Genomic DNA, 550,856 nt, shown 5'->3' with positions numbered 1-550,856 from the left:
AACTCCCTCACCGTTTGAGAACTAATAATACTCGTAACCTTAGAGTGTATATTATTAATTATTACTCTAAGCTCGTAACCAAAATAATGCCGACAAGAAAAACCGTCGAAAAAACTGTCACAAACCGACTTCCGTTCCGTGCCACGTTCCGCGGACTTCTGTACAGATGCTAGAATGTTTGCGTCTTATATCACCACGAATAGAGGCGACAATTGCTTGACCAGCGGAGTCTGGATATATTTGACGTAAGCGCCAAAGTGAGTTTTATTTATTTGTTGAATATTTTTATATGAATGAAAAAAAGTTAGTCAATAATAATTATAAAAAATAATCTTAGCCATAAAACGGTATTTTTTTAAAGGTGTTTCTTATATGAGTTGTTAGTTACCTCAAGAAAAAACAAAATTATCAGTGGTTTACGTTTATATTTTTTGTAACGCAACCAATAATTTTATTCCAATTCCAATCAATAATAAAGAAAGAAAAAGCTTCAATTTATGCATAGTATATTTTTTGGCATTCATAATGTATACCGATTCGTAGCAAAGATTAATCTAAATAGTGATTTAGCATTTACCTTCGCCTTAATAGGATTTAATTTGACCTTGCACAAAAATACAAGAATATATACACAAAATACATATTCAACGTGTTGAAAGATATTCATTATGTCAAATAATAGTAACGCCTTTTGACTCTTACATGGTGTAATTTAAATCATAATACATAAACCATAATATAAGAAATAACAAAACAATATAAAACAACAAAAGAACATGTAATTAATATTTCTATTTTAGATACTGACAATTCGTGGTGGAATCCATTTTCTATAAATAGTATAAAATAAAGTGACATTCGCGTCTGTCTGTTTGTGCGCTTAGTTCTTCTTAACTATGCGACTGATTTCAATAAGGTTTTCAGCATCATTTAGAGAATTTCTTCCGGAAGGTTTAGATAAATAACACATGCATTGGCATATATTGATAAAAAGCAGAGAAAAGTCGATATAAAGATTATTTATGGCCGCTTACATTGCTAACGCTGGCGAGACCTTATGAGAATACCAAAATAATGTACTACGGAATTGTATACCTTAAAAAGACCTACAGAGAAGTCTGTTATATATATACAAATGTTATACATATCGCAGCTGCCGTCTGGTCCCCAAAATCTCCAAGTGCGTCTTCTGTTTCCTGGGAAAAAGGGCTGCCGTCGGACCAATGCAGCTCAAAATGCCCTTCGTCTTACCTAGGAAAAGACAAAATTTGAGACCAATGATTCTATTCTAGTATTGTACACATATTTGATAAATTTCATGGATTAAAATTAATTAAAAATATTTTAAGAAAAAGGGGACATTAATGGTGATGGATTAATTCACTGTTGAACTTGTGAACTTTCTTGTAGGTATGGGAAAAAATCGCGTTTTATGCAGTTTCTGCAGAATTTGTAGGGAGCGAAAACAAAACTTCTTGAGCGAGTTTCACTGCAATATAAATTAGGTGTATACCTTCAGAATATTCCTTCAAATGATGAGGATTCCACACTGTTGAAGCGTACTGTAGGTGACTTACATCTTATAAATATTAGTTAAAGAGTAACAAATTTAAGTGTTAATTATTACTGCCACAGCACTAGAAGTTATTCAAATTCTCCTGCAAGGGTTTCATATAATTTCCACAGCTTTGTCGTCAACAAACATTATTGAAAATTCTGTTAAATCTGAATAAGGTGATGCAATTCTGGAGAGGTTTAAATGACCTTGTTTGATGTAATCGTGGCTTTGTTTAGCAGTTTTAGCATCCTAATACGTGGTATAGTATCGCGTCATACATCTGATCAAACGGATCAAACGGATACGTCTGAAAAGGAAAATTAATTAAATTATTAGCCAATGAAGTACATTCAGGAATCAGGAACGAACATTGTATCAAAGAACGAGAGGTTAGTACCTGTATTTAACGGGTTCGGGTCCTTCTTTCAATTGGTGGAGATAGACCCGATAACACACTTTAACACAACACGGCATTAATTTATCACCTTGAAGAATTCTAGCACGTAACATTATTTTTAGATGGGTGAAAGAAAATTCAAAATATTTACGCTAAAATCTTCAACTGACTTTTCAACTTACGAAATGGCGGAGAGTGGTATATTTATGAAATGGCGTGTTGGAAATTACCGTTAATTTTTATCGGAGCATAACCCACGCTTAGCTTCTCTTTCTGTTATACAAGTCGCTATGGTAGAGAGCGAGAAATCAAACTACAATTTTTGCTCTAAGCCAATGAGATCTGAGCTTTCAGCCACAACAGCTTTGTCTATAAGAATTTGGGTTGGGAATAACTCCTCCCATCAGGGTTACAAGGTTATGCGGGAGTTATACGCCCCTGCACTCACATAACAGCTACATAACTGTCAATTTAAAATTCGTATTCGGGCAACACTGAACATGACTCAACACCATAGATAATTGATTTACGCATCATGTCATTATGATCATTGACAATTGACATGTGAACAAATAACCTTAAATGTGTGTTTTGACATTTGACGGTTTCACAGGTTTATTTATTTCTGATAAGGTGTCGTTAATTTTGTGTTAAGTTCGTTAAGTTAATCTGACGCAAAATGTCTTCCGAGGAAGACAACGTGTCGTTATCTGGGATGCAAATTAAACCATGGCTGATCAAACAGTGTGAAAACCTAGGTAAAATAAAAACTGTCTAAGATAAATGATTTTTTCATAAATACTTATAAAATCTTATGTCGTTTCGTTCGTTTGAGGTGTAGATTTGTGTTACGGTTTTTCCTCTTTGATCCACGGACAGTCGGGCTCACTAATCTACCCATTCTGGAAGAGCTTGGCATACAAAATGGGCTGTCAACTGTAGACAGAACGAATGCTAAGATGTCTACTTGGACAGGTCGCTTGCCAAATTGAGAACTCAAACCTGGAGTAGCTCATGGTCACTGGAAAAATGGAAAGCAGAAGAAGATCACTGATGCATTGGAATGATCAAGTATCGCAGGTGGCCGTAACTTCAATGTCGTTGGCTCTCCGTGCTGTGGAGAACCTTATTCACCAGGGCAATTGGAGGGGAGTAACGTCCTCAGCAATAAGGCAAAGACTCAAAAAGAATAATACCGCACAACAGTCCCAACTGCTCCAAGTGTAAAGAAGTCGTGGGACTACGACATCCCCAAATGGGGTTTTTTGTGAGGAGGTCAAGAAGATGTGGAGGAGGAAGGTTGGGAATTTCCTAGCTATTCAGATCTGGTCACCTAATATGGCTATCGCCATTTCAAGAAACTTTCCGTTTGTGAATGGTGATCACACTAGGGCGATACTAAAAGTATCGGTAAAGGTTACGAATTCCGCTTCACGGTAAATATGGAATGTTTACTTTGAATTAATACTTGAATTTAGTTATATTATTACTAAAAGTTACTATAAATGTTGGGGAACCTTTAATAACGCCTGCTCGCGTCCCCTTTAGAGTTATATCCCAGTTTTCAAGTAGTTTGTGGGCTACGCTAGGTTTGTATAGACTGGTTTGTGATTTAATTCTAATACGATATTATGAATATAATCCAACTCTTGATATGAACATAGTCGCCGCCGGCTCGGCGCCGCATACTAATTGACATATCGCGTAAGTGACTTAATAAACAAAATTAAAAGTGCGTATTTTTCCGTCTCCCCCGACATAATAAATCATGTTTTGAATTAATAAAGCTAAATCTATTTATTTGAAAGTGAAATATTGCGTATTAAGAGTGAAGCGGAATAAGAGAAAAATAATAAAGTATCTACTACTGTATTATTTGCAGATAAGTACGTAATTGTTGTTTTCAGGAATCAAGGAGCCAACCCCAGTCCAGAAGGCGTGCATCCCCAGCATCCTGAAGGGGATGGATTGCATCGGAGCTGCTAAGACAGGATCAGGAAAAACCTTCGCCTTTGCTCTTCCGATGCTGCAACAGCTCTCCGATGACCCCTACGGGATATTTGCACTAGTGCTAACACCTACACACGAATTGGCTCATCAAGTAAACAAAATTATAATTATGTAATTAATTTTAAATCAATTTTGACTTCATTCAAATAGAAAAGAAACACTCATCTTCATAAGTAAGTAACTACTTACTCATTTTAATATTTGGTCATTATGGCAACAATAGTCCTGTCCACACATTGTGTGGCTAGATAACAATTGTTTTTTTTTGCATTCAAAAGAACAAAGTGAACATTAAAGTGTATGAAACCAATTGTGATTATAATAATATAGTATTTGGGTCGTTCCATTAACCCTTAAACGGACATGCTGTAAACTGACTGTCACTATTTTAGTAATAACTTACTTGTTTTTTGCCAAATTATGTTTTTGTGAATTGTAACATCTTACCAGATAATGTGTTTATATGTTCCAAATGTTGTTACAAAATAATCTTGATATTTATTATATTTTCCAGGTAAATAAGCATTCTTTACAATAAAAATAAGTCATAGGAGGCTTTCCTGTAAATAAGTACAGTACTATGAAAATGATTATTGTGATATTTGACATGGAATTTTTCCACGCACTTTTTCACAGATAAAATAAACATATTTGCATGTGACGAAATTACTATAATTAACCTGTTAAAGGCCGGAGCATAAAACAGTAAATATCAGTGGAACCTAAATTTTTACTAGCCCAAACGATGCTTTTGTTTTTTTTCATACATTTTTCTAAACTTTAAGGTCAAAATCGCATTGAAAATCATTAAAAAATGGATAATATTAGAATGCTTGTATGTTTTCCAGAGATCCATCAGCGTTCCACTGGTTAAAGTTACATTATTCCCTTGCCAAGCGAATAAAATAAAAATTGTTTGCTAGTAGCATTTTTTAAGGTTCAAAATATCATGTCTCGGCACACTAAGGGTTAATGCTCATCTTGATATTTGTTTTCCCTTGTCCAGCTCACACATTACACATCTTGCGAAGTCTGGAAAAAGCTAATGAGACTAGAAAATGTATACTAGCCCAGTAATATTAAAATTATTTTACATTAGTACAACAAATATTAAACTACACATTTGAATAAATGATTCTCTGAATGACCTTTCGTGCACGATGTTCTAATTTATGTAACTCATTATGGATATAAATTCCCATGCGAATTGAATTCAAATCATTTCCATTTTATTGCATTTATCCATAAATTAATGTTTAGATTGGGGAGCAGTTCTCGGTGCTCGGCCAACCGATGGGCTTGCGGGTGTGCGTGGTGACAGGGGGCAGCGATCAGGTGCTGGAGGGGCAGGCGCTGGCCAGACGCCCCCACGTGGTGGTGGCCATGCCAGGCCGCCTGGCCGACCACCTAGACGGATGCGACACCTTCTCGCTCAGGAAGATCAAGTACCTGGTCATCGATGAGGCGGACAGGTCGGTTTATATTCTGTTCACCGCTTCATTCCCAAATAAATAAATAAATGTTTATCATTACCGAGACGTGTTCTCTTGCAACCTTGGAATCAAGTTCCTCCCAACTCCTCATAATAGTAAATGACAAATACCATCTAATAGTTGGACACCTGCTTATGAAAACATTTGAGGTTGGAGATTATGGTGGTGTAGACTTGCTTCTTATCCCTCATTCGTTTTTGTATCTCGCAGGGTGATGGCATACATAGTATGGTTCTTCGTGTGGTGGCCATTTTCATCACAACATTTTTGGTTGGAGTCCATATTTATACTCCAAAAGTTAATAATGGAAGTACATAAGACGGTACAGTATAGCTTCTGTAATCTGAACCTCCAGTAATTCGAAGCGACGGGAGCGGGGTGTGTGGGGGAAAACACAAGACCATTGAAGAAAAAAGTAATTTTAAAGAGATTTAGGCATTTCCAGCAAAACAAATATTATTTACAATTAGTATCCTCGCGTACAGATCGCGCCTTGTTTACAATTCTATTGTTACTCCGCATTTAAATTATTGTTCTAGTGTTTTATTCTTATGTAACGAAGCCCAAAATAATAAACTACAGGTTATACAAAATAGGGGGATGAGGATGATTTTAAAATGCAACATTTTTACTAGTTAAAGTTATAGAGTTAAAATTATGTTACAAAATTTAAATATGATGACAACCAAACAACATATAATATATAATACGTTAACAACGATGTATAAGCTTCAAAATAATATGCTCCCAAATTATCTGCAAAGAAATATTATGTACCATGAAAATGTTCACAATTATCCTACGAGAAGACGCAGAGATTTTAGGCTTCCCAAAACTAAACTTTCATGCACACAAAACAGCGCATTTTATAAAGGGCAAAAACTTTATAATAACCTACCAAATATCAAAAGAAAGCCCCAAGCCTTAGCACTTTTCGTAGGACATGTGCTATGTAAAAAATAATTTTTGATTGTTGAACATACTCACCAATATTATTTTAGTCACCTAGATATCTTATATAATGTAAGTTTGTGCATTTATATTTTTCTCTTAAAGTGTAATTGTTATTTTTTATATTTTCCTACTACATAGATTTATGAAAAAATTTGCGTACATCTAAATAAAGATTCAAAAACGAAACCAAAGAGTTGTCGAAGTTACCGAAAGAAAATAAGATTGATATCCACAGTATACCATTTAAAAGTAAAAATAACAAAATTTTCTACTACATATTCGAATCAACGTTAAAAGGTTCCGGAAAACATCAAACCCTCAAATGTCCCTAAAATCCAACTGTTTATTAAAGATTGCAGTAACTAAACAGGCTCAGTTTTTTGATTATAGAGACCATACTGTATTTGTTAAATACATGCGTCCAGAGGTGTTGGAATATCTTCCTGTTTTTTAGGATATCTAAGTTTGCTGAAGACAGCCCATTCAAACCATCTTCTCTTAATAATTTGACTGGCTAAATTATCTTATTTCAGATTACTGAGTGGCTCATACGACAATGATCTTCGAACAATCCTGGACAAATGTCCCACCAAGAAGCAAACACTACTCTTTTCCGCCACTATCACAGAACAAATCAGGGAGAACCAGCTTTTCACATTGAACACAGATGTAAGAAACCTTATGTTGTTTAATAAATTATATTATATTGGTAGGTAGCAGTTCTGATTATTTTGTGTTACTAATACAAATTAAGATTGAGGATGCCGTAGTTCTACTGGCTCCAGTTAGTTGAAACCTTTGTGCGGTATCACATAAAAATAAAGCCCAGTGCCCCGACACACAGCAAAACACAATATTAGTAAAATACCTTGAGCCATCTCTCTCTACAATGAATTTTGAAAAATAGATTTTATTAAATAAATAAATGTTCATTTTGTTAACCCCATACACACAGCTGTCGCATAATATGTGATCCATCATCGGCTATCCCCTCAGAAGCTTCACTAAAACATGTACATTGGGATGGGTTGCATTGAAAAGGTATATAAATTATAAATTGGAATATGTTCATTTTAGAATCTACACGTTTGGACGGAAACTGACCCCCAGGCGACCGTATCGACATTGGACCAGCGATATGTCATCTGCCCCGCATACGCACGAGACGTCTTCCTAGTTGAAGTTCTACGCACTTACATCAGGGATAATGCAGACGGAAACATCATGGTATTCACAACCACTAAAAAGTGAGTAATCTTTATTAGTATGATAGTATGATGCTATTGATACACCCATCTTATGTACTTAACAGTGGTGGTCCGTGACTTTTAGTGATCTAGAGTAAACATACTTATATGTACATAATAATATATTTTTACCATTTCTCTTTTACTGTGCCTGTTATATCTATAATATTTTGTTTTAACCATTCGAGTGATAGATACTCAAATTTGGGTAGCACCGTTAATGCCCTTATCTATATTTGTTTCGCTTTATATGCTTCCATAATATACGGAGGTAAGATTTAAATATAAATATAATATAAACCTGGAAATAACACAATTTTTTTTAAATAGACAAGTATTAATCAAAGTTTATTTCTGTAATTCTGTTTTCTAGCATAGTCCAAAGATTTTTCATATTATTTTCACACAATTATGTAATTCCAGAGATTGCCAGCTCCTGTCTACCACGATGAACAACATCGGCATCCCCAATGTGTGCTTGCACGGCTACATGAAGCAACGGGAGCGTGCGGCCGCACTGTCCACCTTCCGCAGCGCCACGGCGCGTGTCCTCATCGCCACCAACGTGGCCAGCCGTGGCCTCGACATACCCACAGTACAGCTGGTGCTCAATCACAAAATGCCGCTGGAACCTAATGAATACGTTCACAGGTAAAGAATTTACTACTAAATCTAAAGAGATCAAACTAGACTTGCAGAATTCATTCCTGACTTCTCTGTCCATTTGCACTGATATGATGTATCTTTTATCAGGAGATTTTTCAATGTGGATGAGTGTTTCAGGCGAATAATTATTGCTTGTAAAATAATTGTTACCCTTTGTGCTATGCATAAAAAATCTTGTCTTAAAAACATTAGTTTACCAAAAATAATAATTAATATTTGACAAGTTCAAGTATTTCACCTAAAAATGTAGACAATTTGTCTCGACGCCATCTAGTGAGAGAGTTAGCACTTACAATGCCTTTCTCATATAAAATAAAGTTGGTTGTTTTCAGGTGAAAAATGTAACAAGCAGTAATTGTTGAATGAAACACTAGTATATATTGAATAATTTCGCGGGTAAGAGATAAGCCGCCATAGCTCAGTGGTCAGAGCTGTCGACCGGAAATCGAAGGGACACGGGTTCGAGTCCCGTTGGCGTCATGTATCTTTTATCAGGAGATTTTTCAATGTGGATGAGTGTTTCAGGCGAATAATTATTGCTTGTAAAATAATTGTTTCCCTTTGTGCTATGCATAAAAAATCTTGTCTTAAACATTAGTTTACCAAAAAAAATAATGATTTTAATTCAACTCCATATCTCATTCCAGTGCCTAAATGATGTGTCGCCTTGCAACGACTAAACTGCATTGACTATTAAAGCGGTAGAGCTAATGAAAGTTAATATGTACTACTAATGGTTCATGGCCCTTATTTCTATTAGCTACAGTTTACTCATTTACCCCTCATAGTTACAGTTACGAGTTAACATTAATTGTTTGATTTCTCCCATAAAATTTCCTCGTATTGTTAATGTTTATTTTTGCTTTGTTCAGAGTGGGTCGCACGGCTAGAGCTGGCAGGTCTGGTTTGGCCATATCTCTCATCACTCCATACGACCTGATGGCCCTTAGTGCCATCGAAGAAAAAATCAACACCAAACTGACTGAATACAAAGTCGATGGTAAGTGGCCAAATCAATCTCTTATACTTTTAGGTTTAAATACCAAGATTAATCACTAGAGCAGTGATAAGCAACACGCGGCCCGAGAGCCCATTTCGTACAGCTCACTAGACTTTTCGCACATACCAAAAAATTTGCATTAAAAAAAATCTTTTAAGATAATTTATGTTCTGTACCACCAATACCAAATTGTACTGTAATTAATGAATTGATTTTACATTGTTCTATAGATAAAGAAGCAGCCAAGATATTCACTCAAGTGTCGGTCACGAAGAGGGAAGCAGAGATCAACATGGATAATGAAGATTTTGATGAGAGAGCCAAGAATTATAGGAGAAAAGACTGGATTACCAAAGGGCTGAACCCTGACATGATGGAAGCTAGGTAACAAAATTATTAATTAATTTAATGGTTGTTAGACTGCTAACCTTACAAAAGGCTAGTAAAGAGCTTGGTTAAGAGGTTATGTACCTCCATCCTATTCTCTTGATCTTGCTTTGACCGGATTTTCGTATTTATTATTCACCGTGTTGTAGGAAGGAGGAAGAACAAAAGCCAGCCAATTGTAGTCAGAGAATATTCATTCATGAGGTAATAATTGTCAACCGCGTACAAATGTTGGGCATGTGTTTGGCATGTCTCCAAACTGGGACTGAAGGGATCAGAAACTGATTGGGAAAGGGCTAATATACATTGGGAATCTACATCACATGGTGAACTTAAAAAATCTTTTTTTTTTCAACATGATCATTTTGATTTTTTTTTTTTTTTTGTAAAAGGTTAAAAAACTTTTAAAAGACATTAAACAGGTGATATTAACCCCCGAGTCTCCAATTTTTTTCAAAATTTTATTTCCAAATTCAGACCAGATTTAATAATAATAATAACATTTGGCTAATTTATATAGCGCTGTTTCCGTGAAAAATCACCTCAAGGACGCTGAATTACTCTCACTGTCTCCAAATGTGACGTAGATTTACCAATTTGTACTATGAGTTTCCGGATATTTTGTATAATCAAATTTATAATGTTTCTTTTATTGTTTGTTTCAGATATCAAAAAAAGATAAAGCAACGCAGAATAGAGGCCAGAAAGGGCAACATGAAAAAGATGCAAGAGATGAAAAGAAACGTCCTCGCTGGCGACAATAAAGCTGAAAAGAACACTCCAAATGAAAATCCTCACACAGAATCTAACAAAGACTTGAAAGCAACAATGAAAAATGTCAACAAGGTCATCATGAAGAAAGATAGCAGATTCAAAAATATGCCCAGTAAATTGACGGCAATCGGTAAAAAGACGGTAAAAAGTAAACTACATACGACCATGAAAAAAAAAGATGGGAAGTTGGTTAAGTTAGACATTTTGAGCCAGGGTAAAAAAGGAGGCCTTAAAAATAAAAAGAAATCGATGGCGAAGGCTAGCTGAAAATTATTTTGAAATACAGTCGATTCCGCTTAATTGGTACACCGGTTTATCTGGACAGCCCGTTATTTGGAACAAAACCCAAGGAACAAAAACCAAATAAAGAAACATATTTACTTCGGTTATCTGGGACACCATTCCATTTAATTGGAAAAAATTCCCATCTGAAGTCGATGCGCAACGTGTAAACGAATTTTAGTAAAACAGAGCGGGCGAGCGATATTAAGCGCGCGTAAGGAAAGGAGATACGCCGCGCTACGGGAGTTCTGAGTTCATTCGGCAGCAATTCGGTAGACTTTGCTCACGCCATCCACCAACGAAAATTTGTTCAGTTGGCAATACACTGCTGCCTGTATAAGAAGTCAACTTTTGGGTTACTGTTTTTTTTTATGTAATTGTTTGTTCATAATTTTTTCGATCTTTGATTTTTTTTCATATTCATGTAACTATGTATTAACAAAGTTAGTACATAATTATTTTTCTATAGGTAATTAAATATTTATTATGTTTAAAAACACATTCGAGAAAACTCGAATAAATGTAATATGTTTATGTAAACATAAAAAGACTCAATAAATTAACACTTTTTTCTTTTAACTACCTTGAGCTTTTTGGGACGAAGTGTTTGGACCCGATGTGTCCCAATAAAGCGAAATCGACCGTATTGTATTTGTAATTAATTAAATTAAATATTTTTAAAGAATTGGATGTGTTTGATATCTATAGATTTAGCTTGGTTTTAATGGGTCCCCGGGAAAAAGAATATTATTTATTTATTTAGAAATGCACAATACATTATGATACAAGTCATAAGTAGAGATGGCAAAATTTAGCATTAATTTTCAGTTTTTTTAGCATTAAAAATTGGAAATTTAGCGTTTTAAAGCATTTTGAGGCATAATTTAGCGTTTTGTAGCAAAATAGAAAAAATGTATTTCCTGAATGTTTTTAGCGCATATTTTAAGTATTTTTGGTAAAATATATGTTTACCTTCATTTGCAAGTATTTCCATATGAAAGATAATAAATAATTAATATTAAATTAATATGGAAGGAAACTCTAAGTACGGGTCGAACACAAACACAACAAATACAGATTGCAATTAACATCAATAGGCGTAATTTATTTCGCACAATTTGTGTAATGTCAAAAAGCAATTTTAGCCTACAGTACAAAAATATTAAATATTTACACATAAAATAGTAACAAAATTATAAAAAATCGTAATGTAAATATCGATTTTTTGAAATTCTCACATATTATTTTAATACCCGGTATTTTCGGGAAATTCGCGCCTATTTCGCTAAATAGAATAATTTAGCTGAAATACGGCCAAAATCACGTTTTTCGCGTTAATTCGCGAAATAGAAATCACTGGAAACACTTTCAAATGCCTTGAAACGCAAAGAAAACTTATAAATGCCCTATTTTCGAAACATAAATATTTTTTCGCGTTTTTAGTCAAAACGAAATTTTGCCATCTCTAGTCATAAGGTATATGAAATTATAGGTACATGGTTAAAGTACCTATTACATACAGGCGTTAAAGGACGTACTTGACTTGCTTTAACCAGTGATTCTTGACATTATTTGGAGTTAAAAATGTAAATGAAATTTTGGTCTCCTGATTCATATTCCACTCCTTCACCCACACCATGTAGGTACTCCGATTGGGGATAAGATTTTAAAATCGCCTGACTAGCAGATCACAGCATACCATCATCGCCACGCACACACTTATAATACGTCATATGGGATTGTATGGCGAGCAATATGGTGATAATGGCCATGCCAAAAAAATGCTTGATGCGTTTAGCATAATGTAACAGTACCGTAAAGGCTTGTTTACTCTCGTGTATCCAAGGTTATTTAAAAAAATCATTTCTCTGAATATAACGAGCTTTCTGTGAAACTACATAAGGTAGATCACACACTATATATAAACAGTGGCGGCTGCTGCTCACAAAAATGGGTGGAATAAAAACTTACTGGAATAGAAAATAAATTTAATTGGGAAAAAATCCTACCTATTTGTAGAGGTTTGTATTAGGTCGATCCTCCGTTGTCTCTACTGTCAAAGACATAGGTGACATCATATTTTTAGGCACAATTCTCAGTGTTCTTTTCAATTCTTTTTCAATGCTCGGCAAGTGCTGAGTACAAAGCATCGAGTCTATCTTGACTAACTGCATTTCTTAAGAAAGATTTAATTATTTTTTAAGTTGAAAAATACCTTTCGCTCTCTACCAACGTCACAGGGATTGTACACATATATATTTTTTTAAACAATTTAATGTTCTCGAAAAAAGCATTCAATTAAATAGTTGTAAAATACGGTGACCGGATAACTCATCAAAATGACAATTCAACACACCTATAAAAAGTGATATAAAGTTATGAAAAGTGATGAAACAAAAACTAGATTAAATAGGTGACATGTAACTATTTAACCCAATTTTTGTTTCATCACTTTTCATTGTCATTTTGATGAAATATTATGGAACCTATTTGTATAGCCAATTACTCTATTACATACCACAATATTGCTATATTTTCTGCTCCTCAGCTTTTAATGACCTAATGAATGATTAATTTAACTGTTATTTACAGATCATTTCCGTGTCCGATAGAGGTGAAGAAATTAACTATACAACTGAAAATCTGAATGTTTCAACAACACACAAACATCGAGCTCTGGAGTTATCATGGAACTGTAAAATACATAATGACCCATCGGCATTTTTAAACAGTTCATTCCTATCCAAAAACATTGGCAAAAAAAGGGCAAAAAATCGAGTCCAGGAAAATTTGATCTATATTCAGGAAAATTATCACAAAAGAGTAACTAGGTGGTCTGTGTACTAAAATCCTGATTGTACTTGAGATAGTATAATATCACACACTTCTTTACAAATCGAAAGACCACAAAATCGGTGAACCGATTTTGTGGTCTTAATTATTTTGAATCCTCACGTAACAGTAAGCACAAAAACCAAAAACTGTTCTGTTTATCACACCCGCACAACCACTCTGCTTTATTATCTATAAAACTACTTTTATAAACTACATATGTACTACCAAACTACTAATGTTTTTGTTTTTGACTTGCACTCCTGTAATACATAAAATGGGCCTAGTCAGCGCATTGTTTTTTTCTTTATAAAATGAACTATTACTCATTTCTAATTCTTCCTGTCGCATCCAAAAAAACTAATCTTATTGACCTGTCAAACGTGTCTACTCTGCATTGTTATGTTGGTGTTTGTAGAATGTTGTCTTTGGTCGAAGCTGAGCGGAACATTGAATGAAAAAGAGTAGATGTTAAATTAGAGCCACAATGTCGACAACAATGACACACACAGGTCCTGGTTAAAATGCCTCTGACAAACCGTTCCTTTTGATGTGGTGGAAAAATTTCGAACGCCGTCCTCCCTGGGCTGATATTTTGCAAGGCAATGTACCTACCCACGCTTTTGACTTGATGACAATATATGCGAACATTATCGTAAAATTTTTGAGCGATATTTGAAACGAACCACTGCTCTGAATATGGGTACAAAACGCTCTGCTTTTGTTCAGCACGCAGCACACATTGTATAGGCACCTATTTGTACCTATGCGTTATGTTATAACCGAATCGAGTTTTGTGGGTGTATTTGTGATGAGGCGTGTGTTCTATATTGTTCGGCGCTTGGGAATTTTTAGATTGGCAGAAATTCAGGGAGTGCGTTTCTCCTCCACTCCTTAGGACAAATACAAACATATTATCTGGTAAGGTGGTGCAATTTATAAAAAAAAATATAGGTATATTTATTTTTTTTTAAATTTTCTATTTTGCATCTTGACCACAGGTGTGTCGTTCCACTAATTTTACGGACTCAACTCCGATTCCGAATGGACTCGATTTATTGGACTCGTTCCTTTGACTCTTTTAATGGAATGTAAATCATTGCGATGGATTCACTGGACCCGGTGGAACACCACGGAGTTGGGGATAAGTGATAGTAGTTACAAAAGTGAACGAACTTATCACATTTACTTACCTTAGACTTGGAACAGGTCAAGGTTGAGGGATTTTTTGTGAACACTGCACTTTCTTTTTGAAAAATGTTTTCCTCAACCAACGTGCTTGGTTCCAGCGTCAATTTCAAATCCACAGATTCCACAGTTTGGAATGAATGAGAGTGAATCCGGATTCGTTCCATTATATTTTGCGAACTTGGACCGATTCAAACGCCTTCGGATTCAGATTCATTGGATTCGTTCAGGCTGGAATGACACACTTCTAATCTTGACATGTCAAAGGTTCAGGAAGGAGATGGTGTTTAGAAAGAAAAAAAAAATTATTTTATGTTATTTATTTATGCCAAACCCTACAAATTGGATTCTCATTTATTACATTGTAAATAATTCATCTGTCATGGATTTGAGACCCCAATTTAAATAATAAAAGGTTGTAAAAAACTTTTCACTAAAACCAATAGTCATCATAAAAACAATATTGATCAAAAGGTGTCTAAAGTTTACAGTAAGCTGCAAGTTTTTTAGGTCAGTAAACATTTATTGCCTAATAATTATTTTACTAGTACATACATATAAATATATACATGTAGTATAAAATAGAGGTCTCAAGGTTTTACAAAAAAATCCATATAAAATGTTAAAATTACAGTAAGTCCTGTTTATGTCCGCTTGAGTCAATAGTGAAAAGTCAATAATCCAAACTGGAGGTTATGAAATTCATTTGCCATATCGGGTTATGAGAATTGAATGCCTGTGTTTTTGGATATTTCTGCAAAATATCAAAGAAAGATGATTGAATTTGTATGCAAAGGATAGTTGATAATGCTCCAGTTTTGGTACATAAAACTATTTGCAATCACTATTAATAATTGATTAAATACACAACAGTTATCCATTTACACAAAAATGAATGATATTCGCACGTTTTTTTTTAATTCAAATCCATCTCTGCATTATGTATTACTAACACAATGCCACAAAGCTCTGAGGAAAAACATTTCTCTTCATGATCTATATCATCTTTGGGGATGCTGTGTGGAGGGCAACATAGGGGAACAAATAACAGCAGCAAATTCATGTGTTCGGAGCATTGAGCAGAATTGAGGTTATATGACATTTTAACATTGCAAGAGCAGCAGCAAACATTGTAAAAATCTGATTTTATTTCCTATAATTTCAGGATAACTCATATGGATATATCATTGCAACAACCGTGCTATCCAATCACCTTTACGAGAGACAAATCGATAATCAGAAAATTACTTAAAATGGCTTTAGCGGCCCTCAATACAAGCGATACAAATTCAGTCGGTCTTTAGAGATGGCCTTAAATGGCCGTGCCACCCGGACAGTCAGTAAAATTTTGTTGTGAAATATTACCATGTTCATGCAATATTAAACTCTGCGCTGGTGGTGGATGCTACAATTAGCCTGGGAACTTCCTATACAGCTGAAAATTGTAACAAATCAATTTGGAGATTGCAAATTTACGTAAGCATTTTGAAAGTCAGTTTACTACTTTACTTCAGGTTTGTATTATTAACATTAGGTTGTGTTCGGTTTATGGTTAGTCTTAATCTTATCCTAAAGTTTCTGGTTCCCCTTAGATCCTGGCGCGGATCTTCTCTGGCTGGGAGAGCAGATCCAGGCTCTCGAGGTGGTCACTCATAAGAGTGAGGTACTCGCTGGTGTGGTACCTGTAGTGGGACACGTGAGGGGACCTGTCCCAGCATTTCCAGGTGGTCTGGAATTAAAAATGTACAGGTAAATAATTGGTTAAGGTTTGATGCTGTGGCCAAATTGTTCATCACCAGCGTAATCCAAGTGGCCATTGCAATTCATTTAGAACTCAATGAAAGAACGCATGAACAAATGCAGCATCTAATTCGCCAATTAACCGAGCTCTTCATACTCTAAATAATAATTATACTAACTCTAACATTGATATTTTTTCGGATTCACTGCCCAAATTCAAACATGGAATCATGTCAATAATTTAAACTGTTCAATGCGCATACACACAAACACTCACACATATATTACACACGTCACACACACACCTATATACTTCACACGTCACCTGGTAATTAAGGAATAAACATACCACTTAGAAGACATTACAAGGAAACATATCATAGGTACACAACATGAAGTATCTTATTCCTGTATATTGTTTCATCTCTGTAAATCATGTACTGTTTGTTTCTATAATATAAAATAAAATGAATAATGATGATGAAGTTAAAATAATCCGATTACTAAGAAAAAGCTGTGATTTGAGCTTTTCACAGTCAAAGGCATTATCTAAATTAATTTTTGTGTTATTATGCCATGTTACGCTTTCACCTTCCTTAGTCAACATATCAGAAATACAGTGTCACATCTACCCTGATAAGAGAAAGCTGCTATTTTTTATTATTTTAAAACAGTCCATTGTTAACAGACCGATTGACTTCTCTAGTGCACAGACACAATGTAGGCATGCTGAGTTTGTTCTATGAGTATTTTAATGGAGCCTGCTCTAAGGGTTTAGCAGCATTGCTCCCTGGTGCACCGGTTCATGTGCGTGAAACTCGACCGACACAGTTGATGTTGGCTTCATGAGAACGAATCGTTTCTTCAACATGTTTTTGTGTAGGTCGGCTTGTATGTAGAAAGAGCTACAGGCATATGTTTTTCCTACTTCATATAATCCGGGCCTCTATTATATCTATATTTCTAAGACATACATTCATAAATCCCACTCTACAGCCCCTGTCCAACGGGGTGGTGACATAGTTTCCTCGTGAGGTGTCAAAAAAATAAATAAATTATCATGAATTGTCAATTTCTGAATTCCACATATTACTTACAGTATAAGATTTGTAGAAAAATTAGTGCTGTCAATTGGCATGTCAGGATAATGTCACCAAATACATTTGTTTTTGTAGGAAATAAATTGGTGCCGTTAATTGACAATTCAGAAAAAATGTGCCCCAGACTAAACTGGGTAAAACAGCTTCAGAGATTGTCGAAGGAGAGACTGGACTTCCAATGATCTGAAGCCTTTGAAGTAGGATATAGTCTTTCAATTCTTCTGTTAATATGTCAGTAATTTTGCATAATGAATGTCATTATTCAAAAAGTTGTGTATACTGATTCTTTACCGAAGCTCAGTGATGACAGCCAAGATGCCACACTTAATTATACCGCTTTTGTTTACCGGATGTCGGAATCAATTGCTGAGTATGCTCACATATACCGCATAATGCAATGATTTAGTCAAGATTGAATTGATACAGGGTTTTATTGATCAACCATGCTAAATACCCCGGAGACGTATTGTCGAAACGATGGTTCTCCAACCCAACTAGGAAAAGGGTAAGAAAACTATGAGAAATAGGAGGATAAATCAGTATTATAGGTACCTGGATGCCAATACTCTTCCAGCTGTCGTGCACCCGCCTGTTGGAGGCTTCAGCCCCAACGGGGTCGGTCTTGCTGAGCAGGAACAGCGCGGGGGCCCGGCACAGGTTGAGGTGGAACTGCTGGCTGGAGCGCATGTAGTGCACCGTGGCCGATTCATGGAACGTCTTCATGTGGTAGCTGAAATTAAACAAATTATCATGCGTTATATTTATGCCATGACAAGAGTAGTTTTTCACACTGATTCCATAAAATGCATATACCACAAAGACAATGTAAGAAGTAACACTCTCAAAGTTAATTTTTCTTCCTCTTTCATATGGTGGGGGGTCAGAGGGGGACATCTAGGTTTGCTAGCCAGTCTAGGGGCCTCAGACATAGCCCTGTGGACCTCATCAATCCCGCCGGGAAATTAATGGAGCGGACATTCGTTGACCGGTGGTTTGTTTGTGCGGTGGTCTGCACCAGACCGCATTCACACAATGCTGACTCTTTAAGGAACCACTTGTGCATCATGTGGGTACAGCGGCTGTTGGAGCACCTTATCCTATTGATGGCGGACCAGAGTTTACGAGGTAGTGAGAACCCAGGCTGTCTCTCAGTGAGGTTGTGTAAGAGATGGTTCAATTAACTCAAAGCCAATTAAGCAACATTTTGCAGAATAAAGCCACATTCTTGCTCTAGATATCCATTTGACGTCTTTGGAGATGCTGTGTGAAGGTTCTTATTAAAGAGAGTAAGGAGTGAATTGTCATAGGAGGTTGAACTGAATGAAATTGGCAAATCATTGAATGACAAGTAGAATGAACACAACGATTGTGATAATCATGCAGCAAACTTATCTACGGGAATTGTAGCCATTAGGTTAAGGCAGGCAGCTCACTATAGACCCCGAAGCTTTACATGTATATATTTCATGTTAACCAGATAAATTATAAAACAACACTAAGATTGGGTTTGTTTGTTCATTTTCTTCAATGTTCTGTTTTGGCATTTACCAAACTTTAGATTGTACTGTACTTACATGATGTATTTGTGGAGCGCGTTCTGCATGACCTGATTCTTGGGGAAGATTGCCTTGGGCACACCGATGGGAATCTCGCTGATGTCAGCGGCGCTGTCCCAGATCTGGGCCGCCACTCGATCCAAAACTGGTTGGTATCTGAAGGGAGACCACCGTCAATACACATAGAACATAGTTTTTTTTTTTTAACTTAGATTTAGTCAAAAAGAGGAAAATTGAATTGTAAATACATAGGTTAAAATGTGTTTAATGCTTTCTATATGGGCAAATTTATGTACAGACCTTTTCATTAAGCTTGAGTTGTATATATGTAGAACACAATATTTGTATAAAACTGTTTCTCTTGCCAAATAAAGTAAAATAACTTAAACTTTGAAAAGGCGGCAAGTCAGATACCCGCCATCCAAGTCTATCCAATTTGAAGAATTGCTAGTTGAGCGTCTTATCGCAGCATTGCCATGTCTAGGGAGAAATTCCTACATCCAGTAATTTCAAGTACCATAAAGGGAGTATTTGGACAAATCTAGGGAGGATCAGTATCAGCAATTTCTATTTTTCGATCTGGCAACGCTACCCAATAATATAACAACCTCCGATATATTATTTTTGGAGTGCAATATCAATTTTCAGATAGTGAATGATTCAATGACAGCAAATGAAAGATTGTTTTAATTACGATAAGATTTTAAAACCGGCATTGCGAAAATTAAATTTCTATACGAAAAATTAATTTACTATGAGCAGGGTAGAGAAAAAAGTAATGAATTTTTGAAATTAAGAAACTCCAGCTAAGGGCATTATCCTCGAAATATGGTAGGTACTGTAATTTATTTGCCTTTTAGCAATATTGTCACATTGCAGGCTTTAAAACCCCAGTGTGTCATCAGATGATAATGTTTGGAATTAAATTCTGACCTCTCTTCTCATTATTCTAAATCAATAGAAAATTTTAGAATAATAAAGATAGTATTTAAACAGTTTATTTTGTCACAAAATAAAGAAAGAGAGGAAAAAAATATATACCTTAAAAAACATAAAATGCCAATCCACCTTCAAGCAATTAAAGTCACATTTGGCTATTATCACGGAGAAAAACTGAACGCATTTCAAGGTCATTGGAGTTTTGAGGTTATATTAATGACCTCATGGAACCATTTACATGCAATGGAAATGTCATATTTTATTTTATAGGATAATTAGCGCTTAGTATTTCAGTCAAATGGCATTTCAGAACTGTGACCAATAACATATAATTTTACATGACAATTAGTGCTGTCAAATAGCATTTCAGGACCATCACATTTTATTTTACAACACGTGCCTTCTAATGGCATTTCAGGATGATGTGACCAATAACATTTTATTTTATAGGAAAATTAGCACTATCAAATGGCATTTCAGGACTATGTGACCAATAACTGATTATTTTATAGGACAATTAGCGCCGTCAAGTGGCATTCCAGGACAATCACATTTTATTTTTTAGGACAACAGGTGCCGTCAAATGGCATTTCAGGGTGACTTGACCAATAATATATATTAATAATTAGGACAATGACACTACCAAATAGCATTTCAGGATGATGCGACCAATAACATTTTATTTTTAGCACAATTGGCAGCGTCAAGTGGCATTTGTGATGAATCAAGGTCTCTCCCGAGGTAGATGATATAATCCGTCATAGTAGCGCTATCTGTCGGCACAGTCGCATATGAATTACAGGGAACTGCATACAAAGGTGGGGGAGTTTCCTTTAGGGTTGCGACGAAAGGGGAAGGCGTGACTTTCTGACAGGACAAAGGGAATTACAGATAGGGGGCGTGTTTAGGTTTTGATTTATATAGCATCGACTTTGGAAATATTCCCACAAAATGAATAGGTGAACGAACGGGGCTAGGATCAAGGTCAAATCACTTGACATTCTAGGAGTTCACAACCTTTTTTGAACGCATAACTTCACTCGGACGGAGCGAGATTTGGTGGCAACAGGCCTGTTACTCGAGGTTAGAAGAAGTAAGAGGGTTGCCAATTTCAGACACTTGAGGGTGTTGATTTTGAAAAAATTTCGAACATGGTTCTGCGTCATTTAGTCGGTAATAACCATTATCGAAAGTACTTAATTTTATACGTGGCTTATGGAAGACGAAAATACATTAAAATTAATGTATAGACGCTTGGCAGAGGAATTATGACCGAGTACATACGGGTTTGTTATGAAGGGAACTTGAGACCTCTGATTGATGCGAAACGAGTTGAGGGACGGAGAGAGAAGATAGGCGTGTGACAGAATCATTTGGGCCAACACCCATAATTGCAGGGAGGAATCGTGAAAATTCAGTAATAGTTCTTAAAATGAAACTGGCCAAAGAAATAAACAGGTTATCAAACCGATGCGATCTCGGACGAAAGGCAAAGGGTGAGCGACATGATGTGTACTGGGACATTTCAACTAGAACAAGTACCGAAAAGGCCTTAGGAACTTGGAATAATCAGTGAAAAGTGTGATTATTATACTAAACTACGAAAGGGGAAGGTGAATAAATGTGCAATGTAAGAGGCGACCTTACGCAAGGGACTTATCATACGGAGGAAGGGGAATGGTTGTCAGAAGTGATCGATTCGGGAGGTAAAGGGAGGAACGGACGTGTACAGCATTCAATTCGACAAAAGGCGAGTTGCGAGTTCTATTTCCACACGGGAGAAAGAAGATTAAAGGTAGGCTGTAGGATATATCCACGAAAACGGAAAGTTAAGAGGAAAATTTTGATTAGTTACGCGTAAGAGGACGTCTTAGCGCACTAAAGGAAAGGTCATCAGAACACACATCACGGACCAAATAGGAACGCGAAAAATTTAAATTAGAAAAACAGGTCAATTTTGACGGATTATAAGGCACCTGCAGGATGGGGCAAACTTCAGAATTTCACCAGTACGGGCCTGTGTTGTGAGACAGCAGATGCCCATTTTTTCTGAGAAACGCAGAAGGGTAAGTCTGATAAGTTTTAAGTCACACAGAGGATATTGTGCGAGAAATATAAGACCGTAACGCTGCAATAAAGGTTGGATCGCAATGACAAGCGTAGTTAATTACTGCTATAAGACATCATGCGCGGACACAAATCGGGATAGTTCGTCACAAGTCGCCGAGTACCTTTTAAGGGAGTATACGCGCCGCGCTAGGAGGAATTATCACTTTGGTCATTATCCTGGACTTAGAGATTTTCTGGGCAAAAACATACAGTTAAATTCAGTGTTTGAAGAAATTAGACTCAGTGTCCTTGACGTAATAACAAAATTCAGGTTGAAAGGTTGAACGCGATTTTATGTTTTAAATAAAGCCACGGATTATAAACGAGTCGTAATTAAAATTAATAAACGCTAAAAATTCCTTCTCGAATAAAGTTGAACGCGATTCTTTTATGTTTTAAATAAAGCCACGGATTATAAACGAGTTGTAATTAAAATTAATAAACGTTAAAATTTCTTCTCGAATAAAGTTGAGCGCGATTGCCATGGATTCAAATAAAGTCACGGATTATAAATGAATTGTACTAAAATTAATAAACGTTAAAATTTCTTCTCGAATAAAGTTGAGCGCGATTGCTATGGATTCAAATAAAGTCACGGATTATAAATGAATTGTATTAAAATTAATAAACGTTAAAATTTCTTCTCGAATAAAGTTGAGCGCGATTGCCATGGATTCAAATAAAGTCACGGATTATAAATGAATTGTATTAAAATTAATAAACGTTAAAATTTCTTCTCGAATAAAGTTGAGCGCGATTGCTATGGATTCAATTAGAGTCACGGATCATAAACAAAAGATTGTGGTCAAAAGATAATAAACCAAAAATATTCTTCTCGGAAAAAATTAAACGAAAGTGATAAAACTTTAATTGGGGGCTTCAATGGAGCCTCGGATTAAAGTCAAAATATAACTGAAATCTATATACCTAAGTATCTTGCTACCGCGCTTTGGGCTCGATCGAAGCCGTGTTACAACGAAATTTTTCAATAACTACCAGGTTAGGGAGGAGATACCGAAGCACATTCGTTACGGCCGGTAGAGAGGGTAACACAAAAAAATTAGGAAAATAAGGTTGAGGATGTATCAGGTGGAGGTAAAGATATTATGTATAAGCTCAGGGTAAATCTAGTGATATTCGCGAACACCCCGCCCAAAATGGCAACGGTTGTGTAAAACCCAACCCGGATGTTGTTATTTAGCGGATAGGGACTGGGTAAGTGTTTTTATTTCCAATTCAATTCAACCAAATTCCCAGATGGACTTGGAACGCGTGAAGCTGATATTTGCCGACTGACAGTTACTACTAATCCACTTTAATATGTACATAAAACCAACATGTCAATTTTCAGGATTCCCCGACAATATCAATATAATTACCCTCAAGCCTTACCCCATTCCCAAATTTACCCCTCGAGTAAACTTCATAGTTGGGTAATGTCTGATAGCGTCGCTGCAAATCCGTTTCTCACAAACACGGACTAGACAGAAGGATTTTTTTTCTCACGCTATCACGTGAGAGGGGTTGTCAGCGTGGACGGATCGGGCCAACGAAGCGCTGGATGGACTACACCCTCTGACGGGGCCGTGTGGAGTTATTGGGCACGAAAGTGGAATGGAAATAGTGATGCCAATTGGTAATGAACGGGAACATGGCCTGCAGTTGGGGCGTGTAGGACGAAGGCACTTTGGACGTCTGTGAAAATCCACGTGGAGGGCGGCGGCGTGAGATGACGTGGGGATAAGCCCGCAGCACTATCACATTATCCAATGATGTCGACCGAGAGGCTGATGTAAGCCAACTGGAACGCTCCCTTGGCGGAATTACAGCAGCTTCTTTGAGGTGAACTGTAGGTCTGACGGCACGTGGGAGTTTGAGCTTCATCAGGCAAAACCTACACGACACACTTATCGCGTTAGTATCATGATATGGGATGCAATTACCTTCCCCATCTAGACTCAGTAAAGTAGTTCGTCCGGAGGAATGGGCGTTGGAGCGATTTCGGAAGTGGCGTGATGACTTAATTCGCTTTCTCTTGGACGTGAATGCATCCGACAGGTCAGGGTACCTTTATGAAATGGGTCGCCAGCTGTGGGGTATAGTGTAGCCACGTCGGGGTCAGCGTTTGATTTCTGATCACCATCCACCGTTCTCGTATTTGGTCAGCGGAGGAGCCAACGTAATTTGCAAAAAAAAAAAACATTTCGATCACATAGTTTACCCTTCCTCTCCCCCCCCCCCTCTCGTCCCTTCCCTATATAAGATTAAGTGTCGAATAACAAAATTAATATATGTAAAACAGAATGGAGGCGACCCTGGAGCTGAGATGACGAAAACCGTCGCACTATGCATGTCAACACCATACTATACTAATTTATGCAATAACGAAACTATTTCATGTCCTCGGATTTATTAAAGGTAGGAAAGAGCTTAAAAGGAAAGGTTTACAAGCGATTACCACTGTATAAGAGTTAGGCGTACTGCAGGTGACAGGAGTAGGCTAAACACGCGGTCTTGTAAGAAAGTTTTAAAAATTTCAATAGTAAAGGGATCATTCACTCTAATTTAAACGAACCAGGATTACCACAAATATATGCATTAATAGCCCGTTCATATCTCATATGAATTTCAAAATCAAAAAATACACAACGCTGAAAAAGGGGCATTATTGCGAATTAAATCTTAAGATCTTCTGCCGTATGTTCCATACGGGGGTCGAAAGACTTAGCTAGGGTTTCTTCTTAAGGTAGTCCTCTAAGGGCGCCACCAACAGCTTAGGAAAATCGAAGGGCAATGGCCAGGATGTTACAACATTTTGCAGATCAGACAGGAGAAATAACCATTATTTCAATATAGGTATAAATGTAGAAGGATGGAACCATTACACATTTCAGGATGATGTGACCACTAACATTTTATTTGGTAGGTTAATTGTTGAATGGCATCTCAGGATGATGTGACCAATGGGGTGATAGATTAATTAATGACTACAACAAATGTGCTTAAATAAAACAAATTTAATTAATTCTACGGGCAGGGAATATGGGAGTAAGCATTGGATGGTGCAAAAACAATAGGTATAACAAAGTAATGGCCAGAAAATTAATAACATTTATTTAATAAATAAAAGAATTTCATCCACTATAAAATATTGATTAATAATAGTTAGTGCGAGTGAGTGAGTAAGAGTGCAGAAGATAGGGGAAAAGAACCAGCTGCATTTATGCTAAATAATTGTATTTATTATGACAGACTCCACCAAAGAAGCAAAATGAAACCTAATTTAAAATTATTCTCAAAAAAAATGTTAAGAAGCAACTAAGCAGATTTGTTTGAAAAATGCGGCATTTTATTTATAAATATTGAGAAAACTAAGCAAAATAATAGTTATAAAAGCAGAGGAAGAAAAGGCAATATGTTGTTTTACGCTCAATTACTTCATATAAATACTTGCTATGGCTGTAGCGTCTAAATTAACTCTTCAGACTTCTCAACGATGATGAAATTCCTCTTGGAATTTTAAATATGCTACATATTTATATAGTTGTCGTAAAAACAAATACCATTTTCGAAGCTAGATAAAATTATCTTCCAGATATTTGTATTTAAAATAAACGTGGATATAATTTCCGAATTAGTAAGTTACTGACACTTCCCATTTTATGCCGTTAAAACAATAAAAAAATATGAATAATTTTTTAAACAAAAAAATACTGCCATTTTGTAATCATACAATTCGTCAAGTTTTAGGATTTTATCCATGGAATCTATCATAAATATATGAGACAAGCTGAGAAGAATAATTATTTTTCTTTCCAACGATGAAAAAATAACGGTGACCGGATAACTCATCAAAATGACAATTCAACACACCTATAAAAAGTGTTATAAAGTTATGAAAAGTGATGAAAAAAAACAAGGTATAGGTTACATATGTAACTATTTAACCTAGTTTTTGTTACATCACTTTATATCACCTTTTAAAGGTGTGTTGAATTGTCATTTCGAGGAGTTATCATGGAACCAAAAATAGCATATCTCGCCGTTATACACAAAATACTTTTATAATGTATGAATGCCCCGGACAATATGATATTTGTGGCTGGTAATGACCTTCCGAGGCTTGAACGGTTAAAATGTTTCCAACAAATTTTCCTGGCAAAACTCTTGATTTTAGTATATATTTAAACGGTTTTCTTATTGCCAGTTACACGAGTCCCGAGCCGTACACCGTGTCCGGAGCCAGTGAGACTATGGCAACCCCAATAATTAGGGTGTGTTGTTAAGCTCAAGAGAATGGGGAGAAGAAGGAAATGTGAAAGAGAAAGGTTGGGAAATATCTGGCTATTCAGATCTGATCATCAAACACGGTGAAAGCCATTTCAAGAAACATTTTGATTTTGAATGGTGCTTTTTCACCAGGGCGATACTAAGAGTATCTACCGCTTTGATTATAAACGTAAGCCTGTAAATTTGTCTTAACGCCTCATCAGATGTTAAAATCGTAAGCTCTAATAAATAAATCACTATGACGATCGTCTACATAAAAATGTTTTTGTAAAAATATTGAAATGAGTGAAAATAATGATGATTGATTTTCTGGCCATTACAGTAAAAACTTCGATGGATCAACATACCTTGGCTTATTACCGGATGCGATAAAGCACATTTCTCCCCACATGTATCCGCCGACAGAAAATCCGTGGATTACCAGCGGAGCAAATGCGGTATTGGATTCAATGAAACGCAGTGTATCAGCCGCCACTAGCTGCAAGCGAAAATAGTCTTTCAAGCTGTCACATACAACCACAACCACCACCATTCACATTAAAATACAAAATCCTGCATATTTTAAAGAATACGCGTTTGCGCATTCTTTACACAGATCTAATAGAAGAAGAAAAATGACAGCATTCTCAGGAAACCTAGAAACGCTCGCAATCTTATGGTGAAAATTTTAAATAAATTATGCATACTTAATCAAACTCAATTTTTTATGTCCCTTTATTCTGCCTGACAGAAATGAAAAGGATAAAAAATATATTTTTGTAACACTCAGGTTGTCTTCACATTTGATGACATCGAAGCAACGATCGGCACCAATATGAATATTTGAGCAACGCTGATTTTGGACAAATTGTGATAGCTAACAAGAATTCAGCTATCAATCACAATTTGATCAAAAGCTGAAACGCACCGAGAATCGGTGTTTAACAGGGACAGTATAAATGTGAAGACAAAAAAATGAGGCGGATCGTCGATTTGATGGTCATCAAATAAGGTTTTGAGAATTTAAAACCCCAAAACATATACTATAAATTATAACTCCGTGGTCAAGGGGTAAGGCTCTCGACTAGCAAGCCTAAGATCGCAGGTTCAAATCCCAGCACGCACAAGTAAATTTTATTTGATAAATTTGTGTTTTTTCACAATTTATTAATTTAAAATAACATATAGTAAACTTGCAGTAGGTTCCAGAGTGGAAGATACTCTCAGTATCGCCCTGGTATAAAACCATCATTCAGAATTGAAACGTTGCTTGAAATGGCTTTAGCCGTGTTTAGCCAGGTACTCCCCCCCTTCAACTTTCCCATTTCCCTCTCCTCCCCACTACCTTCAGCCTCACACATACCCCAATTGGGGATACCATAGTCTCACTGGCTCCAAACGGTTGAGAGCAATCGGGACTCTTGTGCGGTATTAACATAATTTTTTTTTAACTGACTCTAATAAGACATAAGATGCGCCCACTAATCCATAGCCAAAGCTATTTAAAGTAAAGATTCTACAGTGATTTGTTGATTTCTGCCAGGACAATGCTAATTTACGTATGTAAAAAAAATTGAAAATTGGTTCTTAGATTACCAATGCATAACTTATACAAAATACAATAATTATTGTTGAAAAGTGTGTACATTGACAGGGTGATTGTTACTCAACGCGATATGCACATTTAATGAATATCTTAGACAAGAGACATTCACATTAAATATCAGTCACCCTACATACCGCTTATAAAACAATATAAATAAATGGAGGTTATTTGATAACAGTCTACCAATAATTAATGATGATCTATAATAATATAGATACATATCTTCAATAAATAGTTGTATAGTAAAACTCTTTTGTAAGGTTCTTCAAGGGCGGAAAAAAATTATGACGGTGAATGGTCATTTGATGACTTTATTACGTGTGAATTTCTGCAAAGCAAGTCGATTAAATTGCTGAGATAATTATGTTATAATTGTAATTCTTTTTCATAGCATTCTCGTAGATAGAAAATTTAACATTATCAGTTAGAAAACGATAAATGATACATCCAATATGCCAGTATTCCCTCAAAACTTGGGTGAGGTTGGGCAATTTTTTAAGTTTCATGTCTCAAGGGAGCAAACACCTCTTAACCTTTACAAGGCTGGCCTCTTTGTATGTTTTGACACAATGTATGTGTTTTAGTCACCAATAGATCATATGTGTGACATCCTCATATGGGGATAGCCACCAATAGATCATATGTGTGACATCCTCATATGGGGATAGCTGCAATAGGTCACATCTTCTTACATGGGAACTTGATTAATTAGGGTTTTAAGCAATGAACAAAGAAAAACACAAGAAATGCAATATTTTTCATGATTCAAAAGTCAGATCGATCATCATCATTTTGAATATTCATTTCAATTAAAAGAGATGGCGATACACAATATCAGGCAAGTGTAAGAGAGATAAAGCGCGTGATAAACTGGCTAGAACCAAAAGGTTTCCATTAAAATCTACAAGAAAGGTATTTCTAGTGCATATTTTCTATTTAGTGGTTTTACGGTATTGCTAGACTATTAACGCATAACTCCATTTAAAAGTGAACTTAGACTAGATGAGGGGACGCTCGGCAGGACGGGAGACGGGTGTTTTACAAGCTCCATGCGATAGCAAGCCTCGTAGGGATGTTAGTTAACCTCTTCTTGTCTTGAGAGGCCTGGAATAGGAGTTCGCCGAACACATAGCCTCCAATGCTGAAGCAGTGGAGTATGAGGTGTTTGTGCGCCGAGTTCGATTCCATGAACTTCAGCAGGTCGCCGGCAACTAGCTGCAACCCAGAAGATTATTATGACTCGTGAAATAGTTTCACGTGCGGATGGGATGATGAGCTATGATAATATATCCATGTACTTTCAAAGGAAATAAACAAAATAATTATGTTTAACTAACTAACCATCACACGAACTGATTATATGCAGTGGTGGGCAGAGAGGATAACTCTTGACCCACATTCCTTCCTTCAATCACTTTCATACATACTCTTCTGATATTCTGACTCTTGATCAGTGGCGGCTGGTGACTTTTGGGTGTACTAGATGCTAATATTACAAAAATGGCATTATTGATGTTGTTGCAGCTGAAAACGATTTTTATTTTATTTTTTTAAATTCGATTTTTTGTATGAAGATTTTCAGGTAATCCAGCAAATCTTCATACAAAAAATCAAATTTTCAAAACAAAAATAAAAATCGTTTTCAGCGTACATCAATAATATTAGCTGTTTTTATAATATTAGCACTACGGTAGACCCAAAAGTCACGAGCCGCCACTCCTCTTGATATGGAGCAACTCAATTATTTGATTCTCTTGATCGTGCCATGTGTTCCTTGGGCGTCCCTGACTTTTTCTACCATTCTCTTTCATCCTTTCCATCTCTCGTAACATACTTCTTAAATACACAAACTGCAACAAATATTCATAATTTTAAGTCTGCAATGCCATTTTATCATTACATCACTTATTTATTGCTTTATTCGCATTCATTTTAATTTGGTGGTCTGTCACTGTACGTTTTTTAAATGTACACACATTTACCCTTTTTTATGTGACTACTGCATAAACCTAACTGCTCTCCACTGTCTGGAGAGAGTGGGACTATGGCATCTCCTATTTTGTGATAGTTGGCCAGTAGTTAGTCGTCCATTTGGCTTTCACAATCTCTGTCCGTAGTAAGGTTCATGGAGAAATAGGGTTTGGGATCCAGAATCCTGCATCACCCAAACTTTCCAGGATACGAGAAGAAGATTTAACTCATCATACATCATATTGCAACTGTCTATTTAAAACTAGATGCACACCTCTCCAAGCTACTTCTATGGTTCCTTGTAAAGCACTATTGCATATTTTGCACCAATGGATAATAGAAACAAAGGGAAATATGGCATGGAAGCGTGCCGACTGTCACTGAGCTACAACTAAACTGCATGGACTATCGAAGCAACGGAGCCAATGAGTCCAAACTGCTTCAGATACTACATACATCCTAAAGGCGTAATCTTTTACTTATCCCTTTTTCTAAAACATTTTTTTGCCAAAGAAATTTTAGACGTGTTACTTCACAACAAAGTAATATGATACAGTTCCACTGGCCATTAGACAGAACATAAATTATTAATCTATATATAAATTGGACACCAAATCTTAGATCACCAGCCAGAAAGTAGTGGCAACTCGTGACTATTGAGTGTGATAGAGTGCTAAGCTTGAAAAATTCGACATTATCGATGTTGTTTAGTCCAAAACGATTTTGATTTTTTTTTCGAAAATTCGATTTTTTGTATGAAGATTTTCAGGAAATTTCAGTTTGTTACAACAACATCAATAATGCCATTTTTGTAATATTAGCACTCTAGTACACCCAAAACTCACAAGCCACCAACTGCCAAGAAGTATGTATTACCAATGGTACCATGTTGATTGACTTTTATTATGAATAAACGAGGGTTGTCTCAAAATTAAGTTACGCTATTTATTTAAATCTGCGCGGTATACAGGAAAACTCCAGGAGTCGCAGTGAACTTTTATCAGGGTGTAGATAGAACACTGTAAAAATCCTATGTGTCTACTTTTACCGCTCGGACACTCATGTGCCAGCAACCGTGGAGACTCCACTTGCCCCTACCGCCGATTGCGAAGTCCGTGCTGTTATTCATTTTTTGCGGCAAAAACTAAAAGTGCAATTGAAATTCATCCAGGGGAGTGTTGTTGATCGATTACCTGCCCTATAAGAACATGAGAAACCTAAGAAAGGCAATTCGAAACAAAACAAACAAATGGAAAATTGAGCAAACAGTTTTTTGCTGGACGATATTGCTTGCACATACAATGCTAGTGCGACTCAAACCCTGCTTGAGCAGTTTCGATGGATATTCTCTGTCATCCATCTTACTCTCCTGCCTGAAAAAGCAAATTGTTCATCGGTTGACCTTTCTCTAATTAGTAATATGATCATACATTATTTTATCGCACTAGTGCCTATTTCTCACATCCCATTTCTACTAAATTTCTTTCATTTTTCCTCTACCAATTCCATGCCACAATCACCTCACTGCCATTAATCAGAGAATTCATCAATAATAAATTTGAAACATAAGACAAAAGTAATATTTCTAAGCACATAATCATTATTCCAGAAGTAAAGCAACATATAATACATATTACATCATATTCCATTGTCTGCAATAATTATTTCACTGTTCACCTTGATATATACAAATACAAATAAAGTACAAATAAAGATCTGACCCCTAGTACATCCACATGGACAAAATTTTCATGGATGATGTCAGTAACTTGTCATTATGCAGATCGCCGATGAACAAACAACAGTTCACGTCGACAAAATTCATATTTACTAAAATTATATATATATATTTACTTTTTTATCACCAATGATCGAACAATCAAGTAGACAAAATTAAGCATTCTGTTCGTTGACGATCTGCCGTCATGCTTGGGAACGATGGCAAGTTACTGAGATTATCGAAGTGGTTACTAGTGGGCCAAATTTACATTGGCAGTCTGTACTCAAGAGCACGAATTATTACACAAAAGGGCACTGAAACATTATACGGCAAATTCTGTTTTTACGTGGTCTTATTAACACAGTTTAAAATAACACCGTCAACAAAAGGTAATGGTATTACATATGTATCTGGGCTTAGAATTGAGTTAGAATAGAATCAAATCGAAGAGAGTAGAAATTCGAGTGACGAAAGTGATTTCATGCCAAATATGCAAAAACGGATGCGTATATTGTCTAACAGATACATATATAATATACACAGTAATTTTGTGGAACGTATCCACAGTGTAAAAACAGGATTAAGTGTATCGCAGAATACTCTTACGGGAATTGAGTGTTAAACCTTCAAGGGCTGCCACACTTTAATATTTCACGCCGACATAACAGTGGCGTCCGATAAGACTAACCTGGGATCCCTTCATGGGCCACAGCAGCTGCCAGGGGGTGCAGCTGACGGAGAGCACGTCGTAGCCCTGCTCCAGGTAGAGCTTGGCGTACTTGTGGATGTTCTTCTGCTTGGCCAGCATCCAGTTCAGCATTATGCAGAGCGGACGCTCTATCGGCTTCACCAGTCTGAAAGAACAAACGTTTATTTATATAGTGTTAGAAACTTGTTGTATTCTATACTGACTTGAAAGAAAACAGATGCTGCCAATTGAAAAAAGACCTTTGAATTCTAGGCCCGGACAGATTGTCCTATTCTTCTTCTTTCATATAGTGGGGGATCAGAGAGGAGATATCTAGATCTGTGAGCCAGTCTGTGGACCTCATCAATCCCGCCGGGGAACGAATGGAGCTGGAATTCATTGATCACTCGTTCAGACGTCTGCACCGCACCGCATACATCGCCGACTCTTTAAGCTGTGGGAGCACCTTATTCTTTATCCTTGATGGCGGACCAGAGTGTGGAGGCTGTCTTTCCGTGGAGTTATGTACGAGATGGACATTTCTCATGTCAGCCGATAGCTACTGAAGACGTAAACCGAAAATAAGACAGGCCAATTGATAAAATTATATTATTTCATCTGTCAATTTGATCAATTTTACTAAAAAGAAAAATTGAACTTATTTTGACCACACAAACACAGCCACAACCCGCTTTTATCGATTTATCTCTTCAGTGCATATATATTATTAGTCTACCACAGCCACGGGCTGAATGGCGAGGGATCGCAGGTCGAATCCCACCCTGGGATGTAGTGTTGTGATAATGATAGCAGATGCATGGCCACCTTGCCATTTCACAGCAAGGACAGGCAGAGGAATGCCACGGAACTTATCTGCAGCACACTACTTCCTGTATCCACATTCATACATCTTCTCATACAAACAATTCAAAAGCTGGTGTCAGAGATCTAAACAGAAGAAGGTGCAAATTATTTAATCAAAATCAAAACCTGAAGGATTCCGGCATATTCTTTCTATTTCATTTATAATATTTATAGTAATAGCTGTTTGTTCAAAACTGAACAAATCAGCCAGAGGAGTTTAAAAAAAATAAAAATTATTTATTTGATTAATATAACTATGCCATGAATACTTCTTGAAAAGTTTCACTCTTTAGCTAGTGCATCATACATCACATTGATAAAAAAAGCATCAAATGAAGAAAAAACCTATGCAATGTTGATAAGGGAGAAATCTCACCCAATACTATAATATAATTTTACTCTCTTAATTTCCTCAAAAGAAGACAAGTCTGCAGATGAACAGAAAAAAAACTGAAAGACAAAATAAAAGTATCCAAACTAGAAATAGGAATTTCTGGATTAAAAAAACAAAATAATACTTTTTTTTATATTTTTTTTATAGTGAATACCTCACAAGAGTCCCAACTGCTCCCGTCTGGAGCCAGTGAGACTATGGCATCCCCAATTGGGGGATGTTGTGAGGCTGAAGGTAAGTGGGGAAGGGAAAGAGGAAGGTGGGGAAGTACCTGGCTATTCAGATCTAGTCACTAAACACGGCTAAAGCCATTTGGAGCAACGTTTCAATTCTGAATGGTGGTCTTACACCAGGGCGATACTGGTAGTATCTTCCACTCTGGAACGTGCCGCAAATATACTATATATTATTTTAATTAATTAATTGTGAAATAACACAAATTAATCAAATAAAATTTATTTGCGCACGCCGGGTTCGAACCCGCGACCTTCGGAATGGCAGTCCAATGCGTTACCACTGGACTATGCCGGCCGTCCAATACTAACACGTAAAACACAAAATTTACCGAAAAAATAAATAAATAAATAAAAAGAAATCAATAAAAACCCAGATATTAGAATACAAGCTAATTAAATTAAGAAAAAACCTTGCATTATCATCAAGGGAGTTGATGCTGGCTACAAGGAAGAAGAACACTTAATAGATTTGATAAATCAAAATTATGACATAAAAAGCGCGATGACCTCGGAAACTGATAATGAACCAATCGATCAACATTGGATACTCAAAAGCACACGTAGGAGACTGCGATCCACTGATGCAATGCTATCATTGCCTTGGATACGAACACACCTTACTAAGATGCCTAGAACTCATGAAGTCCCAGATGCCTCCACTGTGCAGAAGAGCACAAAATACAACACTGCACCAAAAACAAGAAACTGCCAAATGCCATAAATGTACCAACAGAAAGGGTTATCACAATGAACATCCAGCCAACAGTCCCTTATGTGAATTTTGTAATAAAATACTAGGAAATGCGCAAATGCGAATTTAATATGAGTGAGTCGCATTTCGCTTCCATATTTTTTTATCCCTCTAAAAATGAATAATTTTTTCACTGAGGAATTAGATAAAACTCTTATTATTTCAGAATATATTTGTCCCAATGTAAATTATTGTATTAACATTGTAGATAAAATACGATGAAACAATGTTATTCAAACATCACAGTGGAAGAAGTACCAATGCACCGAGTTAATTGCCTAGATATTAATCTACATGTGGATAAAATAAAAATTAATATTATGGTAGATATAGGTAAATTAGTATTTACCGAACACACGGATCTAATAAATATACTTTTATGGATGAATTCAGAAACATTATATTAACAAAAAAGAATAAACAGAACATAACAACTTTATATTTAGATTTATACTAATTCAGAAAATCTTTCAAGTTCTGTGAAAGATTTTTTCAAATTCTGTTATTATTTCAGTTCCATCAAGCAACTAGCCTATAATGATATAATAACAGAACTTGAATAGGACTTTCACAGAATCCGAAAATTAATGTTGAAATTTGATGAATTGTTCAAATTCTTCGAAACGGTTCCATGATAACTCAACACAGTGACAATTCAACACACTTTTAAAAAGTGACATAAAGTCATTAGAAACGATGAAAAAAAAAATTTAACCTAACCTAACCTACTTAACCCAGTTAATAAAGTTTTTGTTTTATCACTTTCCATGACTTTATATAAGTTTTTAAAGATGTGATGAATTATCATTGTGATGATTTATCCGGTCACCCTTCGAAACAACCCGTCCTAAGTGAAGATGATATTTTGGAATTTAGAATTCCGCAAACTATCAAAATTGTTTATTTTGCATTGATCCAATCTATTTCAGCATGGCATTATTGGGTGGGGGGGACCTTTAAAGCTACCTTACAGCCCATAATAACAATTCAAAGAAAACTTATTCTTAGGAAACCATAACCACTTCCCAACTTTAGATATTTCAAGAATTTAATGTACCAACTGTCACAGAATTGTATAAAAGAAATGCTTTATATCAAATTTATAAAGAATATTTCATCAATAAAATTCACTCCTTAGATAGCGTAAGCAATAGATTTAAAAAAAAGGCTTATTGCTAAGAATGACCACGGCTCAGCAATACTAACTTGTATTTAGGTGTTATGATGGTATAATAGATTATCGTCCAAAAACAAAATTAATATAACTGAAACTTTGAAATATGAACAATTCAATAGTGATATTTCGCACCCTTAATATATGTTTACTTAGTCTATACTATCTAGCATTTAAAAAACTTTGGCTATTTTTATATTTTTTCTAAAATTAATTCTCAAAAATTGTGTATATTGAATTACGTTTGTAGTTAATTTTTATGTTGAATTACATTTGTAGTAATTTAATAAATCTTTGAATATTGTTTACACATCGCCTTTCAAGCATTATTTTCTTTTTGTATGTAAAACTCCTACCATAAACCCGAGCTCCTGGAGTTCACCTTACGGAGTGGTAGAGTAATTAAGAAAAAAAATATTTATATTGCATATTGTTATAATTTGAAATGTTATACTATTTTGTAATAAATAAAATAAAAAATATACAAAGTTACACCATACAGGTAATATTCTGATAAACAGGCTAAAAATTAGCGATGACCTTAACGATAGACAACCATCGATAACCCCTAATCGCTGTCATTAGCAGACTGCCCGATAAGGCCTATTCTGTACATGTTAAAGATCACCAATATTTACATTAACCTCTCAGAAAAGGACTTTTATTTACTTTGTGTTCCTTTGCGAACTGTCAAACCGCGAAAATTTTTGTGTTATTCACGAGTTTTGTTAAAAGCTTCATAACTCACGTTTTGGGAAACGTTGCCTCATTCTAAAAAATGTTTTGGAAAGATTATGAAATTCACTATCGTATTGTTTTGTTATACGTAAATATTTGCGTGTCTAAATATACATTTTCTGAAAACCTCAAAAATATGTAAAAATCGCTGACCATTATTTCAAAGCTGTGAAAAATGTACTTTTTTCTGAGTATCATAAAGAAATAACACTTTATATATTGAAGAAATATAATTAAAAACTATTAGTCACCTCAAAATATTAACCGTCCAAACTAAAAATTTTTTAATAAATTATTTAAAAACGCAATAAATTATGAACGAACAAGATGACAGATTCAATCGACTCAGATAATGCACCTCTACATTCCATAGATATTCTTGAATGCAGACGCGTAGCGTTATTCATTATCGATACTCTGTTTTTTAAATCATGGCAATCCGTATACTAGTGATGGAAATAAATCGATTTTTGTAAAATCTCGCGCGTTTACGTGAAAAGACGTTCTAATGTCTTGACCGCTATTATCATATTTACGTCTTTTGACGTTCTAATGTTCCGAGTGGTTAAATTTAATGCATTGTAGCAATCTCTTATCATCACCAGTAAAAAGATTTAAAAACAATTTTGTTAATGATTAATGATTACTATTAGTATGTAATCCTTTAATTAGTTTTATCACTCTGATTTATAACTGATATAATATTTTTTATAATAATGAAATGTTAATTTAAATTATTCTCTAATTATAACGAGAAAAATATGAGAGCTGAATGATAAGAACCAGAAGGCAGTTTAGCTTAACAAAGTTATCTTGGAAGCTGGTCAAGGGGGGAACTAAAAAAAATAACTTTTTAAAAGCATAGATTTTTCTACTTGCAAAGTTTGTAGCTAATTGAAACATCAAACCCCTGGACTGCCACTGCATATTGATTTTACGGAATATAGATTCACCGACTGCTACATTGGTGATGCCTGTACAGAACCTATGGCTTCAAGTCACTACGGGCAGATGGACAGAGAGGTTTAACGAAGGTTTCACCACGAGCTGAATGAACATTCATAGTTAGTAATAGCTTCAAAATTGGTTTTACCATTATTATACTTTACTTTATTCATTATTTATTATTTGATATTAATTTGACCTATTCGTATCATTTATTTGTTTTATCTTTATTTCTATTTCTATTATTGTTTCTATAATAATATGCATTTTTTAAATTTTTGTTTTACAATAACAATTTCCTTTTCCTTTTCAATCATATACGACCACCATAATACGGGCATGAGCTTAGTATGATAGTTGAGAAAGTCACCAAAATTGTAATTTTTCTTTTAATTGTAATCATAATTTAAGACAATTGTGTGAATTAAATTTGGCGTTAATTAACTGACAAAATCTCTTCTAGTTTTGTCCACACTAGATTGATTTGAGTAAATAAATGGAGTCTGTAATTTAATAATATACATCTATAATAACTAATTTTTGGAGTTGTTAACCCTTTCGATACTAGTACTTTTATCACTTTTGTATAATTTGCAATGTTTTCTGTGTATTTCAAATGCGCTATATACGTCTTATATTTTAATTTTCCATCAAAACAAATACTTTTTTAGAAACTAGATAAAATTATCTTTCCGGTGTATGCATTAAAAATAAACATTACTATTTCTAAATAATAAAATTTTAGTATCAAACGTGGAAAACATTGTCAAAAACGCTAACCACATTTTTACTTAAATTCTTTTTCCAATCATAGAAATATTAAGAGAACTCGATATTTCGAAAATACATTCGTTTTGTTCGGGGAATTTATAAGAAAACTGTACCTTCACTTCACTTTTATTTTATTTATATAATTAAAAATTAATTTTTAAAGTAAAACTGATTGTTACGATAGCGGTGCGAAATATGAATTATTAATTTTGGCTATATTTAGGATTTAATCAATGGATTGCAGTATAAATATTTGTGGCAAACTGGAAAGAATTATTATTTCCCTCTCTAACGTCAAAAATTTTAGTATTTCAGCATGATAGAAAAAAGATAAAAATACTTTTATAAAATATGGACACCCGGTCATATATGACCCTCAAATGCTGGAGGGGTTAGATTCAATATTCAATACAAATAAATTTTGTCTTAAGTAGTACTCTTAAATTTTTTATAAAATTTTAGGTTATCCTGTAGAATTGATGCACACAGTACATATTGGCATCTTTGATGCAGTCCCGTCACAAGCTAAACATGTTAAGTTACAGTACTTCTAAATACTTCTCTTTTACCTCTTGGGCCCTTCTTTCACAGGGATTCGCTAGTATCTCGGCGACTACGGCCATAATTCGTTATAGTGGTGTGGCGCCGCGGAATTCATTATTCACAATGTTATCGATATCATTTTGTTTGTTGTGAAATGTAAATTTTTGTATTGGTTTCACTGAACAATACTGTTATTTCACATATAAATTCAGATGATGATTGTTCTATTATAGGTCAATGAATGCATTCACAATATTATGCATCAACTATTCTGAAATAATAGTGCATTGATATTTTAGCATGAAAATATAATATGCACAATAGAAAATCATTACAAAATACAAATGAACAATATGGTAGTTATTTCTATTTGAGTGTGGTACTATTCTGCGATGGTTTAATCTATGTGTCAACGTTGTGTGTTTCATTTGGCGTAATTTATTAATTTATACCGGAAATGATTCTACATGATGGTAAAAGTAAAAAAGATAAATAACTTTTTTCGATATTCCAATGTTCATTTTCCGATACAAAAATATTTATCCATAGAAGAATATTTATTTTCCCATACAAACAATTCATCATTTTTACCTAAAAATTAGAATTTCGAAAAAAGTTTTTTCTTTTTTACTTTTAAAATCATGTAGATTCACCTCCCAAAGTTGGCGTACTTTACCCCCGACACCCTGTATATTTTTGTACTTCTATGTCAAATGTGTTTGAAGAAATGTCACAGCAGAGGAAAGAGATCAAACCCAGACCTGAACCTACAGAATCCATTCCCGGCCCATCTCCGTATGTAACATCAGTATAAAATTTGTAGCGTAATAGCTCACATCAAATAATAATTATTTATTGTCAGTTCTGTCAAAGATGGTCCATAACGAGGCCCTGATAGCCGAAATATTTATTTGACCATGCTTAGCACGCACAATAGGGAATTCTCTTCACAAAATCACTTATTATTAATTATTCATATGTAGAAACACTTCAGACACAAGAATACATAGTTTTTATAATTTTCAAAAATCATTTATTAAAGTTATAATGACTTTAAAAACAGGCGCGAACGAAATATTTCAATGCAGCTAAGAACGCCCGGTGATTGGTCAAGCGTTCAAGGGCAAACGATGACGTCGCGGTTGACCGGCCTGAGTAGATCCTGCAAACCTATTCGCTTTAGCTGTGTTTCGCCATTAGGAAATCGTACCGTCATCTTTAACAATCAGTCTTTATCAAGACTTCTCTTATTAGTTCCGTGTAGGTCTCTTTTTGTTATTTCATTCGTTATCATTTAGCCTAGTTTATTAGTAGAGACGATTTGTCCCGTATTATTGGTGTGTGTGCAGCGTGCTAGCTAGATTTGCGATGCCGAAGGCCGAGCAAGGATTTCAGAATGCTACGTCTGCAAATCTTCCTCGAGTGGATATGATGATGGCGTTGACCTACACGTATTACACGCAACAAAATAGCTGTGCAGTATAGATTGACTTCGTGTTGCTTCCAATAAAAAACTAGGTCTTTACACGCATTCTTTGCTTCATTCACATTCATACATCGTATCTCACGTTTATATGTTTTTTTTTTATGTAGAGTATTTTGTTCACTTGATTGTGTCATGACTTCCTCAAACGTCCCCGACTTCTTTACCATTCATATTCACGTCATATATTCGCTTTACACTTCTTTCTTTGTTCATTCGCACTACATATCTAAACTATCATATCTAAAGCATCCCTTTTTATTTGCTTTCATCATCAGCCTTGCATTCTTTACGAAAAAAGTTATGGTATTTGTTGACGCTAAAATTTGTGCAAATATTCCTATCAAAATAATTACGCGACGAACCACTTTATTTTTAGTTTTAAAATTTTGAAATTTGAACCCAAGTTAATACTGCGCATATATATATGGTTATTGGTTATGTAAGAAATTTTTCGTTTTGATAGACGCTGATAGACTTTAATCCACGCTTTCCTTCTCTTGATATCAACTGGCACATGTACAAAGTGTTTCTCTGAAGTAGATACAGTTGTATTTGTACACAACGGTACAAAACACCACCTCTTAGGAATCCGTTTATGAACATCTACATCCATTGCGAATGAATGACAGCTAACGTCATGTAAGGTAGGTTAGGTCACAACACATTTGTTTATTTACTTTTATACATATAATACAATATTTAACTGCAACTTGAGGTCAAAAAGTGGTAAAATAAATAGTAATAACTATGTGGATTGTAAATTTACCACAAACACAACGAATAACACTTAAAAGGGAGAATAATGCGAGATGCAATTCATCAATGCGTTGATCCCCTTGGTTTAACCAGCAACAAGCAAGACAGGCGGCGATGGCGGCAAAGGTGTGACGTAGCACTTGTGACGTAGCGGTCAAGATGGCGCATGACCGTTTTCAGAGCCGAAATAGCACGCAATTTTTAAAACAACTACAAAAAATTGAAAATGCATTTTAAAAAAAAAGAAAAAAAGAGGCACATAATAAAATAATTATCTTTATTGAAATAAATTATTTACAAAATGCACTAGAATTCCCTATTATTGCACCCCTGATACAGAAAAACCGTATATGTAATACGCTATTTTAATTTATAGACAATACCTTTTATGTATTTTAATCCATTCATTCATTCATAAGTTTTCAATACGATATATGTAAAAGAAAAAAAAAATAACGCCACTTTGAACTTGTTAAAACATATTAAAAAATAACACAATGCAGAAATAAAACCAGATAACGAGAAATATGCCAAGCGCCTATCGCACGAACCGTCAGTTTTAATTAAGCAATGGTCGACTTGTATTACGATTGTGCTACCGGCCGTCACCATAGTATTGTACTGTCGTCTGTGGTTATTTTTTTAGTTCCACACTGGAGGCCCTGAAGAAAAAATAATTTCCTCAGGGCCTATGTGATCTTTGGGGATGCTGTGTGGAGGGTATTTTTTAGGGAAAAGAAGGAGAGAAAGTTCTGGGAAGGTAAAGGGTATTAGGAGTGGGTAGGAATCTGGAATCAATGTATCCAGGAGTGACGGATGTATGAATCCATCCCTCCCACTACAGTGCAAAGTGATGGGTCAAAAGAAAGTCTGGCTGGAGAGGTCAAAAGGTCACCCTCGATCAATCTCTCCCGATCCAACCCACCACACAGTAGGTCGGTAAACGCATCCGCTGCGTGGTGACCTATGGCAGGGGTGTTATCCAATAAATGGTTCCCAGGGCGGCGGTACCCATACCCGCCTCCCGTTTCAAAAAAGTATTTTTGTTGTAAATGTAGTTGGATATATGGCATGTGATTTGAATGGATCTGCACAAAAACAGCGTATCTACGATAACTCTTTTCCGCATAAGGGCTCAATTATCGAAATTTAAGGGTCCTTACTTCAGTGTTTCAGGATCCTTCTCCAAGTTGATCTTCTCGTTGCTGATGTACTGGATGTTCTTGGTGATGTCCTGGCTGCTGAGGAAGCGTGCCTGAATGCTGGAGATGCACGGAGACAGATTGCCCTGAAAAAAAAAAAGCGTTTATTAACATTTTCATAATATTATTGTCATACATATTTACAAACTTGGTTGCTGTGTTTCGAATTCAAAATGATTTTAGACAATGTTTTTTTAACGTGTATTTAATACACACACTCGGCTTGTACGGCTCTTTATTACAGTTTTGATGTTGGTAAATATTTACCTAACTGCCGCACTTTTAGTTACAGATCAATAAAAGTCTTCTTAAATGACTTATTATGTATCTTTTCAATGTATTTTAACGATATTACTGGTACCAAATATGATTCACATCGAATAATAAATGATATATTTATTAACTCTTTGCACGCGGCCGTATCAACTGTTGTTACGGCAAAAAGTCCATACTCACACGCGGCTGTATCAACAGTTGATACGGAAACTTTGACGGCCGATATTCCAGCGCTCTTTCGTCATAAATGTATTTCTTGCTCACTTGGACATTCGTAGAACTATCACGATGCTGACATCTACAAGAATTTCTCAAAAATAAAATTGTATATCATAAAAAAAGATCGATAATCAAGTGCGCCTCTTCGCGCCTTTTAGTCCTTTAGTTTACATTTTTGTCAACGGATGGCGTTAGTACTAGTATGTCATTCACAACTTTTCGTAACTAAAAATGATAAGTGATCATGGTGTCCCACTCGTGTCTATCAACGCAGTGGCCTAAGTACACACACGCCGAGTGAATGGCGGGACCACATTCAAAAGATACGGAACGTCTTTGTATGAAATTTTATGTTTCTGTTTTTATAAACATCTAAGAGTGTTGACACACGAGGATTTGTGTTCATATTGTGGAGAGTAATCTTTTCTGTCTATATAGTCCAATAAATCATGCCAGAATACTATAATTTGACATTTAATTGCGTGCATAGGTATTTGAAAATATGTACCGCGTACGGGTATAGATAAAACGGAGCAAATTAACGCGTTCAAAAGGTTAATGGTTGGCTTTATTTCAATTTAAAAACCTCTTATTAATAATAATCCTGCAAATCCCTATAACATCGCGATTCCAGCAGGATTTCAAAATTCTATCCTGCAATCCTGTGTGATTTGATGTATTTGTTGTATCGATTGACAGCAAACAAATTATTAAACAAAACTATGGGGGTGGCGCCATTTACACTTTTTAACTACATGTTGCTTTCTAGTGGGTACATAATATATGTATCTATGAAACTACTGATGTTACTGACTGGCCAAGTTGGCAACAGTTCAAATGACAGTCAGTCTGCGTGGAAATGCGCCAAAGCCCTTTCATACAAAGTATCTGGAATTTGGTTATATAAGCAGAAAATTAAATATTTTGTGTCACATTAACCCATAGAGTGCCTCACAAGATTTCCAACTATCCCCATCCACATTCATCGAGGTACGATGTGAAGAAGAATGGAACCGGGAATGTGTACATGATGTATACATTTTGTAGACAGGGCGATACTCATTCTCGCGACTAGTGAGATTATACATATTTGAAATCTTAAATAAGGTGTCACCGCAGTTCAAATATACAACTGCAGAGACAATCCATTTCAGATTAACTATTTCTATTTCTGTGTTGCGAGAAAGAGACTCGAGACGCCCGGTCTACATAAATTATAAATCAGCGACGGTGCATCGATCTATGGTTTTTTTCCATGTTTAGTACCCAATCAATTAACTGGTGGGTCATGAAAAATGATCGATCCACCCAGGACTAATCCAGATCACAGCTAATGCCATTCCAAGCAATGTTTCGATTCTGAATAGTGGTCTTTCATTGAAGCGATACTGAGAGTGCCTACCATTCTGGAATGCTGGAATGTGCTATATGGTAATATGATTTTATTTAAAGTAAATGTGAAATAAATGTAATTTAATTTATTTGCGCAGGCCGGGATTTGAAACCATGAACTTGGATTTGTAGCCGAGAATCTTAACCACCACGGAGTAGGCCTACAAATTAAAAATATACATATGTATGTCAACGATGAATGCTCACTCTCACAATGGCACCATGATCGCTCAATAAGTCACTACTTTACATAAATTCATTGTTAATTTCGATACTTACATATTTGAAAGCGACGCCGGTATTTCTGGCTGCAGAGAAACCACTGACCGCCGTGTTCTTCACGGCAATCGTGACAGCCATCTTTAGAGCGGACATCTTGAATTTTCAAATTTTCCCACTCTTTTTGTCAGGCTACGTTGATGATGCTGGCTGCGTCTCCTTTGTTCTTGTCTAGCCGGTGCTGCCGCAGTGGGATGGAAGTTGCGTGAACTATCAAAGCTGGCAACCCAAAACTAAGCTGTAAAGAGATAAAATATACAAATTAGTTTTATGATAGGTATTTAGTTGCGGGCAATGGATGGAAGTAGACTAAATTCCATAGAAATTAGAGCTTGGTGTGTGGTAAAACCAAAGATATTAGAAGAACGAGATATGCTATGTTGGCCGCCGGACCGTAGCCGGAGTACTACCTAATTAGGGTACTTTAAACGGTATCGGGACGTGTACGCACAGAAATCTGTTCTATGTGTTAGTGCGGATACCTTAGCGTAAGCGAAGGTGTGCAGTAGTATTGGTGAACAAAACCGGCGACACTCGGCAAAACAATTCCACACAGTATGAACTGCTCATAGCACATCTCGTTCTTCTAATATCTTTGGGTAAAACCATGTATGACAGTATTACAATTGTGGATATCCGGAAAGAGTACAAAGCTAACGTAAGCATAGTGAGTAAGATTGAGAAAAGGATACATAAAATGGTTTGGATATATAGAGCGGACGAGTAGAAAAGAGTGCCAAAGGATTTTGTGATGCGAAAAAGAATGAAATGGGAGAGGGCATCCGGAATGAGACAATCCAAAGTTATCGAATCAGAACCTAGAAGAACTAGGCAACTACTCAATATAGACAGAAAGAAACTCACTGAGGGAACTGGTAGGACTACTAACCGGACGCTGCCACCTCAGGAGACACACGCAGCTGTTGGGAGTGGATGGAATGTGAAGAGGATGAAGAGACTCCAACTCACCTATGGCGCCAAGTCTTGCCCCGATGGGAACAAAGCTCAGATACCTGGGAAGACATATTGTGGAACCAGGAGACAGCAAAATATCCAATGACAAACCTGGAGAAGTTTATCAAAGGGACCGTTTACTGTTAAAGAAACGAGGTGAAATACGAGATAGCAGGCTTGAGTGTTCACGGGAACTATGGTAAACCGTCTCCGCTTTATTATAAAAAAACCAAAAAAAGGATGGTAGATGGTAGTAAAAAAGGAAGTCGAGGACACCCGAGGAAGAAATGACACGATCAATTGAATCAAATACTTGAGTCGGGTCAAGTCAAGAGTAGAATAACACAAGAGTATGTATTGAGACGATGCATGATTGTGAATGAAGTTGTTTGGAGGTGCATATTCTCTCCGCCTTCCTCCATCGCTGCCCACCAATAAAATGGCATGACACTTAAACAGTTAATTTTACATGTGCATAACCATCATGTGCCCATATAATAATAGTAATAAAACAATTTATTAGCGATTGCATAGTGGTAATTGTCAGAGTATGATTCTTAGCATCACTATTTTTAAACTATGCACACGATCTATAACATAATAATATTATGTTAGAGACATTATTTACTTTTCAGTGGAGTTCCTTGTGTGGAAAGCATGAAAGGAATATCCATTGTTTGATTAATGTTATATCTCTCATTTTATTTACTTTATACTTATCAACAGACAGAAGCGAGGATAATAGGAATGTGATCAAAGTTCAATAATTGTCAGACAATATGCTATGTTCGCTTATGTTTTTAATATGTCTGAATATGTATTGAATTATAAATCTGTACTAAATAAACATTTTAGCAGTGCTTATTTTAAGGAGATCACTGGGTAATCGTTTTTTTTTATTTGTTTCTTCTTCATTTCTTTTATTAACTTTGTACTAATGTGGATTATTTTTCTTGTTAACTTATCTATACAACAATAAACAGTGTATACCACGATATTTGCTCTACCGATAAAATCATAAAATCTATATTTAAAACCGTCATATTGAAAATTAAATGTATTGGAAGTGATTCCTTGGGTCACATTTAGTGTACAAACTTCAAACTTGGTTGTAATTCATTAATTCTACAGCGATTACAAGTTTCTTAATTTTCGATCAAGTGACATTTGACAGTGACAGTTCAATCCAGTGTTTATCTGTGCTAAGAACTGTGACTGCTTATAGCAAAACTTTTACTGCCTATTACAAATAACATAAAATAACAGTGAAACATCATCAACATATCATACATCATCAACATGAATAATACCTGTCAAAAATGTTCCGAACCAACACTTTCAGACGAGTCTATTTTTGTGTGCGTAACCTGCAAGGAGACATTCCATCTGCAATGTGGAGGTGTGACGGAAAGTACCTACCGTCGCCTCTCTAAGGAGCGGCGTGCCCTCATAAAATGTAAACAATGCATTTGTGTCACACCGACTGTCAAACCCAGTGGCAGTTCACTTATTGATAGTGAACTACTCGCCAAACTACTCGAACAAAACACGCAAATACTTGCCACTCTAGCGGGGATGAGCAAGCAATATGAAGACATTCTTCTTCGCGTCCACGAGCTTGAGGACACTAATAACAAGCTTGAGAAAAAGAACACCGGCCTCGAAGCAAGAATTGAAGTATTAGAAAACCAAATGGAGCAAATAGACAGGCTAAATAGGTCTAAAAACGCTGAAATCAGGGGGATCCCGGAAAATAATGGGGAAAACTTAAATAACCTCATATTCAATATCCAAAAAACTACTAATTCAAACGTGGAAATGAACAAGATTGACGCAGCTTACCGCATCTCCCAAAAAATACCTAAAGACCAATGTAGGCCCATAATCATATCATTTAAAACCAGTATTGACCGTGATGTTTTCCTGTCAGACATAAAAAAGTTCAACAAACAAGCTAAAAATAGAGAAGAAAAACTCAACACCACCCTCGTCGGAATTGCAGGACCTCGCTCTCACATATACGTCTCGGAACACCTGACGTTTCGTGCGAAACACTTATGGTTCCTTGCACGTAAGGCTACACGGGAAAACTTATATAAATTCGCCTGGACCCGTGGAGGGCAAGTGTACGTCCGTAGAGATATTGGAACACCAGTCATTATTATCAATGACAAAAACAAACACATCTTATCTCACACACCCAATAACTTGTAAAAGAACTGTAACTATTGTATTTATGTTTATAAAATATTTTTTACTTTACTCAAAATTCATTAACATCACTATTTTAACTATTAATCTCAACCTATTATATGAAACAGAAGGGCACAGGTATATGGTTACAGGGGAATTTAAATTATTTAATTTGTATTTCTCTAGTTTTCTTTTATCTCTTTACCCAAACACTACATTTAGTTTTAGCATTAACCAATATAAATCTTGTACTATGTATCTTCAATTCATAGTTACACTATATGCCTGCTATAATTATGTAAAATACTTACAACAACTAAATCCCTATAACACCTATGTACTTTACATGCTTATGCTTATGTTTTATTTTCTCTATATACTTATATTTTATATGCTTTATATGCTTATGCTTTATATGCTCGTGATATATACTCGCAACAACTATATGCATACTCTGTATACTTATGCCAATGTTATGCATACTTTTCACGCTTATGTTAAATATCCGCAACAACCAAATCCATATATCACCGGTATACTTTATATGCTTATGTTTTATTTTCTTTATATGCTTATGTTTTTTAATCTCTTTAAGCTCATGTTTTATTTTCTCTTTATGCTTATATTTTATATTATTTATATGCTTATGTTATGTATTATTTATATGCTCATGTTATACATTCGCAACAGATATAAGTACACTTTATTCACTAATAGACACGATACCGATATAATTATAATAACGGAGCGTAATTCTTTTAATTTAATTCTTCATAGTTTTGGCAAGCTTATGGATGTATGTGCTATCAATTGCTCTAAATGAATTAAAATTAATTTTAAATGGATGATTTTATAGCTAGCCAAATAGAAAATTTCTACAAAATCCATGAATACGAATGTGCAAGCACAGAGACATGTAATGAATTTTTCCCACACAAATTTAACGGTCTATTCATATTACACCAAAATATTCGTAGTATGTTTCAAAATTTTGATGAATTTATTATTAAAATCAATAATCTAATATTACAACCAGACTGTATAATATTAACAGAGACATTTACAAATGATGAGTCACCAGCCTTTCAACTTCCTAACTATACATACATCCCAACTAAAATAAATATCAATAAAAATAGTGGAATCGCAATATTCGTTCACACCAAATTCAGTATTGTCACGACTTTAGAACACCCAATATTACTGACTAACTGTATTCAAATCGAAATTAAACTCGATAAATATATTTATCACATAATTGCCATTTACAGAACACACGAATCAAATATTTCACATTTTATAACTCAACTGAAAAATATATTACTACCGCTTAAAAATAAAACCTGTTTTATCGCGGGTGATTTTAATATTAACATTAACGAAAAATCAGAAAATATTTTCAAAAATGAGTTCCTAAATTGTATGACTGAATTAGATTTTAAATCATGCATAAACAAAAATACTAGAGAAATGCACGGACAAAAATCGTCTTGCTTAGATCATATTTGGATAAACATAAAATTACAAAACCTATATAAAATCAAAACAATGATTTGGCAAACGAATATTACTGACCACCACACTTGCTTATTATTGTATGATAATGAAATAAAATCACAAATTAAGGCTCCAATTACTATTAAAAAAACCACAAATATTGCCACTTTAGAGAAAAAATTGAAAGCAGAAACTTGGTGTACGATACTACAATCTAACGATGTCGAACAATGCTCAAATATGTTTGAAAAACAAATTATGGATCATATTGAAACCTCCACAACAGAGGTCTCATTATACACGAATTCAAAATTCAGACGTATAAAACCTTGGATCACTTGTGGCCTAATAAAATCTATCAGAGAAAAAGAAAGGCTATATAAAAATACAATTAAAAATCCACACGATGAAAATGCTAAGATAGTTCTCAAAAAATATAGAAATAAATTAACAGCTTTAATTAAAAAAAGTAAAGACGACTACTTTAAAAAAATAATCTCTACTTCAGAAAACAATCTAAAAGTTATTTGGAAAACGGTAAATTATGCAATTGAAAATAAGAAAAAAAATAATTCTATAAAATATTTAAAACATGAAAATAATATCATAGATGTATCCAAAGACCCAAAACTAACAGCAAACATTTTTAATTCTTACTTCTCTAAAGTAGGAAACAATCTCGCTGATAAAATCACTAAATCTGTACACACACCAAAAACTATAACAACTAATACCCAAAAACAAAATACACTATCCACTTTTAAAAAAACTACCGAAACTGAAATACAACTTGTAATAGAAAGCATGAAAGACGGATCCTCTCCAGGTTTTGACCACATTTCTGTGAAAATTCTTAAAGAAATGAAAATGTATCTACTGAAACCACTAAACCACCTTATCAATCTCAGTTTGACTAAAGGCATATTCCCAACAAATTATAAAAAATCTATAATATCCCCTATCTTTAAAACCGGCGACCCGCAAAATGTTTCAAATTATCGACCGATATCACTAATATCGAATATAGCAAAAATATTTGAAAAGATTGTGAAAAAAAGGGTTGTTGATTTTCTAGAAAACAATAAAATATTACATTCCAATCAATTCGGATTCTTAAAAACAAAAAGCACACAAGATGCAATAGCAAATGTAACATCATTTATATACTCTGCACTTGATGAAGGAAATAAATGCGCAGGAATATTCATAGACCTAAGAAAAGCATTCGATAGTATCTCACACGCAAAGCTTATCAAAAAACTGAAATTAAATAACATCAATGATAAAGCCGTCCAATGGATAGAAAGTTATTTGAACAATCGTGCACAATTTGTTAAAATAAATGACCAAACTAGCGACCAAGAAACATCAAATTTTGGTATCCCACAGGGCACCGTGCTTGGACCAATATTGTTCATTTTGTATGTAAACGACATATTTATTCAACCATTGCATGGCCAAATTATCTCTTACGCTGATGATACAGTCCTTATAATAAAAGAAAAAACTTGGGAAAAAATTAATCTAAAAGCTACAGAAGACATAAATAATCTAAAAATATGGTTTGACAATAACCTCTTGTCGTTAAATAGTGATAAAACATATGTCATTCCTTTCGAAATTAACACTAACATTGTACCTCCAAATCTTCAAATATTCTTACATAATCATTCTCTCGCACAACACGATACTAATCACTGCCAACAAAAATGTTCACTTCTGAAAATAGCGGATAAAATTACATATCTTGGAATAATCATAGATAAAAACCTAAAATGGAAAGATCACATCGACCATACAATAAAAAGAGTTAGGAAGTTAATTCATATATTCTTACGGATACGAAACTTTTTATCAACGAAAAACCTATACTCAATATACTACGCATTAGTACAGTCTATTCTTCAGTATGCCATTATCAGTTGGGGAGCAGCTTACAAAACTAATCTGACCCCCATAGAAATTGTTCAAAAACTAATAATAAAAATTATACTAAAAAAACCTCCAGACTTCCCAACTGACAGCATATTCGAAGAATTCAAAGTTCCAACATTTAAAAACTTATTTATAAAAAATTCAATTATACAAATTATAAAAGAAAAAGATAAATACGCATTTATAACTGAAAATCGTACTAGACTTAAACATGTATTTGTGTGCCCCAAATTAAACACTTCTTTTGCACAACACCATTATACTCACCAAGGAAAATTCTTTTTCAATAACCTACCAATAGAAATCAGAAGCATTAGGAACAAAATTCAATTGTTGAACTCCATCAAAAAGTATTTTAGAGAATGTCACACTAAAAATCTTACTTGTTTTTCTTCTTACTGAATACATATATGTTTACATATTTTAGTTAACGGATCTGATTGCCATGTGTCTATATTACCTACACATAAATATATATTGAAATACATGATTATAGTAAATAGTAATTATAATTATATGAAATGTATTAACTGTATTAACTGCATTGTATTAACTGTACACGTGACTTTATTTGTACATAATATGTGAAATGTTAACTCTTCTTCCATCCACAAGCTAAGGCTTTTAATGGAAGACCAGTAAAATTATAATATAAAAAATGTAACTAACTAAAAAAATAATAAAAAAAAAAAAAACAATATTATAATTTTCTTTTCTTTCCGTATTTTAAATTTTCCTTTCTTAAATGGCAGTTGTGCCGTTAATTCCAAAAAAATTAAAATGTTCTGAAAGGAATATTAATATCCTACAAATTCCTGACATTAAAAGAAGTGCAAATTTCACGACGCCAGAGCTCGATGTTTGCGAGTTGTTGATACATTCAGATTTTCGGTTGTATAGTTAATTTCTTTACCTCTATCCGACACGGAAATGATCTTTAAATAACAGTTAAATTAATCGGTCATTAAAAGCTGAGGAACAGAAAATATAGCAATATTATGGTAATAGAGTAATTGGCTATACAAATGGATTCCATAATATTTCATCAAAATGACAATTAAACACACCTTTAAAAAGTGATATAGTCATCAAAAGTTATGAAACAAAAACTATGTTAAATAGTTACCTAACCTAACCTAACCTAACTAATAGGTTACATAGGTAACTATTTAACATATTTTTTGTTTCATCACTTTTCGTGACTTTATACCACTTTTTGTAGGTATGATTAACTAACATTTTGATGAGATACCCGGTCACCATACAAATAATGACTAGAATAAAATAAAATAAATAAACCGGTAAGTATCGCCCTTGTCACCAGAATCGAAACAATTTTGAAACGAAATTTGTCAGACAGAAATTTCGAAGATATCCTATTCAAATTAGGAAGATTTTTAACAAGGTGATAAAGTTATTGTTCCGTTAAAAGCGCCCTTGAGGTGATTTTGCAGAAAAACGGGGCTTTACAAATCAACCAAATATTATTATTACACCCAAAAAACCGGTCAAGCACTCCGGAAAATGTTCATTTCATTATGCGACTATTGTACGACCTTGATTTTAACGCGTACAGACTTATAAAAAAAACTTACAGCAAATCAATTTCAATTTCAGTCCAACTAAAATCAATCAATCTATTTATTATAAGCCTTTAAAAAAATCATACACCAAACTTCACTTACGTAAACAATGATTTATTTAAGCATATGAAATTTTACTGTTTTTGAACTATTACAAAATAAAATTCTGTTCTTGAAAGCAGACGAAGGTTTTAGTGTGGTTTTTATCGTGTAAACTGTAATTTATACTTTACACGAAACTAAAAACATATTTGGTATGATTTCAGATTTTGACGGCCAAAAGTATTATAGTGATTTGTTTTTGGGGTATTATGGCGTGTTGCGCTACATCCTTCTTTAGCCAACGTTTCGGACAGCATTGCAGTCCTTCATCAGGGCAGATGTGTAATCTAAGGTTGTATTTTTTTTCTAGATTCTTATTTTCCATGAAGTAGTGAATCATTTAAATTTACTGAATTTAAAGTTAATGTTCATTATACAAATAGAACGGCGTCATTTGCGCCACACAATGTTTACCTCAAATGGGTGTTTTAAATGTTACCTGGCTAATATAGACTTAGAGGCCTTGTGTTTTCTCAGTAGGAAAAAAAATTGTTTAACTAAAAACCCTAATAATCTAAGGTTTTCGTGAAATGTTAAGATGCGATACCGTCATGCCAGCTCCAACCCACCTAAGAGCTGACATCGTATAATTTAAGTAGTTTTTTGCGTTTAGTTCTGGTGTAGCCGTCAATTACCTCACAAAGATTTTCAGGAGGAGTTTGCTGCTTCCATGGGGACAGTGACCATATTTCAATAAATAAATTATTATAAGCAATAATTAGTAGCCTGTAATATCAACGCAAATTGAAAACATGTCCAGAGTAAAAATAAATGCCGCCGACGGGAATTGAACACGTGCCTTCTGATGTCCGGTCAGACGTTCTGGACCACTGAGCCACGTCGGCTTATTTCCAACACGCCAAATAATTCAATCAAAAATTACTGCTCATTATATTTTTTCACCTGTAAACAACCAACTTTATTTTTGTAGGAAAGGCTTTGTTAGTGCTAAATTTCCCACTAGATGGCGTCGAGACATATTATATCTACATTTGTTGGTGAATTTTTTTTTACTTGTCATAAATTATTATTTTTTAATGATAAACTAATGTTTATAAGAGAAGGCTTTTATGCATAGCACAAAGGATAATAAATTATTATAAGCAATAATTAGTCGCCTGCAATTTTTACTCGGGAGATATTTTCAATTTGTATTGATATTACATTACGATAATTATTATTTTTTGTAAAAAGGAGTAAAAGACGACCTAAGCAAAGGGTCAAAATTTCAAAATAATATTGTAATGATTATTTGATACGATTTGTATCGTTGTAATTCACTCATAAACAGAAAGCTGCCAAAGAAAATAAAATAAGGAATCAAAATGAACATGAAATAAGCAGGTCATGAAATAATCCGAAGTTTATCAGCCTGATAGCTAATCTAAATTATTAAAATAATTACAACTATAATCATTACCGCTGTGAAATTCCAAATAGTCATCGTAAAAAAATCACGATTTTTACAATTTTATTATCTGGCACGGTCAAGGTCATTAAGAATGATAAATAATGACATTAGATTGTCGTCAAGGATCTCAAATGTTAATTCCAACAATATAATTTCGATTGTGTACACTGAAAAGGTAACATTCCAAAATTTAAAAAAAATACATAATAAGGACTTAAGGACCAGTCTATTTCATTATTTTTTTGTCAATAAAAAATAATGACCTACTAACTTAAATGCCAGTATACGTTTTGTATTATAATGGTTTTAATGGTTAAACTAATTATCAAAGTTTTAATTATTTGAGTCTCCCCAAAACGCACCAAATCCGTGGTTTGTTTATGTGACGTCACTAGTCACAACAGCGTTTCAACAAGTATTTTGTATGGCGGCTGCGAGAGTGGAGACGTTTTTTGTTCTTCAATATTTATAAATATTATAAACCGTTTTTAATATTGAATAACACTCTTCGGTACTGTTTCGTACTCTACCAAGGTGCAAAAATACACCCGTGACAGCACTGATAAACAATTTATTAGTGTGACGCCATCAAACTAACCAATAAGAAAAATGCTCCTTTATCACTTATAGTTTATAGCCCAGCTACACTACTCGCGAAGTTGATCGAAGTTGACCGAATACGATAGTGTGGGCACGAACTTCGCTTCGCTTCGGGCATCTTCGCTTCGCTTCGCAAGACTTCCGATTGTTGTCGGTAAATGCGCCCGAGTCAAAGGACTCGAAGCGTCACGGCATAAATAAACCAATCACTGACTGGTTGGACTGAGTTACTCGCGAAGTACACGAGTGTGTGGGCACGCACTTCGAACTTCGTCGAGGACTTCGTCGAAGCGTCGAAGCGAGTAGTGTAGCGGCCGCTTTATAGTTTATAGCCCAGCTACACTACTCGCGAAGTTGATCGAAGTTGACCGAATACGATAGTGTGGGCACGAACTTCGCTTCGCTTCGGGCATCTTCGCTTCGCTTCGCAAGACTTCCGATTGTTGTCGGTAAATGCGCCCGAGTCAAAGGACTCGAAGCGTCACGGCATAAATAAACCAATCACTGACTGGTTGGACTGAGTTACTCGCGAAGTACACGAGTGTGTGGGCACGCACTTCGAACTTCGTCGAGGACTTCGTCGAAGCGTCGAAGCGAGTAGTGTAGCGACCGCTTTATAGGGGATCGTTTTGATGCTAGTACAATAGTTTAATTTAGGCGATCTGATAAGTGTTTGCTACTAATTTACGTAAATAAAAATTTACTGTTTGTACTTGTAAGTTTGATTAAACCTTGGCGTTTGAACTGATTATTTTCTTTTAAAATTTAATAACAGTTTCTAGAATACCGTCAACACTGTGAAACAACAAAATGAAAACTTTTAAATACACACAAATTCAAAATTCAAAAACGGAATGAAATCTGACTCGTGACGTCAGAATCAGTCGTGCCAACAAAACAGGGCGGACGGTGTTTTATTCATTATTAAATTATGATTTACAAGCGCCCTGTCTCGCCTACATCGGATAGTAGATCTCCATCCCATTTTAATTTCGTAAAAAGTTTTGTATCGGAAATCTAAAACTCGATAAGGCAAATATTTGTATCACAAAACACGCCCACAAGGCACTTCTTGTGTTATTCTTTATTCTATGAAAATGATTTGCCTGAGATCCCGTGATTTTCCACAGATAAGTACAGGGTTTTCCAATAAGAGGTGTTATTTTGATATTCAATCGTAAAATATCAATGGTTGCGTTGCTTGTGTGGCACGTAGCGCCGTCTTGTTGAAAGTAAACGTTGTCCAGATCAATACCATCCAATTCCGGCCATAAAAAAATATTAATCATCTCTCGATAGCGCAATCCATTCACCGTAACTGTTGCTCCAGCCTCATTTTCGAAAAAGTAAGGTCCAATGACTCCGCCGGACCATAAACCGCACCAAACAGTCACACGTTGAGGATAGAGAGGCTTTTCAACAATAACTCTTGGGTTTTCCGAGCCCCAGATGCGACAATTTTGCTAGTTGACGAAGCCACCGAGGTGGAAATGGGCCTCATCACTCAAGATGATTTGCATTTGATTCACTCAAGTGAATTTTTATAATTTCAATGCGATGTTGAAGCGTGTATCGTTCCATTTTTATTAATGGCGTAGTTTCTACTTGTCAAATGTCAAAAAATGACAGCTTCAAAAGTAAAATCTACTGAAATAGAGGGCTATTCAAAATAACACCTCTTATTGGAAAACCCTGTATTTGTAATTATATTGTTTTGCCCATTATTTATAATAAACCAGCTTCCGAAAGCTGGATTCGTCCTTTTTCACTCGCGGTTACATCGAATCTTTAAAAATTTGACCATTGACGACTCTTAATATTATCATCTGCAGATAGTGTTTTGGATGAATTGCGTAAAAATTCATAGCCGAATTGACATCTTTGGGCGTCAGAAATTTCTGACATAAATTTATATGTATTCATAAATAATATTATCTTATTAATTCCAAAATAAACTATCAATCGTTTGAGTTTTCAGAGGGAAATGCAAGTACCTTATTGTAGGTAGATAAGTATCTGTTTCTTTATAATAATCATAATCACCAAAAAGCACATCGTGGGACATTACCTGCTAAAACAATTTAAAAAATTTAACTTCATACTTTTTCATGAATCCATTTTTTTATTTATTTTTTTTTACTTTATTTATTTTCATTTCTTTACACATATTAATAGATAGTATATAATAACATAATATATAATACCAAATAGTATACACAAGAAATGAAAACCCACTAAGGCACTGCCTGAGTGTGGGTAAAATAAAATGATTACTATATTTCAAGTACCTAAAGTATAATATACATTCGTTTTTTTTGTTTTTGTTTATAGTTATTATAAAAAGTAAAGAGAAAACATTATGTACAATAGTTTATAAAGTTTCAGCAAGTGAGTTGTAGAAAGGATCAATACATTTATAGTAAAAGCGTTTCAATATCTGCGTCATTCAGCCATAATTTTACCTCTTTAATATATTCTATCTTTTATTTATCATTTGAGTTTGTAGTGGTAGAAGGTTAAATGTACGAGGACCAATGAAACTGCTAATGAAACTGCTATGTGTCTGCATTAATTTAGTATTGGTTTGGGGGGTGTAAACATATTATTTGTTCTTTTGCTCATTCTGTTTTCATTTATTTTGAAATTATTTTTGTTTTTAAATAAATATTTCATAGTTTGTAATATAAATAATTTACGAATGTTAAATAATTTAGATTCCTTGTATAATAGGTCGGTCGAGAATGTTTTATTGTTGTTATATATGACTTTAATTATGTGTTTTTGAATTATTTGTAGAGGCTTAATAAATGTATCAGGTGCACCACCCCATCCTATTATGCCATAAGTGATTGCAGATTATTAAGCACTTTTCTGCTGACAGTTAATGTTAGGTTGAAAATGTATAATACATCATTATGTTTGATGACATACAAACATAATAATGTTGAAAATGAAAAGACTATTTTGAAATTCGAATCACGTGCCATATGCATTGCGCACCCAGACTGTAAAAATATACGTAAACCTACCAGGTTTTCAATAGCCACTAGTTTGTAATTGTTAGTCCACGGAAATGGCAAATAATAGTGAACGTAAGACATAACGTAGGCGACACATTACACTATACGCATCATGGCTTTGTTTATTTCTGCATATCGCTCGCCATACACTACCAACGGGAATGTACAGCGGGCGATGCGCTGAAATAGGCCAAGCCACAAAAATATAGAGCGCTTTTAGCGTGGTCTGTCACGGGATGTTACGAATGGTAACATTTTCATAATCGTCAATTTCGAATAATTGGCGTCAGTGTGGCCAGCTGGAAGGAATGAGGAATGAAGTGGGGACCGGTATATCAGTTGGTCTTTATGCTCGCTAAGTACGTGAATAATTGCTAAAATTTAAGCGTGCTAAGTTGGCCGCTTAATCCTCGCTAGCAGCAAACGAGTAGTTACAGTAACACATCTGTCAAAATTTGACATTTAGGTAAATAATTATTACATACTTTTGTAAGTATGGACTTCGATGATTCATCGAGCGATGAGGAATTGAGATGATATGTAATAATATATCTATCATGCTAAGCATAAAGTGTACAAGTCAATAACAACAACTTTTCAGGGAAGCGTTTTCAAATTTATAAACTGTGCTTTTGATACCACCTTCATACCCAGCAATCTAGTCTAGAAAGTACAAGGGGGATCAAAATTCATAGTTCCTAAGAGATTAATTTTGTAGATAAAAATAATAATTAAAATACAATTATTACGCGTTCTTGAGGAGCATAAACGATCCATGGATTGTCAAGGTGGTTTCTGTTTCTGTTTACTTCCGAAATGTCAAAGTCGTGGTGACATAAAAGGCATTTTGCAAAAATGAGAACATCTTCGGATAGGGTATTGACTTTTGCGTCGTGGTATCCAGATCTGTTTAGCCAGATACTTCCCTTCTTTCCACTCCTACAGATAGGATGCTAAAGTCAACTGACTCCGGACATTTTGGACTCTTGTGCGGTGTTCACATAGAAAAATAAAAATGCCTCTCGGTAAATTTTCACATTCTTTCTTTGCCTTGGTCAGGTAGAGATTTTTTGCTATTTTGTGAAGTTTTTTGTCGTGTAAATTTGTTTAAAATAGGTGGACCGGAAACAATCACGTAATTGGCTTCAGCAATACAACTGTACCAGGGTTCGTCAAACTCCCCGATACGAGATTATGCAAATATGTCATTGTCTGATTTTTTTTAATTTTTATATTAACGCAGGAGGCCCTGAGAAAAATTCTTTTCCTCAGGGCCTATGTCACCTTTTGAGATACTGTGTAAAGGGTCTTTTTAGGGAAAGGAAGGAGAGGGGGTTCTGAGACGGAATACGGTATGAGGGGTGGGTGGGAATCTAGGGATCAGGTCAAAAGAGTCCAGTTAGAGAGGTCAAAGGTTCTCCCCAAACCAGCCTCTCCCGATCTGGCACGCCACGCAGTTGGTAGGTTGGCACATTCTGAACACACCTCACCCGATGAACCCGGCCACCCCTGCTAAATCAACAAACGTAACGAACCACTTGGGGAAACCCATTGTAGAGTTATTCAATGAATGGTTCCCGGGACGGCGGTATCCAAACCCGCCTCAAAATAATTGTCAGACGGATCAACAGTTTTATCAACAATATCGGTAATCAATCAACTTACTAGCACTTGCTAGTACGATCACAATTGAATGTGAGGTTTTATAAAAACACATACAGCTTTGATGCTTTTATGTAATAATTTTTTTAAATATTTTACTACTGACACACAGCACGGGCAGTAATTATAATAATATGTATTTGTAAATGTGAATTAGTATGAACAAATATAAATCTATAGTTTTATGATTTAATCTATTTTAATCTATTTTTTTATTTTTTTTTTATTATAAATCTATTATTTTATGCTATCAAATCTTTTCAATCAATATTAATTTAATCTAATTCTACCTTATTTGCACTATAGAAACTTATGTACTTGTATCTCTTGTTTACTTACTTACTTACTCTCTAATGTCATATCACAATCAAATGCCACATATATTTGTAATTCTTTTTGAAAATATTTCTACGATTTTAACTGTGAAATGTTATCATTGTTTATGGTATATTTATACCGTTGATATTAAATAAATAAATTATAGCAGTATTGTGTAAATATCCACTCGGTTATAAAAATATGTATAGCTTTAAGTCACTAGATATAATTCTTAATTGTAAGTCACTAGCTAACAATCTTAGTTACAAGCCACTAGTAATAAATCGAAGTTATATGTCTAAGTGAGATGGAATAAGATATTAAGCGCCATTAAGGATCATTAAGTGATCTTCTCACGAAAATGGCGCTATAGAAACGATCCAAATATTTTTATTACTGTCTAGGCATTTTAATGTGACTACCGCACAAAAGTCCCAACTACCCGAAGTCAGTGGGACTATGGGTATGCTGCAAGACTGAAGGGAATGTGGAGGATGAAGAGATCGTGCAGAGAAAATATGTGGCTATTCAGATCTGGTCACCACAATGGTATAAATGATTACTTACCCATTTAGGAAAACTATACTTTATACATTTTTGCAACCCGCTTCAGGTGGTTCGGTTAAAAACGAACATTCAGACCCTGCGCAGATGTGTCCCGTGATGGATTGAGCTGCAAACCGTTGCCTTACTTTAGCGAACTTTACTTTTCTGGTCCTATGGGCGTTCTGGTCTTGAACAGTCCTCCGATGCCAAAAGTATGATAAAGTGTTTTGCTGCTCGCCGAAATGATACCCGATTTTATGTTAGAGCAAGTCTAAATTTGGATGTCTATGATTAGGAGTCTACGAACTGCAGATTTTGTGGATAAAAAAATCAATTTGTTTAGAAAATAGTTAGTTAATTCCGACTTTAACCGCCTACTAAGATAAGTGTGTCTGTAACTATAGGTCACACACTCCAAGCAGGATCACGATAAACTCGGTAGACAGTGGGATTCTTATCTTATTAATAACTAAAGTATTAAAATCATTATCAATGTCTGAATATAAAATATGCGAACGCAATGACACAGGTGTTTATTTGTCTTGTGATCTAATTACTTTGTTGTAATCGGTGATAATTTAATAGATATTTTAGTTGGTATGGTCATGGATATAAATAAAACCACTCATAAATATATAACATATCTGTCAAGTCATTTACGTAATGAGGTGTTTAAATTCGAATTATCCATTTGATTGAAAGATTAGACAAAAACTCAACTAATATGTCTGTATATAATTTTTACTTCTTTATAAATCATGCAACACGTATACAACGCGTGTTCCTACCGTAATGTTGATGTTAACGATTAATTCAATCGCACAACCAAAAACTGTAATACCAATATTCAAATTTAAACTGGAACACGTCCGACCTTATGCTTAAATGAAAGAATAACAATATCCATACCGATTTTGTGCTTAAGACGAAATAAGATCCTAAAAAAATATCAGTTATGGGCGTGAACGCGCTTAAGTGGGCGAAGCCAAAAAAGTTTCACTTGCGCTCCGCGGCATCGAAACAAATATTATAATGTTTCGGGGTGTGGAGGAATGAAGTAAGTTGGGACGGGGAACACGACACGTTGAGTTGACCAAGCGCGGTCAACTCGGTTCGAAGTAAGAGCAGCGATGAAATCCACTAGATGGTACCCATGAGTAAGGTTTGAACATGAAATGCTTAATAATGGGCGTCTTTCAAACTATGTGAATAGTAATATTAAGTTGAATGTGCATGTTTTAGGTAAATTTCGATAGAAACGTTACCTATTGCAGAAGGAGCTCATGATTTTATGATTCTTATCGACTAATTCATCAAACTTGTTTGATACCATCAACCATACTGCTAGACGGTAGGCAGTAACTTATGACTCGTAACCGACGTGTTCTTCATTGACAGATGTCAAAGCAATACGGTATTCAATCACGAATCATTTTCATAATATCTGATCATAATTATATCTGAATATAATGACAAGATAAATAAAATATCAGTAATTTTCAATATTTATTATTATCGTTTACAAAAAGTTACATAAAACAAATAATTATGTAATGTAAAAAGCATAAGATGCAACTTTTTGTATAAAGGCCATAATTTATTATAATATAAGTTAGAAATAGTAAAAATAATTTTATATAAAAAACGAAAATAATTATTCAATAAACTAGCATTTCGTCGAAATCTAAATGACGCTTTCCAAATTGACGTTCTTTACATACAATATCTAAGATATGTAGAGGATCACGAACATTCATAGACCTTGTGACTCCAGGATCGATAAGCTCGACAAGAATGCAATCCATTTAAAAATTAGTTAATTTATTAAGCATTTTTTCTTCCCAGAACTTGTCATCTCGAAGTATACGCTCAACTATCTCTAAGTTAGATAATTACAATCATAAAAAGAGTCGTGCTGCGAAATTCTATTTAATACATTTAAAGAAAAAATATGTCTAATTTCGCATGTTTTTAATTATTAATGATTTTTTAATTATTTCTTGCTAAAGCAATCCCGATGAGTTACAAAACTCACTGAAAGACGGGAGGAACTTACAATACATAGGTGGGAGTTAATAATTACAATTTTACATTGATATTTTGATGTCAAAATTACAAGTTGCACATACGAAACAGTACGAAAATAGAAAAATATAATATATTTACTAATAAAACTTTTACACAAAAAATAGTTTTTACATTACAGTTATTTTACATGTCAGATTGTCGCCATAGATATCATGTCTCAGCGATCACTGTACGAGTCGGTCGAGCGTGCGAGCCCACATACAATTTAATACTTAATGACATTTTTCCTATTTACAGAATAAGGAAATCTATTTTTAAATCAATATTTAGCTTCTAAATACCTAATGTATTTTATTATAATATGTATGTTTTATTGTAGCAGTTAGTTTTAATGGTTAAAATAATTTTTCTAGTCTCGGCAAAACGCACCAAATCGTCACAAGTAACAAGGAGCTTACCTTTATTTTCGACAGGGTAAATTTAGTAACTAAATAACTGTTATTACTCAGAACCGATACGCTTTTTTATTAATTAAATAAATCGATTTTAATTGACTAATGCGTTGTCAAATATCGGCATCTCGTCACAATTTTTATTAAATGATGGCAGTATGTAAAAATTCAACTTTTACGCAATATATTGAATTTTTCCTTTTTTTTAACCACTCTGCTATTTTTGTGTACTTTACAGACAGCTCAAACTGCGATCGATTCATCAACGTCGTTCTATCTCCTTTTGTATTACGGTAAGATATATGTGATTTAAGCAGTATTCGAAAGAGGAAACATTTATTTAAAAAAAATGTTCATCTTTGCAGATTTAGCAGATTTCTGCCTAAAAACTGCTAGTAATTACTAAAATCGACGATTGAATCAATTGTACCGAGATCGTTATAATATGGACTAATAGGCAATGCTTGTAAATCTTCTACATTATGTACAGTACCAGTAGACAATGCTGCTTCTGCTTCGTTTGGAAAGATCAAATGTTCTGCGTTGACAAATAGCTTTTCAGAGTCATTTGGTTGGCATTGTGTTTGTTTCGTAGTGGAAGTCAATTTACATGTCTTCGTATTTATCCTACTTTTTTTAATTTGGCGCAATTGCATAGCTTCAACTATAAACTGAGGTTCTTTGATTGGCATATTTCGCATTAAACGGGAATCAAGGAGTTCCGGTAGTAGACAATCCATGTAAAATCTTATCAACTTTGTTTCCATACATTGTTTCCAAAATGCATCGTCCTTTCTGATATATTCTACTTTCATTGTATTTTCTTTTCCAGTCCAAAGGCCGAACAAACACTTTTCTTTGCCTGTGACACGGAGTTGTCCTTGTATTTGGTAATACCACGAGTGTTGTTTATTGATGACCAGCTGGCCTTTAATTAATTTCCAAAAAGTTAGTTTTCTTTTACGTACAGCTTCGTCTAATCCCATTTTAAATGCTGTTATTGGACATTTTACTTCTACAACCATATCCTCGGTAACGCCGTCCGGCGAAGCGCCTAAAAACGGGTACTCCAAATCAATGTACAGTCCACAAGGACTAATTGTCACATTTTCTTGAACGGACAGTTGTTGAAGAGCCACCTTTTCACTGTCGATTCCATGCCGAATGGCTGCTACATTTAACAGACTTTTTGGATTTAACAAGTTTTTCACTAGCGGTCCGCAGTTAATATCTTCCCTTCTTTTGACTACAGTTCCGAATAAGGAAGCCGTTAACATATTCCGCCTTAGTTGCAACCATTCACCAGAATCTCTCTGCAAAATGGTTTCTTTTTGGATTTTGTCCCGGTTTATAATATTTTCTCTTAAATTCAAAAGAAATTCTTCTTTGCTCTTCTGGAAACATTCTGGTAGTATATCTGGTTGCTTGACATTGACACCATGAATTTCTTCATTTTTAGACATTTGTTGAAGAACACGAATCTTTTTCCTCATATACCGTTGTGTATTCAATACTCTTTTTTGACGTTTGGCTTCAAGAATTTTCACACGTGTGCTAGGATTATGATAAAAAGATTTTTGTAAATTGCACAGTGGGGCTCTTGTATTAAAAGAAACCACAGCACCATGGCATCGTGCCTCATAGGACTGCCTCATTGCAAAATTTATCCTCTTTCCACCTATGAACTTGGCGATTATGCCATTAAATCGTTCAACGACATTGCTATCCACATCGTGTATGAGACTGCGTGCATGTGCACCGACAGCAGATGTTATCAAAACGATTCTTAGCCACAGCGGGCTTCCTTTAAGCATCTTCAATAAACTGGAGTCACCCGTCTTTTCCGCAGAACAAAAATAATTTCTACACTTGTCATGGTTTCCGAAAACGTGATAGGGTGAATTTATAATGTCTTTATGCAAATTTTCGATTTTTTTCGACAAGGGAATGTTAGAAATTTTATTGTATTTGATTGAACAGGTAACAGCCTTACGGAGAGACATAATATTACTAATGCTCAATAATTTTCTCAAATTCTTGGGATATTTTGTGTCAGTGACAAGAGAGCGTAGTTTTGTACAAAAGTTACGTAACACGTGATTTCTGCATTCGATCTTTTCCACTGTATTGTCCAAGTAAGGTCGGGCCTGCAATATTTTGGAATACGTGCTGGAGTCTCCATCTGATACTAGCCGAGCATAAATTAAGTTGTATTCTTTAATCGATTCCCTAAAACCCTCGAGAAGAATATCTGACTCCATGCCGCTTGAAGAGCCGGTGTAATTTTTAAAACATACATGTCCTTTAGGTTCAGTGGCTTTTTTTTCTGCTCGAGCGCAAATACAACAATATTTGTTACGAACTGACATAAACAATACCTTTCCAAACTTCTTTCCAATAATTGCCGCTGCTCCTGACAAAGAGGAATAGTTTGTTCGGTATGATCTCTTACCCCAGGATCCATCTGCAATCACGTCAATCATGGCGGTTCCATTTTTGTTGACTCTTCCTTCTTTTAATGCTGCATCCCTTTCTTCAGCAGCTGCCAACGCCATACAATCGATAGAAGTTTCCTGCCATTTTTCAGATACTTCTGAATGTATTTTCGTATACAGTTTTGGAGACATTGTTGGTATGTCTACTGCTGCTAAAAACTCCTCCAACTGGTACTGTTCCCCACCAATTGCCATAATCCCAGACACCGCACATCTATTAAGATCCAAAGATGCACAATCATCATCGGTCGAAAGAAAGCTTTGATAATTGCAAAAATTGCATTTTATTGTAAATTTAGAAATAAGACCAGTTCTTTTTTCGCTTACTATTTCCAAATTTCTTAGACTACATCCAAAATTTTCGCAATGTTGACTAAATATTTTGAGTTTTTTTAGAAACATATCAACGTTAACCAATCTACGGCCTTCAATCAACATCTCAGTCTTGAACGGTTGACAAACTTCCACCTAAAAGAAAAAAAAGTATATTTTCACATTACTTCTTCAGCGTAAAATGATTCATCATTCAAACATATAAAATAGAATTTTCTATTCAACTATGTTTCTCTTTATATTGCTTTTACATACCTCGTATGAAATTGGGAAGGAATCAACTTCAATATCATGAGTGCTAAGCCCGAAAGTTGAGGAATCCCAGGCGTTTGTATCTGGTGTAGTCTCTTGTACATCCTGTAAGAAGACTATTTGTTGGAAGCTTTGCATGTAAATATGTACGGTCATTATATTATATTTGGCAAAACAAACAAATGGCTGCCTTCAAGGTAAATCTGCGGTGGCTGGTTTCTACAAACTGAGCTAGTCTTGTTTTAAAATAAAGTGTTCTTACTTTAAGGTTTGGGCTGGAAACGGCATGCACGTTAGTGTCATAAGAACTAGAGCCAGCAAATAGTGAAAACTTTTCAGGTTCATTCATCTCTGGTCCGTGCTGAAAAATAATGTCAGTTTTTGTTAATTTTTTTAGAGCGCTTATTTAATCATATAAAATTAATATTATTTACTTTATATTTACAGAAATTGTGAAAAAATTACCATGTTGAGTGTCGGTATAGCGTTTAACACAATACTCGTATTTTCTTTATTATTTGCAATATTATCTGGATGAAGTCTTGCGGAATTTTTCCTAAAATGAGAAATACTTGTTAATTATTTAAACTGTCTCTATTCCCTAATTATTTAGAGATGTATTAAGACATGCCCGACAAACTTTCACCAACGATTCCTGAGCTTATTTGGTGTAAAAACTGCATTTCGGTAAAAATAAAAATATGTCACCGGAAATCAAAATTAATTTACTTCTTATACTCCAAATTCAATATGCTCAGAAGTTTATCGACTGCGTATATATGTATATATCTACATATATAAAATTATTTAAGCTGACATTGTACAATTATGTTCTGTAAAAAATGTATCCCAAAGATCTACTTTTATGTGTGTATTTAAGTAGTACCTTCTCCATTCCGCTAAACATTTTCCTTGGTGCCGTAATTTTGTTCGGGATAAAACTCCTTTTGTCTTCTGTTTTCCCATATTTAACTGAAACGTAAGTATATATTAGCCAAGAGATTTATTATAAATTGGTTCAATTTTACCTTAAATTTGAAAATCATTTCAACGTAAGTAAGTGCAGTAACTTGGGGAGATAATTGCACAATTCTATCTACAACAAATGATCTAACAATCTAAACTTAAAAGATTAATGACTCTTTTTAATATTCGAATGACTTTAGGTACTTTATAGGTGACATATGTCTAATTTTCTGTATGGAGAAAAACTTTCGATGTAGAGTTTTTGTTTTATGGAAAAAAAACTTTCGAATTTCAAAAATTTGTTGTTGGGTAATTTAACTGGTTTTGGTGGATTAGAGCTTGGATACGTATTAGAGTTAAAACACATAAATTAAATACCTATTTATTTTATGAAATTTTATTTTCTACAAAATTAGTATCAATAATTTTTTTCACAAAATTGTACTGGAAACGAGATATTTACAAAAAACCAAAGCTAGTCGCGCAAAAAACTTGTTTTTTTCAAAAATATACGCACCTTTATGACTTTCTACCTCGGTACCTATTAGAGATTGAAGAAAATTGTTTTCTCAAAAGTTGTAAGTAATTTTATTTTCTACTTTAATTGTCTAGCTAATTTGGCCGAAATTTGCATTGGGAATGAGATATTTTGGAAAAACTAGATTTTGGAGCGATTTCGGCCGGTTTTTTTCAAAATGGCGGCGCGAGCACAGGTGTGCCAAGGTCGGAAATTCATATTTTACATCAGGGGACCAGTTTATAAAATATATAAAAAAAATTGGGACTACCGGAATAATTACGATCGCGAATCGTTAATTGCCCTGGAGTATTAGTAATGAAACGAACTCTTCACAAACACTTAATTGAAATATAAGAGAATACCACTCCTTAGTAAAAAACTCCTTTTATTTTACCATAATTTATTAGATATACCATTGTTACAACTAACATGACTGTATAATTAGAAATTTATGTAAAAGCCCAGTAGGGCGTAAATAAAGGAAAACGATTCTAGTGAAGGGGCCACTCTATAACATTCTGTGCCGCTGATTGCCAGCCAGCTCGCCAAGTGTCGTAAAAAACGGATTAATAGTAAAAAAGTCTACTTGGGCTAGAAATGATACATAATAACATAACGACAATACTTTAGTGTCATCTTTTTTCTCAAGTGCCTACACATTTACGCATTTAATTTTTGTTAAAATATTATATTAGGTATTTATAGCATGTCTGAGTTCTTCACAATCAGTTCCAATTTTTCCGTGCCCAAAAATTGGTGTGACTGAAAGCCAAATAATATAATTTATATGTAAAAAGAAACTACACTGTTTATAATTATTATATTTGAAATACTTTTTACGAAAAAAAATATTTAAGGTAATATTTAACTATTAAAATAAAGAAACTTAAGAATTAAAAAACTTCTACTAAATAAACTGTTTTCATATTTTTTTAACAATGTCCAAATTTATCTGAAACATAACCACTGTACACATTTTAAGAATAAACAATTGAAAAAAATATAATGTATTCTTTTATATTGGTGAAACATATACTCACTTGAGGAAGAAGTTAAATTATAAAAAACAGAAAATTTCACTAATAGATTTCAAAGTAATCGTTTGATTTAATAAAAAAATACGTAAAAGAAATGACCGAAGCGACGGGCCGGGCGACACACAACCTTACAGGCCGGAACTTTGACGGCGTCTGAATCAATACGTAGTAACTCCTTGTCAACGCGCACACAAATATACTACGCATAATCCAGAGTTTTGAAGTTCTGGCGGTTGATTTTTGTGTATCTGGCCAGAAATTGAATTTTCGCGCGTGTTTTTATTTTAATTAATTCGTATGAATACATTAATAAAATCTCTAATCTTTTTTGAGGGATTCGTCGGGAAGTTACTAATTCATCGTCTAGAAAAATAAAATCTGGTACTTGCCGCTTATCTTACAACATTTTACATTTAATATAATGTACTTATCGTTTTACATAATATATTTAATGGTAAGGTCCTGTTTTTATTCATCTTAAATATAAATAACTTGCATCCCTTTGAATCCCTCGAGAAACATTTAAGATTTTAGTAATAAGCTCATCAGAAATAATTAAAATGTGAGCGTCGGGGCAAATCCCCGTTATCAGGGTATTGTGTCGCCTTAAGATCCATCTACACGCAGCGACTTGCATGCGCAATCAGTTTGTCCAAAATTTTGCGCAAAAATACGGTATAGTAATAATAATAATAACAACAATAATTGGATGACTTGTATAGCGCTGTTTTTGTGCAAAAACACCTCAAGGGCGTTGTAATACTGTGCGGCGTCCATACGAAAGCGACTTGCATGCTTAGTTTGTGTAAAAGTCGTAATCATTTGAAGCGTATGCAAGCCGTTTGCGCATTATACAGTTTTGCTTCAACATATTTGCTTAATTTTGCAAATTGGAGCAAATTTAGTTTGCGCAAATTAACATTCGTGCAAGCCGTTTGCGCGGTATACCGTTATGCTGTCTTAACGTATACGCTTAATTGTGCAAATTAGAGTTTGTGCAAGTAAGATTGAGTGTAGACGGACCTTTACTCAAATTGATTACTTACCAAGTGTTTGATTTCAACATTCCAAAAGCCTTTTTCAAGGTTTGTACATTCTCGATTAAACGCATCATAAAACGAGGTCTCTGAAGAAGGTGAAATGTTAGGAAATGTAACCATTATCATCATGAATGGACTAGGAATATATTATTATTTGACCGGTCGGTGGCTGACTTGACATCGCCTTTGGATCCCACCCAGGCATAGTGTGTTCAATTCCTCGGCTGGCTAAGTCCCTCATCACAACACAAGCAACATTTTCAGCTTACTGTGATGGTAATAGGAGATTTTTAAATATCGTCAGATTATTCGTAACCCGGAAATGTTTGTCTTTCTTTTATTAAAAAAGCTAAGTAGTTTTAATTATTTACTAATTCATCAATATAGAAATACTCAACATCACATACGATAAAATTAAAAATAACACTACATTAATTACGGTTTTTAATTGTATCATAAAATGAGTACCTACTGAACACGATCACGTTACAAAATATACTTATGGCGATGCGTGGTGCATTTGGAATCGGCCAGCTAACAATAACACTCCTTATGTAGATGGCGATAAGGTTTAAATTACCGCTTAACATCAGCCGTCTACTTTTGATTTATACAAGAAAAACATGTCGCCAAAAAGTGTGATTTATTTAATTTTGATAAGTTCAAGCACAAATTTTTAAATGTTTTACGATAATTTGGTAATAAATTTAATTTGACACTAGATTAAACCACAAAACCGATAAGGGATTTTTATGAGCAGACTTATAAAAAAATGCTCTACTATTTCAGCACGGGAGATCCCAGTAAGGATATCATTATCTCTATATGTTACTAATGAAAAGAAGACAATAAATCATTATTATTATTATTATTATTATAAAGGCCAAGCTGAGTTCTACTCGCAGTATTCAATTAAAGCATCAAAAATATTTCTAAGCTAACAAATTTTCAAACAAAAATACGTGAATATTTATTTTTCGGAATAACTTTATTGAGTAAAACCTCAAATTGTAATATTTTATTTATAAATGGTTTGCAAAGCTCTCGAACTCTCTCATGTAGTGATATCGTCTAAATTTATTTTGTATTTTCTCGACAATTAGTAAATATTGAAGACAATATTAGTGATTTCTAAACGAAAATCTGAAACAGAAAAATCAGAAAAGGAAACGGTCACATCTGGGACTCGAACCCAGGACCCTTTTCTTTCCGGGACAGTTCTAAACAAAATATTCCACTAGTTGATGAAAAAACTTCAATAGGGTATGCTTATTGCTTATATATTGAAATTGATGTACTAAATATATCAACAACATCTGAGTATTTGTTTCCTAGCTGTTGAATCCGTCGAATAGGAGTGTGATATTGGGACGTTGATATAGAATTGCTGCAATAATATGGTAGGTACTGTCTTGTAACTAACCTGCTTGGAGTATGAAAAGAGATTACATATAATAAATCAGGGGTATCAAACATTGAATTAATGATTTTATACAAACAGGTTAAATCGGAAATAATTCTGCGATCAGATAATTTTATTAAATTTAATGAACAAAGTACGTTATCGTAATTTAGGTTTTCTCTAGGAATGCCCATTTTAAATTATGTAGCCTATTTGAGGAAAATTCCAGAGTGGTAGATACGTTCAGTATCGCCCTGGTGAATTACCACCATTAGGAATCGAAACGTTCCTTGAAACGGCTTTAGCCTTGTTCTGTGACAAGATCTGAACAGCCATGACCTCTCCAGTACCTTCAGCTTCACAACATACCTCAACAATTCTGGATGCCATAGTCTACTGGCTCCAGACGGTTGGGAGCAGCTGGGGTTCTTGTACGGTACTCATTTTCATCATCTAAGCTTCCCTTTATTAATGTCAGAATTTGTACGTAGATCTTACGTAGTTGCACCACACAAACGTTTCAGGGGTCCTGGTGCTACTCTGCCGTTCTTATTCTATAAATTCCATGTATGACTACCGTCAGGGTTGGTACTAGAAATGTACTGTGAACTGCTAGCTTTCTTTTCTTTGAGACTGCAGCGTTCACCATTCAAACAACGTCTTTATCAGCCATTCAACTGGGTTAAGTAGGTTAGGTTAGGTTTTTTTTTTCACTGTTTCTAATGACTTTATATCACTTTTTAAAGGTGTGTTGAATTGTCACTGTGTTGAGTTATCATGGAACCCAAGAAAATATAGCGTGGTCTATCATAGGATTTAATGTCATGCTAAAATGTATTTTGTTGTAGGTAATTTGGATATCTAAGGTAAGTACCTACATACTTATTTATTTATGTACAAGAATGAGAGTTATACTGTTTTGCGATCTCAGCTCTGATAAGTGACCTTTCTCAATAATTCCTTATCAAAGTTGGCAAGCGACCTTATCACATAATATGTTATGTATATTATTATCTCATGACAAATAATAATGTCACGCGTTCAATAAACTTACTATTAACGCTATTTACCTACCTTTTTCTGTTCAGAAATATCTGTTGGCGCGTCTAGAGTGTAAAACCGACTTAGCGTAGCGTAGCAAACGTGGCAACACGGAACAACGCTTCATTCGGCCAGCCTCGTGACTCGTCGGCTCTTTCCGCTCGGCCTCCAAAACTCTGTGCGGTGAATTTTCTTTTATTCTCACTAAAATTACAATGGATCTAAATAGATCTAAACTAGCTGAGGCGTTGCTCGTATTTTCTCTAATTGCAATAAATATAAACCTTCCGGAAGAAATTCTCTAAATGATAGTGAAAACCCTATCAAACTCCATTGCATAGTTTAGAAGAACTAAGCGCACAAACAGATAGACGTGGATAGTGACTTTGTTTTATACTATTTAGAGATGAAGATGATGAATTTTTAATTTGTAATTGATGTGTTTCTTTGTATATATTTTAATAATAATAAATTCTTTATTTTATTATCAATGGAATATAAAGACTTGTTTACTTTCATTTTCACTTCTTTCAATAAAAATCTATTTCCATGTTTCACATCTGCCAGGCGTTCCGTGACAGACATTTTTTTGCATATTGATTATACCTACCTATTAATGTTAACTATCGAACCATCAAGCCGTTTTCCCGAAAGGTTACGTAGAGAGGATAGACCGCTACATAACTGTTGTTTGTTTTTGGGGTGTTATGCCGTGTTGCGCTAACTCCTTCTTTAGCCGACGTTTCGGACAGCGTTGCAGTGTCCATCATCAGGGCAGATCCGGTAGATCCGAAGATGTGTGATCTACCGGATCTGCCCTGATGATGGACACTGCAACGCTGTCCGAAACGTCGGCTAAAGAAGGAGTTAGCGCAACACGGCATAACACCCCAAAAACAAACAACAAAAATGCTTTTGGCCGTGAGAATCTAAAAACTTACCCGCTACATAACTATCTCTTGGCAAACGATCCTTGATTCATTTACATTCATGCATCGTATAGGTACTACTCTTCTGCCGTTCTGACTCTCATCATGATATTCATGATCTAACCCTTGATTAACCCATGTCCGCGAATTCTTCGATCATTATATTATTTTCTTCTTTTTAAACACTCTAAGCGTCCCTTTATTAATAATGTTCGGTACGCTCACACCAGCCTTGCATTCTTTCCGTATCTCCTCATTTGTAAAACGGTCTCACTTGGTTTTACCACGCATACGGCTCTCATTTCTGCAGCATTCAGTTCTGCCAGTTCTATGCCTCACTGTCATACATCAGGGTTGGTAACAGCACTCCATTGTGGATTGAGTATTATCCTCGCTTGAGTCAGTATAACGTAATGCAACGTTGCAAGAGTAGTAACAAAATGGAGATTGGTTTCATCTTAAGTGTTGGGCAACCCAAATTGCCTCTCGTTCGTTCACAGTGTTTTTATTGTCTGTAGGTCAACACACCTGTCTGACTAACTCATTTTGACTACGAATAAAAACTCCCATACCAGAATTTATACAAACCTTAAATTTGGATTAAAGACCAATGTACCCAATCAAACTAGATAATCCAATATTAGGTATATCAAATGTCTAATACGGATATATGCTACATTATTTATTTGTGTTTTGTATTATAAAACATAGGCCATTCACGATTTTAGAGTTAACCGGCAGTTATTTGTGAGTTAGTGATAATTATTTAAAAAAATACTATTTCCTATGAAAATATGATGAAATATAAATGCTTTGATGGAAGTAGATATAAATTACAAACGACTGATTTTCTTTGGAACACGTTGTCGTATATAAATTAAAATTTATACCCATTTTTAATTTAATTTCCATTATATTCAAACAGTAGGTGCGGCAATTTTTTTTTTTAATAATTACGGTTAACTCACGAAAAATGCCAAAGCTGTCTCTAAAATTATGCTAAATTGAATTTTTTAATATCATATTCAAAACACAAATAAACAAGTGAAATGCCTAAAAAAAATCATTGAAGAATATAATAATAATAATAATAAATCTAAACGAAAAGTGAAACAGAACAAGACAGAGAAAAATAAAAAGATAACGGTTTCTATTGAAAATCGAACCTAGGATATCTGTTTTAATTTATTTGTCAAAAGTTGTACCAATAAATATAAAAGATAATATTTTTATTAATTTTTGGTATTTTGGCCGCATATCCAAATTTTCGTGTTTTATGAAAAAAGTACGTAGCCGTTCCTCTTAAATCTTCAATTTCATTATTCCATCTGCAAAAATCTTTTCCACTAATCGATTGTCCAAATTTTCTGATAATTAACTTTTTTCGTGAATATAGAATTCACCGTTCAAGAGTGTTTGCTGCTTTAATAATAATAATAATATTAGGCCAATTTTATAATATAGCGCAGTTTTCGTGAAAAATCACCTCAAGGGCGCTGTACAAATGTATTTATTGAATAACTAGCCAACGTGTACCCGGCGTCGCTCGGGGTTGTGAATGATTTGGAGTAAAGTTTTGAGGTTGTGAATTCTAGGATAAACCTCGACTTTTGTCTATTTTCTAAAAATACAATATGCAAGTATATATGTAAACCTTCCGGAAGAAATTATCAAAATCATAGTAAAAAAACTATGTTGTGAATCAACATCCGTTGCGTAGTTAGAAGATCTAAGCGCACAAACAGACTGACGCGGATATCATATAAATACAGCTGGCTTACGACTACGATTCATAATAACTAGTGACTTACATGTAAGACTTATATTTCGTGATTTACGACTAAGGCTCATAACTGTCTACGCGAAATAATGCGGTCGCCAAAGAGGTTCCGTAGTGTGGGCTGTGGCTCCATCTTGTTGGAACCACAACTGTGGATGGTTTTCTACAGATAGCCTCAAAAAATTGTCCAGCATCGTTCGATATTCAGCACCATTAACCGTAACTTAGGCGCCATGTGGATTTTCAAAGAAATATGGACCAATGATCCTTTCAGATGATACACCGCAGCAAACAGTACACTTAAGTGGGTGTAATTGTTGCTGATGAACTGGATTCTCCGTAGCCCATATCCTGCAATTTTTCTTGTTTACGAAACTGTTCAATTGGAAATGGGCTTCATCGCTCATTATCAAATTGTTAATGAAATCGCGATTTTCTTCTGCTTTTGTCGGAATGAAATGGCATAATCAAGCCGTTGTTGGTAGTCTATCGGTTTCAATTCTTGCACAAGCTGAATCTTATCCGGAAACATGTGCAATGTGGCCAAAATCCTCAGAACGGACCTCCGCGATAACCCCAGTTGTGCCGAACTTCTTCTTGTTGATGTTTCTAGACTGTCCTGCACACTATCCACAAAACGTTGGATATTTCCTTCCGCGTGGACCGTACGTGGTCTTCCGGTACATGGAAGGTGTCTTACTGTACCATGTTGTCGAAAATTTGCAACCAGACGGTTTATTCTTGGTGCTGAAGGTCCAGTACGCACATTAAAAAAAAAACGACGATAAGCACGCTGCGTCAAAACAATTGACCATTGATTTTCAAAATAAAATTCCCTAAGTTTTCTTCACAAAATTCTGAAATAGAAATAAAAAATATAATAAATTTAAAAAGTAGTCTTGCGCCACCCTGTATAAACCTTCCGGAAGTAATTCTCTAAATGGTAGTGAAAACCCTATCAAAATCCGTTGCGTAGTGTATTAGAACTATGCGTACAAACAAATGCGGATAGCGACTATATGTATATATATATAAAAGTGACTTTTATCCTATTTACAGATAAATCAAAATAGGCTAATAATTTCAACCTTATCGCCATCTGCGTAAGATTTCTCCCGACTTTGAATGTTATAATTTGATAGTTTGTTAGGTTGTTATGGTCTTGTTGTAATCTAAGGGCATTCGGTTTTAGGTGGATGGAAACGTAATTAACAATGAACGTAGCAAATAATGCTTTACGGAAGGTTAATGATTATTGATTACATAATTACTGTAACCACGTTCACATGGACGTAATAATATAAATTTGTTAGTTTGTTGTAATGTGGGTACCCAACAAATATATATTATTTCCTACACGATACAATCTCTGAGAACAAGAATTGGACAAAAAAATAGTTCGAGAAGCAACTACATGAAATAGAGCGTGGAGTCTAGTGTTGTATTTATTGGATATTGTATTTACGTCAATGAAGAATGCTTTACCACAAGTTAGTAATTACATAACACAACACTAAGATTCGACCCGTACATGCATTTATTTATTTTATAACTCAATTATGTTATAACTCAAATAATACATAATACAGATTTTATCCGGGATAACGCATATAAGCGAATAGTCGTTACTGACTAATGAGTAATGACAATGACAAGCACCGTGCTTGACTTAATAACTAATAAAGTACGCAGATATTGCTTTTGGTATCAGCGCGGCGTACAAAGTCTGTGGCTAAATATAGTACTCGGCCATACATCGATGTACTCGCTTCGTAAACAGTGCAACATTGTAGGCATTGCCTTGGCGGGTACGATGGAGATATAATAAGTAAGTATCATGTTGGCACTTTATGAATGTTGAGTTTAGGAACTAGTTGTAGGTAAAATACCTCACGCACTAAAGGGTGAGTAAACGTTCTTCTTCTTGTTGAGGATCGTAGCCTTCCATTCCAATAAGGAAATTGAGTGAAAATATAATGGCTTTAAAAACACATTATATTCCCAACAAACGCTGATTTTGAATATATAAGTTTTAATATATATACAGGGTGTATCGGCACGTACCCGACAAACTTTAACCAGCTATTTCCTTAGCACATTTGGAGTAAAAAATGTTATGGGCACTTTGCTAATAATAATTAATAATGATAATTAATAAATCGTCAATTAAAAATGATTATAAGACTTAAACGCCCTGTGATTGGTCGGCGGGTTCTGACACCGCAAACCCACGGGTCGGTCGGCCGCGCGAAAACTTTGCACGGAAGAGGTAGGTACGTTTGACGTCACGCCTACCCTGTCAGATTTCGATAGTTTGAAAAATACACACTTCGAAAATAATCTTAACTATGAAATCAGCATTTGTAAAAATTATTAAAAATACTGATATTTAAGTTAGAAGGTGAACTTTCATTAAAAAAAATTACTGGAATTGCATATTGCCCTGGTAAACCTGGATTCTCCATTCTCCACGGTCCCGCGTTGCATGGAGACGTTCAGGACCATTTGTAATAGTCTTGATAGTCCAACGCACCGGTGATCTTCCTCTGCTTCTCTTCTTCTTCCACTTTGCCAGTGTCTATGAGCTTTTCTAGGTTCGATTTCTAAGTTTGGCGAGCCACGTGTCCAAAGTATCTTAGCTGTAGGTGGATAGTTGATAGTATATTTTGAATGACTAGCTCTTCCAGAATGGATATATTAGTGCGCCCGGTCTTCACTGTCCAAGGAATCCCGACCATCCTTCTCCAGGTAAGGACGTGTTTCTATGTGTACATTTTAGTAGAAGTAAGGGCCGTAAATAAAATGTACCGTACAATAAATGGGAGCGGGTTGTAATAGTTTTTTATTCATACTAAGAAATAAAATAAGGGTTAGATTTGACGTAATGTGTGGAGTAATTTGAGAGAGAGAGAGAGAGAGAGAGATAGGGGTTTAGATCTCTCAAGCGAGACATACGAGGGGAGACAAAAAAGCGATTATATCTGTCATTCACGAATTATTATCTAAATTCACATTTCTATTTTCTCTTTTTGTGGTTATGGGAGCATAAGACTAAATGTGAATATCAACTACATGCACATAACGACATCGTTGATGAAAATTGTTGTCTGGCACACTTAGGACCGGTATATTGCTTTTTTTGCTCCCTTGGTTGTTACGACGAGCTTAGCACATAATCCATACGTAGATCTTAGGCATAGATATTACCAATATTACACGTTTTGTCTATGACTTTAATTGAGGAACGTGTTTCTTTGCAAAACCAAGTGTTTCAAGATGTCGATGACCGCTGTTGTTTAATAAAAGTATCTTCAAAATATTCGTAATCCGGATAAAAAGTGGATTTTAGACATTTGACGATTGAATTCATAGGATTCCTAATATACTTTCAGTAAAACACGAATGTGTTATCGCGATGTCGGAACAAATATTTTCAAATTTTGTCATTGCATATAATCGAGATAAAGTCAGGTAGGAGCATGAACACGTGTTCCGATATTTTAGAAATGTACTAAAAGTTTGATTTAATAAATAGTTGTAAACCAGATTTTAATAAATCAGCCATTCACTTTTCTTCGATGCAAAACACAACTGAAGTCAATGTTTATTCTGAATGGCGGTCTTTCACCAGGGCGATACTAAGAGTACTTACCGAGTTGAAACAAAGTGATGTCGTCAAATTACAATAGTTTTTGACTCCTAGACCACAGACGAAATTAAATAAATTATACACTAGTACAGCCCGCAATGCTTCGCTATTGCTTATGTCTTTCTCGCGCATCTCCGACTTCTTCCGCCATTCACTACTGTATACCGCAATGATACTGTTAAAAACACTACATTACATCAACTTTAATTCGACTCTGTATCTCATTCTAGCGCAGAGATATTGCGTTAAGTATTCCTCGGGCGTCCCCGATTTCTTCTACCATTTAAACCCCTCTCTAAACACTCCCGGCACTAATAAAAAAAAATTGTAATACTTCAGCGATATCGTTCGACTACTTTTCGGTTTTGCGAACATAAAAAACATAAGCGGGTGACTTTTTATAAATTAAAATATTTTCAAAAAAGAAATCTTATATTGGAAAACTTTAGTTAAATTCGGGCACATACTCACGTCCACAACAAGCTTATTTTCGTTGATCTCTTAAAACTGATCAGAAACATTGTCAACAAAAGTTTATCTTTTAAAAAATATTAAAAAATCACAAAATCTTTGGTTGATTCAGCATTATTTGTCAATATCTTCTTACTGAGATAAAATAGCAATTAATTTCGCATTTTGATTTATGCCAAAAGAACTCCGGTACAAAGTTTTAAAAGATGAAGTCAAAAGATAAGCTGCTTTGAATCCATCTCCAATGTCATGTTTTTTATGTCTAGACTATTTTATGAACACTGAACATAAATTACTTGGAAGCGTAGCCCCAGATAGGCCAGTGAAATTAATTTAAATAATTAAAGTAGCAATACATGTGTAGTTATAAAAATTGTCTATGTACGAGCGCAAACAAATAAGTGTATATTCTTAGTATACCTTATCTTGTAGGTAATAGGCATTTAAATCGCTTGACAAACGGAATCTAGAAACGTTCGATTTCAAGCACAAAACTGTTTTTTTATTTATTTTGTAAATAATTTTATAAGAAAGCAAAAAAGTTAATCTAGTGAAACTGTCACAGATAATATTAGCTATCTATAATACTGTATTTTTTAAAAGTAGTTTCCTTTACGTGTTCATACATTTCTATTGAAAAAATATTTTTTTTTTAGTTGTGTACATTTATATTTTTTATTGAGTAATTTATTATTTTATTTGTATTCTACTCAATCGAAACGATAGGAAAACCTTCAATTTATCTAAAGCATATTATTTGGTATTCATAATGTACACCAATTCGTTGTAAAGATTAATTAAAATAGTGATTTAGCATTAAGCTTCGCCTTAATTACGTTTTTTGACATTGTTTGATCAATTTCACTAGTAGGGAAAAATTGAGCTCACTTCGGGAAAATACCCATAACACACTTCCATCGGGTTTATCTTTGAGTGCTTACAAATGAATGGTCTGTGTACTTGTAAAGTGTAAATTGCAAAAAACAAAATGTAAAAAAAAACATCGACTAATAAAGGATTAATAATTTTAGCATTTTTTACGTCAAGATTTGTGTTATTTGCATGAATAACCAAATCTCAAGTTATCCGGTCACCGTCGCGTCGTGTCATCTATTCGAGTGCGTATATTTCTTCCTAACTTCGCACGTAAGAAAGGTTACAACGGAGCGGAGCTGCATGACCGTAGTACACACCGTATTGTCAGTGTCAAAAACTAACTAACTAACCATCACGCCGTTTCCCCGCAGGGGTAGGCTGAGAGGACGGACCGCCAAACAACTCGGTCTTGGTACACACTTCTTGCCTCATTCACATTCATACATCGTCTCATACATACTCTTCTATTATTCTGACTCTTGACATGGCCCGACTCGAGTATCTGATTCACTTGATCGTGCCATGTCTTCCTCGGGCGTCCCCGACTTCTGCTACCATTCGCATTTGCATCATATATCCTCCTTACACTCCTATCTTCGCTCATTCGCTCTACATGCCCAAACCATCTAAGCGTCCCTTTCTCAATCTTACTCATTACGCTTACATCAGCCTTGCACTCTTTGCGGATCTCCACATTCCTCACACGATCAAACATGGTTTTACCACATATACGCCTCAGGGATCTCATTTCAACAGCATTTAATCTACTTTCATCCTTTCTTTGCCAGTTCCATGCCTCACTTCCATACATCAAGGTAGGTACCAGCACTCCGTTGTGGATTGCTAACTTCGCTTCTTTGGACAATTTTTTGTTAGTGCCAACGGCGTTCAGTCCTCCATTAACGGAATTACCTGCATTTACCCTTCTTTCAATATCTCTGTCAGCCTTCCCATCTCTCGTAAACATACTTCCTAAATACACAAACTATTACTCATCCACCTGCTCCAAGTATTCCTCATTTCAGTGTCAAGTAGACAGTAAAACTTTCCTCTTTAGCAAAATCAAGTACTAGACGTAAGCAATCACAAAGTTTATTTATTTTCATACGCACCTACAATACATCATCAGTATTACTTATAAAGATTCCCTAATACCCCGCTGCAGCGTTGGTATAGCTATACGAGAAAGAGGTATACTTGACTTTTTGAAATAATGGCATACAGAGCTCCGGGCCAAAAAGGCCCCTTTCTCTTTCAACATGAGTTAAGAATTGGTTGTAGGAGGAGATTTTTAGTTTTTTTTTGTGAAAAATTTTTTTGCAATTAAAATGGCTGCAATTAGGGGGGTAATTAGCGTAAGATTTTAGTGGTTTTTGGGGGAAGGATTGGTGTTGTTTGTGATTTTATTGGTTTGGATGGAGCTGAGGAGTGTTTTCGACGTTGGTGAGGAGACGGCTGTTCGTTTCCAAAAAAGAGGTATACTGCGTGGCAGCGTTGCCAGGTCCAGATTGCAATATTTCCCTAGATTGGGAGTCGAAATTTTCCTAGATTTCCCTAGATTCCGGGGGTACCACCTTGGCTAGTTAAAACGTCTGTCCGTCCGGAGGGGGGGGGGAGCTTTGAAAAAAAGTACTTAGTTTTTGTTGATAACTTTCATATATTATTTGTAGTAATAAAAATACACGAATACCCAAATACGCCACATATACACCAGTACGTAGTCACTGTTTTTTTTATTCTCTTTCTTATATAGCAATACATAACATAGCGATGCCTTAATCTGAAATTTTGTGTTTTACCGGGTAAGTAGAAGATTAAAAGCGAATAATAATTTGTCAAATAACATATTTTAATGATAATAATATTTGGATTATTTGTAAGGCGCTGTTTTTGTGAAAAAACACCTCCAAACTTTGGAAATGTACGCTTTGCAGATTAAGGCATCGATGGGCTGTATTCATTGATATTGACTTCTGTGATTATGACTTCTAGTCATTCGCCGAAGATTTTAATTTAGATTATAGCAAGGAACAAGAAGATTTGGAATAATGAATTATTTGTATAGCGCCGTTTCAGTGAAATATTACCTCAAGGGAGCTTTGAATTATTAGTACAGGTTGAAGACTGAAGTTTATCAGTTTGGCACTTAAGATGATTCAGGGCCAATTGCATCGAAAATAATTAAAGTAAGGTTTAAAGTTAAATATTTAAACTGAGTTTAAGCCCTAACTAAAGTTAAGCTAAAATTCAACAAAATTGAGTTGCACCAACATTAAAATAGTTAGTTTAAAGTTACCAGTGTTGCCATCGAAATGGCTTCGAATTTTCCTTGTATTTGATATTTGTTAATAAAAATAAACACATAATTATTTTTACGCGTGTCAACACTGCAGTTCAACGCGCTTTATCATTGTCTTTGACGCATCTTTGACGTTTACGAAGTTTTGAGGTTATTTCGCAGCTCAGTTAAACATAAATAATAAAAATGGAAACAATCACAAAGTAAGTAGGTTTTATTATTGTCGTATGTGTATTTTATTCGACTTGTTATATTATTTTCTTCTCAATACGACGAACTTTACTTTCAGAGAGAGATCTTCAAACTTTAGCGCCGAAGATGTCATTTTGCTGAGAGAGCTCGTGGAGGCCCACAAGAATATTCTTTTGAATAAAAAAAGCGATGCTGTGCATGTCAAAGAGAAGGACCAGACATGGGAACTATTGACAACCAAATATAACGCCTCCTGTCCCGCAAACCGTTATAGATCCACTAAACAGCTTAGAAACAAGTTTGAAAACTTGAAAAAATCTGCTAGAAAGGTTTGTAGATTGTCACACATTGTTTTCTGAAGTCATGGATTGTTTCAAAATTGAAATGATGAGTTAATGTTTTTTCCAGGAATCTTCACAATTCACAAAAGAACGCCGAAAGACTGGGGGTGGTCCACCACCATCCAAGCTCAGCGATAATACAACGTGGATGCAAGGTGCCATGCAAATATCCATGGAAGGGATCAACTCTGAATTTGATGACGATGCTTCTATAAGTAAGTTCTATATACTATCCACTGTATGATTAGCATTCCAAACATCTTTACTTTCATTCACAGTTATGGATTGCGAATAATCATTTATTTATGACAAAATATGTTATAAAACCAAATCCAACATTCCTTTTTCAAGCTGCTGAAATTCTGCCGTGCGCCCCGATCCTGCACATAAGACCCAAAACACCGGAAGACCCAACTGTGGAAGAAGCGGATGTTCAGACACCATTTTTGATGGAATTTGTAAGAAAGACGTTAATATTTTTTACAATTTATTTATTTATTTAATATCAACGGTATAAATATACCCTAAACACTGATTAAATATCATAAAATCATTGTCAATTAAGAAATAATAAAAAAAATAGAGTATAACAGTTAATTGTGGCATTTGATTGAGAAATGACACCACAATTACATACAAAAGTACAAATAAAATTGATTCTACTTTTTTTATAAGAAAACTCTCTTTTTAACTTTTGAAGGTTATTCTCATCAATGTAATATATCATTTAAGAAGATAATAATAATAATCTAAATTAAAATATGAAAATGTACATGACACAGAAAAAATAAAAGATAGCGGTTGCAACTGGGACTCGAACCCAGATCTCTCGTCTGGTAAAACTTTTCCATAAGCACAATACGTGTTGAAAAGGGAGAACTCATTTACCCGCTATGAGTATGGAACTTGTCCCCCAACTGTTAGCCAATTATTCTTCCCACAATAACATGGAATAATGATGTCTTTATAGGTGGCAGTGGAAGATCCCCCACTCCCTTGTGCATCGGAGTATCAAGGTGTAGCGACTAAACGCTTACCAATAACACCATCCCTGAAAAGTGAGTTTAGTTGTGCCTTAAGTATTATAGAATCTTATTATCTTAACAGCATCTCACTAAATGTTTCAGTAAATTTGTCTAAACTAGGTAGTTTAGACAAATAATTTAGAAAGGTAGTAGGTACTTACTATCTAACGTTTTTAATGTAATGTAATATTTTTTTAGGCCTATCAAGAAAAAGAAAATTATCCACGCCAAACGATGTCCGCAGAAATTTCATGGAGTTGGCGGATGCACAAAAAAAATCTGTAGATTTGTCTACAGATTTAGACCTCGAGCACAAAAAAATTCTTCACGAACAGGAATACAGGCATTGTGAAGCTATTTTTGAAAATTGAAAATTGAATACATGAAACATATACACGAGTTAGAAGTAAAAAAATTCAAAGAGGAAAACCGAAAGGAGAATGATTTCCCCGTTACAATAGATTAAAACATTTATTTTCTTTCTTTCTATTATTATTTGTAAATCTTTTTTATTTTTAAGTTAATTAATACATTATTTTATACAAAAAATTACAATAAATGAGCAAAATAACTGTTGACAAGATTTTGTCGTATGTCATTATTACCCTGTCCAACATTTTCAGGAAAATGTCCTCCGTCAATTTCTTGGAGAATGGTGACAAAGTCTGGTGGCTCTGTGACATTGTTGTTAGTGCATATGTTGTGCAACACCGCTGTGGCTACAATCACGGCTTCCACTCTTGTGGCATCGATTCTCAATTTCATTCCTACTGCAGGAAAACGCCTTTTCCATATCCCGAAAGTCCTTTCTACAACATTTCTTGTCCTGATTTGGCTTTCATTGTACAAAAGTTCAGCGTCAGAAACAGGATTTGCCAGTGGGGTTAATAAATACGGTTTTACCGCATAACCACGATCGCCAACTAGGTGTCTGGCTCCATAGAGCCCATCTTCCAGTTTTCCTTTAATTCTGGAATTGTTAAAAATGGTGCTGTCATGTGTAGAACCTGGCCATCTTGCCACAATGTTGGTTATTTTGCAGTTGGCATCCACTATTGCTTGCACGTTGTATGAAAAGTAATCTTTTCGATTACGGTAATACTCAGCATTGTTCCCTCCAGGAGAGATAATTCCTATATGGGTGCAGTCGATGGCACCAATTGTGTTGGGAAATCGAGCAATGCTGTAGAACTCGTTGGCACACTGCTGAATTTCATTCTCTGTTTGAGGAAATACAATATATTGTGACCGAAGGCGGGCTATTGCTCTGCTAACCCTGTCTACTACACGCGAGACAGTACTTTTATGCACCCCAGAGATGTCTCCTGTGCATCTTTGCATCGTTCCTGTTGCATAAAAATGCAATGTTATTAGAACCTGGTCCACAGCACAAACAGCATGATTTCTGAAATGACAAAAAAATGTATTTTGTCAGTTACATACAATATAACTATGCTAGTATATTATCAATAGAACTTATTAGATACATTAGTTTAAATAAACCTACTTGTTTGTAGACGTTGTGATGTCATTAGCAATGAGTGATGTTAATTGCCTAACCATACTTTTCGACATCCGAAATCTGGCGATAAAATCCAACTCTTCCCACAGAAAATCATCGGTTCGTGGATTAAATTGTTTCTTTTTTCTATTTCCCACATATTCTAAAATCAATCGATTATCAAAACCCGGATTGTCGGACATTTTTTCAACTATTTTCTCTTCAAACAATATTTCGTTCCTTGAAAGATGGTGACGGATGACAGCTGAACTAAAATTGACCAAAATCTAACTTTAAACTCTCAACATCGCTGGGTTAAATAAAAGTAACTATTTTGTAACAATTTAGTTAACTTTTATTTAAACGAAGTTGAAACAACCCATTTAAGCAAGAAATGATAAAAAAGTTACTTTTATTTAACCTTAACTAAAAAGTAACTTTAACTATTTTCGATGCAACTGAGCCTCAGAAGAACAGAAGTGAAATGACAGTGGAAATATTTGGCGAGAAAAAACCTGTACCTGTGTGAAATTGCCGAAAGTGGAAAGCCAAAAGTGAAAAGCTGAGAGAAGATAATTTCTTATTGTAATGATCATAGACAAAGTCGTAATCTGAAACATTTAAGAAGTCCCCGGTTTTAATATTTTTAGGAACATAAATATAATTTTGAGTTGTCAGTGTTAAAAATAACATTGCTTCATTTATGTACATCAACATTATTTAAGATTCCTGGAAATTCCAAAAATAAAAATGAAAATACATTTATGTTCACTGGAAATCCCAATAATATTTTCATGTAAAAAAAAATTTTTGCCAAAAAGTACGAAATTTCCCTAGATTTGTGCTGATTTCGTGAAAATTTCCCTTTTCCCTAGAATTTTTTTTTCTCCCCTAGATCTAGGGAAATTTCTCTTGACCTGGCAACGCTGCTGCGTGGGTTCATTGTTATTCATGCAAGATTTTTTAGACTGACACCACTTTGTTCCAAACCTCAAAAACAGAAGTCACTTTCGCATTTCGCGTTCTGTTTCTAACTTCACGTTTCTTCGGATGACATTTGTAATGTCATTGAGCTGGTCTGTTATGAACAGCATTGAAATCCGGCCAATTCGATTATGCGTCCCGTATTTGCTTTGGTAAATCGATATTTCGATTTAAAATATTCCTCTGGTAGTGCTGCAAATGGGTATTACGCTTTGAACTATTTACTATTATTGCGTATGTACGGGCGCAAATAAATAATACATCGTAATATTTGAAAGCACAACTTGTAAAAAGTGCATTTTAATAAAATAATTAAATTAGCGCCATCCATAAACATTGCGTTTAACCTTAAATCTTTCTCTTATTCCCCGTCCCCGTTCTCTTGTCCCCCTTTTTCGTCGTTAACATAAATACAAAGACTATTTACAAAAGAAATTTGCATTGTTTATATTATCTCATATACATTATTATTATCATTATCCCTCGCCGTTCAACCTCTCATACCTGACAGCGTATGTACATTATACAATGTAACTCTTCTTGCATTACGGGAATAGAATTCTGAATCATTTTCAAGTGAATTTGTTCAGGGTTAGGATTCATGGTAGGGACTGGGAGAGTTAACTCCCTTTTGAGGTAGGCAACAAATTACGCTATACCCATCATGGCTTGGTCTATTTTAGCACATCGCTTGCCATACACTACCAATGGGAATATATGGCGAGCGATACGCTGAAATAGGCCAAGCCACCAAAACATAACGCGCTTACAGCGTGGTCTATAACAGGCTTTATGGGAAAGGAAAGAAGCAACCGCAAGCGGCGTTTCGCGTCATTTGCTGTTGCTTAGTTCCTTTCCCATAATTCGAGGCTCGGCTCGTTTTTCGGCTCGCAAATGTATTCGCGACATAATATATAACCTCACTTCTTCTGTTCTTCAATAACCAGATATTTATTTTTTTATAAATTCATGCTGATCTCACCGAAATTTATTGTTGCAGTATTTCAAAATATTCACACTAAATAGTAGCATTGTTATTATATGCTTACGAGGACGTTACCGGACAAATTTCAAAATGAAAAATCTATCTTCCTTTCCCAATTCCTTTGTATGTTTTTTCTTTACATAAATTTACTGACCACTCTAACCTCTATTGTTGTTGAAGTTGGAATAGCGGTAAACGGTAGAAAACATCCATTATTATTTGTACACACGTAACTACCGTAAAATATGGAATGAATCACGTATTTTGTAGAAACCAAATGAAAAGCCGAAGATTTAAAATAATAGGAAATATATTATACATCATAATGCATAATTAATTTATGCAATGAGGTCTTTTGTGTTATCAGAGACAGCTTTTAACACAAAATAACCTCAAACCAGTGGTGCTGAATAATAGTTTTCAACACAAAATGTCAAACGTCAAAATTGATAGACAAAAATGTATTATTACGATTATAAAATTAGTGTTAGAAGTTTAGTGCACTCACCACAAAGAAAAGTCTTACTAGATAAACAGGAGCACTAATTCACCATTTTCACTACCATGCACTTTGTTGTATTTTAATTAAAAATACAAACAAACCTACACCGACCACAGGAAACACGACCACCGCGCAGCTTTTAGAACTGAAGAAAAATATAGAAAACGCCACTCTCTGCCAAATGCCAGGGTTGCCGACGCATACGTTCTAAAATACCCACAATACGTGCTCAAAATCCTTAAATTGGGGAGAACGAAATACCAAATTGAAACAATTGAAATTAGCATTTTTTATTACCTACATATTTTGGTTTTTTTTTATTTCATTGAGTCTTTAAAAACATAAATTTGTTCCAAAATTTTTAAAGAAGGTACATTTTTCACAATTATGGTGAATATTTTCAATATGTTAGTATAATCAAGAAATGTCCCGAATCCCCCCATTTTCCCCACAATAAAGTTCTCCCCGCAAAATACCAAATTCTTGAAAACCCAAAAATTCACGCAATGTGGGGAATTCTCAACGAACTGGCAATTCTCCTCCTGCATCAGACCCAATTGTAGATCATATTTCCGGATCGATCTCTTCGGACGACAAGATCGTATTTTACATTAAAATGTCATGCGATAACGGGCTCTACAATAAATTTCTTTAGAGTTTATTATCGCATAACTAGATTGTGTCTGATGAAACTTTGTCATTTCTAGTAGTCGTTATGGCATACGTCACCAGAAACTCTTTGGTCAAAATAACCAGTAATTATCGATCGCTGACCACGCTACGATTTTTTTTTAATAAAACCTTCTGATTCACCTTAATTTCTATAAAAAGAAACTATTTTCAACTGGGAATTTTTTTATTTTAGCATTCTTATTTTTAATTACGTAAATTAAACAAATTTCCAATGATGATATTATCTTATGTTGGAATTCATAACATTTTATTGATTCTATACGAGTGGCTAGAAGAAATTTTATTACCATTTACTTTATTCAAATTAGGTGGGTACTACTTTGGCGGAACTAAGGAAATAAAATAAAATTTAATATAGTTATTTAGGCATGTTTTTGAATAAAAAGTTTAGCTTAGGAAACAACAATGAAGCCGCGGGGTAAGGGGGAAAATCCATAAAATATACTAAAACCTACTTAATTTTTGTAATGACGTGTAACATTCTTTGTCATTCAATTGTACAAGTATTTTATTACCCAAACCATTAAAGACGGAGCTTTTAGCCGCAATATTTTTTTCAAGCATGAGAAAAAAATTGTAACATAAATAACATTATATTAAATCCATTCATGTGTAAAAAAAAACCAAGGCGCACAACTCACACCGCTTGGAGGCGTATGTTGCCACCAGCATGTAAGGGAAATGTCAAAAGTTATTATTAATATTATAGGGTATTTGGTTCAAATTCAAGATATCAAACGATCATAGTTATATACCACACCGTTCATAGACTTAAAAAGCCCTGGACCAAAAAGTATGTGAACAATTAAATAATATTTTTTAATGTAACTAATAATTAATATGACAATTAATTTTTTTTTACTTTAAATATATTTATATAATTAATCAATTTACAGAGTATAATCAATAATGTTAACAAAGATAATTCATACAATTATTTTTCACTGTTTTTGATTTTTTAATGTTCCTCTTTTATAGAAGCTGGCGCTTGTGTCTAGAAATAATAAAAATTTACGCGTTGCCAACGCTTAATCTTGACATTTCGAATACAAAATAGACCACGTGTTTCAAACCAAAAAAGCAGGTGAGAATCTCTCTTTATTTTGTTTCTAATTTGCTAATTTGCAATAGCCTTAATTTAACTTCAGCGCAGCAATAAATCTATTTTATTTTTCAGACAGTATCCGCGTTCCTGCCAGGAATGTGCGTATTAATAATATATATTTTTTAAATAATTTATTTATTTTATCAAAAAAATTACAGAATATATTGTTCAGGATCTTAACTTCACTCTCCTGACAGAGCAATCCGGCGTGGTGAGTCACCAGATTCCAAGGAAGTATGACTGGAGTAACTCTTCAATAATAACTCCAGCTCTCGAATATTGGTCTTTATTTAACAATAAAAAAGACCCGTAGGGCAGCTCATGTAAGGTGAGCCCAATATTGCTATCTCTCTCCGCGGTTTTATAACCCACATGTAAGTGAAAACCTGGCAGCTCCGCCGTTTTGCCAAAACGACCGCCCAAGACGGATGGTAACAAGAGAAGAACGATTAAAATCCGTGGCAATACGAAATTGCCCCGGCAATCGCTAACACAAAAATAAATGTTGCCACACCCATAGGGTGACAAGCACCAATATTAATATTTCAGTACCTGAAATCTTAACATATTCCCGCCCCAAAACGAGTATTAAGGAATAGTCGTTTTTCATAAAATAATGTAGGAAGAGATTGCAACATTGGTACTCAGAATTTACCCAACAGGTTCACATACAAAAATAAACAATATTCAATACATGGATATCAAAATAATAACAAAAAACTTATAACAACGTATATAACCCTATGTCAGACTTGACATTAAAAAATAAAAGTCTAATAATGTAGAAACTTCTGGTGCGCTGCACCCACTTATGAGAAAATATCTTATCACTTGGCACTGTTGAGCCTGACGGCATTTTGATTCACACATAACATCACTTTTAGTGTTGTAATTGGTTCTTAATCCAGGTTGGAGGAAGGATCCTCCATGGGAAGTAGACAGAGCTGTGTCACGGCTCTTTTGGTGACACCTCTGGCCGTCCTCAAGGAGACGACGCGGACGCGTCCGTCTTGACCAGGGTGGATCTCCGTCACTCGCGCCATCCTCCAGTACTGCGGAGGTAGTTGGTTGTCTTTGATGATGACCATGTCACCAGGCTGTAAACTGCGTTGACGTCCTTCTTGCCATTTGACTCGGTTCTGCAATTCTGCTAGGTATTCCCGGCTCCATCTGTGCCAAAAAGATTGAACAACGGTAGACATCTTTTGGTAAATATTAAGCCTGTTTGTAGGCAGATGATGGATATCAAGCTCAGGCAATGCTAACAGGTTGTCGCCAATAAGGAAGTGTGAAGGAGTGAGTGCGTTTAAATCATTTGGATCTGATGAAAATGGAGTCAGAGGACGGGAATTTAAACAAGCCTCAATCTGTATAAGTATGGTATTCATGCCTTCGTATGTCAAAACAGTTGACCGCATTGCTTTTTTTAAATGTAACTTGGTCATTTTAACTGCACTTTCCCAAAGTCCACCGTGATGCGGTGAGCGGGGAGGCAAGAAACTCCAGCTAATATTCTGCTGGGCTAAAAAATTATGGATTTCCTTATCAGATGCCTTCAAAAAATCAAATAGTTCAGTAAGTTCCCTATCACTACCTGTAAAGTTAGTTCCATTATCACTAAAGAGTCGTGAGGGTTTACCCCTCCTAGCTATAAATCTTTTCAATGCATTCATAAATGCCATTGAAGTTAAATTAGTCACTAATTCTAGGTGAATTGCCTTCGTTGAAAAACAAATAAATAAACATATGTAAGATTTTACACTCTTGGCATTTCTGGTTAAACCAGACTTAATTAAAATTGGACCTGCATAATCTATGCCGGTTACATAAAATGGTCTTTGGATTCGGAATCGGTCAGCAGGAAGGTCACCCATGAGCTGGCGACACTCGCGCGGACGGACTCGGAAACATACAATACATTTATGCAGTGCTCGCTTTACTGCGTTTTTACCAAATATTGGCCAAAACTGTAAACGCAGTAATGCGAGCAGAGCATTACATCCTAAATGCAAATTCTCATAATGCAGATGGGTTATTATTAAGTCAGTCAACTTATGATTTTGTGGTAACAAAATTGGATGTTTTTGAGAGACCGAGGTAATATCAGATTGTGATAGTCGACCTCCAACACACAATAACCCATCCTGCATAAAAGGATTTAGTGCCTTTACCTTGCTCTGCCTAGATACAAATCTTCCATTACTCAAAGAAGCTATTTCATCACGAAATGCGAATCGCTGAGCGTTCAAAATCAATACATGCATGGCATGTTCCAGTTCGATTACAGAAAGCTCGTCGACCCGCATCGGTTTTCGTTTAGAACAGTTATGTATGAAACGTAACATATAAGCAACTACGCGCCTCAGTCGTCTTAATGAAGAATAATTATTAAATATTTCCCAATCGACAGGACTACTAGTAACCAAAACTATCCTCGCCGTTTCTGTCTTCCACAATCTTTGCATAATTATCTTACCGACAATGATTACTGGGCCTACCAGTCCTAAAGGGTCAAAAACCTTTGAAATTAATGATAAAACTTGACGTTTTGTTACTTCTAACTTTGAGTCTATGTTTTCTACCTGATAAGTAAACTCATCAAGGTTGGTGTCCCATATTAATCCTAGAATCTTAGCTTCATTGGATTCATTTGGCAATAATTCCAAATTATCTTTAGAATCATTAATTGAGGGTGCATTAGACCTCCATTTTCTAATCTCCATGCCTGCTGTAGCAAGCGCATTAATGATTTGGGATTTAAGCAAGTGACAAGTATCAATGGAATCACTACCAGAAAGAAAATCATCTACATAAAAATTTTCCTTAAGGGATTTACTAGCTAATGGATGAGTAAATGAAACGTCATTACCTAGCTGGTGCAGACAACGTATTGCTAAATAAGGCGAAGGAGCCAAACCATATGTCACCGTGTTTAGCGTATAATGTTTCAAACAATCCTCCGCATCCCTTTTCCATAATATACGTTGGTAATTTCTGTGTTCCGGGTTGATATTAATTTGGCGGTACATCTTTGCAATATCTGCGGTGACTGCATATTGATGTTTTCTGAAAAATACCAAGTGACAAAATATATCATTTTGAATGGTGGGCCCAATCATTAGAGCGCGATTCAAAGAAATCCCTCGAGCGGGTTTAGCCGACCCGTCAAAAACAACACGAATTTTAGTAGTTGTGCTTGCTTCTTTAAATACAGCGTGATGTGGTAAATAATAAGTAATTTCATCGCGTTTTGGAGGTTCACATTCAGTCATGTGACCTAACGCAAGATACTCATCAATAAATTCCGAGTATTGTTCCTTTAAACTAGGTTGTCTTAAGAATTTCCTTCCCATTGACGCTAATCTACCTTTAGCAATACTAAATGAATCTCCTAATTGAGATAGGTTAGATTTAAACGGTAAGTTGACTACAAATCTACCGTTTGCATCGCGTTTATGCGTGCCTTCGAAAATCCTTTCACATTCACTATCTTCCAGAGAGTGATGCTTACTATTTTCGGTTTCTTCAACCTTCCAAAACCTTTCTATTTGGTTCTGCAAAGAATTTAATGAAATATGACAAACTTTAACTGGCCTCGTATTATGACGACTCTGTACAGCTCCTGATATTATCCAGCCTAGCTCCGTTCGATGCAATGTAGGTTTACCCTTTCCTAACTGTATCTGATCCGTACGAAGCACCTGCCAGAAAACCTCTGCTCCGATCAGCATATCAATAGAAGCTGGCTGGTAAAACTGCGGATCAGCTAACCGGACACCGTCTGGAATGTTCAACATTTTTGGGTTAATCACGGTCTGTGGAAGATTGCAAGAAATCTCATCTAATACCAAACAAGATATTTCATCCTCGTATTGAGAACATAATGATTTAAATTTAATGTCAACTGTTTCCTTTACATGAATTAAATTATTATGCAAACCTGAAACAGGTATGTTCAATTTTGTACAATGCAAATTTAATCTCTTACAAGTATCCTTTGTAATAAAATTAGACATTGAACCTGAATCCAAAAGTGCGCGTATTTTGTGTGTTCCACCGTACGCGTCTTCTATTTTTACTATTACGGTAGATAGTAAAATTTCTCGCCCGTTCATGTCGCTATGACACGCTAAATTCACTGGTGCCTCCGACTGACCCTTGCCAGTTGAAGTACCCGCTTGTACATTATCAGTATTGATATGTAACAGAGTGTGATGTTTTCGATCACAAACACTGCATTTTTCCTTCCACCTGCACACCTTTGAAGGGTGCCCCGGTTTTAGGCAGTTATAACATAAATTGCTCTCTGAAACGAACTTTCTTCGTGCCGCTGGTGCTTTGTTAACAAATATTTTACAAGAATAAATGAAATGGCTGTCATTACACAGCATACAATTAACGTTGCTTGACGCTAATGTAACCTTGTTCGTAGAATTCCTTTCCTTAAAATTAAAAAACTTTGGTTTTGTTGCAACTGGTTCCGCTTTCTGTTGCATTCCACCATTATCACCTTGGATAGTTTCCAGGATCTGCGACCTTTGTGAAATAAAATTGCTAAACTGCTCGAACGTAGGATAAACTTTATCGCACTCCATGGATTCCCACAGGCTACGTGTGTGATTATCTAACTTTGAGGTTAGAATATGTATAATTAATGTGTCCCAATGTTCTGTTGGAAGCTTTAAATTATGTAAAGCTCTCAAATGAATGTTTGCTTGATCAATTAAATTTCGCAATTCATGATGATTCTGTCGTTTTAACGGTGTAACATTTACTAAGAAATTCAAATGTCTATTTGCAATAAGTCTGACATTTTCGTATCTTGAAATAAGCATCGTCCAGGCTGAACTATAATTATCCCCGGTTATTTCTAGAGAACTAATCAAATCAAGTGCGTCTCCGGACACATAACTAATAAGGTAATGAAATTTCTGAACATGATTTAATTTACTGTTATCATGAATCAGGGCAATGAACGAGTTTTTAAAAGTCAACCATTTATGACTATAACCTGAAAAAATTGGTATTGATATTGGTGGTAAATTCACAGATGTAATCGGGACATTTTCAATCTTCTTAAATTTTGATAATATTTCCTGTCCTAATGCAATTAAATTAAAATATGTACCTTCAAAATTATCCCTCGCGTCATGATCTTCTGATTTATTCAATAAATCAATCTCCAGCTGAATTTTGGAGAATTCCATCAGAGAAGGTTTGATGGCATCTAATCTCGACGACAATACGCTGGGCCTAATATCATTTTCGTTGCTTAAATAGGTTTCAAATCTCGTTAATGAACCTTTCAACACCCCGCGCTGTTTAACCAACTTGTCGAGTTCCATTTTTTAGAAACGAATAACACAATAACCTGATTTAAAACTTAATACACAACTCGAAACGGCAGTTTGACGTTTTGACGTGAATAAAATAATACTATGGATTATAAAGAAACCGATCAAAATACTATGGCATGCAAGGACAAAGCTTGCAAACGCGTGGCTAGATATGTAGGTAAGCAAAGCAAAGTTATTCGGCAGAATACAACAATAAAATTATTATCACCAACAATTTTATGCTATTTTGAAAGCATCTGATTATGAACACCCGAATATAATTCGATATAATCAATACGAAATAATGTGGCATCTACACAGATTTTTAGCTTTTTTAAATGGAATTTGAAAGGACAATGAAAGGAAGGCTACAACCTGATTTGCTGTGCATGCGAGCGTCGTGATGAGGCTCGCTTGATCAATCCAATGATGGTGATGAGGACGCCGACTGGACCACTCCCGATGATGATGAGGCCCGACTGGACCACTCCCGATGATGATGAGGCCCGACTGGACCACTCCCGATGATGAGGCCCGACTGGACCACTCCAAATAATGATCTTCCGTCTCAAAATGGATCAATCCAAATAATAATAATCCGGCTCGAAGGACCAATGTTCAGGATCTTAACTTCACTCTCCTGACAGAGCAATCCGGCGTGGTGAGTCACCAGATTCCAAGGAAGTATGACTGGAGTAACTCTTCAATAATAACTCCAGCTCTCGAATATTGGTCTTTATTTAACAATAAAAAAGACCCGTAGGGCAGCTCATGTAAGGTGAGCCCAATATTGCTATCTCTCTCCGCGGTTTTATAACCCACATGTAAGTGAAAACCTGGCAGCTCCGCCGTTTTGCCAAAACGACCGCCCAAGACGGATGGTAACAAGAGAAGAACGATTAAAATCCGTGGCAATACGAAATTGCCCCGGCAATCGCTAACACAAAAATAAATGTTGCCACACCCATAGGGTGACAAGCACCAATATTAATATTTCAGTACCTGAAATCTTAACATATATAATATATCATTCGTAAGTAAAAAACCTATATGTAATTTCTTTGATGGGCGGACATAAGAGTATAACTGCAAAAGTGTAACTTTTCAGGAGAGCAAAAAAACATTATTATGAACCCAATTATCTCAAGTATTTTAAGTTAGTTTAATAGGCACAAAGTTGTTTATTTATGTTTTGAGTACTGGTGTAACTATACTGTTAATACCATTGATGCCGGCATACACAAGACACATTTTCTCATATAAATCGTTAAATGGTCAAAAATGCAGTTATACTGTTATGTCCGCCCATCAAAGATTTAATAACAATGACATTGTTGAAAAACTAATGTTAGAATAATAGAACAGTTTCTAATAGAAGAAAAGGTAGATATGTATGAGTGTTATAAAGATATGGCATAATATACCATATTTTAAGTTGTGCATAATCTGCCTCACTAGGCGAACCTGTGTTGTGGCAAATTTTTTAGTTAATTATTTCTCGCATTTTGTCTATGGTTTACTTATAAATGTTTAATATAGGTTCCTATACAGCAATAAATTATTTTAGGTTACATTTTTATTGGAATATACACAATACAAATACAGCAGTATACCATATTGCAAATTTCTTGTCATTTTGGGTTTCTGCTTCTCAGATTGTTTCATCTTAAGGAAATACACTGTAAAAGTTTATTTTCTTAGTCAGATGAACCTTGCCCTCGGAAAACATTTCGACATTTTTCTGCTTCAAGGACATTTTTATTTTTAAAATAGTTTTTTGGGCTAGTGAATGAATGGAGTAGGCCGAGAGAAATTATATTGTCTATGGTTGCATCTTATTTTTAGATGACCTTGAGTTTTTCTACCTTGTTTACTGCTCTTTTCCGCACGGTAAGTACTGCTTGTATATCTGTGGTTAAGTACTGTATAATTCTGTTGGATACAAAAAGCCCGAAGATATCGATCTAGAGTGGTATATTCATAAATGAACCACTCACTAGATCAATATCTTCGGGTTTGTCGTACTGAGCCCATGGGTCCTAAAGTTTGCCATAGATAAAAGTCTGTAACTGAAAAATTACGTCACTACATGACATACACACCATCGACTAGGATAGAAACTATAAAAAAGGCGTAACCATAGACAATATAATTCTCATTCGGAGCCAACCCCATTGGCTAGCCTAAAATCGGCCAATGACAGCGGCCTATAAACATGCATGAAGTGTGCACTGGTTTGTGGAAAATATACGTCACAAGTCAGCCATAGAGATTACCGTGTCTTTTTTTTGACCCACTTTTCTCGGAGTTATACCCCCCTGGGTATATTAATGAACGAGACCTTCCATGGAAAAGTAAAGTAAAAAGCAAGGTCTTGTAATGTCTCATGGAAAAGTAAAGTAAAAAGTAAGGCTTCTGTAATGCCCCGTTCTGACAGAGCGTGAGTGGTTCATTTATGGACAGAGCGATTTTAGTTAAACGGCTTTTATTGAACGACAAAAATTGAACAAGATGTCGTTCAGATGTTTTAATTTAACTCGAGCCGATTTTGTTAGTCAAAATGGAGTCAAGTGAAGTCATCGTCGCGTGCGTCCCTATGATTGACCTTTTACGGAACGAATTTTAGAATATGAAAATGCACAAAAAACTTCGTATGTGGGCTAAAAAATGGATTATAAGAATATAATTATAAGGCGTTTGAAGATACCGAAGGCTATCGCAATCATTTACGAATTTCGGAAGAACAATTTGATGTACTATTGTCTAAGATTTTAGAAAAAATTCAAAAACAGGACACAGTTATACGCGCGTCTGTCCCGGCAAAAACTAAGTTTCAAATTACTAAGATACCTGGCAAAGGGGGATTCTTTTTCAAGTCTGGCTTATATGCACAGAGTTCCAAAAATACGATATCATTATAAATGAAGTTTAGTGTTTGTTGCAATAGTTGATGGCCTAAAATTTGTTATGAAGAAAAAAATAAATTATTTTTTAAACATTCAGAGACGTGTTATTTAATAATAATAACTACTAGGTTACCATCACGTCATTGGTGAGAATAAATTGATATCAAAGCAGTCACGTCATTGGTCAGAATTCATAGATATCAAAGCAGTAGCGTCATTGGTCAGAATTTTCTCATATCTATGGCATTAGCAATTTAAAACCAATAGTTAATTTTCTACCACTGCATACAAATCATTTCAAAAGCTTGTCATACTATACTCGGTCCAATATTAGAACAACCCGTGGACGCGCATGTCTCCGCCCCTTCGCCCCACTCCTAAAAGGACGAGCGTTAACACATTTAGACCCACTTTTTTAACAAATTAATTATTTAATTTATTTTCCTACCGATAAATAAAATAAAAAATTAAAACATTTTAATACATTCAAATAATGATGATGATAGTATTACAATACATATTGTACTTTATTAGGCCTCAGATTTATCAAATCGGCTAAGAAATCAATCCAAAGTTGAAAATAAAAAAATGCAATTAAAAAAAAAAAAATTTCATCAGATGATTTATTTGAAATTTCAAAAGCTAACGAATATCATTATTGTCCTCGAGTTCATCAACAATGTGATCGATATTCCAAAATTTTTTTTTGATAACAACAATATGTCGAACAAAGTAACTCCAATGTTCCGGTGTAACTTTTTCCATACCTTCTTGAATGAGTCGTCTTACGTCACTTATTTTGAAGGAGGTATTGTTAACTTTGACCGGTTCTTGTATACCGCAATAACGTATATTTGATGGTGTGTAGCCCAATACCCGTTTGCTCAGAAATTAAGTGAATGGCACATGTTTGTGAGATATCAGGGTCACCAGATAAAATATTTTCATACATATTTATTATCATTGTCCGTTGAGGTTTGTGCACCACCTATAAACATAAAAAAACCGATCAACACCAGCATTCACAAATTTTATACATATACTACCTATCTATATCCTTGAATTATAAAAATGCATTGTTGTAAATCGAATAGTCATACAAATAACACATAAATAATGTTTACCTGTCCTTTTTTGTTTTTCGTAATTGGTGATAATGAATTCGGACATATCGGCTGAACATCCATTTTATAGCAGGGTCTGAATGGGTTAATTTCTCTAAGCGCGGGCACTAACTAACGACTAACGAATTGTCAGCGAAGATTGCCGGAGATAGCCGAGCGATGGCGAAGGAAAGGAGCGGGGGGGTGGTATGCGCAGAACGAACCTAATTTGGTACTCCAACAGGTCGTTCTTATCGTGGACAGAGAATAGATGGCTGCCAGGCAATTTAAAATGTACCTAAGAGGCCCAGATTCATGCAATTTACCCTTACCCTAGATTTGGCTTCAATGTAATTCATACAAACTCGCACTAATGCTCTGCCTTTAGTGCCTTTTAGGTTCGTGCATGAACCCTCGGAAAAAGAATCACCGCCCAATGCATAGATTTCACTATGTCTCATATAAATGCAACAAAATGACTTTCTTTATAATTGATGATGTCCAATGTTGATAGAAGACGGTTAACCCTTTCAACGCCAGAGTGCTTCCTCAGGAAAATACAGAAAAAATGAATATCTCTTAATTTTATGTAACAAACAGCCCACTATTTTGTATATCGCTTGTGAAGGATATTCATCATGGCGTCTATTTTTTCTGCTAGGTTGCAATCCTAATTCCAGCGACAAATACCGTAAAGCCAGTGGGCCGGACAGAATACCTGCCTTGGTCCTCAAGAGGTGTTCTGCAGAAATGACTCCAGTGCTCGCGAAATTATTTAGGCTCTCTCTCAAAGGTGGAAAGGTGCCAGATCTTTGGAAAAAGGCAATCGTCCACCCAATCCCAAAAAAGGGGGACCGCTCCGACCCTTCTAACTACCGCCCCATAGCCATCACTTCCATACTCTCGAAGGTATTAGAAAGGGTGGTTAGCAACAAATTGCTCACATATCTCGAGAATAACAATATCCTAAGCGATCGGCAATATGGATTTCGTCGAAACCGATCGTGTGGTGATCTACTCGGATATGTGACGCATATTTGGGGGCGGTACATGGAACGTTTTGGTGAAACTCAAACCGTTGGGTTGGATATCTCCAAAGCCTTTGACAGAGTCTGGCACCGGGCGCTTATCGGGAAGTTACCATCGTATGGGATCCACCCAACCCTGCATAGTTGGATTGCGGACTTTCTGAGGGGAAGAACAATTCAAACCGTGGTTGACGGCTCTTCTTCCTCACCGCACCTAATCAATGCGGGGGTGCCACAAGGATCTGTGCTGTCTCCGACGCTGTTTTTATTGCACATCAACAATCTCGTTGAATGTGCACCAATTCACTGCTACGCTGATGACAGCACCGTTCACGAGGGTTATCTTTTTGACAGGCCCCCTTCCAACTATGATGTCCGAACAGCTTGGGAAGTTTTGAAGCAAAAAATTGACCACCACCTCGAGATGGTTCGTGCCTGGGGTAAGGCCAACTTGGTCAGTTTCAACGTCTCAAAAACCCAAGCGTGTCTGATTTCGGCAAAGAGGGAGATCAATGACTGTCTGGTGCAATTTGATGGGAGCACTCTCCCCAATAAAGACTCCATTGAAATGCTTGGAGTTACTATATCAGACCAGCTCAAGTATCGGGGATCCATAGAAGCCCGAGTAAATCAGGCCTCCAAAAAGTTGGGCGTCTTGTACAGGGCTAGGAGATTCTTCAACAGTGACCAGCTGATGACCCTGTACAAGTCTCAAGTCCGCCCAACTATTGAATTTGGGAGCCACCTTTGGGCTGGTGCCCCAAAATACTTAATAAACCTGCTTGAATCTGTGCAAAGGAGAGCGATCCGTCTGATTGACAATCCGTTGTTAACAGACCGATTCCCTTCTCTAATGCATAGACGCAATGTAGGCATGCTGTGTCTGTTCTACAGGTATTTCAATAGAGCCTGCTCCAAGGAGCTAGCAGCATTGATTCCTGATGCACCGGTGCACGTGCGCGAAACTCGACGGACACGAATTGAACACCCGTTCACGGTTGACGTTGGCTTCATGAGAACGGGCCGTTTTTACGACTCGTTTTTGTGTAAGTCGGCTCGTATGTGGAACGAGCTACCGGCATCTGTTTTTCCTCCCTCCTATAATCCGAGCCTCTTCAAGGCCCGCATTAACAAATCCCTTCCTACAGCCCCTACCTTATTCCGCCTCACAACGCCGCCCAACCGGGTGGTGACATAGTTCCCCTGTCTGTACACTGCACAGGCAGGGACACTCTTGTGAGGTGTCACATAAAAAAAAATATATATTTATATATAATGACAAATCCCGTTTCAGGGAAGTTATAAAATAAGTGGTGAGAATTGCCAGGTAGAGAGATGAATTTCTCTTGTGTTCAATCTTGGGCACAACTAACTTGAGCCCACCTGTCTTAAATAATATTTCTATGGAAAATTAATACAGTACCCAATACGCTTGCTCAAGCCACAAAATTCTAGCCAGCATTTGAAATGAGCCCAAGGCCTCGATACTTGACAAAGTCGTTCCGCTCGAACAACGAATGGTTCGACCCACTCCTTCAAGAGAATTGACTTTTGATGTATGTAAGTATGTACCGTCGACGAGACTCGAGAATAAGAGTGTCCACCGATGTATGTACTTTCGACGGAGATTGCGAGCGGCCTGGATTGGAGAATCGATACCCTGCTAACCAAAACAACCAGTTAGCGAAAATTGTCAACTGAAATTAATTACTGCATATAACACAACACCTAATAATTAATGAAGCCGATCGCTGATATTAGCCAACTTTTACGATATAATTCATCTGAAAAATTGGTAGGGCACATGCCCCAGAGCCCATGTTAAATAACCACCCTTGCCTCGAAGGTTTAATGAAAAATAAAATAACTGTTGTCAATAAACTCATTTATTGAAAGTATAAATAATGACAAAATTAAATGCATATCTTACAAAATAAATACAGAGTAATCTAAAATGTTTTGGCTTTTTTAATACATAAAAATATATAAAATAAATGATAAATTATCATCTCATCCTCACGAATCTAGGGATAAATAAAAAATGCAGCATTTCAACCCGGACGAGACAAATATAAATACTATGTATGACAAAAAAATGTCTTCACTAAATATAAAAATACAAAATAATTATACCACCATTCCCAGAAGTTTACGAGCTTTATTAGTGCGTGTAATAGCTTTTAAAGAATTTCAACCACAGATAAAAACTCTAGAAAAAATACAACAAAAAAACAGAATGTCATGTGAAGTCACACAAAAAATTTGAAAAAGAAACAATAATTGTCATGGCACAAGGCAAAATTTATAATCAGACAAATTAATTACTTAATAATAACTTTATTTAATTTTTTATTGCAAGTCAAAAGTCTAAAATTTTATACTTGGCTTTGCTACGTTATTTTCATTTCATCAACTGACACATTCTCTTTCTAATTTCTTCTAATCACAAAATATATTAATTTATATATAATACTTCTTGGAAAGGGTGAAGGGCTTATTGGATTTGGACAACAGCACATTTGGTGACTAATTACAATATATTAATGACAATATTAATTGAAAATATTAACAATGGGAAAGCGAGAAATAAATGTTAATTAAGCTACTTATTGAGATTGCTAAAAATACCAAATGACGATAATAAAAATATTTATGTACTAGCGTACTTTTATTTAAATGATCAATCACTATGCAAAACTTACGTTAAATGTGCATCGAAGACGATTCGGGCAATCTATAGTATTGCCGCTGAAAAAATGTTGTAATTTCAACAATAACAAGAAGTTCTTAAACTTATATTATGAAAATGAGTCTAGCACACAGTTTCTTTAGATTGCAAAAGACAAAAAAACAGCGCGCGGGAAAGACAAATTTTATAATTTATTATTATGTGACCAAGTTCCAAACTATTCTAAAAGATAATATATTTTTAATAAGGAAAGTTACAAGAGGAATGATATGTGAATCTACCATAATATGGAATGAAATACACACATAATCTATGCTGAATAAAAGTATGATAAATAATGCAGCATTGTTACATGGGCTAATTTTATACAAATATGAATGCTAATTAAGGTGAATTTACAAGGGAACATAATCTATATAAATCTTTAATTCAACAAGATTAGTCAATACATATATCTTGAGATTTAGCATTTTGTATCAATTATGATATTGCTGTTATAGCTAGACCGCAAGCAAACGAAGGACGAATGCCACAGAAAGGGCGTGTTTTATCAGTAAAACTATAGTGTGAAAGACGTCTTCAAGAATTTGTCTTTTTTCTATTAATGTTATTTATTTTCTAAGCATGTCAGGCCCTGAGCAAATTAAAAACATACTTTAGTTTGATTTGCGGCATTGCTGATGAAAGTACCTAGGCCAATAAAACATTTACAAACATAATTCGTAGAAATAAATATGCCATTCGCAATGCAGGTGATGAGAAAAATTAAACCTTAAACTAACCAACAAGACCTATAAATCATTTTAATAATAGTTCTGCAGTACAAGAATAGTATAACAAATTGCCTCTGAAACTTGAAATTTGGCGTCACACTTCAGACTAATTTGTTCAACTTTGGGAATAAACAGCTACTACCCGTTGAGTCTTAGATGAATTAAAAGGGAAGATAGGTTACTGAGACAACGCGCGTGGTTGCACTGAACTGGGTCCAGTGGACAAACTGGTGATTTACAGCGTTTAGTATCGCACATAAGCCCGTCGGTCAGACAAGCTGTCACCGGCTGCTACAAACACGTCGCTCTAGGCCCTTTTTGTGAAAAAAACGCCTTCCTGTGCTATTGAGATTTGCACAAATCACTCCTGAGCAAAAACCAAATCTGATGAAGTTTCTTTCCATTTAAAAGTAACTTATTATTTCAATAAATACAATTACATATTCACAATGCTATTTGAATAAAATAAAGTGAGACAGCAAATGCAGAAACACATAAGAGTATGGAGGACAAACTAGTGACAGTATGTCATATTCTACTACTCTGCTAGCTCATTTGTTCATGAGAGTAAAAGCGGCCCACTGATTGCCAAGCAAGTGCGCGGCGAGAAGTCTAAGCATGACATCGATGCAAAAATGCCTGTCGCTTACCCGTGACGTCATGCTTGCCGCGGACGTGCTTGCCCGTCAGTGGGCTGCTTTAAGCTCGCAACTGGTGTCGCGAGGAGGCAATAGAAACGAGGGGCGTTCATAATAATATAGCCGTTTCACCTGTACACATATTCTTTGAATGGCTATCACTTTCTAATGCGTTCTGTTAATTTAGCTATGTATGATGTTATTTGCAGCCATTTCATTCATTCAAACAAATTGGTTGTGGCTATTCTTTTCTCGTGCGTTTCGTTATTCTATTTCAATCTAGAAACAGGAACGTGCCATATTTCGTTGTTTGATCAGTATGAACATAACGCGTCTTATGTGAATATGTGGAGTTAATTTGTTCACTTCTGGGAACTACCCATATGGTCTCATAGAAATCGATGTCTCCAGAGAAGCCATTCAAAATTAAATTTAATTAAATGTAAATGCGGTGAGAGTTTTAAACGACCAAACTTCGAGGTGAAAAAAACATTACATCTGTTGAAAGACAAGATTTTAAACACAAGTTGAGATCTTAACTAAAAAGTGACAAAGTTATAATAAAAAATAAATGTATATAAATTGATTCTCAATCACCTTATTGGAACAACAGCGGCATGCAATAAAAATATGTCATGAATAATAGTATGTAATAATGTTCATATCATATGTCACGTGTAGAGTGTTCACTGTGCCGTGAATCAGAGAAGCCGCGTTCAGTTGACCGTGTTGCTTCTGCCGATGGCGTATTTTCACTTTTTCTTGCTCTTGCCGAGGGTCAGGGTGTGGTGGCTCTGCGTCAGCTGCTGCTTGCGCCGGTTGAACTCGATCAGGTCGTCCTCCAACTTCTTGCGGTTATCGTCCAGCCTCTTTCGCTCCTCGGCGCTGTCCTTCTTCAGCTTGTCAAACTTGAAGTGGAGCTGAAAATGGTTGCCAAAGTTAATTTACGAAGAAAAATAACAAATCACAAATTTGAGCAAAACACCCTAGAATATCAATACATAATGTGTTCAACACCAGTACAATATTGGCAGTATTTACTTGTTTTGGCCAACTCGGCTGCTAGTGAAGCATTGCATAATGATCCATTAAAATATATGAAAATAAACCAAGCATCACGACTCATGCCGCTAGTCTAGCTTATGAATGAATGAATGTATGGGAAATGTCCGAGTTTGGAGATATCATAACTATTAGATATAAATATTCTGCACTATTTGATTTAAGTTAGTTTAGACAGCCTCAATATCAATGGAAGAGCGTTGTGTTGTGTTCAAGAACAGAAATACGTGCGGCATTATTTTGAAATTTTTAACTCTTCATTGTTTTTTCATATCCTGAATGAAGAATTATTGACTAGCAATTTCTGCAAAAAATAAATAACATAATTTTAAGTGCCAGTTGTCTAACAGCCTCGCATGTCTTGACATTCCAAACATGTAATTTGGAAAGTCAATGTGAAGATTGGATCACGTGTGCTTCATAGACGATCAAAAGATTAAACATTCAAAATAATTCTAAAGTGGAAGGTAATATCAATATTGATCGCCTTGGTGAAAGACCACCATTCGGAACCAAAATGTTGCTTTAAATCGCTTTGGCTGTGTTTGGTGACCGAATATGAATAGCCAGGTAATTCCCCTCCCAGTTCCCTTCAGCTAACATACAACATATCCCAGTAGTGTATTTTCACTTTTTTTTTAATTCTTGAAAAATTTATGTTGACAAATAAATTTTCTATAAAGATTTAACCCTTCAGTACTTTCATCACTTTTGTACAGTTTGCACTGTTTTCTGTGTATTTCAAATTCGCTATATCCATCTTATTTTATCATTTTCCGCAAAAAACAAATACTGGTTTAGAAACTAGATAAAATTATCTTTTTGTTGTATGCATTTAAAATAAACATTAATATTTCTAAATAACAAAATTTTAATTCAAAAAGTGAAAAATATTGTCAAAAATGCTAACCACATTTTTACTCCAATAATAGAAAAATTGAGAACTCGATATTTCGAAAACTCATTTGTTTTGTTTGGGGAATTTGTAAGAAAACTGTACCTTCACTTTTATCTCGTTGATATAATAAAAAATATTTTTCAGTTAAACTGATTGTTACCATAGCGGCGCGAAATATGAATTATTCATTTTGGCTATTTTTAGGATTTTATTAATGGATTCTATTATAAATATTTGATGAAAACTGGAAAGAACTATTACAAATTTATCTTTCTAAAGTCTAAATACTTTTATAAAATAAGGACGCCCGGTCATAAATGACCCTCAACCGCTGGAGGGGTTAAAATCGGCCATTTTCGATTTGCCACCTAAATGATAGAGTTCATTTTTATTTGTGAATATGGCGACATGGATGTCATGCCGGGCCACATCGGGGCGTTACGTGTTACCAGCCAGTGGCGTTTTATACATAATAATGACGTTGATTGGAACGTTTTTAAAATTAATAATGATGAAATTTGATGTATTTGTTTATAAGTTTGTCTATTCCATGTAACTGTAGTACTGTTTAACCATTGGAACGCTGATGGGTCTCTGGAGAATATGCGAGCATTCTAATATGATCCTTGTTAGAATAATTTGCAATGCAATTATCTATAATCAATAAAAAAAAGACTAGCATCATCAGGCTAGTAAAACTTAAGGTTTCACTAATATTTTTCTACTTTGTACTTCGGTCTTCAACAGGTAAAAAAATTATGTTACTATTTTGGAAAAATCTGATCTTTTAAATAACGAAGAACGCCACTACTACTGTACACAGGATCCTACTTTTATAATTTTGTAATTACCTATTATTATCCGCTCTGCACTGTTTGTCTATTTAATTTAACTGTAATTTATTTTAAAAATATATACTAGTTTTAATGGGTTACTACCTTAATGGGTCAAAAGCATAAATAAAAAATAAAAATAAATAATTATGAATGAAAATATTAAAATTACATAATTTTAGTACAATGGTTAAAAAAATAAACTTTTAACGGTGTTGACATAGTATCACTGGCTCCAGATGATTGAGAACGATTAGGATTCTTGAGCAGTATTCATTTTTCTGAAAATCTGTTTAATAAACTGAAAAAGTTCATTATCAAGACAAAAAAGCAGACATAATTGTAATGAAATTTGCCATATTACACGAAAATGAAGAAAAAAAAGGAGCAAAATGTGTTTTTCATTTCATAGAAATGACAAAATTATAAGACAGAATCTTCGGTCAGTTTGCGAAACATGTATAAAGCAATTCAACCTCTTTCTCAGCTTCCTTCAGTTCAGCTTCCTTCTCCTTGACCCTGAGCACAAACATCTGTCTCATCTCGTCCTCCTTCTGCTGCAGCTCCTGAAGGTGTGTGCTCCTCTTCTGCTCAAAGGTCTGCTGGAAGCTCACCTACGGAATACAGAATAATCTTACTAATTAGATTGTTGTTGATTGATGTTGAGGCGTGAATTCCATACAAGTACATAAGCACTGCCTCTCTCAAAGTTCTTGGGAGTGAAGTGTAAAGAGTATTGTGTGCATGTTCTTACGGGCTTATTGTCAGAGTCCACATCGGAGAAACCCATCTGCTGCAGGCGCCGCTTGCGGTACAGCTCGTAATGGCGCGCGTGTGTCTTCTCGCGCATGTCCTCCATGTTGGTGCGGATCAGCATCTCACGCAGCTTCACAAAGTCGCAGTGCGTCTCATTCTCAACTGGAAACAAACAGATTGAGTCAAAAAAAAAGTTCTTGATGAAATGAAACTTGTGATGTCTTGTTTATGTATAAATATTATGCATGTTAACTACAATTTATTATTGACAGTTTTATTTGTAATTAATATTAATCTGGTGGAAATTGGCAGATTACCTATTTATGTGTATTTTTTATTTAATCTTATTAATTTTTATTTCATTTTGTCAAAAAAGATGTAGGTACTACAGTAGTACCTCGTTAATTTGAAATCCACGAGACATCAAATTCAAATATCGAATTAACAAATTCCCACATAATTCGAGTTCCTCGACCGCCCCTTCAAATTCAGGTAGTATCTTAGGAGTAAATTCATAGTAATACGTTATAATAAAACAAATAAAAAACTTTATTCCACTTAATTTTATTTTGACCGTAACCGGTTTTGACGAGCTGAAACCGGTTACGGTCAAAATAAAATTAAGTGGAATAAAGTTTTTTATTTGTTTTATTATAATATATTATAATGGAATTCCACCACGAATTATCGGTCTCAAAAATAGAAATATTACATAGTAATACAAATTATTCTTGTGTAATCGAATTTTCGCAGTCGATTACCGCCGCGGTCAGCCTATTAAAAGAAAATTCGTTAAAATGGGATATATTTACTTATGATTTCGGTCACGGCCGACACTTTAAATTCAGATATATTATACAAATTCGTAAAAATATGATATAATTCCGCATAAATCGAATTTTCTAGGCAGATTTTCGTCACGGTTGGTCTTTTAAATTAAGATATTTGAAGTAAATTCATAAAATACATATATCCGTGTGAATCGAAATCTCGCAGCCGATTTCCGTCGCACTGGATCTTTTAACTCAGATATTCGTAAATTTTGTAAAAATATGACATATTTCCGGGTAAATTGAATTTTTACGTCCGATTTCCAGCGTGGCCGGCTCTTTGGAATTCAGATATTCGAAATAAATTGGAAAAAATACGACATTCCAGTGTAAATCGATTCACATTTACAAAATAATACTAAACTAAGTAGGACAATGTATAACCACGTAAAAATATATTTTTGGGCGTTTTCCGCCACGCCTTTAGATTTAGATTTACGAAATTTTATGATTTATTTTCACAAAAATCGAATTTTTTCGAATAACACAAACAAATATTCATGCGCAGAAAAAATAAATATCGAATTAAAAAACCCTTTTAAATGAAATTTTTTTTGTGGATATTTTTTTGGCAAAAATTTCGAATTACAGTGGTGCCTCACACAACGAACGCCTCGCACAGCGAATGCTGCACACAACGAACTTCCTTTTCGTTCATTTCACGATTCATACAACGAACTTCGCTTCACACAACGAACTTCGCTTCACACAACGAAGTCGCCCGATCTTCTACGATCACTGCCGATTAATTGCATCCTCCCGCGCAGGCAGTCGTTAGACTCGTTAGTCACTGCGCAGGGGGGTATAACTCCGAGAAAAAGGTGGGTCAGAAAAAAAGACACGGTAATCTCTATGGGTGACTTGTGACGTATATTTTCCACATTCCAATACGAACTTCATGCATGTTTATAGGCCGCTGTCACGAACTTCATGCATGTTTATAGGCCGCTGTCACGAACTTCATGCATGTTTATAGGCCGCTGTCATTGGCCGATTTTAGGCTAGCCAATGGGTTGGCTCCGAATGAGAATTATATTGTCTATGGTTACGCCTTTTTTATAGTTTCTATCTTAGTCGATGGTGAATGTGTGTAGTAGTGACGTATATTTTTCAGTTACAGACTTTTATCTATGGCAAACATTAGGACCCATGGGCTCAGTACTAAAAACCCGAAGATATTGATCTAGTGAGTGGTTCATTTATGTCACTGCGTAGTACGCTTAACTTACGCACGTATCGCAGCAATCGTTCTTCATTACGAATTAAATCGCACACGTATCACGGCAGTCGTCCTTTTAAGATAAACTCAACATTTTTTTTATATGATGGGTTCTAAAAAAAGCAGGAAGGTGATTTCTCTTTTGCGCACCATCGGCGGAAAATGGATGAAGATGTGCAAGATTCGATTATTTCTTAAAATTAAAAAATGTGTGTTTTTTTCATTATGTTTTTAGATGTATCTAAATAAAAATAATAACAAAAAATTTATCTTTTTTTTATGTCATCTTACCATATTTTATGCTACAAAACGAATTATTTTTTTTAACATGTATTGTTATGGGAAAACGCGTTTCACATAACGAACTTTTCGCATAACGAACTTGCTCCTGGAACGAATTAAGTTCGTTGTATGAGGCACCACTGTATCAGGGTTCAAATTAAGGGGGTTTCTACTGTATATAAAAAGTGAAAGACCTCTAGGCGTTTAAATAAATAAATGACAGGACACTGAAAATCCAGAAAACTAGGGGTAGACTAAGGAAAAGGCAGACTGAGTAGAGGTAGATTGAGGAAGAGGTAGACTGAGGAAGTGATGGACTGATCTGCTGAAAGAAGAAGCAGAGTTTGGAGCAGAATGAAAAGGCCCGAGGACCGAACAAGAAAAGCAAAGGAACGACGTCAGAGGAGAACCCCACCCTAAATGTCGAAATACCCACCCTGGAATTGTCGCAATACATAAAGCTAAAGTTTAAGCAAATAAACATACCTTGGACAGTTCCCCAGGGGTACTGCCTGGAGCGAACCATCTTATTGCCGATCCTGGCAAAGTCAGTACTGCCGACTACGGCAAAGGGGATGTGCGAGTTCATGGAGGTGTTTGTCTCGGACACGGTCTCATCATCCGTGGGGAACTGGTAGATTTCCACTCCATTGGCCTGCAGCTCTGTGATTATCTTGGACTGGAAGGACAGATACAAAAATAAGATTTGGTGGATAATTTTTACAGGGACTCTTGGAGTTGGGTCCGACTTAAATAGGACAAGGGGAAGAAGATAAGATAAGGTGGGATAAACTTGAATATAAACCAGTCACATAAAACAGTATGGAATACATCTACGTAACCTAAACTCAAAAAGAAAACATGCTTTGTATGTGAAGCGGATTCTGAATTTTGCAATATTTTTGTTTTATTTTATAAGGATCTAATTTAATCTAGCAATGTAAGTTTCATCAAGAGCTATAGAGCCACGAAAAATCTATTTCATTATTAAAAAAAGACGAGAGTTCAATAAGAAAAAAGTATTGAAAAACAGAGGCCATGTAGTAAATACTTCATATAGTTGATTTATTTACTAGTCTACCCAGTGTTGTTCGATTTTCTCTACGTTCAATAAATATAATATCTTTGTATTATATATATATATATATATAAACCTTCCGGAATAAATTCACTAAATGGTAGTGAAAACCCTATCAAACTCCATTGCATAGTTTAGAAGAACTAAGCGCACAAACAGACAGACGCGGATAGTGACTTTATTTTATACTTTAACCTTTTGAACGCGTTAATTTGCTCCGTTTTATCTATACCCGTACGCGGTACATATTTTCAAATACCTATGCACGCAATTAAATGTCAAATTATAGCATTCTGGCATTATTTATTGGACTATATAGACAGAACAGATTATTCTCCACAATATGAAAACAAATCCTCGTGTGTCAACACTCTTAGATGTTTATAAAAACAAAAACATAAAATTTCATACAAAGACGTACCGTATCTTTTGAATGTGGTCCCGCCATTCACTCGCCGTGTGTGTAATTAGGCCACTGCGTTGATAGACATAAGTGGGACACCATGATCACTTATCATTTTTAGTTCTGAAAACTTTTTCTCAAACTCTTTTCTAAACTCAACACTTAAAAATAACACATAAATTTTATATCACTTAATAAATATTGTTTTTTAAGCACTTTAGAGGAATCTCTGTCTGTCACATTTTTTTGGAACTATGGTAAACTTTAAAACAGGGTTCGATACATAAAGACACACCACATTCTTTACATACGTATCTCGTTAACTGCATTTTTTTATTTTTCAATCGGCATACACGACATCGTCTACGCGGTTTTTTTTATTTTGCCAGTTGATGGAATCAATTCGGCCATATGCTTAGCGGCATATTTAGGCAAAACCCGAAACGGGTTGAGGTGGGCTGATGTATTAGGCTCTGGTATTTGAGAAATCTCTTGTTTATATTTCTCAACTAGTTGCATAATAACCGCCATTGTTGAATTTTCTTTAAGTTGTACAGAAACGCCGGATTGAAAATCATCAAATTCGTGTACTATTTGGAATATGAGGTCCAGACACCCAGGAGTGTAGCACTTCTTCACTTACAGACTCATTCGCTTGAGTTTCTGTATCTGAAAGTTCCGAAGGTTCAAATTCATCTTCGGACATTTCATAATCAGAATCCAAAACGTTCAATATATTTTCAATTTCATCATCTTCCAAACTATGGGCCATTTTTTATCCGAAAAATCAAATGAATTAAAAAAACTAAAAACTTGTGAACGTTTCCTAATAAATTTTGAAATAGTATATAAAACACGAAAATAACACGCACTTTAGTAATATATAACTAATATATATATATAACAAAATATATTTAAATTAATAAAGTATATAGTAAAGTCAATAACTCAGTTTTGTAACACAGTAAAATGTTAAAAAATACGCGCAATCGGCACAATATGGTCACTCGTGGATACAGTAAAATTGAATTTGCTAGACGAAACACAAGAAATCAAAAAAAAAATTGATTTCTGAAGTGAACAAATTAATTTGAATTTTTCGTAATAATTCAATATTACAGCAGAACACAGAATGTTATCGGCGCAGATTCCACAAATCAACTCGGCGCGCGCAAGCGCAGATAACATACTAGTACTAACGCCATCCGGTGACAAAATTGTGAACTAAAGCACTCAAAGGCGCGAAGAGGCGCACTTGATTATGGATCTTTTTTTATGAAATACAATTTTATTTTTGAGAAATACTTGTAGATGTCAGCATCGTGATAGTTCTACGAATGTCCAAGCGAGCAAGAAATACATTTATGACGAAAGAGCGCTGGAATATCGGCCGTCAAAGTTTCCGTATCAACTGTTGATACGGCCGCGTGTGAGTATAGACTTTTTGCCGTAACAACAGTTGATACGGCCGCGTGCAAAAGATTAAGGGGAGATTGACTTCTGCGGAAAAGTTATAAATATTTATGTGTAACAACAAAAACTTAAAAAATAATGATATAAATTTACTTGAACCATGCATTTCTGTAATGCTTCATAGAACAAGTATGTCATATCAACATCATTATAAATAATGAAATCATACATGTCCAACAAGCTAATTTATATTTCATCATTCTGATGAAATTTCAAATTGGATTATTTTTAATGTACACTGCAGACAACATGAACTCATTATATTATACATAATAACAATAATACTTTTAAATTACAATAGACCTTTGATGAAATTGCATCATAAATGTACACACAATAATTTATCATAAATATGAAATAATAGAATGCTAATTATATAAATGAGAATGAATATGAAACTTAATGATCGAAGATGGGTATGACATCGAACCACTGCTACTATTTATAGAAAAGTCACAATTGAGCTTGGTCACATATAAAAAAATGAAAGAATATCGAATTTCACTGAAAATACTGAATGCGATTCAAGAGGGAAGAGGTTTGGAGGACAACCCCAGGCTATGTCGGGAGAACAAATTCTAGAGTCTACGAAAAGAGAGGTTGGGCCTGCTATGGACGGAGGCTACCGAAGTAGCGCAGAACAGGGATGCCTGGAAGACACAACCCGAATAGGACAAGGGGAAGAAGATGATGATTATATAGGGTGTATTTTTTTATGTGAATACCGCTCAAGATTCCCAAATGTCAGGAGCCAGTGAGAGTATGGTATCCCCAATCGGGGTATGTTGTGGGGCTGAAGGGTAGTAAGGAGGGGAAGATGACCAAACACGGCTGAAGCCATTCAAGCAATGTTTCAATTCTGAATGGTGGTCGTACACCAGAGCGATACTGAGAGTATCTTACACTCTGGAACGTGCCGCAAGTATACTATATATTATTTAATATGAATAAATTGTGAAATAACACAAAATAATTATTTTTTTATTTTATTCTTTGAGTAAATATTTTTGTACCTTTGAAAGTACGTATATCTTTATATATAAATATAAATGGATTTATATTGAGGTTGAACCTGCAGACAAGCAGCCATGTGGCAGCTTCGCGGGACTACCTATCTATTGTATAAATATATGAAGACCCCAAGGCAAGAAGTTGTTAACTTACATTGAAGGCATTCTGAGATATTTAGACTTTTGCGTTTTGCCTTATAATTTTTTATTTGAATGTCATATACAATGTACTGATCCTTCATGGTGTAGTAAACAAACCAAATTTACATTACATCTAGTAATATTAAGTAACTTTTCAGTCTAAAAGTTAAAATAAACATGTTTTCTACAAAAAAATGTAGTTAACATGTTCATGCCATCTTCAGGGATAGGTGAGGAAGATACAGAATTGAAAGGCAAGAACATGTTAAATGCTTGTTGTTTTATTCAATCAAACAAATTAAACATTTTTTTTATATAAAGTAACTAAATAATAATTATTATTGAAAAGAAAAGGTAGCAGAGCATGTGTCAATTTTTTTTTTGAGACTTAAAAACAAGTTTCATCACATTCAGATGCCTTTTTCTTATCATGTTTTTGCATTTCAAATGCAGTTTTATACATATTTACATGAATTTGGTCAAGTCCCACAAGTCTGTCTTAGGCACACCAAACGACAAGTTGAAATCCTCTGTAAAGATCCTAGTGTAACGATTCAACCAAACAGGGGCATACCCTTTTTTCTCCACAAAACATATTATAGAGCTCATACAGTTTTGGGATTGACAAATCGGATGCGAGGTACAATTTAAGAGGATTTTTGTTCCTGGAATAATGCGAAGCTTCTGCAGGGAACATATTGATGTGTTCTGTTACTTCTTTAAGCTGGTTATCTGGTGTTTTGTTAGGCCTCGTGCAATGGCGACCTCTGTGACTTACTGCTGGTGATGAAACTCATGCAGCTACTTTTCTCCTCAAAATACCTAATCTGCCTCTACCTATTTGGTAAATGGATTGTAAGGCTGGTTTGCAAACTTGTTCATTATTTCCTTGTATTGAAACAGAGTACGTAATATTGCAGGATCGTTTGGCCGAAGTGATCCTGGCTATATTTTTAATATTCATCGATCTCAATAACAAAGTTGATTGGGCTTCTGAATGTAGTGAATAAAACTCTAGAAAGAGTTTTTGCCTAACTTCGGCATTAAATCTTGAATTACATTTCAATCTGCAGTTGCTACCACAAAGATTTTCTTCCAGTTTTGGTGTTTTAGCAGGTTTAAGGCTTTTTTTATAATTAACATAAGAATCACCTCTCATCCTAGCGTCCCGCGCTATTTCTCTTGCTACTCTTTTTAGTGCCTGAAAATAATACACACATTCATATCAGTTAGCGAACAGTCAAAAATGATTTTTTTTAAGTTAATCTTAAATTATATACCTAGGTACAGCAAGACAAATTACCTTCTAAATTACTGTTTTCTATAGTAGAAACGTTTAAATTGTTTTCAATTTCGCTTTCAGCGTCCTCAGTATATTGTCCTACACTGCTTTCCACAGCAAGAGCTGCATCTGAAAATAATAATTTAATCTTCATTACATGCAAACCAGTAAAATAAAATTCAATTCAAATTATAAAGCCTTATCCTCACCAGTTTGATTTAAAGTATTGAGTATCTCATCTTGTTGTACGTATTCCAAAATTATATCTCCTGTACCAGTGGTAGTAGCGATATACTCTAGACTACTCTGATTATCTTCTGAAAATACAAAGTACAATAAAATAATCATATTTAGTTCAATGTTCAAAAGAATTTAGTGTCACAATAAAGTATTTTTAAGTTTACCTTCCATTAACATGACATTATGTTGAGGTATTCCTAATAATATCCCAAACTCAACACCATTCAAAGAGTCTTGAACACTTTCTGAAACGAAATATTGTAAAGCATTAATGAAGGAATTCAAAACATAAGAAAACATAAAAGAATATTAAGAGTCACAGAGTAAAACATTTTTTTGCATTTACCATCCATTAAAATTACATTATTTAGAGGTATTTCTAAATGCTTCTCAGGTTGTACTAAATTAGTGGACTCTTGAACACTTCCCGAAACAAATTAATATGCATTACAATAAAAAATGTTGACTTTTAGACAGAAAAACACCAAAACAAAATGATTCACCCATTTTCAAACTACTTTAAGGATAAATTAAGATGAACGATAATGTTTTATACAGCTTACCTGATTCCCTCATCAATTTTTGACACATCTTCACCATTTTTTCACCTCTGGAACTCATTTTCGATGATTTTTAAATAAAAAACAGGCACTGCAAAACTTTTTAAAACCACCAAGGAAAACGTCAAAGTGAGTGAATAACATGTTAACCATAAAAATCTAAACCAATGTAGATGGGAAGAAGTTGTTAATTACAGAATTACGGCAAGAACTTGCTAACTTAGTAGTTAACAAGTTCTTGCCCTGATTTAATCAACTTATTGTCACAGAAACACGTAGTTAACATGTTCATCACATTGATTTAAGCATGTTCTTGCCGTTTTTAAGCTCTGGCATGGTGTTCATTGGAAAGAGCGTATGCGAATTAGTTTAGAGAGCATTCTAACTCATTTTTTACGAAAATGTAAGTTAACAACTTCTTGCCTTGGGGTCTTCATATGTATTATGCCAAATGTGTTTTGTTAGAAATAAAAAAAATCAATAAAATTTACTTGGGCACATCGGGATTTAATCCCGTGACCTTCGGCTTGCTAGTTGAGAGCCTTACCCCTCGAGCACGGAGGCTGCATCAGCATGTAAATGAAAGATTTTAACCAGTGACGTCCTGAGCATTACGTGTTTGGTCTACATTGGTCTTACAAAATCCATATAAATAAAATCGAAGCAATTCAAAACAAATTCCTAAAATATCTTTGTTACTTTGTTGTAAGATTTAATAATTATGCAGAGGCAGCTTCATACATTAAAATTGATTCACTGAGTGTACGGAGGCAACATAAGGATGGAGTAGTCCTGCCCAGAGTTGCTAAACAAGATTCCATTCAATGTACCTGCGCGTTCAACACGCTCTTGTGTCCTGTTCAGGGTTGATCAAAGCAAAACGAACTCTAAGCAGAATTCTTGCCTGAACAGACTTTGCAATAATTACAATAGCGTATTATCTAAGGTTGATATATTTTCAGTAGCGAACTTACCAAATACAAGAGGTCCATAAAAGAATATTTCTCTGATGGTTTGTGAATAATGTTTACGTCTCTATTGTTTATAATAATAATAATAATTGGATAATTAGTAGAGCACCGTTTTTGTGAAAAATCACCTCAAGGGCGCTGTACAATTTATTTCCTAGGATCTACATTTATTATTTAGAAAAGATACCAAAACATACTTACCTGGCAAGTCACTTCCGACAAACACACTTAAATTAAAAAGTTTATGCTTATACAAGATAAAACTGCACGCAGAGGACACTTTATCAAAAAACACTGGTAACTGCATGACCTTAAGTCTGCTATAGTTATCATTTTTATTTATTTATTTTTAATTATTATTTCTGTTTATTTTATTTTTAGTATTTTTTACATTTTGTTTATTTAAATTGCCGTCGACTGTGAAAGTGGAGGTTTCTGAAATTATGGATACGACTGTCTATTATGATTTTATTTTTATATACAACCTCTCTCCATGGCTATAAATGTATTGTTTTGTAAATTTTTCGTTTTATCTTATATTTTGTATAATTTTTTTTAGTTAATATTCCTTTCATACAAATTTAATTTACTTATTCCATATTATGCTGTCTCAGTAGAGGTAAAGTCACAAGGAGGAAATCCATAATTGGTTTTATTTTGGCTATTTAATACTTGTGTACAAACTGATTGAATGTAAACTGTCGATTTCCCGAAAATTAATAAATAAATATTTGTAGTCAAAAATGTAGATGTCATTTTGCTATCTGATAAACAATTTTTTTTTCTCCATCAAACGTTACCACAAGGCATACTCTAGTGCAAGGCTGCCCAACCCCAGGCCCGCGGGCCATAATGTGGCCCGCGAACGAATTATAAGTGGCCCGCGTGAACCATTTTCAAAAAACCCGCCAATCCGCCAATTTGAAAAAGTGTCGCGGGCCTGCGGTAAAACAAACAATGCCGCTTGCGCGCGGTCACCAGTGTTGCAAACGAAGGAGATTTATCGCTATTTGAGCTACTCAGAACGAGAATCAGTGACGAAAAAATCTAACCTGTTGAACTTACTTTTTAAACAAAAATACACCGGTTCTGATATAGTATTTTTTGCGTCCGAAATGGAATCTTGTAGCCACCCCCCCCCCCATGGAAATCGAAAAATTGTTGTGGGGAATCACATATGATGTTTTTGGGTGCGCGGAATTTTTTCTCAGCGAAGTTCCGTAACAACCCCCCCCCCATGGATTTCAAATATTTGGTGGGGAGCACTCATTTTGAATTTTTTTTGTGAGGAATTATGTTTTATAGAAATTCTCTAACAAACCCCCCCCCCCCCATGGAAATAGGAACCGTCAGGTATTCAGTGGCCCGCCAGTGATTCAAAATCGTCAATTTGGCCCAACTGTTAAAAAGGTTGGGCAGCCTTGCTCTAGTGGGTCACGTGATATGCACTCCAATTCATTCCAGCCGCGCCGTATAGAGGTGATCATGTGATCCGTTGCGACGTTTAGCAGCGTGATGAGTGACGATGGGTAAAATATATTTTTTTAAAGCTTTTTTACTCCAAATATGCTAAAGAATCGCTTGTTAAAATCTTTCGGGTACTTGCTGATACACCCCGTATAAAACAATTGGTGGTATAATTAATGTATTAAAATAAAATAATTTTACCTACCAATAAAATTTATATTTTGTTTCCATCGATGCCTGGAATCCATTATGAGAGAGAGCTTGCTCTTTCGCCCTTTTCATTTGCGTTTCGCGCGTGTTTATTCCCTATATTTGCCCCTTTTCTCCACTTGCCACACTTTCTCTCCCTACTGGCAACACTGTAGTGACGCGCATTTCAGGTCACGTGATGTTTTTGTTCATATGACTCGTAATGCACCAGGTAGGGATTACCTGGATTCCAGGCATCGATGGAAACAAAATATAAATTTTATTGGTAGGTAAAATTATTTTATTTTGTGTTCCTTATCGATGCCTGGAATCCATTATGAGATGTGTCTGCTCTCACCTGGTGATCTGAAACTTGCGTTATATGTGATGCTATTTAAACTGGAGTAAAGAATGGAGCCATTGAGCACTGGAGGTGTTCGCTACCCGATTGAGCGACCTCCCTTCGGTAGAATTTCCGGAAGGTGTGCTCAGATTTCCAATTCCCTCTTGTGAGTATCTCCTCTATAGGATAGTCTTCCAACCAGTTTAGAGAGGCTACAGCCGAGCGTACACTTCCTGGGGTTGCGTGGACTCCTGCTTCTCTGAGGACTGATTTAATCCACCCCCCTATTATTGTCTGCGTTGCAGGTTTTGCCTCTCCTGATGTGGTCAAAAACAGGTGCTTTAGTAGTGGGCCTCTTCTGGCTTTAGAGAGAGCAACAACTTTCCTCAACCATTTAAGTGGGTTGATGTTGTCTTTTTCTGAACCCGTCAATTTCCAGCCTGACTGTTTGTGCTTGGCTGAATCGGTCTTTGCTCCGAAAACTGGCCACAAGGTGATCGTACTCCTCTTGTCGATAAAATGGTCTGGGGTAACTCTTAGGAGAGTTAAATCATGAACTCTCCTGCCTGACGCCAAGACGAGAAGTATTGCTGCCCTTCGTGATGCTTCAAATAGTGAGTCTTCTGCGGGGGGATTCTTGACCAACCAGTCTACCACCTGTCTTGGGTCCCAGATGGGGGCTTTCTCTTTGATTCCTCGTGCCATTGAGATTGCCTTGAGAACGTGTCTCACCAGAAAATCAGAACTGATTTTTCTCGCATTCTGAGCTGGGCCGCAAAATGTGACGATGGCTGATTTGTGGACCTGAATGGTCTTAGGGGCTAGACCTTCTCGAACAAATAAGTGGGCTAGATACCTGGCGACCATTGTTGGTGGGGGATTGTTGACATCCACGCCGTTCTGCGTGCCCCATCTACGCCACCTATCCCATGCAGGTTTGTAAGTCTTCAGTGTAGACTCTCTCCAGGATGAGTTGAGGAGTTGGCGTTCTTCCCGACTCCAAGATGTGAGGGCTTGATCCCACCCGCAATTCTCCACACCTCTAGTTCCAGAATCTTTGACGCTTTCATCATTTCGATGTGCGCGGTCATGTCTGAGGACGACTTTGTCCTGAAATTCTGCCTGAGCTCGGCCGACGGGAGAGCCAGAGGAGGTTTGGACACAAAGTGAATCCTTGCTCCTTCCAGGATGTTCAGGATTAGTGGTGACGTAAGCCTCCAGTCACCTCCATCGCCTCTAAAATCTTTCGGGTACTTGCTGATACACCCCGTATAAAACAATTGGTGGTATAATTAATGTATTAAAATGTGTACTTTACGAGTACACATTTTCCCTTTCCCGTAACCCACAAGACCACAAAGGTTCACTAAGAGGCTGATATTATATTTTAAAAACAGAATACTATATTATTAAACTAATTTGTATCCTCTCTTTTGATGTGATTTCTACTTGCCTTGAACTTCTGCAGCTCGGTTTTGGAGATGGTATCGGCCTTGGCGATGATGGGAATGATGTTCACCTTGGTGTCCAGCTTCTTCATGCAGACCAGATCAATGGATTTCAAGCCGTGACCTACAGATAGAAAGGAAAACATTAAATAAGGGGTCCATGAACCTCGGCAATAAGTGAAACCTGTTTTACCTATTCGTGACATTCTCTCGCAGTATTTAGAAACGCTTATTTGACTAATAACATAGTGACTACACACTTTTTGTCAACAACATAATTAAAATCAAATAATGATGATCTGTCACCTACATCTATAATAACAGAAATGGGCTGTTGTTTCGTAAATACAGTTCAAAATACACACATATTCAATTTTGAAGGTAAATATTAATTAACCCGCACATTCTGCCAAGTCTAAAAGGATTGAATTGAAGTGGCGGCTCTTCTTAGAAGGTCATTTGGGCAATGACCTCCCAAAAATAAGCTGCAATAGTATTAATATAAAAAAGGATTTAACAAACCACCCGATTATTTATTTAGTTTTCATTCGTGCAGATTCATATGTTTTTTCGATTCGTTCCAGTGCCAACTAGCGTCCAAATGAGAAGCTATTACATGTCCTAGCATGGGTCACTTTAAATTTTATCCCAAACCAATCTCCTTTCTTTCTCTTGGCTATAGAGACAAAGGAGGTAAACACTATCAAGTCTGACGTATACTTAGTGTGATACAAAAATTTATTTTTAACTAGTTTTCGGACATGACCGCGATGAGAGAGATATCTACGACCTAGGATTATTAGGGTATTAGAGGGAGATGTGAAAAAAAAAATTTTGTTTGATAAACGATAGCCATCTCGAACTTGAATATTCAAATTCGAATTGAATGTTTATTTATTTATTAATCTTAAGTTAGCTCACATCTTCGTGTGTGCTAATAGTTTTATAAACATATAAACATGTACATTGTTTGGCAAACATAATCTTTCTTTAAATATTTCAATAAAGTCACAAAAAAAGAAACATTAATAATTGAGATAGACATATTTTCTTAATTCATTTTTGAACTTATTAATATTTTCTATCACAGCAATTTCCTTCGGGATTTTGTTATAGAGTTGAACGGCCTGGTACATCAGAGATTTTTGGGTGCTTGTTTTTTTTCTTGCTGGCAATCTAATTTGCTTAGAATTTCTCGTCCCGTGTCCGTGTATCTCGTTATTGTAATTTATTGTTCTTTTCAGTTCCTTAGACATCATCCCTATGTTAATTTTATGTATAAAAATAAGTACATTCAAATACACAGTTTGCTTCACTGTCAAAATATTCAGCTCCTTTAACATGTCTCTTATCCGTGTGTATATGTTGCGCTTAAGTATTATTCGCATTGCTTTATTTTGCAGTATTTGCATTTTTTTCATTTTCTCTTTATTGCAGAGAAAAAGAATACTTGAACAGTAATTAAAGTGTGGTGATATAATTGTATTGTATATTATCTGGCATGTTTCTTTATTTACTTTGTTTCTGATTCTACCAAGAAATGATATTTTTTTTGCAATTTTTTTAATTGCATTTTGTCTGCATTTTTTGAGAAGTTCAATTTTGAGTCTATAATAACACCCAGATATTTAATTTCTTCCACTTTTTTTATGATTTCTCCATTTATAGAAACCTTTGGTTCCTCATGCGTATTTGTTCTGCCTATATGCATGTATTTTGTCTTATTTACATTTTTTAATTTATTTAGTTTGAGCCATTTTGACAATGTTTCTAAGTCACTATTTATCTTTTTGATTGCTTTCTCATAATTATCTTCTGCAATATAAATTAGTGCGTCGTCTGCAAACAGTCTTATTTTGCAATGTTTTAATATTTTTACCATATCATTTATGTAGAGTATAAACAATATCGGACCCAATACAGATCCTTGCGGTACACCCAGCTTATTTTCAATCGGATTTGATATATTGTTTCTTATCTTTGTTGTTTGTTGTCTGTTGCTTAAGTAGTTTTTAAACCATTCCAGTTCTTTCCCTTTTATACCATATTTTTTTAATTTTTTAATAACTCTTTTTCTATCTATTGTTTCAAAAGCTCTCTGAAAATCTAAAAACACCGCAACAATATGCAAGTTTTTATCTATATCTTCCTTCCAATCATCAATTACTAAATTTAACGCTGTTTCACATGTTGATGTAATTTGCATTGAATAATTTAAAATGTCAAATTCTGTAGATATCATATTGAAAGAAATCACAAACAATAAACGTATTCAAATAGAGAGAGAAGAATAAAGAGGTTAAAAACGAAAACTTATAATTTTTGTCAGTGGTTTTGCGGGTGCAATAAAATGAATGTATGGGTATTTTCGCTTTGCTTACTTTTTAAATCTGCTTATACACAATGGACTGAGGTTGGAATTAGTGATTTACAAACTTTTAGGAGAAAAAGATTTTTCAAAAGGAAAAAAACCATTAATTAGTTATTTTCGTAAATAAGTAGATAAATAATCTTAAATTAAATAATATGGTACTACCGGCTTCAGAATATGTGAGTACCGGTAAATTAATTACATAGATTTGCGTTTTTATAATATTCAATAAGCATTAGCAATATGTATTAACATTTCATATTCTTTTTTTTCAATTGACCTTCCACTTCTGGACTCCTTCCTAGAGCCGCCTCTGTTGAAATGTCTGCTTCAACGGAAGCAATCTTCCCAACATGCCTTCCATTGATATGCTTGGTGTTTAGTCACTTAGAGTTAAATGACTAGCTCAGGCATGGGAATGTAAAATTTAAAAAAAAAAATTTGGACCAGGGAAAGTATAAAAAGGGCAAATAGACTCGGCTAGATGTAGTGGGGTATTTGTGTTCTCAACCTGTGGGACAGATGAAGTACAGGCAGACATGCGTGCGGCTGTCGTGGTAGGAGTTGAGGGCGCGCTTGATCTTCAGCTCCTCCTGCAGGAAGGCCTCGAACTGGGCGTCAATATAGTCCACCACTGCCTTGAAGCTGTCGTCCTTGTTGATCTGGTCACCGTAGCCGACAGTATCGCAGATCGTCAGCTAGAAACATTATTTATTTTGTATGAAACAAACCACTTATATAATAATATTTACACATGATGTTGAATAAGGTTAACCAAAAAAGATTCTTATACTGAAGTTGCTTATAGATATATGTTTTAAAACTAAAAAGTAAAAGGGATAGAAAGATGGATTTTCAAACACATCTGTTTGAATATCGATGTTGTTTTGTTTTCTTGAATGAATGAATGCATTGGAAACTTCGTAGTGGAAATTAAGGCGATGCCATACGTAGTAATGCAAAATCATGTGTTTTTGGTTTGAAAATTTGGTCGCCTAGAAATGTTTCAGATGCTTTAATTAAATACTGCGAGTAGAATACATCTCGACCTTTGAAATAATCGAGTATTTTTTATACAAGTCTTTTTATAAACCCAGAAAAAAATTATGTATAGACCTATGAAAATTGCTTTAAAGTTCAAAATCTCCTACTTACGAACCCATTTTCGGTTATGATTTAATTGTATAATGTGGCAAATTAACTTATTTATAAAATGATCGGTAAAAAATTAAATATTTATGCCTGAACATCCACAAAATAAAATAAAAGGCACTTTTTGGCCATGTATTTTTCTTGCATAAATCAAAACAGGCGGATGGTGTTAAGCGGGAATTTAAACCTTATCGCCATCTACGTAAGGGTTGTTATTGATAGCGGCTCAATTTAAAATATTACACGACGTAGTGCATCGCCTTAACCCACTTCTATGGGTTAAGGCGATGCAGCAACTTTACAGCAGTTAATAAATCTCTATACCCTCCGATTCTCATTTATCTAATCCAGACTCATTTTAGTCAGTCCCTGGGGAGGAAGATTCAATCCTCAGTAAAGCAATATATTTTTTTTAAATAAATCTCAAATAAATCATAAATTAAATCTCGAAATACATTCTATAATCATATTCATGCATTCATTTATGATTGTACACCCTTCAATTTGATATTTGTGAAGGTTATTGCTAAGAATGTCTACATTATGAAATTGTATGTTATACTGCATACATATACAGAGAATTTTTCTAACATTGGTTCAGCCTACACGCAAATGAAAAAATTGGTTGATAATGCGAGGTTATACTGTGAAACCATATATAATAGAAAAAAGGAAGATATGGCATGGAAGCATGTCAACTGTCACTATCGAGCTACGACCAAGCTTCTGGACAATCAAAGCGGCAGAGCCAATGAAAGTTATGTATATGTTGTATAGGTAGAAACAAAAGCTAGGTGCCGCTCCTAAATTTATGTCAACAGTTCAAAATAGTAGTTCGAAAAGTTGCCACAATGGTCGTTTTACCAGTACAATGATGGAATAGAATAGAACTAACACCCGTTAATCATTAAAATATCGGTAAGTTAAATGTTCCACATTATTTCAATTTTATGTGAGCATCGCAAATAGTAACAACTGCCCAGAGCCAGTGCACAAGAGTCCCAACCGTGAGAGCCAGTGAAACTATGGCATCCCAATTGGGGTATGTTGTGAGGCTGAAGGTAGTGTGGAGGGGAAGGAGATGGAGAAGCGGAAAGTGCGGAAGTACCTGGCTATTCAGATCTGGTCACCAAACAGGGCCAAAGCCATTTCAACCAATGTTTCAATTCTGAATGGTGGTCTTACGCCATAGCGATACTGAGAGTATGTTCCACTCTGGAACATTCCGCAAATATACTATACATTATTTTAAATAACGAAATTTGTAAAATAAACAAATAAAATTTACTTACGCACGCCGGGATTTGAACCCGCGACCTCCGCTCCGGCTTTCTAGTCAAGTTTTACCCCTCGACCACAATTTACTCATTAAAAATAATATTTAGCGTATTTGCGGCATGTTGCAGAGTGGAAGATACTCTCAGTATCGCCTTGGTATAAGTCCACCATTCAGAATTTAAATGTTGCTTGAAATGGCTTTGGCCGTGTTTGGTGACCAGATCTGAATAGCCAGATATTTTCCCATATACTTCCCCTCCCTCTACCTTTAGTTTCCCAATATACCCCCATTGGGGATGGCATATGCTCACTGGCTCCAAATGGTAAGAAGCAGTTAAAAAATAAAATAACTAACCTTCAATCGGACATTGGACTCCTGTAGCTCATAAGTGTGAGCCTTCAACTTGACGGTAGGCAGAGAATGTGGACTGGGGGTTGATTCAAAGCTCGTGTTGAACAGTGAATCCATCAGGGTGGACTTACCCAGGCCCGTCTCACCTGAAACAATCAAAATCAAACAATCAACAATCATGCATTCCTTTTAATCCCTCATTTCTCTATTCTGTCAGAATTTGTGTGGATTTCTACTTTGCAATAAAATCCAAACAAATGGAATATTTCTGAATAGAATGAAATAAACCGAAAACTAAAAACTATTTTAGAAAGGTAATTAAACTTTGAAATTCAATTATTATAAATAAACACATGATTTATAAAATTTTTAATGCAAACAATTTTTTTTTAAATGGCTCACGCTACTCCACCTAGCATTTTAATGGACACATTTACTATAAACATTATTGTCACCCCATTTATTGTTTTTGTATAAAAATAATAAGTAAAATTTCAAAAAGTTTCATAAATTTTTCTTAAATTTCGATCTGATCCTTCGGTTTCATGGAGATGTAAATTTAAATTTTTCTGTGGTTAACTTCTAGATTTAAATATATGGTGTGGTATTTTTTCTTTTCACACTGTTAAGATCATAATTCTCACTATGACAGTAAGGGAGATGCAACAAGACTATATGAGCCATTCCCAAAAGCATACCTGAGAAGTTAAAAATTAAAAATGATTCAAAATGAGAATGAAGGGTTCTGCATGCTTCACTACTAATTATCGATAATTTTTATTTGCAGATGTTCAAAATGGAGTGAACCTCGGTCTTGAAGAGACCCATGTTGCAGCCAAGGTAAGAATGCAAAGTGGAAAATTTCAACTAAATGCAAACGCTGCAAAGGGATCAATGACATTAGTTCTTCAGAACTTCTATCGAAATACAGGAAGAATAAACACAGAATTCCCGCCCAACGTCCATGTCAACGTCACGATTGCAATATGTTCGGGATACATATTTCAAAGTTGTCATTTGTCACAAGCGTTATCAGTTCTCCGTGGAATGGCGGTTTACACATCACTAAATCAGGAGAATCTAGTCTTGGCCATGGTTAATGTTATCAAGAAGTTATTATTTCAGTGTGTTGCCAAACTCCTTTAGAAAATAGCACCCAGAGAATAAGTATTATGGTATATTTGTTGTGGTTGTGTTGTTAAGGATAATACATACCGATACACAAGATATTGAATACAAATCCATTTTGTACGCTCTTGTTGACCAGTTGGTCGGGTAGGCTGTCAAACCCGACATGACCCGACAGTTTGAGGTTGCGAATATGGGCTTCGACCTGGAAATAACGACCGAACAGTTAGAACATTACTATATTACGGCAGTCGGAATGTCCTGCAACTGTAATACATATTCAAATACGGCCGTGTCCTCAAAAAATGTGACAGTCCTAGAACGTGACTCAATTTCTCCATATTTCTTATTCACTTAGCACCAATCTAATGCCATTAGAATGACAGGGACAGAGAGAAATTTCTACAAAGGATGCAGTTGAACAACGCCCTGGTTTCAAACACATTTTTAACATATAAATACACTTTAAACACATACAAAAATTAGCTGAACAAATGAAATGAACTTTTAGCTTAGATATTAGGTTAGTTTAAATGTAAAATCACCAGTCTTAATGTGAAAGTAGAGAAAAATTTGAGAGCTCACCCGCGATACGTCCACATCCATGGCGGCCATGTTTAAAAACAAACAGGACGGTAACCTGAGCAAGCTAAATCACTAATTGATGCAAATTCACTCCAGCGACTCGTGTCTAACCACTGTGACCACTCGTAAGAGTCTAGTATGAAAGCTCTTTAAAGAGACTACTTATATCACTGAAATGAATAGCCTCCATTCTCGCGGACTGTCATGTCTTGATGTTGGCAGCCCTCACGAATCGCATTGCATTATTTCAACATGGCAGATTGCGGCAGTGGTGTACTATCGCGCGAGTCGATAAAATAATGTTTTTACGAGTTTGAGTGATAAAAAGTGCAAATTTTCAGTGTGAGTTTGTGAAAAGTGACTGCCTCTATCATGGCAGACCTCAAAGTGCCGCCGTTCAGTGACATAAAAAGGCCGGAGGAGGTTGTTAGGATGCCTATGAACGATAGCCTGAAATTCGCCGTTCTTATCGGGCTGATTGAAGTCGGACAGGTGACCAACCGTGAGGTGGTGAACACCGTGCTACACTTGGTGAGTCCTTATCAATTGCCTGTTATCAGTGTCACGTCGCCGTATCGATTTGTTATGAGCCCCCGGGACATGACGGTCGAAGCCACTGTTTGACAGATGCCTTTGTCGCCCACTGTTGGGAAGATAGTGCCTTTATTATCGCTGAAACGTACGTGTTTCTGATCCACGCCTACTTTTCTACCTGTTATTTTATTTATTTATCATTTCAGTAATTAAATATGAATTTTACGACCGCAGAACGTGCAAGTAATAAACGTCTGTTCGAAGTGCGTCCTGTGTACGATTTGACTGCATGTTTTTTCCTACACTCGTCTATTTTCTAATAAACCGGTCTGATAAACCGGGTTTATTTGTTTATATCGATCGTACATATAAGAATCGGATAAATATCCAATGGGTTTGCCGTAACAATGTGCGGAACCTATGTTTATTTACGCAGATCACTTTCAGTAACTTTCGCTTTCGAGAGACTGTGACTAGACTGACGTCCCAAATGTTATTTCATGAAACTACCTAATTAAAAAAGTGATAATATTGCACGTTTTCGCAAACTACATTTATTTACTTTAATGTAGGCATACAATTTTATGTTTATTCATCACGCTAAAAATAATATTTTTTAAGCATAAATTTATGCATTCATTACACCTACATAATATTTACATCAATGTTTTAAAATTTTTATTTATTAATTGTAAAAATATTAACTAATTTATTATTAGAATATACAAATTTTAATTAATTCTCTTTTAAATTTTTATCTCTCCACCACTGTGTTTTAAATGTTCTAAATTCGATTCGAGTATTTTGTATCACAATAATAATAATATTATTTTTGTGTGAACGCTATCACTGAAAATTAAATAAGTACTCAGTACCTACTTAATCAATCCCGTTAATGAAATGCTATCATCTTTATATCTCATCGCTCCGGGTAATTGCTCGACTAATACATTATAATTAAATAATAATATTATTGTTATGATGTCGTCTTAACAATATCGCTACCGGTGTTTATTACACAGGTTTATTCGTGTTATAATGGGATAAATACGTCTATAAACTGTGACGAAATTGATAAGGTAATGAACAAAATATTGAAAACTCAATATCCAGTACGGTACCTACATAACTGTTCATGTTTTTAAATAATAATAATATTTGGATGATTTGAAAAATCTCCTTAAGGGCGCTGTACAACTATATAATATATTTCTACAATGATCTATCCTATTACTAACCATAGACTAGACAGACTAATCAACTTATGGCTAACAGATTTCATAATAATATAGATACTGGACCATACTTACCTGGGAGGTTAATTGAGATTATCACTGTTCATTGTCTACTAGAGAAATTTATATACAGTTCGCACGCAGAGGACACAAATAGAACACATGTAATTGGAAATGCTTTTATTAATTCTGGTATTTATTTTATTAATGTGTATTTATATTCTTTAATGATTGAAACATATTATAATAGATATTGTCTGGTTGGTAGTAGAATGGAGCTTTGAGGTGATTTTTCAAAAAAACGGCGCTGTACAAATTATCAGAATGGTAGATACTTTCAGTATTGCCCTAGTGAAATATGATAATTCAGAATCGAAAAGTTGCTTAAAACGTGGTCGGTGACCAGATCTGAATTGCCAGATACTTTCCCACCTTCATAATCCCTATATCTTTCTCCTGTCCACTACCTTCAACCTCATAACGTACTACAATTGGGGCTGTCATAGTGTCTCACTGGCTCCTGGCAGTTGGGAGTAGTATTCAAATATTTTTATTATTAATACTTTTACGTGAGTTTTGCTGTAGGACCGTTAGAAAGTAATACCCTTAATATTACACGTAAAAGTCCACTCTCACGTAAATAAAGATAATAATTTTGATAATGTCACGCCGTTTGGTTAAAAATCCACTTACATTGTTGGTACTGTGTGTGTTTTGTACACAGTTTTTAGGAGCCTTTTAATATCTTTGTGGTCTATTTTATAGATTATTTGTCACGCTGACGTTGGCATACACAAAACACAGCGATGATGAAAAAAGTTCGTTTCTAAATTGCGTCACTATTTGAATTCATTCCAGAGTGTTAGATACTATCATTGCGACACTATCTGAATTCACTCCAGAGTGGTAGATACTCTCATTGCAACACTATCTGAATTCACTCCAGAGTGGTAGATACTCTCATTGCAACACTATCTGAATTCACTCCAGAGTGGTAGGTACTCCTTAGTGCCCTGGTTATAGATCACCACTCACCACTCGAAATGTTTTAAGATTTTTGATCTAAATAGCCAGTTACTTTCGACCTTTTTCTTCCCCTTCCAAATTCTTCAGCCCCATAACCCAACAAGCACACTCATGGGAGATCCCATGCACCAATCAACAGAGCGACTCAACAGCGATTCTGTATTGACTATCGACCTTTTAATAAAGTTAATGTACCACAAAATAATACATTACTTTTCAAAAATTACATTACAGAAAAAGTATTTTTTTGTCAGATGTTGTTCTTTCATATTGGAGATTCTTCGATATGTGTGCGGAAGATTAAAACATGTGTGCGGACACACCTTAGAGGGAACATTGGTTGGGACTCTTGTGCAGTATTGGTCTGCGTGGTCGAGAGGTAAGGCTCTCAACTACCAAGCTGGAGGTCGCGGGTTCAATTCCCGGCCTGCGCAAGTAAATTTTATTTGATTAATTATGTTATTTCATAAATTATTCATTAAAAAAAAATTATCGTATATTTTCGGCACATTCCAAAGTGGAAGATGCTCTCAGTATCGCTCTGGTGTAAGCACCATTCAGAATTGAAACGTTGCTTGAAATGGATTTGGCCGTGTTTGGTGACCAGATCTGAATAGCCAGGTACTTCCGCACCTTCCTCTTTCTCGACTCCTTCCTCTCCCCATCTCCTTCCCCTCCCCACTACTTTCAGCCTCACAAAATACCCCAATCGTGGATGCCATAGTCTCACTGGCTCCAGACGATTGGGAGCAGTTGGGACACAAAGTATTCACAAAATACATACTATACTCACTTGAGATGTGATATGTTTGAATTATTTTTCTAATAATATCTGGAGTAGGTACCTACTATCTTATCACGAGTGATGGGCATTAACACAATATAATTCGAATTTATAGTTCGAAATGACGACATCCAACGTCTCTAATTTGTTCCTATAACAATGACACTCAAAATAGTTTTGTTCTCATCGAATAATAACATAACAACGAACGAACGATTCATTTGATGAATTATTGTTTGTCAAAAAGTATTAGTATTGTACTTAGTTACTATGTGAAGGACCAATAGGTAAGTACGAACGACGTAGTATAAGATGACACCCTTGGTGGCATCGAAACCTACGTGACTAGTGCGAGTCAACTCCGCTAATTTAGTACTTTCATATTCGCCTACATACGTTAATTATGTAGGGGAATATGAAAGCTAACTTCCGATAAGAGAGGATACCAGAAAAAGTACCTAGTCACTTTAACCCAGCGAAATGACGTAACGGGTTGAAAGTTATTGTGTTGACGTATAAATTTATTAGAGACATGAGATTTTCAGATTTCTGCTTGGAGTTAGATACTTGAGTCGGGTTTTTTCAAAAGTATAAATTACAGAAAATAATGTATGAAACGATAAATGGATGTGAATGAATCAAAGAGTGTCTGGCGATCTCTCATCTTTCCTCCGGAGAAAAGGCCGCTGCGTGTTAATTAGTTAAGATATATTTGATCGTATCGAATCTCTGGCCAGGAATATTATAAAGGGTTCAGCAAAACAGATAGTGTAGTTTTGAAGGGCCGGTACATCATGTGTCGTGGGGGTAGAATCCCGGGAGGGGTCTCATTCTGTCGGGAGGGTCGTGCCGTTTTCAGTCGTTACCATGGTTTCGTACGGACAACACCGGGGCTTCGCCGTCCGCACGTTTCTTGCAAAGGTTCCATGATAACTCATCAAAATGACAATTCAACTCACCTATAAAAAGTGCTATAACGAAACAAAAACTAGGTTAAATAGGTTACATATGTAACTACACACCTTGTTAGAACTCAAGGATCGAATTCGTGAGGAAATCGCCGCTACACTCGTCGAGATGTGCCAAAATGCGGCCGAAAACTTCTAAAAGAAATCGTCTCCATCAATGTATCGCTGCTTGGGTCCATCATCTTTCTGATGTCATCTTCGGAACTTAATACGGCATAAAATAAACCTCATGTGTATAAGTTGCGCCATTTTTTTAAAAAATATACCTTCAAAACTGCACTGTCTGCTTTCCCGCACCTATTACAAATTTTAAAAAAAAAACAATACAAATTTTCACACGGAAATTTCGTTCCGTAATCACTAAATACTTTGCTTACATCGGTTATGTCCGGTATTAAAATAAGGCTTTTCCTTTGGTTAATGACTTCAGACGGCAATCTTTTCAAAGGGCATTATGTTATTACTAAAAAAATAGCTCATTAGTAGAGATGTTCCGACTAGTCGGTAAAGCCGACTATCCGGCCACTATTGTAGTCGGCGATTAGTCGGCGACTAATCGGCAAAGAGCGCCGACTATCCGGCTTCTTACGTTGTATGTATTTCTCAATAATATGAATGCGGGGGAACTACATGAAATAAAAACCTTGATTATATATATTTTCTTTTATAATCAGTCTTATACATTAAAAAATGTAAAGCAATCTTTCCTTTGGTAATCACTTTTTAAAATTACTTGCTTGTAAAGAAAACATAATTATGACATTTATTGAACAAAATTAGTATCTATCCTAATTAACATAAAAAACAACATAATATCTTCTTATCTTCAATGAACATTTATAAGTATTTCTTATTATTAAAATAAAAAGTAGATTTTTTCAATTAACAAACTCAGTTATATGTATTAAATTAAGATTGTATGTACAAGATGCACAGTAATGTATGTATATATTATATATACATATCCAAAAATTCTAAACATGAACTGTTTGATAAAAACAAAAAAAAATGAAAAAAACATATTTCTTATAACCATACCTACATAATCTAATCAAATCAAAGTCACAATTGTGACAACCAAAAATATCATAATCTCCTTATATTTTTTATAACTTATATTTTTTAATTAAGGGTAAATTATGATGTAAGGAGACTAAAGCTTCTGCCTTTCTGGTAGCAATCGATTTCTTTTTGTTTCATATATGTTTCCGGCCTCTGAGAACAGCTTCTCACTGTAAACAGAACTTGCGGGACCGCAGAGGTACACTTTGGCCATGCGCGACCTTTCAGGGTACCTAGAACTATCCCCGAAACCGTAATCGGCTTAGCCGACTAGTCGGTCTTATTACAACCGACTAATCGGCTAGTCGGCGAAAGTCATAATCGGCACATCTCTACTCATTAGTCATTAGCAATTCAAAGCTGCGTACGTACAAAATGGTCTCTGATGTTCACAATAAAGCGTACTTTGAGTTGTGTTTCAGTTATGTTGAAAGGAGAAATCATTAATTTGCGGTTGATACTGTCAGAATTGCCCCGGCGAACGTTTACTGTTCAGAATCGAAATGTTGTTTAAAATAGCTTAAGTTGTGTTTGATGGTCTGATCTGAATAGCCAGGTACTTCCCAACCTTCCTCTTATTTTTTCCCCACTCCATTCAGTCACACAATATACCTACCTACCCCAATTGGACAGTTTAGAACAGTTGGGGTACTTGTGTGGTATTAGAGAGGTTGAACAAAGAAAGGAGCTAGGAGTAATATCAGGCACAATTAAATGGAAGAAAAAACCGGGGACACTCGAGAAAGACATGGCACGATAGAAGTCAGTATAACAGAAGAGTACGTATGTATATATGTATGAGACGATGTATGGATGCGAGGAAAGGAAAGAATATGCGAAAACCAGAGTGTATCCTCTCTGCCTACCCCTGTGGAAATGCGGTGATGTTCAGGTTAGTTATTTAAAACCCCATCAACTACATTTACGACTCCTTCGACTTCACAGTTGAGAATATTAACCTGTATTACATCCCTATGTTGTACAAATTGTACATGAACTACACTAGTACTGAACCTAATTTGCTACTTCGTGTATCGATTACTTGTACCCGCATTGAACTCCGTGAGTGGCTACATCTAACATCGACCAATTATTAGTTTGCCCTTAACTTTTACGTAATTGAAAATAAAACTCACGTATCCCTGCAGTGGGATCGCTAGGGTCCCCCACATATCGCAGAGTGATCGTGTCTCTCTTGCCCTTTCCTGTAACACTCATATGTTACATTTTTTTTATAGTGAGCGTTCAAATAGAAGAACATGGTTTGAAAGGGAGATATGTAATTACGAATGTTAGAGGGAGCGCGCTAATATAAAAAAGACCGGTTGTAATTGATAGGCGTAAGCGAAAATATTTACTAAAGCATGACTGATTTAAAATAATGCAAAAATCTCTCGATAAATGTCTTAAATAACATTTAAAAAAAACAACATGAAATTTTCATACCTATAACATGTAAAATAACACAATTTTTAACAATATAACATGTTAAATAACAGAGTTTTTTTTTCAAATTTTGCTACTTTTTTATATCGAGGAAATTTGATTTAAATACTTTATCATCTCTGCAAGTGTATAAACATTATCTTAAAAAATAACATACTTTTTTAAAGAGCTTAAGAGTGTAAGGGAATTTTATTATTATTTTTTAGAAATTCGGAATGCGAGGTAAAGTAATGTAAGGTAAGTAATGAGGTGAGTAATGCAAAACGGTAAAAGAGATTGTCGAATGTAACTCAAATACATGTTTCTCGCACGGCATGTTTGCGACTAGGATTTAAAAAAAAGTAGTGGCTATCTAGGAAGAGAAAGGAGAGTAATTTCATCTGAATTGGAGAGATATTGTTTAGGATATTTAAAAAAAAGTTAATAATTGTTACGATAACCTAAATTATAGAGTATGTGATGTAAAAAACAACTTGGATATCGTACAAAACTCTCGTTTGGGGGACGTATAGTACCCCCTTCTGTACGGGAGGGTTAATACGGTTCGAATCTCACCATACATTTATACATGGCAATTAATTAGGCACTAAGAGTTGTTTTATCTTGTAACGTTTCTGCTACCCGGGATGGGTATTTCGTTTACGTTTGGTTGGCTTTCTCTTAGATCATAATGGGATTTCGGTAGAATTCTATTCGCATTTCACCCGAATACATACCCATAGAGGTACCGTAATAATTTTTTTTGCGAACACGTGACTTCAGAAACAAAATTTAAAAAAAAATGCAATGAACCGGAAAAATTGTAAAACTTTTCGAATAACTGCAAAAACTTTTCAAATATTCAAATTAGATGATCTTGTGGCAGGATAGAACTGTGCTTCTCACATATTCTTTACTTTCCTCTCATCCATACATCGTCTCATACATATATGACATATATGTATGAGACGATGTACTCTTGTACTCTTCTAAATTATGCTGACTGATACTAGAACGACGGTGTCACGTACGATCTCTCTCTGTGACTACTGCATCATGATTATCGTAAAATAACATTATTTACCATTTAGCTTACCATACAAATCGCACGAACGTGTGTTCGTTCTACATATTAAGCGCGCTCTACACTCGCGGCGCGAACGGCCGCGAAGACCGCGAAACACGAGTGTGGATCTTGTTCACGCCTTCGCAATCTTCGCAATCTTCGCATTCGCGCTTCGCGCCATTCCCCGATTTTTGTCGGTTTTTTGGCCCGCGACAAAGGGTTTGCGGCGAACAAGACAGAAGCTTTGCGCGTGTGGATGGACACAGTTCACGCGCGAATCGCGGCGTATATTCACGGCGTGAATTCACGGCGCGACTTCTATACTCATCATCGAAAATATGATTTTTAAGTGTCATTTTCAAAATTTGTGCTGATTATGTAAAGAAAATGGACAAACGATAAATTATCTACCTATAATATAAAATTTTAACAGATTTTTTTAAATTTCATTTTGTAAATTTGAACTGATTTGTCAATAACTCAGATGAAAGGTCTGCACTAATCAGCAAAAATCTAATTTCGGTTATGCGTGTTTCCTGCATAACTCTGTTCGATGAACTCTGGAACTCGGATCTGCTTTCAATTTAAGTGTCCCTTTTGAAACTGTTAAGAATTCAGACAAGCGATAAAGTAACCTACCTATAATATAAAATTTAACGGATTTAAAAAAAAATGTTATTTTCAAAATTGGAACTGATTTGTCAAGAATTCAGGCTATCTAACTCTGCGCTAATTTATAAATATTTTCGAAACATTGGAAACGCCACCATAAATAGGTGCCGGATTGCCTTTCTCGTTCGTTCCCCACAAGAAGCACGGGATATTTGTATGTTTTCTTAAGGCGATGCACTACGTAGTAATGCAAAATCATGTATGTTTGGTATGAAAATTTGGTTGGCTGGAAATGTTTCAGATGCTTTAATTAAATACTGCGAGTAGAATACAACTTGGCCTTTGAAAGAATCGAGTATTTTTTAGATAAGTCTTTTTATAAGCTCAGAAAAATATAATGTATAAGGCCTATGAAAACTGTTTAAAGTTCAAAATCTCCTACTTACGAACCCCTTTTCGGTTATGGTTTTAATGTATAATGTGGCAAATTCAGTTATTTATAAAATGATCGAAAAACATTTAAATATTTGTGCCTGAACATCCACAAAATAAAATAAAAGGCACTTTTTGGGCATGTTTTTTTCTTGCATAAATCAAAACAGGCGAATGGTATTAAGCGGGAATTTAAACCTTATCGCCATCCACATAAGGGGTTTTATTGATAGCGGCTCGATTTAAAATATTACACGACGTGGTGCATCGCCTTCATCGTTCATGTCACGTTTTGACGTTTCACTCATATGTCATATGAATATAAATTGTACTTTATTTCAATGACGTATATTTGTTGCAATAGACCATTAAAATAATAATAGTAGCGAGCGTTTTAAAATAATATGACAATATGCTAGTATTCGAAGGCTCTTAACAAGTTTACTAATATGCTACACTGTTTTCATTTTACGCAAATATAGGATTTTAAGACAGCAGGACAGTCCATGTAATCGGGGCCGGTCGATAGAAAAATGCCAAGAGCGGTTTGCTCGCAGTCGTGTGGCATATCCCAAGTGTTGCCAACATTGGTGTAGTAATGTGGGTAGTGAATGAAATAATTATTTACAAAGGGTACCTACTTGCCACACTTATAAAATCTGAAAAAAAAATGTTTATGTCGATCGGACAGTTTGAATATAAAAAATTCTCCTTACTTCTGGTGTCGTATTTATTTCTTGAACAGATGGTCATTTTCATTGTCTTTTCTGAGACATAGATGTAGAAAAGACGACAGTTTTCTTTTATATGTTATAGATCAAACTTCTACATATTTGTACAGCGCCCTTGGGGTGATGTTGTACAAAAACGGCGCTATACCAATCATCCAAATATTATTATTATTCTCGGGATCGTCTGTTTAGTGCCGCAGTAAAACTCGTCATAACCTTTTGTTTTGACAGTTAAAATAAAATAGTAATAGTAGATCTATCCTGAAAAACTTTGTAGGTATAACATGAATTTCTGGTAGAAGTCACAATACACGTTTATTAATTTGAAATCCTCTCGACTAGCAAGACGAAGGTCGCGGGTTCAAATTTTATTTGAGTATTTTGTGTTATTTCACAATTTATTCATTTAAAATAATACAGGGTTTTCCAATAAGAGGTGTTATTTTGATATTCAATCGTAAAAGATCAATGGTTTCGTTGCTTATGTGGCACCTAGCGCCGTCTTGTTGAAAGTAAACGTTGTCCAGATCAATACCATCCAATTCCGGCCATAAAAAATCATTAATCATCTCTCGATAGCGCAATCCATTCACCGTAACTGTTGCTACAGCCTCATTTTCGAAAAAGTAAGGTACAATTTGTCTAGTAAGGTCCGGACCATAAACCGCACCAAACAGTCACACGTTGAGGATAGAAAGGCTTTTCAACAATAACTCTTGGTTTTTTTTTTATTGAGTAAATAGTTAATACATAATATCAACAAACAAGTCCAGCTAAACACCTCTTATTGGAAAACCCTATATATACTACACTAGCGGCACGTTCCAGAGTGGAAGGTACTCTCAGTATCGCCCTGGTGGAAGATCACCATTCAAAGTTGAAACATTGTTTGAAATGGCTTTAGCCTTGTTTGGTGACCAGATCTGAATAGCTAGGTAACCCTCACCATCCTCTCCCCATCTCATTCCTCTCCCTCTACCTTGAGCCTCACAACATACCCCAATTGGGAATGCCATAGTCTCACTGGCTTCAGACGATTGGGAGCAGTTGGGACTGTTGTGCGGTGTTCACATAAAAATAAAAATCTTATAATTTTCTATGCCGCGATTAAAGTGAGACGACCTCAGCTAATTTCGGGAAAATATTCAAACTAATATTGTTTTCAAATTAAATTTAATTCTTAACTTTCTGTGATTAAAAGTTTCCCGCGGTAAAGCTAGGTATTTATGAATTATGAAGCCACGAGGCCAGGTAATTTAATGTTAATTTTGATACTTTCCAAATTAATATTTTTAAAACCTAATTACGTTTTGACATTGTTTTCTTAATTGATAAAGTTTCATTGATTTAGTAGAAAGCTGTTTCTTATCTTAAGTTTATCATCGGATGTTGGACAACACCGTGGTTATTTTGTCCGGAAACTGAAATGATTTCTTACACCTGATCTATTCATTTCTTTTCCTTTTTTTTGCTTTAGTCGGCAGTCATTTTTCTTAAAATAATGCTGAATCAGGTATTATTATTTTTTTATATGAAACCGCAAGAGTCGTCCCAACTGCTCCCAACCGTCTGGAGCCAGTGAGACTATGGCATCCCCGGTTCCATGATAACTCAACACAGTGACAATTCAACACACTTTTAAAAAGTGATATAAAGTAATTAGAAACGATGAAAAAAATAATTTAAACCTAACGTAACCTAACCTACTTAACCCAGTTAATAAAGTTTTTGTTTCATCACTTTCCATGACTTTATATAACTTTTTAAAGATGTGATGAATTATCATTTTGATGATGTATCCGGTCACCGCATAGACTAAATACATCAATGGGTCACCGGCATCCCCAATAGGAGGATGTTATAAGTATGAAGGTAATGGTAAGGGGAAGGTGGGGGGAGAGAGACCTGGCTGTTCAGATCTGGTCACCAAACACGGTCAAATACATTTCAAGCAACGTTTCAGCTCTGAATGGTGTTATTACACCAGGGCGATACTGAGAGCATTTCCCGTTTGGAACGTGCCGCAAATATACTAAATATTATTTTAATTTGTGAAAAAACACAAATTAATCAAATAAAATTAACTTGCGCACGCCGGGATTTGAACCCGCAACCTCCAGATTATTATTCGAGAACCTTACCCCTCCACCACGGAGGCCGCCAATATGTTTTGTGAGGCTATTGATAGTATGAATCCGAAATCAATCCGAATTAAGCTATTTTTCCCTCACCTCTGGTGAAATTTTTCAAACGTTTGCAAATATCGAATTCCTTTAGATAATGAATTTCATCGGTATGCCAGTGACCCGGGAGTCCAAAAGTTTAATTAATTATTGGCGACAGCAGTTTTTCGTCAAATTGGTAGATACAGATCACACTTCTATGGGTTATCTATTCAGTGGTTTTAGCACAGACATAGGAATTAATAGACGAGAAGATAATGGCGAAGGGTAAAATCAACTGTTGAAGAACGAAGGGCGTAAGGCTGACTGTGATTCGTCAATAAATCAATCTGACAGTAAATAGGCATCTCGCATTATAATATCACCATTTACTTCTTAAAAGTAAAATCTGCTTTTGAATGAATAGACATTTTTACATGGGAGCGCAAATTACTCGCCACGTTATGAACAAATTTGCGAAGTCCAAATTCGGCAAAAAAATTCGGTTCTATTTTCAGAGTCGAATATTTCGTTTAAGTATTTAGTTAAGACACTTTTATAAATGTTCATAATTTACTTCCCAGCAACCAACCAGCTTTGTGTTTCGCGTCCAGACGTTTCTCGATGTGATAGTAACAACTGATTCATATTATACGATGTGAATATGCTTAAAATAAAGTAAAATAATGCTTATATATGGAATGTAATACGACAATTGGGTTTATTCTCTTTTTCACATCTATTTTTACAAGTTTTCATAGTACAAGTCAACATTTTGCCGTGTTATTTCGTAAAATGAACCGATGATACCTCGACCATAGTTCGCACAAGAATGATGACGTCACGTTTTCAAATTTCACTTGAGGCCATACGCGAGCACAGCCGGCTCCAATGGAACCGGTATGGGGAGTGGGGATAATACGCTTTTAATCACTTAGGGCAGGTCTACTAATATTCATATGTCTATGGGTTTTAGCCATTCCACTTTATCGTTTTCATAATATCATTCTCGCCAACCTTCATAAGTCGACAAGACTTCAGTAAAACCTTATCAGTGATTTATTGTCCGTTTGTTTGAATCGAATCGCGTTGTCTGAATTCACACTTGCAGACCAGAGATGTGCAAAATGGGTACCCAAAACCATTTAAAATGCAAAATGGAAATGGGTCAAAACTTTTCCATTTGAAAATGCAAAATGCAAAATGGTTTTTAGAAAAGCATTTCAAATGCAAAATGCAAAATACCTATTTTCAAAATGCATTGAAAATGCAATAGGTTTCTCAGGTCAAACAATTAAAATAATTACAGAATTTTTAAACAATTTTGTCATTTAATAATGGACATCAATGTAGAACAAACATTATACGTGATGGTAAATCCAAAAACACCACGACTACAGATTATGAAACCACAAAAAATTTGCGCGGGACTCTAATGTTGCCAACGTAAAAACATAGAAACTATAATATTACAGCGTCATGGCCCCATGTTCAGTATTTGAATCAGTATTTTTTGTAATGGTATCACTCAATTGCCAGGACTGCCAGAATTGCCAAGTTGCTCCCTGGTAGGAGCAACTTGACAAATGGGAATTATCTCTCATAGCGAGGTTGAGGACCGACTGATATTTGGGGCTTATGAAAAAAAGATGAGTAGAAATAGTATGAAGAATGTTGCAAAAAGCATTTAAAATGGAAAATGCATTGAGAAAAGCATTTAAAATGCAAAATGGAAAATGGTTTTTAGAAAAGCATTTAAAATGCAAAATGGAAAATACCCATTTTGCATTTCCATTTGAAATGGATTTATTTGAAATAAAGCACATCTCTGTTGCAGACCCACGAAAAATCACGGGATAGTCTGAAAGAGATATTATATTTAAAGAATTATTAACGACACACAAATTACTTTTCGATTTCAATTCAACTCATAGTTCGTATGGCAGTGCTGCTGCAGTACCGCCGCGCGTGTACCGTGATGTCACAAGTTTTTTCTGTCACAATTATCAAAATTTTGATGTCTTACATCTTCGGTATTTTCTAAAAATTCAAAAGTTCTATACTCAGCATGCCATAATTATTATGATGCATTATTTGTAAAAACATAAAAGAGTGCAAGGCTGATGTAAGCGTATTGAGTAAGATCAAGAAAGGGACGCTTAGATGGTTTGGGCATGTAGAATTAATGAGCGAAGAAGGGAGTGTAAGGAGAATATACGATGCAAATGCGAATGGTAGTATAAGTCGGGGACGCCCGAGGAAGACATGGCATTACCAAGTGAATCAGATAATCCTACTTGAGTCGGGCCATGTCAAGAGTCAGAACAGTAGAAGAGTATGTATGACTGTGAATGAGGCAAGGAGTGTGTGCCAAGACGGAGTTGTTTAGCGGTCCGTCCTCTCTGCCTACCCCTGCGGAGAAACGGCACAATGGTTAGTTAGTTAGTTAAAATTTAGTTGTAGGAGACGATCTTATTTTTTTGGGGTCGTCTTATCTACAATTATAGACTGAAATCTGTATTCTGCAAGAGCAAAAACTAGTCAAATGGCTATTTCAAAGCTTGGATATCCAATGGAAATGTAATGGGGTAAGTGCAAATTAAATGAAAAATACATATAAATACATATGGACATAAAAAAAGTTTCAGGATTTCGAGTAGGGTAAAAAACATTTATAACAATTTCAAAATAAATGAAAACAGAATGGACAAAAGAACAAATAATATATTTTAAACCCCCCAAACAAATACTAAATTAATGCAGACACATAGCAGTTTCATTGGTCCTCGTACATTTAACCTTCTTCCACTACAAACTCAAATGATAAATAAAACGATAGAATATGTTAAAGAGGTAAAATTATGGCTGAATGACGCAGATATTGAAACGCTTTTTCTATAAATTTATTGATCCTTTCTACAACTCACTTGCTGAAACTTCATAAACTATTGTACATAATGTTTTCTCTTTAATTTTATAATAACTATATAAAAAAAAATAAAAAAAACTTTTTCTATATTTTTTATATATATTATATTTAGGAACTTGAAATATAGTAATCGTTTTATTTTATCCACACTCAGGCAGTGCCTTAGTGGGTTTTCATTTCTTGTGTATACAATTTGGTATTATATATTATGTTATTATTTACTATCTATTAATATATATAATATATGTAAAGAAATGAAAATAAATAAAGTTAAAAAAAAACAGTGACATTTTCAAAATTCCCCTCTAAGGCTAGTTCCTTAATTATAATTAATTACATATTAAAGATTTGTAAATTCCCGTAAGTTGGGGCAAAGGTGTCAATCGGTTGTCATTAGAGGATTACTTGAAATTGTTTGAAAGTTAAGTTAACTACGCAGAAAGTGCTTTTGACTTAGTTGAAAGGTCCTGCTGCGCTTCATTAAAACTATCCGTGCGAATGCGGTCACATTGAGTAAGATTTACCCGTCTTCAAGTACGAAGGTCGGACCAGGTTAGTGATTATTTGACGATAGCCATATTATGTAAATCACTTTTCAACCCTCAATCTCAATTTGTTTAGGGTGGGTATAGGTTATTTTGTGTTTTACCCACAGCTATGATATGGATCTGTTATATAGCTGTCAAAGAGCTGTGATATAACACACCTAGTAAAAACTTCGCAGATAGTTTTAATAAAAAGTATAATTTTTTTACAGCATAATTATTTTGGTATTTTCACGAGCTTTTGGTGTACTAGAACGATAGATCTGACAAGACATAACGCTTGTACATATTTAATTAAAATGAAATGAAAATGAAAAACGCATTGTTAACGATATTTATTTTTTATTTTTTTATTTTTATTTTTATTTTTTTTATTTTTTTTTTTCATTTATTTATTATTGAATTTTTTTTATACATACATGGTTACATAAAATATTGAAAAATGTATAAAAAATATTGAAATAGATGTACATAATTTAAAAAAAAAATCCCACGAAGGCGAAGCCTGAGTGTGGGTATTATAAGTATTTTTATCTTATTTATATGGTTTAAGTGGAGATACAATATCAATATAAATTTAAGTTATTTTAAAAGAGTTACTGTAGAGATGCAATACAAGAAACTAAATTATGAAATATTCAAAAGTTTTATAATAACACAAAAAATAAGGTAAATACTAGTTTTTAAAGGAGACATCTTAAAACTCCATCTTCAAAAACTCCATCTCAGAAATTATAATATTACTGACCATTCTCTACGTTCATTGCTACTGTTTTTAGTTCATATTATATGCTTTGTACTGTGTTATTTTTGTATATAGTCCGTAAACAAATGTAATAATAATAAATAAATAAATACGTATGGCAGTAACTGTGATATACCTTTTATTTATTGTAATATTTTTGTTTAGTAGGAGAATAACAAATAGTATATATTGATAGAAGCGAAATAAAAATAAAGTCAATCTTTTAACTCTCTCTGATGATTTAAAACGGTAACAAAATACTTACACAATTTAATAATATAAGTATTTTGTTACCATAAAAAATATGTGATATTAATATTATATTAAAATCATCAATGTAATCCTATTACTATTTAAAAACGAAGAAAAAAAATTGACGTACTGTTTCTGTACAAAATTGTTAACTGCCTTATTGACTCCCCAGCCCTGTAAGAAAGGATTGCATTTCATTGTCCTGAACGCAATACCAGATCAAATACCTTATTTTATATACAACATTTCAAATCGAAATACGCACAAAACTCCTTCCTCGGGCGTATCTGCAAATCTTATAATGCCTTAAGCGATATTGACATTTTCCACTGTACTCTTAAATCGTTTAAAATCAAATTAACCTTACTATGTACCTAAGTTAAAAATATTACTTCTGTATTGATTAGTATTCTCTTTTTAATCATTTTTCACACACACTATGTACTTTATTACTTTTAATTAATTTCTAGCTTTTATAAATATTATAAATGGAACTTAACTGGTTTAAATCATGTTCTATATTTTATGTTCAATTATTTTTTTTGTAAAACTGTATGTTTCTTAAATAAACTAAAATAAAAAAAAATATATATTTGATAATTCAAAACACATACAAAATTCTGTTTTTCCTAGTGCATATAATCCGGGCCTCTTCAAGATCCGTATTAATAAATCCTTTCAGCCCCTTTCACCCGCCTTGTAAGTCTTTCCTAGTGCTTCACCGGGTAGCGAAATAGCTCTCCTACCTTTACACTGTACAGATAGGGGCGCCAAAAAGGTACAAAAAAATGTTTTGAACATCAACATTGACGAAGATTTATAACTTCAATTTAAACACAGAATGCTACATGGAACTAACAGCTTTGCCGAATTAACCTTTTTTTTGTTATTATTAAATTTTCATGATGTAATCCATGTTTTACATAATCAAGAACATTTTATTTGGTAGGATTTAACGAAATCATTTCACCAACGTCTCTGCAACCTGTCAACGTTTTTTGCATCTTAAACAACGACTTGTTTTTGTTGTTTGTTCGTAAACTGAACCACAGAACCTACTTTTTGAAACATTTTAATTTTATTTTTATCAACATTGATCAAAATACAAATTAGAAAGCGCAAAACACCTCCACCAAGTACTAAATTAATTCAATTAGCCCCCATTGAAAGGAATATCAAAATGCCACTCTAGCTACCTCTAGAGGCTAGAGTTGTTGATACTGCCACTATTTCAGTGGAGTTGAGTGTATTATAAATATTATAGGGTATTTGCTTTGACGTCTTCATCTTCCAGTTGGGAACATGAAATGAGAAACAAGTACCTGCCGTAATTATCTTTTCAGAAGGCACAGCTTCTCAAACCTACCCCATAGTACATTTCTTGTTCATATATTTATTCCCTTTAGCTGAGTCTAAAATCTAAACCCCACTACTTACGTAACGCTTACCACTTGTCATCATCCTTACCGGCAGAGTTGACGAGTCACTAGACAGTATTCAATCCGATGGATTTCAGGTTCCCGTGCAAACACGGCTAATCCCAAACGCTACACGCGGTACGGCACAACCCCTCTCGCTTTCTGCGCTCCTGGTGGCCGGGATTTCTGGCCGGCTGGGGTGTTCTATTCTCACCCCCGACTCACGCAGGGGTGATTCGGCGACTGCGAGAAGTTTGCCCAAGTCTTAGGTAGGTACTTTCGCGCATTTCCTCGAGGATTCCGATAAGGGGATATGCCTTTGGACTGGATTTCAAAATTCGAATAAATTTCAAGACAAAATAATTGGAATTCGATTTCTCCTCTAAATTTTGATTTTTTTAAATCCCTCACAAGAAAGTGTCCAATCTAACAAACATCACGCCGTCGAGGATGAACCGCAACACAACCTTTCTTGGCACACACACCTTCATTCACGTTTATGTGACTATTGACATGCCCCGAGTCACGTATTTGATTCACTCGATCGTGCCCCGTCTTTTTGATATTGAGCCTTAACATGAACATGTTTTTAATTTTACACACCTGACAACCAACCCTTAATGTATAGTACACAGTTGTTTCTCGACTGTGTAAATTAAAATAAGTTTATGTAATTGTAATTGGGGGGGGGGTACAGTTGTGTTTTTGTCATCAAATACATCAGTACACGCAAAATATACACATTCGAGTTTCAGCGCAAATGAAACGGCGTTTATTAAAACATTATTTCTACAGTTTCACAAAAAATAAAAATATACCTATGCTACATAGTGTAATAATTATTTTATGCATCGCTTACCTCTCTGTGTGTAAACAGGTGTTCTGAGTTAGGTGACAGGAATTTTAAATAATTATTTCAGTGCAATGTTATTGACAGATTAGGTACTGTTCAAATGTGAAGGAGAATAATTGATAAAGTAGGTATTTGACGTGTTTTGAAGAAAATAGTAAATTTTATATATAAGTAGGTACAATTTTATAAACTTATCTATTTCAAGTGAAAACATTATTTTATTTCTATTAGTAAGCAATAACCTGAAAGTCGCGGATTGTGAGTTCTGACGTCGCGGAATTTGCATAGCTTTTCTGTCTGTAATTTCGCGATTTTCAACTCGCCAGGTCCAGCAATCATCACTTTTCCGCACATAATGTGGTATAATCTCTTAGTACAGTGTTCACTGGACGTGACTGAAATAAACCTGAATTATCCACGTTGTAATTTGATTATCGTGGAATGAAAATTACTGATTCAAAATAGTGCGTATATATTTGCGAACCGAGCCTCGAATTATGTGAAAGGAAACGGTGCGAAACGCCGCTTGCGGTTACCTCGTTCTTTTCCCAATATTCGAGGCTCGGCTTGCGTTTCGGTTTGCAAATGTATACGCAGCATTACAGTTTGCACGTTAAGAATTTGCAAGATACTATACCATTTAGAGTGGATGATATTTCCATATACCTACGAGTTACTTTATCTAGCATGGACTGCTGCTGCAGCTAGCTGTGATTTTTTAAAAGATTTTAGCTATCTTTCGAACAATATTATAATTTTCGAAGTCCGTCATAAAAATAGCAAAACATTGCTAAAATAATTATGTTACGGTAGGTGAACCAGAAAACCATTTGATTCGATAAACTTCATTACAAAACACGAAAAGATTACATGTATTGGGAATGGCAGTTTCATTGTAACTAGCGATCACGCGTTTCCCGGATGGGTAGGCAAAGAGGACCGCTAATAATTGCCATATCTCCCAAGGAGTATGCAAAGGATACACCGCCGAATAACAAAATATACTTATATAAACAGTCTAAAGGGAAAATGTGATATACCTACCTACATATAATATTACTATATGTCCCCGAAGGGGTGTGGAGAGAGGTCGTGCCGCCGAATAAGAAAATATGATATATTTATGGTGCAGTTAATGGCTTAGTTGAAACAAATATTCTATAAATTTTTGGTAGGTACCAGAAAAATCCTTTGGGGCTCTAGTGTCTGAAGGATTAACTGTCATGGGTATCAACTGTCCTTGGATAAAGCGTCGTGGAATCGGATCAGGGATCTTATATCTACAGAATTCAGTATTCTTTAATCCTTCCTACGCCAGTTATTAGAAGTGATGGAATAATTACTTTTTTATTATTTATTGTTGACCGGTTTCGAAAAAACCCTTTCTTTGGGACTGGTCAGTTTAACTTCGTTCTTTTTGGTTTTGATCCAAAATAATCCACGCGCTTTGCTTTTTGCACGTCCATGTATGCAACACAGAACGGATGTTCGTCATGTTTTATGTGTATAGCAGTGTTTTTTTTATCAACGCTAGCGAAAGATTAAAATCATATAAAACAGGTTCCTTCCCCGCAAGGTAATTCAATAACGTACCCGTCTTATCACTTGTCTTATCACCTTTATTTTATTATATTTATTTTGAGTAAATATTTAATTTGTGGTACTCGATGCTTTTTTTGTTAAATACACATTTATTGGCTTGTTTGTAAGTGCACCGAGATAAATGAGTATTACTAATTTATTAAGACTCTCTTCAAATTATTTGTAATCCGATTAAAACTGGGATTGCAGGCATTAAATCTTTAGAACCGCGTTCTATCCTATTTGAGTACCTGGCTATTCAGAACTGGTCACTAAATACGACTAAAGCCAGAGTGGTTGCCTTTCACCTGGACGATAATGACAGTATCTTCCACTCCATAACATGTCTCAAATATAACATATATATTTTATATGATTTGTACACGAAACTTCACAAAAACTAATTCAATTAAATTTACTTGCGCACGCCGGAATTTGAACCCGCGACCTCCGATTCCTAGTCGTGAGCCGATTATTTCATATTAACCACATTTTTTTCTGTTACTATTTTATGAATTGAAAATTGGATTTATTCTGAGTGAAATTGTAGCAAATTCTACGTTTCTTCTCCAAGTTTAGAAGTCAGCTACCCGGTGCACAGAAGTTGCTAGAGTAAGCAGATCACGTTTCGCACTTCCGCAAACTCTTCCCTTTGGTTCCCAGCTATCCTTGCGGTAGCTACTGCGGACAAAGACTGCAACCAACTCTCAGTAACCGAGTCAAGTATACAGGGTGTATCGGCACTAACCCGACAAACTTTAACCAGCTATTCCTTAGCACATTTGGAGTAAAAAATATTATGGGCACTTTGCTGTCCGGTAGCATTTTTTTTTTCAATTAAAAACAAAAAAATTTAAAATTTCCACACTACATCACTGTCATTGGCATTGCGTTTCGTGTTAAACAGCTGTTATAAGCAAGTGTGTCAAACAGCGTCTTCGCTCTTTCGCACACACTAAATAATAATAGTTAAAAATGAGACGAATGGTGCCGTGCTATTTCGTTGTGACTGTAAACGTGCGCCAATATAGGTACACACGTGCATTATTCAACGGAATTCGAATAAAATATTTGCCAGATGGGTTTTCAAACTTTATCAAAGGATAAAACAGTGGTGACATGTGGTGAAAATATGAATAATAAATTTTTTATTAAAAAAAAACGTTACCGGACAGCAAAGTGCACATAAGATTTTTTACTCCAAATATGCTAAGGAATAGCTGGTTAAAGTTTGTCGGGTACGTGCCGATACACCCTGTATACATTACCTTGGAATTCTTGGAACCGACGAATTCATGAAATTTCTCCATTGGGATATTAACAATTCTGTTATTACTATTTATTCTTTTTTTTTACGTACATACATATTGCATATTGCTAGACGATTACACATTATTCCCTTTCTCGATCAATTTACTATATCTTTAGTTGCCGCCAAACACAATGGTAAAACACATTGATGTATTATTATTGATTTAAACACAAGATGAGACGTGAAGCTAAAAAAAATGTTACACTTTTTTTTACCTCCAATTGACATCCAACGCTCTAAAGCTGAACTACCGGAAACTACCAAATCGTGCTTTTTGGAAGCAAAAATCAATAAAAACCAAATTTCGAATGACCAAAACTAACCCAACCATCTTTCAAATTCTCTACCCTGACTTTTGACAGTGGTAAACCAATTTGGTTAATATCGTGATTTATTTTTGGGGTATTACGCCGTGTTTACTACCTCCTTCTTTAGCCAACGTTTCAGACAGCGGTACAGTGTACATAATCAGGGCAGATGTGTTAATTGAAGATTGCGGTGATGTATTTACCTACGTAGATGCGATAATTTGTTGCGCGCTCAAATCTTCTTAGTACTGGTATTTCAGTAAAATTAGGTAATTTAAAGTGGTTTTCGGTGTTTAATTTTGGTTTAGTATGAATAAGAGATACCGCAACACGGCATAATTCCCCAAAATTAAACACTTATTAATATTTTTTGACGTGAAAATCTCAAATCATATCCGATTTGGTTAAGATTTTTTCGTGGCATTGGTCTTTCGCGATTTAGATTTTTGTACATGAATATTTTTCAGGACAATTAAAATTAAATAATCAACAACTGTCGGCCACAGCACGAAGAAAACTTACTGAAATAAGTACTTAAATCCTTTAATTTATTAAAAATCTAATAAAAAAAATATTCGTTTTCCTGTTAAAATGGGACTGCAGGCCTATAACGAAAGAGTTCCTAACGAAGTATCAGTCAAAAGCGTATGTTTTATTAGGACGGTGGAACACGTGTTCATAAAACACTGATATTGTCACATTCCGTCATGATATTTACTAGGAAAAGAAGACGTGTTACCGATATATTCTGAATGACTAATATTTTATTAGGAAGTTGGCATGCTGTCACTTTTTAACGGGATCATTTTTCTCCTTGAAAGATAACCATACAAATATAATTTAAGTCTTATCCCTCGGGTATGAATTACGTAAAAAGTCGCCACTTCATTTAAAATATTACACGTATTTTTTTAATTTGTGTACTAAGTAATATGATTTCGTGTAGTATTTAAGTACATGAACACCAAAGATATTAGAAGAACGAGATATGCTATGTTGGCCGCCGGACCGTAGCCGGAGTACTACCTAATTAGGGTACTTTGAACGGTATCGGGACGTGTACGCACAGAAATCTGTTCTATGTATTAGTGCGGATACCTTAGCGCAAGCGAAGGTGTGCAGTAGTATTGGTGAACAAAACCGGCGACACTCGGCAAAACAATTCCTCTCAGTACGAACTGCGCATAGCACATCTCGTTCTTCTAATATCTTTGATGAACACCAACCCGATGCAGTGTGGACACCTGTCACACGGTGTTAAGTTTCTTGTCGAGCTAGACCCATAAAAAGTTCTACGAACTTTTGCAGGGTTCAACACCGAACAAGAAAACGCCATTTTTTTACCAAGTTATTTCGTAGGTATATAATGTTATATTGTAAAGTTTGGCGGCTAGTTCATGCAAAGGTCTATTGTAGGGCGTCATTGAGGAGTCTAATTTTTGAAGTAAAATACTGCATGTGAAGTTCGAACACGGATTCTCAACAGTTTCTTAAGCTGATTGTAAAATAAAATCAGAAAATTCTATTCTCTGAAAATAAAATACATTTTAAAACAGAGCTGGAAGTTAATCTCGTTAAGAGCAAAAATATCACGACAAATGTTTTAGTTGTATTTAAAGATACATTGTAATTTTTTTTTCATATAACATATTAAATAACGGAACAAAACATGTTTTAAATAATTTTCGGAGCTTACTTTGCGATTTTTACCTATCGACGGAATTTCATATAGTGATCTTTTCGGCATAACAAATGTATAGATTTATCTTAAAGAATAACATATTTTTTTCTATTGGTGCCCTTTTTTACTCATTTAAAGTACGCTCTAGCGTGTTTAAATCGCACTTTATGGAACGCGCGTTTTTTAAAGTTACCATGGCAACATCAACAAATCAACAAAATGTGAAGTCTAAAGCCGGTTGCAGACCAAAAGCTAAGCTATGGTGGAGCTAAGCTAAGTCAGCTAAGCTAAGCCAGCTATAGCTAAACTAGAAATTTGTTCGCGTGCACATCAACAACTAAGCGAAAGACTCGACAACACTAACGAAAGGAGCCAAAGGGGAGCGCGAGGGGTGAGGCGGGCGAGCCAGCTTAGCTCAGTTAGCATCGGCCGGCATACACAACCAACTTAGCTTCGCATATTTCGGGTAGTTCACATAGCTTAGCTTACATAGTTTGCGGTCTGCACACAAGTATGGAGAATCACCTCAGCTACGCGAGCTAAGCTAAACTAACTTAGCTTAGCTCTTGGTCTGCAACCCGCTTAAATGCTGCTTTGGTATTTAAATTATGAATGTTAGAACTCATTTTACAACACACAATAACTAGTAAAAACTGTGATGTCAACTATTAATCTTATGTGACCGATTGCAAATTAATGTTTGTGTTTTTCATTTCCATGACAGCAAGATATTATGATGTCACATCACGAATTCATTAATAGTTCTTATTTCCAAATTTTTAATAATAATATCAATATTTTATGTTTTCAAAGTGTACCAATAAAAAAAAATAGCGTAAAGTATTCGTGGATAACTGGTCTTTAAAACACTTGCTTTATTTCAAGCACTCGGCTACGCCGTCGTGCTCGAAAAATCGCGCGTGTTTTAAAGACCTGTTTAACCACTTATACTTTAATATACTATTTTGGAACTTAAAAACGAAAGAAGAGTTAAAGAAAAACTTGTTATAGATTGGTAGAATTTGGGAAAAAGGCGACGCACCACGAAATAATGCAAAATCATTTGTTTTTTGTTTGAAAATTTGATTACTTTGAAATATTTAAGATGTTTTAATTAAATTCTGCGTGTAGAACACATCTTGACCTTTGAAATAATCCAAGTTTGATTTTTCATAAGTATCTTTTGTTCCAGTTCCCACTCCCTTCAGCCTTACTACATATCCTTATTGGGGATACCATAATCCCACTGGCTCCGGGTAATTGGGTCACTTGCGCGGTATTCACAAAACAATGGTTGAATTGATGGTTCTGTTTATTTTGTGCGGATTTAATTGATATCCGGGTATAAAGCACATCGATATAAACTGCAACGATTGGTGTCCATATCTGCTGGTTTGCGACTGAAACCGACCTATAATTTGATCTCAAACAAGGCCATATTTCGCCAGCAATTTGTGCAAATTATTATTACTGTATTCGCCGCCCCCATTGCACTGCGAGTCCACTCAATTCTGAATGTGCAATCAAAATGCACCCGGACTGGGCGACTGGCCGAGGGAATAATGAGAATTATTATTCATACTTCGGGCTGCAGGCTGATTGCACTTGTAACCCCTAATGCTAATTGATTAATGCATTAGCAAAATGCAGTGAAGGTTTATGTGCGCAGGTTTGTTTTACGCATAGGTGTATATAGACATAAAAAAAATTATGTAAAATCCCGTACAAAGGGTTTTACTGAAAAAATCTTCCTGATACCTCCTACTAACACCTAGTTTTCCTAGATCTAATCAACGATTTAATTATTAATAGAAGTAGATATCATTTGATGAATTAACAATAACACACGAAAACTTCAAATATATTTATAATTTGCAGCCAATTGATTTAATCATTTACATCAATTGCATCAATTTAAGTACTTTTCTACCCGGCTACCCGACCTCTTTTAAAACATAACAAAAATATTTATTTTTCGGAATAACTTTATTGAGTAAAACCTCAAATTGTAATATTTAATTATTGTAGACAATATTAGCGATTTCTAAACGAAAATCTGTAACAGAAAAATCAGAAAAGGATACGGTCACATCTAGGACTCGAACCCAGGACCCTTGTCTTTCCGGGATACGAGTCCTAGATGTGACCGTATCCTTTTATGATTTTTCTGTTTCAGATTTTCGTTTAGAAATCGCTAATATTGTCTTCAATAATTAAATATAACAAAAATATCTCGTTCAATAATTATTGAAGAAAATGGCATCTGTCTCACCTTATTTTTTGACAACTTTTTAAAAATTATTTATTAACCAAGATAAATACATTTTTTTGTATAAACTACCTCACTAGGCTGAGATGTGTCAGCTATTTGATCTCATTTTAATAACATATAGGAAATGAATGGAAAAAAAAAATTAAGAAATTTATAGAAATACACTTCTTCAATAGTTGCTAAATTACTTTGTGGCTTCATTCTAATTATATGAAAATGAACATTTAAAAGTGGTGTATAAAAAATGTTTCATTTTCATGTAGATAAATAGAGGTTACAAGACTCTCTAACTCGTGATAGGAATGACATTGCGAGCTGAAGATTGTTGCATTGACCTACAAGTTACAGAAAATGCATTACAACCTGCATACGATATAAACATTGGCATTTCTATCAATATTTTGACACGTATTTTTTTATTGTTTGCGTTCACACATTACGTGACAATATGACCCAAATGGAATTTACCGTGTAAAAATAATGTGTTGTATCGATTCGATTTTCACACCTGTGAAGGACGAATCGGCCGAACTCATTTTTCTGAACCACGAGTAATACATTTTAATTATAATGGGTTTCCCTCAAACCTTTTCTTCTTATTTATTGTCATTTAATGGAATAATGAAAGTAACTAAAGGTTGTTAAAAAAAAAGTTTTTTGTTTTAATTTTATGTTTTATATTGATCTGCTTTCAACTGCCCGGTGCCGGTGGGACAATGGCATTCCCATTTCCAGTATGTTTAACTGTCTCCGTGGTATAAGGGTAAGCCTCTCGGCTACGGATTCGGGGGTGGCGTGTTCAAATCCCGGCGTGCGCAATTAATTTTATTTTCTTTAAATATAAAGATAAACGTTCCCGAGTTACAAACAATCTGACAATATTTGAAAATATCCTACCATCACAGTAAGCGTAAAACGTTGCTTGTGCCGTGATGGAGGACTTAACGCTGGAACCCGATTATTTTATTGAATCAATTTGTGTTTTTTCACAATTAATTTAGAATAAAATAATATAGTAGGTAAATTTTGCGGCATGTTTCAGATTGAAGAAACTCTTAGGACGGGTTGTTTCGGAGAATTTGAACAATTCATCAAATTTCAACGTTCATTTTCCAGTTCTGTGAAAGATTTTTTCAAGTTGTTTTAATTTCAGTTTTGTCAAGCAACTAGCCTATAATGATATAATAACAGAACTTGAATAGAACTTTCACAGAACCCGGAAATGAACGTTGAAATTTGATGAATTGTTCAAATTCTTCGAAACAACCCGTCCTTAGTGTCGCCCTAGTGAAGGAACACCATTCAGAATTGAAACGTCACTTAAAATGGCTTTAGCCGTGTTTTGTGATCAGTTCTGAACAGCCAGGTTCTTCCCCACCTTCGTCCTCCCCATCTCCTTCCCCTCCCCAATACCTTCAGTCACAAAATATATCCCAATTAGGGAATCCTTAGTCTTTCTGGTTCCCGACGGTTGAGAGCAATTGAGACTCTTGTGCGGTATTCACGATATGATAATTTATAAATTTATAACTTCTTTCGCTATTGATCCAAACCCATTTTATGTTATGTTATGTTAATAAAAAATATGCACATTTTCTCGTAAACACGTGCATGTGATCATTATAAAAATATTAAGGGCCAATTTTTCACAGAATTTGAAGAACTGATCGAATTTCGAAGTTAATTTTCAAGTACTGTGTGAATGTTCTAATCCAGTTATGTTATTATTTCAGTCTGTGAAGCAACTGTACTATACTAATTTTATAAAAGAACTGGTAATTTATCTTCGAAATTTGATGAATTGTTCAAATTCTGTAAAACAACTTGTCCTAAGTACTCAGTTTCAGCCGTCAAGCGACACAAAACGTGGTGTATCGAGCATGTTAGATATATTAGGTGTAATGGTGCTCCACCTGCTGTTATCTGTTATCAAGTTCATGATAACTAGGTAAAAAATGACAGTGATAACAGGTGAGGATTAGATTATTCGTGTGTCACCTTTATCGTTCGACCAGCATACGAACATGCTTACATTGTAAAATAAAAACATTTTTAACTTAAAGGGGAATTCAGCAGTGCAAAAAAGAGTTCTAAAACCAACTCTGACGCAGCGCAGGAAGGTATAGAACTGATGAGGAAGGTTTAAAGTTCAAAAGACCTATTGAACTTTCTCCGAAAAAGTTCTCCGAGGCCCATTAATTAACACCTTTAGACCGAATTAAAACTGGCAGTGGAAGAACTTATTTGATATTTGATTGATAGTTATTTGAAAAATGTTGATGTTTTTTTTCTTTCTTTTTCTTAATAGTTATAACTTATTGTTGAGGCGATGCACTACGTCGTGTAATATTTTGAATCGAGCCGCTATCAATAACACACCTTACGTAGATGGCGATAAGGCTTAAATTCCCGCTTAACACCATTCACGTTTTTTGATTTATGCAAGAAAAAAAACATGGCCAAAAAGTGCCTTTTATTTTATTTTGTGGATGTTCAGGCAAAAATATTTAAATGTTTTTCGATCATTTTATAAATAAATTAATTTGCCACATTATACAATAAAACCATATCTGAAAAAGGGTTCGTAAGGCGGAGATTTTGAACTTTTAAGCAGTTTTCATAGGCCTTATACACTATTTTTTCTGGGCTTATAAAAAGACTTATCTAAAAAATACTCATGCACTTCCCAATGGCAATTCCATTAATGTAATAATTTTTAACACTTTCTAAATTCAAACTATAAATAAATAAATCTTTAAAATAATTAAATTTTTTCAGCGCTTAAAAACAATTGTTCAAGGTATGTTGGTAGAAATTCGGAATGCAGTGTTTACAGAAGAAGACACTGGAAAGAGGGCAGTGTATCCGCAAGTTTGCTGACATTGCAATAAAGGTGTTGAGAAAAACTAACGTCGTTAATAAGGCGTGAGAACGCTTTGAATTGATCTGCCTTATTTAGTATATGCTTCCACTTTTTCATTTTTTCGCATATTCTTCTTACAGCATCACAAAAGTTGAAAAATGCCGAGGCTGACTCCTGGAACTTATTGTGTTATTACGTTCGAAAGCATGAAAAACAAATTTTCAACACCTATCACGATCACCAACTAGCGAAGAAGTTACTTTTTTAAAAGTAGTAGTATTTAATGTCTTGGCGTCGACCCATTTTGATACCGGGCATTCTAGGTACTGAACGGCCCCACCTAATAAGCAAACGGTATTGAGAGTGTTAACAATTCAAGTGAATTAAAAAAAAGTTATCTTTTAATGCGTAATATTGAGGTTTTCGTCAGCAAATACAGGGTTTTCCAATAAGAGGTGTTATTTTGAATAGCCAACTATTTCGGTAGATGTTACTTTTGAAGCTGTCATTTTTTGACATTTGACAAGTAGAAACTATACGACTAATAAAAATGATACACGCTTCACAACGCATTGAAATTATTAAAATTCACTTGAGTGAATCAAATGCAAATCATCTTGAGTGATGAGGCCCATTTCCACATCGGTGGCTTCGTCAACAAGCAAAATTGTCGCATCTGGGGCTCGGAAAACCCAAGAATTATTGTTGAAAAGCCTCTCTATTCTCAACGTGTGACTGTTTGGTGCGGTTTATGGTCCCGCGGAGTCATTGGACCATACTTTTTCGAAAATGAGGCTGGAGCAACAGTTACGGTGAATGGATTGCGCTATCGAGAGATGATTAATGATTTTTTATGGCCGGAGTTGGATCGTATTGATCTGGACAACGTTTACTTTCAACAAGACGGGGTTACTTGTCACACAAGCAACGAAACCATTGCTCTGTTACGATTGAATATCAAAATAACACCTCTTATTGGAAAACCCTGTAGAACAAGATTTATCAGCAAATAATGTCAACCTCTAACCTAACCTAACCACTATTGAGTCTGATATTTTTCACTGCCGTCAAAAACATAGTATGATGTCCAAATGATTTAACTGGTGTTTTTTCTTGCTAACCAAATATTTAAATGGCGAACCATTTAATTATTTCTCAAATAAAATTTTACCCTTTTGGCTTCCAACATTGTGAAGTAATATAACGTTTTCTTATCTGTTTGCACTCAGCTTAGATATTGTGTATTATTATTAGTCATAAAGCATATAACTGTTCGGTGTACGTTTTCGCCTGCTTATCTGAGTGCCGTGTGTTGCTTCGTAAACATTCCATAAACTGTATTTTCGACAGGTGAATAAAATTAATGTTCCCTCCTACATGGTAATATTTCTGAACGGATCCGAAAACTAATAACTGTTTTTGATAGGTGCTGAAATGCGCCCTCAAATTATTATTAGAAATAAACGTAATGCTTTAAATTTTAAAATTTATAAATCAATAAAAAAAGTTTTAATAATGGCTTTCTTTGCGTTTTATCGTCTAAACACTGAACTAAAATTACTGATAACAAAAATAAAACACATTTTATTAAACAAATGTATTACAAACATTACTGCCACCTCGCTTTATTGTCGTTTCATATAAAAATAATTAATAAAAAATTCAAATTGCGGTTGGAACTTTTACATTAGATTTGAATATAAAGAGTAGTGTTTTCTCTTTCTAACACCGTTTATTATATATATTTCTCACCATGAGAGTAAGGGAGACAACGATTCTATGAGACCATATGAGCTGTTCCGAAAAGCGAACAAATTAGCCTGACGAGTTAATGTTTAAAAAACTCAAATATGCACTAACGACCAAATAATCTCAAACATACATTATGCGTATACAATTTGGTGAGTATAATCCGTTGTTAAGTTACTTAACAAACATTGAATAAGTCGCCATATGTTTTTAAGTTAATTTTCCGTAAAAAGTTAAAGCCTCCATTTCAAGCGATATAATAATAATTTACTTTATGTTTTCTTTTTCCAGTATTGTTCATACAAAGCATGCAACCAAAACTTCAGGGTACCTTTTGATAGGACTAACGTTATTAGGCCCGGCCCTAAAGTTATGTTTTTCAGGCCCGACCATTATTACTTTACTAAATTGAATTCAATGTCGAAGCCAATTTATGAACTTTTAAAGTCGTAAGTAATGTAATAAGGTGAAAGAGTGATACGCAATATTATTATTTAATTCTGTTATAGGGTGTGGGTTTAACCTATTCGACACAATACCCTAAAATCTTCGGCCCTGTTGTGTTCCAACAAACAGTTCTCCAACTCGTCGTGGAAGGAGATTATAAATAATTGGTTCTTTGTGATAAATCAGGGATTTATTAATACTTCGCGTATTACAATGGTAACTCGATAGTCGACCTAACCAGAAGCTGGCTATATGAGATCTGGGAACAGTAAGTTTGTCTGGGAGCATTCTCACTGGCCCTGGCGACTACTGGCCACTAGCTGCCATCTTCTGGACTTCCACGCAAGCTCTATGCACTGCCATCTGTGAGTGCATCTGTGAAGCTCTTACTTCCAACAGGCCCCGATGTATTGGATGGACCTACGGTCGAATTTGCCATTTGGTGATCTAAAAATTCTAGTGAAGGCGTCTAAAAAATATTCGGCCTGTGGCCCTGCGTATTGGACAGCCCTACGGTAGAATTTGCCCGAGCAGCCCTAGAAAATTGATCTTTCCGCGGGGTTTATTTGAATTAATTCTTATCAAAGTATTACTAAAAACTCAGTGTTTCTGAATTAACGCATTGTCAAATTAATAATTCATCGCCTAGAAAAATAAAATCTGAAGCTTACCGCTAATTTTACAGTTGAAAAACGTTTAATAATTTTCAAAAACTATTTGACGTAAAATATTTGAATGGTGAGGTACTGTTTTTATTAATTTTAAATATAAATAACTTACATCCCCAAGTATCGGTCTGAAAAAAGTATTATAGTTTGAAAAACGAAATCGTTAAAATTGATTAGAATGTGAGCCTCGCGCAAACCAATGTTATTAGGGTCTTGTGTCGCCTTTATATTTAGACGTAGAGCGGGTGTCGTTTTATCCACGTTTTTTCATAGCTTCATGACATTAACTGTTAAATTTTAAATGACGCCGCCACTCCTGAAAAATTAATAAATGCCTCGTGGTGTTAAAACTAAGTAATTGTTTTTAAATACATGTATTTGAATTTCACCTCTGTTTTAGTGAATTATTGAATGTAAATCTTGGAAGTGGAAATTAACCAGATAGACTCGTTGTCGATGACGATATACCATACATCAACATACCTACCCGAGTCACATTCACTACTAAGACATGCATAGATCACATCATGGTCAGAACAAAGCGATCTGCTAAATCAATTGTATTCGAATCTACTGTAACAGACCACTACTCAACCATCCTAGAATTACAAAATTCAAAATCTCCTCCCCCTGAGCCCAGTAATCCTACTCATAAAATTGTAAATATGGATCATCTGATAAAGGCAGATGCTAAGTGTCCTATCAAAAATCATCGAAAAAATTGTCAAAAGTAGACTTATCTCCCATTTGGAAACCCAGAAGATTCTCTCGCCCAATCAGTTTGGCTTCCAAAAAAAAAAATTAGTACAGAATCTGCAATCTTAGATTTGACTGAGAACATCTCTAATAGCCTGGATGAAGGCGATTCCTGCCTAGCCATATTCTTAGATTTAGCCAAAGCATTTGACACGGTTTCCCACCCCATAATCCTAGAAAGGCTTTCTCAAATAGGCATCCGGGACTCAATTCTTAACTGGTTCTCCTCATACCTAACTGGTAGATCACAAACTGTAAAAAATAACAACACAGCTGAAAGTAACCCTCTACAAATTCAATTCAGAGTCCCACAAGGGAGTGTCCTAGGCCCTATTTTGTTCCTCATTTACATCAACAAACTCTGTTACCTACCCATAACCGGAAAACTAATATCCTTTGCAGATGACACTGTTCTCATAGCTCGTCATAAAAACTGGAAAGGAACATTTGACATAGCTCAACACGACATAGGCCTTGTAAAGAATTGGTTAGATGATAATCTCCTGACCCTCAACGCTTGTAAAACAAAATTCCTAACCTTCAGTCTATCTGTTGCAACCCAACCTACTAACAATCAGAAAATAACAATTCACTCTTGTCCAAGACCTTATTCTTCCTGTACTTGCCCAAACTTAGAAAAAGTATACCATATAAAATACCCAGGGGTCCTAATTGATCATCATCTTCGTTGGGATCAGCACTTAGCCAGCCTAACTCCCCGAATTCGCAAGCTCTGTTATGTTTTTCGAACATTAAGAAATATTCTTACTCCTACAATACTGAAAACAGTCTACTATGCTCTCTGCCAATCCCAATTAGCATATGGCATCATAATTTGGGGCGGTTGTGCACATTATCTTATTGATCCATTACAAAAAGCCCAAAAAACGATAATACGTGCTATCAACAAGCGACCGACAAGATACTCCTCCACTCGACTCTTCACTGAATACAATGTCTTAAACATACAACAAACAGGCAACTCCACATAAAATTTACTCTAATGCATTTTTTGTACAAATATAAGAAAAAAATCCTCGTACACCACAATTACACCACCAGAACAATAACCAACCGACACTACAACGTACCTACACTACATACCACGTCAGCTCGAAGACATTTCATGTACCTAGCTCCCAAAATATTTAACCTTCTCCCTGAAAACTTAAAAACCGAAACCCAACCCCATAAATTTAAAAAACTAATATCAAAATGGATAAGTTCACTTGTAGACCACAATATATAAAAATTGGTACATAAATTAAATTACATTATAATTTTATCAACTAATTATCAATTATTATTAATATTTAATACTATTTTTATTACTACAAATACATTTAGAAACCATGATTTTAATATTTGTAATGCAATGAAATTTGTATAATTTAATAACTTTTAATTTAATTTAATTTGTATAGTTTTATTACTTACTTATTATTTAATTTAATTGTATAATCTAATTAACTTATATTTTAATCTAATTTGCATAACTTTATAACATATAATTAACTTATTTTATAAATCCAATCTGTAAACATCACCCGCCATAATAACACAGGGACATCCCTAGCATGGCGGATGAATTATCACAAATATGTATAAATGTTCAACAAGTTCTTATAATAAAATAAATAAATAAAAAAAACAATGCATAATATGGTGGCAATCACGCATATATAATACATGCACATGCGGATATTTAGGCATTTCTTTGAAGTTAGATGACATTACAGCAGTTCAAATACAAAATAAATAAAGTTCTACCCTATCGGGATTTGGTTCAGTTGTTGGGGTTGAATCCAATATCAGGAGAGGAAGGTTCATTCCTCGGTCAAACCACTTTTTTAAAGTTTTAAAAGCTCATAGCAGTTAAGAGCCAGTCCTTGGGGAGAAAGGTTTAATCCTCAGTCAAATCAGCTCGACCAGTCAGCGCGATCGAATATCGAGAAGTGGCCGAATTTCCGCTACCAAGATTTGCATTAATTCATTACCGAAAACAAAAGTGAAGTTTGAAAATAACGTGTTCTATTTAGTTAACGATTTTTTACGAAAAAACTAAATTTGAAAAAAAAAAAACACAAACTAACACTAATAGACCAGTTAGACGAGCGTACATACAAAACATAAAAACTCCGTCTATAAGCACACGCTTTGGACAAAGACACCACAAATAACAGGCAATAAAAGCATTTAATATATATTTTTTCTTTTACTTTATTTTTTTCTTTTATTTTATTTCATTTAAATTCGTACAATTTAACATGATGTCAATGCAATTTCTCACATAAACTTCTAAAATGGTAACTACCCAGTGAGGTTCACATTACCAAATATATTTTGATAAAAAAAACTTCCAATGTATCAATTAAAAAATAAAAAATAAATAAACTTGTGTAAAGCAAATAATTTTCTTTTCTGAATGCTGTCTTTCACCAGGGTGATACTGAGTCTATCTGCCACTTTGGACTTTAGAGAAATACTATTTTATTATTTCTAATAAATTTGTAAACCCGCGCCCTCTGGATCCGATGCCCAGGATCCTGTCGCAGAGATTATAGTAAGTTATTTAAAAAATTAAATACAGGCTTTAACCAAGGCGACAATGATAATTAATACAATTTGATGGCGCTAGAGCTCACCGTTCAAGAGTTTTACTGCTCCAGATAACCAAACCAATCGTCTTTAAAAACCTACAAAACTAGGCATTACCTGATAAGGCCCTAGCTAAGTTCATGCCCATTATATTATTCCTTTGATTGACTAATCCCTTGAATTATTGTTCACGATATATGAGGAAGTATTATTATTAAGTACATACGTGGGGTTTCATTTGCGGCTTTCCGAACCATTCGTGGTTTCGTATATTTCAGATTAATATCTCTCTTATGAAAAACTGAAGGGTACTAATCGTTTTCTTCGTGAAAAATGACCGAGCCTTCTGCCTGTAATGATGTAAGTACCCACTAATTATAGCGGTTATTGCAGAGTATTATATAGTGCGACCGAAATCGAGCTTTTGAATTTCGAATGTTTTTTCCCAACTCGTTATAGGCCAGTTATCATGGAAATTTTTCGTCAACAGCATTTTTTGTGAAATATATGTATCTAGCTGAAGTCCTCAGCGTTTCTTCGGCTTAACACTGAGTTTTTTTTCGAAATTTAATGTAGATAATTACATTCCCTTTGTTTTGAAGGTCAAGTGTACAAAATTTCATCAACCTAGGAATAAAACTGTATATTTGTATTAAAATCAAAAAAATAGATAAACAATTATGAACAAATTAATATTTTCACAAATAAATTGATTGACTCAGCGTAACGGAGTCCTGTTTTAAGTCGTCCGTTTTGTATTGTACGTTTTCTTTTTTCGAATGTGAATTCGTGTTTATTTTGATTTTCTAATTTTTTCAATATTGTGGTACCTACCTGACAGAAAAAAGTTTGAAATAGAATTGTCATTGAGATACGTTTCTTTGGACAAATTTTATAATTCCTTATTTGAAATAAAACAAAATGTTACATAAAAATACGGTTTATAATAAGTAAGGAGGTATAAGTTCGCTATCCCAAATCTTATGATTTCAGATAAAAAATTTCTTATTAAATAAGAGAAAATTAGAAACACTTTTTAGAAGCGAGAACTTCTTTTTACACAAGAACTAGTATTTATATTTTATTTGGTGATGATTTAACTCGTATGTGGACACTGGTAGTTCATTGCTTAGCAAAGGTTAATCTATGAAAATTAATATTACAATATAATAAAATTATATCCAACTCTATTTAATATTAAATATTATATTTATGAAAACGAATTATGTGCTCTATTAAACACTCCTCAATTACAAAACAAATGTAGTGTCTAATTCCCCAATTAATCGTGCTCTTCGTAGATTCAATAATATTTGTCTAAATTGTAAAATCGACATTTTTTCGGATTCACTGCCCAAATTTAAAAGTGGCATAGTGTCAATAATATTATAAACTCTTCAATGCACATATATATACGCACACTCACACATACACACACCTATACACTACACACGTCACCCGGTCATTACTGAATATACATACCACATTTATGAGACATTACCAGGAAAGATATCATAGGTTGTTTCTTCAATGTAATCAATGTATTGTTTGTTTCCATAATATTAAATGAATAAATAAAACGGCTATTTCATTACATTCTCGATTTTTGTGCGTATTCACATATCAATACTGATACAAAAATTATCAACATTTCAATTAAGTAAATTAAATTTTGCTACTTTGTTGTGAACCTAAATAATCCTCACTACTTCCAGTACGCTGACAGGATAGAACACCGCATACCTCTCTCTTGGGACCTTTCATGCTACCTTAGTCCGTAAATTCATAAATGGTACTTTTCGCGTTCACGAGTCTTCAACACTTTTAGTGCTGCTTACATTATTGAGAAAGGTTTGTCTGGTAATTGCTACTAAATATTCGAGCAAGGGGTAGGAGAGATATTTGAAAGTAAACATAGTTAGCTGAATAGTTCTTGATGCATAGGTAATGTGACCAGAATTTTTGTTGCCTTGAAACAGGACTCTGGTTCACCAGAAATAATTCAAGTTTTCATGTCGATAGAACACCTTTTAGGCCTGATACATCAAGCGTCAGAAATATTCGACCGGCTTTTCAAAAGAGGTCGTCTTCTGTATATATATATTTCTATGGCCTTGATCAAGCAATCGACTAGCAATTAGCAATCAGTGGCTGCTCATGACTTTTGGATGTACTAGATTGCTAATATTACAAAAAATGGCTTTATTGATGATGTTGTAGCTGAAAATGATGTGCGGCCCACGACCAAACTGAAATTTCGTGAAAATTTCAATACAAAAAATCGAATTTTTGAAAAAATTCGTTTTCGGTTATAACAACATCAATAATGCATTTTTTTTGTAATATTAGCACTCTAGTACATCAAAAAGTCACGAGTGGCCACTGCTAGCAATCCCGGCGTATAGAATTAAATTTTAATTGATTAATTTTGTATTATTTCATAATTTGATAATTTGATATAATAAAAGGTATATTTCTATTACGTCTGGAAGTTACCATGAAAAAATTAATTATTTAATGGCGAACATTTTACAATTGAAAAAATAAATAATGAAAGTAGCACATTAGATTATTAGATATTTACTATATTTCTGATTAAAAAATATATTGATTGGGTACTTTGGCCTCAAATATAAATGTATGTTTTGTATGAAAAAGGCCGCGCAGCTGTTCCTCTCAAGTACTTCGCTTAATTTACCAGTTACCTTGTACATTTGAATACAACAACCCGCTTTGAGCAGACACGGGCGATGATAAATGCTTATCATTAAATGCATTTTATTATTGCGAAGATAGAGAGACACATTGTAGATAATAAATTCTCTCCAAAGAGGAGTTACTTTATTACGCCGTTTTACATTTCCTTTTAAATGAAACACAATATTAAAGTATGAGTTTATCACGCGATAAAAACTCACGTTGATGACGACTTATTAGTTATTAGTAATGCTGTGATGATTTTTTAAGCATACATCACACTTCCGCATATACACTGCCGTAAAGTCAAAATGTGTCAGAGTGTTAGATACACTCAAAAGGGTTCCATGATAACTCAACACAGTGACAATTCAACACACTTTTAAAAAGTGATATGAAGTCATTAGATACGATGAAATTTTTTTAACCTAACCTACTTAACCCAGTTGATAAAGTTTTAGTTTCATCACTTTCCATGACTTTATATAACTTTTTAAATATGTGATGATTTATCCGATCACCACTCAAAATACCATCTTCAGAATCGAAACGTTGCTTCAAATGAACTTCAAGTGACCAGATTTGAGTAGTCAGGTACTTCCTGACCTTCCTCTTCCCCATTTGCTTTTGCTTTCAGCCTCCCAACTTACCCCATTAGGGATGCCATAGTCCGGATAGTGTAGTGCAGTTAGGACAATTGTGCAGTTTTCACATGAAAAAACATTAAAATTATTTTTATCCAAATTAACGTTCTTTCAATTGTGGATATTTGCAATAATTGTTTTATTTTTTCTTAAATATTAATTTACTATGTACATCTATTGGATTTATATTGAAGAGTTCAATCTTCATTTAGAATAGTATGTTATATCTAAAAAGTATTTTTAATGTAAAAAATCATTTAATTTAAAACATTAAATAAAGCTGAACGTTTTCGTACTCTAGTAAAATTCCGTTGATTTTTCTTACCTCTTGGTGAACAATCTATTTTTACTGCAATTTTAAGGTCATATTGATTTTCCTCGGTTAACAATAAACACACTGCCTAATGGGTATTAAATTTATTATGCTGTTGGCCTGGAATGGAAGAATCGGCTATTTTCTGATAATAACACAATACGCTGAAATGTTAGGAAATAACTACAATTTTATTGAATTCTTTGGTGTTTTCTATTACGTAGATATTGCCTTTTCATCAGAATTTATGTTGAATGTTCTATATTTTTTACAAATATATTTCATTTCGGAGTGGCGGCTATTTACTGGAATTGCATAATATTTTCTTACTGCATCTACTCCTTTTTTGCATGGTCACGATTTACAAAAGTACCACGTATTTTAGTAACCCAATTAACGCTTTTAGTGTTGTAATTTTTTTTTAAGGTAAACCGCACAAGAGTCCCAACTGCTCCTAACCGTCTGGAGCCAGTGAGACTATGGCATCCCCAATATGGGTATGTTATGAGGCTCAAGGTGGCAGCTAGGGGGAGGAGATGAGAAAGAGTAAGTTGGGGAAGTACCTGTCTATTCAGATCTGGTCACCAAACATGGCCTAAGCCATTTCAAGCAACGTTTCAATTATGAATGGTGGTCTTACACCGAGGCGATACTGAGAGTATCTTCCACTCTAGAACGTGCCGCAAATATACCGCATAATTTAATGAGTAATTTGGGAAACTAAAATAAATCAAATGAAATTTACTTGCGCACGCCGGGATTTAAACCCGCGACCTCCAGCTTGCTAGACGTTCAAAATTGATATTTTTAATGCGTTTTTCTAACATTTCACGCTAATATTTCTCAACATCACGGTGTTACATTCGAGGGTTGGATTTGGCCTATGGACAAATAATGCTCGCCAAAATTATAAATAACCGAGTAGAATCTTCCCTTTTAGCCACAATCAAAACAAATATCAATCATTGTATAGATGAGATTTCATAATAGTACGAAACCCTGAAACTTTTCATATTTCTTTCCAAATAAACAAAATAACCTTCTCCAAACATCTTGTGTTCGAAATTGTCGACTATGTAACAGTAACATCCACTGCAGTGGCAAGATTCCCGACATTTAGCGATAGCCCTCAGAAATTTACAAAATTTCTTGAATCTCTCGTTTTCACTCGACTCAAATGTTATTTTCTCTTGTTTTTTGTTTTTGTTGTTGCTTTACACGCGTATCAACTTACTGTGTAATTAGATTCTTCTACGCCGGTCCTGTAATATGATTTTCAACGTGTTTAACCTGTCGCAATCTTTGGGGTTTACAGAATGTAACAATGTTCTGATGCTCAATTTAATTTTCGAAAATATCTCAAATTTTTGCATCTCAAAATGTTTTTGATTTGTCAGTTCTTTATTCCCTTATATTATATTTAGATATCAGACAATTTTGTGATAAACATTCACCCCAAGGGCAGAGATATTATTAAGTATTTATTAATAATTCTTTTTGCATAGGCCAATGAAAATGAACAATCCTTACAAAGAGAAAACGAAAATCCATCTGACATGTGTTTTATTTGACTTTTGTTTAACGGTAGTTACACGTATGCTATTCGAAACAATTGAAAACTTTTCCAAAGCAGTTTAATCTTGAAAAACCAACGTTTATTATTTGTTTGTTATTTTCATTACTCTAACGTCATTCGCGTTTGTTTCAGATAAATGTTCAGCAATTTCCAGTGTTTTTAAGCGTCACAATAATTTCCGCGTCACATTTTAAGAGATTAAGTCTGACCTTACAGAGCTTAGCTCCGACAGGAGAGTAATTGGATTTTTAAAATTATTCCGAAACTTTTACAATTTTGTTTTTTCAAATTTATTAATTTGACTGTGAGGCCTAAAATTGTTTTTGAATACCCATCGGAATATTTTTCTTTGAATTAGTTGTTGTTCTTTGCTTCTCTAGTGGAACGGTCGGATCTCATCGGAGTTGATTATTACTGGTATTTTCACGGCCGGGAGATCTCTCTATCTTCGACTGCTCATTTGGTGACACTTTAATTTAAAAACTAGCTAATTGAATACCATTAAAGAGCAACCGTCTATTACCGAATTCCTTAACCGGCCTAACCTAACTTTTTGGTATGTCTACTCGCAGATATTACTTTTATAACTAAAGGGAGAAAAATGAGTGTGGCTGATTTATTAAGATCCTGTCAAAAACGTGATGGCAAGCCATTTCCAAATAAAATATTATCACATTCAGAATATATCGGATCTAGTGTTCATACACCTACGCTTATCCTCATAAATATAGTGACGAAATTCTACATTATTAGAATTTTTTGAACACGTGTTCCGACATTCTTATAACACATTCGTCTTATACTGATAGTTTGTTAGCAAATCTGTGAATTCATTCATTAAAGGCCTGCAGTCCCACTTTTAACCAGAATACGAATAATTTGACCAAATTTTTAATAACTTATTATTACAATATTTTGTATCAGTAAGTTTTCTCCTTGTATTTCCATACTGAAAATAGCACGCTCTAGAGTAGTAGAGACTCGCAGTACCTTGATGGTGAAAATAGCACGCTCTAGAGTGGTGGAGACTCGCAGTACCTTGATGGTGAAAATAGCACGCTCTATAGTGGTGGAGACTCGCAGTACCTTGATGGTGAAAATAGCACGCTCTAGAGTGGTGGAGACTCGCAGTACCTTGGTGGTGAAAATAGCACGCTCTAGAGTGGTGGAGACTCGCAGTACCTTGATGGTGAAAATAGCACGCTCTAGAGTGGTGGAGACTCGCAGTACCTTGATGGTGAAAATAGCACGCTCTAGAGTGGTGGAGACTCGCAGTACCTTGATGGTGAAAATAGCACGCTCTATAGTGGTGGAGACTCGCAGTACCTTGATGGTGAAAATAGCACGCTCTAGAGTGGTGGAGACTCGCAGTACCTTGGTGGTGAAAATAGCACGCTCTAGAGTGGTGGAGACTCGCAGTACCTTGATGGTGAAAATAGCACGCTCTAGAGTGGTGGAGACTCGCAGTACCTTGATGGTGAAAATAGCACGCTCTAGAGTGGTGGAGACTCGCAGTACCTTGATGGTGAAAATAGCACGCTCTAGAGTGGTGGAGACTCGCAGTACCTTGATGGTGAAAATAGCACGCTCTAGAGTGGTGGAGACTCGCAGTACCTTGATGGTGAAAATAGCACGCTCTAGAGTGGTGGAGACTCGCAGTACCTTGATGGTGAAAATAGCACGCTCTAGAGTGGTGGAGACTCGCAGTACCTTGATGGTGAAAATAGCACGCTCTAGAGTGGTGGAGACTCGCAGTACCTTGATGGTGAAAATAGCACGCTCTAGAGTGGTGGAGACTCGCAGTACCTTGATGGTGAAAATAGCACGCTCTAGAGTGGTGGAGACTCGAAGTACCTTGATGGTGAAAATAGCACGCTCTAGAGTGGTGGAGACTCGAAGTACCTTGATGGTGAAAATAGCACGCTCTAGAGTGGTGGAGACTCGAAGTACCTTGATGGTGAAAATAGCACGCTCTAGAGTGGTGGAGACTCGCAGTACCTTGATGGTGAAAATAGCACGCTCTAGAGTGGTGGAGACTCGAAGTACCTTGCTGGTAAAACGAGAACGGTGTCAGGACAAAATTACACATGCGTGAATTTCACTGACCAATATTATCCTGCCAAAATTACAGACGAACGGAATTACACATGGAGAATTAAATTCACCTACTTAAATTGTGTTAAAAGTTTCATACTTGAAAAAAACTTAGGTTAAGTTAAGTTTTCCAAGTGAGTAATTCTCTCCATGTGTAATTTCGTCCATGCAATAATATCATAACATACCCCAATTGAGGTTGCTATAATCCCACTGGCTCCAGACATTTTGTACATTGGACTATAGTGCGGTAATGAATAAAAAGGCACTTCATGTTTGTCGTGAGTTGTGAGTGTTTCTTGTAAATAATTACACCTACTTCACAACAAAAGACAGTCTTTATTTAGACTTAGAACTCTTATCAGGAACGGCCAACATCCTCTCCAGTGTGCTCTCAAAATCTCTCTCGCCAGAAATCTTACTGCTAGCTAGTGTCAGTTCTAAACTAGGGGAGCGAACCTATATAATATAAATGTCTTTTGGAGAGCTCTATACATTATATGAGCCACTTGCACTAGAGTCATCTACGCTACATAATTCGAACTATCACAATGTTATAACCTTTCAGGTTCCCTTTACTTTCGGAGGTTGCCTATCATCATGAAATCTAATAATAAGTATAATGACTACGGCTACCCTTTCTCATCATTTAATTTTTTTATTTATTTATTGGTTTAAATAGGTACAGTTATAATGTATACATATTACAATGTTGTTTTTTTTTTAAATATCAGAAAAGATTAAAGTAACACACCTTTTCTTTGATCAAACGCTCGTGTTAAAAAGGTGGAGAAACGTAATTAATTACTATTTTAAACAAAGAAAAATAAAATACAATTTACAGACAATTGTTGTAAAAAAATAATAGAAAAAAGGAGGAGAGAAAAAAAGAAGAAAGCAGAAAAAAGGACATCTAATATTATTTTAGAGAATTATGATATTATTTTAAAAGTGTAATAATTAAAGTAATACTGCATATATATAAATATAAATAAAATATAAATACATCATATCTACATTTAAAATGTAAACGAGCAGTTGTAAACATTCACGCAAAAAAATCGTTTGAAATGGATTATTTATTGAAACGGCATTACAACCCGCCTATGAATTAATGTTAAATATTTGAAGTGCTTTTAGTAATTACCCGGTTTTTAGTGTAGCCTCGTTATCAAGCATTGCTTGTCTAATTAATTTGTGATTATACTAAATGAAAAACTTTACCCTACGCCTGTGGTTGACTGGGCATTAATGTAATTAATAAAAAGATAAAGTTTTTTTACTTTTGAAAATGTTCCCGGCAAATATAACGGCCATACTAATAACCTTCATGGATTAAAAATAAGCTTAATAATGTTTGTCCAAATTAATTAAATAACTTTCTCACCAGAGGGGGTCCTCTGTAAAACACCGTCTGTACAGTGTAAAGACAGGGGAACCATATCGCCACCCGGTTGGGTGGCGTGAGGCGGGTTAAGGTAGTGGCCGTAGAAAGGGTTTATCAGTGCTGGTCTTGAAGAGGTCTGGATTATGAAGGAAGAAAAACAGATGCCAGCAGCTCGTTCCACATGCGAACCGACTTACAAAAAAACGGGTCGAAGAAATGACCCGTTCTCATGAAGCTAACATCAATTGTGAACTGTTTACGGTTGTTTCGCTCGTGTTTGTCGAGTTTTGCGTACGTGCACCGGTGCACAGGGAATCAATGCTGCTAGCTCCTGCGAGCAGGCTCCATTAAAATATCTGTATAACAGACATGCCTACATTGCGTCTGTGCGTTAAAGATGACAATCGGTCTTGTCAATCAGACGAACCGCCGTCTTTTGCACATACCGAGTAGGTTCATCAAGTATTTTGGGGTGGATTATTAATGGCTGCCTTCTGAGATAGCGACCATTTTTAGTCACTCATGTTTTAAGTTCTATTTTCAACGTAGATTCGTAAGAGTTACATACGATAATTATTCAATTAGACTCAAAAACTGCTGGACCGATTTCGCTTAAAATTTCAAAGTTTGTTCTTATTAGTGCATTAGTTTGTTATGGGAGTATTGAGAGAGTTGTATGAATGGTAGAAAGAGTCGGGGACGTCCGAATAAGACTTAACGCATTATCCCTGCGATGGAATGAGAGTACGGAGGAACGGAGTCTTATAAAACTAGATGTTCGAGGAACGACCAAGGGTTGGGATAGCCGTATTTTGAAGGGCTATTCCACACAGATAAAGCATGGATAACGCCTATGGCTTATGACAGGCGAATGCTATAACACAATTTGTAAGGTTAATTCACAGTCAGGTTACCGGGTGGCGAACGAAGTCTGCATCTCGAGAATCATCTGTCAGCACTGGAACGGTGATCGTTGTACGGTAGCACTCGTTATGTTGAATTGGATTGGGATAATTGCGATAAAATACGTTTAAGGGATTATTCCGATAAATAACCGGCGATAGTACACACATTGGTTTTTACAAGATGAACTGAGATGAACGTTTCGATGCGATTGTTCGGCTTACGGCCCTCTGTGATTATAGTTGACGTGTGTGATTTCAAACTGTACAGTTCAAAATCTGACCGTAATATTGGTCAGCACACGGCCTGTCAAAAGCAAATCGGCGTGACGGAACACTAGATATAATGTAGTTTTGTTTTGTAGTAACAATTTGGTATACAGAAGTGAATGGTGGAAGGCGTAACGATCAAGTGAAACAAAAAAAAATATAATTTATAAAAAGTAAAGTATTCATTTCTTTAGAATATTATTATTTCCACCCTAAAAATATTGTACAAATTAAAACTTAACACTAAACCATTATTAACCCCAAGCAACGCTGGTACATGTCAGCTGGTATTATATATAAAACTTGAGAGTTCTTCCTATTGAAGTAATAGTTGACAACGTTCGATATTCAAAACAAAAGACCCATCACAATTTTCCCAACAACATCTCAGATTAAATAAACACCTTACCAAAATATATTCAATTTCGTATTATTTACTTTACCTTCGTCAGTTGCCAAAAATTACTCTAAGAGAATGGCCCCGTTTCCTTTTCCCTAATTGCCAAAAGTTGTTACCCGGATCGCAGAAGAAAGCGTTCGGTCGCTTTGAGGAGTTTTCTCATCCCTGTGCGACCGCCGCGCTTTTGTTCCCTTCGCGATTCATTAAGCCTTTATCTCTCCTTGCAAAATGACTAGCATAGTTTAAGTGTCCGCAACCTTTTGTAACTTTTGCCGCCCTGGTAGGAATTATCGGCGGATCGGATCGCATAGAAATCGCTGATTGATCCGAGGCGGATTATTTGGATCACGTGGTGGGTTGAGATGACGTCATCGCGCTTTGTGTGCGATTCAGAGTGAAAAATATTTTTATCATGAAACTTCATTGATATATTTTTTCGTTAGGCAAAGAATTAAATGTGTTGAGTATGTTAACTTACTGATTGTAAAATATTGCTAATTTATTTTAAAAAAACTGGTCAAATTATTCGTATTCCTGTTAAAAACGGGACTGCAGGCCTTTAACGAATGAATTGACAGTTTTCATAACAAACTATCAGTAAAACACGAACGTGTTATGATGATGTCGGAACACGTGTTCATACGTCGTCATTATATTTATCAGGAAAAGCGCAGCTGCATGAACACGTTTTCCGACATATTGTCAATAGACTAATATTTTATTAGAAAATGGCTTGCCATCACGTTTTTAACAGAATTTTAATAAATTAGCTGTTCTCATTTTTCTCCGTATAGATTTATTCATCGTATTGTGTTTTATGCTACCCTTGTGGGAGTAATTTTTTCAACCCATAGAAATCCATTTTTATGGTGTGAATACCGCTTAAGGGTCCCAACTGCCCTAAGCCAGTGTCCATTCCCATTAAGTGTGGACATAAGTTTCCTGGCTGTTCAGATCTGGCCATGAAACACTGCTAAAGCCATTTCAAGCAATGTTTTAACTCTGAAAATTAGTTTGATCTTGTGAAAGGAACATAAAAAGATTATATTTGCCCAAAATGTCATTCAATTATGTCAATCAATTATCCATGCTTTAACTCTGTTTTGTATTGGGGCGTGTCTATGTGCCCAGACTTAGCTCAAATGATTCAGTCCAGGAGTCGGCAGGCCTTATGTAAATTGGCGACATGAGTTTTCCTTTAATTTATACAGAGCTTAACGCTGATAGCTCTGCTGTAATACCTCTCTATTTCTCGTATACTATACAGATATTCTCGGAAACAGGGGATATAAATATTTATTTTTTGGAATAACTTTATTGAGTAAAACCTCAAATTGTAATATTTTAATTATTGAAGACAATATTAGCGATTTCTAAACGAAAATCATATTTTATTTTTTTTATTAAGATAGGTTTATCTAAAAAGACGCTGTCTAGATTGCATTTAGTTCGGGTTGAATCTTGCGATCATACATAAAGATAGTTGCCAATAAAAAAATGTGGGGTGATAAAAATGAAAACAATGTTGGAAGTTCTTATTCGAAGTATGATACAGTTAAATGTGACCGAAGGGGATAGGGTCCCATTAGCTCAGTTGGTAGAGCGGTGCCCCGGCAAGGCAAGGGATTAGAGTCCTAGATGTGACCGTATCCTTTTCTGATCTTTCTGTTTCAGATTTTCGTTTAGAAATCGCTAATGTCATATAATATAATAATCGTCTTCAATAATTAAGATATAAATATTGTTGATGGGCCTTTCAAAACATCTTTAAATTTAAATTTTTTCGTTTTTTTTAATAATTAATATGAGTGTTTACGTAAACTCTGATTTCCATAAATAGAATTGTAATTTTTCTAGTATTTATACACTTTTTTTGATTAGTTTAATTCTTATAAAAATCTTATCCATATTTTATAAATAACTTTTTCAAACTCTTTCATTTGGATCTATGGTATTTTGATCTCATTTTAAAAATAATTTCCTACTTTTATTTCAATAATATTGGAGATTAAAAAATATCATTTCATTGTAAATTCGAAACTTACAAATTCATCCTACAATTTCTTCTCTTCCATTCCCTCACTGTCTGCCAGACGTTTTTAATAAAAAAAATTATTACGGCAGTACCTACCTACGGCATTTGTATGATTTGCATAGATTAAAGGCGTAGGGCTGGACGTTCCCAGCCGCCGGCGAATCGATACAAATTCGGCCAACTTTATGCCCGCTGTCCCCCCCCTCTTTACGATCGGCGTACTAGCTGTGTTTGCCAAAGGGATTTGCATTGTAAAAACGGGGTCGGTTGTATAATACTTACGAATCAATAAAAGTACTTATTTCTATACAGTACAATGTATTATACGATACTTATATTTATCAATAGCATTGAAATAACGGGGTCGGTTGTATAATTATTATGTTGATCAATAAATGTAGGTGGGTAGGTAGGTACTTATTTATGTAAACGCTACGTGGTAATCGATAGTCATGCTGCTTTTTTATGAAATTTATTTTTCTAATCAGTGAGAGTTTCATTTTAGCACCGCACAAGACAAAATGCTGTTTCTCAGTAAAGTTTCGTAATAACATTATAATTGTTAGTGTATGCATACGTGGCAATACACGCAATCCTAAGTATGTGTTGGTCACGTAAACTCTACGATCTATAATACCAACTCACTCTTTCCAGAAAATATTATTATTTAAAAGTTTTAAAACATTATAATTATGAATTTTATGGAACTTTTGCTTATTATTTAGTTTTGGAAACACGGGTTTTCAGTTTTGGAACACTGGGATAAATTCTTCTAAAACGTAATTAAAAAGTTAATACAGAAAATGTTACATTCGTGTTCCTACTCGAGGTTGTAGCAGGAATCTAATATGTGTCTAAAACACTTTTTGTAGTATGAAAGTAAAGCCATACCGTAGTATGAGACATATTTCACATTACGTGTAAAAGAATAAACTTTTTTACTCGGGTCTATGATATCGTTCCTATGACGATTCGTAAGCGCGCGTTAACAAACAGTTTGATTTCTATTGTATAAAACAGGCTTTCTAGTAGATAAACCATACTGTAGTATAAAGAATATTTCTCAGTATGTATAAATCATTGAACCTTTTTTACTCAGGTTAATGAAACCTTATATTTTTTGTTTCATTCGATTCGTTAGGACTTTAGGACCTTTGATGAACGAAAGCTTATGATTTTTTAAATCCGTTTGTTTTTTTTCGAGATGATTTTGGAATGGTGGGATTTGGCGCCCTTTTTGTTTCCACCCGCGCGAAATGCTTTTTTTATTATTTGATCAACGCTTACGTGGATAAATCAAGCCGTTGTTTCAATCAATTTGATGAATATGTAAAGATATTTGCGATTTAAATATTCAGGGCTGAAACTTAATTGGAAAACGCACACGCAAAATGCCTTCGTGTAATTAAAGAGAAATATTCCTACGCATAAAAATAATGAATTGCTCAGTTTATTTTATTGGTGTTTCTTTTCAGCCATACTCGATTCACTGATTCACTTATGCGAGATTTTCCGCAGAATTTTTTCAGAAGAAATTATGGACGCAAACCCATGAAAAATCACGGGATATTATAACAGTAGGATTTGTTAAGTGGAAAGTTTATTTAAATAGCACAATATCAGTACAAGGACAATTGTTGCAGAACGATTTAAAAAAAAACTAATTTATAGGTAGATATTTTATCGCTTGTCTGTATTCTTGACGCATCAGTTCCAATTTTGAAAATGACATTTAAATTCAAAACAAATCCAAGTTCATTGGAATAGTGTTACAATCACAGTAAGACCCACAGCCGTATTTTTATAATAGTGTGCGTTGTAACGCCCTTGATGTGATTTTTTACAAAAACGGCGCTATAAAAATTAACCAATTATTATTATTATTGTGGGCTTGTAAGCTCAATCTTCCCTTACTTCGGGTGAAATTACTCAAACATTTTGAAATATCGCAATGCTTTCTTGAACTAATAATCATTTTATTTTGCCTTTCTGGAGCCTAGGACTCGATGTAAACTGGCGACGTCGCTTTTAAATAAATTCGTATGTAGTGAGATAATATGACCAGAAGTTGTTTAAGCATTCTTTCTATTGAAAATTAACACGCACCTGCGCACACATACAGAATTATGAATAAATTAGTGGGCTTAATTACCAAAGTCGAATTAAAGATTTAACTAACGAACCAATGCGCCTTTTCTCCGCTGGAGTTGGCAGAGTGGACGGACTCCTTGCCTCATTCATGTTCATACACCGTCTCATTCATACTCTTCCGTTATACTGGCTATTGACATGGCCCATCTCAAGTATTTGGTTCACTTGATCGTGTCATGTCTTCCTTCCCCACATTTGCGTCGTATATTCTCCTTACACTCCTTTATTCGTTCAGTCGCTTTACATGCCCAAACCGTCTCTTTCTTAAGAGGAAGCTACAAGCAAAAATGTGTATATTCTTGGTATACCTTATATTGTGGGTAATAGGCATTAAAATCGCTTGACAGACGGAGTCTAGAAACGTTCGATTTCAAGCACAAAACTGGTTTTTATTTATTTTGTAAATAATTTTATAAGAAAGCAAAGAAGTTAATCAAGTGAAACTGTCACAGATAATCTTAGCTATAATTTTGTATTTTATTAAAGTTGTTTCCTTTACGCGTTCATAAATTTCTATTAAAAAATATATTTTTTAGTAGTTTACATTTATATTTTTTATTGAGTAATTTTATTTATTTATTTGTATTATACTCAAGCGAAACTATAGGAAAACCTTCAATTTATCTAAAGCATATTTTTTGGTATTCATAGTGTACACCAATTCGTTATAAAGATCAATCAAAATAGTGATTTAGCATTAAGCTTCGCCTAATCGTACTAATTGCGCTTGTAGATTTTGCATTTAAAATATCGGACGCCTGTGATACTCGATCCATCCAACGCATCAGCAAACATCCTCTGTTTCACCTGCTTTCCACTTTTTGTTTGGGAAATCATAAATTATTATCTGGGCTTATACATTTGCCAATTTTCCTACGAGATTTCGAGGGCTATGTTTATGATCCGTTTTGTTTATAATTTTAATGGTAATGCTAATGACTCATCACTGTCGTCATAATATAAAATGCCTTATGGATAGGTACCTGGTATAGTTTGATATCGATTTGGGAGGAGTTTTTTAGGCGTGACCAGTACATATTCAATGCCTTATTTTAGCGGCTCCCCCTCTAATCTAATTAATGGTTTTTTGAAAGTTTTTACATTGTACCTTTATTAAGTCGATAAGTATACGTCGTACAATTAGAGTTGATGCGAATAAAACTAACATTGTATTGCGTGTATTTAAAAAAACATATATTTTTACTAGCTGACGTGTAATCGGCGTTGTTCGAAGTCTTTTCTCTACTTTAAAAAAAAATAATATGCGTGTATTATATATATATAAATCTTCCGGAAGAAATTCTCTAAATTTTATTTTATATTATAGAAACAAACAGTACATGATTTACAGAGATGAAACAATATACAGGAATAAGATACTTCATGTTGTGTACCTATGATATGTTTCCTTGTAATGTCTGCTAAGTGGTATGTTTATTCCTTAATTACCAGGTGACTTGTGTAGTTTATAGATGTGTGTGTGACGTGTGTAATGTATGTGTTAGTGTGTGTCTGTATGTATGCGCATTGAATTCTTTAAATTATTGACATGATGCCACGTTTGAATTTGGGCAGTGAATCCGAAAAAATGTCAATGTTAGAGTTAAGACAAATATTATTTAGAGTATGAAGAGCTCGGTTAATTGTCGAATTAGATGCTGCATTTGTTTTATAATTTAGCGTGTGGAATAGCACTGTATGTCGTGTACGTCTCAAAGGTATGTTAAAGTTAATAAGGGACAGAAGTTCAGTACAGTCAATCTCATTGTTTAAAATTCTGTGTATAAATATTGAGTCAGCTACTGCTCGTCTTCGCTGCAAAGTTTCAAATATACACTCAAAATTATTGTTGAATCAGTAGGTAATATATTTTATAAATTTGTTTTGGATTCGTTCTATACTATCTATGTAACGTTTATATTGTGGATTCCAAATAGGCGAAGCATATTCCAGTGTACTTCTGACTAATGCGAAATATAACATTACAATTGTACGCGGATTACTGAGCATTTTACTTACACGTAGCACGAAACCAAGCATTTTATACGACCTATTAACGATTGAGTCAATGTGCTTATTAAATATAAGTTTGCTATCAAGGTAAACGCCGAGGTCTTTACATTCCGTTTTAGAGATGACAGGTTCATTGTTGAGTGAATATGAGTACTTAATTACGAGTTTATTTCTGGTGAATGTCATAGTGCGATGATAGTGAAAACCCTATTAAAATCCTTTGATTAGTTTAGAAGAACTTAGCCTACTAACAGTCTGATTGGATGTCGACATTGTTTGATACTATTTAGAGATTAATACATTTTTGTTCCATATTACAATTTTTTTCATATAATGTATGCATAACATAAATATCCCACATAGGCAAGACCAGTAAGTTTGTTTGTTATTTTTTTAATATCTATTTAAATATATGCAATTTTTTTTAAATATGTAAACGTAAAATTCCATATTAAACAAAAAAAGTACAGTTTAAGAAATACGTTTTTTTCGAAAGAAGGAAAGATACAGGTTGTCCGGGAGTAAAGTGCGCTAACTTCGGGGGATGATTCTACATGATTTTATAAGTAAATAAACTTTTTTCGAAATTATAATGTTTTAAGGTAGTTTTTAGGTAAAAATGGTGAATTGTTTGTATGTAAATAAATATTTGTGAAAATTTAAATTATAATTTAGAAAAAAGTTATTTATCTTTTTTATGTCTACCATCACGTAGAATCACCAGTCAACAATCAGTAAGTCCACTTTACCCCCGGACACCATGTTTATTTAATGAAAAAACACACTTTGTAATACACCACTTACAGTGAAATAATAAATGACAGCAAACAAGATTTCACTTCTTTCAAGCTTCACAAGGACTTATATATTATGAACTAATTTATAATTACATACAGACACACGTACATTTAAGAAAATAATAATTTGCTTTGTTAACTTATTGGAGATTCGAGGTGATCATATATTATGTAGAATATACAGTAGGAGAGTCAGTTTGTTGAGATTAGTTTATAGTGCTTAGTTATAGTTGCCATGGTTTCGCCCAATTTGAAAACTAGAAAAATAAATAAATAAAAATAAACAGTTTTAGAACAATAAATGTCAAAACTACTAAATATTCCAAATTTTTTTTAAATATTTTTTTTTCATTCACTGACTGACTCGGCTGATCGCACTGACCAAGCGGAGAGCGAGTGAAGCGCCGAATTGAGTATGCAGGTGGAGGGATTACTTATTCGACCGAGTCATTCATTGGGCCTTGCTTTTATCCACTGTCTCGCCTGAATCACATATCCACTCCGCTATCGTACCGAGTACTGACTGTACCGATCTCATCAGCCAAGCAGTCGGCCCAATACGCTGTCTCGGCCGAGAACTCGGCAGATGTAATTCAGGCATAAGAAGTTTATTGATTCCACCCTTTCTATTTTTGGCTGGAACAGGGGGAATAGCGTACGGTGCATATATGTATGTGTATCGAAAATTTTGAGTCCGGTTGTCTTTTGCTGTCAATGGAAAAACACGGTATGTGTTTTGGTATGGGGAAGAGGAATGTTTGAAAGTACCCATCTGATTAGATCACCAAACACAGCTTAACCCATTTCAAGCAACAATTCGATTCTGGATGGCGTTTTTTCACCAGGTAATCTACCACTTAACATATTAAAATCATCATCACGTTACGCCACTGCTTTGATATCGAGTGGGAATGGGAAGAAAAGTTTTGAAATATTTTTACTTTCTGACCTATTCACCAAACATAGCTAAAGCCATGTCATATGTACAATGATTAATTTGGGTTAATTTCACCGTGGCGATACTCTCTAGTATTTAAAAATAATTTTAAAAAACTGTATGAAATTCGGGGCACGCCACTGGTATGATAGCGGTGTGTATTATTTTCGGTAATCCAGAGTTTTTAAGCCCAATAACCACTAAATCAGCTGGAATTAATTCCACCAACCCTTTCGCTCCCGATGTGAATTTTCACACGGGCCTATTTACCGGAGCACATTTTTCGATGATTTAGGGCCGATCCGCGGAACTTTTTCAATTATTTATTGTGCCGGGCCGGACCGGGCCTAAATGGGAATTAAAGAGGTTGATATTTGGCCCAAACAGCGATGTGATCTATGGCTCTGTGAGCAACCCGGTCCCTTCCCTACATCCCGTATCCGGGGTTAAGGGGTGGAAAAGTTGACATTTTATGTTAAAAATGTGGACCGGAAGAACTTCATATATTCTGACAGTCAATTGCACACTAATACTGCCAAAGTATTCAACCGTTCTCCACAGAAAATAAAAAGCCCGAGTGAATTCGTAACGGACCCTCATACTAGCTAGAGATGGCGGGTGATACTTGAAATACCGAGAAAAGGAACCGGTTCTTTTCGCGTTTTTACAATTTTTGTAATGTTTTTAATTTTTGATAAATATCCCGAATTGAACCGGTTTCTCAGAGAAATAATATTGACTGTTCCAGTGTCCAGTTCCATATAACCGGAACAGGGGACCATCTCTAATACATCACACTCGCAGTAAAACTATGGAGCAATAAATCGCAAATTAATTCTTCTATAAACTGTTCTGTATCTTATGTTTCAATTTTTTAAGCCTCTTTAATGATATTTATTTTATTTTTATCTTATATCTAGCGCAGCTAGGCCCGACAAAATATAAAATAACATGAAAGGTTAAAAATAACATATTTATTTTAAATAATATGGTATATATTTAAAAAAAATTCAACCCCGATCAAGTGCTTGTAATGCATCTAAGCTGGCCATCACACCACCAACTACTTATTGTAAGAGCGGGAGCATAAATTCATTACTCAAATATAAGAAATATGTACTTTTTTAATATTAGAATGTTACGCACAAAGTATCCGAAATTATATTCTTTAATAATGCTGTCCTTCCCGAAATAAGTTTTGTTCATTAAATTAAAAAACAATTTAACTTTTTGTACGATATTGTTATATTATTAATTGAGATTATTAAAAAATATTATATTTTGCTCTTTCACCCTAAAATAAACATATTTTGCCATCGATTGCTACGTAATGTATATTCGCTAAATCCTTTACGATGAGAAATTTTGCCGATATAATTATGAAAAATCTTAGAAAGATCGTTGCGAAACGTTTTTAACATTTTATACGGACCTTTTCAGTAAGTTTTAAATATTTAAAAAGTTCATATAAAAATTTTAATATTAAAGAATTTATTCTTGGATTCCTAAATTTTAAAGGGTTAGTACATTTGGTATACACTTCCTCTTATTCCCAAATTTTTCTGCTGTATCATCACTGTCATTATTTAAGTGACCAGGTATAAATATCCAGGTACATCCCAACCCAACCTTTATCATCCCCATCTTCCCTTCCCCACTCCCCCCGTCCCGCAACAAATCCAAATTGGTGTTATATACTCCCACTGTCTTCGTGCAGTAGAATAATTTATTATCTTGTTTTCTAAGCTAATTTATTTAGTATTTTTCCTCTTTTTGGCTTTGAACTAATGATTTTTTTTCTTATTGTTTCAGGTATGTCCCGTTCTTCCTTAAAACGTCTACTTCGTTTTCTAAGTCAGTATCCATCGTTGATAATATATATCCCTTTAGGGAAAACCCTTCGGGTTTCCTGTCCATTGAAGATAAACTATTCCCTTCCCAGAAATATTACGATACGTAAACGTATCGTGCCGTATGCCAACAGGGTTATCAAATAATGTCACTTGATTATTATTACTCATTTCATTTAATCAAATTTAAAAACATATTTGGAAGTTTTTTTGTATTATTTATTTATTCACGCCTTGGAGGCTTTTACATGTATACGTTGCTATAGGAAAGTTGTTCAGGAGTATAGTAATAAGCATATAGTACATAACGTAAGAGTACCTACTCGAGTAACTAGGCAAATATATTATTCTACAACAATAACTTCAGTACCAACTACCACATACATGCACCTATTTCTGGCTTTCACACACTTGGAAACAAATTCACCTCAAATATCGACATATTTAATATAAGTTTACCTGTGTTCAAGAGATACCAATGACATTTTAATGTAGCATATTTAAAGAGCGATTGCGTATATTTTTTATTATTTTCTCGTTGTTTTCTTGTAGCTTATAATATGTTGTGAACCTATATCGTTATTTTATATTATTTGTATGCCATCTGCAATTTTAAAACTCGTAAACGATTTTTCTTTCTCTTTTATCTTATATATGCTATACATTTAACCACTCAGGCTTCATAAGCATGTTTACAATGAAATAAAACAAAAGCCGTCAAGCTTCATTAGCTTGTTTTAAAGCAACCGGTGGGTTCTCACAAATTTCGTTATAACTCTGGATTTCTGCATCTGACAACCCTAAAATAAAAAGCATATTATAAAGAACAGACAAGGCTGTACGTACCTATAAGTTGTTCATAGAAACAGATAATACATGCGCATTTAATTGCAATGCGGAAAAAAAACTTTTTTTTTTCAATAGGACAAATTCAGGCACACAATCTACGAAAACAACAAAAGCTCGAGGGATTAAGTTCTTTGTTAGTTACAATGTCATAGCCATGTGATGTGTTAATTTTTTAAAGATTTATATTTAAATTTAGCTATCTAAACTTTATCAGCAGAAAATGCAGGTTGTGCGACGATGGGTTTTAATTTTGTTTTTGAATAGAACACACAGTAAAAAATATTATTTTGGAGATTTCACATCCTAACTATTTCTCACAGATTTACATAGCAGCCGCTAAAAAATAATAATAAAAAACCTTTACGAGTATTTTTTACATAATTTTAAGAGGATTTTAATGTCAGTATTACCCGTCAGCCTATAAAATACACGAGAATAACAGAAAAATCCGAGATCGTGCTAAGGATACATCAAAACAGCGAAGCAAACCAAATGATTCGAATATTGAACGACAGAGAAGATTACTGTACATAACGGCAAATTGATCTCTCGAAGATTTAACAAGTGTAGCCCAGAAGCAAAAATGCAACTTTTTAACACATACAGCACCAGCTAATACACCGTGGAGCTGCCAACCAATTACAAAAAAGCGTCTCTAAAAATAAGGGATGTTTAATACAAAAAGGCGTAACGAATGCTTTTTGGGTTACTGCAGACTCCAGTGCCACTGAGATGTTCAAAGAAGGGCGCGTTCCCGAATTCCGAGCACTATTCATAAAATGGATCACAAGCTACAGAACGCGACTAGCCACGAGCGGCAACGCGCTTGTGATGGCAGCACTGGATTTCTGAGCGTCCCATTTACAAGCGATGGAGCCAATTCCTGATGTCATAAATGTCTACAAATTTATCTTCATTTTCATTTTCTTTATTATTATATTTATTTTACTGTATTTTTATTTTTACTTTATATTCTATGTATTATATGGAACTAGTTGGATTGCACCACCCTCCCCGAGATGTGGAATAAACAAGTAACTCAATCTATTAATAAACATTTATTAATATTTTTTAGAGAATAGGGGGAAAAAATCAAGTAATACGAAAATTTTGCAAAAAAATGTGAAAGTACCTAATGTACAAAGGAAGTATGTCGAGGTTGTTGTTTTTTATATGAAGACAGCTTTCAATTTTCCGCTAAAAGTACTGTGTGTATCAAAAAATATGTCGGAATCCTTCAGGTTTTGATTATGACTAAACAATTCGCACATTCTTCTGATGGGATCCCTGACACCAGCAATTTGTGCGCGACCGACTAGTGTGGAATAAGTCGTTCAACCTAGTTGTTCTGGGTGGTATTTTAAAGTTTATTAGTTGGAGTAAGTCAAGACAGTCGGTAGCATTATTGCAGACTTTATATAGGGTCACGATGTCAAGGAATGTTCGCCTGATAGAGAGAGTTTAGACGTTATATTTCGATAGTAGATTTATTTATCCCCGTTTAGGTGCGCTCATTCTGAAATTGAGGCACTGATAATTTTCTTTTGGATGCTTTCAATACTGTCTTTATAAATACCGTAAAGTGGAGTCCATATAGAGGAGCAACATTCATGTTTAGAACGGACCAGCGTGTAGTAAACGAGAAGGTAGTTTTCAGGATTTCGAAATACACAGCTGTTTCTGATTCAGATAACAAAGCCTAGCATGAAGTAAGCTTTATTCACAATATTCTTGTCTTTTTATGGAGAGTTTTGGGAAGGAAAAAGGAGGAGTGCTGTAACCCTGTCTGAAACGTTGGCTAAAAGTGCAACGCGGCAGAATAAACCAAAAACTCACAATGTTGCTAATTTCCAAATCGATACACCTTTCGTATTTCGAATGATTTATCAAGTGCCCCTTACCATTATGTAGGTACCTGCCCCCGTGTCTTGCATTTATTTGAACACGCCATAAACAGTGTCCTCGGCGCGGCCCTAATTGAACAGACCCAACAGCGCGGTGAGCCAGTGCGATAATGAGGAGTAATGACATTTACCCTGCCTGCTCCCGAAGCGAGGGGGTTTGTAATAATTCCTTGTTTCGCCCCCGGAAAAGGTAAAAATAACGATAATATTGTCGCAAGGGGAAGTGCGCAATGCCATATTGGTGTTTGATTTTAATTTACCAAAAATGTAATACGCTAAAAATATATTCATTGATAAAATTAGCCATTGATTCACTGACATAAATACATAGCGCGTTATGTTCATACTATACGAACAAAAAATATGGCACGTTCCTATTTCTAGATTTAAATCGAATAACGAAACGCACAAGAAAAGAATAGCCACAACGAATTTGTATGTATGAATGAAATGGCTACCAATAACATCATACATAGCTAAATGAACGGAACCCATTAGAAGGAGATAGCCATTCAAAGAATATGTGTACGGATGAAATGACTATATTATTATGAACGCCACTCGTTTTTCTTACATCCTCGCGACATCAGTTGCGAGCTCATAGCGGCCATTGACGGGCGAGCGTGTCCGCGGCAAGCATTACGTCACAGGCGATCGAAGAGCATTTTTGTATCGACGTCTTGCTCAGACTGCTCGCCGCGAACATGCTCGCCCGTTAGTGGGCCGCGGTGCACAAAAGCCCGTCGCGGTCGGTCGGACAAGCTGTCACCGGCTGCCACAAACACGCCTTCCTGTGTTTTTGAGATGTGCCCAAATCATTCTCGAGCAAAACCAAATCTGATGGAGTTTCTTTCCATTCGTATGCACTCAAAAATCACTTATTATTTCAATAAATACAATTATTCATAACGCTTTTCGAATAAAATAAAGTGAGACAGCGAACGCAGAAACACGTAAGAGTATGAAGGACAACCTAGTGACAGTACGTCGTATTCTGCTACTCTGCTCGCTCGTTAGTTCTTCAAGAATGACGGTAACGGCGGCTTTTTATTTTTTTGTATTCTTTCGTAATCCTCTAACTAGCTAGGGCTTATAACAATAACCTTTCACGTTTCTAACTAACTAGGCCTTATTACTATTACCATCTGATGTTTGTATTTACTTGACTGATTTTACGTTACATTAATGTGTTTCATGAGGAAAAAAATATTGTTATGAATTTTTCATGCTCTTACATGTTTCTGCGTTCGCTGTCTCACTTTATTTTATTCGAAAAGCGTTATAAATAATTGTATTTATTGAAATAATAAGCGTTTTTTGAGTGCATGCGAATGGAAAGAGACTCCATCAGATGTGGTTTTTGCTCGAGAATGATTTGGGCCCATCTCAAAAACACAGGAAGGCGTGTTTGTGGCAGCCGGTGACAGCTGGTCCCACCGACGCTTTGCGATACTATACGCAGTAAATCACCTGTTTGTCTACCATACCCATTTCAGTGCAAGAACGCGCATCGTCTCAGTAACCTTCCCTTTTAATTCATCTAAGCATTTATTATCGGCTTTTGTGATACCTATTTAATTTTTATTCTTCATATCAGATTGTTGAATACTCAGAAATATCTTGAATATGTACACTTGTAACAATACATATTTTTTTCAATGTACTTTCATTGGTTAGTAGGTCCATATAAAAAAACTAGACAAAATTTTCTATTTATTGGTTTTTATGTGTTTATTAATACTAAAACTTTCTGCAGCAGAAGCACACTCAAAAATGAAATCTGGCGTATTTAAATATGCACATCTTATTCGTTTTGAAATGTGGTCAACGCATTACTTTTACATTAAAATGTAATTTTCACTGCCAAAGAATAATACGATACGCCATAATTTTCAATTGTTAAATCATGGGCAAGGCCGGGTAATAAAACCAAGGATATGCATAAACCCAAATTATGAAGGTTTCCCCATGAGAAAAATGTTTTTATTTAATCGTCTTATAACCTGTACGTACTATTTATTTTAACCCGTGATAAACTATGCAACCGTATTTTAATAGAAATTTCCCTCTATACACAAAAATATCGACCATAAAACCTTTTTAACATTTTAAAGTTTTCGCACATACCCTTTCCCCTAAGGACGACAGTGCTCCGGTCACGGAGAGAAAATCCGCGCAGTGCGCCGTAGGCGAAAAGGTCCCGGGTCTAGTGCCACGGCCCGAAATAAAACGACTTTGAGCGTGTTTGAATTACGGCCCGCCTGCTTACATTCCCCTCTCCTGCGGCCCGGGATGTTTTATGATATTTTTCTGTTGAGTTTATGAAAAAGGAGGTTTTATATTTTTACGTCAAAGGTGCTTGTTTTCCATTTGGCTGACGGGTCTGTGCCCAAAGCTTTAAGCCATATGGAGCTTTACTACGCAACGTGTAGGTGGAAATAACTGAACAAAACATGTATTATGAGTCTATAAATCATCCATATATTAATGTATCAGAATGGAAGATATTCTCAGTATCGCTCTGGTAAAAGAAAACCATTCAAAATTGACATCTCATTGAGTTTCACAAAAAAAAACTAAAACGTGTCTCGACAATGAAGGATCTTGGAATCATGTTTGATAGTAGGCTGACATTTCATGCTCATATTGAGGCGACATGTAGCACTTCACTTAGAATTCTGGGCTTTGTTCTACGCACTGCAAGGAATTTTAGAGATAACCGGGTGCGTATAGTTTTATTTAATTCCTTAGTAAGGAATAGACTTGAAAGTGGGTCGGTGATTTGGAGTCCACACCAGGTAAAGTATTCTCTCATGTGGGAGAGAGTTCAAAAGAAATTCTTGAGATTTCTCTACATGAGCGAGTATTGCTACTACCCGTAGCTCTATCCCATTGACTTTCTTTTGGGTATACTCGGAATGAACTATCTACGGGTCAGGAGAGATGTGCGCATTGCTACACATTTCTTTAGACTGATTCGTGGATGGTTTGAAAACTCGGTCATCATGGAGAGCATTCATTTCTATGTTCCCGATGGTTATCTACGTCACCGACGACATTGACTATTTTATCTCCCGGCCTGCAGGACTAACTTGCCAATGGTCATGCCTGTGGGGGGAGCAATCTTGCTGTTGAACAGAATCAATTCGGATATCGACATTTTTTAGCATCAATGAAGCTTCCTTTAAAAGGCAAGCTCTATTATCACTGGTATAGTTGATAAACACACTGTTAATATTAATCCAAGAATTCTTATTATAAAAATATTTTAAAAACGAATTGAAATTAACAATTTTGTAATGTTTTTGAAATTAATAAAAATTGAATTGAATTGAATTGAAAATATCCCAATTGGGGATGCCATAGTCTCATTGACCCCAGATGATTAAGAGCAGTTGGGACTATGCGGTATTCACCTAAATATATAAATAATAATTTTCTTAACTATAAAGAAGAAAAGCTGTCAGCTTTGCTAAGATTTCCACTTTTTTTTTACATTCAACTCCACAATGGAGGCCTCGAGGAAAATATTTTCCCGCAGGGCCTAGTCATCTTTGGAGATGCTAAGTGGAGTGTCTTTTTGAGGAAAAGGTGGAGTGAACATGGGTCTTGATGAGACCTATATTGTAGGAGGGAAACATATAGGCCGGCAAATCGTTCCACAGCCGAGCTGTTGAACTCAAAGATGAGTCGTCGTTCTCACTCGTCAAATGTCCTCCATGTATAAATGTTGGGCGCGCTATGCCCAACTGTATACAGGTTTCGAAGGGATCTAGGGACGCTAGACTTCAATTTTAACATTCTGGTTTTTAATAACCTCATTTATATAATGTGCTATGGAGTCGTGTAGTATTCACTTGAGACGAGACAATACCATACAATATAGCCAGAATCTTAACGATGTAAGTGAAGCAGCCCTGCACAAAAATATACGACGCCCGGTTCTTATGTATTGGACATATCTGCGATTGAATTTGCCCTATCAAATCTCTAAAATAAAGTGGGAATCTTAACGACATAAGTGATGAAGTCGTGTAAAAACAAGATTCGGTGCGCGCCCTTGCGTAATGGACGGACCTACGGCCGACTTTGCCCTGGTCGACCGTAGGACTGCAGGCCTAGAAAATCGATCTTTCCGTATGGTAATAATCTCAAATGTTTCTATAAGGATCCCTCGGGAAGTTGTTACCCTCGTTATTAGAGTCTAATGTCGCCTTAACACTAAGCATACAGCCTGGATGATTTCCGTATGTGAGCTGTTAAGATGTATCTTCCCCTCCCAAATTCCTTCAGCCTCACTTCATATCCCAACTGGGGACTCTTTTGCAATTGAATTTGCGAACAGAGAATCATCTTAAATACTCTAGCTATATTTGTTTTACAACCTATAAACTTTTTCATTTTAATTTTCCCTACGAAACTCGCGAATCTAAATCTCTAAAAAAGTGGTCTAAATTCGAAATATCAAAATAATTTCCCATCGTAGCACTCGGGCGCGCCGCTGCGGGGGGATAAAATAAATGAACACAGGGCAACGGTTTTGAAATACTAAGAACACCGCCATCGTGTCCCGTCTACAGCAGCGGTCGCCTTTGGCATCGCAAGTGGGTAGGCCCTCACTACCCCTGTGTGGCGCTCCCTTAGGAAATTCCCCGAAATCTTATTATTTATTTAGTATTCGTATTTATGGCACTTCTTGCGCCGGGTCACAATTAAAAGTCACCGTATAAATTTGATTCTGTGCTGATTTTGAATATGTTTTTATTTTGTAATATTTTTTATACTCTATTTAACAATTTTCAACAAAGTGATGCATAATTGATAGAAGGTAAAACAAACCATTTACCTATTTTTTTGTTTTTTTTTCATTAATCTTACCATTTTCAAATAGAGAGAGGGTCGAAAATTGTTGCACCGCATAATACAAAAACAAATCACTATAATACTTTTAGTCGTCAAAATATCAAATCATACCTAAATATTTTTTGTCGTCTGGTTCTTACATTAAGATTAATTGTGGAAAGTTCTGATTTAATTACATTGTTTAAAACTTTATAAAAGTCTGTTATTTATTAACGTTTCTGAGCTAGACTTTTAAGATGAATGTATTTAAATCTATCGTTGAAGGTATTTAGAATACAGTTTTGCATGTTCCCCCTTTATGGGACATTGACTTTTTTTAACATGTAGATAGATTTTGTAATATTTAGATAGTAATTACACGTAAGAGGGAACAATCCAGTTACGAAAAACCAATTAAAAACACATGAAATATCAATAATATAAAATTAAAGAATAAATAAATATAAAATTAAGAGAATTTAATTTATCTCTTAAAGGCTAGCGTATCCACATGGTTATTAAAAAAAAAAATTTATAAATAAAACTAGCTTTTCTATTCTGGGGAAACTACATAAGCTAGATTATATACAATTTTCTTAAATATATACACACATTTTCTGGTAAGACAGTGCAATTTACAAAAACATCACTTTTCAAAAAAAAAGTAAGTTGTGACGAAAATAGAATCAGATGGGGCACGGCGAAAATTTTTCAGCGGCACACCAAGAATTAAGAAAGCCGAAGATAACCTACAATAAAATACAAATCACATATTTTCCCCTTTTATCTTGTATCCTCTTAACATTCCTCATCTCACTGACCGTATGTCATAATCCCACCTGCTTTTAAAACTCTTGTCAACTGTCATATGCAAACTGCGAAAAGCTGCTAAGGACGCTAAACAAATCTGGATTATTCTCAAAGAAATATGCTACACCGAAAAAACGACCACACCTATAAATAATAAGATCACCGTTACAGATATTCCATTAAATGTAATCAATCATTTTTAAACACTCATACGGCAAACCAATTCTTTTTCACAACAACAAGAAATTACTGAAATGATCACACCATTTTTAAAAAAGACTAATCAAAATCTACATGGCTCTCTGCCAATCACTGTTAGAATACGGTATTATCGGATGGGGCAGTGCAAATAAAAATATACTAAATCCACTAATTATAACTCAAAAAGCCATAGTGAAAATTATACTGAAAGTTCCTGTACGAACTAGCACTGACGAAATCTTCACCAATCTTAACATCATGTCAATTAAACAATTATATTCTAAAACCATACTCAATTACATTCATAAGTACAAAACCCAAGAAATAACAACAAACACGTACAATAGAAACACTAGATCTCATGGTCAAAAACATATCCAACAAATAACTACTAATACAACTTTTGGACAAAAAAGCTTCTTATATCATAGTATTAAACTCTACAATAAAATACCACTCTCACTCAAAAACCTCAACATTATAACATTTAAATCTCAAATAAAAAGCTGGATTCTTAATATAGGGAGATCTGAAATGGAAAATATACTGATAATAAACACAGACTAAAACCGAATCTACTAAACTGAACTATACAAAAAAACATTATCTTACTTATTTTAAAATTATTTTAAAAAAAATTACACTACATTATATATGTTTATAATTAAATTCATATGTTACTTTGTTGTAATATTAATTTCTTATAATTAAATTATAATATGTAAATGACATCCTCACACGGAAGATCCCAGTGAGGATATCATTATTTCTATATGTTACTTAGAAAAGAAGACAGTAAATTATTATTATTATTATTAAAAAACACACACTCCACGGGATCCACAATATATCCACTAAGCTAATTGAACACTTCAAACCATTCATCACTACCCCTTCGGCATATTACAAATCTATGTTTTGGGGCTGGCCTTTTCCCAAACACCCTAAAACGTTCAACAATATTATTCCTATCTTTAAATCAGTGGAAATATCAGAGATGTTTTCCACAACTTTGCCTTGGGGGGCCGCCGACCACTGCACACCTACCCTCTGGAATTCTCTCTGATCTTCTGGCATTTTAAACACCAGTCTTTTTGGGAGATATGTCTGACACGGACTCATAAAAATCGTGCTGCCTCATTCTGGTAGTTGTAAAGAGAAAACACCACCCTTTGTATTTTCATTTAAAAGTTTACAATAAAGGCTCCTGAAAATCCATGAAACAACATTTAGGATTTATTCTTACATTGATGAAATTTTTCACATTTGACCTTCAAAACATATAGAAGGTCACTGTCTACATTAGGTTTCGAAAACTCTGTGAAAAGCCCTGGAAACGCCGGTGACTTCACCTGTAATAAATATATTTTTTATGTAAAATGCAAAAAAGTGACAATAACTTTTATAATACCTTTGTCTAAATAAGTATAGATTTCGTTTCTTGTGAAGTGGTAATTACAGTTTTTACAAAAAAAAACCATCGGTAAGCGACTTTAAAAAGTTAATGTATATTTGCGTTCAAAATTTTAATATTTTTAATTGCAGAATTGTAACACTAAAATCTGAAAGAGCCTTTAATCTGCTTTCAAAAATAGTAAATCTATTTGAAATTTAATGTCAAACGGGAATATTTGATGACATGATATTATTGGCCCAAGGGGTTGAATAAGTAACCAAGACAACTTGTCTGCGACTTGAATTGTAGCAGAAATTCGATGCTAAGGATATCTTGAATAGTTGAGATCTCATTCGATCACATTTTGTGATTCCTGCCACTACGCTATATATATGTAATTTTGTGTTACGTCACCCTTGACAATCTTGTTTGCATTTTTTCTTCTTTTTTTCAAATCGTTCAACGACAGATAAGAATAATTTGTTCCAATGCCAATGCCCCCAAACAAAAATAATTACTGTAACACTTTTTTATGTATATTTTTTTGCTTTTACGTTATTTCACACCTGCTTAGGAAACTCGTTATGCAAAATAATAATATCGTAGTGGTCTCAATAATATGCGCGATTTATTGACATTTTTTGTGCAACTGAATTTTTAGTTTATTTATGTGAATGGTATGAAAGTATATAATTGACGGTATATAAAATATAGAATGCAGTATCGCATGCGATGCCCGACCGCCCGCAGCCAGTGGAAATAATGCATCCCCAGTTGGGATATGTTCTGAGGTTGAGGAGAAATGAGATGAGATGGAGGACAGTGGAGAAGTACTTGACTAATCAGATCTGGTCACCAAAAACAGATAAAGCCATTTCAAACAACGCTTTGATTCAGAATGGTGGTCTTTCGACAAAGCAATAGAGTTAGGGTGGGTTTTTTCATTTACCGAGAATGCTAAATGCAATGCTAATTGTAAAAGTAAACAGTAAAAGTCATAGAAATGAGTTTTTTCATTTGACATTTACCGTTTACTTTTTCCTACAATCTTACAGGCCAGCAATGGTACTGTAAACTGCTAAAGTAAAGGTAACCAAAATGGCCGCCGTTGTCTAATGTCACTGTGACAGTTCAGAGATAAGAGGTTATTAGATACGGTATTTGCTATTATATTATCATTATCATCATTATGTTCGCGACAAGTGACAGTTCGTCAAGTTCTGACGATTAACCCATAATTAATTATATGACACGACGTGCCATTTGTGACATTTGTTGTGTGTGTGTTGCCACATGAAAAAATATATGAACACTTCCCAATACGAAAATGTGGGAATTTGATTAGTTATCATGCTGTCATCCCTGTTTACCTTTACTTTTGCAGTTGGCGTCGTGAAAAAACTCATTTTGCCGTAAATGTCAACTGCACTGCTAAAGTAACTGCAAACTGTACTGCTAAAAGTAACGGTAAATGAAAAAACCCACCCTTAATGTGTGAGTTGCCACATGAAAAAAATATATGAACAGCTCCCAAAACAAAAGTTTGGGAATTAGATTAGTTATCATGCTGTCATCCCTATTTACCTTTACTTTAGCAGTTGGCGTCGTGAAAAAACTCATTTTTCCTTAAATGTCAAATGTATTGCGAAAGTAACTGTAAACTGCACTGCTAAAAGTAAAGGTAAATGAAAAAACCCACCCTTAGTATCACTCTGGAACGTACCGAAATTTTACTGTACAGAGTATTAAGGGACTTACCTGACTTAATTTAACCAGTGCCTGACATTATTTGGAGTAGAAAATGCAAATGAATATTGGCTTTCGGTGACATTTTTTTTGTTTCAGAGCCTTAGTAAGCGTTGAAAAAGTTGTTGATAGGGAGATATGTAAATATGAATGTTAGAGGGACCGCGCTAATATTAATAAACGATTATAATTAGGTGAAATTGTGAATTTTTTAATAAAACATGTCTCGTTTAAAATAGAGGAAAAATGCATTTTAAGATACGCTGTAATAATAACAGATATGTTATTTTTTTCTGAAGTTACTTTGCGATTTTTTGCGATAGAGAGAATATCATATAATTACCGTTTCGGCTTCACACATGTTCAGATGATATTTTCAAAAACATTTTTTTAAAGAATTTAAAATGTTCAAGAGTGTTATAAATCTGTAGAAACTCGGAATGCGGGGGCTTAGCTAAAAATATAAATAATCTGGTATTGGACAGTTGGGGTCGGAGTGAGGGATGGGCGGTTGTTCGACTGTGACCAGTGACGACATTTGAAAGATTTTCGGATTTTGAATAAAAAACAGGAGACCAAAAATTCGTCTATGTTGTTTACTCCAATGTCAGGAATCATTGGTTAAAATAAGTCTGGTACGACCCTTAACAGCCTGTGCACATTTCGATTGAATTATTATGTGAAATAACACTAAACTTGTATTATTATTATTTTTTTATTTTTTTTTATTTTTTACAATATTTTTTACATTATAAGTTTTCCAGTAATGTAGGCCTCACTGGGTGGCTTGCCCGTGCTGAGGCCTTCATTTTATAATATGAAAATATAATCTACATAATACATTAAAAGAGAAAATAATACGGTAAGTTTTTAGATTCTCACGGCCAAAAGCATTTTTGTTGTTTGTTTTTGGGGTGTTATGCCGTGTTGCGCTAACTCCTTCTTTAGCCGACGTTTCGGACAGCGTTGCAGTGTCCATCATCAGGGCAGATCCGGTAGATCCGAAGATGTGTCTTCTTGACGTTCTTCTTGATGACATCTTCGGATCTTCGGATCTACCGGATCTGCCCTGATGATGGACACTGCAACGCTGTCCGAAACGTCGGCTAAAGAAGGAGTTAGCGCAACACGGCATAACACCCCAAAAACAAACAACAAAAAAAGAAAATAATACATTTAAAATTAAAAATACATAATAATATATTTAAAATTAAAAAATAATAAAATTGAAAATAATCTTGTGTGTTTGTGAGTGATGTGTGTTTATATTGGTTTTGTGTGTTACGTTTAGGTTTTATTTTTATTTTATGCTATGACATTTTGGTAATATTGTCTTTTTTGTTCTTTAATCCATTTTGTAATTTTGTGTGTGAATTTATTTTTACTTTCCTTAATTTTAATTTCAAGTTTCACACTGTTGAAAGCTTTTATAGCATGGTATTGGTAGTGTCTTTGTCCAAAGCTTGAATTTACTATCGGAGTTTTTATGTTTTCTTTGATTAACAATCGAACTTTTTTTGTGTAGTCCGGGATTAGAACCCGCAATCTCCAAGGATCTGAACCGTTCGGTCAAGGAAGTCATCCAATAAATAATGTTGTTACTTCCCTTACTTAAGATAAACTACGGAAGCTTTAGAAATGCTTTCACGCGACCCTTTTAAACCAGTAAGTATTATATTTTATACAACTAATGAATTTTCCGCAAACCTTTTATCAATATCAGACTCGTTTTCCGTCCATCGATAATTTCGTAGACTTCCATTATTTCTGTATCCCGGCGCCTATGTGCCTCCCCCATTCTACCGCGCAGTACCGGAAATGAGGTTTGACTTCCCACCTCCCCACTACACCCCCCGCCCGACCAACGATCAGACCGGAAGTCCGTCACGTAACGGACAAGTCAATTTAACTTTGCCTCTCTGACGTTGGGACAAAGTGACTCTTAACAAAATATAAATATATTATTGCATAACGCATCCCTATCGACCTATTTTTACAGTAGCGACGCCCCGACTGCACGTGTAATATTTATGAACATTATTATTGTGGTTTTCAATGATTTAAGTCCCGACGATGAATAGTTTCATCCGAAACCGGTCGGCATTTAATGGAAATCTTTTTTTATGTGAATGCCGCACAGGTGACCCAACTGCTCCCAACCATCTGGAACCAGTGAGATATTGGCATCCCTAATTGGGGTATGTTGTAAGTCTGAATGAAGTGGGGAGGGGAAGGAGATGGAGAAGAGGAAGGTGGGGAATTACAGGGCTATTCAGATCTGGTCACTAAATACGGCTAATGCCATTTCAAGCAAAGTTTCAATTGTGAAAAGTGGTGTTTTACCAGGGCGATACTGGGAATATCTTCCACTCTGTAACGTGCCCGCAAATAAATTTTCACTAATTATTTAAAAAAAAATTACTTGCGTACGCCCTGATTTCATCCTGCGACTTCTGGATTACTAGTCGAAAGCCTTACCCCTTGACCACGGAGGCCAATCAATTATGGATTTATTTTAAATATTTGGTGGAATTTTTTTCCTAATAAAATCAAGTGAATACATTTCATATTGATTTTGTTAAAACTCATTTCATGGTAATAATTAAAATATTCTGTGTATAAAAATTAATGCCATAAAAAAAGTTTTTTTTTTTAATATTTCATGAAAACTTACATTAGCAAACTTACTTTAGATAATAATTATTTTACAAATTTTATTTCAGTCACTTAAAATATTTTTCTTTTTAGAGATGTTAATTAGGAAATTCAAGTGCTTTTTTAAAGTGGAACCTTTTGACGAGAGTTTCCAGCAAATTAAAGCGTTATATTTTAAGACCAAATAATATTTGATATTTTTTAGTATCATTTTGAATATTTTTATTTGTATAAAATCTCAAGTTAATCGGTATAGAAAAATGTTAAATCCCCCAAGCATTTACGAATTCTTGCTCCAACGATTTCTCAACATGACGTTATTCAAAACCTTTAGCGTTATCAGAAAATAATGTTGCGAAATAAAATATTATCATACCAAGTACTTTCTTTAAATTTTAATATGTGGTGGTAGAAATGACCACTAATTTTGAACCTGAGATCGCAGTGAAAAGTTATAGAAAAATGGACTGTTGTTCACCCCGCATGAAATCTTAAATATAAAGTAGAATTTTTTTTTGATGCATTAAATTATACGAATGTTAAGTTCTTGTCTTAACATTAGCATAGTTTTATTATTTTAATTTTTTTTAATAATGATAAAGGTTTCCACTTAATAATGATGAAATTTTGTGGTGAGATTTTTTTTTCTTTCGAGAGTATCAATTTTTGAAGCGTTTTCAATAATTTTTAAGGAAATAAATATAATTTAAATATTTAAAAAATCGAAGCCGAGTATGTTGTATAACTTCAAATTTATTAAATAAGTTTCACTGCACAAGTATCTAGAGACGCAACTTTTTGTGTAAATCAATAATGAATAAAACAACTCGTTTGAAATGCGATAATTTTATTTATGTCTTCATTGGTATTGAACTTCATATTTAATAAATGCACTTAAAGCAGGTTCCATATATATATTTGTACCATTTTACCTTATCTGATCGCGGTATCCGTATCACCAACGCGTATAACAGTGTGGTTGGGTGTGATACGCAGCCACAACATAATGATACGTGATAGGGCCTGTTGCATCTCAAGTCGGTGTTTGCCTAATTATGAAAGACATACTGATTTGTTTGATGTGTTTGGTTCGCGGTCCACAACATGATATGAGGCTAGATACGGTGATAGGATACGATTTTTGATACGCTGATATAGTAAAATGGTACACAAGGGTACCACCTTCACTTGGGCAGTTTGAGTAATGCTGTGACGTCACACTTGCATAATCTCTCACGTCGACTTATTTAATTAAACCGGCGCCTGGCTTTCCCCCCACGCCGGAGTTGTGCCGATTGCATATGCGCCGGTTTTCTGCGCCGCGGCGTCTAGGTTTACTCGTTACGTTATAATCATACGATATGGTTCTGACGTCAAAGTTAAACCTTTACTTTTCTGCGGGCCTGGTATCGTGCTACCAATAGGTTATTGAATATTCCTTTTTGTGTTTTTCATGAATTTTGACGATTATAATGGACGATTTTTCAAATATAAAAAAATATTTTTCATTATGCGTTTAAATTTTTTCCAACCAACGCCCATTAATTCCGTGCAGTTAGCGGCGCTGTGTATCAAGTGTCCACTTTGCATCATATAAAACACCATGGCTCTCAGCCAAACACGGCGTGGTTACGTTCAGTCGGAATACTGCGGAAAACGCCTGAAATGCTGAAGAGTACGTGCGCAGGTTGCGATTTGCGAGCGGGCACGTTGAACCCGATTCAGCCGTGATAGCTGAACCGGGTCATTAACCTCGGCGATTCAAGCATTAAATGGTAATGTCGGTTAGTGAATGCAAAGCAAAAAAAAGTCCAATGAAATCCTTGAGGCGCGAGCGTGGTTAAACCATTGATGATCGTGTGAGAAATGTGGAGATTCATAAATCTTCTTCTTCTTTCCTTTTCTTGGTTGGTGGGGGGGGGTGTCAGAGGGGGAAATCTAGGTCTGCGAGCCATTCAGGACCTTGTCGCCATGTGAACCTCATCAATCCCGCCGGGGAATGAATGAAGGATTCGCTTCAAGCATTAAATGGTAATGTTGGTTAGTGAATGCAAAGCAAAAAAGTCCAACGAAATCCTTGAGGCGCGAGCGTGGTAAAACCATTTATGATCATGTGAGAAATGTGGAGATTCATAAATCTTCTTCTTCTTTCCTTTTCTTGGTGGGTGGGGCGGGGGTGTCAGAGGGGGAAATCTAGGTCTGCGAGCCATTCCAGGACCTCGTCGCCATGTGAACCTCATCAATCCCGCCGAGGAATGAATGAAGGATTCGCTGACCACATGTTCGGTCTGCACCGCACCACATTCACACATCAGTAGGATTAATAAAGGGACGCCAAGATTGTTTAGCCATTTAGAGTGAATAAACGAACACGGATAAAAATGGGTACGACTTAAAATTTAATAATTTTACTGCATGACTATTTCCTAATAAAATTCTAGAAGACGATACACGACATCTTCTCTGTTTTCGAAACGTCGTGAAGGTTAGTTAGTTTAAAAATACGTTAACTTGAAAAGTATATTTTCACCACAATTAACCTAGTTCTAAAATCAAACTAAAATTACTGTTAGTAATTTCAGTTTGAGACAAAGACATCCACAACCACAATACTCGTAATAACAATAAAATCCGCATTCCTCTAACACACACTGCGAAATATGGAATAAAATCTCTTAACTATATTGCCTACACACTCTATAACTCTTCCAGATATGTATAAAAACAGCCAGCATAATCCAAAAATTCAAAAGAAATTTTTGGATTGTGTGTTATTAAGTGTTGTACTTTGTTTTGCTTCTTTCTCTCTCCTTCTCTATCTCCTATATTTGTAATCGAGCATAATCTATTTTTACCAATGTATTAGTGGGTAAGTAACTTCTTCTAAATTCCTACCTTGGCTCTGTGCTTAAGTGTATATCCCTGTCTGTTTCCTTTTTTGTTTCTTCTTGTTTGTTCTACTAACCTTCTTTTGTTTACTGTTTTGTGTATGAAACTAATAATTATTTATTTATTACACGCCCTAGTGGGCTTTTCTTTAAAAAAAATAAAAGCATTTTGTATCAGAGTAAACACTTAAAAATTAATATAATAAAGAAGAATGTAAACATAATTGCAAAAATGAATCCTCACGCATATAATTGAATTTAAAAGATTTAACATACAAAATAGTAGAAGCGGAGATGTTATATGGGTACATAGGTCTATTTGTGTCTAGAAGAATAAAAGTGATAAAAGTGAGAATATACAACATTTATACTGATTAGTTTTTCAAATGAAATATATCTCGAAATATATAATATATTTAAATGAAATATTATGATATTTTTCTATTTTTGTTTCGTTTCGTATGTGAAACTTATAATTTTGATATCAAAATAACAATGTAAAATTGTACCTATTAACTCCCATCTATGTATTGTAAGTTCCTCTCTTCCTACAATAAATTTTGTAACTCATCGGGATAGCTCTAGCAAGAAATCAAAATAATAAATAAAAAAAACTTTTTTTTAATCCTGTCAAAATTACTTCTTATTCCTGCATTACGAACGCGTACGTTGCAAATTGTGCAATATATATTTGTAAGCCATATTTTTTATTATATATTACCGCACAATAAGTCCCAACTAAACCCACCTGTCAGACTCATCCACTATTGTGAGACTAAAGAGAAGGGAAAGATATTGGAAAGAGGAAGGTCGTGAAGTACCCTCCTATTCAGATTTGGTCATCAAACACATCCCAAGTCATTTCAAACAAAGTTTCGATTCTGCATGGCGGTCTTTCACTTGGGCGATACCAAAAGTATCTACTATCTACCACTTTTTTCATGAAACTTAGACGTAATAAAATATCTTTGCATAATATTGTAAAAGTTTGTTTGTAAATGGGATATTCAGTAATAATGAATACGCTTATTTTCATACTTCCCTCGAAGCTTCAAAATTAGTTAAAAAATGTATTTCATCCCCTCGTTTAATTAATTTGGGAAACTCCATTTAACCGTCGGGCAGGCAAATACGCGTTAATTACAGCATAACTTTTTCGAATTCAAAATGACAACATTAAATTAATTATTTAACGTAATTGAGCACAGCTGTTGTCCATTTGATTTCGGGTGACCCTAACTTTAAGTAGATTAAAGATAACAATTTTTTTAAATGTAAAGTTTAATCCAGAGTAGTTATTGGATACTAGATGCTATCATTTTCGCCCCGATGAAATGTAACCTCAGCATCAAAAAGTTGCTTGAAAGGATTTATCGTTTATATATTGTAATTATTTATGCGTTATTATGACTTAAACTGTGTTCGGTGACTAGACCTAAGTAGTCAAGTACTTCCAATCCTTCATGCTCCCTACACGTAAAAGTTAGTATCTACGGATTTTTTATCAAGATACTGTTAATATGTTAGTTCATGACTATTTCCTAATAAAATATTAGTCCTTCAGTAGATATCTGAACACGTGTTCACGCACGTGGTCTTCTCCGAATAAATATAATGGACGAGATGCGACAATATTATTATGTTTAAGATCACGTGTTTCGACTTTCTCATAACACATCGTGCTTTACTGATAGTTTGTTATGAAATTTTTCAAATCATTCGTTATAGGCCCTCTGTCCCGTTTTTGACAGGAAAATGAATAATTTTGCCAGATTTTTAATAAATTAACAATATGTCACGTCAGTAAGATTTATCCGTATATTTCCTTCCCTTTCTCACTCCTTCAGCCTCACAACATTAGTCTAATTAGGGATGCCATAGTCACAATAGTTCTGGGCAATTGGGACTCTTTTATAATTTTAATCTCTTGTGCGATGTGTGAACTGTATGAAGAAAAATATTTTTAATTATTAAAAATATACATTTAAAATAATAATAACTCTCAAATATATGGTCGCGTTGAACCTTTTCCTGTTTGAAATCGTCTTAGAAGTTATGCATTTAATCTAAAACAAACTGGAAAATTTATAGCGATTTTGGGAGATGTTGACGATTATTCTCGTGAAGCGGTAAGTATATGTAAGTAGTCTAGGTAGGTACCTAAAGAGATTGCTAAATATTTCTTTAGATAACTATTTTCTAATATTAGCGCGCTCCCTCTAACATTCGTATTTACTTATCTCCTTTTCAAACCATCTTTGAACGCTTACTACGATGCCTTAAATTGAATTAAGTTGAATTTAATTTGCTAGCGCACTTCTTTGATTCCATTCGTAGTTTTTCTACTATAAAAACTTTGAATTTACGAGCCATGTATTTTTTAAATAAATATTTTACGAGCACCAGGAGCGCACAATCGAACAGGGGTGCGCGTGATTCGAATCAAACCCGAATTCGATGAAGCAAGGAACATTCGTTATAGAACCCGTTAATACAGCACATAGAATACATCCATAGAGTCGAGCTTTCCTGTTGCCCGTAAAACTATTCAAAATACATTTGCCGGAAGCGATACCGACTGGCGGTTATGCTACCCCAGTCGGTCGGAACGTGATTTAGCCTGAAAAGATTTATATGGTTAATATGGTCATATTATTTATCCGACGATGTTTTGAGAATTAAAAAAGAGCACGGAAAAAAGAAACCCAAAGCTGCCTTACCTCACAAAATGTTACTCTGAATAAAAAAAAATCAATTTGATTATCTTTCAGGTATATTATAAACTTGTTCATAATTTTAACTACATTGGCAATAATATATGGTTCGTGTTTTGGCCGACTTGTTTATTTGTTCAATTCGTTGAATTCTCTTTTAGCCTTAAAAAAAATTGGGAACCTTTGTTCTAGATATTGTTTTATTTTGCATCTGATGATATTATAACTGTATATTATTCCTCCAACGTAATAAACACAAAGTGCTTTCTGCATGTGCTCTGTTTATCATTTTGGATTTCTTCCATCGTGTCAACATTACAGAACAAGATTTCCTTCGCCACGGAATAATCCTTGTCACAAACACATGGCGTTGTATTAAGAGATAAAAGTCTGGTAGCCAAAATTAATATAGGGGAGCAAACGAACAATGGGAATATTTCGTTGATAATATTATTATATGTCCAGTGGTCGTAGAGTCAATTTTTTATCAATTTGAATACCGCACAAAAACCAACTGCCCCAAACTATCCGGAGTTAGTGGGACTATGGCATCTCCAATTGGGGTATGTCGTGAGGCAAAAAGGTGTGAGGAAAGGAAGTAGGTGGGAAAGAGGAAGTTTGGGTTATTGGGTTGCCTGACTCTTCACATTTCGTAATTAATCACGACTTTCAAACAACGCTACGCAACGTTTTGGTTCCGAATCTACATTCTGTATCTACCAATCTGTATCCTAACCTTAGATGAATTCAAAAGTGAACATAGGTTACTGAGACAATACGCGTAGTTTCGATGAACTAGATCCAGTAGACATACTTGAAATTTACTGCATTCAGTATCGCACATGTTTTTCTTCAGGCAAGCTGTCACCAGCTGCCACAAAAACGTCTCTCTATACATTTTTTTTGCTTTAGAGAGGTGCAAAATCAGATCACTTGTTTTTTTAAAGTATTGTTATTAGTAATTTAACTATTTATTTATTTATTAATTTTCGGGAAATCGACAGTTTACATTTATTTCAGTTTGTACATAAGTATTATATAGCAAAATAATACCAATTATGGATTTCCTCCTTGTGACTTTACCTCTACTGAGACAGCATACTAAGGAGTAAGTAAATTAAATTTGTAAGAAAAGAATATGAATTCAAAAATTTATAACCATGAAGAGAGGTTGTAGATATAAATCAAGTCATAATAGAAATATAAACAATAGAGACATAACATTATTCACAAACCATCAGAGAAGTATTCTTTTATGGACCTCTTGTATTTTGTTCACAACTGAAAAATATCCACCTTGGATAATACGCTATTGTAACTATTGCATAGTCTGTTCAGGCAAGAATTCTGCTTAGAGTTCGTTTTGTATTGATCCACCCTGAACAGGACAGAAGAGCGTGTTGAACGTGCAGGAGACAACCATCAGAGTCTCTAATCGAATAATTTCTTAGTGTAAACGTTCACACTGAAATACCAATAATCGTTAATCCCTAATAGTCTCGTTTAATCTAATTGGAATGGTTAAATGTTTGTAACATTAATTTAAGGTTATTTTCTAATGCCCTTGGGGCAATATTTCACAGAAATGGCGCTATAACTAGTAGTTCTGTGAACAATAGATCTCGCGTCCAAAAAAGTATATTTCTTATTTTCTCTTATTTAATAAATCAAAACCGAATTTACCTCTGAAATCTTAAGATAGTATTAATTTTAAACCGTGCATACTTTACGCAAAAAAAATTCAATCAAGGAATTATACAATTTTTCCAGAGAAACGTTACCATTTCATTGACAGTAAAATCTTTTTTCAGGCTGGTAAGTAGGTACAATACTATTGACCACAATTATCTCCGGCGGGATAAAAAGGTAGTTCCAACACAGCCACCATCTTGAACCGGAACCGGGACGGAACAAACAAATTTTCAGACTTATGAAATGCCAAATGGTCGGGTAAAACATGATTGTTATTTATTAGGAAAATTAGCCGATATCTTTACTTTTATCTATTTTCGAGATGCCAAATTCTCGAACCTTTTAACGCATCTAAATATTTAAAATTTTATTCCCTTTAGGGTATTTTTGCATTCTTCAAATTCTACCGTCAACGAACTATGGCATAAATTAATAACGATGATTTGCAAGTTTTCACCAGGACCACTAATTTATAGTATTCTTTTGAAAAAAAAAATCAAAAGATAAATCTATTCATTTTATCCCATTGGAAAATACATTGCCTTGTGAGTGGGGAAAAGAGGAGATATTATTTTGCATTTTAATGATTATATAATTTTAAAAAAATAATAGATAATTATTATAATAATATTCCTTTCTCTATAGTGTAATCTCGTGATCCATGATGATTGGGTAATTGTTTTTTTTTTAACATTAACTGCTCACTGGAGGCCCCTAGGAAAATAATTAATCTTTGGGAAGCCATATTTGTGGAGAGCAATATTTTAAATCTATCGCATATTTCCATTAGATTTCGAAAATTAATAATTAATAAACATACAGAATGTTAATAATGAATTTAAGACGAATGTTTAAAACTTTATTATTATTATACATACTGTTTTTTTAACATATCTGACCCATCGCAGTCTACATCTGACCTCTACATTCTAACAATTTTCTCATGCTTATATTTTCTTATGATATTTAAAAATGTTTGATAAAAATTTCACCCGAATTAAGGAAAAGTTGAGCATTATAAGGACACATCGATACGCCCAAAAAACTTCTATCGTTTCATCCTCCAGAATGAATGGTCAATCCAGAATTGAGGCGAATTATCACAAAATTACGCACTATAATTTATTTATTTATTGACTTAGTTATTGTTATCAGTTGGTTTCTAATAAATTAGAATTTTAATAAATACTAAAATTATCGTCTTTCGTTTTTGAAAGGTCAATATCCAGATGACCACGAGGACAAGCCACCACTGATCGTGTCAGTTCTTTATATAAATCCACAGCTGAAATATGTTTTAAACGATATAATTGACGGCCGGCATAGTCCAGTGGTAACGCATTGGACTGCCATTCCGAAGGTCGCGGGTTCGAACCCGGCGTGCGCAAATAAATTTCATTTGATTAATTTGTGTTATTTCACAATTAATTAATTAAAATAATATATAGTATATTTGCGGCACGTTCCAGAGTGGAAGATACTACCAGTATCGCCCTGGTGTAAGACCACCATTCAGAATTGAAACGTTGCTCCAAATGGCTTTAGCCGTGTTTAGTGACTAGATCTGAATAGCCAGGTACTTCCCCACCTTCCTCTTTCCCTTCCCCACTTACCTTCAGCCTCACAACATCCCCCAATTGGGGATGCCATAGTCTCACTGGCTCCAGACGGGAGCAGTTGGGACTCTTGTGAGGTATTCACTATAAAAAAAATATAAAAAAAAATAGTATTATTTACACGGCGAAATGTGTGATTCAGCGTCTAGCAATGCAGTATCTCTTGTGAACTGGACACCCAAAGGGAAATGAAAAACGGTGTAGCGGAAAATACAGAAAGCAAACGGCATCTATTGTTACGTGATCAAACCAGTTTTCCCCGAAGAATAAAAGGTGGGTGTTGAGACAACCTAAATGAAACCTTTGATTCACAAGGATAGTTTCGGATTACACAGGTTTTGTTCGTATTTTAACATGTTCCGTTGCGAATGTTTAACACTTTGATGTATGAACTGTAGTAACCTGGTTTCGTAACCCTTTTTTGTTGAAAAATATGGCATGCAAAATATGGCGTCTTATCTAAATTTTGACAGTTCAATGGATTATTACATGGAAATTATGTGCGTTGCGAACTGAAAATAAATATTTGGTTTGGACTTTCCCGACAACTTTCCCGAAACTGCTGTGAAATTTATAGTGATTTAAGGTAAAAATATGAATTTTTTTTTGGCCAACGCAAATATTTTCAGCCCATAAAGTAATTTCATGTATAAAAAACTCAACTATTTCGCATTATTTATTTACGATTTTTTTCAAGATGCCACACGGTTTAACAGATGTTCTAGCACATCTTAGCGTGATAAGAGGAACGGTGCTACTGAATGACATTTCTAAAAGAGTAGATGTATTGAATTACCTTTAAATAATAAAATAAGAAATCTTGTATTGTAAACGAATGAACATTCAGTCGTTTCCAAATTTCCCCAGTGCATAAGCCTTGCTGCTTGAGATACTGTGAGGAAAATCTTTTTGAAGAAAGAAAGTAACTTATCTGGATGTTGGAGAGGTCCATTTTGTAGAAGGGAGTATAAACAGTAACTCGTTCCAAATTTTGTCGTTCCATATTTGCAATTGTTCAGTAAGAAAATAGTGTTGAGTGATGAACAAACCTAACGTAAGGTAATATAATCGTTATATCATTTTGTACACATTCTAACAAGAAAACATTTACATCGTGTGACATCTACAGTTGAGAATAACAACTTACTCTCATTAATTCTGTTCGAATTTTGATTATTGAATACTTGGTACTTTCTAAAATCATGATTTCAAGAGTGATTTCCGAGCAATAAAACCGTTCGGTTTTCTATAAAATCCAGGGATTTTAATAAACCGACGCCTCAAGAATTAAATCGCAATAAATTCAGACTTTGAATATATTAAATCCGAAAATATTATTGACTCTTAAATTCGAGAGGGTGAAATCTTTTCGTAAATACTAGAAAAATATTCTACTAACATCTCCACTACGTAAAACATTTAAAAGTTAGTTCTTTATTTTAAGGTTTCGAATAAAACGGGGATGTCATTTTATATTTGTTGCACTTTTAACATGAAAGCTTTGAACTATTTTTTGGTGAGGTGCCCATGTTATTATCTGGTGTACCAAATGCCAGCCTGCAACCTACGGATGAATACCTGATATTTTTCGTTTATATTTTGGGTGGAGTTAATTTTGACAAATGTAGTATTGAATGGAAAATCAATCTCCTTAACATGTTGGTGTAAAAAGTTGTTTTAGAAAGAGTTTAATTTGCCACCTTAGACAATAAAACCACTACCGAAAATTTCTTAAGTAGGAGATTTCGGACTTTGTATACTTTTTCACGCCGTTTTCAAACTTTATTTTTTTTTCCGGGCTTATAAAAAGTCTCGTATATACTTGAAATATGTTGTTGCATTTTTTTTCTCATTAATATCAACCTACGTGTAAAAGCGCTAAATGGCACGAGGTTTACTAAATCCACACTGCTTTATAAATTACTGTAACTTTTGCAATTAAGAAAGCATTTCGCTTTCGTTGATTATGTATATTATAGGTATATAACATATTATTGTTGATTATGTATATCATAGGTATATATAACATAGGTAGCTATATGAATAAATTATAATTTTATATCCAAATTTGGAGTTGTATTTTTACGAATTTCGCCTGATCCGTGTAAAAGTCTTTGTCTTACACTTGCCAACTGAAACGCGAACTGAGCCAAGATGTACGGGAAAGGAACTAAGCAACCGAAAAAGGCGCAAAACGCTGCTTGCAGTTGCTTCGTTCCTTTCTCATAAGTTGGAAAATATATTTTACGGTAAACGGATAAATCATCACATCTTTAAAAAGTTATATAAAGTCACGGAAAGTGATGAAACAAAAACTTAACTGGGTTAAGTAGGTTAGGTTAAAAAAAAAATTTTTTTCATCGTTTCTAATGACTTTATTTCACTTTTTAAAAGTGTGTTGAATTGTCACTGTGTTGAGTTATCATGGAAGCATATTTTACATATGGCACCTCATCAAAAACTATTTGAATCTTGTATGCTTACAACGAATAATTTGGCAATCTGTTTTGACGAGGTGGAATTAATTTGCTTGTGAAAAGGCAAAAATTCCAAAAGGCCAAGGCTAGGTAGCTATTTAAATATTTTCCGGTCCGCAAGTTTCATTTATTTCTTCTGTCAACCTTTTTAAGAAATCTCGATATGATTCTTTAATCTGAGTATTTCTCAGAAACGAAGCTTAAATCTGAAATGTTAATAAAAGATTCAGCCATTTCTGAAAGTAATTCCGTTGAACGCGTAATCGGACGTGAGATTTACATTATGAATTACTCTGCTTTTATGTTTGGCCCACGCTTCTGAAATAAGGAAAGGCTCTCATTTTGAGTTTTACTAAAACTGTCTCATCTTTTAAATATTCATTCATTGTATTATTTATTTATTGTTGATACTGAGATGCCCTGTAAAACTAATCTAAGCACTTAGTACACGTTGTGCTTTCTCATCAGGTGTTTGGTGGTGTCATTTGTTTCCATAACGTGGTATAGTAGTCCCAGGCAGAGCTCGTATGTACGTCATCATAAAACAATCCAATACGTACATAGATGGTTAAGACGCATTGTTTGTAAATACGTGGAATCGAGTTCGAACACGAATTTTATTCGACATTTTAGTATCTTAAATCTTTTTCGTTTACATGCAAGACGTGTTAGTAGGAAGATTTTTATGAAAGTATTTTAGGACGATCGTCGATGACATACATACGATATTTTTCTGGGACTACCATAACATAACTGGTCCCTTGTTTTTTATTTATTTATTTATATATTACTTATCACATATAACACTGTTTTAATTTATACTACACTTCCATTAAAAGCATTTGCTTGTGGATGGAAGAGGAGTGTACATTCGCGAAAAAATAATATAACTTGGTTACAAAGTAAAAAATAATGACGAAATTAAAAACCATACAAATTGTTGTATTTGGAAAGACGAAAAAAAATATTATGGAGAATAAATAGAGTATGTAGGATTATTTTGTGAGATTTTCAAGTGAAACTAGGGAAATCAGTTAAAAAAAGATTAATTAATTAATTAAATTAAATTAATTAAATTTTTTTGTTAATGATTTCCCTAAAATATTGTTTTATATACATAGTTCAATATTTGTTTTTTTATCATTGAGCCCTCTGATTTCTTCTGGTAATTTATTAAAGAAATGTTTTCCTTGGTGGGTATAATGGTACTGGGCAAAAGAAGTGTGTAGTTTAGGGCATGCAAATATAGATTTATGTCTGGTTTGATGTTCAGTTATGAATGAGTATTTATTTATCCTTTTCTTTAATAATTTGAATAATTGAATTTTTCATAAATAAGTTTTTAAATGAAGGAACTTTGAATTTTTAGAATACCTACGCGTTCAGTGGGAAGAAATAGACATTTATCAATTATTGAACGTTGAAATTGTTAATAATCGTATAAGTATTTAACTATGCTAAATATATTTTTATTAACGGTTTTAAATACAGTAAACTAAAAATACGTGCACCATTTTGATATTTTAGTACGGTAACTGTCAAACCTGGCAACGTTAGGATATAAAATCGCTCGATTATTTTGTAAGTAGGAATGAGACACGTGCGGATTTAGAAAGATACACGTGATAAAACAATCGCTGCTACTAAACTATCGATTCCAGGTACATTAAGCTGTGGCCGACTGTCATTGTTGTGCAACCTACGTATGTAGGTACTAAGAACCGTCCGGTAATTGCGAAAGCACGTGCAAAGTGTCTACATTGGAATAACCAAAGAGTAATGTAGACGGCAAATTATTTATATGAATGGATTATTTGCAATACAAATAGGTATCAAGGAATTGAAATTATTTTTTTTAAAACAGTACTCAAGGTTTATTTATTTACTGAATGTCCGTAGGGCTTTTATAAAACAATACATGTCGAACAACAGTAAGGTAAAAGGTGTAGGTACAAACAAACAAAAATATTACAAAAATAATAGTAGACACTTAAAATTACAGAAATAGAACTAAATTTTATTTTTACTTTGATGCAGGACGGAGAGATTTTGAAAATGTCGAAAAGGTCTTTATAATTTATTTGTTTAGAACTAGCTGACGTTTACCCGGCGTTGCAGCGTTCCACTTTTCTCTACTTTTATTAAATAAAATGTCCATGTATTATATAAATAAACCTTCCGGAAGAAATTATTTAAACGATAGTGAAAACCCTACAAAACAGGCAGACGCGGATAGTGACTTTTTTTATACTATTTAGATACCAGTGTATTTTCACGATTAGACTTTACTGAAAGTGAAGTAAAATCATTGTGATCTGGGATATTCTGGGATGTTCCCGAACGTTCCAGACTATTCCCGTACATTCCAGAATGTTCAGGTTTGTTATGGAATATTGTGGAATCCTCTCGAATGTTATGGACTGTTCTAGAAATTTCCAAAGGGCGAAACTTCCAGCCCTTATATCTTCAAAAGCACGCCCTTCAGGTAAAAACGGGAACCTTCTTCATGGATGCAGGATAGACGGCTACCACACCATATTACTCCCTTGATTATACCGGGATTAGTTTCTGAGTTTTAGCTGCACACACACTGTACACATACTTTTTTTAATATATATATTGACTATCGGCACAATCGGCCATTTACATACATTAAAGTTATTGACAGTCGTAGTACAATATAACAGAGAAAATAATAATTTTTCTGAAAAAATCAAATCTTCCTAGTAAATTGGAAAAAAAATTGCTCGCAAAAGTGCTCACAAATGGGTCAGGAAATTGTTTATAATTGAGAAATGGTATTTAAAAAAAAAATATTTTCTCATAGGGGATGCTCTTCGACTTTGACGATACTTTTTGAAAATAACGGAGGGCGGTACTTCCGTTTACAACAAACCTAAAATGTACAGTCGTTAAGATAATAATACGATCAGTAGAAGAAGATTGGATATTTAGTATTGTTTATAAGTTTATTAGTGTAATTGGGAAATTGTCTGTTTTATTGGTTTTATTTTCACCAGTGCTTGGTGACAACAGGTGCAGAATATCAACGCGATTTTGAAGTCGCGTGTCGATGAACGACCTTAATTTTATTTTACAAAACGTAATCACTTATCGCGTAGCTTATCTGCTTAGTTATCGACCCATGGCCCGAGTATTTTATTTACTTTATCGTGTCGTGTCTTTCTCGGACGTCCCCGACTTCTTTTACCTTTAAAATTAGTGGCATTAAAATATTCTAGAATAATTCAATAAATGTTTTAGTTATTTTTGTATTTTTTCCTATGCTAACCCGCTCATGAGGTTTGTCCTCATTTGGGGATAGTTAATAACTTGCTGACTCTGAGCTACTCTCGGTAGATGGCAGTATTTGAGTCAATATATTTAGTATTTTCGTCAATTAATTTAGAAGAACTATGTAGTTCATCTATAAAAGTAACCACCAGAATGTCGTTTACGTTATTTTGTTATTTTACTAAGGGGCCGTTCAAGTATTACGTAAGCAGATTTATTACAATTATTTACCCCCTCTTCCCCCTTGTCACCAAAAGTAAGCAAAGCTCTTACCCCCCCCCCCCTCCCATGCTTACGTAAAAATTTGAACCTATATGCATTTTTCTGTTAATGTATTCTGTTTTTTATTGATTCATAAGCAGCACTTATAAAATAGGCTTAGGATAGAGGACTTTAATGCACATAATATTCATTTTAACAAACTTTATTGACACGGTGGGAATCCCCGAATATGTATTCGGTTTTCAAACATAGACAATGTGTGGGTTGCCAATGTGTAAAAAAAAATAACTACTGCTGAGCAGTGCTGACGTAATCACTATCTCGACCCCCTCACCCCCCATGTCATCAAAAATAAGCAAAGCAAAGACCCCCCTGCCTCCCTATAGTGCTTACATAATACTTGAACGGCCCCTAACCTCGAAAGTTGGAATGTAGCGCGTCTTTATTTATATTTTGATATTATTATTTGTTTTGTTTAGACATTAAAGATATCTATTAGATATTTATTACAAACAAAAATAACAGAATTCAATTCACATCAATAATTTTTTTTTATTCTTATGATTCTACTTTCCATAAATTGAGCTCCATAGCTTGTGATTATGGGAGGAGTATTATAAACATGATAAAAAGTAATACTTGTTTTTATTGTTTACTTATTAATAAATTAATCGTTCGTTCTAATAAAGTATTTATAGTATCTTATAAAACCTTGTTTGAAATACACGACGTTATATTTTTTTAATCTTATTTTATTATTTAAAATTCTGAATAATGGCCTGAACTCGCCAAAGCTTACCAATTTACACGTACAGCCAACATTAGAAAAAAATCCCAATTCCCTTTGTGCCAGACAGGGTGAATCACACAAGTACTGTGAATGTAGGCTGTAGGTCACGATCCACGGAGGCGCAAGATGTCTCCTTTTACCACGCTTGAAGGGAGAACATACAAGTGACTTTGTACACTATGAAGAGCTGTTCAGATATGTACGATTGGCTCCTTTCGTTTGACTTAGCCGTCCAGAGAGAGGTAAAATAGTCCTTTGGTCCAGGGTGAGGCGAGGGGTCAGAGGAGAAAGAATACGACTACAGGCGGAAAAGAGGCAGAAAGAGCAATGATAGAAGTGTAGACTTAGCGATGATTGCTAGTGATCTGTCTTCTTTCTGTTTTTGGCTGTATTTATACAAGGTTTGGAGGATTATTTATTCAATGTTCCCCGACAGCGCTTGAATTTGTCCCCGGACCGATACCATCATCGCGTTTGGTGGGGAACGCTATGACAGCTTGCTTTTGAAAACCTCTCGATCCGCTTGCTTCCTTCTAGTCCCATTCTGACGTTTTATTTATTTGCAAATAACACATATTATACAATGTCCCCGTAGTTTTATATGGTCATTATACAATATTTTTGTGAACACGGGCCTAGTGGGAGCTAGTTGTCAGTGTTGTCACAAGGCCGATTGAGAAGGAAAACCATTTTTTTGTGTGACTCGTCAAATGGCACCTATGTTTGGCACATGTGTAGTGCGTCCGACAAACCCTGTATTTGTTGCGATATGACACAAAAATTCACAATAGAGACAATTTTAGCAATCAACTTCAGAAAAATAATAGATGTAACGCGTACGATTGTAAACGAATACTTGAGTATAGAATGTATCGGGAGCATCTCCTATCCTTATCCTATATTCCCCTTTCTCCCCCCTTGTGAACTCTGTGGTGCAAATATAATAAAAAATCAACATTAATAAAACATGTATGTGAGTAATGGCGGTCATACGGACCGAGTCAGCGGGTGTAGCATTTTATGGCTCATAAAAGCCGAGTGACAGGTTAGCATTTTTTAAACCCTTTATGAACTCTCCGTAGACGTCGCCTAAGCATAAACAACGGGAAAATTCATGCGATGAGAGACTTGTTGGCATAAACATTTACCAGTATTATCATTCGTGACAGATAAAACGTCGTTTTTTAGCGCGATCTTCATTTGTAAGTGAATTGAATTCACTGTGGGACTACAGCAAATAAACATGTATTATTTACTGTAATTTTTTTTTGCTTTTTATTTTCTTTTTCTACTATTTCTAATTGGTTTTTCTTTAATCATTTTTTAATTTTATAAAATATAATATTTACATATCTTAAGTGGAAACTTGACTGGTTCATGCAACCATGTAAATATGTATTTTTTAATTAAATATGTGTAAATTTTTGTTTCCGTAACACTAAAATATTTAAAAAATGCAGTTTAAATATAATACAATAAAAATAGGAAAATATTTATGGCGGATTTTTCTGTCAGAAACTTCTAGGTAAACGCAGTTGATTTCAGATCAGGGCGTCATTAAAATTTTGAGCTATGGTGATTTGAAATATATTTACTAAACTCTCAATAAACAAGACGCCATATTGCTTTTCCATATTTTTCATTCCAAATCGGACGTATATACAGTATGCGGATTTTGATTACTTTAATGGGCAAGATTAAGAAAGAGACACTTGTACAATATATATATATATATATATACATTTATAATACAAAAATTGGATTAACATGATTTACTGGAGGTTAAACAAGGCTAATTCAAAAAAGTTCCTCATGGTAACGGTGGTTAGAGAAAAGAGTTTTATTTAGCATTAAACTAACAAGAAGGTGGAGGGAAAGGAATATAGGATAAGGATAAGAGATGCTCTCTATAAATTCTATACTTTTGCATTAAATTGTGTTATTTCTGAAAATTGACGATATTATGAAATCGTGTGTTGTACTGCGCACATGTACGGGGACTTTGGGTATTTTCTCTAAGGTTAGTTCTGCACGCGGACAAATGAAATGATCGCCAGAGAAAGATATGAAACGACCAAGTTAATGAATTACTTGATTCGGGTCAGGTAAACATCATTCATGTCAGGATAACAGGAGAGTACACGGAGAAAACTTACTGATATAAAATATTGCTTATTTATTAAGAATCTCTTCAAATTGTTTGTAATCCGATTAAATCGGGATTACGGGCCTTAACTAATGAATTGATAGGCTTCCTAATAAACTCTCAGTAAAACACGAATGTGTTATCACGATGTTGGAACACTTGTTCATAATTTTTTTTTTCGAATTGCTTCATTGTATATTATCAGGACAAATGCAGGTGAATGAACACGTGTTCCGATATATTAGGAATGCACAAGATTAATGCGCAACGGCCTGCAATACCGTTTTTACAAGATTTTAATTAATCAGCAATACTTATTTTCCTCCGAGTATTTATGAGATAAAGCAAGGTACATATGTCAAAACAAAGTGTTATGGCGGTTTACCTTCTCTGCCTACTACTCTGGAGAAATGAAGTGTTAGTTATTTCAGAATTTGAAACACTACTTCTAATGGTTGCAAATGTGTCGTTCCATTCTTCACAAAACCTCCCTTTAATAAAGTGTTTATCATAATGAAAAAAAAAAAAAAATATATATATATATATTATATATAACGTATTATATAGTTTCCCCAGGATAGCTATTAATATTCAGAGAAATGCAGACATAAGAAAGACAGATAATGAAGACATAAGAAAATATTCTTAAGTTTTATTATATTTTCCAGCTAAATAAGTTTCTTCACAATAAAAATAAGTCAATGGACTCAAATTGTAATCGATTTTTGAAGCTCATTCGATTGCATTATAAATGAAAAAAAGGATAGAAAAGGATAAAGTCTTACATTTAATTGATGATTGTTTGTAGTGAAGACCACGCAATATGTATCACCTTAATGGTTTTTAGATTTCGAGGTGCACGTCTCACAACAGAATTATTTTTAATTATTGAAGACAATATTAGCGATTTCTAAACGAAAATCTGAAACAGAAAAATCAGAAAAGGATACGGTCACATCTAGGACTCGAACCCAGGACCCTTGTCTTGCCGGTCACTTGTCTTTAATAATTAAATATTACAATTTGAGGTTTTACTCAATAAAGGTAGATGACAAAATTCCAAATAGGACCTTAGGATATGTTATCCGTCTTACTAATTATACTCTTCCACACCCGTTCAACGGTCTGGTTTAAGACCGTTTTAACCAAACAATCCAAGCCATGGTAATAAGTTAATTTAGTTAATTTTTTCACTGTTCTGACCTTACGCGCCGCGTAATATTTACACTACGTTTTTTAGTAAGGCTGTATAACTTTTAAAATTGGAATTATGACATTTGTCGTGAGATTTTGCGACGCGCTTTTCACAGATAAAATAAACATGTTTGCAAGTGACGAAACGACAAGCTAAAATAATATTTAGATACATTATTTCCTTGCTAGGTGAACAAAATATATTATAGTTTGGAAGGCAAATACGATGTGCTACTAGCTAATCCGCTGTGGATTCTCTGGCACACTAGGGGTTAAATAATAGAGAATTCTATTGAAGTACCTATAGACCCACAGAAAAAACCTTGTATAAAAGACAGACTATTAGCCACATGAGCCAAGTTCCAACGTTAATCCCTTTGCCGCCCACCGGGAGGGAGGCTTTAGTACGTTTTACTCGGCATTTAAGGCTCCGCGGGCTCGAGGGGTATACACTGCATAAATACTAAATACGTAATGTTTTACGAACGCTAATTAGGGACGTTCATAAGCGGCACAATCATTCTGTATTCACTAAGCCATGAGTTGAGGGTCCGGGCTGCGCCGAGGCATTATACACCTGAGCGAATGTGACATTGGTCGCTGTGTGCTTTAAAGGTTTTATAGAGCTTTTACTCTCAATATGGACTGCCTTCATATAGATAATGCATATGTTAAATATTTTAAAATACGTCTATTTGAATTTCACTTTAGTTTTCTTGGAGGAATGCATAATAATAATAATATAATCACTACACCTTAAATGAATACCTTACATAAATTAAATACCTCTGTTTTTTTTTTATTTATTATTTACATACATTTGTTAACTTGTAATTGTTGGGTTATGTAATAAAATGTGTATTTGATGGGTAGCTGGAAGAAATAATAATAATAATAATAATAAGTGTTTTATTATCTTTTTTTTGTGTAACAAATAGATATAATGATATTCTCACTGGGATCTCCCGTGCTGAGGATTTCATTTACATATTATGTATAATTTAATTATAAGAAAATTAATATTACATCAAAGTTACAAATAAATTTAATTATGAACAAATATCATAAAATATAAATTTTTTTTTTATTAATTTTAAAATAAGTAAGATGTTTTTTGATATTCATATATATATATATATATATATATATATATATATAAATATACATAAGTGTTTTTTGGTAAAGTTATATATATGAAATGTTTTTCGGTATAGTTCAGTTGATTCTGTTTTAGTCTGTGTTTGATTTAGGATAATAGGATGCAACCTATAAGCTATACCCTTTGTACTCTGTATTTTTGTGCAATAAATATTTTTTTGAATTTGAATTTGAATAGAGGGGAATCTTGGAAGTCAAAATTAACCCGATTTCCGCCTTCCGATCGTGCTGAAACTTGACAGATAGGCTTGTTGTCGATGAAAATGCATCGGTGGCAGTCACGCATACACACGCGAACATTTATGGATTTCTCTCAAATTGGATGACATTGCAGCAGTTTATATACGAAATAAATTTAGGTCCTACCCAATTGGGATTCGGCCCAGATGTTAGCGCGATCAATCAAGTCCCTGGGCATTGGTATTTTTTTAACATTAAAATGGGTCATTCTTACGCCTTTATAAAATGTAAATACCTACCGGACAGAATGACAACTGACTGGAATCAGTTGAATGGCGACGTCCCTGATCGAGGGTATTTTGTGAGGCTAGAGTTAGTGGGGAAGAGAATGAGACGAAAAAGAGGAAGGTTAAGAATTTCCTGGCTATTCAGATCTGGTCACAGCAAAATGATATCTGAAATATGCATAGGAATCGGTGGTTAAAGTCTTGGGTGCACGTGCCGATAATACCCGTATAGATATATAAAAGCAGTAACTACATAGTAAGATTTCGTTTTTAGGAAGCTTTTTTCTTTCTGTAAATTATGTTTTTGGCGGATACAATACATAAAATGTAGATACTCTTTATGATGAGCTCCTTTGGGATCTAAGGCGGCAGATCAAGTTTTTACATGTGACATTCTTTTATGTCGTCTTTTATGTCAAAGCGAGGCCTCAAAAGCTTCCGGAATCTTTTAAGACACCTGATGGGATTTAAAATAGAAAATCATATGCCATAACGTAGGAAATGATAAAGATCTCCAGAAAATGTCTCCGCGCAAGTATTTTTTAGCGTGTAAAGTTTTAGACACAACAGTTACAGAGTGTTTTTCATTTGATATTTTTTAAATTTTGCTTTAAATGTACATTTTCAGTCATTTTAACTAATAATTTTTTTTATATTTTATTGGCTTATGACTTCTGACTATAATAATTTTGTAATTTTTTGCCTCATCCCTTTTTAAATCGCAATATTAATATTTGTCATTATAACGTTTAATCCTCTTTAAAAGGTGGCTACTCCTTACGTAAGAATTAACGTTAAAATATTTTCCAATTTACGTGTTTTTTTTTTTTTTTCATAGTTCTTCATCTCGGAACAACATAAGTCCTGTACCTGCGCCCTCTAAAATTGTTGCGAACGTAAAACTCAACTGATTGTATTTATCAGGAATGCAGATGTTGTGTGCTGCTATCAGCAATCAGTTTTCCTTCAATCGGTGAGGTTATTAATACCCAGTACACCAGGCAGAAAGGCTGTTGGATATAACTAGGGATAATACCCGAAGCCTCTAAGATATGAATATCTCAGAAACTTCTGATAAATAACTATTATTTATCATCTCCTTCCCCTTGGCCTATTCAATTTGGGGGTAGCTATCGCTTCGACAATGTTCATCTAGGTGTCCCTGTTCTGGGCTACTTCAGCATTATCTATCTATTGTTTTATTTTCCAATGTACATTTGTTGCTTAAATTTTGTTTACTTTGCTACCGGATTCGTTACAACCGTGTCATTGAAAAGCAATCTTAAAACTAACTTAAAAATTATGAAAGTATAGAAAGATTAGATTTTATTAGGTGGGGGTAGTGGGTGGGGTGATTTGAGGGTGGGGGAAGGGGGCGACAAAGGTGGGAGGAGTCAACAAAACATGGAAACGTTGTCAAGAAAGGTGACTTATAGGGTGCTGTTATTTTGTTAGCTAACTGAACTGCCTAACTGAACCTCAACTTATGGGAAAGGAATGAAGCAACCGCAAATGGCACTAAACGCCGCTTGCAGTTGCTTCATTCCTTTCCCGTAATTCGTGGCTCGGTTCGCAATGAATACTTACCATTAAACACACAAATTGAAATAAAGATATTGTTTTTAAAGTGAATACCGCACAAGAGTTCCAACTGCTCCCAACCATTTTAAGCCAGTGAGACTACGACGTCCCCAATCGGGGTATGTTGTGAGGCTGAAGTCAATAGGGAGGGGAAGAAGATGGGAAAAAGCAAGGTGGGGAAGTAGCTGACTATTCAGATCTAATCAAGCAACGATTCAATTATGAATGGTGGTCTTTTATTAGGTCCACACTGATGGAATCTTCCACTATGGAACGTTCCGCATATATAATATGTATAAATTATTTTCTAGGAATCAATTGTGAATCAACCCAAATTAATCTAATAAAATTTACTCAGGCATGCCAGGATTTGAAATTGCGTCCTCAAAATTCGTAGTCGGAAGCCTTACCCCTCGACCACGGAAGCCTTCAAATTGCAGGATTCAGAATCGAAACCTTGCTTAAAATGGTATTAGCTGTGTTTGGTGACCAAAACTATAAAATAATTATTTTCCAATAATTTCCTTCATTTTTACCCCTTCCATATCCTTCCATTTTAATCTCCTTCCCATTCCCACTCCCCTCACAACATACCTCAATAGACAGTTGGGTCATTGCGCTTAATGCATCAAAGCATCTATCTTGAATCGGAAAATTCAGTCAGTAATAAATTTATTTTTTATTTTTTGCTGTTGAATATAAGAACACCACAAAAATCTCAATGTATTTATGTAAATATTAGTGAGCATGAAAAAGTTCCTTGGGTAGTGTTGGTAAAGTTAAGCCATCCAAAGCGCATTTCGTACGGAAGAATACTAAATATATTGTTAAAGTTGGAGCCTGGCGTCCGTAGAGCTTAAAAGTTGACTTTATTTTTGTTAGTCAACAACAACTACGTAGGTACTACTGTTAAAGTTGTTGTAGAAAAAAACAACTTATAAGTAGACTGAATCGTGTTGTTAGTGGAAGGAATACCAACTTTATTTTTACAAAAAAACATCTAAGTGGATTCTCTTCGACACTTTCTTTTTGAATTCATAGTAAAACTCATCTGTTTTGAAATGGCAAATTAATTTAGTTTCTAAGATTATTAATACAGTTTATATTGAATTCACGTCTTTGACTTACCATCGCCATTTCCCGGCAGGGAATTTCGTAGCACATTTTTTGCTTCATTCACAATCGTCCATAGTCTCATATACGGTATACACACTCTTCTATTATGCCTACACTTATTGCTTCATTCACAATCGTCCATAGTGTCATACGCAGTATACACACTCTTCTATTATGCCGACACTTATTGCTTCATTCACAATCGTCCATAGTGTCATACGCAGTATACACACTCTTCTATTATGCCGACACTTATTGCTTCATTCACAATCGTCCATAGTGTCATACGCAGTATACACACTCTTCTATTATGCCGACACTTATTGCTTCATTCACAATCGTCCATAGTGTCATACGCAGTATACACACTCTTCTATTATGCCGACACTTATTGCTTCATTCACAATCGTCCATAGTGTCATACGCAGTATACACACTCTTCTATTATGCCGACACTTATTGCTTCATTCACAATCGTCCATAGTGTCATACTCAGTATACACACTCTTCTATTATGCCGACACTTATTGCTTCATTCACAATCGTCCATAGTGTCATACGCAGTATACACACTCTTCTATTATGCCGACACTTATTGCTTCATTCACAATCGTCCATAGTGTCATACGCAGTATACACACTCTTCTATTATGCCGACACTTATTGCTTCATTCACAATCGTCCATAGTGTCATACGCAGTATACACACTCTTCTATTATGCCGACACTTATTGCTTCATTCACAATCGTCCATAGTGTCATACGCAGTATACACACTCTTCTATTATGCCGACACTTTTTGCTTCATTCGCAATCGTCCCTAGTGTCATACGCAGTATACACACTCTTCTATTATGCCGACACTTATTGCTTCATTCGCAATCGTCCCTAGTGTCATACGCAGTATACACACTCTTCTATTATGCCGACACTTATTGCTTCATTCGCAATCGTCCCTAGTGTCATACGCAGTATACACACTCTTCTATTATGCCGACACTTATTGCTTCATTCGCAATCGTCCCTAGTGTCATACGCAGTATACACACTCTTCTATTATGCCGACACTTATTGCTTCATTCGCAATCGTCCATAGTGTCATACGCAGTATACACACTCTTCTATTATGCCGACACTTATTGCTTCATTAACAATCGTCCATTGTCTTATACACGGTTTACTAATTCTTCTATTAAATCGACCCTTGGCATGAACCGAGTATTTTATTTGCTTAAACAAGCCACGTATTCCCGGGGTATCCCCGGTAACTTCTTCGTAAAGAAGTTGTCTTGTTGAAACAACACCAACTTTCACCGTTATTTTTTTTTTTAAATATCTTTGCAGCCGATTTCGACGAACTTAGCTTTAGCTTTTCAAACATACTAATTTCTGTTGTCTGTGTTGTTCGTTAGTTTTCCTGCGTGAAACCTGGTTCAATGTACTCAAATTTACTTTAAATTTAAGTAAAGTTTTCAAAACTGTGAAGTGATAAAGTAGGCACTTGCCTACCTATAATACATATATTCTTTTATAAAATATATTTTTAAATTTCGACCGATTTGTCCAGAATTCAGACTATCCCGTGGGTTTTTGCGTTAGTTATTTTCTAGCGCCGATCCGTGAATGTCACGGTGTAGTCTGAATTATTCACAAATCAGTTCATATTTTCGAATTTAAAATATTTTTTATTTAATTATTATTTTTTTTGGTAAACTAATGTTTAAGACAAGATTTTTTATGCGTAGCACAAAGGGTAACAATTATTTTATAAGCAATAATTATTAGCCTGAATCACTCATCCACATTGAAAAATCTTCTGATAAAAGATACATGACGCCAACGGTCCCGTTCAACGGGACCGTTGGCGTCATGTATCTTTTATCAGGAGATTTTTCAATGTGGATGAGTGTTTCAGGCTAATAATTATTGCTTATAAAATAATTGTTATTTTTTATTTGTTTGTAGGTACTTATCGCTTTTCTGAAAATGAAACTTACCTAGCAAATCCGAGTTAATTGAAATAGAGTTACACGGACAGACACGCAACCGAAATAGAATTTTTGATTGTTCAATAACAAACGTGTGCATAGTATATACCGATGTAGGAATAAAAATAAGAATTACTAATTGCGTAGAGTTCTCTTAATTAATAAATTTTCTTGGCTAAGCTTTAAAAATCTCCAACCTAAAATTATACCAACCTAATAAAATAGTATTTTTTTTATTTCGCCTTGTTATAATCTTTTTTGTTTTCTTCTCTCGCCGTTACTTTTGTTAAATTAGGGGTTGCGGCTGAGGTCTTCCGGCAGGCACCGAAATTCCACCCATCTGTTTTAATAAGCGGAAAGTGGACAGGGTCCAAACCCTCGTTAAATATTAATATCACACAATATTGGGGATCACCTGAGCGGTAGCCTACAGAAACCCCCTGCAATTAATCCTTCCCTACCCAACCTTCCTCACCCCCTCTCCACTTGTTGTAGTTTACCTAATACCAGCTTCCTAGAACCGAGCTTAAAATCACTGTTTGGGCTTCCTTTTGAATGTGCAAATCTTCTCCCTTTTAATATATTATTTATACTTGCTGTAGTTGCTACGCGACAGATTGAAAATTTCAGTATCTACACGGAGAAAATGAATTGCTAATTTATTAAGAATTCTCTTCAAATGGTTGGTAATTCCGGTTAAAAACGGGATTGCAGGCCTCACTTATAAAGAGTGACTAAAGCAATTTCAAGTAACGTTACGATTCTGAATGGTGGTTTTTTACCAGGGCGATACTAAAAGTATCTACCAAACGTGTCGAAAATATTCTACATATTATTTAAAATGAATAACACATGAATGACCGATAACACAAATTATCAAATAAAAATTTACTTGCGCACGCACATCGCGATTTACACCCGCGACCTCCAGATTCGTAGCCACTCAACCACCGAGGCGCCACACTTGCTCACATTGAGAAATATAAGACACCTCTTCTTTAAATTGACAAACAATATGTTTAGTAGTGATAAAAAGTGTAAATACAAAATAAATATTTCTTATTCAAACACAGCAAACTAATTTTTTGTCACCATTTTAATTCCAAATAATCGACACTAAATTTTACCGCTTTTATTGTTTAAAAACAACCAACTAACCGAGAAGTAAGGATTGCTTACCAAACATGTTAGTTGTTTTTATAATATAAAAGTGGTTAAAACTAAGTGTTGATTATTTTTAATTAATGATGACCTCATGATGTAATTAACTTTTTTTAAATATCGACAAGATTGTTCTATTTGTTTTTATTTTTTTCGTTCTTTTTACTTTATATATAGACGGCTTTTCGACGTTTTGGCGTAAAACATATATTAAGAATTTTTTTTATCTGTTAAAAGTAGTTTATTTGCAGTTATTTTATAACTAGAATCTGAATTAATTTAAGAAATGGTACGAAAAAAGGTAAACGATGAATAAAAAAACTATTTCATTTTCATAAGGCTGTTGTTAATGTTTCGTTATATCAGTCTCATGAAATTTCTACAAAATGTAAATGGGAGGTTTTGTTAGTATACCGAAGTTATGTGAGTTATTCTGCGAATGAAATACGCGGCATTTTAGCCATGAAAAAACGTTTTTTATACGATAATATTTATGTAATATATCTACTTCGCCAAAAATTCTTAGAAAGCTAAACTACTTTCACTAAAGCAGAACATTCTCGAACGGTGCAGGCTGGCCCATGATATTAGGAAAGTTCTTTCTGTACAGGTCAAAGTGTATGTTTTCTATCTGATTAACATTATCTAATGAGCTATGAAATTTCTTTTCGATTTTCAAACAATTGGACAAGATGCCGTATGTTTGAAAATCGAAGCCTAATGGAAAAAGATTTTGTAAAAAGGGTTTTGGAACTTACGCGAAATTGGGTAGTAAAACTAGATAATTTATTGCTGTGTTAAGTTCACAGGCAAGATCGTTGTGGTTTACTTTGATTTATGGTTTGACTTTGCTACTGGAATCCACAACTTCAATTCCTGTCTATTTGCGACATTATTTGTTAATATTTTTTCAGTTTATTTATTTAATATTTATTTTAATGGTACGAATACATTTACTAACCAAAACGCGAACCGAGCCACGAATTACGGGAAAGAAACGGAGCAACTGCAAGCGGCGTTTCGCGCCATTTGTGGTAGCTCCGTTCCTTTCCCATAAGTTGATGTTCAGCTCGGCAGTTCGGCTCGCGTATGTATACGTAGCATAATATGTCGAAAAAGTCTTTTAACAGGTCGTTTATAATTCAATTGTATTCACTAACCTTTGAACTACATATTAAAACATTAACTTAATCAATATCTAACATTTAAATAACCCACTAAAAATACTTGTTCGGAAAATTTTTGTGGCTTGTTATAATTACAAAAAAAAAATTAGCTTTAGAAGCTTTTCTTTGTGGCAAACGCATACATTTGTTTTAAACCGCTTTATTTATCTGTTTATCTTACACTTACCTGAGATCGCATATCGCCATCCCAGTTGAATTTCATATTGATGATGAAACGCAGTTTGCATATTATATTTATCTGTTTGTATAAATAAAGTGTTTTAAAACAAATTGAAATAAAATATTTTTTCATGGACTTGTCACGGGAGAACATAAAGCTGGGTCCAGACATGTTCTTTTTTCCGTACCGTACCTCCGTTTCGTACCAGCGTCGCGATCCAAAAACTCTGGACGCATCATCTTTTGTCCGTACCGTACCTCCGTTTCGTATCCGCGTCGCGATCAAGAGCCCGTATCTCCGTAACGTCGCTGCGTTCATCGCGTGTTCATTTCCCCCACCATGTCGTCGACTGCGGAAGTGTTTGAGAATTTGACGATTGCTTGCGCGTCCTTCATTGTTATTCACAATAATATAACGAAAAAAAAAAAAAAAAGGCGAGGTTGGTGGGAGTTAGAATTGTTCAAAAACAGAGAAAGATGTAAGACGCCGCGAACACGTCCAGACTGGCGCAGACCCGTACCGTATCGCCTTTGAAAGGGTCGAAAAACCGACTCGCGATGGATCGGAGCGTACCTCTATCCGTATCGAGGCGCCGTACCACCGTACCGTACCGAACGGGCGTCCAAACTAGCGTTTTTGATCGCGACGCTGATACGAAACGGAGGTACGGTACGGAGAAAAGAACATGTCTGGACCCAGCTTAAGATGTGAAGATGTCTAGGGGCGAAACGATAAGAAAACATCAGGATTGAAGGCAATCCGTGACATGAATCTTGTAGGAGCTAGACAGGCATTCTTTCCGTGACGTTTTAATGAGCGTTTTTAGCGGAAACTAAACTTGTGACAAACTCTTTCGACTGTGGAGCCTGTTCTTTGCAAAAGGGAATTCAATATAGTATCTCTCTGTTTAGACACGATGATTCTATGTAAGTTGACAGAATTTTCTGCTTTGTTCAATTTTAATTGTAGTGAAGATGATCCATTTAGTTGGCCCCTTTCTTTCCTACATACGCCTTCTCTGGGATTTCAATTATGCCTTGTGTTCTCGTTCATGGATGTCAATCGTAAATAAGTAAGGTGATTTTTCACAAAAACGGCGCTCTACAAATTATCCAATTATTATTATTATTATTAAATGACCAGACCGGATTCAGAAACACCGCCGATCAAATAACTGCAGAGAAAAGGGAATTCTTACAGTTCACTTTTTTGTTAATTCTAGTAAGATTTCGTAGTAAATAAACTAAAATGGTCCAATTTGATTTAATAATCCTGTAAGTCGGGCCCAGAAATTTTGCGCCGCGTGACGTCACATTCCTTTAACAGTTGTCATCCTCCCTTTCCGGTAACTTTCCTGACGGTTCTTATGACGTCAGAACTCGTTTTGGAAGTTTAGTTTTATAGAATTTTATATTAAATATTATGAATATATGACGCGTAAATAAATGGTAGAAGTCAGGGATACCCGAGTAAGACGATAATTATCATCAATTCATTTGAAATTATAAGATTTAAAGAATAAAAAAAAAGAACACTCGGAATGCCGTCCATATAGGTTTGAATGGAAACCAATGTCGCCATTGACTCAGTACCTTTTGGTTGTAGGTTCTAGCTCATTTAGAACGCGCTCCATCTCTCTTACATTCGATTGACATCGTATATCGCCATCCCAATTAAATTTCATGATGATGGTGAAACACAATTATGTAATTTAAGCAAATAGTGGTCAGAAATTTGGATCACGAAACCCGCTAACTAGGCATTTCTTGTGTTCTTCTTTATTCTATGGATCTTACAGAGTATCATTAAACGTAGTAGTTTAATATCAAGACCCTTACCTAAGGTTTCATAGGTTTCATGTTCAACGTAATGCCTTATCCTATTAATTGCATAATCCGAGAAACAGACCTTCATATTCAACACGCATTTAGGTAAATTCTCCGAATATGCCCCGAGAGACGGGGCGAGTTTTTGCTACTATTTCAACCCCTGATAAACTTGTCCGAGTTTCCAGAGCCGTAGAATAATGAATGAGACAACCGCCGCAATACATAAACCACCCACGAAAAATACAAATTCCTGAAAGCACCCACCCTCCTAAACATTGTTTTATTTTCTTCTTGTGATGAACTTTCGACGTCCGGTTTGGATTCGAAATTGACGATTTTACTGAAAGCTTTCTACTGTCAGAAGTTTTTTGACAGCCGGAACAGACAAAAAGCGATGAATACTTATTGATGTTGACAGCTTACTTCATACGCTACGCTCGTTGTTTTCAGAAGAGTTGTTATTCAGCCTTTTTCATACAAAACTTAATTTCGTATTTGAGGCTAAAATATCCATACAAACTGAAAATATATTTTTTATATGAAAAGGTAAAACAAAATGTCGTAAAATGTAGGCAATTAAATAATTCGATTTTTCTTGATTTATTGGCAAATTCAGCAACTTTTTTTGAGTTGATAGTAATTTTTTTTTAAATAATCTTGAAATTTTATATTAATAATTACGGTATTAACGGTTTACATTAAAAATCACTCTCAAAACATAATTGAAATTCTTTTAAACATATTGCACTAAATTTAAATGAATTATAATTATTGCTGACCTATATAATGTGAATATTACTTATGTATTTCCCGTTTGAAATGAAGATTAATAATTAGTTGGTTTTTGGTAAAGCCAATCAGATGATGCTCAGTTTATTGGAGAATAGATTGTCCATATATTCACGGGCAGTTGCTAACTATTTAGTTAATTAGAACCCGTGCGTTTAGAGATAATGACATAAAACATTCCGGTCGTACTTCCAACAAGCAAGCTTCCTGCATGAAGATCGTTCAAAGAAAGAATGCTTGCTCCATAGCAGTAATTTATATATATATATATATATATATATATATATATATATATATATATTATACGCATATATAGGCTTTCACAAATATGTGATACTAGCTGATGTGTATTATCCTTAGGAGATAAACATATAACATCACAGACTTTTCTGTAAGCATTTTTAAGATTATTATTATTTACAATTCTGTAGTATATTATTTTGTTGTATCTCATAAGGTTTAGCCAGCGTTAGCAATGTAAGCGACCGAGAATATATTTTTTACCACTTGATTACAAAACATCGATTTTCTCTACTTTCTATAAATATTATATGCATGTATTATATATAAAAACCTTTCGGTAGTTTTTTATTGTTTTTAGTTTGGTACAATATTTTACATTTCTTAGTATAATTTAGTAATGTTGGCCTCACTGGGTGGCTTATCCGTGCTGAGGCCTCCACAGTTAAAACCCTATCAAAATCTGTTGTGTAGTTTAGAAGAACTAAACGCACAAACAGACAGACGCGAATAGCTAATATATTTTATACTATTTAGAGAAACATAATAATTTTGTGGAACAGTAATCTTGAAGTAATATTTGCTGGTAAAATAATGTAGAGCCCATGCAGAAAAATAGTATTACGCTTTTATTAATTATTATTGTTTTATGTTATTATAGCCTTCTTGTAACTATTCCGTGCAGTTGAACACATCTACAATTTCTGCGAAAGTACTGTCAACTGCACGCTATCTGATTTTTTTGTTGCAACTAAAAGAATTTTCGATGGAGTAGTTCTAGTTGTAAGGTGATTGGGCTCAGTAAATCAGGGCTGTCTATAATTCTAATAACAATTTTAAAAATATATCCCACCTGTGCTGTTAGTGAATACAAATATAAATTCCAACGTATTTTATGATACCATGCATAAATTAATTAAATAAATATATCTCCGGACTGAGAATTTTTTGTAATAATATTTACGAACACCTCATACATGCCCCTCCCTTATAAGATAAAGTACCTCTAAGCTTTCGCCCAACCAAAACATGCCCATACCCAAAAGCATTCCGCTACGTCCGATTGTTTGTCAAGCTGCGTCAGACGAATGAATTTACTGCCGGCCTTATCTGAACAAAGATAATACTTTATGTCGTAATACCTAAGCGTGTTCTACCCGTCCGGTTTACTACTACGGTTTAATAATACGCAGAAAATATGGTGCGAAAGGAGGTTGAGGTATCCAAAATGAAAATTGTAAATCTGGTATTATTGTTCATTTTACCGGTTGGCATTTTTTCATTGTTTTTTTTTTATAATCTCCAGGTCAAAACTATATTTTTGACAGAAACCGAGATAAAAGGATTGGTTTTGAAAAAGTTTATTTATTTGATTTACTCCATGGCAGAGCGGTAAGCTGTTTGAACTTGTATTCTTTGTTGATTTGATTTAATTTTTTTTCTGTAGTTTTGACTATTGGGTGCTTTTCTTTTAAAATCTTGCTATCATAAGTTTACTATTTAAGTAAGTACACTAAATATATCGAGTTAAAAAATAAAACAGAAATAACGATATTCATTCTTTAAAACAAAAATATTTCGTAATATTAAAAAAAACTATTTCTACTTACTTCTATCTATAAATAAAATTGTAAATGTTTGTTTGTTAAAAATTTTAAATCTCCGAAAGTTCTTCGCTGATTGCTTTAAAATTTTGACAAAACGTTGCATTCAAATACGCGTGAGTTTATATACATATATTATATAGATGTCACCTGTGACAAGTAAACATATGCTTTTTTTAAAATAGCGCCATCTGTTTGACAAACATGTTTCTGTTGGACTTAAAAGAAACACGCGCTATTGTTTCTCTCTGCACAGACAGACTGAGCCTCAGCTACGCGTGACGGGGTACAGCTTGTTAGAAATAAGAATTAAATAACAACAAGCGAATCTTAATGTGAAATCACTATTTTCAATTAATATATTATGAATTCCAAAAACTATGCTTTGGATAAATTTAACCTTTTCGTAACGTATCGCTTGAGAAGAATTAAACTAAAATTTCTTCAATAGTTGAAAAATTACTTTGTGGCGTCATTTGCATTCTATGAAAATGAAGTACGTATACACCACTCTTAATCAATGATGATCTACGTGTTTCAAAGCCAATGGCTTCTTCGTCAGGATAATGAAAATTATGTGAATAAATCTTGTGTATTCTTCTTAAATATAATTTGGACATGAAAATAATATTATACATTCGATTCACTTGAGGATGCATGTCACCCCGGACGCTCTTGACTTCGTTTGTCATTCACTTTCGCGTTTAATATTCTCCTTACACTCCTTTCTTGGTTTATCAAATCTACATTTTCAAATCGTCTAAACGTCACTTTCTCAATCTTTCAATTAATTTCGCCTACATCACCTACGCGTTCTTTCCCGAACTCCACATTTGTTATACGGTCAGACAAGATTTTACCTCATAAACGCCCCAGGGATCTAACAACATTACCCAGAAATTGTAGACGCCATAGTTTTACTTAACTCCGGGTTGATGGGACGACAACAAACTTTGAATAAATACCTATTTTCTGGTTTTGTCAAACTGTCTCGAGGGATCGTCACGAAATTAACCTTCCCTTGACTTTCCGATTTGGGACAACGAAGTTTTCTTGTCTGTCTCTTGGTGTGACTTACAACTTACAAGTGACCTTTCAATAATCTAACTGCTGTTGTCTCCAATATGTCTCTAGCGACTGTTCAGTTAAGTAAAAAACTACATAAAGTGAAGGATCAGACTGTCTTTACCCGACACTTTCTCACCGAGAATTAAGTTAGCAAAATACCCATCTCAAAAGAAAACAAAATAGCGTCAATGTAAAAATTTTAACTAATGTAAACTAAATGCAAACCATCTTACTAACTAGATTCTTACACGCTGGTTTAACGTTGGTGTGGTAAAGCCGGCATTGAGCCTGGTTTAGGACCGTTTTAACCATGGAATATACTTGGTAATAGGTATTTTTTTACTGTTCTGCCCTTACGCGCCGCGGAATATTTACGCCTTGTTTACAAGTAAGGTGGTAATTGATGCTTTTATTGTGCACTATAATTATAGGTTTTGTGAAGCTGAAAGTAATTATGAAACATATGCCTTAGGATCACGTATCCGAGAAATTCGAGAGACCATCACAAAACCCCCGAACGAACACCTTCAGTAAACTATAAAAATGTAGTGATTCAAATTTAAATCTGCCAATTTTTGACAGATTTAGTTCTACCAAAAATTTTAACAAAATAAATATGGAATTGTCATTAAAATCAAATAATATTGTTTCCTTTTTATCGCTCGGTTCCCACAATCAGTTCCAATTTAGAAAAATTAATATTTCATCGAACGCGAATAATTTGATGCATTACGCAGGGATACACAGAAACATTTATTTATTTATTCACTAGCTGTACCCCTTACACGTTGTGGCTCAGTATGTCTGCTCATATAGAGAAACAATAGCGCGGGTTGCTTTTACGTCCAACAAATGGCGCTGTTTAAGAAAAAATAAACGGTTCCATGATAACTCAACATAGTGACAATTCAACCCACTTTTAAAAAGTGATATAAAATCATTAGAAACGATGAAAAAAAAATTAACCTAACCTATTTAACCCAGTTAATAAATTATTTTTTTCATCACTTTCCATGACTTTATATAACTTTTGAAAGATGTGATGAATTATCATTGTGATGATTTATCCGGTCACCATCCCTCCCACTGCGGCGCTAGGTGATGGGTCGAGGGACCAGTTGGAGAGGTCAAAGGGTCTCCCCAAACCAGCCTCTCCCGATCTGGTACGCCACGCAGTTGGTGGGCAGGCGCATCTTGAACACGCCTCATCTGATGAACCCTGGCACCCCTGCTAAATCGCCAAACGTAGCAATCCACTTGGGATGACCTACGGCAGACCTATGTTGGTTATCCAATAATGGTTCCTGGGGCGGCGGTTTCCAAACCTGCCTTCCAAATTAACAACGCTATTTATGTGCCAAAGTAGTCACAAATCATGTGATTCCAGAGGAAATTTTGGTTTTGATTTATTAAAAAAAATGAAACTTAAAAAAAAACATGCTTCTTTGGGACGCTATTTACTGCTGTTACTGTCTACTGTCTACTGTTCAAAGAACTAATAGTTTATTTTGTCGAAAGTACACTCTACAAAGTACGGTGACCGGATAAATCATCAAAATGATAATTCATCACATCTTTAAAAAGTTATATAAAGTCATGGAAAGTGATGAAACAAAAACTTTATTAACTGGGTTAAGTAGCTTAGGTTAGGATAGGTTAAAATTTTATTTTTTATTTTTTAATGATAAACTAATGTTTATAAGGCAACGTTTTATTGATAGCATAGAGGATAACAAATAATTATAAGCAATAATAAGTCGCCCGAAAATATTAATAAAAATTCTAAATATCTCCCAAGTAAAAATAAATGCCGCCAACGGGAATTGACTCCGTGCCTTCTGATGTCCGGTATGGTGCTCTGTAACCACTCATCTATGTCGGCTTATTTCCAACCCGCCAAATGATTCAATATGTACTAGTACCTCAATCAATCTTTTTTTTCATCGTTTCTAATGATTTTATATCACTTTTTAAAGGTATGTTGAATTGTCATTGTGTTGATTTATCATGGAACCGCAAAGTACCTACATATCTATTATGTATCAAAGAAGGCCCAATGTATTTTCCGAATCATTTATTCACGACTCTACCCGTCAATTCCTGACTGTAATTTTCTTAGTTTTCTATTATCTACGCCGTGGTACTGTTTAATATTATATTATATTCTGGGATTTTATGCTTTGTCACATTTCTCCCCCACTGTTCTTGTATTTGATCCTGACCGGGACAGGGTATGAGCAAGTTTATGAGGATATGCGAAGGTCCCTCTGGAGATAGCGGCGTTAGGAATCTTAAATTATTGTAAAACGATGACCACTTTATAGGTTCCGTCGCCATAAAGTTCAGCCAAGGAGCTGCTATTTATCTTGCAAATAACAGTAATGGATGGCAATTTCGATATGGGACATCGTATAAGTTTTCCGCCATCTAAACATATCCTGATAACCACGGGTGGTGTATCTAAAAGTTCTCAAGAGTAACCTAACCTTGCAAACGTTTATAAAACTGGTATTTCAAAAAGTAAGTTTTTATTTTACTCTTATTTTAAATAAACACCAAACACCAAAATCACCTATTTTATTATAAACCACATAATTTTATAAGCGACATATAAAAAAATTCACACACCTCAGGAAAATAATATCCCTCCGGGCCTATGTCATTTCTGGGGATGCTGTCTGAAGGAGAGGAGGGAGTGAACATGGTTCTCGAAGAGACCCATATTGTAGGAGGGAGGAAACACAGAGGCCGGAAAATTGTTCTACAGCCGAGCCGTTGAACTCGTCATAGAGGCGACTCGTTCTCATGTGACAAATGTCAACCGGTTGCATATATTGGGCTCGCGTTAGGCGTGTTTCCCGGTTATGCACCGGTGTCTAAGGGATCAATGATGCCAGTCCCTCGGAGCATCTTCCATTGTAATACCGGTAGAACAAGGACAGCATACCTACCTGACGCCTGTGCTCTAAAGATTTCAATCCGCTTGTTAAGATAGGGGAATCTATCAAACGGACCACCTGTTTCTGCACAGAGTCATGTTTTTTTCCAGGTATTTTGGGGCTCCAGACCAGAGGTGGCTGCCAAATTCAACAGTGGGGGGGCACTTGCAATTTGTACAGGGTCAGCACTTGTGTACTATTAAATTATCTTCGGGCCCAGCTTCTGTGAGGCTAACTTGATTGACCAGCTAGCCAAAGTAAGGCTTGTTTGTACAATAAAGTGGATCAGCGGTTTTTCGAAACCGAAAACAAATTTACAGACATATGAAATGCTAAACCGCGGAGTTAAAACAGGGCCAAAAATATGGTATTTCACCATTAACAAAAAATTATGTTTGGTTGTTAGTGAGATTTCCCTGTTAGTGTCCATTAACTCGTTGATCAGCGCCATTTTGAATATTCGACATTTGTATGGTCTTCGTTAAAGCCCAATTCTCAGTCCATTTCAACTTTTGATCAAATTGTGAAACTGCTGACAAGCAAAACAAAATGGCCGTTTACATAATTTTTTTATCATGTAGGTACCACAAATATTAGTAAAATATAAAATTCTTAATAAATTTTATAATTTAGGAGAGAAACAAAGGGAATGCCTATGTAAAAGCATTTAAACCAAAAACATCCAAATCAAGGTATTTTTTTTATCCGAAATGAATACCTGAGTTTTTTAATATCAAGAAAATAATCCAATTTAATCAATGATATTAGGGTTGGGAATTTTTCGCTTCGATTCTTCATACGAAGTTCGAATCGATTAAATAGTACCTACTAATGAAAAATAATGGCGTTTTTTGAAGACGGCTTCGCTGAATTTTAATAAAAAAAAACTTTGAATAAATAGTAAGGGAATCTTTATTCAGCTATATTAAAAAAATTCTTTTGAACTTTGACTCTTCAGAAATTTGCCTACTTTTCAAGTGAAATGAGAACTTTTTCGACAGAAGTTTCTGTCTTTCAGGAACTAAACACACAAAGGTGACACGTACATATTTGCGAAATTCTCTGAAGGGACGTGATCATTTTAAGATGTTTTTGAACTTGTCTGCTTGTCGTACCGAGCAGAGGTGACCACTGGTTGTGTTTTCAAAGGTATCTTTGACAGGACATAAAAACTAGTATTACAATAAAATTTTACAGGAAACAAAAAGAGTAGTTAGTTCTAGAATAAATAATCTCGTCCACAAACTTAACGTCACCCGAAAGATTGGCATATTTGGGTGGCGGTCCTTCATGTGGTGATAGTTGCACTAATACGATGCATAATTATTAGTTAACTAGCGCAGACCGGCGAAAAATCAGTTCCAATTACAAAACTTATAATTTCCTGTACAAATATTATGCTATAGGCTTTATACCTTCTTTATAGCTTGTGTGATATTATTATTCACACAATCAGTTCCAATTTTTAATTACACTTAAATACGTATGTTTTTTAAATTAGTATGTTTAGTTACCTACCTACTTTATCGCTAGTCTGAATTACAATTTTGAAAATGACATTTAAAATCCTGAAAATTTGAGTTCATTTAATCGGATTTAACGTTGGACGAACATTTCACGCACAGACAACCGAAATTAGTATTTTTTTATGTATACTCGTATATACAGGATGGGGCAAAAGTAATCACCCTATTGGAAAACGCTATAACTTTTGCAAATGGCGCCAAATGTCAATTCGGTTTTGACATTTGTGAAGTAAATAAATGCAGAATACAAATCGACAAGACATGAATCGGTTTACAGAAAGAAAAGAAAAATCACAAGCAGTACCAAAGTTTATTATAAAAAAATTACAGCAAAAGAACTTTTGATCCATTCTGTATATATATATAAAGTGGACTTTCAAATAAACAATATTGTAAAAGACTGAGAGCGAGAGTGGGTAGATTATATAAACTTATATAAAGTGTTTCGTTCCTGTGTATATTTGAAAAATCAATTACCTATCACTTTCAGAAACAACTCTACGATATAGAATAACCACTTGGCGACATTTTTGCAAAAGTAATTTAATTAATTACCCTACAATCAGTGCGAAATTCTGTGGTTAAATTGATAGTTTCAAAAAATATTTTTTTCACAGGGATTTAACATTTCATTATTATTTCGGAACTTCAATACTTGCCTTATTATGGGACGAAATATTGATTCATCATATATCTGACTCTGAATATAAAAGGAAATTGAAACATGAACACAACACCAGGTTCACAAAGAATAAAGGCATTCTTGTTCCAAAATATAGCAATAAATACTGACGGCGAACCCTAGAATATAAAGTGCCCAAAATGTTCGACATGATGCCTACTTAAAAAATTGTAAATTCCCAAATAGATTCACATATATGCTGAAAACATGGCTCATAAGTAGAAATACTTTATACTAATCATCACTATCAATCAATTGTTATTTATTGGCATATAGATTTTGTGTTATTTTAGATTTTGTGTGCCAATAATAATAATCTGAAAATCTTACAAGTAGTATCAATATTATGTATATTTATAATTACTAATAATATTATGTCAACATAATTATAATTGAACGTTGTCAAACTGCTTAGTTGTATTTCAACAGGATAAATACTTTAAAGAATAATAAAAAAAATCATATTCACGATATAATTCCTACTTTTAACTGTCTGACTTTGTATCTTCCCAACTGTTTTCTAGGATCCAGATTCTAGAATAATAAAAACAATTATTCACCTTACTTTTTTCCAAAAGAGTTTTTCAAATATAAAATAGAAGTTTCATGATAAAATTCGTAATACTCGAGTTTTATTTCTTGAATTTTTCATTACTTGTTACGTCGAGAGGTTTGCTCTACTTTGCTCTACCGGACAGCTCGGGTATTTACTTCAAACCATTTCCCAGGTGTAATAAACCCGAGAACCTGAATACGAACAATATTTACGTAAGGCAACATTTTGCTGAGAAGCACTCGGCTAATTAAAAAAACATCGGAAGTAGGCTGGGCGAATTTAGTAGTCGACGGACAGCAACACCTTTTGGAATTAAATCTTGTGGTATATTATTCAATATTAGTCTTCCACTACAGGGTTTACTTATCTCTATCATGAATTTTATCTTTTATACAGCATTTTTAGGCAGTGGTATGAAGGTAATTCGGTTTACAAATCGTCGTTCTAGTTCATTTTTGTCCAACAGACCAAAAGAGAGAAATAAGGCTTCAAAGTTTTTTTTACCTAAAACGCATATACAATGAAATTAGCTCATTCTAAGCTTACTAAAATGATTTAAAGCAAAGAAATTATTATTTTTAAGTAAAATTCGTTCCAAATGTTTAAAATTACGCAGAAAACACGTTTTTAATTTGAATGTAGGGCACAGTGTTGGACAAACAAGCTCGGAATGTTGATTTAATTTTGGTGGAATTAAGACAAGCTGCGTCTTGAAAACACACTAAAAATATATTTTTTTCTTGTATCGTATAAATAAATGCTTTCGGAGAACAACTGCATACTTAACTCAATTTCGCCAAAAATGGTCTGTTGGACAAAAACTAACTAGAGCGACGAAATATCAAACAAACTTGAATACAATGCGCTATTTATTGCTTATGATACATATTAATGATATACGATTTACCCCAAATAGCTGAATAAATTCAATGGCTTAGTGTATAGACAAAGAAGCCCGCTCATCCCAGTGAGCTACTCCCGACTAGCCAGTACAAAAATAATTAAGCAGTCAAAAGGGCAAAATGACATGTATGAAATCGATTGTGAATTGCCAAAGGATTAACCCTTTTGAGCGCATCACTCAGTTTCCTATAATGATATTTTATTATTATTTCCATTTGAGATACCGCAGCTTCGTTAATATATATTTTCAATTTCCATGCGCCAAGCAAATACTTGTTTAGAGGCTGAAGGTAGTGGGGAGGGGAAGGAGATGGGAAAGAAAAAGGTGGGGAAGTACCTGGCTATTCAAATCTGGTCACCAAACACGGCCAAAGCAATTTAAAGCATGGTTTCAATTCTGCATCTAAATTTTTTTATTTTTTTTTTTATTATTTTAATATACATCATATGGGTTACATTTACATACATATTTTGCAAAATATAATATTAAGGTTCATATATGGTCATGTATACCTTATCAGAAAAGAGGAGCTCTTGTGCCTAATAAGGGAGCCACGATTCTTACTTAGATTCATAATTCATAATGAGATATAATAATAATAATATAATAATATATATTATAATAATATATATATATATATATATATATATATATATTTTTATTTTTGTTTAATATAAGTTTTTTTGGAAAAAAAGTTTGATTTTATTTATTTGTTCTTGTTGGTTCGTAATACAGCGCAATTCGGAAGGGAGATTATTGTAGTTTTTTATGGCTTGGTAAATATAATGGTTTTGCATTTGAGTTGTTTTAAAGATTGGCGTAATAAATTGATTTCCATTTCTCATGAGTTTATAAAATTCTTGATATTCTGTGTTATTTTTTTCTTTACACATTTTTATAATGGAAGTTTGCTTAAATATATCATCAATATTTGGTACTGGAAACAATTTAAAAAGCAATTTTGTTGGGAAAGTAGAGTTTTTTTTAAGTATTACTTTTATAATAATTTTTTGCGAGACTTTTACTGAGTTTAGGTTGTTTTTATAAGATCCTCCCCAACCTATGATTCCGTAAATAAGCAGGGAGTGGACAAGAGCATAATATACATTTTTTAGTATTTTCACATTTAAAATATTTCTTAACCTAACAAATATATATATATACATTTCCTTATTCTCTTTACTAACTCCCTAATATGGCTTTTCCATTTCAGATTTTCATCGATGATCACACCAAGATATTTGATTTCAGAAGAAGAGTTGATTACAGTACACATAGGATTAAGTAGTTCACAGTTGATATTGTCACAATTTTCATCATGGATTATGATATTTACTTCGTGTTTAGGTATTTTTTGTAGTGAAAATAATACATATGTTGTTTTTTTAGCATTAAGTGTGAGTAGGTTATTATCAAACCATGATTTTAAGATATTAATACATTCATTTGCAAGTTTGTTAACTAGTTCCCATGTTTGACCTTTTATTAATAAAACAGTATCATCAGCATAAGAGATTAATTCACCTTTGATTTTCTGTTGGAAAATGTCATTTACATACATTAAAAATAGTAATGGTCCGAGGACCGTGCCTTGAGGAATGCCAAATGTACTTGTTAGTGGTGTACTAAAAGTTTGGTTTAATTTTACAATTTGAGGTCTCTCTGTTAAGTAGCTTTCTATCCATTTAAGGGCTAAGTGGTCAATGCCATTTTCTTTTAATTTTAATATAAGTTTTTCATGGGAAATGCTGTCAAATGCTTTCTTTAAGTCAATAAAAATTCCTATACATTTATTTGATTTGTCCAGGGTACTCTGAATACTAGATGAAATTTTTGCAATGGCATCTTGGGTACTTTTTCCCTCTGTGAAACCGAATTGATTTTCATTTATAATTTTGTTTTTATTTAAGAATGCAGTTAGTCTTTTTTTAGCAATTTTTTCAAAAATTTTCGATATATTAGATAAGAGTGAAATGGGTCTATAATTAGAAATGTCCTCCGGGCTACCGGACTTAAATATTGGAGAGATTATGGTTTTCTTATACGTGCTCGGGAAAACTCCTGTCTTAAAGCTATTGTTTATAATATGAGAGATTGGTGTAGAAACATAATTTTTAATGATTTTTAGTGTTTTTACGGTGAGACCGTCAATTCCCGGAGCAGAACCACCTCGCATTTTTGATATAATTTGTACAATTTCAGACGGATTGGTTGGTTCGAAGAGTTCTAGTTTAGTTTCTATATTCGGAATATTTTCAATATACATATTATTTATTTTTTTCACGGTAATTTTTTCTGCTAGACTCTTTCCTATATTTGCAAAGAAATCATTAAAAGCGTTTGCTCCTTTTTTAGGTTCTTCAATACAGTTAATTATGTTATTGTTTTGTATTACACTCTTAATAGTATTACTTTTGGTTTTTTGTTTATTTTCCATGATTTCATTGATTATATTCCAAACTTTCTTACTGTCATTTTCAGAATCATCAAGTTTGTTTTTATAATAAATTTCTTTCGTGTTTTTTATGAGCGTGGTTAATTTATTTTTGTATTCTCTAAAAAATACATAAATATAATTATATGTATTTTTTTTTAAAGAAAGACCAACATTCCCGGGTTACGAATAACCTGACAATATTTGAAAATCTCCTACTACCACCACAGAAAGCGGAAAATGTTGCTTGAGTTGTGATGGAGGACTTAGCCAGCCGAGGAATTGAACACACTACGCCTGGGTGGGACCCAAGCGCGATGTCAACTCGGCCACCGACCGGTCTATATGTATTTACAAATATACTAAATATTATTTTATATGAGTAAGTTGTAAAATAACACAAATCTCCTTTAAAAATAAAAATGTTCGTTTGTTCAAAATCTAAAATCGTAGAAAGTTCTTTTGATTGCTTTGAAATTTTGACATAACATTGCATTCGAATATGCGTGTGTTTTTTATATACCTATGTTACATATAAATGTCACCAGTGACAGATAAAAACATATATTTTAAAAAAAAATGCGCAATCCTTGGACAAAAATGCCATCTGTTGGACGTAAAAGCAACACGCGCTATTATTTGTCTATCTGCACAGACAGACTGAGCCACAGCAACGTGTGACGGGGTACAGCTAGTTAATCAAATAACATTGACTTGCGCACGTAGGGATTTAACGCCGTGACCTCCGGCTTGCGAGTTGAGAGCCTTACCCCTCGACCACTGAGGCTGTCCTTTGCTGCAAAGTGTCTAGCTAGTTTAAACAAAATAGGAGATACCTTTTCCTCCAAATAAAATATTGCTTTACTGCTTTATAATTAAGATTTACCGCATTCTTACTAACCTCAGATTTGTTGTATTTTTATGGTAGAGCGAATTTCGTGCGTATTCGATAGGTACTCCAAAATCGAAATACATTTACCACGCGCAAATAAAAGAATTCGTAATAAAGTTTAGTGGATTCAAATTGGTGCAATGGAAAATGGTACCAGCGGTAAATCGGAATGCCTGTTCGTTTAAGTTTAAATCCATTTCAATTCAAAATAGTAACGCGTAAGCAGTAAAAACAAGAAGAAGATGTGGAACTTTTATACTGTGTGGTAAAAAAGTAAATATTTTAAAGCTCGCAAACTTTTCGGAAAGCTTTCTGTTATATCTTCTTAATGGATCTTTGACCGTTATATTATATTTCTTTACATGTATTTGTATGTCCTGTACAATATTAATTATCATTCTTATACCGGATGTCCGGTGATATAGTGCACAAACTTCGGCAGAAATTACGGCAGAAGTAAAAAAAAAAAAAATTAAAAAATATTTTTCCATACAAACAATTTACCTTTTTAACCTGAAAACTACCGTAAATCTTTGGAATTTCGAAAAAGTAATGTACCTTTTTTATTAATTGTTTTTGTGCTTAGTTCGTAGAACTCCATTTTTTTAGTTTAATACAAATCAAATTAAATAATGTTATTACTAGGTTCTGCAAGTATTTTATTATTGTGAAAGCTGTTTCGGAGTTAAAACGATTTATTTTGTATGATTCTATTTTAATTTCAATTTTTATGTCTAAAATGATTTATTACCGGTTGAACCGATTTAGTGAAGTAATTGTGACAATAGATTCTCTATTCTGTGGGGTACTTTGAAATCTCTTCTTCTCACATTATATGGTAATGTTTTCTCAATTGTTTAATAATCACGTGACTGCTATTTAAATGTGTCATATTGTTTAGGTCTTGTGGACATATTAATTAATGTTATATTAGGATCATTCGTTCGTTCACGAAAACGGCGCTATATAAATTAGCCCACTATTATTTTTGACTGATTATATTTTCGCTTCAATGTGGACTAACCCCAGTTTGAAAATGGCCTTAACAACGAAATACCTGTCACAATAATACAAAACTAAAATACTTACAGAATTTAATAATACCACTATTACATTTTATTTTAATTATATTTTTTTTAAAGTATCTTTTTTACTCGTTCTATCATGTAGAATCACTTCACTAAGTTAGTGCACTTAACCCCCGCACACCTTGTAGGTATGTTTTTTATTTGTATTATCACGTAGATTCACCTCCCTAAGTTAGTGCACTTAACCTCCGGACACCTTGTAGGTATGTTTTTTGAAGTGAAACTTCTTTAGGCGCGTAATGGATTTTCGATGGACGGAGTAAAACCGAGTCAGGATCGACACGAAAATGCGGGTACCCCCACCACCGCTCACCGTTCACTGTCCCTCTCTCACCATATGCGCTTGTTGAGGTGGGGGAGCCGCTCACGAACGTTCTCTCTCTTCTCTTCTTTCCTCTCTCTCAGACACCAGCGAACTGCGCCACGCCAAGCATCAGCTGCTTGGTTAGTATACTGCGTCGTGAGTGTAATACGAGTGAAATACGTAATTGATTGTGGTTCATACGGTTTAACAAAAGAAGTTTCACTTCTGTCTTGCGTAGGCTTGACACACCCACTTTTTTTATTTGTATTATCATGTAGATTCACCTCCCTAAGTTAGTGCACTTAACCCCCGGACACCTTGTAGGTATGTTTTTTATTTGTATTATCATGTAGATTCACCTCCGTAAGTTAGTGCACTTAACCTCCGGACATCTTGTAGGTGTGTTTTTTTGCTTGTATTATCATGTAGATTCACCTCCCTAAGTTAGTGCACGTAACCCCCGGACACCTTGTAGGTTTGTTATGTATATATGTACTTAATTTTATTTGAATATTGTGTAAGTACTTAACCTAAATTTTAAATATATTTTACTTTAATCATGATCATTTTTGGAGTTATTATGAACATTATATTTCGAACAGCTTTGCGGTTTCCATCCTCAGGGCAGATGTCTAGATAGATTTGATATATGTGCTTATGGATGTAGATGTGATACACTGTTGCAAGATTGGTGTATTTCTTAATATATTTTTCTGCGTTCAATTTTGGTGTAGCCATTTATATTTTGCATTGTTTACTGTGTAAGCAACCTAGTGTATGCTATCTATAATAATGTAATTGTCATTGCGCCTGTCTAAAAGATTTATGGTTTATAATTAATAATTAGGTATTTACGTACTTGCAACTTGCAAATCTTTTGGTTTTGATTTATTAAATAAGAGAATATAAAAAAAAATATTTTTGGTTTCAAGGTTTACTGTTCACAGACTACTAGAATCTTTATGATTTGTGACTTGTGTTGATAGTGGAATTCAATTATACCATACACATCAAAATTGTGTATATTATTAAATTAATCCCAATAGTATGAAAACAATATAACTTTACTCGTGTGTAATGCGAATAAAGAATCCAATATTTTTTTATTATTATATTAACAATATGTCGTTAGTATCTGTCTCGGAAATTAATGACTTAGGTATTTGGTTTGACACGAAACTTAACTTTATCAAGCATATAGAAATAATACCCAATAAAGCTTTGAAAATGTTGGGATTTATTTTAAGGGTATCTAGTGATTTCAATAATGTCAATACTGTAAAAACATTATATATGTAACTAGTAAGGTGTCATGTAGAATACAATTCCACGGTTTGGTCCCCAAATTATGAGGTTCATTCACATGTGATTGAAAGAATCCAAAATAAATTTTTAACATATGTACATTTTAAAATGGGCATTCCTAGAGAAAACCTAAATAACGATAACGTACTTTGTTCATTAAATTTAATAAAATTATCTGATCGTAGAATCATTTCCGATTTAACCTGTTTGTATAAAATCATTAATTCAATGTTTGATACCCCTGATTTATTATATGTAATCTCTTTTCATACTCCAAGCAGGTCGGTTGCAAGACAGTACCTACCATATTATTGCAGCAATTCTATATCAACGTCCCAATATCACACTCCTATGCGACAGATTCAACAGCTGGAAACAAATACTCCGATGTTGTTGATATATTTAGTACATCAATTTCATTATATAAGCATACCTTATTGAAGTTTTTTTCATCAAGTAGGGGAATGTTTTGATAAAGCTATTTAAATTGACAGTCATACAGTATTTTGCACGTTAACAGTATTTTGTCGGCTGAAAGAAAAAAAATATTTTGGATTTTTTATATTTATATTTTGTACCTACATACTGTGTGGATCAAATTCAACAATATTTTTTATATATGTGTTTTAAACAGTCATTTCCTGCACTATTTACGAGTATAATTTCTTAAATATTGTTATATATGTATGTAAAAGTCTTAATAGGCCTAAAATAAATAAATAAATATTGATATTGCAATGCGAGTTGCCTGTGTACTCTCAGATTCATTTATCGACAAATCACCGAAAGAGAGATGGTCTCGCCACCTCACCCTTGGTTTGTTCTCCTGTTGGGCTGGTCTACCAATTTTTGTCTATGAATTGTACCAATTTTCGTAACAAATTCTTAACAGTCTTTAGAAAGCTGTGCTGTGACAAGATAAAATCAGTACGGTGCGACTATTTTTTTGTACATTACTATTGTTTCTATTTTCCGCAACTTTTTTTATTAGTTTTTGTTTATATTCCACTTTAACAAACATAAATATATCTTCGCTAGAAGTATGTGAAATTTTTTCTACCCTCAAATTTTGTCATCCCTTTGCTTCTTTCTGCTTGCCTTGCAATACTGAATATTGAACCGAGTTTTTTGCGAGTTCTTCGTTTGGCATTTCGCGTTTTTGAAAACGTCAGCATTTGACCCGAGAGAAAAACTTTCACCCCGGAATATGAGGCATGTCGCTCCGGTTGCTTTGGGGGTTTAAGGGGGTGGTTTTTACTTCCCTTACCTTTCCTTGATTGAAAATAACAAAGTTCGAAGTAATGCACGAATTGTTTTGGGTTGATTTTCTTTTGTGATAGTAATGAATCCATAACTGTGCATATTTCATTTTGGATATTGTAATAATAATTTTTATCTCAAATTTTTTTATTTATATCTAAAAATGACAACAAATACTAATTATGGGTGATTTTCTTACTTTTTATTTTATCACGGATACGCGGACATATAAACATTTCTCTGAAATCGGATGACGTTACGGGAGCTAATATCCAAAATAAATGTCGGTTCTACCCGATCGGCATTTGGTGAATTTGTTAGCGCGGTTGACTCCAGTCTCAAGGCAGGTACAATCATCAGTCAAACTATTTTTAAGTTTAAAAAAATTTAAAATAAATGTGTTGTGGTAAAAAAATTAGTTTTTTACAGGTAGATTTTTTGGGGCTTTATTCCATGTCAGATTTTTATTATGTGTACCTTAAAAAAATCTCTAATTCCAAGTGAAAGCTCCGTCTTTTTCTTACCACGCTGTATTTTTGCTGGTTCCTAATAAAGCGCACAAAGTTTTGATAACCTTTATTTTTGGTTCTATATTTAGTTTTTGTTTTTAACTTACACAATTTATTCCGATATTTTTTTTGTTATAATGAAGTGGCATATTAATGTGTGTTCAATAATCTATTGCTCACCAACACCGACACATTCTGAGCCCAATGAATAGTTACAACAATAAATTAACGAAAAACTAAAATTGTACGTCTCAACTTAATATTTTGGTACCAATATATTCGCTCACATATTTGCTTCCAACTTATCAAAACGTCTACTTATCGAAATTAACCTTAAATGTACCTTTTTTATTACAACAAAGTCACTATCCACAACCGTCTGTTTGTGCGCTTATTTCTTCCAAAATATGCAACGGAGTTTGATGGATTTTATCTGTCATTTAGAGAATTTCTTCCGAATGGTTATATTATACAAGGTGTCCGGAAACTCGTAGTACAAGCGGGAAACTGGTGAATCACATTTGGAGTCGATTTTTTAGTATATTTTTTTTGATTTGAGCTTTCGTTATCGAGTAAATCGAGTTAGAAGTTTATTTTTTTTTATTTATTTTTTTTTAATCAAATTCTTATAAATTATTACTGAAGATCAAAGTACCCAACTAATTAAAACTATTTGAAAGTAAAACAAATGAAGAAACTCGGATTTGAAGCATTATTTTGAAATCACCCTTCATTTAATCCGGTGTAGGGGAGACCGGGGTTAGTTAACTATAGGCCTTAGTAGACTCAGCGGTGATGACTTGAACGGTTCTCAAGAAAGGGCGCTGTAAGTCCTTCCCATCATTTAAATAGCCGGTGCGGATTAGTATTTGTGTTCCTTTCGATCCCTACGCACGTGTCGGTTTATATAGTTCTGATTTTCGATATTTTGCTTTGGTGAGTAACTTTTTTATTGCAATTTATTTTATTATTGCTGTGCCCTAATTAATCAAGATCATATAAACATAAACTGGGTGCTAATTGTGCTTCTTTTGTGAGTGAATAGCGATAGTTGTGTTTTTTGTGGGACTGGTCGTTTACTGGAAATAATGCTTTAAAATTAAAAATGGCGACTTGGGTTAGTCGACTCAGTGGCGTTGGGGTTAGTCGACTCGCTGAGTCGACTAACCCCAGCGCGTTGAATTTATTTGCATATTTACTTAATATTTTATTTTTGTAATCCATATAACAGAGAACTTTTCATTTCGATAGATATTCGCAATGAGAAAATACAAAAGAAAAACCGATAAGGGGAAAACTTGCGATACAAATAAAAAAAGAGAAGCAATCTGGAAAAACTAACAAAAAAAGAAATCCAACACTACTAAATTAACAATGGCTACCAAAACTTTGTTTACTGATGACGACGAGGATTCTGAAGATGAAACTTCATGCCTGATTTGCGATGAGCCCTACACATATAATGTTCCTGGGGAAGAATGGGTGAAGTGTGTGATCTGCCAATTATGGGCTCACAAAAAATGTGTATCTGGCAACGCTACCTACTACCAATGCATCAACTGTAATTCAGATGACGATATGTAATGTTTATAATGTGTAATAAATTTTCATGTGTAAATTTTGACTGTATTCTTTTTCAATTCAATATTGACTCATTTGAGTCAACTAACCCACTACTATGAGTCAAATAGCCCCACACCCGGGGTTTGTTGACTCAGTGGGAGGGTTTTTTTGTAAACATAATTGCTGACCTGTAGGTGGATGTTTTAACTTGTTTTATCAACTGATCACATAGTCAAATGTGTATGTTACATTATTGGATTAACAGTCCATGGTGACGAGCCTTAATTTTTTTTTTTAAATCAAAAAGTGAAAAGTGGGTCAACTAGCCCCGGTCTTCCCTAATCATAAAATATTTCTGCTCTGCAGGGTTAAAACATCTGTTGTTCAACCCTAAACACCAGAAAAACTTTAACCCTAAAATAGCCGAAATATATTTTTTTTTGTTTTTTTTTTTTTTTGTGAAAATGCTCATATCAAAAAACTTTATGTTTATTTGGGTTCCCCATGTGGTGTAGATTCTCCAGTTTCCCGCTTGTACTACGAGTTTCCGGACACCGTGACATGGATATTATATTTATTGAATGTAGAGAAGAGTCGAACAATGTAGTTTATTTATAAAACTGTTTATTTGGTAATGTGAGCCTCACTGGGTGTTTACTGGCTTATCCGTGCTGAAGCCCACAAGACAAAATATTTTTTATTTTTTAATTTACTATTATTATTTTTTTTATATATATTCAATAATATTATTATTAATTCATAAAAACTGTCAGTTTGATAATGCCTTCAGAAGGCGAAGCAGCTGTCACGCGTAATAATAATTACACAGCAGAACTTGTTTAAAAATAAACTGTTTTTATAAATCTAATAATAATCTTATTGAATATATAAAAAAATTAAAATTAAAATGGAATTCTACAAATTAAACTTGATAACAATTAACAATATAGTATCCAAATAAAATCGACTGTATTTAAATTAACTTTAATTAAATGAAATTGTTGAACGCTTTTATTGCATGGTATTTGTGGTGTCCAAAGCTTGTGCTTTCCGACGGATTTTTAAAAATATTTTCTATGTACTCTCTCCTAACTGATCTACTAATGTTAGTTTTACCTATTGTTAAATATATTTGTAATCTAGCCTCTTTAAAGTATTATAATATTAAAATATTTTTTTCGTAAACTAGCTTCCAACTTATCAAAATAAATTTTAAATGTACCTATTGTTAAAATAACATATTTGTAAACTTGCCTGTCTCAATACAGGACATACCTAGTGTGACATATACTGTATAAAATAAGTGTAAACCCTACATGAATCTACATACTAAATTAAATTCAATTAAATGGGTACAACAGGAATCTTCCGATGTCGATCTATTGACAAATATAATAAAAATGGTTACTAATTGCTAATCTTGATGTCATGATTATTATTTTGTTCAGACCTTTAAAATTAAACAAACTTCAAATTACATTTACCTCAAATTATTGTAAATCATTTATTAGTATGTTTCGCAAATACATATTTAATGCATATCAATGTAAAATAAATGAGTACCGCTACGATTCTTTTACCGCACTCTAATTTAGTTTGATGCATAAAGTTTATTCCAACTCGCAACATGGTCATTACCGATTGTCTATTTTTATTGAAAGCCTAGCGTGCTGCTCATTATTCAACTTACAAATCATAGAAATATGTTACTCAATGAATGCAATATATATTTATGTCCATAAAAAAAACGATTAGTGTTAATCTATCCACGTATACCCTATTTTTTTCTTTTCCTCGGAATTTCAACGTGTTCTTAATTTGAATCTGCCACCACCCCCCGCCACGTCTCAGTTTTTCTCAATCTCCATCTACTACGCTAAAACTCTATAGGGTCTGTATTCTGGTTCTCAATCAGGCATCAACAGGGCGAAAGCAATTCGATTAAGGAGTTTTTGCACGCTGGGGGACTGTTGTTATTTTATTTTATTAGAATACCACCATTCGACATTATGCACTCCTTCGTTTTACCTTCCAAAGTTGGAAATATAGAGATTAAGTTCCTCGACTACAAATCTAGAGACCGCGGGTGTGAATCTACTCTCAAAATCGCCCCGGTGAAGATCATGATACAATCATCTTAAATCTAAATATATTTCAGAGCAGTAGACGCTCTCAGTATCTTGAAGTTCCTTGAAATTGTCGTAGACTTTCTTGGCGACCAGATCTGACTAGCCAGATACTTTTCAAACTTCCTCTTTTGCATTATTCATATTCACAGATGAATAATGTATTTTAAATGAAAATCACCAAAAATAATCGGTGCACATAAATATAATTTTTGTGATTTTTGATATTTTATCGTTACATCTATTTGGATGAAATCATTTTTAGATTTTACTGATTTCTAATCATCGTGTAAATTGGAATGTCGAATCCCTGACTCTAAACACTTTTCGATTACTGATTATTAATTATCGTGTAAATTAGAATGTTGAATCCTGACTGTAAATACTTTTCAATTACTGATTACTAATTGTAGTGCTAGTTATGTTAGTACTAGCATTTTATGACATATAGCGCTGGGGTGCCCGGGCAACACGCTAAAGATGCACGAGCAAATCCGAATGGCTCCAACCAATTCCGAACCTAGCCGATAGTGACCAGGAGGCGCCACTTGCCAGCTGCAGTTCTCAGAATAACTTATACGCTCTCTAGAACAGGACGCCTGTACTACAACAGTACTTTTGTATTTATTATCGTAAATAAAACAAATTGTAATCTTAACGAACTATTGTAATATAATTGAAGACTTCAACGATTCTCCACACAAAGGAATCCGAGTATTTAGTTGTAATTAAAAGACATTACACTAATCATAGTGTAAATTAAAATGTCGATTACCTGACTGTTATCATTTTTCAATTAGCGATTACTAATCATCGTGTAAATTAGAATGTCGAAACCAATTGTTACGGGTACGGGAACCATAGCATTTGAAACGCATTATTCGCCCACTAATATATACATAAATGGTAACTCTATTATTAAGGTTATTCAACCACCCAATGTGCTACGGTTTGGGGTAGTAATAATATTGCCTTTGCATGTCAGCCCTCAATGGTAATCGATACGAAGTTACCAAGGATTATAAACCTACCACTGTACTGTACTTTGCGGCCTTGATGAATGCTTTAATCTTTAATACGTTGTGGGTAATAGTAATAATGGTACAAATAAATTGCCTATATAAGTAAGTTAGAAGTTAGAACTCCAGTTGTTATAAATGTTTAAGTCATTCAACATTTTAACGGTTTATTGTATTCAACTATAGTTAATGATAGTACGGGATCATTATTTAAACACCCAGCTAAACTCATTGCATAGTAGAAAATTTTATATTTTCTTATATTCATATGTTTAAATGCCTATGAGTGTAAGAAAATATAAAGTTTGTGCGTAAGTTAAACTAAACAATCAAAGATTTCACCTTTCCTAAAGAAAAATAGGAACCGACTGTATCTAGTGTATTTCACCTGTAAAAAGTATTCATGTTGTGTGAAAAAGTGTCTATTCATTGTGAATAAAGTGATTCAGATTATTCTCAAACAATGGATTTTTATTAAAAATGTGTGCTACTTAAACTATGTTGAAATGTAATACTTTTTTTAGCTGATCTTCATGGTGTTCTCTCTTTCTAAAACTCTTTATATTTTATTTATGACAATAATAGAAAAGAAGATAGATTGAGTTTTATGAGTGGTGACAGATAAAACACATCATAATAAAATCATATTAGTGTTACGACAAACCTGAATATATTACAATTATCCCTACTCCCGTTATAAAAAGCTGAAATTGTTTCTTGTGCAACGTTGGGAGACTTGGATTGAACCCGATGATTTGGATTACTCGGCTACTAACAGTTGTTATATTAAAATCCTATGTTCCAAATAAATGAATGGTCATTTTTAATGCCAAGTCCAGTCTTACGAATTTTATGTCAGGTTTAGGGTCATTCACAAAAACATTTGTTTAAAGGGCTGTTTATTCGCATTTATTAGAGCCGGTAATAAATTGGTGTCACTAATAACCGGCTTTACGTTTTAGGGAACAAAGCATGTAGGTCTTATTAACATAAAAAGTCAGGGGTAAAATTAACCCTGTTAACTCTCTTGGCCTAAAATAATTGTTGGAAGTCTTTAATTTACATAAGTGGAGATATTAATTGATCAACAATGAATTTATGAATTAAACCTACAAATATTGTCCCGAAATGTAAAAGTAAATTATTCGATACAGGTTCCAACCGGTCGGTGGCTGAGTTGACATGGCGTTTGGGTCCCACCCAGGCGTAATGTGTTCAATTCCTCGGTCCTGCATCACAACACAAGCAACATTTTCCGCTTACTGTGGTGGTAGTCCGAGATTTTCAAATATTGTCAGGTTATTCGTAACCCGGGAATGTTTGTCTTTGTTTTTATAGATTTATTATATTGAACTGAATAATAGCGATTTGAATCTATGTAAATTATAGAGAATTCCGAAGCAGAAAAGTTAAAGATAAAAAATTATCTTTTGCGTAATTAGTCGATGCTGTTGCTAGGAATCTTAACAACTAAGTAATAATTATTGCGGTATTACCTTATCCTAAATTATAATCTTCAGAAAATTAAAAATATATCATATTGTAATATAAGCTTTGCAATATCATTTTTTTGTATGTATACAATAGAGTTGAAACTCGGGCGAAGCCGGGTGGTCAGCAAGGCTTAGTTCCTGCGAGCAATTCCTAGATGCGACCGATCTTTTCTGATTCACATTTGTCGTTTGAGAGTCACTAATATTGTCTTCAATGATTAAATATTACAATTAGAATTGAACTCGTTAAGTTATTCCAAAATTGAAAATATTCATCCTAGACTTGTAGAAAAGTCGATAGATGTCGCACATTAAAATAAACATGGAAACATCAATCCAAGGCACTATCTAGATTGCATTCAGTAATAGATTGTATTTTTTAGATTACATGGTAGAATCGTGCAATCATGCACACATATAGAAGCAGTAAATATATGAATTAAAAATTGAACATTTTGCTGGTAGTTCTTAGTCGAAGTATGATACAGTTAAATATGACAGAATTTGAGCAGGTAAAATGAGATCAGTGGTATAGCAAAGCCCCGGCAAGGCCGAGGTCCTGGCTTCAATTCCTAGAAGCTACCGAAACTTTTTCCGATTTTTCTGTTTCACATTTGACGTTTGAGAGTCGTTAATATTGTCCTCAATGATTTTATAATGAAAAAAAGAATTACAAAAATAGACGAATAGAATATTTCATTTAGCAAATCTAAGAATCTTATTAAGTGCTTTATAAAATAAATACGTAGTCACAGTACAAAAGCTTTTCTTTTTAACATTTATCTTTGAATATTATTTTCCAAATTCATTTTTGGTGATGTGATTAAACCACTCTTTCTACGAAGATACTTTTTTCTGATAAATGGATTATTTAATATTATTCATGAAATTGGTTCGGGTCGTGATTTCTTTTTGAAATGATTGGAAAATAATTCCGAATTTAGATGAAAAATTTTAAGGCCAAATTGTAACTTAATAATGGTTGTTTTTGTTGACCGAAAACTCCTCTTGATTGGTTTTGGAAAGTCGGAAACATTTTAGAAATGTCCCAGCGAATAATTATTTTGGAACACCTTTTTATTTTTAACTTATTTTGAAGGTTATTCCCATAAATGTAATATATCATTGAAGAAGAAGATAATACTAATAAATCTAAACGAAACATGAAACAGAACAAGACACAGAAACATAAAAAGGTAACAGCCACAACTAGGAATCGAATCCAAGATCTCTTTTCTTACCAGGACAGTTGTCTTATTGGAATTGATTGACCATTGGAAACGATTTATTAAACATCATAGTTGTCGATCTTATATTTCAAATTCAGAATTAGCAATATCATGTTACAAATTAGTTGCAAATCAAAATCATATGTTTTTGGTTTGAAAATTTGATCGCTTAGAAATACTATAAATGTTTTCATTAAATACTGTGAGTGGAACGGTTCCATGATATTTCATCAAAATGAAAATTCAACACACCTTTAAAAAGTGATATAGAGTTATTAAAAGTGATGAAACAAAAACTAGGTTTCATAATTACCTATGTAACATATTTAGCCTAGTTTTTCTTTCATCACTTTTCATGACTTTAAATCACTTTTTGTAGGTGTGTTAAATTGTCATTTTGGTGAAATACCCGGTCAACACTTTCTGAATTACTTTTTAAATGAATCAAATTTTTAATCTCAATAATTTAATTCCGGATTTTGTAGTAAAGTTGGATGGCATAGTACATCAGTGATGTTTGATTTCTTCCTTGTGTGAAATTTAATTAATTTGCTTTGCATTTCTCGTCCCTTGTCCGTGTATTTCGTAATTGTAATTTATTTTTCCTTTCATTTCCCTAGACATCATCACTATGTTTATTTTGTGTCAAATATATAGTTTGCCGAATAATATATTGCTTTCAGTATTATTGAAATACAATATACCGTATGCAGTAATTTTTTTGCATTACTGTATAATATGTTTAAATTATATATATACACATATATATGAACATAAATAAATATGTAAATGTTCATATCTTCAAAATCTTAAATCTCTGAAACTTCTACACTGACTGCTTTGAAGTTTTGACACAACATTGCATTCGAATACGTCTGATATTTGATATTTGACATGGAGTTTTTAATATTTGACGAGTGGCGTGCCGGATCGGGAGAGGTTGGTTTGGGGAGACCCTATGACCTCTCCATCTGGTCTCACGTGGCCCTTCGCCTTGTGCCGCAGCGTGCTGTAAAGATCATTCGTCCATTACTCCTGGACTGATCCATAGATTCCTACCAATCCCTCATACCTTTTTCCTTCCCAGAACCTCATCTCCTTCCTTTCATTACAAAGACCCTCCACACAGCGTTCCCAAAGATGGCCTCCTGTGGCAGTCTAATAATAATCTCGATGATTAACATTTAGTATTGGTAGTGAAACTATTTACTTTGTTCTAATGATATGTTTCCTTTTGTTTCAGGTAAATTCCTCTTCTATTACGAACCGCCGGTGTTTCCCTACTCGGTTTGTCACAGGTGGGAACGGCACAAATCCCCCCGGAATTTCTAATACGTAACGGTACAATGTGATACTCAGAGATGAATTTACCTCATTCCTAATTATTATCTGAAGGCAAATACGGCTGGAATCTTCTCAGCAAATTGTCTCCTAATTAGTGTGGAAACATTTGCGAAAGGCAGGCGGCTACTTTACTATCAAAGCCTTCTGAGGATTCAGCTCGGTATGAAAATATATAAGACATCCATACGACTAGGGATGCATACGAATATGTATGCACCTACTTCCTGACATAAGCTTTTGGGCAGGGGTCCTGAATGCGAAAACCTTACTAAAAATGAAAATGGTCTTTTTTTCGTGACGTTTGTATCTATACTTCATAGGCACGGTATATCAGTTGATCCTAGTTGGAGTCGGGTACCTGGACACAATGGGCCCTAGATTCTTAACCACCCTCATACCCTTTTCCTTAAAAGGACTCTCCACACATCATCTCCAAAGAAGTCATAGGATTTTTTTTCCTCAGGGCCTCCTGTGTGGAGCTAATTAAAAAAGTTCCCTTTTTAAACGCCGAGGCGTTAGCAGTGATATTGCATACATTCTTCGCACCGAAATTTACCCAAATTGATCATTTTTATCAATACATGATTAAAGGAGCAATGATATTAATTCATACAAAAATATACTCAACCTAACACAGTCTGGTAAGGTATAAGAGGAATTTTAAAAGTTCCAATGTGAGATTGGTTTGTTTTTCAGCGGTTAGTTGGTCATAATTTCACGAAGAGTGCACTAATTCCAGCAAACCAAATACTGTTTAGTGTCCTCGCATATAGCACCATGCTGATTGAAGTGGGGGATTTTATCAAAAATCAACTCAATTAAACCCGCTTAAAAATAATCTGCGGTCGTTGATATTTTGAAATATCGCGATGATTATTTTGGTTTTGCGAAGAATAAAGAAGCACGTTCCTCTATTAAAATTATAGACAAAAGTGTAATACAATACCTATTAGGATTGTTAACTAACCTACGCTAAGCTCGACCTTCCAACCAACCCGAGGGTAAAATCGACATATCTATACTATATCACTTCATCGATAATCTACAATTTTTCTTGTGTTATAACCCAGAGATAATGTAGAATCAAAATTGAACTTCATATCTTGTAGGTATCGAAACGAAAGATCCGAAGAAAAATCCGTTTCAGGTACACATATAGCAGCGAATGTTTATGCGAACGCAATACTCACACAGATGCATACCTTGCATCTAGCATATTTCAAACCTGTTATTAGATTTTAGAAAAATGTTTCCCCGTGAAATTGAATAAAAGTTATTTTCTAATATTATTAAATTAACGAAATGTACTCTTTGAATAACTGCAAAAAACTCTTCTATTATTCAATTTCGATTAACACTTGCCCCTTTTCGTAAAAAAAAACGAAAAGTAAGCATAATCACGACAAATTAATGTCTGTTTCTCAGTGATGTTTTGCAAGAACATCACTGTCGGAAAATAACCAATACACACAATAATATGTATGTGTTGTTCATCAACTCAGACTGCGGGTCCTATACTACCACCACTGAAAAGACAATCTATCGACCTCAAATACAGCTTGTCTGTGTAGGTACCCAAAGTAAGGTCTATTTTCCCTTACTTCGATCAAACCTATTCAAATAAGAAAATTTGGTCGCAATAAACATTACCTTATCTACGCACGCATTGTTCTGAATACAGTGAATATAGACCTTAATAAATAAAAATAATACAGTTAAACATCGTGACTGTTATTACGGTGCGGCGTACCACCCGGGAACATAAATTCAAGAAGGTTTTACTCTTCTGCCTTGCATATTCTCCGGTACGCTGTAACTATTAAGCAGTTCCGCAAATAGCCTCGTGTAGATCCACATACTACTTTCTACATACTTCATTCTACTTACTACCAGTAGCGGTTTTCTCTAAGCAGCATATGTGCAGCGAACTCCCAAACGGCAGACGAAAAAAACTAACATACATTATAATATTACTACTTTTTTTGAACAGCGCGCGCGCCTTCCTTACTAAAAAATCTATTCATGGGTGCGAAATTCAGAACGCACCTATGGACAGATAACTCCTGTGATATATTTCATACGAACAAAATTAATATAGAGAGGTACCTATCTATCTTCAGAGCCAAAATATTAGTATTATGTCGCGGCGCACCTTCAACCTTGTGCAAGTGACACATCCAAGCCTTTATAAAATTCTTCAGATGTCACTTACGAATAATGGTGAATTTATATGCGCCTCAGATGGAAATGAAACACAAAAATATGAAATTATTATTGGATGCACAAAATATCTATTTTCACTATCGTTGCTGAGCAAAAGTATGTTGTTGGGATTTTTTTATCACTGTTCGTACATTTTTACGAATACGTGATGTATTTGTGTGGATGGATATTTAAATAAATAAAAATTTCCACTAATAAATTTGATTTAACCTTCCATTGCGCATGGGCACAAACCGCCACTGCTTTTTACATTGTACGTATTCAATACCCTCCCCGTTGCAGCTAGTCGTATGGTGCTTACTCGGGCCTATTTCTTCGTTTCCCAGTATTTCCATGAATGGTATCCAATTGAAAACCTTTTAGTGCCGGCTCCACATTCTGCTGCATTGAAGGAGCGTGTATGCAGTTGCAACGCCATACACGAGTGCCTCGAAAGTGCAATCGTTCCGCTAGCTAGCCTCTCTTGTCTTAATGCTTTTTGGGGCAGTGGAAGAATGTCCCAATTTAAAGATTATAATGTAACAAGTACTACCTACATTTAACGCCTTGATGCCATGCTTGAACTAGTGTGTTGTTTGATATTTTCATAGAATAAATAATGACAACCTAGAAAAAATTGTTGGATAGATCGGTTTTCTACTTAGAGATAAGAAATTATTCCTCAATAATTTTTTCGTTAAGTGCGATTCCAGGAGGTGGATTCCTGATCTTTCCTGATGAGGAACGGTAATCCGTCTCCAGTTCTCTCGGACGATAGCGAAAATTCGTTAATTTTAAGGTAAAGGACATTTCCTTATCTGCAGGTCCGAAATCGCCACTCTACAATTTTGCATCTGGCACTTCAGTGGTGTTAGCAATCAAATCGCTTGTTTGATTAGAGAAGCTTCGTCTATTAGCCGCTTTTTATATGCTATCCTTCACAAGAGCTCTTTTGTCTGTATTGTGTACGTTGGTACGACCAGGGGAACTATATCGCCATCGGGTTAAGGAAGTTGATTGTTGGTGCAAACCTTTCCTAGGTCCTGATTAAATAAGGGGAAATACGAAAGGTAATTCTACATGCGCTTCGTTTTAAATAATCATTGGTCCAAGAAACCTCCCGTTGTTTGCTAGCTGTTGTTACCAGTAAAACACTCACACACGACACACACCTACGTTTTGCGTATGAATTTAAAATTTCAATCAATTGTTAACAACATATTTTTGAGCTGACAAACCGCTGTTCATTGCTTGGCGGAAATAAATCGACATATATTATTTTCAATAAATCCTCTTTTTTCCTTTTCTTTTGTAGTTAGCGTCTTGATTTGCTGGAATTATGTAAGGTATTATTTTCTTTGGATTATAAAGAATACGAAACAATCTCTGTTTTCTGTAAGCTTTACCCTCTCGTCTCGAGTCCAGAGGACAGCACCCTTATCCATGGCTAGCTTTCTGATGATATCTTCAAATGCCTCTTATGTCATGCGTCCCAACGTCACATGTTTCAACGCTTGTCAATGCGTTGAATCATCATCAATTATATACGGTACAGTGTACAAGGTTTATGCAATCACTCACTTGGTCAGATTTGCTAGTCAGTTAGCATTGTGGCATCAGTTGAGATTAGGGTAATCTTTAGAAAGCATTGATAATCCGAAATCCCACAACATACTTCAAAATGCGTAAATCATTACTATGGACACTGTTCGACATAAATCACTGTGGATTTGAATATAAATATGTTTAAATTCATGTCGAAAGTATTTTTGTTGTATATTGTAGCAATTTGGTTGAAATATCGAACTCATGGGATGAATGTTTCACGAAACGCCACGTAAGGTTAGAACGGAAAGCTCTGAAATTGCCGTGTGGGAAGATTTATCTGTGCTGTGGAAACCGGGCCAACATTCAACACTGAAAGAGTGTGGGTAGTGGTTACCCAGTTGATATCCTTCAGATTTTAATTCGTATAATCAAAAGCAATACTTTACATTGTATAGTGATTTGTTTTTGGGGTAATATGCCGTTTCGCGCTACCTCCTTCTTAAGCCAACGTTTCGGACAGCATTGCAGTGTCCATCATCAGGGCAGATGTGTTGAACCTTTACATTCTATGTTATGGGCGGTGGCGGCCCGTTACTTTTGGGTGTGCTACAGTACTAATATTTAAAAAAAATCGCATTATTGATGTTGTTGTAGCCGAAAACGTTTTTTATTCGAAAATTCTCTTTTTGTATGAATATTTTCAGGAAATCGGCGCCGCATACTGCCAAACTGAAATTTCCTGAAAAAATTCATTAAAAAAACGAATTTTCGAAAAAAAAAATTGTTTGTACTAAACAACATCACTAATTTCGAATTTTTCATAGATTGTTCAATAGAAGTTTGAAAATCGTGACAACTAGATTTTTTGTCCTACATTTAACATTTTAACGAAAAAAACGCAGATTTTCCCGAGAAGAACGCGAATTTCAATTTCCGTATTTTAAACACGAATTTCTAATCCTTTAAAATAAGATTGTAATATTATGCGTAATAAATATTTCACTTCATGTCAAAAACGCCTCGTATTGTCATTAATTTTTTGATTTTTCAAAATAGGAATAGACAATATATTAAAATTAAAAACAAAGCTTGCCTGTAATAATTTAAATGATCGTAATAATTCCGCCACTTTCTTGCTTTCGATTACCAAAAAATAACATAACGTCCCCTCTGTTGAAAAACCCTCTGCTTTTCTGAAAAAATGCCGCTTTTCCTTGAAATTCCACAAACATTACGCGAATATCGAACAAAAATAACACGAATTTCGCTGAAAATAACGCGGAATTTTCAGGTCCCTAGACTTTTTACTTACTGGACTTTTTGTTTAATTATGCAAAATAATTGGGATGGCAGGCTGACGTCCTTAAATTGAAATACAAATTAATATTAATAAACATTAATTTCTTTGTACAGCCACGATCTAGTTAGAGGGACCCTGTTACAATGTTATATGTAACTGGATTAAATTAATTAATCTGTAAATGGATTTCTCAAATTTGCAAAAATATCTGTAGAATGAAGCTTCTCAACATTTAGTAAATAGGCAATGCTGGTAGTAACTGTAATATTTGTTCATTAATTGGTATATTATCTGTGAATTATGTATATTGACATGGACAACCTAAGAATTTATTACCAGAATTGCAGGGGTTTAAGAACTAAACTTAATGAAGTTTATCTAGAAATACTTAATAAACAATTTTGATATTATTATTCTAACTGAAACATGGTTGAACGACTCTATATCTGATTCAGAAATTTTTGGCTCGCGTTATAATGTTTTCAGAAGGGACCGTAACAGTTCTTCTAACCATAAAAGTGACGGAGGGGGTGTATTGATAGCCGTTTTACAAGAGTACCAAACAAACCGCTGCCTGTAAGCATTGGGAAAGTACCTTGGAAGACGTATGGGTGACTATCAAATTCAGCCAGAACAAATTAACGAGATGTCTCTATATCTGTGCTCTTTATATACCCCCCCCGTTGCTTGTTGATAATTTTGAATACCTTTTTGAAAAAATTAGCAATGTTATGGAAGGCGTTGGTGAATCGAATTTGTTAATTATAGGAGATTTCAACCTGGCAGGTATTCGTTGGACCCGCAATGAGCCTAACCAGACTCATTTCTTATCTCCAGAAAATTATAATAATGACATCGGCAACCATCTTGTGAACTTTCTTGCCCTAAATAACCTCAATCAATTCAATGACATTGTGAATAGTAACGGTAGAATCTCAGATCTCGTTTTATCCAATTCACATGAACTACAAGTCAGGCAAAGTACCGATATCTTAAGTCGCATTGATGTACATCACCCACCCTTAGAGATTGATTTTAGTTTTGATTTCAAATTAACAAAAATGCTAAAAAATAAAACCTTACTTAAATATGATTTTAATAAAAATGATTACATTCAATTCAATAAGGAATTACAAGAACTAGATTGGGCATTACTTTTACCTGAATTCATGTCGGTGGACAATATGGTTTCTATATTTTACACTCATCTGAATCGTATAATTGAGAAATGCGTTACCAAAATTGTAAATTGTAATAAGCAGTATCCCCACTGGTACTCACCAGACTTAGTTAAACTTATTAAGGAAAAAAATAAATTTCGAATTCTCTATAAAAAATATAAAAATCCTCGTGATAGAAATTCTTACGAACTCTTACGCACCCGTTGTTCCAAACTCATTAGTAATTGCTACTTTAAATATATTCAACAAATCGAATCGTGTCTGGTTAATCATAATAGCGTTAAAACTTTTTGGAGATTTATCAAACAAAAGAAAAAAAATAACAGTACTATCCCCCAAAATATGACGTATGGAGAAAAAAAGTCATCCAATGGCGAGGAAAGCAGTGAACTATTTGCCCAACACTTTTCATCAGTATATGAGAAAGATAACATAAGAGGCAACGAAGAGACTCAACCTCATCCCGTTTCAATAGATCAATCAAACGGCGTTCTGCACACAGTAAATATTAGTGTGCACGATGTAAAAATAGCAATGCTTAACCTCGACCAGAGCAAAGGTCCGGGTCCCGACAAAATTCCACCTATCCTAATTAAAAAGTGTGCACACAGTCTCGCACTCCCTCTGACTATCATTTACAGGAAATCGTTGTCTTCATCCGTTTTCCCAACAAGATGGAAACAAGCAAATATTGTACCTATACCTAAAAGTGGCGACCTTCACGACGTCACAAACTATAGACCCATCTCCATTCTCTGTTCATTTGCTAAAATTTTCGAAAAAATAATTTGTCCAAGTCTGAATTATCATCTCAAAAATCTTATTACTCCAAAACAGCATGGATTTCTCTCCCAGAAATCAACATCCTCCAATTTACTTTGCTATGTCACTACCTTAACCGAAGCTGTCGATAAAGGTCAACAGATAGACAGCATCTACACTGACTTTAGCAAGGCCTTTGATAAGGTAAATCACAGATTATTAATACATAAACTAAAACGCATGGGTGTTCATGGTACCTTGCTAAACTGGTTTCACTCCTATCTAACTGACCGTGAACAAAGAGTAGTATTTGATGGTTATGAGTCAAGAGGATTAGATGTGCCGTCTGGAGTACCTCAAGGGTCCCATTTGGGCCCGATCTTGTTCCTTGTTTTTATTAATGACTTGTGCGATGTTATTTTGGATTCTAAAATTTTATTGTTCGCCGATGATTGTAAGATTTTTAAAATTATCCACACATTACTTGATTCAATACTCCTTCAAAATGATATCAACAGAGTTTCTAAATGGTGCACTGACAATAGAATGTTTCTGAATTCTTTAAAATGTGTCCACATAACTTTTACACGTAAACGCAACTCAATCTCAACTCAATATTTTATCGACGGTACTAAACTCCAGGAAGTCACAACCATTCGGGACCTAGGCGTAATATTTGATAAAAAACTAACTTTCACACCTCATATCGACAACATTATTTCTAGATCCCTAAAAATGCTAGGATTTATCAAACGAAATAGTAAAAATTTTCAGAATCCCAAATCAAAAATAACGCTATACAATTCCTTCACCCGCAACGTGTTGGAGTACGCAAGTTCTATATGGAGTCCAACCTACAAAGTTCATATTCAGCGAATAGAGCGGGTTCAAAAACATTTTATGTACCACCTAGCGTATTGTGATAAGCGAGCTCGATCACTTCCTCATTACACCGATAGACTAAATTTCTACAATGTACGCACCCTTGAACAGAGAAGACTAAATATTGATTTAAATTTCCTTTTCAAAATTATTAATGCTCTAATAAACTGCCCTTTTTTACTCTATCAAATTATGTTCAACGTTCCTAGAATTGGTTCCCGACTAATACATTATATTCCGTTACATATTAAAAAATATAAAACTAAGCTGGGGTATGACTCACCTTTACCAAGAATGTGCCGTTATTTGAACGAGACATATAAAAGTCATCCCATTGATTTGTCAATGTCATCACTGGCCACCTTCAAATCAAACGTAAACAAGACTTAAAGCTACCTATCGTGTTGATCTATAAAATAATTACTGTTGCTGTTATGAAATGTATATGTAAGTGTATGTATTTGTGTATACATGTATGCATGTAGGTGCATACATGTACATTATTCTTTACGTATAGTTTTGTGTTCATCAATGTTGTGTTTGTCTGTAATTAGTGATAGTATCAACCAAGTTTAATTAGTGTAATTGAATTTCGAGAGCTTTGATATGAATCACTGTTGACAAACCTAAGAAAAAAAAAAAAAAATAAAAAAAAAATAAAAATAAAAAAAATATAAAAATATTAATGATAATATTATCGCTAAAATTTGAGAACATAAAATTTAATTTATTTAAAATTAAGACTGTTCGATCTTTTTCTAATTTTTCTGTTTCAAATTTTCGTTAAAGAATCGCTGATATTGTCTTCAATCATTAAATAATAAAGCCAGTAAGTAAAGAATAACTAACTTTTTCTGTTAGCTTTTACGCCAATGGAGCGAATATGAACTTAATAATATTAACTTAATACATATTTATTTGGCTGACTTGATCGAGTCGTTTGCATTTGTCTAAATTTGTTTCGAAAATCACTTTATTATTAAAGCAAGCCTTCCTTTGATTAGGGCTAACTTTGAGTAGGTTGCTAACTTTGACTGAGCTTTTCAATATTACGATACCTACCTGCCTTAAGAAAGTTTGAAAGTGTCATTGAGATGGTGGCCTTTGTACAAATTGTATAATTCCTCATCTGAAAAAAAAAACCAAAATATTTTACGGTTTATAATTATGTAGGTGGGTATTTAAAGTACCTATTTACAAATCTTATAATTTCGGAGGTAATTTTGTTTTAATTTATTAAATAAGAAAAAAAGTACCCGCTACTCCGGTTGCCGCTACAAACACACAGACACTCTCCTTTATATAAAATATTACCTTTTAGTAAATTAGGATTACAAACTTTATAAATTTGTTTAATGTATTTATCAAAAACTACCTGGATCAAAGTTATAATGTTAACATCATAATATTACTGCGAAAATCCACTTTGAATTAACAGATTTATAGAGCTTATATTTTGTACGTTTCGTATAAGTTGGACTTTCCCCTGAAGCCTAGCAGACCCTCACGTGATGTTACGTAATACGCAGACTTCCAGCGTATTCGTGTCAGTTCAACGTCCCATATAATCATTTGGCAACCGGGCGAGGCATGAGTGGCCAACGCTCACGGCTGTATAGACAGGGGGATACTGGATGCGGAACTTTCTAGCTAAGCTCGACTCAAATAATTATTTCACACAAAGCGGTTAATTTCATAGAAATTGTGGTAGTCACTGAGAGTTCCTGATTAAGCCGAGTGAAGTTATTTAACCGTAATTCGGTTTTTCTGCCACTTTTCTTGTGTCCGGCAATATTGTCTTTTAGAATTCAATTTTTATTTACTCTTTTTACATTAACTCCGCACAGGAGATTCCGAGGAAATTTATTTTTCAGGGAGTATGTCATCTTTTGGGATGCTGTGTGGAGGTTCTTTTCGAGACAATGAAGGAGTGAACCTGAGTCTTGAAGAGACCCATGGTGCGGGCACGAGGAATCGCCGGTGGCCAGCAATTTGTTCTACAACGGAGCTGTTGAACTCAATAACGTGTCGTAGAAAATACTCCTTTTATCGTGACAAATGTTAACCGTGCACCGGTGCAGAAGGGATCAATGACGCTAGTTCCGAGTTCGGAGCATCTTCTATTGAAATACATGTAGAACAAAGATTGGAATCCGTTTGGTAGGTGAAGCAAACGGATCGCCCGTTTCTGCATGGCCCAAGGTCTTTTATTTATTAATATTGTGAGGCTGGGGGGAGAAAGAGATGGGGTAGAGAAAGGTCGGTACGTACCTGGCTTTTCGGATCTGACCGTCAAACACGGCTAAAGCGATTTGTAGCAACGTTTCAATATGAATTTTGGCGTTGTTATTACGTAAAAATAATGTTGTGTTTTCTCGTTTCTGAATAATGCGATCGATCAAGTAAATTTCCTATTTATGGGTAGCAAATTATTTTTCATGTAGGTAGATTATATTTATTTATATGCTGTTATAATTCGTACTATGATATAAGTTGCATGCTCGGAAGATAGTGTTGGAAAGACGGGGAACATAGTAGTCACACGCTTTTATTGCATATTTACTGTCATGCTGTCTCGTATAAAGATAGCAGAGTGTGAACTTGGTTGTCTCTTTCATACATTAAGACACATGTTCCCTTACAATGGGTAACGTTTCGATGGTTTAGAGAAGTAGAGAGGAACCGAAAGAGATATGATTATCAGGAGAACACGTTACGCCCCTAAAACAAGTTTAAAATATCACACAAAAAGGCGAAAACTGGTTTCCACCCTCGGGCCTTTTACAACATAATATCATGTCAAAAATTTTCCCGTTTCACGTTCAATTTGAAATAAAATACTGTTTTTGAAACCAAATTAATGATTCCTTCAGATTTTAGTATAAAAAATGATTAAAAATTTTACAATTTTGACACAAATGTTTTTGAAGTCGCTTACCGATGGTTTTATCTTGTAAACTGTAATTACCACTTTATACGAAACTATAAAACATATTCAAAAAGGACGGGTTGTTTCGAAGAATTTGAACAATTCTTCAAATTTCAACGTTCATTTTCGGGTTCTGTGAAAGTCCCACTCAAGTTATGTTATTATATAATTATAGGCCAGCTGTTTGACAAAACTGAAATAATAAGAGTTGAAAAAATCTTTCACATAATTTGAAAATTTACTTTTAAATTTGAAGAATTTTCGTTTCATATGAAAACATTTATTCTAAAATTTTCAAACCTTCACAAATATCACCGTATTAAAAAAATAATTAGCATGTTTTAAGTATGTTCCATGTTGGGAGATATATAATTTTCAGAAAATATTTAAATCTGTTTTCTTTGGCCGTGTAGAGTACTGTAGAGGTTATAATATTCTTCCAGTATTCCAGTAATTCTTCTTCCTGTACGGAAATATTCCATGGAATTCAGAAGATTTCGCACATTTCCCGTATCCCGTGGGGTTGTTCATATTTCCCACCTCGACATAAGTAGAACGGCATACCTGGTAATAAACCTGCCTAGACTGCACCTACACAATCCCGACGTTGTCCCATAACTAAGACATAAATTTCCACGCAAAATATCCGTAAATGTGCGAGCTATTTACGAGCACTCTTGTTGGTTTTATGAAAGCAGTTAAGTAAACATTTGGTAAAAATATAAAAACCTGAAAAAATTTAAAACACGAATTTTCCTATTTTTTGGTTCTCTCTAAACTATTTTTTTTTTGTGTTTTGGTTGGTACAACGAAACTTTAAGGGGTAATTATTAAAAGTAAAAATTTCGGTGGTGTAACTCCGGATTTGCTCTGATTTTCAAAATTGCAACTGATTGTGGAAATGATTCTGTTAAGCGATAAAGTAGGTACCAAAATTATTTCATTAATTATAATTCAAACGTATTTTGTTTTGCTTAAATTTTTGACAGGTGTCGTAATTTTTCAGGTTTACTAACGGTATTCATTCGAAATTTCTGATCTTGAGATCAATATATTTTTTTATAAATAATTTGCACTTTACAAATCCTACAATTTTAATATTCCTCAATTTATTAAAGGTCTGCGCTATTCACTATAATATTCTTAAAAATTCTTTAAGATTTTTTTAAAAAAAGCTTCTTAAACATACCATTTCAACTATTAAAAAATTGTGTGAAAGTTGTCGAAAACTTGTGCTGAAGTCGTAACCTTTACAATAAATCATTCGGGTAATTATTCGGAATCGCTGGACAAGGATTATATGAAATATTTTTAAATAAAACCTTCTGATTTACCTTAATTACTATAAAAGGAATCTGACTGCATTTGGGATATTTTTAATTTTATCATTTTAATTTTTAATTACGTAAATCGAAAATTCACTTTCGTTGTATGGGATGACAGCTGGAATGGTTTCTGTTGATAAAATTTTCTTTTGTTTGTATTCCTGACACGAGTGGCTATATTTTTTACCATGTGCAAATACTAGGTAGGTACTATTTTAGCCAAACTCGAAAAATAAAATAAAGATATTTAGGTATGTTTTATAAAATGGAAAAATTAAAGAAGGTGAGGTTATTATAGGTTAGGTTGTATTATTATAGGTTGGTTGGTTTATTATTAGGATTTAGGTTAGGTTAGGATAAATTGGATATTATAGGTTAGGTTGGATTATTATAGGTTAGGTAGGATTATTATTAGGATATAGCTTAGGTTAGGTTGGATTATTATAGGTTAGGTTGGATTATTATTAGGATATATGTTAGGTTAGGTTAGGTTGGATTATTATTAGGATATAGGTTAGGTTGGATTATTATAGGTTAGGTTAGGTTAGGTTGGATTATTATTAGGATATAGGTTAGGTTAGGTTAGGTTGTATTATTATAAGGATATAGGTTAGGTTGGATTATTATAGGTTAGGTTAGGTTGGGTTGGATTATTATAGGTTAGGTAGGATTATTATTAGGATATAGGATAGGTTAGGTTAGGTTGGATTATTATAGGTTAGGTAGGATTATTATTAGGATATAGGTTAGGTTAGGTTAGGTTGGATTATTATAGGTTAGGTAGGATTATTATTAGGATATAGGTTAGATTTGGTTAGGTTGGATTATTATAGGTTAGGTTGGTTTATTATTAGGATTTAGGTTAGGTTGGATTATTGTAGGTTAGGTTTGATTATTATAGGTTAGGTTCGATTATTATTAGGATATAGGTTAGGTTAGGTAAGGTTGGATTATTATAGGTTAGGTTAGGTTGGATTATTATGCGTTAGGTTAGGTTAGTTTTGGTTTGATTATTATTGGTTAGGTTACTATAGTTTAGGTTAAATAAAACAATAATTATAATATTACCGAAATATAAATAATTTAAGTTTTTTAAGTAACATAAAAATATTTTATTTTTCAAGTTTGGCCAAAACAGTACCTAACTAGAATTTGCATTCCGAAATGATTCAAATTCTAGCTACTCGTATCAGGAATACCAAGCAGAGAAAATGTCATCAACAGAAATCATTCCAGCTGTCATCCCATACAACGAAAGTGAATTTTCGATTTACGTAATTAAAAATTAAAATGCTAAAATTAAAAATATCCCAAATGCAGTCAGATTCCTTTTATAGTAATTAAGGTAAATCAGAAGGTTTTATTTAAAAATATTTCATATAATCCTTGTCCAGCGATTCCGAATATATACCATCATTCGTTTATGACGATAATGTGATTTTGTTGTGATTTATAAATAACTTAACATGTATTAGTGCATGTGTATACACTTTTGACAGCTTTTTACGAAGCGTCACTGAGAAACAACGACAACAAAACAACGTTTTTAGCGAAAAAAAGACAACAGTGAAATCGATAACTTTACAATATCGGATTGACAGCTGTAACTACCGATCATTTTATACCGATTTCCCAGTACGCACGGTCGCAGTATTGATACCCAGACCGTTGTAGATAATGCAAAACCAAACCAAACCAAAATCAGAAACCGATATACCCTGGAAACATTGCTGCATCTCTCTGTCAATTGACATTCCTGAACGTCTGACGACTACGTAGAAGTTAAAAATAATAGTAACTTGACAATTTCTAATTGAAATAATAACTTTAATATAAATTGGCAGCCCGCTTGTTCTTTTTGATACTAAAAAGGAGTTAATTAGTTCATGAGGTCACTAACCATAGCTAAAAACTTATGTTTCTCGAAGCTGGAACGGAATCTTCAAAACACTATACGTCATGTTAATAAGACAACTTTACGCCAAAACTGCTCTCCTACATCTCATCCATAATAATCTTCATATTACAAATCAACCAAAAGCCATAATAAAAACCAGGTAATCAACAAATAAAACACCGAACATTCCGATAACACACACCACACACGGACAAAGACACTTTCAATACTACGCAACCAAACTTTTTAACAGTATGCCCATTACTTTGAAACAATTAATGACTACAAATACATCTACAAACTTTCTCAAAAAACATATCGTAGCCTGGATAAAAAATCAAGATATTCACTTTATTCAAAAGAAATTCCAAACCAAACATAACCAAAATATTATAAGTAAAATTAAATATTATACACGTTCTTCAAGAATTTTCCTAAAATACATACACTCACATATAAATGTGTGTTTTCATGTTTCAATATGTCTGTGAAAAAAAAAAACTTTTTACTACAACACATAAATACCCGTCACACTTAATCACAAACACGTTAACACCTCAGCACAGGTTCTCCTAGTGAGGTGTTCACGTAACATACAGTATCACCCACACACATTTTTACCTATATCAACGTATGTTATTTATTTTTTATACCTTTTTTCTCTGTACTACAATATAAGCCACTGTAATCATTTGTAAAATGTGTATTCAAGAATAGACATAAATAAATAAAATAAATCAATTGATCGCGTCTTAGGTGAATTTATTAAGTGTATGGATCGTGTATACGATTTCTTTCAGTTCTAAATGCTTAGTTAGTTCACCCCCACTTATTAATAAGCCAGTTATTTTGCATAACGAACGACAAAGAGTCGTGAGTATTGACGGCTTATCCGATACCTTGAAGACCGCGCTAAAAGTAGCGGCTTTTGTTAACCGACTGTCGGAATCATATTCTGAGCGTGCTCGCAAATAACGCTAACTGACCATAGATGACGTATTACGTCAATATTTTATTGACAGATGGTTTTATCGATCGTCTGTGTATGATTTATATTTTAAACCTTCACCCTGCAGGCTGCAGCTGGGAATAAAAATAGCAGACTCCGTAATTTTTTTTTCATTGAACTCCATTCATTTGTGAGCTAGGTGTCCGTGAGTTGTGATATGAATTTTTAATTTTGATAGACCGTATAAATAATACAATTATAGCGCATAATGTGCTCTTTGTATCATGTTTTCATTCCAATTGCTGTAAAATAATTAGCAATAAAAGTTGAAAATTATTTTTTCACATCGCCGAACCGACAAAATTATCAGTTCCTTTCCCAGAAATTTTAACAGCGTATTTTAAAAATCAAAGTATTTTTTTAATCCAAGGGTTGATCTGAGATTATTGCGCCCGAACTTGCCGCTTATCCAAGCAAGATAAATATAATTATCTCCTTTGCTCTTAAAGACGAACGTTGAAAACGGCGAAAAGTTTTTTTCCGGTCGAAATCCCGACAGATTTCCCCCTATAACTAACTCACTTTCTTAGATTGCCAGGTGTAGAGTGTTGAGTATTGTTTTATCGGTTTTATCAGATTTCTCATACATCATAATATATTTCATTATTTTTACTTTATCTTGAATACCTACCGGGAAAACGTTTCGAATAAATCAGACGTATATAAATTCAGGACAGTTTTTTTTTTTTTTTTTTTTTCTTTTTTTTTTAGTTCTGCACAAAAGTCCCGACTGCTCCCAACCGTCTAGAGCCAGTGAGACTATGACATCCCCAATTGGGATATGGAAAGGGAAATCTGGTTTCAGATGTGTTTTGAGCGTCTCTATGTGCCGAAGTTGGGTCATTTTTATCTTAAAGTGAAATTGATTAAATATTTTGAAATATCGAAATTATTTCGACAACAGCTATGTCATTGGCCTTTCTGGGACCTAGGAGTCTTGTATAATGTGACAACATATATTATTTTAATTGGGTGTAGATAAAATTAAGGGGTTAGTCTTAAGTTGTTATAAATATTTAAGGTGTTAATTTTTTTCAGTAAGGTACAAAGCTGTTAATTAAGTAAACTTCGAGGGGGCTCATCAATCCTGCCGGGGAATGAATGCATCGGGCGTTCTTCGACTACACGTTCGGTGGTCTGCACCGCACCGCATTCACACATCTTATGAGATATGTCTATGGTAGGATATGTCCTACTAATGACGGACCAGAGTTTTCTAGGCTGAGAATCCAGGCGGTATCTCAGTGGGTCGTGCACTTAATGGGCATTTTTCACGTCGGCCGATTGCCACTCAAGTTTCCACCTATCTTCTGGAGTGAGAGGTATTCGGAGGAGCTTCTCTCTTTCCATCCAGAATAGTTCTGCAACGGACTTTAAGCGGCATGCAGGGTGAGAGACGACATCATCTTGCAAAGGTATTGCGATTTTTGCAGCGCCTTCTTGTTTTCCCTCAGTGTTGCAATCTCTCGCCTGATATTTGGCGGGGTTATATTTGCAAGTACGGGGAGCCATGGGAGAGGTGTAGATTTTAAAGTCCCGCTGATGGTTCACATTGTGGCATTAAGTTGAACATTGACCATGGAAGTGTGGGCGCTTCTAGCCCATACTGGAGCACAGTATTCAGCTGTTGAGATGCCGTTCTTAGGGAGTTGGCGTCGCGTACCCAGCTAGTTCCAGCTAGCTTATTGACTAAGTTGAGCGTTGTCCTGGTTTTTATGATCACTGTTTTGATGTATTTCCATTTAGTAGATAAAGGGACAAGAACGGGTTTCAAACAATTCAAATTTCGAAGTTAATTGTTATGTTGTATTCAAGTTCTGTTATTATTTCAGTCCTCTGTATATAATATTAAAACAGAACTTGAATATAACTTTCACAGAACACAAAAATTATTTTGAAACTTGTTGAATTCGTTTCAAATTCTGTGAAACAAACCGCCCTTACTAAAAGTCAGTTTAAAAACTAGAAGCTCTCGTAATCTATTTCTTATCAATGACAATTAACTATAGCGTATATTATTATTTTTATTTAATTTTCACACCGGTTAAATACAACTCCTGTAGCCTTTGAAAACACCAAGTATTATGTTCTGGGCATTAAAAATTATACTTTAAGTTTAATTTTGTAAAACCCCATTTAAATTTTATAGTTTTTTTTGTATAATAAATATTCAGTAAAATTATTATTTAATTTTTATCACTATATTGAAAAGTTCTACCGTTTTATTATTATTACGCGTGACAGCTATATGACAGATAATGCCCTCGGAAGGCGAAACAGCTGTCACGCGTTATAATAATTACTTACCAAAACTTGTTAATAAATATTAATATAACTAACTAACTAACCATCACGCCGTTTCCCCGCAGGGGTAGGCAAAGAGGACGGACCGCCAAACAACTCTATTAATAGAATATAAAATAAATGTAATATTGTAAGTAACAAATCCTCTTTACTTCTAAGATCCCAACTCACTTCATGATGGAATGAGAAATTATTCCTACTGCGGATTTGCCGATCAATGGGGATGCGAAAAAAGCTAAACTTGTATTGAAATTGTAAATCTTCGTTTTATCCGGCGCCGAAGAAAAGTCCTTATAACTTATAGCACTATTCACAGAATTCTGTCTCTTTGTGGAATAGTTTTTATCTTTATTCTTATTACTGAACCTACGTGATGTAATAAGATTTTTGATATCAACATTCTTTGAAAAGAATCTTTTCATCGGCGGTGCTTGAAGACGTGATGAGTTATTTTGTTTTGAAGCTCTCTGAAATTCACATTGATGCCAAGGGATTGTATTGAAAGTTATTGATATTGAAATACATCGTTGAATAGATGTGTGAACAAGTGCATCGGGTTTCATATAGTCAAAAAAGTAAACCATGTTTATGATTACCTGTCTATGGCCCGGTATATCAGTTGATTTTAAGCTCGGCTTGGTTGGTCGAGTTTAGCACGCCTTTTAACATAATCTATATACAGATCTTAAGTCTAGATATCTTAAAAATTACACTTACAACCAACCAACTTGTAAAACTAAACTACTGTCTACGTGAGTCGTATATCTATGCTCTGTAATGTCATCGCACGATCGTGTATCTTGGACAAATATCAAATGTTTTAGGCAATTTCCCCACTTCAATCATAACGGTGCTGCTATATGCGAGGCTACTAATTTTAAATAGTATTTTTATGCTGGAATCAGTGCACCACTATTCGTGAAATTATGACGAACAAACAGCTGATAACAAACTGTCCTGACGTTGAAAAATCCCTCTTTTAATACCTTCCAAGACTATTTTAGATAGATTATCAATAAATAACATAGCTCGATGAATATTGTAGTCCATACTGATAAAATTAGGAAATTTATGTACATGTCGGTGTGACGGAAGTACGTAATTGCTTACGTAATCGTCATGTTTGACATTTGAAATCGCCTCGTCGTCTAAAAAGGGAACTATTCTGCGGCTTAGCAAGGCTTGCTCGGCACGTCGCGATGATACGGACCGACTGATATACCGAGCCTACTACTCACCAGATCGTTCTATAACTTGATTGTATTGACTAAAATACTGCCATCTATCGAGGACAGTTTCAAATACGCAAATTAGTAGTTGTCCACAAATTAGATCAAAACTCGTGAGAGGGTTAAAATCCGCTTTGAATTTCGTCATTCTGAGCTTTAAATCGTAGTATCAAAATGCCCGTATCTTTTCATAGGAAACTGTGTCAATAATTTCATCCTAATAATATTTTTAATCTTTCACTACACCTACCAAAACATAATATTTAGCACATGTGCCCCTAAAATTGCTTTTTTCCATTTTGCTGTCGACTTAACAACCTAATTCAATATTTCATCCCCACATCCCAAACCCTGAATCACCAATATTCAAAACACTTGCACATGAGTAAAAAATATCAAACTTCAACCATTTTGCTCCCCGATTTAAAAGGATAATCTCCTTTTGTGTGTGTACCAAGAAACCATTTTTTCTAGCCTTTAAGTTTGCACAGAGAACGGGTAGAGATACACCAACCATCAACCTTTATTATTCGATTCCCTTGATGTAAAAGACTTGTCTCTTTTGGTGTGTGTGTCCCAAAAAAATGTGTTACATAATCTACCCTTAAAGTTGGCACGTTGAATCCTGAATTCAGTGAATTCAATCCTTGTGTGTAACGACGGGGGATAGCAACCCCTTGTGCTAAAAGCGCCCCTTCATTATTGCCACTGGAGGGTTGAGTTGGGGTGCATAATGTCCCTGTGGAGTATAATGTTTCAGATGCGCGCAGCACTTGTCAATTCTCCTGGCACTGTTCACAGAGCTTTGTGTCAAAATCAATGAGATGCGTAATGTCTTGTTACTTAATTTTTTGTGAAATTTATGAGCTCATTTTAATAATCTCAATGATATTTATTTTTGTTTCTTGGTGTTGACGCAATACCAACTTCTTATTAATCAGAATTTTGCATCCAGCTTTAAAAGTTTACATCTTGAAATGAACACGATACTGAGAGTATCCGCCACTCTGGAAAGTGCTTCAAATGTACTATTTTGTGAACGAATACATCGTGTGTCAAAGGGTACGTATATATTTGCGAACCGTACCACGAATTACGGGAAAGGAACGAATCAACTGCAGACAGCGTTTCGCACCATTTGCGGTTGCTTCATTTCTTTCCCATAAGTTTAGGTTCAGTTCGGCAGTTCGGCTCGCGGATGTATACGTAGCACTACATAACACTTAAATTGAAAATAATAATGTTTGGATCATCTGTATAGAGACGTTTTCACGAGAAAATAACCTCAAGCGCGCTTTAAAATTTAATATATATATTTAACTTATACCCTTTCACTTAGACTTATAAAAATACTTAGATTTAAAATAGTATTTGTCAAGAAATAGGTTTCCCTCAATCGAAAGGTTATAAATATTTTTTTAGATTTTAACAATAATGCACATACACATTATTATAATAAAAAAATGCTGAATTGGTTCTCTCATTTATTATTTATGTATGGATAATTGATATGTTATCAGTCTCGTAGAGAAAAAAAAGTTTTGCTCATAATTTTAGAGTTACGCGATATACCTGGGTTCAATCAAATTTATTTTGAAATTATTGACTTGTGATGAAAGGTATATATTGGGATAAACCTGTGAAAGTTTAAAAATTCCAACTTTCCGATTTTCTTGAAAATGAAATCTGAAATCAAGTTGAACCATTATATCGACTACAAATGTGATGTGGATTCACCAGTTTCCTGCTTGTACCACGGGTTTCCGGATACCGTGTACATATAAATCGTATGTAAAATATAGCTTAAGTTAATTAAAATTTGTGGTTGATACAGATGATAATGAATTCAAAATATATGGTAATTGATATAAAAGCTGTAATTTTTGACAATATCGCACAAAATATATATTATAATTATTAAAAAAAATGGTATATATGGTAAATATGGTTTTCAAAAAATGTATTATTTATTATACTAGCTGACGTGTACCCGGCGTTTCTCGGGGACTTTTAAAGATATACAATTCCGTAGTACATTTTTTTGATGTATCTCGTGAGGTTTAGCCAGCGGTAGCAATGTAAGCGCTCGAAAATATATTTTTTACGACTTGATTACAAAACATCGACTTTTCTCTACTTTCTATAAATTTTATATCCATGTTTTATATATTCTACATATAAACTTTTCGGAAGATATTCTATAAATGATAGTGAAAACCCTATCAAAATTCGTTGCGTAGTTTAGAAGAACTAAACGCACAAACAAACAGATGCGGATAGCGACTTTATTTAATACTATGTAGATATTTTTAAACCTCGTAGAGAAAAGTTTTGTTTTGAGTTAAGTAACATACCTGAATTTTACATTTGTTTTTGAAATAATTAACTTTGAGTTGAAAGGTTTGTATTGAAAACCCGATAACTTTGTGAACATAAAGCTATTGGTTTATAGAATAAGCGATGTTCACAAAGTTATTGATTTTTCAATACATTTAATTAGTTTATGAATATTAAAAGTAACTACAATAATTGTAACTTTCCACGAGTTAATTAATGATCTTGTTATGAGTTGTTTATTTTGTAACGCGCTATTGAGGTACACTGCCATACAAATTATCGCAAATTTTATTAAATTTGTAATATAATTAGTGGATTTGAAAATGTTTGACAACTTTTTCCGTTCACGATAATACAAACCATATTATTTCCTTTAGTTTGTTATTGGAGGTTGTATGTATAATGAACTTAATTAGTTTATATTTGCCAACATTTCTGATTTGTTGTTTGAAACTTTGTTTTTCATCAATTTAAATTTGTTTTTCATCTAAACCAGAGGTTCCCAAACTTTTTTGTGTCGTAGACCCCTTGCCATGTTTTTCTGTTTTTGGTAGACCCCCTACTTACCTGATATTGATTTTTTGTAAATTTCTAACTGTAGTGAAGTTTAGTGTTAAAAACTTAAAGTAAAGACACATGTTCAGTTTTATACATTTATTAATTGAATTTAAATTAAAACTACTCAAAATAAAATTTTGTTTCTGTTATATAAAATAAACGTAACATAAAATAAACTAAGCAATAAGTAAATGTTTTTAGTGGGAAGGATGAACCTGATGCTTTAATAATAAATTATCAACATTTGGCGTCAATTTTGTAAGGTTTAATCTTAAGTCTCCTCGGCTAATGATGTCCAGTCTGTTTCTTCTTTTCGTTAGGAGATTGGTAACAGCGCTGAACCCCCTTTCCACTAGGTATGACGATGGAAAGGAAATTCAAAATTTCCTCGCTATATTTCATAATACGGGATAAGTAACGGGTATGTTTTTTTGCAGCCAGAAGTGCTGATATCCGTGCTTAAACTGAACCTTAAGTTCTTCGTTTGTACTTATTTCAGTCAGTTCCTCTTGTTTTATGACATTCGTTTCTTCTATGTCACCATATGGTTTAATTATCCACGGTGGTATTACCATAGTCAAAACATCCTCAAACCTAGTTTCAAAATCTGAATCGAGAGCATTTAAATGTTGAAAGTAGGTTGAAACGTCGTCTTCCTAGCAGTTTGTCTGTGACAAATTGGGGAACTGGGAAAATTCGCCCCGTCCAATATTTTGCTTCATTAGTTTAGCTCTGGCAAGAAACGCTGATAAGATGGACTTTGTTATCAAATTTAGACTGTCGCCTTGTAACTGCAAATTAACCATATTAAATTTTGTAAACAAATCTGTTAAATAGGCGATGTCTGTTTTCCACTTCATTAAATTGTCTTTTTATCTTATCTTTAGTATCCAGAAATTCTAAAATAGTCTCAAAAAGTGCAACAAATCTTGTCAAACATAAGCCTTTCGACAGCCAGCGTACTTCAGTGTGAAGGAGTAATTGATGAAAGTGTTCATCATTTTCTTCACACAACTGCGCAAATAACCGCGTATTCAACGCGTTGCTTCGGATTCGGTTTACTGCATCAATGACTAATTGAAGAGATTCATGTAATCTAACACTCAAATTTTTAGCAACTAAATGTTGTCGATGGATGACACAATGTATTGCTAACACCCCTGGCACATTTTGTTTTAAATAGCTTATAAATCCACGATAACGTCCAACCATGGCAGGTGCTCCATCTGTAGCTACTGATATTATATTTGATAAAGGGATTGCTTTTTCAATGAAGTAATCCTTCAAAACATGAAATATTGATTCACCTTTAGTGTCGGTTAAGTGTAAGTAAATAGGTACTATCAGTGTATGTTGAGATCCACTATCGTGGACCCCCATTTTCATTTTATGGACCCCCAATTTTTTTTTTCGCTGACGTAGACCCCTTGCAGGTTGTCATAGACCCCTGGGGGTCGATATAGACCACTTTGGGAATCACTGATCTAAACTGTATCAGATCGCCTTCGTGATTGCGTGATTACGCTAATTAGCTACGAACACGTAGGTCGCGGGTTCAAATTCCGGCGTGCGCAAGTAAATGTTATTTGATAATTTTTTTACAAGTGTTTTCAATATCCTTATCAGACTTACATTCTTTGGATTCTAAGATTTTTACATTAAAATTTTGATCAATAGGGGTATATATATGGGTTTGCAATTTTCCATGTTAAATCTTTTTAATACATTTTCTTAATAAGATCTTTGACATAATTCAGTTACACCATCTTTCAAATTCTGTTTAACACTGATACCAAGAAATTTTGAAATTAGTCCCAAATCTTTCATCTTAAACGCATTGTGTAATTTTAATTTAAGATCACTTAATTCCTGTTCATCATTACTAAACATCAAGAGGTCATCGATGTACAGTAAGACATTAGTTTGGTTTTCTCCATTACATTTAGTAAACAAACAAGGATCATTCTTTGACTTTACATAGCCTGCTTTACTTATTACATGGTTAAATTTTTCATTCCAATATTTAGGGGATTTTTTTAGCCCATACAATGATTTATTTAGTTTTACAATATTGTATATAAATATGTTATTTCACAATTATTTATTAATTTAATATAATATGTAGTATGTTTGCGGCACTTTCCAGAGTGGTAGAATCACCCTAGTGAAAGACCACCGTTCAGAATCGAAAGGTTGCTTGAAATGTCTTTAGCCGTGTTTGGTGGCCAGCTCTGAATATACAGGTACTTTTCCACCTTCCTAGTCTCCGTCTCCTTCCCCTCTCCACTACCTTTAGCCTCACAAGATACTCCAATTGAAGATGCCGTAGTCTCTCTGGCTCCAGACGATTAGACACTTGTGCTGTTCTCGCAAAAAATAATTACTATCGTCCAGTGTTGCCAAGTTAGCATATTATATGCTAAATTTGGCATAATTACTCCATGTTTAGCATAACTATTATGCTTTTAGCATATAGCATATTTATTTGGCTTATTTTTACAGAAACATGAAAATAATAAAAACCAATTTTTTAACTCACAAAAATGATATCGATTGAAAAACTGGTGTCTCAATGGAGAAACATAGTTATCATTAAAGGGGAATTCTTGACTTCCACTATAGAGTTTCGGAATGAAGTCATGCAATATAAAGATGCAGCTAATAATAACCCCTTCGGTGATTTGTCAGTTTGAAATGTCTATTTTAACATTGCCGCATTCAAATGCGGACATTGAACGTGTATTTAGCCAAATGAGTCTGGTCAAAACAAAACTCCGAAATCGTTTGGCGGTGAGAACCCTGAATTCCATTTTGTACGTGAGATTTGGCCTAAAGAGAGCAGGAAAGTGCTGTTATTCTTACACTGCTCCTGACGAAGTACTACGCTGCATTGGGACCAAAGAAAGTTACGACTCCGTCTCTCAGCCTTCCATTTCAGCTGCTGTTAATGAAGAAGATGAAGATATTGATATTTTATTTCACTGATTTTATTTCTAAGTTAAATTTATGTTACCTTTTTTTAAAGTAATTTTGCATTTTTCTGGCATATTTTTCTCATCACTCTATTTCTCAATAAATACTGAGTTAAATTTATGTTGGCTTTTTTTGGCATTTTTTAAAGGAATTTAGCATATTTCTGGCATATTTTTCCCATCGATCTAGCATATTTTGAAGTAGTTGAGTTGGCAACACTGCTATCGTCGTAGTTACCCGCACTTTATGTTATTAATGAAAAATGACGCTCGTTGGAAAACTACAATCACTGTTACCAACGTACACTTTGTTCTCCGTTTTCTTCCTTTTTAATTTTCTCTCATCTAGACAGTTCTCCTGCTTCTTTCTATATAGATCTGCTCATCCCAGTACCTACTCAAGGTGTCTGTATCGTAGAAGTTATGTTTAATTTTAGCTGCGTCCATATGAAGAAAAAGATTTTGACCATCCGTTAGTGTTAATTAAAAAAGGAAAAATTAATTCAATAGGTATAATTAAAAGTAATTGTACCTATTTTAAGGAATGGTTAAATTCAAAGAATTTTAACAATTCTTCAATTTTCAAAGTTAATTTTCAAGTTCTGTAAAAAAATCATGTTTATTTTTCAGTTTTGTGTAACAACTGGCCAATAATTGTATATTAACAGAAATTATTATTTTTTCGGTAAACTAATGTTTAAGACAAGATTTTTTATGCATAGCACAAAGGGTAACAATTATTTTTATAAGCAATAATTATTAGCCTGAAACACTCATCCACATTGAAAAATCTCCTGATAAAAGATACATGACGCCAACGGGACCGTTGGCGTTGACCGTTTATATTAACAGAACTTGAATAGGACCTTTACAACACTTGAATAATTAACTTTAAAATTTGATGATTTGTTCAAATTCTGTGGAACAACCCTTCCCAAGACTTCCCTATTGAAAGAAGTAAAAATCTCTTTATTGTAATGTAATGAGCGGTGAAGATCCCCCAAAAAATACAGACCAATATGAAAGAACAGGATATCTTATATTTTTTTTATAAGAGGTGATGAAATATGTGAAGCGTAATGTTAAATGTACGTAATTTGTGTACCTACTTTAATTAAGAATCTAAATTAGTTTTAACTTAATTAGGAAAAGCAACAACCATTGACGTCAGGGGAAACGAAAAAATTAACACAATAAGTAATTAGATTCTTAGTTTGGGTTATTTAAATAATTTACATATTTTCCATCCTTCCAACTTACCCTTAGAATCATGAAGAAATAATTTTCCTTACTGTATTAGTTAATGTCACAAAAACTAAACAATATAACACATTTAAAGAAGTTAATAGCAATTACGTCATTATTAAACAATTTAGATTACATCAATGTGGGGAAAAAAGATTTAAAAATACCCCACAGAATAAGAAATCTATTGTCACAATTATTTTATCAGAAAATCGGTTTAACCGGTAATAAATCATTTTAGTATTCATCAAATAAAAATTTGGGAGGGGTAAAATAGAATCATATAATAACATAGCATTTATATAGCGCAGTTTAGATTTATTTCACTTCAAGTCGTCTAAACGTGGTAGTATCACAGTTTGAAAATGGCCTTGAAAGCCGAAACAGCTGTAACAACAATAAAACCAAAATACTAGCAGAACTAAATAATAACATTATTAAATTTGATTTATATTGAATTTAAAAAAAATCAAATGGAGTTCTACGAATTAAATAGAAAAACAATTAATAACCTATTAACGAAGAAACATGAGCCGCGTGAAAATTTTAACTGATTAAAAAATGTATCTTTAAGGCAGCCTATTCCATCTTCCCCAACGTAAACTGTTGTTTCTTGTAGAAATAAAGTTTTAGAAGGTAGAAACTTTACTTTTAAGGGGACCGAACGAATTCTCGTGGCAACCGTTTTAGAAATCAGCTCTGCATCCCAATTCTATCGTTAACAATTAGTTCCTCCACATTTTTATCTCAGACATCTAGTAACTACAACCTGGAGTCGGCAACCTTCATCATTTTAACTAGCCGTTCTACGCTTTGCATCATTAGTCTAGCCTTTCTACCCCGACCCACCCCTTTCCTTAACCCTCCTCTAAATCTCCCCCCACCCGCCCATTTGTACTCCACACCCGCTGGGGAGGAAAGCAGTGAGAAATGTTCATTTTTTCTCATTAAATCTTTCTTTAACCTGTAGCTCGCAAATGTTCCAGTTTGTAATTCCACGTACAAATAAGAGGCACGTCAAAAGATTGAAATCATTTTCTCGTCTCGTAAAGTGTTTTGTTACAAAGTGTTCCATTTTACTCTGTTAAAGTTTTTTTTGCAAAATGTAAATTAATAAAGTGTAATGTTTTGTTTATATTATACATTATATGTTCGCCTATATTGATAATATACGCGTGTGCCTTAAGTTGTAACAATATGTTGACTGTAATATTTAGTAGTAGAATAGAGCCTTAGGAAGTATAAAACGCCCTTAAGGTGATTTTTCACTAAAACGGCGCTATGAAAATCATCCAAATTTTATTATTATTATGCATAGTGAATGTTAGAAGACGCCGAGGCGCCTGACCACGTCAAGTCAGAATAACAGTGTGTATGAGACGATGCGATAGAGCTTTGTGGCGGTTCATCCCATCTGTATATCCCTCCGGAGAAACTGCGTGATGGTATCGATATAATGTAATCTGTTTAATAATTGCCTAGTTGTCCGTAATTGCTAATCTTATTTTAATTATTTTTTATATTTTCTTGTATCTCACGTAATTGTTGTTAATTTTTAGATATCTTGTATGTCTTTAAAATTGCATAATTACTTGTTTACTTTTATGAATTTTCAGACTTACTTGCATTTCCAAAAAAAAAATCATTATATTCACACATCAATGGTACAATCAAGGTGAATTTCTATATGGAACGTGTGGGATTGCACTAACCTCCCCAGATCCTTTAAATTATTATCATTATTTATAATAAATACAAAAATGTGCCGAAAATATTGATGTCAGAAATTTTTCTACTATGTCAATACTCACACATTTATTTTTATTTCTTTTAGATGATTAAATCATATGAAAGCCCAGACATCCAAGTGCGTAAACACTATAGTTTTATAAGTGTTAATAGGTGCTTCACATTGTTATTAGGAGAGTATTGGAAGAAAGGCTTTTCTCCAATAAACACTTGAAAGAAAACAGAAAAAGAGAACAATAGATTGTTCGACCATTTATATAATGTAAGTATTATTATAGTGCTACACATTCTTAAGCAAGTTAAACCACGTAGGAAAAAATACAGCCTTCGAGAAAAGCGAACCTTTTAATTGGTAGATGCTTGAATTGACCAATTAATTGGTTTCGTCTTTGATAGGAGTGTCTTGAATAATAATTAACCATCACTCCATTTTCCCGCATTAATATACGAATTGGATAAACCTCCCACAACTATGTCTTGGCAACAAAACTTCTTGCTTCATTCTTATTCATACATCGTCTCATATTGTGGTACATGATCTAATGGGCGTTTTGCACGAATATTTTTTTTTATCCAGTTTCCATATATCTCGCCTCTTCATATGTATTCGGGGTGAAAAAAGGAAGAAAAAAAACACAAGATTTTGCATTACTTCGCCGTGCGTCATCTTCAATGCTAGTTAATTCCTATTCCTCTTATCTTCGTACATCTTCCACTAACTGTCTATGAAACAGCTCGATTGTAAGTTAGTTAGTGATGTGATCACTCGTAGCAAATAGATTTGTAAAGCGCTTCACATTAATGGCGCCATAATATTAAAAAAGTAGTTATTATAATTAACCTGTCGATGCGATGATGTAAATTAGTTAGTCACCCAAAATATCGTCCCGATGAAAGACCATAATTCAGATCAGGATCGTTGCTTGAAATAGATTTAGCGGCTTGTGGATCTGAACAGCCAGTTACTTCATAACCTTCCTCTCTCTCAGTCCCTTCCTATCCCCACAACAATACCTTTAAGGTAGAAACACACTTGGTCGACGTACGCAACGTAAGCAACGCATTAAGAGATCTGGAATAATTACAAATCATATATTTTCTATGACGACACACTTGTCACACGCAACACAAACTCACGCTTGAATCGCTATGCAGATCTGGGTTGTCGGCGTGGCACGTGTAAGGATGGAGGGGGTGGTGTCACGCCTTTAGTCTCGCAACAATCCCCGATTGGTGATGCCTTAGTACCACTTGCTTTGGACAGTTGGGAGCGTTTTGGACCCTTTTGAGGTATTATAATTTTTAATAGTAGGTATTATTAAATGTATAACAATCTACTCCAAAAAGAGCACTTATTCAAAACTTTTCTAAGCCGAAGAAATGCGAAGTAACGCCAAATAGGGTGTTTTTGGTTCGATAATTTGATGAATCAGAAATGTCATAGATTCTCTATTTAAATTTTCTTTACTCGAGCATCTTTTTATGTGTATTTATAAAAGCCTAGAAAAAAACTATCGGACCTGTAAAAAATGATTCAAAGTGAAAAATCTACTTACCAACCCCTTTTTCTGACATGATTTTATTGTATAATGTGGACAGTTAAGTTCTTTAAATGATTTTATTTTATTTATTATTTAACGCCCAGAGGGCTTTTACATGTAGGTGGTACAATTTGAATGACAGTTTTGAAACATAAGAAAGAAATAATAAAAATAAAATTACATTAAAAATAATATATGCAAGAAACAAAATTAAAAATAACAAGAACATAAATTTAAAAAAAAACAGCGATTTGACTGGTTTACAAAAATATAACTTCCATTTAGGAATTGAGTTGAAATAAGTCTTTTACGTAATCCACAAAATTCGCGAAGTTAATATTAAATATATCGACATCACCTAAGTATTGGTTTCCCATAGTGTGAAACCGTTGTATTGGGGAGTTTGCAATGTAATTGCGCTTATGTGTGTTGCAGTGGAATGATGTATTTTGTCGTGTTGTTATTGTAGGTATTCGTAAGTTTATGAGTTGCAGAAGTTCGCAACAGTCGAATTTAGAGTTTAGAATTTTAAATAAAAAAGTAGAAGACAAAGTAGAGACAGGCCATAGCTTCAAACGGGATAAAACTAAGTTTAAACATTCTAACATTAATGAATATTTTAATTTGTGCGCATTAGAAACATTAGAAATCAACAAAAAAATTAATTCAAACATTAATATAGTTAATAAAATAATCGCACCTTGCAAATCACCTCTTTTGACAATGTTCCCCGTTATGTTGACTCCTCCCTTCGTTTCCTTCTCACCCCCCCCCTCCCTCCCTCAAATCCCCTCCCACCAAATAATCAAACTAAATAAAACCTCATATTTCTGCACTTAAAAATTTAGTTTTAAAATAGCTAGTTAATGACACGAACGTGTCGAAACCGGTCGCTAATTAATAAAATTTATAAGTAACAAATATACATTGTGAATAATAAAACTCATTAAAAAAACAAAAAATGTCTAGAAATTGTTACATAGTGAATGCCAAAGAAATACAAAAAATTAAAAAAGTTAAGTCGTTTATTTTCCGCCTGTCTTCCAATGTGTGTATTTTTAGAGTATTTAATAAGAAATGATATTGTAAGTCTTCTAGTGGGATATTTAAATTATTTGATGATCGGAAAACATTTTTATATTCGTGTCTGAACTTCACAAAGTTTTTCGCATAAACCAAAAAGGATTTTGGTGTCGAGAGAAAACTTTTATCATCATCTGCGTGATTTCGTCCGATTTCGAATGCGAGACGTCGAGGAGGATCACCTTAAATGTGGTCAATATTCGCCTTTTGTTTTGGTTCGTCGGCCCTTTGTCGTCCCCGCGTCGCCTCCCCCAAGCACCCATTAGAATTATAACGACAGGAAACGGGCCCTCTTCGCGGGACCCGAGAACAGGAAGGGATGAGTTCCTTGACTTAGTAAGTACTGTTATTATTATTTGTTTTCAGGCGAATAACCTAACGAGGGTGTTAAGTAAGGTTCGTTATTGCCGACAAATAAAAATAACTTTATTTGAAGTGGCTACTTACCCACACTCGAGAGAAATCTTCCCGAAATTTTGATTAATGCTAAAGTGTTTTTTGGTGTTCGCAATACTTTTTTACTTTTTTTAATTTTATTTTAAAGACGAAGACAACAGATACAGACAGTAATCTTTTATACAAATAAAAATGTCAATGTTCGTTTGTTCAAAATTTTAAATCTCAGAAAGTTCTTTACTGATTGCATTAAAATTTTGAAACAACGTTGCATTCGAATACGCGTGTTTTTATAAAGATGTCACCTGTGATAGGTAAAAACATTTATTTTATAGAAACAGCGTCATCTGACGGACGTGCTGCTGTTTCTTTATCTGCGCAGATATACTAATCCACAACAATGTGTGGCGGGCTACACAGCTAGTTAATAATAACATATTTAACATTAACTCTTCGCCTGCATTTTATCTTTTTCTGTAAGCACCAGATAAATAAACCCTTTTACGTGAATAAACATTTTTACGTAAATTTCAAGCAAAAAAAACTTATGATTCACAGAGAATTTAAAGGACACAATGTCTTTAAATAAACGTTTACAAATAATTTTGAATAAAAGGAAAAGAGAAAAAATTCCTAAAAAAGAGTATTACACAGAGAAATGAGAAAAAGTCCATAAAGTGTAAACAAAGTAGATATGTCGTAGAAAATGTGTTTTGTTTTGTAGTAAAACGGCTTTCAACTTTCTGCTGAAATAACCTACTATTATATATCATAGATAATTTCTGTATGTACCTAAGTTAACCCTTCAAGTTCGGAATGACATTACTAGCCACAAACATCATATTCCACATGAGCCTTCTCTGAATGGCAGGTCTTAGCCGTGCGTCCGTACATTATTAAAGTATATTTTTTTTCAATTATGCGGAGATGTGCGATTTGTTTGTCGTTGAAAAGAGAAATAATTATTCTTCTCAGTTTGTCTCAAATATTTTTACTTTAACCATAGAAAAAAAAATACCAATCGGCTGGAATTATTCGCTGGCAGTTGAACTTATTTAAAGGAAACGGCGTTAAAAGTCAAGTGATTTTTTTTTACTAATTCCCTACACAAAAGGTATGCGTTTTCTAAATTACGAATTCTTTAAAACATTAGGAACGTTTCGAGGCAAAATGTTACGGTAAGTTTTTTTGTTAACATTTTCATGTTTATTATTAAAATTTTATTATTTAAAAATATCAATGTTTATTTCAAATATAAACATCTCAGAGATAATTTTATCAAGCTTCTTAAATAATATTGAAACTGAGTTTTTATAACTGGATTGTTCTCACGTAAGTGAGAGCGTCTGTAAAAACCCAGTTTAAATAAAAAAAATAAATAGAAATATTTTTTTACGAAAACTTAAAAATAGGAAATATATAGTATGTTTAAAATATCTCGGAAGCATTCCGAAATTCAATAAAATTTCACCGTAATGACCAATTATTTTAAAGTTACATGGTTATTTTTTACGATGACAACAAAGCACTTATCGGGTCTCAGTTATGTCTTTATTGTCATTCCGATAATCTCGAACAACTTGAGAAAATGCATTCGAAGAATCGACGTTTCAATAAAACACTGAGTATTTTCATCTAGCAAATATTTTCAGTTGTAAATAAGAAATACTACTCCAAGGAATTTTGCAGCACTTTTCGAGTCTTGCTTTCCGTACCTTCATTTTTTTATTTCCCAATTAGATTTTCCCGCTTCTGTCGTATAAAAGTATTTTCTTCACTCGCTAACGATTGAAAAGCAATTAGTTGCATCAATCGGATATTCAAAAATAGAATAAAATACCTGAATTTTTATCTTAAAATTCGTACCTACCTACCCTGTAATGCCACTGAAAAATGAATCGTAATGTTTAGAATAATTTTGTCATTATTTTTTTATTCATATATTACTAGTTTCAACTATAAATAAAGTCGGATTCTCATGATATTTATGTGGGAATCAGACAGACTTTGGTCGTGGTTCCGTCCTTTGTTGAAGAATTATGCTGACCATAGCCAGCTGGCTAACGCTATATGTGAGAGTCAGACAGGCTCTGGCCGTGGTTCCCTGCTTTGTTGAAGTATTATGCTGACATTAGCCGGCTGGCTACCACTTCATGTGGAAGTCAGACAGGCTCTGATCGTGGTTAACTACTCAAACACGTAATATTAACTGTTTAACTACTCAAACACGTAACTACTGAATAATATTAATTAAAATTCCTCTTTTATAGTAGTAATGCCTCATTCCATTGCTACCGCTAACGTGTTTTGTCCTCCGTTGAACTCCAATATTGTGTCATAGAATATAGTCCCAATTCGCCTTCTTCTGAACTCGATCGCTTCGTCAGCGATCTTGGAAAATTCCTCCATCTAGGTGGTAGTCGCCGTTCGTCACTCAGTGAATTCTATAAATCAGTGTATGGTTTCTTGAGTTGGATGAATTCGGTAAGGCTCCTTATAAATGTAACAATAGAACTTACATATATAAAATATTAATGTCACATACAATGTCAAAGAAAACAAAGAGAATATTTTATCCAAAAATATTTCATATTAATGACAGTATCTAGCTAATATCCCTGTGTGCATCCCCGGTGCATCAGCGGACGAGATGCAACACCCGTATTAAAGACCCAATGGGCCATTAGGCTTAAACGGAATGCAGTGCAATGTGCAACACGGGACCCATAGTCGATGCTGCACATGGGGCACTACTGCACACTGCACTGTACTGGACGCAGAGATGGCATACGGATCATTGCATGGGACAGAAGTGACTGTCTGGGGACAATTGAACGTTTAGCTTTATTGTGTTTTATGAAATGTGTTTTGTATTTTTGCTTGGTACATTACATGCTCTGAGAATCTCGGGATAAAATGAAGCCTTCAACGAAAAGGTGGCGTAAATTAAAATATATACAGGTGTATCAGCACTTATCCAAACGAGTCAAATATGTAGATGTCATTGTGCTGTCCGGTGACATTTTTTTCAATTGATTTTTTTTCCATCACACGTCGTCACTGAGTACATCATAACGCTCCACGTGACAATACTCTGTCTCGTTCCAGAGAACTCGTACAGATGAGATGGTGCGCGAACTGCATAATCCGTTGCTACCGTGTGATGATGTGATCGTGGCGATGTGTGATTTAATAATATTTATATTTTTTATTTATACTTAATTTAAAAATATATGTCTTCGGATAGCAAAATTACATCTAAATTTTTATCTCTAAATATGCTCACGAATGGTTAAAGTCTGTCGGATACGTGCTGATACATCCTGTATAAATTAGGTAAGAAATAAAAAAAGATTTTTTTATACACCGCATTCAGCCGGAAGCCACTGGGACTATGGCATTCTCAATCGAGGTATGTTGTGAGGCTGAAAGGAAGGGGGGGGGGGGGGTGTAAGAAGTCTAATAATAATAATAATAATTAATTGGATAATTTGTAGAGCGCCGTTTTTGTGAAAAATCACCTCAAGGGCGCTGTACAATTTATTTCGTAGGATCTACATTTGTTATTTAGAAAAGATACCAAAACATATTTACCTGGCAAGTCACTTTCGACAAACACACTTATATTAAAAAGTTTATGCTTATAAAAGATAAAACTGCACGCAGAACACTATATCAAAAAACACTGGTCATCGCATGTCCTTAAGTCTGCTATAGTTTTTATTTTAATTTAACTGTTTTTAACTTTCTCAAAAAGCCTACAAATTGTTAGTTTTTATCATTTTTATTTATATATTTTTAATTATTATTTTTATTAATTTTATTTTATTTTTAGTATTTTTTTTTTACATTTTGTTAATTTAAATTGCCGTCGACTGTGAAAGTGGAGGTTTCAGAAATTATAGATACGACTGTCTGAAAAGGTGGGTTTTATGTTTAGACCTAAATTCTGTCGAGTCTGCGATCATTCTCAAATCATGTGGCAGTCCATTCCAGGCTTTAGGTCCTGACACGGCGAAAGCACGCTCACCGAACTTAGTATCTGGTGTGCGCTTTGGTTCCTTCAACGTTCCGATAGCTGATGACGTTGCTGACCTAAGGGTTGACTGTCGGGAATTGGAATCTTCTGGAATACACAATTCTGATAAGTAAGCCGGAGCCATTCCGTTGGCGGTTTTTCAAAAAATGGCGGCTTTTCACCAAAAGTGGATAGATCAACCAAAAGTATAAATGTTATCCTGAGATATCAACGACATTTTTGTAATTTATGCTTTACCACGTTAACGTTACCCTTACTTTTGCTCCTAGAGTTTCAAATGTAAAAAAGAGTTGTTTAAAAATAATTATTATTTATCCTTATTATTATCAAGAAAAACACCAGTTAAATACCTTAATCCCGTACTATTTAGTATATCTAACTACCTATTAATTTAATAGTTATGCTAAACAAACAGCAGTTAACTTTACGTCTTAATCTATTATTTTGTACTTTCTCTCTACGTTGTACTAAATATATACGTGGACTATTATATACAATGCAAACACCAGTTACATCTTTATGTTTTAATCTATTTTTATATTATTTTTCTTTTTTTAATTTTTTTTTCTATCTATATGTTTTAATCTTTTTTTATTAAGTATTATATTATAATTTATAATATTATTATTTTAAAAAGTATCCTAAACAAATATCAGATAACTTTATGTTTTTATCTTTTTTATTTTTTTTTTTTAAATATGATATTGCCTGTCCTAAAACAGAAATTCGTCCCAGTTGGCAGTGAAAACATTTTACAAATATGTAAATGTATATAATCCTGTACTAAATAAATAAATAAAACTAAATATTCCAATACTTTCATCAAATCACCGTCGCAATTCATTAAATTTCTGTAGTGAGAGAGTGATTTCAAAGTCGTAGAAGAAATTTAAATTCTACCAAAGTGAAATTATTAGCAGGTGAAAGCACTCGCTTGTTTGTTTAAAGTGTTGAAATCCCATTTATTTCCCCTTTATTGTTAGCTTCTCTGAAATCTCCGGGAAACCGCAAGCTCCGGGACTGACATTTGTTATTCCCGAAGCCGGGGACGAGATGGTATTGCCTACCCTACCTGGCCCACACCCATACCCTTAAAACTTACCCCTACAGCTTACACGAGGAGACAAACCCACCTGAAATTGTTTCAGTGTCACTGAATGTATGTGACCCGGATTCAAGTACTCATTGGAAGATGAAGAAAGGGAAGACATTGATGAATAATTTATAATTAATGTTCTAATGCTTTTGAGGTGCGTATATTGAAGGATTATGCTTCTAGTATATTGTTGACAGTCCTCAAAGAATTTGTTAAAGTATTTTTAATTGTGTTCAGGATGTATTCACTTTTCAGCACTTGAATATTGTTTGCGATAGTGGAAGATACGCTCAGTTTATAAACAAGGCTCTTTTTTTCTATCGTTTTAGTTATTTTCATATTGTGTTGTTAATTTTCTATTTCTAAGCTAGAACTTTCTTAAAATTGCTTTATTTTTCCCAATTTAATATTTTTATAATGCTTTATCTCGTTACAAATGATAGACTAGACGTTATAACAACTTATGTTTAACAGATTGCAGTCACCAGAGATTAATACTGTTAATTGTTTATTAGAAAAATATAGATACTGTTCACACGCAGAGGGCATCATTGAAACATGTAATTGGAAATGCTATTATATTTAATTTCTGTACTTATTTTAATAATATGTATATTCTTTAATAAACGTGTTTAGGAAAGGAAATTTTATCATTGGCGGTACAACAGTACAGAGATTTGATAAGAATTTATCTTCCTAAATGTGATTCGTCCCTCGGTACAAAGTTTGATTAGGATATACTGAAAGCAATACAGAAATGCTTCTTTCAGGTAGGTTTATTTAATTTAAGGATATGAGTGTAAAAGGGTAAGTTTTTTGGGCTTGGTATACATCTTGCAGGGAGTTTATTCCAAGCCTTAGGCCCAGATACTCCGAAAGCAAGATCTCGAAACTTGATATTTAGCTTGCATTATGTATTTTGGTTCCATCATTCTGCTTATATCTGATGATGTTGCTGATCTAAGAGTTGATTGCCTCAGACCAATATTTTCCGGTACGCATAGTTCAGAGATGCGAGGTGGGGTCATTTCATTGATAGATTTAAACACCATCCATCACAATTTGTACTGGATTTCAGGGCAATTTTTTTCTATTTGTGGTAGCCATGGTCCTATAACCTCCAGATAGTGAAAATTTTGTCATCGTCATCATTATGGAGTAATCCTCAACACTTTATAACATTGGCTGCGGTCTTTCGCCATTCACAATCAGTCCTCAGTCCTTCCCATCATCCTCCAATCTCTTCCGCGGTCTTTCTATGGGTCGCTTCCACTAGGGCATCCACTTTATTATAAAATTTGGCGTCCAGTGACTGAGTGAGAATATTGTATGCTTTAAACTGTTACAGCAAAACCGTGCTTCTAGTTTTTTTTTTTTTAATATTTTTATTTATTTTATAAAATACAGTATAATGTTTAAATTTACATAGTAAGAACATATTTCAATAAAAATTAACATGTTTACCTTTACAAGAGTCTAAAACTCGTGTGTAAAGGGAAAATAATAAAAACTTAACATACATATGTAAATAGAAGAAAAAAAGAATCATAAAAACATATAAAGTGAAGAGATTTTAGTTTTTTTATACAATAATTTATAAAATAATATAGTGAGATATCATCGTCATTCTAATTCGTTAAATTATTTATTGTAGTGAAGTTAATTTTATTTTTAAATTTATTAAAGTCCGGTTCTAATCTCATCTCAGTCGTTAATTTATTAAACCATACCACTCCAGTGTACGTGTAATAGTGTTGTGCAAAACTGGTATGCATTAATGGAGTCCATAAGCGACCCATTGTATTTTGCCTATTGCTCTCGACACGAACCATGGCATGGTGTGACTTCTTATACAGATCTTTGTGGATTTGAAGTAGCGTATTTTTCGTATATGTATTTTTTAGTGATGGGACTTGAAAATCTTGGAAAAGTTGTAAGGTTGGGTAGTCTGATGGTTTTTTTATTAAAATTTTTATTAACAGCCTTTGAGTGATTTCCAGCGGTAAAAGTGATGATTTGTAAGCTCCCCCCCACGCAACGATACCATACTGTATTATTGAATGGGCTAGAGCGTAGTAAATATTTTTAAGAATTTTTAAGTTAAGTATATTTCTTAGACTAATAAATATGTAAATGAGTTTTCTTAATCTATTTATGATATTGTTTATGTGAGTTTTCCACTTAAGTTGACTATCTATTATTACACCTAAATATTTAATTTCATTTTTATTTCCTATGGATAAACAGTCATTATTTTGGCAAGTAGATTTTTTTGATATGCATTTTTTTGAATGTATTTTAATATTTAATGTAATAAAAGGGTTTATTTTGTTTATACTAAAAATTATATAATATGTTTTTTCAATATTTAATGTTAATAAGTTTTTATCAAACCATTCTTTTAACGTATTGATATCATTGTTAGCAATTATTTCAAGTTTATTCAGTTTTAATTTAAACTCCCTTTTCCGCACTGATGCAGTGTCTGTTGTCGCTATCCCGCCTTCCAAGTTCCCGGGAATATTACCTACCCTACCTTGCCAATAACCCATCCCCCTTTAAGCCAACGTACAGCCTCACCCGTCTTCCGACGCTGCAATCTCTGTCAGTGTTCGCGCGAGGGCTGTATTATTGGCAGTACGTTTATCTGAGCTTATCGTTATAGGGTTTCCGGTCCGTGGCGCTTTTTGCTGCCTGTGTCTACCAGGCGACTGCTCAGTGCTCGCTGGCATTAAAATCTCGTGCTGTAATAATAATGATATTGTCATGGCAGATCGTTTTTGTAAGTATGATTAGGTGGTTTATTATTTTTGGTGTTAAATGTCATTTAACACAGGTGAAATGACTGTTCCTTAACATTGATAAACAAGTTATTTAATTTTACCAAGTTACGATGATTTGTTATAAAAGTATAAACTCAGTATTATTTGTAAATTTCGTTTCTTGAACAATCATCATGATCCTAGTTCGGTAGTCGCTAGAGCTAAAGCAATATGCAGAAAAAAATACAATGAAAAAAGATAACATAATTTCATTCTCTCCGAAATTCAGCTTTTTTATTTGGTTAAAAAATGTTTGCGATCATTATTATAACTCATCGTATTTACACCTTGTTGATTTTTAAAATAATACCAGTGTACTTTATTTTTTTCCACTCGTTCGCTTTCCACTATTTGTTGAAGACATAGAACTTTTCTCAGGCGTGTGTAACATTTCTAAAAAAATCTATATTTCTAGACTCAGGCCACGGGATACTCTGAAATGGCAATTGAAATAATTTTCTGTTAAAAATATCATAATATAGGTAGGTATTTTATCGCTTGTCTGAATTTTCCAAACGAACAATACAATAAAATCCCCTCACAACTGTCTGATTTGTCATCCTTCGGTACAAAAATAGGAAAATGCTTATTAGATTTAGGCAGGACAGATTTGTAAACATTATTAAAAAATATTATCTGTTAATTTATTACTAGTACATAGTTGTATCTTCGCGTTCAATGCTTTTCTTTAAAAATGTATTTCTTTTCTTTCTATTTTTTCCCTTCTAATCGCCTTTCGTACATCACTTATTTCCGACTTTTTGTCCGGGTTAAATCTTCCCCACAGGAAAACTAAACCCTTCAACACACTTTTCCACAAATGATCATCTAGTCAATCCACATTATGCAAGTGCATTATATAAGCATAATAAATACAAAACAATACAAGAACAACACGTCAACTCACCAGAGATCAAATGGGAAAATAATTCACCGACTCCAGATATCTTCATATCAGAGGGTTCTGCTCGGTAGAACTCCTAACAGGGCCTATAAAACCTACTGATCCCTCAACATAAATATTTTTAAAAAATTTCGTAATCCTACGTGTATTTAAAATGACTGACTTTTACATTTTTATATATTGACAGATCTAATACGCCCAAATGTTCAATGAGAGAGCTAGGTATAATGCCAGTAGCCGAAATAACAAATCGTAATATTTTTATAGTCTGAGAATTCCAAATTCTTTTAATCTCATTTCCTAAATCTATGTATTTTCTTATTTTTTCAGAAACAGATTTTTGAATAATTAATAATAATTTTTAATAATAATATCATTTCTTTAAAATTTACATTTGATATTACGTATAAAACAACAGAATTGAATGCCATGCATATTTTTTTTAAGAGGCCCTGCCTAGTTAGATACTAATGTTGACCAGACCATAATGTATTAAGGCCTGTATTGCAAATTTCCTCGACGTACATTTTTTATTACGTGTCTTGTGCACATATTCAACAACCTATTACATGATTTGGCCTAATGTGTTACTTATAAATTGAACTGTATTAAATGTACGATAATAAATAAAACTTTCTAATTTGAAATTGTCGGTTCACTGAATCGTAGTTTCGAACCACCGAAATGAGTATTTATTGTTTTATACTAATAATTTTTTTTAGTTCATGAATCGAACAACTCTGTGTAGATTGACTTCCTAACCGACCTATCATTTCCATTTTTACCTACCACTTTACTTACATTAGGCCCCTTTCTTATCTGCCATTCCTCTACTCCAGCCATTCTTCTCTTTACTTTGACATCTGGAACCCCCCACTATCTCGTGTTTGTTGTTTATTCTTGAGGAAGCCTTCACCTCCTTTTATTTATTATTTGTGCATTATGCAAAGCGAGGAACGTAGTGAATATACTTGGTATAGTGGGTATCTAGTATCCGGCGTATTTCTGCTCTCTGGGAAATAAACCATCTTATACTTGACATTGCCGCTATTTATTTAGAACTCAAGAAATAAACAATGATATTAGCTAAGTGTCTTCCACAGAATACGATATGTAATAGAAGTGTATATTCCCTGCAAGATTTTTTATAGGCACGTCATGTTGTTGGCTTTATTTGTATTACTTCGTATTCCTTTGTTTTAAAATCTGTATGTCCTACTAAAAACACGAGCAGTGAGTTCCATATTGTATAATGTTGTGTATTCCATTCTGTTGGTAGTACACTTGTATATAAGCCCCTCTTGGTGTATCAAATTGGTAATAACACGAGCCCTTGAAAATTTGTCAAGTCTATAATATACGTGTCATAAATAATAATAATTCTTATTATTTATTTTATTCTCGAGCTTAGTGCGATCTCACACATCCCATAAGTGTTTATATATATACAAACAAACAAACGTATTTAATATTTAATATGAAACAAAAAAAAACCTTAATGATCTGTACGTATTATTCAACTTTGATGGGGTCAGTATTTTTCTTCAGTGTTCTTCGATGCTGGAATCTGGAGTCGGGTGGGATTCCATAATGAGGATACTTCCGGAGTCGTGTATCCTGTCCCTTAATCCTGCCACCCGGGTTTTTATGAGGGCTGCAAAGCCAGGAAAAGTAAACCTATTTTTTTCATAAACTTCCGACTAACATTGTATTCCACCACCAGCTGTGGTAACTGACCAGATCTTATTAACCAGGTACCTTCAATCCTTCGTTCTCCTTTCCCTCCCCCATTTCCTTCAGCCTCCCAACATACATTTAAAAAGAGTATATTATCGATTTACCGTCTACTGAAACTCTTCTGGTCTATCACATTAACACATTCGCTAGCTGTGGTGTTGCGTTTTTGTAACCATTAAACTTACATATCATAGATCCGCCCTTTAGAGTGATTGGTCCTGAATTGGTTAAGGCGATGAACCGCAGCATGTAACATTCAGAATAGGGCGAAATACATAGATGCTTACTGACATCTCTTAGAAACTTGTTCCACAATCAGAACGCGATAAGCAGTGCGCATAGACCGGATTCGGTAGTTTTAGCTAGAGTGTTGGGAGAGTTGGAAGTAAAAAAGCAGAACCAATTTTTTCACATCATGTCTCATCTAAATATAAACACCAATGACAAAATCACATACAATTCAATACGGTTGAAATTCCCGCTTAACGTCAGCCGCCTCCTTAGATTTACGAAAAAAAATGTTTTATGTTATTTTGTGTAGTTCATGCAGAAATATTTGAATATTTTAAGATAATTTTATAAGACACATTATGAAAATTGAAACTAAACTTGATTAAAAAAGAAAACAATATTTTTAAGAAGCAGAATTGTCACTTCAAAGCATTTTTCATATGCCTGATGTTTTTTTCTAGACTTTTAAAAAAGACTTTTCGAAACATAATAAATTATGGAAAAGGCCAGGATATGTTCTACTCGCAGTATTTAATTAAAGCGTTTATAATATTAAAAATACGTGATTTTGCATTAATTCGCATCGCCTTATAAAAATAATAAAAACATTTGCTGTTCACATAGTACCGTAACATACTGATACCACAAAACCACCTACTGCAACGCTTGTGAACCATTTCTGTTCTGTTGGGTCAGCCAATACAGTCCGCAATTTCCCACAGTTTTTTGCGTTTTCTTTTCGTCGCTTCTTGTCCGCATTCGCTTTTATTTATCGCAACCATTTTACGTATCAAGTAACGCGAAATAATGCCGAATAGTCGCCATTCTCCTTTCATTTTCTACGTTCTTTGGCTTTTTCCGCTCCGACGGTCCTCCTTTTTTTTATTCTTGTTTATTTTTGCTTCTCGGTTTTGTTCGCTTTTCTCATCAGAGTGAAAATAGCTTTTGTGGTCTTTGACCTCTCTGAAATTCATCTAAAGTTTTGAAAATGGTGAATGTAGTTTCCCGATGACTGAATGGATTAATGAATGAAATCGAATATGACGTTGATGCGGTCTAGACAAACATTCAGTTTCGTGCAATTGGATGCATTTAAATTCCACTATCTCTACTTTTATCCACAGAGAGAAAATATTTTTTGTTCGTGTCTACTTATAAATATCTAGTTTAGAAAATGTTAAATAAATTGGCTTACTACTACAATAATAACAAATTTGATTACCTTCGTGGCCGAGCGATTAAGATCCTCGGCTACGATCTAGAAGTCACTAGTTGAGAATCCGGCGAAAAAGCTATGCACGTATTTCACTTATAATGAATTAATAATATATGTATATTTTATATTAGAGGAACATCATTACGGAGTTGCAAATGCTCTTAGTATCGCCTTGGTGATGGAGCACCATTCAGAATCGAAACTTTGCCAGAAATGGCTTTAGCTTTGTTGTGAGAATGTGGTGACCGAATCTGAATATTTAGGTTTGCGCAAATTTCTTCCTCGCCATCTCCCCTTTACTCACTTCCTTCAGCCTTGCCACATGCCAGTACAAGTAAGTATTTAATTTGATAACCTTGAAAACTTGTTAAAACTCAGAATACGATGCATCGTAATCGTTGCATCACCACTTAATAATTGTTGTTTTAAACTTCTCCCTGGTCTAAGGATAAGTTGTTTCATAGAATTTTTGTCATTAGTTTTTGGGGTATTATGCCGTGTTGCGCTAACTCCTTCTTTAGCCAACGTTTCGGACAGCATTTCAGTGTGAAAATCTTAAATCATATTTGTTTCATAGAATTTTAACACTTCATCAGATTTAAACGTTCATTTTCGGGTTCTATGAGAGTCCCATTCAAGTTCTGGTAATATATCATTATAGGCCAGTAATAACAGAACTTGAAAATAACTGAAACAGAACTTGAAAATTTACTTTCAAATTTGAAGAATTGTTCACATTCTCTGAAACAACCTGTCCTTAGAGATATCCCCATAGTCCGTAGGTACTAAAATATAATTACAGAGTTTTAATGTTGCCATATAAAACTTTCTTTGTTTATTTCTTCGCAGTTTTATTAAACGAATAACGTGCGCAGACGCCACTTAAATCGAGGAATGTTATGCTTTTGAAAACGCATAAAAATGAAGAGCTTTTAACCCTAAAGTTTTACGGGGCTGAAGGTTGTGTTTCTCAGGCTCAGGTGCGGAACAACCTTAAGCCGGAGTATCTCCTGAAAGTTTTACGGTACCTCTGAAAGTTTCCTCTTGCGCTGAAAAATATTTCAGCTATGCTGCACTTGAATACAAGTGCGATAACGTATTTTTAGTTCACAAGGACTAAAAGTACGGTGTAGTCCTGCGTTTCACAAACTCCTTTGGCTCACTGCCGTCTTTTTAAAAATATTTTTCATTGACTCACCCCAACCCCTATCTCGCTTTTTTAAATACAAATATTTCTTAGTTGAATACTGATCGGTTGGAAAATGCATTTTATTAAATAGAGCAGTTGAACACTAGTGCTGTTCTTAGGCATAATTCATGCTGCAATTCATTTGTCACAGCTTTACGACGATTTACTCTTTGCCGAACCATTTTAAGGTACAGAAAATATTTCTCTCTCTCTCTCTCTAGACTCTTCGCCAAACAGACGTGTTGTCATTTTATACTCCTTAAGATTACTAAGGCGGCAGCCGACTGACTGCCGCTAACTCAGGACATTCCACACACCAATATTCTTATTTATTCTTAATTATGAATGTTTTTAAATCTGTTTATTATAAAGTGGAAAAATACTTTTACCAACCATTGGTTTTCACCGCACGACGATATCGTCCACTTTGGAATCTCTGTGAAGAGATAAGTTTTTTATTCACATATTCCCATCCCGAAGTTATTCGGAGGATATATACGCTGTCCAGTTTTTAATCATAATTTAATATAACGGTGGAATTCTACACCAAATTTGCGATAAAAGTAAAATTATTTTCTTAAATTTGGACATGTTCTTTCAAATCGAAGATTAGAGTCCTCCTTTCAAACTCCATTGAATTATTTTATTAAAATTGAACTGACAATTTTATCCATACATAAAATTCAAGAACATAAATAGCAACGTCTACCTTTTTGTTCTGAGAAATCGCAAATATTGGAAAAACGTCATCTCACCTTCTGCGCCTGACACCACCGCCCTTCGTTGCATCACAATTTTTTTCAAAGAGGAACATGTAACACTTACCTATTATTACTAAAACTGATAAAATATTTACTTTATGGACGTAAATTGTCATAAAATACCAATAACCTAAAATAATTTAAAGAATTCAAAATCGTAAACGCCCTCAATCCGAGGCTTCACGAATCAATTTTTATTTGTATTTTTTATCACAGGTTCGGCGCAAAATGCTTTATCGCTTTCGAGTGAACATGCAAAAAAGCGTGTGTATTTTTATTTTACCTCGTGTACTCGTAATTTTCATCAGCAATTCCGGTTCCGGCGTCGATACATACGCTAGTGACGTATACGTCGTAAATTTTTCATGGAAACACGGCGTATCTGTCAAATTTTAGTGTCGTATCGTCAACGCGGAAATGGACCCTGGATTTTGACTGGCGTCGCGGCGCGTCGGTCAGGCTACATCATTGGTCGGACTTTACGAGGAAGCCGGTGTTTTAATTCATTTGAGAGATTGCCTTCAATTTTCAGTACATTTTTTCACAAGCAAAAATTCGTCTGCAATGTTGTTTTTTTAAATCTCTCCGTTTGCGCGAGGTCAATAAACTTCGTTTCGGCTCTAAGCGCGCTTCAGTTGATGCTTCATAAATATTTCGACATATAATCGCACAATTTTACAAACATTTTAAAATTATTATTTGCCAACCGGTTTTGTTACAAACCTGCATCTCCACGACTTAATTTATTTATTTATTTTGAAAAGAGACATTACATTGTATGGAAGAAAGTTTTTGACTGTCTAAATAGGAAGGTTTCCCTTTTAGGATAGTCAAATTAACAGGTTTCAAATTATGATACCTGTACACTATTACAATTGCATTACAAAATACATAATAGTAACATAATTACCTTATATTAACACTAAATTGTTGAATAATGTGACAAGCAAATTGAGTAGGTAATACACTAATGGCCAATTAATTGATTATATCAAAATTTGTCCTCATGAAAAAATCACTTCCAGGGTTGTCCCGGTGTAATGTGTTCTCCTGATAGTCCTTTCTCCGTGCATCGGCTCCTCGTGACGATAAACCAAACTAATTATTACATTAAGTAGTGAGAATCTCCACCACATCTATTAGAAAAAATTAAATCTTTTTTTTAATCTCTTTACAGCAGTGCTCCGCAACCGGTGTGCCGTGGCACACTGGTGTGCCGTGAGCCGGTCACAGGTGTGCCGCGGTCAAATTCAATGTGTAGTGGTACGCCACTACTTCATTCGAACGAAATTCTAGAAGTCTCGATTGTTCCAAACAAACTTCTTGGATGTTCTTTTATTTATTTGTTTAGAAAATTCTACATAGCAACCAAATTGTTCCAGAAGCTTCTTCACCTTTTAAAATCGACAGCATGAAGAAGTCAGTCAGTCATCAATCTCCCATGAGTTAACAAGGTGCTCAATGAGTGATAATCCGCGCACCTCACCTGCGCGAAGGACATTCTTCCCGGCTCTCATCATGGACTCCATCGGGACATCATCATAGCGCTTTGGTTCAGATCGCCGTTCCTGGCCAACGCTACGTGGATTACAGCGCCCTGGTTCTAGCGTCTCTGACCAGCGCTTCATCCACTCACCATGACCACCACGAGGACACGCAGCATCCTCACTGGTCTGCTCAACTCCCGCTCAACCGCCTACACAAGGTCCACCGCACCTTCGGCATTCTCGTCAACACTGGAGTACTGATTGCCAAGATCGCCAGTGCCTGACAGTCAACGAGTCCGGTCATCAGCGCCCGGCGTCGACTCACAGACCCGCGCTTGACCAGCCATCACAGCCAGCATCCGGAGAATACAACATCAGTCCTACGCCCACTCTCATCACGGCCCTGACTCACAAAATAAACACTCTGACCTTCACGACACGTCTTTCATTCCGTGCCTCCTCACCAGATCACTAAAAATGTATTTGACATTTTACAATATTTCATTATGTATTTAATACACAATGACAAAATATTTTTCATAATATTGTCTATTTTTCATTGTATGCAGATACTGTTAAAAGACGTATTCACAATAATATTAGAAACACTGATTAGAAAACTGCTATTGGCTGAAAAATTTGCGCTTCAGATCAACGAAACAACCGATATTAATAAATAAAGCACAGTTGATAGCTATTGTACTTTTCGTTGACGAGGACTTAAAGAACATTATTTATTTTGTATGGAGGTTCCAGAGCGAACTACCGGTGAAGAATTTTTTCAAGTAACCGATGATTTCTTCAAAATATATAATATTAAATGGAGCAATTGCATTGCTGTTTGCACGGATGGCGCTGCGGCAATGACGGGTGGTAAAAAGGGTTTTGTCTTTTATGTAGTACCTTAGCAAAAATCCAACGTTACAATTTACACACTACTGCATACATCGAGAAGCATTGATGGTCAAAAATTTACCGGAGGAACTTTTGAACACGATGAATGAATGCATTAAAATCGTAAACATAATTAAATCAAGAGCCCTAAACTCGTGAATCTTTGGAATACCTACTCTGTGCAGAAATGGGAGCCGAATATGATTTTTTATTGTTTTATACTGAAATTCGTTGGCTATTCCGAGGCAAAGTTTTGGCTAGATTGTTTGAGCTTCGTTACGAGGTGTGTGAGTTTCGATTAAATCAAAATATGCCCAAACTATATCAGTACCGCGATGATAATTACTGGATAAACTTAAGCATTCTTCGAGCATTTGAATAAACTTAATAACGAACTTCGGCAGAAAGTGTTGCAAAAAGGATGTTTGGAAATGTACCAAAGGATCAACCATCATACAATTAAAAACAAACAATTAACTGTGGATCTGGCCCAACAACATTTAAGTACCTATGCTTCAGCAGAAATTTGGTCGATATTTTTATTCCATTAATACGGAACAATACGATTGGATTCGAAATCCTTTTGCAACCAATGCAATAAATTCTACGGAAGCAATGCTTCTGCAAATTCGAGTGGAATTTACAGATTTAAATAATGACATGACATTAAAACTTCACTTCTCCGAAGATCAATTAGATGTTTTCCGGATTTAAGTTAAAAAAGAATATCCTCACATTTCCATCAAAGCATTCTTAACACTACTTCCATTTTCAACGACATATTTATGTAAGCAAAGTTTTTCAACGCTTGTATTGATTAAAAATGATAAGCGGTCATGCTAAAAGGTCTTGACCAAGAATTTCGGGTTGCGCTGTCAAAAATCGAGCCGAATATAAAACTTTTGTATTCATTGAAACAAGCGCAGGTTAATAAACAATCGCAGGTTAATTTAACAATTAATCGCTCATTAATTTATTATTATTTTATAATAATTACTAAGATTGCGTAAAAATAAATATGTTATAGTAGGGGAGCCAGGGGCTTGTTGTAACGGGGGTAAGTAGTAACAGCTTAATAACTCAGCTGGTTTCAAATATTTTGTTTCGATTTTGAACTCAACGTGCCCTTTAAGATACGGCTTACGACGTAAGCGCAGTGAGTACAGTGCGGGAGAGCGCCGTGACCGGTTTTCTGCAGGAGTGCGTTTTTTTGCCAGGTAACCTAAAAAATATTATTTGGTAAATTTTGATTTCAAGATCACACTGTGTCAAATTGAAAAATATTTCTATTAAATTTTGTTAAGCATTTATTAAGCCATCGTATTGTGGTACTTTCACATAACCAAAGCCAATGATTTTTTTTTTGTAAATAAAAATTTCAGTAATTTCGGTTTGGGGCTAGTTGTAGCAAAATTTAAGGGGCAAGTAGTAACCTGTTACAACTTGCCCCAAGCCTGCAAAGGTTGGTAAAACAAAGGCGAATAGACCTGAAAAGACCAAGATTGATTAAGTGAAGAAAAAAGTTTTCAATGAAGACTTAGATTCTGAAGAAGAAGAGTGGTTTTGTTTGATTTGCGGAGAAGAATATAGCAAATCAGACAAAGAAGATTGGGTCGATTGTATGATCTGTAAACTGTGGTCACACGTTAAATGTGTAAGAGGTGATCCTGTTTCGTACATTTGTATAAACTGTGAATCTGATGAAGACGAAGAATAAGCAGCGAAGGTTGAGGAAATTAGTTGTTTGAATTAATTTCTTTAAACTTTTGACCAAAAATAATGTTAAATTTTTTTGTTTTCATTTTTTAAAGCCCATGTAGCATGCCACATTGACTGTGATAGTTGAGTAAATACAAAAATTTAAGAATTCTTATAAAAAAATTGTTTTATGTCGATTATAATTGCAAATTATAAAAAATGTTTTCACTGGTGATTGAGTTTATTAATAAGTTTAATTAACCTAAGTATATGCTATACGAGTCCAAAGATGACTATTGTTGATAAAGAAAACGATAAGTATTCACCTCATTAGTTCGTAAGAAATACAATTGTCTTATTATGTGTTCGTTGGTTTTATAATACAAGCCTTAAATAATGAAACCTGTTGTTTTAATATGACGTTACTACTTGCCCCACAGTAGTTACAACTTGCGCCAAAAACGGGGTAAGTTGTAACAAGCGACTATTTCCACAAAAAGTGTTATAAATACAAATTTGCTATAGATTCAGGAAAAAATATAGTAGGAATATATTTTCAAATATATGATTACTCATTTAAAAGCTTTGTTCAATTAAAATACTCAATAGTTTAGTCACTGCATCGAAAGAAGGAAAAAATGTTACAACTAGCCCCTCTCTCCCCTACCTATGTAATTTGCTAGTTGAAAACTTTTATAGTTATATGTATGTATGTATAGTTTTCAAATAAAAAAGAAATTATTGTAAAATTTGTGTATCAATTTTATATGTATATATTTTAGCTTTTGGTGTGCCGCGGAATTCTAGGAAGAAATTTGGTGTGTCGTAGGTGAGAAAAGGTTGCGGAGCACTGCTTTACAGTATAAAATCTAATGCGTCTGAGCTTTTAACTTATAACATTAAATGAGAACGAAACAAGTCACACGTTACATATGACTGCCAAATTCGAGTCCTCTCGTGCGAAGGTTTTTTTTTATTTTTATTTATTTATTTTTTTTTTTATTTTTATTCTAGATAAAAGAAAATTACATTTTTCACTTATTTAACTAGAAATAACATATATATTACACATAAATATATTACACACTGATATTATTCACTTTCATTGTTTTGTTGATTGAGCATAAAACTGAGCAATTTTTTTTTAAATGTACCTATACTTTTTTCATTTTTAATTTCGTCTGGGAGGCAATTGTATATGTTGCTTCCCTCGTAACCAATGGATTGCTTGCCATAATGAGTATGTATGGTGTTTAAATGTATTTTATCGTGTTGCCGTGTAAAGTGTGTGTGTACTTGGGACGTTTTAATGAGTTCTGTATTTGTATGTATGAGTTTATTATTTATTTTGTAAATAAGAAGACATATATTATATTCATATAATTTTCTTAATTTTAATAGTTTTGTTTCCATATATAATTTTTTTGTTGATGTTCTTGATTTGAAGTGAAATAGTTTTTTGATTACTTTGTTTTGTGTTACCTGTAGTTCGTTTATATATGTTTCACATGTATTTCCCCAGATTTCAACCAAGTAGTTTAAATGTGAGTGTACGAGGCTATAATATAAACCTTTTTTAATTTTATTTGGTAACAGATATGATATCCGGCTGAATACGCTTATTAAGGGGGTGATTTTATCTTTAATATCTTGAATATGCTGTTTAAAAGTTAGGTGTTTATCAATGCACAGTCCAAGATATTTCTCCTGTATCAGGATTTGCAGGTTGTTATTTTCAATTTTTAAGGGTACATGAGGAGGAATTATTTTACGAGTTGAGCTTAAAATCATGATGTATCCTGTTTTTTTAACATTCATTGTTAATATATTTGATTGGAGCCAACTGTTAATTTTGTCTAAGTCACTCTGTGCATTTTCTAGTAAGATGTTTAAATCTTTACCCCAGTAGAAAATTGCAGTATCATCTGCATATAAAAAAATATCACCGTTTAAATCTAATTGGGAGATATCATTTATATAAATTTGGAACAGAAGTGGTAAGAAGGTTGCAATAAATCTGTTCACCCCGTACACTTGGAAGATATTGCCTCCAAAAAGCTTGGCCTTTAACCGTTCCCGCTCAAGTTCGGCTAGTTCTCCCGACACGTTCTCTTAACGTTTTTCTGAAAGCCGAAAACATTACCCATTACACATTACCCGTTTCACATTACTGCCGACAGACTGCCGATATTTCTTGTTGCCCGAGCCCGCCGTGAAAAAGCGTATTTAATTGCAATTGGTTCCCGTGTAACTGATGTTTGGTCGACGCGTTTTATTAGCTGGCCATTTAGTTTGCTGCTAAACGACCCTAATCGCCCAGCCGCGCCTTGATTTACAGCACTTCTGGAATTTCCAACCCGCACTATGGAACGCTCGTGGAAAATTTTGAAAACTTGCTAACAGCTTAGTTTTCACCCATAGCTCAAAAGGGACGTATTGAATTCACCCTGCAATACCGCTAACAGAATTTAGTTTGACAACTTTTTATGCATGTGTGAAATTTTCCATTAAATAACAATTAATCCTCGATTTTTTTTTAAAACGAACCAATAATGTAGGTTTGACACACTTGTCAAAGGGGAAACTATCGTGCAGTAGCTTGGTTTGAATTCAAATGCACACTTTTTACGATTGTTCGAAATTTTCGAAACTGACATAATGAGTTCATCGTGCGTGATTAAAAAAGAATTACACACTTATTTTACTAAATTTAAAAAAAAAAATGGGCGACAATCGTAATTTCGAATTTTTCACATATAACGTTATCATGTGAATGGATCCCAGGATATTACTATAAATTTACCCATCCGGCGTACGTCGCAGGATCCTCGGACAGTAATCTAAAGGAAACAAGTCGAGAAGTTTGAATTTGTTCGTCTACCCTAATTGCCGAAGGACTGACTGCTAATTCCATTTCTACTAATCCCTTTAGTGCTGAGTTATTAGCTCTCCCGTTTCGGGCCAGCTAGTTTCAGATGGACCCAGGCCTTTTCAAAGGGGGCAGAAACCGGTATACCTTTTTAGGTTTCTGTTTTCCCTGTACGTACCTTACAGTAATCCATGTGATACATATTTAAAAGGGGTTCTTTTGATGTTCTGTAATGTACTTAAATTTACCATTTTTCTGTGGAACTACCAAAGTAATAAATATAAATGTACTAATTTACCTAGTCCTATTTTATCCTTTTATTGTTCGACATGTATTATGTTTGTAAAAGTCCTACAGGCCTTCAATATACACGGTGTTAAAGGATATACCTGACTTACTTTAACCAGCCATTCCCGTCATTATTTGAAGTCAAAAAGGCACATGAAATTTTGGTCTCCGGTGACATTTTTTTTCTTCCACAAACCATCAAATAAAAATCTCCCTCATGTCGTCACTGGTCACACAGCCTGGTAACCGCTAAACTCCTCACCCCAACCATGAAGGTACGATTCCAAGGTCGGCAGCAGATTGCAAGGCTCCATAGTAAACGCTCATAAAAAAAGAGAAGATCTTTGAAAGGGAGAAATAGAGGTAACAAGCAAATATTAAATAAAAGGTTTATATTTAATAGACGTAAGCCTCATTATTTAATAAATAACGACTTATTTCAAATAGAGTAAAAATCTCAAGTAGCATTCAAAGAAACACTGTGATTTTTTTCATACCTTTCACATGTTAAATAACGGAACCAATTTTTTTTTAAATAATTTTCACAGCACACTCTGTATTTTTTTATCGAGGGAATTTCATATATTTTTAAAGAGCTTAAAATAAGAGCGTAGAGATTCTTAACGTATTTATCGGAATTATGTTATAATTCGGTAAAAAAATTGGGTGGAGAATGGATCTTAATGCCAAATGTCATAATAATAATTATTATTGTTATCGTGTTTTGTATTAAGTCGTCTGCCTCCACCTCTTTAGCGTCAAATACCCACTGATTTTTTTATGTTACTAGTTGAAAAAAAAATTATATTTCACCGGAAACAATTTTTTTATCGATATTTGATAAATGCTATCAGGAATCACTGGTTATACTAGTAAGTCAGGTACGTCCCTTAACACCCTGTATAACTAAGTAATGTCTTTACTAACAATTACTATCCGGTTTCGCTCGAGATGTGAATAAACTGTATAAAATAATTCGCAATTTTTCCTGTTCAATTGATATTTAAAAGATCCAGAACTCACGTTAAAAAAGGCAAAAAAAACATTACCTACGCTTCTAGCAAACCGTTCAGGCAAATAATAATCGATTATCATGAAAACGACAACCATTTCCATGGCTTCCTTTGATCAGCCTACTCATACCAACATACATGCGCTGGCTGGTCAATCCGAGTGATCGGTAAGCTCTGTTAAACACACTGAAGAGATAAATCGATAAAATTGTGTTGTGGGCGTGTCAATCACGTACACGTACGCATTTCTCTGAAATCGTACCATATTTCTTAATACTTACTTTCCTTTACAAGAACCTAACAAATTTCTCGAAATACTAGAACAAGACGGTGACCGGATAAATCATCACAATGATAATTCATCACATCTTTAAAATATATAAAATGGAAAGTGATGAAACAAAAACCTTATTAACTGGGTTAAGTAGGTTAAAAAAAAATTTTTTCATCGTTTTTGATAACTCTATATCACTTTTTAAAAGTGTGTTGAATTGTCACTGTGTTGAGTTATAATGGAACCGAACAAGACATGCACACCAACTACTAATACCAAAAACCAACCCATCTTTTGGACGAAAACACTACAGATTCCAGGCTATAAAACTATACAATTCACTTCCAACACAATATAAAACATCTAATCTTACAGAATAAAAAAAAACACATATGGAACTGGCTACAATCCCTTTAATATTTAATTTTGTTATATTTCACATTTGTTTTTGTTAAAACTATGTAAAAATCGAAATTATATTTTAATTTTTACTGTGTAACTAATCTCCACTGTATTGTTTACTATTATATAACTTTACAATTGAAAAAGTCCTCCACAACGCAGATGAACTCTTAGCGTGGAGGACAATATACTATACCTTTGTAATACTAATATATTTAAGAATAAATAAAAACAAAAACAAAAAAAAAATACATAAATGTCGGTCCAACATGATCGGCATCTAGCTAGGTCGGTAGCGCGGTTGACTCCGGTCCTTAAGAAAAAGGTTCAATCCTCAGCCAAACCATTTTTTTAACTTATGAAGTAATTTTAAAAAAAACAAGTTGTGTTTTGCAAGTTGAGAGATAAAACAGTATATGCTGTCTGTGACTGAGAGAACCATCGGGAACATAGAAATGAATGCTCTTCATGATAGCCGAGTTTTCAAACCATCCACGAATCAATTCGAAAAAATATGTCGCAATGTGCACAACCCTTCTGACCTATATATGATTCATTCATACTCAAGAGAAAGTCAGTACAACAGAGCCACAGGCAGTAATCTTATGCGAAGCATACGTTTTTAGTCAGGGGCTGATATTTAAGGTAAATACTAGTCCGGCTGTCATCCCGCCGATATGACTCGGCGGAGCCAATCTCAAAACCTGCAGCGAATTAAAATATTTGGGGCATATCGTCACTGATAACCTAAATGATAAAAATGACATAGAACGCCGAAGAAGAGTACTGAGCGTGCGAGCCAACATGCTCGCCAGGAGATGCAACAGGTGTAGTCCTCCGGTGTAGAAGCAACTATTCTAGACGTACTGCATGAGCTTTTACACTAGCGAACTATGGATAACGTGTCATGATCACACTCCGAGAACAGTAAACACGGATATAGGGCGCTGTTCGGCCTCCCTTGGCGGTGCAGCGCCTCACAGATGTTCGCAGCTTTGGTGCGCCACAGAGCAGCCGGAACGAGTCAGCGCTACCGGAGATCGCAAAACACTCTTTTCCAGGCCGTCGCCCAGTGGCACGCGCGCCCTTATAGCATAGATAAAGAATTGCCCTATATCCAACGCAGAATTACTGCTGAGTATACTTACCGTTTTATTTTATCTTCAATTTAATATCATGCCATTTATTTAGATGTATGCTCTTATATGGCAGACAGAGTATTGCACTTACCGTTCTGTTCCGCTGAAATAAACATTATTATTGTTATAAATGCTATTGGCCTGTCTGGGTCCTTGGAGTCGATAAGGCTTATATGTAAATTGGCAACGTTAGTTTTTGTTCAAACCAGTATAGATGACACTCCTAGGTTTGGTATTTTCAGTGGTTAAACGCAAGCAGCTGTAGCTGTGATAACGTGAAAACTACACAAATTAATAATACATCAAAGGAAGGAATAGTTTTCCTTCGAATAAATAATGGTAGTTTCGCTCGGCGCGTGCTTTTATTGAGTGAAAGTAATTTATATTATAACATATAATTATAAGCAATAATAATTAGTCGCTTGAAAATATCCATACAATTGAAATTATCTAATTAAAAATATCTCCCGATTAAAAATAAATTCCGCCGACGGGAATTGAACCCGCGCCTTCTGATGTCCGGTCAGGTGCTCTAAGACCACTGAGCTACGTCGGCTTATTTCCAACACCCCAAAAAATTCGATGATTATTTGTTGATTGAAGTACTAGTACATATATAATATGTGATGTCGATATATTTAATATTAAATTTGCAAATTTGGGGATCACGTAAAACATTTATTCCAACACTAGTCCTAGATAGAAGTTGTATTTTTGTAAACCAGTCAAATCGCTGTATTTTTTAATTTATGTTCTTCTTTTTTCTTGTTTCTTTAGTGTAATTTTATTTTTACTATTTCTTTCTCATGTTTCAATATTGTCTGTTATCGAAATTGTACAACCTACATGTAAAAGCCCCCTGGACGTTAAATAAAGAAATAATACCGATCACTTAGGACGGGTTGTTTAATTTATAATTAGATTTTCAAGTTCTGTGAAGGTTCTACCAAGTTACGTTATTATTTCAGTTTCGTTAAACAACTGGCCAATTATGATAGAACCTTTACAGAACTTGAAAATCAACTTTAGAATTAAATTATTTGTTCGAATTCGGTGAAACAACCCGTTATTAGTCTTTTCCCTTCAAATCCAAAATTCCCTAAATTTACTGTAAAGTTAATCTTAAGTTGGGATTAAATTCGTCTTTTTTGTAGCTTTAATTTTAATTGTGTAGTTTTTATAAATTTCTAATGAAAATTAAATATGTGATTACAGACTTTTTTCTGATGAAAATCTACTTAAAAGGCAAAACTTTCCCCTGCGAAAATAAAAAATTTCTGTAAAATACTTCTTTCACAAGTACACGACGTAAGTAGGTTCTTGAACCTGGCTTATAAAAAACTACCAAAGGTAAAATATAATTTATTCCTTCAACAGGTGTATTCGTGCCACCTTTTAGTTATGATTGCTCGAGCCACAAATTAAACCTTGAAATAAAATTTTGCTTAATTATTACATTAGCTCCTTACCTGGATTTATTTAGGGTTTTATTTGTATTAGTAAATTGTTCTCTCTCTGTGACAAGCTTTTAAGTAGCTTCTACATTATTTTTATGTTACTAACTCTGCAAAATGTCAGGGCATTATGAGATTTCTGGCGTAAATTGTACATGTTAAAAATTAACATGTAATTTTAGAGGCTCTTTTATTCGGGCCATTGTGAGATAATAATACTAAAAACAATCTATTGTCTAAGTAACTAACTAACAGAGAGGATAGACTGCCACGTTTCGGCATACAATCGTTGCTTCATTTTCATTATCCTCTGGAAAACCGTTCGTGCATCAGTGACTTTTTCCCGCTAACAAACCGTTTATGCGCTACTGGCATTGGAATTTCGCCGTAGCTGGATTTTTTTGATATGCGTTTTTAACCTGTTTGACATAAAAAAGTGCATAATTTTTTTAACAGAATCGCTTGCACTTGAAAGACTTTAGAGTTAATTTTTGATTCCATTATTGATATCCCTCAAGAGGGGTCTGGTGTTCGACAGGTTAATGAAAGTCTCCTACATTATCTTACCCTATATTCAGTTTGGTTTAGTATTTTGGCCGTCCAAAATTAAGTTTTGTATCAAAGAAGCCTTGCAGTCGTTCCTCAGATAACCATGCAAATAATGAAGGCTGAAGTCATTTCTGACATAGACAAATAAAAATAGAGATAAAGTCTTTGTGTTTCGTTTGTCCCACCGTCAGATATTTAATAATAATATTATATTTTTGAACAATTGAATAATGTGAAAAAGGAACTCCAGTTCTTTTTATTACTTTTTTAATCAATAATAGTGTTAAAGTTATTGATTATATTATATTATTGATTAAAAAAATTAATAAAATAATTTTAAATGTTTTAATTTTTTGGGTTTCCCCAATACGCACCAAATATGTGGTTTGTCCGTGTGACGTCACCATTCGCGAAAAGCCTACGTTTTATTTCAACAGGCACAAATACAACTATTTTATTTATTTATTTTTATTCTTTTTTGTATAGAGTTTACATAAGTTTTGTTAACCCCGCACTAGGAGAAGAACCTGTGCTGAGGTGTTCGCATGTATTGGGAAAGTGTTATGCCGTCATAAGTAAAAACACATCATGGTTCTTGACGTACTTAAGGATGATACTGTGGTTTCATCCATGGCGGCAGTAATGTATACATAATAGGTTAATAGTTGTTACTCCACACTGTTACATAGACATAGTTTCTAAGATGTATTATTACCTAAAGATACAGTTAAGATGAAAGAAAAAAAACTGAAGTAGATGACAATCAATGCAAGTATTTAAAATGTACAATGCCTTACAAAAAGCATTTTTATATTTTTATCGTAGAGAGTCGAGACGTTTTTTATTCTTAAATTTAACCGCTTTTAATATTGAAGAACAATATGTAAAATGTCAGCATCTCATCACTAATGCTATTGTACCCTACCTAAGTTAAAAAGTAAGCTAAGTGCAAAAATACATCCGTGATTGCACCGGATAAATAATTGACCGATGTACCAAAACCTATAACCAATAAGAAAAATGCTCCTTTATCACTTACATCAACACATTTAGTTGCGGGGATCATTTTGATGCAAGTACAATGTTTTATTTTAGGTTAATCTAGTAAATGTTTGCTATAAATTGAACCTATATTGTACTCTACTTGTAAGTTTTATTACATCAGTGCTTAATCTGCATATTTTCTTTTAACCTTTTACTATGTAAGAATTATTAAAATCAACAATGATAGTGTCATATACATATTATGTAAGCTCTTTACCATATAAACTTTATTATTGTTATGTTTGCTTCCTCAAATGTACATTGTTAACCTTGATACAAGCTTAGTCCTAGTGAGGTTGATTTTTATGAGTAAAAGCATGAATTATGTATAGTGCGATGCAATAAATAAATAAATATAATGACATTAACCTCAATATTGCCTCTGTAAAATAATACAGCTACTCGCGTATGTGTCATTAATTTTCTAAAATGTTAAGAACGATAATGAATTCTTTGAAATACACACCAATTTAACATACAAAACCAGAAAGAGATATCATTCAGCCATGCCAACCAAACAGAGCGTTGTAATTTTTATGGAGTTTTATTAATTTTTAAATGAAGATTTATATATTCTACCTATGATAAGAATAGCGCCCTTGAGGTGATTTTGCGCAAAAACGGCGCTATAAAAATCATCCAAATATTATTATTAAAACTTGTATATTCATAATCAGCGTTCGTTTATATATTTTTTAAAGCCACAATGTTTTTCATTGAAGTTTCTTGTTGCTGGTAAAATGAAAATTCTAATAGAAGAACGATCCAAAATCCAACCAAACCAATCCGTAATTCTCACCAGTTCCCATCGATCTCTCCACCTGTTAACGTATTCAGACGTCGTTTTCCATTTGAATTTCCCGGGTGACAAACAGGGACCCGGCCTAACCCGGGCTACCCGCAACTGTCACTGTATCTGCCATGGGAGGGAAATTGTCCTGTCAATGCCCTTGGTAGGATGCCGGCCTGATCCCGGATACCGGATTGACAGTTCGGAGTCACATATGAAATGAGATATATCCTGAGGATATATTTGGTGGTTGCACGCCAATCTCCCTGGGTGATGTACCCAGTGATTTATGTGTTACACCAACACTCTCGTATGTTAATGCCTGGACGCTGACAGCGCCTCTAGGGGGAGATGTTGTCGCATTTAACTCGAATTCATACGTTTTGTTAATCAACGGAAAATTCATATTTATAATTCTAAGGTTGGGATGTTTCTCTGAATGAAAATGTTACATAATTGTCATGAATAATTAATTAGTCAATCAGCACATTTTTGGTTTCTAAACATTGCTGATTCTAGGCTCTTTTCAGATTTTTAACAAATTGACAAGAATAACAACACGACAGTTATCCTTTTCTGCTGATGATAATTTGTTCAAAAGCTTAAACGGACCTAGAATCGGCATTTAATGGGGTCCTTAAAAATGCCAAGGTACGTTTTTATCTTATTTAGAAAAAAAAAATTAACCAAAAAATCTTTATGTTTTTGAGATTAGAATTTTTCTTTGACTTCTTTGAAAATTTTTAATGTTCTAAATCTTCGCCGTTGAATTTCAAGAACGATTTTTATGTTTGCAAATTTCTTTACAACGTCTTGCCATTTATTTTCTTCCAGATATTTCCTCCAAATTGCTCTGTTCTTCTCAAAAACTTAAAAAGCTCTTTTAACTGTTTCAAAGTTGTATTTGAATTATTCATTTGCTTTCAACAGCCAATAATCGCCAGGCTTTTGTTACCCTTTGTCGAAATATTGAAGGAAAACTTGTAGTTCAGCGAAAAACGGGTGAATTTACATCAAATAGTTCTTTTTTTTCGATCTGAACATGTCGATTTTTCTTAAACACTTTCTACCCTTTTCGGCAATTAAACGATTAATTAACGCTTTAAACAGCTGCTTTTAACTCTCTAGCGATAATTTTTTTACAAATATAATTTAAAAATTCGAACATCCGACTCGATTTACTCGAAAGCGAAAGTTAAAATCTTAAAAAGCAATAACAAAAAAACCAGTCCAAATGAGATGTAGATTCACCTGTTTCCTCGCTTGTATTACTAGTTCCCGGGTCCCGTGTATATAAATATGTATATAATATTTTTAAAAAATGTCCCGGTGTGGCATTATTTTTATAAGAATCTACAGTTTTATTCCGAAATTGATGAAAGTTTGCACACTTGACCTTCATAAGGTCACTGACGGCATGTCCTTGTTTTTTATTCAAATCTAGGGTTTAATTCCGAGATTCGTGACGTTTTGCATGCTTTGCCTTCAAAACAAGAGGAAGTTGACTGTCTACATGATTTTACAAAACTACCCCATCTCCTTTAACCACGCCCAAAAGTGGAATGTTGATACTTCTTGATTGAATTTTGAACAATTGACATTCAAATTAAGTCGAAAATTATTGTCTACTTCTGATTCCGAAAAACTATATCGAAAGCCCGGGCAATGGATATAATTTTAACCCCCGGGTTTCTTTTGCTCTCCCCTCTTTTCTTTGTTTTATATTTTCTTGGAGGAAATGAAGTATTGTGGACTGTTCGTTGCAGGAAACCTGATGTAGAAATGATGGATGTTGATTTCGTCGAATTTTCATCAAATCTTATTTATTTGGTCTATAAGTTTCCGAGAGGTTTTAAAGAGGGTTGGATTGAATCACTGATACAATATTATATTTGTATGCCTTTCTTGAAAGAATTGAGTTTTTATTCGGACAAAACTATTAATTCATATTCATATAGCGTAGATACGGTCGCAAAGAAATAATTCGTCTTAATCAAAATCAAAATCAATCCATCTTTTCTAGCTTTCGATGTAGTGATACGTCTGTTTTTAAAACGAACATAATAAAATACTTACTACACATTTAAAACTCGATTTAATTGCCCCATATATCAGCACCTAAATTCACGTAATAGTCCAGCGAAACATATGAATTATCAAAGAAGATATCAACAACTGTTAATGGAAATATTAAACGGATAGATAAAAATAAAGGTAACGTTCACGGCCGGGATTCGAACCCAGATCCTCTAGTCTTACCGAGACTGGCGTATCTACTAATTGAGAACTTATTAACCCCTAACTATCTACCCCCGGTCTCACAGACACCTTATTTTTGTGGATAACTAAGCGTGCACGCATCTTTACATTTAGTGCGTCCGTGTACCTTCTCTCCGCCACCCGGACACATGCGCGCGTTTACATTTGGTTCAAGTTAAAACCTTCTACCCCTGGTCTCTCAGACCAGGTAGTAAGTTTTAGTTACATTTTTTTTAAAGTGAATACTTACTTAAAACTACAATACTAAATACTTTTTTGATTTGGGTGATTCTGTATCAGTTGTCTATAGATTTTATGAAAATTAGTAACGAGAAGTTTCCAATTTATGTTACTATGATCGTGGATCTCATTTCCAAGTATGTTGTATTTTCCATTTTGCTTGAGTTTGTGAAGTGATTTTGATTTATCTAATTCTGATTATTTCCATAATTTTATTAAACAGTGAAAAACCAAAATAATTAGTTTTATTTCAAATTATCTCCCACTGCCATATTTTTTTGCGAGAGCGTTATATATCGCCGACGTCTCACAGACCGAGGGTAGGTAATTACTTGACTCAATTAATTCCCATATTTTTTTGCTGCATCTTTTTTCTTCCCGTGTATATTTACAATCTAGATAGTGTCTCGTATAAACCTAATTAAATTTGGTCTCAATGGCTCAATTTATGGATACGCCAATCCCGGTAAGACCAGACGATTTAGTTTTATGTTCTCGTCTATCTGTTATATATTTTCATTGAGAGTTGTTGATTTTATCTTCTTTAAATTATTAAATATTTCAAATAAGTTTTAAACATCAATAGTTAAATTTATCCTTATAAAAATTGAATACAAAAAATTAAACTATTAGTCGCCAAAAAATCTTAAATAAAGCTCTGTTACCAAAACATTAATGTTGAATATAAGGTTCAATTTATCTTATAAATCTTCACCAACCACAAATCTACTCTTTTATTGTTAATTTGAAATTTTATCTAGCCCCATTCGCCCCCGTTTGTTACAAAAGTACATTCTTTCAATTCTTCTTTCATCCCTTGTTTAATCGCCCTCTTTCTCCGTGCGATCTTTGAGGCGGACTTCTGCCCATGACAGTGCTATTACTGATTTCACCCCCAAACAGTCGTTATATTGCGATTGCTATTCTACGACTCGCTCGGTACTTAACGGCTAATGTTCAGGCTTTGATGAAATGACCCTAACTACAATACGGATGAAATAAAGAACCATAATTATGATGGCGGGTGGTTTTTTTTACTGTTTAAATGGTGGTCCCTTTATTGTGCGAAATTAAGAAATTATTACAAAATTAGCTGGCCTCCTAACAAAACATCACGCAATGTCTCTACTTTCCTCCTTTATACTTTTTCGTACATGGTGCAGCAATACACACAGTGCAAAAGCAGACAGTGCAGTTCTGAAAGACTATTGAATAAATGACGCAACTTACAAATATTGAGTTAATTTTATTTTATTCTGAAATATTATTATCATGCCGTTTTATGCATCAAGTCCTGAAGATGACATCAGATTAATGATTCAGAAAAACTCTGGCGAAGTCTGGATAACGCCAGGAATTCGGCTTTTAAGAGGAAGCTACAAGCCAAAAATGTGTATATTCATGGTATACCTTATATTGTAGGTGATAGGCATTAAAATCGCTTGACAAATAGAGTCTAGAAACGTTCGAAGCACAAAACTGATTTTTATTTATTTTGTAAACAATTTAATAAGAAAGCAAAAAAGTTAATCATGTGAAACTGTCACGGATAATCTTAGCTATAGTACTGTATTTTTTTTAAGTTGTTTCCTTCACGCGTTAATGCATTTCTATTAAAAAATATATTTTTTAGTAGTTTACATTTATATTTTTTATTGAGTAAATTAACGAAACAATAGGAAAATCTTCAATTTATCTAAAGTATTTTTTTTTGGTATTCATAATGTATACCAATTCGTTATAAAGATCAAAATAGTGATTTGGCACTAAGCTTCGCCTTAATACATATTAGTAGACGGCGACACTCATATTAGAGAGGTTCCTGCATTACTTGGTTTCTAAACATAGCACTTTGCGTAGTTTATTAATCCACTGAGAGTAACTTTTGCCACCGAGTTGCCATTGTCAGTACTGACTGCTTTCATGAAAATTCTTATCGAGTCATAAAGAATAATATGACTTTGCTCTGACAAGCAAGAATTTATCTCTCGATATTCTTTCATTTTCTGAGCACGCCCTCATATAACTCTGATCTGATAATAAAACACCCTATGTTTTGCGTTATTTCATCTTTGACGTGATTTTAAAACGTTTTCCAATATCAAAGACATTTAAAAAAAAATCTATAAACGTTACTTATGTATCATAATAGCTTTTTCGGAAAGGTTATCTAAGACACTACCAATACCATGCTATAAAAGCTTTCAATAGTGTAAAATTTGAAATTAAAATTGAGGAAAATAAAAATAAATTCTTACACAAAATTACAAAATGGATTAAAGAACAAAAAAGACAATATTACCTAAATGTCAAAGCATAAAATAAAAATAAAACCTACACGTAACACACAAAACCAATATAAACACACATCACTCACAAACATACAAGATTATATTTTAAATGTATTATTTTCTCTTTAAATGTATTATGTAGATTATATTTTCATATTATAAAATGAAGGCCTCAGCACGGGCAAGCCACCCAGTGACGCCAACATTACTGGAAAACTTGAAATGTAAAAAATATTGTATCAAATAAAAAAAATAAAAAAGTAATACTCGTACAATCCATAACTAGTCATTTCTTAGAACCCAAAGAAAACAAGGTTAGCAGACCATAACATAGTAGGTACTTATTTCTACCCTATGCAAATTAATGTGGCGAAGATTAGGAGGAATACGAATGTAATTAGACTGACCAAATCTCTATGTAGGTGTGGGATATTTTATTTAAATTATTTTAAGTGTTTATTTACAGTTTTTATAACCAATAATAAATACACATTATGCATAGTAAAATAATAATTTTCAACATTCATCTGAAAAATATCTATAAATATCAGGGGATGAGTTATTTAATATTAAAATCATTTTTCCGAGTGGCATTACCGATGGTAGGTTAGTTCTGCGAGGAACGACAATAGTCTCGTACTTGCGCGCTCTCTTGAAATTTATTGTAGGGAACATAAAACTCAAGTTTTTGTATAGTATGGGGAATTCACATATGGTCGTTCAGAATGTTATGATTGAATAATAATAATGATTTTTTTAACTCCACGCATGAGGCTCTTAGGGAAATAAATATGTTTATGGATGCTGCGTGGAGGGTCTTATTGGTGAAAGACAAGTCTTGATATACCCATGTTGTGGAAAAAAGATAACACTGAGGTTTACAAATTATTCCGCAGCCGCGTTGTTGAACACAAGAAAGAGTCGTAGAAGCGACACGTTCAGCTCTTACGGAAATAAATATGTTTATGGATGCTGCGTGGAGGGTCTTATTGGTGAAAGACAAGTCTTGATATACCCATGTTGTGGAAAAAAGATAACATTGAGGTTTACAAATTATTCCGCAGCCGCGTTGTTGAACACAAGAAAGAGTCGTAGAATCGACACGTTCACATGCGGTGAATGTCAACCATGTACAAACATTGAAGGCACGTTTGGCTTGATTTCCGGATGCATGGCGGTGTCGCGGGGGTCAATGAAGCTAATTGCTTCCAATCTTCCATTGGAATACCGATATACCAAGACCAATGACTGCAATCTGTTTGTTAACCCCTCGGATTAAGACAAAATGATATAATGTTGTCACATTTTATTTCAAATAAATATTCATTTCAAATAGATCGCGGTTTTTTAACAAAACCTAAAATAAAATACTGTCTTGAAAGCACATGCAATCAAAAAAAACAACATGGTTTTTTTTAAATCTCTTACTAAAGGTTTTTTGTAAACCGTTTTTACCACTTCGTACGAATCGTTAATATGACGTTATTGTTACTTATTTTTTTCGTTTTATATATAAAGATATTTTTTAAATTGGCAATCCTTAACCGTGTTTTCTGTATAAGATAAATATTTCAAGGGAGCGCTTATGGTAAACTTGCATAGAGAAATCTTGGCTTTCTCTCGTTCTAAATCTAATTATATTGTCCATCTGACCATCTTAGAAAACGAAATTTTAACGAGTTTAACAAGAACGTATTATTTGGTGACAGATATAGCACTGCGTGACCCGAGTGGTTGAGATAGGAGAATCTATCAAACGAACCGTCCCTTTGTTCACGCAGTCAAGGAAAGTATTGCTATACTATTTTTCGACATAGATAAATAGATACGATACCTATACAAAACATATGTCTTTTGATTGTGTTTTTCATCCCTCACATTTCTTTCTCTCAATAGCATGATTTGTTCTCGACCATTTATCCCGATGCGATCCCTTCTCGGACATGTGATCAAATTTCGAAGTGAAGTCGAGCTCAATTTACCCTCTGTGTACATTATTTGAATTGTTTTGCGACTGTCGTATTCAAAGTGCTACATAGTTTTTTTTGTAACCCAACACTTATCAAAAGTATTGACCTGCTGAGGTTTGATGACCTCCGTGACCTAGCAGTTAAGTATCTCTTATTGATTCAAAGGTCACGAGTTAGAATCCAGACACGTAAATAAAATACATTAGACACTATCTAGGTTACAAACCAATTTCATTAGAAACTTTGTTTTCATTTCAAAAAAAGATAGATGCCAAAAATAAAGGAAAAATTAGTTGCATGATGATATAGTTAATTCTTAATTTGAAATGTGAGATCGACAAATATGACGTTTAGTAAATGGGACCCAATGGTCAAGTTGGTTCAGACCCCTGTCCCGGTAAGACAAGGGGTCCTGGGTTCGATTCCTAGTTGTGACCCTTAATTTTTCTGTGTCTTGTTCTGTTTCATGTTTCGTTTAGATTTATTAGTATTATATTCTTCTATGATGTAAAATACATTTCTTTTTATATTTTTATGTCATATTCGTAAAAAAGTATTTCCTTTTTAGATTACCATAATTACAAGCATATAAATTTGTCTTAAACCACTTTTTAATTTTGTTTAGTTACTTTTAGTTACTAAAATAATACTTCTGTTATGTATATTGAATAATCAACAACAACAACCCATATTCTAAACGGTTCCATGATAACTCAACACAGTGATTATTCAACACACATTTAAAAAGTTATATAAAGTCATTAAAAACGATGAAATTTTTTTTTTAACCTACTTAACCCAGTTAAAACATGTTTTTGTTTTACCACTTTCCATGACTTTATATAACTTTTTAAAAATGTGATGAATTATCATTTTGATGATTTATCCGTTCACCAATTTAAACGGCCGTTCACCATTCAACACCATTCTAAATTTGACGGCCGGCATAGTCCGTGGTAACGCATTGGACTGCCATTCCGAAGGTCGCGGGTTCGAACCCGGCGTGCGCAAATAAATTTTATTTGATTGATTTGTGTTATTTCACAATTAATTAATTAAAATAATATATAGTATATTTGCGGCACGCTCCAGAGTGGAAGATACTATCAGTATCGCCCTGGTGTAAGACCACCATTCAGAATTGAAACGTTGCTCCAAATGGCTTTAGCCGTGTTTAGTGACTAGATCTGAATAGCCAGGTACTTCCCCACCTTCCTCTTTCCCTTCCCCACTTACCTTCAGCCTCACAACATCCCCCAATTGGGGATTCCATAGTCTCACTGGCTCCAGACGGGAGCAGTTGGGACTCTTGTGAGGTATTCACTATAAAAAAAAAATTAAAAAAACACATTTTCAGTAAACCGCTCTGTTCCTTCCGTAAACCGCTTAATTACACCCCCCACCTTTGTTCACCTCCCACTCCAACTCCTAAACATGTGTGTTTATGTATATCTGTCAGTATTTTGTATTGTATATTAGTTTCACATTTTTTACATTTTAACGTTGTAACATTTTCCTGATGAAGGAGGAGCCCTCCCGAAACCGGTTTAAAAAAATAGTTTTAAAAGAAATTTATTTGTTTATATTATTATTCATATGTTTTATTTAACACATCTTACCATCTCACCAGATCTTACTATCCAGGTACTTTCCAACCTTCCTTTATCTCATCTACTTACCCTCTATTTAGCCTTACATCATACACGGACATAACTTACTGATATAAAATATTGCTAATTTATTAAAAATCTCTTATAAATTATTCGTTTTCCGATTAAGAACGGGAATGTAGCCCTGTAACGAATGAATTGACAGGTTTGCTATTAGCAAAACACGATATATAAAAATTCTAATAATTTCGCATTTCGTCATTGTGTATTATCAGGACAAACGCAGGTGCAGGTGCTCTGTTTTCCGCTATTAAAATTTAACACGTACACGAAAATAACTTTTTTCTGAAACCGTTATGTAAAAAGGCACTCTGGTAGGGTGTTCACATGAACATAAATTAATATAACTTATTTCTGGCTCCGAACTATAAAAACTTTTGAGACGCTCTATTTTCGGGTATTAAAATTAAATATGTAAACGAAAATAACTTTTTTCTGAATTCTTTAATAAAAGGCACTCTGGTAAGGTGTTCAGATGATCATAAATTAATATAACTTATTTCTGGTTCCGTAATACAAAAACTTTTGAGAAGCTCTGTTTTAGGGTATTAAAATTTATTCCAAATCAAGAGATTATCTGTGTCCATATTAGGTTTGAGTTATGAGTAGGATAAACAATCATCCTTTGGACAAAAACACTACAGATTCCAGGCTATAAAACTATTCAATTCACTTCCAACACAATATAAAACATCTAATCTTACAGAATACAAAAAACACATATGGAACTGGCTACAATCCTGTTAATATTTAATTTTTTATATTTCACTTTTTTGGAATAACTATGGAAAAACTACTGTTATAACTATGGAAAAATCGATTTTATATTTTAATTTTTAATGTTTCTCTGTGTAACCAACTCCACTGTATTGTTTTAGAATTATATAACTTTACAATTGAAAAAGTCCTCCACAACACAGGTGAACTCCTAGCGTGGAGGACAATATACTATACCATTGTTTAACAAATATATTAAAGCATAAAAAAAAAAAAAAAAAAAAAAACTTCATGGGCTAGAATGTGATTTATGTTTTGAATCACCATCAAGTTAGTAGTTATATCTAACCGTACTAAATTTTATTGATAGTGTTTTTGCCCTAAACAATGAATACCAATTTTTGTAGAACTGCAACTTTTATTTAAGTCAATTAATTGAATTTATATAGAACGGTAACAATGCTTGAATGATGTAACCGCAAAGTAAACGAATAAGATAGAGACTTTTAGAATGAATCTATGTAAGAGTGTCTTTAGCGGGGTTAGTTATTTGTACAAATCTACAGTTTTATTCCGATATTGGTGAAATTTTGAATAGTTCACCTTCAAAACAAGAGGAGGAGTCTACACGAGATTTTGAAATTCTTATAGCAGAATTATGATTCCTCCAACTGATTTAAAAAAAAAAAATGTAAAGCCCCCTGGCAACGCTGGAGACTAATTAACTGATAAATAATTTGTCGGAGAATGATAGATAGTTTCAGTATCGCATTAATTTTTGGTGACGAGTTCTGTATAGCCAGGTACTTTTCAACATTCGTCTTCCCCATCTGCCTACCTTCCCACTACTTTCAGCCTCACGATATACCTCAATTGGAGATGCCATAGTTTCACTTGTTCCTGACGGTTGCGAGTAGACTCTTAGGCAGTGTTTACATAAAAAAGACAGTTGTGGCATTCAACTTTTTCTACCCACCCCTATGGATTAATGGCATCATGGCAAGTTAGTTAGTTAGATTAATATAATATGTCTGGAATTCAACAATCAGCTATCATCTGGATTACTGTAAGCATTCGTATTTTCTATCTATCCGAATAGTTTCTAAGCGGTTTAAATGCTGGCTTAATTAATTTAATATTTCTTGAATAATAATCATATTTAGAAAGCAAACTTGAGTGATACCAGACGGTGCTGTTTGGTGATAAGCGTTGTTAGTTAGGCATTTTAAATGGATTAAATTTTCGTAGAAATGATTGCGCAAACAACTATAGCTCGACTTGTAATTTTGATTGTGTCCACAAAACTCCGATTTTGCTGTGTTCATTTTGGAGTTTGGTATACAATGATACAGGATGCCTAAATGATCGTATTCACTTCCAAAATTTTCATAAACCATACGCCCTTAATTTTTTTTTTGATTTTATGGATTCTTCCGTTATCCTATTAGCTAGGGCTTATAACATTATCCTTTCATGTCTCTTAACTATGATGGTTGTTTACGTGTTCTGATTTTACGTTACATTAATGTGTTACAAAATTCTTAACTGAACAAAAATCCTCGTACAAAAGACAGGGAAAAGAAAAAAAATAAGTTCTGAACTTTTACTCAATTTTACCATTTTGATTTACTGAATGTAAATATTAATTTTTTTCATCGGTGGGCTGCTTCCTTTTCGTTTTGGTGGTCCTGCTGCACCTAAATAGTTGTGTTTACTTGCATATCTACTAGTTGGGAGAAAACAGTTTATAACATGTTACATTTTTTTAATGAAAACCGTGCCTAAGTTCCAATTCTTTTGTGTAAAAAATGAAACGTAATAGAAGTTTTTTTTATCCAAATTTTGGTTGGAGATGGGAGTTTTATTTTGCTTTAAAACTAGTAAGAAGGTAAAGGGAAGAGGAATATAGGATAAGGATAGGAGATGCTCTCGATACGTCTCGTATTAATTCATTATTTTTTATCGTACATGAGAATTAAGAATGTCGATATTATGAAAATTGTTTGTTATACTGCGTACATATTGTACTGGGGATTTTTTTCTAAGGTTAGTTTTGCATGCGGATGAATGAAAATAACACCAGTTTTTCATTATTCATAACCCTAGGAATGTTTTTCTATAAAAAATAAATATTTATATGGAAGGCCTTCCTAGTGTGTCTTTTTTCATCGGGGTGGTTAATTGTAGTAATTACCAATACGCCGTAATAGAGGTGGGTAGTTTTTCCCCCGCGTGTAATGCAATTTATTTAATTGTTCTCCTTTATGATGATACGTGTCACTGTGCAGTGCTCCCAGCTTGTTAACTTGATTGAACCTAATTTGAATCAGTCCAGTTAGTTGTTTTGATTTCCCTTGCTACCTCTCTGAAAACATTATATATTCAAATGGCATTCTTCTACAATCAAAATGGGTGATCGCTTTGTTAATTTTTTGTGCGTTTTAATGTCATCAGCAATTTTTACTGAAAGAAGGCCTTGTTTCGTCGTAATGCCGTGGATTACCCGAATTGAGCCAATTTATATTTATGCAAAATATACTTTTAACTATCATTTTAACAAATAGCTAATCGTTGATTTAGCAAGTGCGAGAACGGGTTCTTTTTACTATATTTTTTTTATCAAGGCGTTATCCAAGGTGGTTTGATTTTTGTATTCATATTTATAATACATTAAAATAAACTGTTCTCTGAGCCACTTTTAAAAAATGTCCATTTTAAATTTAGTCTGTCTGAAAAAACCTCTACCCTCATTTCTGCATTCCGCAATGAGTAGCGTAACCTTCCCGAGTAATGTCAGGTCATAAATAAACCAGGGGAGTGGGCATAAGACGCGTGGGAGTCGGAGATTTGTAAAGGGTAAATCCTAGAATTAATATCGCCTCGCACTACTGGTCGAGGTTAAGTTCTATGTTGACTTGTGGTATGCTGGCTCTTGGGATACCGCATACAAATGCTGAAGTAGGGTACTTAATCAATGATTGTTCCTACGCAGTACTCACATTTTGAGAAGTCAGTGATTCAGGACGGATAGTATGGGATTAGCACCCTCGATCTGTGGTTCTGGAGAAGAATGCTCAAGTTTCTATGGACAACCAGGTGCACTATCTATCATCCTCCTGGAAGAAATTTTTAAAATTTTAATGTGTTCAGTATTATAACTCTACCTAAAAAGGAAAAAAAAGATACCTATAAAAATTTACCTTACTGATAAACAAACAAACACTACAAGGACCAAATTTTAAAATCTACTTAAAATCCCAGAATTAAATAGGTACATCTTTTGGCCAGAATAGCCTTAAATTCCGTGCTACGTAAATGAAATTAGTGAGTTTTAAAAACAACATCAGAATATGGATGAGTAAACATGAAGACGAGGAAATCATAAAAAAAATTAATGAACACTAATACAACAACCTAAAGTCAACAAACAAGAATAAAAGGAAATGAAACAAACATGAAAATGAGGTCTACAAACAAACACGAAAGTGAGGAAATAATAATAATAGTTTATTCCAGAATGTCTGCAGGGGTAGTGCAATGCAATACATTCCATAGACACATAAAAAAATAGAAAAGCAAAGAAAAAAAAGTAAACAACGCAGTCAGCAAACACAAGAATGAGGAAATCATCAAATATTATGATGAGGAAATCGTGATCTACCACTGACCCAATTACGTACAGTCCTCCTAGGAACAGGAATCGCTAGTGAGGAGGATTGTGAATATACTATAATATCTTCGTCGTTTTTAACTGTCTGCCTACAACGTATTTAATATTCTTTGGACGCGTTTCTCGCCAAACTGAATTTAATCTAAAAATAATAATACCACCTAAAATCATAGCAAAATAACAGTAACTATAAAAATACTAAGTTAAATTCAACCTGCTCGAATTTTCGTCCTATGACGTGTCATAAGTCACCTAGTATAAGTCATGTAAAAATGCACGTTTTACCGAAAACGGTAAACAAATTAAAAGAATTTGCCCTTTGCCTGTTTTCCAGTCTTTACTTTTACTAAATTAATTAAGATGATGTTTCACATCCCTCATTATCGTACCGAATTAATTACAATAAAATCAAAAGAATTTAATGCTAAACGAATGGTCTTTTAAGCCGATGCGATTATATTTAAAAGGGTTGATGATCTCATTGATCATTTTTAAGGATTAAAGTTGGTTGCTTTGATGTCAAATCAAGTGATTAAATGTTTAAAAGAGTTCATTTTACATTTATATTAAACGTTCTATGAATTTTAATAGAATCTCTTCATGAAAATCTTCAAAGGCTTTAATTGCTTTTATAAAACTTAAAGAAGTATTTTATTTTAGTTCCGTTAGGTTATTTATTTTCGCGTAACAACCGTTAGAATCATCGTATTAGTAGATATTAATGATACGTAAAATTATAATGAGTGCTTTAGAAATTAGTTCCCTGAGACGTACGTGTGGTAAAACCATGTACGACCGTGTTACAAATGAGGAGATCCAGACAGAATACAGGGCTGATGTAAGTAAGCCTAATGAACATAATGACATTACCGACAAAAAACGATTAAAGGAATGCAAAGAAAATACATATTATGTGTAAGACGCGAAAGTGGAAGTGTTAGAGGAAGTCGGGGACGTCCGAGGAAGAGATGTCACAACCAAGTTATTCAAATACTTAAAGCAAGGATTGTGTGCTGTCCATACTTTCTGCCTTTCTCTGTGAGGAAAAGGCTTGATAGTTACACAGATAGATAAAAAAATCGAAGATCAAAAACAGAAGTTCCACAAGTTGAATACCAACAACCTAACTACAAAACGAGGTAAAGTTTTTATTCAATTGGCAAACGACCGTATATGTAAAAACCTTACTACTTGAAACGTAAACTAGAAACTGACAAGGTATTTTAATTGTTCTATATATTTCTTCATTTTAGGATGTCGTATAAACAAATACCATTTTATACATTTTTACCGTTTAGAATTTTGTACTGGAAATGTACTTAGATGTTTAAAAATTGCAATATTCAATTTCAAACATGAAGTAAGTTAAAAAAAAACACAAACATTTTTAGTGAAAATGTTGAAAATTTTCAGAGAATACTAATTTAAAAAATACACTCTTATTTAAGGAATTTGCAAGAAAATTGTCTATTTATCTATTTGTTTAAATAATAAACTTATAAACAATACAAATAAAATGTAATGACAGATTTTCACATAAACTTTAAATTACAACAAAAAACTAAAGGGCCAGTACCCGTGGGCTAAAATATTAGATAACAACACAAATAAATGACAGTATATTAAAATAAATTCTATCCTCCCTACACAACCAAAATTTTATATAATGAATGGTATGCAACTGAACAGGATTTGTAGCAACGACATGATGACTTGCGATATGTTATTAAAAATTATAATTTTTTCTATGTTAACTAGGATATATTTTTAAATGTTCTTGAATTACACGAAAATATGTCAATATCATTAAAATTCTTATTAAATAAGTTACACGCTCTGATTATAAAAGGGTTTGTCTGTTATTAGTAGAGCATTTATAAAGATGAAATGTTGATTTATCTCTACTTCTCGAGCTTGTTACTTCATGTTTTACCTGGTTTATACAATAAAATAATATTTAAAAAAATTAAGTTTTCAGAAAAATAACAACAAAAATCTGATATTTTTAGCACTTAAAATTAGGCATTTATGTTTAAAAAAGACAACTTAATTGTAGTTCTTATAAAATATAGACCATAATATTCAATTAAAATATTGGTATAACCGTTTAACCCTACTTTTCTGCATAAAATGAAAGTACGTTTTACAACATGCAATTATTGTATAAACTTCGCTAAAACTGACGAAAAACATCACAAGTAAGTTGTAAATATATTGAATTATACGAATATAATAGGGAATTTACCATTTTACGAACAAAAACACGATTTATGAGTATATTACAGAAGGCGTTAAAAAAACTGTCGCCCTCAATTAAAAAACATTCGGGGAAAAATAAAATGAAATATGCGCATATGCGCAATTTCATTGTCAGATGCGAATCGCGATGTTGCCGGAATTAAAAAATAGTTTTTTTTATCACTACTAACTCGAAAAAACTTTTACAGTCTTTATGCAATGAAACAAACAAAAACACCGTTCAACGGTTGTGAAGTGATGTTTTATTAGTAATGCTGTAAAACCGTTACTCTCATAATTCTCAACAAAAATCTCAATTTCTTGACTCATCACAAAGTAAATAATATTCTTTATCCATCATTTTCTCGAGAGTTTTTCCTTTCTTGGAAATAATTTGCAATTTAATTTTGTGCCAGTAATAAACGTTTTTTTCAGGGGATAACTCGGGTGTTAATTTTTTCTTGTACTTTAGTTTATGTATCATTATTTACATAATATAATGAGAAAACGTTCACCGTAGAAATTTAATACGGTTGTTAAATACGTTGCCCTAAACCCGAATTACGAAATGTTGTAATTTTTTGCCTCCGTGAATTTTAAAGGTATTTTTATTCACATTTCTGGTTCATAATGCGAGGAATGTCTAATTTAATGTGATTATAAATCACATATTTTATTTTTGCTAATTATATTCTCGTGTTTCATAATTTGTATCATGGTTTGAACAGTTTTTTTTTTCATTTATGAAAGAAGACTATTTAAAATAAATATTTGTGTTTAATTGTAGACATTTCATCCATAGTTAACAGAGTACTGACACAGATGCATTCCTTGCATGTAGCTTCAATATAAAGAACAAACTTTAAAACTTTGATAATAACTGTAAAAACGTTTCAACTATTCATATTCGAACAAAGTGTACACCAGTTGCATTTTTTCGCTAAAAACAACACGTTGGCGTAAGCGAGACAAAAACAAGTTTCTACGTGATGTTTCACAAGGACACCATTGTCGGAAGGGTGTATGTATATAAATATATTTAAAAAAATATTTTTTTATTTTTATACATCATTTAAGAAAAAGGTAAATGTAGAAAATCAATGATATTGTAATTAGGTTATAGGATAAAAGTAATTCCATTGAATGTACGTGTATATTATTTACCAGCAGCAATTACAGTTATTTATCCCCCGTGTAAGTATAGTATCCAAGATGATTACGCCAGATTATACTCGGAGTTCCTTTTCATGAGTATTATTATATTAGCTTTAGATTAAGCCATCTACAAATCGAATTTTAATGTCCCAACCGAAACACTCATGTAGTTGAATTTTCATTTTAAATTCTACCAACGTTCGTAATTCCGTAATCTCTTTGAAGTTATGTTTAAATATGTATTTTGATGTTAATTTAGCAAATCTGTATTGGGATATCATTAGGTTGATAGTGTTATCACTAGTGAAATAATATATCAGTCGTTTTAATTCAATTATTCTGTTTCAGAGATAGAAACTGTTTGTGCCTTTTATATGTGAAATTTAAAGACTTACGAATAAAACGAGTAATATTTACAAGAACCTCTGTTGATTACAATTATTCGATTTTGATTTGTAAAGTAAATTCTAATTACATTAGAAAATATTATTACTTGTATTATTTTCGTCTGTTTGATTCCTCTTAAATGCAATAATAATTCACCAAATATTAATATTGCTAGATATAATTAAATCTCAACTTAAAGAATACTTGGAAAATAATAGCATCCTTTGTGACGAACAATCTGGATTTAGGAACAATAATTCATGTGAAACAGCGTTAAATTTAGTAATTGATGATTGGAAGGAAGATATAGATAAAAACTTGCATATTGTTGCGGTGTTTTTAGATTTTCAGAGAGCTTTTGAAACAATAGATAGAAACAGAGTTATTAAAAAATTAAAAAAATATGGAATAAAAGGGAAAGAACTGGAATGGTTTAAAAACTACTTAAGCAACAGACAACAAACAACAAAGATAAGAAACAATATATCAAATCCGATTGAAAATAAGCTGGGTGTACCGCAAGGATCTGTATTGGGTCCGATATTGTTTATACTCTACATAAATGATATGGTAAAAATATTAAAACATTGCAAAATAAGACTGTTTGCAGACGACGCACCAATTTATATTGCAGAAGATAATTATGAGAAAGCAATCAAAAAGATAAATAGTGACTTAGAAACATCGTCAAAATGGCTCAAACTAAATAAATTAAAACTAAATGTAAATAAGACAAAATACATGCATATAGGTAGAACAAATACGCATGAGGAACCAAAGGTTTCTATAAATGGAGAAATCATAAAAAAAGTGGAAGAAATTAAATATCTAGGTGTTATTATAGACTAAAAATTGAACTTCTCAAAAAATGCAGACTATACAATTAAAAAAATTGCAAAAAAATATCATTTCTTGGTAGAATCAGAAACAAAGTAAATAAAGAAACATGCCAGATATTATACAATACAATTATATCACCACACTTTAATTACTGTTCAAGTATTCTTTTTCTCTGCAATAAAGAGAAAATGAAAAAAAATGCAAATACTGCAAAATAAAGCAATGCGAATAATACTTAAGCGCAACATATACACCCGGATAAGAGACATGTTAAAGGAGCTGAATATTTTGACGGTAAAGCAAACTGTGTATTTGAATGTACTTATTTTTATACATAAAATTAACATAGGGATGATGTCTAAGGAACTGAAAAGAAAAATAAATTACAATAACGAGATACACGGACACGGAACGAGAAATTCTAAGCAAATTAGATTGCCAACAAGAAAAAAAACAAGCACCCAAAAATCTCTGATGTACCAGGCCGTTCAACTCTATAACAAAATCCCGAAGGAAATTGCTGTGATAGAAAATATTAATAAGTTCAAAAATGAATTAAGAAAATATGTCTATCTCAATTATTAATGTTTCTTTTTTGTGACTTTATTGAAATATTTAAAGAAAGATTATGTTTGCCAAACAATGTACATGTTTATATGTTTATAAAACTATTAGCACACACGAAGATGTGAGCTAACTTAAGATTAATAAATAAATAAAATAAATAAATATAATATGACGATCAAATAAATATGTAAAAAGAGAGATTTCTTCCGATCAAACTGAATACGATCATATTGAAAATCTGCCTAAATTATAATAATAATACTACCCTTATTACGGTAATAAAGCCAATTCAGCGAAAAGAAACAAATTATTTTCACTATAAAAATGTTAAAATAATTTATTACATCGACATTACTTTTTATTAGTTTTTACATTGTTGAATGCATCCAAAATAAACCAATTATAGATTTACTTTTTGTGAATTTACATCCATAATAAGATAACATACAAAAGAATGAAAACATTTTACGAAAACATTTATTTTCTGGCGGTAATTTACAATGTCGTACTAAGACAAGATATCAAATGGTGAAAATAGGACAGAATATAACATTAAGTTCAGTACAGAATTATAGAAAACAATAACAAAAACTCAACCACTCACCATGACAATAATAATTCAGAAAACTTTTTTTTTTCACTGTACATACTTTTAGTCACGGTTGTCATATTTGTAACTACATGTAAGAAGACAGCATGGACGTAAAACAAATTGAACTCGTAACAGAATTATAAATATAAATAACGGAAAAGTTACTCACTATAAATATAAAGAATGGAAAAGTTACGTATGTGTGTTTATACTTACATATTTAAGTTATGTATGTGTGAGTATTTGTGTGTGTGAGTGTATGTGTCTGTATGAATGCGCATTGAACAGTTTAAATTATTGACATGATGCCACGTTTGAATTTCGGCAGTGAATCCGAAAAAATATCCATGTTAAAGTTAAGACAAATATTATTTAGAGTATGAAGAGTTCGGTTGATTGGCGAATTAGATGCTATATAGCATTGTATGTCGTGTACGTCTCAAAGGTATATTAAAATTAATAAGGGACAGAAGTTCGGTACAGTCAATGTCATTGTTTAAAATTCTCTGTAAAAATAATGAGCCAGGTACTGCTCGTCTTCGCTGCAAAAGATGATTATTATATTATTATTAGATTTATTCTAAAGATGTCATTTAGCAGCATATGATGTTCTGAGCCAACGTCTATTCTGCCATGTGGTATGCATAGAAGATCGTGGTGCTACACCTGGCAGTAGTTGTTTGGTAAAACAATTTATAGTTTTTCAGGAAGTATGGGACTATCTATCAAATCATAAATAAATTTATACGCTTTTACCGCAAGGGCCCTACTCTTTCGATTAGAGACATTTCGGACATAACCGTGTCTTCTTCAGGTCGGTATGACAAGTTAAGTTATTTTTGTTTTACCCTATCCTATCGGAGGTTGGCTATCATCACTATCATCAGTGCAAGTTGAGTATTGAGGCAAGTAATATTTTTAAATTTTGTGTACAAATTTTGGTTAGAATTATATTTCAATAAATATTTCATTGATACCCCAGAAAGACATGACACGATCGAGTGAATCAGTCAACCTACCCGAGTCATACAAATTGTAGTCTACCACTTCGGAGAATGGCGAGATGGATATAAAGTTAGTTAGTATATCAGTTTTTTTTCTACGGTAAAACCCATTACTGAACGGAACAGATGTTTGCATTATTCTGTGAACATGAAGGGATTGAAAAATCAATACTTATGCCCTGTGCGCTTAATGAGATCCGAGCTCCGGGCATACAGATGGCCGATTCAATTTTATTCAGTCACTGGTAGTGTTGGGCAAATTCCCGGGATTCTGTTTTTGGGGAATATTAAACAAATTTCAACAAACACAACTATCATTAATAGACCAGTTAGATAAGCGTACAAAAAAACATAAAAAACTCCGACAGTAAATACAAGCTTTGGACAAAGCCACTACATTCAACAATCTTTCACTTGATGTAAAAAATGTATGAAAAAAAAACAGATAGATACATAATTAAAGAAAAAAACAAGCAATATTGCTAAAATTTTATAACGAAAAATAATAAAACATGTATATCTATGTAATACACGAAATTACTATAATACATCTATTTTAAAAGTCTAATAAAAAAAATTGGTTTGTCTGAGCTTCACCTTGCCAGATGCAGATCTTGTACGACCGAAGTTTATTTCGTATACAAGTTTTTACAAAAAATATTTAATTTTTATAATAATTCTACATTTGAAACGCTTATTTCATTTGTTTAAATTTTTGACAGATCTGTCAAACTGACGGTTCTAAATCTGAATCTCTAGAGATTTTTAATATGTAGGTATTACTTCGGAGTTCATAAGCAGGTAAATTTCTGATCGTCTCTCTAATTTCTCAATAAACAATTATAATGATATTAAAAAGAAAATTTACAATATTTGTTTTTGAAAGGCATGAATGTACAACGGGAACGCGTTGAATGGAGGTCACTTTTATATAGTGTTGTGTATAGGGATTATCAAATTCTGTTCACTGTCTGTATACCATAAAAATATACTCTCACAATTCATCATATGGTGGATAGGCAGAGGTTATAATATATTTATGCAGACCATGTTTGCGATGCACTATAATCTCGTACCTACATCATTAAAATTAATTGCAAGAAGAAAACAACGTGCACTGTGCAATTCGGGGGCGTTTTTCACAAATAGAAATTTCTACCTCAAACGCTTTCTTTATTTTTATTCCTATGTTGCTCGAAAGGATAAATTTACATTTTCACAAAGCAATTTATTTCCCTACATTATGTGTACTAGAAAATGAATAATTTTCACAAAGTGAAGAATCTACCTAACCTATTTATATCATCTATCTAATAGTGAAAAATCTATGTAGTTATATGATGTGAAAGAGCTATTATTATTTTATTTCAATGTATCTGAGTAGACCACCATTTGTAATACCAAAGAAACTTTATTTCTGATTCCCTATAAAAATTTGGCCAAGGAACTTATGCACTTTTTACGTTTCAACGATATCTACGTATCAACGTATTACAAGGGTAGGTATTATAAAAAAATATTATTCTTTACTAGTTTTGGAAGTGGGTAGGTAATTATAAGATTAATCAACTCTACAAATATTTTTATTTTTAAACTGAATTCTTATGTTTGTATTTCTTGTATATAATAGACCTATTTCGGATGTAAATGTTGACAAATTTTGGTACAGTCGTCAATAATACTTGCTGCAATAAGTTTTCGCTCAGCTATACTCGAATTAAAGTTAATTTTTGACTGTTTTTTTATTTATGTGAATACCGCACAAAATTCCCATCTTTTCCTTCCTGCTCGGAGCCGGTGGGTCTATGACATCCCCAACGGGGTGTGTTGTGAGGCAAAATGTTGCTTGAAATGGCTTTGGCCGTGTTTGATGACCAGATCTGAAGCCATTTCGAACAATGCTTCGTCACTGAATGGTGGTGTTTCACCAGGGTGATACTGAGAGTGCCTACCATTCTGAACCTCTTGCTATTCTTCTTTCAATATTTCTAGTCGGTGAAGAGGCATTTATAATTTCACAGAAAATTTGACGCACGCGATTTGGTCTCCTAAATAATTGATAAACCCAAAATGATCTTAATCGACGTTAATATGATTAACTGCGCATTGATCTATCAATGCGCATTACTTTTTTTATGTATTTCTGACGCTGCTTTACTTTCACGATGTTCGGATGCTTGACACTATTTTCAGCAAGTTTCCCTGAAACTTTACTACCCTCCGTGGCTTATAATCTAGCCTTCCCTTTTCTAGGTAGTTTCCTGTTTTATTACCACCGTAAAAGGTTTGACTTGTACGCAATACTCCTCGGGCAGAACGGAATTGGAATACATTAATTGACCTTTAATGTTTAAAAAACAAAATCCTTTTTATGGGTCTACTTTTGTGTCTTTGATTTCGCGATTTTTGATGTAATTTTTTATTCTTTATTTAATTATTAACGGCCTTTTTAGAGACTTTTTACATTTGAATACACTGTAAAGGTTATACTGTAACTGCCCCAGCAACAATCTTTTCTATTTATTGAAGATGTCCACTTACTTGGCATAATTTTGTCATCTGAAACAGAAAAAAATATTTTGAAATTTTTATGTTTTGTGCCTGCATGCTGTGTAGATCAAGTTCAGTGATATTTTGACTTTATATTTATTTTTCTGCAATTGTTTTAAATAGTCGTTTCCTGCACTATTTTCGTGTATAATTTCGTAAATATTTTTTATATATATGTATGTAAAAGCCTTAATAGGCGTGAAATAAATAAATAAATAATTATTTTTCTCCTTTAGTATTCTAGGCAACGAGGAATACATAATATGGTAGAATTTTTTTTCATTCACTCTAATATAGAAAACTTATCAATGCAAGTAATTGTGGACTGTCAAATGTGGCATTTAGAATTTCATGTAGAAATCCCAAGTCGGTGATACTTCTTCTGTTCGGCAATCCAAGCATTTAAGCAACTGCTCCCAACCATTTGAGCCCCGAGACCATGATATGAAGCTGACGAGAGGGGATGGAGGTGGTGAAGAGGTAGGTGGGGAAGTACCTAAATGGTAGTATTAAAAACAGTACCTAATTGGTAGTATTAAACACTTCACCATGTACGGAGAAAATCATTTCAAGCAACGTTACGATTCTACGATCTTGAGAGTATCTACCACTCTGAAACATTCTGAAAATGAATCAAATAAAAATGCACGAACTCGAATTTTAATTGGCAGCCAAGAATCATAAACATTAAACCACGTAGGCCGTCAGTATAAACCTAAAATGTTACTTTAGCAATGATTAAATACTGTGTTGTACGGGAAGGGATACCAGACGCTTTGGATGCTCGAGCAACTAACCGATCATACATTATGCATTATTAGAGAAAAGTTGATATTATGGATTCGATGACTTCCTTTAAAATGGCTACCGTAAGCGATGCCAATTAAATATCAGCTGTACAATTCGCCCCTGGCTCCAGGCCGCAGAAATGCGAGGCGTTTTTTGTTCGTACCACCGCAGCCGCAATGAATGTTTGATCGAGGACAATAGAAGTTCGTGTATAAAGAACGTTGGCGCGTCTCTACTCTCTAACAGACTCAAATTCGACGTCTCTTTGTGAATAATCCATCGTTATTCTTTTATTTTTGGACAGCCACGGGATAGAAAGTCATAATTCTGAGTATTTTCCCGGCTTGTGGGATTCCTGAATTTATTCCTGAATATATTTTCCTTTCATAATCATCACCATGATTCAGAATCGAAACTGACTTCAAAATGTGATAAATATTAGATATTGGTTAGCTGTGCTAAACACAGATGGCGCTAGTAATATATTAGATAGTAGTTAGCTGTACTACACACAGATGGTGTTAGTAGCGTCATTTCAGAACTACCGATATTAAAGAGAACTGCCACTACTACCAAGGTCAAGTTCAGAGAAAGCTTCGTACCGTCACAAGGGTGCTTTTAAACAAGGCAAAATTTCCGCTAGCCGACCCACGAACTATGGGAAAGGAACAAAGCAACCGCAAGCGGCGTTTTGCGCCGTTTGCGGTTGCCGGCCTTCCTCTTCTTGTCTCTTTCCCCTCACTCCCTTTAGCTTGAAATATATGCTAAATTAGGGTTGCCAGATGGTATCCAAAAGGAGGACATGTCCTTCTTTTCCATGTTTTGTCCTCCCGTCCTTCCTTACCTACTGTAAGTCCTCCTTTTTGCTAACGTACGAAATATTAATAAAACAGCCAAATACCTGTTTTACCAGCGGGCTAGACGACTTTGACGCCAAAAATGTTCTGTTTATGACTGCCATGTGAATGTGGGCAACAAGGGTACTATTGCTTTAGAAAGACACGTATCTACGAACTACCTAACTTGATTTCATTTCTTTAATCAAAATCAGATGAAGATGAAGCATATTTTGATTTGAAGTTGCACGAGCAGTGGTCAATCTACTTCAAAACTGTTAAAAACATTGAATTTTTCTTAAAACTGCTCAAGATCTGCGAGTTATATTTTTGTATAAGCGCACATAATGCAAATGTGGTAAGAGTTTTTTCACTGATTAATACTCAGTGGAGCAAAGAGAGGAATATACTAAGTGTGCAGTCAGTTAAATCTTTAATTCTTACTCCATACAACTTCAAAAACACGAAATGTGAAGATTTTTATAATTATTTGTTAGAAAACCAAGAACTTCTTTCCAAAATTGGCAGCTCAGCTAAATATGATTAAAATAAAGTAAAATAATATCAAAAATTCGTTTAATTTCTGAATGTCCTCCTTTTTTACAGAAAATCCTCCTTTTTGGACCCATCTGCCCTCCTTTATCAAATTATCATTTGGCCAAATGGGGATGCCATAGTCCCACCGGCTTCGGGCAGTTGAAATTGTTATACGATTTTCACATTAAAAAACAACTCGATGATATGGATCAATTTCTCTTTATATCTAGGTACCTCAACAAACATACTAATTTTGCTTGCATGTGATGTGCATTATTATTCCTGTGTCAAATTCATGGTTTTCACGTGTTTATTTTTAGACAAAGAACATCTAAATGAGCACAACAACACAACAAAAATTATTTAAAATGCAAGATGGACAAATAGATTAGAAATACAAAAAGAAATGAAAATAAGTTGCTGCAGAGCTAGGCAGATTGTTCAATTTGATTTGTTGTTCTGCTTGCCGATGTGTAAGACCTGTTTATATTTAGCTATTTAAGCGTTATACATATTATAATTATTATAATCTCATCAAACATACTAGTTTCTGTTGTCTGTGATGTGCCTTATTCACGCGTGAAATTAATCACGTTCAAGTTCATTAAACACGACTTACTTTAAATATCAAACAGATACCAATTCTTGGATCATCAACCAATACAGATCTAAAATCAAATATTTAATTAAATCCAATTTATTAGTGTGCATTTCCAGTGTTACGATACTGATTGTTTTTTTAAACTTAAACATTACATTATTTTGTTATTGTTGTTATTTATTTAAGTACTGCATAAACTGAACCTGCTCTTAAAACAAGAGTTCGTAGTGAGACAAGCAAAGCACATCTCCAATGTGCATGTAATTAATAAAGATGAATAAAAAAATAATCTCAAATTTATTTGAATTTAAGTGTCATTTTAAAAGTTTCAATATAACTTTACCCTAATAATAATTATTATCTAATTTTACCACTTACAGAGCAGAGGCGATCGCGGTCGATGTGGATGCTGCAAAGGGGCCTTTTAGGGCACCGAATGTGTAATCCTTTCCCATCTTTTACAGATATTTCTCACCTAACTTTAAGTTAAGCTCGACATCATTTTTAATTCATGTGCATTAAACTAACAAGATTTTTCCTTTATTTTCAGGTGAGTACCGACCTCATTTATAGACGATACATTGGGTAGGTAAGACAAATTAAAAATTATGAATAATTATTTTGTTCGTTATTTCAGCCACAGGTTTTCTTTTATACAAAACACGATAACCTAATTTAGGTTTATTAAATTAACGACATTTTCCTTCCACCAAATGACGCTATAAATTTATATAATTAAGGGACTTATTGTCTCATGTTGATGGCTTCAAAACATTTGTATTTTATTTCTTCGACCTTACGGGGCGATTTTAATCAAAATACTCTGGAAGGAATGTGTTTTTACGAAACGTAACTTCCAATATTCCCGCAATTTGCCGACTGCTGACTGTTAAAAGAAACCTCTTTTTTGTGAATGAATTTGCGAATTTTGCTGATTTTCGGTTTACAATTTTTATTTTGAATATACCCGGTGTTTTAGACTCGTACAACAAAATGCCAGTGGCTTTTTTATAAAGAAAATCTAAGATGACATTGTGAATATATTGAAAAAAATTTTGACAAATAAATATATCTGATAACTTTTTATGCGTCTGTTTATTGTAAATAGCAAAATTATAAATTTATTATCGTTTACAGATCGGTACTGAAATAATGCTGAAATGATGTACTCCGATGTTGTTGATATATTTAGTACATCAATTTTAATGTATAAGCATACCTTATTGAAGTTTTTTCCATCAAGTAGGGGAATATTTTGATAAAGCTATTTAAATTGAATAACACATTAACAGTATTGTGTCGGCTGAAAGAAAAAAAATAATTTGATTTTTTATTTTTATATTTTGTACCTACATACTGTGTGGATCAAATTCAACAATATTTTTATTTATATATATATTTTGGAGCAACTGCTTTAAACAGTCATTTCCTGCACTATTTACGAGTATAATTTCGTAAATATTGTTATATATGTACGTAAAAGCCTAAAAGGGCGTAAAATAAATAAATTTAAAAAAACTTGTTCAGAGTGGTAGATAGATACTCTTTGTATCACCCTGGCGAAAGACAACCATCAAAATCGAAACGCTGCTTGAGCTGAATTTAGCCGTGCTTGGTGACCAAATCTTAATAGCCAAAAAGTTCTTTGAAAAGTTCTCTGGCGCTCCCGAAGCTTGCCGGCTGCTTTTTTCTAGCGCTCCTAGATATATTTTGAAAATATTGGGAAGTCCTTGTTTGTTAAATTGTGTAAATATCTAAAAATAACCGTAATCATTTTTATGTTAAGTGTATACAATCAAAATAATTTTAATATCGCAGTTTCTAGCTTAATTGAACTTTTAATAAAATAACTCATATTATTTTAAAACTCTCGTTTCTTAAAACACAGTTGCGCTTCCATCCGATGGTCAACTGGACACATGTGCATACCGCACGTGGCTCGACCTAGCAGCTAATCCCAAGTGTTCAGTTTGTAGTGCAGTGATTTACGATGTTTACTTTGTTATGCAATGCATAATATAAACACTACTATTGTGTATAATAGGGCAACACTATTAAGTTTTAAAAATAAACGTGTATTGTTGGACCCTCTGGTTGCCGCAAAAGTAACCTTGTACAACCTTGTGCGTGACCCAAATGTGAAAGCTAGGTACCGGGGTTGTCGTGGAGGACAAAACAGGAAAAAATATCTATGCAAGAAGGAACAAGACTTTAAAACTAACAATAACTCTAATAATATTAACTCTCTATTAGAACAGGGTATTCAAGTGGTCATACCAACTGACAAACGGAGCGTCCTAGCTTCTGAAGCCCTACGCGATTCTGATAAATGTGACAATCTGAACTTGAATAAAATTCGATCAGAACGACATGCGAATTTTAGAAGCAGACGGCTTGCGGTGGGTTCCTGGAATGCACGTTCTCTGAACAACAAGTTAGAGGAGGTGGATGATGTTTTTAAAGATCAAAAACTCCACATACTCACCATCACAGAAAGTTGGCATGAAAACAGTGAATCTTATTCAATCAAAAGACTTCAAGCTCTTGGGTATGTCGTTCTGGAGCAGGCTCGACCCAGAGCTACGGAACACTCTAATAGTATATCACACGTAAATCATGGGGGTGTCGTGATAATAGCCCGACAAGGACTGCGGCTTACCAGGGTCGAAAATGGCACATTCAGTACATTTGAGTACATTGGCTGCCGTGTTTCTTCTGCGGGATCGTCATTTATACTATTAACGCTGTACCGACCCGGTTCGAAAACGATCTGTGTAGAATTTTTTAAGGAGTTTTTGCGTTTTTTGGAATGGGCAGTGGGTCTTTCCGAAACTCTCATCATCACGGGTGATATAAATATTCACCTCGAGCGCGAGACATCACCCAACGCTATCAAATTCATTGACCTACTGGATAGTTTTGGACTCCGGCAATGGGTCAACGAACCAACTCATGATGCTGGTGGAATTATAGACATTTTTGTATCCATGTGTAGTAGCCCACCACTGACCGCTAAAGTCTGTGATATAGGCTTATCAGATCATCGACTTGTCCGCACCGAAATTCATTTCAACCCGCCAAAAGTGTCCTATAAAACAATAGAATCGAGGGAATGGCGTAAATTTAATTTCGAAAATTTCCTTGAAGATCTCAAAAATTCTTCTCTATGCATAGAAAGCAACTGGGAAATTAAGACGACGACAGATCTAATCGAGGAGTATAACACCACTCTTTCAAACTTATTAATAAAATATGCTCCAACCACCTCGAAAACGCGGAAAGTTAGAAAGTCTGACGGCTGGTTCGACGAAGAGTGCCGAAGCCAGAAAAGGCAAATGAGGAAACTAGAGAGGTCATATAGAAGAAACCCAGATGTTACTACACGAGATCAGTGGATAAATGCTCAAAATGAGTACAGAAGCAAAATAAGTGCCAAAAGATCCGATTATTGGATCAATAAAATTGACTCTGAGCGGAAAAATCCACGACGTCTCTGGAACTCGGTCAAAACTATCATCGCTGGTAATACTGTTCCAACTGCTACAGAAATTACACCGCAGGCCTTTTCTAAGTTTTTCTGTGAAAAAATAGAAACCATACGCGCCTCCACAACTTCTGCCCCTCCGCCAAGATTTACAGCCAATTCCACAAGGATACTGTCATCTTTTGAACCTACAACGCTGGAAGAAGTAGGAAAGTTGATCCTTAGTTCGCCAAACAAACAATGTACTCTTGACCCTATCCCAACGTGGCTTCTCAAGAAATGTTGCAACGTGTTATCCCCTTTCCTGGTTCACGTGTTTAATAAGTCCCTAAGCACAGGTGACTTCCCGGAGCCACTTAAGTCTGCTGTAGTTACCCCAATTATTAAAAAACCACAGCTTGATGCCGACAACCTGGGTAATTATCGACCTGTATCAAATCTGCCTTTCGTAGCTAAACTACTAGAAAAAATTGTGGCTTCTCAAATAATCTCCCACTTAAATCTTAATAAATTAATCACAAATCATCAATCTGCATATAGGAGGTTCCACTCAACAGAAACCGGATTACTTCGTGTCCTGTCAGATATAACCCTTGCCATAGAGTCAGGTAAGTTAGCACTTATTTCACTTTTGGATATGAGCGCTGCATTTGATACCATTGACCACGACTTTCTCATTAAGAGACTAGAAGTAACGTTTGGCTTACATTCTAACATCAAATATTGGCTAGAATCCTATCTATCCAATCGCTCGCAAGCAGTAAAGGTTGGAAATAAACAGTCCAACTTCTCAAAACTCTCTTCAGGGGTACCCCAGGGATCCGTTTTGGGTCCACTTCTCTTCATTCTTTTTACAAATGACGTCGCAAAAATTATCGAGTCATTTGGCCTTTTATCTCACTGTTATGCTGACGATCAGCAAATATACTTTTACTGCTCACCAAATGAGATCGACGGCCTAAAAATTCGCACAGCTGAGTGTCTAGAAGCAATCAATCTCTGGATGTCCTCAAATAAACTTAAGCTAAATCCTTCAAAAACGGAGTTTCTCTGGGCAGCCACACATAGACGCCAACATTTAATAGAAAACTCACCAATCGCTATTTCCGGCAACGACGTAACTGCTAAAACAACCGTCAAACTTCTGGGAGTTTATCTGGATTCAGACCTTTCTTTAAAAAGTCAGGTAAATAAGACCGTTAGCACGGGGTTCTTCTACCTTAGACAACTTAAGTCAGTTCGTAGAAACCTTTCAACAGAGGCAACTAAATTACTTGTGAACTCATATATAGTATCACGTCTTGACTATTGCAACGGCATTTATGCAAATCTTCCTAAATGCGAAACTGATAAACTACAATCAGTGTTCAACGCCGCAGCAAGGCTTATCACCGGGGTACCCAAGTTTTCGCACATTTCGGAACACCTCCGAAATCTTCACTGGCTGAAGTGTCCTGAAAGGATCCAGTACAAGCTATGCTGGATGGTGTTTAAAGCTATCAACGAAATGGCGCCACCGTATATTACTGAGCTATGCATTCCGGAAAATACTGGTCTAAGGCAGTCAACTCTTAGATCAGCGACATCATCTGCAATTGGAAGGTTGAAAGAGCCTAAGCGAAATCCGAACACTAAGTTTGGTGATCGTGCATTCGGAGTATCCGGCCCCAAGGCTTGGAATAAACTTCCTATGGAATTGAGATGTATAACCAGCCCAACAGAATTTAGATCCAAACTAAAAACTCACTTTTTCAGACACTCATTTCCATAAATCCGTCATTCTATCCAAATATTTCTTTTTTTTCATTTTTTTATACCGTAATTGTTACATTATCTAGCGATTCCGTTCATTCAATTTTGCTATTGACTTGCCTACCAGTGGACAATGGACAATATCAGCGGGAACATAACAAGTTAATCGGTTTAATTGTTGGCAGATGAATCATCTAAATGCGTTTAAGATTGGCGATTGATTGATTTTATTCATTAATTTAATTCATTTAACATATAATATATCCAGCTAACAATAAATCCACCCTAATATAATAGAACTTCCTTCTTCTTCTGGCGTTAGTAAGATTAAATTGTTAATTTTAATTTTAGTTGTAAGTTGCCAAATATGTAAATACTCGTGTATATGTCGTTAAGATAGTAGTTATAGGCCTTAGTCGTAAGTCACTAGATATAAGTCTTAGAGATAAGTCAGTAGTTCTAGTATTAAATAATTAAGAAATATATTTGTACAGCGCCCTTGAGGTGATTTCTCACGAAAACGGCGCTATATAAATTAGCCAAATATTATTATTATTATTATTATCTACTTCTCCCTTCAGCTTCCCAGCATACTCCACTGCCTCCGGGCAGTTGGGACTGTTGAGCGGTGTTCATATAAAAAGATACTGAAATAATGAAAAAAACCCACAAATTTTATCTAAACTCTTGCTAATACGTTTAACGCGCGTAACCTTATGCTACGTATACGTCCGCGAGCCGAACTGCCGAGCTGAACCTCAACTTATGGGAAAGGAACTAAGCAACCGTAAATAGCGCGAAACGCCGCTTGCAGTTACTTCGTTCCTTTCCCGTAATTCGTGGCTTTGCTCACGTTGCGGTTCGCAAATGTATACGTAATATTAGAGAGTAAAGGATAAAGCTTGACTTGTTGGCCTTCTATTGAGGGATGACATATATTTGATACAAAACATTTTTCTAAATAAAAAAAATTAAATTGTTCATCCTACTGGTCTATTCACAGTTCTTTATTAGGTTTTTTTCTACACAGCTTATCTGATGTTATTATGTTATTTTATGAGTAAGCTTACTTTGGTAAAAGTTTTCTTTATGGCATAGTATATATTATGAAAGCTTCCGGAGATGCAATAAACGATAAACAAGGGTGGTTGGGAGAAATATACTCCAATCATTTCTAGAAACCCCCTGAAGTTCCGGAGACTTGTTCCCTAAGTAATAGTTAATTTTCTAGATGTTTTGCTCTGAGGATTCCTCGTTTGTTCCAATTGTATTTTTCACAGAGGTTTTTGTTTATTTGTTTGTTTATCGTTCCATTTTCAAAATGCTATGACCTAAAAAATGATATTCATATTGAACGACAACCGTCCATTCTGAATGCAAACATGAGTTTTATTAAATAATATAACAGTAAACCTCGTGTCCCAATAGGTGTATTCCTAATTTTCTCTTACGTATTTAATGAATCAAGACTAATAATTATAAATACCTATTTAATTATTAAAAATATTATGTTTATGTAAAATAAAATTATTTACATTTTTTTTTTAAATTTTTCTTTTTTTTGTGAATGTATTTTGTTATGTGATATTGTAATTTAAAATAAAACAATAACATAGTAAACAACACTTTTATTTTTTATACTTAATGCCGACCGGGTTTCGCTATAACCGTAGCTTCGTTCGTAGGGCTGTATACAATACAGTATTATATATACAATACAGTATTATTTATAGAATACAGTATTATACACCCCTGATAAAACTACGGTTACAGGGAAACCCGGTCGGCATTAAGTATTAAAAAAAGTGGTGTTTACTAAGTTATTGTTTTATTTTAAATTGTTTTTACGTTAAAAGCACCCATTGACAAACTACCTAAAAGTAGTTTATGGGGAAATTTATCTTTTCCTGTATTATTTATTTGTTATTGATATTGTATTATTTTCGTTTAAAAAAACAATGCCAATTTTTTTGAAAACTTTTTTCAAGCATAATAATATTTTAAAAAATGTCAAATGATTAGTAAGAGAGAAGTAAAAATAAGAAAGTCCAAATAAACAATTCCTAAACAAATGTATAATTTTTTAAAGATAATATCCATACATTTGTAGAGCCAAAACTGTAATTTTATGAAAATCTCTAATCTCTAATGAAAAAAATCGAAAAGAAGCGTTGAAAATTATCCAAATTTTGTTCAGATATTCAATATTTTACATTATTTTCACAGTTTTAAATGCAACTTCGGCATTTGTCCAGAGATTTTTTGCTACATTTTAATCGAGTCGTGTTTTATTGAATATTTTCACAATTTTCGCTTAATTAGTATAGTTTTTTATAACTATTAGCGTACTCTCTTTAACATTCATATTTACATATCTCCCATTCAAACCATCATCTTCTTCTTTTTGATCGCTTACTACGGAGCCTTAACAGTCGCCTTTATTTTCGGTTAGTAAAATAAAACGATAAGACGTATAAGATAATATCATAGTGAGTATTTATTATCGACAGTAGATGGTTAATTTCTTGTTGAATCTGGTTTTTTTTTTTTTTTTTTTATAACCACCCCGGTATAGGTGACTTATGGTCACCCCTTCGGAGAGAATCTGGTTTGTAATTTGTTATTGTAAAACAACTCAGGTCTTATTCAACTCCCGTCTCGACATTCCCATTGTGAAGGGGAACTCCAGCTCTCCAGCCGCTCGTCTCTCGACCGAAACCATCTCGGCGACTGGCAAATTATTCTGAAGGCATGTCGAGTTAATGCAATTTAAATTTACCGCAGTTTCAGAGTTTCGATCGTAAACTCCGGAAGACGCAGTCGAAGACTCGACTTCGAGTTGACGGCGTATTATTTACACAAAGAAATAATCGAACTCAATATCTGGTTGCGCAACACTAATGTCGGCATACTAATGCTTGTCTAGACAGCACTATTATGAGTATCAAACTTCAGTAATAATAGTAGATGTAAGGGGGAAGATTTGGAACATAATTATCATATCAATTTACATTCCAGTTTTATTTTATTTTATTCGGAAAACCAACAGTTTACAATACTTTATAAGGTATTGTATAGTATGTATAATTATTATACCAAAATAGGTTTTCAATGATTAAAAAAAAATTGTGAATATAAACGAAAAAAAGAGCAAATTACAAATAGCCAATGGGATGGGTTGGTGGTTGGGAGGGTGGGAGGGGAAGGAAATGGATCTAGTAATAATATTTGGCTAATTTATATAGCGCCGTTTTCGTGTGAAATCACCTCAAGGGCGCTGTGTAAGTGTGGAGTAGTATGTATTGCGTATATCTGGCAGTATGAAAATGTTTTGCAAATTTCATGACACCGGATTTCATCGTTCGTGAGTCCATACTGCGACAAAAAATATAGTACACCTCTTTATACTTAACATACTTTCTTTATTATACGCCATCAGTATTTCCTCCCTCCTACAATATGCGTCTCTTTAAAACCCGTGACGCTTCTTCCTCTCCTTTAAAAAACTCTCCGCACAGCATCCCCAAAGATTTCACAGGCCCTGAGAGAAATTTGTTTTCCTCGGGGCCTCCTGTGTATAATTAATGTAAACAAACTCTAGATTGTGAGCCTTATTTCATTGCCGCGACAGCAAATACCATCAGGGTAAAAAGATTTTTTTAAACTCATTTTAGGGCGTAGACACCAACCGGGTGCAAGATTTGTGACCCCTGTAAAGTGTCCCTGAGTCTTTATTATGATGACACTCGGACACCATAACGGGGGCGTTGTCGACTTGGTAGATCCCATAAAATACAACGAGCTTGGGGAGGCGAGGGTTTGACTGATTGTCATAGCGTCCGCCATTGCTTTTTATTTTACCTTACCATCTTCGATATTGCGAATGAATTTTACGACGATGATGAGGTGCGATTCACAGAAATCATGCTCAGATCAGCGAAGGGAATCTTTTTGAAAATGTGAATAAAACTCCCCTGGAAAATGTTTAATGGTAATTGAAGTGGTGAGTTTCGGAAATGGAAGTCTGCTGGTCTTCCAAATGGACGCATTAAAGACATTGGTGACGATTTATTTTGGTTAAAAATATGATTCTATTTTGCAACTAATTTTGAAGCTTACGTTTGTGGTGCTTTAGGCAGTTAGGGCTCAATTCTTGTCGATGTCCACAGTTGTAGATACTCTCACCACCTTCAGAATCGATGCGTTACTTAAAATTGCTTAGCTGTGTTTTGTGAACAGATCTGAGGAGTGCGATATTTCTCCCCACTGCATAGTAGTAGGCTCCATAGTATGCCATACTTCCACTGGCTCTGGGCAGTTGGCTCTCATTTATATATTCAGCGAGAGTTGAAAGTTTTGAACTGTCCTTCTATTTTAACTTAACACAGTAAATTACGTAGCATTGGTCTTTAATGTATACCCTAAAAACACAAATTAAATACGTGCCTTTAACAATATTCATAATGGTCATGTGGAATATACGTTCATAAATGTATTCAAAAGCTTAGATATCGAAACAATTTGTTGGATTATTATAACGGTTGCTTTGTGATTGAAATAATGTTATCCAATAAGTTATATAAATTTGCTTTGCATGTGTTGTAGGGTAATATATAATAACATCTGCTTTTGGTTCCGGGTTTGATTTCAATTTCTTTAGATCACAATTTGTTGGATTATTATTTCGGTCGCTTTGTGAATGAAATAATGTTATCCAATAAGTTTTATAAATTTACTTTGAATGTGATATAGTTTTAACAATACCTGCCTTTGGTTCCGGAGTTGATTTCAATCTCTTTAGATCACCCCTTGTCTTTGTGAACGATATCCATCCCCTAGTAGGCAGTAGGCACTGTAGTAAAGGTAGTAAGAGTGGATACAGATGGGGTAGGTTTTGCTTCCGCCGTGAGGGGCATTTTCTAATTTACCACCGAGCATTTTAAAGGTCTGCCACTTTGAATTATTGAAATTCTACGCAGACCTTTATCACCGTTTCCTGTCCTGTTCTGCTCAACTCAGAGCTCTTTTGCTCTACTATGGTCAAAATGTTCAGACAGATATTATTATTACAATTTCAGGGATGAAAACAGATATTTCAGTGCTTAATTTGTTTACTGCAAATGTTAAAATTCGTGGCAAGTATCTTTAAATACCTGGTGATGAACGTTGTTTGAATTTTCGCATTGTTTTTAGTTTGTATTGTGTGCTAGTTTTCTAGAGTGGTGATTCCACTATGCCATGTAAAATTACTGTTTTGTTATAAGGCAACAGTCCCAAAATGTTCATCGTAAACCATTTAAAGTAGTACGCTTACAAAGGAGTTTTTGGTATTTGCGTGAGACTTGTTGAAATTTATATAAAAATGATACAAAACAAAGTCTCCAGATTGCCTGAAATTTTAAAGGAAAGTCAATGCATTGTATCTTTCAGCTATCTTAAATTCAAGGAATTTCGTTTAATTTAAATTGAATCTAATCAGTTTATTACCGCGGAATTTGGTTAAACAATCGAATAGCGATGGAAATCTAGATCAGAGGGAAAATAGCTCAAATGCTCTGAGCTTCTTGTTTCGGACCCCTCTTCACGACCTAATATATAGCTTACACAGAGGAATTACAGCAAGTGGCATTAATTTAAATGATTTAAAAATATAACCTTCAGTTAAAATGTGCAAACTTCGGAGGGTCTTTTGAGTTTCCCCTAAAATTCTTCCGGTGGTCTGAAGAGAGGGAGAATGGCGGATGCGGGTATAATTCCGGAAGAGAATCTTTTTAAATAATTAATCTGATTATATAAGTGTTTGGGCATTCATAGTTTAAGGATGTTTGTTTTATGCATGCATACAGGATAACATGACAAGCACTTTAATCAGTTTATATTTTTTATGCATGATTGTTTAGTTATGGATGAGATTGAAGCGGTGTGCGGTGTGGAACAGCATGCGTCTAGATTGCTCCTGGCTCCTTTTAGAATAACTGGTGTTTTACTAAAGCTGTACATCTAAAATTTGTAACACACACGCGTAAATACACCAGGTAAATCTCCTACATGTAGCAACATAATTTTATCTCTCTCGGAAAATAAGTTATGTTCGATTTAAAGCAAATGCTTTAAAAAATAATTACATTTCTTTGTTTGAATTATTCATAACCCACAGATCAAAACACGGACGCGTTTCGACAACTCAAGTGGTGTAAAGTGTGAAGAGTCACAACTGCTCAGATCGCACCTACTTCAATGATTGTAATTTATGGCTTACTTCATTACTGGCGCCATTTATATTACCACGATCAACTGAGATGAGATCTTTTCAACTTCAGTTATTACAGAAATCAAATATTATGTTATATTTGTTTATATTTCTGCCGAAAATTACCATATCACAGATAGGACCGCTTAGAGAACACTTCGTCTTTTCGTTGGTCTAATACATTTCGTAGGAGTATCCTTTGTTTGGCTTTCGAAAGACGGAACTGAGACCCAAAAGTAAATTTAATAGTCAGAATTCATTTTTAAGTTTTATTTTTTTGTAAAAAAAACAGTAAGTAAAATTTAAACAGTAGGTAAAACTCATAGAAGAGGACACGAGAAGAAGACTAATTAAAAAATATTCTTTTTTATCACATACAAATTTTGCACGGTGTGGCCATGTTTTGTTCTACGGTTTCAGGCTACGATTCTATTATAAATAGATTACTCAGCATTGGTAACTCTTGTGCTATGTTAGCTGATGTTTTTATAAAGCCTCTATTGAATTATAAAGCTGTACTAATTAAACATTTTAGAAATGCATATTTTAACGAAGTCACTGCAGGTTTTTGGTTTTGTTTCTTCATTCTTTTCATTAACTTTGTACTAATGTAAATTATTTTGTCTTTTTTACTAGTATAATATTTTTTCTTTCTTGTTTACATATTGTACTATGCCCATCAATGCAAGTAAATGCCACTTATGCCGTTAATTCTAAATAAATAAATATATCATCACTTCAAGTAATTTAAATATTTAATTTTAACTTAATTCCGTAAGTATGTCTCTTGGAAGACACCACCATGTTATTTCGAAATATTGCGTTGCTTGATTATAAAGATTTAGCTGTATTTAGTGACCAAGTCTGAAAAGCTAAGTAGGTGTTTTTTAACCTTTCGCTTTTCCTTCTCCATCAATTAACTATCTACCTTTATTCTTACAATGTATTATCACAAATTATTGGAGCTTCATAATAAGATCAATGCGGAATCACTTAAAATATGAAAAATTGTAAGTTGGTACCTACTTAGTTAGTAACTTGATCGTTTACAATATTACTCGTATAATGTTTGCACCAGGAAGACGGCTTTATAATTAATGCAATCATTTCGACTTACATTATTAATTTCTGTTAAAGTGTCCTCAGTTCCAAACAAACAGACGAATAACTATTTATGTTTCGTGCTGTGCTCATTTTAATGCTGGCTTTCGGAGTTTCAAAGACAAACGATACTGGGTTCATAGCGCGCACGACTACTTTATAAGAATGGAGCTGGAACTAATTCTAATTGTTTTATGTTAAAAGCCCGACGGGCGTAAATAGATAATTCATACTGACTTTACTGTTTATTGTTGTATTTTTAACCGCGTAAGTATTCCAATTGCTAGTGGGGCTACGACACCCCCAATATTTCCTCTGTCTAGTGTAAAACTGTCCTAAAGGGCACTCCTGATGTTTCGTATAACTAGTGTAAATCTGTGCTAAATGACACTCCCGATATTTCGTCTATCTAGTGTAAAACTGTCTTAAGGGTGGCACTCAATACTTCGTCTAAAACTGTTCTAAATTGCATTCCCAATGTTTCGTCTATCTAGTGTAAAACTGTCCTAAATGGCACTCCCAATATTTCGTCTATGTAGTGTAAAACTGTCTTTTGTGCACTGTCCTTAATTACACTTCCAGTGTTTCGTATATCTAGTGTAAAACTGTCCTAAATGGCACTCCCAATATTTCGTATATCTAGTGTAAAACTGTCCTACATGGCGCTTCCAATGTTTCGTCTATAATATAATGTATAACTGTCCTGTAATTAAAGATTTTTTTTCTGCTAATGCGTCATTTATGTCTAAAGTAATTAAAAAAAACGTACGTGGCGTTTGGGACTGCTCACTGGCTTAGGCTGATCAGATCATGGAAACCAGTTATTCTTTAGTGTAACACAATTCTAACCGAAGTGGTGACATTTGTGATTTTTTTTCCCGCTCAATTTCAACAAACTTCAAAATAAAAGAAAAGGTATCTATAAAGCGAGAATTGAAGACAATTTTTAATGTAAAACATACAATACCAAATACTTACACAGGATAGCTTTACACTAAAAAAATATTGCAGAAATATTACATTTTCGTGAACGTTATATCGTTTTATTACTCGGTTTTTCGCTTAGGACTAATTTAACCAGAAAATATTTTTAATGTAAGAAATTTTTTTTTTTACACTAGCTCCACGCAGGAAGCCCTGAAGAAAAAAACCCTCAGGGGATGCTGTGTGGAGGATCCTTTTATGGAAAGGAACGAGATGAAGCTCTGGGAAGGAAAAGGAGTGAGGGGGTATATAGGAATCTGTGGGGTTAATTTATCTAGGTATGAATAAATGTATCCAGGTATTAGACATATAAATGTATTCTTCCCACTGCATTGATACGATCCAAATATATATTTTTTCAATATCATTTATATGCTTTCATATCCAACGTGAAAACCAATGTCTATATAAAACAATGGGCACTTAAAAAAAATACGGTTTCGGAATCAAATTATTTAACTGTGTCGTATATTTTTAGTGCCGGAAGGTTTCGATTACCTTCCCCGCCATTCCACTGATGTTTAAAATAAAATTTAGGCAGTGATTCAAGTGGACTGGCGCTTATGAAATGTCGCCGTGGGCGGCTTATTCCGCTGTGCGGGCCGGGAAGGGCGGCGTTCACTGGGAGGAATATTTGCGTTGGCGGGAGTATCGAAGCCTCTACCGTGTTTCACCTAAAATTCCTCAGTTGATGATCGCACACGAGGCTTTCAACACTACTCTTGGGCTATAGAACTCAATATTTATTTATTCACTAACGGACCATGTCCAATTCCAACACATTACATATTACACGAAGTTAATACGAGGAGAAATGTTACAATACGGAATAATTAAATGCACTACAGCGATGACAAAAATAGGCCACAAAAACAATAAGGATAATACCATATCAAGATTATCTATATATGCATGTACTTATGTACGTAATTAACTAATTAACCATCACGCCATTTCCCACAGAGGTAAGCAGAGAGGACGGACCGCCAAATACCTCTGTGTTGACACACAACCTTTTCCTCCTTCATATTCATACATACTCTTCTATTATTCTGACTCACAGTAACTAATTCACTTGATCGTTCCATGTGTTCCTCGAGTGTTTCCGACTTCTACCTGACACTCCTTGGTTGGTTCGTTGGTTCGCTCTACATCAGCCTTGCATCATTTGCGGATCTCTCATTTTTCATACGATCATACATGGTTCTTTCACATATATGCCTCAGGGATCTCATTTCTACACATAACTTTTTTGTCTTTCGTATAAAAATAATTAAGTCAGTTAAGTTTTTTTTTTCAAATTGCGGTCGGAACCATTGGTTTCATAAAGGTGCACATTTGAATTTATCTGTCCTTAACTTTTAGATTTAATCTTCTAAAATATAAAGCGCGGTGTTTTCTCTTTCTTACGCCGTTTATATCACACTTCTCACCACAACAGTGAGGGCGACACAACGAGATCTGTGACTATATGAGTTCTTCCCAAAAACGAATTAGCCTGAAGGGGTACGAAAATAGGGACTAAAATAAAACGCATCTCTTTTTTCATCCCTAATCCATTAAATTACATTATAAATAGGCGACGCATCGACAAAAAGAGATGCGTTTTATTTTAGTCCCTATTTTATAATGTAAATAGGGACTAAAATAAAACGCATCTCTTTTTCATCCCTAATCCATTAAATTACATTATAAATAGGCGACGCATGGACAAAAAAGCATCGTATAAAAATAACATTGGCCAAGGTTTTCTCTGTTGTGTGTATATATAACAGATTTTTCACATTCCGGTGGATGCGTCACATTATTTCTTTTTTTAATCTACATATTATGTTAACGTTTTCCGGTCCAAAGTTTCGTATTCCGACCATTCTGGTGGGTTTAGATCCGGTAAAATAGAAAGCACGCTGTGTAAACCCACTTACTCTTCATAAGTGTTTAGTACCCACTTTAAAAGCTTTAATTGCAATATTAATTTGCGCTACACGTGAGCTTTTTGTTTTATAAATACAATAGGGGAGGTTTTACTTCATTTCATTAATTCAAAGTAATGACTCAAGTTGTCCTAGTGGCTGGTCTGTACGTAGAATGCATAATTAATCATACTAATTATGGTTGTCTGTGATATTGTGTGTGATGTGAAATATTTCTTATTAATTTGCATAAAAACGTTTTAATTTTATGTTTTTTTTTTATATATATATTCGATAATATTATTATTCTATTTACAAAAAAAAATCCAAACTACTGGACCATCCGAATTATTAGTTAGGAAATACCTTTATTCAAATTTAAACAATATAGTAATAAGGGAAAGATTTAAAGGGTAACTACTAATTATCAATAAAAAATAAAAAATTCTGACATTTTACATTAACTCCACGGAAGAGGCCGTGAGGGAAATTATTTTCCTCGGGAGTGTTGAAAATTAGTTTTCTTGAAAAAAAAATGAAATCTTTGGGGATGCTGTTTGGAGGGGTTTTTTTCAAGGAAAGGAAGATCTTTGTTCTATCGGTATTACAATGGAAGATGCTCTGAGGAACTAGCGTCATTGATCCCTTCGGCACCGGTGCGTAGTAGGGATACACGCCAAACGCGCGCCTAACATTTTTACACAGTTGACATTTGTCACATGAGAACGGGTCGCTTCTACGATTCGTTCTTAAGTTCAACAGCTCGGCTGTGGAACGAACTGCCGGCCTCTGTGTTTCCTCCCTCCTACAACATGGGACTCTTCAAGACCCATGTTCACTCTTTCCTCTCCACAAAAAGACCCTCCACACAGCATCCCCAAAGATGACATAGGCCCTGAGGGAAATTATTTTCTTCAGGGCCTCCTGTGTAGAGTTAATATAAAAAAAATATATACAAAATATATATATATATCTGGAAAGGAAAAAGGTAAAAAAGGGGTTGGTAGGAATCTGGGGGTCAGTGTATCCAGTAGTGACGGACGTTTGAATTCACATTGGGTCGAGAAAGTCCAGTTGGAGAGGCAAAATGATCTCCCTTAACCAGTCTCTCCAAATTCGGCCCGCCACACTGTAGGCAGACATATGCATCCTAGTTAAGACCTAGACAATACTCACCCCATAAACCCGAGCACCCATGCTAAGTCACCAAACGTAGCGTAACCTATGAGAGGTGTTTATTATCCAATTATTGTTTCCTGAAGCGACGGTACCCATACTCCCCTCCCAAATTGAGAAATTGTAAAATGACATTTAAAATTATACCTACAAATATATCGTCCCAGAGTAGTCCCAGAGAGAGACCGTACGTGAAGTCTTTATTTTATGTTTCAATAATATTTATTAGTACGTATGTGTTGTCCCGTTCAATTCATTAATTAATCTAAAAAGATTCATTTATTAACTGGGGTTTTTTTTGTATATTTATTTTTATTGCATAATATACGTACGTAATTTGCCGTCATAATTGTACTCGTTTTTTCGAAAAGAGAAATGCGTGAATTATGCGCGATGATACACAATTTACATAAATTTATTCGACGGAATAACGATATTACAGTCATTAATCATAAGGAAATCCCAATGGTATAAAGAGGAAAGAATATCCCCGGAAAAGCAAATAAGTGTAGATCAGACCGACGGGGATACGATAAACGGAAAAGGAAGTGAGGGGTAGAACTGAAGTATACCAGTCGAACACTGGTGGAAAGATATTATTGAAATGAAGGGAGATATGGCACGAATGCGAACTTCGTTGATTAATTCTTGATTCATTCATGATCATTCTCGATTCATTTTAGATTCATTCTTGTCTCGTTCTTGATTCATTCCTGATTGATTCTTGTCTCATTCTTGATTCTTTCCGGATTAATTCCTGATTAATTCTACATTTATTCCTGATTGATTCTTGTCTCATTCTTGATTCATTCCAGATTCATTCCCGATTGATTCTTGTCTCATTCTTGATTATTTCCGGATTAATTCTACATTTATTCCTGATTGATTCTTGTCTCATTCTTGATTATTTCCGGATTAATTCCTGATTAATTCTACATTTATTCCTGATTGATTCTTGTCTCCTTTTTGATTATTTCCGAATTAATCCCTGATTAATTCTACATCTATTCCTGATTGATTCTTGTCTCATTCTTGATTATCTCCGGATAAATTCCTGATTAATTCTACATTTATTCCTGATTGATTCTTGTCTCATTCTTCATTGATTCCGGATTAATTCCTGATTAATTCTTTTGATTCTTTCTTGATTCACTCTTGATTCATTCTTGACATTTGTCGCCGAGCTGCGAATAAACAACACGGAGTATTAAAACGGCGCCGTGGACACAATGAAAGTCATATAACTTTATTTTTTTCGAAGGAAGCAAATGCTTGAAAGTGTGTGACGTTATATATTAAATAATAAGAGTTTCTTAAGAGAAAAACACATTTTATAATACACCATATTTATTGAATTAATAAATGACAGCCAACCAGGTTTCACTTTTCACATGCTTAATGGGGGCTTATATATTTTATCGATACATTAGAATTTTTTTTATAAAATATATTTGGTAAGGTTGGCCTTGCTCTTATTTTACAGTGTATGTGACAAATTGTATACACGTAAAATGGACTGTATTGAAATTTTCTTAAATTAAACGATTTTAAATTAAATATGAAGAAATAAAAATAATAATAAATAAAATAAAGTCATGAAATAAAATAATCAACTTAGATAGGTATTTTACGTGATTGTAAAAGTAAAAAAAAAAAAAATAACCTGTATACAATTTTATTACCTTTATAATCACGTATAATCACCTCCCAAAATTAGTGCAATTTACCCCCGGACACCCTGTATAAACCCCAATCAAGCTTGAGATGAGAGAAACCTGGTTGGCAGTCATTTACTAATTCAATAAACGTGGTGAATTACAAAGTGCGTTTTATCAGTTATTAACATCCTCGCTAGTTGGGAACGAGACTACTAATGAAATAGGAAACAGAAAAAGTTACGGATAATAAAAAAGGTAACTGTAGTTACTGGGAATGGAACCCAGATCCTCTAGATTACCGGGCTAATACTCTCCCAATTGATCTACTGAGACCTTCTCATAATCGGTCATTTTTGGCCAATTTTTTTTGGACATTTGATAACGACCGTTTCGTTTTTATTTTCTCGTTCGCATATTGAGATTTTTTAATATTATCTTCTTCAGTGAATAAATATTAGATTGATTATTAATTAATTTATTGGACAATTTGTATAGCGCCGCTTTTGTGAGATATCACCTCAGGGGCGCTTTACAGTTGATGCAGGTATTACAAAAATAAATTTAAGTTAAGTAAAATGAAGAACAGGAACAGGTGACATGAAGATTGAAGATGGAGACTCTGCAGCAAGAATCCTAGGTGGTGAAGAAACTGGACCAGCTGCTGCAGCGAGAGAGTCCACCGCGTCCACAAACAGTGCCAGCACGAGGTTCGTCATCCGTCCAGGTATGTGTCTGCTGCTAATAAAGCGCTGACACTGATGTGTATAAACTACATTATTAGCTTACATTTTGTTTCCTGTAGTCAGTAAATTTTGTTACATAATTTTTTTTCTTCATATTTGTATGTTTAAGCGTTCCAAAGTTCAAGATTTAGGGCTTTGCTTTGATGGTCCTGTATAGGTAATCATTTTTTTCCTTCTGGACAGCTTGTCATATAATACAATTGCCAAATAAATACTTAGGTACATTGCTTAGTCCTCGAATCTCTATTGTTCATACTCTATATTAATGACATGGGAAAAGTATGCAAAAACAATTGAAACTGAATTTAATTTTTTTTAAAATTATATGTATATATGAAGAGTGCTCCGGTGTGCGTTTGTTTCTTTAAATATTGACTGACGAAATTTTGCATACATGGCCTTTGAAACATGAGGAACATCACTGTATACATGACATTTCGAAAACCCACAACCTTTTTCCACCCATATAGCAGAATTTTGACCCTCCTTGATGAAATTTTACACACTCAAAATAAGAGTAAAATTACTGTCTACATCTGTCCGCAAAGCCCGGGCAACGCCGGGGACAAAATTCGTGGAAAGTGGTCTTAAACTACGATCAAGTCATCTTGTATTCTGTCGTAGTAACTAGTCGATACCATCTGGTTATGAAGCCACTTTGCGGGCGTAATTCATTTTGTCCCATACCAGTACTCTCCCTAATGATACGTAGTGCTTGCTCTATCGAATTGGGTCAATTCACAACTCTCAACCATCCCGGCCCGTGACCCGCGTACTAATGCCTATGACCGAATCAATCGTTTTGCCCGAACACACTTAATGACCCGCTCGTCCTAAACGGATCTTTGATTTATTGGAGATCTGCTCTGGCAATCTGGTAGCCTGGTTTCGGCTCTCAGTCTGTTTGGAGTATTATAGGGCAGGGGTCTCTCAGCATGTTTGAAATGGTCCCAAAACAAAACAGAACATTGAAAGAAATTGAAACACAAACCTAATTTAAAGTAATTATCTAACCTTACCATTATTTAATCATGCTATTTTTACATTTATTTTTGATCTGGGTACCGTTTAAAATTTACAAAATTATATTATATTTATTTATTTACTATGTTATACTTATGATGCTATATACTTGTTATGTTACTCCTGTATGATTTTACCTTGTATGTAAAAGCCGTCAAGGCGAGAACAAACAAATACATACCTAAATAAATTTTGTCATGTATCACATTTAGCTATTCATATGTAATTTTGTAATTGTTAACATACCTACTAGTTTATTTCTCTTTTATTGCAATGAATTAACTCTACCTTAACTTATCTATTCACCTACTTACCTTTCATATTATGTTTACTTTTATTTTTTATTTCCATAGTTTATCTTTTTCCATTTAAAAATGTTTCTGTATATTATGTTATGTAAAAGCTTGTTATGTAAAACTTGTTATGTAAAAGCCCACCAGGGCGTTGAAATTAATAAATTAATTAAACAGCAGCAAGTTTTCAATTCATTTAAAAAAATATATATGTGAAGCCATGTAAGTGTCCCAACTTCTCCCAAACTTCTGGAGCCAGTGAGACTATGGCATCCTCAATTGGGGTGTGTTGTGAGGCTGAAGGTAGTGGAGAGGGAAGGATATGGGAGAGAGGAAGGTCGGGAAGCACCTGGCTCTTCAGATGCGATCACTAAACACGACCAAAGCCATTCCAAGCAAGTTTCAATTCTCAATGGTGGTCGTAGACCAGAGCGATACTGACATTATCTTCCACCCTAGCGCTGCAAATATACTATATATTATTTTAGATTAATAAATTGTGAAATAACTAAATTAATCAATAAAATTAACGCACCCGCAACGTTCGGCTTTTTAGTCGAAGGACGTACCCCTCGGCTCTCGAAATTATTTATTTTTATTCTTTGTAACCTTTCTTTTCCGTTGCTGCCGATAACGTTACACTACTCCTAGACTCGTTGTGGTCTCACAAAATTTAAAGAAAATGGGGCATGTTAAAAACACTCTTATGTTTCCAGTAAATTTTAACACTGTCCATGTTTGACCAAGATAGACAAATAAATAAAAATGTGTGTATGAATGAAATAGATATAGGATCGAGTGGCGTTTCCGCATTTGAAAGTTGCGGCGAATACCTACATCACGGGTGTGATTGAGATGGCAAAGATGACGTTTACTCGCTTACGCTTACAGACGAATACGGAACGCTGTATGAGACGACCTACTGCTAGCAGGTTGTCCTTCTTATACTTATGTGTTTGATAGATTCTCTTTATCGATTTCCGTTTTGGCGCTGAAAGTCTTCGGGAAGCAATTGAAATAATTGCATTATTTTTAGTAATAAAGTAATTTGCTTGTACGAATAAAATGTTTTTATTTGTCTTTTACTAATGTTTGCCGTGTGATGGAAACACTTCCTCTAGAATTTTTTTTGGGAATTTTTCCGAAACGTTGAATACTAAGGGAATTTTCATATTAATGATGAAATCCCCATGAGTTTGTCTCCTACAAAAAAAATTCATGTTAAAAAATACCAAATAGTACCGAAGTTAGAAGTCATCAAATATGTTGGTATTTGGTGCACACTTTGAATGGTGCACCAGTACTGCATCACTGCCATTCGAATTATGAATTGTGTCAAGTGTGACGTCACGAAACACGATTGCTTGCGTTTTACTAAAGTTCATTTTGAAAGCTCATAACTTTTTATCTCATATTATATTAGCTCATATTTTTCATCGAAAAACTAATTTTAACGTAAATATTAAATTTAACTAATTTTCGCATGTTAAAGAAAATCTCATTCACTAAAATTACTTTTTCATTCATGAAAAAGTAATTTCCCAACTTTGGGGAATTTATATTAGGTCATTGAATATTCCCGGGTGTTCATAACGAGTCTTACCTATTTAAAAAAAACAGCTCGTGCAAAAAAGTTTGCACTTCCCTTCACGATATGATCCTCGTTCTGACAGCATTGCTAGAAGCTTTTCTTCTTCTAAGAAGAAAAGAAGCTTTCCCATTGTATCCTCTGACATAATGGGATGGGGAAGAGGAAAGCGGGGGAGTACATGGGTATTCAGGTCTGGTCATCAAACATGGCTAAAGTCATTTCAAGCAAAGATTAAATTTTGTATGGTCGTCTTACACCAGGGCGTTACTGAAAGTATCTCCCACTCTTGAATGTGCCACAAGTATACTATTTTAGTTTAAATTAATAAATTGTGAAATATCATAAATTCGTCAAATAAAATTTTCTTGCGTTCGCCGGGATTTTAACCTCGGCTTGGTAGTTGAGAGCCTTACCCCTCGACCACGGAGGCCATCGAAATTTATTAAGGGGGGGCTAGGGTTTTAAAATTATTTTTTTTGCATTTTTTTAAATTTTTTTAAAATAAATGCTTAATATGTTAAGAATATTGTGTTCAAATTTCAAGTTGATTGGAGCAACATTGACGAAGTTACGAGTATTTTTATACCTGTCGGATTTTAACCCCTACCCGACCATACGTATAAGCCGAGCAGAGCAGGAAGCTGAGAGACAAACTAAAGAAGGCAGGATTCGTCGTAGACAGGAGCAAAAAGGTGCTTTAGACATCATGGATGATAGCAACATCCTTTATGGACCTGGCATTGATGATTCAGTGTGAGGTAAGCCGATAAAATTTGCTTATAAACGTTTAATACCACATTTTTAGTGTTCAAAACTTTAAAGCGTTTTTCCCACAACTCACGTTTTCAAAGTCGGTGCCCGTCATAACTTCAAAACTACTGCACCGATCCTTTTGAAATTTTGAAAACTATTTCTGTACATAATTTACAAGGTAACGCTGGAGAGTTTTTTTCAAATTTGTTAATAATTATTATTTTACAATAACAAATTAGCCGATTTTTTCACTAAAAATAGCGTTTTTCCCTTCAAAGTGTTCCAAAAAAGTGAAAAATTAAAATTTCGAAAAACCCTCCCAGCGTTACCTGGGAAAAACTATTATCTAACGAATGAACTTTAATTTTTTGATTTCAGATGACCCAGCACCGAGTTATGAGGGGCACCGCCATTCTACTTTTTTTTGAGACACGTCCGAATAATTGCTGCCATTGCCGTATTTTTTAATATTTCTCCGTGAAAATTTTATACAACATTCTTAATATGTCATACTTTACTGTACTATTAGATTTAATAAAGAGATTTTAACTGTGTTGTCACAAAAAAATCACAAAAAATGCCTTTTTTCGTACGAATTAACCCTAGCCCCCCCCCCCCCTTAAATAAGAGAATATTAGATATACACTTTTTTTGCACGCGAGCTCTACTGTTCCCAGAACTGCTAGTTATTATTATGTATGTTCCGTCCGGAGCAGGCAACCATTGTTCGGAAACCCTTAAATGACGGTGGTGAGTGTTTCCGCATTTCAACTTGGTACGACTGACTGTATGAACGATTTTCTGGTTTAACTAAGGACGGGTTGTTTCGGAGAATCTGAACAATTCATCAAATTTCAACGTTCATTTTCTAGTTCTGTGAAAGATTTTTTCAAGTTCTGTTTTTATTTCAGTTTTGTCGAGCAACTAGCCTACAATGATATAAAAACAGAACTTGAATAAGTCTTTCACATAACCCGAAAATGAACGTTGAAATTTGATGAATTGTTCAAATTCTCCGAAACAACCCGTCCTTAACCTATTCTCATTGTGCGGTTAACTTGGCACGAGTTCAGACGACAACGCTGTAATTTAACTTAAACATAGTTTCGCCCAAACAATCCTTACCTAAGCGTTTGCAATATTTCGGTGATTTTAACGCGTAAATTTGAATCAAAAGTGAACAACTACAAAAAATACGAAAACGTTTTATTTTTGAAACTTATTCAATCATTAAATTTGGAGGCGGGTATGGGTACCGCTGTCCCGGGATCCATTTATTGGATAACCAAAACCTCTGCCATATGTCACCCCAAGTAGTTCACTACGCTTGGTGACTTAGTATGGGTGCCCGGTTTTTTAAAAAAATATTTTTAATTTATACATTTAAAATTTTTTTAAATTTTGGTGACTTTATTAACTACCACACTAGGCTTATGCCCGTGTTATGGCAGTCGCACACGATTCATGTAAGAATAACAATCTCTAAAATTATAAAATAAAGTCGCTTTCGGCGTCTGTCTGTTTGTACGCTTAGTTCTTCTAAACTACGCAATGGATTTTAAAATGGTTTTCTCTATCATTTAGAGAATTTCATCCGTAAGGTTTATGTATATAAAACATGCATATTACATTTATAGAAAGAAGAGAAAAGTCGATGTTTTGCAATCGAGTCATAAAAATATATTTTTGGGCGCTTACATTGCTAACGCTGGCTAAACCTTATGAGATACATAAAAATAATGTACTATTGATTAAATTACTGCAATTTTATATCTTAAAAAGGCGTACAGAAAAGTCTACGACGATATATGTTTATCTCATAAGGATAAATCCCAGCAATTCCAACGTATTCGTCAGCTAGTAACAGAAAAGGAAATTGTTATGGTAAAACAAAAATTAAAAGGTTGAGGCTAGGGTGAAGTTGCCGGATCGGAAGACACTGGTTGAGGGAGACCTCTTCAACACAATCTCCAGAACACTTTCCAACACAGTCTCCAGAACACTCTCTCCAACACAGTCTCCAGAACACTCTCCAGCACAGTCTCCAGAACACTCTTTCCAGCACAGTCTCCAGAACACTCTCTCCAACACAGTCCGTCGGAACATTGCTGTTAATCTTCGTGCCGCGATTCCCAGAATATTTATAGTGATGGTACACGGTTGGACTTATAATAATGGTTTTGTAGCGTGTTCTATTACACTTTGAGTGAACTGTAAAAAAACGATAATTAGAAGCTCATTCAATTGGTTCTGAATATCACGGGAATAGTGGAAGAAGGAAAACAGCCTACCTGAACTCCCATGAATCCAGGCAAAAATACGGGCTCTCGCTGCACTTGCACTGGTGAATTTTCTTCCACAACGAGACGAACGACAAACGAATTTATTTTGGTATTTACACATATGATACGACGACGAAATTAAGGTGGCACCTTCTTGATGTACGACACGAGCTCGACTGGAATTTGCGACAATTAGTGCTACATAAAATGTTCATAATGTCCAATGTGGGTAGGACTGTTTTTAGGGAAGGAGATGGATAGTAAGGAAAAATGGTAGGTAATTCTAAAAACTGTTTCAATACTAAACAGGTTTATTGTAACAAACGAATATTGTACAGTATAGTTCTTAAAACTGCGAGCTGCGAACAGAGAGGCCTTATTACCTACTAAAATGGCTTATATAGCTGCTTCTATCTCTCTCATCCTTTTTCCCTGTCACATACTGCGGGAGTCAATGTAGATGCTAAAAACGTATCTCACAATTGCTTTGCACCGCAGTGGGAGGGATAGTTTCAAAAATGGTCAAATTCATTTCAACCAATAAGTTTGCGGGAATTGATCTTGCCTGTCCTTATCTTTATTCTTATTTATTTATCTATTAGATTATATAGGCTTGCCCTCTAATTCACAAACACATAGTTGTCAACACATAACGTTCTGCTATCAAACATCTCCTGTTTCGAAATTGTCCTTTTGAGAATCTGTGCTGTGTTTTTACTAACGACTCTCCTTGGTTCTCCTTGTCAGCTGTTTACGAAACACTACAACTAACCTATATAGAAACTGATTATCGACATTTATTTTATATATAACATTTATGGTACTTATAGTGTAAATTGTTAGAGAATAGAAACGAATAAACAAATCCCTTTCTCGGTCACAGCATCGTTTATGATCAATAGGGAAAGAAGCCACAAAGGAACATTTACAAAATATTGGTTTTCCAATTTTTTTGTAGACGTAAAATATTTTTTGGCACCATATTATTTATTTAGGTTTTCTCTTTCAATAAATCAAAGCTTCCGAGTCGAATTGCACTTAAAATTGACGTTAAAAGTGTGAAAGCTGATTGATTGATAGATTGATTGGGGAAGGGAGAATCCCCCCTACAAGATGAAGAGGCGAATCAATCAGGGGGTGAAATTTACACAAACACATTTAGGAAAGTAATCTTTTTTTAGATATGTTCTACATGTATCCCAAAGCTCCTAATAAACATTCAATGGAAGCAGCAACATAATCAAAATGCTGATTTCGATTGTGGATCTGTCAGTCTGTCTGTGTAACACTCTTTTTATATGGTATTAAGTACGATTTATGATTAATAAGTACGGAGATTTCAAACTAATTCTTACCTTAGTTCCTAGTAATGAATCATTTATCGATTGCTGTAGTGTGATTGGTAGATACTCTCCAGTATTGCTCTGGTGAAATAACAACAATCATGTGTTACTCACAAGAGCGCCACTGTCTGCGCAGTTCAAAGACAAGGGAACTATATCATCACCGGGTTGAGCAGCATTATGGGCTGTATGAATGGAATATCTAATGCGGGTCTTGAAGAGGACCATATCATATGAGGGAGTAGAAAAGGCAACCGTGTTTTGCTACCAGATCTGACTAGCCAGATATTTTCCAATACTACATCCACCGATTTCAAACCCACACGTACCGTCAGGCACACAACATTCCCAAACCGGAGGTGCGATTGTCTCACTGGGTACAGGCAGTTGGGAGTCTTGTGTAATATTTTTGACCTTTTTTTAAACAAAGCTTTTGCTTGAGCCACAAATTAATTCAGTCTCTAAAATCCAATTTTAAAATTTCTTCAAATTTACTCAACATTTTGATCCCTTTTGTAAAGTTTTAAAATTCCTCCGTAGGTACCCTCTTCAATAAAGCGTCCACCCTTCTGCCGCCAGCCCTTCAGCGGAAAGAAACCTCTACGTACTAGCATACTAGTATTTACGGAAACTTTCGCTTTAGACTTTCGATTTCCTTTGAACGGGTTAAAGTGGGAATTAATTTTCCCTGCTTAAACTCTCCTTTCGACGGCCACTTCGTCTCCTTCTTCTTATTGGCTTCTGGTGCCTGTGAAAGGGTTAATTACGCCATTTGAGTCTTTGTGCAAATAACTGCGATATTTGTTCAAGTGCTCTTTTGGAATGTCAATCATTTCGGAACAATTCCGCGCAGAATCGTATCAAAAATATTTGCCAATGAAGGATTGTAAACCTAAACTTTTATATATAATCTTAAAAGTTATACGTTCTTAAGCGTCAATATCTTAACGATAAATGCTATATTTTGTTAATTGCGTTTCTTGAAGATCTTTTGAAGGCTTTTGATTTATTTTATAGAATACGCTTTAATATAATCAGCTTTGATATTATCACGCATTTGTACATCTAAATGTAAATATTTTTCACTATTTTAAGAGCTGACGATCTGGTTTTATTATATAAATAGCGCAGACGCGTGGAAAATCACGGGTTATTAATATTGGAGGATTTTTTGAAGCTAAAAGTATTTATATATAAAGTATTTGCATGAGGTAAATTGCTTTTCAGTAACAACAAATAATTTTGTCTAATTTTCATCAGGTTCGACCAGAAATTTACCAAATTTTATTCACATTTGAAATATAGAAATATTACCTAATGAATAAAAATAATTATTTTCTAATTACAGGTCGGTACCCACTTTACCTCTAGTCTGAATTCACAAAATCATCAGTTCCAATTTTGAATATTTTAAACCAATTTATATATATATGTAGATCAAAACATAGTCAATAGAAATCATTATATTTTTGATTTCTCCAATCTGAACATTAATGTCTATGTGAGAAACATTTATTTATTTATTAAACAAATAATGTTACACAATAAAACTTTAAGCTGCTCATCTATCTAGGGCATTCCTGTGTCCAGATGTTCATCTTTTTATTATGAAATAAAAAGAATACATATAAACTAAATATAATATAAAAAATAAAAACATTCAAAATTATTACAAAAATAAACACTAAATACAGTTCTTAAAACTAAAATTAAAGCACGTTTATAGCTGGCAACAGTAAAATTATGCTTTAAACTAAATAAGTATTACAAAGTACCTGTGATGACTTATCAGTCACAATCATAAGGGACCAAACTGACAATGACGGTAGGGATAGTATGAATAATATATTATCAAAAATAACGATGAGTATATGAAAACTAAAATTGGTAAATTCTGACGGGTATGTAATAAGTAAGTAAATAAATATAAGTAAATTATATAGTAAATTAAGTAGATAAGTATATACCTCTGAGTATATATAATAATAATAAGTAAATGACGTACTTAATAAAAAGTAACTCAAGTATTTTTTTTTTTTTTTTTTTATAGTGAATACCTCACAAGAGTCCCAACTGCTCCCGTCTGGAGCCAGTGAGACTATGGCATCCCCAATTGGGGGATGTTGTGAGGCTGAAGGTAAGTGGGGAAGGGAAAGAGGAAGGTGGGGAAGTACCTGGCTATTCAGATCTAGTCACTAAACACGGCTAAAGCCATTTGGAGCAACGTTTCAATTCTGAATGGTGGTCTTACACCAGGGCGATACTGGTAGTATCTTCCACTCTGGAACGTGCCGCAAATATACTATATATTATTTTAATTAATTAATTGTGAAATAACACAAATTAATCAAATAAAATTTATTTGCGCACGCCGGGTTCGAACCCGCGACCTTCGGAATGGCAGTCCAATGCGTTACCACTGGACTATGCCGGCCGTCGATAATAATAATAAGCATAATAGTATAATAATAAGCAAATATAATAATAATAATAATATATTACGTACATAATAATAAGTAAATTAAGCATGTAATAAAATAGTTAAGTCCATAAATAGTAAGTGAATATGGATAATATCGAATATATGGTTTCCTCGCTGATTTATGACATAAGCGACAACATGGGTAATCCAAAACCACCACTTTCAGCTAGTATAGAATTTTTGATCATTTTCTTGAATAAATTTAACGTACCTACAGTTTTTACATTTTCACTAAGCCTATTATAATATAACAGAGTTTTATAAGAAAAACTCCTTTGTCAAAAGGATGTTCTGGTGTTTACGGGCTGGTATACTTCTCATTCTATTCTTGAGCACTTGTTGTGATCTTTTGGATATAACAAGGTTGTTGAGCCTCTTTATATATCTGCCGTACTGTCGTAATTTTACTTTCACCATATAAGAACTGTGGTGGATACAAAAATCTTTTCTTATACAGTATTTTCAAAACTGATTTTTGTGCAATTTCGTCTCCCATGTTCAAGTCTTTAACAGGAACGTTAGTGAATCTCTCCGTGACGTTTTAATGGTGATTGCAAATGTAAGACGAGCAGGAATTGCATTAGTTTGAATGGAAATGGCGTATCAGTCAGTTTCAATGGGATCCTTTCTTTGAAGACGTGCTCGCTTTCAATAGGTCCAGTTAGTATAGATCCATCGATGTCACAGTACATACAGTTTAACGATTGAAATGATATTTAAAAGTTCAAGATGGTAATTAGGGGAGCTGAAATTATTTACGTTAAGGCGAAGCTTAATGCTAAATCACTAGTTTGATTAATCTTTATAACGAATTGGTGTACATTATGAATACCAAAAATATGCTTTGGATAAATTTAAGGTTTTCCTATCGTTTCGCTTGAGTTGAGTACAAATAAAATAATAAATTACTCAATAAAATAATATAAATGTAAGCTACAAATTTTTTTTTTCCATAGAAATGTATGAACTGGTAAAGGAAAAAAACTTTAAAAAATACAGTATTAGAGCTAAGATTATATGTGACAGTTTCATTTGATTAACTTTTTTTGCTTTCTTATAAAATTATTTACAAAATAAATAAAAACCAGTTTTGTGCTTGAAATCGAACGTTTCTAGACTCCGTTTGTCAAACGATTTTAATGCCTATTACCTACAATATAAGGTATACCCAGAATATACACATTTTTGGCTTGTAGCTTCCTCTTAACTTAGAAATTCCAAGCAGAATAGCAGTGTTAATTATCATGACGACAGAGCTCACCGTTTGAATATTCATTTTCTTCCAGGTACTGATTTTCAAATTTATTCCTAGTTATGTTTGCGACTATAATATAGCTTACGTATATTATCCCCCTTTTTTTACTCAACTTTGTTTTTATGGTTATCTTACTCTATACACGGAATCTCCATGTACAAGCAGGAAACTACTGAAATTTTTAAAAATATTTTCGGCAACTTAAAAAACTTTTGGGGCCGGGTCTACGCTTCGCCGCATTTCAAAAGATATTATATTAAACTAATAATAACCCTCTAGCCACCAATTCAATTTAATCAAAAACGAAAGCTAATTTCAAAAAGTGTTATACCGCAAAATATCGCATATCTTCAAATGTGATGTAGATTCACCAGTTTCCCGTTTGTACGGTGAGTTTCCGGACACCGTGTATTTCTACACACGAACAGCACATAACCTAATGTAGGTTTTATACGTAGATTGTTTCGCTAAAATTATGCAGGTTTTCCCTTGATCTTTTATGTTCTCCTATACTTACTCACGTCGTGTCCTGAAGCTTTAATTCCAGAGATTTTGGATTACATACCATCCTACATCGTCAGATTACATTCCAAGTCTTTTGCATAAATATTACATTTTGAAAATATGAACATTTTCACGTAAATCTACATCGCAAGAAAATTCTGTTCTTATTTCATGGGAAATTATTGTTCTTAAAATAAAATTTTGAGATACCTGCAGACCTTAATAATAAAAATTTTAAATATGATTTATATTTTATATCATATTTATATTTTTATCTGAAATCTGTCCTGTGTAATACAATAAGCATCAAAAACTCTTGGACGGTGAGTTCTGGTGCGGTGGAATTTACCCCCACTTTTTTGACTTTAAGTTGGCAACGTTGTTTCACACCTTTAAAATATTATCTATTTACACACCTATGGACTTGTCTCTGTCGCCGAGAGCGTTGCCACATTTGGTTTAGTGGAATACAATTTAGTTCTTTTGACGCCTGCACGGATAAGTATGATAATCTATAACATGACGTTATGTCCAAAAAACTGAAGAGATAAACGATTCAAGTTTATTGTGGGCGTGTCTGTGTACCCGAAGTGTATTATATTTTATCATATCGATAATTTTTTTAATTATCTTAATACTTTGGGACGCAGTTGGCAAATCTTCCACAAAAATACTACAATAGAAGGCTCCCTCCCTAAACACGAGTTATTCTCAATTAGGGAGGTATTAATTAAATTAACAGCTTAGAACTTGTTATTTTTGGGCATTGCTTATTTGTCTTGCATTTTCATTTTATTTCTTTTTATATACCCTATTCGTTGTATGTTTAACTAGGTGTCTAAAAACGTAACCTTTTTCATCTTCTTTTAGACACTACACACTTTCTTAATTTTTCTCCATCAATATTTATCGAAATATTTCCTAATTTTCTGTCAATAACATGGCAATGACATATGTTTACTGTACATTCCTGTCACCTACCTTAGAATAGGTCACACATTGTGAGATAGGTTATGTAAAATATACAATTAAATTATATAGATAATTACATACATGCATATATAAATAGATTCATACACATCTATATATGAACACACACAAACGTAATGTGTATTCACATATATACATAAATATACAGATGCATGGTTAATTTTATTATATTGGTTTTAAAGTTAGGAACTCATGTATTCTTTAAAAAAGGCTCGTCCCCTTTCAAATATCCAGTTTTGGACGCGTATAATAAAAAGGGATATAGTATTAGTTGATTTTATGTCCCTGTCCAACGCGTTGTATATTTTAGGGGCGATGAACCAGAATTGTCTTTGAGCGAATGTGGTTCTAGTTTTTGGGACCACGCATCCCAGATTTGATGAAAAGCGGGTGTTTACTTGGTGTTGAGGAGCCACTAGCAAGTCATTTTTTCGTATGTAGCATAAGCTTGTCTTAATGAATAGCTGGCGAATATCTAAGATGTATATATATATATATATATATATAGATGTATATATATATTATATATATATATATATATTTTTTTTATTTTTTTATTTTTTAAATATATTTTTTTTTTATATATCAATGTATTTATGTATGCATGTATGTATGTCTATGTATGTATGTATATGTATATATGTATATGTATATATATCTGAGCATCTATATATGTGTATGTATGTATGTTTGCATGTATAAAAAACATATATTTTCCTTAAATATGTTTATTTTTATTTTTTTCTTCTATATTATGTTTTATTTTTTCTTACTACAACATATGGTTTTATTGTAATTTATAGCATTATGACTACCACAACACGGGCATAAGCCTAGTGTGGGAGTTATTAAGTACACAAAAATTGTAATTCATAAAATTCACTGAATAAAAAACTTAAAAAAAAAAAAAAAAAAAAAAAAATCAACTTCGTTAGCCTGTCTAGTGCCCTGAGCGTTTAAGTCATAAGGCCTTAAAATTGGCGACATCAGTTTTCTTTCAAATAGTATAGATTATACCTCTAGGAATTATTTTTTTTCTGGTAAAAAATAAAAGACAAGTTGCCATTTATGGTTGACATTTTATGTTCCATTATTTTCCGATCGAAAAAAAAGCGTGAAGCTTGGCAGGAAATAAACATGAATTCACAACATCGGTTTTCAAACGATTCTATATCATTCATAAGAAAATAAATTTTTGGATCGAATACAATAATAACTTAGTTTTACATGGCTTCTCGGTAATAAATAAAATCTGAAGACAAATAGTCTGTCGCCGCTCTCCATTCGGTGAGGATTTATTATTTTCATAGCAAAAAAGACCCAGAACAAAATCCATATACCCACGCCGCACATAAGGCGTTCCCCTTAAAAGTAAGCCGACAAAAACATAATATCTAATACATTTTCCAACATAAACAGTGTTTGTTTTTTAGCTCGGCTAACCATTAGAAAAAAATAAATATGCCGTAATAATAATGATATTCTTTATTCCAAAATATACGAAAAAAAGAAAAGAGGACATGACCGATCTTTTGTTGTTATCAATCGCGCGCGGAATTTCTTTTCAAAATAAAATCATTTTTATTTTAATCCTCCGCATAATATCAAATAAAAATGTATTTATTTTATTTTATTTATGTATTTAAAGGAAAAAATATTAACTTTACAACTCCTTCCGAGTTTATAGAACATTTAATAAGTGGTTTTAAGAACGATTCAACGACAAAAAGTGTTAGAACAGAATATTGCAGATAATTAACAAACAACCTAACCTTACCTAATCAGTTACAATGCCCATCTAATTCGAAGATTTTGTAGAAAAATTTTAACCATATCAAGCGGATTCAGTTTGTGAGTTAGTTAGTTACTGGATACGAATCGCTAATATTGTTTTCAATGATTGAATAATATGTGTTTACCAACCACACTAAACAAAAAGTAAAATTGGTTACATGTTTTTGTTTCCTAAATCAAACCAGATGCCTTATGTGCGCCGTCTTATCCGCTCTCGGTTCTGACAAATACTGAGGGCTTGTTTTTGCCAAAAGCTCCAACCCCCTCCCATCTCGTTCGTCTTCCCGACATTTCCTGAATGTCCCACCCCAGCACCCCCCACCCTCTGCATAACTACCTAACTACCCCTCACTCAGGAGTAATAAGAGAAAAGCGTGGGTTTTTGGTTTTTATAAATGTCGTAATATATACGTATTCAAAACAGGCACGTGAATAATTGACTCTCTCAGAAAAAAAAGTCTGGATTCGATCTGCTTTATTTAAAATGCACCCTCAAAAAAGCTTCTGAGGTAGTTTTGTGTTTGGCATTCTCATAATGCTCTACGTCAAAGTAGTAGGTACTTATAACTTATGGTATAAGTATGTGATTTATGCGTCTGCATATTATGATTATTTTTTTATTTGTGTACAAATAGATACACAGGGTTTTCCAATAAGAGGTGTTATTTTGAATAGCCCGCTATTTCGGTAGATGTTACTTTTGAAGCTGTCATTTTTTTTATTTGACAAGTAGAAACTACGCCATTAATAAAAATGAGTTCCGAGTAAAAGTGAAAATTCACTTGACTGAATCAAATTCAAATCATCTTGAGTGATGGGGCCCATTTCCACCTCGGTGGCTTCGTCAACAAGCAAAATTGTCGCATCTGGGGCTCGGAAAACCCAAGAGTTATTGTTGAAAAGCCTCTCTATCCTCAACGTGTGACTGTTTGGTGCGGTTTATGGTTCGGCGGAGTCATTGGACCTTAACTTTTTCGAAAATGAGGCTGGAGCAACAGTTACGGTGAATGGATTGCGCTATCGAGAGATGATTAATGATTTTTTATGGCCGAAATTGGATGGTATTGATATGCACAACGTTTACTTTCAACAAGACGGTGCTACGTGCCACAGAAGCAACGAAACCATTGATTTTTTACGATTGAATATCCAAATAACACCTCTTATTCCAAAACCCTGTACTTTACCGGTAAATAGTTGATAAGTTCAAGTAATACAAAAAATGTTCCTAATATAAAACTCGATAGTGGAGTGTAAGACAACAGTAAATTGTAATAAAATTTTGTGAACATCTCACTAGGAGAACTTGTGCTGAGGTGTTCACATGATTTAAATAAAGTGTTATTGTATATGAACCTAATTAAAATAAAGTGTTATTGTATATTAACCTTATATACACTTTATTTAAATCCAGTTAAAGTATATCATATTAGTTATAATTTTCTGAAAAGAAAGGAAAACTACGAGAATATAAAGTGATGAAATTAAGACGAAAAGGGAAAGAATCAAAAATAGGTAGATGTTAATAAATTAAGTTCTGTGTTTATTAATATTAAAAATGTATTTAATCAATAATAATATCTTTTTAAAGTAGATCTAATTATATAATATTAAAACTATGTTTGGATTGGGATAAATAGGTTTTGTAAAAAAATGTGTGCCTTTTTTATAAAGTCTCTGGTCTGGACTATTTTTTTACTAACCTTTGTACTGGAACTATGCAGGCTTTTGATTTAGGACCTCCGTGATAAAGCTGTTACTTAACTTAACTTAAATCCGGTCACAAACCAGAGTGATAAATACTCTCAGTATCGCCCTGCTTAAAGATCACTTTAGTGTTAGGAGTTTGAAAAATGCGTCGGTTTCCCATCCAGGCGTCGCGGGTTTAATTCCTCGGAAAGTTGAATACCCTATCATTGAACAAGCAACAAGTAAATGTTGTAGGAGGAATTGAAATATTGTCAGGTTATACGTAATATTTGTATTTCTTTTACAAAAAATATTTTCCTAAGAAAATACTCGTGCGAAAGAAACCAGCTGTATTTAATATTAAGGAAAGAGAAGATTTTCCCTGAAAACAAGAAAAACAAGAGTTCTTCTTCGTTTGTTGGTTGCCTCGCATACCTTGATAAATTGTCCCACTCGTTTTTCTATAATTATCAAATATATTAATCTCGGTTGTCTGCGCGACCTGCGTAACTCTGGTTCAATGATATTAAATTTGCTTATAATATTAAATTTCAACAGAAAATTATTTTAATTGTGTCATTTTTACAATTGGAATTGATTTGTCAAGAGTTCAAACTATTATGTAATTTTTCACAGGTCTGCGCTAGTTGAAAATACTAATTTAGGTTACTGTGCGTCCTGCATAACTATGGTTCAATGAAGTCAAATTTACTTTGAATTTAAGAGTCATTTTCAAAATTGGAACTATATGTGTGGAGAATTTAGACAAGCGATAAAGTATCCACCCATTAATTTAATTTTTTAGGGAAAAATATTTTCATAATTTATTTTTCAAGTATTCCATGATTTTTCATAGATCTGCGCTACCAAACTATAAAATTGCAATTGTGTGTAAGTAACAATGTGAAATTCAAGCACATCATTGTTATTGTATTTTCAGTACTTGATTTTATGCTACCGTTCTTAAAATTGTTGGTGGTGTAATGGACAGCATAGTTATCTTCCAAGCAGTTGAACGGGGGTTCGATTCTCGGCCGTGAAATTTTTTATTTGTAGTTTTTAAGTAATTTGTTGTGTTTAGATTGCTACCCCGATGAAGCTTAATCCATGCGGTGCTGGTTGGTAAATTTAAATTAAATAGTGGTGTAAAGTGTGTGTTTGTTTCATTGAATGTAGGTATGTCATAGACGAATATTAGACTATCAATGAGGTATGTACATTTATTTTCATTAAAATTTTACAGTGATATTTCTCAATTACAAATTAGCACTCCCTCGATATATTATATCTCAGGATAATCTTGATTACTTCATCTTGAAGATTTAAACTAAAGTTATCAGGAGACCATAAAGAAGATTTTTTTGTATTCCCCACCGGCACTTGTGACTAAATAAGTACTTTAGTTTGTTCAACTATTGGATACAGTGGTCTTTACAGCTGGCTGATTTGCCAATCTCCTGCAGATCTGATAAAATAGTCGTTGAACCTTGGGAATCGTTCTATGAACTTATTAATAAACCTACGGCGGGCATAAACCCATTTGTGTAGGGCCAATAAAAAACTTTACAATCAGCAAAACACGACATGAGCTTTAAGCTTTTGAAAAACGTAATGAATTTTATTCGGTTTTTAACAGTTTTAATCCCTCTCTACAAAGCGCATAGCTATTACAAAAAACCTTTTATATTCTCGCAGGATAGTTAGCAGTAATTAAAATTCAGCAATGTTCCCTTTACGTTATCAAACAGGCAAAGTAAACCATGATACACCCACAAGACAATAACGAAACACAACTTGACGTCAACAGTGTCTCCGAAGACAAATACCATATATGGAAAAATATATTACCATACTCTAGCTCAAATTTTTTTAAATTTAATTGAAAAAGATATTCATTTGATAAATAATGTGAATCTTATACACAAAATTCAATCATGGAATAACCAACAAAGGCGTTATATACAGCGGACAGACACTCAGAACTTCTACAATATAACAACAAACTTTTCGCCTATATTTCTTCTCGATTCTTTTTATTTCATTCATCTCTCTTCTATTTTTCTCAACTCTGATAATTTATTTATATATATATTTTTTCTCCGTATTTCCTTTTAGATATTAAAATTAGATTGATTTTATGCCACCTCGTAACAGGCTCAGCCTAGTGACGTGTTTAAAACCTGTAATTTTATCTGTTTGTAATTATGTATTTTTGGAAGATAAATAATTTAAAAGATAAATTTAAAAATCTGCTACCATTCATAATCGGAACGTTGCGTTGCTTGAAATAGCTTTTGCCGTGTTTGGTAAAAATCCTGTCACTTCTCTCAACATATCCTTGTATGTAATTATGTATGTTTGTTTGATGAATAAATTTTTTTTTTACATCTTCTATCATTCAGAATCGAAACGTTTGTTGAAATAGCTTTGATAAAAAGCCAGGTACTTCTTACAACGTTGTTCAATCAGGTATACCATAGTCTTACTGGCTACCGGCAGGCGGTGGGACTCTTGGTCACAATAAAAAAAAGTAGTTTTTAATTCACGTCACCGTTAAATAGTGGTCAAAGTCACCTTTCGGAGAGGGGTGACTTTTACATACATTTTATAAACTTATTACAACGACACGCCAATCAAAAAAATCTGAAAAACGAATCACGCTTATATATATGAAATACATGATAATACACAACTGTAATATGTAGTGAACAACTGCTGACCCTGAACCAATCGCAAGTCACTTGCATTAGTAGTCACCTATGATCCGGTGCCCCAAAATAATTTGAAAATCCTGACTCAATGCTGTGCAAAAATGGGTGGCCCTTTGGAAGACTACATTTTAGATTACAGGCGTCATGTAGAAATGCCATACTTGTTCTACTAGTAAGGAATTAGCATCATAGTCGGGAAACAAAATAATATATTATTTCTTATCCAAAAGTATTATAAAATCGTTGACAGCCCTGTTTTACTAAAGCCAGATTGCGATACTTGCCCAGCTATTCCAAGTAGAATTAATTTTGAAGGCAACAATAAACTCACTACTAATTACTCTATTATAATATTTTGCTAGATTATACATGTGAAAAAGTCACTTTTTTTATACATATTAATATTCTGTTAAAATAAAATATTCTCTGTTATTATTACATTCTAGTAGGCTTTAATAGAATTTACTTTATATTAATTACTATTCATTATCATACCTCGATTTATGTCAGGTTTTATACAAACCTAGTATTCATTCAACTATTTCTATACTAGTAGATATTTATTTTAATTATGTATTGTTTAACTGCACTTCTATTAACAACTGTATCACTTGGAACAATATTTTTGTGTACACATTACTTGTTCTGTAATCACTCTTTTGTAAAATCCGTTTTATGGCGTTTAAATAAATAAATAAATAACATAACTTTAAAAAAACCAACCAAAAATCTTTTCACAGTGGAAACAACTACAGATGTGAAATAAACTCGTGTATTATTCTAGCTTATGGGTTTATCCACCTTAAAAGCTGTATTGTAAAGCTCGCCGCCGATTTCCAGGACACCTGTTAAATAAAGGCCACCCCGCAAAGTGTGGGAAATGGGGCAGCTTTGAGGTTCGGTGCAAGCTTTATGACAATGCAGTAGTTCCCATTCAAGGCGCAGACACGCCACATGGCTTGATTGAAAAAGTCACTCAACTCTGAAGGGTGCAGTGACTGTTTCAACGCTGAAAACGCTATACAATCTGTTGGTCTTGTTTTAGGATTTAGGTTACCTACACCGGTGTTTTCAATAGAACGATTCAATTCAATAGAACGTCGTTCATATAGATCGCGCAGTAAGAGTTGACCCAGTTGTATTGTGATTTCATTTTTTTACATTGACAAAATAATTTCCCTAGGGGCCTCTGTCATCTTTGGGATGCTGTGTTGAGGTTTTTTTTAGAAAAATAAAGAAAAGAGGTTCTGGGAAAGAAAAATGTATGATGGATGGGATCCAGGGATCAGTGTGCCCAGGAGTGACGAAAGAGTTATCAATCCCTCCCGCTGCGGCGCAAGGGGATGGGTTAAGAGAGACCAGTTGGAAAGGTTAAAAAGTCTCCTCAAACCAGCCTCTCCCGATCACCTCACTCGATGAACCCGGGCACCCCTGCTAAATCAACAAAGGTAGCGAACCACTTGTGGTAACCTATGGCAGAGATGTTAGTTTTCCAATTGGTAACAAATGGTTCTCGGGCGGCGGTAACCAAACCTGCCTTCCAAAGTGAATAATAAAAGATAACGATTTTTATAATAATATACCAGCTGAAGTCTCCAGCGTTACCCTGGCTTTACACAGATTTTTCTAAATTAAATTTGCACATTAATTTATCTTTGGGATATCAACCGTTTTTTTCATTATACCAAAAATACAACCAATTATAGATATTCTCTTTGTGACAAGAAATTACCACGATTTAATTTGGCGCTTTCCATAAGATGACATAGACCCTGCGGGAGATTATTTTCCTCCGGGCCTCCTATGTGGGGTTAATGTAAAACAAAAAATACCATCAAATCTTCTTCTATTCATATGAATAAGAATGTCTGTGGCCGGCGGCATGGATTTGATTTTTATACAAATCTTCAGTTTTATTCCGCGACTGATGAAGTTTTTCATATATGACCTTCAAAACAAGAGGAAGTGTATATTTGTTTTCAAGAAACTCTTTCTAAAGCCCGCGGAACACCGAGGACTTCTATAGTATACCTAATACAAGAAACTAATATATTATAAAAAATCACCTTTCAACATTGAAAAGTGTAGAATAAAGTGTTAAATAGGGTCCCATTAGCTCAGTTGGTAGAGCGGTGTCCCGGAAAGACAAGGGTCCTGGGTTCGAGTCCTAGATGTGACCGTATCCTTTTCTGATTTTTCTGTTTCAGATCTTCGTTTAGAAATCGCTAACATTGTCTTCAATAATTGAAAAGTGTCTTGAAATGGCTTCAGCCGTGTTTGGTGACTAGATGTTAATATCCAGGTACTTAAACACCTTCCTCCTCCCCAACTAATCCCCTCCCTACTCCCTTCAACCTCACAAATATACCCCTATTGGGGATGTCATATACTCACCATCTTCATACATTTAGGACTCTTCTGCGGTATTCTTAAAGTTATTTGGCGACATCCGTTCTCTTTCGAATCGGTATCGAACACACTTCTGGATTTTACATATACTGTTCAGTGGCTCCTTTGATGGTAGTCATCATTTTGGCATAAAAATATGGTTGCAGTAATTTTTGGTTAGGTTCACCATTTTTGGTTTTGGACAGAGTTACGCTGTTAACATTTTATTCACTGTGCAAAGTGTAGTGAACCAAGTTTCGAGGGGTGGAGGACAAACCTAGTTTTTTGTGACCCAACTCTAAAAGACAGCGCAACACAAAACTTTTCAACGCGTGAATAATTTGTACTTTCTGAATGGAAACGAATGTTTAGCAAGGAGCAAACAATAATTTAAATAAGCAGTTTTATATGTATAAACTACTTTTTTGAGAATCAAATTTAAATAAAATCCTTGTGGCGTGTGTGCGTAAGCCATGTTTGACAGTGTTACTAATGTGGGGATCGGGATAGAATGCCGTAGTGAGTAAAATTAAGAAAAGGACACTAAGATTGTTCAGATATATACAATGGCTGAGCGGAGTGAAGAACGCCAGGAGAATATTATATCACATGAAAGTGAATGATAGAACAAGTCTGGTAAGTCTATGCTTGTTAAATAGTCGGGTAACAAGTATATGTGAGACGATACATGAATGTTAACGAAGCAAAAGCTTTCGTAACCCTTTCTTTTCAGTTTTTCCACCGTACCATCATGTGCAAAATATGTCCCCTGCGTGCCTTATATATTCCGCCACCATCTTGAAAGCCATTTGACTATCCATTCCACGCAGTTCCCTCTCTCTTTCCCCTACCCCGGGGACCCGGAAGTCTTCCGTCAAAGTCACCGCGGTTGTGCAAACTGCCCCCCCTCTACCCAAATCTACTAAACCGTACGGATGTAGGCCGACCGAATATTTGCTTTCTGGAAATTTTATTCAAAATTTTTCCAATTCCAACAATGGTAGATACTGTCGGTACATTACACGGAATTTATACATTGTTTGATATGGCATTAATCGTGCTTGATGATCAGAAATGAATATCCAGTTATCATATTTCTTCCCTCCCCATTCTGCCTCACATAATTCATTCAAAAAAAGAAAATTCAATCAAACGAGAAATTGGAGATATTTCGGTCGGTCTCTACCATGCAAACTCTCTAACCTTCCCTCCGGTCATAGTACTTAAAGTATAGTAGCATAGGGACACGTGGGACGGTCGGGTGAAAGTATGATTTTATCGGTCAGCGCACCCTTTTTGCAAATAGAATTTTGTTTTAGACAATATTATTTGTTCTTACTCTTTGTGTGAAATAACTTTAGATCTTTTGGGGGCGATGTACTGAGCCAAACAAAAGATTGTTGGTTTTATCTTTTGCGCGGAAGTTGGAATCGTACGTCTGATCTGTGAGTTCTTCTCTTTTCTAAATAATTTACTAAATATTGTGTCTGGCGACTATTATATAAGCATAAATGTTTTTTTACTCGTTGAGTTTCCAAACTTCTCGATCTCGCAATTAAAAATAACAGGAGCACAGTACTCACACACATGCATCGCGTGTATACGAGATTTAAAAAACGTATTATTCGAATTAAAAAAAAAATATTTTTTTTTCGTAGGAAGCAATTATTTAATGGTTGGACATTCTATATTTAAATAAAAAATACTTTGTTTATTAACCACGAGTGAGTTGTTTTATCACATCTACCGGTTTCGCTTCAGTCAACCTTCATCAGGAAGTTTTTTTTTTCTTTATTCATAAAATATATTTGAATACAGGTTTTTACATGCTTTTCGACTAACACACTAGACACATTTCCGTATTAACATCCTGATGAAGCTTGACTGAAGCGAAACCCGTAGATGTGATAATTAATAAAAAACTCGTGTTTAAAAAACAAAGTATTTTATTTAAAAACAGAAACTTTTGAGAAATCGATAAAAAGTTCATTTTTGGTATTAGAAAGAGAACACACTGTAAAAAATCTGCTTATATTCAAATTCGTCGCTCATAATCATAATCAAAAATATTCGATTCGGTTGTGAGTTTGCTGAGTCCTGCTTAACTCTGGTTCAATGAACTGAGGGACTCGGATTTGCTTTGAAGTGTCATTTTCCAAATTGGAAATGATTATGTGAAGAATTTACACAAGCGATATAGTAACTACCTATAATATAATATTTTTAACAGAAAATTATCACAATTGGTATTTTCAAAATTGAAATTTATTTGTCAAGAATTCAGACTACTTCGAGATTGTACGGGTCTGCTTAGCATACAGTAAACTTGTACCTTTTTTTCTAAAACAAAATGGGTAAGCAAGGCAAAATACTATTTCTCAGTGACTTTTGGCAAAGAGGTCATTGTCGGTAGTGTATACATATGCACAAATACACATATTCCTAAATGTGAGTTGTTTGGGTCGATTCTGTTTATAGAATTCACGACCTAAAACAGAGCATTTCATTTTCAGCGCTGAAAACGTTTTTCATTTCATGTATTTACTATTTAATATATCGCAGCACTTTGGCGAGAATTCGATGTGAAATAAAAGCTTCTCTTGAATGTTACCTAAATAATGTTCTCTTATTTGTATTTTAAATCGGTCTTATTTGTCAGTCGAGTCTGAAACACACCCTCTTTATTTTGCCTTAAACTGTTATGAAAAATCACCCGAAATTCAAGTAGATTTTCCCATTTACTATCCACCCTCTAGCCCGCACAAAGTATTATCATTATTCAGTTAGCGGGAGGCATTATCCTTTTGAGTTCATGCCCGCCTGGTGATTTAATAAATTATTTCACAAATCTAAATTACTGAAAATAACTTTTCAGGAACAATAAGATATTTTTACTGATTACGAATATCTTTGCATTTTCTATTGTGTTTTTATTAATTTAATTAAAGTGTTCATGAATTAGATTTTTCGTTGTAGTTAATACAGATAAAATCTCACTTTTTACAGGTGGGTGATAACTTCCACAGGGGTTGTCTAAATTTAATAGCCACCCCCCCTTCTTCAATTTTGTTCTGCATAAACACACGCTAACCACTAACCAATACCGTTAATTAACGTACATTTTGCCAATCAGACGTGCTGTCATCATTGTTTATATTCCACAAGATTGTTGAACGATATAATATACCTATTGTGTTCCTATAATAATAAGTACATTGTCAATTTAAAAAATAAACTCGTAAAAAACAAATCTGTTTTCAATTTTAGACCTAGTTGCGCCATCTTTTGGGCCGGCAAGTAACCAATATCAAAGTTTTTTGTCTGACTGGGGATTGAAGCTTCCTCCCCTGGAACCTGGCATTTAATTGAACCTGGATTGAACCTTCCTCACGAGGGACTGGAGCCAATCGCGCTAATAACTGCGCCTAATCCCGATTGGATAGGACTGATATTTATTTCGTATATTAACATTTGTAATGTCATCCGATTTCAGACAAAAAGCGTAATGTCCACGTGTGTAGGCGTGATTGTCTCAACGAGTCTATCTGCTGAGTTTCAGCTTGATCGGATTACGGATAGTGGGTTATTTCCGCTTCAAATGGATGTATTAAAAAATAAATCATATCGGGACAATATTGCACCATAAAAAATGGCGACTCACTTTGTATCGTATCAAATATGATCTCCTGATTTTCTTCAATCCATGTCCATATTTATTCAGTGAAGAAACATTGTCTTCGCCAAGCGGATATGTTGTCATCTATACTCCTCGAGATTGCTGAGTTGGCATTGTTCCACACATCATTGATATGATATATACATAATGAATGTTCTTCTAAAACTACGTTACCAAAAATCCAACACAGGTAGATTGATTTAAAATGGCGGTGCCACTTTGTATTCTGTCATATGGGAACTTCTGATCCTATATCTATTCTGATTTATATATTCTCCTTAAGTTGAGATTTATTGAATAAAGAAACGTTGTCTCCGTCAAACAGACTTGTTGCTGGCCGGCCTCTGCGATTTCGCACATTAACACCTCTGATAATATAAACAATATATCTAAAGTTTATCAATTGAAAAAAAAAAAACTATTGCCTAATGAAAATGGCGAACACTGTGTATGGTTTCAAATGTCCCAATCTCATTTATCCTAAGTTGAAATTTATTCAGAAAAGCACAATATCAACCGTATTCTGCGTAGATATTTTCTACACCTGTTTCTCCCTAAGCGAGCGCATAGCCACGTGAATTAATCCTGGTTTTCTCTTTTTGTTTCAGGTAAGTTCTTGCGATGGGAATTAAGTCTCCTAGGGCTGCTGTTGTCCCGGTACTCCGGTGATTTGAATAATTTGATTTGAAGGCCCGGTGCAGCTTCCGACTTCAATTTCGAGATTTTATTTAAAGCTGGGGTGTTTGTGCTTATATTAAGTCATTTTAATCAAAAATGTGAAATGATGATGTTTTGAATTAAATTCTATTCTGAAACTCCATCTCATAATGTGTGATGACCGACGATTCTTCGATTAAAGCTAAGTTTATTTTTTTACATTTGAACGGTCCTCCTAAAACGCCCATTCTCGACCCGTTTTGCCTTTTGAAAAAATCCTTATCAGCTGATAAGCACAACAACAAGACTAATAATTAATAATTAGTGGAAAAAAATTGGTAATTAAAATGTACTGTATTTAGATGAAAAAAGAAGATCAATATATTATACACTATCATTAGCAATACGAGGAGAAATATGTAAGAAGTCTTACCTTCTGAGGTTATTGGTTTCTTGAAAATTCCATGTATATAACCACTGTTCATAGGTGTACACCTTATACAATCACCATGAATGTTATATTTTCACCACACGACTATACATACTTGGGGATGCAATTTGATCTGAGCAGCGAGATAACATGCACTCTCAACGATGACGAGCTTACGAAATCAACAAATGACATGTCTGTTAATAACAATTGAGTATCACTGACATGGGTGTTATTTCTTCCGTTCTTCTCAGGTAAGACTTTAAGTGAGGAAAGGAACAAAGGAAAATAACAATTTGTACAGGAAATTTGGATGTGGAATAACCCCAAAACGGTTTCAATAGTAAACAGGAGTCGTCACAATTATTCTTTATTTGAATAATTCTTGCCAAAGAATTCAGCAACATTTTCCACGTTTTTAGGACAGATATTTCCCCCGGAAATCAATAAAGCAGCCCTTCACAGTGACGTGAGTTGCCTCAATTTTACATAAAGACTATTCATAGAATTTCCATTCAGCTTTAATCAACGAAGCTTCCCTTATTCGCAGATCACGATTAGGGGTTGAGTTTTTATGCCGGCGCCGTGTGACGTGGGCGTACTGCGGGGGTAGCTTACCCTTAGAAAGAAACAGCCCCTAAAAAATCTCTCGGGTATTTAAATTCATTCTAACCAGCTGCTCAAAATCTTGAATAAATATTCTACACTAACCACAAAAGATAACAAAGCAATAATCACAGTATTGAAACGTTCGCTTAATTTGATTGTCCTTTGTAAGATTGATTTTTAGAAAGCTAACCTATGGTTTTCTACAAATACGTTAAATTGTAATATTTTACTAATATGTTGTATAAATTTTTCAGTTGGGGTTTTTCAAACCCCGTCACATTAAATCGGTAACCGAGCAACTTTCCAAGGACAACAGCTTTTTCAACTGTTTAATAAAAACTAGGTTAGGTTAGATATAGTTTAGGTTTATATCACTTTAAGTGTGTTTAATTTCCACTGCGTGAGTTGTCAAAGAAAAATTAAATCAACGATAAGCGCCATTTCGACTTTTCGACGTTAGAACATTTTGCACATTGATTTTCGGCCCGTTTCAGCTTTTAAGTTGTGATCAGCTAACCAGTATTGAGTCCCAACTGCTCCCAACCGTCTGGAGCCAATGAGACTATGGCATCCCCAATTGGGCTATGCTGTGAGGCCGAAGGTAGTGTCGAGGGGAATGATAAAGGGAAGAGGAAGGTGGGGGATTATCTGGCTATTCAGATCTGGTCACCAAAAACAGATAAAGCCATTTCAAGAAACGCTTAAATTATGAATGGTGGTCTTACACCAGGGTTATTCTGAGAGTAACTTCCACTCTGGAACGTGCCGCAAGTATACTCTATATTATTTAGATGAATTAATTGTGGATTCACACAAATGCATCAAATAAAATTTTGCTTGCGCACGTCGAGATTTGAACCGGAGACATTCTGATTGCTGGTCGAGAGACTTATTCCTCGACCACATAAACAGGACAAAGAAGAGCGAGACTCCAATTGCGTATGCTTCGTTCCTTTCCCATAATTTGTGGTTCAGCTCGCGCTTTTCTGTCCTGTTTATACGTACTCTAACGGTTAGATAAGGTTAGGTTAGAAATGTGTTGTGGGTATGTCTGTGTCCTGTCTGAGGAACTATGAGTTAAAAGTCGTTTTGCAAATTAACGACATCAGTTTTCAATCACACTTCTAGGTATTTTCTCTTCAATTTTTAGCACCATATAATATACATCACTTAAAGATAACATCACTTAAAGATAACATCACTTAAAGATAACATCACTTAAAGATAACATCACTTAAAGATAACATCACTTAAAGATAACATCACTTAAAGATAACATCACTTAAAGATAACATCACTTAAAGATAACATCACTTAAAGATAACATCACTTAAAGACATATTTAATTACCCCAAAGTGATGACTGTTCGTGAACATAATATTTATGATTTAAATCCCACTTTCATACGCCTTTTCATATGCTGTAACTTCCCACTGCCAATAACGTCACTTCATTTTATTTTACTTTTCAATAGAAGATTTTTCACGTCAGCGATTTTCCTTAAAATGGAGATGCGATTCTTTTTAATATTTCATCTTTATCAAGAAATTTTATTTTTCTCTTAATATTTGCTTTGCGACGCAGGAAATTAAAAATCTGTGCATTCGTTTTCCCCGTTTACACGTGAACACATTTTTTCGCAATATTTAGTTACTGTTCAAGTTACTTATGATATTGAAATGAGATCAATTTGAATTATTTTTCTTTAATTTATATTTTTAATCTATTGCGTACAAGTATCTTTTTATAAAATGCCAAGTTAAAAGTAAATGGATTATTCTCACTCACCTGTAAACCTGTAAAAACGCCGTGTGATATAGAAATAAACCATTGCTTGAGACAAACCGTCTATGCTATTACGCGTGATAGCTGTTCTACCTTCCTAAGGCATTTTCTCTGGGTGTTTCCCTTCTGTTTTCGTGAATGAACGAGCTGAAACTATACAGATAAACTCGATGTACTCGATCATCTTTTGGTGGCAATCACGCTTACACACGCTGACATAGATTGGAAGTTCACAGCAGTTTAAGCCAGTACCTGGGGAGGAAGGTTCAATCCTCAGACAAACCAAAAAAGGTGTTTAAATACATCTCCTGATGAAAATAGATTTATTATAGTAATAAAACTTTGTTTTTTACGGATTGATTTTTTAAATTTATTCTTCGTTGTAAGAAACAAAAAGCTTTATTTATAATACCAAGAGTGCTAATAATGGTCAGAAATAGAAGTTTTAATTTGCCGTGAAAATAATAAGAAGGTAAACGGAAGAGGAATTAAGGAAAAGGATAGGAGATGCCCCCGATTCCCTCTATACTCGTGCATTCTTTTGTGATCATAGGCATATTACTTCGGTTTGATATTTCTGACGATTATTGTGTAGAATGTCCATATTATGAAATTGCGTGTTGTATTGCGCACATTAAAAATAGTAATAATAATAATAGAAGTGTATGTATGCAATGATGTATGAATGAGGCAATGAGTGTGTGCCGAGAACGAGTTGTTTGGCGGTCCGTACTCTTTGTCTAAGGTACGGTCTGTCTTTGTAAACGGCGTAAATTGCATCTGGATAAATTTAAAATCGGTATTTTCGAGTTGGACTCGACAGTAGATATGTGGATTTTTATAATATCGGTAAGCTCATGCAACTTCTAAATATTTTAAATAAAACGATTTGTCAAAAAATAATCGTCGTTCTTGAAGTTGAAGCGAGGTGAAATCGTGGAATTTTACTAAATCGGTTTTCTTTGTAAAGAGTTTTAATTTTAAATTCATGTAAAAAAAATCGTTGGCAAAATCTTCACATCTTTTTAGGGCGCGATTAAAAAAGTTATAAAAACAGTTTTTGGCGTAGATTATTATTATTAATTTAATTAATTTTTAGAAAAAAGTAACTAATTAAGCTAACACAGATCACTGTGTGACACCCCACTGCTCTACAAGTAAAGTATTCTTGGAAGATTTATTCCCGTTTGCAGCAAAACGACTCAGTAAAAATACCCAGCAGTTAAGACGAAGATTTAGCGCCACGGTGACTTGGATTAATGGGCTCAGGGCGCTTGGGTGCTCGGGGCGGATTCCTCGCTTGATGACTAATGAAATAATACATGCAGAGATGGCGCCACATTCTGCCCACGCTTTTAGGGGATGGGCGGAACTATAATTAGTTACAGATGTCTTTGTTTTGGTTATTATTCGTTATTAAGGGATATATCACCAGGTAGTTGCATAAAATATGAGTAACTATTCATCAATAAAGTTGCCATTTAATTTGTATGTATATTTTTTGTATGTATTTGTTTATTGTTCTTTTTCTTGTTATTCGTCTGTGCTTAAATTTGTATTTTTTTCTTTATATTGATGATCCCTCTTTGTTTTTGTAACGAAGTGTGCGTGGGAAATTTATAATTTTGATTACCCTTCAAATTTTTAGTGTAGATATTACCGCCTTATGCTTGAGAATTCCTGCCGTTCCGAACGGAGTTTTACGCATCAGGATTGCTCTGTAGCAAAATTTAAAGTAATAGTAAAACATCACTCCGTTTCTCCCTAGATATGCCTCAGAGAGCACATTTTAAAGCATTCGAGTCAATTTTCATCCTCCCTTGTCCAGTTCCAAGCCCCACTGCCATACATCAGAGTTGGTATCAACACACCATTGTTGACTGCTAGCCAAACTTGTTTTAACAACTTGATTCAAGTTACTGGATCAAGTGAATCAATACTAGAGTCGGGTCTTGTCGGGAGACAGAATAACAGATTAGGATGTATGAGGCGATGCACGCATGCGAATGAAGCAAGGATTGTGTGCCAACGCAGAATTGCGTGGTGGTTCGTCCTCTCTGCCTACCTCCTAGTTCACGTGGTGGTTACTTAGTAGTTACACTCATATAGATTTGTCGTTATTATTAAATTCGCCTTTTGTTAAAGGTCGCATGGGTTCACCAAATTTCTCAGATCGTTATCAATTAAATTTATGACAAACCAAGCCCGCCACAACAAGTAACAAGTCATTACCGACCTCGATAATCCTCCAACTAGTCCCTGTCTTCTCCCCTTTCCTCTCGGGCCAGAGGTCTCATTGATTAATTTGATAGGTTACTTAGAGGTAGAATACTCACTCCGAGATTATACCTCGGTCGTTGATAGACCAAAGTTTGGGAAGGATTTCCTTTGGAAGTTTAAGCGACTTACATGTCCTGTAATCTGATGTCCTGAGAATAGTTAACGATTAACTTATGTAGGTATTTCAAATTGTATTGTTGTTGAGTTGAATAGTTCTTCAATCTATATTATTATTACGCTAACCCGTTCCCACTTACCTGAAATTTTTATTGAATATTTTAAATTAGTTCTCTCATATTTTACAAACTGACGGCATTGGTTAGATATTATACTCATGTTTGGTCACATAATATGGTTACAGAGCAAATATGTATGTTTATATTTTTTTGTAAATTTTCATTAATATTGTAGAGTTGGTTAAATTTGGTGATATGTTAAGCTAACAGTATTGCAAAAAATGGTCGCTAATTCTTGGTAAATATATTTTAGATTATTTTTACTTGATTTTTTTTCATTCACTTTGTCCATTTGGACATTGGTTGATGGTTTTATTTATTTGGACAATATTTTTTTTTTATTATAATCTTTGTTTACATGTCAAAAATGTCAGCAAAGATTTACAATCTTTAAGATAATGAGAAGAATGAAGACAATTGAAACACCAACGGTGTGATTGAACAAACTGTAGGCGATCCTGAACTGACTTGAGTGCAAATACCTTGCACTTGGAAATGGAGTGGTCTTCCCCGCAACAGTCGCACAAAAACCGTTCGTCCCGTCATAACAACATTGCCGGTTCCTTATCGAAATAATTATCTTACGTATTTTTTATCGCAATTTAATCTAAAATAACGAGTGCTACCAACCACGCTAAACGTTCCAGTGCTGACAGATGATGCTCACTATGCAGATTTCACCATCTCCTCCCGGTAAGTTGATTGTGAATTAACGTTATGCATTGTGTTCTCGCATCGCCTGTCACAAGCTATATAATTAATTTATACTTTATCTGTGTGGAATAGCCCTGTAAAGGGCGGCTATTCCAACCCCTGTTCGTTTTTCGAACATTTTTGGTTACTTACAATAGTTTGTTTACTTCCACAATCTTGAATTTGTGTATATTTTTCGCTTTCACCATTCTGCCAATATCATTATTAGCGATCCCGTGAACAATTCTAGGCGCACAAACTTATCCATATTACTAACATTTATGCAGTCAATATTATCTTTTGTTAATAATTTTAAACCTTGAATGCAAATTACCGCACTTATCGCAGCATCCACTATGCTGGGCGCATTTTGCATCCTGGATGATAGTTTGTCATCTTTAGTTTACGGATATAGTGGGGGGAGCTTAAATCTTCGATGGCGCCGTAATATTGTCTCCCAAGAGCTTTCACCAGCCCGTGGAGTGGGGCACTTAATCATCGAATTACAATCTCTGCATAAATTGGATACTTCGCAACTTGCTCAGGTTCTGACAATATGTTTATCAAAGGATAAGGTCGTAAATAAACAATAATGCTGTGACTTCGTTGATTACCTTTTTAAAATAAATATAAACAGATTTTTAATTTTACTATTCCTTAGTAAAAAAGTTGTGGACCAATCGTTTCGATTCGGTATTTTGAGGAAGCTCAATAATTGAAATACACTATGGATGGAGAAGAAATTGATTCATGGAGTTCAGGTGATGATGGTGTTTTGCAAGAAATCTAAACTTAGATCATGTGACAACATAACGAACAAAAGCGGCAATATTTATTTGAAAATTTCTGGAAGAACATGAACTGGGAGCAGCAAAGATCATTTACAACTTCTCATGTTAATAAAGTACCAAAGAAAATTACAAAAAATCCAGAAATCATCCAAAAGAACTGATAGTCGAACTTACGTTTTCACGATTGATAATGTACGTCACCAAGTCTGTAAAAAATGTTCTTGGCCACTCTTGGCATTAAAGATTCGTTTATAAGATATTGGCTGACAAAAACAGACTGTGCCATGCCTCCAGATTTGTCTACTTCAACCAGTAACCGCAGAAATCCAGAGAAAATTGAAGACCACAAATATGTTGAAAAGTTTTTAGCAGGTCTTCCAAAGATGCCGTCGCATTACTGTCGTGCTAAAACACCACGAGAATACTTAGAACCAATTTGTCGAACATGACACAGCTCTACCACATATATCAAGAGAATTGTGAGTTAGAGGGTAGAGAATGCCTTGGTCGTAAATTATTTGACAAATTATTTTTGAAACTCAATCTGAGCCTATTCTACCCGAAGAAAGATCAATGTGACGATTGTTGCAGTCATAAAACTGGAAACATTACGGATGAAGAATACGTACAACATGTTTTGAAGAAAGATCGAGCCAGGAGAGAGAAAAATACTGACAAAGATATTGCACAGTCCGGAGCTTGTCATGTATTCACACAGGATGTTGAATCGGTAAAATTGGCTCCGATCTTCAAGCTAATGCAATTTATTATAAAACTAAATTATGCATCCATAATTTTACATTATAAAATTTAGCAACTAAAGAAGTAATGTGTTATTGGTTCGATGAGTCAAATAGCACACTTGAAGCCTTTGTTTTTGCTTCATGCTTAGTAGACTATCTAGAGAAAGTTTTGAGCCAGAAATTATTGCCTGTGATTTTATATTCCGATGGCTGTTGTGCTCAAAATCGCTATGTTACCTTAAGCAATGCTTTATTACGTTTAGCGATTGAAAAAAATATTATAATTACTCAAAAGTCCCTGGTAAAAGGCCATACCCACATGAAATATGATTCCGTACACAGTGCAATAGAGTGTAAATTAAAAGGTAAAGAAATTTACCTTCCACAACAATACATGGCTATTACTAAAACCGCTAGGAGTGATCTTATGCCTTACGAAACTCGTTATTTGGACTATACCTTTTTTACCGACTTTTCGAAAGAATTAATTTATAAATCTATACGGCCTGGTAAAAAAGCAGGTGACCCAGCCGTCGCAGATGTACGTATGCTAGAATACAGACCAAATGGCACAATTTGGTATAAAATTGGTTTTGATGACGAGCTTCAGCCGTTACCACATCGTCCCACGCCAATTAACAGCATTAAACAAATAAATCACCTGCAGAAATTGTATGCAGCTAGAATACCAATTACAAATCGGAAGTATAAAGATATGCAAGACCTAAAAAGTGTATTACCATCTAGTTGCCACTCTTTTTATGATGACTTTCCGCACAGCAATCGCTAAAGACTGCAACTAACTATTAGACTGGAGATTTCGAGTATATTTTTTTATTTTTATAATTTTATTACTATTATATCTTGTTTAGTTGGAGTTTATTAAAGACTATGTTTTAAATATTTTCCTGTTAAAATAAAAAAAAATAATAATAATTGCACTTAGGTACGCTCTAAACTCTAAAGGTTCTTGTGTCACCAAATAACTTTAAGCAATTGATCTCAACAATGTTATTCTTAAGATTTAGGTTATAAATACCTATTTATAACGATTGTTAATTATTTTTGAAATATTTCTTGATAAAAACTATTCTTTGTAAATCATCTTTTAATACCTTGTTCCCTAACATTTCCGCAAACAACACCGCCTAAATCTAATAAAATATCAGTCAACACAGCTCAAGTCATAAAATAAAAGTTAAAATAAAGTAAATTGTCAAAGTAAGTATAAATAATCATTTCTTAACCTCTAACTAGGGTATTTATTAAGTAATAACAGAAAAAATCCACCGATTTTTTAAAATAAACAGTTTTTTTCGTCTCCTGTAAAGTTGGTTAAAATGACTTATGCGGTGTTGTTAGCTAAGGGACGATTTCAGTAAATCAATTTGTTCGATTTAAAAAACACCAAAGAATTTAAATCTCCTAAAACAGATTTCTTCAGAACAACAAACACCCAGTTCGTATCGGTATAATTCTAAAAACTCAGGATTGTAGTGTGATTTGTACAAGTGAATAAAACAATACGATCTGAGATTACAAAAATGTTTTGAGATTACAAATATGTGAGTAACTCAGAAAATGTGGCTGACAGAAACACAAAAAGCCTGAAAAGCATCGGACACTTAACTGTAATACTTGTGTTTTTGTTTTGTCTGTTGATAGGTTTACTAATTTAATTGAACACGATACGGTAATTATCTCTAATTCCATCAAAGTGTTCCGAAGCGTTTACGAGACAAAATAATACTGGTAGCCATTATTTTTTAACACGTTGCTAAACCTACTTGACACCAGCTCGTTTGAAACCACTCGTGGGAAATGGGACGATGAATTTGTTTTATTACGTATCTATCCTTTCTTCGGTCTGTGGTAGTTATATGTTTCCAAATGAATTCTTCCTCGTAAACCGGTGATAGACCTCAATAAAACCTTTTACAGATATCAAGCTTAAAACCTTTCCCAATGGGCTTTCTTTATACACTGTTAAAGAGAATAATAAGTCATCTCCTTTCAGATGTAATTTATTACAATAGACTCGAGGTCGCGCCACGGGAACTTTTCAAATTTAATTTACAATTTTAGACCATAGAAGTCGTAAGATGGAGTTTTCGTGGAACTTCGGCCGGATGAAAAGTTCCGAGTTTATTCCATCATGGTCGACTGTCGCCGTAGAATCTGTAAAAGTTTACCTGTTTACTGTGCATTAACGATAATAAGTTTTATGCCGCAGTAAAGCCGACGATGGTGAGATGTCCCGTTTCGATTTTTTAATACGTCCTTTCTTTATGCCGGCCTACGAAATTAGTACACTTTGATGTTATCTTTGTAGCTTCTTTCTTGTTGATATTTTTGTTAGCATCACTTCAAATGGACTCTCAAAGCTTCAAGCTTTATGTCAGTCATTTGCCGAGAAAATATCTGTGGTGTTATGGAAAAGGGAGATGAGTCAGTAAAATTGCGATATGGAGTTAAATATGCCAGAAGAATCGTAATTTTTTTCTCTACACGGAAAAGAGAGATGAGTCCGCTCAAAAAATTAGTTTTCGAGTTATTAGCCGTTGTCATACAGAGACGAGTCATATTTTAAATAAATTAACACGCATTTAGAGATAACTCAAGTTGTCTCTGTATAACAAAACAAATATTTTTAAATATTGTCACGGAAAACAGAGTTAACTTTAATTAACGCTGTTTTCTGTGTTATCTATGGTTCATTCTGTGCTTTATGGTTACATGACGCCGCGGCTTGTTACGTTTGACAGTTGTTGTTTCACAGTTTGCTTGGCGATTTGAATCATTCTTTCGGTAGTATTATCATTTTCTGTTATTTATTATATATTTATATTTGGTACCGTGTGTTTTGAGGAGTTTTAAAGATGTTTAGTAAGCGAACGAGGTCAATAATAGCGCTTTCGAATGCAAATTCAGCGCATGGTAAGATCTTTTATACTATTTCTTCATGTACTGTTGTGGTATTATGTTTGTATTAGATTCATCTCACTAAATTATTGACTAATTTATGAAATCCTATTAAATTTCAGATGTCACAAAGGGACTTTTAGATGTTTCTACTGCTTCAAGTAGTTTAAATGGTGACCAAATCAGTGTCGTGCATAAGATGCAAGATATTATATTGTATGAAGACATGTCAGATGATGACAGCGTGGCCAGACAAATGACAAATAGTAACCAGATCAGTGTCATAAATAACATGCAAAATATTATATTGCATGAAGACATGCCAAATAGTTCCAGATTATTCAAGTGATTTTAGCAACAGTGATATGGATGTAAGCTATAAACCCCCCAGTTCCAGTAATTCCAGCTACGATGGATCCAGTCCCTTCAACAATGCACTCCTTGGTGAAGCAACTACTGAAACTGCACCCTGAAGACACGCACCCTGGAAACCGAGGAAAATCTCTTTATTTATTAAGGAAAGAGATTAAAAAAAAACGTAATCGAGGTCTAAAATACAAATCTAAGACTGGGAAATTGGTCAAGGGTCGAGAAACGGAACGCTTAAGTGCTTGCCGTAAAAAATGAATGGATAAAGTGTCTTTTGAATATCAAAGTATATTATTTAATGAATACTGGGCACTAGGAACCTTCGACAAAAGAATGACGTTTATCTCATCCCTCATCACCGATGAGCCTAAGAAAACTATGCGGGTTAGAAATGTACCACCGAAGAAGAGGGAAATTAATCATAAATATCATATACGAGTTAAGGGTGCCATTATCGAAATGTGCAAAGGTTGCTTTAAAAAGATTTTTTGTGAAACAAACAAATTCATATGTACCGTCATTAAAAAGAGATGTTCATCTGTTTCTGGGCTCCCGGTTTCTGACAAACGAGGAAGCAGTGTGCCTTCTACCAAGATATCGGATGACCGCATTCATCAAATTAAAAATCACATAAGAGAGTATCCTGCCTACGAGTCACATTACTCTAGAAGGGATACCTCTAAGAAGTATTTGCCCATTGGACTCACTTTAACCAAAATGTATTTTATGTATAAGGAAAAAGTAGAGGATCCGGTTTCCAGATCAATGTTCTCAAATGTGTTTCATACAATGGGCTTATCATTTAAAAAAACCTTCCCTGGATACATGCGATTCGTATTCGATTCAGATGAAACTTGTAAAAGAACCTGATTTATCAGTACTGAAGGCCAAATACGAAGTCCACAAGCAGGAAGCAGATTATGCATATTCTGCCAAGGCAAAAAATAAAGAAGAGTCGTCAGAGAGCAGAAGGACCTATTGTTTTGATTTGCAGCAGTGCCTCCCAGCTCCCCTGCTACGTTCAAACATTGCCTTTTATAAACGTTCCTTGTGGACGTTTTATTTAACCATTGACGACTGCTTCTCAAATGAAACAACGTGTTACATGTGGCATGAATGTGAAGGTGATCGAGGGACTAATCAAATAGCGTCATGTTTGCATGATTTCATTCTTGCGATTCCACCACAAATAATTGAATTAACATTTTATTCAGATACATGTGGTGGGCAAAATAAAAACAGCCATGGTGTTGCAATGTTTTTATGTGCTCTTCAAGCAAGACCAAACATAATCATACATCATAAATTTTTAGTCCCAGGCCACACTCACATGGAATGTGATTCCATTCATGCTATAATTGAGAGGAAAAAAAAGCAACCGACATGAATATTCATTTACCAAGAGATTGGTACAATCTTGTAAGAACTGTTAGAAAAAAGAAAGCGTTTACAGTAAAAATCATGACACATGAACATTTTTTAAACTTTGCTGAGCTATACAAGCGTTCATTGCAGCTGAATGATGAAGGTAATCGATTTTTATTCCTCGATATAAAATGGTTCATGTATAAAAACACAACCCCAGGAACTATACATTTTAAAAGGACTTTGCATATTGAAGACCCATTTAAAACTATTTCTTTTAAACGTAAGGGTAATGCAACCACCATTTTGAGCCCTGTAAAATGCTACAGTGGTCTTATTCCAATAAGCAAGGAAAAGAAAAAGGACATAATAAGTGTTTTTAATTTAGTGGATCCTGATTGCCATGATTTTTATAAAAAATTACCAGATGCTAGCAACGTTCCGAATGTTGATCCAGACGGATATGAAGATGCCGGTGAATGAGTCCCCCAAATTATACCAATTAGAAATCTGTTGTATGTTTTGTTTATATTGGATGGGTATTAAATGTCATTATAACAGGATACTTTTTTTTTACTTTGCAATATCATTGTTAATTTATGTTAAAAATGTCGTTTTTTAACTAAATAAAATTATTCCAATACAAATTTATGTGTCAATGATTATAAGTGCATCCTTCTCAAATAAGTAAATGATTTTTCATTTATTAAGTTGAAAAATAACAGAAAAAAATAAGAAACATTTAAGACATAACTCATGATTTATTCAAAATTAGGTCCAAACGTGACACGGAAAAGAGGGATGAGTCACGTAAAATTGTTAAAAATAGGTTTTTTCCAAATTTTAAAATACTCTTCTGTAGAATAAATATTTTCATTAATTATTGCATAAAAATATATTCCTAATTACAATTCTCAGATCTGGCAAAAAATCGAGAATACAAAATTGGCTCCCCTGTAAAATTGACTATTATTGACTCGTCTCCCTTTTCCAAAACACCACAGATATGTTAACTTTGTCATTTATTTTGCCTGTTTGTACTTGACGTTAAACAAGACATTTAATTCTGGGATAAATTAATACTTTGTTCACAAAGCAAGTAGGTATAATAGTCTTAATTTTTTCACAGTCTCGTATTGTTCGACAAAATTATTATAATTTATAGATTGCGATTTATAGAATCTGTCCCATTTATTAGTTTTCGTGCTAAAAAGCAGTTCTGGATTTAACATATATGCACATATATAAGTTTTTACCAGGACGTATAATCGAAGAAGACTCAAAGAATTGCATAAAATATCTTTGTTTATTACTGTCGTCCGTCAACGTAAAGAATAAACTGAAAATATTTATGTATGCTGTCTAACAAAATTATATTTATCCATGCTACCTACCTACACAACTCTGAATTATGCAGAAGATGGATAATACAAATAACATAACACAATGTAGAAGAATGTCTCGTGCAATAGTCTTCCGGAGGTCATTTGTGCTGAACAAAGTGACTTCTGGTGAAACCGATTGCCTAAATACCTCAGCATCCCAATTTGACCTCCTCTAATTTCTCGAAGAAGAGACAAATGATATCTAAAGACCGATAGCAGAAACAGGCCCATTCAGCATATTTTATCATATAACTATTTAATCATCACGCCGTTTCCCCGCAGAGGTAGGCAGGGAGGACAGACCGCCAAACAACTCGATCTTGACACACACTCATACCCGATACTCGTTCATACATCGTCTCATACATACCCTTCTGCTATTCCGAATCTTGGCTCGATTAAATATCTGGTTCACTTGATCGTGTCTTGTCTTCCTTGGGTTCCACGACCTCTTCTACCATTCACATTCGCGTCTTATGTTATCCTTACACTCCTTTCTATTGAACCACTAGTTGTTATTTATTGAACTATTCATTTAAATGTTGTGGATACGGTGCGCGATTGTAACTCTGAAAAATATGCCAAATTTGGAAGTTCTGGCCAGTTTAAAAAGTCTCTTTTTATTTCAATTTCGCAATTGCCTTTTATTTTAGTCGTAATAAATCCACCTCATTTTCTTTCATCCACAAAACACTATTTTGTATAAAAGATAGTATGTAGATATTCTCTCAGTATATATATGAAAGTCAATCCTTGTGATATGTAAAAATACATCCGGTAAAAAGTGAGGGTTTGATCTCTGTCTACTGCGGCGCATCGAACTGGAATTTCTCCCTTACTAAACCCCTGTCAATTTCCTCACATACATGTGGGCCTGGTATTGATAGATATTCGATCGACGACCAATTCTTTTAAGACCTCCGAAAAGGAGATACGTACCAAAGAAATAGAGACCTTATCTCGTAGGGGAGATAGGCAGACACTCCTTTTGATTTCTATTACAATTTATCTCCACGCTTCGTAGTGAAAGATTCTATATTCCTAAGAAGAGTTTTCTTTGAGATCAATTTTTTTTCTTTCGTAAAATGACTTGATTCGAATGAAATATATTTTTTTCAATTAGCCTTTCTTGCCGTTCTTTTTTAAAGTTTTCTTTTGTTTTGGGCCCAGTTATAATTCCAATTTTTAAAAAGACAATTAAAATACAATTTAATTCAGTGAAAATATTATTATTTTTTTTAATTTAATATTTAAAAAAATATTTTTTTACATAGATAAGTATACAGGATATAAACAAGATATAAAACAATAGAAATTAAAGTAGCCTTTCCTCACCATAAAGAGACAATGCTCTTGTGTTTGGTGAGGGAATTCTAGTATATTACCTACCTACTTTATCGCTTGTATTATTTTTATTTATTTATGTGAATGCCGCCCAAGAGTCCCAACTGATCCCAAAAATCTGGAGCTATTGAGACTATAATATCCCCAATTGGGGTATGTTGTGAGGCTGAGGGTAGTGGGGTAGAGAAAGAGATGATTAAGATAAAGGTTGGGAAGTACATGGCTATTCATTTGCATATCTAGTCACTAAACGCGACTAAAGTCATTTCAAGCAATGTTTTAATTTTGAATGGTGGTCTTAGATCAGGGAGATACTGAGAGTATCTTCCACTCTGGTACGTGACGGAAATATACTATGTATTATTTAAAATGATTTCATGGTCGGTGGCCGAATTGACAACTTGTTTGCGTCCCACTCAGGCATAGAGTGTTCAATTCCTCGGCTGGCTAAGTCCTCCATCTTTCTGTGGTGTTAGTGGGAGATTTTTAAATATTTTCAGGTTATTCATAACCCGGGAATGTTTATCTTTCTTTAAAAAAAATAAAAATTTGAAATAACACGAATTATTCAAATAAAATTTACTTGCACACGACGGGATTCGAACCGCTACCTCCGGATTGCTACTCGACGACGCAGGGCTTCGTATGTATTGAAATTGATACGCGCAAACGGTATTAATTTTGAAAATCAATAAAAAAAATTAACCAGATTTTACGCAGGAATAACTAACGCACATCAAATAAACCGACATAAGAATGATTTCAATCAGCGAAACAACAGTTTCTTTATATTATAATCAGCATTCTCTTTAACAGAACCTACCTAGATTCGAATTAGCTAAGTAGGGGCAGGTAACTAAAATAGACTGAATAGTTATGGATATGTAACGATTTTATCCTTAAATATATTATAGTATATAGAGAGAAATAAAATAGGATTTATACGTATAAAGGACAACTTAAAAGTTCAGTCAAACTTGCTAGGTACGTACCTGCACAGACAGGTTGTCGACGACGCAAAGCAAAGCGACTTTTGCACTTCAAACTTTATTTCCCTCGCCCTCCTCTTGAGGCTTCATAGAAAACCTCCGTCAAATGCACCTTAAAGTTACCCCCACATTTTGCTCGGGGTTCTCTCTCTAATGTAAATGTTGTTTTTTTTGGTAGAAAGCAGTCACTTTGTGGTTTGACATATTAATTAAAATAAAACAATAACTTTGTTTGTAACCGCAATTTATATTTTTTAATACCGACTGGTTTTGCTTAACACGAGCATCTTCAGGGTATAAAATTAAGTTTAAAAATAACATGTTATTTGTGAGTCAACATGACAACACGATTATCATTTTTTTTCATACATTCCTGGTATTTATGGTAACATTTGATACGTGCTTATTCCTATACCTATTTATCTATATTAAATATTGGGCAGTCATTCACAGCCCTAACGAGAGACAAGTATTATTACTGCAATCGCTTTTATATCCACTTTATCTTCACGTAGCAACATTCCACATTGAAGAACGCCCTTCTCGTTGACACCTTAATTCAATTCTTTGTATAGTATTAAGGCGTTGAAACTTTCCTTTGATCGTTTAATAAAATAGCATTCATTAAATTTATTTATATACCATGAAGATGATTGTGTTAAGCGAAACCGGTCGGGGTTAAAAAAATTAAAATATATATAACTCGTGGTTACAAACAATGTTATTGTTTTAATTTTAGTTGTTTTTTTATTTGAAAATTATTTTAGAAAAGTCACTAAAAAAGGCGATCATTGAAATTTGAAATTTCGTAATGACAGTTGGGTTTTATTAAGAAACACTATTTAAATCATGTTCAAAACGTGTAATATGGTGATATCTATGTTTACGATCTATATACGGATTATTTGCTAAGTTCGTCTCTATTCCAAAAATAAAATATGTTTAACGAATTTTCACGAAACCCTTTGACAAAAATAAACTAAAAAGGATAAGAAAAAATTCGCCACCAGGATTGCAGGAAATCCGCAGAGATCGCTGTCTACATTGACTGTAACGATTAGTGACACGGGATACTTTTATTGGCTCGACTACAATCGCTTTATTTCGGTGAAATGGAGCGCAAGTGGGCCTCTAACAAAAAAAAACCTCTGGGGATTTCTGAGCTCCGGATACGGCTGTAAGGGTGAACATTTCATTTACCAAATCTCTATCTACAACAGGTTTACTAAATACACACATCTTACGTCACCTGGGCACCGGAAACGAGATAAAAAATATGACATGTTATTTGTGAGTCAACATGACAACACGATAATCACATTTTTCACACATTCCTGGTATTTATAGTAACATTTTATGACTGCTTATTCTTATACCTATTTATCTATATTCAATATTCGGAAGTCATTCTCTGCCCCAACGAGAAATAAGTGTTATTACTACAAATGCTTTTATATCCACATTATCTTCACCTAGCAACATTCTACATTAAAGAAAGTTCAATTCTTTGTATAGTATTAAGATGTTAAAACATTCCTTTGATCGTTTAATAAAATAGCATTCATTACATCTCCTGGGATGAACTCTGTTAACCAATAATCCAGCGCTTAGCGGATAACACCTCTCAATATTGCATTACGTTTCAGTAATTGAATTCCGCTCCATCTTCGGAACTGCGCACAGTCGATCGGATGCGAATTAGCCCCTACTTGCTTCGCTGGGATTGAATCTTAGTTATCTCCTAGCACTCTCAAAGCTCGCAGAAGATAGCGACAGTGGTTTAGTGGCAAAAGGCTTTTAAATTGTGAGTGTTCGATTCTTGTCACATTAAACAAACTTGGAATACTATTTAAAAACTTATTTAACCGTTTGAGTGCCAAAAAAATTCATACAGTTGCTTGTAAAATGTCACCAAAAAAACATTATTTTTTATGAATTATATATTTTTTAAAACCCCATAAATTCTTTGAATTTTCAAGGATTTCGATGATTTTTTCGGTGTTTTATTAAAGAATATTGGTTTAGAATCACGCGGAGGAGGATCCCGAAATCCAGGCGTTTCGAAAAAATGAGAATTTTACGTACAGACGTACGCGCGAATCAGAACACGACTGACGCAATCGACGGAAATCGACGATCGGCAATCTTCGTTAAAACACGAATCGACTAAAATCGACGATTGGCACCCAAACGGTTAAACGTGTCCTTAGTCAATGTTTTTACATGGAAACAACACAAAAATAAAACCGTGCACGCTACTCAACGCACGGAAAATGCACAATTCTTCATCAAAAACCATTTTTGCATAATGACAATATCCATACGTCTATAAACATTTATAGACGTAAACCACGCAAGATCACATTGTAAACGATCTATGCGAAATTTAATACGCTTTTAAAAGCTGTTACAAAATATTTTCTGGATTCCGTACATATTTATAATAATATCGTTTCAGCGCCGCAGGGTAACGAGTATATTGAACGTAAAAAAGTCCGTACGCAAGACATACCCTATTTCCATCTCGACACGGGCTTATTGAAATACACCGAGGGGGTATGTTTCTTGTAAAAATTCATCGGCGTCGCGGCATGTTTAAGCCTTTTGTAATCGCTGCTCTATGAGCTAAACGGGATGCGACAATGTTTCGTGCTGGGAAATAAGACGCGAGGCAAAAAGTATCATTCAAGATATTATCTTAATGTTGTTTGTGAGAGCTCTTTTGTCAACGTTTAAGTCAGCCTTGCAGTGTCCATTATCGGGACAGACATGACGTCTGAATGACGGCTTTTTCCTCAAAAATTAACCATCGCAGTTCTAAGATGTTTGACATATCGTCGCTTTACGAACTAGTTTTTGTCCAACAGACCATTTTTTGGGAAATTCAGTTAAGTATGCAGTTTTTCTCAGAAAGCATTTAATTATAAAATTTGAGCAAGTGAAAATTTTAAATTTTTAATGTGTTTTCAAGACAAAGCTTGACTAAAGTCCATCAAAATTAAACAACATTCCGAGCGTGATTATCGAACACTTTTAACTACATCCAAATTGAAAACGTGTTTTCTGCGAAATTTTAAACATTTTGAACGAATTTCACTTAAAAATAATAATTTATTACACTTTAAATCATTTTAGTAAGCTTAGAATTGAGCAAATTTCATTGTATATGCGTTTTTCGTAAAAAAAACTTTGAAGCGCTATTTCTCCCGATTTACGTTTTGGTCTGTTGGATAAAAAAAATGAACTAGAGCGACGATATATAACATTAAAGTAAAATTTATGTCAAACGCTTTTTGCATTAAAAAAATTGAAAATATTTTTAAATTTATACCCCGAACTGAGCTTATAATCTGTACTGCATCAGGAATCGAACCTCCGATCTTTAACCATTTATAACTATCTCGAACCTCCTTCTGACCTTTAGTAAAATTCTTAATTTGTAACCGGGAAAAGGCTCCGTTAAATGCTTTTTAAAAAAAGAAGAAAGGGAGATAAATAAATACAAAAAACGGCTACAGTAAATAGGCGCAAGCGACTGTTATGAAAATATTTAATAAAATACGACTTGGGCTTTTACGTTATATTTTAAAAGTTGTTCGTATCACTGAAATATAGTATATACTTAAAAAATTAAGAAAATGTTAACAACAAAAACATGAATAAAATAAAATGCAATGCTTAAAATGTGAAAAAAAAACTAAGAATAATAATAAAAGCTAAGAAATTACGCCGACGTATAGACAAACCTCGGCAACGTATAAACAAATCACGCCGACGTATAAACAAATCACGCCGATGTATAAACAAATCATGCCAACGTATAAACAAATCACGCCAACGTATAAATAAATCACGCCGACGTATAAACAAATCACGCCAACGTATAAACAAATCACGCCGACGTATTGACAAATTACGGCATCGTATAAACAGTGAGGCCAACATTACTGGAAAACTTTGAAATGTAAAAAAATATTGTACCAAATAAAAAAAAAATAAACAAATCACTCCAACGTATAAACAAATCACGCCGACGTATAAACATATCACGCCAACGTATAAATAAAACCAAATTTGATTTACTCTACATTCTATATCACCAGTAATTTACTAACCTTTATTTAAAATAGAGCAAAAATGTCCCGATATCTGAATTGAGTCGCCTAGAAAATGTGTTAAATATCAAATTAGTGTTTTATAATCATTTTAAGTATATCATATAAGTAATTACTTTTCAACTCGGCATCTGAATACAGTTTTTCATAAAAAAATAACTATTGTTTTTGCAAATCTTTTAAGTGGAATTTTACCCATTTGTCGGGCTGAAACTCAGCAAAAAGAAGCATTGTAGATGACAATGCATTCTTTGTATGTCGGTGGCAATCACGCGTACGCACGCGGAAAATTACGCAATTTATCTGAATTTGGATGACATTACAGCCGTTAATATACGAAGTAAAAGTCGGTGCTAACCAATCGTGATTTGGCCCAGTTGTTAGCGCGGTTGACTGCAGTCCCCGAGGAGGTCGGTTCAATATTCAGTCAAACCATTTTTTTCTTCATCGAAATTAGCTACTAGCAGGCCCAAGAGATGGCGCAACTAGAAAATATATGTATTATTGTAAAATTTTTTTTTTTATTTTTTAAACAAAGTGTTAACGGAAGTATGTTATAAGTGTCAGTAGAAATGACTTATGACGCGTTCTCACCCTACAAGCATGCTTTATACAAATACACACTACACTTAACATAACACTCTCATACAGACGTGTTGTCATTTCCTACTTCTCGAGACGCCGAGGTGGCAGCCTATTGCTTTGGATAACGTGCCACCGTTTTCTATCTGGCTTAAACTTTTCCAAACATGTGGCTCGTAATTTCCGCGAGGTTGATAGCATTATAATAATATTCGCGAGCGTTCGATAGATGCAAATCGAAGTGTCGTAATCAATTTCACACACGGCCGACCTCGAAAGGCGAGCAATGTCATGTTTATGCATGCACGCCAAGCGATAACCCGACACCCCTGGTAATTCGCCCGTTAATCCGTCCAATGCGGGGTAACTATGTACTTATTTTCTTTTATGAATTTGTCACCCTAAGCCGTTATGTTATCCGGGTGGATTCTATTTTGTAGGTGTCGGATATTGTAGGTATCAAATTATTCACAAAACGGCGCTACACATATTATCCAACCTATATAATCCTGCACAATATATATGATACACAATCTATATATCCATTATCAAGTAAAGTTATTTTCAGTAGAACCTCTCATAACGAGCATTTCCCATAACGAGACATTGAGAAGCATCACCCAAATAATTAGGTGGCTATTTGTTCTACAAATTTATTCAATGATAATGCTGTGTCACATTTTCACCAAATTTTGCAGCGTCGGCAAAAACAAATGCCTGTAGACAGCTTTCTAGTAAAAAATAATGAATTATTTGTCATAAATTCATGAATAATAAACTACTAGTAGTTATTTCTATTTTTTTATTGTTTGCAAATCGATATCGATTTCCTGGTTATTATTACGCTCCTTAACAATTTATAATCGTGTAATTTTATTTGAATAAACATTAAAAATTAAAAAATTAAAATTTTTTTTTGGCATGGAACGCATTATCGTATTTTTCATTGATTTATATGGAAAAAATTGTTTTGTTTAACGAGTGTTTCATATAACAAGCTCGTTATGAGAGGTTCCACTTTATGTATTTTTATCAACAGTTTACAATAAGGTTAATTACGACTTCCACTATAAGGGCGCGTAAAACACGATGTACTATAACTTAAGAGTATATTACGAATAAATAAGAAAAAAAGTTTAGTTTTGTTGGAAATACTATGAAGAAGTGGGAGATCAATGTACTTTAAACTGTATTTTTTATTAATTTTAAAATATTTTAATTTAGTTATGATGTCGTATAATCGATAATAGGATTTGATAAATAACTAATTAAATACTATCGAACTGTTTATTGTTTTGTAACAATGTGGTGGGTAAACCAAGCAATCGATATCTATTTTACCCCTACTCAATATTCAACATTCACGATTAAACCTCATGTAAAAAAAATACTGTACGTTTCTTTCGTTCAATATTAGAATTTGGATCAGTAAGTAAATATGAAATCTAAAGTTGATATTCAAAGGTTAGAAGGAATCAAAAAAAAAGTTCTGAAACACTTCTTCCATCTTTCCGACTCCCCCAACATTTAAAAGACTGATTAGCATTACATAAACTATCAACATTAGAAGATAAAAGAGATATATCCGAGCAAAAACTTTTATTCATAATAATCCACAACGCTGTTGACAATGACTACCTTCTGGAAAATGTTCATTTGCACTGTACAGTTCGAAACACACGGTCAAACAAACTATTTCACATCCCACACTCAAAAAATAACTATACACAACACTAATTTTTCTGAAGGACATGCAAAAAATACAATCATATATTTTCCATTTGTTCATAGTTCAGTTTACTAAATGCATATTGGAGAAAATTAAATCAAATTGTTAATTACGTACCCTCTCACACTGCTGTGTGTGAGATATCAAGTTATTTTCATTTTGTTGTTTTTATGTTTTCACTTTATGTTTTTTTCTGTAAGTAACATGAATTTTGTGTAGAAACTTTACTGGTTCATGCAAATATGTAAAATGTAATTATTTATATAAACTATGTTTCCCCGATAAACTAAAATAAAAATAATCTAAGCTCAGATCATACGTAGGATGAAGGTAGAGGTACTAACAAACCTTAAAAAATAGAATCATTAAGGTTTTAGATCCAAACTCAACATTCATCAATAAAAAGTTCTGTGCGACGAAGCTTTTGGTTTAGGCAAACCACCATCAATTTTGCAATTGACGATCGAGGATTACACATGATCACACAACCGGCTATTAGGTTATCTTGCAGATTGGTTTTGTCGATCGGATGGCTATCGCTTACATTATATCTGCCATTATAAAAAAAATGGGATAACCAATCATACCCGCGCAGAAAATCTTTAAAATGGCAAAGCTGTTGTGTTAAATAAAAAAGGCTGTAATCTACATGTTTATTTAATTACTTACAATATACAAATATTACAAAAAACTCATTAACCTTAGTTGACCTTTGCTACTGATTAACACACGAATTTTCACTTAGGGTGCGAATAATTAAGTACAAAAAGTTAAAGCATTCGTCAGGTAAAGTTTCCTTACAAAGTGCGGCGCCGCCTTCCACAAACTTTTTAAGTACCTACCATGGAAATCTTTGTTTCCATTATCAAATCAACTAAGCAACACGATGTGTTACAAAGTTTGCTAAACAAAGGGCATGTGGCGAACGCAAGTCACTTAGCACTTAATTTTAATCAACTTGTAGAGACCTGAGCCAGGGATGGAGAACACACTTCTTCAAATATATCAAAAACATGGCAATGTATATTTTAGTAGAAATGTAGACTTTAAAGACACCCCTCTTTACACTTTTTGCCAGAATTCTCCTTCTTCTGGTGTCCTCTTCTATCGGAGGTTGACTTACATCAGGAATTAAAGCGAAGCAATGCGGGGTAGAACATTCGGAATCGGGATTATGTAGGCAATAAGGTTGAAATTTCCGTTCAACACCATACGCTTGTTTTGATTAATGCTTATAAAACATCGCATGTTTTATTTTATTTTGTGACTTTCCGGCACAAGTATCAAAATGTTTTCCGTTCATTTTCTAAAGAACTTAATTTTCCACATTATACAATAAAACCATACCCGAAAACGGGTTCATAATTAAAATATTTTGTACTTGAAAGCCGTTAGACCTGAGACTTGTCAAAAAGAAAATTATTCTTGGCCAAACATCTATAATATTTCTAAACACACGATTTTGCCTTAATCCACAGTTCTTCGCCTTATTTTGAGGATGCCTCAAAATTCTATACATTTAGCACGCATTAGACGACGACCAAAGGTCGCATTGCTCCGTAAGGAAATTGAAAACGAGATGTTATTACTATTCTTAAATATAAAGATCAATGTTCAGTGCCCGAATTTGCAAAATAAGATTCAGTTTAATGTACCTGCGTGCTCCACACGCTCTTCTGTCCTATCAAAATGGACCATAAGTGTATAAATCAGTGGATCAATGTAAACCAATTTGTTTGTTGAACAGACTATGTAATAATTACCATAACATGACATGTCAATTGCGAGCTGAATCCATTGTTGTTCATATTTTTCTGTAATGATTTTTTTAGATGTACCCTTATTATACATATAAAAATGAGTTCGGCTTTTTAATCAAGAAAATGTGACTGCATGTTAAAAATGTGACTGAATGTTCATTTCCAATCAAATATTAGCCATTCATAATATATCTGAATACGTGTTAGCGAAGATGCCTGCCTGTTCACGCAATATATATGGGTTTGGAAAGACTTAATGGATAGGAAATCTCAAATCCTGCAATTGTCCTACCTGCTCAATGCACCCATCCCAAAAATGTCACCATGATCGGTTTTTGATGCAAGATGTCAATAAAAAGAATTTATGCTCATTTGGAGCTCTACAGAGCTCAGAATAAAATAGTATCTCAGACGGGGAGGATTGACGGTAACACAACTACGACTGTGGAATAAATTATTAACATATTTCTACGACTGGTCCTTAGGGTGTGTTAGGGCTTATTCCAGTAACACCAACTAACAGAATGCAGTCATAAATATAATCTCTGGCTTTCACCATTGAACTAATAATCATGTATTGTTTCATAGTGCTTTCTCACAAACGAAGAATTGACTTCCGTAAGTCTAAACACAAACTTTAGGTCGCACAGTTTACACTCGCGTTGTGCAAAAGGGCACCGGAACAGATCAGAGAACTACAGAGCACCGGAACATCTCATGTAATGGACGAGATACGAAACTTTTGAAAAACACGTGTTCGGACTTCCTGTTCGCGCAATATATATGAAATTGTTAGGTATGCATCCACAGGCTTAGTGGACAAGTGTAATGTCAATACCAAATCCTGCAAATGTCCTACCTACCCTTTTACCCATCCCAAAATGTCACCATATTAAAAATATTGTTGCGACACATGTAAAATCTGACAAGTGGAGTCAGTTGCTTATCAGAGTTCGGAGTGATAATTAATATCAGACAGGGCGATAATACATATATTTTGTGAAGTGAAATCAACCAATACTCCTGGAGACGTGTGATAGTCATCAACGGGTGAGTCCATCATTCCTGCATTCCAATCTGGGCTTATCTTGTGCTCCAGAAGCCCAGATTTATACCTTTGATTATTGCACTGTCCATCGGGTTTGTCGGATGCATATATCGTCCCATACCTATCATTCGGAGTAGTTTGGGACTGGTCCTTTGGGCGTGTGGCATATCACACCACCTCTAAAATATATAGTGGAGTCGCAGCTTCGCGACACCACTTCCTTATAAAATATTCGTGCTTTACTGATAATTTGTCAAATCATTCGTTATATGTCTGTAGTCCCGTTTAACAATATTTCATATCAGTTAATTTTCTCCTCGTGTATAATATTATGGTATTTGTTTTACATAAAATACTGTTTTGTTAATTCTGTTAATTTATTATCACAAGGACAAAATCTATAATTGCTAGTATTTTGGTATAATGTGAAAAATCAATTTTAAGCAATCGTTTTTTCGAAGATTATTGTATAAATAAATAAATTTAAACATGATTCGCAATCCCTGGAGTTTCAAAGTTTTATAACTAGAATTATATGAATAACCGCCTTCAGAATATATTTTTAATTAGATGATGGAGGTAGTATTTGTAGCTTTATTTATTTATTTACGCCCTAGGGGGATTTTACTTGAAATTAATTTTACTTGAAGAAAGTGACATGTAGGTACAGTTGTGTTGATCGTTTGTTGTACATAGTAACAATTTTAAAGCATGTACGTAGTACTAGGTTTATGAAAAAAGTTACATAACATAACGCATGAGTTAAGCACATGTGAAATAATATAGAAAACTCACTTCTTTAAAATAACAAATTGGTAAGATAAATATCATAATCTACGCGTTCGTACGTTACGTTAATTTAATTATTTTTATAAGAAAACACTTTTTGCAATAAATGTTAAGACGAATTATTTGTTTACTCCTGTACAAACGCATTATGTATATGAATAAATATTTTTTGCCGTTTGAAAACTCAATTCTTTCAAGAGAGGCATACAAATACAATATTGGATTGATTCACGATACAATATTGCATTTATTTTCTTATACTTGTATCTTGTATTACAATATTACCTTTAGTTTGCTGCCCAAATGCAACCTCTCTAAAATGCAGTTCTTAAATAACTAACCTCAGATATGATTTAAGATTTTCACGGCCAAAAGTATTTTTGTTATTAGTTTTTGGGGTATTATGCCGTGTTGCGCTAACTCCTTCTTTAGCCAACGTTTCGGACAGCATTGCAGTGTCCATCATCAGGGCAGATGTCTTATTTGAGGTTGTGTTAAAATGTGAGCTTAAGTATGAGGTTGTGATACCGTGTTGCCAGCTCCAACCCTCTGAGCTAACATTAACGTATCATTTTTTTTTATTTAAAGTGGTTTTCTTCGTTTAGCTCTGGTGTATCCGTCAATTACCGGATACCAAGAACTATTAAGCTTAGCTCCATCGTCTCTATTAATGTTTACGGGATTTTTATGAATTTCAATGGCCTCCGTAATCAGCCGTGCTCTATAAGTTTTCGGTCTCCCCAGGATTTCAGGAACAAATCCAAAGTAATGCCCGGTGTCAATCAAATGCTCGGCAATTGCCGATTTGTCAGGGTGGCCGAGTTTACAAGCTCTGAAGTGTTCCGAAATTCTTTTGGAGATAGTCCGCTCTGTCTGGCCTACATAGACCTTGTCACATCCGGAACAGCTGAGTTTATACACTCCATCTGTTTCCAGAGGAAACTTAGTCTTTGCAGACCTCAGTAAGTCCTGTATCTTTGTTGTTGTTCCGAAGACAGTCTTGATATTTTCCTTTCTCAAAAGCTTGGCAATTTTGTCTGTCACATTGTGCACATAAGGCAGGAAGGCACAGCCTTTCGACTCTTGTTCAACTCTGTCTTCGTTTGGTGCAGATTTGGCTCTTATGATTTGCCTTGTCTGACTTGCTGGGTAGCCGTTACGCTCCAGTGCATCGGTCAGCTTCGTAAGTTCCGCTCCGATTTTATGTTCTTCGCATATTCTGGTCGCTCGGGTCACCAATGTATGGATAAGTCCTCTCTTCTGCGCTGGGTGGTGGTGCGAATCAGCGTGTAAGTACCGATTCGTATGGGTTGGTTTCCTATATACAGTATGCCCTAGGCTACCATCGTGTTTCCGCATCACCTCCACATCTAGAAAGGGCAGGATTTTATCTTCGTTTTCCAGTTCCATTGTGAATTTAATTTTGCTGTGGAGAGAATTAAGATGGTCCAGGAATTCGTTTAGTTTCTCCGTTCTCATGGAACGGAGAAACTAAACGAATTCCTGGACCATCTTAATTCTCTCCACAGCAAAATTAAATTCACAATGGAACTGGAAAACGAAGATAAAATCCTGCCCTTTCTAGATGTGGAGGTGATGCGGAAACACGATGGTAGCCTAGGGCATACTGTATATAGGAAACCAACCCATACGAATCGGTACTTACACGCTGATTCGCACCACCACCCAGCGCAGAAGAGAGGACTTATCCATACATTGGTGACCCGAGCGACCAGAATATGCGAAGAACATAAAATCGGAGCGGAACTTACGAAGCTGACCGATGCACTGGAGCGTAACGGCTACCCAGCAAGTCAGACAAGGCAAATCATAAGAGCCAAATCTGCACCAAACGAAGACAGAGTTGAACAAGAGTCGAAAGGCTGTGCCTTCCTGCCTTATGTGCACAATGTGACAGACAAAATTGCCAAGCTTTTGAGAAAGGAAAATATCAAGACTGTCTTCGGAACAACAACAAAGATACAGGACTTACTGAGGTCTGCAAAGACTAAGTTTCCTCTGGAAACAGATGGAGTGTATAAACTCAGCTGTTCCGGATGTGACAAGGTCTATGTAGGCCAGACAGAGCGGACTATCTCCAAAAGAATTTCGGAACACTTCAGAGCTTGTAAACTCGGCCACCCTGACAAATCGGCAATTGCCGAGCATTTGATTGACACCGGGCATTACTTTGGATTTGTTCCTGAAATCCTGGGGAGACCGAAAACTTATAGAGCACGGCTGATTACGGAGGCCATTGAAATTCATAAAAATCCCGTAAACATTAATAGAGACGATGGAGCTAAGCTTAATAGTTCTTGGTATCCGGTAATTGACGGATACACCAGAGCTAAACGAAGAAAACCACTTTAAATAAAAAAAATGATACGTTAATGTTAGCTCAGAGGGTTGGAGCTGGCAACACGGTATCACAACCTCATACTTAAGCTCACATTTTAACACAACCTCAAATAAGACATCTGCCCTGATGATGGACACTGCAATGCTGTCCGAAACGTTGGCTAAAGAAGGAGTTAGCGCAACACGGCATAATACCCCAAAAACTAATAACAAAAAAAACTAACCTCAGCCTTCTCCCGTTACCCTACGGTCTCTACTAATACCGAGTGAGTGTACTGAAGGTACCAGGTGAACATAATATTTCAGGTGGTACAACGTTAATTTTGTGTGAAGCGCTCGGGTTTCAACCTCACCTACTGCTGTTCCCGCCGTAAAACACAAAACTCACCAGGCGGTAAAGTATATTCTCACCCTTTTTCTTTAGGTTAAATCATTAAACATTATAACTTCCCTACTCGTAGATTTGATAAGGAAGTATCTGTCTTTGTAGTTTAAATTATATACATACACTACATTATTAAGCGCAGCAGCATGTTCACAAATTTCGATGGTAAAATATAGGAATTTTTTTTCTCCCTCGGCCTCTTAGGACCAAATTTCACCCGGCGTCCATACATCACACGTACAATCGGTTAAACGTAAACAGATATATATATATCCCGAAGTTTTCAATTAATCATGTTCTGTTGAATTTTTCTACGTCTAGAGTAAAGCCTAAATGGATTCTCCAATCCAGGCCGTTCGCAATCGCCATCGAAAGTACATACATTGGTCGACAATCTTATTCTTGAGTCTCGTCGAAGGTACATAATTACATAAACGTCAAAAGTCATTCCACACGAACAACGAGTGAGTTGAACCACTCGTTATTCGTGTGTTAAAATAAATCGAAAACTTTACAAACTGGGCAAAATTATTGAAAATCCTGTTGGTTTGCATAATTATTACACTAAAATCATTATTTTTAACACATCTTACAAGATGTGTATTTTTATGGTTTAGTTATTTTGTTGCTATAGTGCCGCGGCCGTGTGCTTTTCATTACCTCCTATAAGTAAGTATACAAGTAAGCAGTTGTAAAAATGATTTGATCATAAAACCGTCCTAATGCGGTATCCATGTTGACATTCCATAAAATGTGCAACTAAAGTCCTGACCTTTATGTTAACGTAAAAAGGTTTTGGATTCATATCTACATTAGGATTATTTACGGATTAAACACCATATTTAAAAAAATCAATACTCACCTTGGGCTATTCACATAATTGGTTTATGTAAATACCGCACAAGAGTCCCAACTGCTTCAAACGTTTTAATTCTGAATGGTCGTCTTACCAAATGGGGATACTGAGAGCATTTTTCACTCAAGATTGTGCCGCAATACTATATATTATTTTTAATTAATAAATTGTGAAATAACACAAATTAATCAAATAATATTTATTTGCACACGCCGGGATTTGTACCCGCGTCCTTCTGCTTGCTAGTCAAGAACCCTACCCCTCGACCATAGAGGCCGACAATAACGAACTGTACAATAATTCTTTCAAAGAATACCTTACTATGAAGACGTGTTGCTATTTTTACAATATCAGGGGACTGGTATGATATTAAATGTAAAATTAGGCCAGAAAGAGTTCAAAAAATCACGAATTCAATCATAATTAAAAGCGGCAATTATGAATGACTTAGCTAACAGGGAATTGAACCGATGGCGCCTGTCTGTGAATTTGTTAACTCCAAATTGTAACCTAACCTAACTTGTCAAACTTCAATTTATTGCAAATTATTTCCTATACATTTTTGTGAAAGAATGCAAAGTCCTTCATCCAAGAGTCGATTTAGAATACCCGATGATGTAACAACACAAAGGGTGAACGGTGAACTGTGTACCTGCCAACCCCTATAATTGATCAGTGGAGCAGACACAATCCACTGGCTTTAGTATTACGTGTCACTAAGGTTGCCTCACTCTTGAATAATAGTTTTTCATCACGCTCGTCCATAATCTTTTACCACTTCACTTCTTTATGTATTATGCAATTCCATCAGTCGCTGCAGCCTGTTTGTGAGGCTATTGGAACTTGTTACGGTATATGTGCTCATAATTTTTATCGTTATACCGACTCTATGGCTTGAACGTATTGTGGTCTAGGAGTGGGAATTTGAGATAATTTATTTTTGATTGTTCCAATAAAATAATATCCTCTTTTCTTTCAAGTTTCGGTCTAGATTTTCTTCCTCCCTGCATTTCAACATTGCATTGCTTCTTGGTTAACTCCATTACGAATTTACAAATTGTTTAGAAGCAAGACCATGAAAAATTACGGGATATTGCAATTTATTGTAGGTTTAGTGAAGCTTTATATTTTATAAAAAAAATATTTGTCTAAACAAAAGAAATTTACCTTTCGAATGTTAGTAAACATGAAAAATTACGACGTCTATATCCATTGACATTATTCATCGAGGAATCTGTCAAACGTTGAAACAAAAGACACGCATTTAATTTTTTTTTGTTATTAATTAATAAAATAATTTTGGTACCTATTTTATCGCCAAATTTATCGAAATTGTATAATTTTACGCATTACGCTGGAATACAAGTTCAAATCACGCACTCTTGCACCGACGACAGCCGAAATGAGTATGCTTAATATTTGACCAGCATTAAGGTAAGATTGTTAAGAACTCGTCACATTTGATGATCATCAAATCCACGATCAGCTTCAATTTAAATTTAACAATTGATCAAATTGTGATCAACTGAAAAGCATAACAACATAACAACATGACCGTCATGCTCGACAGTGGATCAAAAGCTGAAATGGACCGATAATCGGCGTTTAATGGAGGCAATTCAAATTCCAAAAAAATCATAATAGCTCTGATCGTCTACTTGATGGTCATCAAATGTGACGAGAGTTTGTAACACCCCAAACTAATAACTAACTTAATTAGTCTTTCATTTAATAACTATGTCCTTTAAATTGATGGGCAAGAATACCCTCGAAGGGTTAAATCAAAATACAATAACAAAAATACTCCATATATGGTCAAATAAGATGTTCAAAATTGTTTTGCGGTTAGAGCGATTGTCTTGGGATTCTCGGAGGTTTTGTCTGTTCAAATATAAATGTAATAAGTAAGTAAGTACTCTTGTTTGAACGATACAGATGGGGGTTGTTGACTATAAATTATTTAGGGGTAGAAAATAGAAGGCAATAAAATGGAAAGTATCCACTGACCTTCTAGTGCTTTTTTTTCTCTTGTGGCTTCTCGAAAGCAATGTGACCGAATGCAGGGAACTTTTTTTTTTCGTTAGTCACCGGCAAAATTAGACATGTATAATATAGCTGAACTTTAATCGGATACTGCTGCATGTAGTCAATTTATCTCTATATCCGGAACTGGCAACTCATTATAACTCTTTGTGATCATTGTCCATTCAATGCCAATCGAGACTTCTACTGGTAAATATAATAAAATCCAAACTTTTCTGGCATAATTTTGTATTTAAATTTAATATCAGTCCCCTGTAGAGGTATCTGATATTCTCGAAATAGCAACACGTCTTTATAGTAAGGCATTCTTTAAAAAGTCAATACTAACATTACTGTATGAACAGCCCATGTTAGTATTGACTTTAAAAAAAAAAATTGTCTAATAATAATAATAGTTTATTGCAGAATGTATGCAGGTGTAGTACAATGCATAATGCATCCATAATTTGAATTAACAAAAAAGTAAATTTGACAAATAATAAGAAAAATAAATTAGACAAAATAACAATACAAAGATAGGCATATAAAATAAATAAAAAAACAAAAAAAACCAAAGATAAATTTTAAAAATGCGGAACAGAAGTGAAAAATATTAAAATGTATGCAAGCATCCTTTGAGGAGGATATTTGACCGTATCCCGTCTGCATAGGGCCATCAGGGGGGACTCAATCCAGGCAACCATGGCATTGATAATTGTATTATTTGATTGGCGTAGTGTGCACCATAAGCTTCCGATATGGTAGCGGATAAGGGCTCTAAAATAGCGCACTCGTCCCTCCAGGAACATTTTCGTAGCGCTGCAGTAACGTCTAATCTATTAAAAAAAGTTTTATAAAAAAATAAAAAGTAAAAAAATTAAAATCAAGCCCTTCAAAAAATGTCCATACCCGAGAGTCGGTCCCCAATAAACTACCTTGAACAGGGTATTTTATATCGAAAATGTATATAAAATGCGCTTATATGATTCTTCACATTTCTACCGTGCTTTCCCTGTGTAGTTAAAATTTTTGTAGTTGGAATGAATTCCAAAGCACCGCGCTCGCACGGAATGGAATGGCATTATTAATTTGCACCATAGATAGCGGATATTTTAATGACACCATTAATAAAGGTCTTGTTTGCTTTATCTTTGCGGTGCGGTTCTAACGTGCCACGACTGATTTTGTATAAGCTAAAGCACGAACGTTTATTTATTTATTGGACATTCACTGTACATATTACTACAAGATATATATGTCTAAATTAAATTATACGTATTACCTATAACCTGTAAATATCTTGTTAATATCGTCTGGGATGAAAATAAATATATATAATGTAAAATATATAGTTCTTAATTCTTTCTAATGATGTAGGTGTGAGTAATGATAACAATTAACACTAAATAGGAATGTGTGTGGAGAGATGAAGATTTTTTTAAATCAAGTACGCGAAGCTCACGAATTGTTATAAAAGTAGACTAATCATAACAGTTTTGGAAAAAGTGCAAATAGTTTTAAATAATTTACAAAGCCAAACATTTTAATAAATTATTTTTATACATCAGAAAAGAATCATGAAAAAAATCCAGGCTTAGCAATTTTTAGTAGTGGGTATATTATGTTGTAATTTTTTTTTAAAATTAAATAAAGAAAGACAAACATTCCCAGGTTACGAATAACCCAACAATGTTTGAAAATCTCCTACTAGCACCACAGAAAGCCGAAAATGTTGCTTGTGTTGTGATGGAGGACTTAGCCAGCCGAGGAATCGAACACGCGACGCTCGGGTGAGAACCAAGCGCTATGCCCACTCAACCATTGTGCGAGTGATTGGAGAGTTATTTGCTGCATTAGTGTTGTTGGCTTCTGTATGAAAAGGGGTAGTATGCCTTGAACGCCTCATTGGAACATATAAACCAATGACAGATAAAAATTCGGGACTAATAATAATAATAATAATAATACTTGGATGACTTGTATAGCGCCGTTTTTGTGCAAAAACACCTCAAGGGCGCTGTACAAACTGATAATACATTTGTACAGTGGTCTATGTTATTACTTAACTATTTATGGAGAAAATATACAGTTCAATACTTACCTGATAGGTCACTTGAGATTAACACTTTATTAACATTATCTAATTGTTTATTGGCGAAATTTAGATACAGGATTTAGGACCTACCTATCTATTTATATATGCATACAAATATAACATAGATGACTAAGGGCCAGTTATTTGACCGACTTGCATATTCGACATAGTCGCAATTTATCGATATTTATATTCGCATTCCCCCTATAAATGCCTATTCTCGGCTTATTTTAAATTTTAATCGAATTGTGATCAGTTGTCAAGTACAGTGGTCATGTTGTTATGCTTGTCAGCTGATCACATTCCGATCAAAATCTTCAACGGGCCGAGAATCATCGTTTAACGGGGACCATTCAAATGTTGAAGTATTCATATTTTAAAAGAATGCAGTCACTTTGTGGTTTGACATATCGATGAATTGCTTTATTTTCATCAAATAATAGGTACTTAAATAAAAAATGGCGCTGATAATAGATTTTTTAAAAGAAACAACAATCCCGGCTTACGAATAAAACTACAATATTTGAAAATCTCCTACTACCATCACAGTAATAGCATAATGTTGCCTACGTCGTGATGTAGGAATTGCTACGCCATTTTGAAATCAGCAAAATTTGAATTATATCAGAAAAATTACAGCTTGGAAAGTTTGTCGCAAATTAAATTTAAAAAAAATAATAAAAATTGTTCTCATTCATTAGGATTTATTTTTTTATACCCACCGAGTTTGTCATGTTTTAACATCAATCTTCTTATAGTTTATTCTGTCAAACGCTGAATTGTGTCTTTACAAAAATGTATCTAATAAATATGTTAAAATATCATTCTTGCTACTTTACATTCGGCGGTCCGTGTCCCGTATTCCTACACACTACGTAAGTATGAAGCATTACGAACATTACCCATATTTCTATACTTCTATACCCAACCACCCCTCCACCCCACCCTTTGCCACTGGAGGCTTTCTAGAGACATTTTAACGTAAACATACCTAAATGAATTATTCGCCGCCCGGCGAAACTTGTAAATTCATTAAGTTTGTCTATTAAACGACACGGCGACCGATTGGAGTAGCACCTAGAAACTCAATTATCCCTTAAGCATGCATTATTGTTACTTATTTTAAAGAAATATTTTTATTTGTTTTTACTTAAATGTAGGAATGTGCTGAATCAGTGACAGGCAGCCGGCTGCCGCTTCAGCGTCCCGAGGAGTACACATTGACAACACGTATTTTGGGCGAAGTGTCCTGTTGGCTGTGCTTAGTGACCATACCTGAATAGCTGTGATCTTTTCTAACCCTCCCCCCCCCTTCCCAGCTTCCCTTTCCCAATATACCTTTCTTACCCACTCTCTTGAGCTTCAAATATATCCCAATGGGGTTTTTCACAAACTGTGAAAAGGAAATCGTTATAAATGTGTTTAAGATTTAAAGTTTATTTTTCTAATTTTGATTATCGTATTAAAAATATGTAATTTCAATGTTTAAAATCATGATTATTGCTTTCAAAAACGATCTAAAATCGTAAATTCCGAAACAGTTTCAACAGGCTACTACGTCATTTTGACATAGAAAACGTCAATGTCTGGTTTGACGGCTGTCACCAACTTTACCCGGCGTGACATCGCCGCCGAATTCACGATAAAAATAAAAACCAATTTGTTTTTTTTTTGCGGAAAATTAAAATGACACATTTTAAATCGTTGAAATTTATTGGTTAACATAAAAACAAAATTAAAATACCTTCATTACCGTAATATTTTTCGGGTACAAGAAAAACTGAATATACCTTATTATTGATGACTCCGGATTGTTGGGAGCAGTTGGGACCCCTCACATAAAACATGGTTTATCGTTCTATTTTAATGAATCTTATCAAAAGCTTACAAAAATTATATTTGTCTATTAATATTAACTTTCACCCTCGGAAGGAAGAATTTCAATTTTTTAACCCTTCTATTTTAACAAAAAATTCAAAAATATATACGTAATTGATTTTTCATTTGATCAAGTCAACATGTGAATAGGGAATTACCCCCCGTTAGCGCTTTAAAAGGGCGAAACGAAAAAAATACACGTTGATTAATTCAAAGGGTGCTCCGTATCTCCCCGGAGTGCATAATTATTAAAAGGTCTACGGAATAGGGTTGAAATACATTAGCCAAGGGCGCTGTGCATTATTCAATCTACAATCTGCAAGTCAGGTGTATTTCTCTATGTACCTAATCATTACCAAACCTGGAATATCCGGGTACACGTATATACTTTAGGGGTGACACTAATCCGATACCCTCACTCTAAATCTTAACGGATACGGAAGGGGTGCATAATGTTTTGCCAAATCTTGTTTTTGTGTTTTCACACACACGCTTAAGAAAGGGTAAAACGTGATTTTTGTTTGTAAGCTAGATCTTCGTCGCATTTTGCAAGGCCTGCAATAATCCAGGGTGTCCGGGGGTAAAGTGCGCCAACTTCGGCGGGTGGTTCTATATTTTTTTAGAAGTATAAAAGTAAAAGGCCTTTTTCAAAATTCCAATGTTTTAAGTAAGGTAGTTTTTAGGTAAAAAAAGTCGAATTGTTTGTATAATAAAATAAATATTCCTCTATGGAAAAAATATTATTGTGTGGAAAAAAAACATTGGAATTTTGAAAAAGTTACTTATCTTTTTTATTTCTACCATCATGTAGAATCACCTCCTGAGGTAAGCCCACTTTACCCCCAGTAACCCTTTATAAATAATCTGGTGTTGATAAAGTAAGCCACCTACTAACAATTAATGTTCGTACTGTGTTTATGGAATAAGATCGATATGCAATCGAAATAAGTGATAGAGAGAAATAAATAATCTATTTGTGCAAATAAGAGTGTCTATGACGGGAGGCGGGCAGACGGGCCGCGTGATTTTTGTACAAATATACAGTTTTTTATTCTCAGATTGGTGAAATTTTGCACGGTTGACCTTCACAACGAAAGGAAGGTCACTGTCTACATCTGATTTCGAACAACTCTGCGTAATGCCCGGACAACGCAGGGGATTTCGTTTTTTTTTGTGGATGTGGATTCCAGACTGTTGACCCATCCTCAAGAACTATTAAAATTATTAGGCTATTAGAATTCTTGAACAGTTTAGTTGATCTTACAATAAAACCGAGTAATTTATTTGATTTACTTACAATGTATTCAATGTTGGTTGAACGTTAATTTGCTGTCGAATATAATTCCTAAATCTTTGATCGATTCAACTGTTTCCAGATTGTGACCACATATGCTTTATGAATATAGGGTTTTGTTGGTGTTCTTAGTGAAATTTATAACATTGCACTTGCTATATTTAGTTCCATTTCGTTGTCAAAACACCAAGCAGATAAAGTGTTAAGGTCTTGTTGTAAGAGTTAACAATCTTCCATAGATTTAATCGCTTTATATAACTTGAGGTTGTCAGCATATTGAGAAAAGTTACAGCGGAGTTTACATGTAAGGTCGTTAATAAAAATTAAGAAAAGCAAGGGTCCAAGGTGTGATCCTTGTAGTACGCCCGACGTAACTAAGATTGGGGAAGAGTTAACACCGTTTACAGTAATTAATTGAAATATATGTGATAAATATGATATCCGTGTATGCCGATTTTATCCAGTTTATTCATTACGATAGGGTGACTAACTTTGTCGAAGGCCTTACTGAAATCGGTGTATACGGCATCTACTTGTGTTTTTTTATTCATCGTTTTACACAAAAAGTCCATATACTCGATTAAATTAGTGTTTGTGGATCGTTTAACTACGAAAGGGCTAAGTATATGTGTTACATGGTTAAATATGGTTTTATATACAATGGACCCGAATATTTTGCCAAAACAAGATAAAAGGCTGATAGGACGGTTTTACTACCAGACTTATGAATCGGAATGACGTGGGCAATCTTCCACAGACCCGGAAATACCCCATCGTTCAGACTTTTGACGAATAATTTGTGTAATGGTACTGCAAGTTTCGAATAAATAGTGGAGAGATTCCATCTGGACCGGAACCCTTATTGATATCGAGAGTGTTTAAATTCGTCTTGACCTCGTCTAGATTTATTTTGATATGAGACAGTGGATAAGAGTGGGAAGAAAGTTTTGAGTCACTTATAGATTTAGATGGCGAGCTAAATACAGAAGAGAAATAAATAGATAAGAGTTTGCATTTTCTTCACCATTTGTTGCTATTTGTTATGGAGATGCATGATTTTGGGGAGATAATTAGAAACTCTTTTCGAATTAATGAGGGTTGACAGATTTTTGATACTACTAGGGAGAGAATTTTCTATTGAATCTACATAGGCTTTAAGGCAAGTACGTATGGATACTTTTACTCTCGCCCTCAAGATGGAAAAAATGTCATAGTCACATTCATTTTTGTATTTTTTCCATTTCTTTCTAAACTTTTCTTTTTTGTGTTGAGTTGGTGGATCAAAACACTGCTAAACCAAATTGGAAACTTTTTATTGCTGTTTCAAGCAATAATAAGTTATAAAAATGTAGTAGGAAGTCATTATAATTCAGGGTATTAAGATCATCCCTGTTATTAAGTGATAATATTTCATTGCATTTAATGTAGTCAGTTTTTTTTAAAGTTATATTTGTTGTTGATCAGGATTGGTGGGGTCTGCATTTAGACATTAAAAAATCGAATTCAATGGGAGGATGATAGGAATCAACTTTAGATAGCACATGTGAAGCAATTTGAATGTTAAGATTATGGTTGGAAAACACTTAATCTAAAATTCGATCTATATTGTTAGAGACGTGATTGTACTGATTTAGTCCAGTCACATTTTGAAAGTCTAGTAGAGATATTGATTTTAGGTCATTAGATGAGACTGGTCTGGTGTGAGTTTCATTGACATTTAGTGAGCATAGAATAGATGTTACATTAAAATCACCCATTATTATTGTTATATCTTCTGATGATAAGTTAGTTAATATGTCGTTTGACACTTATCGAAAAAAGCTGTGAGATTTTCGATTGGTATAACTGCAGGCAAATATGCCAAACATAAGTTGATGGATTGCCTAGATGTTTCATCCAATTTTAATTGAATCCATAAATCTTCTGAAGTTCTTAGTATATAATATTAATAACCACATATGAACTCTGCGTGCAGTTTTATCTTTTATAAGCATAAACTTTTTAATATAAGTGTGTTTGTCAGAAGTGACTTGCCAGAAGTATGTTTTGGTATCTTTTCTAAATAACAAATGTAGATCCTAGGAAATAAATTGTACAGCGCCCTTGAGGTGATTTTTCACAAAAACGACGCTCTACAAATTATCCAATTATTATTATTATACATATTTCCAAATTTCAGTATTATTTTTGATTCGATTTTTACCATTACGATTATTTAATTAAATACAATCTACATCGAAAGCATTTCTAACATGTACTATCAATTCAGTGTTGGATACCTTTATGTAAAAATTGTTAGTAAACTTGGTGATTTACAATATTGAAAAAAAAGTCTCTTCTCGTAAATATCCGAGAGCATGAAAACCCAACATACATTATATTTACAGCCATTTGAATCGTGGATGAGGACCATTTGGTTTTAAAAATGGGGTTTAATTGCAGTCGTTATCTGGAGTTATTGCTCGCAGCCTCCGCGAAGGCTCCCGGGAATGTGTTTAATAAGAAAAGCTGTGCGAAGATCGAAACGGGTGCAATACATTAAAGCTACCCCTCGCGTACACTCTCACACTCGTGCAGGCTGTTCCTCGAGTAATTTAATGCACCTCGTGCTTATGTTTAAATCCTGCTTGTGACGCGTGGTAATAATATGTCATGGATTTCTTGTGAAGGGATAATCAGAAAGTTTGCTTTCTTGTAAATACCTACTGTTACATATAGGGAGTTTTAAAAACAGAAATGGGTTTCGAACCGTCTTTCTCTTTGTAATTGTGAACTGATAATCAAAAATTTACATTACCTACTACTAGCTCAATCGGGAGGTATTGATCGTGTTTTCAGTTCGTTGATGGCCAACTTGGAAAATAACCGCGTATCACAAGTTGGAAAATTGAGGTTTATAAAACACAGGGATATTTGTAAATAAAACAATCTCTTATATGCTTCGTAGGGGCTATATTTAAGCAAATAACTCTGCTCTTCTCGGAAAAGCTTTAATTAATCTCTTTGAGAACGAAGTTGTAAGTTTATTTACTGATTTTAAATGTATTTCAGCCAAAACACTTCTTTGAATTTACCAAAACTTGTAACAACGATTGAATTTACTTTAACCTTAGCATTATTCTACTGCAGCTTGAACAAGGGACGTCGAAAACCACTGGATTGAATTCTTCTTATGTAGCTTTGATTATTTTTTAAAATACACTTTCAGAAGGTCAGTTCAATTTTGCATGATTTGAACTCGAAATTCAAAGACACAAGAATGTCCTTCAGCCATCACCGATCCCTATGACGCGTAAAAACCAAGAACCGTTCAAAACCCTTGATTACCAAACTGACCATTACCCCCTCCTTTGAGAATCTTAACCAATGAAAATTAATGTCCTGTGTTGCTATTTTTTGGCGAGACAATATTAAATATTCAGTTCCTGATGTCTTGCAGAGTTGAACGTTAACTTTCAAGAAATTCATTTCATGAAACTACCTTCCGCTATCTACAGATGTGTTTTGTGCTTTGATTCTCATTGTCATCTTTCAGTACATGATAATATGCATATTAGGTTGAAACACGTTATAATTTTTTTATTTAGATTACGATTATTTTTACTGTAGGAGACGTATCACGGCGAGCACTCTGGAATGCAATCGTATCGGTTTCCCCATCTGGAATTTGTTTTAAATCATTTTATTTTTATGTTTTAATGAAAAAATTGTTTAAATCACATTATTAAAATAATGTGTGTACGAGACGAGACATACCTGGGTCACTTGATGTTTGTTCCGAGTAGGTTTACTAACAAACATAATGTTTTCGGCCGTGAAAACTTAAATCATATTATAATATCTTTGTGATACTTGGGTTTCAAAGGTCACAGGTTTTAAATCCTGTAGAGTGCTAATTCAAATTTATAACATCGTCAATTAGCCTGTTTTTGCAACTGGTTCCAGAATGGAAGTTTCTTTATATATCGCTTTGATGGGAGATTCAGAATCAAAACCGCGTTTTGAATTAACACGAGGCAGTACCCTAAAATAAAGCCAGAATATTAACGACATAAGTGAAGGAGCCGTGCACAAAAATATGCAACGCGCGGCCCTGGTGTATTGGACAGAATTTTCCTTATCAAATCTCTAAAATAAAGTGGGAATCTGAACGATATTAGTGATGAAGTAAAAACGATAATTTGCTCGCGGCCCTGCGTAATGGAAGAACTTACGGTCGACTTTGCCCTAGCAGGCCTAGAAAATCGATCTTTCCGTTGTATTTATTTTAATTATTTATGTTGAACATATTACTAAAATCTCAAATGTTTCTAGAGGGATCTCCAGGGAAGTTACTAATTCATCCTCTAGAAAAATAAAATCTGGTGTTTACCGGTAATTTTATAGTTTTACATAAAATATTTTAATGCTGAGGTCCTATTTTTAGTAATACGTTCATCAGAAGTTATTGAAGTGTAAGCGTTGAAAAACCCCCGCTATAAGATTATGTTGTCTTAAGGTCTCGTAGTAAGCCTTTAAAGATGATTTGAAAGGGAGATATGTAAATACGAATATTAGAGGATGCACGCTAATATTAAAAAAAACACTATAATAATCAAGCGAAAACGGTGAAAATATTTAATAAAATACTACTCGTTTGAATTGAATGACAAATGCTTTAATTGCATTTAAAGATACGCTGTGATTTTTTTCATGCCTATAACATATTAAATAACTTTAAAAAAAACTTGATTTTAATAATTTTCGAAGCTTACTTTGCTTTTTTTTCTATTGAGGGAATTTCATATAATTACCGTCGCGGCATAACAAATGTATTAGATTAAATTTACAATATCTTTGTACGTTATCATCTTAGTTGCTTTCATAAAAAGCGTAAATCCCATATGCATTGCGAATGTATCGGGTAAAATATCGATTGTTTGGATAGCATTTCAGGAAATAATGACGTTCCGTGGTATTATGTTTAACTGGTTGCAAAGCCCACTCTCCGTATGGCACAATTTTCCAGAGACTAGCAAGATAAGTGGGTATTGGAGGTTTCGCATACCATTCATATTCCAGAATAGATAGTAGAAACACGAGAGATTGGCCATTTATTATTATTATTATTTATGAGTCCGAAATGCTTCCAAATTAACAAATTCTGAAATTACTCAAATTTATCTATAAAAAATACCTGCACACGCCGGGATTTGAACCAGCGACCTTTGGATTGGTAATCGAGAGCCTTACCCCTGACCGCGGAAAGGTAGTGAGAAGGGAAGGTGATGAGGAAGGCAAGATTGTACTTGGCTATTCTGATCTGGTCACAAAACATAGCTAAAGCCATTTTAAGCAACGTTTAACCAGGTCGTTTTGCAAATATATCATAAAATGATATATGAAACATTATTTGTATGAAAACACGCTAAAATGTCGCCAACATCGCTAACCTGTACTACGCCTTTGTTTCTACCTACACACCAAACGCATAACTTTTATTGGGTCTATCCCTTTGATAGTTCGTGCAGTTTTGTTGTAGCTCGACGACAATCGGCAAGCTTCCATGCCATATCACCCTGTGTTTCTATTATTTATGGGCTAGTCCGATAAGTCGATTACGGAGGTTGCTAATACCATTTTTATTACATTGTGTTTATAGTTGTGACATTAAATAATATAAAAACAAATTGCCATGAAAAAGTCTTCATATTTCGCGCAGATAAATAAAAGCACTTCCATACATTCACAATAATAACATTTAGCAAGGTTTGTACCACTGACGAGTTCAACCGGTAGAACTATAATATGTAATGTGTTGTGGGCATGTTCGTGTGTCCGAAGTAGGCTCAATTTGATCTTACTTCCGCTGATATTAATTAAACATCCGGTTGTAGATGTGTGTTACGGCCGTGTCCTTACACACGAAGTTGGCTGAATTTTACCTTACTTCTTGTGAAATAATTTTTGGGTATGGATTTTTCAACTAATACCTCCATCTTCATAACAAACCACTGTGTTTTTATTTATTTAAACTAAAAAATCTTGTTATCAGAAACGAGTGTGTAGGACGGCCTGTAGGCCAACATCTTGTCCATTATGTTCTCAAGATCTCTTTTTCTTGAAATCTCACGGCTCTCAGTACTTTAGCACCCACTACCCACCATGGAGGGGCGACTATAACCTGTGAGATCTACCAATACTAGAGATATTAAATTGCCGGTAGAAAAATGTTCTTGCACTAATGTCGAAATTGATATAAAAAAATCATGTTTCTGAATTCTTCCTTTTCAATTTCATTGGCCTCTATGAGGTCTGCTCAAATCATGAAATATAACAGAAAATCGAAGAGTCGAAGGGTCTTCCGTAAATTGACGACAGCCGTGTCCTTTCAAATGTGTGTAGATCACACTTCTAGATATTGTGTACTGTGGTCGGGACTCTTATTCTAACAAAATGGAATATTATCTTTGTTCCATCTCATTTCATATTACTTACACTTTTTATTGCCTAATAAAAAAGAGACACTTCGTTTATTATTATTTATATTTCATTACGTGTCCTTGGGCATCTCAACAACGAGTAGAACTCATTCAATTTCTCGAAGAATCCTTAATTTCACGCGTAATAAATACGGCAATTTTTTTCAGCGGTTTTATTCTTCTCGGAAAACTTTTGTAGGGTTTACATTTTTCACGACCTAATTTCACCTCCCTAATGCGGGTCGTTTGTCATCGTCTATAATTTATCAAAAAGAATCATTTCACGATACGCACATTTGAGATATTCGCGTCCGGAAATATTATTAATTCATCTTGCAAGCACTTTTTAATGCTTTCTGCACTCCTGGTATAGAATTTTTCTCGTTTTTATTACACAGATTTCGTATCATTTACAAATATGTTATAACACTATCCATTTAACCACCACACCCGTTCCCGTAGTAATAAACCGACATACAACTCTGTATTAGCGTTTTCTATTTGCTTCATTCTCATTCACACTATTATTTTATTATTCTGACTCTTGGCATTACTCGACTCTAGTATTTGATTTTCTCGGAGACTAAATGGTTTGGGGTAAAGTTTTGAGGTTGTGAGGCTTTTTTAAGATGTACGTTTCCGTAGTACATTATTTTGATGTTTCTTATAATGTTTAGCCAGCGTTAGCAATGTCCCGAAAATATTTTTTTACGACTTGATTACAAAACATCGACTTTTCTCTAGTTTTTACAAATATAATACGCATACATATATAAACCTTCCGGAAGAAATTCTCTAAATTATACTGAAAACCCTATTGAAATCCGTTGCGTAGTTAAGAAGAACTAAGCGCACAAACAGACAGTGACTTTATTTTATACTATTTAGAGATGCCATGTCTTTCTCGAGCGTCCCTGACTTCTATTACCATTCAGTTTTGCATTACATATTCTCTTTTCCATTTCCTTCGTTCCTTTCTTAATCCTTGTATTCTTACAGTACCTATCTCTACGTTTGTAATACGGTCATACACGGTTTTACCACACATTCGCCTTATGGATCTCATTTCTACTGCATTCAGTCTACTTTCATAACTTCGCCAGTTCCATACCTCTCTGCCTTACAAGACGCCGTACATAACAATAATCATATTTATTTTTGGGATGATCACGTTGAGAATATTCTTTATTAAATAAATTTCTTCCTGCTTGCACCTTTATGCTTTCTGCGTTCCTGGTACAAAAATAACCTGTTTTATAATTTTTCAAAAAATAAGTTATTTTATAAAATATACTTAATGAAATAATTAATAAATACTTACATTTTCTTTCGCCATTGAGCGTTCATTTTGAACATTATCTTTTCCACTTCTATTTTTATTTATTTTCCTACTGATTTAACTGTCTTATTTATGTTTTTATTGTTAATTCATAGTTTATAAGTACTCTATAGTTATGTAAAAGTCCCATTGGTGTATACATATTACACAAATAAATAAAATATCACATTTGGGGATGACGACAGTCGGGTGCAGTTGAGACTCTTGTGCGGTATTCACGCAGATAACAAAAAAATATATACTAAAATGCCCTGAAATAATATCTGGGAAGTCTATTACTTTCTGTTAGAATTTTTGTGATTATTGTTTCTGGAAATAATATTAATTTGTTCAGCACTTTTATGCCTTCTGTGTCCCTGGTACAAAGCATAGTTTGTTCTGCTTAGTATTTAAATCTCCAGTAACGCGGTGTTAGTGTGTTATGTTCATGCTATCTAGTCGCTTACACGCGGCGGCTGCAGGTTATCCTTGTCTATTCCTGCGCTCCTACTCGCTAGTAACAACATGCCCCATAAATCCGGCTTTGTGCCATCGGCTAACAACATAAATTAAACTCTCTGGTAAACTAGAGAAGCTTTTCCCTACTACTTGTACTGAAATTAAAGCTTTTACATTTAATCTTTAATGATTAAACGTTCTCGCTTCTTGAAACAAACATTTATTTCATAATAATAACACGGTAAGAACTAACCGCGGCGAAAAGTGGAGTAAATCCTTCGCCCCATTTCGCACGGCTGTCAAAGGAGCTGGTGTCAGTAAAGGTTCCTTTAGTTATAGGTTTCGCAACATACTCACACAAAAGCATTGCTTTCATACAGTATGTTTCAAACTATTTTTTTTCTACTTAAAAAAGCAAATTCCATGGAATTTGAAAAAAAGTTATCTCTTTATCTTAATAAAAATAATGCAGTTTAAAAATTTTCGAATATTCGAATACGAACAATGTATTATATCTACTGAAGTGTTGTACCTTTTTAGCTAAAATCAATAAGCAGGCGGAAGCACGATAAAGGAATGTTTCTCAGTGACATTTCGCTGGGAAATCTCAGTCGTAAGTATGTACATTTGCACTCCTGTATCATAGGTGTATATTGTTTGGGTCAACTCTAATTGCACGATCTATACGCATCGAAACATTCAGACTAAATAAAGATATCAATAAAAATGAGTAAAACAGGAATAGCAAGGAAATTGTATATTGGTGGGTATTGTGTAGTGGTGATATGAACGGGGCCGTCTCGTGCTGTGAGGGTAGGAGGGGATATGTGATATTATTTTTTATTTATTTTTATTCATACAAATACATTGGTTACACCAATTAAACAATTTACAGATATTATTTTATAATGGGTACACCTATGATAATATGTTTCCTTGTAACCTCTTATATATATATTTTTTTATTTATTTTTTATTTTATTTTTTATTTTATTTATTTAAGTACATAAAACAGGCATGGTGCCCAAGAATTTACATACATGGATGTTTAAATACATAATAACAACAAAAATAGTAACAAAATGAATAAGCTAAATATGCAGAAGTAAATAACAAATAAGAATGGGTAAAAGGTAAATACAAATATGTTCATAAACGATTTGTTATTGTCACACCTGTACTGGTGAGACACTGATTAGGTAGGTACAATGTTGCTTCTCATTAAATAGAGGGTTTCATCACAATATCAGCTTAATATGATTAAAGGTAATACATTTTTTTTGAAGTGTTTAAATTGGTCATTAAAAATGTCTATTACATTATTAGAGCCATGTATAATGTTATAATTTCTTAATGTTCGCGGTACAGGGGAAAAATATCCTGTATTTGTGTGGTAGGCTTTAATATAGAAAATGTCGTTCATCCTCCTTGTTGATTTTCTTGATGGAATATTGATGTTAATTTGGGATAAAATGTTTGGTGTATCAACTGATGCATGTATAATTTTGTGTAGGAGCAGTACGTCAGAAAGTTTACGTCTGACCGTCAGTGAGTGTAGTTTGTAGTGCAAAATTCGGTCATTATAAGTTCCAAATTGACCAGATAAACCTTCACGATAAGCAATTACACGGGTTAGTTTCCTTTGTATGGATTCAAACCTATAATTATGAATCTCATAATTGGGAGACCAAACTGTTGATGCATATTCGAGAATACTTCGCACAATTGATTTATATAATGTCAAAGTTAATTCTGTACTTTTAAAACAATTTGTGATTCTTAGCGTTAATCCTAATAATTGTGATGCACTTTTTGAAATTGTATCTACATGTTTATTGAAGCTAAGTGACGAGTCAAATGTCACGCCTAAGTCTTTGATTGAAGTTGTGTTTAGTAAAGGGATATTGTTAATGTGATATGTGTTTGAGAATTTATTAATGTTCTTTGTGAATGAAATTACGGCACATTTGTTTTCATTAAAATATAAATCATTTAGTGTACACCATTCATGAAGTGATGATAAGTCTTTTTGCAAATCGGTGCAATCTTCTAATGAAGTAATTTTTTTGTACAACTTAAGGTCATCGGCAAACAGGAGATATTTTGATGTTTTTATTCTTAAAATTATGTCGTTTATAAAGATTAAAAATATCAGAGGTCCAAGATGCGAGCCCTGTGGAATTCCCGACGTTGCAGTAAAAAGATCCGCGGAGTACCCTCCTACAACCACTTGCAGTTTTCTTTCTGTAATGTAACTTTCGAACCATTTCAAAGTATTTCCATTTATGCCAAACTTTTCCAGCTTCTTGATGAGTAATGATTGATTTAACTGGTCAAATGCTTTGCAAAAATCCGTGCAGATGGCATCTACTTGTAAACGTTTCTCGATGCTATCGCGGATGTACTGGGAGTATTCGAGAAGGTTAGTTGTTGTGGAACGCCGAGGGAAAAACCCGTGTTGCTCAATGATAATATATTTACTTACATGAGCTAATAGACAGTCATATATTATTGACTCAAACAACTTTCCTATGCAGTTAAGTTTAGAGATAGGTCTATAATTTTTTATATCGCTCTTACAACCTTTCTTAAATATAGGTGTTAAGAAAGCCGTTTTCCATTTGACTGGAAAAACACCTTCTTGTAATGATTTGTTATAAAGAAGGCTAAGTGGTCTGGCAAGAACATCTCTGCACATTTTCAAAAATATTGGCGGGATACCATCAGGACCTGATCCCTTATTGGTTCTCAAATTCTTACACTTGACTAATATCGTTAAGGGCGAAACAGTGATCATACCAAGGCTTTCGTTACAGAAATCTTCAGATATTTGTGGTGAATAGTTTGCATTGTGAGGTTTATAAACAGATTGAAAGTGCTTAGAAAAAAGCCCGCAGATAACTTGACCTTGGGTAGTTTTTATGTCATTTAGGTGCATCTCTTTTGGAATATCGGTTGTGTTTTTATATTTGCTATGTAGTAGGTACATTATTTACGGGGTGATGTGTGTAGTGTAGTGATGATCTGTAGAAGTTATGCCTTTATATCATTAACACGATGCTCCTTTTAAATGTGGTCAGTGAATACGTTTGATATGATAAGATATGGTATTGAAGATTGATTATGGAATAGTTTTTCTATGATTAACTAAATTATAAAAGTAGGTATGTGATGTAAAAACAACTTTGACATCGCACAAAACTCTCGTACGGGGTCAATTTTTCACCCCCTTTCGGATCGAGAGAGTTAAAGAATATATTATCCTTTACTATAACCTTGTTTATAAAACATAACACCTGACAAATATTTTGATAACACGTCGACCCATATGAAAAACAGCTAGATTTCATGTCAAGGTACGAGAATGGAATATTTCTTAGTTCCGAGTAAACAGTCGACACCGGCCTTCAAAGCTCGCTAGGCAGGGAACCAAGGGAAAGCTTAATAGGAAAAGTTATTTACCCGGTGGCTTATGAATGTAATGTATGTACAGAAGTATTATTAGAGGTTCGAACTTCACCTGAACGCCGGGATGTGGAATAATTTCTGCGACTACTTTTTGTTAGAAAATAATTTTTACTTTTTTTCGTAAAGTAAAGAATATTCCCAGAGAAGCAAATTGTTGGGAATTAAGTTGGAGAACGCGCCGAAATGAAAGGAAAGAAGTTGGAACATCAGGTGATTATTGGCAGAAACGTAGAAAAAAACGTGGTAAAACGCACACACATTTGAAAAGTGATATTAAGTCACGAGAAGTGATGAAAAAAAAACCAGGTTTAATCGGTTACGTTAGGTTAGGTTTGTGAGTCATTTTTCCATCACTTTAAAAAAATTTGTGAATTGCCACTGCCCTAAGTTGCCATGGCATCTGCGCGGAGGTTCGCATACAGGCGCTCGTTGCCGTTATTTCTGTGTTAAAATACACTTGACACGTGGAAAATTGGTCTAAAAAGTGTGTGAACCTAGTTTATTTATTAGAAAAAAACAAACAACATATGTACATAAAATACAAAGATATTTATATGTACATAAGGGGTTAAGTCAGGTTAAAAGTATAAATTGACACTATCTTTATGTCATCCTTTAGCTTGAAAGTGTCTCCTCTATTACATCATTAAGTAGATACTTTACTTACATACCGAATGGCTCTGTATAATGTTACGTGATTATTTCTCAAAAAATTCTACTGAATGTTTATGTAAATTATAGTATGAACATATTTTTGAGAAAATCTCTGTTGGTGTAATATTTTAACAACGCACCACCACCTTTCATGTGTTTTTCTTAGCTCAGTTTTCTTTTGTGCCTGAGATCATCAAGGTTTCACCTGACCTTTGCTGCGGGGAACTCGCGTCGAAAGAATACTGCGCTGTGATTATCTTAAACTATATCGTTTTGGTTTTTGTGGTTGAAATATATATTCCTCGAATTTTTGCGTGAAAAATCTAATAAAACTTGATTTATGTATTTGTTAGCCAATCTTGTAGGTATATTACATTTCCTCTCATATACTGAACAAAAAATCTATAATTTATTATTATGTCACCAATTTACACACTCAGACAGGCCAATGCAATAAAAAATGATAAATAAATTATAGACATTTGAAAGATTACAAAATATATCTCTCACTGAGGTACAAAGATACAATGATACATTTATACAGAGATGATATGAAGATACAATGATAAATTAATATAAAGATATAATGATACAATGATAAATTAATATAAAGATATAATGATACAATGATAAATTGATACAAAGATATAGAGATATAATGATAAAATGATATAATTATATAGATATACGAGTAATACAGAGACACAAAAATACAATAATACAGATGTGACATAGATATACAAACGTACAATGTTACAGAGATACAAATATAAAATGGCACAGAGATACAATGATAAATTTATACAATGATACAGATATACCGAAACATATGTATACAATCGTACAATAATACATAGATATAAAGATTACAAAGATACAATGTTACAAGATACAGAGATACAAATATTCAATGATACATAGATAGAATCATTCAATGATACATTAATTCAGAGATACGAAGATCCAATAGTACAGAGATACAGAGTTACAGAGATACAATGATATATCGATACAAAGATTCAGAGATAGAAATATACAATGATACAAAGGTAAAGATTCCAAAATCCTGTACTAAAATTAACAAAAGTCAAATACTTTCTTCGAAAATTTTCTTTGGTAAACAGCTCGGTGTGTCGTATTCCATAAAATCGAAACATCCGGAACATGGTTGCCAAAATCTGTGAAAATATGACTCCCGGCTCGGAATATCATAAATAACAGACAACAAAATGAAATTTCATTTCAGAAATGTTGTGGAAATATCCGTAGCACGAACCGATCGGGAAAAGACGTGCTGCAAGGCGTGGCTCAACATTTTATTGTTTATATGTTATTGTTTTTATTAGAAATTGTTGAAATTCATAATGATTAATAAAAACTGGTTCACGAACGATTTAAATGATATAAGTGTGATCTCTAACGATTTGAAAGAAAACTTACGTCGCCAATTTGCATAAGAAATTTCGTCTCTAGACCCTACATAGGCCTATAGGCCTAAGATAGGATCAAATTGCATATATATTGTTGTAACCGAAACCTCTCATCTGCACTAAAAACACCAAGTAATATTTATAGCTATTTCAGAAAGAAAACTAAATAATATATTTATAATTTTGTTATGTTATTAATTATAAGTAAATGGAATCCTCAGCACGGGAGATGCCAGAGAGGATATACCTAATTATCTCCCTTTGTCACAAAAATGAAGATAATAAAACATTTATTATTATAATTATATTATTTTTGGGAGGCGGGTTGGGTACCGCCGCCTTGGGAACCATTTATTGTATAACCAACACCTCTGCCATAGGTCACCCCTTACCTAGGTCTTGGCGGCGGATGCGTCTGCCCACATTCTGCATGGCAGGGAGGATACTGGATCGGGAGACACTGGTTGAGGGACCCTTTGACCTCTCATAGAGGACTCTATCGACCCATCGTCTTGCACCGCAGTGGGTTTCTAACGTCCGTCACTCCTGGACTCACTATCCCCCAGATTCCTACCCTTCGTACGTGTTTTCTTTCGAGAACTTCCTCTTCTTTATTTCCTTTAAAAGATCTGCTACCCAGCATCCACAAAATAATAATTTGTAGAACTTCGTTATAATTTTTTAAAAGTTTATAATATTTATTTACTTAATATTATTTTATTAGTTTAAAAACGGTTTATTTATAAACAAGTTATGCTGTGTTTTTATTATTACTCGTGACAGCTGTTTCGCATTCCGAAAGCATTAAAAACCGCTCTGAAGCCCTCGCGGATCTATTTTTGTAAAAAGAAACCACATAAATTGTTTACCTCTTCGATAAATACTTGTTTATTTTTTATTTTATTTATTTTTATTTATTTATTTAACGCCCATAGGGCTTTTACATGGTTGGTAGTATAATTTTAATTTGAAATAAAAAATAAGAATAAAATTACATTTGATAAAAGCTATGCAACAAGTCATACAAACACAAGAAACAAAAACAGAAAATTACAGCTATTTGTAGGTTTACATGATGTGTTTAGGAGTATTGTTGAAATAAATGTTTTAAATGATCCACAAAACTTGCCAAGTTGTTATTGAATATGTCAACATCACCCAAGTAATGATTTCCCATGGTGTGAAGTCGTTGTATCGGAGAGTGGGCAATGTAGTTTCGCTTATGTGTGCTGCTGTAGAATATTGTATTTTGTCGTGTTGTTACTGTGGGTCTATGTATGTTTATAAGTTGCAGGAGTTCAAGTTTACTTTCGATGTTACAATTTTGTTCACCTTTTCTGCAGTAGTGAAGTAAAATGGAGCTTCGTGAAGAACGGACATCCCCACAAAACACTTCGAACGGTTTTTTTCATCAGTGCGTATTACTTTATCTGTAATTCGTATTACTAGTAAATCTGCGAACATCGGACCTCGTGTTCAAATAAATTGCTTCTACATAAATTTTTTTTGTTCAATAAATCAAGCCAAAATATCTCTGAGATCATTTGTAAATAGGTACTTAAATGCTTTTCTATTTATTAAATGTAAATAATATATTTTATATAACATTTAAAAAAAATCAAATAATATGTGACTGCCTCCTTGGTCGGGGGGGTATGGCTCTCGACTAGCTATCCGAAGTCGCGGGTTCAAATCCCGGCATGCGCAAGTAAGTTTTATTTGACAAATTTTATGATTTTCCACAATTTATTCATTAAAAATAATATATAATATACTTGTGGCACGTTCCAGAGTGGAAAATACATAAAGTTGCTTGAAATGGCTTTAGCCGTGTTTGGTGACCAGATCTGAATACCTAGGTACTCCCCCAACTTCCTCTTCCTCATCTCCTTCACCTCCCCACTACCTCCAGCCACACAATATACCCCAATTCGGGATGCTATTGAAAGTTGGGACTCTTGTGCGGTATTTACATTTAAAAAAATGTACAATTTGTCCAAAGAAACTATCTAAGTGACAATTTTTTTCAAACTTTCTTCAGGCAGGTAGCTACCATAATATTGTAAAAATGCGAATAAGAAAGTCCAAATATACAGGACGATTTCACATTTGAAACAATTCTATTTTCTAATTCATCCATAGTTAAAGTTAGCTATCTAGTCAAAACAAGCAATCTGTTCAATGTAAGGCTTGCTTGAATGATAAAGTGGATGCAGCAGATTTTCAAAAACGGATACGGAACGCACAAACAAATTTACAAAAAACGACTTCGCTACGCTCTGTCGATGAAATAACAAATTCATGCCCGATTGCTTTTATTTTGTAGGGATAAAAATATGCTCACGGAAGAATTTCAATATTTTATAATGTTTGATCAATTTCAGCCTAGGTAAAGACAAATTGAAATTACTTCGGACGCACAGACATCCCATTACACATTTGTATGACTTCTCTTGCTTCAATAACTTTACTTCAAACTTTCGTCCGATTATTCCGATAACTTGCAGTCTCAGGATTTTTCTTTTTTCATTTTAAAGTGAACAAGAAAATAAAGCGGGATTCCTGCCGGTCTCGAGACAGGATGCCAGCACGCCGGCGCCGGTGCACTGTTGGCTGCATAATTCATCATTCAACGTTCAACGCTCGGCGCTGCACCGTATCTGGGCCATACGTCATCCAGACGTCGTGGCCAATTTAATAATACGGGAACAAATTTCGTTCAACTTCTCATATCGCCCGACTTTTACTCAACGGTTGATTTAATATCGCATTTTGGTGAGAGAACACCGCTTTATTTTCGGTATAAACCCGGGATATTTATAGAGTTCATTGTTTTTTGCGAACAAAACCGTCGTTCTGTCGTTTCCGATTTGTGATTAATGTTTTTTAAAATATTCATGATTGATTAATTAATTTAATAATGTTTGCCTATCTTAATTATTGATTGGTATAGTTAAACCGGGTATAATATTTTAGTATACACGGTGTCCGGAAACTCGTAGTACAAGCGGGAAACTGGAGAATCTACACCACATGGGGAACCCAAAAAAACATAAAGTTTTTTGATTTGAGCATTTTCAAAAAAAAAAAAAAAAAACCAAAAAAAAATATTTTTCGGCTATTTTAGGGTTAAAGTTTTTTCTGGTGTTTAGGGTTGAATAACAGATGTTTTAACTCTACAGAGCAGAAATATTTTATGATTACACCGGGTTAAATGAAGGGTGATTTCAAAATAATGCTTCAAATCCGAGTTTCTTCATTTGTTTTACTTTCAAATAGTTTTAATTAGTTGGGTATTTTGATCTTCAGTAATAATTTATAAGAATTTGATTAAAAAAAAAAAAAAAAAAAATCAACTTCAAACTCGATTTACTCGATAACGAAAGCTCAAATAAAAAAAAAATATACTACAAAATCGACTCCAAATGTGATGTAGATTCAGCAGTTTCCCGCTTGTACTACGAGTTTCCGGACACCCTGTATATTATACCTAATATTTACACCTCGTTTATAGCTAAGACGGTTTTAAGTTTAGCACAGTTTTAAATGGAAAAAATGTCCGGAATAGGATAATATTTGTACTACGTAAGGATGAAAATAGAATAAATACCAGTGCAGAGCCGTGAAAAATCACGGGATATTATAATTACAATTTTGCAAAAAGACGTTAAAAATAATTTTCCGTTAAAATATGATATTATTGGTAGCGATGGTCTGAATTATTCTTCTCACAATTAGTTCCAAGTATTTTGTTGATTGAACGTCAACAATTTCACGCAGGAATAACTCACATGTTTTCTAATGAATATTACATATAAATGTGAACAGAGTGGAATTTTAAAATTTTAGAAGTAATTCAAATTTATTTGAATGCGTATATCGCGCAAGAGTCCAAAGTGCCCGGAGCCAGTGGGACTATGGCATCCTCAATTTGGATTTGTCGTGAGACTGATAGTAGGTATTAATATTATCTGAAATAGAAAATTTACTGAGATCAAACACAGACTAAAACAGAATCAACTGAACTATACCAAAAAACACTATCTTACTTATTTTAAAATTATTTAAAAAAAAAACTTATACTACATGATATATGTTCATAATTAAATTCATATGTAACTTTGATGCAGTATTAATTTTCTTATAGTTAAATTATACATAATATGTAAATGAAATCCTCAGCACGGGAGATCCCAGTGAGGATATCATTACAATATCTATTTGTTACAAAAAAAATAATAAAACGTTATTATTATTATTATTTGGAAAGTGAACAAGATTTGTGGAAGAGGAAGGTTGGGAAATACCTGACCAGCAAGCAAGACTAAAGCGATTTCAAGCAACGTTTCGATTCTGAACAGTGGACTTTCAATATAGGAGGCGGGTTTGGGAACCGCCGCCCAGGGAACCATTTATTGGATAACCAATACCTCTGCCATAGGTCACCACAATGGGTTCACTAAGGTTAGTGATTTAGGAGGGGTGCCCGGGTTCATCGGATGAGGTGTGTTCAGGATGTTCAGGTGTGGTGCCAGATCGAGAGAGACTGGTTTGGGAAGACCCCTTGACCTCTCCAACTGGTCTCTCGATCCATTGCCTTGCACCGCAGTGAGAGTGATATATTCACATGTCCGTCAGTCCCGGACACACTGGTCCCTAGATTCCTACCCAACTCTTTTACCTTTTACATTCTCAGAACTACCTCTCCTTCCTTTCCGTAAAAAAGATCCTCCACACAGCATCTTCAGACATGGGCCCTGAGGGAAATGATTTTCCTCAGGGCCTTCTATGTGGGGTTAATGTAAAAAGGGGCGAAATTGAGAGTTTCCACAACTCTAGACATAGTTTTCAAATTTTTCTTTTATTTAGTTTCATAAATATTCATTCTGGTTTCTGATAAAATCAAAGTACCATAAATTTCATTTATCAACGTTACAAAACTTTTAATATATTTTATTATTATTTTTATAAGCAATAATTACTAGCCTGAAACACTCATCCACATTGAAAAATCTCCTGATAAAAGATACATGACGCCAACGGGACTTGAACCCGTGTCCTTTCGATTTCCGGTCGACAGCTCTGACCACTTGTGGATGAGTGTTTCAGGCTAATAATTATTACTTATAAAAATAATTGTTACCCTTTGTGCTATGCATAAAAAATCTTGTCTTAAAACATTAGTTTACCAAAAAATAATAATAATTTTATTATGTAAATCACTCAATTACAACACCAAATACCAATTACAATAATCCTGTAATTGCTTTAAATTTGACTTACTTAATACTTATATATTATTAAAACTTAAAAATTATGAATAAAGAATAATAAATTATCGTAGTATGAAAAAAAGGTACATTTATACAAATATATTTAACAAAATATTGTACTGGGTTTTCCAATAAGAGGTGTTATTTTTATATTCAATCGTAAAAGATCAATGGTTTCGTTGCTTGTGTGGCACGTAGAGCCGTCTTGTTGAAAGTAAACGTTGTCCAAATCAATACCATCCAATTCCGGCCATAAAAAATCATTAATCATCTCTCGATAGCGATCCATTCACCGTAACTGTTGCTCCAGCCTCATTTTCGAAAAAGTAAGGTCCAATGACTCCGTCGGACCATAAACCGCACCAAACAGTCACACGTTGAGGGTAGAGAGGCTTTTCAACAATAACTCTTGGGTTTTCCGAGCCCTAGATGCGAAAATTTTGCTTGTTGACGAAGACACCGAGATGGAAATGGGCCTCATCACTCAAGATGATTTGCATTTGATTCACTCAAGTGGATTTTAATAATTTCAATGCGTTGTTGAAGCGTGTATCGTTCCATTTTTATTAATCGCGTAGTTTCTACTTGTCAAATGTCAACCTACCGAAATAGCGGGCTATTCAAAGTAACACCCCTTATTGGAAAACCCTGTATTTAAGATTGTTCTTGTATGCCTTATCAGAAAAGAGCAGCTCTTGTGACTGACGAGATAGTCACGTTTCTCATATTGTATAAAATATATGTTTTTTTAATGTCAGTTCTTTTTTCCAAAATTTTTTAATTTTATTGTGATTGGTCGATAATGCAGCGTTATTCAGAATGGACATTATTGTTTTTTTGTCACTTGGTAAATATATACGGTTCGCATTTGGGTTGTTTTAAAATTAGATGTTTTACATTGAATTCCATTTCTCGTACGTTTCTAGTATTCTTAATTTTATTTGAATTTTTTTCTGTACACGTCTTTAAAATGAAGTTTGCTTAAATAATGTACGTCCACAACATTTATTATATGATTATATTTTATTGACACAATTATTAAATAATATGTCCACAACATTTGGTACTGGAAACATTTATTATAACTTAATTATTATAAGTTTAATGTAAAATATTAATTTCCATGAGACTTCCTAATTTAACTGAAGAGCTGTCTATTTGTAGAGTAAAGCCGCACACACATTGGAAATAATCATTTAAACTGCTTATGCAACTTGTTTCCTCATTATAATGTGAAGTACCTACACTCTACGCTTTATTGCATTCCAATATTACTATCGGCTGATATCATTTTCAAGCTAATTTGAATTGTGAAAACCATTTTCATAATATAGTTAATTGCTCGGCTGGGACAAATAAAATCCCTGCGATTTTCACGAATAAAACTGAGCGATTGATAATTTACTAAAGCCAGCGTGCTTTTTTGAATTATTTCAATGCACTGGCTCAGTTTAGTTCTCGCTTAGCTGTGAATTTAGCCAATATATTTAAGTATTTTATGGATTAACCTCTGCTAAGCCTAAATCATCGATTCATTTATAAGCAATGATCCATTCAAAGCATGTAACACCTAGTTATAATTATAGATAATAATTGCAAAGGATGCTCCGAACATTATTAAAAACACCCTTTTTCTGTTATTTAATATGTTGTCGGTGTGAAAAATAAACAGTGTATCTTTAAATGCAACTTTCGCACATGTCCAGAGATTATTGCTTTATTTTGTACCGTGTTTTATGAAATATTTTCACAATTTTTGCTCCATTATTATCGTTTTTTTTTAAATATTAGCGCGTTCTTTCTAACATTCGTATTTAAATATCTCCCTTTCTAACCATCTTCTTCTTCTTTTTGAATGCTTATTACGGAGCCTTAAGTGTAATTATGTTTAAAATTCTAGGTTTAAAATTACGCACTCGACGGGTTTCAGTAATCATTAGTATTTATTTATTTACACATATACGGCACAACACGTGCCATTAACATAATTGACATACTTATAATAGTACAACAACATGAAGAATAACAGTATAATGTTAGTAAAATTTAAGAAAATAGGTAAAAAGTAAGGTAATAAGTAGTGTATAAAAACTATAATGTATAAAAGTAAATTGTAAAGTGAATAGTTTAAAATATAAAGTATTAAAGTACAAACCATAATTTATTAGGAAAAAGTATAAATAAAAATAAAAATTTAAAGATTGAAATAAAACAATAAAATGTACCAATAAGATACCTATCTCAAGGTACCGACAATGATTTAAATATAAAAAGTAATAAATCCTGGATTATGTTAACCGAAATGATAAATTTTACAAGTACTTATGATTTCAAGTGCATTAATAGTTTTAGAAGTACTGGTAGGCATATTATGTTTACATGATGTATTTACGTGGTACTAGCAAACAAATTTAGTTTAACGCATCTTTTGTATGAAGACAGATTACCGGCAGCGTGATCAATATTAGCATATTCATTGCCTAAAATATGCAAGCGATTGATGGTTGAGTTTTGTTCTGCGTTCGTCATAGTATTGTCACAGTGAAAAGGTGTTTTGAGTCGAGTCGGTCTACTAGGTACATGGTAATTTATTAATGAGACCAATTCAGGGGAGTCAAACCAGTTATTGTTTATTTTAAATAAGAAAATAAGATCATTGAGTATTCTTCTATCTTTTAACGATAAGAGTCTCATTTTTTGTAATAAAGATTCATAGTTTATGTCAACCGCAGGAATACCTAATTTGAAATTAATTGATCTGAGAAATTTGCGTTGGATTCTTTCAATGGAGTTTGCATGGCTTTTGTAGAAAGGGTTCCATATGGGGGAATTGTATTCTAAATGACTCCTAACCAGAGTTGTATATAGTATTTTAAATGTTTGGATATTTTTAAAATCTTTACAAATTCTTACAATGAAGCCCAGAATTTTCATTGCTTTACCCGTTATTATATCAATGTGATTGGTAAATAGTAGTTTAGAGTCGAAGGTTATTCCAAGGTCCCTTATTACAGGTACTGACAATAAACTGTGATTGTTAAAAGAGTAACTATATTTGATAGGGTTTTTAATTCTAAAGAAACTCATGATTTGACATTTTTTTATATTAAGTGTAAGTTTGTTAATGGTACACCATTCTACGAATTTTATAAAATTGGATTGGAGGGACAAGCAGTCGTATATATTTTTTATGATTTTATATATTTTCATGTCATCGGCAAATAATAATATGTTAACATCAGTGAATATGGAAGTGACATCGTTTATGAATAGTATAAACAATATTGGACCAAGGTGCGAACCCTGAGGCACACCACTAGTGGCTTCAAATTCGTAAGATAAGTGTTCTTTAATACAGACAGTTAGTACACGTTTTGATAAATAATTCTTAATCCAACATAATAAATTACCACTTATTCCTAATTTAGACAATTTATTTATAAGAATTTTAATGCAAACCTTATCAAAGGCTTTACTAAAATCCGTGTAAATTGAATCAACTTGTTCTCTATTAGCAAGAGCACCAGAGATAAAATGTTTATACAGTGTAAGGTTAGTTAAGGTAGATCGTCCAGAGATAAAACCATGTTGAAATGATGAGATATTAAATTTTATGCAAGAACATATTTTTTGGAGAATTAACTTTTCAAAAATTTTTGGTATTGACGATTGTATGCATATTGGTCTGTAATTTTCAACTAAAGACTTGTCTCCGCTTTTGAATATAGGAGTGAGAAAGCTATTTTTCCATATTTGTGGGAACTTGCCTGTTAAAAGTATGAATTATTATTTTTGGATTCATTACTTTCGCCCGCTTTGTAATTAAATAACCCATACTATCATCTGTCAACGTGTTAAATTGTACAAATAGACACTTTACTAACCACAAAAACCTGTTGCCCGGTTGTTTGGAGGTACTTTTTGTGCGTAAGGACAAAAATTAAACCAAGAGAACTAAATATTAAGTATGGTCATTCAAATTACAACTAAACAAATTTGTTTATGTTATATTATGTTTTTGTGGGTAGTAAGTAAGAGTAGGTAACGTTGCAAAAACTTAAATTCAATGCAATATTAGCTTTGAATACTGGATAATAAATACCAGGAAACCATAAAGCACACAGGAAGACACAGATACCACGTCGTTAGCCTAATACTGAAAATCCCATGTCGATCCCATGTATGGCGGTGTTACAGCGTCAAAGGGATACACAGTTGACCAGGCGTGTTGTTCCCGGGAAACAGTGGCAGGAAACCGCCATACAACCCCCTGGATAGTTTATGCTCTCCGGGTAGAATAATTTTGAATACATGCATAGTTAATAGTGGTTATTGAGTGGTTTAGTTAGGTTGGCTGGTATATTGATTAGTGTTTTTATTAATCTAATGGCCCTCGATATAGCAGCTAAATTCAATTAAATTATTTATGGTTGAATCGAAGCTGAACTAAGAGCTCTATGAACAGTTTTTAGTCCTCGATTCCAAAAAAACTGTGTTTCTATTTTTTCTTATTTAATAAATCAGAACTAAAATTTACTCTGAAATCATAAGATTTGTAAGAAGGTACATAAATTACTACTTTTTTAATTATAAGCCAATGACAATTCTTTTTTCAAATATTCGTCAGGTAGGTACAATAATGATTGAGAAGAAGAAAGTTCAAATAAGCACGAAGATTTCATATTTGATAATATTATCTACATAGTCAAAGTTAGCCGTCCAGTCGATGTAAGGGTTGCCAGAGTAATAAACTGGTTGCAGCCGATTTTAGGAAATGGAAACGGAACACACAAACAGATTAAATACCAAACGGTCGAGTAAAAACAGAATGCTATGCTCAGTCTATTAGAAAATAAAAATATGCTAATGTTATGGCTGTCAGTGCTGCATTTTAGCATTGTAGCTTAAATCTTCAGTTGAATCATAATATATTGCGCACTACTTTTGATTTAATTAGGCCGTCAACGAAAAGATTTTTTATTAACATTATATTATTATCAAATTATTTTCGGATAGTGCTGTATAATCATGGGTGAGGTTTGTCTAGATGTTACGGATGCGTTTACCCACCTACTGCGTGGTGGGTCGGATCGGTAGGGACCGGTTGAGGGAGACCTTTTGACCTCTCCAGCCGGACTTTCTCTCGACCCATCGCTTTGCACCGCAGTGGGAGCGATGGATTCATACTTCCGTCACTCCTGGACACATTGACTCCCAGAATCCCACCCTTTCTCTCTGCTGCGATCTCCGTAATGTCTAGTGTTTCAGACAAAGATATTGAATATTAACAGGATGAAGATGATTAATATTTTACTTACACAGGTATATCAAAAATACTACCATTAGTTACTTGCCGTTAGTATTTACCTATTTTACATTTGTGTTGTTATTTTTTGTTCATAATTTGTCACACAGTCCCTCTTGTCATTGTCCGTATGGTCACCTTCACGATTGTGGCTGATAAGCCAACGCAGGTACTTTGTAATACGTATTTATTCATTATAATGTTACTGTATCCAACTTTAAACGTAGTACACCGCTGTAATTTTTGTTTGAATAACTGTAGAGTTTTTTTTAATAATTTTCTATGTTCATATTTTCAATATTGTATTAAGTTTAGAAAGTCGCACGACTCGACACAAAAAGACCCTAGTGAGATGAGCGGCTTAAGATTTTATTGTAAAATGCCTGCTCTTTTTGGAATAATTAAAAGTATGTTTTAGGTGGTAGTAAAGTGATCCAATGTCCATTTGGGAATCAGCACCAGACGATGTAATCTACCGAATAACTCGCTAACTCTGCTTGCACTCTGTCCCCTCATTAAAATGCAAACCCTCTCTAGGAACGATTTGAATAAAACGGTCGACCCGGTGGAGGATTTACAAAGCCTATTCCGCTACAATCACAGTGGTGATATTAATAGAGTAGCCTTCGGTTGTGCAAAATAATGAAAACATCTATTGTATTTATATTAGTCTCGGCGAGAGGTCGGTCGTGACGTCATCGTACTAATATCTTCTGTCTTTTTCGTTTTCATACAAGGCCTGAGAGGAGGAAGAGGATTATCGTCGATGACGTCAGCTCTCGCGGGGATTAGCACGTTTGGAGTATTGACTGAAATCGCATGGACTTTAATAGTGATTGAAAATAGACTTTACTTTATTTAGTTATTATTTTATAACTTTTTATTTTATTTATTATTATTTTAATTTTTTTACACGTTACATGGTTGCATAAACCAGTGAAGCTTCCACATAAGATTAATATTGATACAAAAGAACATAGGTGGTTACAGAAAAACAATGTGGACTTGATAGTAAAACGAAATTGAACACATTGGTAAATTAATACAAATTTATGAAAACTATATAAAAAATAATGTAAAAAAAAATATCAGACACCAACAAAATAATGAATGAAAACCAATGCATTGAAAATGAGAAAAATAACTTAAAACTCTTACACATATCAGGGGTAGTTCGTAATTAACCTTTTGATATATTTTTTTTTCTAAAAATCATTTAGGACTGGTTGTTTCAGAAAAATTGAAAAAAAAATTCAAATATAAAAGTTAATTTTTAAGTTCTGTGAAAGTTCTTTTCAGATTCTGTTATTATTTATGTTCTGTCAAGTAACTGGCCTGTAATGATATATCAATAGAACTTGAATAGGACTTTCACAGAACCCGAAAATGAACGTTGAAATTTGATGAATTATCCAAATTCTCCGAAACAACTCTGTCCTTAGTAAATTGACCTGAGAAAAAAATCAACCCACAATGAAAACTAAGCTTCTCTTACTTATAATACATTTACTTTCCATTTTCGGGCCGTAGTAGCCAATTTCAGAGAAATGCGTATGTGCGCGTGAGTACCACAAAACAAAATCTCAACTTCTGAAAAAATGTTATTGTATTTTATGAATAAAATAATGTTATGTGTGTTTAGTTTTTTTAGTGTGGGATGGGAAAATTCTATCATATTATAATTTATCTTTCAATCTCATTAGTAAAATCTAGGCGATTTCAGTTAATTTATCATGATTCTCTATAATAGTTGCCACTCACTTCATCATGGTCATGAAATGGTATAGGCTTTGTAAATCATCGTAATCCATTAACATTGGTCACCGCGACTGAAACTGCATAGACTTTGTAAATACGCGACCCGGTGCGGCCAAGGAACATTGGCTTCGGTCCATTATTCGACGAAAATTTAACATGACAATAGTGTGGTACGAGCAGATTGTTAGAAGTGTAATTATTATGGAGTAGGCACTAACGGCCCTCTACTAATTTGTCTACAACGAAGATTTCAGTTATGAAATACTAACCTAAATTACATTTTTCTGGCGGTTTCAATTTTCCTATTAATTTATAATCGCAATAAACTTTACAATGGACATCTTAGCCGAATTTATTGGGTAAATATTATAATACTAGCGCAGACTCATGAAAATAATCAAAAAAATAGTTAGTGTGTGGATGAAGCAAGGAGTGTGTGCCATCTCAATCATTTCTGCTTGCTTGGCGTAATATTAGTTTTATAATTCCCAAAGTAGTAATTCTATAATTCTATAGATATATTTTATGCTTCTTTTAATTGCACCATATTCGTGAAATGACGCCTAAAGGGCGCCTTACCCCGTAAAAATAGAACCTTAATAAGATAATTCCAAAAATAGCCACTTAAATACAGAGAGAGGTGGAATTCACTGACTGAAAGTTTAGTAATGAGGCCGTCACTGAGGCGGTAGGAATTTCAGTCTATTTTACCTGGTTATTTATTACCCCGGTGAACGATGACTATTGAAATGGTTTTAGCCATTTTTAGTGATCAGGTCTGAATAGCCAGATACTTCCCAACTATCTTTTATATATTTTTTTAATTCAAAATATATTTATTATTCTTTATCAGATTTTCGAACCCGCAATTTTTGGGTCTACAGCGTTAGTAATATTTATGAACCCGCAATCTCTGTATCTACTGCGTTAGTAATATTTATGGATATTTATGAACCCAAAATCTCTGGGTCTATTGCGTTAGTAATATTAATGGTTATTTATGAACCCGCAATCTCTGTATCTACTGCTTTAGTAATATTTATGGACATATATGAACCCGCAATCTCTGGTTCTACTGTGTTGGTAATATTTGTGGATGTTTGTGATTATTTAAAGATATTTATAGGTATTTATTAAAATTTATGGATATTTGTGGATATTTATAGATATTCATCGTTTATCGATATATTTTTTAATTTTTACATACACAAATATATTTGCACACATTTACAGTTATAAAATATTTATGGATACTTATGGATGGATACCATGTGGATATTTATGGATTTATATGAATGTTACATGGATATTTATGGAGATTTATTAGTTTTGTGGATAAGCAAGGATATTTATGGATATGTTTGGATATATTGTATCGCCCTTGAGGTGATTTTGCACAAAAACGGCGCTATACAAGTCATTCAATTATTAAAATTATTAAAATATCACAGACCGATGAATCCTGTTCCCACCGGAGGAGCATAAGTTTATTTAATTTGCTCGGTGAGTTCTCCATCATTGCACAAACTAAATGTTTCGTTTGTAAAGATAACAGTAGAAGTTTTTCAAATATTTTCAGGATATTCGTAGCCAGGGAATATTTGTCGTTCTTAACCAAAATTGCTCGATTCTATGGTGTGAGATTTAGTTAACTTTCACTACTAATGCCACCATTTATCATCTATTATAAGTTTTGCCAGGGGATAGACTTTCTTATATTGCCTTATTATTGTGTTACACAAAAGAAAATAAATAATCTATGTCAGCCCAGATTGATTTATGACGGTCGCTTTCTAAAATGTCCGTACAGAATGTTATATCAAAATGTCACCAGATCTTTGATGGCCAACACCACTGAACCCATAATTCCTAGAAGTGCGATCTGTCTGTTTTAAAAGAAACGGATGTCATCAATGTACATGAGTTATTTTGACTCTCGGACCTCAAACAGTCTTGTGAATTAGACCAGTGCTCCGCAACCGGTGTGCCGTGGCACACTGGTGTGCCGTGAGCCGGTCACAGGTGTGCCGCGGTCAAATTCAATGTATTTGACATTTTACAATATTTCATTATGTATTTAATACATAATGACAAAATATTTTTCATAATATTGTCTATTTTTCATTGTATGCAGATACTGTTAAAAGACGTATTCACAATAATATTTGAAACACTGATTAGAAAACTGCTATTGGCTGAAAAATTTGCGCTTCAGATCAACGAAACAACCGATATTAAAAATAAAGCACAGTTGATAGCTATTGTACTTTTCGCTGTCGAGGACTTAAAGAACATTATTTATTTTGTAAGGAGGTTCCAGAGCGAACTACCGGTGAAGAATTTTTTCAAGTAACCGATGATTTCTTCAAAATATATAATATTAAATGGAGCAATTGCATTGCTGTTTGCACGGATGGCGCTGCGGCAATGACGGGTAGTAAAAGGGGTTTTGTCTTTTATGTAAAACAAAAAAATCCAACGTTACAATTTACACACTACTGCATACATCGACAGGGCCGCCGAGAGGGCACGTTAGCCAAGTCCGAAACTTGGGGCCCGGGCCTAAGGGGGGCCCGGGACGGGGCCCGGATATTTTACTAAAAAATGCCAGTGACACTAGGAACGGACGTAGGCCGGGCGCCCAGGCCCGCACGCTCCGTAGGCCCAACTGTCAGAGCGTGTTCCGAAAAATCAGACCTTTTTTTATAAACCGGAAAGACGGGACATAATTTTATAGGTGAGAAAAAACAATGATTACATAGCCGAAAATCATTTAAAAAAAAAGAACGTTTTCCACACGAATGACACAGCAGAATAACGAGGCATACCAAAAATATTACATCTCATAAATATTTTTTTCCTTGATCCATCTTATTGATCATAAATCATTATAATGTACAACGTCTATTTTAATAAATCCAATGTAATATACTTGTACTTGTAAATTATAATAATAATAAGAATATTATAAAATTTGATTTTGATAAAATCAGCACCATAACCATTATATCTCTAAAACACGTACCGACATCTAAATTGTACGGGGTTCTCTTCACATCTGTCAAAAATTCAAACCAAATGAAAAGTTCGCAGAGAACAAACAATAAATCTAGTGAACGAATTCAAAAATTCGCCTGAAATCAAAGTGATGCCATATAAAAAAATTAAATCAGTGTGGAATTTTACAAAATTAATAGGAACATTTTCAGTAGACGGGACATTTTCATGTAGTGACGACACGAGCCCAAATAATGGATTTATTGATTTAAAAATAAAAATAAATGTACATTTCTACAAAATTTTACTAACATTTTCGTAATCTTAGTAAAAAGATCTATCCACACCATTGTTTCCAAATCGTTATGAAATCCATGCAAGTGGCCTATTGAATTGTAAATGGTGATGGCGATTTTTCTGGAAATTTTAGGCCGGATTCTTCCCAAAAAAGATATCTTTTTGCCAATTTTCTTTTGGGTATATTCGGCATGTCTATTGAAGTTTAGTTTGGAATCTTATATAACTCCTAAGTATTTGATTTCAGTAACATTTTCAATAATTTCACCATCAATTTTAATTTTGCTTTCACTGAATGTCTTCTTATTTCCAATCACCATACATTTTGTTTTTAATTTAAGCTTATTTATTTTTAGCCATCTTGATACATCATCTAGTTCATTATTTAAAATATTTATTAGTTCTTTATAGTTATCTCCAATTAAGTATATAAGTGTATCATCGGCAAATAGTCGTACTTTGCATTTTGAAAATATTTTCACCATGTCATTAATATAGACTTATAGAGTATGAACAATAGGGGTCCAAGGATCGATCACTGCGGTACTCCTAATTTATTTTCCATTGGTTTTGGAAATTGATTATTTATTTTTGTTACCTGTTTTCTGTCTTTCAAATATAATAATTTAATTTAGCCTCAAGATATCTTGATTAACGAAGAATATGTAAATACACACAAACAAGAAACACAAGTATTTTATTTTGAGTATTCACCATAACTTTTTAAACATTTCCATTGAATAATTATGCTAAATTCGAAAGATTGGTATAATGGTATAAGAAAAGGTAATGAAGTAGTATTCCTAGCAGTAGCAGGTAAGCATGAACTTATTAATTGTTATCTCACCCCCCCCCCCCCCCCTGGTAAGTTGTGGGGAGGGGGCCCGGTATAGTCTACTAGACTTGGGGCCCAGATTAGCTGTCGGCGGCCCTGTACATCGAGAAGCATTGATGGTCAAAAATTTACCGGAGGAACTTTTGAACACGATGAATGAATGCATTAAAATCGTAAACATAATTAAATCAAGAGCCCTAAACTCGTGAATCTTTGGAATACTCTGTGCAGAAACGGGAGCCGAATATGAATTTTTATTATTTTATACTGAAATTTGTTGGCTATTCCGAGGCAAAGTTTTGGCTAGATTGTTTGAGCTTCGTTACGAGGTGTGTGAGTTTCGATTAAATCAAAATATGCCCAAACTATATCAGTACCGCGATGATAATTACTGGATAGCCAAACTTGCATACATGGCTGATATATTCGAGCATTTGAATAAACTTAATAACGAACTTCGGCAGAAAGTGTTGTAAAAAGGATGTTTGGAAATGTACCAAAGGATCAACCATAGTACAATTAAAAACAAACAATTAACTGTGGATCTGGCCCAACAACATTTAAGTATGCTTCAGCAGAAATTTGGTCGATATTTTTATTCCAATAATACGGAACAATACGATTGGATTCGAAATCCTTTTGCAACTAATGCAATAAATTCTACGGAAGCAATGCTTCTGCAAATTCGAGTGGAATTTACAGATTTAAATAATGACATGACCCAATTATTAACATTGACCAACTTGAGGAAGTTCAGGACTCTGGACTTGCGCACATTCACACAGTTAAACTAACGGAAAAGGAAGTGCAATCGAGTTTAAAATCGATAGACATAAACAAGGGTGCGGGTCACGATGGAATACCGGCGTTTTTCCTTAGATCTGCTGCGTCGTCACTGTGTGTGCCGCTTACCATAATATTTAATAAATGCCTGAGTGATGGGGTTTTCCCTGATAGGTGGAAGTTGGCCTATATTATACCGGTCCACAAGGGTGACTCGCGTCAAAGAGTGGAAAACTATAGGCCAATATCCATTCTCTCGGCGATCCCTAAACTATTGGAAAGACTTGTCCATGACAATATATATCCACAGCTTGCTGCCAAAATTACTGAACAACAACACGGGTTTGTAAAAGGCAAATCTACCACGAGTAATTTACTTATTTACTAAAATTTCTTATTTACTAGCATGGATCGAGGCCACCAGGTAGATGCAATATATTGCGATTTCAAAAAAGCTTTCGACAAGGTTGACCACCTTATTCTTATTAAAAAAATTATGTACAACGGAATTAGAGGAAATTTATTACGTTGGTTTATCTCATATTTAACAAAAAGACAACAAGCCGTATCATTACGAGGACAGACTTCTACATGGGAACCAGTTACTTCTGGCGTGCCACAGGGGTCAATCCTGGGTCCGCTGTTGTTTATTCTTTTTATTAACACTGTTTCTAAATGTTTCATGCATTGTTTATATCTTTTGTACGCTGACGACATAAAAATATTTGCCATTGTTCGAAATTTAAACGATTGTCTTCTCATACAAAGCGACTTAGTAAGGTTCGAAACGTTTTGCAATGAAAACAAAATTTACCTAAGTTACAATAAATGTAAACAAATAAGTTTTACTAAAAATCACAACGCTATCAAACACAATTATTGTATTGGTAATTATTTACTCGAGCGCGTTTACTGTATAAGAGATCTAGGCGTCCTTTTTGATTCCAAACTCCACTGCGATGCGCACATAGATAATATTGTGAATAAAGCTTACAGCATGCTAGGATTTGTCATCAGAAACAGCCGTGAATTTCGAAAACCTGAAACATATCTTCTTCTTTACCACACTCTGGTCCGTTCTCAACTTGAATACTGCACCTCCATATGGAATCCATTTTACGATATCTATAAAGAAAATATTGAAAATATTCAAAAGAAATTTCTGCGATGCCTCAATTACAGAATGAGCGCACCCAAACGTGGGTACATAAATATGCTCTCGAGTTATAACGTCTCCACTCTATCTAACCGGCGAACATACCTTGATCTCATGACTCTGTATAAAATCTGTAACAACGTTATTGACTGTCCCGACTTACTGAAATTGATAAACTTCAAAGTACCACCCAGAGTAACAAGGCTTAACGACTTATTCCACATTAGCAGGACGCGTACAAATGCTGGTGTCAGGGATCCAATCAGAAGAACGTGCGAATCACTTAATCAGAATCAAAACCTCAAGGACTCTGACTTATTTTTTGATACACGCACTACTTTTAGTAGAAAAATGAAGACTGTTTTCCTACAAAGTTCAAAGTAAACAACTTAGACATACTTCGTTTAAATATATTTATATATTTTTTACTTTCTGTTTAACATTGTTTATCTATTTATATATATATATTTTTTTTGTTTTACCCTCTAAATTTTTTCAAAAATAATTTGTAAATTCTTAAAAGGATATTGCGCATATATTTACATTCGTATATATTTTTGTCAATTGATATCTGTATCTGTTTTTTCTCCTTAATAAAAAAAAAATAAAAAAAAAAAAAAAAAAAAATTGACATTAAAACTTCACTTCTCCGAAGATCAATTAGATGTTTTCCGGATTTATGTTAAAAAAGAATATCCTCACATTTCCGTCAAAGCATTCTTAACAATACTTCCATTTTCAACGACATATTTATGTAAGCAAAGTTTTTCAACGCTTGTATTAATTAAGAATGATAAGCGGTCATGCTTAAAAGGTCTTGACCAAGAATTTCGGGTTGCGCTGTCAAAAATCGAGCCGAATATAAAACTTTTGTATTCATTGAAACAAGCGCAGGTTAATAAACAATCGCAGGTTAATTTAACAATTAATCGCTCATTAATTTATTATTATTTTATAATAATTACTAAGATTGCGTAAAAATAAATATGTTATAGTATGTAATTTGCTAGTTGAAAACTTTTATAGTTATATGTATGTATGTATAGTTTTCAAATAAAAAAAGAAATTATTGTAAAATTTGTGTATCAATTTTATATGTATATATTTTAGCTTTTGGTGTGCCGCGGAATTCTAGGAAGAAATTTGGTGTGTCGTAGGTGAGAAAGGGTTGCGGAGCACTGAATTAGACTATCTGCAAAAGAAAGATTTTTATATGTTTGATCAATCAAAGATATAAAAAATCTTCAAATCAATTTCACCGTCAGATCACAATAGAACTAAGGGAAAATTGATCTTACTTCGGGTGCACGGACACGCCCACAACACACTTCTATCGGTTTATCTTTTCCGTGGTCAACACAATGTCACGGCATAATGACAGTCATGTGTAGTTTTCACATAGTGTGGTTTATGTACGACGTGATGACCTGACAATATTAGTTTTCTCAGTCATTTTTGGTACAAAATGTTAGGTATCCCCCGAAGCAGTGGCATTGTGAGTAATTTCCGGGCCCCTGGGCCAGCAAGTTAATCATGCTCAACATTGTATAATTTTAAATTATTAATGTCATTTTATGCCAGGCCGTGGATATGTAATACATAGGATAATAAATTATTATATTAAGCAATAATTAATCGTCTGTAATATCCATACAAATTGAAAATATCTCCCGAGTAAAAATAAATGCCGCCGACGGGAATTGAACCCGCGCCTTCTGATTTCCGGTCAGACGCTCTAAACTACTGAGCCACGTCGGCTTATCGACCCGCCAAATAATTCAATATATACTAGTACTTCAATGAACAATTACTGCTTATTATATTTGTGGTTCAAACCGAAAATTTCCAAAAATATGTAAATCAGAAAATTTGCTTAATTTTTCTGTATGACATTTCTATTATCAAAACATTAAAAAAAGCTAAAAATAATATTGCCGCCGTAACTAAAAACACCGTGTCTTGAGACTCTCAAGGAAGACACCGTGTTTTTATTTACCGCTGCATAATGCTCGAAAGACGCTGTATTGCCTTTTCCAAATAAGTTTTTTTTTTAAATTTTATTATATTTATTAATCAAATAGTTATTTATTTATAAGATCAACCAATTAAGTTTCACAAATTATCTGTATATATAAACAAATAATCACAGATACTACAATGTAAATAAAAACAATGAAAATATAACCAAGTGAACCTTGAAGGAAATATAAATACCAAGATATGAACAGTGAGAACAAAAAAATTGAGAATCTCTAATTTTCGCATCAATGAAAGATTCAGATAGTTATACTTTATATGTTTATATATTATGTATTATATTGGTTAATAAATAAATATAAAAAAGCTATAGAAACAAAAAAAAAATGTTTTTGGTTTTTTTCTTTTATGTATTCAATGATTTTATTATCAAACTTACAAAAATACAGTCTATTTAAAAACAAGTTCTGCTGTGTAATTATTATTAGGCTTGACAGCTGTTTTGACCTCTGAAGGCATAGAAACAGAACTTTTTTATAAATAAAATGTTTTTGTAAATTTAGTATTATTGAATACGTAAAAGAAAAAACAAAAATTAAAATTCTACAAATTAAACTTGTCAACAATAAATAAATGACTATATATTTTAAAGGTACAGTTGAAAATGTCTACATCTCGTAGGGTGTTAAATGTTTTGCAGATATATCCAATTGATGAACTTTGCACATACTAGGATTTACATTGTGGTATACTGATTAAATCATTCAAACTGGTGTGGCGTTCAGGGAAATGAAATGCAATCCTTTCTAACAGATAAGACGAATCCAGAAAACATTTCACAACTTTGTAGAATAATAACCCGTCTGTAATTTTATAATTTTTTTCTACGCTTATTTAGAGCAATAGGATTAAATTGATGACTACCATCGCGATATAACAGAAGTCTTTAATTTTTTTTATGTTTTCAGTACTATCGATATAGGTTTGATATGGGGGATTCCGAATGTCTGAGGCAAAATCAACTACTCAGGCGAAATCGTAGAAAAAGTCATTCGGCACTCTCTGCAATCATCAATTAATCTTACTTACTCAAACAAACATATCTAATCTTTTCCAAGCAAAACTTAATTCATATATTCAAATCTCTGGCACAAATTAATATTAACAACCACCAAAGTATTTTTTTTTAAATCTCTGTCCGCAAACGTTCAACGCCACTGTCTCGAAGTATGACATTAGCAAAGTTGATTAATTACCATTTCCATGTAATCTGGCCCGATGTTAGGCAGGTTTCACAAAGAGACACGCCGCACAGTGTTTCGTTTCATACAAGCTAGACGGAAAAAACTCTTTTATAATTTTAAAGTGTTTGGAACCCTCTTGTGGGGAGTATTTAATCTGAATGTATTGAAAATTTGGGTTGAAAGTGATTAATTTAATTTTTTTCTAAAAAAAAAAAAAAAAAATCGGAAAAAAATCTTTTAAATAATTAATAACAGTATTAATACCGTATTTGAGGTTTTTAAAGAAAACAAATTTAAAAAGTTAAGAATATGTCTATTTTGAGAAAAATAAAAATGTAAAAGCACAGTCAAAAATATAATACAAATCACGAAACAATTGCGAAAGTATAAATAAATGATAAAAAATAGCTAAAAAATAGTCGAAACAATCATTATAACTAATCTAGGAAAACAATTTTAGCCATATTTAGCAACAGAACTTAATAAAAACAAGCATTAGTTGCAGAAAGTACAGTCAGAAAATAAAATAATAATATCAAAAGTTATGCAAGAACAGTAACGAAACAAAAAAATATTACTTATCTAATAAAGTGCTATTTGAGTCATTTGCGGTGAGAGAAATTAACTGCACATAAACATCTTTAATTTTTTTAAGACAGAGTACAGAACCAATAGATTTGTGAGAAAGTGCTTAAACATAATGCTTATTGAAACTAGATGCTATCTGAGTTATGTTCAGAGGAATCATCAGAATAATGTTCAGAGGAGTCATCAGAATATTGTTCAGAGGAGTCATCAGATCGCAAACATTGTGTTCTTGACTCGGAATTGGGTGGAACAAGTAAATTTAACACTTCAGAGGGAAGTGAGCTCAATTTTTTTCTTGGAACCTCTCTAAAACTATTTATTATTGGATCTGATGTAATTAAGCATGGTTAACATATCTCTGTTTGTTGATGTTCGGTCGATTTTTCTGGTGTGCAATTACCTAAATCTTCTACAGTCTTTATTCCGCGCCTCTTGCGCCTCTTCTGACAGCTGCCCAATAGGTACAATGCACGAACTAATCGCATCAAATGAATGGTATAATAGTTTATGAACAGTTGGTGGCATGGTATACTAATCATATAGGTTAAGATATAACTCCTTAGTGTCATGCACATACTATTCAAAATGTTCGATGTTAATGCTTTACCCAGAAGCTATTGTTCTCAAAATTATGCAAAACCTCTTGATGAGCCCCGCATTTACACCCGTTATCTCGGCTCTCTTTTCGTGCTCTCGAAAAAACCAGTGTTTGTGTTGCCAAACCCAGGTTTTGGCTTATCTACAATTAATCTCATTTCACTTTAAAACCGTTCCTGTAATTCTTTTTTTCTAGTACTTAAAATTAGTTTATTTGCATCCCCTCTGACTTGCCAGAGTTGTATTCGGTAAGCGATATGCAAAAAACATTCAAAAGTTTTTATCCAGGCATGCAATGTAGATAAGCCGAAGGAATAAAATTCTTGTCGTGGAACTCTATTGATAACCGTAGTATTCATTTCACTGGGTTTGGCACCACAAATATAAAACGACATAGTCGACTTGTTTACAGTCATTACATTGCAAATTTTGCCATCTACCATAGTTAATAACATTTTAAATTTTACATTCAAATCTACATCTTCAATGTTAATTCTAAAATTCATCAAATCCGAGAAGCTGCGAGCCACTTTTTGGTTATATTCAAAGATATTAACTGTACTTGGCTTTTCAAATTTTTTTCACTGCTTGCACTGAGATTTTGACGTTCAAATTTACTTAAAATATGATTATATATTCCCTGAAACCTTGCTTTCTTGGGTAAACTTCTCCGCGTCTCGAACAATTCCTGCCTGGAAATCTGGTATGTGGTGCCTGTGAAATGACAAATTATGATTGGTGAGCATTAATGAGCAAAAATATCGAAACTGATTTGAATAGAAAATTAATTGTTCAATCTACAAAAAAAAAATCACGGAACCTTATTGATACTTTATCCGAAAAAAATTCTCGAGAAGTTAGAAATTGAATATTTTTAAACCACAAAAAAATACACAAGTTAAACATTAATTTTTTAAATAACTCTAATGTTTTATATTAAAATTTTACAATAATAACATACTACATACCTTTCAAAGTAGTTTTCATTTTTTTTTAGAACCAAAACACATTATTTTAAGCACATAAACAACCTTACAGCTCGCCCGACAAGATGCGAATAAAAGCAACTGATAATTCATTAATTAATTTACCTAACTTTGGGGCTTTGGTATGAGTCAACCCGTGCATTAATTACCCCAATTAAAAAAACATTTGTCACACTAACTACCTGTTAATACCCCCATGACGTCATTTTTCAAGAATTCCAAAGTGACTTTTTTCCGTCTAGCTATATGAAACGAAACACAGTGCGCCGTGTATAAATCGTGCAAAACGCTGTATAAATTAATTTCGATCCTGACAAGTACATTTTTTGCGTTTGTGAAGCGCTAATGAAACAAGTGTTTTTGTATGAAATTAGGATTTAATATGAAGAACGAATTGTAATAAAAAATAATTATTTTGTCATGACGTCATTTCAACCCCTAAGAAGATTGCTGAAATTTATGTAAAATTGGATTAAGTAATGTTATTTTGAATGAAATATTTTAGTCTTTAAATGATAATTAATGGTGTGTTGAAATTCTTGAATATTTTTTTGACAATGATTAATTTTAGAATTTAATTGAAGCATGATAAATAGATAAGCATTTCATCTGCTTGTCGTCGTTGTCCTCTGGAATGGATCCCCTACGTAACTCAAAATAACTCACTTGTAAAAGGAAAGGAAATCCCTTTGATGGGTTCCCCTCTTTTTTGAACTATCGTCGGTTCGTAATCTTTAGAAAATATGCTTTCGGTGAGAATGCCGTGTTTATTTTTACGATTTTTCGATGGTAAATTTCTCCAAAGAACTTGTGTCATTGGTCCGTGAGATACACCAAACGCGTGCTCTACATTTGTACGACGTTATTTCTATTCTCAAAACTGACAATTAATAATTACAATACACAATTTGGATTACAAAATATTTCTACGCAATTCAAGTTCAAAATAAATGTAAAATCAAACACAATAATTTTGGTTATGGGTCTGTCTGTGAGTGATTGTAACTATAATTCAGTAAACACGGATTTAAAAAAAACTTAACAAAAATTTGTCAAAATAGTAAATGATTGTGTCAATAATTCAGACATACGATAAAGTACGACAATGTGTATGACAGACGCGGATAGCGAATTTGTTTTATTATACCATTTAAAGGTGTAATCTAGTTTTTTAACAGTAACGTTGTGGTATTCAGTAGTGAATGGTGGAAGAAGTCAGAGACGCCCAAGAAAGACATTATCAGTAGCAGGGCATTGCGGGGTCCACTAGTTTTAAATAAGTCACGCTTTATTAAATATTTTCGCTTACGCCTATTAATTGAATTCTTTTTTTTTTTTTATTAGCGCGCTCCCACTAACATTCGCATTTACATATATTCCTTTCAAACCATCTTCCTCTTATTTGAACGCTTACCGCGGAGTTTTAATACACTTGGGATTTGGTTATAGTTCTGTGCCGCTGAAATAATATAACTCTATTTCTGGTTGTGAATTCAGGCACCCTCATTTAACTATGCTTGGTCAAGCATAATATGTAAATCTATCCACAAAGGATTCCTCAGTCCTTCCCGTTTGGAGTTAATGTGAAAAGTATATTTTAGATGACAATGTGTACTGTTTTTTATAGGTGTTTTTTGTTTGAAATACTTGCTTCCATCTGCCTGAATCCGTTGGCAAGGTGCATCTATCGTAGTTCTACAACTCAAACAAACCAACATCAAGTCTCTCGTATATTGGCTTTCATTCAAAGTGTGTCGGTCCCATGAATACGAGAGCAGTTTTCTTTCATGTGCTCCTGGTTGTATCAGCGAACATTGCAGGCGAATTCTACGGAAGGTTTCGCTTCGGAACTAAACTTTACAAAGTAATAAACGTTTCCTCTACGTTGAACGTTAACGTCCGACAGATATGTTGGTGCTTATGGAAATTGTCCGCATTTGAGTGTAACGTATCAGGTGCTTTTGGCTATTGGTATTTAGATATAGAATATCCCCTTTAGTATTGTGTAAAATTATTTTATATTAGTTCTGCTTTAATGTAACTCTTAATTACCAGGTTTTTCTTGTTTTTAAACGAAATCATCTTAATTGCTCACATTTCATAGTTGAAGTGCTTTAAACTTCGATAACTACGCATTTGGGAAATCAACTTTGTCAAGTAAGAGCAATCTTTAGTACGCGTTTTATGTTTAAATTATTATCGGAATTAGTACGCGTTTCGAGAAAATTTAACTATTCACAGTACCCATTCATTCCATACTATCCAGAAGTGAACATAATTTCTGAATTATTACGAAATTTGATGAGAACAAATTTTTTCCTAATATAAAACTACCTACCAGCGAGTAACTGTAATCTTACCTTTAAAATACACGATTTTGTCTGTTTTCACCTTTTGTAACGTACTTGTAGTAATTGACTAGCGCAGACCCGTGAAAATTCACGAGATATTATGTTAGTAATTCTAGTTAGTTAGTAAATAACTCTTTCTTGAAAATGGAAAAGCACTGACTCTTGAAAAATCACAAATACTTAACAAGATTAAACTCCAAGAAATTTAAGTTAAGAAATACACCTTTCAAATTTTCAAAGAAAATTATTTTAACTCCTTATTGTTATATTATATTATGAGTAGATACTTTACCGCTCGTTTAAATTCTTCCAATTTTTTTGGAACCCACTTTGTGAACCGTTGTTATAAATAATCACCAAATAAATCAAACGTTTTTCAAAAAGTGTTTTACATCTTCAGGCCGCATGAGTCTAGGCATGGTACATGGTGATGATGATCATACAACAGACCGATGGGAAAATTGATTTTTCCTTTCTTCAGCATTTAATTTCACCATAAAATTCATTGGTATACCCTCTGGTACCTCAGCAGATGAATCTGTTATATTCGTTATCATTAAATGGCTCTCTCAATCAGTTGTACAAGTTGATCTATCGCCTGATAACTCTTCAATACCTCTTTGATGATTCTGATCTCCTGGTGGGTGAATAATTCACCAATTGAACTGCGATGACCCTCGGCGGTTATTCCGGGAAATTGGATAATATTTATGGAATATTCAAGTTCATTTAGGTGTTTCTATGGTAGGTAGGTACAAGTCTTATTTACAAACCAGTTGTAATTGAATATTGCGAAAGTCACATCAATAACCGAAAGCAAATGTTTTTGTGATTCTCGTGTGTTATGAAATGAAGCCTACTAGAATATTTTCAGCTATCTTCGTCATTTCCATCCTGAGCCACAGAGCTTTGAAATATCCGTTTGTATGTCAAGAATAGGGAAAATATGTTGAATCTCAGGCGAAACCAGGTAACAACAGCAATTATTTTTATTTTATATGAGAAAGACATACGTTCCTAGTTAAGGATTAATCTGCCGAATAAGAATCTTTCGTACTGTATTCTTTCCATTCGAAATCGTGCCTCTCCAATGATTCAATTCAATTCCTTTTTTTGAATTTCTGACCAATTTTTCACATTTATTTACAGCTTTTCTGTAATAATTAATGCATTTTCTGGTAGTGTTTAACGTAGTTGTTAAAGCATCAATTATGTAGGGCTTTACAGCACCTCTCAAGAGGCCTAACTTTAACCGGAGAGAGAAGTATGACTCGCTAGAGGCTTATACAAGTAGTATTAATGTATTCGAGGACCAAACACCTGCTGAGTGGTTTGATTTTTTTAGCTTTATTCAGTTGCAAACTTTCTGAGTAATAAGTTTTGGTATTTTGTTTAATGCACAAATAATGTTGGTGGTTTAACTTTTGCAACAATTTTGCCACGAGAATATCGGGTTCAGCTTATGTTTTTCTTCTGTTTAGTTTGGAAATTAATCTTATTTAAGCTCCTTGTATTATTTTTTCTTCTTTTTACGTTATTTTTACTGAAAGTCTTTCAGCCGCTTCTGTAGCAAATCTAATTAATACAGCTTCCTGAGTTTTCCTTCTTCCAATACCATATCAGTCTTTCCATCTCTCGTGAACATACTTCCCAACTACTCCATTTGGTCCAAGTGCGAATAATTCACAACAATATTACACATTGTTTTTTTTACATCAACTTCACATAGTATATATATAATAATTTTTCTCAAGGCCAATGTCATCTTTTAGGATACTGCGTGAAAGGATTATTATGTAAAGGAAGAAAGGGAGGAGGGGAAGTTTGAAGAAGGAAAGAAGTACTAAAAAGGAGCCTGAGGGTCAATGTGTCCATGAGTGACGGACGTACGAATCCATCCTTCCCTGCATCTCACGTCAAGACCTGAATAAACCTCACCACATGAACCCGGGCACCCATGCTAAGCCACCAAAAGTAGCTATTTGGGGTGACCTATAGTGGAGGAGTAATCTCTTTCAAATACCATGACTTTGGACTTATTAGCATGCATCATTAACAGATTCCGAATATATACTTCGTTCATCCTAACCACGAGAGACTGTAGATCTTCTAAACTGTTAAAAAATGCATCGCAAATTGACTTTGAAAATCTTTTATAGGACTCCCACATAAATAGCATTACAAAGAAACTCACAAAACTACTACTTTAGAAACATACGCAATATACTAAGTAAAATTGATCTGTAGAACATCTTCTATGCTCTTTGGAAAATCACGAATAGAACATTGGATTTTTGGATGGAGATCTGCCTCAAACAACCACAAGAAGCAGCTCATTAAAATAAAAAAAAAAGTAATATTAAAAATAATTCTGAAAGTACCTTTAAAAACATCGTCAAAAGAATGTTTATAAATTTTAATGTTTTCGGTATTACAAAACTCTTCTATAAATGCTCTACTCAAATTTAAAGGGAAAAATTAGTACCCTGCTGACCAACACACCTACGCTACAAGGACGATATCCGCAAATCCACTGAATTTCCAAAATTGAGTACATCTTTTGGTTAGAAAATGGAGATGAAAAAATTTAAAAACCTCATCAAAATACGAAGATGAAACTAAACATGAAGATGAGGTAATCATTAAAATTATGATGTATCATTAATACAACTTACAACCTAAAGTCCGCCTCGGAAAAAGAATCCCATGTAAAAAGGACGGTGAATAAACTATTTTACTTGTATAAAAAAAAACGCACTCATTAACTCATTCTGTATTCATGATTTGTTCATCCTGAGCACTGCATCTTCAGCTGACAGTAGCAACATACTTCGAGATTGTTCATAAGATACAAAAACCATCATATTATTTCCAAATTACCGGTTAAAGGGTAGGATCACAAATTATTTGACGCCCATAACCTGGCGATTTAATTTAGAATTTAACCCTCATTAAAATTCGACCCTTCCAGAACCACCTGGCCAGCGGAAATGAACTGTTAAGACGCGCTCCGGGCGGCTTTAAAATCGATAAAAGCTGAAAATTTTGGCCGCGCTAGGGGATGAATAAGCAATGAGCCAGACCAGAGAATTAAGGCCGGAAGGGGCGAAGAAAGTACACGAGGAATTGCACATTTATATATGGGGATATATAAACCTTAGTTTTTCACCTCCGTTTCAGTTTTATGATTGTCTTTTATGATCAATTTTTCTTTGGTTTTGAAAATATATTAAAATTGCGATGAAATATTTCTGTATTATCTTGACATAGATAGTGTCGAAACTGGAAAACTTATGCAAATAGTAATTTGTTTTATATATATGGGGATAAAGAAACCTTAGTTTTTCACCCCCGTTTCAGTTTTATGATCAATTTTTCTTTGGTTTTGAAAATATATTAAAATTGCGATGAAATATTTGTGTATTTTCGTGACACAGATAGTGACGAATTTGGGAAAACGTATGCAAATAGTAATTTGTTTTATAAAAAAAAATACAAAATATTTTGATTTTTTAATTTTTAGTTCGTAACTAGTTATTATTTGTAGGATTTGTGAAGCTGAAAGTTTATTTAAAGGAATATATCAGAACAGTCAGAATTGCCGCAGAATGAAAAATAAAAAAATATTTGCAGCAGTAACTCTTTAAAAACATAATTTTTCGTGAATATTTTTTCTTCTTAAGTTATCTAATATATCTGGATTATTCACACATCAATTACAACTGTGAAAATGACGATGAAAATAATTTTATGTCAATATATTTTATCATTTACTTTATCGCTTGTATGAATTTTCGGCATAATCAGTTTCAATTTTTAAAAAAAGACACTTCGTCAAAACATATCCGAGTTCATTCACTCACAGACAGACCCATAACAGAGATTAGTATGTTTGATGATTATGATTACCATACTATGATTATGAAACCAGCTAGGATAGTATAAATTAGCTAGGAGCTAGGTTATACTATCCAGAATCTAATGCAGGATTCTCCTGTAATTTATTACATTGCCTCTATGTGAATACCGCTCGAGTCTCAACGGCTCCCTGTCAGGAGCAAGTTGCACTAGGTCCCTAGACAGAGGTTACCAAGTAGACTGTTCGTACAACGACTTCTCCAAAGCTTTTGACACCGTGAATCACGATATCTTACTCATAAAACTTGCCCAGATGGGTTTTTCACTTCGGATGTTAGAGTTTTTTAAAAGTTACCTCAAGAACAGAAAACAATTTGTCACTCACGGAATCTTCCAATCTGCCGAATTTCTTGTTTTTTCTGGGGTTCCCCAAGGATCGATCCTAGGGCCTCTTCTTTTTTCCATTTTCATTAATGACATTGCTGAAGTCATTCGTTTTTCTCGCTTTCTGCTGTTCGCTGACGATCTAAAATTATTTCTTCTAATAAGAAATATTGAGGACTGCCTGCACCTTCAAGCTGATGTTGATAACATTTCAGAATGGAGTCAACGAAACAAGCTTCATTTCAATGTCATGAAATGCGTAGTTCTGACTTTCACCAGAGCATTTAGTCTCACATACCACAGGTACACTATGCTCGGTCATAATCTCAAACGAGTTTCAAACATAAAGGATCTTGGGATTATGTATGAGAATAAGTTGACATTTCGTCCTCATATCGAAGGGGTGTGCCAGTCGGCCTTAAAAATGTTAGGGTTTGTTCTCCGAACCGTCAGAGTATTTCGGGATACCCGTGCTCTGAAGATTTTATACTTCTCCCTGGTCCGCAGTAGGCTGGAGAGTGGTTCGCTTATCTGGAATCCTCATGAGGCGGGGTGCTCCCTCATGTTGAAGAGGGTTCAAAAAAAGTTTCTAAGATTTCTTTACATGAGGGAGTACGGCCACTATCCATGGCTCTACCCGACGAACTTTCTTCTGGGCATGCTGGGACTTCACTCCCTGCAGCTCAGAAGGGAGGGGTATGCCGCTACCCACTTATTCAGACTGCTGCGAGGCTATATTGAGAACTCAGCCATTTTGGAGCGCGTGAGTCTCTATGTTCCAGATGACTATCTTAGACAACATCATCATAGATTATTCTATCTTCCTGCCTGCAGAACTAACCTGCCAATGGTTCTCCCGGTAGGGAGGAGTATATTGCTCCTGAACCAAATCTCCTCCGAGATTGATATATTTGGCGTCAGTGAGGAGAGATTCAGAAGGGAAATTTTTCTGATTCTTGAAAGAGTCTCTCCACATTGACGAGACCTTTCACCACTGCCTGAATTTTTTTTGGAAATTCCACATTTCTTGAAATTTCTTTTTCTATGTATAAATACTTAAAACCATCTTTTGTAAAATTTATATAACCTAATTTCTTATATGTATTAAATCCTAATTTGTAATTGTGTAAGAAATTAGTAAAAAAAAATTATTATTAAAATTATTATTATTATTATTATTATTATCCCTAATTGGGGGGTGCTGTAAGTCCAAAGGATGTGGGAAGGATTATCAGAGCAAAGAGGAAGTTCGAAACTACCTGAATTTTCAGATCTTATAACGGCTTATACCGTTTCTGTCAACGATGCTATTCTAAATAGTGGTCTTAAACCAGGTCAATACTGACAGTACCACTCTAGATATTATAACACTTTGTGTGTTTATTTCTAGGAATCAAAAGGGACTCGCCGGGGTCACCATTACGGTGTCTAGCGTAATTATATTTTTCGATTAAATCTAAAACGCGTTTTTTAAATCAACGTGTGTTTCTATTTATGCGAATTGCTATTTATAAATCGATTTTTTGATAGCTAATTATTTTTTCAGTCTCCACTCTCCACGAGTAAGGTGTATCTTATTTGTATGTTTATTAACATTGTGTATTTCTCTATTTTTTTTCAGGTGAGTACCTACCCAAAAACATTAAAGTTCATTCGATCATTCTGTGTGACATTTTCATGAAGGTCGACCTTTAATAAAAGGCACATCAAAGCACAACGGCGCGGCGCTTAAAAAAGGTCAGCTATTTTAATATTACAAATTTTACTTTAGTTTTGATTTCGGTTATTTATCATTTCACAGTATTACACCTACCTTTATTGTGTTATCTTGGCTAAAAACTGAAAAATTGGACAGTTTTATTATGAGTGGCAACAACGTGAATGCAATTTGCACAACTCTTCGACAAAGAATTTCCAATTTAACGTAACTATTTTCAACCCGCAAAATCATTTTATTCACGTGGTTTGAAATTCTTAAATCTCTATTTATCTGGTAAGGGTAAACGTAACGTACGTTATAATCTACGCGTTCATACATGACGTTATTTTATGAAAGTCACTTCTTGCAAAATATGCTTTAAAATATTAAGACGAATTATTATTCGTTTGCACCATAATACAAACGTAATATGCATATGTATAAATTGTTTTGTACGTATAAAAATTCAATCCTTTCTAGAAAGGCATACAAATGCAATATAGTATTGGTGATTCAATCCAATATTGTATTTATATTGTTTTCTTGAAATTATTGAGTTCTTATACAGACCAAACTATTAATTAAAATGCGTTTTACGTATATACGGGCGCAAACAAATGATTCGTTTTAATATTTTAAAGCATAACTCTCAATCCTTAGAAAAGGTACAAAATAAATTCTTTCGGTACATTAATTTTAAAATGAATTGTAACGTTGTGCGCCAAATGTAACGTTTGGAAATTAGCCGGGTTGTTGAGACCCTCTCAGGTTAAGTGGGGTATGGCAGCCTTTACTGTTATTGGAAAAGGTTCTACTTTTGTTGTATATTTAAACCAAGGACAAATTATGCATTCATAAACAGCATACGCAAAGATAATTAACAAGCATACCTGTGGACCCACAGTAAAAACTGAGCTAACTAAAGATCCTACGTAGAATGTGCGTAGAACAAGTCAGTAGCGCAGAAAACAGGAGGCCGGAGCAAGATCCCTGGTGCGACATGAGCCTGGATGACGAGATCACTGCATCCCGCGAAGCTGATCCTTTAAAAGGGAGGGTAGCCGCCAACGTGCTGGACGATGGGGGTTCATTGAGGCCTTTTCATCGAGGAGACCCACAAATAGGTCCTTTGCGAGTTCGATTCTGTTTCGGGGCGTATCCGCGTGATTAACAATTAATCACTGTATCATCTCCAACGGCAGATGGCTTTCGATTCGGCAAAGCAAAAACCTCCGGTGTCACTTCACACTTTTAAATCACCTTGGCCAAAATGTGTTCGTTTTGTAAACTTCAACACTTTGACACACAGCACAAACATCCTTACCAACGAGGATGGCCCGAAAAATTAAAAGAAATAGATCGATAACTTAATTAAGTGACCAGTCGAATCTTCGTCGGTTCCCCAGCCGGCGAGGATTCCAAAAGTGAAACTCTTTTCCTGCCGGAAACGGAGCTCTCCAAATTCACCGAAAAAATGTTGCCTGTACAAATACAAGCTTAGGTAAGTTTTTAGATTCTCACGGCCAAAAGCATTTTTGTTGTTTGTTTTTGGGGTGTTATGCCGTGTTGCGCTAACTCCTTCCGAAGATGTGACATCTTCGGATCTACCGGATCTGCCCTGATGATGGACACTGCAACGCTGTCCGAAACGTCGGCTAAAGAAGGAGTTAGCGCAACACGTCATAACACCCCAAAAACAAACAACAAAAATACAAGCTTGTGAATTAATTCTTTCACTGGCCAGGTAAAGTCAGGAAAATAATTATTTTTGACAGTAGGAATTATTTTCGTGACAGAATATTTCCGTCGAATTTATAAATTATAATAACTTACGTACCGAAACAAGACTTCTTAAATTATCAGATAGAAGAGTTTAAACTGATATATTATTTTTATATAAAATTATCAATTCTTTAATTGACAGCCCTGAATTATTGGAATTAATTTAAATGTATGTACCTCAGACAAACTCAAAGCAAAACACTTTTAAATGTAACAATAACCACAATACTAACTACTCCATTTATTCACCAATTCCAAGAATTCATCACCTTGCAAACAAACACTGTGAACTTATTGATATATTTGATGTTAATAATTTCGTGAATTTCAAAAGGCGACTATTTCAGACCTATTTGCTAGTTATTAACTTGTATTATTTATTAGCTTTAAAAAGTCTTCTCTGTATATCTTCCAACGTTTAAATCACATACTCCTTAGTTTATTTGTTTTGTTTTTGTTTTACAAGCATATTAATGACTGTATGGTCATACTTGATATTTATACCATATTTTAATTTATTTTACATTTCAAGTATTATTATTTAAATTCGATATTAATTACAGCATTGGTATTTTGCCTTTACTTATTAGTTTTTTTTCTACAGGAGACATTACTTTTCTTCTTTTTTTAAACATCTGTTTTATAATACATATCAGCATAATATAATGATATTATTTTCCTGTTTTCAGTTTTACTGGTTTGCAACAAACATGAATAATTGAATGCATATACGAATGTACAGTGGTACATACTTACTTTATATTTGAAACTTTGCTTTATTTGCAAAATCAGGTGTTATTATTTGGATTTGATGTTAATATTAGTATTAGCATTTGATTTTTTTTATATAGTTATGCTATTGTCCATGTATTATGTTACACTTGCATACATAAATTGTCAATCTCCTCTGTAAAAGCCCGATAGGGCGTTAATGAATAATAAATAAAAATAATAAGTTGCAAGAAGTGAACTTTCATAAAATAATTGTATTAACGTAATCCACAAACGCTTAGTTTATTGTGTACGTTACGTTTACCCTTGAAAAATTAAAGGAAATATTGGTTATTTCCTATTTAAATTAAGAAACAAGTGTCTTTAAACGTCAGCTTTGTGAAAACACATCATTTGCAAAAAAAACTCAGATTCGTTTATTCACATTTTCTTCACTCCCGTAAAAACCTCATATTCCGTCGATTGAAAGCTTCGTGAAAACTGTTTCAAAATGATAAGCCAATATTTATAAAGCTTTTTCGAAATTGATGTGTAATAATTCTATTACTAAAATGTACGGACGTAATTTATCGCTAATTAATTTACCCGTGAAATAATGTTTTCATTATTTTCAACGTTAATCGAATCTGTGATGGATTATATAAAATGAATAGGCTCTGCGATAAATTATTCAAAATTTTCAAAATGCAATTACGGTGAAAACAGGTCGTCATGAATGATGAATTAGTTCAATGTTTCATTGATTGCGCACGAAAATATTAGTAAATTCAAATTAAATTCATGACGACATTGATAGTGATATTTATGAAAATCTACACAAGTCTACAGAGTGGCGAATACTTTCAGAATAGGCACGGTAAAATACCGCATTTCAAAACAGAAACTTTATTGTAATTAGCTTTATTTGTGTGTAGTGACCACATCTAAATATCAACGTAATTCCCAACCTTCATTTTGCCCATCTCCTTCCTCTCTCACGTCCTTCAGCCTTACAATATACCCCAACCAGGGATACAATGATCTTTCAGTTTCCGGGAATTGGAACTCTAGTGAGGTGTCTATATAAATGATCGGTCAGTAATGGAGTTGATATATGCGTTGGTTTTCAACCCAGGCGTCATTGGTTTAATCCTCTGGAGGCATCTTCCACCCTTGCTCAAGCAACACTTTGATTATGTAACAAAAATGATAGCATTTCTCGTACATTTATTATTGAATCTCTTAGACTTAATACGATGTAAATGTTTATGCGTTTAACACTTGGCGAACCGTCACCAAGTAACGCAACATTCCTCGTAAAACCAACACATGTGAATTCACGAAAAGTGCAAAAAGGTTGAACCTCTCCTTTATGGAAGGCTTTCTTTCACTCTTCGTTCGTAGAAGGTGCCATTTCGTAGTGAAGGTCGCGGCGTAGAGGCAGCGGATGTGAGAGGGAGGCTCGTTAGTTCTGGTGGGAGGCGGAAGGGGTCTGAGAAGGGGTGGTCTGATAGAAATGGCGGGAAAGTGGCGAACACCCTTTCCGAATCATTCCGAAATAACGACAAAATTGTTTTGATTAATACCGAGAAAATATTTCGTGACATTTGCGCGACAGTTAGTAATATTCAATTTCTTTCGGAAATTGCTGTAATTTTTTAGTGCTTTTGTATATATATTTTTGGCTCGTTTTGTTTTTCTTTAGCGGAAAAAAATTGGTGAGTTGTGGGGCTATTTGTGTGTGAAATCTTATCAAAATTAAAATATTTAAAGTAAGTATTTGGCGGTCGCAGATTGATTACAGTGATTAACTACTCTAGAAGAAGAAAACTACTCCAGAAGAATTATGTTTACTCTAGGACACGATATGACGTTTGATCGGTCGAATCGACATCGCGTCTGGATCCCACCCTGGCGTCTGGAGTTCAATTCCTCGGCTGGCTAAATCCTCCATCACGACACAAGCAATATTTTCCGCTTACTGTTGTGGTAGTAGGAGATTTTCAAATATTGTCAGGTTATTCGTAACCCGGGAATTTCTGTCTTTCTTTTACTTTAAAAAAGAAAAATGACAATATAAGTAGGCCCCTGAGTGAGAGATAAGAATCGCCCTGGTGATAGAAACGTTTCTTGAAATGGCATTAGCCGTGTTTGGTGACCAAACAAAACAGGTGATCACCAACCTTCCTCTTCCCACCTCTTTCACCTTCTCGCTCCCTTAAGCCTCATAGTGTACCCCGATTGGGATGTTACATTTTCACTTGCTCTCCTCGCACTTCATGACGCATTTCGTCTGGAACTGCCACAATGTCCAATTAAATGAAATCTTGAGTGAAATCTTATCAAAATAAAAATATTTAAAGTAAATATTTGGCGGTCGCAGATTGATTACAGTGATTAACTACTCTAGAAGAAGAAAACTACTCCAGAAGAATTATTTTTACTCTAGGACACGATATGACGTTTGACCATGTAGAATATTCTCTCTTGACCACAACCAAAGTCAATGTCAATCGCTGTCTATTAAAAACCCTGAAACATTCCATGTTCCTTTCCAAAGAGCCATATTAGCCTTCTCCCAACCCCATGTGAAAAACCCCGAAACTTTCCATGTTCCTTTACAAAGAACCATCTTAGCCCTCTTTCTACCTATTGTGTGAAAAATCTCGAAACTTTCCATGTTCCTTTCCAAATAACCATTTATACCTTCTCCCAACCTCTTGTGTGAGTTTGTCGACTAAATAACATCCACTGTAGTGGCGAGATTCCGGACACATTTATCGATGTCCTTTAGACCAATACTAAATTTCTCGAATCTCTTGTTCTTACTTAACTTCACTTGATCCAAACTTTATTTTATGTTAAACCTCTGGCCGTTATGTACTTACACTATAAATAAAATAAAAATTACAATGTAAAAAGTGTAATGCAACTTGTTTGCTAAGTTTAAAATTCACTTCAATAACCAGCACAAGTTAAAATATTAGGAAAGTAAATATTTAAATCATTTATTTTTTTTATGAAAATTCAACTATCCGTTAAAATTAGGTTTTTTTTACTGTTTTAATATATTTTTTATATCTCAGCATTCATTTTCTTATACTTGAAAACATTCTCATTACTCTTACTTGTAAGTGAGAATACATACATTTTATCTAATTTATTAATTTTAATTAATAGCAGTAGTGTCATTTAAAAACATGAAAGTTATTGACAGTCATAGTACAATATGGAAAGAACGGAAAAATTATAAGATTAAATTAGTTAACAGGTTAAAAGAATGCACAATAGAACAAAGTTATTAAAAGAAATAATGAACAAAACAAAAAACCTGTTGTGCAGTGATTTATATTTCGATAGAGGCATATTAAAAACATCAGCTAACATTGCATAAGTGTTATCAGTGGTGTGGAATCTATTTATAACAGAATTGTAGCCTGAAACCGTATTAGGGAAGCTTGATCGAATGGTAGGAACATGAAAGCGAATCAACATTAACACATCTGGGCTATCTTACTGTTATTTTACAATTTTATAAAAAAATATTAGTTTTTTTTGTATCACTTCAATTTCAATTTACTTTTTTTTTTTTTTTTTTAATTTTTTTTAAAAAGAAAGACAAACATTCCCAGGTTACGAATAACCCAACAATGTTTGAAAATCTCCTACTACCACCACAGAAAGCCGAAAATGTTGCTTGTGTTGTGATGGAGGACTTAGCCAGCCGAGGAATCGAACACGCGACGCTCGGGTGAGACCCAAGCGCTATGCCCACTCAACCACTGACCGGTCAATTAATCTAATAAACTCTAAATTTACCGATTCTAAAGGAATTCTTATTGCATTTCAGAACATGTGAAATTATTCCTACAGGGTGGAGTAGCGATCGGTCATAACTCATTTTATTAAGGGCGGGAGCCACGGTACCAGCTCAATAGCAATCGTACGGCTCGAAGAGTCAACTCAATTGAACGACGGCTCAATTGAATGGGAGCCATTAGCTTTGAGTGAATGAGCAATACTGTGCTCGCCCGATACGGCTCCTCTGATACGGCTCCGGGCTCCCAGCTCCAAGCGTAAGCTTATGAATAATCGTACAACTCTTGCTACCGGTCCAAGTCCAAATGCAGACTGCTCGAGATCGTTCACATCTCTGAGTATGTAATAACAATCAATACTTGGATAATTTTAATGGTGCCATTTTTCTAAAATATCTCCTGGTAAAACGAGTAACCGTTCAATTGAGCCGTGATACGGTTTACCGGGAGTCATACGAATACAGCTAATCAAAAAGAGCTCAATTGTGCGGGTTGTTCATGAAAGATGTGGAGAATTAAGCACCCAATCTAAAATTAACATCAGAAAGCTCAAAGCACGAGAATCAAGTTTTAGGCTTTTACGGATTTGACATTTCGAAATTATATAATGCGTCATACACTAATTTTGTAATCCATCACAATTGAATTTAAAACTAGGGCGGTTTATTGTAATTAAGATATATTTTTTTAATTAAGTTAAAACAAACAAAACAATTGAGAATATCTCATTTGTGTGTTGGAAGTGTGTGTAAAATCCAATCCTTCTTTGGATTCTTCTGGAAAGAATCATCGCTACGGCAATTTTTTACGTATGTTTTTAAGAATATTTAATTTAATTATAAAATTTAACTTTTTATATCTAGTTCTCAAACTTATATAAATTATTCTATTAACTACGTTCTAATATTTGGACTTCACAACATTGTAACATAACCCACGTACACCTGCAAGACTTTTGGCTTCCAAATTTAAAGTTAGGTATTTCATTAAATATTTTGAAACCTTTCTAATAAATATTATTTTGTGTTGCCGATAAATTTGTCTTAGGAAGCCTAAAATCGTTGCAACTTCTCGTAGGATAGTCGTGGACTGTACTATTAATACGAACACTTTTTAACATGAAATCAAGTAACATTTTAATTTTTTCTCTATAGAATCAAGACTGTTGGGAGGATTCTTTCTGCAAAAATGTAAAATTACAAAATTTTAATTTAACATTTTTGCAAAAAGAATCCTCCCATCATGTTAGTCTTTATTCAATTTTAAAAACATTTTTGTGCAAGATTCAATCCGAATCAACAGTTCGAAATTTTTGTCTATAGATTGGATCGCTTTTTGAGCACGGCGGGTAACTACGAATGTTAATTTATATAAATTGAACACCATCAACAAGATAAATACTCATTCCATAATTTACATAAACTTTTGAAAGCTGGCAGATTACCGTGATTTTATATCTCAAATTTCCTCAAATTTCACAAAACTAGTAGGTTTTTAAAATTTTATTTCAATTTTAATTTTATTTTAAGTCAAAATAAATATACACATTTCAGTTTCTTAACTTAAAAGTACACATTTAAAATAAAAAATATTATATCTAAATATAATTGTTTACTACCTAACTTACATAAGTACATTTTAATTTTGCTATAATATTCTATGTGTACACTCTCGTGGCCTATGTTTTTTTACAATTTTCAGTATTTGCTGAATATGTGTAAAGTTTATTTTGTTGTCTTGTGTAGTGTTTATGTACTTTATTTATAAATATTGTGCTCGTGAATATACATCCATTTTCGATTTTGTAGATTAATAAGCATATGTTATATTCGTACAGTTTACTGATTTTCTGTAATTACGTTCCTTGGTATACTTTTTTGGTGGGGGTATCTGGGTTATAATTAAAAAGTGTTATTATAACTTTATTCTGTTATTTATTTTAGATCGTTTAAATGTGTAATGTTTGTTTTCCCCATATTTCAATTGAATAATATAGATGGGACTGGACAAAACTAAAGTAGGTACTCGTATAATCCCCTCTTTACTTATGTTGGTAGAAGATAAGCTATTCTACCGAATACACTAATTAGTGGGATAATTTTTTGTATGTCTTCTCAAATGAAAAGTGTTTATCGATATGTAGTCCCAAATATTTTTCACCTATGTGAACAGAAAATGAAAATCTGAAATTTGTATGTTTTTGAAATTTGGTGGGCTTAAGATCATGTAACTCGTTTTTTAAAAATTAATTTTCAATATATTTTTAATTAGCCAGGTTGGCAGTTGGATCTTTTTTTTATATACATATACGTCCAATAGTAATACTTTCACAAGTATCTGTTAAAAAAAATCAGGCATCTCGCGTTATTTTCTAACGTATTTGGCGCCTTTCCACCGGGCGCGCCGGCATGTCCGGCCCACCCTAACTTGCCACCCTTATAGAATATGTTTGTATATTAATAGTACCTTTATTCTACTAGTATAACGTCATGTTTGTGTTCGTCTGACATTTTGGATTGAAATTGGCGCATGGCGCAGATGGCGCATCGGCTTACAAAGACTGTTTACACTTTGTATGAACATTGTTTGATGTGCTTGATCTATTTATTGATCGGCCAAGTAAAGGTAATTCATTCACTGCAATGTTTAATTATTTTACCAGCTTCATTTTACTGGACATGTAAATAATATGTAAAGCGGATGAAAGGTGTCTAAGGAGAATATATGACGAGAACGTGAAAGGTTGTACAAGTCAGGGACATCCGAGTAACTCATGACATGTTTAAGTGAATCAAAAACTTGAGTTGGGTCGTGTAAAGAATATAACAACACAAGTGCATGTTTGAGACGATGCATGAATGTAAATGAAGCAGAGTGTGCTCGTTCTAAAGTTTAAGATACTATAAGTATTGCTGACTTATTAAAACGCTCTTTAAATTATTCGTTAAGGACCTGCAATCACGGTTTTAATCGGATTACGAATAATTCTAAGATTTTAATAAATTTTGAAAGAAGAGAGATTCTTAATAAATTTTGGCAAAGTTTTTTTCGTGTACCATTTAGAATAGAAACTATACCAAAAAATAAAATAATGATAATACCTAATACTCTCGTTTTCAATATGAGCGCAAAACTATGTGCATTATCATGCATGTTCTAGTCCTTTTAGCTAGGGGTTTGCTATAGTAAAGACCTTATTCACGGCCCCTGTGGAATGCCGGAACATCTAAAGATATTAACCCCACAGCCCTGCTACCAGCCCTCCACTGATTTAGTGTGGGTAAGTGGGTGTCCCCCGCCCATCTGTAAGCTGTATGTGGCCTTTGGGCGGGGGCGGGGCGTACTGAAGTCGCTACTAGCCGCCTACTTCGAAAGCAGACGCACTTACGTAAATATAGGAGACTGGACTGCTGCTTTTAATGTCAGTGTATAGCAATGGATATCCAGATGAGATTATCAAAAATATTTCATTTTTTTATTATTTTTAAATGGTGGAATGATAGTAGGTAAATAAATATCGTAAAACTTTGTTAATTGTATTTTTAATGTTCCTTAATTGGGGTATTAAATTATCACATATCGTTCCCTAAAGCGAATGGGTTTGGTTACTATTATTGGTTTGTTAAATATTATATAAGAAAGTCTCTCTCCGCGTCTGTTTGTACGCATATTTCTTCTAAACTACGCAACGGATTTTGATAAGAGTTTGCACTATCACTTAGAGAATTTCTTCCGGAAGGTTTATATAAATATATATACTACCTACATGCATATGATATTTATAGAAAATAGAGGAAACTCAATGTTTTGTAATCAAGACGTAAAACAATATTTTCAGGCGCTTACATTACTAACGCTTGCTAAACATTATTAGATACATCAAAATAATGCACTACGGAATTGTATATCTTAAAAACACCTACAGAAAAGTCCGCAACGGTATATTTTCTAGGATTACTCTCAGCAACGCCGGGTCCATATCAAATTCTTTTATCGTTTGTAATAAATGAAATAATACATAATTCATACTGTCCATAACTTATTTACAAATGGTTGTATTTTGCTGGTAGAATTTATGTAGGTAGTGCGTAGGTATTTAATAGTTTATATACCTACATATATTTTTCTTGGAATGTTTAACTTAGTAATTATTCAATTAAATTCAAGCAACTGTATATTCTGCGTGAATATTGTTTATTATGTTATAAATAACAAGTCTGCTCACCTCTCTGCCATATGCATTCCCCGATAATAAAGGGTGACCGTCTTCCCAAGTGCAACGCCGGAACGTCACCGGTCACGCGTACGAGGCACGTGGCACGATACAAGGGATGAAAACACTGTAATAATAATAATAATACCATAAGGGTTACTCAGGGGTTGGCCGAGGGTCGAGAGCCATAACCTTCGGGCATTGTTCCACAGGGTAGGTACTGCACTGTATTGGTGTAATGTTGTAGGACTCTCGGAATGGACAGAGTCAAGTAAGATAAGTGAGGGAGGATTACGTTGTGATTTACATTTTAACCCCTCAATTCCATACAAAAAAATCTTGTTATTAAATAATATTCTCGCTTGACATTTAATTTCAAATAGAATCGCTGTTTTAGAATGTATACTAAAATGATGTACCGTTTGAAAACAGATGAAAGACTATTTCATAAATTATGCAATTATAAAAAAAATTAAAGAAAACATTATCGACGTTTTGAATCACTTTCTTCTTGTTAATGTTATTTTCCCTTTTACTCTAAATAAATAAAATAATATTTAGTTATAAAAATGTATAGGGTTTTCCAATAAGAGGTGTTATTTTGAATAGCCCGCTATTTCGGTAGATGTTACTTTTGAAGTTGTCATTTTTTGACATTTGACAAGTAGAAACTACGCCATTTATAAAAATGGAACGATACACGCTTCAACAACGCATTTAAATTATAAAAATTCACTTGAGTGAATCAAATGCAAATTATCTTGAGTGATGAGGCCCATTTCCACCTCGGTGGCTTCGTCAACAAGCAAAATTCGAAAAAACGTCGCATCTGGGGCTCGGAAAACCCAAGAGTTATTGTTGAAAAGCCTCTCTATCCTCAACGTGTGACTGTTTGGTGCGGTTTATTGTCCGGCGGAGTCATTGGACCTTGCTTTTTCGAAAATGAGGCTGGAGCAACAGTTACGGTGAGTGGATCGCTATCGAGAGATGATTAATGATTTTTTTATGGCCAGAATTGGATGGTATTGATCTGGACAACGTTTACTTTCAACAAGACAGCGCTACGTGCCACACAAGAAACGAAACGATTGATCTTTTACGATTGAATATCAAAATAACACCTCTTATTGGAAAACTCTGTATTATAATAGAGTGGAAGATACTACCAGTATCGCCCTGGTGTAAGACCACCATTCAGAATTGAAACGTTGCTCCAAATGGCTTTAGCCGTGTTTAGTGACTAGATCTGAATAGCCAGGTACTTCCCCACCTTCCTCTTTCCCTTCCCCACTTACCTTCAGCCTCACAACATCCCCCAATTGGGGATGCCATAGTCTCACTGGCTCCAGACGGGAGCAGTTGGGACTCTTGTGAGGTATTCACTATAAAAAAAAAAAAATTATTGTCACTTGACTTTTTTTAGTTTTTTATAAAAATAATTATTTAAATAAATTGGCAATCCTTGACCGGGTGATAGTTTGGTGGTTTTCAAATAATTGTTTCAAATCGTACAGTAGCATCTGTCGTTTTTCGATGGCACTGACTTGATCACGTGACACTTCGAAGAATTCGTCGCGCGCTCAGGCGTGTAAGTACTCTAGTCAGTCTGGCGCCATACGCACTTTAAGCCGCATACTACTGATATTCGTCAAACAACTTACAGTGCAACAAATTTGTTTATCTAAAAAGACGCTGTCTAGATTGCATTTAGTTCGGGTTGAATCTTGCGATCATACATAAAGATAGTTGCCAATAACAAATGTGCGGTGAAAAAATGAAGACAATGCTGGTTGTTCTTATTCGAAGTATGATACAGTTAAATATGATCGAAGGAGATAGCGTCCCATTAGCTCAGTGGTAGAGCAGTGCCCCGGCAAGGCAAAGGTCCTGGGTTCGGGTCCTAGATATAACCGTATCCTTTCTGATTTTTCCGTTTCAGAATTTCTTTTAGAAATCGCTAATATTGTCTTCGATAATTAAAAAGTTTGTCTCTTCAATATCGATAAAACGATGTAAATACTTTTGGGTATGGAAAATTATTGAATAAATAAATGGCAACCATAATATTTTGTTTTCGAAGAAATAGGCAGAAAAGCGGAAACATTTTTCATTTTTTCGTTGTATGTTATTATTTAGTTTGAACAGTTATGAAAAATTTAACATTTTTATATCTAGGATAAGCCTTTTAAATTATTTCTATTACATTAAGGACACTTTACAATATTCTATACAATCTTAAATTTAATCTTTATCGTATTTAGGCATAACCCACGAAAAGCTTTTCGTGGGTTATGCCTAAATACGATAAAGATTAAATTTAAGATTGTATAGAATATTGTAAAGTGTCCTTAATGTAATAGAAATAATTTAAAAGGCTTATCCTAGATATAAAAATGTTAAATTTTTCATAACTGTTCAAACTAAATAATAACATACAACGAAAAAATGAAAAATGTTTCCGCTTTTCTGCCTATTTCTTCGAAAACAAAATATTATGGTTGCCATTTATTTATTCAATAATTTTCCATACCCAAAAGTATTTACATCGTTTTATCGATCATTTAAGTTCCATTACATTTGTGTTTGTTTTGATATATTTGTTTATTTTGGAATTGAAGGGGATCACCGTTGATTGGTTGAATCCGAGCTTTCTATTTCCGCGTGGATTGATTATTTCTTTCTTTTTTTGTGTTTATCTTTGGCAGCGAAAGGTGATCTTTCAGAAATGGGGAAAGTTTGAGTGATTCCACCATGTGAATATTTCATACAAACCTTTAAAAGCTTCGTTAATAATGTAGAGATGAGATGAATACAACCAGTCTTACGTGAGAACAATTTGTAAAGAGCCAGTATATTAAATAAATTAGTGGGCGAATCATCCTGGGACCATTTTGTTAATAATTGAACGACGACTAAAGGATTTTCATAAAATGTTTCCCTGTTACGATTTTCACCCTGAATTTGACAGAAATTTCTTTTCTGACGCAAGTTACCTATATAATATTTAATAAAACGTATCGTGAAGCCTCATTCGCAATGGAGTACATTGTTCGGCGTTAAGACTTTTATCGCGTGGGAATTGGCAATGGGCCATTAACACCAAGTGCCAGGCGTTTTTGTCAGTTTGACACTTAAAAGTAAACACCCTGATTACATTATTTGATAATGGACTTTCAAGCAGACGAAGAGTTGGAATACCAACACTATCTTATAGGCCAGTGCAATTAGCGCCAAAAAGGGGGTCGCGATCGAAGTAATTCCGGTAGTCCCAATTTTTTTATATGTTATATAAACTGATCCCCTGATGTAAAATCTGATTTTCCGACCTTGGCGCACCTGTGCTCGCGCCGCCATTTTGAAAAAACTGGCCGAAATCGGGCCAAAATCTAGTTTTTCCCGAATATCTCATTTCCAATGCAAATTTCGGCTAAAGTATCTTAACAAGTATAATAGAACATAAAATAACCTACAACTTTTGTTAATATAAAATTTCTTCTATCTCTAATAGGTACCGAGGTAGAAAGTCGTAAAGGTGCGTATATTTTTGAAAAAACAAGTTTTTTGCGCGACTAGGTTTGGTTTTTTATAAATACCTCGTTTCCAGTGGAATTTCATGAAAATTTTATTGATACCAATTATGTAGAACATAAAATTTCAAAAAAAGCTGTGCCGTTTTTATGTTTATATAGTTTCTTACCGATATAAAGAATAAACAAGTCCAGGTAGGTAGGCACAGAAAATCTATCACGGTTTATTATCACGTTATTAGTTTTTTTTTGCATTTTTAAATACAAACATCTATAAATTTACTAGAGGGCACTTCGGTATGGGGGGGGCTACCCCCCACCCTTCTACTCCTCCCCTCCGGTTCCCTTCAGTTGCCGCATGTCACGTGTTGAGCCTGGAGCGGAGCTTGACAGCGTCAGTGTCACAGCAGCGTTCAGTTCGAAATGATTCAGTGCAATCGAGTATGAAAGATTTACAAAAGAGGGCTACTTTACGATCCGACGGTCTCATAAATTTTGGTCAGGGATTTGGTCTGACATGACCATCGAACAAACTCTGATGAGATCGATGAAAACATCTGGAGGTTTGACCCAAGGACGGGGAATCACAGACAGTTCCATCCTTCGTTGGACTGCTGGATTCGTTTATCTGCATAACATTTGTGAGGGTATCGAGTTATTTTGTGGGATTGAATCAGGAACGTCAGAGCAACATGTAGAGATGAGGCTTGCAAGAATTAAGAGGGATGATCGAGACGTTCAAACTCTCATTGATTGGTTTGCTTTCCATGAACCATTTCCTAAAACAAACGTGATTATGTCTATTAGCAGTGGCACAATCGGGGATAGCAAAGTCACTTGTCACATGGCTGAAAAGATGGGGAAATTAGCTATGTCTAAAGTTATCAACAAGAACTTTGGAAACCTACACTTAAAACGTAATGATGCAATAGTTTCTCTTACGGCGGTGACCAGCAGTGTCAAAAATCAGGGTGTGACTATGTCAATAGATCCATTAATGCTATTCCATCGTATGTGTATTGCCAAAAAGTCTGAAAGTGAACTTAAATAATATTTTCAATATGAACTCTCTCCTGTACCATTGTCTCTTTTCTCAGAAGAAGGCATGCGCAAAAGAACGAAGTCTATATTTTATCCATCATTAAACCCTCTACCAAATAATACAGAACTGGGAAGCAGTAAAATACAGGTAATTGATGGAGGATATTTACTGCACAAAGTTGTATGGGGCTCGTGCTCAACCTTTTTCAGTAATTTTCCAGCAATATGTCAGATATGTACAAAATCACTATGGATCCAATGCAGTAGTGGTATTCGATGATACCCAGATTCTATGGAAAAGAAAAGCACTAAAGGGGTGGAAAGAGCACGGCGTGACAGAGTTACAACTTCTGCTGAAGTTTTGTTTTTTGAAAGCATGCACCCACAAGTGCCACATGAAAAGTTTCTGGGAAATGAGAAGAACAAGTCTCGTTTTATTTCCCTACTCAGAACCTCATTTGCACGATCCCACATAACGACAGTACAAGCTGAAGAGGATGCTGACGTTCTCATAGTGAACACAGCAAATTCGTTGTCATCTCAACATGATGTAGTAATAATCGTTGGTCAGGATATTATCTGCTGGTACTCCTCACAGCTCTCTCACCTCTCAACGTATATTACCAAAAAGTTCTAACGCGTTGTACTCGAAAAAATGTTTTAAACACATTGAAATAGTTGAAAACATTTTATTACTTCATGCCATAAGTGGTTGCGATACAACTGGAGCTCCGTTCGGTCAAGGCAAACACAAATTTTGTAATATTCTTCTCAAGAACCACTCAGTGAATGAACTTGTTCGTGTATTTCAAGACCCAAAAGCAAAGACAGAAACAATCACTTTGGCTGCCGAACAACTATTTGCACTTTTGTATGGCGGCAACGAGAAATCAAATTTGGAAAATTTAAGGTACATCATTTTCGTCAAAGGAGTAAAAAAGAACAAATTCAATTTATCCAGGCTACCACCCACCAAAGATGCAGTCCAGCAACACGCTTCAAGAACATACTTGCAAGTGCAGACTTGGCTTGATCACGATAAAGATCCGACTGAATGGGGGTGGAAAAAGGATGCTGTTGGGTTACTTACTCCAGTAACAATGTTGAAGGAAGCTGCACCTCAGGCCTTGCTGAACTTCATATCATGTCAATGTAAAAAAGGTTGCGCTGGAAAGTGTACCTGCAGAAAGTCGGGTTTGAAATGTTCCCTACTCTGCATTCATTGTAATGGCAACTCCTGCGAGAATGCTGTAGAAGCCTTCGTTGATGACGATGACAGGAATATGATGACCCAGTCGCCACAAATTTGGGTGATAAGACAGATGAAGAAGCTATTCAGGGCCAGAAGTAAGAAACCATAGTCAAGGGCTCGTACTTCTGTCTAAACTGATCTACCATTAATTTTATTTTTTGTTATGCTGACAACTTAACTAATAAAGAAAAGAATGTCAATAAATGTTAATTTTACGAAAATACCAATTTTGTATCTTTTTTATGTACCTTATCATCTTAATTGTATTAATAATCTTAAATGTATGTTGTGATTACGTTGATAGGCATGTCAGACCAAGCTGCGAGCACAAATGTAGTGGCTTGGCCTATTTTAGTGGTCTTCCCATTGGGAATGTATGGCGACCGATATGCTGAAATATTCTATCTACTATAATTATAGCTAGGTCTGACACAGGCATGACGATTGTTGTCAACGTATATGTTCTTAGAACAATAATTGTTAAAGAAAAATAAAATCAAGGAATGCCAAGTTTAAAACACCTAACCTCAGTTTCAATTTTTGGCCTGGTTTTGGTGGATTAGAGTTTGGATACGTAATAGAGATAAAAAATATAAATTATATACCTATTTCTTTAACGAAAATTTATTTTCTACAAAATTATTATCAATAAATTTTTCACAAAATTGTACTGGAAACGAGGTATTTATAAAAAACCAAACCTAGTCGCGCAAAAAACTTGTTTTTTCAAAAATATACGCACCTTTACGACTTTCTACCTCGGTACCTATTAGAGATAGAAGAAATTTTATATTAACAAAAGTTGTAGGTTATTTTATGTTCTATTATACTTGTTAAGATACTTTAGCCGAAATTTGCATTGGAAATGAGATATTCGGGAAAAACTAGATTTTGGCCCGATTTCGGCCAGTTTTTTCAAAATGGCGGCGCGAGCACAGGTGCGCCAAGGTCGGAAAATCAGATTTTACATCAGGGAATCAGTTTATATAATATATAAAAAAATTGGGACTACCGGAATTACTTCGATCGCGAATCGCTAATTGCACTGGCCTATTATTAATTAACGGTCAGATGTGTATTCTTGGTATTTTTATTTCTCATTTCTACAATTTCGAAAAATGTAAGCTGTTTTTCGAAATATTTCGAAAAACAGCTTACTGTGGTGGTAGTAGGAGATTTTCAAATATTGTCAGGTTATTCGTAACCTGGGAATGTTTGTCTTTCTTTTAAAAAAAAAATGTTTTAGATAAATTTAACCTGAATTCTTGATTTCTCTTTCAAAAATACTTGGACAGATTTTCCTGGATTTATATATACAGAGATTTAGATAGTTTGTCGGTTGTTGGTTTCGCTATAAAGCAAACGAAATTAGTTTCCTCCGGCAAGTAATTAATCTGACATTTAGCCATCTTGTTTAGCTACTCAAATACTGACGAGGTATAATAATAAACCTCCCTCCTTCCGTTCTTCACCTCACCTCTGCGGTCTATGGCTGTTTGACAGTACCTACCTAGCTTGATTGCCTCAAGCAACGGTTCTAGGAAATCCGAATTGCAAAAGGGTACAATTACTATTTTAGGTTTTATTATTTTTCATTAGCCCAAAGAGTTCATTAGTTGACGTCAGATTTTTCAATAAGGATAATGTTTTACCCTAGATTTTTAATGTTTTATCTCATCTCAATTAAATGTTATTACATTAATTTGTGTCATTTCACAATTTATTTAATATTAAAAACAATATATACTATATTTGCGGAATATTCCCGAGTGGAAGATACTTTCAGTATTGCCCCGGTGATCGCCATTCGGAATCGAAAGGTTGCTTGAAGTTTTTTGTTGTTGTTTTATTTTCATTTAATTTTTCGTCCAGCCAAACTTTTACACAGATTATATAAACAATATACCAATTAGCTAGCGAAATCACAAAAAAATATTTAAGCCTGCAGTAATGTCAAAGTGATAAAGTAAATATGAAACAATATTACCCCCCAAGTGGTTCGCTACGTTTGGTGACTTAGCAGGGGTGCCCGGGTTCATGGGTTAAGGTTTGCCCAGGTTTTGGTGGCGGGTGTGTCGGCCCACCTTCTGCGTGGCGGGCCGGTTGGGAGATGCTGGTTGAGGGAGACCCTTTACAACCGGTTACCGCTGTCCGGGCCGCTCGATAGTACAGGGGCCCGACCCTCAGGCTCACGACTAAGGGTGGGCTGCCCCATCAGCGAGTGAAAAAACCCCGCCACTGCTGTTGTGCCGGTTCGTGACCGGAGGGGACCCAGCAGCAGCGTTTGGGGCGCATTGGATGCCCTCTCCAGCCGGACTCTCCCAGCCTATCGCCTAGCACCGCAGTGGGTGGGCTGGAACCAAACGCTCATCACTCCTGGACAGCCTGAACCCCATATTCCTACCCACCCCTCATACCTTTCCATTCCAGACCTTCCTTTCACTTCATACCCTTAAAAACAAAAAAAAACAAAAAAAAAAAAAAATTAAAATCATGAATATACATAAAAACAAACTTAACATCTTTACAGCGGCGAGTAGCAGGCGTCCCCGGTGCGGGCCAAAACTGTTGGTAAATTTTGCCAACATTCGCGGCCTGCACACAAATTTAAATTCCGTCTATCACCATCTTTTGTCCCAACGTCCCAACCTTCTTTTCCTATCCGAAACTCAGATAGCCGAGCCGCCAGACTCCTCCTATCTGGACTGCCCGGGCTTTACCCTCGCAAGCAAATTCCGACTGAAAGGAGGAGTCTGCCTCTATAGTCGAGCTGACGTCAACTGTGTGCGACTATTGAGTCTGGAAAACTCCAGATTCGACGTAATGTGGGTGCGCGTCAATCTTGCCAGTACGGCAAGATTCTACGCATGTCTATACCGCTCACCGAACCATAGCGAATCAGACACTTCCGAGCTCTTCAAACATTTGAGCGATACTATTGATGATCTCTTGCCCCGCTACCCTTCGGCCGAGTTTAATGTTCTGGGGGACTTCAACGTTCATAACGAACCATGGTTGAAGTTCTCAGGCCCAACGGACTCGGCTGGCCGACAGGCGGAATCCTTTGCCATTTGCTACGGATTAGAGCAATTGGTTCAGGAGCCTACAAGGGTTCCTGATGTCCAGACTCACCGCTCCAATCTGTTAGACCTATTCTTAACTACTGTGCCACACGGTTATAAGATTGACGTCACAGCGCCTCTGGGATCATCTGACCACTGCCTAGTGACGACATCAATCCCCGTTAGCCTCAGACCAACCAATGAGAGGCTGAGGAGAAAAGTGTGGCACTATAGGTCAGCAGATTGGTTCGGTATGCGGGCCCATTTCAATGCTTTTCCGTGGTCAGCTGTTTGTTTTCGGACTTCGGACCCTTCAAGATGTGCCCAGGAGATTGATGAAGTCATCAATTCGGCGATGGATGGCTTCATACAATCGACTACTAAAGAAACTGGTGTGGGCTCAAAGCCGTGGTTCAGTCGACAATGCTCCGAAGCAGTTCGACGAAAAAACGCGGCTTACCGAGCCTACAACACATCTCGAACGCCCGAAAGCAGATCAGCATACAACAAATCGGCAAAGGAATGCAAGAGAATCATCAATAGGTCAAAATTCGAACACGACCTGCAGATCAGCAAAAAGCTGGCTGCCTGCCCGCATGGCAGCAGAGCATTCTGGTCGCTTGCGGGCTCAATAGGTCGAAATTTTTGCAAACCCAGTTTGCCACCTCTTACCAGACCTGACGGCTCACTAGCAAACACCGCCACCGAAAAGGCAAACCTTTTAGGGAAAATGTTTGCGGAAAACTCGACCCTCGACGACGGGGGTGCTGTTCCGCCGTCGGTTCCTCACTGCGGCTTCTATATGAAAAAGCTGAGGATCCGGCATCGGGATGTACTCCACGTCATACGGGGGCTCGATGTTAACAAAGCTAGTGGACCTGATGGAATACCTGCCCTGGTATTGCAGAGGTGTGCTGCGGAAATAGTTCCAGTTTTGACAAAGCTCTTCAAAATGTCCCTGAAGTGTGGCACTGTGCCCTCTGGTTGGAAAAAGCGGTAATTCACCCTAATCCCAAGAAAGGTGACCGCTCCAACCCGGCCAACTACCGCCCCATAGCGATCACATCAGTTCTGTCCAAAGTGATGGAACGTGTGATCAACGACAAACTGCTCACATACCTCGAGAAGAACAAAATTATCAACGACCGTCAATACGGATTCCGGCGGAACCGCTCGTGCGGTGATCTTCTCGCGTATGTGACGCATGTTTGGGGGCTGTGCCTGGAACGTCACGGTGAGACCCAAACGGTCGCACTAGACATATCCAAGGCCTTTGACCGGGTCTGGCACCGAGGACTTGTCAACAAATTGCATTCTTACGGACTTCCCGCATCCCTGTGTACGTGGATTGCTGACTTTTTAAGGGATAGGTCGATTCAGGCGGTTGCTGACGGTTTCACCTCTTCCTCGCACTCCATAAATGCTGGCGTCCCACAGGGATCGGTTCTGTCTCCAACTTTGTTTTTGTTGCACATCAATGACCTTTTGACATGTGCACCGATTCATTGTTACGCGGATGACAGTACAGTTCATGATAGCTTTTTGTTTGACAAGCCCCCAAAGGGCACACAAACTCCAACGGCTCGGAGGGCTTTGAAGCAGAGAATGGACGGTTATCTCGAGAGTATTTCCTCCTGGGGTAAAAATAATCTCGTCGAATTTAATGTTTCAAAGACCCAATCCTGTCTGATTACGTCTAAAAGGGATCCAAATGATAATCTAGTCTCCTTCAACGGAAGCAATCTTCCGAACAGGCCTTCCATTGATATGCTTGGTGTAACTATAAGTGACCAGCTCAGGTACGGGGGCTCCATCGAAGCTAGAGTAAAGTTGGCCTCTCAGAAGCTGGGCGTACTGTACAGGGCCCGCAGATACTTTAATAGTACACAACTGCTCACCCTGTACAAATCGCAAGTGCGCCCTACTGTCGAATTTGGCAGCCATCTCTGGTCTGGAGCCCCAAAATACCTGAAAAAAAACCCTTGACTCTGTGCAGAAACGGGCGGTCCGTTTGATAGATTCCCCAATCTTAACAAATGGACTGCAATCTTTAGAGCACAGGCGTCAGGTAGGTATGCTGTCCTTGTTCTATCGGTATTACAATGGAAGATGCTCTGAAGAACTAGCGTCATTGATCCCTTCGGCACCGGTGCGTAGTCGGGATACACGCCAAACGCGCGCCCAACATTTGTACACAGTTGACACTTGTCACATGAGAACGGGTCGCTTCTACGATTCGTTCTTAAGTTCAACAGCTCGGCTGTGGAACGAACTGCCGGCCTCTGTGTTTCCTCCCTCCTACAACATGGGACTCTTCAAGACCCATGTTCACTCCTTCCTCTCCACAAAAAGACCCTCCACACAGCATCCCCAAATATGACATAGGCCCTGAGGGAAATTATTTTCTTCAGGGCCTCCTGTGTGGAGTAAATATAAAAAAAAAAAAAAAAAATTAAAACATGTAACAGTAACATAAAAATTAGTAACTAAAACAATACTGTAAGATAAATCACTAAACGGCCCTTCCTTTCTATTCCCGTCTACTTCTCCTCCCTTCTTCCTTCAGTCTCACAACATTTTTTAACATTAACCCTTCACAAAAGGCTCTGAGAGAAAAAAATCCCTCAGGGCCTATGTCATCTTTGGGGATGCTATGTGGAGGGTCTTTTTCAAGGAAATGAAGTTCTAGGAAGGAAAAAGGGTCATGGGGTCGGTGTGCCCAGAAGTAACGGACGTATGAATCCATCCCTTCCGATGCAGTGCTAAACGACGGGTCGGGGAAACCAGTTGGAGATTTAAAAATTTTTTTTTTTTTTTTTTTTTAAAGTAAGACAAACATTCCCGGGTTACGAATAACCTGACAATATTTGAATACTACAACCACAGTAAGCTGAAAATGTTGCTTGTGTTGTGATGGAGGACTTAGCCAGCCGAGGAATTGAACACACTACGCCTGAGTGGGACCCAAGCGCGATGCCAACTCGGCCAACGACCGGTCTTAAAAAGATCTCTTCAAACCGGCCTCCATCATCCGACTCGCCACGCAACTGGTAGGCAGGCGCATCCGCCGCCAGGACCTGATGCGGGCGCCTCCGCTAAGTCACCAAACGTAGCGAACCACTTGGAGTGACCTATGGCAGAGGTGTTGGTTATCCAATAAATGGTTTTCGAGACTGCGGTACCTATACCCACCTCTCAAATTAGAACACAGTACTCCAATTAGGGCTCCCATATAGGTATAATCTCACTGGCTGCAGACGGTTGGGAGCGGTTTGGGACTCTTGTGCGGTACTCACGTAAAAAACTTAACACACTCGCGATCAACTTCTGTTGTATCTTTATATCTCGGATATACAATTCCAAAGAAAATCAGACTTCTGTTATTCTTAGAACATATCCAAGCCACCTTTGTTGTGACTTTTCTCAGTAGAAAAGTAGCGTAAGTTCAATGTTAAGCACATCTCAGATTATTTTAATAGAAAGCGTTAATTGGCTGAGCGTAGCGAAATTTTTTTTAAACTCAACCATTTGGTTTTTTGTGTGTCTCTAAATTTGATTGTTACTTTCCGGTTTTGGTTCAAGATAGTGGCTGTTTTCGATTTTTATCCCGCCAGAGTTCACCAGCATGACCGTGGTTTCTATTAGTATCTGTTAAATCGGAATAATCAATGATGATACCTACCGGCCTGAAAAAGTTCGAAAAAAGAATTATTGTCATTGAAATGGTTGAATTTTTTTTGAACAAATTGAACAATTCTTTATTTGAAATAAACAACATTTTAACGTAACATATCTATGGTTTATAATTATGTAGGTGGTATTTAAGTACCTACTTGCAAGTCTTATGATTTCAGAGGACATTTTGGTTAAGCTTTTGTTTTTTCGTTAAATAAGATATATGAACTTATTTGGGTGCGAGGTCTCTGGCAGAACTACTAGTTATCATTTTAAATATGTTGAATATTACACATTCACTTTCTTTACTCTATTAATCATACCAACTTCCATAGCGATATCAAAATTCCTTTCCGTCACCACCGCATCGTTCAGAGTAGACTGCGGTTTATTAATCAAGCGTATATGCCCTTGTCCTTGTCTAGGAATTTAAGGGTTGCCCGCGGCGGTGTAACCGCCCCTGGGGAGGACGGGTCGGTCACACACGCTGCCTTCTGACAATAACAAGCTACTCTAGTTCACAGGATAGGGAAGTTGTAGTTGATACGTATACGGAGAATAGTCCAATAGTTTCGACTATAAATAATGCGATTTTCAAATCATTTTCTAACCAGCTAATTTTTATGTAAACCGTCGTCCGGTTTTAAATGAACTCTCAGGGCCAACGTTAAACTAACAACAAATAAATTAGTCACGTTGATTCCAATGGTTTTGGCCGTGTTTGATGACCAGATCTGAATAGCCAGACACTTTTTGTAAGAAAGGTTTTAGGTGGTACGCCTGCTTTTTGAATGTGTAAGAGCGAGATGACAGATCGAAGTATAAAAGATGATGGATGCATCTGCTCGCTCTCTTTTCCCAACCGACAGCTATGAAGATAGTAGTAGACAATCCGTTCTAAAGTGTTAATTAACATTCTATCCGCACACGCGTATAATTATTGAGATCCTCACAGTACCACAAGTCTGTACATAACACTTTTTAATCTCCCATTTCCTTTCTTCTCTCTTATGCAGTATTCACATTAAAAAAATATTTCGTATTTGTTTTTGTATTTGTTTCGTTTTCAGCTAAGAGTTCAGAATAAGCTGTTCATTTGTGTGTTTATGTGGAAGCTACTTTAATCCTTAGAGGTTGAAAGGGTCCAAGAGCAGTGCTGAATTTATCTTAGCTGACAAGTCCTTGAAGAATTGAATGAATTGTTACGATGTCCGAATACGTGTTTACATTTGTTTCACATTTCTTCATTATATATTATTTAACAAAACGTAGGTGCTTGAACAGATGTTCGGATATATTGGGATTTACTAAAAGTTTATTAGAAAACGTCCTGCAATCCCGTTTTTAACCGGATAAAATATATTTGAAGAGATTTTTTTATAATTTAGTAATACTCATTTTTCTCCGTGCACTACGTGTTATTATCAATACGTGATTTTTCAATTTGGGTCTATTTTAAACACCTTTATCAATGGACCGGTTGCCTTACTTGGATAGCACCATGAAATGCGTAAAATACTATACTTTATTTTATCGATTAGATCGGTTAGTTCGTCGAGCGGTCCAAAGCGTTGCTTTCTGACGATGGCGCACACAGGACCCGATGCGGAAAAAAACATTTTCTCAAAGTACACTAGTTTTCTTGAAATTGTCTTTTATTCACTCGACAAAACTACACTTATTGTGTTGGTTGTGGTACCTAGTAATATCCCCAGTTTCCCCTTCCTGCCCGTCCGCAGCCTATTTATCGCAGTGGTCCTACTAGTGTAAAGCAGCGGAAATAAACCTATATTTTTGATATAGCAGGAATTTTAGGAAGTATTATTGTGAGAATGTTTGTCTAAATAAAAATTGCTTTCTGCATCGGGCACAAAGTATTATGGACCCGGCCGTGCCAGGGAGTAAAAGCCTCGTTTGGCCAGCACGTATATATTACCTCCATGGCCTATAGACGATAGCGCCGAAGATTATACGGGAACACAAAGGGGCAGTTAATTAATTGAAGGCTGTGTTGGATCAATCGGAGTGATTAATATGAAGCTCCCCCGGGGTGAAACTTCGCCAAAGTTAACTGCGTAGTTTTGACCATTTGATTGTCTTAGTTACAAATTTAATGAAAACTAACTACTAACTAACCATCACGCCGTTTTTCCTCAAGAATAGGATAGACCACCAAACAACTCGGTCTTTGCACATACTTTCTCCTACCTTCATTTACATCCATACATCGTCTCATGCATATATTATGTTATTGTTTGCTCTAAATATGGCCCGACTCAAGAATTTAGTTCACTTGATCCTGTCATATTCGTTCATTGGCTCGACATGCCCAAACCATCTGAGTGTCCCTTTCTTAATCCTACTCATTCCGCTTACATAAGCCTTGCAATCTTTGCGAATCTCCACGTTTCTCACACGATCATGCATGGTTTTACCACAAATACGCCTTAGGGATCTAATTTCTGTAGCATTCAGTCTACTTGCGCTTTTCCTCTGCCAGTACTATGACCCACTACCGTACATTAGGGTAGGTACCAACACTCCATTTCGGAATGCCGGCTTCGCCAATGAAAATATATCAAGCGTTAAATTAAGGGTATTTAAGATTTATACAAAATCATGTTTTCGTTAATTTTGTGAAAAAATTTATACAGGTCAAAAAGTGTTAAGGGTACCTATATCCTATTTTGGAGCACTTATTATTATTTATGCATAAAAGGCGTAGTTTTTCGACACGAACATCTGACGACAAACTAATATCAAAAATAAATTCTCTGTATATTGAAGACAAAGCAATAAACTTTCCTAAAAGATATTTATACAAAATACCACGATTTGTTTAGTCCAACAAGTTATTTGGTATACCACAAGACACAGTATTGGATCCATTGTTATTATCAGATATATTTTAAAATAAAAACAAACATTGTTAGGTTTCGCTGTAGCATTTTCTTAAAAATGATTTATTTATTCAGTTGTTTTTATATTTGTATTTTACATATTGTCTTACAAAACTGAGTAGTATTCAGTTTGATTGTAAGATTAGCTACGACTACCTAAACACTACATGGAGGGAGACACATGTTGTCATTTTAGTGTAATGTTATTATTTAATCTTTTTTTACTACCTACTTTTTGCAGGATTAGGTTTTCTAGTCATTTTTCCAGTTCATATCAATTACATCAAGAAGCGGGGCATACTATTTCCCTTCTTCACATCTTACGCCACATCCCGCGTCATTCATCTTCGTCCTCGTCAGACGGAAGCCATTTTTCTCCATCATAAATAATATATTCCTTTTTGTATTTTTATTATTATTTTCGGCATACTTGGTAGGCAAGGCTTCTAAACCCGACAAGTACAACCCTCCTTAAATAAATATGGTTGAAGAATAGTAAAGGATTCGGAAACCTGGACAGTCGGAAACTATCAAATATTTATAAAGTGGAAGATATTCTCAGTATCGTTCTGGGGTAAGGCAACAGACAACCATTCATAATTGAAACGTTGCTTGAAATGATTTTAGCCGTGTTTTGTAACCAGTATCTCCCTCTTCCCCATTTTAATCTCTCCCCTACCTTCTGCCTCACAACATTCTGTCCTAATTGGGGACACCATAATGTCTCTGTCTCCCGACGGTTGTGAGCAGTTGGGACTCTTGTGTGGTTTCACACTAAAAATAGCACCCGTTGACGACGTCTTCATGATTTATCTAAACGAATGACCTAGCTGTTGTATAGAAAACGTTGTGGATTTCAGATATGGTATGAGAATAGAATGTGGAGCAAGCGATTTCCCAAGTCTGATTAAATGATAATGTTTTACGAAGACGACGTATTCTTAGTGTTTTGCGAAAGTAAATAATCAATGGTTACAGGGCTAATTGCCGTTAACATACCTCTGGTTACACACGTGACACAGTTGTAATTTCATTGGCTCTGAATCCATAGGTACCTAATCCAATATGCGCAATATAAATCAGTGGGTATATTAGCTCCTCTTTTCATAGAGCAAAGTTATCGCACGTTTATAAAATCCTCGAGTATGGTATGATTTATATTTACTTGCTCAATGAAAGATGTTGTCGTTTACTGATTTTGTTTGCTAATTGAAGTGCTTCATAAGTTTTTTCGCAATGAACACTCACGGTTGTGATGCATCCTACATTTCTGTAATCCAAGATTCTCACCCTCTAAATATATGTGTTAGCGAGGAAACAAACCCTTAAAATGTGTTTATCTTTACGTCGAAATCGAGAGTAAGAGAGAAAGCCTCTCTTTGAATTACGTGCATCAATTCTCTCACCCCTGAAATAGCATTGGCTATAAAACAAACTGCGCCTTGTGTCGATCCCGTCGTGCCATTGTGGGAATTCAAGTATTTTTTCACGTTTCCTATCAAATACATAACATCAAACGTTTTATGTCCTTTCTTTGTTCGATATTATGTTTATTTACAAACTAACTACTGCCTTATATCTCGTAAAGTACCAAGTATAGCATTGTAATACTTTATTCTGAATGTCTTCACATACAGCTGTGTCATGTTGATGGCACATGTCGTGCCGTTTGTATTTAAATAAATAAATCTGTAAAAATTGAAGAAAATTGCGTTTCATCTTGCAAAATTAATAACGGGAGCAAGATTTTCAGTTACTTTGTTATTCAGTGTTTTTGTATTATTATATTTCAATTTGGAAGGTGGGTTTGTGTACCGCCGCCTCGGAAATCATTTATTGAATAACCGACACCTCTGCCATAGGTCACCCCAAGTGGTTCACTATGTTTGGTGATTTAGCAGGGGTGCTCGGGTTCATCGGGTGAGGTGTGTTCAGAATGCGCCTGCCCACCACCTGCGTGGCGTGCCAGATCGGGAGAGGCTGGTTTGGAGAGACCCTTTGACCTCTCCAACCTATCAGCTTGCGCCAAAGTGGGAGGGAGATATTCATATGTCCGTCACTTCTGGACACACTTATCCCTAGATTCCTATCCAGCCCCCATACATTTTACCTACCCAAAACTTCCTCTCCTTTTTTCTTTAAAAAATACCTTCCACACAGCATGCCCAATGATGAAATAGGCCCTGAGGTAAATTATTTTCCTCATGGCGTCCTGTGTGATGTTCGGGTACGCCTAAAGTACTTCGTTAGTATTTTGCCTTTATATTGTGCTTGTAATATTTGAGTACCAGAAAATTTATTCAATTAAAAGTTCTTTCGGTCTAATTGTATGATTACATTCACGCATCTGCTTTTTTCGCCAATTTTACGCTATTTGTGTAAATCGATGGGTAATGTTTCTATTGATCTTATAGATCCTGTGAAAAATTATAAAGTTTTTATTTATCCAATTATATTATTGTCTATGTAATATTTTCCGTTTCATGCATTTTGCATTTGTATAACTATTTTGACTTCACCTGTCAAATAAATCACAATATACAGGGTGTCGGGAGTAAACTGCACTAACTTTCGGGGTTATGATTTTAAATAACATAATTTTACAAGTAAAAAAGACAAATATATTTTTTCGAAATTCCAACGTTTTAGGGTAGTTTTTAGTTAAAACAGTTGAATTGTTTGTATGGGAAAATAAGTTTTCTCTTATGGGAAAAAATAATTGGTATTTCGAAAAAAGTTATTTGTCTTTTTTACTTATACTATCATGTAAAATCACCTCCCAAAGTTAGTGCACTTTACCTCCGGACACCCTGGATAAAGGTTCAAATCACTATGAAATAATGCAAAACAATCATTGTAATATATTGATCACAAAACAGGTATAATAAATACCCAATGAGTTTTATATAAATTTAACAAAAGTAAATAATTTTTAACTCTTTTTCAAAGTAAAAAAAATCGGTTTTGCGTCTGTAACTCTGGTTCAATGAACTATAGAATTCGGATTTGCTTTGAATTTAAGCCCCCGCATTTTTACCGATTTAAGTTTTAAGTTCCTAAAAAAAATATATATTGTTTTTTAAGATAATATCTATACATCCGTAGAGCCGAAACGATAATTAAATGAATTTCCCTCGATAGAAAAAAAATCGCAAATTATGATCAAAAATTTTTAAACACACATTTCTTTGTGTTATATATATATTTTTTTTAAATTTTGCTCTATTTTATCGGTATTCCGGTAAATTATTGTTATAAATTATAAACATGGATATTTTCCCACCTCCAGGACAAATTTGACATTCAAATCATGTTCGGACGTAGTAGTAGATGCGGATGCAACTCGCGTAGCAATGCAACCCGTAGTCGACGCGTTGTGTAGTGTATGAACACTAACAAAATAACGAGTTTTCCAATAAGAGGTGTTATTTTGAATAGCCCGCTATTTCGGTAGATGTTACTTTTCAAGCTGTCATTTTTTGACATTTGACAAGTAGAAACTACGCCATTAACAAAAATGGAACGATACACGCTTCAACAACGCATTGAAATTATGAAAATTCACTTGAGTGAATCAAATGCAAATCATCTTGAGTGATGAGGCCCATTTCCACCTCGGTGGCTTCGTCAACAAGCAAAATTGTCGCATCTGGGGCTCGGTAAACCCAAGAGTTATTGTTGAAAAGCCTCTCTATCCTCAACGTGTGACTGTTTGGTGCGGTTTATGGTCCGGCGGAGTCATTGGACCTTACTTTTTCGAAAATTAGGCTGGAGCAACAGTTACGGTGAATGGATTGCGCTATCGAGAGATGATTAATGATTTTTTATGGCCGGAATTGGATGGTATTGATCTGGACAACTTTTACTTTCAACAAGACAGAGCTACGTGCCACACAAGCAACGAAACCATTGATCCTTTACGATTGAATATCAAAATAACACCTCTTATTGGAAAACCCTGTAGTATGACGGATAGTTACCCACAAAATTTGAGTCGCTTGTAAGCATCTCCGCGTAGGAATGACCTTAATGTTTCTTTCTACTGTTAGTTCTAAAACCCCCAAAACATAGCTTCAAAAGCTTGCACTTTATTATGAACGGATCAATTTCTCAAGCACAATAAAGCTCGCCGCCATAATATACACTGGCCACAGTGTTTTAACTAACTTTTACATTTTTATTAGCTTTCTTTGGCCGACAGGCGGCGCTTTCACAAATACAAGCGCACCTAAACTGTCCCCATGGTAACACACCCGCCCCAGCCTTCCATTAAACGCCTTTGTTTGACTTCGGCCAGACGAATTAACTTTGTTTCAAGTTAACAATACGGAATAGCTAACTTTTCAACGTTTTCACGTGAAACACAATTTCAACATTATTTTTCAATTAAAATTAGTTGCAGAAGTTAATTGGGTGCGTAAGAAGGTGTACCCAACCAACAAGTGTCGCTTAGGGTCAAACGCTTTTAGCAAAGTTTCGAATTAGATGCTTCTTTATTTAAGACATTCAAAATTATGACTTGTTTTATTGTAATTACCCCTGGAATTATTTTGTTTATATCGTGTTTTTTTTTAGTTTTCCTTTGATCTCACTTAATCGTTCAATTTACAAAAACATTTCTCACGTTACATTACGTTATTTTTTTTATGATTCTGTTGGATCTTTCATTCTAGTTCCTTTTAAAGTTCTGCAAATAAAGTAACCAAACACCTTATACTCTACTCGTATATATTGGTATTTTAGGTATATGTATTTATTTTGATTTTGAAAATATGTTTTACGAGATCGGTTAATCGTTTTAAAAACATTATATTTAGCTACCATCGCAGACCCGGGAAAGATCACTGGTAGTCTGAATTCTTGACACATCAGTTGCTATTTCGAAAAAGATAGTTAAAATAATTTTCTGTTAAAATTTTGTATTATTTTGTATGGTATGCACTTTATCACTTCTCTAAATTCTAATCAGTTCATTTTTTTAATATGATATTTTAATTTTAAATTAATCCTAATTCATTGAACCACTCCTTGAATGGTAACTCTGAAACTAATATTTTAAACATATCTAAATATTTTACCCCGATTTAGTTATATTTATATTATTATAGTCTTTAAATCGTAATTGTGTCGTCTTATAATTTTTATCTTTTATGCTGTCACCTTTCTTTAAAAATTGTAGAATGTCTTTTACCCACAGACAGCCAGCCCTCGTTTTAAATTTGCATGCAAAGTTCTATAGTGGTTTTTTTAAGATTTCGGTCATTGTTATCCCCGGATAACAGAATAACGTGGGGTGCACGTTTCACTCCCGGACACAAAATAAATTCGGTCGATGTGGGGACCATTATCCTTGTTTCAGCACACCCCATTTTCCCCCGCGTTTCATAGTATTCTGGTAATTCGCCGTAGCGATGCGTGTTGAAAAGACGGCCGGATATACGGGATTTACCCATGTCTAGAGTCTTCTTATATGATTCTGCTGATATTTTACTTAAAATGGTAAAAAATGCCGGACCGAAATTTCACTTTCGTTTTATAAAAAATGTTTTTTGCCCTGCATAAACGGGATCCCAAAAATCCTAGCTATCACTCTCTTTGTGTACACGACAAAAGCTTCCGACTGTCGGTGAATGGCCGGTGGTATTTATGAAATATTTTCTGTGTTGAAATATAGGTGGCAGAAGCTAGTTATTCTATTAGACTTGTAATATCGGCCCTGCTTTTGATTTTATTTGATACGCGTTAGGTACTGTTAGTAACTCCAAAATCATAGTACAAGATGGAAACTGGTGAATCTATATCACCCAAAAAAATTTTTTTTCGATAAAATTGTCAAAATAGATTTTTGTTCCATTTATTTCTGCAACTACAGTATTAAAAAAAACTTTTGTTTTTAACCTTATATATTTATTCGATTATGATTATTTAAATATGTTTTTAAATTTACAAAAGCATTGAAGCACTTTGGAGGACGAATAGATAATGGCCTCTACAATCTTCGGTCCGCTGGACCAATAACGCGTATAATCAATCAGAAAATTATTTATTTTTATTTACACTGTACATATATACTCTTATGACACTACTCACTTTTTTGTTTGTATTTTTATTCTTACATGCATCCCTGTATGTAACTACGTACTTTTCTTTTCTATAGGATGTGTGGGTATTATTATTAGTGTAGTTGTTAAAAAAAATGTTACCGGACAGCAAAGTGCGCCCATAACATTTTTTATTCCTAAGGAATAGCTGGTTAAAGTTTGTCGGGTACGTGCCGATACACCCTGTATATATATATATATATATATGTAATAATTTTCTCGGTTTACCCGCGTAACGTAGTCTTTAAAAGGATTTTTTAATTCCTGACGTTTCGGACAGATCTCACTGTCCATCTTCAGAGGCCTTATATCTTGAGTTTTGTCTCAAACTGAACGCTTTCGCGTGTCTGTTCGGTCCAGAAGTCAAGATACCAGTGGGTGCTTATAAATTCTTATGTCTAGGACGAAGTATGCGTGTTGAAAGTGATTTATATTTATTTATAGATATTTCGAGGCTGATTGCGAAAAAAATGAATTTTGCTTAACGAAACTGCCCAACTTAACTGAGAAATTATTTCTCGTATTTTAATTGGGGAGAGACGCCATTGTGGTTTATAAGGTGTACAATTTCATTAATTGAGTAGTTGTATAACCTGGATGATAAAATTTAATTAACTTAAAATAATTAACTTCGGTGGATGACATAATACAAATATCAGTACCAAACAGAAAAATACTTATAAATTAAAAAAAAACTCTTAAATAAATAACTTGATACAAAAAGCATTAGAAGAAAGATAATTAAAAAATTAAGAAAATATAACTTAAATAATACAATAGTAATTAAACTATGTAAAAAAGAAATAAAAATAAATGTATTTATTAGGCAGGTGATAATATTAGTACGCACTAGCGCCTCTAATTTTATAGCTCTATGTATTTACCCACGCTTTTATTATAGTAGTTCTTCTCACAAGGGTCATCTAGTAACTAACTAACTAACTAACCATCACGCCGTTTCCCCGCAGGGGTAGGCAGAGAGGACGGACCGCCAAACAACTCGGTCTTGGCACACACTCCTTGCCTCATTCACATTCATACATCGTCTCATACATACTCTTCTATTATTCTGACTCTTGACATGGCCCGACTCGAGTATCTGATTCACTTGATCGTGCCATGTCTTCCTCGGGCGTCCCCGACTTCTGCTACCATTCACATTTGCATCATATATCCTCCTTACACTCCTATCTTCGCTCATTCGCTCTACATGCCCAAACCATCTAAGCGTCCCTTTCTTAATCTTACTCATTACGCTTACATCAGCCTTGCACTCTTTGCGGATCTCCACATTCCTCACACGATCAAACATGGTTTTACCACACATACGCCTCAGGGATCTCATTTCAACAGCATTTAATCTACTTTCATCCTTTCTTTGCCAGTTCCATGCCTCACTTCCATACATCAAGGTAGGTACCAGCACTCCGTTGTGGACTGCTAACTTCGCTTCTTTGGACAATTTTTTGTTAGCGCCTACGGCGTTTAGTCCTCCATTAACGGAATTACCTGCATTTACCCTTCTTTCGATATCTCTGTCAGCCTTCCCATCTCTCGTAAACATACTTCCTAAATACACAAACTCATCCACCTGCTCCAAGTATTCCCCATTCACAATTATATTGCACACTGTTTTCGTACTCTCTCTTTCAAACACCATTACTTTAGACTTACTTACATTCATCATTAACTCATTCTTCATGCATACTTCGTTCATCCTAGACACGAGAGACTGTAGATCATCTATACTATTAGCAATCAGCACCGCATCATCAGCATACAACAGGCAACATACTTTCAAATTATTCAAATTCGCGCCCAATCCCACCTCTTTCAATTCTTGCATACAATTATCCATGTATAGATTGAATAACCACGGTGACATTACGCAGCCTTGTTTAACACCTTTTGTGATATCAAACCACCCCGTAAAACCACCGTTTACCCTAACACATGCAACGCTTCCCTCATACAGAGACGCAATTGCCTGAATCAGATTCGTATTCAATCTAGTATAACTTAATTAAACAGTTAATACAAAAGGTAGGGCTCCACTTCTTCTAATAGTTCGATATCTAAGTCCTGCCGCGGCACTTAACACAAATTTTTTGGGCTCAATTTCCCCTTAGCGAAATATCGTTCCCATCAATTTGGGTTATTAATATCCGCAAAGCACATGTGTAAGGCGATACTCCAACTAGATCAGTGTTTCTTAACCTTTTTTGCGACTTGCCCCACTTCTACGCTCCTATTTTTGTAATTATTTGTAATCTGTATGTTTTCAAACAGAAAGAATTGGGATATGAATTATAAGCTTCAGATAGATACGCAGCAGGTTGCCGATTTCTGAATAATAAAAATCAGGTTGCCGTTTTTAATTATTCAGAAATTTTATAGTACCTATTTTAAAAAAAAGAAAAATTCAACATTTGTCAAACTGTGACAGTAATAAAATGCGCTGCAGAATTTTTTTTCCTTAATTTGAGCTAAAATAACAAAATCTTCTCGTTTGTATTTTTTTTATACACTTCACATAGGAGCCCCTGAGGAAAATAAGTTCTATCAGTGTATATGTCATTTTATTTTATTTTTAAAAAGAAAGACAAACATTCCCGGGTTACGAATAACCTGACGATATTTGAAAATCTCCTACTACCACCACAGTAAACTGAAAATGTTGCTTGTGTTGTGATGGAGGACTTAGCCAGCCGAGGAATTGAACACACTACGCCTGGGTGGGACCCAAACGCGATGTGAACTCGGAGATAATGTCTTCTGAGAGAATCTTTGAGAGAATCTCTTGAGAGAATCTCTTGAGAGAATCTCTTGAGAGAATGCTGTGTGGAGAGTCTTTTTGAGGAATGAAAGGCGTGAATATGGGTCTTTGTGAGACGGGATCATGGGAGGGAGGAAAAACAGGCCATAAGAAAATAATAATATTATCATTATAATGTCATTATAAAATATGAAAATATCAATAATTGCATATAATATTAATGATTTGTGCATTGCTACCTAAAACATTAAAATTGCCCACCGGTGGGGCATGTGCCCCACGTTGAGAAACGGTGAACTAGAGTGTCGCTCACGGGCGCGTCGTGTCACTTGATAACATCAAACAACAAACAACACTCAGGGCGTTTGTCGCAACTTTGCCACGAGAAAACAACACATGACGATGTCAATATTGATCCGCTGTCAATCTCAAGGTCCTCAGAGCGAGGGGAACACGACACTCGAATACTTATTGCGTTATGGCATTATGGTGAAATTGATATCAACATTTTAAAAATTTTATTTGAGATAAGTTTCTTTAAGCCCTCAGGTATTTTTGAATAACGGTAAGATATGATTTAACTGGTGTTGGAAAGAGACAACGCCACGCTTTGTATTTGCATCTAAAATGTTATCATCGATAATATATTCCAACTGTAACTGTAATATATTCCATGAAGTCATCTATTATCATTGCTTGCATGTTGGCGAAATATTCTGCGAAAGTTTGTGAATTTTTATATATGAAACAAAAAAGTGTTATTTGTACAGTTTTTAATTGCAAATTGTGTACGTTGGAAATAATAAAATCTGAAAGGATATTTCATCTGCTTTCAAAAACAGTATTTAATTTTGGTTTTACGTTAAAAAGCACTGAACATATTTGAAAATTAATGTCAACTGGGAATATTTCAGAATAAATCCTAAATCTGAAAATACCGAAAGGGTTAATATTATTTGATAATTTTTTATTTTTCAGTACAGCCTGAAACTTCCTCAGGGTTATATAAATATGTGTGATGAAGGTTCATGCTGAACCGAACCAGTTTGGTTTATACATTATTATTTGTTTTTTTTTGTTTTACACACCAACATCTGCGATTGCCCTCCTCTAGAAAAAACAGAACAAATAAAGTATCTAGGAATCATAATTGACCATAACCTTAGATGGATACCTCATATCAAACAAATCACAAATAAACTTCTCAAAACAATACACATTTTCCTAAACATAAGAAACATATATAAAATAAAACAATTGAAAAAAATATATTTTGCACTTTGCTAATCAATAATAGAATATGGAATTATTGCTTGGGGAGGAGCAACAGACTCGGCTATCAATTACATAGAAACCGCACAGAAAACGATCTTAAAGGTAATACTAAAAAAACATAGACTGACTGATACAGACCAAATATTCAACAGCTGTAACGTACTAGATATACGCCAATTATACGTTAAAACACTACTAAACTACATTTTTGACAAAAAAAATAAATTTCAACATACATAAAATAACACTAACAGACCAGTTAGACAAGCGTACTAAGAAAACATAAAAACTCCGACAGTAAATTCAAGCTTTGGACAAAGACACTACCAATACCATGCTATAAAAGCTTTCAACAGTGTAAAACTTGAAATTGAAATTGAGGAAAATAAAAATAAATTTACACACAAAATTACAAAATGGATTAAAGAACAAAAAAGACAATATTACCAAAATGTCATAGCATAAAATAAAAATAAAACCTACACGTAACACACAAAACCAATATAAACACACATCACAACACACAAGATTATTTTCACTGTATTATTTTTTAATTTTAAATGTATTATTATGTATTTCGTATTTTAAATGTATTATTTTCTTTTTAAATGTATTATTTTCGTTTTAAATGTATTATTTTATCTTTAAATAATATGTAGATTATATTTTCATACTACAAAATGAAGGCCTCAGCACGGGCAAGCCACCCAGTGAGGCCTACATTACTGGAAAACATAAATTGTAAAAAATAATGTACCAAATAAAAAAAAATAAAAAAATAATAAAAAAAAAATAAAAAAATAAAATAAAATAAAATAAAAAAACATTTATATTCATTTTTATTAATATTTTATAAGATACTCGCTGAACCCCGCCGCGCATTACTGTGGCTCAGTCTGACTGTGGAGATAGAGAAATAATAGCGCGTGTTTCTTTTACGTCCAACAGATGGCGCTGTTTAAAAAAAACATATTTTTACCTGTCGCAGGTGATATCTTTGTATATAATATAGGTAGATTAAAACACACGCGTTTTCGAATGCAACGTTAAGCAAAAATTATAAAGCAATCATTGAAGAATTTTCGGATATATATAAGATTTAAAACAAACGAACATTTAAGCCTTTATTTATATAGATAGATTACATTAAACATGTAGGTGTAGGTGTAGTTTTATATATTTCCAATCATAATATTCCGAATAAGATACACCTAATTGGAAAGTAGATCGAATGTTCTGATATAATACTATCGATGAATGCATCGTCAGTGAATACATTGAAAGAGGATTAATAATATTATCGAGCGGAGTTCTTTAAGAGTCCTCCATTGAAAGAGGGAAAGTCAATAATGAACGTGAAATGGACCCCATTCATCCATCTGAGTATCCACCTCCCAACACAACTCCCAACCTACCTCTTTCCCTTCTCTTTCTCTTCCCCTCCATGAGGCTATTCTCCTCAAAATTTGGACTTGTTTTTATCATTTTTATGCTTTCCATTCCGTTACTTTTACGTTATATTTACAAATTTCCGCCAATATCAAATTATTAGGAATGTTTTTTTTTCAGTGCAGAAATTCTAGGACAATATGTCATAATATATAATAATAATAATATTTGGGTAATTTATATAGCGTCGTTTTCGTGAAAAATCACATCGAGAGCCTACTCTACAATTTTTTTGATACATATGGTGCTTTTGATAGGAAATTGAAGTCTGTTTTCATACAAAAAAAAAATGTACATTTTTCATTCTATACACTTTAAGAACTTTTTTTTTAAAACAAACTCCTGTCCAATATTAATTATGTTTTATCTTTAAACTTGTATAAAAAAATATTTGTAAACTTTTATTTGACATTGAGCATGGTCCATACACAAAATAATTTTCTTACATACTTTTTCCCTATTTAAATGTAAAAAATATTTTTGAATTGTTATCTACCAAGTCAATCCGTGAGAAATAGTTCGCATGCAGGCGAATTCTCAAGTTATTGTTTTATAAAACTATCTTCTAATTACTGTCTGTATCTGTATTTTCTCCTTAAATAAATAAAATAACCTAATTCTCATTGCATAGAATTCTAACGGAGGGCAATAATATGGATTCTTCAGTCAACATCTTAATCATTTAAAAAATTTAAAAAGTTTCCGTTTCTGGGCAACTTTAGTTATATATAAATAATATTAAAAACTAGATAGAAATATTCCTATATGACTGTGTTTATACAGCGCCCTTGAAGTGATTTTGCACAAAAACGGCGCTATACGTATCATCCAAATATTATTATTATTTTTATAAAACCCTCTAAGAAGGGTGTTAAAAGTTTAATAAATATGGGGGTCTAATCATTCGAAACTTTCCTGCCGCCGGTTTAGCCACGTAACAAACCCGTATTAACCCTTCCCTTACGGTATTCAAATATGCATCGTCCTTCAGTGCTATACACTCTGTAAATATTTATATTTTGTAATTACATAATCAACACATAAATGTTACTCAATACTACAAGTTGAACTATGTGTTTAGTATATTTAGAGAGATGTTTTATTAATTAGAGACAAATGTTCACTCAGTTGACAGCACCGACAAAGAAAGGTTAAACCACGAACCTACTGGTGTGTTAACCTAAAAGATATAGAGTAGGCCCATGGTCCCGGAATGGAACTAGCCTTAAATGTTAAAAAAAAATATTTTTTTCCAAATGTTGGTATATCGGACGTGCAGAGCCAAAGTCATTATGAGATAACAAGATCTCAAGTTTTTACGATGTCCTTAATATTTTTGATAAAACCATTTAGATATCTGCGTCAAAATAAATATGATACTATAATATTATTCCACATCCTTAATGTGCGACTGCTATAGTTAATATTAATGGATTTTCGGCGCCACCATACATTTAAAAACTAATGTTTTTGTTTTGTTCAACACAGTGAAGAGATAAGGGTGATCGCTAATTACTCTCATTGAACATGTGTGAAATTTAATGTATAATTTTGTCCAATAAATAGAGAAGTAACTGGTACAAACAGTCACTTCTCATCCGAGAGTTCTCGGGAAAGTAATACTTGTTTGATTTAATGTTTTCCTACTGCCCCTGCAAAAACTCTCAGATCAAGGTGTCAATGTGTGCCGGTGCCCTATTGAATTTGCAGTATTTGTGCGGGCTTCACTAACTTGGTCCCGTACAGTTGGTCTAAATTTACGTAAAAACTGGCTATTTTTCAAATATTAAAATAAAACGCCTTAAAGTTAAATTTACAGACGTATAATATAATACCCCAAAAATAAATGACTAAGGTTTTCCAACATTACAAATGTAACAAATTTACGAGAAATGTATAACCTGTTACAAGAAACATTACTGGAAAATCCAGCTTTCAATATTGGCGATTTTCTTCAGGAATCTTAGTTCAGAAAGTAACGAACAAATAATAATAATTAATGAAATTAGAACACAAAAATAGTTTCGCATTTTCATGACTGAAAATATTTCGTATATTTTTGGTGCTTACAATATTTAACAACTTTGTTTTGATTTAGATTATAGAGAGAACTCGTTGATGATGATTTTGGAGAATATCTTCGCAAATGGATAAGAATAATAAGTAAAATCTAATTAATTTCATATTTATGAAAATTCTTATAATGTGGAACACAAACATATTTCGAGTGGGTATCATGAAAAATGTTTCGTCAAAATTGGGATTGAATTGACTTGTCTCGGAACTGGAATGTGTTAAGTTTCACCTGGATTAATTAATATTCTGAAAACGTATTTATTAGAATTATTCCAACAATAATTTAATTTTAAAAGGCAATCTAATTCACAATAGTTATTGCTATTCATCAGTACAAGTACGCCACGTCTAACGAATATTTTACCTCATGGGTACCTACTACGGTATTAAATTATATAACGAACTACCAGTTCTGTAGAGCTCGACTTCGGTGTGTAAGTAATCCAATTAATTGATTAGCCTACCAGGAGCACAGGCATTAAAGGGAGTATAATAATAATTCCAGTGAATGGCACCATTGTTTACCTAACACTCGCAAAATAGAGATAACAATGGAATATGTATGTACCTCGTTATATCTCTGTCTTGTACCATTACCTGTAGGGTTGAATTCTATTGTATAAGCCCTTGGCCTACCAAGTTCTCAGAAGAGGGATCGAATCTTACTCAAATCTTGTAATGGGTTCGGAAATGACATAAATATATATTTGATATAATTCTGATTAGTGAGAACATTATTTAACGTTAGATAAATAAAGATGGTGATGGAATATGCCTGTACCTCGTTAAATCTCTGTTTTTTTGCCTTCGGGGTTGGACTCTATAATATGAGCCCTTGGCCCACCAGGATCACAGAAGGGGGATCGAATCTCACTCAAATCCCGTAAAATTGTTCGGAAATGACATGTAGATTTTATAATAATATTTTCGAATTATACTACTTAGTGAGACCATTGTTTTAACGCTAGCAAACTTGTGGCTTTTCTTGTAGTGAGGGATTCTATAAGAGAAGCCCTTGGCCCACCAGGTTCTCAGCAGGAGCATCGAATCTTACTCAAATGTCGTAAAAGGATTCGGAAATGACATGTAGATTCTGAACTTAGAACTAGTGGAATTTGAAATCGGTTGATGGATTTCTGGAGTATACCTGCTGACCAAATTCGTGCAGTATAATATTATAATTAAATTGCCAAAAAATGTAATATGCAACCCTTTTATCTAATTTTCGTTACCGTTACCTTATTTATATTACCTTTAAATTCGCATCTTACTATTTACCCATTTTAATCGGCTGAAGGCCTAAGGTAATAAACAAAAACAAACGTGTTCACAACGTTTCTCCCTGCATTAAGTATTCATCATTCACAACTACAAGCTTTCAATTTCTAAAACATTGCTAACACATTGCTAACATTATTGCCACATTATTTCTTTTTCCCCCGTACCCCGCGCCCCGTGGTACCGTGCCTACCCGATACGCCCCTTGTCTTTTCTCAAGCATACGTGGATAGTTATAACTTTTCTACCAAGACGTCATCCTTCGTTATTTATATCACGAAACTTTGGAACACGTTGTTGTTTTCCACTTGTCGGGTAACTTGCTCCTTTATTTTATATGTTCCTGGTACCGACATTTTTTCTATTTTCCTTAGTATTATGGAATAAAAAATAACACGAGAAATGCTACTTTGGCGTGTTACCTGATCCCAGAGTATGCTCATTCCTTGCTTAAATTTCTATTACAAAAATTCGTTTCATCAGCATTATGAAAGTTTCATTTCAATCAAATGGGATGTTGCTGTACGATGTCAGGCAGTGTGAAATAGACAGGACACATGTTAAATGAACTAGAATCAAAAGGTATTAAGTCGGTGGCGATATCGGATTCGAAGGATTTGACGATTTCTGTACACATCCAGACCCACGTTAACTCCTTCATCTCCTTTAAAAGATCCTCCACACAGCATCTCCAAAGATGAAAGTGTGGAATTAAAATTAAAAAAAAAAAAAAAAAATATCTGCATGGAACTAATTACTATTATCTATTCATCGATTTTTTTTTTCTTTTGGACGTGTAGAGCGGATGAATTATAAAAGGAGTGTTAGGAGGTTGTATGAGGCGATAAGTCGCGGACGCCCTGGGAAACTCATGGCACGATCAAGCCGTTCAAATACTTAAGAGGAAACTACAAGCCAAAATTGTGTATATTCTTGGTATACCTTATATTGTAGGTAATATGCATTAAAATCGCTTGACAAACGGAGTCTAGAAACGTTCGATTTCAAGCACAAAACTGGTTTTTACGAAGTACCCGGTTTTATCCGGGTTATCTTTTCAATAATAGAACAATTGACAAATTGTTCCGACTAACGGCCTGTCTTAATTTTTCATGCTTAAAAGCACTGATATGTCAATGCTCTCACTACTCACTATTAAAATGACTTTGCGTGCTGAAAATATTTTTATTGGCATATGAATTTCAGGCAGAAGGAAGTGTGATCCACTTTCGATGACGTCAAAGCTCATAGTACCTCATAGTTTTTGCTGTTATAAATGCCAAAGGTTCTGCCTTATTTTTAGTACAAGTATCTACAGGTAGATTGATGTAATATCTAACGAAAACCCCTCACGATTTCATATATTACTCGTTTAAATTACTATTACATAAACATTTAGGAGGTTCGTGTCTTCGCTAACACATCAATTGCACTATTGTTTTGCTCCGTCAAAAAAAAATAAACTTCTCCTAATATAACCCTTTTAATAACAGAAAACTAAGATATAAGGTGATTGAACAGCATTGCCCTTTGGCATTGTAAATCAAACGTTGTGTGAATTGCCTTAAAGTTGAAATATTCGTTAACTGAAGAGTTGCATTCGTCAAATGTCAAACGTGTTAAAGTTTACTGACGTGAACTGCGTAGAACTGAAGTGTTGCTCGTGAAAGTGAATTTGAAATGATCAAAAGTGAACAATATTAAAACAAAAAAGTTTAAAGTTAAAAATATTAAAAATAATCAAAACCACTAAACAATATTATAATCTACCGACCTACGCAAACCTTCCACACCTTTCACAAGTATATAAAAGCGTAATTTCACAGGTATACGCAAGAGGGCCGTAGCTCTGTGGATTAACGCGCCGGTAGCGCCTTGTTAAGTAGACCACGGTTCGATCCTCACACCGGCGAGAAAAAAAAAAAAAAAACCTTTTTTTAAATCTTATATTAATTTTATTTTAAAATAATAAACCGGGCTGCTAGAAAGCTATTTAACCATGCCTAACTGCTCAATATGTTTAGAATCAGAAGGAACGACGTTTGTGTGCCTAGTGTGTAAAGAGGCATACCATCTCCTCTGCGGTGGTGTAACCGAAACTGCATATCGGCGCCTCACACAAGAACGTCGGAACCAGCTTAAATGCAAGAAGTGTATTACCACCACAAAGTCACCGATTTGCGACGCCTCCAGTGGCGACATACCTACAGGAACTGAAAACAACGACTTTATCAAGAGTCAAAACGCGATCATTGCGCAAAATAATAAAATCCTGGAATCAATAACCTACATGAGTAAACAATATGAAGACATTCTCTGTCGCGTTCGGGATCTTGAAGACAAAAACTTAATACTCATGAAACATAATTCCTCTCTAGAATCCCGAGTTGAAATTCTAGAAGGCCAACTCGAAAATATTGAAAGAACAGCAAGAGCGAAAAATGTGGAGGTGCGGGGTATCTCAGAAACAAATGGAGAAAGCTTGAAAAACATATTTCACAACATATGTAAAACTATCAATTCAAAAGTGGATACTTCAAACATTGAAGCGGCCTACAGGACCACGCAAAAAAATAAAAATGGACCGATAATATTCAAATTCACCTCTAACTACTACCGAGACCAACTATTATCGGACCTTAAGGCTTTTCACAAACAAGCATCCTGTCCTGAAGAGAAACTTAACACATTAAACATGGGGATCGCCGGACCGAGCTCACCAGTGTACATAGCAGAGCATCTGACATTTCGTGGAAACCACTTATGGTATCTGACCCGCCAGGCGACAAAAGAGAAAAAATGTAAATATGCTTGGATCAAAGGGGGGCAGATATATGTACGTCGAGACATCGGAACAGCTGCCATTCTTGTTTCTAATGCGGAAAAACTGGCACTACTCTCAGAAACCAAAAACATTTAAAATCAACATGCTTAGAATTTACTTTAGTTACTATTATAACTATTTAGATTTACCAATTATTTTAATTTTTCTTAATTTATTTTTTCCTAGTTCTACTAAAATCACAAACTTATGGAAACATTGTTTTTTCCCCACATTACTTGGAATTTTTTCTTCTTATCTTACATTATATAAAACCTTAAGCTCATCTTATAATAACTATTGCTCAAAGAGTACATTCAATTTTTACATACACAACTGCAGCTCTTGTATTATTACTTTATCCCTAAAATCTCTGAAACGCTCTACTGGTTTTAACTTAAATAACTCAAAAGTTTTCATTCTTTTTATTGCCTTTCTACACAATAATTACAGTTTTAACATGTCCAACTTTAAATCAATTATTGTATTGTACTATTTTATTATTCCTTTTGCACTCAAGCATAACAAATATTTTACTGATGTCAAAATCAATTACCTTGTATTTTGTATTATATTTATTGCTTTGTTAAACAACATTTACTGTCGTAACAAAACCAACTATAAATCTCTTACTATGTTCTATAATTATACTATCGCTTATGCCTTGAATTATCACACATGTTTAGCTACTGTCAAAATCAAGAACGTTAAATTTAATGCAAAACAAAAAAACAAATAATGGAAGACATAACAGACTTACTAGACAACATAACACCGATTCCATGTACAACTACTAATGACACTGAAGTAGTACGTCAATTATTACTAGTGAACTCTACCCTTACGATATTCTCTATGAATATAAGAAGTATAAACCATAATTTTGATGAACTCTTAATTCTTCTCACTCACCTTGCCTCAGATTTCGATGTAATTGTTTTGAGCGAATGCTGGATTAAAGAAAATTTCGTCCCAAAAACGATAAAAAACTACAATCACTATAATACACTCCAAAACCAAACTCAAAATGATGGCGTTATTGTTTACATTAAAAACCACATCATACATTCAGTCAAAGAGGTCACAATTAAGAACGCAAACTGTCTTAAAATTCAACTTGATAATCATATAACAATCATTACTGTATACAGATCCCCAAGCACACATAATATAACCCCATTCATACAATCTCTGCATGAAATTTTAACAAATATAGAACACAGCCAAAACATCTATCTTATTGGTGATCTCAACATTAACATAATCAACAGAATGCATCCTCAAGCGAATGAATACCTAAATACACTAACTTTATTAGGATATTTGCCAGCCGTCACAGCCCCAACCAGAGAATCAGATTCAAACATTAGTAGTTGTATAGATCACGTCTTTGTTAAGAGTAAACTAGGCAGCAAATCCATTGTATATCAATCAACTGTCACAGATCACTATTCAACCATCACTTCCATCAACCAAAATATTCACAAACTACCTCAAAATACTCTCCCTCAAAAAAAAATTTCCTATGACATTCTCCTAAATACTGTCTCTAAAGAAAACTGGGAACTTGTCTATTCTTGTACCGATACCACTTCTGCATGCGAAATATTTACAAATACTTTACAAAACCACTTGGCCGATGCAACATCATACACAAAAAGTAAAAAAAAACAATCCGACACAAAACTAAAACCATGGATCACTGCAGGTATTCTTCACTGTATCAGAAAGCGTGACAAGATTCATAACTTCTGTAGAAAAAATCCCAATGATTATGATTCACTCATATTTTATAAACATTATAGAAACAACTGCAAAAAAATTATTAACAGTGTTAAAAGAGATTACTACAAAAAACAAATCAGTGAAGCTACTGATGACAAAAAAAAAAATTTGGAATATCATAAAAGATATAGCCAATATTCATAAAATCGACTCACCCATTGTTAAAATTAACATAGAAGACCAAACAACTCATGTCAATTCCGAACCTGAAAAAATATCCGACCATTTCAATCAATTTTTCTCCAATATCGGACATAAATTAGCAAAAAATATTCTAGACCAAAACAACGTCTCGGAGAAAGATCTTGCAAAAAATATACATGTCAATAATCTCAGCTATAACCCTTTTCACTTCACTCCCACCACTGAACTAGAAATAATAGAACTTATCTCATCTCTTAAAAACAGTAACTCTGCCGGGAAAGATCAAATTTCAACAAAAATTATCAAACACATTCAAAAATTTATAGCCCCACCTCTTAAACACATTATCAACTTAAGCTTTAAAACCGGAATATTCCCTAACTCTTTAAAACAGGCCACAATAATCCCTATCTTCAAAACAGGTGATAAATTATCTGTTAATAATTATCGACCGATATCATTACTCAGCACAATTTCTAAAATTATAGAAAAGGCGGTGAAAAATAGACTCTGTAAGTTCCTTGAAAATAATAAAATATTATCGGATAACCAATATGGCTTCCGCAAAGGGAGGAATACCTCTGATGCAATAGCTGCTCTCACAAAAATTGTTTCCCAAAATCTTGACAAAGGTCGCAAACCACTTGCTGTTTTCCTTGACCTCGCAAAAGCATTTGATACGGTTTCCCATCCTTTACTACTTAAAAAACTTCAACAGATCGGCATTACAGGGATAGCCTTCACATGGTTTAAAAACTACTTAACAAATCGTACACAACAAACCCTTATCCACTCTGACAAAATATATATGAGCAAAAAATTATCCATGTCCTATGGGGTCCCTCAAGGTAGTGTACTAGGGCCAATTCTATTTCTCATATATATCAACACACTATGCACTATGAATATTGGAGGCAAGATAATTTCATTTGCCGATGATACAGTCTTAATATTTGAAGATGAAACATGGCAATCAGTTACAAACAAAACTAATATTGGCCTAACAAAAGTTAAGCATTGGCTAGACACAAACCTCCTTACACTTAATATCGACAAAACACAATACATGACGTTTTCCATACCCAAACATAGCTTTCCCAATAACTGCCCCAAACCTACCATCCACTCGTGCTCACTCAACATACAGACTCCTGAAACCTCACCTAATATTCAATGCACGTGCTCAACTCTTAAATCTTCAAAGGAAGTTAAATACTTGGGAATAATAATCGATGACCAACTACGCTGGGAAACCCATATAAAAGAAACAACAAAAAGACTTCGTAAACTCTCCCACATATTCTGCTGTCTTAGATCCATCTTAGACCTAACGACTCTAAAAAGCGTATATTTTGCCCTTTTTCAATCGATAGCAGCATATGGTATTCTGGGATGGGGTGGCTGTGCTGAATCCGTCATTAATCCAATAATTACAGTACAAAAACTAGTTCTCAGAATTATATTTAAATGTCATCCTACCTATCCCTCCAAAATACTATTTACCAAAATTAGGGTCTTAGACATTCGCCAGCTATTCATTAAGACAAGCTTATGCTACATACGAAAAAATGACTTGCTAGTGGCTCCTCAACACCAAGTAAACACCCGCTTTTCATCAAATCTGGGATGCGTGGTCCCAAAAACTAGAACCACATTCGCTCAACGACAATTCTGGTACATCGCCCCTAAAATATACAACGCGTTGGACAGGGACATAAAATCAACTAATACTATATCCCTTTTTATTATACGTGTCCAAAACTGGATATTTGAAAGGGGACGAGCCTTTTTTAAAGAATACATGAGTTCCTAACTTTTAAACCATTATAATAAAATTAACCATGTATCTATATATGTATGTATATATGTGAATACACATTACGTTTGTGTGTGTTCATATATAGATGTATATGAATGTATTTATATATGCATTTATGTATGTCTGTGTATGTATTTATATATGCATTTATGTGTGTCTGTGTATGTATGTATATGTGTGCATGTCTGTGTATATGCATGTATGCATATATATACATAGATTGTATGTATGTATATATATATATATATGTATATGTGTATATATGTGTATGTATGTCTATATATATGTATATATATATGTATATATATATTTATAAAAAACATATATTTTGAATTTATAGAATTACCTATGACTACCACAACACGGGCATAAGCCTAGTGTGGGAGTTATGAAGTATACAAAAATTGTAATACATAAAATTTACTGAATAATAAAAAAAAAATAAAAAAAATTGATCCAGGCACGGGGTGAATTGCCCTACTGTGCAACTAAGCTTATTTTTGGCCGGCTGGTTATCAATGTGACACACATTTATGTCTAAATGAAGGGAGGGGATGCGTATGATAGGTTTATCTTATACCCCACCGAAGTATACCCCTATTAAGTCATATACCACCTTAGAACCTTCCTTCTTGCCAGGCATAGCTTGCATATATATGCAGATAGAGTTACGGACATCAGTTTATAAATAACTTATAATGTTGTTACGAAACTCGGATAAATAACTTTAGTTTATCACCGCTACTTGAATGTGTTCCAAATTTAGACTGATAAATTAAAGGAGATAAGCTCTTCGACAGATGGATTATTTAGAAGGAAAACAGATTTTAGAAGGGTGTTCGAAGGTTTAGAAGAGGGGTTAAGATTAGTTTCACGTTACGGGTGAATGTTATTTGTAAATTATTCAATTAAAAGTTAGGACTTCTATTTTCAGTCTCGATAGATACGGAATTCACGTAATTACGTCGTTTCATCTTCGTTTTCATTTCAGTTAAAATGATTAGAATTATTTTCGTTATATTTTTTCGTATGATGGGGGGTCCGAGGGGAACATCAATCCCGCCAGGGAATGAATGCAACTGGCATTCCACTTGACCACATTCCATTTGACCACATATTCGGTGGTCTACACCTCACCAAATTTACACATCGCCGACTCTTTCAGGTCTCACCTGTGCATCATGTGGGCACAGCGGCTGTGAGAGGACCTTATCCCATTGATTTCGTACTAGCGCAACACGTGAAATTCACGAATTATTATGGTTTTGAAAAAGACAATTAACACAATTTTCGGATAAAATGTTATATTACAGGTACTGACTTTAACGCTTGTCTGAATAATTCCACACAATGAGTTCTAATTTTTAAAATGAAACTTAAATTGCAAGCAAAATTGAGTTGAGAACGTGAATAAGTTCACGCAAAAATAAAGCACATCACAGACAATCGTAATAAGAACGTTTGATTACAGGTGAATGTGATTTGTAAATTATTCAATTAAAAGACAAGATTTCTATTTTAAGACTAAGATAAAATGAATTCTCGGAATTACTACCCGAATATATACGTGTCGAATTAAATTACACTATTGAATCGCTTTGTTCTTCTTATTTACCTATCGCTTTTTATGTGGATAATGCAAAATAGTCCAACAGCTCCAGACTGTCCGGAGTCGGTGGAACTATAGCTACCCCAAATATAGTGTGTTGTTAGGCTGAAAAAACTGGAGAAGGCAAGAACATAGGAAAGAAAATTTTTATTTTATTTTTTTTTTTTTTTTTTATTGTTTAACTTATAACATTGTTACATTGTACATAAAATAAGTTAAAAATAAGTAATAGTGTAAAACATATGTTGTTGAATTTCTACTCCAATGAAGAGTGCTAGCTCTTGAGCTTGGCGTAGGAGTTATTTGACAATTATTTCATGTTTATATCAGTAATTAACATTATTACATTACAATAAATATAAACTTAAAAGAGGATTGTGACGTTAATTTTGGTTGAAACATGAATTGAAGTTATAACATTTGATAGGTGATATTAATTTTTTTTAAAGATAAATTTGACCTTCTTTTTGAATAAAATAAAATCTGGTATTTTTTTCACTTCTTCGGGAAGACTATTAAAATATATTATGCCTTTGTAAATGTAGTTATTGTGCATTTGTTGTGTTGAAAATAGAGGAATTTGGATGTTAAAATTATGCCTTAAGGATGAGTTAAATTTAAGTTTTTTTACTACAGTTTCTTTATATATTTGTAATATTGCATCTTTTTTATAGAGGTCTTCAATTTTTGGTACTTCGAAAATTTTGAACAATGATGCTGAAGAGAAAGTTGTTTTTTTTTTCAAAATTACTTTGATAATTAGTTTTTGTACCACTTTAACAGAGCTTAAAAATTTTTCATATGCACCTCCCCACCCAATGATTCCATACTGAAGTAATGATTGGACTAGTGCGTAATAGACTTTTTTCAGGTTGTTTATCTTGAGAACATTTCTTAATCTAATGAATATATAGATACATTTTCTAATGCGTTTAACAAGTTCACATATGTGTCTGTTCCATTTCATATGTTGGTCTACAATTACACCGAGGTATTTTATTTCAGTTGTTTGGTTTAGTATGGTACATGATTCATTACAAACATCTTTGTTACATTTTTTGTTGTGTATTATTATATGAATGTTGGGGTTAGTTTTGAATTTATTTATTGTGAATGGTATATAAACTGTTTTTTTTGCGTTAATTGTAAGTAGATTTGTATCGAACCAGTTTTTTAGGATTTGGATGTCATTATTTGCATTTTCATTTACAATTTTCCAGTCATTACCCTTAATTATGATAATTGTATCATCTGCGTAAGATATAACTGTTCCACTGAGGTTTTGTTTGAAAATATCGTTTACGTACATGATAAAAAGTAAAGGACCCAAAACAGTACCTTGTGGTATCCCAAAATCACTTGTGAGCGGTAGACTAGATGCGTGATTAATTTTTACAACTTGTGTTCTTTGGTGAAGATAACTTTTTAGCCAACTTAATGCTGTGTCATTAAAACCTACGATCTTTAATTTTTGTATTAGTTTGACATGAGATATGCTGTCGAAGGCTTTTTGGAGATCAACAAAAATACCAACACATTTTAATGATTTGTCTAAAGCGTCTTGTATGGTACTAGATAATTTAGCAATGGCGTCTTTTGTGCTTTTGTTTTCCATGAATCCAAACTGATTTTCGTGAATTATATTATTAATCTTTATGAACTGAGTTATTCTTTTTTTGGCAATTTTTTCAAATATTTTTGCAATGTTTGATAGTAAAGAAATAGGGCGGTAATTGGTTGGTTCTTCCGGATTGCCGGTTTTAAATATTGGTATAATTACAGATTGTTTGTACATGGATGGAAAAACTCCGCTTTGAAAACTTGTATTGATTATATGAGTTAATGGTTTTGATACTTGTGATTTTATACATTTCAGTGTTTGTATTGTGACCCCATCAAAACCAGGGGCAGAACCTCCTTTCATACCTGTAATAATTTGTTCAATTTCTTCTGGTGTTGTTGGTTGAAATAATTCAAATTTATGCTCATTATTTACTGTAGTATTTGGGTCATTTGGGGTAAGGCCTTGTTGGATTTTTTTAGCGAGGTTTTTTCCTACATTAGCAAAAAAATTGTTAAATACATTTGCGGCTTCTAGAGGTTTATCTTTACAGCAGATTTTTGAATCATTATGATTTACATTGTTGATTGTTTTATTTTTTAAATGTTTTTTATCGACAATTTCATTTATGATGGACCAAATCCTTTTACTGTCATTTCCAGATAATTCAAGTTTTTGTTTGTAGTAGTCATCCTTTGTGTTTTTTATTAGATATGTAAGTTTTTTTTTATAAGCTTTGAAATGTTTTTGTAATGTTATATTTTCCGGTTGTTTTGTATATTGTTTGTAGAGTGTTTCTTTGTGTCTAATTGAGATGATTAATCCGTGAGTTATCCATGGTTTGATTGGCTTTAGTTTTGAAGATGTTTTGTTAGATTTAATATTTCTACAAGCATTTATGTGAAAACTCAGTTTTTTATCAAATATTTTGCAGCATTCTTCTACATCGTTACATTGGTATATTTCTTGCCATTCTTTTTCGTTACTTAATATTTTAGTGAGAGAATTTATATTAATACTATAGTTGTATTTATCAGTATTATTAACGGCCGTTGTGGTTGGTAATGAGAGGTTTTGATGTTTGTAGTCATATTTAAATATACATGCAAAATGATCCGTTACAGATGTTTTAATTACCGCAGATGATATATTTTGTATATCTTTGGTGTTTGTGAATATGTGATCGATACAAGATGGTCGTTGTCCGATAATGTTTCTGGTGTATGAATTTATACATGAAATGTAATTTAATTCTGCTAACATATTTAAATAGTTATCTTTATCGTTAGAGGAGTAGTCATTAGCGATATTTAAGTTAATATCTCCGATGAGTATTGTTTTTTTGTTTCTATGATGTTGTAAATATTTTTTTTAATTCTTCTATGTATGTGGTTATAGCAGAAGAGTGTGTCCGATAAATAGCAATGATATTAAATGAATAATTCATAAAATTTATCTCCAAGTTTAATAAATTGACATTATTCACCATTATTTCATTTACATTTGTGACAGCGTAAATATTTGATACAAATATGGCGACGCCGCTATTTCTGTTAATTTTATATTTTGTTGCATAGTACGAGTAACCCGGTATATTATAATTAATTTCACTCGATGAATGCGTTTCTGATAGTATTATACAGTCAAGTCTATTTAATTGTTTAATAGTTATTAGAAATTCTTCGAAATTTTTTTCCAAAGATCTAACGTTCATGTGTATTATTATTAGGCTGGCTGTAGGTTTTATATCTATAAAATCGTTTGTATTATTTACCGTGTCAAAAATCCTTTCGTCTATTTTATATGAATTATCTATTGCGTTTATTATAAAGTCGTTCATTTTGAGGTAGTAATAAAATTAACAATAATGTTGGCGCTGGGAATACATTTCACATTTGCAATTATAATATTATATGTGTTTGCTTGTACATTATCACTGCGTGTTAACACTTTGCGGGCGGGCTTTTCGTAATATTTTTTTGAAATATTGTGCATATTATTTAGGTTTTCGTTACACTTGTAATTAATAATTTGCATCATTAGTCGTAATCGATGCGATCCCTCGCAATTTTCAGCATTTTGTTTCTATAGTTGCACCTAATACTGTTGGCTGCGTGGTCCGTGGTGTTTTTTTCTCCATATTTAGAATTTTGTCTGGTGCAGTTTACACATGCTGGTACTGTTTTTTCTCTTCCCGGACATTTTGAAAGGATGTGATCGCCCATGCAGTGTGGGCAAATTGGAGGGCTGGTTCGGTGTAGGCATCTTTTAGCCGTATGCATGAACATACAGCAATGAAAACATTGAGTCAGTGGATCGCAATCTTCAATTTTTACTCGTTGAAACTGTATATTTAGTTTACCGAGTGCAAGGAGACTTTTTCGCATTTTGCCACTAGTTTCCATGATGTAGCTAGTGAACTGGCGCTGCTTTTCGTTTATGTTTGTGTTTTTTATCTCCGTTATAAGTGTGATTTTGTTGTCTTCACTTTCCTTGTAAACATCTTCAATTCCTTCGTTCTGGGTAATTATTCCGCAAACTATTTCGTCTTCAGTAAGATTGGATTTTAATCCTTTTATTATTATTTTTGGTCTTTTCTTTTGAATTTCATTTACCACCAAATCGGTATTCAGTTTTTTTATTTCGGCGGTTAAGGTATTTGCATATTCCTTTTTTGGGCATGATATTATTATTTTTTCTTCTTTTGTTTTTCTCAAACCATTTATTCCTATCTTTATGTTGCTTAAATTTATTTCTTTTTTTATTATCTTTTCAATTTCTTCTGCTTTAGCATTATTTTTGGTCGACGAAATGATGATTGAGAATCTCTCTTCTTCTCGAGGAGTGACTTTGGTTGTTGATAATACCTGTGCATAGGATGGTGTTGATGCGCTTTTCATTATTTTTTCAAAGTTTCCCACCAGTTGGTCGTTTTTTTCGATAAGTTTGTCTTGTAGTTGAATTATTTGTTGTTGCATTTTTAATATTTCAGATTTCACTTCATTGTCAAGATCAATAATAATTTTTTCGATATTTGTTTTAGTTTTCGAGTCTTTAACGGTTTGTATTTTTTGAACTTCATTTTTTAGCGTATTTAACAACTCTTCTACCGTCATGAAAGTGTTACGTTGCGGTGTGACGGGAGCGCGAAGACAGTACCGTGCGGGCTGCCGTTACGAGCGTAAGATTAATACTGAATGATGAAAAATGGTTGGAAAATATTCAGATGTGGTCACTAAACAAGATTATATCCTTGACCAGATTGATTATTGATTTTGAATTTTAATCTCTCACCAGGGCGATACCGAGTGTATCTACAACTTTACGATCGTTTCGGCTAATCTTGTAGTATCCATCATCAAGGCACAATCCGATTAAATACTTCAAAAATCTAACGACATTTTACACCTTGGGCCATGAGAATTTTAATTTGTGTATTTGCATTCAATTTATTTCACCCTCTGAAACTAACATGCTCCATATTCGTTGTTTTATCACATGAAATAAATATATTTTATCCTTATGAAAAACCTTATTTCTTACTTTGATTTATTAAATATGCATATTGCTTCTCATGGCGTCTCCTCTCAACCTTCCCTCAACCTCCCCTTGAGAGCAGTGAGGGATGATTGAATGCCACCCTCTATTGCCCTTTCATACACTCTTTCCATATCAATGCATTCTTTAAAGCTTTATAACACTTTCCTTATTTTCCCTGCCTAAATAATTATGAGAAATTCCTTGACGACATGAAAGAGATCCATAAGAACTTCCGGTTTTCATGGTTCCTTAACCCCTCCAGCGTTTGAGGGTCATATATGACCGGGCGTCCATATTTAATAAAATTATTTTTATCTTTTTTTTCTATTATGCGGAAACACATCATTTTTGACGTTATAAAGAAAAATAATATTTTTACCAGTTTGCCTCACATACTTATACTGGAATCCATTAATCCTAAAAATAGCCAAAATGAATTATTCATATTTCACGCCGCTATCATAACAATCGGTTTAACTTTAAAAGTTATGTCTCATTTTTTATTAAATAAAAGAGATACAAGTGAAGGTAGAATTTTCTTACAAGTTCCCCACAAAATGAACGTGTTTTCGAATTATCAGGATCTCTTATTTTTTCTATTATTGGAGTAAAAAATGAAGTAGAACTGAATGTATGTAGCGCACTTGAAATTCACAGAAAACATTGCAAACTGAACAAATGTGATGAAATAACTGAAGGGTTAATGGTCCTTTGTAGCTTCTAGAAGCTAAATTAAAAGTGTTGGTCAATGTATCATTAAATCGAAGATCTAAACAATGACTTAATCGCAAAAAAATATCAAATACGGCTCTGGTACCATAACATAAATTTATTATTTATTTAAATTCTAAAAAGACTTCGCGGTTGTTTCTTGTCCGTGAAGAATATCTCTCAAAATCACCGAAGGGTTAAAAAAATCTCGCAATTATAATTTACTTTGGGAAAACACAGATACATACTGTTAAATATGTTATTTGTGTGGGTGATCATGTAGCTCCAATTAGGCTCGTTATAAATGCTTATACATTTATTATAATGAATACAGAGATTACAGAGTCTCTTTACTGGTTGACAGTTGGTAAATGAGAGAGGCTGAACTACCTACGCTACTACATTATACACTGTCTTATCATTATTGACAGAGTTATGATTATTATTATTCTACAGAGACATTAATAATTTACAGTATATATACTGCGTTCTTATTATTTCTCACAAAATAACAAATATATAATTTAAGTATTAGCGCAGAATTTTTTTTTAATTAACGCTGCACAGGAAGCCCAGAGGAAAATAATTTCTCTCAGGGCCTATGTCACCTTTGGGCATGCTGTGAGGGTTTTTTAAAGGAAAGGAAGGACGAGAAGTTCTTGGAAGGAAAAAGGTATGAGGGATGGGTAGGAATCTAGGGATCAGTTTGTCTAGGAGTGAACGAAGTATGATCTATCCCTCCCATCTATCCCAGAGGTGTTATCCGATAAATTTACCCAAACCCGCCAACCAAATTTAAACCTCTGAAAAGTCGCAAAATCAAATCAAAAGATTTTACTTGTCAAGATTAACCATAAGAAATTTAAACAAAATTAATACACATTTCAAATATGGAATCAAAATAATTTTCTAATAAAAAGTATTGTACTTATAGATCGCTTGTCTGAATTCTCGACACATCAGTTCAAATTAAAAAAAATGACAATTAAAATTATTTTCTGTTAAAATATTACATTACGGGAAGGCAATTTATCGCTTTTTTTATTTTTCACGACAATCAGTTCCAGTTTTGAAAATGACACTTAAATTTAATGAAAATCTGAGTTCATTGAACCAGAGTGTTTAACCAAAGTTTGTAACCTTTACTACACCTACGCCTAAAAAAATCATGAATGTACAAAAGAAACCGACCTAAGTTAAAATAAGATCTAATAAGCTTCTTGGAAATCATTAATATCCATTTTAAGCTCTTTGAACGTATAAGTTCTTTGAAATATCGTTTTTTATTTGATTTGAAGGACGAATTACACGTTTTTACATACCTTCCCCCTTTTTAAGATATATTCATTTCGTTTTATAAAATTTTCCACAAGTTAGTAGGTAAGCTACTGTAACATTAATAAATTATCTCAAGCGGTTTTGATTATTTGAACTTATTTTAGTATTTGAAAATTTTTGCTGGTTGCCTAATAAAGTAATTTAAATTATTGCGGTTGACTTGTCTATTCAAGTGATTTTTTTAACATACTTACACACATAATTTACATGTTTACTCATAAAATATTATAGTGGAGTAAAGAATTAGCTCAAACAAATAAAACCACTCGTAATAATTAGTCACATTAGTACATATTATATCTAATAATTATTCACATTAGTATATATTATATCTAATAATTAGTCACATTAGTATATATTATATCTAGTAATTAGTCACATTAGTATATATTATATCTTATAATTATTTAAATTATTATATCTAATAATTAGTCACATTAGTGTTTATTATATATAATAATTATTCACATTAATATATATTAAATCTAATAATTAGTCACATTAGGATATATTATATCTAATAATTCGTCAAATTTTCTGCCATTTAGTGTTTTTCTTATTTATTTCTTTATGTTCTCCTTAAAACATATTACGGAGAAGATTATAAATTTGAGGTACCTGTAAGTATAAAACTCAGTGCACATTTTTTTTGGGCATGCGTCAAAGTCGATGGTCAATACAGAATCGTGAAGGAGAACGGCTTCGCGGCCCTTTTCATACAAAACTTAAATTTTGATTTGAGGCCAATATACCCAACCAAACTGAAATATTATATTTTATTGTCCTGATGAAGATTGAGTCCAATCGAAACCGGTCGACTAATATAACTCGAAATTAAAGTGGTTTAAAACTAAGTGTTTGTTTCATTTTGTATAATGTCAAGCCACAAAGTGTTTGCTTTCTTCGATAATGAAATATATTTGTTTTAATCCAATATCTAGTACAGATATGTGCTACTTTATTTATTTGTGTTGTAATTTATATATATGTTATTAAATAATATTTTTTTTGTGATTTTAGAGGCAATTTTTTGAAATTATTAATCAGTTAATGGTAAGTATTTAATTTTTAAAAATGCTCTATTTACTAAACGAATATGATGAAATAAAAAATAAAATAAATATGATTAAAAAAAAAGCATTTTGACAGCCGTAAATTTTAATCACAAACGACCGATTTACGTCGGAACACAAAACAACGCTTATATTCTTATTTTATTTTTTATTACATTCAAACAGTAGGAAGGGCTGATTATTTAAAAAAAACGATAAACTCACAAAAAAATGCAAAAGTTGCCTCTAAAATCTGGTTGTTGCCTCTAAAAAGTGTGGTTGGATATTTAAGCCTCAAATCTAAATTTAAGTTTTGTATAAAAAAGGTCACCCAACCGTTCCTTATATGCAGTTGAGTCGCTCTCTGATAGGCTCCTCGCTTTCTGAGCAAAAACAAGTGAATGGGATCTTCCACAAGGCGATTATATGAGAGATTATCTTAAGAGAGATTATCTTTTTTGTATGTTTTTATTTAGTTATAAAAAATTACATTTTTATATCTAGTATAAACCTTTTAACAACTTATTTATATGACATTAAGGACACTTACAATACATCTAAAACTTATTTTTTATAGTAATTAGGCATAACCCACGAAAAGCAGCAAGGCTTTTAGCTTCTTTAACATCTGTTGGTAGCTCATTAGACATCTTAAATCCTTTGAAATAGGGATTATTTTGGGTTCCCGACAAATTTGATTTCGGAAGTCTAAAATCTCCACAGTTTCTCGTAATTATTATTATTTCTTTTATAATGTTTACTTAAAAAATAATATTTCTTCCAAATATTGCTGTGATTTGTGATATTTTTTTATGATAATTTCGGTCGTGCCCATTACTGTTTTAAGAAGTCGACACTTCACCATTTCACATTTAAAACCATTTTTTGTATATTGTTACAAATCTGTACCAGATTACATTTTACTAGTAATTTATTAAATCCTGGGTTTACTTTTTAATATTTTCTTCTGATCCTTTTTCTTAAAATCATTTCATATTTTCTAAAATTTGAATTAACCTTTAAGACACGGTTCCTTTATTTCCAAATTATATTTGGTCTTATTTCTTAGTGATTACAGTAAAATAATTCATTATTTTTCAAGTGTATTCGTTAATTGGTACTTTATAGCAAATGTGATAAAATGGTACAAAAATGTATTTAAAAGTTTTTTCCGCCTTATTGTTTATTCGTTTAGAATATTTTTGGTGACTGTTCTAATTTTCTTGTTTTCCCTGAGCTTCTGAAATTTTCGCACAGATGTCCCGGCGCGCCGTCTCTCCGGAAAATATGGTTCCCTTCCTTGCTTAATATCGTGCTGTCTCGCTTGGGGGAAATGTTCACAGATGTCTCTAAAATAAACGTATTTTCACCGCTACCCTTAATTCAAACTTTCCCCGGGTTTGTATAGAGGTCTCTAGCATGAACTAATGTTTCGTGACGATATCAAATTATAGGTGACCGGATAAATCATCAAAATGATAATTCATCACATCTTTAAAAAGTTATATAATGTCATGGAAAGTGATGAAACAAAAATTTTATTAACTGGGTTAAGTAGGTTAGGTTAGGTTAGGTTAAAAAAATATATCGTTTTTAATAACTTTATATCACTTTTTAAAAGTGTGTTGAATAATCACTGTGTTGAGTTAGCATGGATCCCAAATTATAATACATAAATCTTTTTATAAGAATACAATCTTCACTGCCCGGCTTCATCCGAGATATGTAGGTGCACCCGTTTTTTTTAAATATATTTAATAATCACTTGATAAATATTTAAACAATACTTACAGCTGTACTAATATTTCAATGCTATATCTTGTAATAGAAATGACGTGAAAAAGATCTTTTCAAAATACCGTAATAACATTGTTATAAATATAACTTTAAATACTGCATTAAAATACCGTAATAACATTGTTATAAATATAACTTTAAATACTGCATTAAAATACCTACATCTTTTATTGTGTATTATAATATTGATTTAAGTATCACAATATCAAGTTAGGTATTATAATATTAAGGTAAGTGTTTTATAATGTTAAGTTAAGTGTTAAGCATTGTAAACAAATAAATATGAAAAATTAGAGCATTCGAGAGTGAAATACAATATTGTACTTTAAACAACTGAATAAATATATTTTTTAAATGTGAATACCGCAGCAGACTAGAGTCCCAATTGCTCCCAATTATCTGTCCGGAGCCAGTGGGACTATGACATCCCCAACTGTGAGACTGAAGGGAGTGTGTAGGGGGAAAAGAATAGAATCGATGAGGTTGATCTACCCACGAATTACCTGGCACATAACCATTAAACAATTAACACTTCAAAATTCAGATCTGGGTTTATTTTTTATCTAGATTTTTTTTTTTCGACTGTATTTTGTCTGTTCTTCTTTATTACGTTTATCATCTTCTCAATTTCTTCTGAATTGTTTATCCTGGCAAGAATATATATTATGCTGGCAACACTGAATATTTGTCATTAAAATGAGATCATTCTTAGTTCATTGGTTTTATGACACCCTTCGTTGCCTTCACCTGTCACTTTTTCCGTTGCCAGAGTTTAAATTTGAAGTTTATTAATATTCAACATGTCAAAAATATTTAAAAGATTTATCAAGTATACTTTTTAATTAAATGCTTTTAAAAAATGTGCCTTTAGAAGCCAGCATTATAGTGTGATATTTTGTACTGTATTCCCGTCGCCTAGGGTGGAAATCATTTACATGCAAAAATCATTTACATGCAGAAATCATTTACCTTTATTTGAAAACCCATTTCTTCGGTATCATTAACTCGTTATAATTAAGACTCCCATCTGTTCGGAGCCAGTGAGACTATATCATCATTCCCAATTGGTATATGTATGTGCATATCTCGGGAATATTAACGGTCTGACAATTTGAAATTGGCTCGTTAAACGTTACTTTGCTAATTTCGGAGTCAACCCAACTATTAACGGCTCACAATGTCATTTCCGTCCCGAACTATATTATGTAGTTGTTTCGGGTTGCAGCTGTGAATAACGGCAACATTGAATAAAGCATTGTTAGTTTTTCAGTACTTGTTGTTTCTTCAGTGTATTCACTAACCGATTTATGAAAAACTTTATTAGAAATAATGTATAGAGGGGTTTATTGTATGGTTTTTAAGAAATAATTCGTTTTACATTAAGAATTGAAGTTCGGTTTGTAGCTTCTAATTTATGGCCCCAGTACACATTTACACGTACTGCATAGAAAATCCCTGGAGGTGTATCTAATTTCTTTTCGACTTTCCTGGACCCCAGACAGACCAATAAATATTTTATTTTCAAGAAAAAATACAGGGTTTTCCAATCGTAAAAGATCAACGGTTTCGTTGCTTGTGTGGCACGTAGCGCCGTCTTGTTGAAAGTAAACGTTGTCCAAATCAATACCATCCAATTCCGGCCATAAAAAATCATTAATCATCTCTCGATAGCGCAATCCATTCACCGTAACTGTTGCGCCAGCCTAATTTTCGAAAAAGTAAGGTCCAATGACTCCACCGGACCATAAACCGCATCAAACAGTCACACATTGAGAATAGAGAGGCTTTTCAACAATAACTCTTGGGTTTTCCGATCCCCAAATGCGAAAATTTTGCTTGTTGACGAAGCCTGCGAGGTGGAAATGGGCCTCATCACTCAAGATGATTTGCATTTGATTCACTCAAGTGAATTTTAATAATTTCAATGCTTTGTTGAAGCGTGTATCGTTCCATTTTCATTAATGGCGTAGTTTCTACTTGTCAAATGTCAAAAAATGACAGCTTCAAAAGTAACATCTACCGAAATAGCGGGCTATTCAAAATAACACCTCTTATTGGAAAACCTTTTATTTGAAAATATTAAAGCAGCCACCTCTGGTCCCAAAAAACCTGACAAAACCTTCGACTCTGCAGTAACGGGCTGTCCACTTGATATGTTCTCCTATCTTGGCAAACGGATTACAATCTTTAGAGCACAGGCGTCGGGTGGTAATGCTGTCCTTGTTCTACTGGTATTTAAACGGAAGATGTTCCGGATAGGATACGGATAGGGATACGCGTCATTGATTTCTTCGGCACCGGTGTCTGGAAAGTCGGCAAACGTGTGTTCAACAAGTATACCCGGCTGATATGTTTCCTCCCTCCTATAACATAGGTTCACTCCTTCCTTTCCACAAAAAAACCCCCCACACAGCATTCCTTATTTATTATTGCATACAGACACGTCCACGACACATTTTTACTGGATTAGCTCTTCAGTGCATTACCGTAACAAACCGTACAAATATTTTATGAAACACTTTATTTAAAATTATTTATTGAGGGCTTTACTGTATGGCTTTTACAAACATAAATAAAACGAACAATAATTAAAGGAGTAGGCACTTTGGTTAGTTAAATATTACAAAAATAATATTGGATACTTAAAATTACAGATATTCATATTGGATACATTCAGAACTAATTATTTTTGCTTTGATGCTGGACGGAGAGATTTTGAAAATGTCGAAAAGGTCTGTGTTTTATTTATTAATTAGCAGTTTGATTAAGGGGCTAGTGGTGTGTTATATAAATAGGCTTTCGTGGTCGAGGGGTAAGGCTATCGTCTAGCAGGAGTAGCAAGTCGGAGAACGCCGGTTCAAATACCGTAAAGTTAATTTAATTTGATTTATTTGTATTATTTCATGATTTAATTATTTAAATTAATATATAGCAGATTTGCAGCACGTTCCAGATTGGATGATACTCTTAGTATCGCCCTGGTGTAAGACCGCCATTCAGAATTGAAATATTGCTTAAAATGGTTTTTGCCATATTTGGTGACCAGATCTAAATAGCCAAGTTCTTCCTCACCTTCTTCTTCCCTATCGCCTCCCCCTCCCTTACCTTACAACATACCCCAATCGGGGATGCCATAATCTCACTGCCTCCAGACGGTTGGGAGTGGTTGGGACTATTGTGGGGTTTCACATAAAAAAAAATTGTATTATGGTTGGCATAGTGTTAGAGCTGGTGAAGTCGACTAGATTTAACGGGGACACGTATATTTAAAGCACTTTTTTTTTTTTTTTTTTTTTTTTTATTCACATTTAAACCCGCTAAACTACTTATGTAGTTTGTCAGCAGGGACATAGAGACAACATTTATACATTCATAAGATACAATTTGAACGGTACATAATTACATAAATTGGTTACATTGCAGAAAAGTTTAAATAGCAGCATAAAAGCCTTATATAATAAGCAAGTAAAAATAAATGTATGAACAAATTAGTATTATCAACATAAAACATAAAAGCCTTATAAAATAAGCAAGTAAAAATAAATGTATGAACAAATTAGTATTATCAACAAGTACATCAATAGTTTCATAAATAGAGGTAGGTAGTCAGGTATTACAAAATAATTGTTTTTCCATTTTCTAAGAATATGAATTCCATTTCAGGGGCATCAGTATAGATCATTATTATCCAATAACCATTTCCTTAGATTATATTTAACATTAGCAGTATACATGTTATTATTTTTAATTGTCATTGGTAATAAGTTAAACATTTTGGGTACTATATAGTTTAAAGTTCTTTCACCATATTTATTAGTACATTTCGGAACTACCAGTCCTTCATTTTGAGTGAATCTTGTGTTATGTTTATGGCAAACTCTTTCCCTATACAATGAATCAGACAATATAACATGTTGACTTACAATATTATAAAACAATAATCCTCTGACAGGCAAAATATTCAGAGACTTGTATATTAATTTAATGTTACTTCTGTGTTGATTGTCATATTTATGGATTAACAATTTTATAATGGAGTTTTGTAATGTTTGTATATAGCTTACATTAGTTTTACAAGAATGTCCCCAAGAAGTAATTCCATAACGTATAGTGGATTCAGCCAGATTAACTTTAAAGTACTTATAGGCACGAAATATTTTATTTTATAAATCCTACCCACAATAGCTCGTAGACGTTTACAAACATTAGCAATTTGTACATCCCATTTCATGTAGCAGTCAATAGTAACACCCAAATATACATAACTTTTGACAAAATCAATGGTTTCACATGAACAGGGCTGTGCAACATTTTTATGTATGCAGTCAAATGTGTGTGTATATAATGAAGGAATTATTTTCATTTGAGCACAGACTCTGAAGTTATTTAGTAATTAAAAAATGTATTTTATTATGTCAAATTATTATTATTATTATTATTGTATTTTAATGTCAAATAAGGTATTTTTAAAGTTATGCTACGTGAAACAACCGTTAAAGGTTTCAAAATCCAGTAAAAGGTCAGCATCATATAATCTGAGCGTTCTGCTAACATTTAAGCGTTTTCTATTCAATTCTCTGTCCCTCGGCGTCCCCGTTTAAACAACCCGTCCCTCTTATTTTTCCCTCACCCTTCTGTCTTTTTCCTCTCAAAGGTTTTGTGCAGACTGAAGGATATAAATTAATAATAACCATCTGTAATCTCCCGGCGGAGAATCGAAGGAAAACAGGGCTGGCAAAACAAATATTGTTTTGATATGAAATTGTGCATTGGGTATCGATTAAGACGAAGGCAAAGCGATACTATTGATTAAAAATCATTTAAGTAATTTTGACTATACCTACATATACGTACTTTTGTCATCATTCTAACAGAGATTTATCGGCTTTTTGTAAAAACGTTAAGACTCTAAAAAAGTAGTTACATATCTGATAAATTTTCCAATCCTCTGATAACGTATTTGTAATGAATATGTCGACATTTTAGTAATTTCAACTAAAAGTTGTTAGAATTATTATTTAGTAGTTATTTTAAAGATTTAATTATAAGTAAGTAATAAGTATGGTTTATACACAAATTTGTGAAAATGGCAGCTTGGCAGATTTATCGACGCGTTTAAATTATGACACTATCTTTGTATGGATAGACAACTTTACTACAATTTCGAAAACCATCTTGACATATTTTCTCCAAGAATGCATAACATCAGATCTGCCTGCTAAGGGCCTGTAAAAACAACTATCAGGCTTTGATCTCAAATAAGGTAGCGTAAACCAAAATGTCTACAATTATTTTTCACCTCACAGTAACATATTTTCAGAACATAATTAGGTATAAAACGTGTTGTTTAATTTCCCTTTGCGAACTTTTATTATCTTAATCATTAATAATTTAGTGGACTTAACGAGCTCCCGGTTATGTTCTAAATAGCTTTATTGCATATCTTTATCACATTTTTCAATTTCAAATAAAATTGTAGCAGTGATTGTAGAAAAGGCATTTGGCAAAATCGGTAAATTGGCTATACATAAGAACGCACCAAATTTCGGCTGTGAGCAGACTACACTGGGAAGGATACTTTTAATCGTTTAATGGTTTCATTAAATTCAAATCGCACATTAACATACATCCCTGTTTCAGGGGTTCCGTTACTTCTATAGGTCTCCATATCTAGCTAGCTCCGCACCCCTATCCAGTATCCCTGGATATGTGCACTAAGCCCCAGGGTCTGGCACCAGGAGCCAATGAGATTACGAGGATAGATTCCCGTTCTTTGGGCGACGGCGGTTGGCCCGAGCGCCGCGACGCTGAATTCGTTATTGTCGAACAAAGAAACGACGCTTAAATACCCCAGCCATCGGATCTGCTACCCCGACAGTATGTTTTCTGTTTTAAATCGAATTTCGGACAGATTTATTCGCCTTTTTGTTTTTGCCACGTTGTTTCTGTGGTCTAACACGATTCTAAATACACTGCGGCAATTTGTGGATGGCGCCCTTTTAAATAAATGGTACGCTTTTTATCGTATTTAGTAATCTATTATTTTTTATCTTACGGTTTCTCACATTAAATATTCAAATCAGGGTTTTTGTGGTTGTAGTTAGCATCATTTCACTGAAACTGCGGTATTCAATTCAAACACATTTGATTAGTAATATCAGTAAGTTTTATTTATTAGTTATTTCATTTTTTATTTTTTTATTTTATTTTATTTTATAAAATACAGTATAATTATTTAAATTTACATAGTAAGAACATATTTCAATAAAAATTAACATTTTTACCTTTCCAACAGTCTAAAACTCGTGTGTAAAGGAAAAAAAAATAAAAACTTAACATACATATGTAAATAGAAGAAAAAAAGAATCATAAAAACATATAAAGTGAAGAGATTTTAGTTTTTTTATACAATAATTTATAAAATAATATAGTGAGATATCATCGTCATTCTAATTCGTTAAATCATTTAAGATAGTGAAGTTTATTTTATTTTTAAATTTATTATAATCCGGTTCTAATCTCATCTCTGTCGTTAGTTGATTAAAGCACATTAAGCCATTGTCTCCTGATGTTTATTTTATCAGTAAAATTCATTCTCAATAATATCTTATGCAAATGACAATTTTGCTAAGTATTTCATAGAAAATTCTACATTAAGTATTATTCAATATCGAAGCACTTAATGCATCCATGGAATATATTTTTTAATTATTTTTTCTTGCCTTATAAAGTGGATCAATTTCTGATGATGTAATTTAATACCCCTAGACCGGATGTCGAAAAATATCTTCTTTCTGTATGGCTTCCCTTGTGCTGTGGATGCCAGTTTCAAAGTGTTCTGCAATATTCAATTAAATTGTATTTCCCTATGTTATTTAATACTGAGGATGTATGAAATAAAGTCGTTTGTATTTTTAAAAATCTTTTTCTATGATTATATAATCGTGAAGAAGTACACAAAAAAATGTTCCGAGATTGAATCACCTACTTTTTTGCTTGTGAGTTTAAAACCTAATGAATTCTAAGACTATAATTTATGTAAGTAATTACTACCCATTAAAATACGAAAAATTTCCCTTTCTTATCTCAGATGTTGGTTTTCTAGACCAAATCGATACTGTAGTGCAGTTTTGTTCTATAGTCCCGTGTATGGTATCCTAATTAACTTAAATGATTCCTTTTCATGACTTCAAATTTCCTTTTACCACCATCATTATAAGCGGAATAGGCTTCTTCTGTGATGATGAGGGATTTAGCTAGCAGAGGATTGAACCCATTGTATTAGAGCGGTCAGTGGCTGAGTTTTCATCGCGTCTGGATCGCCGTAGGCGTCATTAGTTCAATTCCTCGGCTAGCCATGTCCTCCATCACGACACAAGCACCATTTTCCGCTTATTGTGATAGAATAGGAGATTATAAAATATTGTCATTGTCTTTCTTAAGATGTTTTTTACTATGCTAACTAATATCAGACATTAGAACCGTAAGCGATTGGTAATGTGAATTATATTTGCACCTTATACCACAATGAATGAACCTCTCAGTAATACCCTTGCGAGAGGCCACCCTGGAGAGAGGCCACCCTGGTGAGAGGCCAATCTGGTGAGAGGCCACCCTGGTGAGAGGCCACTACTCAGAATCGATACGTTTGCTTCTATATGCCTAGATCTGAATAACTAGGTTCTTTCCAACTATCCTCTTCTCCCTCCGTTGTTATAACGTCGTTTGTCGTATTCAAGAAACACAATATCAATTTATTTAGATATGCCATCTTGCTTCCCCGCCATAGTCGAGGAGAAAAGCTGTACAATATATTTATAAAAATAAGTCTTAAAATATTCTGCACACGTTCATACGACGACAGCAGAACAAATAAGTATCATATTTCTTCTACCTTTGTATGGGACGCTGCCGCTGTAATGATAAAATAATAATCAATTAATAATAATAATAATAATACTTGGATGACTTGTATAGCACCGTTTTTGTGCAAAAACACCTCAAGGGCGCTGTACAAACTTATAATACATTTCTACAGTGATCTATGTTATTACTTAACTATTTATGGAGAAAATATACAGTACAATACTTACCTGGTAGGTCACTTGAGATTAACACTTAATTAACGTTTTCTAATTGTTAATTGGCGAAATTTAGATACAGGATTTAGGACTTAATTGAAAAATTGAATATAACTGGACTTTCTCTTAGGAATGGTATATTTAATTTAAGGGTACGACAGCTTAAAAAGGTAAGTTTTTAGTTTAGACCTGATTAATTATTATTGCTTATGTAATTTTTTTCTTGAATTCTTTGATCGCATCAATATTTTCAATTTAGGCGGCGGATTCGGGTACCTTGCCCAGGTAGTTTGCCCAGAGAACTATTTATTGGATAATCCAACACCAATAATAAAACACCTTTGCCATAGGTCACCCCAAGTGGTTCATTGCATTTGGTGATTTAGCAGAGATGCCTGGGTTCATCGGGTGAAGTGTATTCAGGGGTTCCATGATAAATCAACACATCGACAATTCAACACACCTTTAAAAAGTGATATAAAGTCATTAGAAACGATAAAAAAATTAAACCTAACTTAACCTAACCTACATAATCCTTAAATGCATGATTTATTGATTTTTCTAAAAAAATATATATTTTGTAGATATTTACATGCATATACAAGGAAATATAAAGAATTTATTTTTTTTGTAATTTTTTAATGATATTTGATTAAAAAAAATTGTTGCACATTTACAACACCATGTAATTAATAAAAAATAATTTGAACAATTTACGTATGAAAAAAAAATAAAAAACCTAAAAAAAATTCTGTAAACTAATAAGTGTACCGGAAAAATACGAGTTATTACATATAAGTCTTGTATTATTGTATCTACTTACCTAAGAAAATCAAAATAATAACAGCAAAACCAAACTTTAATTCTAACCTCCAACCAATTTTCGAGAATCTTCACTTTGTTAAAGAAAAAGTGACATTTGACATTCGCGAAAGAAAAAAAAGGTGATGCCACTCGATAAAATATATTACCGTGAACTTGATAATTCTAAAACGGCATGCATTAAGTATACACCAGAGTTAAAGGTGGTTTGAACGGTATGTTGCCGTTTTGCAACAGTATGCAATTTTCCTCCCTCCTATAATCCGAGCTTCTTCAAGGCCCGCATTAACAAATCCCTTCCTACAGCCCCTACCTTATTCCGCCTCACAACGCCGCCCAACCGGGTGGTGACATAGTTCCCCTGTCTGTACACTGCACAGGCAGGGACACTCTTGTGAGGTGTCACATAAAAAAAAGGGTTAACCCAGTTAATAAAGTTTTTGTTACATCACTTTCCATGACATTATATAACTTTTTAAAGATGTGATGAATTATCATTTTGACGATTTATCCGGTCACCGAATTCAGCATTTGCCTGCCCACCAGCTGTGTGGCGTGCCAGATCGGGAGAGGCTGGTTTGGGGCGACCCTTTGACCTCTCCAACTTGTCCAATTATATTAATTTCCTCAAAAATACATGTTTTTTCCTTATTGTTGCTTCAAGTTGAGTTTCAATAAAATTACGAAATCTGGCAGAATGCTTAGTTATAAAAAAAACAATACTTCGGCGAAATATTCAATAAAAATATAGTCAGTTGACAACATTGCGCCGAATTAATATTACAGTCCTCAGCATTGTGAAAATGTGTTTTTTGTTTTGGGGAAATTTAAGCTTAACGATAATTTATTAGTGGCTCAGTTTTATTGACGAACAATACCGTAGAGATTCATCTTCATTATCAGAGTTGTGTTGCGGTCTATCATCTCTGCACACCCCTCGGGGGAAATAGCGTGATACTTACTTAGTTGAAAAGTTCTGCCGTGTTATTATCATCATTATTATTACTAGTGACAGCTGTTTCGCCTTCTTGTTATCAAACTGTCAAACTGCTGTAATGATTTAAAATGTAACCGATACAAATATTTTATAGGCTTGTTCGTGTACCCGAAGTACGGCATTTTTTATAATTTCTTTTGAAAAAATAATCAAACATTATTTCTTGAGCAGATAATAAATTTGTTTGACTTGTCGGGGAGTTGTAGCAGAAACGACATATTAACATAGGACAAAGAATGACGCTCTATGCTACTCTCATTTGGAATAGGTAATAATAGGATTAATTAATTTATTGGACAATTTATATGGCGCCGCTGTTTTGAGATATCACCTCAGGGGCGCTTTAAAGTTGATGCGGGTAAAATGAAGAACAGGAACAGGTGACACGAAGATAGAAGATGGAGACTCTGCAGCAAGAATCCTAGGTGGTGACGAAACTGGACCAGCTGCTGCAGCGAGAGAGTCCACCGCGTCCAACAACAGTGCCAGCACGAGGTTCATCATCCGTCCAGGTATGTGTCTCCTGCTAATACAGCGCTGACACAATATCTTCACATAGATAATAGACCTTGGCAGCACCGCTGTGACGTTCGGCGAGTCCATCATATGTAGTCTCTATTGATGATAATTATAATATTTGGTTGGATGATGGTTTGTATAGCGCCGTTTTTGTGCAAAATCACTTCATCTTTCCTAGTCTCTTCTAGTCACTCCTTAGCTATTCATGCCACTTACTGCATCTTCTTGACCCTTTTAGGTTCGTCCTGTCTCTTATTGTTTCTTTTAGTCTCTCTTAGCCCTTCTACTTTGGTCTGAGCTGCATCAAAATATATAAAATGATTAAAGATAACTCCTAAATTCATCAAATTACCATGTTAAATGTCCCCATAACGAGGCCAATAACAAAAATCCTCAAACAGTTCTACTTTTCAAGAATTCAATCAAATAACCACATAATCATAAAACCAGAGCAAAGCAAATAGACTAGCTAAATATACCATCGTGTAATACTACCGTCGGACAAAGAAGCTTTGAATTTTTATATTTAAAGTTGTATAAAAAACTCCAAACCCAGTATCACACAATCTTGGTTAAAGGCTCCGTGGCAAGCGTTAAAAAAAGATTGTTTGAAATAGAGATTATGTAAATACAAATGTTAGAGGGAGGGCGCTAGTATTACAAAAACGGTAATAATTAAGCGATAATTGTGAAAATACTTAATTAAAAAAACGTCTTAGTTACACAAAAGCTTTAGTTGCATTTAAAGAAACACTGTAAGTTTTTTTAAATACCTACAACATGTTAAATAACGGTTCTCTGATATTTCATCAATATGAAAATTCAACACACCTTTAAAAAGTGATATTTAGTCAGTAAAAGTGATGAAACAAAAACTAGGTTTAATAGTTACTTATGTAACCTATTTAACCTAATTTTTGTTTCATCACTTTTCATGACTTTATTTCACTTTTTGGAGATGTGTTGAATTGTCATTTTTATGACATACCCGGTCACCCCAAACCATATATACAACAATACTACCGCTACTTTCTACCCGGAGAACTATTACTGATATCCTCAAATTTGAAATATTATTAAAATTCGTGTCCCTGTTAAATCAACTCGACTTCACCATCTTTTCCTTTGTGAAAACCATAGAACTAACTATTCGTATCACTCCCCATTATCGCGATTTTAACTCCAATACACATACAGACCCTTTCGATATATTTAAAACCTCTCTATGCTACTACATCAAAGCAAAAATAATTAGTTGTTTACGTTTTTACTGATATGTTTCTGTATTATGATATGTTTGCAAAATATTGCTGACATGTGTCTGTATTTTGTTTGTAAAATGGCAAGTATTTATTGTACTGATATGTATTATATGTGTGTACTGATATGTTATTTCTGTATGATGTTTTGTAATTTTTCGACATGTATACATTTTGTAAAAGCCTCCAGTCAAATAATAAAAAAAATAATAGGTCTCTCGCCAAAACCTATATAGCTTCTTTAAATTTGAAAACAATAATAAAAAAATAACAATAAATTGGTGACATTATTTTCTTTCAAATCTGCATAGGCTACATTTCTATGGATTATGTTTTCAGTGGGTAAATCCATTAACTTGATTAAGCCACAGCTTGATGTCATCCATGTTTCGAAATTATTTCTGCAAACAATTCTGGACGCCCTTCTGTACTGTATTGTATGTACTTGGAATGCTGACACACGGTGAACTGATATCTGTTTGATCGCCTGTCATACGTCTCCCGATCGTATTGATCATGCTGTCTGCTGCGACCGAAAGCTCTTGCCATGTACTCTCACATTGTTACAAACCTCTGTCATTAATCCACAATACAGTCTTAAATAAAAAAGATACATTTAAAAATGACAGAAGGATATGGTCGAATTAGTTAAGTTGTCAGAGCACTACCCCGAAAAGGCAGAGATCCTGAGTTCAATTCCCACGTGCGATCGAATCTTTTTTGTTTGAGAGTGGTTAATATTGTCTTTAATGATTAAAATAAACCTTTTCAAAAACAAAATGTCTAGAAATTTTTAGGGTGCGCATAAACCGGGCAAAATATCCGCGAGCCGAGTTACGAATTACGGGAAAAGAACAAAGCAACCGCAAGTGGCCTTTTTCGTCTTTTGCCCCAATCTTCCATCCTTCCAGGAGAGGGGGTCAGGCGATAGATCCCATACAAAGAAATGATTTTCCGCGGCAGTTCCCCAATTGACCTGACACCTCTCCTGAGAAAGATTATAGCGTAGTGTGACAACTCAACATATAATCTGCATAGTCACTCCCAAATAAATTATGATGCCTGTAGCGTAATGTTTCTAAGCCTTTATATATATTTATTTAGAGATGTGTTTAAAAAAATAAATCTTTGCCTGAGGATTGAACCTTCCTCCCCAGGGACTAGGGTTAACCGCGCTAACAACTGCGCCAAATCCAGATTTTCTAGGAACGATATTTTTGTAGCATAACTAACTGCTGTAATGTCATCCAATTTCATGTAATCGACAACGAGTCTATCTGTCGAGTTTCAGCTCGATCGAATGTCGGGAAGTCAGTTAATTTCCACTTCCAAGATTTCCATACTTTCATTCTCGTAAACCAAATTTAAATTCAAATGTATGTATTTAGGAAGTGTTTTTTTTTTGTAAAAATCCTCAACTCAATTGAGAAATCAATTCTCGTGTTTGAATTGGGGCGCTATTGCCATTATTGTTAATAAGTTACCAAGAAATTATATTATTTGAAGTTCCTGTATAGTAAACCTTACATCCCGTAATATTGAACCTTAATAGTTTACGTAATAGTTAGTAAAATGCACACAACAGAAAAATAATATTAAACTATTATCCTAATAGGAACTCTACAAAACAGAAAAAATATATTGAAAAGTCAGTCTTTAAAATATGGTGGTAATAATTTTATAAAAGTTAATTTTATAGTTGTGATTATAGATTAAAATTAAATAAATTATTAAAGAAAATTAAATAAATAATTATTAAAACCGTATTTTGATTTGCCGTCAATTTCGTTAGCTTTCGATATTCTTACATTTCACGCAAAATACAACGTGACAGTTTGCGAACACTTCATCCATCACGTTCGATTTCTGTTAAAAGCGAAATGGGTTTCAAATTACATCAATGGATTCAAATGGTATATTTTCGTCTGCGTTCATTTGCTTAAGCGAATATTCGAAGCGTTTGAAACCCTTTATGAATCGCTGTTGCCTTCCCTCCCAAATGAATATAATGTAAATTCACATCAAAGTGAAGATGTGTTTTTTTTTGCTATACCTTTTTTGCCATTCAAATCGATAGCGCTGGAATCAGCGCCTCGAAATCATACGACTTCAAGAAGAAACACAAGTGCTCGAATTCAGTGTTTGGTTAGCGAAATTTATGCCCGCACTCGCCGAGGATTTCGAATCATATATTAAGTCCCTACCTTTACACTGAAATAGAATAGACTAGGAACTTCTTTATCCTGATTAGATTCTATTCTGTATACCTACCAACTGGGGTGAGCCCTTTTATTTGAATACTGTACGAGAGTGCCGACTGTTCCTGATTGTCCGGAGCCAGCGGGACTCTGGCATCCCCAATCGGGATGTGTTGTGTTGCTGAAAGGTATGGTGAAGAAAAGGAGATGAGAGAGACGAATGTTGGGAAGTACATGACTTAACAGATCTGGCAACCAAACACGGCTAAAGCCAATTCACCAACGTTTGGAATCTGACTAGCGGTCTTTCAGCAAAGGAATGCTGAGAGTAGTTATCTATTAGTAAAATGTTTGTTGTCTAGGATATTACATTATAGATGTTAAACAAATTCTTATGGAGACTTATCTTTTGTTCGCCAATGTTCTGTTCAGAACATTGGCGGCCAAGATGGCCGTCGATTCTGTTTAAACATCATTTCTTGCATGCAAGATGTTTATTTATTTACTCAATTTCTTACCTCTAATAAGATGTGATTTTTAAATGTTTCTTTTAGTCCTTCTGATAAATTTCCCTCAGCATTCTATTAATTTATTACATTTTTTCACAGCCAAACGCACAAAGTTATCCAGTACAAAGTACAAAGCATATAATACGATCTGAAAAACTGTAGCAATGAACGAAAATAATGGTAGGTAGCTAGCTACAAATTAGCTACACCTGAATAAAGCTTTAACAGATTGCACAAAAACTTACTTAACTTCTGAGTGTGAGGCTATATTCAGAAGAAGTTCTATATTAATTTTCAATCCATGTTCGGACTTGGTATTTTATCCTCTCTGTATAATCGCGAGATTAGTTGACCTACATTGGTTTTTTATGTGAAATTTTGTTAGTGCTACCTATGCAGGATCATTATTTTATTAACGAGTCTGGTCTTCCTAGATATCAGACTTTTCACTTTTTTCTTTGTGGCTCGGGGTAAATCCAATCCAGTACTATCCGAAGGGGCCAGCTTAAATAAAACTTTCAGTATTTATCTTGCCCAAGCGGAGGCATTTCTCTGAATTGAGGGTTTCAAGATTCCACGTTTTTAGCATTTTCCATTATTTGTATGGAGTAAAAATGTTCTAAAAGATTTCTATGTAAATTCAAACAAAGTTTTTTCTAGTCGCTTTATTAAACACCCTTCGAAAAAACAGTTTCGAATTATTCCAGTAATGTACGGAGGTATTAGAAATACTTCATTTGATGTGCCTTTTTACCAGGTTTTACAAATTTGAATTTAAAACTGTAATTTTTGCATAATTGCGTTTGGCGTGGTGCTTTCCTTTATTATAATTCCCGCCTTAACCATTTGGGCGGCCGTTTGCTGGGCGGAAGTGGTTAAAGGCGGATTATGTTTTTATCAGGACGTTTTCTTTATTTTTCTGTACTTCTACGCTTCTTTCATTTTCGAAGTTTCAAAATGTTTTGTTTATGGGAATACCGGAATCCCAACTGTTCCCAACCGTCTAGAGCCAATGAGATTATGGCATCCTCGATTAGGGTAAGTTTTGAGGCGAAGTTTTGAAAGTTCCTGACTATTCAAATCTGGACACCAGAATGGTGGTCTTTCACCATGGCGATATTGTTTATATAAATATTTGATTTTTTTTGTTCCTCTTATTGAGTGTGTGAGGGGCTATGCTTTTTTGCAGTACATTTATTTTACTGTACACCGTTATTTAATAAATTTAAATGTATTATTTGTTATTTATTTTATTGTTAACCCTCTATCTGTTGTGTACATTATAAATAAAATAAAATACACGACCCGCTACATTTTCAATAGGAAGTCCCAATATCACGATCGAACGTAGTCTTCGCTTTCGTTGCTATGCGTTTAGGGACACTGTATCGGCACTACACGAGAGTGTGATAGAACCAATGACTTTACAATATATTTATATAGACGCGTTGTAGAACTCTCAAAGTGGCAAGCAAAGGAAACGTCAATTGTCGTGCTCTCGATTTCGTAGTTTTAGTACTAAACGCATCGCGTGAGGTCGTGTTCTACCTCTAACTAAGTTCCACAGAAGCGCCAAAATGCCCTCGTGTGCGATGAAAAAGTGTTTTCATTACGCGGCAAACACTAGAAAAGCCAAGGAATAAAATTTAATCCGTACGTACGTGCAATTGCATATTGTTATCATTCCGACCACCACAACATTTCAAAGATTCATTAGCATTTCACAAACAGAAGAGATATATCCGACCAAAAATTCTTATCCAAAATAATCCACATCGCTGTCGAAAACAATTACCTTCTGGAAAATGTTAATTTCCATCGTCCATTGCGGAACACACGATCAAATCAACTATTCCACATCCCACACTCAAAAACCAACAAACTACACACAACATTCATTTTTCAGAAGGACGTGCACAACATGTAATAATATTATATTTTCCATATCTCCTTATGTCAATTTACTAAATGCATATTGGAAAACATTAAATCAAATTGTTTATTATTTATTTATTTATTGGACAATTTGTATAGCGCCGCTTATGTGAAATGTCACCTCAGGGGCGCTTTACAATTGATGCAGGTATTACAAAAAATATATATTACAAAAATAAAGTGAAGTTAAGTTAAGTAAAATGAAGTACAGGAACAGGTGACACGCAGATAGAAGATGGAGACTCTTGCAACAAGAATCCTAGGTTGTGAAGAAACTGAACCAGCTGCTGCAGCGAGGTTCTTGTTAATTACGAACCCTCTACCTCTGCTGTGCGTAAGATATCTAAGATATTTTTTCGTTTTCACTGTTGTTTTTTGTTTTTCGCAAGCGCGGCGTTTCGCGCCATTTGCTTTTGCTTCGTTCCTTTCCCAAAATTCGAGGCTCGGCTCGCATTTCGGCTCGCAAATATATTCGCGCCATTATATGTTATTTTTAAAATATAATATGTATTAATGTTTTGTTTTCCCAATGAACTATAATTTTTTTTTGTTTATAAAAGATACAATTATTTCGATTTTTTCACACGTAGCAACACATATAAGAAGGACATCCTAGGACTGTTGATCGTCTCATATAGCATTCCGTATTCGTTTTAGTGTAAGCGAGTAAGCACAAGTTTTTATCTCGGTCACACCCATAAATAATTTTTGATTGTTGAACATACCTACTCACCAATATTATTTTAGTCACCTAGATATCTTATATAATATAATTTTGTGTATTTATCTTTTTCTCTTAAAATGTAATTGTTATTTTTTGTATTTTTATATTTTCCTACTAGATGTATGAAAAAAATTGCGTACATCTAAATAAAGATCCAAAAACAAAACAAAACCCATGATGCAGAATGTGGTATTCGACCTAACTTTTAAGTACGAAAACACTGCTCGGTCGTATCGTTTATTTCGTTCATACACCCGTATTCCCTGAATGTCTATCTTTGTCATATACGAACAGAGTTTGAATAAAAAAATTACTGAAAACATAGTGAGTGAGTGTTTTTTACCTGCGATATTTTGTCTTAATTTTATGAGACAATAAAAAGTCTAAATGTATTGTAACATCATTGGATAGAACCAAGAATTTAATTATTTTCCCCTAAACTTTGTATGGTTTTTCGATGTTAACAACTTAACATATTAAGTCTTAAATATTCTCTATTAATTACAAAACATTATTAGTTTATAATCTGTGATCAGCGATTAGAAAATTGAAACCGAAACCGGCGTGCAGCTGCGAATATATAATAAACTCGAATGTTTCTTCTTCTAACGTTTATTATGGAGACTATATATTTTTTTACAATTATCCCAAACACGTGGCCATGAGGATAATAATTTCACTCGGGGCCCATGTCATCTTTTGGGATGCTGCGTGGAGGGTATTTTTTAAGGAAACGAAGGAGAGTCCTGGGAAGGTAGAGGGTATGAGGATTGGGTAGGAATATAGGGATCAGTGTATCCAGGAGTGACAGATATTTGTATTTATTTATTTAATAACAAATGTATAAATATACCATAAACAATAAATCAAATACAATGACATCAGAAAGTATAAAATGATCAGAAACTCTAGAATGATAAAAGTAAGAGATGCAGGTACACGCAAAACTTCTAAGTAGACTTTCTAGGTTTAATTAATATTTATTGAAAATATATGATATTATAGCCTTTTTGCAGTTAAATAGATCCGCCACATCTGCTTATCTATTACTAACTTCATGTAATTTAGGTATAAGTGAGTATTTTCAATGCTCAACCCTGGTATTGATACATTTAAACATTATTTTAGAACGAGTAGCTCGCGCAAGTACATGACAATCATTGAGGTTTAAGTAAATTAGGGCTTATATGAATTTATCCCGGCGATATAAGGCGATGAGTCGAGATCAGTTGGAGAGGTAAAGAGGTCTCCCCAAATGAGCCTCTCCTGATCTGGCACGCCACGCAGCTGATGGGCAGGCGCATCCTGAACACACCTCACCCGATGAACCCAGGTAACCCTGCTAAATCACCAAACGTAACGAACCACCTGGGGTGACCTATGGCAGAGGTGTTGGTTATTCACAGGCACTCCCAGAAATTATTAATGTTTAATTTAATTTAATTTAATCCCAAAACTTAATACAAAGCACACACAAAATACCTATCTCCATCTAGGTATAACATATTTTAACATCCTTCCATTATATCTAAAAAATATTGAAGATATTCAGGAATTTAAAATAAAATTAAAAAAATACCTAAAACTACTATAAAAGTCCATATCTTACTCTTATTATTATTTCCTTCAAATCTTGAAACTGTATTATTGATAAATCTTGCCTATTTCTTACTTATCCCTTTGGTTTTTGCAAATATATTAATTACTTACTTACATGATTCTATATAATTGAGCTAGGATTCACTCACCAATTACAAGAGCCTCGTCTCTTTATGGTGAGGAAAAGCTATTATTATTTACCTTGATAACACTGTATAATATGTATAATTGTATATTTATTGTAAAAAACATACAAATATTAAATAAAAATAAAAAATAAATTGTAATTTTAAATACTGCACTTAGATTGTAACTTTTTTGATATATATTATGTACAAATTAGTGCATTTGCGATTTGAAAATTTAATTTAGAAGCCAATAAAAGATATTCCAGGTTGATTATAAGTTTAAGCAACAACATGAATGTGAATATTCGTCTTTTATCCCGTCTAGATGGAATAAGTAATGAAAATTTAAAATGTAAACATCTGTTAAGTGAGTATTTAGATAAATGCTTTACAAAAGACGTAATTGTTTTGACTTAAAACTGCACTTAACACGCTCTAGGCCGCCGTATGTACTTTATTAAGTAAAATTAAGTTACTCATAGTAAAATTATTAAACGCCATTTTGTATGTTGCGTTTTGTAACCTCATAAGGGCTTCATTTTTTGTTGTTTTTTATATGATAATACTTTACAAATTTGTTTCAGACTCTCTGCAATTTTTAGGACTGTGGTATCCCAAATTAGGGTATATTGTAAAAAATAAAACAATTGAAAACAATATATTATGCACTATGCCAATCAATAATAGAATATGGAATAATTGCTCGGGGAGGAGCAACAAACGCAGCTATCGCTCAAATAGAAATCGCACAGAAAACGATATTAAAGGTAATACTCAAAAAACATAAACTAACCGACACAGACCAAATATTTAAAAGCTGTGACATACTTGATATATGCCAATTATATGTTAAAACTCTACTAAACTACATTTTCGACCAAAAAACAATCCCCAACAAACACAAAATATCACTAATAGACCGGTCAGAAAAGCGTATAAAAAAAACATAAAAACTCCGACGGTAAACACTACCTTTGGACAAAGACACCATAAATACCACGCTATTAAAGCATTCAACAGTCTTCCACTTGAAACAAAAATTGAGTAAAATAAAAATAAATTCAAACACAAAATAAAAAAATGGATTAAAGAACAAAAAAGACAATATTTCCAAAATTCTATAACATAAGAGAATAAAACATATACACGCAACACAAAAAAATGTATAAGGCAAGCGGCACGCACAAGCACATAGATCATTGTAAGTGCCGATTTCCATTCTCTTCTAATGTTTTTATTTTGGTGTGAGAATTGGATTTTGATTTCTAATCTTTATTTTTGGTGTAAATTTATCTTTATTTTAATGTTGTTTTTTGTTTAAATGTATAAATTCGTATATTTTAAAATGGGGGCCTCAGCACGGGTGAACAACCCAGTGAGGCCAACGTTGCTGAATTGAAATGTGAAGTACTGTAGAGTAATGTATAAATAAAATAAAAAAAATTGTGTGACTCAAGAGAGAGGAGAAGAAAAAATTTGGGACTGAGGCAAGTTATGAAATACCTGGCTATTATTCAAATCTATCCAAAAAACGCCCAAGGCACAGCGATACTTGCAATATCTACTATTCTTCTCATTATAAGGAAAGTGGCCCGGCGTCGATGCTTTAAATTTGTCTGTGTATACTGTATACATCATAATACACAACTGAGAAAGCGTGTTCCTTCGAGGATACGTGTTATCCGTACTCTTTTGTGTACCTCGATTTGTTCCTTCTCCTGTTCTATTATAACATCCCACTTGTTCGTTGTTTTCCATTATCAGCATTCCAAGATTCTCCGAGCAGATTCCGCCGAATACATTGCACCTCGCTAAAATCCAATTTGCGGGTCCTCCATTGTTGCCGAACTTGGGCCCGAACTTAATACAAAAGTTTGCGCCAAGTTTCGAGGGATCGATTATGCGCGGAGCTGCTGGGCTAGTCCCGGAGCAGTGCTCAGTGCTAACTCCGGCCCAACTAGGATTGTATTGCTTTTTGCAATGAAAACAGTGAGAGCGAGCGCTGACTTTGGAAGAACCACAAAAATCTATTCACTTTGCAGTAGTTAAGTGAAGTTTTGAAAAAAAAAAATCAGCGGGCGTTGGGCTTACTGGTTTTCTAACTCCATTTAAAATAAAAGTTATTTCTTTTATTCGAATTTAGATTGATTACACCGTTACATATAAGTTGTATTGTGGACGTGTTCGTGTGTCTGAATTATCCTTATTTTTTGTTGAAATTATTATTATTTTTCAAATTTACCAAAATTCTTTCTGGAACTGATAATGAAATTGGCCGGTCTGAAAGGTCTCTAAATTGACAACGTTGATTTTCCACATCGGCGCTCGGAAAAATAGGTAAAAAAATAAAGTTTGACGCAAAATAATTTTCATATATGCATCGTGGTTGCATGAATAATTTGAAATAATCTATGTAAATATGTAAATGTTCGTTTGTTCAAAATCTTAAATCTCTGAAAGTACTTCACTGATTGCTTTGCAATTTTGACACAACTTTGCATTGTAATACGCGTGTGTTTTAATATACCCAGTAGTGGCCCCCGGCAGACGTTGCATTGTAATACGCGTGTGTTTTAATATACCCAGTAGTGGCCCCCGGCAGACGTTGCATTGTAATACGCGTGTGTTTTAATATACCCAGTAGTGGCCCCCGGCAGACATTGCATTGTAATACGCGTGTGTTTTAATATACCCAGTAGTGGCCCCCGGCAGACGTTGCATTGTAATACGCGTGTGTTTTAATATACCCAGTAGTGGCCCCGGCAGAAGTTGCATTGTAATACGCGTGTGTTTTAATATACCCAGTAGTGGCCCCCGGCAGACGTTGTCCTGCCACAGACCGCCTTTTATGTAGACCGCATTTTATATATACCTCATTTTAGGGGGACTGCCTTTTATCTGTTGTCGGATATTTTATGCATTTGATTAGAATACATCAAAGTAGATAGTGGAAGAGAATAGTAGAAGTTGAAAACGCCCGCGGATGACATGACACGATCCAAATATCCAGAACCAAATACTTAGAAAAGTAAACTTTTAAATTACTTACAAAAATGTTATTTCCACCTTAAAATCCCTTAAAATGCTCTTCCTATATATATATATAATTTTTTTAATGATTTTACCCAACGTCTCATAACTACTTACGAGAAATTTATGTCATTTGTAACATATAAGTTGATTTACGAAAATAAAATTGCTGCAGAGATAAAATGCAAACGTCCAAGTTATATTTGCTCATTCCATATTTTTACTGATTCATCTTTCGTCTTGCTAAAACGTTTTTAGCCAAACCTATTGAAACTCCACAAAGATTTGTATCTGGTGATTCAAGACATTTGTATGAGGGTTTACATTGGGATTTCTCCGGATTGGATGAAGACCGAAGAGGTATGTTTAAAGGCTCTAGAGTTCTAGAGGCATTCACAAAACGGCGTATTCCTCGCTTTATTTGCGATCCAACTCATTTTATGGTCTCCGGATACTTATGGCAGGCTTTTTACGAGGGAATTTGCTTGTTTCGGCCGTTTCTTTTTTATCAGATTGAATGTGATAGCGGCAGGTACGGACGGGAAATATGGAAAACGTGGGTTCGGTTCCTTACAGACTATAAATTCCTCCCGTTACTCGACGATATCGTCTTGGGAATATATTTTTTGCTGGCGTAAATCTGCGTTATTATGCCCTCTGTTGGCGATTTTTTTTTCCGTAAAGTGGGAGTTGAGACATATCAGAAAATTCTTTATTTTATATCTCTAAATGTTAATTAACTAACTCCCGTTTCAAAGACCTCTGTGGGGTAATGGTTTGCTTATTTTATTTTAGTTTTTTTTTTTTAATTTTAATTTTTATATTTTTTACTATGCAGATATATAATTTATTTGAATAAATCGTATACTGTTCACCACGCTAGGAATTCACCTGTGTTGTTGAGGACACTGAGTTTTAAGATAAAAAAATATTTTTTTAAACAATTTAATATCAAAAAATCTATTTATTTAAATAAAGGAGAACATTCAGTGAATTTGACTTTATTTTTGGGTAGATTTACTGTTGTGTCACATTACGGTCAAGGTCACCCTTTGTTACTTTGTCTAGTTTTTAACTACTTTAACAAGAGTCCATCAAACTAAACAAAAAATTATAATCATTTATTACATTATTATTATATTATTTAAACATTAATTTATCATTAAAAATAAAAATAAATTCCATTTTCAACTTCTATAGATTTTTTTGTGAACGAATTTCTTTATTAAAAATACCTGAAATTCTCGTAGCAAATAACGTTAAAAAGCATGCCGCGAAAATACCTGCAATTAAGTAAAATGTTAATTATTCTCCTGAGGGGTTTCAGTAATTGGTTCAACGATGTATAATTAGTGGTCCTTTGATACTGATCACGTTTAATTTCTTAAAGCTTTCCTAAAAACAGATAAGTATTACAATCAAAGAGCTTTCGCCGGTCGAACCAGAACCACCTCAACCTGAGCCGGGACACAAAATCTAGTTTGATTGATAAAATAAAATAGTATTGGATCATACAGTGTTCTGGCCTGGGTTGAGGTGGATTCGCGCGAACAACCAGTCCGTTGCACAAAAGTTTGGGGACTCAAAAAATGACCGTAATAAATTGATTTCTTATATTACCCCCTATTAAGAGTGGTAGATATTTCAAATATCGGCCTGATGGTGAAAGACTGTCAATAAAACTGTGGCTTGCTTCTAAAAGGGCCAATGTGTAAGTTTTTTTAATTTTTTTTGTGAAATTTCGCAATTCCAAAAGAATCTTTCTATTTCAAGAAATAATTTTTCCATTTTTGGGGCTCAAAGTTTCACTGAAAAATGGATTTTTTTATGACAAATTATTATAAGCAATAAATTACTCGCCAGAAATATCCATACATATTGAAAATATCTACCGAGTAAAAATAAATGCCGCCGACTGTTATGCTTTGTGCCATACACAAAAAACCTTGTCATAAAAACATTAGTTTATCAATAAAAAAAATCAATAAAAAATACATCTTATATTATATATACTTTACTAGTTTACTTACATAAAAATTGATATTTTGAAAGTTTACAAACGGTGTTCAATCAAAAAATAAATATATCATGATCATTTACCTAATATTTTTGATAGGCAATAAATAATAATAATAATAATTGGCGAATTTATATAGCGCTGTTTTCGTGAAAAATCACCTCATGGGTGCTTTTCAAATATATTTACTAAATAAAGGCAAAATTTAAAAAATACTTTAAGCTTCGTAAAACCTTAAATTTTAATATTTCGTGGTTTGCGCTAGTATATTATATTATGATGGTATTTTTTATTACGTAACTGGTAAAATAAATACTTATGTTACGATATGAAACTATCTCCAAGAACTCAAGTATTCGAATAAATTGTTCAGAATTCCTAAAAGCTAAAAGATATACACAAATTCGTCTGGGGCAAAGAAAAGCCATCTATTCGTTTTTACTTCGTGTTTTATTAGATATTTGCTTGGAGTTTTATTAGAAACATAGGGACATTTTATTTCCCGGAGAGATGACACTCTCTTCCGCCATTGGCTTCTTCTTGCGAGAGATATTTCGAGTCGCTTTCTCCTGAAATGAAAACAACGTTATTTATTGGTTTTCGCCCTCTGACGCAGTTATCGGTCAATCATATAAATTGGTTAAATGGGATACAGAAAAATAGGTAAAGTTCACTGATTTTGATGAGATATTTTTAGGGTTTTTAGATGAAAAGTTTTTGGGTTTTTTTTTTGGGAATATTGAAGTATTATATACACACCTAAGGTCCCGACCCCGAGACAAATGGCGCCTAGGGCAGCTTAAACTAGGTTATTTTCCACGTAGAATAATAACAAATGGCTTTTCGAGTGGCAACGATCAGCAAACTCTATGAAATATCCTTTATTCTATCCGTTTATATTTATGTATTATATACGAGATACACAGAGAAGCTCGCTAGTGCCTCCGCCTGTTCGATCTTAGACTCAATGTCGTGGCGTAGTGGTCTAGCTATTTTACTCTGTCGTGAGGTTGTGGGTACGATTTCTGCACTGCGTTATAAATTTGTTAGCCCCTTGGCCCTAGACAATATATCATGTCATCAAATATTCCCGCTTGTCATTCAATTCCAATAGATTCTCTAAATATTCTCACATTTCAGAACACCTTCGTAACCTTCAATGGCTCAAGTGCCCTGAAAGAATCCAGTACAAATTGTGCTGGACGGTGTTTAAATCCGTCAATGAAATGGCCCCACCCGACATATTTGAATGTCAGTCAACTCTTAGATCAGCAACATCATCAGCTGTAGGCAGACTAATGGAACCTAAGCGCAAGCCAAATACTAAGTTTGGTGATCGCGCTTTCGGAGCATCTGGGCCGAAGGCTTGGAATAAACTCCCTCCGGAACTTAAGATCCATATTAAGTCCAACAGAATTCAGGTCTAAACTAAAAACATACCTTTTTAAGCTTTCATACCCTTAAATTAAATATACCATTCTCGAGAGAAAGTCCAATTATATCAAATTTTCCAAGTATGTCCTAAATCCCGTATCTAAATTTCGTTAATAAACAATTAGTTAAAGTGTTAATCTCAAGTGACCTACCAAGTAAGTATGGTACTGTATATTATCTCCATATATACTAAGTAGATCACTGTAGAAGTGTGTAATATATTTGTATAGCGCCCTTGAGGTGATTTTTCAAATAACGGCGTTATATAAATCATCCAAATATTATTCTCTATTTTTAACGTATCTCTGTAAGACTCTAATATTTTGACCAGACTTAAAATTTTAAACACAAACTTACCTGAACTAATGTTTTTTAAAATCGATTATCGATGTTTTTTTCTTTTAACCTGTGAAACACCAGACCCTTTTTAAGTGAAATCAAAAACGAACTGTAAAGTGTTTCACAAGTCTTTGGTAAAATATTAAATGCAAAGAGAAAGCTTGTTGTTCTCTATTTCTAAATTAAAATAATAGTAAAGTAAGGGCGTTTTACGTGAACGTGTCGTCTGATGATATATATAGCACTACATATGGTTGCAATGTGGATGCTTTCATTAATTTTGCAAGCACTGTGTCAATACCATACGCTCCAATGTTCATACCGTCTTTTATTATTCATTGTACATTACGTTTACATTTCGATTCACCACACCCGTAATACTGTCCTACGTGGTTTTAACACACATTCGCCCCGGGGATCTCATTTCTACTAAACGCAGCCTATTCCCTCCGTAACTCTGTCAGTTTCATTCCTCGCAACAATAATACGGATCATTATTTGTTTACTTTTTATTAGCGATTTCCGCCTTCAGTTATTCAATAACATAGTTTCCTGCATGCATCCTTCCTTCGTTATCCTGATCAGTCTTTCCATACCGACTGCCAAACATCAGGCTGAACTGCTAGCCTTGTCTGTGCTTTACTATTGCGTAATCTAGTTCGATGAACTAAAAATTTTGCTTTGAATTTGGCGTCATTTTCAAAATTAAATCTGATTGTACTAATAATTCAGAAAAGTGATAAAGTAGGTACATACCTCAATATAATATTTTAACATAACATTATTTTTGATCAAATTTGATAAGAATTACGTGAGAAGAATATTATGTTTTTTTTTGCTAGTGTATCTAAATGTAATATAATAGTCTTCTAATACAAGTGGGAAGTTTACAATTTTCATCCTCACAAATTCGTATATGTGTATTGCGAGCTTTATCTGTCTAGTTGTCTAGTACGATAACCTACCCTTACGTAACCGTGCTAATATCCGAAGCAAAGTTGTACCAAAGTGTTATTGTGCGAGATGAGAAATACGAACGCCCTACTTGAGATATGTTACCCTGGCAATCTGTCGTGATATGAAATACTTTGTGATAAGCATTATGGTAATTCCTCCATCCAACATACACATACATAGTATACCATATGTACCTACATACATACATATCATATTCATACATGTGTGGAGGCAATGTGCGAGGCGTGAATCATAACGGCACTTTCACGTTTTCCGCCACTTTTCCTCTGACGCGCTGGGATGCGATTTGGCGAGATTTACATTTAAGAGGAATTATCGATCGAACTGGCTTCAAACACTATTGGTTCATTTGAATTTAATATTACTTGAATAAGTACCTTCTTTACATACCCTTTAAAAATATATTCACAAATAAATAATATTTGGAGATTTTCTTGAAAACTTTCTATCACTGTTTTTTATCTCTTTTTTCTATGTATCATCGAGATAGAAAAACGAAAATTTGAATTTCAAATAAATATATTAAGGTTGAATAAAAACGGGACTTAAAAAGAACGTTTTCATTATGAATCCTATGGCATAGTTAAGGTCACTTTGTATATTACTTAAAACGGTCTAGTACCTAGTTTGGTAGTCGATAATCATGTAAAAACTTTTATATGATTGAAGAAAACATTAAAATATTGATAAGTCGTCTTAATCAAGTCTTCATTATTATATTGGTTTAGGTTCGGAGTTTTGATTTTTTTCCGTAATGTCGTTTTTATTTCTCTTTAAAGCCTTTTGTATTTATTTTTTATTGAAATTGTAAAGAAAAGGTAGAAAATAATAATATGTTACATATCATTCCTTATTAACAAATTTAATTACCGAGTTAGTAGAGACGTATTATCGGATCTAACTGTGGAGCTACTCTATTTACTTAAGCCCCACAAACCCAATTTCTATCGTTTTATAACAAGTTTCTCGTTAACTCTTTAAGTTTATAAGTTCCAAAAAAAAAATTATTTTTGATGATAATATATTTACATTTGTTATGCCCAAATGTCAATTATATGAAATTCCCTCAATAGAAAAAAATCGCAAAATAAACTCCGAAAATTATTAAACCAGGTTTATTGGAAGTGGTTCTTCTAACTTTTTCACATTCTTATGAAATGCCACAAAATTAATCTAAAAATAATTATCTAAAAGTTATGTTTAAAAAAATATAATTTGACTGATGTTTTTTTAATTTTATTTTTTCAGGTGAGTAAACTCCATTAATTCGCTGACATTAACGACTTGTACATTCCTGTATTCTCTCAATTGGTTCGAGGATATTTTAGGTAAGTAGGTTTAACACTTTTTTATGCATTAAAAGAGTTATTCTGAGTGCGTGAACTCTCATTATTATTCCATCAATAACACCCTAATCCGTGAAAGCCTCCGAAATTTCATTATTTTTTTCATGTCCATGGCGATTAAACGATCATAACCTCTCGGCAAAATAATCATTATTTTGGGCCTGAAAACAAGTAGGCACTTGTTTTTCGCGGCAACTCACGGAGGGAAATCCCGTTTAATATTTGTGTGCCACTCCGCCTTGTGAGCAGGGA

The 550,856-nt window shown here is 34.3% G+C and overlaps 4 protein-coding genes and 1 long non-coding RNA gene across 9 annotated transcripts; 2 read left to right on the top strand and 3 right to left on the bottom strand.

Annotated features, from left to right (window-relative positions):
• Positions 1 to 2,505: 2,505 nt before the first annotated feature.
• On the top strand, positions 2,506 to 11,404 carry Dbp45A (putative ATP-dependent RNA helicase Dbp45A). The gene is made up of 9 exons (XM_089644416.1): positions 2,506 to 2,713; positions 3,863 to 4,056; positions 5,226 to 5,437; positions 6,946 to 7,081; positions 7,490 to 7,659; positions 8,083 to 8,310; positions 9,198 to 9,325; positions 9,556 to 9,709; positions 10,378 to 11,404. The coding sequence occupies exons 1-9, from the start codon at positions 2,635 to 2,637 to the stop codon at positions 10,751 to 10,753; spliced, it is 1,677 nt and encodes a 558-aa protein (XP_089500542.1). The 5' UTR covers positions 2,506 to 2,634; the 3' UTR covers positions 10,754 to 11,404.
• A 3,689-nt stretch (positions 11,405 to 15,093) lies between these two features.
• On the bottom strand, positions 15,094 to 87,598 carry l(2)k09913 (transmembrane protein 53-like lethal (2) k09913). 2 transcript variants are annotated; one of them, XM_089644705.1, is made up of 8 exons: positions 87,440 to 87,598; positions 44,513 to 44,750; positions 42,308 to 42,432; positions 32,487 to 32,652; positions 29,192 to 29,322; positions 19,203 to 19,340; positions 18,181 to 18,358; positions 15,094 to 16,517 (listed from the first exon to the last, which is right to left on the bottom strand). In XM_089644705.1, exons 2-8 carry the CDS (start codon positions 44,606 to 44,608, stop codon positions 16,377 to 16,379), a joined length of 975 nt encoding a protein of 324 aa, XP_089500831.1. In that variant the 5' UTR covers positions 44,609 to 44,750; positions 87,440 to 87,598; the 3' UTR covers positions 15,094 to 16,376. The 2 variants fall into 2 exon arrangements, with proteins under 2 accessions (XP_089500831.1, XP_089500830.1); XM_089644704.1 differs by lacking the exon at positions 29,192 to 29,322 and adding an exon at positions 26,870 to 27,000.
• Positions 65,562 to 66,977, bottom strand: LOC149413697 (uncharacterized). 2 transcript variants are annotated; one of them, XR_016304211.1, is made up of 4 exons: positions 66,780 to 66,977; positions 66,359 to 66,449; positions 65,897 to 66,254; positions 65,562 to 65,776 (listed from the first exon to the last, which is right to left on the bottom strand). It is a non-coding gene; the product is annotated as an uncharacterized LOC149413697 (long non-coding RNA). The 2 variants fall into 2 exon arrangements; XR_016304210.1 differs by having other exon boundaries at positions 65,562 to 66,254.
• Positions 87,599 to 104,138: 16,540 nt separating the features above from the next.
• Septin2 (septin 2) lies at positions 104,139 to 127,092 on the bottom strand. The gene is made up of 9 exons (XM_089644811.1): positions 127,056 to 127,092; positions 126,558 to 126,675; positions 125,346 to 125,488; positions 123,072 to 123,258; positions 120,195 to 120,313; positions 110,071 to 110,263; positions 107,252 to 107,415; positions 106,974 to 107,111; positions 104,139 to 104,624 (listed from the first exon to the last, which is right to left on the bottom strand). The coding sequence occupies exons 1-9, from the start codon at positions 127,083 to 127,085 to the stop codon at positions 104,457 to 104,459; spliced, it is 1,260 nt and encodes a 419-aa protein (XP_089500937.1). The 5' UTR covers positions 127,086 to 127,092; the 3' UTR covers positions 104,139 to 104,456.
• A 223-nt stretch (positions 127,093 to 127,315) lies between these two features.
• Positions 127,316 to 550,623, top strand: LOC149413694 (neurobeachin-like). Of its 3 annotated transcripts, none has more exons than XM_089644733.1 (2): positions 127,316 to 127,586; positions 550,507 to 550,623. In XM_089644733.1, the coding sequence occupies exons 1-2, from the start codon at positions 127,428 to 127,430 to the stop codon at positions 550,522 to 550,524; spliced, it is 177 nt and encodes a 58-aa protein (XP_089500859.1). In that variant the 5' UTR covers positions 127,316 to 127,427; the 3' UTR covers positions 550,525 to 550,623. The 3 variants fall into 3 exon arrangements, with proteins under 3 accessions (XP_089500859.1, XP_089500858.1, XP_089500857.1); XM_089644732.1 differs by lacking the exon at positions 550,507 to 550,623 and adding an exon at positions 463,499 to 463,614; XM_089644731.1 differs by lacking the exon at positions 550,507 to 550,623 and adding an exon at positions 252,992 to 253,101.
• The last annotated feature ends 233 nt before the right edge of the window (positions 550,624 to 550,856 follow it).

The sequence above is a fragment of the Hesperophylax consimilis genome, chromosome 21, assembly GCF_061612785.1.
Source record: "Hesperophylax consimilis isolate HC1 chromosome 21, BYU_Hcon_1.0, whole genome shotgun sequence".
Taxonomy (NCBI): Eukaryota; Metazoa; Arthropoda; class Insecta; order Trichoptera; family Limnephilidae; genus Hesperophylax; species Hesperophylax consimilis.
This window is presented reverse-complemented; position numbering and strand designations above follow the sequence as displayed.

Excerpts from the sequence above, each read along its gene's own strand:
- Septin2 (XM_089644811.1), bottom strand. The coding sequence starts at position 127,085 with ATGGCCGCCATGGATGTGGACGTATCGCGG. Across the intron at positions 123,259-125,345 it reads AGTCCAATGTCCGATTGAAG|CTGACGATCTGCGATACTGT; the intron begins GTTAGTTATTTT and ends TAATGTTTCTAG. Across the intron at positions 107,416-110,070 it reads CCCCTGGGGAACTGTCCAAG|TTGAGAATGAGACGCACTGC; the intron begins GTATGTTTATTT and ends GTTTGTTTCCAG.
- LOC149413694 (XM_089644731.1), top strand. The coding sequence starts at position 127,428 with ATGGCAGACCTCAAAGTGCCGCCGTTCAGTGACATAAAAAGGCCGGAG. Across the intron at positions 127,587-252,991 it reads TGAACACCGTGCTACACTTG|GTAAATTCCTCTTCTATTAC; the intron begins GTGAGTCCTTAT and ends CTTTTGTTTCAG.
- Dbp45A (XM_089644416.1), top strand. The coding sequence starts at position 2,635 with ATGTCTTCCGAGGAAGACAACGTGTCGTTATCTGGGATGCAAATTAAA. Across the intron at positions 7,082-7,489 it reads TTTTCACATTGAACACAGAT|AATCTACACGTTTGGACGGA; the intron begins GTAAGAAACCTT and ends TGTTCATTTTAG. Across the intron at positions 8,311-9,197 it reads CCTAATGAATACGTTCACAG|AGTGGGTCGCACGGCTAGAG; the intron begins GTAAAGAATTTA and ends TGCTTTGTTCAG.